The 576716-nt window shown below is 38.5% G+C and overlaps 3 protein-coding genes and 1 long non-coding RNA gene across 7 annotated transcripts; 2 read left to right on the top strand and 2 right to left on the bottom strand.

The window, feature by feature from the left end:
- Positions 1-97697: 97697 nt before the first annotated feature.
- Positions 97698-354293, bottom strand: KDM4C (lysine demethylase 4C). The gene is made up of 19 exons (XM_059834281.1): positions 354213-354293; positions 343078-343271; positions 330361-330410; positions 318713-318816; positions 310674-310811; positions 231270-231463; positions 228326-228564; positions 225857-226218; positions 223388-223499; positions 201306-201487; positions 200223-200439; positions 199191-199267; positions 182707-182762; positions 179432-179540; positions 128654-128839; positions 120965-121135; positions 104961-105080; positions 100976-101068; positions 97698-98244 (listed from the first exon to the last, which is right to left on the bottom strand). The coding sequence occupies exons 2-19, from the start codon at positions 343161-343163 to the stop codon at positions 98068-98070; spliced, it is 2673 nt and encodes an 890-aa protein (XP_059690264.1). The 5' UTR covers positions 343164-343271; positions 354213-354293; the 3' UTR covers positions 97698-98067.
- A 32969-nt stretch (positions 354294-387262) lies between these two features.
- Positions 387263-388151, top strand: LOC132320718 (uncharacterized). 2 transcript variants are annotated; one of them, XR_009484582.1, is made up of 2 exons: positions 387263-387302; positions 387739-388151. It is a non-coding gene; the product is annotated as an uncharacterized LOC132320718 (long non-coding RNA). The 2 variants fall into 2 exon arrangements; XR_009484581.1 differs by lacking the exon at positions 387263-387302 and adding an exon at positions 387509-387604.
- A 22517-nt stretch (positions 388152-410668) lies between these two features.
- GLDC (glycine decarboxylase) lies at positions 410669-461593 on the top strand. Its single transcript, XM_059833810.1, has 25 exons — positions 410669-410887; positions 411000-411078; positions 420184-420319; positions 428190-428354; positions 431200-431277; positions 431984-432131; positions 432391-432587; positions 435137-435233; positions 436298-436403; positions 437487-437626; positions 438350-438430; positions 438986-439083; positions 439593-439677; positions 439767-439808; positions 442803-442945; positions 443857-443932; positions 451912-452037; positions 452884-453033; positions 453495-453607; positions 454526-454667; positions 456327-456438; positions 457705-457800; positions 458977-459149; positions 459845-459925; positions 460946-461593. Exons 1-25 carry the CDS (start codon positions 410669-410671, stop codon positions 461087-461089), a joined length of 3027 nt encoding a protein of 1008 aa, XP_059689793.1. The 3' UTR covers positions 461090-461593.
- A 2531-nt stretch (positions 461594-464124) lies between these two features.
- On the bottom strand, positions 464125-558506 carry UHRF2 (ubiquitin like with PHD and ring finger domains 2). Of its 3 annotated transcripts, none has more exons than XM_059833461.1 (16): positions 558288-558506; positions 543318-543560; positions 538804-539066; positions 522572-522790; positions 501348-501457; positions 492087-492273; positions 487929-488052; positions 487433-487540; positions 483453-483557; positions 473431-473537; positions 470980-471142; positions 470306-470443; positions 469378-469501; positions 468802-468965; positions 466706-466804; positions 464125-465185 (listed from the first exon to the last, which is right to left on the bottom strand). In XM_059833461.1, the coding sequence occupies exons 1-16, from the start codon at positions 558438-558440 to the stop codon at positions 465039-465041; spliced, it is 2454 nt and encodes an 817-aa protein (XP_059689444.1). In that variant the 5' UTR covers positions 558441-558506; the 3' UTR covers positions 464125-465038. The 3 variants fall into 3 exon arrangements, with proteins under 3 accessions (XP_059689444.1, XP_059689443.1, XP_059689445.1); XM_059833460.1 differs by having other exon boundaries at positions 468802-468962; XM_059833462.1 differs by having other exon boundaries at positions 468802-468956.
- Positions 558507-576716: the final 18210 nt, after the last annotated feature.

The raw sequence follows: 576716 nt of genomic DNA, 5'->3' as shown, positions 1-576716 counted from the left end.
ATATGACATCATTTCCTTTTATTCTTACATTCTCTGAGTTCTAGACACACCAGGTTGTGGCTGCAGTATAGACTTAAAAAAAGAAACCTGGAGCTTCTGTTAGTATTCCTAATTTTTCCCTGCTAAAAAGGAAGAATAAATAAAAATTATTTTCCTTCAACTCCCTACGATGTTTGATTTGATCAAATGTCTTCCAGTTCTTAGGCATTTTTACAACAAACCCAGAAAATATCAATGTAAATATAACTCAGATTACTATGTAAATAAATTCACTCCTTTTTTTTTTTTTGTCTTTAGGCCACCCTTTTAATCTCCTTTCCAAAATCTTTGTAAAACTGATTTTCACTAAATTCAGAAGAGATAGTAATGAAAAGCAAATATATTTGTGCTGAAGTCCTTTTACATTTTGTTTCTGTTACAGTTTTCATGTTGTATCTTTCTCTTAATACTCCTGCTGACTTCTAAAAACTATGTTATCCTCCAGAATAGATATATGTGGAGTCTGAAGAGAAGTAAAAAGAAAGGAAGGAGGGAATGCTCAGTATCTCATAACAGACCCCTTTTCCCTTCTGACTTTTCATGCCACTGTAAAATAACACCATTACAAAAAGGAGCACAAAAATTCAATTCTGCCATTTTTTAATGAGCTTTTCAGGTCTCACCAGAGTGATAACAGAAATTGTTAACAAGAATACACAACCAAACAGCCTTGGTGCTCACCACATGTTTGATTTATGTATGTTGTAATAAAACTGCTGGTGAAGAAACTGCATGGGCCAGGGAGAAACTAGAGGTCAAGTTCCCTAGAAATTTCTGAAAGTTTAAAAGAAGTCAGTTTCCATATAGTTATCTCTCAGAACCATTTTCCCTCTATTTTCAAGCTGTTTCATGGCAGTACTACCTCTTCTTTCAAGTCTGCGAAATCCTTCATAAACTCATTCAGAAATAAAACATGAGGGGCACTTGATGAAACGAGTAGAAGAGCAGGTTAGAAATTATGAAGAATGCACTTTTCACCACAGTGAACCTCTGGAGCTTGTGGCCAAAGGAGGCGGAGGCAGGTGTAACATCAGGTTCAGAATGACAGCAAACTCACTCAAGGACAACAGGTTTAAGAACAGAGTAAAGGAAGTAAGTAAGGACGTGTGTCACAGCACTTCTGTTCTAGCCACTGAAGATGCTGGGCTAGTACGAGTAACTACTGTATCAGGACTAAGTGATTTTATTTAAAACCTTTGTTAGACTCTCCAGCCTCTCTTCCTCCTACTCCAAAGTAAAGAGAATTTAAAAAAAAAAAAAAAAAAAAAAGAGCAGAATTTAGAGTGGTAGGATAATTCAGGCAACACCAGACCTGCTAGTCTGACCTCATGGAGGACAAATATTTGAATAGTCTTTTGAAAAGGAAAGCATGAAAGCAATTAAACAACTCTCCAAAATGGTGGAAAAAGGCTAATTAGTTAGTTTGAAATCCATATCCCTGAGCTGGAAGACAGGGATGGAGAGCAAAATAGGCTCCCCATGATCCAGGAGGAAGCAGTTAACGACCTGCTATGCCACCTGGACACTCATAAGTCTATGGGCCCTGATGGCATCCACCCAAGGGTGCTGAGGGAGCTGGCGGAGGAGCTTGCCAAGCTGCTCTCCATCATTTATCAACAGTTGTGGTTAATGGGGGAGGTCCCGGACGACTGGAAGATTGCCAATGTGACACCCATCTACAAGAAGGGCCGGAAGGAGGATCCCGGGAACTACAGGCCTGTCAGCCTGACCTCGGTGCCGGGGAAGATTATGGAGGGGCTCATCTTGAGGGCGCTAACAGGGCACGTGCAGGACAACCAAGGGATCAGACCCAGCCAGACCAGGTTCATGAAAGGCAGGTCCTGCTTGACCAACCTGATCTCCTTCTATGACCAGGTGACCCGCCTAGTGGATGAGGGGAAGGCTGTTGACGTTGACTACCTGGACTTCAGCAAAGCCTTTGACACTGTTCCCCACAGTATTCTCCTGGAGAAGCTGGCGACTTGTGGTTTAGACAGGTGCACTCTTCGCTGGGTAAAAAACGGGCTGGATGGCCGAGCCCAGAGAGTTGTGGTGAATGGGGTGAAATCCAGCTGGTGGCCAGTCACAAGCGGAGTCCCCCAGGGCTCAGTTTTGGGACCGGTCTTGTTTAATGTCTTTATTGATGATCTGGATGTGGGGATAGAGTGCTCCCTCAGCAAGTTTGCAGATGACACCAAGTTGGGCGGGAGTGTTGATCTGCTTGAGGGTAGGAAGGCTCTGCAGAGGGATCTGGACCGGCTGGATCGATGGGCCGAGGCCAGTTGTATGAGGTTCAATAAGGCCAAGTGCCGGGTTCTACACTTTGGCCACAACAATCCCATGCAACGCTACAGGCTTGGGGACGAGTGGCTGGAAAGCTCCCCTGCAGAAAAGGACCTGGGGGTGTTGATTGACAGCCGGCTGAAGATGAGCCAGCAGTGTGCCCAGGTGGCCAAGAAGGCCAACAGCATCCTGGCTTGTATCAGAAATAGTGTGGCCAGCAGGAGCAGGGAGGTGATCGTGCCCCTGTACTCGGCACTGGTGAGGCCGCACCTCGAATCCTGTGTTCAGTTTTGGGCCCCTCACTACAAGAAAGACATTGAGGTGCTGGAGCGTGTCCAGAGAAGAGCGACGAAGCTGGTGAGGGGTCTGGAGCACAAGTCTTATAAGGAGCGGCTGAGAGAGCTGGGGTTGTTTAGCCTGGAGAAGAGGAGGCTGAGGGGAGACCTTATCGCTCTCTACAACTACCTGAAAGGGGGTTGCAGAGAGGTGGGTGTTGGTCTCTTCTCCCAAGTGACTGTTGACAGGACTAGAGGAAATGGCCTGAAGTTGCGCCAGGGGAGGTTCAGGCTGGATATTAGGAAAAAGTTCTTTACTGAGAGAGTAGTGAAACATTGGAACAGGCTGCCCAGGGAGGTGGTAGAGTCACCCTCTCTGGAGGTATTCAAGGAGCGTGTTGATGTGGCATTGTGGCATGTGGCTTGATGGGCATGGTGCTGTGTGGTGTGGGGTTTGTGGTTGTTTTTGGGGTGGGGTTTTTTTTGGGTTTTTTTTTTTTTTTTATGGTTGGACTTGATGATCCTACAGGACTTTTCCAACCTTAGTGATTCTGTGATTCTGTGAAATGACTGTTGACCATTTAATGAAGAGGATTATGCAGCAAGTTTGCCTACAGTGCCAGAAGGTTGGACCTGATGACCCAGAAAGACTTTCAGCAGGAAAAGCGACACTTTTAACAGGTCTTCCCATTGAAAAAGTTATATATTGTAACAAAATATCACAAAATCAAACTAGCTGATTTCCCTGTTCTCCTTCTCTCATTTTGTTCTACCTTAGGGACCTCCTGCTCTTCTAGAAAAGAAAATAGACATCTGTATTTGGCAATATTTATGCAACACATCCAGCGTTGAGTAAGTGCTTAGTTCCACTGAAATCAAAATAACATAAACTCTCAGGCAGGCATACATATTTTCAGGCTCAAGACCACAGTCATGGTTTTTCCCTGTATGCAGCTATGCAAATTTCTCATTCTATTTGTGATGTGAGTCTTAAATTACTATCTGAATAACTGCATTAGTAAAAGCAAACTAACCATATGCTTTTACAGTTTGACAGTCTGAAAGTCAACACTCCGACACTGTTCTGAGGTTACTTTAAACCTCTGACTTACAACAGATTGCATCAAAGGGGAATGAGAGAAGAACTGGTCCTTGTCAACACTTCTGGCAAAGAAGGACTCCTCCCATAAACACTTGCCCTAACGGAATCACTCTTAAACTTAGGTTAGATTACTTCAGAAGCAGAGTTACAGAGATTTGGGCTATTATGGGCTGAATCTGGGCTAATTTGAAAGCATTGTTAAAGCATGGAAAAAGCAAAGCAAAAAACATAATCGACTCATTACAGATTGTTTACAACTGGAGCCTATGTAACCTTAGTAATTGAGTAAACAAAATGCAGATTATTTTTTTCCCCTTTTGGGAAATTAAAAACACAAGCATTTAACAATATATTCTTTATCAAGATTCCTGTTGTACCTATAGAGTTAGATGTGGTGATACCTCTAAGAAAAAATAAACATTCTCACTAACAAGCACAGGCAGGTGACAAATAGTCTGGGTTTTTTCCTCAAGTGAAGAGTCATTTTAACAGTGCTTGGCCTGCACTATGGCTGAGCTCTGATAGCAGGGGGAAAATTCAGCTGTAAACTGACAAGCTATATCTACGTCACAAACACTGATGCTACAGCAGGCAAATTCAAACTGGTTCTTAAGCAGAGAGCCTAGGTACTGCCTGCAGCCACAGCTGTGGCAACCCACATAAGAAGGTGATGAAATGTTCATAAGCCAAACACATCAAAGTACTCGGTACATTTTGCTAAGGGTGGCAAGCTCCAAGGAGCAGTAATCAATAAGATTATTGTCCTCAAAACTGAATGCAGAGCAGTAGCCTTTGCTTCCTTTTCTGCTTAATGCTGCAGGGAGTGTCAACACTGAGCCAACAAGTATTACCATGCCTGACAAGAAGGTCTGCACATCTCCTGATCTCCTTTTTAGGGGCCAGTCCGAAAGCATTCAGCAAAATGCAGCATCTTAACTTTGTCATTAGAAGTAAACAGCTCCTGGCCACCGATACTGGTGATATTGTATAATACCTTAAATGAAAACCCCTAATTCAATTTTTCAAACCAAATACTGGCTTTCTGGAGATGGATGAAGCCTTAAAAACCACATTTATCACCCCCTAATGTATCAATTCAAGGAATAGTTTTTGCTTCCTGTTTTTTATAGTATAAGGAATAAAGTGTACCTAGGACGTTTGTAACTGGTTTTAATTCCAGTAAGTGCTTAGCTGTGGTCATATGAAGAAACTCTAGCAGAGTAAACTCTTGACATTTTCTGAGAGTGGCTCCTTAAATTCCTAGAAAAGCTGGAAGTTAAATAACCTTGCTTATAATACCTCACATGCACTTAATTTTATGGGTTAGGATATGCATGATTAAGCCAAAGGAATAGTTATCTTCACTTACATTTGTCATTATAACCTCAAAGGTAAAAAACGGTCTTCTTTTAAATTACATTGGAATATTTAAACTCAATGTAATGTCAGGGTTAAAGGGAAATGGGGGGTGGGGGGAGGAGTGACTATTACCTAGCAGCCAGCTATTTGAGCAGATTTCTTAACTGGTCTCCAAAGACTACTCTCAAAGTGGGAATTACTTGTTTCAGGTATTCAGCTGGCAATGAATGCACTAGGCATTGATAGCAATGGTGAATAATAACTAATAGTGCATCTCCAAGAGTATCTTAGTTCAAATCAGGAATGCTTTTGTGAAGTGGCTTCAGGTTGTTCCCACTTACCACTTGACATCTTAGAACATCCTCCAAGCACATGAACTAGATTTCATCTGGATGAAACCAAACAAAAGGGGCTCACCTCATTTAACATTAATTTGATGATTTATTGTCAAGGAAACCTTATTCTCATTTAATTTCTACCCTTACCTTCATTTTACAAATTTCATTTTAAATTTGTATTATATTTGACGACACATTAAGCATTTAAAATATATTGTCCAGAAGATTTTTCCTCAAATATCAGAGTTCCAAACCTGCAAAAACCTGATGACATAGGAAATCTGTCTCAAATTCACTGAATAAACCAGAAAGCTCTCTCACATAATGAATACCCAGGCCAGGGCACTGTTTGTCAGTTTTTGCAGGAAAGCTAACTGATATATTTACTATAGTTTTCAAAATGTAATGTGAATTTTCTACAGCATTTGAAGGTCTGGGTTGGATAGTACACATCAATCTGAAACTGACCAGTACTTCATAATATGTCCAGATTCCTTCCTGTTACTGTCTGATCACAGACACTTGGGCATTAATGCTGTCAAGTTATTCTTCTTGTGGTAACCATGTGTCCTGACCTTACTCTAGCTTGGATAAAAACAATGACTTTCACACTCTCAATCTGCTAATGTGGGGCTGAGGTTTGCTGGCAGCTTCTCTCTCTCAATGCTTCTCTCCCCCTCATTCATTCCTCCATGGCTGGTGCTCTTTTGTCCCCATCTTGAAATACTGCAAGGAATGCTTGAAGCCAGTTGGCCCAAGTGTGAGCCCAAAATCGTCTCTTCCTTACATAGTTAAATTGGGTTTCGATTATTGGAGTACAAGGCTTCTTAACTAAAGGGCTGCAGGCTGCAGGACTTCATAGTTTACCTCTCAAACCCCCAGAGACACACTAGCCACCAATCTCAGGGTGGACTGGCTCAGCTCGATTTAAACATAAGGTAAGTTACAACATAGAAGTGGTCCCAGCTGTCAGACACTTCCATTGATACCAGAAAACAAAAAAGGACTTTGCCAGGATTAAGACAGAGTCCTACCTACAGCCCAGTTTCTCCACTTTTTATGTCTTTCTACCCTTTCCCTTTGCCAGCACTTGCAGTGCTGCAGAACACACTTCTGTGCCCCAAACCTACCAGTCCACTGTCCTCAGAAGACCCTGTTCCACATGGGTCTCTGGCAACCTTACATGCAACCATTCCAGAAGGGGCCACAGCCATGAGCCCGCTTCTGACGTGCTAAGGAGCTGTGCAACCACCTGAGCAGCCAGCGAGGCTTGAGGTGCACCTTCCGCAGCAGAGCATGTGAAGGGAGCAGCTGCTTATTCAGCAGCAGCTGCAGAAGTGATAGATATGGAAGGAGCCAGTCAAGCTGCAAAAGAAGCTTCTGCTGTTTTAGCAGAAATCTTCAAGTTGATGTTTTCCTGTTTAGTGAGATACATGAGTAGTGGTATGGTAAAAGAATATAGAGAGCATGGGAAAGAAATCACTTGAAAATCTCAAGACATATTCCATTCCTATTTGTTGATGTAATTTAAAAATCCTGATCTTTTTAAAGCTTACTCCTAAATGAAGACTACAGACTGTGTTTCCCTTTCTGAGCTGAGTAAACATAACGCTCTACTGTAAGAGTTACACACCTTATTCAGAAAGATAAGGCAATTTTAAGCATGGCATCTTCGGACATATTCTTCCTTTTCCTAAACCCAAACACCCCCAGTAAATACAGAAATTTAAGTAGACTGGAAGGTCTACTGATTATCTCTGTAGAACAACTGAAGTACTATTATCCTTCAGTTTCTTGAAACTACACAAATTTATTTTTAAAAGACCACCAAAAATAACCCCAACAAACAACAATAAAAAGGGTAGTTTGGGGTTACAAGAAAATTCAGCATTCCAAAACGTGTTGTAGCTTTGTTTCCAGTTTCAGTCCACTTCTTTCCAGAAACAAAGTCAAAGCCAGACGACTACGATAGCAGGAGATTTTATATTAGTTAATCTACTGGGTTTTATTTTTTTTTAATTAAAAAGACAGAACATTTTCTTCATGGTCTTCCTTATAGACTAACTTCTGTCCATTGAGACAGATTAATGTGTAATCTTGGCTTAGGGATATTTGTAGATTACACTGTTGTAGAGTTTAACTACCAATGAATAATTTGAATGACTGATTTACCCAAACATGCAATCAAATCAAAATCCACAAATAAATTGTCCTTATTCCCTCAGTAGCCTGTTTATTTTACTCTTTACTTCTTGTTGAGAAAATTTTTCTTCAAAGCCAAAAGATATTTATGCATCAGTCCTATTACAATATGTTCAAGTTAACCAAACAACACAACCTCACATGTCAGTAATTCAGGAGAAAAGGAAATCTGTTGGATTCCCAGTGGCAATTCAGAGTATAAGGATCTCATCCAAATTTATCACCATGGCTGGGGAAAAAGCAGATGACCAAGCACAGCCAGGATACACCAAGGGCAACATTTTCATATGTGGATTTGTCTTTCCTCTTTATGAATTGCAAGCATAGATGTATTTGCACAAAAGTATGTGGACGTTTTAAAGCAATTAATTAAGCACACAATTTATACAAAAATAATTTATTGTTGGATATTATCTAGGCATCCAAAATGCACATGCAATTTCTGTGCCTTCTAATTTGTGAACATCATTTATTCTGATTGTGCAACTAGGAAAGTAGATTAATTAATTTCTGTCTTACTAGAAGAAGCAAGGCAAATTCAGCAGCCAAAATGTCAAAGCTATCAAGAAAATAAAAAAAGCAGCACACAACACTGAAAAGCTCCAGGCAAACAAAGCTTCTACATACCAAAATAGAGAAAATAAGAATCCTGAATTTAGGGAGCAAAAGCTAGGCTAAAATGTGTTACCTAAATTCTCACTGTGGAAGAAAATACAGTTAATGCCAAATCTTAGAAACATAAATGTAAAAATAAAGGGGGAAAGATCCTCTAGCTCAGAGCAACCTAATGGTCTCACTGGTTCAGAAATATTTTGTATGGTTCTCATTAGAGCTCATTGGAACATTTACAGCTAAGTATGTTTTCATTAAAATAAGTATTTCACAGACGTTGGAATATTTTACAGAGGAATATTGATTTCAATGCGGTTTTCAGCTAAAGGAAGAAAAAGTAAGAGACCACCAGAATAAAAATCACAACCTTTTCAGTCAAAAGATGAACTCTTCAGCACAGCACTATATAGGGAAAAAAACATTTAGAAGCCTTGGTTTAGCCCCAGTGCATATATTAAAACTAACCTGAAGTGCTGAAAAGTTGCTGAAAACAGTCATCCTTCAACCTGCTCTGATGTCCCCCTTGATTCTTTTCCCTGCCATGAAAACCATTTGTGTTCCAGCTCAGCTGATGAGGCACATACCTATAGCCAGCAGCATTGCTGACAATGTCTGGGTTGTTATCTTGAACTCCCCTTTTATGGACCTGGTGCAAGGATTGTGTCAGTCTTATGAACCATAGGGAAACACATATTTGCATGAAGTGCACAGTTAGTTTTGGAAGGGCTTATCACATTGTCCAAAATACATAGCTGAAGAGTGAATGAGTACAAACTACATGTCCTCGAGTTCTAAAATATGAAGGATCTTCAAATAGAAAAGACTTAGGCACGTGCTTTGACAAGGGTATTCACTTGCCCAAGTTCATGCACATATTTCAGTTGACAGTATCTCAGCTGTGAACTGCGATAGGTCACAGTTACTCACAGCATTCTTAGCTTGTATAGTAAAGATTCAGAGGGGATAACATGGTGTTTTGAAACTCTTGAAGATGAAGATCCTTAAGAAAACATTCCCTATAATGAGTCAGTGTGAGTAGATGATCTCTATATAGACAGGTCCTGTAAAAGCTGCATAGAAAGCTTTCCTCCTTCCCTTCCAACCCCTTGTGTGATTTTGCCAAACCAGTTTTCTTTCACACTTCCCAGTTAACTCTTCTGTCAGTACCTCCTGCGTAGTAATCCTTCATAGCCTTTGGAGGCTGAATAATATCCTCTCATAAACACAAGGATCCCTACTTGTGCATGATTGTGTCTGCAGCAATCCCTAAGGCTATCAAGTGATGCCTCTGAGCCTCATGTCCAAGAGTGTATGTTGTTTAAATTATAACATTATAACATAAACTTATTTTATTAAAGACATCATTTCTATCTTGAAAATTCTCTGTTGACATATAAAAAGCACATCCAAACCAGATTTACACTGTTTTTAAAAAGAATGGTCTTTTCAGGTGCTTGTTTACTCATGACAAGGACTAAATGCATTGCAGTACCTTCTCATTAAAACCCCCATTCAAGTCACCAGAAGAAAAGGTTCCACCTTTTCAGAGTGTGATAAAAGTGCCCAAGACTACAACTGTAAATAATTTACTTCATTTCTTAAAAATTGTTGTGGAACATATAAACTTGGCCTAGAAGTCCTCTAGTCCAGACTCCTGTTCCAAAAAGAAGCAGTTCATACAGAGGAAGAGGAGAAGGCTCAGGTGCCTCAGGTGTCACTCGCGAGCAGCTCTCTGGAACAAAGCATCGTACTTTCTGACTTTGACCACAGGGGATGGAAGAATAAACTGTTGCATTAGCTTTCTAAACAGACTTTTTCTTGTGAATCTCATTTTTGTGTGTTCAGACAGAGAGTTAAACCAGCTATGGTAGCCATTGTGTTTTATGAATTTATTGTGTTTGGTAGACGCAGTGTTTCATTGCTTTTCTTGGGTCCGTACAACCTGAAAGTTTGTGAAAAACACTAAAAGCATTTTGTCTTTAAAGCATTTTGGATGAGTTTGAGAGGAGTGTTTTGTATGTTTTCAAGTTGGTAAAGTTAGAGATAGACATATTTTCAAAGTGCTTACCATGAACTTCTGTGCATTTAAGTTTAGATCAAGAGTTCTTACAGTTCAATATGATGGCTTTAGCACATGCAATGGCACAGTATTATAAAAGGTAGCATGAAGCAATGAAATGTCATGTCATAATAAAGGGTGCTCTTGTTATCTCTGTTATGCTAAAAAATGTATGTTAAGTGGCTGGTTTTGACATTAAATGACCTAGCATGGAAAAAATCTCTCAACAAGAATAGAATTTCTCTAATTTGTACATCATTTTATTTAAATTGAAATGTGTGTATCAGTATTAAAAAAAACAACTTGCCTATTCATGACTATTCAAACAGCTGAGCACTAAGCAGGAGATAAACAGGTAAATAAAGATTTCAGGATCTTTGGAAGTACCTGCGACAGACTTTGACATACACTACCTTGGACTGTCTATACAGCCTTAGGGTATTTAGGAACACACACGGAAACAAAGATGGCTCAGAGCTCCTCTTCCTGCCCCACCTAGGCTGATCAAATATGAGGCAGCCTGAGTTAAGAAGTTGTATCTCTGCAGTAACCTTATACTGTAATCAGACCAATTCATCCTGTTTTGAGTAGGTCTGATTGGCTGCCAAGGAAAGAACTTCTCTAACATAATGATATGGCTTCCACAACAGAGATGTCTGAGGTGCAGCTATTTCAGATCGCAGGAAAATGGGTAATGCATCTGCTCGCACCCACCTGCATGGGCATAGCTTTCTATAGACTGTTGCAGTCGAAGTGAGAAGTCAAAACACAGACCTACCTTGAATCTGCTCTAGCATAATCACATCTCTTATTTTTATGAGAACTATTACTATCCTGCAAGTAATCCTGTCAACGTGGCCAGCACTTCAGAAAGCCCTAAGAACACCTTAAATTGCATACTCCTCAGCACTGGCACTATCTCTTTTCTGTATGTTTAGAACAGCTCCTTTCTTAGAGTTCACCCTGTATGCTGACTAATGACTAAAAACCACATTGCTTAGAAAATTTGATCTTTACAGGAAGATTCAACACCTATAACAGGAAATTTCTTATGAAAACCTAGACATTTGATAACAGATAGACTTTACAAGGGTTGCTTTGCCATCAGCTGTTGGCTGGATCTTGGCAGGAGTTTACGGCAAATAGTAATCCCATAACTAAAGATACACCCAATATCCATATAAAATTGAAGGGGTAACTGACAAGCAGAACAGAGTGATTCAAATTGGCATGTGCCCAAGGTGGTGGCTTGTCCGTCCCTACATTGAATACTGCAAAGGGATCTTTAATAACTTGTAGGAAGGTTTGGGTTTTGCGGCTAGTGTGGCACAGTACAGCACTCTCCCATTCCCTATTCTGTGACAAGGTTTGAGTTCAGTGCTGGCTAAGAGAGAAAGTTGCCAATTACCAAATCAAACTCTGAAGTGCTTTGGCAGAAAGTGAGCCAATGTTAGCCTTTCAGGACCACGATTTGAGTTGTCTAATTTGGAATATCTAGGGTAGCAGTGACTCATAGAGTCACGTTCTTCCTCCAGAACTATCTGGACCTATGAACTGCATCTAGGTCTATCCCAGCAGAAACTATGAACACAGTTGCTCAGTCCTTTCTGTCCTCTTCCTTTCCATCTATCAGCACAATGAAGATGTGGCTGTGCAAAATAAGCACAGGACAAATACTCAATGCAAAGAAAAAAACCAAAGTTTTCCTTCTGCTCCTTTCGAATCTTGCATAGTCAGCCAGGCATTCAGAATACAAATCTTATTTGTTAAGGTAAATGACTATATTTTCAAGTTAATTCCAGCTCCACTGATTTAATCCTAGCCCTGCTAATGGACCTCAGCTGAAGACCTGGCTAACTATTGATGCCATTCTTGTGCATCCTGCCAGTGTTATACCACAGCGCTTTTTTTCAGATTAGGTTTTGCAGCTGATCCTTATTCATGCCTGACAACAGGAAGCACAACACTCCTCCTTACCATGTGAAACATGTAGCTGGCTCCTTACAAACCTATAATACTTTGTGGGGCAAGCATTACTTGGCCCAATAAAGTTGGAGTTCCCTACCCACGTGCTGTCAAGAACCTAACACTCAAAGTTCAGGAAAGCTGGCAAAATCTAAACTGAGGTGGAAGGAGGAAATGAATACTTGAGAAAAAATATTACCATTTGAACTTCTAAACTGAAATCCAATGTCTGGCCTAGATTAAAACACCAGAGTTGGTATTCCAGCTCATACACACAAGTGAGGTAAAAAGATACTATGGAAGTGTTCAACAAAAAGAAAAACCATGTTCACATTTAACCAGAGACAAGTCAGTCAATAAGGAAAGCAAATTTCAGTGCAGGCAAAAAGTGGCTATGTCTTTCTGCTGAAGAGAGAAAGGAGGAGGAGTGGAGGTGAATAAATATAAGAAGCAGAAAATTTAGCATAGCACAACCATGAAAATTTACGCTGGAAGCAAAAAGAGGGACAAAAAGGATCTGAAGAAACACTGATAAGGCTCAAGAGGAAGAGTTATAATAATGTACACGGAGGAGGAGAAAATTAGTGGAAGAACTATAGTATAGAGAGGGCTAATCTGGTAAATCCTACAACTTCTATATGACACAGGATTCAGGAATAGATCATATAGGATTCTCCCCAACCCTAGCAAAGCAATGTCAAATGACAATCATTATATTTCACCTAAGAGAACACTGTCATTAAAAGACACACATAGACAGAAAATCAATCTGTAGGAAATTATATGGGTTTTCCACATGAAAGGAATCCTTTATACAAGCTTTTGTACATAAGGTGGTAATTTCACAGGGGGAAAAATTAAGTGTGAAAATGGTAACTTAAATTGTTCATTTGTTATAAATATAAAGTTGGTGTGGAAGAAGAATGAATTGTGGGCTTGTTCCCCCACAGTATGTTGTCTGAAAACTGAATAATGTGACAATTATTCAGGGCTAGCAGCAAGGAAGTCTCTTTTCCAAGGCTGCAGAGTAACAAGGGAATGAGACAAAGTGGATTCTGCAAGTCCAGGAAATGGAACGTGAGTTCTGGATTCTCTACCAGCATGCAACCAGTTTAGCTGGCTAGGGTAATGTAGTGCCAACCATCCCTGGTGAATAAGAAAGATTTTACACCAAGATTAGTCTCCACATTTCCCAAAGTACAAAGATTTCCCTTGTGACCCAAACCTTCTCTATGTACCATCTGTACCTATGTTGAGAAGTTTTACTACTAAATAAATCATAAATTTGGCATCAAGTAGTTGTTTGGGGAGGGGGAAGTTTTTCTTCTACAAAGTCTAAAAATAATCAACTCCTAATTAACTTTATTTATTGTTAAGTATAAGAATGTTGTGTTTAATTATATTTATAAATACTAGTTCCCTGATTATGAATGAATGGGTACCACTATGTTCAAAGTCAAAAATATTCTGCAGTTGTGGACATGGATGGGGGAAAGTCATATATCATAGGCAACTGACTGATGACACTGCTCTTCTATGGAGAGTGGAAGGAAGTAAACACTATCTGGACTCCTTACACTTCAGAGGCAGAAAAGCTCAGAAGTCCGTTTCTACTGTAATGCAGAAGTGCTATCATCTCAACTGTGATGACACAGAGTTGAATACTCAGATAGCACACTATCTTGTTCAATTGTAAGGAAGAGAGCAAGCTCAGTGACGCCTTTTGCAGGTCAGTATTGGAGAACAACTACGAAACAGCAAAAAATCACATGTGCAATAAGGGTATTTTATGCTTTTTACAGGAAAGTAAAACATGACTGCAGAAGGGCTAGAGATGGAAGATGTGGAGAGTGGATGCTGGCCTCAGAAAACGCAGCTTCCTAACTTTATGTATTTGTGCAATTTTCTTTCAAACTTTTTATTAGACAGGAACAAAATCCAGTTTCCTCAGAGAAACTCAGATACAAATTCATTCAATCCATTAAATCCCACTGCATTGTAGAAAAAAAAAAATGTTACTTTACTGTATTAAATTTTTTCTTAGGTGGAGTAATGGAAATATTAATAGCATACTCAGAAATACTTAAATTGCTTTTCTACAAGAAAGAATATAGTTCATCTTACATGCTTTTAATATATTTATTTATAATATATTATTATTAGGATTTAGGCATGGGAATTATGGCCCATGATCAGTAACTAGTTAATGGTACATTTCTGTGTTTAAAATGAATAGTGCTAGGCACATATATTCAGCTTATAATCAATGCTGCCCACATACAGTTTTCCATACAGCCTTTCTTGCCTATTTTTCATCACTCTGCTATTCAGTTTCTCACATACATTATCAGGTGTATGCATGGAAACAGGCTCAGCTGCTTAGAAGGCTCCTAAACATGAATATTTTCATACTTCCTCAAAATGGTAGTGTTTTAAACAATACCAAGGTGTCTAAAGAAGAGGCATTTATGTTGTTCATTATTAAATATGTCTCCTTTGTATTTTATTAGATGGTATCTTAGCATAGTAATAAAAGGCAGATGTGATGGGCTATAGTAATTCAAAATATAAGATTGACTTACCAAAATTCTGCAGTCCTTAAAAGTGGATTAGTTGTTCAATTTTTCCATTATGCTCTCATTTTATAGATGGGAATCTGAAGCAGAAAGAGAAATTCATTTGACCAAAACCACAGAAGTGTGTGGCAGAACCAAGGACTGAACGCACTGACTGTTCCTTCTTCTGCACTACGGTGTTATTGTCTTCCTCTACATCAATGTCTTCCTCTACGTTGAAGCTTGGAAATCAGCTGGAAAGGTCTCTGCTACACAGACTAGACTTTCCTCTCCTTCCTCAGTCTAGGATCTTGTATACGCTACTTATTGGATCAGGTCTTTGCTGAATAAAGTCAGGGATCAGCTTATCTCTAACAGATACCTAAGGAACTTCTTTGACACTCAGCAATACCTGAATTTTCTTTCAATTTCTCTGTAAGTTACGATGTTTGGGGCTTAAATTCAAGAAAACCTATAAATCCTTTCAATATGAACAAGGTCAAAGGAATATAACTAGTATTTGTCTTTTTTTTTTTTTTTTTTTTGGTCGTATTTTCCATTCATACATAAAGTCTCCTGTGTTTTCTCAGTGTCAGATTCTAAGCAAATGAGTAAGCCCGAAAGAAACCATTTTCTTGGTTATTTCCTTGAGAAATCATGACTCGTCACTTCCCTAGCAATGTTCACCAGAAATTGCAAGAGAGCAGACTGAGGTTACCTTGGTATATGGCTTAACAGTGAAGCAGACAAGAGAGAGATCTTAACAGGACTAAGCTGGAGATTAAAGGACATAGTCACATAAAAAAGAATTGTTTCTTCCTTTTAAGCTCAATTGCAGTAGGCAGCTATGACGTAAAGTGCAGTAACTGCAACCTTCATCCTCAGATACGACACTCTCAACTAATTAAAAAAATTTCCTCCTGAAAAGAGGAGACAGTTACAGTGCCAGGATGTTTGTTTCTCCACACTTATCAACGAAAAAAACCCACCACACTGACCTATTCCTATATACTCCAGTTCATCACAGCTACATACAGTTTGTCTTCCCTCATCCACGCTGTCATCCCCACTCAAAACAATTTTAAGGAAATAAGCTGAGAAGAAAACAAACGTTTGTCTTCTCCCTTTGCTTTACCTGAAGGACAACCCTTTACTAAGTGAGAAGATGAACTTTTGAGCTGAGTGGACCAATTACATTTTGAGTACACATTCTGTCATGAAATACAGATGATGTAACATGTTAAAGGAAGTCTCCTGGCTTCAGAGGCCTGATAGGAAGGCTCGCCCTATGTTTTCCAGGGACATATGAATATACAGTTTTGACTTCCAGGGTATTTCACATTGGGAAGAAAGGCAATGGTGGGGGAACAGCAGAGAAGGTCTCTTCAGCATTTCTTTTTTTCCTTATTTTTTATTTTAATTACACAATTCACAAGGAATACAGAAATTCAGCCTAGTTTAGGATGAAAACCATATTTGCAAACCTTTTTTTAATTAGCCAACTGTGCACAGAAGTGAACTAGTTTACTGCATTTAGCCTGATGCAAGACTGCAAAGGGAATTTTGGTGTGGTCTTTGCCCACATGTTAATGTTGCTATAGTGGCAGGCATGGGCAGTACCATTATACTGAATCTGTAAGGTTGAAGCTTTTTACTTTATTTAGTAAGTGAAGAATAGTATTTTGTGCTTCTATTTGTGATGCTTTGCTCTGTTGTAAATTCTTTGCAGAGAAGAACTTTTGCACTAACAGAGCTTGTTTTCTGCATTCTTTTCTTTGGCCAGTCATTTTGAACACATCCTTGAAGACAGACACAAATGTGGAGATGAATGCTTTTGAAAGGGCATAATGCCTGTTCACTGTTTTCAGCCACTGCTCTTCATGAGCAGGTGAGCATACTGCTGAACAAACAAGGTACTCTAAGAAAATATTCTGCTTCAACAGTATTTTTCCTTTTCCACTCAGCTTTTATTTGAGTCTATTTATGCTTCTGAAAGACAAGAGAATTTGTCAACTTGGCTTATTAGAGAAAAGATTTAATTTCATTCTATAAATTACATCCTTTTCACCAGGAACTCAATTTTGTTGATCCTAAAAAATATTTGGAAGCCCTTTCAAGGTAGCAAATAAGAGAGAATGGTGAGGAAGCAACTGTTTTTCAGTGTATGGCTGGCCCACAGCAGTAACTAACTAGCTTAAGCCTCTGCCTGGCAGCAGTTGCTGTCTTTGTGGTCCTCCATAAAACATGTCTAGAAGATGGTTTCCAATTTCGTTTTATTTGAGTCTGTATATCAAAGGCCACACCTGAGTGATTTTTATAATTAAGATCTCTGAAACTCTGATTCATGTTGATCTTTCAGCCTCAGACCTTTCATGCTCCATAACTTCTTTCCTAAAATATGGCTCCTAGAATTGAACATGTAGGTTCCAGCTATGTTCCCCCTAATGGTCAGCATTAACCAATTTATAATCCCAACTCCTCTGAGTCTCTTTTTACTCCTGCTGAAGATTGTTCAAATAGGTTTGGTGTATTATTTATGATCAACCCTGTTTCCCAAGGTGATGTTTTTTCTCCCTACAATACATGCATTTGTTAGGATCTGTATTTTTAAGCCTACTAGGACTACTTTTTGTCTTCAGTCGAGTGAATGACCTAAATCAGTTCAGATCTATCTTTTTTTGCTGTTTTTTCCTATCTTCTTGCAACCAATCTGACTTTCTGGTTAGTATAAAGTATTTTTTATTCTTCACTTAACTATTAGTAAGATTCATCTCCATACTATATATGTTGCATATGTGTATATAAGCAATGACACTAGTTAGATTTACTCTGCAGAATTTGCACAAAATATTTTTGTCAAATAAAAGCTTGGTGAAGCTAAAAGAAAATACATCTGGTGTAGGCTTACTCTAAGGGGAGAAACAGTTTACACAAGGTGACAGATACTTGGCCAACAAGGGATCAGTGGCCAAACATCATGTGAAAGTTGATATTCAAAAGCTATGAGATTTAAAAAAAAATTGAAGACAGATAAATAGCAGTGAAGTTAGAGGATGTTATCACCACAGAACCTGCAAAGAAAGCGAGAGAAGAAGGACGTGTTGTCTCAGCAAGATCATGAACTGAAACAGCAGAAAATTCCCCTTCATATTTCTTTTACGATATAGGAAATGAGTCAGAAACCAAATAAAAATACATTCATCCAGGCCACTGTTGCATATTTCACATTCAGGCACTAATGGTTTAAAATACAAGTGAAACACTTGTAGCTCTTAATCTTAGAAATAGCAAATTGGCCTCAAAAAGAATCACACAAAGTCAGACAAACATTGAGGTTTAAGTGGACCTCTGGAGATCATCATTCCAAACCCTCCTGCTCAAACAGGGCCACCTAGAGCTGGTTGCCCAGGACTGTGTCCAGAGGACTTTTGACTGTCTCCAAGGATGGTGACTCCACAATCTCTCTAGGTGACCTGTGCCAGGGCTCAGTCACCCTCACGGTGAAAAATTGTTCCCTGATGTTCAGGAGGAACCTCCTGTGTTTCAGTTTGTGCCTATTACCTGTTATCCTGACACTGGGCATCACTGAAAAGAGCCTGGCTCCATCATCTTTGCACTCTTGCTTCAGGTATTTATAGACATAGATAACATCCCCCTTGAGCCTTCTCTTCTCCAAGCTTATCACTCCCAGCTCTCTCAGCCTTTCCTCATATTAGAGATGCTCCAGTCCCTTAATCATCTGTGTGTCCCTTTCTGGGCTCTCTCATGTATGTCCATGTCTCTCTTGTACTGGTGAGCCCAGAACTGGACACAGTACTCCAGGTGTGGCCTGGAGTAGTAAGAATGATTCAGAATAATGAGTACTGAAGCCAGGTGTGCTCTGCTTTAGACACTCCTACAACCCACGTTTCTTGGGATATTTAGGTTTCTAATATCTCTCAAAGCTTCACTGGCGCTTATTTAAATTATCTTGACAGCAAACTACAGAGCTTGCTGTTTCTCTTAATAGATCAAAAGAGCATATGCTATGCACTCTTTATCTCAAAATGATTCAGAAGAGAAAATATCATCCTCAATAAAAATCATTAACATGGTCTCCTTTGCTTTATCACAGCTGTGAGATAAAGACCAGATGAGATACAGATTTTGGATACGAAGTTTGGAAAAAAAGAATGTTCAAGAATGTTCAGTTAAAGATTCAATATGAAATCAGTCTTCAAAGAATGTGGAGCCTGGGAAGAAATCAGTGACCATGTTTCAAAATTTACTCAAGATCCTTCCCTTTTTTTTTTTTTATTTAAAGAGAGAAGATCATTTTAACTACTTAACATGTAGTTTCATACCAAAAGTACTCAGACCATGTAGTCTGAAATTGTTTAATTACAGGTAATAAAAGTACAATAGAGCTTCATTACATTAAGGTCAAAGGCTTTGATTATGCCAAAGCATTTCAGACTGCTTCAGGTTTTAGCTATGCACCTCAGAACAGATAAAAAGAAGCCAACACTTATGCTTGAGGTATCTGTAATGGTAGGAAAAAGAACAGGTCAAATATGCCCAAGGTTCCCAGTTGGCATAGTTTACATCATAGCAGAAGACAACCATAAACAATAGGTTCGTTACTCTGACTGGGAAAAATCTCACATCGACATCTAGCAAACCATATGATCTTTGGTGCATACTTCAGACCCACTCACCAGGTACCTGGAGAAGAATTGTCTCTGGCACATGACAGCACAAAAAGAGTGAGAACACAGTGCAAGAGATCATCCATAAGATGTGACTCCAAGAGTGCTCTTGTGTCCTCATAAATAGTCACTTCATCATAAACATTCCCTATAACACTTCATAAAATAGGCTAAAAATGCTCATGTGTGGGAGAGAGTATCAGATGGCAGGAGGCTGAGGCAGGACTGCTTCTTTACCTCTATAGAGGGCATTGGTGAGACTAGTATTTCAACAATACACTGTTAAGTCCAGTTCTCAACTGTAAGAACGATGTGGAAACATTTTGGAGTGAACTGTAAGAGAAGCTGAATAACCACAAATAAGCCTTGGAAGGAAACTTGGGTTTTGTGCTCTAAGTTGTCATTTTATTAGTAAGCATTTACATGAAAGGAGTAAATGGGTATATAGCAACTGCACTAAAATGTCATGAAAACATGACAGTCAGGCACAAAAATGTACAAAACTAGTCTCCCTTGGCAGTGACTATAATCAAATTGAGTCACTCTGAGTCAGTTCAAAGTTCTTTCTAGTCTAGAATCCTGTCTCTGACAACGTTGTTGGGAAATACTTTGAGATAGACTAGAATAACAGGGGAAGAATATGGTGTGCTTCCCCAGAGTACTTTTCCAGGTGCCAGTGACTAGTGTGTAACTTCAAACATGTGACCAGCATTTTTCATGTAAAGTAAAGAGGATGAATAGGCACTGTTCTACAATTCCATAATGATATATCCATGATATGTCCACTGGGGCATGGAGAATGTTGAGGTATATTCTTAGAGAGAAATCTTTTATTGGAGGAAGTGTGAGATTTTTGCACGGTTTATTTAAAAAAAAGTTTCCTCCTAATTCTGATCTTAGAACACCTGAGGGAATAACTAATGTAGATGTTTATATGCATAAAATCACTTTTAAAGTTTAGCTAGAAGTTGCAGCTTGCTTTTCCAAGCAGAATACGGCTAGGAATACCAGTGGGCATCATTTTGTGAATCATATTAACATTCAAGTTAACACTTTTTCTATAGTCCATTTAGAAAATAATACCTACTTCTTATAAAATTGAGAATTCTTTTTAATTTGTAGAGCAGTCCTGTATACATTCTATTGTGTCAAACCTCATCATAGATCATCATATCCTATGATGCGTACCCAAAATTCTGCAATAACCTAAGGCAACCGTGTTACTGTGGTGCAGCATATATTTAGGGAGAGAAAGGGAGAGATGATGGGTTTGATGTGAACAATATATCATATGTTTTTATAAGAAAGCCTAGGCTTGCATGTTACACAAAAGTGCAGTTACTAGATGATCTGAAAAATCTCTTCAGACCTTTCAATTCCAATTCATTTAATGCTCATAAATTAGAGAAAGAATACTACAAAATTTGGAAAGCTCTCAAGTAAACATCGAATCCAAGTCCATAATCTTCATGGTATTAATAAATCAGAATTATGTGCTAGTGTATCTAACGTATCTATCAGAAAAACTGCTACTCATTTGAGTTTTACTATAAATACAGACACATATTTTTCCTGAAAAGTTTTTGAAAAGGTGCATGTGAGATATAGCAGGGGTACACACAAAATATGCAGAAACAGAAACCACCTTGTTTTTCCTCAAAGTTGTTAGCTCTTAAGTTTCCAGTCATTAGAACAAATCTCTGTTGTCAGCAGGGGAATAACATTCATCAAGTTTGTGCCCTCCATGCTATCAAAAGGGAGCAAACACCTGAAGGAACAAAACACCTTTTGCTTGATTCTGGCATCTCCTTCACTGGTACCCACACCACTGACTTCAAAGAGCTTTCATTTATACTGGTGTACTCCAGAAGAGAATTGCAGCTTTATGTTTCATTTCTGAATAAGAGACACTGAGGACAAAATCTTAAACAGACAGTTCAAGTGTAGGCTCCTAAATATAGCACACTAACTTTCAAAGAGTACACGTATTTCCTGCTGAAGTCAATCAGCTTAATTTTATCTCTCACTTGCACAGATTTTGTGCCAATATAATACAAGTGGCATTACTCTTGAGTGTCTTCAGTGAATAGAATGGAAAGTTATGTCCATTTCTTTTCAACATTAATTCAGTTTAAAAAAAAAATCTTTTATTTAGGCACTTCAGAATAGATTTCAGTTCTTAATTCCAGGATATGAAGTAGATAGATAACTGTAATTTCTAGGTATTCATAACCAGTTATTTGTATGCAGCAGGATAGGTAATCCTATCTGCACCACGCAACCTTGTAAGTTCATGAACAATGCTTATATATAGCTTTTTCAAAAAGCGCGGGGGGGTTTTTGCCTTTTAACAAGACAAAAGGAGACAGTGAGCCCATCAATCTTTGTAGTTTAATGGTACATTCAGTGAGAGAAGGAAGGACAGACAGTGGTAGTAAAGAAAAACTTGATCTCAACATTGAAGTGACCTCAGGCACTTAATTTGTACCTCTGACTGAGAGAAAATATCAGCCTGCCTATTTTGTTCTGCTGTTCACACTGAAACTAAATCCCACTGTAAGGCTTTTCCACAGTGAGGAATATCTTGGCTGTGGAGTTATTTTAGGTTTTGTTCACTTGACAAATGAATGAGCCCCAATGGAAATACTTTTCTTACATGGTCACTGATACATACATTATTTTCAAAGTGAAGTAAAGCAACATTGCATAATGAAGCACAGGGAGGTCAGATTTCCATTTGAAGAACAGTCTATAATGTGTCTATATAGAATTATAAAATTAACCACAAGTATTATCTCACCTGTTGCTCAAAAGAAACAAAAAGGGGATCATGTGTTCAACTATTGATGCCTCTGATCATGCATGCAGGCACTAGTTCTGTGAAGCCTTTCAGACAAATAACTTACTCCTACATTATAATATTGTTGGTACAGGCTCCCTTGCTGATGTTTCAAAAGTATCACCCCAAACTCCTTTAAACAGTATAGACTTTTGTATAAACTTCTGCATCTTTCAACAGACATTGACAACAAAGTCTCACTGCATTTTTAACAAGATGCAGGTCTTCAGAATAGGAAGTTTTAATTTGAATAAGTGACTTTGGAGGTAACAGTAAAAATCATCACAAATTAATTAAAATGTCTTCCTTTGTTTGGGGTGATTAATAATACATAAGGAAACCAGGTTTTGCATAATTCATCAATCTGACACAAACTGGCACTCTCCAGTTCCACTAAGTGGAAACCCAGCTACTCTGTGACACTTGAAAAAACAGCTCTGAATTGATGCACTGCATCCTTCTGCCACAGGACTTAAAGTCATATGGATCCAGCTTGTCACATACTAATGAAGTTTCTAGGACTGAGGTAGTAAGAAATTAAAAAAAAAAAAAAATGCTCAGTTTAAAACAGGGGATTTTCTTCTTTTTTAAGCACTAAACTGACAAAACCTAAAAGTAACATACTAGCAATTAAAGATGGAGAAGGACTTAGGTAAGATAATGTAGCCTATGCTCATATGACTAAAAGTTTATTGCCTAAGCAACTTGAAATTTCGAGGCATGTTGTTCACAAGGCAATCTAGTACCAAGCATATATAACACAAATTCAATCTGAAGCAGCAGAGTGGCAACACTGGGATTGAATCACAGTGGCAGCAGATCCTTCTCCTTTCCAGAGATGCATGGTCATAGCAGGGAGCATTTTCCAGTAAAAGACAGGCAGTGGAATACTTGCTTAGCAGCGTTCCTCTTCCCTGCCTGGACAGACTTTGCTGGAGAGTCAAAAAGGAACAAGGAAAAATGTACTGAGCTCCCTTCAGTTCTTAGCCTTGATCAAGCTGTGTACTTTTATCTTCTTTCATCTTCTTTCATTATCCTCGTTACCCACTGCCTGATTGTGTGGCACTTGTAAATCTTTTTTCCCCAAAATCTTCTGAGCAGTCTGGCTCCTTCAGTTGTTTCCTCTTTGTGATTTGAATTTCTTTGTAGTTTGTCTCTAGAGTTCCTGTTTTTCCTACTTTTTTCACATTGCAACAGAGTATGAGGAAAAGTAGCAGCTCCTAAAAATCCATCTCCTCTGCTTGATGTGTAATGATAACCCTTTATTTGTGTCTGTGCACAGTACGCAATCAAAGACACTTGCACAAGGCAGAGCTCTGGTACCCGAGGCTGCCTCTGAACTGTGCGCAGCAATGCCAGCACTAGCCTGCTCAGCTGCCTGTGGTGGTTTTAGGGGTACACGTTCCTACTCAGCTTTAGACTTCTGCATCAGGTATCTCTAGCATAGATACTGAACACTTTTTTTAGTGTTCAGTGAAACCTGAAGTATGCAGGCCTCTGGAAAGATTTCAGCTGATTAGCATTATTATTGAAAGAAATATTTAAAAATAAGCATCAAAGTAATTATCAAATGCTTAAATCATGATCAAATGCTTTATTTACAGTGTATATGGAAAATGTATTATACTGATCCCATTTAATAAGCTGTCTTAAAACACCCAAATCTTTTCTGGTGAAATTTGTTCTTTATAAAATATTTGTTACTGAGTGTAATTCCTATCCACACTGTTGCGATAAATTTGGAACTTGTACTGCTGCTCATCTTGGAACATAATTTAATTGACTTTATTTTGAGTAAAGTGTAGAACATTTATTTTCCTTCCAGTTTTCCAACCAGTCATGTTTTGAGTAAAGACATGCCGTAAAGTCTGGCAATTAATCCTCTTAACATCTTGAATGTTTAGAATTCTTGTGATGGTCTTTCTTTTAAGGCAGAGACTTACTGAACATTAATATTTTTTATATTTAAGTATTACATAAAAAATCAACTGCAGATTCTATTTGAGTGTGGTTTAATGCCCCGTCTTTTAAAAAGGAGGTTGCTTGCATAAGCACCTCTTCTTCGTTTATTTAATGATAAGTGCTCTACATAGCTGTAGCTGGATCATTTATTTATGCTCATATACATTCATTTTCTGCATGGCCTTTTATGTGTAATTACAGTTTGACCAGACCTTTTTTTCTTGCAAAAGGCAAAAGTTCAGCACCTCAGCTAATTGAACCATCAGGTTAAGCTTTCTGTTACTGAAGGGATTGGGTTTTTATTGTGTGGTACAACTTTTCTGAATTTTTTCAATTGTAAAATTCATCTTTACACCCTCTCCTACTCAATAGCTTTTTTCTGGAATGCTAGTCATAACAAAAGTACTGCTTGGTTACTGTCATGGTTTAGTCCCAGCCGGCAACTAAGCACCACACAGCCACTCGCTCACTCCCCCCAGGTGGGATGGCGGAGAGAATCAGAAAAGTAAAAGTGAGAAAACTCGTGGGTTGAGATAAAGACAGTTTAATAGGTATCACAAAAGCCGCGCAGGCAAGCAAAGCAAAACAAGGAATTCATTCACTACTTCCCATCGGCAGGCAAGTATTCAACCATCTCCAGGAAAGCAGGGCTCCATCACACATAATGGTTACTTGGGAAAACAAACGCCATCACTCCGAATGTCCCCCCTTCCTCCTTCTTCCCCCAGCTTTATATGCTGAGCATGATGTCATATGGTATGGAATACCCCTTTGGTCAGTTGGGGTCAGCTGTCCCGGCTGTGTCCCCTCCCAGCTTCTCGTGCACCCCCAGCCTACTCGCTGGTGGGGTGGTGTGAGGAGCAGAAAAGGCCTTGACTCTGTGTAAGCGCTGCTCAGCAGTAACTGAAGCATCCCTGCTTTATCAACACTGTTTTCAGCACAAATCCAAAACATAGCCCCGTACTAGCTACTATGAAGAAAATTAACTCTACCCCAGCCAAAACCAGCACAGTTACAAAAAACAGTAAAATTAGGATAACATTAAAAAAATACTGCTAAAACACATGCACTATTCTGCTTCCGGTGCAACCATGGAGCAGTCATCAAGACTTAACTGCATATGACCCAAACTCTTAAAGCTGCTACAACAAAATACAACATTATGACAGGACAACCAAGAGTTACACTGTTATCATGGTAAATACCTGTGCAAACTACATGGCAAGATCCTTGTAATTGCCAGTGAGACACGGATCTATTGATGAATACTCCTTTTTTCCTTTGGTACATTTGCTTAAAACAGAGAAATACACTTCAAATTCCTGTAGTTATTTTCATCTCATCATATCATTCCCTGCTTTTCTCCCACAGAAAAGATAAAAGAATGATTCTGTAAACTCTGGAGCACCTTGCATAAGTTCTTTGTTTTCCAAAGGCCTATTGGTCTGTGGAAAGATTCAAAACACATGGACACCAGCTATTAGTTAATGAATAGATTCATTTTTTGATATCCATCTAATCTTCAATCCTTGGGTCTAGCACAATCTTATGAAACCTGAAACTGTACTAAAAACAGAAAATAATTTCCAAGTAGACAAGAAAATACAATGAGATATTTTTCTTGGTTTTTTTTAAGATAACAACATTTGTTTTTAGAATGTTTTAAATTCTAGTACTCTGTTTTTCACATAGTGCCTTCAGCTTCACTATTAAATATTGACTTCTGAAGGCATGTTGTCAGTCTTTATTTAAGAATTTTTGCAATAAACAATCAATATTTGCCTTAAGGATATCCTACAACAGTTTTGGAAAAACAAGCTTCCTGTCTCAAACAGCTGGAGGATGAAACAAGCTCCCCTCCCCCTTAAATAGATAACCAATGCTAGTTTTCCGAGTGAAAAAGGAAAATGCTTTATTGACCTCCATTCATGGTAGAGGGTGGGTTCGTGCATGGACTTGAAACATTTATTTTTTATTTCCAGTTTATTGCTCCTATCACCTCTCTTCCAGAAAATACTCAAGTCATGCAATATACCTGTTAGCCTAAAAGTCCTTTGAGCAACAAAAGACTTTTAAGAAAATAGGTCAGAAATCAAGTTAAAATTTGCTAAAAATTTAGCTCTTTCATTGTCATTGATTTAGCCCCATCCCGATGATGATTTGCCTTTTCTGTAAATCCAAGATGGTGAAGTTGAAAGACCCCCCAGGGTAAAGGCATAACCTGGTTTATAGAAAGATTTAGCAGCTTCAGCTGACAATTATCAAAGTTGAGCACTTTTTCCCCTTTTCCTTGATTTTAGTTCCAACAGTTTTAGTTCCAACAGTGTCAGAATACAGAATATGAAACATATTGCACTTCTCAGATTAGTGTGGCAGAAACTGCTTCTAATCCTCCATCATCCTCAAATTGACTACTGTCTGACATTGTCAAAGCTGAGCACTGCATATACCTGCAAACACTGGTGACTGAAAAAATATTTCATTCTAATCCAAAAGAAATGTAACTGGAACTGCATAGACATTGCCTGTATCTTCTCAGAGAAGATAGAGAGAAGGGGAAATTATCTAAAAATCCATACTTGATTGAAAAAGGAGAGATGTTTGGAGAACGTTTTGCTGTGCTATACATTTCTGAGCCAATATTTTATGTGACAAGGCTAGTATATATATTTTATACTATTGTGCAGTAGAGACACATATTTGTTAAACAAGAAGCATCTGCATATTCAAAGTAAAAAATATGGGTCCAAGCCAGGACTCTGGATCCAAACAGATGGCAGGTAACAAAGGCTAGTTCAGACAAGAGTGTTGACTGCAAAAAACAAAGGCTTTACTGACAGGGTGATACATAAAAAAAATTTCCAAGCTTATGCTGAGGTTGTATTACAAACTAAGAGATTTTGCCTATCAGCCTCCACTTAAGCTGCCAAATCCTGCCCTGAGGAGCTATCCTTTGCAGTACATTATTTTATCAACCCCAAGTGCTCACAATTTGCAAAAGAACAAAGCACGAAAACCTCTCTGAAATTACCACATATCTGGAAAGCCTTCCCCCATCTGTTCCACCAGAGAATAACCACCTGGGTTCCAAATGTGGAACACATTCATCTTTTAAGAAGTTCCTAGAAAACCTAAGCAGCGTTGATCCAGGACTTGTTGGATTTAAACTATGCCCTGACTAACAAAACATTGTAAATAATTGGTGCTCCTCTTTTCTGAAAAAGTCAAAATATCCATCAGAAAAAGCGCTTTCACATCCTTCTTCTAGACGCCCTGCTGTCACGAGAGACTTCAGGAGTGAGGTAGCCGCAAGAACAGAATCACACCAACCAGAGACATAGATTTTACTTCCTAAATAATCCGAGCAATAACAGGTAACCAGCAGTTGTATCTTTGCATTAGAAATGACAAGAGGGGGTTAACTTAACAGTTGTGTTGCGAAATTGCTCACTGAATGAAAATAGAAAGCTGTCACTTATTGGCACATGTTACACGCGTTTGCTGCTAGTCTTCAATGCATTTCATGTTTCAGACATGGCAACAAATTAGGCTAGAGACTTGTCTAATAATGCTGTAATTTACATTGTTCAACAAGATGACTGGAGAAGGAGAAACATTAATAATAATAAATACAGAAGAGAAGATGATCTCATCAGTCCCCCTCTGAAAAAGCCATATCTAGGCATAACATACTGACTGCTGACATTAGTCCTTTAGATAACCAGCCAATAAATAGTCATTGCTGACTCTCCTGCATTTCAGAGTCTTAGGGACATATTTAGCACTAGACCAGGGGCAAGTCATGATCCAACCCTTCATCACTCTTTTAATCTCTCATTGCTTGGCAGTCTTTCCACAGACTTTGGAAAAGGTAGCAAGGGGATTCATGGCAGGTTTCAGACTCAGGAAAAAGGTGCAGATTCTAAGGTTCATGAGACAGGGACTTTGTCACCTCTGAGCTCTGCTTCAGATTTTCCCACAGCTAGTGATGATCCACAAATTCATGTGCAATGAGCTAATGGGCTGCTTCTCCAGAACTGGCTTGCAGAAATTACACCACAAATACCATCCCAACCTCTACTCTCCAGGAAACTGAAGTTCAAAAGAAAAGGGGATTATACTAGGTCTGAGAGAGGAATCCAAATGCCTATTTCATACTATCTTTGCAATTCTGCAGTCCTTTAAAAGCAGGAAATGATGGCTTTTTTCTTAGTTTGGGGTTTTGGAGACAGAAGAAATTTTAGTGAGCAAATGGCCTGATCAGAACCAAATCCATGCAGAGCACGGTCATGTGCTGCAGTAAACCAAGTGTGCTTTTCAGAAGGAGGTATCTAGGAATATAGGAGATGGAGACTGTAACTTAACTGAAGTCACGATGTGATTTTTCACTAGGCAGTGAAACAACTGCCGAAACATTCATGCACAAACAGCAAAACAAACAAACAAACAAGCAAACAAACAAACAAAAGTCAGGACTTACTCTTAAGCAAATACTAGATTTTGTAAAAATCACATGAATTCTGCTCTCCAAAAGGAGTCATCCTTACTGAAAAATATGCATTTCTGTTCAACTCTAGCTTTTAAGGGCAAAACATATTATTGATGCTTTAGTGTTTTACCCTTGAATAAGATTTGTGTAGACAATGCCTGAAGGGTTAATAGTAGCAAAAATTATAAACAAAGCAAAGAACAACTATGTTTTAAATCCATCCCTTGTGTCACCTCAAAGAGGTAAATGTTTGACTGATTCTTTTACCAAATCTGTTTTCTTCTGAAAAACATTTACACTTCATAGTTTTCAGGATATGCACGTAGTTTGCTTTGGCAGTTGCTTCACCTTTTTATTGAGATGTATGGAGATTTTCCAGTAACAAAATTTGTAATACACAAAAGTGGCATGGGGAACCAAAATTAGTAAAGACAAAACTGGTATCATATGTACTGAAAAAAAGAACATATAAATTCTCAGAATCTTATTCCATAGGAGAGTAGGAAATCTGCAGACAGTGCATATAAACATAACATTAAGTTATCATATTACCATGCCTGAGACTAAGCAGGTATGAAAAGAAATCTTAGCTACACTTTTTCTCTATTAAAATGGCATTTAAAAGCTGTGCAAAAAAGGTCTCAGGAACACTAAAACACAGTCACACACACAAATAGACTAGGCGTTTAAAAAACACAATGACCTTTGCAATATCAGCTATGGCACTAGCAAACAAGGTCATGGCTTTGTACCATGGCACAAACATATACGCTGACATATTCAACTGTCAGGGGAAAAAATGAGTGAATATGTGTCTAATCAGAATTAGTACCTTGATGTGAGATTCCACTTCTCATCCGTACTTAACGGATGTTTAAAGTTTAAAGATAAAACACCTTTCGCTACTACCATGAATGAGCTTTGCAGGCGGCAATGTAAAAGATGGCCTTAGGGATCAGCAGCTTCAGAGCCTGGGCCTCCATGGCTGGAGATTCTGCATTACCAGTGCATTTTCCAAGCAGAGTTTGCATTTCATTAACCCCATGGGTTTTAACAGCGGGGCATTCTGGGACAACATGAGGGATTTCCCAAGTCTTCTCTGTTGGGGACAGAGAAGAAAATGAAAACAATTTTCTTTTGAAGTGAAAGCCCAAAGGATTTTGCTGAGCCTTTCTGTTTCCCTTTAAATATTTATTTCCTTCTCTGTGAAGAGACTGCACACACACAAAAATGCATCTCTACACACTGTGGCAACCAAGCTAATCTGACTTTAGTTATTCATATGAGCATACCAAGGAATATGACTAGCATTAGAATATAGTCTTTAATCACATGGGGGGGAGTAGTGTGTCCCCTAAGAGAGGAGAAACTCATAGACTTCAAAGAATTATGAACATATGACCTCCTGCACAGTAGAAACCATAAATGTCATCCAGCAATTCCTGCATCAACCTCGTAATTTCTGCTTCAGTTGCAAGATTTGCTTTATGAAGACATCTGAGTCTTGATTTAGAGACCTTTTGAGCAATGTCAGAATGCCTGGTAATAGGGACTTAATCAAGACTGAATAATCAGTGAATACTAACTACTGGCTCAGGAAGAGCCAAAATAAAATGTCTATGATTTCAAGCAGTACATCTCACCACAGTCAAAAGAGGAAAGGCTACCCAGTACAGTGGCATCTGTTCTCCAGCTGCTTTTAAAGAACACTATATACAGAAAAGCCTTTGAAATCCAATATACAAGGTCTTTTTTGGCAAAGAATAAAAAGCTCGCTTTCCTAATCTTGGTGTTTTAATTTCTGCCTCTTCTTAGAACAAATACAATAGAAAGTCCCCCACGGATAGCAGTAACTTAATCTTCTTGGTCTTCCACTCTATCTTGGATTTTATTAAACCTTTTATTAAAAGCTTAATAGTCATTCCAGCATAGCCTCCATATTGTTTTAAATATCTCAGCTATCCTCCTTGCTAACACTTAGCAATGGGAGAAATAACATAATGTGTTTAATAAGGAGTGCCAATATTTTAAGCAGGCCTCAAGATACTTTCCATTGAAGGTCAATACACTGTTAGTGAAAAGACATTATAATAAGGGAGAGAAAATAACTGCATCAACTATTCCCCCCTGTAACCTTAAATCACTGAGATTCCTTCAAAATATGATGTAGTTCAGGGGCTAATTAATACCTCTAGAAAGTCAGAACTCTAATAGACCTAAACATGTCATATACAGATGGCTGCTCCAGCATATATGAAATTTTTCTCTTTGCTTTGGATGTGAGCTATTGGAAAAGAGGGTCATGGAAAGAATAGTTAAACAAGTGCTTCAGCTTCTGTAAGGCTGATTGAAAACAGGGAAGAGAAAATAACTTTTAGGAAGAATTGGCTTGTAAAAATCCGTAATATTACTGAAGTGCCATGTGAGTTACAGCACAATATAGCTGAAGTGGCACTTCCATTTCAAGATCCTGCTTTCAAATACTTGTAATTTTCATAGAAGGAGGTAGAAAATATGGCTGAAAATTCTATCTATGTTTTCAATTTGTATGCAATTTTTGAAGACTTCTCTATATTTTCTGGTCTAAGAACCCCTATGACAAATTAATCTATAATTTAAAATGGAATAAATGCAGTTCAAAATGCCATAAACACACTAAGGCAAATTATATTACAGGAATGTGAGACTACTGTTCAAATAATAACAGGTGGAAATAATATCTACTTTTTTTCATACACTTATAAACCACAAACCCGCCAAGTGTCCTTCCAGAGAATACAGGAAAGAATTTTTGCTTCTGAAACCAGACAAAATTCATGTTGTCACGTGTTTTCTGATTTTTCCTGAAACTGCTTGCAAACTGTGACTGTAAGCAAAGCTTTTGTAACAAAGTGAGGAAACTTTGCATAGCTCTGACTTAAATTTCATTATTCCCCATCAGTCTAAATCCTACTGATCTAAAGAAGTGACCATTTGACAGAGGGACAAGCAGAGTGTTTTTCTTCGTGCTTTTAGAAAGATGCAGTGGATGTATTGGTTTTACATGGCAAGGTTTTGGTAGCAGGTGGGCTACAGGGGTGGCTTCTGTGAGAAGATGCCAGAAGCTTTCCCCATGTCAGACAGAGCCAGTTCCAGCCATCTCCAAAACACAACCTGCCACTGGCCAAAGCTGAGCCAATCAATGATGGTGGTAGCGCCTCTCTGATAACATATTTAAGAAGCGGAAAAAACTGCTGTGCAACAGCAGCTGAGAGAGAAGTGAGAATATGTGAGAGAAACAACCCTGCAGACACCAAGGTCAGTGAAGGAGGGGGAAGATCACCTTCTTCTGCACCTGTGATGAAGACCATGGTGAGGCAGGCTGTCCCCCTGCAGCCCATGGAGGTCCACAGTGGAGCAGATATACACCTGCAGCCTATGGAGGACCGCATGCTGGAGCAGGTGGGTGCGCCTGAAGGGGGCTGTGACCCCATGGGAAGCCCACGCTGGAGCAGGCTCTTGGCAGGACCTGTGGTCCCATGGAGAGAGGAGCCCACGCTGGAGCAGGTTTTCTAGCAGGACCTGTGACCCCATGGGGTATCCACGCTGGAGCAGTCTGTTTCTGAAGGATTGCACCCTGTGGAAAAGGCCCATGCTGGAACAGTTCATGAAGAACTTCAGTGAGTGGGAAGGATCCACATTGGAAAAGTTCATGAAGGACTATCTCTCATGGGAGGGGCCCCACACTGGAGCAGGGGAAGAGCATGAGGAAGAAGGAGCAGCAGAGAGAGTACCTAAAGAGCTGACCACAACCCCCATCCACCTGTGCCACTTAGGGAGAGGAGTTAGAGAATTTGGGAGTGAAGTTGAGCCCAGGAAGAAGGGAGGGGTGGGGGGAAGGTGTTTTAAGATTTAGTTTCATTTGTCATTATCCTACTCTGACTTTTGATTGGTGATAAATTGAACTAATTTTCCCAAGCCAATTCTGTTTTGCCCATGACGGTAATCATTGAGTGATCCTTCTGTCATTATCTCGACCCACAAGCCTTTTGTCATGTTTTCTCCTCCTGTCGAGTTGAGGAGGGGGAGTGATAGAGCAGATTGGTGGGCATCTGGTGTCCAGCTAAGGTCAACCCACCACAGCACAGTGCAGTACTTGCAAAGGATAAGAACATGTACAGCTTCCATTCAGCAGTCAAAGGCTATAGCTACGATTTTCAAGTGTATTAATTCAGGGTTGAACACCAAACTGCCTACGTGAGACATAGGCTAGTGCTGTAAGATGGAAAGCATCTGTAACTCCTGATGCATCTCCCTGGCACTGCTAAAGCTTTATACGCCCATCACTGCTAATGCTAATCTGGGAGCCTGGTAGTTTAACATGCAAGCACCTGGACTGTGAAGTCACAAAGTTACTCTTCACATCCACTTTGAAAATTAGTTTGTACAAAGAAAGAATGTACAGTAGAGAACCGGCTATGAGTAATTATCAAGCTACAAACCCCTGTCTTCCACCATTTACTTTACACAAATTTCTGTAAAGGGGATTTAAATACCTACACAAACACTTCAGTCTGTATTTCCCAGCCAAACTTCAACAAGCCTCAATGCACCCTAAGCAACACTCCACAACTGTGGGTAAGGGAATAGCAGTATAGACATTTCACCCATCTGAATTATGTACGCATAGTAAAAGTCAAGCTGATTCATTTGGGCTGTTTAAGAGACGATAAACACAAGTCTCCATGCTCCATATTTGTGCTAGCAGAATTCTCTTTTCTATATATACAGGATAAAACCATTTGGATTTTCATTTCTCTTCCTCCATAACTCATCCAATCTATTTTAATTAATGTTTTAAGTGACCTGAGCCCTGAAATAAAGGATTCAAACAGAAATTCAGAGAGGGAAAGAGCATGCTGTATTTATAACACTACATTCATTAATATCACCAAGAAGGTCACACACCTTTTTGCATGGCAGTCTAAAAATATACAGATGCTCACAAACCTGAGCAAGTAAGGACACGGCTAATATTATTGCTTTTTTCCTTTACCCAAGCACTTGTCAGCACAGCAGTCCACAAACTCTGGCCATGCCAAAAACAGTCCCAAATTTATCTGATATCTCTCTCTAGCAATAAAACAGAGATTTATGTGGTTAAACCTACAGAAGAAAAAGAAAGAAAATCATCCCAGATGACTAAATCACGGTTTCTGCTGGGTAGCTTAGTAACTGAACTCTTTATCCCCTGAAGGACTACTCAAACCATTTGTTTTCATTTTCTTGACATACTGTCAGTGTAACATAACTGGATGTGCTGCTCTGCTTGTTATTTTCTGGGATGAAAATGACTGTCTTTGTTGAGGAATCTTAAGAAGTAATGAATAATAAGTGAGAGGAATAGACCCAGTCGTGTGATCTCTCAGGAAAGAACATTTGCTCATAAGCCCATTTACAAACCACAGAAGTCAGTGAAGATCTCAGGAGCTAGGCCATTCACGTGGGAGGAGCTATGATATGTTCTCTTTATGCTCCCTGAAAAAAGATGCATTTGATGAAATTTTAGCACTTTTTTGAGGCTGGTCCTCAAAGGGTGCTCTTTTTTTGTATACAGAATAACTGCTCAACTGTTTAATGCTTTGCTATTTTCATGCTCTCATTCTCCCTGCATTGCCACGGAGGTGGCATTCATTGTGACGGTATTACAGACTTCAGGAGAAACCAATAGTATCTGGGATATTGTCGGTGCAGTGGGTTAAAACATTAAGTCACGCAGACCTTTCAAATCAGGCACAGCGAGCTAGAATTTTTGGCTTACAGAACAAGTGAGTGCAAGTTCAGTGATCTCACCGTAGCCTCTAGAGGACATTAATCCACGTCACAAAACCATCAGGCAATTTTTCAGGTAGTTATACACTCTTCAGAAGATAATCTGAGACTAGTGAGTTCTGAGGGTGGTGCTGGACAGGAATCGCTGTTTTTTTTCATGTAGAGTTTGCACTGTGTTTGATGTCAACATCACTTGCTCCAGGCATTGTTACTAGAGACTCATTTTTATTCACATACCTGCCTGTAAGAGTGATAAGAGAATTTTAAAGGGGAATATCATGAAACTTATGTACATACACAAGAACTTCTTGTGACAAGAGCAGAGATGTAGCCTGTAGCAGCATAATATTAGAGCTACAGTCTCCCAGAGATGTTATGCACCTGAGAATCCTGCTGGAAAAAAATTTTTCCTCTGCTTTCTCCTTGCTCCCAGGGAATGATAAGTTACTGCTAGCCTAAGACTACTCACTTCCATACTTACACCTTCAACAGTAGTTCTACGCAAGGACCAATAGAAAAGTGGCTGTATAGAGAGCGTTTCCTCATGCATTTCCTAGCTGCTGCTCTGGTAAGGGAATAACTGAGTAAAGATCGCAGCTTCCTCTAAAGTGACAAGACCAAATAACGTCTCAAAAGATGAAAGGTAGCTGTCACATCACATTATGTCCTTGAAAAGGACAGCCCAAACAAGAGTCTAAGATTTAACCTTTTCCTTCTATGTAGCTCTCACTTATGAGAAAAGGACTGGGAAAAAAATACCTTCTCTATTCATTTCTATCAGCATCCTTTTTTTTAAAAAAAAAAAGTATTAATGGGGCAAAATGAAACAAAACAAAGTCAAACACAAACTTTATGGGTACTTTACGCATTACTACTTGGCAATTTTATTCCTAAATCCAAATTACTTCTATCTCTCAGGAATAATGTAGAAAATCCTTAAAACAGGAATGAATACCTATATAATCAGACTTCTGGTTAGAATTCTATTCCTTTACTAGTTTATAATGTGTTACTGTAATACAAATTTTTATTTAGAAAGGCATTTAACCAGAAGAATGTGTATACTTATACTTAGCTACAGTAATTTTTAAAAGGAACAATATTATTTCTCTAAGCTCCAAATCCCTATTTTGCATAGTTCCTTTTAAAAATATATTTAACACTTCTGTAAGTTTTAGAAGCAAAAACCAAAGTTCATCAAATTCTTTTATTTCTTTATCATGCTACAATATAATTCTAACTGATATGACCCTCAGTAATGCCTACCAGAACATCACAAGAAGTGTAACATAAACATTGAGATAGCAGTTGTGCATCACTTTGGATCTGGCTTTTCTTCCAGGCATTCACGTCTGTGTTGTACCATACAATGTTTTATGATAAAGGACACCCAAGACATGATTTTTTCTGTCTGCCCCATCACAGCCAAAGCTGTTATGTATGTCCTCCATATTTCACATGTTGCCTTCTGTGAATCATCTTAAAAAATGCTGTGTTGGCAGTCTCACAGAAAGTTAAACATGTCCTTTTTTATGTGTCATTGTAACTTTGCACTTGCCCACTATCATCCTTTTTTTCCTTTTTTCGTAGCATCAGTCAGCAACTCAGATACCATTAACTATCCTCACCCTACTAGGTTCATAAGATACACAGTCAAAATATAGGGTCCAATATCTAATCTGAGACTGTCGTCACCCTGACAGCTATCTGTCAGATTTTCCACTACCTCCATCTCATACTTATGTTGCTCTCTCAGCACAGGAAACATTACTGTATCTGTCCATCATTAAAACCCACCACTTCCATGATACCCATAATCTCTTCTACCACAGTTAAATAGGGGCTTGCTTTAACAGATGCTTTTTACGCTTTCCAGATGTGTTTCATTACTGACCATTTCACCCACTTTGTGTCATTCACCCTACCTGAGGGACGATCTTCTCTTCACATATGTGCTTCAAATATTTCCACCTACCCAGGAGCCCTTCCTGGCCTCTTCAATCACAAATATGAAATAAGTATTATTCAGTCTGGGATTTAGGCTGAGAAGTCATTATGCAATTGTTCTAAGAGTACTCCACCTACTCATCCTGGAGTACAACAACAAATACAGTTCAGGAATTGCACAGGTTTATTATAATGTGAAAGGAATGAAGCTGTAGCCTGTTCCAACAACACAGTTGTGATTGGATTGCTTTTAACATCAAGAAGTTACAAAATTTTATGTGTGCCTGTATAAATAAGCACATCCATAGACATTTTTAAGCCCAATTGTGTAAAGTCCCAGTAACATGAAACTAAGCCTGTCTATAGCAATGACATGTCAGAGGCACAGCAGGGGACCCTGAAAGCACAGGCTGGCAGAGGTGTGGAAAGCCCAGGAATAGGATGGTATTAGGAGCCCCAGGACCAGTCACACAAATGTCGAGTTGCTGACATACAGCTGTGTATCAACATAATGAAGCTGCACATAAATGATAGCACAGGTGGAGCTGCCTTAAAAGTGTATAGATTACAAAACCAATCAGTTGTGCTGGTGTCATCCCTCAGAAATAAATACGCAGAGCTAATCGCCCTAGCACCCTGTACTGCATGGCCACTTTTGTAAGTATTGTCTTTTCATTGTTCAGGTGAAGTTATATTTTAGTATTTGGTTTAACATGTTGCTGGTTCTGCTTAGTAGATCTGGCTACCTACCCTTCTGGACTAGCTGTTAAATCTAAATACCACATGGTGCCTCCCTCAGGCCATCTGAGCTAAAGGAAACGTTGTATTTCCAGAAGTACTGTATATACAGCATTGCAAACACTTGCTACCACCAACATTTACCACCAATGAAGCTTAACCTGTGTACACAGTCATCGTTGTCTGATGGGAGGATGCTTGCAGTTTTTGTACTAGGCACCATGAGGTCTGGTGGGAAAGCCCCTAATATCCCAGCAGTCCTGAGAAAGATGGGGAGCATGGAAGCAGCTGTCAGAAAGGCACTTAGATGTCAGGCTTGAAACCATGGAGAGGATGACTGCTGCAGACAAACCAAAGTACAGGAAGTACTGCCAAGCAGAGAAAGCATCAATATATAAATATCAGTCCAAAACAAACATTTAAAGCACAACTGATACAGCTGGGGTAGAATAAAGACAGCTAGAGGTGCCCATGTGACTAGTTATTGGGTGGCATCTTCCATGGCTGTGGTCTGTAAAAATTCTAGGATCCTAAGTTTTAGACTTTCATGACTACCCCCAAAACCTTCCATATTGGTGAATCTGCGGGATGATGGTCAATTAAAGAGTGCAAACCAAGGTAGCACAATTAACGACCAGAAGAGTGAAAAGGCTGCCAACTTCCTGAAGAGAATGAAAAGCAGCAAACTGACACCAAATTGGATTAGATTGTTTCAGGAATTTATAAGTAGTTTTGTTAAAAATAAGAATGTGGCTAGTGGAAAAGACTGGAAGCTCAGCGATGCTGTCCATTAAACTTCAGTAAGAACTTCCTGAGAAATACAATCAGATGTTTCAGTTCAAAAGTGCCTTTATATCCATTATTTAACCATGGCCAGAGAATCAACACAGAATAAAACATGGCAAATCAGATCCTTTAAAGCTTTCTATACAGCAAGCCTTGTGCTTTGCCCAGTGCTTGAGCAAAGTTGTTAAGTGTTAATGCATATAATCTATCTAGCCAGCTAACTAGTTTAATCCATCACACAGTGTGTGAAAACATAAAAGCAACCCAGCTGTGACAAGTTAATAGTAGGGTTAGGCAGTAAAACGGTAACAAAACCACACTTTGATTAATGACCCCGAATTGTCCAGCTCCAGTATAGATGGCTTTTGTCTAGGTTTATTTAGTGGCCAATCAATGCAAAATAGATCTGGTAATTTAAAGCATTATACCACATCAGAAGTGTTGGCCCATACTGATGAAAGCTGGAGAAAATACCACATTTTCACAGGGACTAAAAGTAACAATTTATATAACTAGACTTGCTTCAGAGGAAGAGAGAGAATTAAAATACACAAAACTCAGGGGTCAGTCTAGTAATACCTGCAGTGGAAGGCATGCTATAATTTGAATAAAATAAGAACCATGCCAAACAATTACTCAAAGAGTGAGGCAAAACCGTATTTGACCTCTAAAACATGTGAGGTGCTTCCCTTTCCTTGTATCTTCGTTTCCATTTCCATAACCCTCCACAAGCAGTTTCCAAACAGGGTCAGAAAAAAAAAAATTATGAAATTTAAGAAGAAAACATGCTTTCTGGATATCCCTCCACTTAAGTATCCAACAAACACACATACTTTGGGATACATCACTGCACTGAACAGTCAGCATTCCTCCTCCTTTAGTGCATAGAGCCTTTCCTGTTAAAAACACCACTGAATGAATACACATGACACAGTCCCTGTGACCTCAGGATCTGGGAAGCTTGGAACAGAGACTCCCAGCCTGAGGAATTCAGGCATCTGTTACATCCTGAGGGAGTGTTGCAAGCATCAAGATGTAGAGCTTAATTACCTCCTCTTGATATTTTTTCTCCCAAATAGGTGTCCTACCACTCTGCAAAATATGTGTAATAGGGTATAGATTATTCCTAAGTATGCCTCCTGTTGGATCTGTTTGGAGAATGAACTTGTAACAATGAAAAGGGCAATGAAAGAAGATAATAAACTACCTGTAAGAACTTTTACAACTGCTGAGCAATATGAATGACCCAAGAAAAAATCTTCTATGTACCAGGGAAGTTGGAATAAAAACTAGAACCTGCCTGTGAAAGTGAAGAGAAATCTCTTTTTCTGCACAGCAAATAACTGCATGGATTCTACTGCTGTATAACAACATAGTGTACCACTTGGGCAAAACACTTTCCTAGCCTGCAAGATCAGATGAAGTCTGTCTTTATTGCTTGTGCACAGTGCCCAATATAGCAACCTTTCAATCTGAGATGTTTGATAATGCTAAGCCTTCTGACTTGTATAGCTGGTCAGAGTGTGGGATTCCATGAGTAGGTTGCAGTGGAAAGTGAAAAAGATGAATGCATCTTGCCACTGAGGAGCAATTGCAGTTATCTGCAAAGACCACAACATCCCATTTCCCTGAACAGAGAGGGAATAGAGCAACTGGAGATGGTTACTTCAATCACAACTTCAAACGTCCTGCCAGCTGTTATGCAGAACACCGAGCATTCCCTTTGCTGTAATGCCATGTGTGGTTTCTCTGGTTGTTTATGACTTACTGCTCATTCTCTCACCCTGCATTGCCACTTTCTCCATTTTCTGTCATAAAGGCCTCCATCCACACATAATTAAATATGTCGCATTTCACTCTCCACTGCTTAAGTTTTGAATAGCATTCATTATTATTTTTGGTGTGAGTTGTGGTGAAGTGTACGACGATTTCATAAAAAGAACTTAACACTTCATAAACAATGTGATAGCTGATACTGACTGATGCATGAAATAGTACAAAAGAAGTCTGTAACATAAGAAAATGCATCCATGAATGCATCAGTGTTCACTTCTGACACCACAAGATCTAATTCAAATACATTATATCGGTCCTACTGCAGGGGCCTGTGTCGTGGTTTAAGCCCAGCTGGCAACTAAGCACCACACAGCTGCTCGCTCACTCCCCCCAGGTGGGATGGCAAAGAGAATCGGAGGAGTAGAAGTGAGAAAAATTGTAGGTTGAGATAAAGACAGTTAATAGGGAAAGCAAAAGCCACACAGGCAAGCAAAGGAAAACAAGGAATTCATTCACCACTTCCCATCGGCAGGCAAGTATTCAACCATCTCCAGAAAAGCAGGGCTCCATCACACATAATGGTTACTTGGGAAAACAAACGCCATCACTCCGAATGTCCCCCCTTCCTCCTTCTTCCCCCAGCTTTATATGCTGAGCATGATGTCATATGGTATGGAATACCCCTTTGGTCAGTTGGGGTCAGCTGTCCCGGCTGTGTCCGCTCCCAACTTCTCATGCACCCCCAGCCTACTCGCTGGTGGGGTGGTGTGAGGAGCAGAAAAGGCCTTGAGTCTGTGTAAGTGCTGCTCAGCAGTAGCTGAAGCATCCCTGCTTTATCAACACTGTTTCCAGCACAAATCCAAAACGCAGCCCCATACTAGCTACTATGAAGAAAATTAACTCTATCCCAGCCAAAACCAGCACAGCCTGTAACAGGAGTTGCAGATATATAGACTTGAAACCAGAATTTGTTTCTTATGATGGATTTCAGGCAAACTAATAGCAAAAGTCTGTGTGTAAAAGGTGAAAAATCAAGCTTGGAATATCTGGCAAATTTTTAGCAGAATAGTACCACAGCTTAATTGTCAATATAGCAGCTAGAAACATGGAAAGGCTGTCATGTAAAGTGACAACGTGACATGCCTGTAAGTAGCACAGCGCTCCTAAAGAGAACTAAATTGACCTGCCTCTTTATAGCTATCCATGAGAAACTGCCTGCTGTAGTATTCTTTCTATCAGTAATGGCTGATAGCACAATACTCCCATCTATCACTTTTGAATGGGAAGCATACCTGTCATCTCATCTAACACAAGTAGACGTCTAACTATGTCTAGAAATGAACAAGGGACTGGCTGTGTTAGGAGCTGATAGTAAGCTGGAGTCAAACGTTTTCAAAAAGGCTGTGTTAGAGAAGGATATAACCAATAAGGCATTGGATCTACAGAGAAGGGAAGGAATCCTTCGTCAGTGACTATTTCTGATAGTTGATAGTTCAAGACTCCTGTTACCTGACAGTCTGTTCTGGGCAGCCACATTCAAAGTTACATGCTGAGACACCCATGTCCTATGATGTCTGAAGGACAACACAGGCCTACAGCTGCCACTAATCCTTCAAGCACCTTTTAGAGATAAAAAAGCTCAGTGGGTCAAGCTAAAATAGCCAGCTGTCTCCAAACAAACACTTAGAAAGTCCTTTGAGATGTGTCAGATTACAAGCAGTGATTTGGAGCATCATCTGTGCCAAGTAACTCTAAGTGCTGCTGGCAATGTCCAATTACATGCTGACACAAACTCACAAAACACTGCCACCCTGATGTGATAAACCAGCTTGCAAACCAATATCTCCCAGTAGAACATTTTTGAATATTCCCGCAAATGAAAATAAGCTCAGACTTCACAACTAAATGGATATGACCCAGACTGGCCGTTTCTTTATCTCTTTTTTTAAAGGTTGGTTTTCTATTTCAGCTGCTACGTGGAGTGGCCAGTCCTCATGGGAAAAGCATGGTTTCAGTGACATTCAGTGAGCAATTCAAATAGCCACAAGGACTGGGGAGAGGAGGTAATAGAATGTCTTCTTTTTTTTTTTTTTTTTTTTTTTCAGGATATTTTGGTCAGGGAATGATATAATTTATGGTCACTCAGCAGGGAGCAAGTAATGCAATGTTTATGGTAAGGGGACTATTGTATACGCCTAGCTACCACAGTTCTTCTCAGGCTTTACCTACCAAATAAGAGTGCCCTCCCAGTGAAAGCTTCACACTAAGGATGGGGACAAAGTTTAAGAAACTAATTCAATTTCCAAGGAAAAATTGCCATACAGAGTGCCATCAAATGCAATTAGAATCCCTAAAGAAATTAGTTCAAAGGGACACATGTCCAAAGGAATTTCAATGATGTTGAAAGCAATGAACTGATTTTGAAAAAACAGGTGTATGTTTAGAACAGGAGTGCATTCTAGAAAATACCTACTTTCATTACTGCTTTAATTATAAAATTACTTTTAAGATATGGTAACTAAAAAGATAGAGGAGAATACTGCTTTCTTTCCAGACAAACCACTAGGTGAAGAAACGTGTTGCTTCTGATTTTCCTTTGAGTGAGTGAGAATTATAGGAACCATGCTAGGAAGTGTGCTGCAGTTGCAAACATGAACATTAGAACTTTAAGAAGCCTTACCTTACTAAAGGAAAGGAAAATTTCTTCAAAAGACAGGAAAAGAGCATGAGAAAGAGAAAAGAAAAACTTTAAGAAAAGCTAAGGCTTTTTTTTAAGAAAAACTTAAGGTTGAGATTTTCTGATGTAACATTTTCTGAAAAGTTTTTGTCCTTTCCTTGCACTAAGCAGGGGTCTAACATAGTGATTTGACAGAGTAATAATCTTTCTTTTCAGAGAAAGGGAGGCTTTGCTGCAGAGTAAGGGTGTAACTGGTTAGTGGAAGAGAACCTCTGATGTCATTTGTCTGTATTATTCCTAGTAACCAGTAATAAGCTTTATTAAATATATTGTTTTTATGACAAAGAATACTCTTAACTACAAGCTCTTGTGAAATTCAGAGATCACTGAAAACAAACAGACATTGGGCATATGAAAGATTATCAGAGAATATTTCTGTGAGTGATTTTTTTCACAAAGAAAGAGAATGAGAATCTAAGCAGTGAGGTGAAGAAAACTGGCAAAAAAGTACAGAAGCAAGCAAAAAGAACATCCTCGTATTTGATCAAGCAATGCTGAAGGGGAAAGGGAAGGACAAGGGAAAAATAAAGGAAATATATCTAGCTGAGAGAAAGGACTGTCACTGTGCTGACATGTATAATTTTGCATACAGAATTTGCCAAGAAACAACAAATCCCAGGCTGCTATAACTTAAAAGGCTGCTATAGGGGAGGGGGAGGGCATTGGGGGCAGAGAACTCAGCAGCAATAAGCTTACTAAAATAGAGTATTTGTATTATGCCTGAAGAATAAGAATTCCGTATTACAATATCTTTCAGTGGCTCGGATTGCCTGAAGCTTTCAACCAGTGTATTTATTGTTTGTGGGTTAGTGGGCAAAGGACACCATCCAGGCATTGACAGGATTGCAAAGGACTGAAAGGAGCACAGCCTTTCTCTGCTTTCCATTACAGAAGCAGCTGATATCCTGCCTGTGTCAGTGAGACCTTACTTCTGCTGTCATAACCTTTCACTCACATTGTCCTGAATGATCCTTAGTTAGAATGATCCTTGGTCAGGCATACAAAAGTGAGCTAAGTCAGAGATTTAAGACAAGCTTGAGAACAAAACGATCGTCTAACATGTTCCCATTCTTCTTACTGACGACAAGATAGATCACAAGTCTAAAACACAGATTTTTGTCCACTTGCCAGGAAGGAAGTAGATACATTGTTCAAAGGGGAGGGGTGAACAAGCTGATTCAAACTGGTGCCCTGTTTTGGCTCATCTAACAATACAAGAAATGTATGCAGAGCCAAACAGTTCAGTCTAAATGGCAGTTTATCCAGAAATAGCTTAAAAAACAGAGAGACATTTCTAAATTCAAGATCAACAAATGTGGTTAATCTTAGGGCTCTTCCGTATCCCTAAATTACTGTAGGCTGCTGTTACACACTATAATAGCTTGCTGAGCATTTGTTAACTCCAGCAGAGTATATGTGCAATTATTTCTAATGAAATCCCCAGCCCCTTAGGAAAAAATAAAAGTCCTTTTAAATTGGTTCTACCTGTTGGCGGCATTAAATTTGGAAACAAAAGTTATATATTTTCAAATCTCCCCATACAACAGGGCTCAGAGTAAGATTGGCATGTTTATTTTCAGAAAACCTCCCAAAGCATTTTAGGCATGGCCAAACTAATACATCTCTCCTTGACAGTTGCAGAACTTTTATTTCCTTAGCTGGAGTGTAACAGATTGCTTGCAGTTTAAGTCTCGATGTTTGGGTTGCACTGCAAAATCTGGCTGCCTGCTGAGGTTGTAAAGAGGTCCCATGCAGAGAGGAGAATTCTGGGAACATCTGTCCACCTAGACATTATGCAACCAAGGAGTCAAGGGAAGGAACAGCAATTTTGTGGGAAGCAAAGAGAAAATAATTTTCTCTCACATATCAACAGACTTTCTACCAATACACTAAGCTTTAAAAAATTTGTCTGTTCTTGAAATTCTTGATGATTTAGCTGGCAGACGAATTAAAACGGGAAGATAGGACCCCATCCTAATGAAGACACTGGTTTTTTCAGTTTCAGAACATCTCTTATTCATGTATATTTTCAAGTTTGTTTTTTTGACTTTCCTTTATATTGCAGTGTAATTGGAAAAATACAGCTTCACATGAGAGGATTTTCATTTTCATGGCAGATTTACATGAGATTGCCTTTATCTGGGAGATTCTTGATCACCACACAAAGCAACAGCTGGTGCACTCTGCTTCAGCTGTATTTGGACATTGGGAAATGTCATGTTATCAAAATGTTTTAAGTGCACCATCAAAGCTGACATAAACTGGAACCCGCGACATCAGCCAAGCAGACTGCAGGTTTATTGCATGGTTTCACATCACTCTGCAGAAAGTAAATTGTGCACAGGAAGTGAAACAGAAATTATTCTAATACTAAACTTACTTCACTTTCAACTGTCCCAGACAATATAACTCAATTTAGGTCCCAGCACTTCTGGTGCTGTTTCTGGAGTTTTAAATGTTTACTGTTCAACAGCCTGTGAATATTTTTCCAAGATCAGCTTTTAAAAAATTATGAGGCCTTAAACCATTTATTCCACCAACATTTCTTTTACGCTGATGAACTTAGGTAAACAAAATACACTTCAGGAGTGCAAGGATTCTGCAAGTGTTTAATAGCACTTTTTACGGAATTTGCCTAAGAATACTTTTGTCTATGGATAGCAGTGAAACCTTATAAAAACCTCTATGCAGTGTTAGACCAAGAACCATTATTGACACAGAACTGCAGTCAAATCATAGCAGTGATCTTTGGTACTTAAAACAAGGTTTTTCCTCATAAACTCTTAATTACACACACAGAGTATGCTAGATGCATGTAGTATATCAGCAGCTTTAATAATTTCCAATTGCTTTAGCCAATGTTGAGTTCAATTTTTTTTGTCATAATACCCAGATTGGCACTATTATTTTCATGACACGTTATTATGTTCTAGAAGAATAAACAACACACATCACCTAATGGCCTACAATGTATAGGATGTGCATGTACTAAGTATTCTTTTCACAGTCCACTTTCACAATGCTTTACAACTCCCATTCTGGCACAAAATTAGACCACAAACTGACCAAACACAGCTCTCTTAGACTGAGCTAGAGTTCCACAGCCTGAATTTCTGGTTGCCAATCAGGAAGGCAGAAAGAATTTTAAATGCAAACAGCCCAGGTGTGTAGGAATAGATTATAAGCACCAGGTAGAAAGCAATGAATTCATAGGAATTTGATGTTGCCATAATAAGGATGTTGCTGTGCAGCTGCCAACTTAGTCCCAAAGAGGAGAGGACATAGCTGAGCACTTCAGCAACTCAATGCTCTCAAGCATATGCCTTTTTATGAATGTCCATGGTTTGCCCCAAATACATCCCTCTTTATTCTCTGTTCTTGGAGCTGAGAATGCATACCTGCAAAGGGGCTTGAAACATACAATACTGAAGACTAAAAAGCAACCTTAAGCTTAATGTTCTCACTTGTGGCTCATACATAGCTTGGTAGAGATGAAAGAATCACAGGATTCTCAGGAATAAACAGAGAAGGCTGAATTTACTGCTGAGTGTCTTGTGACCTTTTCAAGTACCCTAGAATAGCAATCATTTACAAGTTACAAATAGAGATCGCAGATGATGTTTGCTCTGAGTAACATTACTGCATCTTCTGCTATAGCACTCAGCACGTGTCAAAACCAAATTTTACTGAAACTCACATGGATATGGCAGAAGTTTGGCATCTCACCCTACCTGACAGTATGTTCACCCTTGGTAAGCCAAATAAAATAACTTACTGTAAATCTTGGTATGTATGGGGAAGATCTGTTCCAAAATAAGATTTGCAATATGCACCCGTAGAATGTTACTGCTGCTTTTCAAGAGAGACCTAAACTTTCTATTTTTATTTTTTTTAAGTAATTGTTAAAATTTGTACTCTCTAATCAGATATTTCTGATAAGCACATACCAGTAGTACTAAAAAGTAAAGGATTTTCATGTTTTTTACACCCAAAGGTCTCTAGCAATGTTTTGCTTATTTTTCAGCTTACTCCAGGTTTATATGCACTGCTTTGGAGCAACAACTCAGAGTTCCTGAGTTGATGCCTGGCTGGGCATCGGTCTACCCATGGGAGGTGGTGAGTGGTTGGCTTTGCATCACTTGTTTTGTTCTGTTTTCTTTCTCTGTTCTTCTACATCTCCTTAGACTCTTAAACGATTTTTTATCTCAACACACAACTTTTCTTGCTTTTACTCTTCCTTTCCTCTTCCCCCATTCTGTTGGGTTTGGGGAGGGTGGGGGCAGTAAGGAAGTAGCTGTGTGGTGCCTAGCTGCCTACTAGGGTTAACCTACAACACTAAGATAATGTACCAAGAATCTTTAAAACAGAAAATCTGTATCAATAATTAAATAGAGTTTTTCAGGGATGTTGGTGGTTTCTTTTTGTTTTACAGAGTCCACTGTATATGAATGTGAAATATTCACTTCTAGTGTTAAATATCAACTGCCTGTTCTCTAGAAAATAACTCAAGAGAGAGAGAACAAGCACATTGTTAAATTTCTTCACTGAGAGAGTGGTCGGTCACTGGAACAGGATTCCCAAGGAAGTGGTTATGGCACCAAGCCTGTCAGAATTTAAGGAGCGTCTGGACGACCGCTTTTAGTCATATGGTCTAGTTTTAGGTAGTCATGGAAGGAGCGGGGAGTTGGACTCCATGATCCTTATGGGTCCCTACCAGCTTGAGATATTCTATGACTGCAAATGGTTGTATATGAGCATCAGAGCAGTATTCATTGAGGGGACTACTAACGGCACATCTCATGGCTCCTTATGCTGTAAGCCACCCTATTTGTCTGTCCTGTCTGAGCACGTGTAAGGAACCATGCGAAGAAGCAGAGAAACAATCCAATAGGCATGATTCAATGTTAACCTGCACTCACTCTGAAGTGTGGCAAGCTTTCCTGTTTCAACCTACACTTTCTCTCCATTTAACCAACTCAAATTACTAAGCACTCTGCACAAAAAGCTGAGCAGCTCTGCAGCATGTATGCCAGGGCTCATCATTCCCTTGCTGTACAGAATTAAAGTATGTGTTTCTTAGGTGGTGTTCATGACAGAACAGTCCCCAGTTTGTCCCTTTGCCTCATCCAAGGACCAATAACCCTGTCTGATTTACAGTGTTACCTGCAGATGCTGAAACTGGCTAAATTCAAAGATAAAAAGGCAGCTAGTCCTTCACTTCAGATTCACGTCACTGTTTGTTACTTATTTTCTTACACTGGGTGACTGACCTGTGGAAGAAAAGCACAAAATATTTCCATGCTCTATAGGTAGCCTTTTAGCCCAAAGGAATATCTTTCTGAAGCCACGAGCTACCTCACCCAATACTACCTCTGCCTTTTGCATGCACTCACCTTCTTCACCAAAGCTAACCTGACAGACAGGCTGACCCAGGCAAGACCAAATATCTGGGACCTTTTGCCAGGTGGTTTCTGCTTTGACACTTTAAAGTAAATTTGTTCAAAATCTTTTAGCATCTGATTATTAAACACCTAAACACCACACACCCCACCACCACCACCCCCCCAAAAAAAAGAAACCAAAAAAACCCCCCAAAAAAACGCAAAACCACCACACACAGAAACTTCACAAAAGCCTGACTTCTTAAACTAAGCTTCAAAATGTGAATGAATCTTCACCTCTAAAATCATCATGGAAGTACAAAAGGCAGAATTCATGAGGGGAAGGACTTCAGGGCACAGAAAATCAGATGTAACATGAAATGTCAAGGGTGAAACACAGGCAGTTATTACTCTGGTTTCTCACAGTTAAAACTGCCAGTGCATACTCTGTAAATGCAGAGCTCCATTTCATTGTAATCCCAGTCACCATGTCCCAGACCCCCTGTCACCATGGAGTTGTGCTATAAATTATGTTGCTGTTTCTCAAGTCAGACCTAAACTTTTCAGTTTTGTAAAAAGAAAGTCATAATTGAAATCTATGCCCCCTGTTAAATTGTTTATAGTAAATGCAGCCAGTGGTACCTAGAAGGGAAAAAAGGTATCTTCTTCCACTCTTCAGCATCGCTGTCTTTTACATCATTTGCCTCAACAGCACATGTGCTAAAATCAACCTTCCCTAACATTTTATGCCACAGTCTGAGAACTAAGTTTTTTCTTTGCAGTCATCAAGCCTAAGTCTAGCAAACAGTAAATTAGTTCTGAAGATATAAAATGCACTGGAACTAGAGACGAGAGTTGCAGCAAGAACCTCATCTTAGAGAAACAGTGAACCGCCAACAATTAGCTGATACTGTGCTGTCCATGTGAGGCACCTATGTTACACAAATGGAGGAAGGGGCATACCGTCAGTGTAAATTAATTGTCCAATCACAGAAAAACAAAAGTTTTGAGATATGTTTGGAAACTTCCTGTTGAGTCCTATGCTTCATTTACTACCCCATCCTGCCATCACCATATACCTTTTAAATTCCAGTCGGTTATTTCCATACCCTAAACCATGAAATGTTAATCATTTACATTTACAAAATGTAAATGATAATAAGAATATTATAATTGTAAAAAATTATAAGAACAAAAGTCAAGTGGGTGATTTGACTGCATTCATTGCTATACTCACTTGCCTCAGTAACATTTTTTGCAATTGAGATGTCAAAGAACCTCAGGCAAAAAAATTTTGCAAGCCAAGCAGCTACAAAGCAGATTCAACTTCCGTTTTGTTCTGCTGCATACAGCTTGTTTTGTTCCCTAAGTACTGTATTTACAGAGCAGATTATGTTTTCACAATCCATACTTTTCAGAAGGAAATTAACACTGTAAGAGTATGATCGTGATACGAGACTCATAATCTCATCTCCATGATGAGCATCTAGGGTACTTAAACGACCGCCACAATTACACTGTATGGCTGTTTAAAGGTGCACTGGAGAAGCAGCTTGGGTTGTTAGAGAACTCAGATGAAATGGGATGAATCTGTAATTCACATTGGAACTGTAAAGTGACAGTGACTTAAAAGGAGAAAAATATGTAGATGGCTCCAGCTTTTTTTCTTACTTCTTTCTTGAATAATTGTGTGGCAGGGTTTCTATACCCTAATCTGTTTACAGAAATATTGAGTAAGCATTATACATCAAAATAAATAATTCCCCCATATCTTTGTACTCCAAAATTTGCAGTTAATTAAACTAATTTGTCAGGTTTTGTAAGTTGGAAACTCTTCCTGTCATCCTCTCCAATCACTACTTATTTAAATTTCATCCTTGGCCAGTTTCATGATAATGTTTATCTGCTCCAGAGGATTGGAAATGAGAGTAATACACTGCCATACCATTTAATTTCTTTCTTAAAGCTGGAAAAAGCAAAGCATCAACTGGCCAGTTAGATAACACAATTTCCCATGTAGGTTATTTGCTTATGATAGCTGGGGGCTAATTTAATTCCTGAGCTGCTTATTTAATGGTTCTGAGAGGGATTCCCTACAGTTAAGAATGAACTGTGCATAAAGTTTATATCAAAATTGTATGAAAATCTTCTCACATCAGAGGGTGTTATATATATTACTGCAACACACATTTAACAAATTTCATTATTTGAACAGAATAATAATTCTCTACTATTTGTGTACATTGTTTTTATAGTATTCATCTTGCAGAATGTAGACAGAAAAAAAGGGATGTTTAGTATCAAATGCATATTTTAAAAACATACAGGTTTTTTTGCAGGCAGCTCACTTCAGCCTTACTTCTGATTTCTTTTTTAATTGCTCATGAAAAACCTAGCAAGGAATGAATACAGGTTAACCCAAGTCATATAAATAATTTTTTACATTTACTTTCATGCTCAGTGTGCTTTATAAACATTTAGTTAATTCTGACTCCACTTTTGTCAGATGGAGAGTGTGTGCTTCTGGTTTCGGTACCCTGGGAAATTTAAGGCTCATGTAAGAAAGAGCTTTTTTTAAAGCTCCTTCTGCCCATAAGAAGGATCCAAACTCTCCAGATCAGTGAAAATCCTAAGGAGCACTTGTCTGTAGATAGATTAAGGATGTTTGCATGTACCCTACCTCTGCCTGGGAGAGCACACTACTCAGTCAGAACACTGTACCAGGTAAAACTTCAAGTCCATGCACCAGTGTTTTATCACGCTGTTTCTGTTGCTACAGTGTTCCCTGCTATGTACCAAATATATCTTAAACACAGATGGAAACCATTAAGATGTTCTTCCTGCCTCTTGTTTGGGTGTAAGCTTACCAACTTTGCTACCAACAGCAGAGACATATGCCAAGTATTTCCATGATTCCCACTTTCTTAGCATGAATTTTTACTTATATTGCACCTGCCTGGCAAAGCAAAGAAAGGAGACTAAGCTCAAGAGAAAGGGATAGCAAGAAGCGTTCCACAACATATAGCACACATGCAATAAAAACTCTCCTGTTCACAATAGGGCGCAAAATGGGAAGGACAGTGGAATATGAAGGATTTCGCATATCTAACAACAGCAGATGATGATCAACAATAGTGATTCTGCAGTAGAACTGGAAAAGCTGGACTTCCTGGTCTTTGATAGCAGAAGTATATTTTAATCCTCTTCTGCAGTGTCTTTAGGCCATTGCAGTCTCTTTGCCTGTAAGAACCTTTACTTTGAGTCTTCGTGTCTTCCTCACTCTCCCCTTTTTCCCTTGAGAAGTTAGGCTGGAATATCAAAGGACCCAAAGTAACCAATATAATCTCAGTTCAAGAGGATCTGAGCTACTTCCTCTCTGGGCATTCACCTGAGGATTTAAGTCGCGACTTTGTTTTCACCCAGCAGTTGTATCCTAATAAGGAACAGCTGGTACCATTTTAATAAGAGGCATTTTGTCTTATTGTCACAGAAAGCACTTTTCCTTAGACCTAAACCAAATCTTTATTGCAATGTTATTGTTCTTTTTAAGATTCATGTGGACACCCTTGTAACCAGCCTTCTGGAAGTTGTCTTGCTGGTATCCTAGTATATACTGTTTCACATTTTTATTTTGTATGTGTCTTCCACTCTTCCAAGTCATCTGACTAGGTTTTATCTCTCCATCTGAATGCTGGTGGGCAACCAAGACTTCTCATTAGTGACATCATGTAGTAGAAAACTCACAAATTGTCCTTACAGTATTGTGATCCAAACCAAGTAACTAATTTACACTCTCCAAAATCATTAGCAGCTGACTAAGTCTGTCTGCAATGGAGCTGATTTTCTTCATAGGAATTTGTATGCCTCTGTGTCTTGGATTTGTGACTAAAATGGTGTTGATAACACACCAGAATTTTGTCTATTGCCGAACAGTGCTTGCACAGCATTGAGCTTTTCTCTTTTTTCCACTCTGCCCCCTCCAGTGAGTAGGCTGGGCATGGGCAAGAAGTTGGGAGGGGATACAGCCAGGAGAGTTCACCCAAACGGACCAAAGGGATATTCCATACCATGTGACATCATGGTCAGCAATAAAAGCTGGGGGAAAGGAGCAGGAACTGCAGACATTCATAGTTGTGGCATTTGTTTTCCCAAGTAACAATTACAGCATGCTGAGGCCCTGCTTTCCAGGAAGAGGCTGAACATCTGCCTGCCAATGGGAAGAAAAATTTTTTATTTTGCTTTGCTTGCATGCTCAGCTTTGCTTCACCGACTAAACTGACTTTCTTTCAAACCACAAGTGTTGCTTTTGCTCTTTCTATTCTCTCCCCTATGCCACCAGGATGGGGGGAGTGAGCAAAAGGCTGTGTGGTGCTTAGCTACTGGACAAGGTCAACCCACCGCAAGAGTGGAGAGCTTCCAGATGGTTGTAACAGGGGTCATATTACCTGCTGAAGTGTGTCTTATGTTACTATTTTGCCAGTGAGAACTGCAATATTTTATAGCTACACGTTAACTTTTGTCAAACAGCTTTTCATAGTATTTCTTTGTCACTGACCTGTCTCATAGCCACAGTTGACAGAGTTCAGAGATGGCAATCCACAGAAAGAAGATATTGCTTAGTTTACTGCTAACATTACACAGCAGTTTTCAGTGTAAAACCATGACCTTACCACTCAGGTAACTGTCAAATGGTAATGGTTAAGTTAGGCTTCTTATCTTCATCCTTCAAACCTCAAAATTCTTGTACTTGTCATTAGACAACTGACAGGGTGTTGACCAACTCAGACGTTAATATTTGGCCTATCTCAGGGTGAGAATTTGACTGGCTGTCATGAAGAATAACTAGAAAAAAGTGCGGGACTCAACAATCGTGAAATCTATGTGTTGGTTGATGAAGTCAGCTTTATGGCTACCAGATAGTTTTAGGTCATCTTGAAGACTCTGGTATAATGAAAGAGGGACAGGTGTAAGAGATTTTTTCTTTTATGTAGGTATGCATGCATTATGTCTCTATAGTACACTAGGCTTATCCTGTGCATTCACCCTGACCTAAAGAATATGAATTGTGCACAGCTTCATAACTATGCATTTTGAAGATCAAATCCAATTGTGCCAAGTAGTCATCTAAATAACAGCACAGGATTTGTTTCTACTTAGAGTAAATAGAATAGGGACTTAAAAAGAGTAAATTTGAATTAGCAGTTAACAACAGTAAAATACTTTTTCTTCCTTCTTAGCATATCACAAGCTCAAAAGCTGTTTTCTTGACTGTTACACAGAAAACTTATGCATCTGTAATTTGAGTAAACTATCACCTAATTAAACAATTTAGTTTGCATATGCTAATGTAAAGGATCATAAAAAAACATAATTACAAAGGGACTTCAAGAGGATAATTACAAATGGAGAATGCTGGATCCGAATAAAATTCTTATGTTCTTTAATTACTGAAAAAGCATCTAAACAAAGGATTGATTATATGTTAATTAAGCATTGTGCACAATGAATGTCTCTTCAGACCCTTGAAAAACATTAATTTGATGATGTATTTGTTAGATATCACTTAACAACTTTCAAAGCCTATGAGCTTTAGGGGAAAAAAAAAAAAAAAAGAAAGAAAAAGGAAAGAAAGGTGGAGCAATGCTCCTTTTCTATAGGTCTATTGGTAGGTGTTTCCCATCCCAATAGTAGAGCAGCGCATGCCTTGGTCAGCATCACACTTCTGAAGCTGTCAGAGGGGGGATTCCACTCCCCCAAAGTGACTTAACACAGTACTATCAAAAAGATTCAAGTGCTTAGGAAAAAGAAGCAAAATCAAAACCATTTACTTCAGCAAACAAATGCACACATACATATACAGAGTACTGCTCTGCAAACAGGTCTAACAGTAGGCTCTGTTCCTCTACTGGTTTGAGTAGCTCTCTAATATGTTTTGCCTCAAATGTCTATTTTCTCATGCAGTGAACTGTTTGCCAAGCCAATACATGCAAAGATTGTTGCTTGTTTTTCCTTTGTACTTCAATATGTTGATTTTGGGGGGCTTCCACAGGTTAGTTGCATATTTTTAAATGTTGTCACAATCCCACCTACCACTGTAATTTCATCAATGTCAATAGCAGGTTTTAAGAATATTGTCATTCAGCCTTTTGTCAAAAGACTTAATGATTTGCAAGGTCATATGGTTTGATCACACTAGTAAGGAGGTCCATTTAGCAGGAGAAATTACAGTATCAATATTATATATGTTGCATCCCTATAGTAGCCTCAGATCCATTTACATAAACAGCCCCTGCGGTTTTTATTTAAAATGCCAAGCCAGACACAGGGAGAAGAAGCAGTTCATAACCAGACTATCTCCTTGATTTGTACTTGGTTTGGTTAACGTGACTCAAGTATTTAACAAATGTTCTAGAAGCATTCATCTCCATCTTAAAAGGCTGAGAAAGCAGTTGCTTAATTTCTCCAAAGAAATTTGCAAGAAATATTGGAAAAATAATATCTGATGCACTATTTTTCCAAAGGAAAAAATAGAAAATATTATTTACTTTTACGTTTCTGTTGTATCTGTTCATTAGATAGAATGTATTAATTAGATGGAAATAAAAAAGACATAAAACCTTTCTTTTTTATTGTTTAAACACATTTTGGATCATCCTGAAGCACAGCTGAACTAGAGGTATATTTCTGAGCAATTTCAGCATAAAAGAAACACAGTGATCTGAGAATGAAAACCTGAAAAATGTCTGTTCATCACACCATCAGAATAGTCAGCTAAATACATAGAGGTTACAAAGCACCCAGGTTGATGCCAACAAGAGCTGGAAGAGTCTAGTCATAGATAATCTTAGACTGTAAATGAAACTGAAAAACATCTTGAAAAGTTAAAAATTTGAATACTGCAACCTGTATTGTACCCTGGTATGATGTCAGGATATTAAGAATTAAGCCTTTCCTGATAGACAGAAATTAAAATAAGAGAACTGCATATGTAAACAGGAGAATTTTGCAAAACTGTGCAAGATCTATTACATTCCAAGGGAAAATACCTTGATTGAGGACAGTTTTGGTTTATATTTCTTTTTCGTGTTTCATTACATACCCATGTTATTTCCAACTAATATGTTTCAATTTTAAGGTGGAGAGTTGGTTGCAGGTTCTTGGGTTTCTGAAAGAACACTACTGAAAGCTAGTAAGATTTGTGTAGCCATAAGGGAAACTATTAAAAGAAATAATGGCTCTGAGTTGACTATTAAGTAGGGTATTCAACCTGCTGAACTTGGGTTATATGGGATAAGCAGTTTGTCTTGCTGTTGAAATAATTCAGTAGAGTCACACTGAAGAGATCACTGCTCTAGAAATATTTAGGTGAGACTATACAATGCACAAATGCAATAAATACCTGAATTTCCTGGATTTGGACCAGAAAGCGAAGTCTATGTTGCACTGCATATTGTACTTGTGAAAAATCAAGAATTGCAAACTTATGTAAACTTCAGTATGAGTGTACACAGCCACAAACACACTGCAGCTGGGCTACATTCCTGAACAAGAGGCACAAAACCAGGGAAAACATTAGAAATCTGCAAACCTATTTATAACCTAACTAGAGAAAAAGAAGGTAGAAAAGATGGGAAATTGCTTTTACAGTTATTTCTCAGCTATCATAACTTGTAGGAACTGAGATAAAAGAGAACCTACCACCTGTGATTGAGGAGAAGACATGTAACCTTCATCCTTAGGAAATAAGCAGTCTCACTCAACTACCTTAAAATTCTCCAGTTCTATTTTACCTTATTTACCTCAGTTTCATAGCTCTTAGATACAATATTTCCGCCCCAGAGACTCTTTTCCCCCTTAACAAATGCGGGATTATAGAAAATTGAGTCAATCTTTAAGGCAATTGTGTTGTGATATGATCCTACGTGAGCTGGTGAACAAAGGCTCAGAATGACTCTGATGCGCCTGCATTTGAAAGCACCATACTGTTTTCACCTGCCCAATTATTGAGCACTCAAGGGGAAGGCACTGCAGCTCCCTAATTGGTAGAATTTATGGCAACTTTTTTCCCTTTGAGGAAAGTTGCCCTGTGAGACACTGACTGAAACAGACTCTTTAGAAGCAGCAGCAGCACAACCCAATATAACTATGTCTCATTCTAATTTTGCAGACCATAGGCACAATATGAGTTCTTAATAGATTAGACAAATCTTATTTGTAGGAGTTTCAATAACTTACAAAAAAAGTATTTTCACCAGATAGTTGGTAATTTCAGCTACCAAACTATTCTCTGTTCCTGGCACACAGCTGCTTCATGAATCTAGCTTGCCCCAACTGCCACAGCTGGACCTACAAAGTTTCCTAACACTTTGTGAACTAAGATTTTCTTCTGTAGTTTTCACAGGAAACTTCACAGAAGCTGTCTCTGAAATATCAGGAGAAGTATGAATGTCCTTTCTAGCAAACCCAGGAAATATTCAATGCTGCAATTAGTAGGCTGAGAAAGGGAAAGTCTAATTAAATTGCAATCTCTTTGAACCCAATGTCTTCTGCCAAATTTCTTCTTGATTATTGACACATAGACAAACTATAACATTAAGGTGATGAAGAATACCTGAGACACAAGCCAACAGACTACAGCTGTATAAAGAACCAAGAGTCACACACGTAGAAGTTCAGCTGACTGAAACAGACAAGTTTTTTGGAACTTCGTACAAGCAGATTGTTAAACAGGCTTTTTTCAGCCTGGCCTGAAGTAAAGAAATTAGCATCTGAGAAGACATGACTCTTTGCAGTCTAGCTGAAGTCCATTACAAATAGAGGTTACCTATTTTGTGCTGCAAAGTAGGTCCTGACTTTTAATAGCACCTACATGATCTTCCTAATGTGCAGTGGCTATGATCCTCAAGAAAATGCAGGTTTCTAATTCCTTTAGAAATGAAGCAACTAGATAGCTTTGAGGGTCTGGTCTGTATTACTTGTATGGCTAATAGTTACTTAATTCACCTCAATTAGATAAGTATTTTTACCCAGCCAATCCTCACCTGAAACCATATAGGCGTTAACCTGAATTCCAAGGGAATTAATGTATCATTAGATGACAATGCAAACACAGACACACAATCCTCCCCTTCTAGAAATGCAGCTGAGATAACATTACACTGACTCCAATATATTCACTCCAGCATAAACAGTATACTGCCTACCAGCAGCACTTTGTGTTTAAGTTTCTGGACAGGGACTCCACTTCTACATTCCACCTACAGATTCCCTTCCACATTCACAACCTTACCTAAAACAGATAAAATATAGACTAAGTGACTTGGAATGTATTCTGCTGTCTTGAAAAATAATATTTTAATATAATGAAAGATCAAATTTTAATCTTAAATCAGACTGATTTGGAGAAAAGTGATATGCCATATTCAGGTAGTTTGCTTTTCAAGAAATGCAACAAATTAAAGTTATTAATATCTTTGCTGAGTAACAAATTTTAAAATATTTTCAAAAACCTACAGGAATGTTAAAATTGTTAATTTACTCTGACAATGCTTGCTGCACAACATTTGTTGCTACTGCTTTACTTTAGTATCTACACCTACAGTGGACAATTTGTTATTTTGTGATCTCTGGATTTGCTGAAATTTCGATGCAAGAACACCAAAGATATCTAAATAGCATAATAAAGCTGTGAGTTTACGGCATGCCAAAATCACAGGCATTTTGTATGTGAAGGTGTTATACTACCAGCGTCTGAAGTCAAATTACCACGTGTTCCACTAAGCATAATTACATCATACCTAACTACAAGTTGTGGCACCGGAATAAAGAATTTTGCAATTCTGCTTTTGAATGCATGCAGAATGTATTGAACTGAGGAGCTTGAGATGGCAGGGTACATTTACAGTACTTTGAGAAAATGTAGCTACCACATGCTCAAATACTCTTGAACTAGCTTCCAGACCAACAGCAGAGATGTCATAGGTGAAAGGTCTTCGGGATGGGTTTTGCAAACCAACCTGTGATCATTGCTATCATCATACAGCTTCACCAGATGCATTAGATGAGATACAGCTATAGATGTTATGTTCTTGTTCTGCAGACATATCCAGAAACTAGGTTTTGCTTGATTCCTAGACAAACCTGGCTACTTACACCCACTGCCATTCAAATACTCTCAGCTTTTCATCTCAGATGCATAGGCAAATTGTATGTAGATAGGCAAACTGGAGATGAAGTGTCAGATAATACAGATTTTACATGTAATATAAAATGGGTATGATTAGTTTTCAGTGTGTAAGTGCAGAATACCCTATTTGCCCTCTGCTCAGGGAAATACCAACATGCCTTGGACCATTTTTATAGACTGTGTTTGTCAAAAGCAGATTTGAATCTAAAGTTCTTTGTCCCTTTTCTAAGGTTCATCTCTCCCCAAACCACATCCAGATTTTCCTTCTTGGTGTTATCCCTTAGTCATGTCCTGTCTTATACTGTATCTCCCTATATCACAACATAACCTCAGCTTCTGATAAAACTGAGCAGTTTCATTTCCTCAGAATCATTTCCATTTTGCTGAGCCTGCTATGAAGGTGATGAAACAAATTACCAACTCTGGCCAAACTGGCCTTTCCAAAAAAAAGTCTCTCCAGTTCTGCTCTCACTGACAACCAGCACAAATAAGCACCTTCCCTAGGTGGGTTTTTTTTCTGCTGTTTCATTCAATTGTTTTTTATTCAGGGTTTCCAGCTGCAATTGGTGCAGGGCTCTTACAGCTTCTCTGAAGACAGTGCTGCCAGCATTCAGTATCACACACACATCTCAATTCTGTACAGTCTGCCCCCAAAAACTGTCTTTTGGGCAACAAAGGCCATTGACACTAATAGCAAGGTGTATATCACATAATGTCTGAAACTAGCCCTCAAAACCTTGTCATTCTTTAAGCAAAGAGTGCAGAGAAGGAGTTAAAGTAAACTCAGTAATGTGTGCTGAGTTAGTGTGCTGCTATTGAGGGGTGGATCTGAGTGCTGATGGGGGATGCTTCTGACTGAGCAGGCAGTATAATAGACCCTGTTTCTCCTGTTCCATTGCAGGGATCCACAGTCTGCTCTGACTCAGATCAGCTGTTGTTTTGCAATTTCTTTAGGCCACCTGCTGTCTGTGCCAATTTCATAGCTAGCAAAGCACTCAGAGGATAGGTGTGCACAAATACGGTACTGTAGTTGGAGTAGAAAAGGATCAGAGACTAATACAATTATTAAAGTTAGACTGTGTGTGCACTAGTCTCTTCTAGGCATTAAGTACAATAAACATAGAGTTTACAAACCATCAAGTTTAACGCACTGCAAGCAATTAGTAAATACGATCCTCCAAGGAAGATTTTGTCAGTGTCCTTTCCTTCCAAATATTCCTTAAGCTTAGTAGGAAAAGTGAGCATCTCTCACCTCATGCTATTCTTATACTTTCTTAGTAATGTGTAGATGGTTGGCAATGACACTGGAGGAAATCTTGCTCCCAGATTAGCACTGCAGGAGTGCCTATCTGCAATGCAGATCCCTGCTGCTTTCAATACATGTTATCCACAAATGCCAGTAATCTTAGAACAGGGCGGGGGAGAAGCAAAAAAAAAAAGAGGTGGGGGGGATATCTTTGCCAATTAGGTGCCACTTTTTATCCATGGATCTCAACTGTTTTAAAATTCTTAACCATCTAATCAGATTATGTGAATATAAACCCACAATAAGCAAACAATTTTTGCATCACATATTACATACCGTGAGAGTGAAAAGTACACAGCACAGAAGTATTGTAGCTCAGTTGATGGGTGGTAATTAATTAAAGCACGGTAACCCCTACACTTCTAAGCATTTGCCCATGCCCAGAGTGTCTAGATGCTTAATTCTGCTCCTAGTTTTTCTACAAACTCTGCCATCTAACTTCAGGCAGTTTACTTCATCTTCTTGGCTTTACTTTATCATTATCCCAATCCCCAGGGTTTTACCTATCATATCTCTTTAGATTGCAAATATATCAGGGCAGAGGTGGGGTTAAGGTTGTAGGTGATTTTTTAAAGACAGCACAATGAACCTAGATCTCTTTGGAGCTTTTATTACACAAACTATAATTTCATTTTTTTCTCTTTCTCTAAGACAAAGGACAGAAAGATTAAGAGAAAAATAATCTAAGGTAATCCTAGAAGTAAAATCAACTCCTGACTTTCAGTTTTATGTGCTGTTCTTTCATTAATAAAGACTGAAGCCTTAGTTTCAACCTGTTGTTTTCCATCCCTAGAGGGATTTTGATATGCTTGAGGGTACACTTGTTCACAACTAAAGGAAAATTGTCCAGAGGGTTATTTATCATTGTGTTTTAAACCACTGTTGTCTAGAGCTTAGTACTAAGTTCCATGCTAAAACATGGACATAAAAGTAATAAACCCATACTGATTTAGACTCTTTTTACTTGCCCAACGTCATTGTTTTCTCCATTCAGGAAGCCAAGCCAGGTGGGGCACTAAGGTATTTATGCTTCCTACCAGTCAGGCAGATCACCCATAGTATCACAGTAATGTGGCAACACTGGGAAAACTGCTCTCTTTTGCTATCTTCTTCCATGAAGCAAAACAAAAATTGTATGTGCATTCATGGATGCCAGCAAGATTTTCCTGCAGTTTCACAGAACACGGCCAGAAGGGAACAGTGTGACCTTTTTTTATAGCACAGGGCACAGAATTAATTACTGTATGAGCTGGAGCATGTCTGTTACAAACACAACCAATTTTGATGAAAAAATTGCCACAGTTAGGAAATTCAGCACCACTGTTAGTAAGCTGTCTCAATGGCTAATTATCTTCTCTTAATACTTATGCCCCTAAGTGATAAAATGGTAAATTTTAAAAGAAATAAAGACTGCTACTTACATGACTAGCATGTTAAAGCAGGCCAGTTCTGAGACCTAAAATGCCAGAAGCTGTTTCTTTTTATTTGCTGAAGTTCTGCTTAAGAAAAACTGTTAAAATACTGGAAATACCTATTTGTTGTGGGAAAGCACAATGCAATAACAAAAGAAAATTTCTTGGTAATGATAACAGTTATAACTTTGGTAGAAACTAATGAGTAAGTTAAATTTATGTTCCATTTCTAGAGGCTGTACTCAAAGACCCCTTTCCAGTATGTGAAGACCACAAAGCGGCCATGATGGGACTTCCTGCGATGGGGGGCACGTGAGATCACGTTTGTCAGTTGTCTTGTAAGAAGTGGCTCCTTCATGTCTGCGCAGGGTGCAGGTGCCCAGGTGCTGACAGCGGGGGCTGCAGGGGCAGCTTCTGTGAGGAGAGGCCAGGGGCTGCCTCATGCTGAACACAGCCCATTCCAGCGGCTCCAACAGCCCTGCCACAAGGCACAGCTGAGCCCTTCAGCCCAGATGGAGGCCCCTCTGGGAAAGCAACTTAAGAAAGGGCAAAAACGATGGACAGTCAGAGGAGGAGGGAACAAAAAAGAGTAAGAAACAGCAGAGGAAACACCAAGAGCAGAGAAGGATGAGGGGGAGGAGGTGCAGCATGGTGGAGCGGGTAATTCCCCACGGCCCTTGGCCAGGCCTCACTGGACTGGGTTTGTCCTGAAAGACCACAGCCTGAGGGGAGAGCCCACGCTGGGGGCAAGGGAAAAGTGTGAGAAGGAGGGAGCAGCAGAGAGGAGATGTTATGGACCGACCACAACACCCCATTCCCCATCCCCCTGTGCCACTCAGTGTCGGCAGTAGAGGAGCCAGGAGTGAAGACTGAATTTGAGCCTGGGAAGGTGGGGGGAAGGTGTTGTTTTAATTTTGCCTTTGTTTCTCACTATGCAAATCTATGTTAACTGGCAATAAATTAAATTAATCTTCCACAAGTCAAGCCTGTTTTGCCATGATGGTGATTGGTAAACAATTTCCCTGTCTTTATCTCAACCCATGAGATTTTTCATCCTATTTCTCCCCTTGTCCTGTTAAGGCAGTGGAGTTAGTCAGCAGCTAGATGGGCATTTGCCCAGGGTTACCCCACCACAACATGTCATAGCAGTGGAGGACAGCAGAGCTTTAGGGACGCTTTTGACATGGAAATACTGTAACATTACAAAGGTAGGAAATAGCAAGGCAATAATTGCATTTGAACCTGCTTAGGCGTGGTGGATTGACTCTGGCCAGCAGCTAAGCACCACACAGCCACTTGCTCACACCCCTTCCACCTCCAGTGGGACAGGAGAGAGACTAGGAAGAGCAAAAACCAGAGAATTCATGGGATGAGATAAAGATCGTTTTAATAAGTGAAGGAAAGAGGAAGAAAAAAAGCCAAAACAAGTGAACATAAAGGCAATCATTCACCACCTCCCACAAGGAGGCCAATGCCTAGCCAGACTCCAAGCCATGTCTACCTCCCCAGAGAAACCTTCCTCTCTGTTTTTATTGCGAAGCATGACATTATATAGATTGTAGTGTCCCTTTGGTCAGTTTGGGTAGGGTATCCTGGCTGTGTCCCCATCCAACTTCTTGACCATCCTCAGCCTTCTCCGTGGGGGGCAGAGTGGGAAAAAGAAAAAGCTTTGATGCTGTGCAAACACTGCTGAGCAATAGCCAAAATACTGGTGTGTTATCAACATTGTTTGAGTCACAAATCCAAAACACAGCACCATTCGGGCTGCTATGAAAAAAATTAATGCCATCCCAGCCAGATCCAGTACATCACAGCAGCCTTCATATCGAACAATTCATAAGAGGTGAAAAGCCAGTGTTTAAGGAAGTAAAAATGAACCTTTTTAGATTTGTATTCACCAGGGTGGTCACCCGTGAAGTGATGATGAACTGGGAAGAGAATAGTTATCTATGCTGGGACAGGACAAGAGAAAAAGCAGAAAGATTTTGATGCTCTCAAACTAGGTTCCTATCTCCTGCAGAGAAATAGATTCCTTCATTTGAATTTTTCATGGAGCTGATATCAAGAAAGTATCGTGAAACCGCTATGAAACCTTTCCCACAGAGGGTCAGGCAGACATGCTGGAGCTGCAGTAGAGCTGCCTCTCCCTTCATTAAACACCTGCTCTGCAAAAGATACAATTTCACTAGACAGCCCATACTGACTTATTTCTATACCTCAGCCTTTCCCAGGCTTCCACCTCCACACTCTTTCTTCCAAATGCACCCAAAGACCTCCACTAGCTGGCCACCTGTGGAAAGGATCACCTGGTCACCTGGGACAGTATAGCATGTAACACAAGGCTGTGTTGACACCTTGACAGTAACAACACCTAATCATTTTTGTATAATTTGGTCTTATATTCATTCTGATTTTCAGCATTGTGGAAGTGGTATGACACTCATCATGACTGTAGATACATATGAAATCACTTATAAAGAAACAGTTTTACACAAAAATTCAGAACATTAATGTTGTTGCCCTAGATTAATATGCAGGCAAACAAGGCAGTAAAATACTCCTTAAGATGACGTAGGTATTGTTCTGTTTGTTATTTTATTAAATTCCATGAAATCAGGTTGTTAAGTTGAAATAATGTATGCATGGGATATATAATGCTACAACATCTGTAATCCAAGCAGGCTGTACAGCAGTGAAATAGCAACTGTTTGTGGTAGTGGCTAGGTTTCACAGTATGCCACAAGCATATTCACACTACAAGGTCTGTTATTGTCAAAGGGAGAGATAAAACACAAGTTTAGCACCTGGAACATGCAGAAGAACAGAGGTACATTGAACAAGAAGAGGCTAGCAAGAAAATTGAAACCGGGAAGGTGACAAGAACAGGGAAATGAAAGAGAGTTGGAGATTCATGACAGGCAGATGATCACAGAGCATGTAATCCCTTCAGAAACATCTCCTTCCTTAGTGCAATTGCTGTTTTGAAGAAACACGCTGGGGGAAGAGAACCACGCAGAAAAACTTCTAGCGGGTGTACATTGTTGCTGAATCCATCTGAAGAGAGCACACAGTACATATAGTTTAATCACTTTCTATTTCTTGCTCAGAATAAAACTTGGGGAAGAAAGTTGAGGCAGTGTGGGTGCTTCCATCTCCTTCCATCAGGGTCTCCAGACCCCAAGCCAGATTTCTGTGTTGTTAGACACAGTATGAGTCAGGCTCTCAGACAAAAGCTCCACCTTATCAGAGCCATGCTGTGTTTTATCCATGGCAGCTGGAGAATGGCATTCCAGAACAAAATCCTGCACAGTTGCTGAAAGGACAAAGGTAGGTGATACAAGCTCTGCCATAGGACCCATAGCTCTCCTTGATTACCCCTAAGCTGATTCCAGATTCTTGCTTTTGACTGTGCTTTCACAGAATCACAGAATCACTAATGTTGGAAAAGACCTGTAAGATCATCAAGGCCAACCATCAACCCAACACCACCATGCCCACTAAACCATGTCCCACAATGCCACATCCACACGCTCCTCCAACTCCTCCAGTGAGGGTGACTCCACCACTTCCCTGAGCAGCCTGTTCCAGTGTTTCACCACTCTCTCAGTAAAGAAATTTTTCCTAATATCCAGCCTAAACCTCCCCTGGCGCAAGTTGAGGCCATTTCCTCTTGTCCTGTCGCTAGTCACTTGGGAGAAGAGACCAACACCCACCTCTCTGCAACCTCCTTTCAGGTAGCTGTAGAGAGCGGTAAGGTCTCCCCTCAGCCTTCTCTTCTCCAGAATGAACAACCCCAGTTCCCTAAGCTGCTCCTCATAAGACTTGTGCTCCAGACCCCTCACCAGCTTCGTCGCCCTTCTCTGGACATGCTCCAGCACCTCAATGTCCTTCTTGTAGAAAGGGGACCAAAACTGAACACAGTATTCGAGGTGCAGCCTCACCAGCGCCAAGTACAGGGGCACGATCACCTCCCTGCTCCTGCTGGCCACACTATTTCTGACACAGGCCAGGATGCCATTGGCCTTCTTGGCCACCTGGGCACACTGCTGGCTCATATTCAGCCACCTGTCAATAAACATCCCCAGGTTCTTTTCTCCAGGCAGCTTTCCAGCCACTTGCCCCTAAGCCTGTAGCGTTGCATGGGGTTGTTGTGTCCAAAGTGCAGGACCCGGCACTTGGCCTTGTTGAACCTCACACAACTGGCCTGGGCCCATCGATCCAGCCTGTCCAGATCCCTCTGCAGAGCCTTCCGACCCTCGAGCAGATCAACACTCCCACCCAACTTGGTGTAGTCTGCAAACTTGCTGACGGAGCACTCAATCCCCTCATCCATATCATCGATAAATACATTAAACAAGACCGGCCCCAAAACTGAGCCCTGGGGGACTCTGCTTGTGACTGGCTGCCACCTGGATTTCACCCCATTCACCACGACTCTCTGGGCTCGGCCATCCAGCCAGTTTTTTACCCAGCGAAGAGTGCACCTGTCTAAACCACGAGTCGCCAGCTTCTCCAGGAGAATACTGTGGGAGACAGTGTGGAAGGCTTTACTAAAGTCCAGGTAGACAACATCCACAGCCTTTCCCTCATCCACCAGATGGGTTACCTGGTCATAGGAGATCAGGTTGGTCAAGCAGTATCTGCCTTTCATGAACCCGGTCTGGCTGGGTCTGATCCCTTGGTTGTCCTGCATGTGCCCTCTGAGCGCCCTGAAGATGAAACTCTGCATAATCTTCCCTGCTTTGCAGCTGGGGTTGAACATCTTCCCTGGCTTCTTTAGTGACAGGTTATAGCTACCCATTTTCTGATATATCCCTAAGAGCATTACCTTAGCAAAGGATGTCAGCACTGCTCCAGGTAGGTTCAGATAAAGTGGACATGAGTAGACATGTACTATCCTACAGCTTGATGATTCTGGTTGCAGGAAAATGACTCAAGTTTTGCTACAGCCAAACATTTGAGCAAAGAGATGACATACAGCAGCCTGGCACGAAAGCAATTGAGGCACATTGAAAAATTGATCAGTTAGTCTTAGCAGGTTGCAAAGCACTGTAGGATACCAATTGGAAGTTGGTCAATTTGATGTGAGGTAGAGATGTGTCCAAGGTAGAATGTTAGGCCCCATTAACTTAATATGCTGTTAAGTTCACACCCTTTGCACTAGAATATAGGAAACATATTATCTGGCCAGTTAATTCACCTAAAGAGCTGCAGCAAGTAGAGGCAGGTATTTTCAATACTAATAAATTAAGTTTGGTGTGGATTAACCCCTGATCCCCACCGAGATATTTATTTACATGTACCTGTTGTCCAAAACTGATGAGCTCATTTTGAAATAGATGGAAAAGTATATTACTAGTGCCTTTTTTTTCTGACTACTGCATTTTCAAATTGTGTTAAACATAATAATTAGATTGCAAATTGGCATCAGCAGAATAATGTAGTGAGAGTGACTTTTTATGATGTTTTTCCCTTATTTTTTTCCTTTCTTCTTCTTTACAATCAGTTTCCAAGATAATTGTGCCTCCCTTCACTGAAAATGATGACTGTACTTACGTATTGCCCTGTAGAAAGTGAAACTGCATGCCTCAGTGAATTCTATCATCATTTCACCCCCTAATGAGAGAGATTGTTTGCAGGCAGATGAAATTAAATTGTAAGCTCTATTGACTTCAACAACAGGTGCCATTTGTGCAAACCCAAAGGGAACCATTGAATTGTCAGACAGATTTAACTCTTCCTGACACAGTGGCATCAGATAACATCTTCTTGGTACCTGCACCTCACATAGTTCCTGCACCCACAATATATGATCTCATCTCCAACATCACTGGAAAAATGGCTAGAAAGAGCTGAATTAACTGCAAATGAAACAGCTAAACTTTCTGATTGCTGATTTGTATCAGGTCTGCATAAAGTAAAGTGAGGAAGGAAGAGAGAAAGTAAGCTGGAAAAAAAAAAATCAGGAAAGCAGTAAGGATTTTAAAAAGTTTCCATTGTTTTAAAAAAAATCCTCCATGGTTAAAACAAACTCAAAACTGCAATTGGCAAATTTTAGTAGGAAGAATTTCATTTACAAAGGTTCCACACTTCTCCCGTCGCCCCAGGCTGTGAAAGGTTGCCAATTACTTGATCTTCATTTGCAATTAAATCGAGATGATCACTGATAAGTTACACAAAAGAAATCAAAACAGAAGCAGGTCTTCATCTTTTTTGAACAAGTGTGGCACAGTTGTGATCTTACAGATTAAATTAGCTCAATGGCTGGTTTTTGTGCAAGTGTAAAACATTGGCATTCTTGGTTCAAACAGAAAGAATGCCCAAACCCCAGTGTTGAACAAAATAAGAGCTGGTGCTGTTTGAGTTACTTCCTTAATGCTGTTTCTTTCCCTGACATAAGAATCCTGTTCTTGTCAGATAGAGAGTCAATCACTGCTATCTAGCAAGAGAATCCTCTCCGTTTCTGGATATAATTTGATATTTCAATGATGTGAAGAACAATTAAATACTTAAGCATTACATAACTTCAAAAGTCTCTTTTGAGATTAAAAATATGCAAATGATAATGTCTAAAATGGTTATGGTAAAATTCTTTAATTTTGACTTGAAAGCAAAGAGATTTCAAGACAGCATGATATGTTTGATCCAATGAAATAATCAAACCAACTTTCTATCACTTTGGTGGCAATTTATCTTCTCTGCCTGAAGCAGAAAGATATTCCTGCTGCAGTAATGTATTTATGTAATTTCTCCCATATCTGTTTCTTTCAGTTTAAGCATCCAAAAATGTGAAGTCCTTTAGTGGGTAATAGCTCCAGGCGTATAATAGATAGGAGACTTCCAAGAGATGAAGGTTAGAACATTCCCTTGTTGAATATGGTTACAGGGCTACAAGTCAGCACTCTTGCTCTGCTAACAGGCCCTCATATTCACTGCCTTATTACACCGGTGGAAAAAGGGAAAGAAAGGCTCAGAAAACTAATGGCCTGCAATTGCGGAAGCAGCACAGAATGCAGGTTTAAATTGTCAGCCAGCAGAATCCTAGCATTAACAACAGTCATCCCAGGTTTGCAGCAGCTGCAGCAAAATCTGTGCGCACTGCAGCTATATCTGTGTGAGTTCCTCACCAGGGTCCTCACCACTGCATACATTACAAGCACTGCCTGCTGCCTTCCGGGCACAGTCACCACCACCTAAAGACAGGGAATAGAAAGTAAGTCGTGCAAGCATCTGGTAAGGTAATGCCTGGTTTATTCTGGTAAGAAGTAAAATGTGCTGGTAACATCTTTGACATTTAATGATGTTGCTTTCATTTTGAACACATCATTGAACAGATATTGAATCAATTCATTTTGTAATAGACTCAGAGCTGCGGAGCTTCTGTTTTAATAAATAAATAAATACATACATACAAAACCTGGATACTTTTCTGTGTGGGGTGGAGGGTGGGAACAGTCATAACCCCCATATTCTACATGTTAGCATTTCATGAGTTTTGCTCCTTTGTGTGGGTCTGCATATGTCTCTTTGAAAAACTAATTTCATTTTCCTATTCTTGTCTGCAGCTTTTCCAATTTGAGATCAAGCTGCATATTATTCTTTGTCAGACTGGCTATTCCAAAATAAACGCTAACCATTAAATATATTACCCATGTTTTTCAATTTGGCTGGAGAAGGTCAGGTTTAGATATTATTTTTCAGACAAAATGGTAGCATTTTTTCTTATCACACCAGTTACATTTTGTAATTATATTTCTCCAAAAAGGGGGGGTTGAAATTAAATAAAATTATTTGTAAAAACTGCATGGATATTTTCAGATTTTGTTATGCCTTTTTTATAACTGGCAGAGCACTGCCATGACCACTGCCACATTTACTTCCCTAAATTCAATTCTTTGTGCTGTTATACAAAGTAACTCAGCTAACAGTATTTGGACAAAACTAGGTGTGACACAATCAAAGGTGAGGATCACTGTGAGGCTAAACAAGCCAAAATGTATACCAAAATCCAAGTCTGGATTTTCTTCTTACGTTAGGTGGATATTTTTGGCCAGTGCATCTCCACCTACTTTTGTGAAGTGGCACCACATTTATACCACAACAATTGACATGAAAATCTGCTCTTGTGCTAAGATTTAGACATGTTTCCAAAAAGAAGTTTGATCTGTTACTGAAAATTACTATTTAGACATGAAAATAATTACAGATGCCTAACTCATTATATGTTTAGTCAACTTACAAAAATGTACAACTTATTTAAAAACCTGAGTCCCTCTTTGTACATAAACGGCACAAATAATAATTAAAATAAGATCAATCCCATATGCATTTGAAGCATGTCCAGAGAGTTACTGTCTCCAGGTCATGTAGAATCACATGTAAACTGTGCACCCATGTTACCTGATGAAAACATATTGTACCAGTTACAGACATCATCCTAAATTCTGCTTACAATTTTAGCTGATCCCAAACATCCAACAACATTTTCTCAGTCTTATCCTGCTAATCACCTTCAGAGTCCAAAATTAGGTTGGTGTTTTGTGGTTTGTTTCATTGCCCCAGAGAGGTCAGACTTAGCAGAGAAAAAAGAATGAGAGACATTGGAATACACACTACATCATATCTGCTCAACAATCTTTAGAAATATGCAAACTGCACGGGGGGTGACATTTTAGGGGTTTTTTTTAATTGGACATAACAGGAACTCTGTGTGTCTTCCTATAGAAATATGTCTCTGTATGAAAGAAAAAGAGACTGTTCCCACCCATTCTATGGCTGCGACCACTTGCAATATGTTCTGATATTCATCTGTGTAGCTACTGGTTTCTTTAATTTTTCCTGAAATGTCCAACTTCTTTCCTGTCTTCTCCTATTCGCTTTGCTGAACTCTCTGCCCCTGTTGAGAAAACTACATGGTCTCTCATAAAAAAGCTATAATTAAATCACAAAAGGAGTATTGCCTTACTGGGCTTTTGCCAAATTCTGCCTCTGTCTTTCCTATTTTTGAATAAGCAATAAGATGCAGAAACAGCACAGTGGATAGTCCAACAGTTTTTTCCTTGGTCATAGGGTAAAACTGTTGCAGTAGGAAGGTAATAAGCTGTTAACAAAGATGTTTGAAGAAAAGCATGCTCATAAAATAAATAAAAGGAGTATATTGAGTGATACAGATGAAAAGGTGAGATAGAGGTCAGCCATGTAATGACACCAGGTTGGCTATTCTGTGTCCCATAAGCTGATTAGGACTCCTTTTAGCTTCCCATATTAAGAGAAAGGGCCATACTGCTGTGAATTGCTATTGTAAATACCCAGAAAGACGACAGTCTGCAGGCAATACTGTACCTCCATTCTCAGGTTTGAACAATCTGAGCTGTGGGGCAATAAGGAATGAAGTCCTACACCCTTTTAAGACAGAGAAGTTGGAGAATATTTCTGATTTGTTGTACACGCAGGCATCCAACATACTCCCTGCTGCTAATTCTACCAGTGGATCGCGCAAGTGAGTATTTCTGAAGCCTTCCTTTTCTTCTCAAGAAACTTCAGCATACAACAATGCACAAAATAACCTAACTTAAAGTCATTAGCTATGCACTGATGCAGATGTTTATTTATGCAAATCTCTCTCATTAAGTCCCACATACTTTAACAAGCTCCAGGGCTAAGCAGCAGCTACTGATTGCATTTTTGGATTTAGACAACCAAAGTGGCAGGTAGCTGCTTAAACTATTTATGATCTTTCTTGCACATAGGCTCTCCATTTTTCACTTTCATAATCTACACAATGGAAACAGGGGTTCCTGCATCAGTTTTCTGAGAGAATAGATAGGTTACAGATTAAAAAATGCTCAGGTAATCCATCAGCACATGAATATCATTGAGATGTCAGAAACAATGGTAAATTACTTTTGATCAAGCCATTTAAATCTCCAGTCACACAGGGCTAATGAACCACCTGGTAATGAGCAATAAAAATGAAGTTCTTATTTCATCCCTCTGTAGTTGAAGGCAGTTTTCTGTCTCCTGTCACTTGGTATCAACAAGCAGGTTTCCAGTATCGCTGAAACAACACTAGATTTGAAAGATGTACACACATTTGTGTCATCAAACATATTAGCTGCTATGAAAGCCAAACCAAGTTTTTGCCAACAGCTGCAGCTAGTTTCCCCAGTTCAGTAGAAAGGCTGCAAGTAAAGAACAGCTCACATTAAATCCTGGATGTGGCAGGAGGCAAATGACAAGACAAGATCTCCTTCTAATACAAACTACCATCCTTACAGAGACAAGATCTCCTTCTAATACAAACTAACATCCTTACAGTAGTTCCCATATGGAATATAACTAGAACTTGAATTCCAGTCATTTTTTTCAGTGCTTGTACAGTGATTAGTCTGTGAACCAATAAGTTCAGAGCCACCTTGCTAGAACAGGTGGATAAAATAGATATAATAACAGGTGGATATTAAATAGGTAAAATTGTATTTCTAATCAAGCAAAATGTGGGCAACAGCCCAGCACAAGTCAACTAAAACTATATTCCTTGTAATGGGATAAAAACTGAATTTCTCACTTTGCTACTACTTGTGTCCATATCAAACAGTTCTCAGTAGCCATTTCTGGCATGGTGATAGCCTTGCCTTTTGGAGAGTATGCAATATAAATCAAATAATGAAACACTCTTGAGTGCTTTGTATGAGTCTGAGTAGTAGTGAAATCTCCTTCATCCTGAAAGTTATACATTTATTTTCCCAAGGGAAAATTGTTCTTTACTGGGAAAAGTAATTACAGGCTTGCAACACTGTATTCTGGTCTCTGTTTCACAGATGTAAAGTAACCATTTGAGGATCTGGCAAAAACTGTTTCTGCAGAAACAAACCCATATTTAATTGACTGTTTGTTGGTTTAAGACATGTACTGGGGAACACATTTTTAACTGATTACCTCTTTTAGGTAAAGCCACATAAATATGCAGATTGATCATGCATTTGAAATTGTTAATTCTCAATGCAAAGTCAACATTCAAAAGTGTGTCCTCCAGTTCTGGAAACTGATTATTAGCCAGCATATCAAAGCAGGCAGAGAACTAATGCAGTTGCCATGACAGTATCATGTTGCTACTGTTCTACTATCAAAACTGTGGGTTTTACATGCAGGAGAAATCCAAAGCAGTGTGTTAATAACGCATACTAAGAAGGTCCTCTGTCCATCTATAGAATGGCTGCCATGCATCTCCTTTCTGATAACGTTTCTCTAAATGATTTTTCAGCTTTAAGCAACTTTCTGCATCCTGTCAAGCAGACTTCACAAATATGAAAATGCCTACAACCCAAAAGTAATGACCAAATCCTCAAGCTCTAACATCAGCGTGGCTTTAAAAGGATGGTAAAAATGTTTCATATATTAAACTGAAAACATACCTCCTGCCTAGCCTACCAAGAAAAGAACTGATAAAGCACAATGGCTATTTATAGACCAACTACAGAGAGAATTTTTCTTGACAAGACATGCTTGGATATTCAGAAAGAGGCTATAACATGTGGACTTTTATTTAGCAAAAGGTACATCCAGAAACTGTGAAAGATCATAGCAGGAAACTGCTCTGCTGTAACCCAATATCATTGTTCATATTATTAATTTCCTTCTACATGCCACCAGTATAGTTCTTCCTTTTTTTCCCGGTGCATTTTTCAAGCAGGTGCCAATACCAGACTGAAAAGTAGAGGCAAGATCCACCTATGAAGAAAAATTTAGTACTAAGGACTCAATTAGTTTAAAGATATTTCTCCAGACACACACATCTGCCTAGCTGATCAGCCACTAGTGTAAGATTTAGATAACCTGAAACCCTAGCTCTAAAAGAGATTACTACTGAGTTCCCACCATTCATGGGATTCCTTTTTTCTTCCAAATTTCCTTTGGTAAACAAACCTGTCTAACAAATTCTAATCCAAGGCTAACAGGCCCAGATTTCCCTTAGCACCAGTTGCACAATACATTTCAAAATCTGAAATTTAGTATTTGCAGGAGTAAGATTATTAAGAGCTGGGTGACGTTAGCAGAGTTGTCTTTCAAAGGCTGTGAGCAGTCTTTCACAGGAATTTACTCTGAATCCATGGGAGCAGCCTCCCTCCCCAGAGGAAGGGACAATGTTGTATTTGCTAGGCCCAGACTCTGAGCAACATTTTTGTTTTCTTCTGTTTCTGAACTGTGAATTCTTCTCGTGCATTTTTCTTTCAAAATGAATGCCCTGCTGTCCCTTTTCTAGGGAGGAATGTCACTGTCAGTGGCTCAGTGCTTATCATGAGAGACCTTCCATGTCATACGTGGCTGTGCAACTTGATGCAGTTTACTGCACTAGTGCATTTCCAGGCAGAAATGAAAGTGCAGGAGTGCCTATGGTTTTGGGGAATGGCTGCTTTTTGCAAAACCTCTGCGTTTCCCTGAATGCAAGTTCTCTCTTTCTAGCTTCTCTTTTCCTCTATTTTTATTGTTCTTCCTCAACATACAAATGTCATTAAGGATACAATACGAGCCAACTGGTTTTTAACTATATAAACCATTCAGACTGCCCAGTAATAATAATCTTATTAATGCTCAATATCTGTTAATCTATTTTTGCTAAAAAGAAATGCCCTTGGTTTAAAGACTCCAGGAAATTCTCTTCAATAACGAAAGTTCAAAATTTGAGAGACACTAATTTTTCTTTTGGAGTACTTATGGAACTTTGCAAGGGTTGCACTTTTGAGTCAGCTGTCTTTTTTGATTACATCACAAAGTAAAATTAGTTGCAACTATTACTTAAGGAAAAATTCATCTCATTTTGGAAGTTAGTAAGACGCAGAAACCCAAGTGCCTTTTAACCACTTACCATTTATGTCTTTATCTGCCTCCAATCTTTTTTAAAATGTATTTTATCTCTCTCCTATCTTTCCTATCTATCCTATCTTTTTCAAAAAATCTAATTTAACTATATTTTATATTCTCCATGATATAATACTCTTAAATAATTTTAAACTGTTTTGGAACCCTTTTCAAAAACATGGTTAGCAATTTAATTTGTTTTGATTGTCCGGAGTTTTGGGAACATCAAAGTTGTGTTAGTCTAAGAGAATAACTTGGTTTGAAATGTTCCATTATTTGCTCATGAACATCCTTGACAGTACTTTTTTAGCATTAAAGCAGTTTTGGGAATTGATTTCTTTATTGAATTGTATTTACTTACCCATATTTGCAGCCATAGGGTCAAAATATCAGAGGAATTATAAATCACTGGTTGTCTCTGTTGTCTTGGTTTGGAGGCAGAGTTATGGAAAACAATAAAATTTGTTGTCCTGGACCAAGGGTTTGAAAACCATGAGATTTTATTCAATGAAGTACAGCTCAGCAAATACAGCAGAAAACATCTTATAATTTGCAGAGTTAAATGCAACATCCAAGAGGAATAATCTTGTCCTATTCCATGCACATAACACTCTTTGACAGTAACAAATGTTACGGGTATGCACATAAAAAAAAAGAGAGTAAGAAACAAGCACACACAAATCCTTGTATGGTAATTGCTCAAAATGAAAAGAAAATTAGTATGTTAAGATATACTGAGCTGGCACTGGTAAGTCCAAGTAAAACAGTGTCATAAATTGATCTGATATTACAAAATATCAAAAATACAAATGCAACGATGTATAATAACAAGAGACTGAAGAAAATCCTCCAAAAGAAGACAAGCTACAAAGGGTCTGACAGAGAGAACAGGACATCATGGTGCCAGCAATATGCCCAATGGCAATATGGACACCTCAGCCCTAGAGCCAATAACCATAATAATTTCCTGAACAACAAGATTTTTCATAAATCTAAACTACAAGACACTTTACAGCTTTTCCCAGCACCTGAAGATAGCAGCTTGGGAGAGTTTGTGAGTCATAGGCATAGAATTTTGCCGTAAGTTTCGTATTAATTTTGACTAGGGGCTGGTGAATGATATCTCTAACTGAACTGTTCTTTCCATGTTACCCCTTTCTTCACCAACTACCATGACTAGCAAGCAAGAATCTAGTAAAATTAATATGGGCAACATGTAAACATCATGTTGATTTGTCTTTCCAAATTTCCACCCATTCTAGTTGCAGAGATCCTGTTCTGAATCACAGATAAAGTTCAAAAGTAAAAGGATGACTACGTCCTTAAAGAAAGCACAGGTCATGTTATAATACAGTGGTAATAGCATGTTTCATGACACCTGGCTTACAAGAGGGAGAAGACCTTTCTAATGGACTGGTAGAAATGAAATGTATTGTCTTAGTACACCATCTGTAGTTCAAGCAGTACAGTGCCTTTGGGTGCATAGAAAAGAGTGAAATATCTTGTAAATGTGATTAATTTCAGGCAATTCAGGTAGCTTTCTCAGTCAAATTCAGTCTGACACAGGAAGATAAAACTTTCTCTTTTTTTTCTGACTCATTACATGAAAGGGCTAGCACAATAACAATGAAATTCATGTCTAAACTGAACCATTTGCTCAGCATGCTACCCTTCAATATTCCTGGGTAGCTTCTTTAAAGAACTGACATACTATTCATGGATTTTCTCTGAGATGGGGTGAATAAGCTAGACTTCCTTCAAATAAGCTATGGGATACTGTAGTTCCTTTTTTAGAGGATTTAACCTACCTAACTCATTATACACAGGCAGATATACTCCTTTTCATTACATTGAACTGAATCATACACTGTGGCCCTACGTGAACTTCAATGACGTGGTTTTGTCAAAGCCAAAAAACATTCAGTGTTCAGATTTTTTGGAATATCTCCTAACTTCATGTCCATGTACAAAAAAGATAAGACAAGACCTTTTTGCCCATGTCTGTTGTGACAACCTGCCAGCAAAATGAAAATAAATACTTCTGATTTCATGAAACCTCCATTATGATAAATCCTCTTCTGCAAACCAGTGAATCTTTTTCCTGACAGAAATGGCAGGCAGAGGTGGATAGGTTAACTCGTAGATGAATTGTTAGATGGTGGAGTAAAATCTTTCAAATAGGAATTTTACTTACCATGGATGCTATAGCAAGTATGCTATTTCTCCAAACAAAGCGATGCAATTGATCTGTCTTGGGAAAAAGAGTAAAATCCTGTTTAATTCCAGAACAAAGTATACTTTGTAGTTATGTTTAAATATAATGGGAGAGATCCAGAGCCCACGGAAATCAATGGAACTATTTCAACGCAGTTTTGATCAGGTCCATAAACGGAATTGCTTTGTGAATCACTATATCACAGCAATTCAATACAAACTGCTTCAGAGGATTAACTGAACTTCCAGAGAAGAAATGTTGGAATTTCACACAAAATAAAGAAGAACTCCAAGATGTGATTTGGATTCTTGCAGAGTGTCCCATTTAGAATGCAAGAGAAAGAAAAGATATGCTTATTATAGTTGCAGGGATTAGTTACTTTGGCACTCTTTTAAGTAACACTGCTTCCCCACTACCAGGAGCCGTTGGTAAGAAGGATAGGTTTTTTTCTTAAGAGCCAGACTGATAGCTCAGATGAAACCACATCAGGCCTATGTGGGGATCCTAGCTAAAATCTTCTGTGCTTACAGACACTCTGCAATTCAGATGGACAGCAAGTGGCTAGTATTTACTCAGGGTTTCAGGACCTGCATTCTGGGTGCTGAACCAAATGGCAGTTTACCCTGGCGGCAATGGCAGATCCCAGGTGTAAAAGGTCTCTTTTGTTTTTCATGTCTCAACGTCTTTTCCTGTTTGCGTCACAGAGGAAAGCCTTCTAGCAATAAATCAACCTCCATAACAGAATGAACTTAGAAATGAGCAGACCCATAGCTAGAATGGGGCATCTTCTCTTTGGCAATATTTCATAATCTCCCTGAAGACTGAGTATGGAAGACAGAGTGAGGAGAGACATCTAGGTGTCAGGACACTATGAGTTCTTCGCTGTATCAACTTTGACAAAGCATGTAACTTCTCTACCTATTCCAATACAAGTCTTACCCTCAGCTCTCGGCCTACAGAATACATCTGCCTAAGGGAAATTTAGGTCTATAATGTTTCTTTTTCATTCGCATGTGTGTTCCATTTATGCATACCTATTCCAGGAAACAGATGTTCAAAAATCAAGAAAACCAGTCATTTTTTCCTTTTTCTTAAGTTTTAGCCCCACTACATCTGGGTATTCTATTGTGTATTCCCTTCACACCAGGTCCCTTGGTTCTGTACAACACCTCTGAGCACCAGAAAGCAGCTAGGATGGGAGTCTTTACTCCTTTTTGGCTGTATTTGCTGCTTAGGTTTAATAGCATCTGGATGGCTCCCATCATATTAGCTGGGTATGCTACAGATACTGGTCTCCACACTGCAGCATGTCAGTGAGCAGTAACACAGGACAAGCAAATGTGTGATTCAGTTTTTTTACATTGCTATCCAGACACATTCAGGAATCCCAATTGATTTGCTTCATCTTCCCCGTTCCCGTTTCATGTTATCAGGTAAAAAGTAAGTGGCATCCCTGCCCGAAGCCTATATCTGGCAGTCCTTCCATTAGGGCATGGAAAGCAAAGGGCAGTCATATAAAATCAGATGCATAAAAGGAAAAAAAATCTCAGTGCACTGGCCAAGTATTAGAAAGGTGTAAGAATTATTCATTAAACCATCTGAAAGAAGGACAACCTACTATTATTGCATGCTTACTTTTTTAACAGTTCATATAATAACTGGTTCCAAAGTATAATCAGCAATGCACCAAACGTACTAGTGTTATATCTTCCGAGACGATGAGATGCTCCAGTCAAAGGAAGGCATGTGAAGATATATATGAGGGTTAAAAGGAAATCCATGACACTATATAGAAGGGAATATTTTTCTTTGTTTGTGTGTTTATTGTATTAATGCTGTCTGTGCATGTTTCTCATATTTTTCTATCGATGAGTTTACAAAATATTAAAGAGCAAATGAAGCTCTTTTATCTTTTTTATTTCTCTGCCATATTGATAAGTAAATCTATGAGGTAAAATTCAGATAAACTACAAAGAACATATGTATCTTTTGAGTCTTTAAACATAAACCTATAGCAATGAGTCAAAAACATGTCTAATAACACATGAAACCTGTAGGCTTATCTGTGTTTGGTTAGCTATACACTCCAATCTTCTGCAAACTCCTGTTATGGGGCAGGGGCGCACAACACACCACCTTGCTGTGATATTCCATACAGAAAGAGCAGTCAGATCCTTCCATTTCAGACAAATGTATTTTATAGGGGGAACAAGAGTAGCTGCAGCAACAACAATAAAATGAAATAGCAATGAGAGTAAGGTTTCTCTGAGAGACCAGTGTTGTGCTCCCCAGAACTAGCAAGTTGCATCATTGCAAAAATACTTAGTTACTGTCATCTAAAATAAACAAGTCAGCACAGCTATATGTACACCAGGAAATTCAGCTGTGAAAGACAAGAAACTTTCAAGTTAATGGCCTGCCTTTCAGATGTGAACAGAAGACACAGCCATTACTTAACTGCAAAATTTCTTTATTACTTCTTCCAAGCATGTTCATTGATGCTGTATATGCAACAAAACAAAAGGCATTACTTCATTCTCCTTGTCCTGTTCTGACAGTCAGTGTAGGTTTAGGAATTCCCTGTTGGGTCTCTCCACTGCTTGATATCTCCAACTTTCAGATATCCGACTTTCTCAAGATTTAAACTGGAAAAATTTCTGGCTGCTAAAATACAACCCCAGGTCTAGTGCATCCCTCCAATGAAGTGCTCTCACTGCATGTGCAAGAATAGAGCCAAGCTTTCTGGTGGCCAGCACATCAAAGACCAAGCCAGTCTGAGGCAGGACACAGAGTTGCATAGCACTGCTTTTGTTGGAGGCTGGTTAGAAAAAGGATCTGTCATATTAGGAAAAAGATACAGAGGGTGTATGATGTGCCAAAATAGAAATAGAGAGTGAAAGAATAGGAGATTTACAGCAGAGTTCAAAAGTATCTTTCCCTTTATGCATTCCTCTAGATAGCTCTCCCATGTATTTCTCGGATTTGCAAGTGGGGGGGTGGCAGGGGAGGGCTGTTCCTTCCTGACTGGTTTGTAATTATTAAAGAGAAGGTAACATATGAAAACTTAGGAAATCATATGGTATTCAATATATATTCATACTTCAAACACCCATCTTTATTAAATCTGGCCAGGCTCATGCCCCTAAATAGGGAAGAAGAGAGGAATTTTTACATTGCTACAGTTAGGCTGGAAAACCTACATCATGTTATGATGAGGATGGTGAAACACTGGAACAGGTTGCCCAGAGGGGTTGTAGATGCCCCATCTCTGGAAACATCCAAGGTCAGACTGGATGGGGCTTTGAGCAACCTGATCTTATTGAAGATGTCCCTGATCACTGAGGGGGGTTGGACTAGATGAGCTTTAAAGGTCCCTTCCAACACAAACCATTCTATGATTCTGTGATTCCATGTGAAAACTAAATTACAAAGATACTCTCTACAAAGATTGCTCTCAGGGCTCATACATTTATTTCATAATCAATGTTGTGAACGTTCACTTCTCAAAGTATCAAATGAATAATTTTGCCACTGCTTTTATTTATAGTGTGAAGAGGTATTCAGCATTGTACAATTACTAACACTAACTTTTCTCCAGCCAGTCTCCAGTAACAGGCTGGTTTCTTTTCAGCCTTTCATTTCACTAACTTTGCAATTTGTCTGCCGTGAGACTGCTTCAGTAAGCAGCATTAAAGAGCAGCTCAAGCACCCACTATCTGGGGTCGTTGACCATGTTTTACATGGGGAGAGGGAAAGAGATGGAAGCAGCTCAGAAACTCAGGTTGCAGAAAGATCAAGTCAGCCACAATTACCATTGTATTCATTTGCTAAACTATTCAATTGAGATTCTAATTACACTAGGACAACTAATTCTGTTCATTAAAGCTCAATTAAATTAATCTGAAATTCAAGATAGTAGCATTGTTGTAGTACAGCCATATTAAAGATGAAATATAATCTCTCCTGATTGTTTTCCTCTGACAGAATAAAGTTTTCTTCACATGGAATTAAGATACAGACATCTTCTTTAGCAGGACAATGAAATTTTACAAACAAAAGACTGGGTATTTTTAATTAGTCTCATTTTAAACAGACTTAATTTGAAGACAAAATGGAAGTCTGTGTTTTCAAAAAAAGAATTACCAGGTAAATGTCTCATTAATGCTATTATAGTGAATATTTCCCTTGACTGACCACAGAAAACCTATTTTAGAGTACCTATCCTATAATCAAAGCTTACACTTCACTAGCCTCAGCTTACTCAGTTTAATGTCTTTGAAGAACTCATCCTTTTTACGTCATAAAATTGAGGCAGAAACAAGCACACCTCCTCCCTCAAAACAGGTCTTGCTATCCCTGAGCTATTTTAGACAGATGTTGGTCTAAGCTGTTCTTAAAGACCTTCAGCAATGGTGATTTCACAGTACCTATCATAGCACTTCTTTCTTCTTAACAGAGCTGCCCCTCAGTTGGCAAGAAAAACAAGGGACTAAAACTATGCATTTCTGCAGGGTCATTAATTACCAGCTTCTCTTGGTAATCTGTGTGATTTCACCTAAAATCATCTCCATCCCTGTTGGTGTCTCCGTTTAGGACCTTATTCTGCATTTTACAGATCTTCCTGTTGTTACTGTTATTAGTACATGGACTGTCAGCGAAGCCAAGCCACAGCTATTAACGTCCAGCCATGCTGGATTCGGCAGGACTCTCTCTTGGAAAGTGATATTCCAGTCACACTATGTGTGATCAACTGCACAGGCTTCCTTTTCAGCCAGGGAACAAGTACTTCTTCATGCTAACTAAGTTTGGAAGAAAAATTCAGACTTCTCTCCTTCAGTGAATGTAACTCCCTCTTTCACCAGTATCTTTCTAGTAGCTTTTTATCCTATATAGAGAGCAATATGTTGTTGTGTAATAAGAAAAGTTTCACCTGATACTAAAATGTTAATAAACAAAAGAAACCATTATAAATTAACAATAATTGGGAAATTAACTATTGAGCAGGGTTCAGTAGTTTCCTACCAAATGCAGAAAAGAAGTTGTCCCTGAAAGACTGGGGGGGAGGAAGCAATGAGTGCCTCAATGACTATTTAAGCTAAAAGTCTGTTTAAAATTAGGTTTTTAAAGACTTTGGGTTTTTATTGATGAAAATCTTTCATATAAGGCTATGTTCCTTGTACTTAATTGAAGAATACATCCAATCTTATTAAATTCCAGTGAGATTAAGAGGATACCTTGTTCATGTCAGCAACCAACCAACAACCAAATCACAAGAAGAACAGAGTGACGACAGGGCACTAGAGGGAAGCCACCTTCCAGTTTATCACCAGTATCAGCCACCACGTCTTAAGTCTTAAAACCTTTGCCAAGGGAGCAGGCTTAACTTTCTCTTCTAAGAGTTTTAATGGGATATTTTAATTCTATTTTAATTAAAGATATTGTCAACTTTTCATCTGAAGCAACAAATTCTTTAAATGATGTGTTTCTATATTGTCTGGAAAAAAGAAAACGGGAATGGGCTTTCATTTGGAATTATCGATTTAGATGTACATCTGTCAAAACACAACTTTTTGAACGCTTTTTTCTAAGTAGGTGTTTTAAATACATTCTTTGGGTCTGTGGGGCTTAATTGAGATTACTCTCCTTTTCTCATTTATAAATTTTTTAGACTAAACTTACGTGACAAAAAAGGGTTGATTGAGTCTGCCAGCTAATTTAAAGGAGAGAACCATTAAGAATTACTTTGTCTTATCCTTTCTTTTCTAGAATGGGCATTTTCAGTCATATAAGAAAAAGTTACTTTGCATTTATGCACTTGAAATGCCCTATTCTACCCCATAAAAACATGATTAGAAGAGATAGGCCTGAGAAGTAGATGTATTCCCTTATTTTACTTTGCTTCAAAAGCAGATAATCAGGATTAATTTTGCTGCAGAGCAGAGAGGTATTTATGAGTCTGTAAATTCTAAGTGAAATCCAGTGAACATTAATTCTGAATACTTTGGTTTCCTTCTTTCCCTTCTGTGATCTATGCATTATTTTATTTCTTCAGGGAAGTATGCTTCAGTATATCCTGTGCTGTACTATAAGTTCACCTCCTGCTTTCCTATTTCAACTGCTTTTAGAGCTTGAGAGCAAAAGGAAATAACCTATTTTGCAGGAATCCATCATACTTTATTTCCAAATAGTTTTCCTAATTTCTGCAGCAGACAGCTACTTTCCTATTAAAAAACAAAACAAAACAAAACACCAAAACAAAACCCAAAAAACCCCAAATACAAACAACCCCCCAAAAAGCAGTACTCAGACAGTTGCCTTACCTTTTTAGAGTTGAAGTATGCAGGTTCCTGTTGGAAGATATGTGTTACATTACAGAATACATCTGATTAAAAATTCAACTACTTCAGATGCTGAGTTACAGATCAAACATCTTAGAGTAATTTACTGCATTTCATATGTAAAGTCAAAGCAAAAATTAGAAATTGTAGTTAAATTACTGTTTTATTTCTGCAAAAGTGACCATTTGTCGATAAGCATACTTCCTTAAGAACTGCTAACAACATAATTACTATCAAATGGAATACCTTCACAGCTTTTCATTAGCTCTCTGGGGAAGCTGCTAAAAGAGTTGCAGTTCAAAAGACTGCACTACTGGTGAGTTACTGAAGTCTAAGGTTGATCCGAAAATGCACACAAGTATATTTTACATTCCAAGGCTGCTCCTCCAAATATCCAGATATAGAATTTGGGCTTTCTTCTGTCACTCTTTTCTTACCAAAATTATGTTTTAGAATGAGGTCCTTATGTGAATATGCGGGAATAAATTTGGTAAGATTCAGTTCATGAAGTATGGTGATACAAAGTAACAAGGAAACACTTGCTTTTTCTGGATGTATTTTTGTATCAAGCTGGAAAAATCCATGTTGGAAAATGACTTTTTAATTATACATGCTACTTACCAAATCTTTCAGAAACATGTTTTTGATATAAAAATCCCAGGGAATTAGCTATAATGCAGTTATGGATCGACATTTTTGTAATATATAACCACAGAAATGCTAAAAGTAGAACAAGAAGGATATTCATGGAGTCTACTGATTTAGCAAGGATTCCTGAGATACTTCCACTCTGGCCTGAACTTCAACCCCAGAACTGCACCCTAACAAATTCTAAAAGATTCTGAGTAAACACTACAGCATTAAATACACACTTAAAATCTTAACTCACTCTGCAACAAGACAGGAGGAAATCAAACTTGTGATGGAAAATAAGCATTAGTCTGTCGCTGACACTACAGGAGTATATACAGAACTGTATAGAAGATAATATTTTCAGTCATACTTATTACCTGGGCATGTTAAAAACTGCTGGGACAGGGAGCAGCAGATAGAAAACGAGAGATCCTAGTAAGGAAATTATATTGGCTAAAGGCTATATGCAAAGCATAAAACACAAAAGCCAGATAAAAAGAAATGTAGCAAAATGCAAAGCAGTGTTTCTGCCATAGGGAATACCACATAATTCACTAGAGAAAATGGATTACATGGCCTGACAACAGTAAGGGGATGCCAGAGACTGTTCTCATAGCAGAACCAAGCTATAATTGCTGTATTGTTATCATTTTCATTGGGCCAAAACTAGCAGCTTTATCTCTGCCAGCTCTCATGTTAGTGCTATGCGGTGTTCAGCAAGGGATTTGGGCTCCCATCCTGCATTTAAAAAAACTGGTGTTGCTCTGTGTAGACAAAAGGAAAATCTTGTCTTTCATTTGAAGTACTGTCAGACAAGTCAAAAAAAATTCTGCAATAGTATTCGCTATGGAGTCAGACCTGATCTTTCATTACACCACCATGAGAGGAATAGAAAAGTGCATGTCTCAGACCTGAATTGTCATCTTACAGGTCTTTTCCAACCTTACTGATTCTGTGAGTCTGTGATTCATCCTTGCTAACATACAAGACTGGCTTAGGCAAGGAAGAGGAGAGGACAAGCTAGAGTGGTTGTGAAACTGGTGCATACACCTGTGACATATCCCACCACACCTGGTAAGGCATACCAACCCTTTCTGTCACTCTTCCCTAGCAATCATAGCCATGTAGGACTCTCCACTGGCCCAGAGGTAACATCTCCTTTTCAACCAGAAATTTTTTAACTTGTCACTAAGATCAGTTGCTTTTAATCACTGAGAAATCAATTGTGCTGACGTACCAGTATTGTTTTCCTCCAGGGCCTCCTTCAGTGGCTACTGTGTCCTTTCTTTTAAAATGCATCATGAAATTAATAATTCCGATGGCAAGTGATTACCCTCCTGGAGTTTCTAAATTGGTTTCCTGTGTCTTTTTAAAACATCACTAATTGACATTCATTTTCTCACTACTGTCCCAGCAGTTAATTTGATGGATACTTCACAACAAGAGTGTCTACAATAGTGTTTTCTGTTTATTCTTCATAAAGTACCTATTGTTACATAGCTTTGAGGGAGTGCCACAGAACAAAGCACTGGAACTTGAGAGCGATGCACACTGATCACATTTATGAGTAGGGGTTGTGGTCCAAGTGCGCCCCTACAGCATTTGTCAGTTAGTATCCCCTAAAGGGATACTAGGGATACTTCCCTAAAAGGAAGTTGTGTCAAATAGCAGGTGAATTTTCCAGAGACACAGGCTCTTTGATTATTCCAAAATCTTAGGGTGCTGTAGCACAACACTGTTACAGTACTTCAGGCATCCACCTTCTTTTGGGGACAAAGACCTCAGAGAGCTGAACAGTTGCTTTAAATCACCCTTTTTACGTAGTGTTTCAAAAGTTTTGTGGAAGAACTTCTGCATGCATGGTCATGTCTTGGTCCTGCTTGTTCTCTAAGCACATGGTGATACACCACTGTCTGAGTGGTACCCTGCAGCTTGAAGATCTTTCTTCAAAGACCTACCTCCAGTTACAGCAACTCTCTCATGTAGCCTCTGCTTGACTTTCCCTTGGCAGAAAGGAGCTACTGAAGCGTTTTTTTAATGTAGCTCTCTGTGTTATATGGCAGCATACCATCTATCAGACCTTCCATTTTTAAAATATACTTACTGAACCAGCTTACATAGTGTCACATTCACTAATTTCTTTAAGCAAAGAAAAGAGGATCCCTGGACACCTGCCCAAAATCACACAGGAAGGTGGAGTCAAAGTTGTGAGCTCTTGCCACAATGTGCTGTGCCATGTTGTTGTGCTTCAGCTGTGGATGACAAGGGTGACAGTGAGACTATTGAATAACTCAAGTTTTTTGCTTTTTGCTTATGGCACTACTCACTGCTGTTTCCTGTGGCTATGTCTTTATTTAGTAGTCTCCAAATATGCAGTACAGCCAATACCCATTTCATTAGCTGGGACAGCACTGCTCCCCATCCACAGACCATACAAGGCATTGCACATGAACAAGTGAAGCAGAACATACTGAGCCTGTCTCAAGCCAAGTCTTAAGCTGACAGGTAAATAACAATCCACAGAAGGAGCATGGAAACACAAAACTGACAAGGTATCTTCCAGATAATATTAGGGCATGCTAGGAGGACACCTCATCAGCAATTTGGCACTATTCCTAGCCAGTCTATCCTGAACTCCAAAAATTGCACAGATTCATAGGGGAAGCACTCTGGGGAAAAGCAATGATGTTTCCCTGGAAACTGGGTTCCTGAAGTCCAGAACTGACTCCTTAGATCCCTAGTTCATGTGTAACCTGTGAGAGGTCCTGCCCAGCCCTGCATAAATATTGAAATTAATTTCTAGCTTTATTTCAGGTATCTTACTATTTTTCAGAAGTCAAATCCTTTTCCATTTAAGCACATGTATTCTGTATTACAAAGACACCCTATCAACTAGTTCTAATCACTAGGCAAATTGTAGGAAGGAGACATACATGTTTCTCTGGGGTACACAATAGATAGAGCATGAAGAAGAGAGGGGAGGCACTGCGTTCCCATAGGATGTGGAACTGTGGCGCCTTCCTTGCAGAGGCTGGGATGCCTGTTTTGTGAAAATAAACCTATGTGTCTCATACTATGGTAGAGCTTTGTACATAGCTTAGGTCCCCATAGTAATTTCCATGAAATTCTAATTTGTTTTATTTACCTCCTGCCATTCCCAAGTCAGCTTTGTTGGTCTTCTCTTCATTGAATCAAAGACATTTTATCATAAATGATATCTTAAAAATCCTTAATCATGAAGAAACCTACAACTCCATTTCTTCTTATTTCAAAAAATCAGTGAAGTCAAGTATGTTGCTATCTAATGCATGCTGACCATTTATTCATTTCTGATCTATTCAGGACTATGCTGTTTCATTAAAAGTAAAATATATTATTCTTCTAGCTTTTGCAACTGCAAATATTGTCCTTAAATTAAGATCAAGGATTGAAAATCCCTAATCAAGGGCAAACTTATCATTGATTTCAATGAAACCAGGACTTCAATCCAGATGTTATTGACAAGGATGCTTCGGTCATGAAGGATGCTTTCAGCAGAAAACTTCAAATCTGGGGCATGTGAATAACTAGCTTCTTGACCAAATTGCTGAGCAAGAGAACGGCTTTCAGCACATGGACACTAACTCAATCAGATATACATACTAAATACCCACCAAGGTCCTTCATGTATGCAGAAGTTATATACAGAACTAGAGACACTGAACTGCTTCCCTCACCAAAGACCTCTGTCCTTTGCATTTTAGCTCCACACAATTGTCAAAGGAAGACAGGAAGTTGTCTTTTTTTCTACTTGTGTGCTTGGAGTTGGAAGAAAAAATTTAGCTTATTTTCCTCTGCCTTTTGGTGGGAGACTTTGAAGTGGGAGCTACAAAAGTAGATAGGCAAAGAACAGAATGGCTCCAGCCCTTCCTTTGAGAGGACTTAACACCTGAAATGACAAAAAAAAAGAGGTATTCAGCACAGAAATCTACCTTATTGCTTTTTCAATAGGTCAACAGGAAAAGGAAAAAGAATACCTTTTTTTCTGCTCCTTCTTCTTCCCAGCTAAAAACAAATATATGTATCAAATTCTCCTGTTCCTGCTTTCACCCACCTGATAGGACTCTAAGGGAAACAACAGGGTCATGCAAGTCACCCTTGGTTGCCACGTCAGGACTGGACTGAGGTAACAGCTTTGTTTATTACTCATGTCCACTGCACATGCTCACAGAGAAAGGGCGAGATATGGATTGCAGTGGACTACTTTTAGACATGGAAACTTTTCAAAGATAATTTTCTTCCATTACATTGATCCTTGAGCTTTTTCTCCTCCATAATACAGCATGACATCATTGCCATCAACTGTTAGTACTGTGCCAAGATATGCCCTTTGGGAATGCAGTGCCTCATCTCTATTCTTCCTTGCTTTAACTCCTGTGCATTCCAGAGAGTCATGGTGATTCTTTCCCAAAGTTCCTCTAGTTACTAGATCCGTAAGGAACATATAAGGAAACTTCAAGCATTATGTTTCTTCTGGGAAAATTCTGGCATTGCCTCACTTTGCAACCTTAACTCTAGCATAAAAATTTAAATGCGCACAAACACACAAACTGTTTTTTCTAGTGATCAATCTGAAAAAAAAAAAAAAAAGAAAAAAATTAAAAAGTCATCACATGTAACTGACTTCCAATCTGTACAGCAGAACCAGATCATTGGGAGAACAAAGACAACTGCTCCTTGAGTTCATGCAGTAATTGGCATCAGGAATAGAATCACAGAATCAGTACGGTTGGAAAAGACCTGTAAGATCATCGAGTCCAACCTGGGGGGGGGGGGGGGGGGGGGGGGGGGAAAAAAAAAACAAAACCCACAACACACAACATCAAAAAACCCACAAAAAAAAAAAAAAAAAAACCCACAACACAACCACAAAACCCACGCCACACAACAACAATAACAAGCCACAACCCACCCAACACCACACAGCACCATGTCCATCAAGCTACATCCCACAATGCCACATCCACACGCTCCTTGAATACCTCCAGGGAGGGTGACTCTACCACCTCCCTGGGCAGCCTATTCCAGTGTTTCACCACTCTCTCAGTGAAGAACTTTTTCCTAATGTCTAGCCTGAACCTCCCCTGTCGCAACTTGAGGCCATTTCCTCTAGTCCTGTCACTATTCACTTGGGAGAAGAGACCAACACCCACCTCTCTGCAACCCCCTTTCAGGTAGTTGTAGAGAGCGATGAGGTCTCCCCTCAGCCTCCTCTTCTCCAGGCTGAACAACCCCAGCTCGCTCAGCCGCTCCTCATAAGACTTGTGTTCCAGACCCCTCACCAGCTTCGTCGCCCTTCTCTGGACACGCTCCAGCACCTCAATGTCCTTCTTGTAGTGAGGGGCCCAAAACTGAACACAGTATTCGAGGTGCGGCCTCACCAGAGCCGAGTACAGAGGCATGATCACCTCCCTGCTCCTGCTGGCCACACCATTTCTGATGCAAGCCAGGATGCCGTTGGCCTTCTTGGCCACCTGGGCACACTGCTGGCTCATATTCAGCCGGGTGTCGATCAACACCCCCAGGTCCTTTTCTGCAGGGGAACTTTCCAGCCACTCATCCCCAAGCCTGTAGCGTTGCCTGGGGTTGTTGTGGCCGAAGTGTAGAACCCGGCACTTGGCCTTATTGAACTTCATCCGGTTGGCCTCAGCCCATCGATCCAGCCTGTCCAGATCCCTCTGCAGAGCCTTCCTACCCTCAAGCAGATCAACACTCCCTCCCAACTTGGTGTCGTCTGCAAACTTGCTGAGGGAGCACTCTATCCCCTCATCCAGATCATCAATGAAGATATTAAACAAGACCGGTCCCAAAACCGAGCCCTGGGGGACTCCGCTTGTGACCGGCCGCCAGCTGGATTTCACCCCATTCACCACAACCCTCTGGGCTCGGCCATCCAGCCAGTTTTTTACCCAGCGAAGAGTGTACCTGTCTAAACCACAGGCCGCCAGCTTCTCTAGGAGAATACTGTGGGGAACAGTGTCAAAGGCTTTGCTGAAGTCCAGGTAGACAACATCAACAGCCTTCCCCTCATCCACTAGGCGGGTCACCTGGTCATAGAAGGAGATCAGGTTGGTCAAGCAGGACCTGCCTTTCATGAACCCGTGCTGGCTTGGCCTGATCCCTTGGGTAACCTGCACGTGTCCCGTGAGCGCCCTCAAGATGAGCCTCTCCATAACCTTCCCCGGCACCGAGGTCAGGCTGACAGGCCTGTAGTTCCCCGGATCCTCCTTCCGACCCTTCTTGTAGATGGGCGTCACGTTGGCAAGCCTCCAGTCATCCGGGACCTCCCCCGTTGACCAGGACTGTTGATAAATGATGGAGAGCGGCTTGGCAAGCTCTTCCGCCAGTTCCCTCAGCACCCTTGGGTGGATGCCATCAGGCCCCATAGACTTATGAGTGTCCAGGTGGCATAGCAGGTCGTTAACTGCTTCCTCCTGGATCACAGGGAGCCTATTTTGCCCTCCATCCCTGTCATCCAGCTCAGGGGGACGGATACCCTGAGGATACCCGGTGTGGCTGTTAAAGACTGAGGCAAAGAAGGCATTAAGTACCTCAGCCTTTTCCTCATCCTTCGTGACAAGGTTCCCCGCCGCATCCAGTAGAGGATGGAGATCCTCCTTGGCCCTCTTTTTGCTGTTAATGTATTTATAGAAGCTTTTTTTGTTGTCCCTCACGACCGTGGCCAGGTTGAGCTCTAGCTGGGCTTTCGCCTTCCTAATTCCCTCCCTGCATGACCTAACGAGGTCCTTGTACTCTTCTTCACTTGCCTGCCCCTTTTTCCAGAGGTGGTAAGTTCTCTTTTTTTCCCCAAGCCTCAGCATAAGCTCCTTGTTGAGCCAGGCCGGCCGTCTTCCCCGCCGGCTCTTCTTACGGCACACGGGCACTGCCTGCTCCTGCGCCTTCAAGATTTCCTTCTTGAAGAACATCCATCCTTCCTGGGCCCCTTTGCCCTTCAGGACCGTCTCCCAAGGGACCCTCCCGACCAGTGTCCTGAACAGGGCAAAGTCTGCCCTCCGGAAGTCCATGGTAACGGTGTTGCTCACCCGCCTCCTTACTTGGCTAAATATTGAAAACTCTATCATATCATGGTCGCTAAGCCCAAGACGGCCTCCGACCTTCACTTCACCCACCAGACCCTCTCTGTTCGTAAACAGCAGGTCGAGCAGGGCACCTTCCCTTGTAGGCTCGCTTACCAGCTGCGTCAGGAAGTTATCTTCGACACACTCGAGGAACCTCCGGGACTGTTTCCTCTTAGCTGTGTTGTACTTCCAGCAGACATCCGGTAAGTTGAAGTCCCCCACAAGAACAAGGGCTTGCGACTGCGAGACTTCTGCCAGTCGCTTGAAGAACACTTCATCAGCTTCTACGCCCTGGTCGGGTGGTCTATAACAGACCCCCAGCAGGATATCCGGCTTGTTGGCCTTCCCCCTCATCCTTGCCCATAAGCATTCAACCCCGTCGTGACAATCATCCAGCTCTATACAATCAAAGCACTCCTTGACGTACAGAGCCACCCCACCGCCTCTCCTTCCTTGCCTGTCCCTCCTGAAGAGCTTATAGCCCTCCATTGCAGCACTCCAGCCATGCGAGTCGTCCCACCATGTTTCTGTGATGGCGACCACGTCATAGCTGCCCCGCTGCACGATGGCTTCCAGCTCCTCCTGTTTGCCGCCCATGCTGCGTGCATTGGAGTAGATGCACTTGAGCTGGGCTATCGGTCTTGCCCCCGGCAATGGCATGCCACCCCTAGGCTCACCTCTGGGTAGCCTGGCTTCATCCCCTTCCCCCTTCGAGTCTAGTTTAAAGCCCTCCTGATGAGGTTTGCCAACTTACGGGCAAGGATTCTTTTCCCCCTTGGGGACAGCTGGACACCACCTGCACTCAGCAGGCCCGGTGCCACGGAGACCACCCCATGGTCAAAGAATCCAAAATTCCTCTGGTGGCACCAGTCTCTGAGCCACGCGTTGACCATGTTTGCTTTCTTATTCCTTTCAGTGTTCCTCCCCGCCACTGAAGGGATTGCAGAAAACACCACCTGCGCACCCGATCCATCAATCAGTCTCCCCAGCGCCTTAAAGTCCTTCTTCATCCCTTTCACGCTTCTTTGCTCTATCTCCTCGCTGCCAACCTGCAAAACTACCAGCGGGTAGTAATCGGTGGGCCGTATCAGACTGGGGAGTTTCCTCATGACCTCCCTCACCCGGGCCCCAGGGAGGCAGCAGACCTCCCTGTGGGTCGGGTCAGGCCGGCATATTGGGCCCTCCGTTCCCCTCAGGAGGGAATCACCTACAACAACCACCCTCCTTTTTGCCTTGGTAGAGGTGGTTGTGATGCGTGGGGCAGGCTGTCTCGCCCTAGGCAGCCCCGCAGATGGACTTTCGTCCACGTCCTCGTTAGCCTGGCCCTCAAGTTCCAGAGCCCCATATCTGTTATGTAGGGGCACCTGAGAAGGTGAGGGTGAGGGAGGCCGGGAGGGGATTCGCCTGCGGCCCCGAGCAGGGACCTTTTTCCATTCCCCTTCGCCTCCTAGGTCCCCTCCTTCTGCCCGGTGGCAAGAGGGTAAGGGGGCCTCTGCTTCTCGTGGAGCCTCCGTCCTCTGCCTTTCCCTCAGGGACGGTAGGGCGTGGCTCCACCAGTCTATCTCCCTCTCGCACTCCCTGATGCTCCTCAGCCTCTCCACCTCCTCCTTCAGCTCTGCCACCAGGCTGAGCAGATCGTTCACCTGGTCGCACCGCACGCAGGCGTTGTCTCTCCGGTCCTCCGGTGCCAGCAACAGGCTCAGGCACTCCTGGCAGCCGGAGACCTGGACAGCCGCGTGCCTGGGCGGGAGTTCCGTCTGGGTCGCCACATTCCTTCTGGCGATGGCTTTCGGCCGAGTGGAGACCATGGCTGGGCCTCTTCTGGGGGGGCAGTGACCACTCGTCAAGAGAGCCTTCAGAGCCAGGAGGGCAGGACTGCGCCCTGCCCGCTCGCCTACCCTGCTCGTCCCGCCTGCACGAACTGACGCGCAAACTGACGCGCCACGCCCTTCTGACGCGCCACGTCCTGTTTGCCCGCCCTGTTCGCCGCGCTCCGGGTCGCTCGCGCTCCCTGGGGGCTGCTCTTGTACCCGAGGGCCTTGGAATGCCGCCTCTCTAGTCCCCGCCCACGCTGAGTCAGAGCTCCCGCTCGTCAGCAGCTCGTCAGCAGCTCGCGCTGCCGGCTCGGGGGGGCGGTGTGGGGGCGGGCTGGGGCACCCACTCTCTCCCTGAGCTTTCGCCTTCGCCGTTAGCCGCCCTAGGAAGGGTCCCCCGTCGCGATCCTCTGCTCCGGAGCCCTTCGCCTCGGTGGCTTCGCCGAAATGGCGGGCACTCTGGGTTTTAAACTGCCGCCGCCGCTCTAGTCCCCGCCCACGCTGAGTCAGAGCTCCCGCTCGTCAGCAGCTCGTCAGCAGCTCGCGCTGCCGGCTCGGGGGGGGCGGTGTGGGGGCGGGCTGGGGCACCCACTCTCTCCCTGAGCTTTCGCCTTCGCCGTTAGCCGCCCTAGGAAGGGTCCCCCGTCGCGATCCTCTGCTCCGGAGCCCTTCGCCTCGGTGGCTTCGCCGAAATGGCGGGCACTCTGGGTTTTAAACTGCCGCCGCCGCTCTAGTCCCCGCCCACGCTGAGTCAGAGCTCCCGCTCGTCAGCAGCTCGTCAGCAGCTCGCGCTGCCGGCTCGGGGGGGCGGTGTGGGGGCGGGCTGGGGCACCCACTCTCTCCCTGAGCTTTCGCCTTCGCCGTTAGCCGCCCTAGGAAGGGTCCCCCGTCGCGATCCTCTGCTCCGGAGCCCTTCGCCTCGGTGGCTTCGCCGAAATGGCGGGCACTCTGGGTTTTAAACTGCCGCCGCCGCTCTAGTCCCCGCCCACGCTGAGTCAGAGCTCCCGCTCGTCAGCAGCTCGTCAGCAGCTCGCGCTGCCGGCTCGGGGGGGCGGTGTGGGGGCGGGCTGGGGCACCCACTCTCTCCCTGAGCTTTCGCCTTCGCCGTTAGCCGCCCTAGGAAGGGTCCCCCGTCGCGATCCTCTGCTCCGGAGCCCTTCGCCTCGGTGGCTTCGCCGAAATGGCGGGCACTCTGGGTTTTAAACTGCCGCCGCCGCTCTAGTCCCCGCCCACGCTGAGTCAGAGCTCCCGCTCGTCAGCAGCTCGTCAGCAGCTCGCGCTGCCGGCTCGGGGGGGCGGTGTGGGGGCGGGCTGGGGCACCCACTCTCTCCCTGAGCTTTCGCCTTCGCCGTTAGCCGCCCTAGGAAGGGTCCCCCGTCGCGATCCTCTGCTCCGGAGCCCTTCGCCTCGGTGGCTTCGCCGAAATGGCGGGCACTCTGGGTTTTAAACTGCCGCCGCCGCTCTAGTCCCCGCCCACGCTGAGTCAGAGCTCCCGCTCGTCAGCAGCTCGTCAGCAGCTCGCGCTGCCGGCTCGGGGGGGGCGGTGTGGGGGCGGGCTGGGGCACCCACTCTCTCCCTGAGCTTTCGCCTTCGCCGTTAGCCGCCCTAGGAAGGGTCCCCCGTCGCGATCCTCTGCTCCGGAGCCCTTCGCCTCGGTGGCTTCGCCGAAATGGCGGGCACTCTGGGTTTTAAACTGCCGCCGCCGCTCTAGTCCCCGCCCACGCTGAGTCAGAGCTCCCGCTCGTCAGCAGCTCGTCAGCAGCTCGCGCTGCCGGCTCGGGGGGGCGGTGTGGGGGCGGGCTGGGGCACCCACTCTCTCCCTGAGCTTTCGCCTTCGCCGTTAGCCGCCCTAGGAAGGGTCCCCCGTCGCGATCCTCTGCTCCGGAGCCCTTCGCCTCGGTGGCTTCGCTGTTCCTAAAGGCAACCAGTCAGTAAGCTGCTGGTACATTTCACAGCCATTTGCTTATACCAGAAGAAATTTTAGCCTCAGGCATCCTGGGTTCTGCAGAAGGCTGTAAACAAGTCTCTTTTTCAGAATCTGGTCCCCCTATTTCCTCCCCTTCCAGCTCCATGAATTCTCCCTATCTGTCTTCAACTCTTTACACCTTTGTATTGAAGTCAGGGTTTTTTTCTCCAGCTTTTCTGTACTACTGCAGCAACATCAGCAGGGCATTGAGAACAAACGAGAGCCTGTCTGTCCTCCATTTAAGTAACTAGAGCGAACAAAAAAGGCCCTCCCAGTTTGCAAGCCTGGCAAGATCAGTGCTGAGCTGGCTGTGGTGGCAATACATGCACAGCACTCTCCCTCACCACAGAATGGCACTGGGGTGGGACAAGCACTGCAAGTGGTACATGCTCTTCCAAAACATTATCTCAGAGCCCCATCCACAGACCACTCAGTTTATGATAGCTCAGTCAAATGACAGCACATCAATAGAAACACTAACAAACCTACTTCTGATACCTAATGGGAATCACTCTTTCCCCTATCCACCAGCAAGTCCCTCTTCTACTGTAAAAAGGAACCACAGAGATTCTCAAATAAATGGCTGGGAAACTCCAGGACAAAAAGAATGAAGATTTTTTTTTTTTCTCTAATCCTCCTCTTCCAAATGACCAAACTGTTTAAAGTAGAGTTCCCTGACTTTTTTTCAGGCACAAACTGACACATAAACATTTCAACTGCAAGATGTCTAAATTGCCAGAGTTTTTAGTAACCCAAAACAAGCTCTTACAGAAGAAAGTTTTGGCAGCTAACAGCTCTACCTACAAATCTAGATATAGAAGAAATACATTAAAGTATTGAGAATCACATCCTAGCAGCATGGCTGCAGGACAATTAAAGCTGATAGTAACAGTGAAGCCATAACCAAGTAGACAGTAAATACAACAGCTCAGATGAACTCCGGTAAAACCTTTATGCCCTACCATATCATCACTCATTTTCTTTTTGCTAGATGTGTCAGAGAAAAATCCTATCATCTAAGGCATTTGGAATTCAAGACTAGAAGCCTCAGAGATGGCTTTTGAAGTTCAAAGGTGTGTGATAAATTTATCAGATGGTTCTGCAATTTTTTTAAAAGATGGATATGCTTTTTGTGCATATGTGCAGGAAAGATTCCTCTTGCCCACCATACATAAGCTTTCTCTCCTGCTAATATGCTATTGGACACTGGCATGAAATACTTCAGTTGGTTAACAAGAAACAGAAACACCCCTACAAAATTTAAAGACTGAAGAAAAAGCAGCATTTCGTAACAGCAAGTGAAATTATCATTTTGCCTTCATCTATTGTCAAAGTTAACACTTGTGATTGTGCCACTAAATAGGGATGGCTAAATCAAGCAGAACAGGTAGCAAATATAACTATTTGTTATCTAGCCAGATGATTATTCAAGCAATATTTGCCTTATTAGTAATTTTTCCTGTGATGTGTTCTACACTGGCAAACATCCCACAATATCAGAAAGGGTGGAAGTGCATATATAAGGGCAGCTTTTATTCTGCTATATTTTGTTTCTAGGTATCAGGGTATCATATTAACTTCTCTGTTACAAAAAAATTGGTGTTCACTTACAACACAGCTGGAAAGTATAAACAAGCTTCAAAGCAAAAATATTGTGCCGGAATTTATCTATTACTCCTTCTAACTGAAAACTTTTAACCACTGTAGCACTACACAATATATTGTAGAGCTACTATTAAGCATCAAGAAAGTTGCTTTGCTACAGTAATACAAGAGCAAATAGGATTCAAGAGAAGTAATCTAATTTTTATCTAATTCTAGTAATTTGATTTTATCAGACTTTAGCTATAGCTGTGGAAATCATAGTCATAGTGCTAAAGCATTCTACTTCACAAGCCAGCATAAATTCAAGTACTTTAGACCCTTCCTTGATATTTTTAATCAGACGAGCATGAATACCCTGAAAAAAAATTGGTAATGCATCCTGGTCAAACCACTACTTTGTGTGTGTACGCTCACAAGCACACCCATAGCCTTCAGGATTTTTGAATATGCAAAGCAATTACTTTGCTTTTGTATGAGCAAGATAATAGAAAGAGCATGGTTCCTCCTTTCTTGAGATATGCAGCGCTCTCTTGCTATGCCCATTCAGTTCTTTAAATCTTTTTTTTTTATCCTAGGAAAATGACTGCTGATTCAGTTAGCCCACCTTTAAAGGTAATACTTCACTCTTCCTATATACTTCACTCTTCCTTACACAGACACTGTAAGTGAAACGATCTTGAATGCCGACATGCTTTTTCATCAGAAAATACATATCCGGCCCTAACGTCAGGACAAAAATAACATGTAAAGGTTTATGACACTGTTCATGGTGTCATAACAGGTCATATCAGATCTAGACAAAGAACACACATTTCATTTCTAGCCTCCATAGTACCACATAGCATCATCTATTTAATTACAAAATATATTTATATGTATTTAACCAATTAATAATGTCATAGTTGTTTTGAACCTTCATGGTAGATCATAAAAGCACTCTTATCCTAGAACAGTATTTTGAAACTAAGCATCAATAATTAGGTTATCATCAGCTGCATTTAACTCTAGAAGGCAGCAGCAATCTTGCATTTTGCAAATGTATCGTGAGTTTTTATTTTTCCTTTACAATACCAGAAAGACCTCTGATACTCTGAAATATGCCAGACACTACCCACCATAACTCACTACCTCTAGAGAAAGTGCTGTCAATTAGAAACACATTCCAATTGTCACAGCTAAGCAATTTCTTAGACTAAAGGGATACTGAGTGATTTCACGGTGCAAGAAAAGATAGTTAATATAACACAGAAAGATTAAATTGTCAACTGAGGTGTCACACAGTAAATGAAAAGATTTCACTGTCAACTTGAAAAAATAAGAACAATCATGCAAGGGCTACAGTGAAACAAAGATCTCTATGCCTCAGCATATAAAGGACTGGGTTTGTCATGAAAAATTCTTTGGGTCCATATATTCATGGTTTTTTTGCAAGCAGAACCCTAGAAACAGCAGTGCTCAGATTTAAACTAGATTTTGAGAGGCTCTTTTTCCTGTGGCAGACAGTCAGAAATCCTGCTGAAGGTCCAATTTACAAGAAACAGATGATGTCATTTTGATAAGGGTCTCTACTAGTTTCACATACCCAAGTGTTCAGACAAATTCAGACTTTCTGCTTTCTGTGAAACATCCAAAAAGGTCAAGATCCCAAAGACTGAAGGGAAATAGAAAGACAAGAAATGAAAGTACAGTATTTAACAAGCTCACATTTTAATACCAAGCCATGCGAGTGTCTGCATGTATATTCTGTTCTGTTCAGGAAACTACATGCATACTGCATATAGTGAAGTTTCTTGATTCCTGTAAGTATAAAATAATAGGATTGAAAATCACATCAACAGACAAAATGCTGCAAGTAAAAGGACAGTATTTATTTGTTTATTTTAAAACACTATTACATGGATAGAATATTATTTTAAAAGGAAGACCATAATATATTCATGCAAAATTAGGCTGTTTAGCATACATATTTAAACTTCAATTTTTCATACACATAATGAAAGAAAATTATATTTTACAAATAGCTATTTTTAATAGACCTTATGAAAAAAATGTTTCAAAATAACTGCCAAAATCTGCCTCTTTAAATATACAAAACACCCTTGCTGTGCTGAAGATATCTTTCTTAAAAGCCAAAAATATCTGTCAACAGTTGAGTCCACATCAAACCCTACTGAAAGCAGTAGTGACATAAAAATGTAAAAGCACTGTACAAAGTAAGTACAGCTTTTGTTTGTTTTAATATCATACATATTTGTATTTGTTTTAAAAATATTTTATAAAAACTGCTATTATTGAACCTAACATTCTTTCCTGTATGCAGAAAAATGAACTGCTGAAATTATCTCTGTTTACTAAAATGTCTCCTCTTCTGAATGTGAATCTTCTCTCATAATTCAAAGGGAATTCTACCACTTATTTCAATGTGAGCAGGACTGAAAGTTTTCTTCAGTAATCCCTTCTACTCTCACTTGGTTTCCCCCTTAGTTTCACAACACAAAACACTGCAATATCTTTAATACATTAACTGAAGAAATCAGAACTCAAGTACATAAGTTTATGAGGCTGGTGTATGAATTAGTTCATTGTGAAACCGAGTGTTCAGTTAAACAAAAAACAATTGCAAATAATGCTGCATGCTTTTTAATCAACATCCCTCTCTTTCTCTTTCTTCCTTTATAGCCCCTTCTGGCATTTCTTCTGGAATGAGCTTTTTAAGAAGGTGCGGTATCCTGGATCATCCACATATTCATTCCTAAAGCGGGAACTCAATACTCTCTGCCTCTTCTTCTCTCCCAAAATAATATCTGCTCCATAAAATGTGTCTTCAAATCTCATGTCAGAGGCTGTAGACTAAAACCAGACATTAATTACACATACAGCTTCATACAGGCCATCATATTCTGACATATTTTAGACAAGTTACAGGAAATACATATATTTCGCCAGATCGTATGAAGCTAGCTACATTACTGATTATGCAGTTAACAACTGTTTTCAGGAATTAAAATACAATTTTTACTTTTCCATATTTTGCATGTACCACTCATCATTTAATTCTTTAAGTCTGTAGTGTTCCTTAGAAACATGCGACTAACACCAGTTGCTAGGTTTGATTTTATTCATAGGTCACAAAATCACTCTAATTCAAGGTGAAAAACACCAACATGGAAGTGATGCAATTGTTGGGCAGGTTTGATCCCAGAAGTATCAAGTATTATCCACCACTTTGTGTTATTTGGAAGTTTTAAGTGCCAGGTATTACGGCATGGATCTCTGAAAAGAAACCTGCACACTGCCTAATTTGCAAAGCATCACAGTCACGAGTTCAGTTGTTTGTCAGCAAACTTAAAACAGTTGGGAATCAACTGAAACAAAGCAGCGGGACAGCAAACAGCAAGCCATTTGGGAAAAAGCAGTGGTAGGAATTTTTGGACTAACTTCCACTACTGTAGTCATGGCAAAATTCCCAGGATTAGGAAAAGCATCATTTAGAAGAAAATGGTGTCATTTATTTCAAAAGATGGAAACAATATCATAAGCTGTCTTTAACTTGCACTGTCATATTTCAGCATGAGGAGGGGAAGGAGGTGTTGGGCATACCTTGAGGACTAAGCTACAAATTTATAGAATTTGAGGCAATAGTAGAAAATTATGCAAAGGTCTGAGCACAGGCTGTGGTTTGTTTTATTTAGTTGACCAAATTCGATGTTTTTAACCTATACTTAACTCCCCTACAAAGTTAATGGTGTCAAATACTATAAAAAATCTATTTTAAAAAGAGTAGCATAAACCCAACTGTATTTGTACTGTTATCCTTAGTGAAATGCAACACTTTACATTCTACGGAATATGCAGTTCATTATAAATGCTTTTTACACATAGTCTCTAAAACAAAAAATGGTAATGGAATACTTTCAGAGTATAATGAAAAACCCCACTGAATACAACCAGATGGTTCATTTAACATTTCCTAAGACATCTATCTTAACACTAGACCGTCAGGACACTGAAAGATGTGTGCACTTATCCCAAATACATTAATACATTGACAAAAACACGTCTTAGCCAAGAATATTTGACCACCGCACCTTGCATTAGAAAGACCTGTCCTAATCTTACTCTGTTTCTTCAGTAAAACAGGGCAACCTGCCAGTGAACACTCCCTCAGCAGGCTGACAGCCTCACATTTCTGTCTCTCTTTGTTTCCCAGCTTTACCATCCCTTTCATACATGATGCCAATCCTTTCCTTTGACACACTCCTAGCTTCTGAAATATACAGCATCCATGTTGGGGTTGGCTGCTGAGAACTGGATGAAAGGAAATGATGATAATAATAATGATGACAGCTGCATGTGGCAAGAAGCATAGAAAAGCAAAGCTGGACTGAAACCTTCTTCAGCTACCTCGCCATGTAATGCTATGTTAGTCCACCAAACTCAAGCTGACATATGCCTGAAGAATCAACTCTACACATCATTCCCCTACAACTCCTTGCACCTAGCTTTCAAGAGGCAGCTAATTAATGTCACCTAATGGATATGTGAAAAGGTATTGTGTATAAGCCCACCTCCCTGCAGCAATGAAAAATATACTGTACACTGCTCTCCCTTTCAAAGCTTCACTGAAAGGATTCTTCAAGTAAGCGGGAATTTTTCATTCACAACAGTGAATTACTGTTTGTTTTCAATTATGACAAGATTTTTGCGTCTTTATGCTTTGGTTTTACATGTTAAGAAAGCTAACGTTTCACTTGCAATGCAGTTTTGAACAAACAGCTCTAAAAGAGTACATAAATATGAGAAGAACATGATGCTCTTCTGAGTAGACTTGGTAATGGATTGAATTGCACAACAGTCGGCATTAATGACAAAGACAGGTAACAGCAGTCATCTTGTCTCTTCCAACAACTGTATGGCACAACTTTCCCTTTTCAACCTTGAAGCGTTATGCTTTTTATGAACCTCAGCACTTTTCCACATGGCATACATATAAATGACTAGCTGGTGAATGTTTTTGAAACTGCAGGGAACTTAAAAAAAATATAGCAAAGATTTGGTTTTAAACCAAAGACTAGTGAAATGCTGATGAGTCCTGCTGGTGACATTAATGAGTTGTGATCAGGCACTTTGTTTCTTAGAACAGTTAATTTCTTAGAAAAGTTAATTGCATTTTTATTAAATTCAATGCTTTTAAAATCATAAAGCTCTGAGAACTTGGCAAGTTTTTAAAAAAGTATATATTTATGTTACAAGCATACTGCAAGAACAGAACATCTGCCAATGTAAGTATTTACTAACTTGGTGCTTTATGATCTGACAGATGATCGACCAAGATGTCCCTTTTAGGAGGAAAGAATTATGTTTGACAACAGCATTTGCCTGTACTGGAAGAACAACTAATCATTCTCACTAGCAAATGGACACTTGTGCTAAGTGGTGTGCTGATTTAGCCAGTCATATTAGTACAGGCTTCACAAACATTTGTCCAATTTAAACTGAAAATCCAGAATAAAGCCAAGGATAGCGTTATTGGCATTTTAAGCATATATATACTATAAAGTTATCATCAGCAAATACTCACAAAACGTGCTTTTACTCTCTTAGGAAGCTCTTCATCTAGTGTATAGATCTCTTCTCTCTTCATTACTATTTGAGAACCATCTTCAAACTCAACCTAATTGAAAAAATGGGTATTTAAAAATAAATTCATAATTTACCTCTTCCAGTTTCTGGGAATGTCTCCAGACATAAAAACATGTGCAAACATAGAAGATTTATATACAAATATTTTGCTATCTATTTTAGGAAGGTAAAATTAGGATAAAACATAAAAAATGTTATGTCTTAGAAAATGCAACACATTCATAAGTTGAAAATAATATCTAAGCCTAAGCAAAGAGACTTCAAAATCAACACTGACAAACATACAATAAAGTAAAATTTATTAGACTAGGGATGCCAGGCAGAAAAAACAGACATCATTTTGTAGGAGTGACATATTAAAATGTCTTCATGTCATTTGTATTTGCCTCTAATTCTTTTACTTGCTTCTAATAAATAAAAAAATAATTTTAACATCCTGTGCTTCAAGGTTGAGGAAGACCATGTCAAAAGAAAGAAATTATGAGTGACAACTAAGGAAATACCAGTTAACAGAATTTTACGGAATCTGATGGAATTTCTTTAAAATGCTCTATTCAGAAGATGAAAAGCTTTATCATGCTTAGGTTTAGATTTAATCCAACATGAACCCTGTTAGCAGAAAATGAGAAAGGAAATGTAACTAGGTGCGGAGAATGTTAAAATGCTGAGGCTTTGAAGCATTTAAGCTTTTTCAGTAGCTGCTGATTTTTATTTTTTTTAATACTTCATCTAACAATTGTGAATTTCAGCTATTATCTATGACTGCAGTTTTAGTTCCCACAGAAACTGTATTTTCAAGTTTGGTATAAAATTAAAAGAAGTCCCATTCCACATCCTTGGGTGACATAATGAGACCATGTGAATGACAACTACAGACTGAAGCTGGAAGAATAAGCCCAAATACAAACACAGGAAAACATTAACTTATCAAAAGTATTATTACACATAAAACTGAAAAAATCATGTATTTGAACTTGTAAATGCACTGGGTTTTGTAGGTTCAAATTAAAAGCTTGACACGACTGAGTATGTCAGATTAACTGTGAACAGCTTAAAAACCCGAGGTTGTATATCCATTCTCCAAAGCCAGTGTACAGATCTATGAACTATTAACTTCTTTAAAAGCAATTTTTTTTACAGCAACTAACAGGGATGCAAAAATCTGGAATGCATTTAAAATCCACAGAGCAGAGACAGATAACAAAGTAACAAAAGTCACCCTTGCTCCTCTGCATTCCTGTTGTTAACCCCATAAACCTAGTCTGTTACTAGTATGTTAGGGGAACTTAAAGGTCAATTTGGCTTAAGCTTGTTTAATAAAATGATGGCAATTTAGATATTTTTCACCAGGATGCAGGAGTAGCCTTTCTGCTGCTCTTGCTCCTTACTGCACAATACATTTGGTAATATGTCTTTGCATAATACAGCTGGTAATGATGTTTCTTGCATCACTGGTGAAAGAACTGGGCAGGAAATGAACTCTGCCAGCTCCATGTGATCAGAAAATCATCTCCTGAATGGGCAATGTTTTTGTTTTTACTGGTAGTGTGCAGCAGGAGGTAACTGCTTCATACCACAGAATCTGGCATGCTTACAGTACGAAATATATTGAACACTTAAAATGAAGAGGAACTGGAAGTTCTTCAGCTATAATCCAGCATACGACACTGGAAATAAATTTGCCTACCGTTAAAGGCAAACACAACAAGAGTTCCTCTAAGACTTTCAATAGTATCATGATTCATGCAAAATATAAACCTACCATCTCTAATAGCTCCAATTTAATTCAGACTGCAGACACTACATTTCAAATCATCAATTTTATCCAGCAAGTTATTTTATTTGGACTTCTGTTGCTGTACTGTGTCTGTGTAGTATGTTATTCTCTCCATGAATTTTCTTTTATCAGGACACCATAAATTAAAGGGTCAGCTGAAATTGTCAGAAAGCAATTAATAGAGTGAATGGATAATTTAATAATTTAATGAAACTCAAAAATAAATAGTGAACATCAATATCAAAAATTATCAGGAAATCAAACATAGATCACATTAACAATTTCACTTGAACCTCTGCTTCATTTGGCATATATAACTCTGCTTAGGGATACTGGGTAGCAAATGTCGAACTGGATGACACAAATTCTGGTCCATTGTGTCATAGCTCCTGCGTGCACAAGTACTGTCACATTCGCTACAAATGTCTCATGAATATGAGGAAAATTCAGACTTATCCAAGTAGAACAGATCTGCCTTATTAGATCATAATACTCATTTCAGACTGTCCTTTTCAGTCTCTCCTTTTGTTGTACCATCTAAGACATCACACAAAAGACTTGGTAAGAGATTCTCAAAGGTGCAACAGAGATCTCACAACCCCGAAGAAGAATGGAGTATGTGTATGCATGGGTCCTGGGAGCTTTCAGACAGACTGTGTAGAAAGACCAGAGGAAGAACTATTCATGTGTCTTGAAGTTAGCCTTGCACCCTCCATGTCATAGACTTTCTGTAACCTGTGGCCATGTGGTGGCAGCCTCCTCTCCTGTCCTACAGATTGAAATACTTGTTTGTCTCCAAAGTAGTGCAATCCGGACTCCTCCTAATCTTTAATCTTTGCTATTTCCCCCGTGACAGGAGTTGTTACAAGGCAGTAATCTCCCACGATTGTTATGCTGAGGAGCTCCAAACCTTACTGACCTTTGCATGCTAAGCCATTTTCCTTAAACTAAACTGGTTTCATCATGTTGTCCAAGAGATCTAAAATAAGACAAAGAAGCTTGTTTTGACTATGTCAGATTCCTTCAAATATGAAAGATAACATTCATCTAATCTACCTCACAGTATTCCTCAGAAGACCAGCTGTTCAGAAGATTAAATGATTTGAAGATTAATGTGACTATAGAACAATAATCTTTGTATTTTATAAAGAACTTTTCACCTTCACAACATAATACAGCTGCTAAATATAAGGGAAGAGGTAAGATTTAGAGACTAGCTCAAGGGATCAGGCATTTGAGGACTTGAGTTCAATTGCAAGTCATTGGCAAAGTGAGAAGGTCAATGCAGCAAGTCATTTAGCCTCCCTGTGCCTTAATTTATCTAGAAATATAATAGTAAATTTGACATTTTTGTAGAGTAATGTGAGGCCCTCAGATGAAAAGAGCTACATAAGTGAAAATGATCATATATAGATAAATGAAATGTATCTATATTCTCATTCTTTCAGAAGTGCTATTATTATTGTGATTGTTTTATTGCAGTTTCTACCATTCACTTGGGTACTCAAAGCTGCTGACTGATTTTTCTCAAAGGCAAGCACATAAAAAACCAATTATTGTGTCTCTGAAATCAGAAGTCAGCTTTTTAGCCTTGCCTTCAGTGTTCAGTTTCCTTTTGCCTTTACTGAAGACAAAATGCTCCGTAGATTATGTGTTAATTAATTTAAAAGTGCCTCAGACAAATGAAAGTGAGGCTATTTATGTTCTTCTTTTTAGTGTCCTCCCTTCCATCTTTTTATGAAATTCTTAAGGTTCATTGTAGTCACACACCAATACTAAAATTTACATCATTAATTGTATAATTACCTGACATCAAATAAAAGTAAATAACCTGGAGAAAATAACAAATGTTATCTTTCAATCTTAATGTTCCACCTGTCCACCTGAGTTCTTATTAAATAAGCCATTTTCTTGATTTTATAAGAACCGGTGAAACCTCAACTCCCAAAGAGTGCACAGCACTTGTTAATGGTTTAGACAGCTTTATTTCTTAGTTTAAATGCATTAGCAGTTACAGTAACAGTCCACACTCCAGCCTTCTGCAGCTTCGAAGGTGCAGCTGGCCACTCCAATGTTAGAGCTGAATGAGCAATTTGCAATAAAGACATATGAAAAACAAGCACATGGTAAAAATATAGACACTCACCTGATACATGTGAGCTGTGTTTGTTCCCAGATACTTTGCACCATACAGTTTTCCATCAGGCCATTTCACTTGGACAACCTCTCCCTCTGCAGGTGGGCCCAGCCTTAGGCAGTCTCTGCTCTATTTACAAAGAAGGATGGATTCTCAAATCAGTGAGTGAGTCACTACACTGAAATTACCAGTAAGCTGCTTTTCACAACTTGGTAATTGGAGGAGATTTATTACCAAGCGTGTTTCAAGCTTAATAATCCTGCTAATGGGCTAACAGAAGATACTGTTAGCCTTTATGAAAATGAAGTACTGACCAAAGAAACACTCTCTTTACAGCTTGATATTGCATTGGCAAGGCAACACATGCATAAATCAGACAGCTATCAGCAACTGTGATACATTTCCCCCAAAATTAATTTGCATCACACATTGAAAATGTGAAAATGCATATGTGCAACACTTTCTCTTTTACATATTCAAGTTTATTTAACCACAGCACATTTTTGCTAGATGCTAACTTTGCTGACTGAAACATACCCTCATGGATCAAACTATAAATGGTGAGAATGTCAATGAGTTCTTTGCTTAGCTAATGGAGAAACACTGAAAGAATCCAAATGCTTACAAAGAAGAATTAGGTGGGATTTTTTTTTTCAGAAGATATGAAGCAGTTTTTTCCTCTGTTTTGGCCAAATTTTATGTCTGACTTGTTCAGCGTATCAGAGCAGCACAGTTTACGCTACTTAGAACATAACCTTGTTATGGTTTCTTTTGCCCCATATGGCTCAGTATGACCTAAATGACTCATTTGTAGAGCACACTGACCACACACCTGTAACAACAGCTGTCCACATGAGGAAATACACGAAGGACCAGAAAAGGATCACGTCAGGTCTGTGCTCACAAATTCTTTGGAAGCTATCCCCAACAAAAGCATCAATACTTTGCACTGACTACATCACAAGATTTGTCATGTAAATTAGCACTAATTTAGTGGTACTCTCCAGGTGTGAGAGGTCCTACTCTGTGACCATGTTACCTGAGCTCACTGCTAAGACGTCTAGACTGGGAAGAGAAAAGATAAAGCCAAGGACTCAGGTACAAGGACTCAGTGACAAGGTCCTGCAGGACCTGGTATTATCTCAGGTTGCTGCAATACTATTACCATTTTCAAAGTCTCAGATTTACATAGAATAATTTATAAAAATACTGTATTTTTGAGTTCAACAGTTCACCTCCAACAGAGGCCAACAATCATCATGTCAAAGAACTCAAAATGTGGGAGCAAAAATGCACCACAGTGATCATTACTGGGACATTATCTTGTAATGTCATGCTAGCCACATCCAGGCTTTATAAACTGTTTTTAATCACATGTATCTTAATCCATGAATTTGATTCAACACAAAAGAAATGAAAAGCTGGATTTTCACAGAAACACACTTTCCTGCATGACAATACTGTCTCTGTCATCCCTCAGGTGCTGTGCCAACGGGACAGCGCTAAAACATGCCCTGTGTGTTGGCCTGGCAAAGGATGCTGTGACACACACAGAAAGATATATTCTTTCAACTTCACCATATATTTGGGGTAGTAGGTGGCATTACTGTACTACCCTTCCCGGTATTTCCAGGAGAGGCAGGGGAAAGGGGAAAGAGGAAAGGATGGCTGCCGCCCACTTTCCAACAGTGGAATAATTATGATTTCTCAGGGGACAGGGATTGCTAAATACTATTATAGCTCTCACTATAAATTAAATGAGACTATATTTTTAATGCTCTCTCCTTAGTGATGACTGTCAAGATGGTTACTGCCATTATCGCAGGACTTCCTCTATCTATTTATTGCTAAAGTGCAAAAAGGAGTCTTGGCTAAGTGTCTTGAACCAAACTTTTAAAATGCATCATGGAAGATAGCAAATTTCCTGAAAACAAACAATCTATCAACAATGTCAAGTCAAACATTAATTTTCAAGAACAAAAGCCCAGCATGAATTGCTCTGTTTGCACTTTGCACAAGAGAAAAATCTCACAGCTTTTCTAGGATAGTTAATGGAATTGCTCGTATGGAAAATTAGAGTTCTCATGCAAATAACTAGACAAAGAACAATCCCATTCTTCATGTATCACCACAGTGTCTTAGTCTATGGAACAATGTTTGGGAAACCTGTACTAAATATTTTTTGCTGATTTCTACCAGAGTTCCTACCTTTTATTTTCATATTACATAACCATTTTAGAGACTCCCTTTTTACTGCAAAAATAGTTCTCAGCATTTTCTTCTGGGGAATGATTAGACACATTTCTTAGGCTGACAAAATTGCAAAAAATGCAACCTCACTTTTCTCAGTGTTATAATGAAAAGTCAGACAACAAGATACAGCAATCTTTCAACATTCCCATACCCCAGCTGTAAATAACATACAGTGTGGGCTCAATCTACATTAAGCTGGTAAACCATGTACATTTCCCATACAATTACATAGTATATTTTCTTCTTCACACAAATGGACAAAATCATGCCTATCTACACTGAAAAGTCTATCCACTTCAGTGTCTATTTTCATATTCCAGCTGTTCCACAGCTCAGAGCTGTAGCTCCAAGCATGGTCAGCTACAGAAGGTTGCTCAGGAACACGTCCAGTTGGGTTTGAGACTCTCCAGGGTTGAACACTTCACCACCTACCTGGACAACTAGTCCAGCATTTGACAACCCTCACAGTGAAAAAGTCTTTTCTTAAGTAAAGAAAAATACCATGTCAAGGAATTTCCTGTATTTCAGTTGGTACTCGTTGTCTTTCATCCTGTTGCTCTGCACCACTGAGAAGTGTGTGGCTCCATCTTCTTTACTTCTCCCATCAGGTATTTATACACTCGGATAAGATCCCCCTGAGTCTACTATGCTCTAGGCTGAACAGTCCCAGCTCTGCCAGCCTCCCCTTATATGACAGATGTTCCAGTCCCTTCATCACCTTCATATCCCTTCACTGTATTTGCTCCTGTATGTCCATATCCTTCTTGTAAAGGTGAGCCCATAACTCCATACAGCACTGCAGATACGGTCTCACCAGTGCTAGGTTTACAGCCATTCAGAAAATTTCTTTATGAGCAAAAACCTGTAAATAACAATAATTCTAAAACTTTCCTTGTTTATTACAGGTGGTATTTTCTGGGTTTAGAAACATTCATTTTGGAGTTCATTATATGCACTGAACTAAAATAGTAAGCAATTCATTTGCAATAGACATTGGAAAAATATGTTGAATTACTGGGTTTGTCTCCTATGCTGTCACTAAGGACTTCTTGTGTACAGCACTACAGGTAAAATAGATATTTTTGCTCTTTTTCTCTTCTGATATTCCTTCATTTTTACCACAGAGGTTGAACAATACTTTGGTTCATTAAGGCTGGACAGAGCATTTGCAAGTAGCAAATCCAGTTGCCGTGGCAGGGTGGTGATGGTTGACACAGACTAGGAACAAATGTGGAGCCACACCAAGAAAAAATAGGGAGGAAGTCTGCACCTGAAGCATGCACCTGAATGCAGGGACTGTGAAATGTTGCAAGATTCCCATAATTTGAACACAGCCATTGACACCTGAAGAAAAGATCTTAATTTTTAAGAAGTTTTATAAATTATGTTCAAATGCTTTCCTAAATCAAGGGTAAAAAGTATAGATATTCTGGTCTAAGATAAACTTATGAACTATTGATACTATTCTGTGAAACTGTCAGAAACAGATGTTCCTTGGATACCTACAATTTTATTGTGACAATGTTTTGCTTGGTAATTATGTTATTAATTCAGCTATTTCAAATTCAACAATTATTTTCAAAACAATAAGAATATAAGAACCTTTGATGTGTTCTACGTTTGATCCAAAGGAGCCACACTGAAAACAAAGTGAATTTAGAGGAAACAGAAAACTCTGTGGTGGAATCCTCGAAGTCAACAGGGCTAAATTGGCTCATATCTTCAGGCACTGGCTAAAAGAAGCCTGCAAGCTAAATTAATAGTAGAAAGGATACTGTAGTCTTTCATGTCAAGATTATACTAGGAAAAGATTAAATTATGCTGTGACTACAAAAATCAGCCCATGTTAATTTACAGAGTCTCTGGTCTGACAGAAAGCTAGATAGAAAGGAAATCTTAGAAAGGAAAATACTAGCATGGCCAAAGTAGAATATGTGAGTAATTAATGAAAAACAAAGAGCTTTCAGTTTGAGGGATTTTTCCCCAGTGAGGAAGGCAGCAGTTGAACAAAAAAGACCTAGAGACTGCAACACATTATTTAATAACACTTAAAAAAAATATCTTTTCAGGTTCAATACATGAAAAGCAAAAAGCTCTCAAAACCATTTCTGAATATTCTGAACACACAAAATCCCCACCACTTCATTCCTCCTGAATCTAGAAGCAGGAAAAGTTTTTCATTAGCTTGTACAATGTTCTGCCTTTCAACAGTCAGCTTATAGCTCAATGTTTGATCTTTCAGGAGCTTAAATGGAATCATATCCATCCAAATCTGATTCAGTCTTTGGTGAATGTGGAACATGATTGGTAAAGAAGGGATCAATTAACTCCTTTAACTTAAAGTAATGGTCATAAAGGTTAATACTGTATTTAATATCATAGCAATAACATTGGTCATTGTATCTCAAGAATTTGTTTGAAAAGAGGAAAATGTGGCCCATATGGCATGTTTTAGAGGAGGTATTGACCCAACAGTAGTCAAATATTTAACATTGTTGCTAAAGAACAATCATATTCAAATAGAAAAAAGCCAATAGTTGTCTATTCAAATCAGGGGGCAACTTCGTTAGATCACCTGGCGCTTGTTAATTGTTTTGATGATGTTATCGTACCCTGACTCAAGAGAAGATCGAAGAGTTGTGATGATTAAAGTCCTCAATTTGACCCTGCAATTGATAACCTAGGCTAGTATGTCTTGTTTAAAAAGCTGCTTTTGCTTCCCACTTATACTTCTGCATGAGCATTCTGTGGAACTTCTCCTATTACAAAGAAGAAAATCAATCTCCATCTTGATCAGATCAGAGTATTTTCTGTGGGAGATTACTAAACTCAGTTCTCACAGCTGTGCTCCTACAGCAGTCTTAATAGGGAAGAGGAGAATGAAAGATTGTGAGGTAAAAGACATTTGCAATCCGTAAGTAACAGTCTGAAGACCCTCATCTAAAGCTGATGAATATTGCTGGAGACCAGTTTTCCCTGAGCATAGCCCTAAAACATTTTTATATATATATATATATATAAAATGATACAATGAAGATTGAGAATTATTTTTCCATGTATAAAAAAATAAGGCTAAAAACTTGGAAAGATACTGAAGAAAAATCAATCTATGGTATACAGTATTAAGTGGGAATATTGTCTGTAAGTGGTTCACTCTTGAAGCTTACTCTTATTCACCACTAACCCCTCTGAATATGCATAAATTTTTCCCTTATAGCTGCACTGTTTTAGAAACCTCAGGTTTACATTAATAAATTGGAATCATTTAAAGTAATTTGTTAGACATTCAGAGTAGCCTCCTCCTTTCCTGAACCATTTCATTCTTCTGGAACTTGTTAAATAATTTTCAAATCCACCACACCCGTAACATTCTTCTACCCATTTCCCATGAGGGTGTCTCTACAAAATCCACAACATGGAGCATCAAACTGTCATCAAGCATTAAGCAAGAGGGCAAAAATAATCAGGCTGGCACCTCTTTCTTCAGGAGACTGTCTAACTGAGCAGCCCCTATGCCATGAACAACCTCAGAAACCCCCATGTTATTTTCCTCAACAGTAGTAGAGTTGTTTATCTGTTTAACTGGCAAACACAGTGCTAAGCTCTCTTATTTTTCAAATCACTATGGTTTAGACTGCATTAAAAATAAAATATTTTTGTTTGTTTAAATTGTATTCAAATTACAGCATTTTTCTCAATGTCACTTAGCAAAAATTTCTGCACCTCCTTGACACTCCGGGGTTTTACTTGCTGATTTGCTTTGTTTCCAGAACAAAGCATAAAATGCCTCATTGTTTATTCAAATTCTTGTCAAATACCATCGATGGTATAACTGACATAAACCATACTGGGCTAAAGTGGCTAAGTGTAGCTCTTGCAACAGGTTTTGTGAGCTAGCACATACTTCTAATTCTATTTTTGCTGTATGGCTCTGTAATGTAGCAAGAGAATGAAATACACAGAAACTGTAGAAATTATTTTACTTAATGGTAAAGGGATAGTATAACTATACATAGAACCTGACTGGCATTATTTTTCCTGGGATGCTATGAGTTTAAAGACAGTTCAAACGTTAGCTCAAAACTAATATTTGTAACAATTAGTTTAGCTGGAGGTATTTTTTGTCCTTTGAAGTTACTCATTATTTCTGTACCATACAACATCAAAACCCTCTAAAAAGGGTTTCGAAAAAACCCTTTTCTAGTGTTCCCCCCTGCGCCCCCCCCTCCTAGTTTTCTATAAAGGGTCTAGAAACCTCTATTCCAATCAATCAACAGTAGTCTTGCAGGAAGACGGTGTAAGAATCCATTTCGTTGTGCTGCTGCAGCTTTCTGTATCAGAGGGTTCTTGTGAATCCCACTATGCTGTTGTCATGCAACTTGACAAGGAGGAATGGCAAAAGGCAGAGGTGAACAGCAGCCTGGCTTCAGCCCCACAACCTGCCTGATGATACCGATCTTCCCATATTGTTCCATCCCTGATGCACAGGGGCCATGGCACAATATTGTAATCCTCCTCCTGGCAGACTGAAAGCTGATAATCTAGCCCTGAGGTTTCAAAGATCAAAGAGAAACAGATACCAAAAAGATGAACTAGAGCTAAATCAGACTCTGTAACTGCAATAAGCCTGGCCTTCCTATCCTGTGTATCTACATATATTTTTACTATCACGCATCTTGCGCTTGTTCATAAATTTATACATATTGTTAAAATCAAACTGTGAAATAGAAACTGTCCATTTTCTGTCATCCCCTACATTGCTTAAATCCACAAGAATGGCACAGACCTTAGTATTAGCCTATCTAACCACAATTTGCATGGAGTGAGGCATAATATCAAGTCATTTGGGCTTTTATCCTAGAAATTCCATGGTTTCTGAAAAATAACTTAAAATTCATGCATGGTCTCCAAAACTGAATAACCAACACCTCTACCCTCTTTTTTTGGAGAAACTGAAATTCATTTCACAGCAAATTCAATTTATAGCACATTCATTTCAATTTATAGCAAATGAGCGTTCTGGTATTAATCACAAAATTAAAGATTACTTCTCACAACACAGACAAAACACACTAACTACATCTGATTTTCACTGATAAGACTTCAAGTGGGTTTCTAGTCTCCAGATTCACAACATGTAAAAGTAGGAAAAATCCTGGCCTGATTATTGGGCTTTTGCACAGAAATAGTCCTCTCACTGACTCTAGTTGAACTGCAGCAGCCGTTTCTAAATTTTCTCCTTAAATTAGCACCTGAGTTAAATTTACTATCCTATTTCATTGCTACTAGGGTACCTACTATGAGCTCTCTGTACTGACAGATACCACATGAAAATGGTTTGAAAGGGAAGGAGTGCAGAACTAAGCACAGGGTGACCACACTGTCAGAAACAATTAGCTCTTGCTGTGCAGACCCAGGAAAGAAAAAGGCTCCCGCAGCAAAGCAGGAAAGGTACTTCTGAACAGTCCTGAGGTTGGAGCTTCAATGTCCCCAATGCCATTCTGCAAAGGCACTTAATGCAAGTTGTCTCCTCTGCCTACGTTACTTCAGCTAACATTACCTTTCAACATGAGTGCTAGTGATTAAGCTTCCACAGTCATGCTTACCAGTGATTGTTTCATAAGGAGCACGACTGACATGATTACAACTAGAACCTCCGATTTAGAAAAGCTTGTCATACTGACAAATAACATACTGCAGCTGCAAACAGTGAATATATCTACCAACACCATTAAAGTAGAAGTGGAGAAACAAATTGTGGAAACTCTCTGAAACAACCACTGATCTCAACAGACTGTCAAACTGTGATTTTCTTTTGGGACCTGACAGTATATGGTAGTTAATGCAAATTTTTAGAAACACAAAATTAGGTTTCATACATTCCAAGACAATTTGAATGAAAAGGAGAGTGGTAGCTAATTTGCCACAGTCAGAATTTTATCTAAACAGGAACAGCAATTTACACAGTGCATTAGCATTTGAAAGAGCAGGCCTGATTCCCAGGAGTGCAATTCTGGTTTTGAATGGGTATAAATTCAGTGAAATCACCAGATCAACAGAATAGTTACTGTAATTCAACAAATTTAGCCTTGGATCACAGAATGCATAGTATAAAAATACTATGAATTTATGTATAATATGTTACCCTTAAAACGTTACTGATTCTTCTCTTACAAAGTGAATATATGCTTTCACCAAAGGGAAACTGCAAGATGAATTGGATCATGCAGTCCTGGATACATCTAAAAATTTCTCACTTTCCATTCAGCTTAGAAAGTTACTATTTCAACTGTTACACTGCCTTTCAGCAAAGTATTAATGACACAAATACATGAGAAATGCTAATTGACAGATGCAGAATTGCCCAGAAGGCCAAAATTCAAACCCATATTGCAGAATGTGGCTTACGATGTCCAGGGTGGTACTGGGCATCAGAATAAGGTGCAGCACAGAGGACACAGAGGAAGCCTTAATTTGGGGTGCAATATACTCTTATGGGACAAAACTCAGTGTCAGCAGTTGGAAGGTCAACTGGCAAGGACACCATGATGTCTGATTCACTGTACCTGACTGAAGTACAAGGCTCCTTTAGAGCAGCAGAGAACCCATGCTTATGCTTACATTAAAGTTAGATAAGACTCAAGTCCTAGAGCACTACCTCATATCCTGACCACCTATATATTGGTGAAGGCCTAAAGGTTTAAAGTTCCCAGTAAATCAATTCCAGTCAGAAGAGTACAACGAGCAGCTCATGTTCTGCTCCTGCCTCTGCCTCAGGACGTAACACACTCAAAAGAAAATGCTCCTTCTTCACCCTCCCCCCCACCAGAACACACATGGCAAGTCTGGAAATAATCTGTTTCTGAAGCACAACAAATAGGGTAAATTACCAGATCTGAAAATCCTACAATTCCTGGGTTACCTTAGAACAAAGGTGGGAGGGGGAAATAATGCTTCTCCCTCCCTCCCAGCAGTCCCACCTCATCTCAGTGCTTCCTGTGCGATTTCAGGGATTTCACTGTGCTCCACATGCTCTTTACGGCTGTACTCATTGTGGTCCCGGACATGGATGCACACTCACTTCGCAAACACAAGAAGTGTTGTAATATCTTTCTGTTTCTCACCTGCTTCACTGCAAAGTCAGCCATCTTATCATAAACTGAAAAGTAATGGGTTATCTTCCATTTTGTTTCTCCTGCTGATCTGTGGGGGCATTACCTTCAACTCATCTAAAATCATTATTGATAAGGATCCACAAAGCACTCCATTATAAAGTGGAAAGAACATTATACACAGGAAACCACGTAAAGATAATACTTATATTTGAAGCTTTGATTTGCCTCTAATCTAGCCTATATTCATTTTTTATGCTTATCTATTAAGTTGCCTGCCTTTCTACTGTAACAGGAAGCAGAGAAAAAGCAAGAGCCACAGAAAAATCACTTCTGTTCTCCATAACGGCGTAAAGTGAAAGTAACTCGCTTAAATCAATATGGTTATAGTACTGTACAACAAGTTTCAGATTAGAATCAGACTGTTGCATCTTTTGACATTTTGCAGCTTCAAGGGTTAAACGATGGAGTAAAAGCCTCCAGCGCGAAGCCTTAGAACTTAGTCTTTGCTTTTGAAAAAGTCTGATTTTAACTTAATAAGACCACAGTTTTAAAAACAGTAATTCATTTGTGTTAGTGTTCAGAAGATGCAAACAATGATTTGCATGTGCAAAGCATAGCAGTCTGTGTATCAGCGCTTGCAAATCCAGTGCAAAAGTTCAGTTACAAAAATGTGTTAAAATAAATTTCTCGGCTCACACAAACTTGAAGTAAATTCTTCAAAACATATATACATATATAACTTCTTGGAGTATTTCACAGAACAAGAATGCAAAATCCTACACAATTTTTACAAATCTATCTAATCAGGAAAAGAAACCCAAGTTTTCTCCTCACAGACACGTCATGCAGCTCTCAAACTTGCTTTCCAGAATTTTTCAGAATTGTCTGTCAATGGTCACACCATACAAATTGCTGAGTAGTAAGTTCAACTACACAGCAGCTAATTTTATAAAGCTGCAAAAAAAATTGTGCCAGCCAGCCCAAAATGAGTTGCATATTACTCAGCTCAGAGGTTCGATGTTGCCTCAGTTAAAAATTAAAAAAAAAGGTTGCTAATCCTATTATAATTCATTAGGTCTCTTTTCCCACACCACACAACTAGTTCTGAGGACTTTTTGACTAAGTTTATAACCAATATGATCTATCCTCTCATTTCCTTCAGAAATGCATTGCTTGCTTTTCTATTTCACATTGTCAGAAATCTCTGGTGATGGTGGTACTGGAGTGCATGCGAAGTATCTATAGATTGCTCAGAAGGAATGCGAATTCAACCGTTTTAATTTCCTTAGCTATTCTTTACAGATTCACATGCCAGTATAATAAAACTGAACAATAAGCTATTATTGACTGTCAGAAGTCTAATGGATCTTTCACGGAGAGAAGGAGGCAGGTAAGCACTACTATTTAAAGTTTTGATTTGAACAGGTAGACAAGCAGAGAACAATTGTCAGAGCAGATGAAGAGAAAAAGGCATACAGAAAAGACACCATTGGAAAAAATGCTGGAAACTAGTCAGGAGTTTAGTCATTTATAACACCAGACACAGTTGATGGAGGAAAAGTTACATACATCTGGTTGTAGGACAGATTTTCAAAAAAGCACAGCATCCTCTGGAAATTACTAGGGCTAGAATTAAATCTTCCATTTTTTATATCCAGGTGGACATTAAAGGGCTGTCAAGACTTACATGCTAGTCCGGTATTTCCAAATGTCCATTGTTCAAGCAGTATGGTTTTTCAAAAGCAGCGGCAAAAGTATTAACATACACGGAAGTTGAGAAGCTGACTGACAGTCCACGTAGACATATGCACACACATATTTATTGCACCAGTGAAAGGCCGTAGTCATGGACAAAGTCATTAGGGAGAAGTTCCTGTAAAGAAGTAAGACTTCGTCCTTGAAGCTACATCCTGAGCACCAACAATCATGGCTCCCAAAAATGAGCTACCTCTTCTAATTTGCACATGCAAAAAGTCCCACCTACATAATGGCACATTACGGTTTTAAACTAATGTTCCCTTTAGCTAGCCTGTGAAGGAAATAATTTTCGAAGAACCATCCAGCTAAATCCTATTTGTTCTACATCTCAAAGGAGGATGAAGTAAATCCATTCTGTCTCTCATTAGTCTAACAATACTATCCTTGGGACAATCTGTATTCAGCCTGACCCCTTTGCCTGTACTTTACCCCAATTAGTTCACCTCATCTTGAGCAAGTCTTGAGCAACTTCAAACTCGTGCCAGATATCTAGGCCAGGAAGGATCATTCAGAATCTCAGTGAGTCCACAATCATCAAGAAAGACTGGATAATTGGCAAGGCTATCCACACAGTATGTATATACATTAGAGTGTGGGTCATGAGAGGTCAAAGCTTTCATTTCATAACTTTGTAGGGGTGTAAAGTGAGCATTTGTGGGCTGAGGAGGTAGAGGATTGCAAAGAAGGTCCCTGGCTGAGAAAATTCTCTTTTTTTTTTTTTTAATAGCTTCTCAAATTACATTGGTATCATACTGGCATGTTTTTCTTCAAATACTGGCAACTAAAATGTGCTCCATTTTATTACAAAGAAAGCAGAGGATAATAATTCTGGACTTTGTGAAATTTAGATGCACACTGTAAATTGTAGCCTTCGTGATAATCTCATTGAAGTACTTTGGCTGTCAGAGTTCTCAATAGCCCTGTTCTTCCCTCCCCTGCCAGTGGTGAATTTGGAGTATTGATAGACACAAAAAGATAGAGCTTAATCTCCTCTGTTCTCTTCACACTGAAGGCTCTCTTGGGTCTGCTACTGAAAGAAGGTACTTGCATGAGTATCAGCATAATTTTGTTAAGGATTCCAGGTATCACTGTTGGTATGTTAAAAAATCCACTGCCAGGTGGGGTTTTTTTTATGCTTGAATTTTTTTCAGGTAAGGGGGCATCCACTTCAAAAAACAGTGGTAGACACAAAAAAAAAGAAGCAAGATGTTGGATGGACCAACTTGACACATGCAAAAACAATTTATTGTTCCTGCTTTTGACAAGTGCAGTCTGAACATCTTAACCTGAACTAATATATACTTTTTCAAGACTATGTTTTTTGGATTTTATTGGGACCTCAGGAAATTACCATAATGTGGTTCTGCAAAACAAACTCATGAACTCCTGAATATAGCATCCAAGTGTCCTTCCAAACACATCTAATTTCCTCAACTCTTAAGATGCTCTTGCTTGTAAGGAACATTTACAGCAGCATTCCGTAAGCTACAATATATCTTAGAATGGTATTCAATTTAAAGATTTTAATAACTAAAGTCCCTTTTGGGTTGTGGGCACGACAACCCACAGATCAGCTTTACCTTCTCAGCGGAGAACCCCTACATTTCTACTTAATAGGAAACTACAACACAGTGTGGGTATGTCATGGTAGCAAGAGTAAGTACACTCATTTTTGTTCACCTAGTTTGCTTGATAACCACAAGGTGAAACCACGACAGCAAAGAACTCTGTGTTAACTGGTCACTGGTGGACCAGGGCACTTACTGGGGCAAGTGGCCTGGGAGGATATCTGCCATTTCAGGAGAGGTGTGCTCAGCTCTCCTGTAATCAGAACTCCCGAAAGACTCAAAACATGCTTGACTGCAATTTTTTTTCTTTCGTCCTCTCTTCCTTGCAATCAATATAATTTCGTGGGACCTTTCTGCCCCTGATGAGGTATACCGCAAGGCCTTCCTGTTTAGCTGGGACTTTAATAAGGTAATGTGGGAACAACTTCATTTTTAGCTCTAATTTCAGGTTACATATTTAAGTATACATATTTTAATTACACTTGCTGTTAAGGCATTATTCACAACATAGAGAAACAAATAAAAACACCTAACTAAATACCCAGAATAGTTGTTTCTAGCAAACTGCCAAGATATGCCAGTGGAGATATGTCCATCAGGTACTAACAGAAAAACAAACAAACAAACAAAAAAAACGAAAAAAACCCCCAAAAAACTGTGGGACACCCCCCATAAATGAGCAGGGCAAAGAACTGAGACATTTTCTGATGCATAATCTATAAACTGATGTCTGGCCTGTTGCGCAGTATGGTACTCCTGGTGCTGAGCTAGAGGCCGTGTGACAAGTTACAGAGCATTTATTCTTTCCTTCAAGAAGTGGCAAGCTGCACACACACACACACTGTCTGTTGGTAGCAGCTACTCAGGACTGCAGCATTGGCACTCCCCACTTGTGTGCATGCATCATTAAACTAACTGCTAAAGCTGTCATCTCACCTCCTTGAAGGTATCACGTACTATCCCCCTCACTGCAGTCTTTCCATGACTTACAGAGGAAGTTGTCCTGCTGTTTCATCCAGCAAAGCATTGTACCCATATATTTCTTTGCACCCTCTTACACCTGCTGGGTTGAAGGAAAAGCTGACTGGTTAGCACATCAACAAGCTATCTAATGGGTTTAAACTTTGTAATCGAGAAGTGATTATTCTAAGAAATTCTGACAAGGTAGAAATCAGTTATAGTACCCAAGCATAGCTGGAAATAAAAAAATCTATATAGCTATGCCTATATTTAACACCTACACTTAAAAAAATGCCCAGATATATTTGGCAAATGCTAACACAAATCAAGAAAAATACATATGAGAAGAGAACAACGTATACCCTGCTTTGGTAGTTATTGAATGCTTACACGCAAACCGAGTTTCACAAAGCTTTGAGACTGAAATTTCCCTGCTCCCTATTTTCCTCCTTAAAAATAAATCACTATGCCTGAACATTGGAATTGTGGTCTATTGTGAACTGAGCTGAAATTATGTAGTGGATTCAGCACATACTGGAAAAGCAGAAAGCTCCTGCTATCTTTGTGAGCTAGTTGAAAAGTGAAAACAGATTAGAAAAATAAGTTCTTCAATAGGCAGCAACATTGCTTTCACACCAGGTTTGATGAATAAGTCCTCCCAGCGGCACTAACACCTGATACGCACATTGCATGGATTAGCAAGTTTTAGTCCAGGCAGAAGAAAAAACATTTTTTTTGCCTTCCAGTAACTGCTGTAGGTATATTATCTAATGAAAACACAACAAGATTTCTCTAAGGAATATGAAATTCGTTTGGTGTTTCCATCAAACAATTATATGTTGTTCATCCACTATCTGAGAAGCACTGAGGCATATCCAGACCTGATTACATTTATTCTTAGCTCCAGATCAGACTACCCCACTAGGGCAGCAAGCAGTTTCTCCTCTCTGCCTTACCAGATCCTTGATGCAGACATACACAAGAGGGGTTTCTAATAACAATACAACCACATTTGCTTAATATCTTGATCATCCTAAATCAGAATGTCTTTGATCATTAATGGAACTTTTTGCAGTGTTTCAAATTAAAGAATAAATTTTCAAAGACATGTAAGAAGGATTTGCTGACTGTCTTCTATTCAGACCAGTGGGAGGTAAACAGCTCAATCCCCATACACTGCTCAGAAATGCACCCTTTCAAATACTGTATTTTCAAAAGGCATCAGACTTTTCAATAACTACGAAGCTTCTAAGAACAACAGTATCATTTCCACTGATATATCTGTCAGCTAGTGCTACTTCCAGGAAAACATTAGGCCTGCAGCTCAACAGCTCAGACTTTCACAGGAGAAAAACATGGAGTACTCCTAGGGGTTATGCCCCTTGAGCTGCAAAGCCTGTATTCTTTTGCACCGCTGCACATGCCAGGCTCTCCCCTCTACATACATAAACAGGACACAGGGCTAAGTGAAACGTGGTCATGCAACAAACAGCACTTTTGCATACCAACATTCACTGAAGGCTCTAACTTTTAGAGATTATTAGCAGAAGGTACATCAAAAATATCCGTTCACAACAAAAAAGACTCGGAGGAGCATGAAGGTAAACAAGGATTAGAGTCACACCGTGAGAAAGACATCAAGTGGCACGTGATGCACACAACGAAAGTTAGCATCCAATGTATTCATTGCTTATGTGGAGGGAAACAGAATCTTTCCCCAATTGTCTGCAAATTTTGTTCATATGTGCTAACTAAGCGAACAATGTGGTCCTTAACAGTTCTGAGGAACATGGTAGTTTATGTAAGCGCATAAGGGAAATCAAAATCTCAATTTCTTTTTGGAAATGCAATAAACTACAGATTCTTCTCCCTGATGATTTTTATCATTAATAATGTAATCTCACAAACTAAATATCAGAAGGTGTAAACAAGTTCTTAGAACAGATTCTTGAGAACTGTTCTTCCCATTACAGCAGAATTTTTCTAGTCTGCAAGGAATTTTTACAAGTTATCGCTGAGAGACAGAGAAGGATATATGGAATTCCCTCTCTCATATCCTTTATTAAATACATATTTCTTATTTAATTAAAAGATTTTCTAAGATTACTTATGATTCATTTGGTCAAATGGCAAAGACTAATTAGAGCAACCAAGGTTTGGAATCCCATTAGAAAATAATCATTCTCAGCAACAAAAGTAACAAACATGAACTGAATATTAAGACGTTATCTACTCAAGGTCAAAAGAAGTAGTTCAAGAGGTTCCAACTCTCTAACTAAAAATACCCAACCAAAACCAACAAACAAAAAAAACAAAAACAAAAAAATGAGAAAGAACAGGTATCTGAGAAAGTACTTACTACAATGTCTTCAGGAAAAGTATCCAGACTGAAAGAGCCATCATCAAACATGACTTCATAAAAAAGTTGAGATGTCACTCCTATGACTCTGCAACTATAGTATCGTGTATTCCTATGTTTCGTGATGACTGTCTGCCCAACTGTAATGGCCGTCTCACATGCTTTAGCTCTCTTGAAAAAAGGAAGAATTTGAAAGAAAGAGTAATTTTAGAATACCCACTTACTCATCAGAAATTTATCATGTCAAAACAGAATTGGTAACAGTTTACCACTCAATATAAAACCTTCAAATGCAAAATCGTTCTTTCCAATCATGACCACACAAATTTGTTTTACATACATAGTTTCTGCATTTTATGAGAAAACAAATGGCATCTGAAGAATAAGAAATCACAGCACTCAAAAATATTTTTGCAGCTGATGCCTTCTAACTATTCTGCATTAGATCAATAACACTTAGACAACTAGCAATATCTGTAAATTTTATTTGTAGAATAATTTGTAGAATTTGCTTGAAGACGTAAGATGTGGTGAACTGAGACTATGGTCTTGCATTGTTTTAAATGATGGGATTTTTAAGTACTGGATTTCAGTATGATTCTACATAATTGCTTAATATTTTTCTGAATGGGATGCAATAACTAAATGCTTATCCAGTTCTTGTCAGAGCTGTCTACAGCAGTGTATCTGAGTAACTTCTTAACCCACACTGTGCAGAACTTTTACTTTAAAACTTCAGACAACATTGACCACTCTTCATCAGTTATTTATGTAGTAAATCAGTAACAATATTTTTTTTAATTCTCACTTTTAATCCCCCAGAACTAGTTATGTCAATCAGATAAGTAGCAGGCTTGTTAAACTATGTAAAAATTCTACATCAATAACTGTTTGGTGGATTCTATGAATAAAAAAGAATGGAACCTTGCCAGTGAGCAAATGCTCAGAAGCTCACATGATGCAGACAGCTGTTACATCTCAGCTCCCAACTAATGTATCCCCATGTACCTTCCACTTAAAAAGCAACCTTGTTCACCAGGAAAAATAAAATTAAGAGCTTCTCATTCTAATAACACAAGGAAGGCACTTTTTTCTTATGATCCTGACTGTCTATTCACTACGTCACAAAGGCCCATTTGTTTACACAAAAGTGAGTGACTTTGGCTATATCTGAACAATTTAACTTTTCTTATAATGGAAGATGCTACTACAAGGGGCAACTACACTGGTATATAATAAGCATAAAATATTGTTATTAGAAGTGTTTATATAAACAGCATGAAATTACTTTATTACATATACTAAAGTAATTATTCTCCTTCTGTGACCAGGTGACCCGCCTAGTGGATGAGGGAAAGGCTGTTGATGTTGTCTACCTGGACTTCAGCAAAGCCTTTGACACTGTTCCCCACAGTATTCTCCTGGAGAAGCTGGCGGCCCGTGGTTTAGACAGGTACACTCTTCGCTGGGTAAAAAACTGGCTGGATGGCCGAGCCCAGAGAGTTGTGGTGAATGGGGTGAAATCCAGCTGGCGGCCGGTCACAAGCGGAGTCCCCCAGGGCTCAGTTTTGGGACCGGTCTTGTTTAATGTCTTTATTGATGATCTGGATGAGGGGATAGAGTGCTCCCTCAGCACGTTTGCAGACTACACCAAGTTGGGAGGGAGTGTTGATCTGCTTGAGGGTAGGAAGGCTCTGCAGAGGGATCTGGACAGGCTGGATGGATGGGCTGAGGCCAACCGGATGAAGTTCAATAAGGCCAAGTGCCGGGTTCTACACTTCGGCCACAACAACCCCATACAATGCTACAGGCTTGGGAACGAGTGCCTGGAAAGCTCCACCGCAGAAAAGGACCTGGGGGTGTTGATCGACAGCCGGCTGAAGATGAGCCAGCAGTGTGCCCAGGTGGCCAAGAAGGCCAACGGCATCCTGGCCTGTATCAGAAATAGTGTGGCCAGCAGGAGCAGGGAGGTGATCGTGCCCCTGTACTCGGCTCTGGTGAGGCCGCACCTCGAATACTGTGTTCAGTTTTGGGCCCCTCACTACAAGAAAGACATTGAGGTGCTGGAGCGTGTCCAGAGAAGGGCGACGAAGCTGGTGAGGGGTCTGGAGCACAAGTCTTATGAGGAGCGGCTGAAGGAGCTGGGGTTGTTCAGTCTGGAGAAGAGGAGGCTGAGGGGAGACCTCATCGCTCTCTACAACTACCTGAAAGGGGGTTGCAGAGAGGTGGGTGTTGGTCTCTTCTCCCAAGTGACTAGTGACAGGACAAGAGGAAATGGCCTCAAGTTGCGCCAGGGGAGGTTCACGCTAGATATTAGGAAAAAGTTCTTTACTGAGAGAGTAGTGAAACATTGGAATAGGCTGCCCAGGGAGGTGGTAGAGTCACCCTCCCTGGAGATATTCAAGGAGCGTGTGGATGTGGCATTGTGGCATGTAGCTTGATGGACATGGTGCTGTGTGGTGTTGGGTGGGTTGTGGCTTGTTGTTGTTGTGTGGTGGGTTTTGGGTTTTTTGGGTGTGTTTTGTTTTTTTTTTTTTTTTTTTTTTTTTTTTGTTTTGGTTTTTTTCCCCAGGTTGGACTTGATGATCTTACAGGTCTTTTCCAACCGTAGTGATTCTGTGATTCTGTGATTCTGTGATTCAATTTCCTAGCACTGCTTTTCAAACCTTTAAAGGCAATGATTTCCAGTTATTTGCGGGGGGTTCAGAAGTAAACGGGAGAGTATTAATTGATTTACTTATATGAAATAATAGAAAAAGGTTGACATTACAGAAGCCCAAGGTGAAATAGCTCTATTAAAAGGTTTAAATGTTTTTGAAACCTGAAGATGGAACTCTTCAGAGAAGATGGAAGGCAAAATACAATATTTTAAGAGACAATACAGGCTTATTTAATGATAAAATTTTCAGAGAAGAAATGTCATTGCTCATTAGAAAAAATAATAAAAAACAGAAAAGCATCCTAGCTCAAGGAGAAGATTATTTTTTAGTATGTTATCTTGGTAGGATTCTTGATTTATTTCTCAGAAAAAATATTGACAAGCACAGTCTGTAATTGATTGCATGTCCCAGAAAACATTTCCTGTCAGAAAATCTTAAGAATTTATTAATGTTAAGAATGTCATTTTTGATCAGAAAGGACAGTTGTTACATAAGGGCATCTTGTCAGATTAAAGAAACAGCTGCGGTAGTTACCAGATTATTGAGAAAGCTGTGGTTTAAAAAGCATGATTTTCTTTAACAGTACCTAAGCCAAGGATGAACTAAGATAGTGGCAGAAATACAGAAAACAACCAGATACAAAGGAAAAGTTAACCTCTCCTTCTGTGTGCAAACTTCAAAAAGATAAGAGGGAAAATTGCTTTCTCCTTCATTTTCTGTATGGCAAAACACAAAAATATTCTTAAATAAAATATGCAAACTGTATGTATATGAAATCATAATCACCATCATGAAATAGGCATCTGATGCATATATAAAAATACCTAGAAACTTTCTCTGACTACAATTTTTAATGGGGGATCCTCAAAATTCTGAGACTTATTCGATACAGGAACATAACTCTCATTTCATCATTTTAAGCTTACTCCTCAGAACTCCAATTTACGCATAGAAATGATGCATGACATTTCAAAAATATGCCGGCTCATGATTTTTGAATATGTCCTTCCTAAGGCATGCCTTAATCTCTCTGAAATGTTAAGGGGCTGGCAGTAGTTAGCAGACAGTGGCAAACAATGATATTGCATTACTCAGGTATTCAACAGAAAAAGGATCTACAGCTTCCATTTGACAGCATCCCTTTGTTCCCTGTGTGCTACAGAGGTAAGAACTGGCCAATAATAGCAGAAGATAATTTGAAATATCTCAAAAAGCAGCAACAGTAGGTTTTTGCAACTCCTATCTAGTGGGTTTTTGCAACTCCTATCTTTGCCCCTTCTAAAGACAGCTAGTCTTTCAAAATGCACATAACTGGGGCTGCCTAGACAGCCTCTTCTGATCACACTTTCCAAATGAAACATCAGCTATGATTATACGTTTGCCTCCAGCTGGCTTTCTCTGACTCTCAGTGCTGTCTTTGCTAATCTTGCATGGATCCTTTGGGGTTTTTTTTCCTGTTAGTATAGGTGCTTACAACTTCTTTTTCTCACTTCCTTGTGTATGAAAGAGTTCTTTTAATTAAAACAAATACATCTGCAGCACCTATTCTCAACCGTACTTCCAAGTGTTCTTGCAGTTTGATGACAAAAAGGTGTGAGGGATACGTTTCAAGCCGAGACAAGCACAGTGAAAGACGAAAAATGAAAAAAACATGACCTACTGTCTGTAAGTAGTAAATTGCAGAGCCTTCCTTGCATATTGACACTCCAATTTACATAACAAAATAATATAGGCTGTGACAGGAATAATCAAAAACATTCTGCATAAAACAACTTCTCTGCTAGCAAATTTTTGTGTTATATCTAAAACTGTACCTTCAGCAAATACAAGGGGAATGCTCAGTTTTGAGTCCATGGACCTACAAATAACATATTTTTGAAAAGTCATATCAACATTTGAAAACTCCAGTTCTTAGTATTTGTATATTTACTTCATTTGGCAGCACTATATGGATGCAAGGATTATGCTTTCCAGTTTGATTGTATTTGCTGATTTTTCATCAGAAGACCTGTCAGTGTTTTCAATTGTTAACATTAAAATAGTACTCTAGGAAAAAGTCCTGAAGAAAATACAGAATCTGGTCCACAGTGAAAAAGACTTGTGAAAGTATATTGATGAATAATTTGGACACAAGATCACAGCCATAAATAATCTGGATGTGTATTACACCTCAACATTGCAATAAGCCCTTGCCTCAGGTGAAGAGATACACTAATACCAGTAATAATACATACTTATCTCTACATAGGTAGGGTTTCTGTTGAGCACCCTCATTGATTTACATATTAACACTATAGATATATGTCACAATTCTTCCTAGTGCCCAGAAGCCATCCTTTGGTTGTTGAGTTTTGGGTTGTTTGTTATTTTTTTTTAAACTTGAAGAAAGTAGCAATCAGACGTATTCGCTGAGCATTTAGGCACAATAACTTGAGGCTATATTGTCTGTAAAAAAACAGACAATTTTAATTTTGTTTCCTTGAAATGACGAGAAATAATAGTGCCCTTACTCTATGTACAAGGTTTTCAACTGCTAAATACCAGAAGACATTTTTTCTTCTTGCTGACAAGACAACCTATTTAATTCCCGTAAAAATTTGCAATGTGAGTGAATATTTCAGTCTGCATTATTCCCCTGTTCTGCTTTCAAGTAAGGAAGTTAAAACAACAGACAAATAAAAAGATTTCATTAGAAGTAAGATACATTGCTATGCCTAATGGTAAAGAGCAATGTAATTTCTGCATGAAGGAATAGCTAATAGCTAAGAAAAGCATAATAAGAAAACCAATGGTGAAAAAACTTCCAAAGCCTTAAAAATGTGATTAGATTCATTATTCAAAACACAGAGTATAAAACCAAGCATATACAAACGTATGGCAATCCCTTTGTCTCAGGAGTAAGAATATCACAGAAAAAGATTCTTTAACAAAATATCTGATCTTTCCAAGTTTTGGCCCAATGAAAAACACAAAGGCATAATTTTTCTCTCTCTTCTGCAAATCTGATTTTGATTTGAGCCACAGGAAATAAGCTGATAATACAGAATTTCTTCAAAAAGGTTGGTGCTGAGTTTCAGGAAAGGACGTGATAGTCTCATTCCAAGCTACTTTGAACATCCTTCACACAACCTCTTAAACAGTAGCCAGACAAAATCCTGTCTCTCCAGAGTTGGTTGTTTTATTTTTCTTTGATACTACCTAATATAGGTCAAGAAAATCACTAAGAAAAAATGGATTTTACGGGATTCCACATCACTATTGTGTTTCTTTCAGAGGAAGTTATTTAATAACTTATTTTCTGTTCCAGAGGAAGTGTACACTAAGAAAGTTAAGTGCAAAAGCCTGCACTGTTTATTAGATTGAAAGTATAAATTCTGCTTAAACAACCTACCTGGTTTTCATTAATATGTCGTAAGATATTTCTATTAATAACTAACATGAACACAGAAATGCCAGAAAAAAGTCTGTTTAGGACACATATACCACTATATTAAGTGCTATATACACATAAAAGAAATAATGCAGAACTTCAGCACATTTACCATTTAGTATCATAAAAGAGAGTAAGGTGAAGAAAATCACATGCCTTGTTTAACAGCATAAGGAGACTCCAGCAGCAGAGACAGATATATTAGAGAAAGGTGGAAAAATTAAGGGGCTGAGGAAGTGGCCACAATATACGTATGAAGTGGGAATAGAAGAAAGTATTACGCAGAAAGTCCTGTTTGATCAGGGAATGATTTCCCAGCTACTGATGCAAATCCCACTACCTAGGGTATAAAGGCTTGTCCCAAACAAATACTAGAAAACATTTTGAAAGAACAGCCCTATTTCTACTGGCCATTATTTTAACCCAGTAATTTTCAAATAATGATAATGTTTTCCAAGAAAGCCAAGAAAAGTATCGTAAGTTGCCTGTACGGATAGAGGTTTAAGTTTGTTTGTTTTTCAAACCAAACTAATTTTCTTGAAAAATGAAGAAACTAAAATGGCATGAACTGTACTGGTTTCACATATTAATTCATTTTGGAAAACAAAAATCTTTAAAAGACTTGAAAGTTCTGTGGAAGTTTTAAACAGGGACATACAATTTGTTTCCCTTTTTAAGAACCACCAGCAGATTGAACATTCAGGACTGATTACTCTAGTTGGGAGGCATTACATTTTACTACACTCGAAAGAAAATCTTACTCTTCAGTAGTCTTGTCATTAAGACCAAGGATTCACTGACAACCTCTTGAAAGAAAGACATATATTATACAGACATTACTTGGGTTTATTTCTTTCACTTCTAATGTATAAAGGAGATAAAAAGTTTGCAACTTGCAAATTCTCAACTTGACTAACTTACCAAGCTATTTCCTTAGTAAGACTATGTTAAGTCCTTCTAGTTCGCTAGGAAACAAAACACAGTTTTAAAAGCCCAAGATAAATGGCAAGAGTTCTCTCTTAATTGAGATAGTAACAATTCCTTTGAATAAAAGACATTGAACTAATTCTTCATGTGTCTCATCTAAAATTAAAGGTTTGTCCTCAGCACAGGCTAGAAGTAAAAAGGCATAGTAATAACATGACTTCTCATGACATAGCAGTGTTACTTTGCCAGATGACAGAATAATTGTAATTGGATATTTGCAAGACACTATTTGGCTGTGGAACAAAGAACTTACATGTACACCACCTCCTTTATCCCACAGTATCTGTGAGTATTTACAAGATACTGTGATCTGGGTATTTGTAATAGACTCCAGGTTAACAAAACAGGGAACTCAAAGACTTGTTCTGGCTGTGAAAACAATATATTCAACAATGACTGTAATGCAAAAATGTGTTAGGCATATCAAGCATAATTTCTCCCATGTAACGGCATAAGGAAAAACCTTCAAGATTTAATAATTTGCTATGTATGGAAATATGATAGATGGAGCTATTATCACACATAGCGTGGATCCTTTCTTCCATTTTCTCTGGAAACATACTTTAATTCTGCAATTTCATTTTTTAATAAATAAGGAAACAAATTCCTTACCACATTTTGGTTGATCTTGTGCCTGAAACATGTGATGTAGACAACATACGGCCAGTCATCAGGTTCCATCAGCACTCCTGCAGCATGGGCACAGGTAACATGGAAGGAGGCTGGGCAGCGCCCATATGAACATTGAATGCAGGCACCAGAGGTTTTCTTAACTCTCTGTCTGCAGAAGATACATTTCTGTAGAAGGAAAATAAGCAGAATATTTACCATACTACCCCAACTCCATTGACTTCTCAAGTACTGAGAAGTTATTTGTGCTTCACTGATTACATTTTATACCTTGCAATATGCAGGGCAGAAGAACCAGCATTTATGAATTATAAGGTAACTTAGTAATATGATAATTAATAGATAGCATTTTTGCCTTTTTTACGTTAATGTGAAGACTATCTGTTCTGGTGCTATAGTAAGAAAACTGAGATATAGATAGCTATTTAAAAGTTTCATTTCAAATTCCATACACTGCTCTGAAAATTAATCTGCTCCTCCTAAAACAGGTAAATTGAAAAGCCTCTACATAATTCTGCAAAAAGTAACAGCAAGACTCAAAAATAGAGAACAGGCCCACAGAAATGTAAGGCTAGACAGGTCTTCCATATATCATTTAACCTAGTCCCGTACTTTGAAGCCAGACTAAATATATACTTAGACAGTCTTTGGGAGATGGCTAATTTAATATGTTCATGAAACAGTTTCTACAACATCCTCAGATAACCTGTTACAGTGAATAAATCTCCTCAAAGTTAGAAATGTTGTCTTTATCTCAAGCCTTTGCATAGTTCCACAGCTGAAGACTGTTCCTAAGCTCCTTTTCATTTTTTCTCGTCTGGTATTCATCAGTTGTGTATTTAATATAATGGTGATTGAGTAAGCTCTATTTCCCCACTTCATATATCAAAACATATGTCAACAGCCTTACCAGTGTCAAGACACACCACTTTTTTTTCCTTTTGCCAAAATGAAGACCATGTCAAAATATTGCCACTATTTTATAAATGACTTAAGTAAGTGGCCCATATGAAACAAATGAAGAGACATTAGGTTAACTAAGTCTGGGAAATAAGCTCCACCATACTAACAAAGACAAAGTACAAGACGACCGGTACCTTACCATCAAAAGACATTAACAAACATGCTAGATAGAATAATTACTTTAGAAACGTCTATGGACAACTGTGTTATAACACATGGGGGAACTATCCTCTGATAACTCTCATCATGGCTAACAAAACTGCAAAGGTTATTGATGATCATAAAATTATCTCAGCTATTCTAAAATACAGGCATCTTATTTAATGACACAAACCAGTGATTCAATAATTTGAAAACATACTGCTGGAATAGTGATTATTTCCGCTTGTTCAAAATTTGCTAATCACTGATTTTGTTGAACACCCTCTTGTTTGCCTATGCTGGGAACACAAGTAAGAAAAATTTTGATTTATTTTTACTTGATGTTTAATAATTCAAAGTATTTCAAATTAATTAACATCAAATTCTTCTTCCCAAGTAACCAGAGAATTTTGTTCTATTGTTTATTAATTTCCATATTCTGAAGAAAACCTGCAGAAATTTTATTGTATAATTCAGAACTTACATAGTTTCAATGGCTTCTGGCACTAAGTTTGTGACTGAAATAATGCTTTCTGCAAGTGCTAGCCTTGTCAAGCTCATCAATCATGCAGGGTTCTAGTTCACACATCATCATTCTGAACGTGAAAAACTCTTCAAGTTCTGCCTTCATATCTACTCTCTGAAAGCCAACAGCCTGCATAGCTTTGCACAAGCAGAAACAAGAGAGGCATCTGGCATCTGGAACTTAGTTAAAGATTTTATTTATCATTCACTAAAAGGACCAGAACTCAGCTCAGTCTGCTGAGCAGCATCAGGTCTGAAAGACTAGTAAGAGCTGAAGATGATTTCCCCAAAAGAAATGTTCCAGAGATTTCAGTGATATGCTGATATCTCATTGTGCATTTGTATTCATGTGCATGAAGCCATTTTCAGATAAGTCAAGTAACTGTTTCTTAAGGGAGCTTAAGGATTTTTTTATATATACATATTCAGAAACAAGTAAAATGGGAATTCCAGAAAAAATACAATTGAAATCTATTACATGTAATGTCTAGACAAATGTTCATGCAAATACACAGCTCCTTTTGAATGCTTTTTCACACAAGTATACACACAAATTCACCAGTCAGCTTAATTAAGGAAGAAAGACCGAAATACGAAACATGTATGAGTATTAAAAAACACCCGGCTGCATGTTCTGACTAAAACACTCCAAAAATGCAGTTCGAACAAAATGTTGAGAATGGGGAAAAGGGATAAAAACACAACGTCCAGCTAAGCTAGCAGTAACTGAAGGAAGTATGTTACAGCAGGAGACGCTGATCTCCTTAAATTATTGACTGCACTTGTGCAAGGCAGCAAATACGCAAATATTACGTGGCTATAAGTTTCCTCAGAATCTTACTAAGGTATCATGAAAACTTGGGAGACGCAGAAATTACATTACATGCGTACTACTTCAGAAAAAGATGCACTTACAACTATATATAGACGTACAATTGTTCTTCTATTTTAGTATTTTAAGGATTATCCCATTTCAGAAGTGGAGAAGCTGAGAAAAACAAAAGCAATATGAGGACAGTGAGAGATGCTGGAAGGGAAGCTGGAAGTGCAGTCAGGAAAACTGAAAATGTAACACATTAAATGAGATGGCCAAATCCACAGAAATTAGAGCAAAACTTCATCCCTCCCTGTAGAAGAGACCAACTTCTCTGTTCTCTTCCAGCATAGGTTAATTTAGTAAAAACATATTAGACAAACTGACATACTGTAAGAAAAGTTATGTCTCACAGTACTTTTCAGAGTTGCAACTTCAAAGTACTGAAAAAATTAATTAAAAAAAAGCTGTCAAATTACCATTGACTATATTCTTATTCCTGTCATGCTGGTGTAAAATTACTGTAATACTGATGAAAAGTGAAAGTACTTCAGATTTACTCCTATATAAAAGGAATACTGCTTGGCCATATGTAATTACGTGAATGCAAGCTTCAAGTCGCATGAAGAAAGTGAAAAAACTTCCTGTGTTCTAACCATGAGATGAATCCATGTCACTGCCAAATACAAGGAAGGCAGCTGTTACAGCGGTTAACTCCAAACACACATTAATCTTTTGTGCTACACATTAACATTCTTCAGGTTTCAAAATAATTAAGATCATGGATATGATATTCCTCCCTGTGCTTACGGAATACCAGGAAAATTCTGAAAATCTTCCAGAAAGCATGAAAAGAATCAAGGTTGACAAATAATGAAATAAGTTTCCTATTATTTGTAAGATGCTATGTCCTTTGTTCAAGTATGAGACTGAAAGGGATGATCCAGATGTACCTCAGCTTTACAATGCGTCTCAAACTTAGGCATGAATTTTTAAAAGTACACATATGCACAAATAAGTCAGGTGTACAAGCAAACTCACAGCTTGCATAACTGTATCAGGCAGCATGGCCCCATTCAGAGATATGAGAAAAAGCTCCTTCATATTTGAAAATGTAAGTCAAACAGTTAATTTACCATATTTGATTAATAAAATCAGAATACACAGAATAAAAGCAGAGCAAACTATAAAAATCTACTTTGCATAGACTTCTGGAACCTTAGCTGAGCTACATACCAAGTAAATTAGCTGTAAGTAGTAAATTGAACTGTGCTATGTCTGACCCATAGTGGCAAATCTTTCCCCTCCCTAGCTTCTAACTAACAATGTGTTTCTCATACTCTCACTTGGGGCTTTACAGCATATGAATTTAAATAAATTTTTTCACCTTTTTTCCATGTTAATATTATTTTTTATATTATGGTGATATATGGAAAAAAGGATGATATAAATGTAAAAAAAAAAAAAAAAAATCACTGAAAGTGACGAAAGGAAAAAGGCATCAAATTTAAGAGAGAAGAGAGGAAACCACTGGTTGTGAAGACTGAGGTTTCACTCTCCCTCCCACCCTTGGCTGAAGTCTGACTTTTGTAAGTTTGTAAAATGAAGGAATTGTATAGAATGGAACCAATCTTGAACCACTCCTGCAGCGGATAGAATCTAAACATTTCTCTGTCTGGATGAACCTTGTATTTAGCTATGTAAGCTTGCTACTCGCGAAATTAACAAGCTTGACATACTATGAACACATTTATTGAAATACAATCATGCTAATTCAATGCCTAGTTGACAGTTTTTCATTAGCCTGAAACTGTAGCTGTTCCTGCCAGCTATAGCAAATTCAACATCCTAGATAGCTAGGAAGAATGTCATTTTCACATAATGCTTGCTAGATATTAGGGCAAAGCAGAGACAATGGGGGAAGTAGCTCCGGATCAATCTTAGTCAGAGACTCAGATGCAAAATGAACTGGCAAATAAATACATTTGTTTATATAACAGGAGATTAAGAACATAGGACAGAACAATGTATTGCAATTTCCTAGATGGTGAAATGACCTCCTTTTGCCCCCAGAATGAAAAATACTCTGCTGCAAATGGATTTCATAATCATGGAATAGCTCTTTAATATTAATAGGTTGCAAACAGAATGGATTTTAAAGAACGAGTCTGATGCCAGTATTTTGCAGAAGAAAGCCCACTGATAGCTTTCATAATAATTTTTATGCATACTTATAGAAAGAATTTGATATTGCTTCCCTGAAAAAGAGTAATATTTACAAAACAAAATTCCAGTCCCTAACAGGATCATGAATTAAACACAGTAACACTGCTTTCTGATGCAAGGATTTATGAAAATAAGCACAAACTGAGGTTGCAGCAGAAAGCCGGGGCTGGATTTTAGGAAACAGTTTGGAGTATTGATTTCTCCCAAAAGTATTTCTATGCCTTGGCAAGAAGAATGACTTATGCGAAGAAACTCACTATAGTAAGGTATTAAATTCTACAAAAAGAACCTATTTCAAGACAGCCTCTAAAAATTATTGGATTTCCAAATATTACTAAAAATCAACCCATAAGAGCTCTTCTTCCACTGCTGCAGATGGTTATTAACTACTAGTCAGTACAGTAATGGAACTGTATATTCTCATCCTCTTTTATATATTTGGAATTTTTGGCCTTCTAGTTATCATCAGAAATAAACACTAAGACAGAAACACCATTGAAAAATTTAGGAAATCAATTAAAAATCATGGGTAATTTTTTTCCCTGTAAGATCTGCTTTAGCATCTCTGCATTCCGTAATGAATCTGCTTTGCTTCAGAATTTATAGTACCAGACAAGAAATATTGCTGTTGTGTATGATCACACTCTAGATATGTAACGTTGGTCCTACTGTAATCAACAGTAAAATACCCATAGATTTTAACAGAGCAAAGATTTCACAGAGAATATTGATAGAAGGAGCTTCACCAGCTTATCAACTGTTATAACTGGAGACATATAGTATAAAATGCACAGTGAAACTAATCTTTTCTTTCTCCAATCCAAAGCCATAACATGGATTAGAAGTGAGAAAAGGTTACAGTCTAGTCATACTGCAAGAGTTGGTAGCAAGGTACTGCCACAAAGATTTGTTAACAATGCACAATGCAATCAGAAGATACATACTATGAAGACATTTGACACATTATCTGCAGATCAGCGAGTGAATGTTGTCTGCACAACCATCTTTCAGAATACAAAGTCAGCACTTAATTTTGGCAGAGAGCATAGTGCGTTTCTATGGAAACAAGCTCATTACTTTTTTCATTTTATCTTTCCTTTTATTCCTGATTAGTCTAAAACTAGCTGAATATTTCAGCTACGGAACAGAACCAGAATCAGAGCTTAGAATCAGAACGTGAAGAAAATGAGTTTCTTAGATCATCTATTCCACGTCTTTGTTCAACATATTTAGACAATTATATAAAATTAAATAAGAATGTTGTTAGATAAAGTATCAAGAGACTATTTTGCATCCCTCTGGTATTTCAAACATAATAATCAGTACCTCAGGGGGGAAAAAACCCCAGTGCTTGTAGAAAATGATTTGTAATTTCCTGCTACTCAGTAAGCCTGCCTATAGCATGGGGCTATGGCAAATTAAAGATGGCAGACATTATTTAGAAGTAAGTGAAATTCTGTTAGTTATGTGTTCCAGCAGAGAAGTAAACATATCAGTAGCAATTAGAAACCGTAATCGTATTTTCTAATAACTCTGAAATAATGTAGTTTTCGTTCTACGTTTCGTTGAGTGAACTTCCAAGTAATGTTGTTTAATTTTGAATTAAACATGAAAAGATCTTGAAATGGCACCAAATATACATATTGGTTTAATACACAATTTTAAGAGCTGATGAAATATTACCAGGACTTGCCAAAATTATGTATAATACAGTATACATGTACTATTTCAGTGAAACTGCTAAGGTACCAATAGCTTTTTAATTCATAGAAAAGGAAAGACAAGCATACAGTGTAGAGTTAAAAAAAACCTTAGCTGTTCTAAAGCACAGATTGTGTGATTGTAATGAAAGAGTCCTTACACTGTAGATTAAAAGAGAAAGAAAAAAAAATCAAAGAAAACAAAGCATTTGGTGAAGAAGTTCTTATTTTAGAAAGTGCCTGAAAAGGTTTATGTTCCTGTGATACACTATGTAATCTCCTTAACTGGTAAAAGGTGAGTGCTGTGAGGCAAAAAGGAAGAAATAAAAGACCTTGTTAGAGCTCCAACTGTTGCCTGTACAGTGGTACTCACCACCACAATACCTACAACTATGCCATAGCTAGGGAAGTAAACTGCTGTGTATTTATTTTCAGCATTCTTGAAGTCCTCAGTATTTGTAATTAGATTTCAACACCAAACACTGCAGTTAAGTCCCTCCTCTTTTTTCAGGCTACAGCAGTACCATTAGTGTTCTATGCTGTCAGAGATCCATAGTATTGGAGATAGTGGAGATACAAAGTACTTCAGAGGTCTGTAATCCTACCCTAGAGATCTACTGATAAAAATACCATAAACATGTATCTCTACTATCTCCTTGAAGTCTTAATATCAATAAATACTAAAAGGAAAATACTCAATCATTATCTCCTTTAAAAAGAAGAATCACTTCATATATAATGAATATGCTGCTAGCACATAGTCATTGAACACAAAAATTCTCCCCCACTTCCTTCCAGATTCATACACACCAGGTGACACTCCAAGAATTTAGTCATCCTAACTCTTCTTTTGCCCACTTCGTATCTACCTCCTTTCTGAAATATTTAGATGTGACCATAAGCCTTCACTTTATAAGGTGACTCTCATGGTTTTAGCTTAACTCTAATTTTTATGTATTCATATATAATTTTTCAAATGCGTTTAATTATAGGACAAAACAAATGTTTTTGCCAGACAATGCTTCTTCCTCTGTAGCTTTGAAATGTTGCATGTCTTCTTTTCGCTTTTTTTCCCCATAATTTTCACCTTTTAGCTTCTACATTGTACCATATAAATAATTAGACACACAGCTTTATAGAGGGTAATTTTACAGAAGCATCGTGCCTGTATTCAGTGCATCCTTCAGGCATCCCGAAATGAACAAGAAGAAATGGTTGATATTAGTATTGGAAGGGCAAAATTCCAGGAAGATAAACATGGAAGGTTGGAGAGAATCTCCTTTTCTCCTTTTCTTTGTTCTCCAGGAAGAAAGCATTTTTATTAAAACTTCGGTTCGGATTTGCATAGACCAGTTTGAATAGATTTGCCATTTACACGAAGGCTAAAATACCTGACAAGCTGTGAAAGGCCATTTAGGCTGAAAAGGTGACGAGGCATCAATTCACCCCCTTGTTGCTGCAGCCTCCGCCAGATGATACTGGTTAGGGGTCCCAGTATTATATTGTAACTGTACTCTTTCTAGCCAATTCCTATAGGCATTACTGGAAATTAAAGGCAATGGTTATTGTCAGGTTCTTTTCTGCACTCCAGTCATCCAGGCACAATCACATATTTCTTAATCCAAGTACACAGTGCAGAGAAAAAAACAACTGTGCAAAATGAGAGCTACACTATTTCCACAGAGTCAAACAATAACGGAGGTTGGAGGGGACTTCCAGAGGTCATGTAGTCCAACACCTTGCCAAAGCAGACCAAAATCATGTTGCACAAGGCCTGTCCAGCTGAGTTTTCAACATCTCCAAGGACAAAGATCCCTCAACTTTCCTGGGCACCCATTCAACCGTTTGTCCAACAGCTTTCATAGTAAGAAAACGTTTATTTTACTGAAACTTACCATGTCCTGATTTGTGTTCTTTGCCTCTCAAGCTACTACCATGCACCTCCAGAAAGCATCCATCTCCATCTTCCCTTTATTCTCTGATTACCCAGTTATAAATAGCAATAAGATCTCTGCAAAAATCTCTTTCCCAGGCTGAACAGACCCAGTTTCTTCAGTCTCTCTGCATACGGCCTGTGCTCCAGCCCTAACCATCTCATTGGACTTGTTCCCGTATGTCAATAATAGGGAGACCAGGTGCAACCTTACAAATGCCAAATAAAAGGGAAGGATAGATCAGTTCCCTGGGCCTGCCAGCTACAGTCTTACAAATCAAGCCCAGGATGCAACTGGCCCTCTTTGCTGCAAGGGCATACTGCTGATTCATGTTTAACTTCTCCACCATGATCCCCAGGTCCTTTTCTGCAAAGCCAATCAAGATAAATTCTAGTGGCAGACTTTGTATTATTCAGATTTCAAAAGAGACAGATCCCTAACTAAAACAGAGCGTGACTACACGAAGTAGTTAGAGAAGACATCTAGAATTTGCTAGCTCAGAAAAGTGCTTAACAGACAATGAATGGAGAACTTTAGGAGACTGCATGGCCGTTTCAGGGTCCACTCCTTCATGAGTTGTCATTTAATGCAAAACACTGCTCTGAAAAGTAATATAATTATTTATACTTAGTACAGAGAAGATCATTGTTTCTGTATAGTTTATTTTATAATTGCTTTATCATACTTCATATGAATACATACAATTATACAGAGATAATTTAACATTTTACTAAGAGAGCAGTTAAAATTAGAACATTGAGATGCAGCACGGAAAGGATTATATTCTTAGCAATATCCTGCAAGCAATTTACTGAAATGAAAAAAGGCAAAGACAGTCTTTATCAAAATAAAGGTACCACCATCTCTTATCTAATAAACTCTCTATCCTTCTGAGAATGGCTAGTCAGTAAGGTGATACCAATAAACTAAAATGTGTGTGGTATTTCCACACACACCCCCAAAGAAAACAAAATTACTAAAGAGACAATCATACAGCATTTAAGACATGCATGTTCAAATGTTTAGAAACAAGAATCTTGTCAAGCTCAGACAGAAACCTCTGGCGAGAATACAAGCGCACATATCAAAATTTCATCTACCAACTAGCATGACAGTAATGTGCTGCTTTGTGTCTTAAAAGATTAGAAAATGGGAATGGACTTCAGTATATGTCCTCTGGGCAAGAAGGGGTCATGGCCAATTATGTAGGTGAATGCACTTTGCCTCTGGGAAGGAAAAGATTGTGCTTGTGAAGTACACTGAATGAGGACACAGCTGCTTGTCAAGTTGTTCTCTGTTGAAGGGAAGCTATTGTGGACAGAATACACTATTAGAAAAGAAGGATAAGGAAAACCATTTAGTGTGGTTATGCCACTGGCCAGGAACTACCTGGCACCCCTACAGTAAATCTAGCAAATGTGAGTCATGCTATTTCCAGGTGCTAACAATAGCATATAAACAACTGAATAAGTCAAAACTGGAAATAAAGGGCTATCCCAGGGTAGAGGGGTATGGGGTATTTTTTGTTTGTTTGGGAGTTGTTTTTTTTGGTTGTTTGGGTTGTTTTTTAATTTTAGGAAAGGGTCAAGGCACACATAATTTAAACATGCTCTGCATGACAGAAAGTTTTTTCCAGTTCTGAAAAGTTTGGGGAACTGCATAGCTTACAAATAAAAGATTATTTCTGAAACTTTCAGCCCAAAGCAAAAATCTATTTTTCAGCAGAGATGATGTTAACATTACACCTAACCAGAAAGTAGTGTCATTTGAACAGGCAAAAGTGATAAGGCAGTACAGAAAAGTTATGACATTCTTTAAGACATACTAAAATGTATTAAGTATAAGAAGTTTAAAAAATTCCACAATCTAAAATGAATCAGTTTGTAGTATCTCAGAAACAGTAAGTTATTTCTAAATGTTTCCCTCATTTCTACGTCTTAACTTCATAAGTAAGTATTTAGAATAATCTGATCCCACTGCAGAAGAGGGTGAGCAGTGTCTTGGAGTAGTTAGCCATTGTAAAAATTTGCCAAAATTATCTGTTAATATGGCTGTTAAAATGGCTGTCGGCAAAAATGCAGAAGCAAAAATTGAAATTATAACATGTTTAAAATGAGTTGGTTTTTTCACCATCTTTTATTTTTCCCTGTTGCTTTCCCTCAAAAGAGAAAAAAAATAGAAGAACGAGATGATCGCTTTATCTTGGGCAGGTAGGCAAATGACCTTTTGCTTAAAAAAAATCTCATAAAGTATCATCTTTCTTGTATAAACCCAAAAGTATGTGGATGTCAGCACAGTTGCAAAGTGCTCCAAGTTTGCCATGGAAACAACATTCTTATTTCAAAATAATACAACCGCTCACTGTGGACTATTGGCATGAAAGCTCCCAATCCAAGCTCATTGACAGCTTGTGAAATGGACAGATGAGGCATGGAAAATATTTTAAATTAGTTCATTTATCTTGCTCAGACATGGGAAGAGACTGAGAATTTTTCACGTTCATAGAAAAGAGCGGGGGTGGGGGGAAGGGGAGAAGGGGGAAAAGGCAGGGGTAAAGATGGGTAAAAAAGGGGAGGAAAGGAAGAAAAAAGAGAAAAGGGGGGTAAAAGTAGGAGAAGTGGGGAAGGGAGAAGAGGGGAGAGGAAAGGGAGGGAAAGGGGAGGACAGTTTGGGAAAGGGGAAAACCAGAACCTTTTTATATAAATTATTACCAGTTAAGCTAAATTTCACACACAATGCATTTTTTATTCATTAGAACACATGCACTCCAACATGAGCTAAACTAGCAGATGTTTTTAACTGGGTTTCATTTTATCTTCACAGTTTTCAGAAAAGAAACACTGGGTTTTATTACTGCATTTAACACATGCAGATTTAAATTGTTTTGTCCTAATGACTCAGATTACAGATATTTTTCGAACACGAGGCATAATTCCCCTCACATACCTCAGAAATTATGCCATACACATCCAAGGTGAAGAATACAATAGATTAAGTACTTAGTTAATGCAGAGCATCGTATTGCCATGGATGTTACTGGACCCCAAAACATAGCAAGGGAGATGGCTCAAAGGACACAGTAATGTACTACAAGTCAGACAACTAATTTTGCTCCTGAGATTCCAATGGCTCCTAAGAATATGATTCTGACAAACTTAAACAGAGATAGTTTTCCTCCTTCTGCTTTGAACTTACATCACCCTATGGTTATACTCAGAAAGGCAGCTTAGTACTGTATGAAACTCATATGAGGACCAAATACACCTGACATGTACACGTCAAATTTCCGTGAGAAGCTCACATGGGAATCTTGCCACAAATCATGAAGTGTATGGAAATTTACACAAAAACATGGAATTCTTTTATATCAGAATAATGAGCAAACATTACAAAGATCTGTAATTACTGATTGATTCTGCAGTATCAGTACTAATGCCATTTATAGAGAGGCTTTGAATCCTATTTACTTATTGGAATGTAAGATATTATTCTAAAAGCAAATGGAAAAGTGAAATAACACAGTTCAAAGAGAATTTGAATAAAAAGAAATGTGTGTCTTAGTTATTTTCAATGGAACTACCACCTATGGATAGCATTCGATTATGTTTTGTACAGCTATCTCCTGTACGCAGCTCAAATTCTGGAATATGGAAATATATATATGTTTAATTTTTTGTATTTTTATTTATTCTGTATGTCTTCCTCTTTACCCAGCTTTTCAGGCACAGTGATTAGGCTTGAAGGAGGTTAGACTTTTCCTCACATCTCTATCTTTGACATTTTTCATTTTCTAATTTCCCACTCTGGGAAATGCTTCACATCCTTGATAGACATGTAATTGATTTGTTTAGTGTTAGTATTTAGTAAGGACTGCTATTGAAGGGCAAGCTGTACTCTCTTCCACTGTGATGCCTGGTCCAATAAAAACACATCATAACAAGAAAATTTGTAGAAGTCTATTTTACCCATCCAGTGTGTAGACTGACCCATCTATTTGGTCTAAGTGGAACCATTTAGCATGCAAACTATTTTGTTCAATTTTAAAATATCATTTCCAGCATCTCTGCCATCTGGCTGCATACCTTTCTTTCCTGAAAAGCATCATCTCTCACTGTAAACAGAACTTCATTAAATTATGAAGCCTTGGCCTATGGGCCCATGGGCCCAGTTGTCCACGGTATAATTCTGAGAGCTTCTTTTCTTCTGTTTTTGTATCACAAACCTTTTCTTTAATGTGGGTCTCATTCACGGGGAAATAAACTGCTAACTACAGATTTAATTTTAAAGGCAATTTTCTAAAGTTCCCTACCAAGCACTGCATCAGCAACAATATGTAGAAAAGTACAAATCCCAGTATTTAAAAAGTCACAGAACAGGAAGAACACTTAGCATATAGTTTGACTTTTGATACCAGTTTCCAAAACTTCTTTTTGAGTAGTTAGACTTCTGGAAGATATTCTTTCTCTCCACACACTGCATCCAACTCTTGTGTTAATGGACCATTAAAAGACGCTTCATTGTGTCTTAATGGCATCATACATTATAAAAGTCAGGTGAAGGAAGGAATTACACCTCTCAATCTAAAGACATGTCATATAAAAGGCCATAGCTGATATTTCCAGAAAGAAATATAACAACAATTTGCTAATATAGCACTACCAAGTAATAGGTGAATTTTTGAAAACTTGTCTATCATACAAAAGATTTTTTAAAAATTTGTCCAGAATTCAATTAAACCATTTATTAAACTATAATCTGACTTGAACTTTTAACACTGATTTGAACATGTCATTCACACTTCTAAGCATCTTGATAATTATTAGAGCAGACAAGTATAATATTTCAAAGCATAATTTAGTTGCTTTAGCTCCTAAATACCCTTTTAATGACCCAGTAGATCTATGCGTGATCTCTAAAAATTTCTAAATGCTTATGCAGGAACTGAGATAGACAGCACTCAAAAGATTCCCCCACCCCATACACTGTCCATTTGCTATACACAACATAGTGTCTCAGCACCAGAGAAAGAATGACATGGGTATTTGGATCTCTGAAGTCTCACAGCACAGTACAGCTAATCCAGTGATATGGAGGCACTCATGATATCCAAGCTTTCTGGGTAACTGTGAATCATTAATATACTTATTTGCACAGGTCTTTGCTATATTAAGACTAATAAACCCCTGTGATTTCTGTCTGGTGGGGGCACACACGGTACAAATCTTCGTATACAGTGTACTTGGCTCAGCACCCTTAGGACAGCATCCTGTCCCTTTCAGAGAGAGCTCACCATAGCCTGAGATCACACAGGAGGCAACACTGAGCATCTATGTCCCACAGAAAAGACAAAAAATCACTGGAAGCAAAAGTGAAGAGAGCCTCTCTGATTCCTGGGAATTCCTGAAGTCCGTAGATGACATAACTGTTACTTCCCCACACCACACTGGTGGGGTAGACATAAATCTCCATAAGGATGGTTCACCTTTCATTTACAATCTCACTAAAAACAGCAGCTTCAACGGTGAGAAGGCTGCATTAGTAAATCACAATTTAAAACAGCTGGGTTTTAACTTCTTACAGAACTATTTCTAGCAGAACAAAGGAAAGAAGTTGAAACGGGGAAAGGACACAGAATCTTTGTTATACCTAGGAATCAAAGTATATGTTTTATTGCTTTCACCACTTCACTCAGAAATACTCATTTTTTTACTTCACTCTTTTTACTTCATTACTTTACTCATTTTTTACTTACGGTTAACAACCAGTTTTTTAGCTTTGAGGAAGTTGCCCAGAGAAACAGATAGTGGAAGATCACACTAAGTTCTCACACATATTTATCAGTAAGTCAGAAAAAGGCTAAGAACATAAACAATTAAAAAGGAAAAGGAAAACTATTTTCTCATAAAGTGAAATTTCTACAAATTTTATTCTATTCATCTTCATTCATTCTTTAAAATAGTAATCCTATATTTCTTGATGTAAATGCTCAGTAGAAGTGGAAAGTCTTGTCAATTCCCTCTACATCCTTTTGCCCTGGAGATAAGAGATATAAAGCACTGTGTGATCTAGAGGTGAAAATGAATGACAATGAAGTGGTGACAAGTTTAGCTATCAGCAATCTGGCAAACATCTAGCTTGAAAAAAATCACTGAAAATTTTTGCAGAGTCATAGGAAGTGCATTCCGGGATCACAGTGATGGGCTGCACAAAACCAGTTGAGGCTTCTTGGAAACCTCTACTACCACAGCTTTTGCCACATTTCCACTGCCAGAAATCATGACTGTGTGTGAACTGTCATGAACTACTCTATGAGTCTGTATCGGTTTGATTAGCTTTGTTTTAATGCCCTGAAAATGGACAAAAGAAATGGGTTCATTCTCACAAGCCAGTTACATGTATTTACTGCTTTGCAAACTGAACTGATGGGGTTTACAAAGTGGTTTACAAATGAGTTTGAGAGACTCAGCTTCTTTCCTTTTGTTTAACATACTTCTGAAAGAACACACTTACAGTCACAATGCTCACTGTGATAATTTCCAGAGATGTTCCTTGGCTAATTTTTATCTGTAATCTACTGTTTTCATTAACTGAGGTCATCTCAACCTGAATCTGTTTCACTCTATCTATGAGCACAGACCTAACACCTTTTAACCTTGAGAGGATCTTTGCTTTCATTGAAGATTTCTCTCTTGACCATTACTCTTCCATCAAATATCAACAGCAGTATGAGGTAAACTAGTAATCACCCTCTTTTGACTTAATGACCTCTGTAATTTGTCAGACACACAAAAACCTCACAAGTCTGAGTTGAAAAAGTGAAGACCTAAGTAAAGTATCTCTAGGAACTTTTTAATTCAAAATCAGTGATATTTTTCAATGTTATATGATCATATTTTTAAATAAGCAACATGGTCCTCTCATTTGTCAATATGAAGTACTATAAATATGACTGCATATGTGTAGCGATCTTTTATCTACCCTTTATGTAAAAGGTAACAGTTTGAGCAACTTCTTTGTCCTTAGCTGCATTTTTCATAACTGACTTTCTATTCTTTCATTCAAATATACTCCCTAAAAACCCCCAAAAGATGGTGGGATGCATAATAGAATGCATAAAACTGTAATTTATTGAAGCTGTGTACTCAATGACTACCATCAAGACTACTAAAGTAGTTGTAAATACCCAATCAAGTGTTCTCTTTTAAACTGGTATATCATATGGTAACCAAAAGCAAATAATAAAAGCCTGTTTGGTACAAGAAACAGTCAGTAGTTAGAAAATATTTGGGGGGGATATGTATGCTCTGTGTTTGTTTATGCAAAGTTCAGTATAATTTAATAAAGTCTGTTCTCAGTGTTTAGGTAATTTCTATGCATGGTCAAGTCAGTTTGTAAGTCTAATAGTCTTCCCATGCTGTGTGGATTTCGCAATACTAACTACCAGCAGACCAAGGACAGAGACTCAAAACATGTAATAAAGAGATTATTGTGGTTCCTATTAGCAAAAGGAAGATAGTATGTCTTTCAGTGCTCTCACTAAAGCCATTTAAATTTAAATATTGGAGAAATGTCAAGTTTAGAATAAATATGGCTCATCGTGCATTGGCTGGGCATTATTTCTTTTCCCTGCTGTATGCTAGAGACAAATGATACTGCTTTTCCATGATTAGGTATAATTTCTCCACATTTATTTTTGCTGATTTTTCCAATTAAGCAAACATGAGGAAAAAATAACATGTAGCAAATACATCCCGTACAACTGTATAATTTTTATAGCAGAAATTAAGACAGAAGGCTTTCCCACTGGAAAAAACAGAAGTAATCAGCACTATTGATTTAAAATACATTTTGGGGTGCCTATCCTCTTATTTTCTCAACCTGCATGAGGAAGGAAGTGCACTGAATTACACACCACTAAGTTTTCACTCAGTATGAAGAAACTCTTCATAACTAGTTTAGCACTCACACACATTTACTGTACTGGAATCAGAGTGATCAACTGGTAAGACAAGGATTTGTTCAAGAAAAGACATATGTTTCACCAAATACTTTTGGAAGATACAGTAAGCAGAAGAGAGGTCTCTAAACATAACTTGGTGGGTTCTTAGTTGCTTACTGGCTCCATCTCAGGCAAAGTACACAGCACAGGTACCCTGCCTGGATGTTACATCAAGCAACAAAGTGGCACCTGCCTTTTAGCAGTCTGGCAAGTGTTAGAGCAGGCATGTGAACTGTGAGTCTTGAAACATCACTTTGTGCATCTGCATTGCTCCTGACTTTTCCAGTATTAGTTTTTCAAGGAATTAACCCAACATGTCTGAAGCCTGACCCCAGGACACTTGAGTTTGGCACAATGCAAAGATCTTCATCAGGGCAGAGTGTCAACCACAATATATATTATTTCACTGCTAAGATCTCATGAGGTTCCTTTTGCTCATACTGACACTGCCTTAGCACTAGTAACTTATTATGAGTTTGTAAGGTAAATTATTCAGACCATCATGTAATCAGCAGTACAATCTGAAACACTTGATTTTGCCACAGTGTTTGCTTTAAATCACATAGCAGACTAAAAGATTTAAAAAAAAAGAAATCCACACAGAAAAATACCACAAGTATGTTTGAAGTGTGGAGCTTCAAACAACAGCAACCATAATTATTAATTCCAAGTGACTGTCGATATGCAGAAACAACAATATGGTAACTGATGTTTAATATGACAATGAGTATGTGTGCTGGTTTTGGCTCGGATGGGGTTAACTTTCTTCATAGCAGCTAGTATGGGGCTGTGTTTTGGATTGTATGGGGCTGTGTTTTGGATTTGGGCTGGAAACAATGTTGATGAAGCAGGAATGTTTTAGTTACTGCTGAGCAGGGCTCACACAGCACCAAGGCCTTTTCTGCTCCTCACCCCACCCCACCAGTGAGTGGGCTGGGGGTGCACGGGAAGTTGGGAGGGGACACAGCCGGGACAGCTGACCCCAACTGACCAAAGGGATATTCCATACCATATGACATCATGCTCAGCATATAAAGCTGGGGGAGGAAGAAGGAAGGGGGGGACATTCGGAGTAATGGTGTTTGTCTTCCCGAGCAACCGCTACGCGTGATGGAGCCCTGCTTTCCTGGAGATAGCTGAACACCTGCCTGCCGACGGGAAGTGGTGAATGAATTCCTTCTTTTGCTTTGCTTCTCCGCGCGGTGTTTCTTGCTCTACTTATTAAACTGTTTTTATCTCAGCCCACGAGTTTTCTCACTTTTACTCTTCTGGTTCTCTCCCCCACCCCACCTGGGGGGAGTGAGTGAGCAGCTGTGTGGTGATTAGTCCGGCTGGGCTTAAACCACGACAGTATGGTAAAGAATAACCTCACCTGTGCTTTAAGCTAGGACAAAGTGGAAGATATTGAAAGATAAGATCAAAATCATCAGATAAAAATGGATAACTATGTCACATTCCTTACAGATGCTTGTTATCAGTAGTACAGACTCCAGAGGTGTCCAGGAAGACCTCTAGGGTAAAAATTCAGTTTTCAGGTCCCTACAGAGCTGTGCATTGAAACAAAAAATCCGTATGTTTTAACCAGTGACTGAAGAGAATGTAAAGAACCACCTACTCCTATCACCAGAAGTTAGTTAATCAGAGAATCTGAAAAAGCACACTCACCTACTTTCTACCTGTTTTCATCTCTGGTATTTCCTTATTCTCTGCAAGGGTAATGCAGGACCCCAGGTGTCCGTCTTTAAGGCAGTGAGCCAGTGCATGTGCTCAAATGCATAAATGCTGTTTTCTGCCACAGTGAATTTCTAGCAAAGCAGGTTTTTTGTGAAAACAGAATGCTTTGAACAGAATATTGAAACAAAAGGAACATTCTGTTTTTGCTTTAGCAAGACTGAGAATATTTTAAGTAACTATTGCATATTTTCATCTTTCTTAATTTGTTGTCTTTGTTAATGAACATAAATTTCATAGCCATTGTTTTTCCATATTAGAAAAATGTTTTCAAACTTAGACTAATGAAACATCCCTGTAAATTTCCACTGAAAATCAAAAAAAGAGAATAAAAAAGTTCCTACATTTGGTATATCAGTCAGTTTTTCTAGATAAAAATTCTGTAAATTTTCTGTCCCATGGAGAGCAACTGACTGATTTCACTGATCGATAGACACAGCTTACTCAAACAGAATGCAGTATCATAGAAAGGAATTAATATAATATTGGTATAGCTATTTTGGGGGCGGGGGGGGGGGGGAGCACATGACAACACATATTAGATCCTGTTTTCCCAGTGAGTTAGTACATGGGCCCAGACAGAGGATATGTCCTCTTATAATCCACGTTCATGCAGGTCCTTCCCAAACAAAGGAGGAAAGCAGGCATTGCACATCCAGTCTTGTCCCAGATGATAAGCAGCTGCAGAGCACACTTGGACACTGAGTTTGGAAAGATGCACCTGTTCTCAGGTTTAGACACAATCTGTGACAATTCAAGGCTTGTTTTATTTATAGAAGCTTAAACACAAATTCTCCCAATAATCAGAATTATTTTTAAAAAACAAAATTAAATCTAAAAATTAGCTTTTGATCTCACCAACAATTTAAAAAGGCCAGGGTGCAGATACCCATGCAGGAAACTTTTAATATTCATTAACAGCTGAGTAAATAGCTAAGACCTGCAGTGTTTTATCTTGGGACAACCTACTTCTTGATAAGATTTTCTGTAGCATGTGGTATAACACTTTAGAAAAGAAAAATGTCTGCTTCAGGTTCAGCTATGCTCTTTTTTGCATAACCAAGAACAGGAAAAAAAATCACAACACCCAGGAAGTTACTTCAGCTTCAATTTCAGGATTAGACTTCTTCTAATCATCCCTTGGAGACTAAAGGGCTTATTTCCCACCTTATGACAAGCTATTCCAGCACAACTCCCTTCCTGCTTCCACAGATTCCTCCCCTTCTCTTTTTCTTCCCTCCAAAAGATGAAAGAGAAGATATACCTACTGTAAGATATAATTTGCAAGAGGTATTAAGTATTAGACACAAGGTGATATTGACATAACAGATCTCTGATACAATCCAAATTACTCCCCTATTTGAATGTGCTCCAGTTTGAGAAATAGTGTTATTCAAAATTGCCTCTTCATTGATTTGAAGTCTCTGCTACTGGCTTGCAACAGAAATTTGAGGAAAGCAGCCTTTTGTGCCGTTGTGTCCCCCCATAACTTATTTTTCATGTTTGGACAGCCAGATACTAGCAAAGCTGTTCCTAAGAATTTGTGCAATAGGCTAAACCAGAAGATTTTCCTGCTTTATCATTATCGTTATAAAACGTATGAAACACATTTAACTTACATAGACATACAATTCTTAGAGAAATCCAATGGTATCTTCTCACAGCCCTACCTTTAAAAACAATGTCTTAATTCCATTCTAAAATCATGTTAAAGTAGCACCTCATAGGACATGAAATCCATGTGGCTTAAGAGATCTAAGATTTATTAAATGAGGTAGTGTTTATTACTAGTGATTTTGACTTCATGCCCAAGTCCCTAATTAACACACTGTAACAGGGGTAAAAGAGACCTATATTTTCAATAACATCGTGACAATGAACAAAAGCAAAATTTATCTCTTTTTAAAGGACAGCTGTATTTGATGGCTTGAAAAACCAATCTACCTTTTTATTTTCTTACCACAAGCATGAAATTCAAAAGCATTTCACTATTGACAATTTTGAAAAAAAGCTCTATGGTAACTGTTAAGAAAAACAGCACAATAAAAATTCAGCAAGTGTGTGAATGGAATGTAAACCATATCTAAAACAGTTAATGATCTCTGAAGTGCTAAATGCTATTGTTTCAAAGACCAGGGCTCCTACAAATTTTAGGTACTACATTTGTACTACCTGCATAAAGAATCAGGGGCTGGGAAACTCTGACGGAGAAGAGATAACAAGATAAGAGACTGTGCAAGTAGAATAAATGCAATATAGGGTGAATGGAAGACATCAACAAATAAACAAACAGAACAGAAGGAAAAAAAGGCAAGAAAACAAAAAGGTGCCATGGATAAAACACAGAATATATCAATACTGGTGCTAGTGAAAATAATAAAAAAGAAATACTGAAACTGAGTAACTGAAATTCAATATTGAAAGCACTAATCTTTAAAATGCTCTAAACACATAGACAGGCAATATTTGGAAGTGATGATGATGCTATATATCCAGGAATCCACTAGCAACTTGTACACTCCATGATCCAGGCTGTGAGTGCCTGCATTGTGGGATGTAGGTCATCATAACTGGGTTCTGCAAGACTTTTCTGGCTCTACAGCATGAAGTTTCCTGCTGCCCTTGTGCCATTTTGGCTGGAGTCCTTGTTTGTGTTGTAATACCAAAAGTATAAGAAATTCATAGATGTTTAAATGAGTAATTGTCTTTTATGACTTCCCCTCCAGGACATGGCCACTAAGCTTTTCATAGAGAACATCTAGACTCTATTCTTCAATATCTGGAATTCCTAATGATGGGCTAATACTAATGCTCCTTGAGGCTTTATAACTCTATAGGGGAAGTATGATTCTGACAAAGGTCTTTTAGCAGTGTGCTTACTTCACATCCACAGAGTTTTTTGGTATTTTGAGCTTCCAGGAGGTGCATGTCTGGTATGCTCATCATGAAGAGGCCTGCAAGCTAAGAATCTGATCTCTCTTGAGGTCAAAATTTAAAAGGGTTATTCCTAACTGAAGCAAGAGCAAATTGTCAGTAAAGAAAAATTCCTTCAAAATAACCTTTTCAGAATAATTTTGGTAATGCTCACAGGATGGAGTGTAACATGGTATATTTTGTGTAGCATTTTGAACGTTGTGCTGGTTTTGGCTGGGATAGAGTTAATTTTCTTCATAGTAGCTAGTATGGGGCTGTGTTTTGGATTTGTGCTGGAAACAGCTTTGATAACACAGGGATGTTTTAGTTACTGCTGAGCAGTGCTCACACAGAGTCAAGGACTTTTCTGCTTCTCACACCACCCCACCAGCGAGTAGGCTGGGGGTGCACGAGAAGTTGGGAGGGGACACAGCCGGGACAGCTGACCCCAACTGACCAAAGGGATATTCCATACCATATGACATCATGCTCAGCATATAAAGCTGGGGGAAGAAGGAGGAAGGGGGGACATTTGGAGTTACAGCGTTTTGTCTTCCTAAGTAACCGTTACGCGTGATGGAGCCCTGCTTTCCTGGAGATGGCTGAACACCTGTCTGCTGATGGGAAGCAGTGAATGAATTCCTTGTTTTGCTTTGCTTGCCTGCGTGGCTTTTGCTTTACCTGTTAAACTGTTTTTATCTCAACCCACGAGTTCTCTCACTGTTACTCTTCCGATTCTCTCCCCCATCCCACCTGGGGGGAAAGAGCAAGCGGCTGTGTGGTGCTTAGTTGCAGGCTGGGGTTAAACCACAACAAAGGTGAATGCTCTGTGACTAGTGTCAGTATTTTCAGTAACAACAATATTGGTATTTGTTCTCTGTTTTACCCACGGTTAAGTTCTTTCTTTCTTATTTGAGACTATTCTTTTCCTGCTTGTTTTCCTTCTATTCTGTTGGTTTACTTTACAAATATAAACAATTAAAAATTATGTAAAAATGATAACACTGTACAAATAAGGAAATTCCACACATTGCACTGTAATAATGAAGTGTGAAACACAGTTCTGCAACATTATTAAAATGCTGGTCCATTGCAAGAAATATCATCCACATCAAACTGAATGTTTTATCTGAAAAAAAGAATTATTAGCAAATATTATTTTTCTTAATAAGTAAAAAATATATTAAAAAAAGCAATAAAGAACGGTTTGCAAATCTGTCACCTGACTTTCAAGAAAGTCAGAAGTCAGCAGCCCCAGCTGTACAGAAGTCAATTAAGCCTTTTGTCCTCATCTGCTAATAGAAGCTGAATGACGTGGTAATTCTCTTGGGGAATTATGAACTCTAAAGTACAAAAATTGTCTACATTGATAATACCTTTCCCTCATAATTCAGTGCACAGATTGCACAGGTTGTTCCCTCATAATTCAGGTTGCACAGATTGTTGAAGCTGAAAAACAATTCTGCAAACTGCATATTCAATTCCACAGCAAAACCAAGAAAGTTGAGGGATGCTCTAATTCAGGATTTCACACAACGGAAGGAAGCAGCATAAATGTGGCAAGCACATCGAACATTTTAGCATTATCATGCAGATGATCAAAAAATAGAAAAGTGTTTTAGAATCATACTGCTACAATTCTTGTAAAGCCAAGACAGCCATACCACACAATACATTCTACTTCCTGGTTGGTTGTGAGGGACTGTCAGGTTTGCATCTGCAAGAATTCCAGCTGTATCCGATATTGATTTATATCATTAAGAATAGTTTATTTTTCTAGACAAAAAGCATGCAATTCCCAAGAACCATTGTCTTAATTCCCAGCAAAGGCAACACAACTATTATTCTACGAAATTATACTTATTAAGTATCATCAAGGCTTTGAAGATTTCTGCAAGTTGCACAGACATCTCAACACAGAGAACTGCATACTACTCCGGTGACAATAACAGTCTGTACCGTAATTGTCCTTACATATCAAAAGAGCTATTTTGTCAGAGTAATAGGCTGAATGTGACTGCTGCTGGGCATCACAGTTTCCTTCACTGCATATTTCAGTTTCAAATTATGACTTGAAGTCCTTTTTGTTTTAGCACTAAAACAGAAGTTTTAAATAGATTCTGTCTCCAGTGGGTCAGATGATTATAGTGAAGCGGTAAGAGGCAATAGGAATTGAACTATAGAGCAATATAGTTAGTGCTGAGGAACTGATGTCCGTACATTTTTTGTGGGGTTCTCCTTCACACTAGCTTGTCTGATCACTGTATTTTTTTATTGTTTTGTTACCAAATGTTTTATGTTACACAAAGAAGGTTCTCCTCTTTTTATTATGGGTGGAATTTTAAGGATTGCAAGAACCTTACAAATCTGTGAAAACGTTACTGTGCAAAACTGAAGTATTTGCAAACAGCAATCTCCATGTATTAGAAGAAGAATAATTTAAGCATAGATGGATATATATGAACTAATGAATTGTAATAATGTTTCATCTTTAGCTTTGTACTCAGTCTGAAGATACAAAATAGCATAATGATACCAGCTTTCAAGAGAGTGAAACAAATGTAAGAAAAAAGAAAGTCACAGGAAGCATGTAGGCGACCCAGAGATCTGATCTTCCAATTTAAAAACATATATCTAAACTATCAAATTACTGCTGAATTTATGGTTTGAAAACTCCCTTCTCACAAAATGCGCATGGTAGTTTACTGCTGCCTTTAAATAATTCACGTTGACTAAAGGAGGTACACTGTTGCAGTGTGGTGGGCTGACTTTGGGTGGCTGCCAGATGACCACCCAGCTGCTCTCTCCTCCCACCTCTGTAAAAGGAGAGGGGAGAAAATAAGATGGAAGACCTTGTGGGTGAAGGTAAAGACAGGGAAATCACTCACCAGTTACCATCATGGGCAAAACAGACTTCACTTGGGGAAAATTAATTTAATTTCTTGCCAATTAAAAATAGAGTAGGATGGTGAGAAGCAAAGACAAAACTAAAACCACCAGCCCCACACACCTCTTCTTCTCAGGCTCAACTTCACTCCTTCATTCCAGATTCCACTATCTCCTCTTGCCCACCAAGCAATGCAGGGGGATGGGGAATTGGGGTGTTGAGGTCAATCCGTAACAGTTCCTCTCTGCCACTCCTTCCTTCTCACACTTTTCTCCTGCTCTAGCATGGGGTCTCCCCCACAGGATACAATCTTTTCATGAACTGCTCCAGTGAGGATTGTCCTCTCCATGGGCTTCAGAAAAAGCCCTCCTCTTTTTCTTCCTCTTCAGAAAGAGACTGCTCCAGCGTGGGTCCCCCACAGGCCGCAGTTCCTGCCAGAAAACCTGCTCAACCGTGGCCTCCCCTCCACAGGCAGCAGTTCCTGCTGGAGCCTGCTCCTGCATGGGCTCTCCACGAGCTGCAGCTTCCTTCAGGCATATCCACCTGCTCTGGCATGGGGTCCTCCACGGGCTGCAGTGTGGATTTATCTGCTCTGGCATGGTTGTCCATGGACTGCAGGAGGACAGCCTGTTTCAACATGGTCTTCTCCACAGGGGGAGATTCCAGTGCAGGGGAATATTCCAGTACAGGGGAATCTCTGCTCTGGCACCTGGAGCACCTACTCCCCCTCCTCCATCTCCGACCTTGGCGTCTGCAGTGTTGTTTCTCATTTTTTTTCTCTGCTCTATCTCACAGCCACTGTGCATTGTTCTTTCCCCTTTCCCAAATCTGTTTTCACAGAGGCACCACCAGCCTGGCTGACAGGCACAGCTGTGTCCTGTGGTGGGTCCAACAGAGCTAGCTGGACACAGCTGTGTCTCACACGGGGCAGCCCCTGGCCTCTTCACAGAATCACAGCATCACTAAGGTTGGAAAAGACCTGTAAGATCACCAAGGCCAACCATCAACCCAACACCACCATGCCCACTCAACCATGTCCCACAATGCCACATCCACATGTTCCTCCAACTCCTCCAGTGAGGGTGACTCCACCACTTCCCTGGGCAGCCTGTTCCAGTGTTTCACCACTCTCTCAGTAAAGAAGTTTTTCCAAATACCCAGCCTAAACCTCCCTTGGCGCAACTTGAGGCCATTTCCTCTCGTTCTATCACTCGTCACTTGGGAGAAGAGACCAACACCCACCTCTCTGCAACCCCCTTTCAGGTAGCTGTAGAGAGCAATAAGGTCTCCCCTCAGCCTCCTCTTCTCCAGAATGAACAACCCCAGCTCCCTCAGCTGCTCCTCATCAGACTTGTGTTCCAGACCCCTCACCAGCTTCGTCACCCTTCTCTGGACACGCTCCAGCAACGCAATGTCCTTCTTGTAGGAAGGGGACCAAAACTGAACACAGTATTCGAGGTGTGGCCTCACCAGCGCCGAGTAAAGGGGCACAATCACCTCCCTGCTCCTGCTGGCCACACTATTTCTGATACAAGCCAGGATGCCATTGGCCTTCTTGGCCACCTGGGCACACTGCTGGCTCATATTCAGCCACCTGTCAATAAACATCCCCAGGTTCTTTTCTCCAGGCATCTTTCCAGCCACTCGTCCCCAAGCCTGTAGCGTTGCATGGGGTTGTTGTGACCCAAGTGCAGGACCCGGCACTTGGCCTTGCTGAACCTCACACAACTGACCTGGGCCCATCAATCCAGCCTGTCCAGATGCCTCTGCAGAGCCTTCTGACTCTCGAGCAGATCAACACTCCCACCCAACTTGGTGTAGTCTGCAAACTTGCTGACGGAGCACTCAATCCCCTCATCCAGATCATCGATAAATACGTTAAACAAGACCGGCCCCAAAACTGAGCCCTGGGGGACTCCACTTGTGACCGGCCACCAACTGGATTTCACCCCATTCACCACAACTCTCTGGGCTCAGCCATCCAGCCAGTTTTTAACCCAGCGAAGAGTGCACCTGTCTAAACCACGAGTCGCCAGCTTCTCCAGGAGGATACTGTGGGGGACAGTGTCAAAGGCTTTACTAAAGTCCAAGCAGACAACATCCACAGCCTTCCCCTCATCCACTAGACGGGTCACCTGGTCATAGAAGGAGATCAGGTTGGTCAAGCAGGACCTGCCTTTCATGAACCCGTGCTGGCTGGGCCTGATCCCTTGGTTGTCCTGCACGTGCCCTGTGAGCACCCTCAAGATGATCCTCTCCATAACCTTCCCCGGCACCGAGGTCAGGCTGACAGGCCTGTAGTTCCCCGGATCCTCCTTCTGGCCCTTCTCGTAGATGGGCGTCACATTGGCAATCCTCCAGTCGTCCGGGACCTCCCCCATTAACCACAACTGTTGATAAATGATGAAGAGTGGCTTGGCAAGCTCCTCCGCCAGCTCCCTCAGCACCCTTGGGTGAACTCTTCTCACTGAGTTCCCCTGCAGTGCTCCCCATTATCAAAATCTTGACACCTACACCCAATACGTGTAGCCATGATGGATTAAGGATATAAGCAACAAACATTTGAGAATCTTTAAAAAATCATTTTTTCTCTAATAGAGCAACATGTCTACTGAATTTTTAATCTAATATTCTATTAACACTATATCACAGTGTTAGCTGAACTACAAAAGTGGATTACAGCCTTTCAGGTTTTTACTGATAATTTTTAGCCATTTTATTATCATTGCTAAACCAAAAAACTGGTATTGAAATAAACAAAAATTAGTGCATGTATGTCACTTATGGTACAATTTCCAGTTTGGTTTTTTTTTTTTAAATTGGCTTGAAATATTTCATTTATAATATGACCCTTACTAAACTTCTCTCTTAGAAGACTACAAAATACTCAGTTTTAATTTCACTCAGCCATATATATCACACCTTTAATTTACTGAATTGCAAGTACAGATGATATCTCCTATAAGGCTGTAAAGAAGCAATGTGCTGTATATCCTTCAGTCCCAAACGAGCATGAATTAATACAGTTTCTTAGAGAACAAGCATTTTCATAGATTCTTCAGAAAAGCTACACAAATGAGTATTTTTAAAAAATTTTATACTTGCTATTGGTAAGTATGAGGTCTCTCCGGAAAAGATTTCACAAAAAGCAGGGCAAAACTCTTTTGCCCCACCATATCTAAGAAACTACCACCGCAGCTTTTGAGATGAGATACAACTGTAAATGTGTTATGTGTTGATTAAAGAAAAAATAATAATGGCAGACTCATTATATTTCAGAACACTTAGAGGTTTTGGCATTAAATATGACTCAAAAATCACTAAACATATCAACAAGTGACACTCATTAAAATAAATCACACAAAATGGCACTTGTATGATAACACATTGTGACAGTACTACTGCTTTCATAAATAAAGAATGAAAATTAAACTTTCATGGTAAAATATTTCACTAGGCTAGATTGCAAAGTTTGACATGGTCAATTCATCACTGCAGATACCAGACAAAGCTCAGTCTGCTGTAGTCACGAAGCTCATTATTTCATTAAAATTGCACTGTATCTAGGACTCTAACATTCCTTTTATTAAAAATAATCACCAAGAAGCTAAATGGGAATTGTCAACCTCCTACACTACAATTTGATCTCCCATTTAAATGAAGGCTGAAAAGCAAGAAGTAGTCATTGTCAATAAACCTGCATTGAACTCATTGTGTACAGAAAGCAGATGGATAGATTCAAGTCCTTTACAATTTGTTCAATAATTCAGAGCAGTACAAATGCTCTAGAAAAACCTAAACAACATTTTTAAGAGTTTTTTTAGAATCAAAACTAAAACTACAAGAAGGGTCAGTTTTAATTAAAAGTTCTGAATTATAAACAGGATGAAGAGCAACTTCCCAGGTTTTTGACCCCAGTCCTTCATTCTGAGAAGCAATCAGCATAACAGAATCACTTTGATAAACTGTATGATCTCTAGAATAATGCCACCAGGCCTGTCAGCACACTTTATTCCCACTGAAAGACTGTTCAAGAACTTTAGTATATAGATGAGTAGAAACCTCCTTGTCCTTTAAAGCCTAAATTTGCTTATATTCTATTTATACTGTCACAGTTTTAGAGCAGCATTGCTTTTTAGCATCAACAATACAAAGTTTTTATATAGCTAAATTTTCTTTTACTGTTTTGTAAACTTTTCTCTGTATTGAAAAGTTACATTGTCTATTGAAACACTACCTTGTATTAAAAAAGTAGGCTCAAAATCTAAATAAATAATTTAAAAATTACTAAGATAGAGATTTTGATCTTGCTGATAGGAAATTAGTTAAAATTATCGATTTATTCTTCAGGGTTTCAATTCATGTCAATTTCCAACAAGAATGTTTTTTGAAATCTTGAAAATATTTAGGAGTAAAAAAAATTGCTTTTAGTGACAACACCTCTGAAATACTACATCAAATCCCACTAAAATAAAAATAGAATCATAGAAGAACAGAAGCGTGGGGAAAAAATAGAAGCATGGAAAGACTTTTTTCCTGATCTAGATAGTGTGTCCTGTATTCAATCCAGTCTATATTCCACTGCAGATCTGAATCTGAGGTTTTCTCTTGGCTGGCTGAGGGCTTCAACAGAGATCAAACCAAATGGCACAGAGAGACTGAACAGCCTATGAAAGCAACACTCCAGAGAATCATTTGCATTTGGCATTGTTGAACCTCATGAGGTTCACAGCGGCCCACTTCTCAGGCTTGTCCAGGTCCCTCTGGGTGCCATCCCATCCCTCAGGCGTGTCAACTGCACCACTCAGCTTGGTGCCATCTGCAAATTTGCTGAGGGTGCACTTGATCCCACTGTCTATGTCGTTCATGAAGATATGAAACAGTACTGGTCCCAATACGGACCCCTGAGAGAAACCACTCGTCACTGATCTCCATACGAACATTGAGCCGTTGACCACTACTCTCTGGATGCGACCGTCCAACCATTCCTCATCCAATGAACAGTCCACCCATCAACTCTGTATCTCTTCAATTTAGAGAGAAGAATGTTGTGTCAAAGACCTGACAGAAATCCAAACAGATGACATCAGTAGCTCTTCCTTTGTCCACTGATGCAGTCATTCCATCATAGAAGGCCACTAGGTTGGTCAGGCAAGAATTCCTCTTGGTGAAGCCATGCTGGCTGTCTTGAACCACCTCCCTGTCCTCCAGGAGGATCTGTTCCATGATCTTCCCAGGCACAGAGGTGAGGCTAACAGGTTGGTAGTTCTTACGGTCCTCCTTTCTACCCTTTTTAAAAATGGGTGCAATGTTTCCCTTTTTCCAGTCACTGGGCACTTCACCTGACTACCATGACTTTTCAAATATCATGGAGAGTGGCTTGGCAACTACATCAGCCAATTCCCTCAGGTCTCTGGGATGCACCTCGTCAGGTCCAATAGACTTATGTATGATCAGGTTCCTCAGGTGACCTTGAACCTGATCTTTTGTTACAGTGGGAAGGACCTTGCTCCCTCAGTCCCTGTCTTGCAGTCACTCCACTCAAGACATGTGGAAAGACAGCGTGCCAGTGAAGACCGAGGCAAAAATGTTGTCGTGTACCTCATCCTTCTCCTTGTCTGTTGTTACCAGTTTGATAGTCATTTTCATTGGGGTGTATACCTTCTTTGACCGTCCTTTTCTGGTTGACATACCTATAGAAGCCACCTTATTATTCTTTGTGTCCCTTGCCAAGTTCAGCTCTAGGTGTGCCTTGGCCTTCCTGATCCCATCCGTACACAACTGGGTAGAGTCCCTATACTCTTCCCAGGATACCTGTCCCTGCTTCCACTGCCTGTGCATTTCCTTCTTGCCCTTTAGTTTGAAAAGCAGGTCTCAACTCATCCAGGCCCATCTCTTGCCTTTCTTTCCTGATTTCTTACACCTGGGGATCAAGAGCTTTTGTGCTCTACGGAAAGCATCCTTAAAGATCTGCCAGCTCTGTTCTGCTCCCTTGTCCCTGAGGGCAGTTTCCCAGGGGGTCCTATGGACTAACTCCTTGAACAGATGGAATTTTGCTTTCCTAAAATTCAGGGTCCTGACTTTATTCTTCACCTGACCCATATCCCTCAGGACTGTGAAATCCACCAGTACATGATCACTGCAGCCCAGGCTGCCTCCAATCTTGATGTCACCAATTAGCTTACTTGGGTTGGTGACCATCAGGTTCAGTAACGTGTCCCCTCTGGTAGGGCTGTCTATTATCCGGCTTAAGAAGTTATCCTCAGTGCACTCCTGGATCACCCACAGCTCGCCGTGCTACTTTTCCAGCAAATGTCGGGGTGGTTGAAGTCCCCCAGCAGGATGAGAATCTGCAAGCACACTACCTCTTGTAGCTGGAGTAAGAAGGTTTCATCAATAGGCTCTCCTTGATCAGGTGGCCTGTAATAAACACTGACCGCAAGGTTCCCTTTGTTGGCTCAGTCTTACTCATAAGCTTTCAACCTGCTCGTGGCTATTCTTCAGAGACAGCTCTTCACGATCTATCCATTTCTTGATAGAGAGGGCAACCCCTCCACCCCTCCTTCCTTGCCTCTCCCTTCTGAACAGCTTATAGCCATCAATAGCTGCACTCCAGTCATGGGATTCGTCCCACCAAGTTTCAGTAATGGCCACTAGGTCATAGCTTTCTAGCAACACAGGGGCTTCCAACTCCTCCTGTTCGTTGCCCATGCTGCTGCATTGGTGTAGAGGCACTTCAACCAGGCTGTTGGCCATGACACTTTTTTAGAGGAACAAACCTTAATTCCTTTGAGGTATTTCACTGGTGTTCCTCTGTTGACTCTTATTACCTCAGGAGCCCCTGGCTCATCTCTGTAAGACTTTAAGTGTGCTCAGTGTACCCAGCAAGTCTCAGAGCAACTGGCTGAGGGCCCTCGCCAGGACCCCATCCCTCAAACCCTGGCGTGTCATCCCATGGCTTGTCACAGGCACACCTAATTTTACTCCCCTGCCCCTTCAAGTCTAGTTTAAAGCTCTGTTAATCAGCCTTGCTAGCTTATGAGTAAAGACTCTCTTCCCCCTTTGAGAAAGGTGAATCCCATCTGATGCCAGCAGGCCTGGTGCCATGTAGACCATCCCATTATCAAAAAACCCAAAATTCTGGAAGTTACACGAGCCATGGAGCCATGTATTAATAGACTGAGTCCATCTGTTTCGTACAATGTCACTGCCCACAACTGAAAGGGTAGAGGAAAAAATTACCTGTGCTCCAGATTCCCTTACCAACCATCCCAAGGCCCTGAAGTCTCTTTTGATTGCCCTTGGACTACACGTTGCAGCTTCATCACCACCCAAATGGAAGAGCAATAATGGGTAATAGTCCAAGGACCATACCAAGCTAGGAAGTTTCCAAATGATGTCCTTAACCCGGGGCAGCAGACCAGCTTTCCAAATGATGTCCTTAACCAGCGAGGCAGCAGACTTCCCTAAGAGGAGGGTCTGTCCAGCATATTGGACCCTCTGTTCCCCTCAGAAGGGAGTAACCTACAACTGTCATCTGTCTTTTCTTCCTCGTGAAGGGGATCTTGATACAGGGGGTAGGCCTTTCTGACCTTGGCAACACCTCTGCTATAGATGGACCATCATCCACATCATCAATTGACTGACCTTCCACATCCAGAGCCTCATACCTGATGTACAGAGGCACCTGGGAAGGCGAGGTGGGCAAGCAGGGGGTTCACCTGCTGCCCTGAGCATAGACTTGCCTCCATTCACCCCTTTCCTTTAAGTTACTGCCTTCTGCCTGATGGGGGGAGGATACAGGATCCCCTTGATCTTGTGTGTTTTCTGGTGGTTGTTCCTGTTTCTGTCTCAGGGAGGGCAGAGCATGGTTCCACAAGTCTCTTTCTCAGACTCCCTGGTGCTCCTTAACCTTTGTACTTCCTCTTGTAGCTCTGCCACCAAGCTAAGCAGATCATCTACTTGGTCACACCTCACACAACTGTTCTCACTACTGCCATCCATTACCAGTAAAAGGCTCTGGCATGCTCTGCAGCCTGAGACCTGGACAGCTGCATGTTTTCATGGGAGCTCTGTCTGGGTAGCCACATCAGTCCTGGTGACTGCAGAGGACACGGCTTTCTGCCGGGTGGATACCATAGCTAAGCTCCTTCTGGGAAGGTGATGACCATCAACTGAACTCACCTTTTGACCTCGTAGGGTGATGATGCCCTTCCTGCACACCCTTCTGTGAAAACTGCTGCGCAAACTACCACGCCACACCCTGGTTACTCATGTTCCCTAGGCTGCTTTGTATAGGTGTAAAGGTGGCCATAGTTCCTCTGGCAATGCCCAGACCTCATCAGCATCTCTTGTGAGAGTTGCCAGCTCCTGGTGGGTCTCTACTGCCCTGGCATTTCCCTGCCTCAAGAAACCCCCCTGTGCGCGATGATCTGCCACTCCACTGTGGATCGGGCCTGCTCCAGAGCGGCTTGCCTTGGTGACTGACCTACCAAACACTGTAGTAAGACTTTTCATCAAAAAACTACAAACTATCACTTTGCTTATATAGAGTCTTTCCCTTCTTAGGTTTGCTGCTCAAGATTTGCCATTTAGCAGAAATTTGAAAAGTTTGAAGCTTTCTGTTTAGAAAAGAAGCAATTTCATTGCAAATTAAGAAACATGGAATTCAGATAATTCACCAAAAGCTCCAAGTTCTGCAGTCCAAACCTTCCCTAACAAGCTCTAATCTGCTATGGAGAATTATACATTCACATTCCTAATTATTTTAGAATAAAGATCTATCAAGGAATTGCAATACAGAAAATCATGTGCTTTACAATCTTTCCACAAAATAAATAAGTACTACTGTTTACACCTATAATACAGCACCAGCACCTATAATAAAAGCTGAATTTGAAAAGCTTGTTTACTGGTACTCTACTTTTAAAAATTTTAACATAGAACACTTTTTGTTCACACTGGTGAAGTTAGTCTTGATACACATTCATTTACATATTTTATTATTCAATTCCCTCATTCTTAAAATTTCACTGTATCAGACTGTCTTGTTCACCAGTGTGAATTCCTTCTTCATGGTTAAATATCTGGACCCATAAAACTGTATTTGTTCTATCTAGCAACATCATCATTTTCAGTTTTTAAAGGATCTCAGGATTATTCAGTGCAGTAATCTGACCTTCCAATCAAATCCTAAGTACAGCAGGGAAATTTTAAATCCATAACAGAAGCTATACCTAAGAAATCTGTAAGATCTGTAAGATCATCAAGTCCAACCAGTAACCTAACACTGCCAAGTCCACCACTAAACCATGTCCCTAAGGGCCTCATCTTTTAAATACCTTTAGGGATGGTGACTCAACCACCTCCCTGGGCAGCCTGCTCCAATCTCTGACAACCCTTTCAGTGATGAAATTTTTCCTAATATCCAGCCTAAATTTCCACTGACGCAACTTGAGGCCATTTCCTCTTGTCCTATCACTTGTCACTTGGGAGAAGAGACCAACACCCACCTCTCTGCAACCCCCTTTCAGGTAGTTGTAGAGAGCAATAAGGTCTCCCCTCAGCGTTCTCTTCTCCAGAATGAACAACCCCAGTTCCCTCAGCTGCTCCTCATAAGACTTGTGTTCCAGACCCCTCACCAGCTTCGTCGCCCTTCTCTGGACACGCTCCAGCACCTCAATGTCCTTCTTGTAGTGAGGGGCCCAAAACTGAACACAGTATTTGATGTGTGGCCTCACCAGTGCTGCATCTCGAATCCCTTGAGTATAAAAAAGTTTCTATGAAACAGAAATCAGTGACACAGAAACACAATAAAAAACATTTATAGGATGACTTTTCCCCAGTGACACCTGCCATTTTGGTATTTTCTAAATGAAATATATCAACCTTCTAATGACAAAAAAACCCAAAACCAAAACCAAACCAGAATTAAAACTTTCTAAATTTTTAAAAGCTTGAAAAAGAAATGAAATCAAGTTTTAATTCAAACTAAATATTTTGGTTTGCTTTGATGCTTTGTGCAAATTTTAAAAACAATGCCATATTTCCATGGAGCACTAATATTTTTCATAGTATAATCTATATACTTCTAAAGAAAATCCCAGACCTCTGAGAAATGTTCCTATTCTCAGTAAACACATTAATCAAAAAACATTACATGAGCTGTTGGTAAGCTCTCAAACATGTCTAAAAGGACACTATGATCATTCCTGTTTCTTCAAACTGGTCACTACAGAATACCTACACAAGTTTAGGGTCTTCCCACCCAAAGCATTTCACTGACTAGGGGTCAGCAGAGGAAAGTGGCAGTTCAGCTCAGCTGCACAAACCTACGCATAGTGGAAATTTCCACAACAAATTTGATAGCACAGAAGACAGCTTTCAGAGGACCAGCTTAAGACTGGAACAACTTCACTCAAGAACTAAGGGTCACCTACTATCTTAACCACTTTCCACTCCCAGGGTACAGCATGTACTGTCATTTCTTCCCCAGGCTGATTTGATATAAACAAGCTGGAATGCCTGCACTTGGGGGGAAAAAAAAAAGGGGGGGGAAAAAATACCCTGCAAAAAATACTACAACAACATGCTCACAATATTCACCCCTTGGAGAAAAGATAAGGTAGTATAAATACTGTGGACATCATTCATATTGTTTCGTAACTGCTTGAAGGGATCTCTATATGCCGTGATGAGAGAGAGACCTGACAGAAGTTCTACACCAAAATAAAATGTAATACAAGCACTCAGTCTAGTATAATATTAAATCATCTTACTGATTTGGAAGGAAAGGATCTTTGAAATATCCTTGAACTACCTGGAACATAATGGTTATCATATTTATACAAAATTTAATTCCAGTCTATTAAAATTTTAAAGCAATGGCTACCTCTTGTACCATATAGGTATAGCATTATGTGATAGCATAATCACAAAATGCAGAGCAAAAGAAGTGGGTGGTTTCTTTCATGGATTTTCAGTTGACAGCCATCAACATACAGGCAACTTTGAGTAATAAAATCTTCAGGAACCAGTAACTGTGTTTTATATACCTAGCTTTTGTTAAACAGGTGTTTACACACACTAGGTAAAAAAGTGTGTGATCAGTACACAGTGCTCCTTAAGTTTGAACAGCTGGACAAATATAGCAAGCCAAGAGGAAGATCACCTATGAGATCCCCATTTTACCAATTCTACTACTACTCTCACAGTGACAGTGGAAAATCTAATTTACTGCACATACATAGACATTATCTATGAACATGTAAGTACCTCTAGTTCCATTATTAAAATTAAGTAATATTTAAAGCTTTATAATGTTGTGACTCTGATTTAAGAATTCAAACATTTTTGGCATAGCCATTTTATGCTCAGATTTTGCTGCATTGCAGAAAAAATTTTAGAAACTAAACCAGTCAGAAATTATGTAGCTGGATACCCAAATGAACTACATGGACAGTAATCATTCCTCTCAGTAGCTTTAGGTTATGCATCTTCTTCCTTTTGCTTAGATACAATGTTTACTTGCATTTTAAAATTTTCTCTCTTTACTTTCAAACAATAATGATCAAAGTCAAAAATATTTAGCCATTAGCTGCTTTGCTTACAAAGTGCTCTACAGTTCAAGATTCTGTATTGAGAGATGGCTCAATCTCTGCTTTCTGATCTTCAATTTTTTTTAAAAAAAAAAAAAAGGAGAAAATCAGTTTGCAATATCAACCTTCCTTTCATACAGGTGAGATATATTGAAAGTTGACCAAGTCTCATCCATAATCCCACTGACTGCTCACTAACCATTTCATCATGCTCAACTTGACAAGAATCTTGATCTTAATTTTCCTCTTTTAAAGTAAACTGTTAGCAAGGGATAAATATCTAATACATATCCCTTAAGTCTATGTTGCTTACCTGCTCTTGTAATCTCTACGCTTTCATTTTGTTCCACTTATTTTGAAAATCATTATGAAACAGGGCTGAGTCACGTATATTTGGCAATACTTGAACAAATGTTTGTAATTTACTAGGAGCTGTCTAGGATGGCACAAAGCTCTGAATTATACAAATGTTTGGTCATCAAGTACTCCTCTGACACCTGCTTGCATGCTAGTCACAATCACTCAACTGCATAAACAAGGAAGGAAAGTCTTGAAAAGTAATAGCTGCAAGTATCACTCAGTGAATAATCATTTGCAGTGTTTACTGCTGGTTTAAAGTAACACATAAGCAATCCTTTCAAAGTTCCTATATTCTTTGGCGTCGTCACCCAAACTGGCTGAAAGACAGCCCCCAAAAAACTAAACCATAATAACTGAAAAAATGTGGTAAGTTTGTGTCATTCAGTTACAGTAAAACAATACAGTACTGCAGTAGCAGAAAACCTGCTGGCTGTCTTATCTCTTCTGCCATCATTAACTTTGGAAACAATCATTTAAGTAAAACAAGCATCCATTTATGAATAGTCATATATGTTCCTTCTAATAAAAAAAAAAATCTGCATTGATATATTGAAGAAATTTTTCATATATTTTTTTATATATATATATGTATGTTCTAATAAAACTTACAATACTGCTGAAGAGTAAGAATCCAAAAGATACATAACATATATGGAATAAATTCTGTGCTGTATATTTATGTTAAAATCTGTAAAAACAGCTGAGCTCTTAAATAGCTTTTCGTGCATTTTTCCAGCACATGCACTTTCACTACCCTGATCAGAGGGGAAAAAAAAAATAAAAATCTTGAAATTAAATGGCAGAAGCACAGAAATTAGACAATAGTTCCAGCAGAAAAAGAAGAAGTTACTGAGATCAAAAAATGACCCTGGATCATTCAGACATTCAATCTTTGTGCAAAAAGAACACGAGTCAAATCTTTCTAGCTTCATATATCCTGCTAAGTCTCCAAAGAAATACAAAGAATAATGTAAATATATGTCAAATAGTTACTTCCACCTTTGTGTGAGTTGGACAAATGCTTGTATGAAAGGAATTTTATTTTCTTTAGCTTCCCTTATTCTAAAAGCCAGTATTAACTGCATATGTATAGGAATATGTGTGTGCATGTACGTGCATATGCATGTAAAAGCAATGCAACTAAGTACGTATGAGCTTATATGTGAGAAAACGAACGCTCAAAGTAAAACTAAGTGATAGCAGGTCTTTTCCGTGACACATTCAGGAAACTTCTAGCTCCAAAAAGCTTAAGTTTCCCATTAACTTAACAAGGCATATCCAGAATAGAGTTGCAAATTTTCAACTTCTATTCAAAAGCTATCAGATTTCTACTTACTATAGTGAGATAATTTCTACCATGACTAGTTAAAGTAGATAGGATTATTGTAAACAAAAAATTCCTAAGGGTAAAAGAGAATTGCATGATAGTTATCTCAAAGGCAACTTTCAAAGTGACCACAATATTTTTCAGACAGATGGGGTGTCTTAAAACTATGATGGTGAACTGGAAAATGTACATTATAGGCAGCTCTGACTAGGGTAAGTCTGTACTGCAAGTTGTGTTATATCAGCAACATTAATTACCCAGCAAACAGATTTCAGTTATAAAAAAAAAGACCTCTCACAAGGATAGAAATACTCTTCCATGATGGTGTAAAGGCAAAAGGCTCCCAACCAAAGGACATCTGCAATATATGTCAAGCCTTACTACTCAAAAGGTATATGGAAGTTCTCCAGAATCACACAAGTGCTGCCTAGCTGCAAGACTCTAGTTCCTCTGTCATTGAGTAATTGATACTTAATATTGCAGAAGAAAACCAACAAGCTATAGACTAGATGGTTAGCTGTGTATCATACAGAATCAGGAAATATGAATAATTCTTCTATTTTTCCCACTCCCTCCAGCCATCATTTCTATGGCTAACATGTTACCTTAACTTTGAAAGATAAGGTAGACACCTACAATTCTATTATACAGATGACAAACATGAGACACCATGCAAAAGACTAAAGGTTCATGTGTATTAACTCTTCCCCAGGATGAGGTCTTTAAAACAAAGATTCTATTTGCAATGGTTTCTTTCTTTATAGCCCTGTTGAGTTACACTTGCACAAGAACCCATCTCCTACTGATAAAAGCAGAGGAATATATCATTTTTCAAATCCAGTTTAGGATATTCCACAGCCTCTAGTTGTGTTCATATACAATTATATCTGCCCAGTTTCACAAAGTTAAATTTTATGCAATATGAAGTTAACATATTCATTACTCATTTTGTGAACTTTACACCAATTTATTTGTGATTTTGTTATGGCACCTTTGCACACCCCACCTTCTCTGCTGAAAAAACAGACAGTAACACTGACTGTCCACCAAGAGAACTTTCTGTCATACAGTGTCACTCTAACATATAGGCTACTGGAGAAACTGGAAGATGATGCAAGCTGCAGTGCCATCATTACGATGTTGACATTGCTTTATGACTTGTATTTGTCAGACTTGGACAGTGTAGTCTCTCAGCTTGCCAAGTGCCCTGCTGCGATAAGGTGGAAGGAATAAGTAAGCTGCTTAAGTTCAGAGCTGACAAGACAGATGTAATGCTCGCTGGTAATGAAAACAACATACAGCCGTTCCTGAAGACCACACAGTTAAACATAGTGGATGTGCCTAGCAAATTATCTCTCACTCTACATATATAACAGAAAATATGCCACTCCTCCAGAGACAAAATGTTGTTCTCTGTTGGTTGTGGTAATTTAAGACACTCATCTACAGTTCAAGCTGTGGCTATCTAAAGGACCATACCTTCTTTTGATAACAACTGGATGCAAAACAAAACAGCATGATGAAATGAATTACTGTTAAGAGAGCCATGCTGTAAACAAAGGGAGGACAAATCACTAGTCTTTAAAAGAATATGCAATTTTTCCCATAATAAAACTTACCTAAAACAGATACCCCGTACTTTTTCTTAGAAACTGCATATACAGAAAGCTCACAGCGAGCTAATTCAGCTGATGCAAAAAGGTAATCCCTGGCAGCAGTTCAGCAATCATTCTTTGCTCTTTAAAATGAACATTAACTTGCGTTACTTCAAATCCCCAGAATTTGCTGCCTAACCCAACTTACTACTTTCTTCAGCAGCTCCTTACAAATATTATTTCAAATAGCAGTCAGCTTCCTAAAGGAAAAATAATATTTGCTCATGTAGACAGGTTCTCAAGCTTATAACCTGAACTGGACCTTTTTCACTTCAGGAACAACTCTGACAATAATGTTCCAAGAATCACCACAGCAATGCCTTGTGGCACAGAACTTTAAATGACAAAATGGCAGAAAAAAAAGTGGCTTAAAGTACTAAAAATCCAAACTTAACCTCTGAAAGCTAAACAGTCTCACTGAACTGAGTTTCCAACTATTTCCAGTTATGTCCAAACAATTAATTAGCAATTACTTACCATTCTATCCTTAAAACACACCAAATCCATAAAACAGCATGTAGCGTAAGTAACAAACGGGAGGAGCTGGTAGCAACTGTGCAGTTGGAAAGTTGTGATCCAATCGCTATCACTGAAACTTGGTGGGACAAATCACATGACTGGAGCACCACAATTGATGGCTATAAACTGTTCAGGAGGGGCAGGCAAGGAAGGAGGGGTGGAGGGGTTGCCCTCTGCATAAAAAAATTGACTATGCAAAGCTGTGTTTGAAAAACAGTGATGAACAGGTTGAGAGCTTGTGGGTGAAAATTAAAGGCCAAAGCAACAACGAAAACCTCACGGTTGGTACTTACTACCCACCACCCAATCAAGAGGACCCACAGGAAGCATCATGCTCGCAGGCTCTGATCCATCTGGGGAACTTCAGTCACCCTGACATCTGCTGGAAAAGTATCACAGCAAGCTCTAAGCAGTCCAGGAGACTCTTGGAGAGCATCAAGGATAATTTCTTAGTCCAGGTGACAGAGAGCCCAACCAGAGGACAAGCATTACTGGACCTGTTGCTTACCAACATGGATGAACTAATTACAGAGGTCAAGATCAGTGGCAGCCTGAGCTACGGTGATCATGCCCTGATGAAATTCACAATCTCAAGGAATATGGGCCAAGTGAAGAGTAAAGTCAAGACTTAGGAAAGTGAACTTCCAGTTGTTTAGGGACTTACAGGATGGGACCCCCTGGCAAACTACCCTCTGGGATAACAGAGCAGAACAGGGCTGGCAGCTCTTTAATGACGTTTTTCTTAGAGCACAAGAGCTCTCAATTCCCATGTGTAAGCAATCAAGCAAGGAGTACAGGGGACCAGCATTGCTGAGTAAGGACCTCCTGGTCAAATTAAAGCATAAGAAAGAAATGCATAGGCAGTGGAACCAAAGACATGTATCTTGGGAAGAATATAGGGATGCTGCCTGGATGTGTAAGGATGGAATCACAAAAGCTAAGGCACAGTTAGAGCTCAATTCAGCAAAGGGATGCAAAGAATAGTAAGAACAGCTTCTACAGGTATGTTGGTCAGAAAAGGAAGATGATTCAAAAAAATTTATCCCTTCCCCCCCCGATAAATGAGACAGAAATAGTGATAACCAACATGGAGATGGCTGAGGCACTCAACATTTTTTGCCTCAGTTTTCACGTTCACTGATAATCACCCTTCCCACATCTCTCATGTCCCTGAACTTCAAGGCAGGGACTGGGGAATGAAGTCCCTCCCACTGTAATAGAAGATCAGGTTCGAGACCATCTGAGGAACCTAATGAGATGCATCCCAGGGTCCTGAGGGAATTGGCTAAGCCACTCTCCATCACATCTGAAAAGTCACAGCAGTCAGGGAAAGTCCCCGGCAACTGGAGGAAAGGAAGTATCGCACCCTTTTTTAAAAAGGATAAAAAGGAAGACCCTGGGAATTACCAACCAGTCAGCCTCACCTCAGTACCCAATGAGAACATAAAACAGAGACTCCTGGAAGTTATGTTGAAACATACAGAAGACAGGGAGGTGACTGGAGATAGCCAACATGGCTTCGTGAACGGCAAATCATGCCTGACTAATCAAGTGGCCTTCACTAACAGTGGACTGACTGACTCAATGAACAAAGGAAGAGCAACTGATGTTACCTACTTGGACTTCTGTAAGGCCTTTGATACAGTCCTCCCCAGCCTTCTTGCTGCTAAACTGGAGAGATGGGTTTGATGGATGAACTATTAGATGGATACGGAATTGGCTGGGTGCCACATCCAAAGCGTTACAGTCAATGGCTGAATGTCCAAGTGGAAAACAGTAATGAAGGGACCCTCAAGGGTCCATACCGGGACCAGTACTATTTAATATCTTCTTCCATGACAGAGATAGTGGGATTGAGTGGACCCTCACCAAGTTTGCCTATGACACCAAGCTGAGTGGTGCAGCTGATACGCTAGAGGGAAGGGACACCATGCAGAGGGACTCTGACAGGCTTGAGAAGTGGAACCCTGTGAACCTCATGAAGTTCAGCAAGGCCAAGCGCAAGGTCCTGTATCTGGGTAGGGGCAATCCCCAGTATCAATACAGGCTGGGGTATGGATGGATTGACAGCAGCCCTGCGGAGAAGGACTTGGGGATACTTGTAGATGAAAAATTGGGCATGAGCCAGCAATGTGTGCTTGCAGCCCAGAAAACCAATTATATCCTGGGCTGCATAAAAAGCAGTGTGGCCAGCACGTTGAGGGAGAAGACTCTCCCCCTCTATTCCACTCTTGTAAGAGTACTCCCAGCTGGACTACTGCACCCAGCTCTGGGGTAGCCAGCACAAGAAAGACATGGACCTGTTTTGGACAGCGGGTCCAAGACAAGAATAATCAGAGGGATGGAACACCTCTCATATGAAGAAAGGCTGAGAGGGTTTGGTTTGATTAGCCTGAAGAAGAGAAGGCTGCAGGGAGACCTTATTGTGGCCTTTCGATACTTAAAGGGGACTTACAAGAAACACAGGGGAAGACTTTTTACCAGGGCCTGCAGTGACAGGACCAGGAGCAACAGTTTTAAACTGAAAGAGTGTAGGTTTAGATTGGACATAAGGAAGACATTTTTTACAGTGACTGTGGTGTGATACAAGAGCAGGTTACACAGAGAAGTTTTGGATGCCTCATCATTGGAAGTGTTCAAGGTCAGGTTGGACAGGGCTTTAAGGAACCTCATCTATTGAAAGATGTCCCTGCCCATGGCAGGGGCGTTGGACTAGATGATCTTTAAAGATCCCTTCCAACCCAAAACATTCTGTGATACTAGAGGACATAAAACAGTGGGCACTTCAAAGGAATAAAAGTATAATGGAGTGATATATAAGCATCCACTGATGTTGGTAAGGAGCGCTGTTTTTTTAAAATGTATGTAATGTGTATATAGTCGATAGCACAGCAAAATTTATTCAAAACTGCCTAAGACTTACAGATAATAAAAAGGTACATTTCTAGAAGATTGAACAATACATCTTTATGGTCCTATAAATCAAACTGGTAATAATTGCAGTGATGTTCCAGTTTAAAATAGCTTACTCTGGGCACAGAAATGATACAAGATTATGGAAGAAATTTTTTCTCTTTTAAATTTACATTTTAAAATACCTGAGTTTGATGTGTATGCAGTCACTATAAAAACAACATGACCAACAACAAAAACAATACAACTGCCTCTATACCTTGTGCATGTGGTGATCAGAGATAAGCTGTCCTGGACTATGCTGTCTCCAAGTTCTTTTCTTACAGATGCAATCCAGGTGTCAGTTTTCTTTCTCCCAGTTTTCTAAAACATTACTTAAATTCTGCATACACTGGACAAATTTAATCCTTGCAAATTACTACACTTATACCAGCAGATGTGTTTCTGTCCGCTTCCTGGCTGTTTTCATTCTCACATTTTTTCTTCTCCCTTATATATGTTGTATCTTTTGTAAATCAAATGCTTTTCTACAGAAAATTTTTTATGCCATTAAAACAAAAACTTAAGGTTCAAAAAACCCATCTAAATGTTAATTCATAAATAAAGCCAATGTCCACCAGCACCCATCATTAACATTCCTGGGGACATAAAGTAACTCTTAACAACTTAATAGAACACTGTATTTTCAAAATCTTACACAGATATTAGGCAATATTTTTCTCAGCAACATAATGATACCAGTATTGACAAACAGAAAAGTAACCTAAGGCTTAAAGTGACTTATCAAATATTACAGTGTGTGCAGATGAATAACCATAGAAGGAGATCCCGATAGGATATACTACCTTATTAGTCTAATTAGAAGATCTTTCAAAATGAGTACCAGTAAAAAATTAAGCTTTGATATGAAATACAACCACAAGCCCTTTCACTCTTCTGGATAAAAAGTATTATTGTCCCCAAATACTCAAATCATATTTGAAAGTGGACTCTGATCTTTAAAGCATGTAAGCACTTCTGAAAGCTTTATCAGGAGATTTAAATAAATGTGTAAGCCAAAACAAAAGTAAATAAATCCAGCAGGTTTATAATTTTTTTTTTTAATTTAGAATGCTACAAAAATAATTTTTTTACTGACGCAAAGTAGAACCATTTAGATAACTTGTGAACTTCATGTTATTGAGTTGCTACTTTTGGTGTCATCAAATTATTAGAACTCAGAGAGTTATTCCATGCTTGACAATGTAGAATATTATCTATGAAATGAAATGATTCTTCACTCTCAACCTTATCATTCAATTCAAAACTGAGTCTTTAATTCAGCTTTTCAATGACATTCACCTCTGGACATCTACCTGTGTACCTAATGAGTACTTTTCTCATACACTTGTGGCATTACTGTCCATTTGTGTGTGGACACAAAAAACCCACATACATGGTCTCACCTATACACAAACATATATTGTATAGACAAAGATGAACTTCAAAACATAGACCTGACTCTATCAGACCTGCACATCGCATTACGGACTATTAATCATTCAGATCTTTAAAATCTGAAAGGATTTTTATAGGAAAAATTCATTTTCTTGCACGTATAGTCCTCTCCACAAGTAAGAAAAAAATCAGAGTTAGTTAACATTTTAAACACTCTGCTTTCATTCTTACAGACATGTCCATGTCTTCAGACATTATTTATAGTCACACATACCTAAAATTTTCCGTATTTTTCATAAGACTTCATAGTATGGTACCACTGCAAGATACAAATTTGACAGTTTGCAATAGGATCTGCTCATAGCAAATTATTCTGACAGTAAGTACTATACATCCAGCAGTGTACATTCTTCTAACATACTTATTAAAAATCTTATGAATGCTGTGAGTAAAGCATGTACACTAAATTGTATTTTGTGCATGACTGCAATGAGTCACTACGTTTTTTTTAACAAGTTATACATTGCACTAATCAACTATTGCATCATTTTTAATTTAACATTTTTTTAAATCAAAAAGTGTGCTCTTTAAAGCTATTTCATTAACAGTTTTAAAACAATTTGGAAATATTTTTAAAACTGTCTCAAGATTTGTCTATTTTACTCCCATTGCCTGTGAATGTGTGCAATGAGTTAATTAATGAGTGAATTTATGTATGGTATAATGATTCTCCTCAATTGTCTTTCCAGCAATATTTTTGGAAACGTTGAAAAGTAATCAATACCTCTTTATATTACCAGAAATGCATAGCAACACTGGTATACATCACTGCAAGTGTTCCTTTGCTCTTTCACAAACACAGCTGCAATAATTCTACTACCCCACTGTAGTTTAACAAAGGAATTTCATTACAAATTAGAACAGAGAGAATGTGCAGTGTCCTCAAATGTCTTTAATCCTTTTTTAGGTTTCATACATCATTAAAATAGAATGACAGGCAGAAGAATATTTGCTCATTCTTTTAAAAGCTCATACACATTTCGCTTTGATTCCATTCTTCAGTGGCATACCACAAAGAAACCTCTATATTTTCAGAATTGATGTACCTTTCAAAACTATAATCTTTGGCTTTCAAGCTCACTATTATTTGCCTTCAGGTGCAAATTTTAAAGTGTATAGGCTTCGAAAAAGAACTTTATGGCTTCAGACAGATACTGAAAGGCTTGTAGATCAGTCATCATCACAGTGTAAACTTCTTTTCAAAATAATGTCCCTCACTCAGAGTACACTTGTGCTTATACTCGGTTCACTTGTCAAATACAAATTTGAGGTCATCAAAAGCTTCAGGGCAACTTCAGCTATTCCAAAACTCATTTTCTACCTCTATTTTGTTGGAGAAATAGGATTTCAAATGTAAAAATAATAGGAAACTCTACAGATAAAGAAACAAAGGCATCTTATGTGCATGTTTCAGTACAGCATTGCAATGACTGCCTGTAAGGACTAAGTCAATCCAGCAACCCAGCATTTTAAAACACCGAAAATATCAAGAGCAGATAATGTATTTTGCTATTGAGTTGATATGTATTCTATTCAAAACATGATTTTAGAGTTCACATCTTAAATATATAGGTTTAGGACAGATGCTAATGATTCTAGGTAAATGTTCCTTTTGAAACAGATGAAACATTTAAACACTCTCATTTACAATGTCTACTGTTCATTATAAGTCACATGTCTGACAAGGGTAAATAGCATTAGGATCAATATTCCTGTTGGCTTGGATTCCTTGGTCATATAATAGTATGTGTTTTTATTTAATTCTATTTTTAAGTTCTATGTTTTGTTAAAATAGAATGAGAGACAAGAGAGTACTTATTCTTTCTTTTAAAGGCTGAGTTTATGTTTGAGAGGTCAGTCTGATTTTTTCATCTTCAGACTTTTTCAGGCATCTATAGTTCATAATTAGAGCTGAGTAATTAACACTATTCTGAGAGCAGAGACTATCTAGGTACTTGGGGAAAAGCTTTTCCCTTCCCCAAGCAAAATGGAGTTTTATTGTTGACTTTGACACATGCAGGAATCCACAGTCTGTTTTCTATGACCCAAAGCCTCATACAAATAAACAGTCGAGGAAAACAGGTTTTCAAAAGCAGGAGTCTACACCCAAGCTTCTCATGGAGACTTAAGGAATCACAGAATCACAGAATACCTAAGGTTGGAAAAGACCTGTAAGATCATCAAGTCCAACCATTGCTGCCCAGCGGCTCTAACACCCAGCGCCGCGCGGCCACCTGCCCGCCGGAGGCCTTCCGGAGGACAAATGGAATAAAGCAAAAATAAATTAAATAAATAAAATAAATAAAGCTAAACTCAGACAGAAACCTAAGCTTTATCTGCTTTGGGTAAACTGTTAGATGCTGTTAAACTGTGCTGGGATGGAAGCTGACACCACATGCATTCATGGCATAAACTCTCCTCCAAATCACACACTTGTTCCAAATTGTCACCAGCTGAAACTCTGCATGTACGTTTAGACAAATTTCATGTGGTCCCCCTCCAAACCACCACTTCTCACCAACCTCGCCTCCCTTTTATCTGCTCCTAGCATTTGCACTGTGATCAAACAGCATTTAAGTTGGCATTTGTGTACTTCCCATTTTTTCACACCTGCTCACATGTCTGCTGGTAAACTTGGGAGTCACTGGAACAGAGACCATGTGAACCAAGTGTCTGCAAAGCAGCTAACATACTGTAGTTTATGTAAATATTGTTTTAAAATATGTGATATGGTAAGGTATATCCCTCCAGCCATTTCATTTTAGAACCTGTGCATAAACATCTGAATTCAACATATTTGTTTCCTAGCTTGATAATCACAAATTGTCATTCCACGTGGCTATTGGAACTCAAAGTGTCTGATGGATGCGACCATCCAGGCTGAATCTAAGATAAAGGAAGAAAGCCTGACTCTCTGACAAGAAAGACCAGGACAATCTCATTTTTCCATTCACATAAGTTTCTAAAAAAGAGAAAAGGTATAGTCACAGAGAGGTAAAGTGGAGAAACTACAGGTTATAGCGTCTTTGTGGGATGCTCTCTACACTGAGGTTGCCTGGGAGGCTGTTGTGGTTTAGTCCCAGGCGGCAACTAAGCACCACACAGCCGCTCGCTCACTCCCCCCAGGTGGGAGGGGGGAGAGAATCGGAAGAGTAACAGTGAGACAACTCATGGGTTGAAATAAAGACAGTTTAATAGGTAAAGCAAAAGCCGCACAAGGAAGCAAAGCAAAACAAGGAATTCATTCACCACTTCCCATCGGCAGGCAGGTGTTCAGCCATCTCCAGGAAAGCAGGGCTCCATCATGCGTAACGGTTGCTTGGGAAAACAAACGCCATTACTCCGAATGTCCCCCCTTTCCTTCTTCTTCTCCCAGCTTTATATGCTGAGCATGATGTCATATGGTATGCAATATGTTTCCAGCACAAATCCAAAACACAGCCTCATACTAGCTGCTACGAAGAAAGTTAACTCTATCCCAGCCAAAACCAGCACAGAGACCTTTTGCTTTCACATGAAAAGTCAGCTAGAGTCCATCAATATCATGGGTGTACACCCCTAAAACATAAGTGATGATAGAACCTGTTTTATTTCAACAGAGAATGTGTCACATTCTTTTCTTTCACATTCCCCTATGAAAGAATTAATTTTTAATGAACATTTCACTGTCATGTACATTTTCAGCAATGATGGAACGTGGCATGTAATCCATTGAAAAAAGCTAGGGAAATACGAAATATTCTATAAAAACCCATTAACTCACAAACATGAAACAGTTGCATGAAAGAATTTAAAAGCTATGAGCTACTGCAAGCACAATACAAATATTGTTTTTTACTCTGGAAGAAATGAGTATATACTGAATATTTAATAATGGGAAAATTGACAGGAAACACACTGATTCCAACCCAAAATGTCTACTGAATTAAAACTATTTAACAGCAATCAGTATACGTACTAGCTAAGCAAACAGCCTACCAGTATGTTCATGTTTGCACAGATGTTATTTGTCAAAAGTAAAACATTGACTTTTTATTCCCTTTGATATTTCTTTGTAGATGCTACATTAAAGAAAATGTCAGCTTAGCCTCTACAAATCTCTGAAAACAGTAGATGTTCTGCTTATTTGGCTTTCTTACTATTTCAGAGAGAGAGCGACATGAGGCGGGGGAAGGAGGGAAGAAGGAGGGCAGGGAGAAAGTGAGAGGATAGGGATAAAAAGAGAAATGTTTCAAACAACTAGAACTATTTGCTCCTACAGTGTAAGAACTAGTTCTGGTATGGCTGCATGCTAGAATGTAATCTATCCGTTTATATTTGTTTTCTATTGTTTTCTGCTCATTTAAAAAAATTCAACAAAACATATACCATATTTTGTAAAGGAGAGATGGCATAGTAGGACAGCCCACATTTATTAGCTATAAAGAGTATTACAAAGATAGGCCCCAAAATGTATTTTTGAAAAATGTGTTGCTTATGAAGGCTCAATATCAACGAACAATGTACAAAACTTGCCTTTGCTTATACCATGAACACTCTTTGGCTTTGAATGATGGAGACTGATGAACGAAGATACCCTTAACCTAACAAAAAGGATAGCTGTGAAGCAGGAATTGGCTGCTGAAGAGCAGTATTGGTAATCCCTACAATATCAAAGGCGAAAACTGGCCTGAATCAATTGCTCACAATTCCCAGAGCTAATGTCAAAGTGTGAATCATTCAGTATGCTTTTACAGAAGTTAACAGCAAGACAGATGATATCAGCTGTCTACTCCAAAGTACAGAGTGCATGATAATGGAGAGGAATGAAGGGTAAGAATGGTAGTGGGGCCAAGTGGGGGGAAGAAAGGATGGGAATTCCTAGAGAAAGAAACAGTCGGGAAGGACTAATGTAAGGATCACATTTGATTTGAGAATGATGTGGCAAATATACACAAGGTTATTAAAAGCAACCTCTTTAGAGAAGTAGGAACCCCATGTTTCAGGAAACAAGAGAATTTACAAAAAGTATCTAATACACAGGACTTCAGAAAAAATATAATGTATCCATGCAATTCCATCTATTTTTTAAAATATTTTAAAAATACAGAATACTACAATGATATTCAGGAGACAGTATAGCTAGGGTATTCATTGTGAACCAGGGCAAAGTAAAACCATTAGATACAGCAACTTATATGCAACAAAAGCCAAAATTTAAAAGCAAACAGACTGCTGGTGGTTTTGGAGCAGATTCTTCTCTGCTCCTTTACCCAAGCAGCAGCATTTTACTGGTCTGCTGACATTAAATCATTATAGAGACTTTTGAAATGGTCAAACTGCCTACTTCCCTTAAGGTAGTACAAGCCTAGCTATTTCATTATAAATTCAATGTTAAAAAACAGTGTTAAGAAAAGCAAGTACTATATTCAGGGACTCACAGGACACCAAAAGCGTGTATACAGCTTAACACAATCTGTAGTGCTTCAATGTCGTTCTACATAGAAGGAGGCTTCAAAAATGGAAAAAACACTAAGGACTATAAGCAATCTTCTAGCAGCTGAAGGAAAGAATAGAAAAAAAAGCTCTCAGTTATAAATAACTGATTAATATAATTGCTTCATATTCAGCAGAAGTGACCTAGGAATTGTAAATCATGTAACTTCACAAATTTTGGCTCCATACCTTCATATTCAATAATTTAAAATTAATTCAAGCCTTCTCCAAAAAGCTCCTGTTACTCTTACACAGTTCAAGTCATCGACAGCCCAGAGAATGAATTTCATTATCTGGTAAATTAAACATTTCTGTGTTTTCCACCCCTGAGTTAACAATTTCCAACCAGACACATGTCTGTGACTGTTTAAGATCCTCAAAAAATAAGAATGAACATATTAAATTAATTCTTAGTGCTTCTACTGGTTTTATTTTCAGATTAGGAAGAACACTTTTGAGAAGTTATATATACTCTTTAGAAATGTATTTTATGTAATTTTTAAAGGACATGTGAAAAACAAAATTTTAAAATTTTGAACAAAAATTTAGAATGGTTTACCATTTGAAGGGCAGGCTATCAACTTAAACCTCTCAAAACTGCATCTCCACATTTAGAAATACAGCTATGAAACACAAAAAATAATGAAATGAAATGAAATGAAATGAAATGAAATGAAATGAAATGAAATGAAATTAAAATGTAATGAAAAGATTAATAGTTCAAAATGAGCAAGTACAAAGTCAGGCAGACCAAGAACCACTTCGGAAATAGTGTGGGGCAGATCCAGAAAACTGATGGTATGTTTTCACTAAGATTTTGAATGGGCCGTTGATCACTTTCTTTCTATCAGATGACATCACAGTAATGCACACACTGACAAATTAAGTAATTCTCATGTAACACAGCAAAGAAAATACTCTTATATTGCACTTATGCATATATTGCTTCTCTACATCAACTTTCTTGAACGACACTGTTATTCTAGATGTAACACAGGGTGCAACTGCTAGTAGCTGATGCACTTTTATTTATGTTTTCCACCAGCTTTTGAAATTCCTCAGGAAATAGGGGGTTTTTTCATCCAATATAATATGTGATCTGTTTTGTACACGTTTTTCAACACCCAGATGGCAGAGATACCATGTAACAAAGAGATCATACATTCTTTTACCTTCATAAATAGTTCCTTGAGGCAAAAATACGTAACAAAAAGACCTCACAAGCATGTACTGTGTGATATTCCCAGTCTGTTTGGGTTTCAACACTTTCATCACCAATACAGTTCCAAAACTAAAACCTTCACAGTTGACACTGGTTAAGTTTGTTGTTCTTCTTTTGCGGGAGGGCAGGCTCGAATGTCTTTTAATAAAACACCAAAGGCTGTTAACAGTGTTAATGAATTGCCATTATATGTCAAAAAGGCCATCTTAATAAAACCCTGGTTATTTATTCCTTACCTTAAACATAGTTTACTGGTCTGTACCTGGCAATAATCATCACAATTCAGATTTTTAATACATTTCAAATATTGGAACACTTTAATAGCAAAGAATATATGAAGCATATATGAATACACTACTCACCAATTTTAATCTTTGCAAAGGTATTCTGCTAGTGTCTATCGGTGTACGTTCTGTGACATTACCAAATCTGACTTCTGGAATGGCAATTGCACATATTACATGTGCCCACCTGTGAAAAGTGGCAAGTCAAGAATACCACCAAAAAAACCCATAGAAATACAAGTGTTTAAGATGTTTCATTACTTGCTGTGTGTGTTGTTTTTTTTTTAAAGGAACCATCTCTAGATACTTCCTTGTTAGGATTTCCTAAGCTTCTTTGAAACATTTTTAACAAACCTTACAACACTACCACTTTGTGTAAATATAATTTCAGACTGGGGTTTTATTGCAACATTTTTTTAAGCATTTTTCACGTTCAATTTATTAAAAGCAAAGTTTTTGTAGCTGTGCTATCCAGGTGCCTATGTAAAGACCATGCTATTTGATTCATGTGCAATTTGTCACCTACAGCATTTTGGATTAACATTACTCTGACCTGAGTAACTATTCTTAGGCAACACACATGGTCACGGTCATACACTGGTGACATACACCAAAGCATAAACCAAAACATACTATCAAGACCTTCTGTTTACCGACACAAAGGCATAGAAGCAGTAAATTGATCACGCTATCACTGTAATGCCCAACCTGAACTGGATCCCCTTTAGCAGTCGAAAGCACCTGTCAAGTGCCTAGGACCAATGCTACATATAAGACTTCAGTGCAACTTCAGGAAGCTTGTCAGATGATGTTTCCTATACTCATCAGAAAGCACTGCTATATCCTCCAAATGCTGGTTCAGTACACAAATCTCAAAATAAGAAAGGCTAAATGAAACTAAAAAAAGTCTGAAATTAATATTGAAAGTGCATATTATATGAAGTAAAAAGAGAAGCTAATGACATTTTTATTAACCAAGTGTAGCCTCTTCTGAGACTACAACTAAAGTCTTTTTTTGGGGTAGACAACTAGTAAATCTGAAGAAAAGGAAACTTTCCCATTCCTTTACGCATCTTTACCTTTACTCATATTTGCCTTATTCCCTGTCATTCACTGTACATCTTGTCTCATTACCCCATTTGCTCCTTTTTGTAAGCCCTGAATGCTTGCCTCACTCCACTTTCTGTAGATCTCCAGAGACACACATTGTATGAGCATCTTAGCAGATTAACACAAATGTGGGCTGGAGCTAAAAAAGACAGAAGGTGATGCAGAACAGAAAAGAACAGAAATCATTTATCTTTCCTGCACTAGAGTGGTGCTATATCAATAAGTCATGTTTGACAAAAATATCTGGAAAAGTATATGACAACACACAGGGACTAAACAAACTGCTGTCATGTGACATTAAAGTTGTATTGGCCAAAGTATGACATATGAGCTGTATGTAAAGATGACATATCAATTAGTAAGTTATACAGTTCAGCCCAAATAAAAGCAGATAAAGCTTGTAGATCTATCATTTCATTATGGTCACAGTTTTGTTTATGTTCTAACTTACAGAAAAAAGCCTTGCTTTGAGACTTTTTAACTTTTAATAACCCTTTTGCTTTTCATTGCTGCCTGCCCGCCTGCAAAACTAAGTTGTCTTACCATCTAAGCTTTATGGGACAGAAATGCTATAAATAAAATGCCTCTTCAATAAATCTTCACCCAAACCTTTATACTACGACATCTCTCAGCCTAACAGGACTCAAAACAATTGCTGTGTTCTGCTGAAAAGAAGGAATCTCAGCTCTCCTATATTGCAAATTGTTATCCCCCCACCATGTTTGATTCATTAGCTTTTAAATCTAAGTAATGCCCATCCTATATCTCTAATCAATGTGTGAGAGGGAAGGGAGTGCACATGTTGGATTTTACACTTGTTGGGGAAAAAAAGATGTAACTGGAACATACCATTCCAAAAACTCTCCAAAGTTCGGAATGGTAGCTAATGCTGAAAGATAGATGAAAGACTCAACGAAGTGTAGCAACTGTAAGGTGTTATGGAAACAGGAAAACAAGACTTGAACTACTTTTACAGAACTCTCATTTCATAAATCTGTAACAGAAACCTACAGAGGGATATAATGCAAAGCCAAAGACTTTAGGTATAGTTATGCAGAGAAAGTCACTTTCTGCAAACCTCTGTGGATTTTTCTATGAATAAATCTTATTAAACATTTCTAAAACATTTTAATTGATCTATAAAAAAGATGTAAATATTTTCAAAGATGCAACATGCAATCTAACAGCAGCAAATACCAAAAGGGCATGACAAATTCTACTGAGGTTACATTTTTGTCATTTTCTTTTCTTTTTTTTTTTTTAGTGAGAAAGGCAAGTAGCAAATTTAGGGGACTTTAAAACAGAACTAAAAAGCAGCTGAGAACTTTTATGTCTTGGTCAAAGCCTCCATTAAAATGGTTACAATATTAATGCTTTCTGAAAGTAAGATCTGGCCTGCGAGTTTCACCTACCCCTAACTGGACAATTTACAAGGGTCATGCAACCAATTGCAGATCACTGATAAATAAATTCTTGCCTGCTAAGTGGAAAAGATCGTTGCAACTAGATCATCTCTTACCACTGTGTTCCAAGGGGTTAAAGACAGAGATCGACATGATATTGCTAAGTTACTAAAATAATTTAATTAATTATGAGAAAATTAAAAACACATAAAGACTGTTCCACTATAGGGCTTGAAAAAATATTAAGCTGCAACATTTTCTATTTTATCTGTTAGGGTTACTTGCTATAGCGTTTTGTCATCCAAATACAGAGAAAAATAGTGATGCTGTGAATAGCACAATGTCAGCAACAATACTATTTTTGACAGTGTATGACAGAAGTGTATTTAAAAAAAACCACTCCAAAATCTAAAATTATTTCAATATGATTCAAATTAATTAATTAAAAATACTGTTTCTAGAAGGTCAAAGGTATTGTATTAAATTCTGTAATCACAGATTTCCAGGACCAAAGAAGAAAATACACTTCACAGTTTGATAAGACTTGTCCATGCCAACAATGACAAATGAGCTCTCATTTACTTTCCTTACACAAAGGCCAGCAGAAAAAAATTTGGAACAAGTATGTGCAAATACTAAACCAAATATACGTTTTAGCATCTAACTATTTCACAAAAAACGCCAGTGGCACATTTCAATAGGAGTAATTTTAATTCTGCAACGATTCAGCTTTGAGGGACACTGTCAAGTAATGAGGTTTACAAATGCTTTGTACATGGGAACGGATTGGGAATAAAGTGTAAAACAAGCACATACAATCCCGAAGTATATATTACTTACTTCTTGTCAGTAGTTTCCTTTAATGCACCACCTCTCAAATTGCAGAGACAACATTCCTAAAAATAAGAAGTGTAGAAAAAAGTGAGCTTTATTGAGTGGTTACAAATCAGTTTTATTCAGCTGATCTTAAGGATATGTAAACTGCTAATGGAATTAATTACTGGGTTACAAACTGGCACTTACAAGCATTGCATTTCCTTACAGAAAAAATACAGGAATACAGTAACGAAAAAAGAAACAATTCAAATGAGCAAAATAAAAATAAATTTTAAGTATTAGTCATAAACAAAGCGACAGAATCACTTTGAAAGTGATGCTAAATAAAAAGGCATTTAATCAGTACTGCCATAGCAAGGCTGGAATTGCCATACAGATTACTAAGTTAAAACAAAGCAAAATGACACATAATTAGTTTAATAGAATTTACTGAGAAACTGACTCACAAGCCATTGATCCAACTCAAACACTTTGAAAACCTGCTTGTGTCTGATTGTTCTTAAATTCATAAACCTACACAATATGGGGCAGGTTATCTTTTTTTTTTTTTTTTGCGCTAAAGTTCCCCTTGCTGCAGGACACCTTCACTGCCTTGATATTCAGTACAATTCCATCTACTTTCAGGGCACTCAGCAAGGTATTTTTCAGTGGTTCCCAGATAATGTGACAAACAAGGCTTTTCCTACCTCTACTTAAAACTATGCCTTTGAATAGATACACAGGTTTTTCTACTTTCCAACCCTTTTCTCTCTCTCATCAGTCTCCTCCTTTTCTGAATCTATCCTTTCCCTTTTTTTTCTTTTTTTCCCTTGTCCCTGCACAGGAACAGATGAAAAAGTGTTTCCAATGTTAGTTATTTTTTCTTCCTGTCTTCATTTTTCTGGTCTCCACAAAGAAGCAAATGCACAAAATCAAGTCAAGATATACTGTGCCTGTATACCTATACTCAGAGCTTATCTCCCAAACCTCTAAATTTAAGTTGTCCTTGCAGGGGGAAAAAAACCCAAGCAAACAAAAACCAAAAACCCCAAAGAGCTGTTATGTAATACTCCAGTCTGATCTCATCTTAAAACCTCCAATAATGAAGATTATCAGTGTGTGCCAGAAATCTAATTGAATGCTTTATTACATTTCCTACGAGAATGACCTTTCCTAACTAAAAATACTTCCTTGTGACAACTGAATCGTCTTTGCAATTTAAGCACATAACTTTTTGCCTTAGCTACCAAAACCATGGAGAACAGGTAACCCATCCTCTTACAGAGTACCCTTTTATCTATTTAATATTATTGTAGAGTTGTGAAGAAGAGAATTGAGGTTCATTACTTCACCCACAAGAGCCTTGGGATGGGACCTAACATCCAGCTCAAAGTGCCCTTTGTAATAGTAAATATTGAGTATTAAATCAGGAAACACAGAGGCTCAGAATACCATTTCCTTCAGACCATTTCCTTCAGGTATTCAAAGGGGACTGAGCAGGAACAGGTAGTTTCAGTATATAAAGAAGAAAACTGGAACATAAGGAGGCTGCTATTGCAGCACTGAGTGGGAGCTTCAGCCTGTACTATTTGTAACTTTTGGTAGCCTCTTCAATAGAGGAAACAACTCAGATGGGGAAGGACATCATTGCATAGGATTTCTCCATTTGGCTGTTGGAGAATAAGTAAAACTGTTTCTTCCAGAACCAACATTTGTATTCAATTAGCTGCATCTTTGTGAGGTTCTCTTGCCCCATCTTAGGAAACCTGCTCTTGTATCAATCCAACACAACAAGACAGAAGCTCACTGGGGTTGGAGGGGCAGTGGAGAGAACAAGTGGAAGGGAGAACACAGGAAGGAGGAAGGGAGACAGGGAGAAAGGGAGGGAAGAAGGCAGGGATGGAGGGAGGGAGGGAAGGAGACAGGGACGGAAGGTAATTTCTTCTCTTTTTCCGCTAAATGCCCACTCTCCTGAAGGTAAAGCAAGATGGCGGGAAACAGAATTACTCTAATACTACTTAATCTTCCACTTCTCTGTCAATGAGAGATCAAGTCAACAAACTTCATGCCATTCTACATTCACGTGCCAAATTCAGTCTAATGTACCACCTCCTATTTTAGTTTCAAATCATTACTCTTTGAGATGTTGTTCAACCACTATACATAATCACCCCTTTCTTTCCCATACATAATTACCTTCCAAATACTTGTAGATTCTTATGAAATCCTAACCTTTTGGTTTGGGGTTTTTTTTTTTGCCAAGCTATATATATTAAATTCCCTAACTACTCATCAAGATTATTCAAATCATCTTCACATTCTCTTTCTGTCTGTTGCCCTTCTTTGGATGTCATTAGGATAATGAGGTGCTGCCATCTACACAGGAATACTCTCAAGTTATGTGAAGAACTGTTACTATCTTTCTTATCCTGAATATATTTTGGTTTAAAAAAAACCAACATCGCTCTATTGGAAAATTTACTGAACTACCTAGGAATGAGGTAATGACTTTCCTAAACTATACGCTAAGGAATCACATTATTAAGGCTCTATACACATTAATTCACCATGCTGAAATTATTCTGAATCAACAAAAATGCCACTAAACAGTTAATGAGCACAGTGCACTGTTTCCAGTAAAGTACCACTACAGTCATAGGAAATTTGCTTCTAGTTGGCACTCAGTTCTCAAAGGCAAGCACTTATATGTGAAAACTGCAGCATGAAATAGTCTGCAGATCTTTAAACCTACCTGGGAATCCTGAAGACTACCTTAGCACAACCCCAGAGTAATCCTACAGCACTCATCCTCTTCAATCTGATTCACCTTAAAATCTTGCTTACAAATCAGCAGAGGAAAGATCTACTTCTTCATCTCTTCCTTTGATTTTGACACCCTTGAGTGATGGGTCATCTTTTCTGCTATCAGTGTTGTTTATCTTTACAAAAAGATCTTGGCCGCCATCTGACTCAGTAGAAATCTTTGTGGGGCAAAAGCTTCATTTTCCACTATCAAATGTAAAAGTTCAGTGGAACCCCCACCTGTGGATCCCTCATGACTCATTTTAAAATTGAAGCACTTTCTTCATATTTGCCATAAAAATCCTTTATACAAAATACTTTGAAATTCATTACTTGAATAATGATGAACTTTTCCTGCTTCTAATAGGTATTTTTTACTTTTAAGGAAAACCTTAATCTGATCATCTGCTGTGTAACTTATTAATGCAGCTACAGAGAGACTCCAAGGCCCTAAAGAAGTTCCACAAATAAATTAAGGTAAAATAGCACAGGAAGAGACTTTGTATAAGAGTATGTTGCTAACAAATTTCTTCTGAAGGTTTACCGTAAGCCACTGTAAAAATAAAGAATTAGAATTCGTGGATTAGACACTGCAAGAGAGAGAAGTCATAATCCTTACCTACTAACTGCAGAGCCTTCACACTAGGTTAAAAAAAAAAAAAAAGGAAATTTAAAAAAAAGGAGGGGCAGGGGGAGAGGCAGACCAGAGAAAAGAGATTGTGGCTGTAAATATCCTCACTGCCAGCTAGAAAAAGATTTCCCCTATGCAGGACCTATAGGAACCAAATTTAATCCCTTCTCAAAAACCACCTATACAAATCTTTCGTGAGTAGACAGTGGTGGTGAGTAATAATTGTCCACTGTCTGCTGGATACAGGCTATAACAACTTAGGCCCATAAGAACTAGAAAATTTCACCAGTGTTCATAGCAAACCTGGGGGGGAAGGACCACAGGCTCAAAGCCCATTAAATCCATTTTGTAAATCATGCCTGCATTGCAATATATTGTCCTATATCCATCTGACATGGCTATTACTTTATCTCCAGTTTCAACATACTGTAAGCAATGAAAACACAGGGGCCTGATATTTAGAAAGACTAATATTCCTAATACAGGTGTACCTGTCATGGATGCCAGTGAAATCACAATTACATTAGCAATTACTACTCAAGTTCTCACAGAGAAAGAGAGAGAGTGATTGTGCATCCATGTGTGTCTGCTGTCAGCCTGCGTGTAAAAATCAGGATAGGAACAGACTTCATTATAGAGCATCATCTTAGAACATATCCAATCTCTGATCCACTATTACTTTGCAGATCCTTTAAACAAGGAATTTTGTCATTTGTATTTGCATTGAATAATAATTTCTTAGAGCATATTATGTTACACTTATCTAAAATAAATCTTAGACCATTTTAAATTATTCATCTTCTTAAAAAATCTCCATAACACTATAGAACTACAAAATAAAATTCTTCCAGTATCTGTATAAAGTAAGACTTCTCCACATAATTCACAAGCTTTAGCACACTAACGTTCACATCACCTTTTAGCTTCTTAGAGGAGACGATGCATTTTTTTCATAACAATACAGATCACATCCACAGTTTCTGGACTAAACACTTCCCCTTGCTTACAATGAAACTGAATTTTGCAACCAGCATTCCTAATCTAGTTTATTTTTCATTTCTCTGTTGCAACCACTGCTAGAAACCGCAGCAAAAGCCTGAAGTCAATGTGAATTAACCATGCTTCTTTTGGTACATACATCCAAAAGATGGATCACCTTCTTTGGAACTACTACTCAGGCATAACTGCATATTAATTATTGTTGCACGAATAAATACCACACAAAACCCAAGACTGTTCACACTCATTTATATATTAAAATGAATGCGTTTGGTTGTCTGAGTATTTTTTACACTCTGCCAAAATTCGAAGTCATACTGACAATAATGCTTATAAAAAGCAGTTTTCACACTTCCATATTTGCATGCATACTTTATCAGCAATAGCATTCTGTATGAGACAGGAAGCTGTCTGACACAGCAAGGCAACAGAGTTCAGCCAAGCCATAGCAGAGGGGTATATAGGAAGTCACATAATGTTTATTCTTACGGACAACTATGAGCATGCCCCACATGATTCCCTTTCTTGTTAAACTGCTGTCTCTCCTTTCCTCTAAGATCCTGTAAATTACAATGGCATCTCCAAAGAATTAAATTTATCCAGTTAAATGAAACGTATAACTTATGTCAGTGGATGAAGACAGGGTAAAATAAAATGTATGTTATTCCTAATGATTTTTTTCTGACACATTTTCAACAACTTCCTCGTAAAATGCAGTCTCCATAATCAACCTAACAATCTCTTCCAGATCTTTGACATCCCTGCCATTAGGAAGTTTTTCATAACAGCTAACCTGAAGCTTCCCTACTGTAGTTTAAGCCTTTTTCTTTTTACTTGATGCATCATAAACATGAAAAACAGATTGTTCCTTTCTTTTTTGTAATTTTCCAACGACAGTCCCTTACAACAGCTGCAACTTTTTCACCTACTGTCTTCATCTGCAGCCATGTTTTCCCCTCTGAAATGCAATGAGAGCAAATTGGCAGTGATGCCAGGCAAAACACATTTAGTTGATAGATCTTGCATCCCACATGTAGGGAGATGTGTTTTGGGACAAAATCAAAGGAAAACAGAAAGCAGCAGATTCAAAACAAAAAAAATAAAAAATGCTCTTCACAGAGTGTGTGACTGTTTGCCAGATGTGGATGCTAAAATTTTACACCAGTTGAAAAAGAAGCTGCATAAGTTCATGAAAGAGGACTCTGACAAAGGTTACCTTTTACTTAGTAAATACAAAGATACTGCCTTTGGCTAAGGCAGTTTCTTATTTGCGTATTGTAGGATATTGAGAGAGCATCAGGGAATGCTTGCCCAAGACTTATATTCTTCATCACGTATTCATTTCTGACTGTGCTAGAGAGCGGGTAACAGGCTAGAATAGACTTTGGTTTAATTCATTATGGTACATCTTACTGTTCTATGTAACCTGCCATTTTAAAGTTTTACAAAATATATTTTAAAATGTTTTAGAAAAGATACCTAGATATTAGGAAAATCATGTTACTTGGCACTGCTAAGTATACACTGCAATATACATTATATGTAATAAATATTTAACTTAATTTTCATCTGTTTGTAAGTTTTGTGATTCTGAAAAACAAACAATGCATTCCCTGAACTTTATTATTTATTATTAAGTTATTGTGATAAGTTCATTATCACAGCTTTATTTAGCAGTGATACTAGAATGAATAATTTCAAGTAAGTATACATTTTGGCTAGTGGTTTGAAGCATTGCAAGTGTTGATAAAGTCTTCAGCACTAAGTAGGACACTATTTATCCATTTAACGATATATTTCCACCTTTTTTTTCATCAACACATTTTCCCTGTGTGTCTGTTGCCGTTGACTCAAAAATCTAAGAAAAGTGGTTAGGAGACTTTTTTTTCAAAATATTTCTAACAGTTGTTTTCAGTTTTAAGAGTCAACTGCTACAAAGCTGTGTCATAATAATGCTGATGTACTAGTCTCATTTAAAAGTAGCTAATTAAAACAGAAATCTAATCTTGAACTCTGCCACAGCTAAGTCAAATAGATATAAATTACATGGCTAAGGCTAATAAACATCTCTTGTTTTCTTCAAGCCACTCGGGTGGGTTTTTTAGAGAGGAACCTTTGAACTGAAAATAGATACCCTTAGTCTTCCACCTTCTCTCTCAATTGCCTTGTAATGCCCAAGGTCACACTTCCTAATACTATTAACACAGATGTGCACAGGGATATGACATTGCTGCCTTTTCAGCTATGTCATTTCCCCAGCTTATTTATATTTGTGTCTATATTTATCCTTGTGTAAAGAGAAAAGGGTTGGTGTTTCTCTTAACACATTTGAAAATGTCATTTTCAGCATTGGTCCACTAATGAATATTTCAATCTTTGCACACCAGGGGAATAATTTTCACTCAGAAAATAGCTTTTGAGATTATTAAATTTCAATTCAGAGACTGTTACTGTATCCACCTCAAGCTATTACCTTAAAATTAGCTCTGCAGCGACAGACTTCCATTTTTTTTAGAAAGAAAATATTCCTAAAAATAACAAATTACAGGCAAATTGAGGGTTGTCTAGTAAAAGGATTCACTTTCCTGTCTGGGATCACCATTTCTTAACAGAGTTGCCAGATACTATCATTATAACTCACAATTTTCATTTGTATATATACACTGTCAAACTTCCACCACCATATGCTTCAACAATGCCACAATTTTTACTAATAATAAGAATATTGAAAAAAGCATTTAAACTTTTTTCTTTAGAAAATGTTACAGAAAAATCTTACTCTGTCCAAAAGAATAACCCATTATCAATTCTTTTCACATTTTGTAGATGCTTCAAGTTCACACTGATTGAGGAGGCTGAGTAATTCCATGAAAGAGAAATCCACAACAGGTTAATATTTATTTAATATATAGACACATCTTTGGCTGCAAGCTCAAAGTAGGCTCTTAAAAATTGAAGGTGGCCACACTTCTGCTATGGATGAACATTTTACTCTTTCAGATGCATTCAAATCTGTTGAAGACATCCACCTTTGGGAATTTAAAGTTTACAAACTTGTATTTCCACTGAATTTTCTACTCAATTTCCACATTTTAGTAGCCTAATCCCGCAAACATTCAGTCTGCCCTGCCCTTGATTCAGGGATGGCCAAAAATTTCCTTGCAATTGCAGCTTCCAGGTCATGCCAGGCTGAGGCAACAGTATACACAGTAAGAACCCTTTTGCTGTGCTGTCCATGACATAACATTATTGAGAACAGTGATCTGCAAGAATGCAAAAAGCAGGAGAGAGTTGGCTGGGATAAGAAGACTTGGAAAAGGACAGGGAAGAGAGGTGAGAAGGGGAATGGGAGTAGGGAGAGAATTCTGCAGCCAGAGAAGGTATGGGAACTGGTGGGGCTGAGACTGAAATAAGAATCAAAACACTTATTACAGGTAACCGGAGTAAAAATAATTCCCACACTTGCCAGGGGGAACTACGTGTCCTTTCTCACTAGAACGTGCATATCTGAAATAAAAAATGCATATAAAGTATGAAATGGAGACTGTTACATCGCTGAATATGAAATACGTTCTGCAATAGTGGTTATTGGTCACTCAGTTTTAGAAAATGTTTACAATAGAAAGAGTGGCTGTTCCCAAGCATCCGAACAAGAAAGATTACAGACTACTTCCCCTTTGAAAAGAATTCAAAAGCAATGAGATTAGCTTTTTAAAAAATAAATAAATAAGCATTGGCATTAGGTGAAAAATACAAAACTGATCATTCTTCCTGCAAAATATAATCAGACTGAAAACCACTGCCAGAGGATAACACTGAAGCTAAACGCTTAGCAAACACACAAACAAAAATGGAATGATGGTATATCTACTGATAAAAAATATGTAGGATTATTCCCATTATTAGAAGACAATGTTTGGAAGTGACAGTAAATATTAGATTTAAACCTGAACATCTTTAGATTAAAATCTCTATCTTCAAGAAAGCAGCCTAGCACCAGCTGTACAGGGCAGGATAGTCTGCTAGTGGCTATTTCCAGCTTTTTTTTTTACCCTCAGTGATTTTGCAGCAGTAGTCCTGCAGATCAGATATGGTCTTTGAGGACAAATTTAGATTGGACAAGGTTGGTGGAGGTTCTCTGATCCAATTCCAGCTCCAAGCAGGGCCAGATTCAAAGCTGCATCTGATTGAAATCCTGCTTCACCCTGCAGGGAATGGAAAACCCCCTCCTTGGTAAGACAAGAATACCCACACACCTGGAGGTGGCCAGAGCTACCAAGCCTTTTCACAGGGGTATCAATGGCAAAGGTTGACTTGGTGAACTGCAATGAAGGGAATTGAAGGTCAAAATGGACTTTGGGTCTGAGCATTATAGCACTTAGGTTAAAAAGATATTTTCCAGGTTTAACGGTCTTCAATTTGGTTTCTGTGAGAGCATCAGGCAAACTCAGTATTTACAAACCTGTTAAAATATGTTGTGTCAAAGACTGATTTTTACAAGCAATACATATCCTGTTACTAGACTAATACCAAAACCAGAAAGAAGTACCACGTTCCCCACTTCCGAGTCCACACATAGTTACCATCAGCATTCATAAGTATTTCTCCCAGTGAGCCAACTTTTTGCAGAGAAGGTTTGGGAAAACCCAGATTTAAAAATAAGCAAATTAAATTACAAAAAATTTTAAAAATCATGCCTTAGTTTTCTGACAAGGAAAAAGAAAAACACAGAAAACTTAAGGTTTAAACCTGTACTGCTATAGCCAGATTTTTATGCCAAATAATTCCTTTTTATTAACAATATCTAAATACTTTTAGAGCTTGGTAGCAAAATCAGTCTGAAAATTAAGACACTGTGTACAAACTCACATGTAGTGATTTGATTTTGGCAGTTTTCAGGCTCTGAAAACAGGAGTTTAGAGTGGAAATGCTTACACTGTATCAGTGAGAAGGGCACCACTATAAAAAGATTGTTCAAAATCATTATTTTCAGTAGGGTGAAATAGGGCAGTTTCTGAGCTGGAATGCAGAAAGCTCTTATGTGCCACTTTTCTGATGCCTTGGGGGAAAAAAAAAGAAAGGAAGAAAAAAAACCCCACATCCTTCAACTGCTGTAACGGGCTACTCTAACCACAAAATACAAATAAACTGAAAGTCTGAATATCAATAGTAAAATATAAAGCATGAAAAAGCTCATCTACAGAAAAAAAATTCTGCAAAGCTGTTTAACACTTGGGATTCAACATCGGATCTGGTCTCAAAATTAGTGCCAACTGACCAGTTAGGTGCTGAACTATTTCTATAGTGCTATGGAGGGTTCGAATAACATGTGCAAAGTCATGTAGCTTCCTTAGTAGCCTTAGTAACAGCTAGCTTACTATGAAGTAAGGCATTGACGTGCATTTACCTATTTCCGTACTTGCTCTTCTCTCTTCTGTCCCAAATCTTTTTGTCCTCTAAATAATAAACGTACTTACGTTTATGTGCTATAGCTACTAGGTGACCACATCCTTGCACATTGTACAGTACGTTGCATTCTCTGTAATGCCAGTCATCATTCTTCCTGAGTTCACTAGCTTTCTTTAGCTGAAGCATTTAAGATTAATGAGGCATTTGTTCTCAATCAAGGCACTTTGTATGAATACAGTTACACTTTCAGGAGCCATGCAGATGACTTATTTATTATTATTTGATTTTTTAATTGTTTTGGGGGATTGGTTTATGACTATTTTTTGTCTATTAGCATAGACAAATTTGGTATCACTCTTCTCTTTTGTCAATAATCATTATCAAGCAGGATCTACTGCCTAGTAGAATATAAAGACATGTTATGTTATCATGGATCCAAGTGCATCCTGGAATGTGAAAATTTGACGTAAAATATTGTAAAGCATTGTAGACATACTTCAGCTACTTAGAGATGCTGCAACTGCAAGAAAACAGTATGCTTCTGAATCTCAAAAGCAGTTTCCTTTGATAATAAAAAATTGAATCTCTGTCAAAGAAAAGTCTGGCTCCGTAAACCTGAGTCCACATAGGCATTTTCTCTATTTCCATATTTTAATGATGTTAATAGTTGGGATTCACACGTAATACAGTTTCATTTAGCTATTAATACAGCTCTCATTTCTATAGTGCTCTCATACTTCAGTGCTTTGCAAAATCACACTGATATACAAAAACCTAGTAGAGACCAAATTTGCTATAAAGTTAACATAACTGCCAGGAGTTTAAGTATCATTTAACAGAACAAAATACAAGACTTAATTGTGTAAGCAGAGGAATGAGAAGGAACTTTCCCTCCCAAGAAATGAATTTTGAACTTTGAACCAAGGTTTTTACCAATGTTTCATAACTTCCATTTTATTCTTTACTGGACAAAACTTCTTTCTCCTTGTTTTCCAATCAACCTTCCCTTCAGGAGTTAAAGTCTTACCCAGAAGGGAATTCCTCAGACAGGTCTTCCTCAGTTAGACCTCCTCCTTCTAGGAATCAATGTGAATAGGAAGGAAAACAACTTCAGACATTCAGGAAGTTAGAGTTTCAGGGAGTAGGTATTTTCTGACAATTAAATCTTCTCATTTTGTGTACTTTTCTGATGCAAGAATTGAATTTTTGAAGGTATATGGATAAATAATTGGCACAGTGTGTCAAATCTCAGTTTCACATCTTCTGCAACAGCTGCATTTTTTAGGAATACTTATCCTGAAGAAGAATTTAGATTAATATGATTTTTTCATTTGTTTCATGTAGAAACTTGAAGTCTGAACCGTGTTAGTTGAAATGTAAAATACACTCACTCTATATTCCCTACAGTAAAGAAAAGATTGTGCAAGTAAGTAATTTTCTTTAATTACATCTCCCTTTCCGGACAGACTCATGGTACTAGACAGCAATTTAAAATACAATTAAAATATCATATGTATAACAACAGATATAGAAAAAATTACACAAATTAGAAAACTGATTCATAAAAGAAACATACGCATATAACTAAAAGGTAGCATAAAACGTTCAGCTGCAGGTTGGCACGACTAACATAAACTGCAGATTTTTAAAAGGGAAAGTAGTATTCTGCGTAGTAGTATATTCAATTAAGTTGTCTTTTTTTATAGCTGTACAGAAGATTGGTTAAAAGAGAACCACATTTATCTTAAGGATAATGCTAAGGTTAGATAAAAGTATTGTACTATTTTGAAGTGAATGCTATTAGGATAATCTAAAGTTATTGTCCAAACTCTGAGAGTTTGTCTCTGAAGAGACAAAAAAATGATCCTAAAATGATAAATAGGACCCAAATAAGGATCAGTAACTCTTAATCATGCTGATGTCAGCAATGAGGTTCCATACAAGCAAAAATACACTAATAAATTTAAGTTTTATATCAAACTGATCATTTTTTCTCCAAAGAGAACTACAGTCACATTGCTTTGCAATGAATAATACTGTTCAAACAGGCAAAAGAGAACCATAGAAAAAACAAACCTCAGTGACTATTTTATCCTTCTGCCTCAAGGCATGATCAAGTCTTCTTCAACAGTTCCTGACAAATGTTTGTCTAACATGTTTTTAAAAATCATGAAGGAGTACATTCTACAAAATCTCTATATATCCTATTCCAGTAGTTCACTATTTTTAGAAATAAAAACTTGCAAAATTTCCTGGTATTAACATAAACTTCTGCTGATGCAGTTTAAAGCTACTACAAGTCATCTTGTCCCTAAAATGAGAGAATGGGAATTGATTGTGTTCCTTTTTGCCATACACATATAATTTTATGTACTTAGTTCCCTTCTGTCATTCCCTGGCTATACTAAGAAGATTCATTTTTTTAATCCTCCCTTATGGAATTATTAAGGTCTATCAGGAATGATTAAAAGAATTTTGGTTTTTGGCTTTTTTGCAATTTCATTTGCACATCTTGTTTTCTTCCATCCCATTCAGGCTCATTTTTTTTTAACCATATGTGTTCACAGTTAGACACAGTTCTTCAGTTGGGCTCTCATCAAAGCTGAAGAGAGCAGAAAGATTGTTCCATGTGTTTTTCAGGCTTTACTTCCAGTACAAGGCTTAAACATTCTGGTGTGATGTTTCAGGTTCTATAGAACTGATGACTTATGTTCGTCACAACTGCAGTTGGCAGCAGGAGCTACTGCTCCCATCTCACATGTCCATAACCAATAACTCCTCTCTAAGTATTGTACCTATCTCTGTTGAATTCCATATGATTTATTTTACACCATTTCTTCAATATATTAATATTATTATTGTCCTACAAAATAGCAGGATCCAATCCAAAAACAGTAATTGGATCCAATCCAAAATAGTAATCTTAACCCAAATTAGTAAACCTCAGCCTGCAAAATGCTCAGGTTCCTTGGTACTTACAGAAAATGTGTCAGGAACACTTCTTATTAATCCTTTCACTTCATTGAAATATTGAAATAACTGAAGAAAATAATATTTTGAATAATACCTGAAATACACTTGACAGTTGTGAAAAAGCCTTTGATATATTCTGTAAGCTTAACAACTTGGTAGCTTCACATGAAATATAGTCCCCCATCTCCTGTGCAATCATCTGAAACGACTTAAAGTAGACCAGTCTAGACTCCGATGTGTGTTCCACAAGGACATGAAAAGTAATCAGCAAATGACGCACAGAACTTTATCACTCTCTCAGTGATTTTAAGAGTCTGATGAGAATGATGGCTGATGGCCTGAGATACTAAGGGTTGAAAGCAAATCCATATTCCTATATGTTTGGCAACTATTGATTTACATCATATCTCTTCTGTCATGAGAAAATTAGAATTTAAAACACTATCAAAAGTGTCTGAAAGTTAGGATGCATGAAATCTTTTGCTTATTCCTTACTCCCGTGAGCTGTCACAGAAAAAATCAGTTGGTTTGTTCTTAAATACGTATCTCTCTGTACTCTGTTATTGTCTAGGTGTTTAGAAATTGATAGATTCATCATTTGTTTGGTATTTCTCTTGGAATCCAAGACTGTCACATAATTCCTTGCGTCACCCATTTCCTGCCTTTTTAAAAAACAACAATAAATTTTCCAGGCTGTTGGCACCACACCTAAGCTCTGCAAACTCTCAGAGATAATCGCTAATAGTTCTGAGATTGCTTCAACACCTCAAGAGCCCTGAAAGACCCTACTATTAAAAAAAGAAAAAGTGAATTGGGTATCATTCACATATGAGTAAATAACAGAGCATTATTCTCATCCTTGAAACTGTTGGATCTTTGCTATTTAACTTGGGTACCAGATGCCTGCTATCTATCTTTCAGCTGGCAATGCACAGTTCACACTGACACGTGAACAACATGTAATAACAAAGAATACAATATAGCAGACTATGGAGGACAAGTTTTAAGTAAATTTAATACCAGTGAGGTCTATTCAATCCTCAACATTAAATTAAAACTTCCTAACTGAATGACAACTTATGACATTAAGAATGTGAACAAACATATCTGAATGAAGAGGTCTCTTGGGGCCTAAGTTCATTGCACTCAGGTCATCAAATCAGAGCTATAGAAAGATACAGGAAGTTGTCAGCACTAACGATTTAGCTGTACAGTAATCAATACACATACAAAATCACAACAATTCAGTTAAATCTACAATAGCCAAAGCTTACATAAAATAAATTGTCCAAATGGGCAACACACACTGTCTAGACTTTGCCCAGTGAAAATGGTGTTCCATTTCACTCCTATCACCTTCTTGTTACCTAACACATAAAATTCCAGAAACCCACTGAGTCTTCTCTCCAGTTGCTAGAGTGTGCTTTTGGAAAAATCCTATACTAAAACCACTTCACACAGAATTTCCATTCAGCTATTTTCTGTATGTTTCTGATATCTCTTCCACTGCTTCATCTCATCTCCTCAACTAATTTCGCCAAAAAGTATTTTCCCTTAAATTCAGATTTTCCTTACTTTCAGAAACTTATATGCATCATAATAGAACAAAACTAAATCGATTCAGTAAAACGTGCATAATACTTCTCAAATCAATGCTGTCCTTGGGTGCGACTTTTTTCCCTAAAAGTTTGTCAAAGAAAAATCCCAGTCAAGTCAAGCTTTAATCTTCTCCCCAACATTTTACTTTTTCTGTCATACTACCCAATTCCCCCTTTACTGCCCCATAGTGAACATAAATGAGTCAAGTCAGTCATTATCTCACTATTTTTGTTCTTATCTTTCACTTAATGCTGCGCTGTCTAAATGTCCTCTTCACTTCAAGAATATTTGTAAAATAACCTTAAAACCCCAGAACAATTTTATTATCCTTTCTACAACACAGCATTAACAAATTACAAGACTGAATTTTGTTTCACTATTTTTCAGTGACTTTTGGTTTTAAAAAATGCACTATAGTCAAAAGGCAAAGACTCTTTCCAAATTTCCCCTCAAATGTGTTACTGTTATATTGCAGTTAACATCAGATTCCAAGGCAATGTTCTAAATTTTTCAGTGTTTTTAACACAAACATCTGATTCAGTCCTATTGCTGTCATACATGGTACTTCATGAATAAGAATGTTGTCCTTAGAGTTCCCATACTTGCACATAGTAGCTGTATCTTCCCTGAAAAGAAATTAACAAAACTTTTTGATAGAGCAGTGGGATTTTCTAACCCTGTTTGTTTAACTAATAATTAGATTCTGAGTTAATGGCAATTTGTCACTTGCTAGAACAGACTTATGCTTTTCCCCTCGACCTTCCCCTGACTCTAGAACAGTAGTTACAAAAGTAGTTCAGGAGATCCTAGAAGTTCAGGAGATATTTAGGAGAAACTCACAATTGTATGATAAGGAAGCCATAACAAGTTTTTCTGGTTACCAATGAAAGATGAAAATTGCATTTTACCTAGTAAGAATGCCTTTCCTAATAAAATGAGAACACATTACAGAGCTATAAATTAATTCAATAAATATTTTAGTAGCTATTCACTGGGAAAACACAGATGGACCATATTTTTGTTATGAGAAGTTCAAAGTCACTTCTTCCCTTTTGTTTTCCCCAGCTTAGGTAATATGTGGATTAAAAATACCAGTTCCTCTTTCGTTTCCTTAACTCTTAGCATTCACAAAAGAACCTTATAATGTTGACAGTGTACAAAAGGAAAATAAAAGTGTTTGTATTTATCGTTACTTTCAGTTTGCTAATGCTACAACTGCAAATTTCTTACAGGTGACTTTCATAATTGCAAGACGTGATGTTTGACAAAGCGATGTTGTATTTTCCGGTAGTTTGAATGCTAAAAATTTTATAATGTCATTTAAGGATTTACATTTTTAAGGCACCTGAAATATCTGCTTTTAATTAAACAACTGAATGAAGAAAAACTATGTTGCCATCAAAACTAATTATCACATTTCCACAAGCTGTTTTAAGGAAAACAAATATCAGATGACTTAGCAGGGCAACTGATAGATTGGACAAATGTAAAATTTTAAACTTTTTTTTTTAAATTGGTATATGTTTAGGGATTCTATGAACTATTAATTGCTTTTCTATTTATTCCTTGCTCTATAAAACTACTTTATGCTTTTCTTTTTAAATAAAATAATAGGCATTTAGGAGCTTCACAAGTGAAACCTTTTTCTGCTCATACAGCACAGTAAACCTTAAATGCTGTAAAAGAACAATTTAATTCTTGACTGTAATTTATTACTCTCTTTCCCTTTCTCTATTCTCCAGCTGCCCGCACGTACATACCAAAAGTCTAAAATATTTAGAGGAAATCTCATTTTTTTCTGTCTTATGTGCATTTAAATTTTCAGTTGTTTCCTTGAACATTTTACACACAAGTATATTCTGTTAGCTAATCCTTTCCTTGAGTGTATAAACATACTCCAAGTTTGTCTATCAAAATGTTACTACATTTTACATTGAAATATAATAGTATTTTACAAATAAATCTCCCCTAGAAATCGTGTGTTCAGAAAAAATACACAGGCTACATTCCACATGCAATCATGCAAGAACTTTTTTTTTTCTTTTTCCCCTTAATCTCTAATGTGTTAGATAACTAAGCAACATGTGAAACTTACAGCTGTCCAGGCTTCTCTTCTGCATCGAGAACACAACCATTCATTATGGATTTCATGAGAAGGAACACCATAGCAACCTAGAATAAGAAAGTTGGATTTATTAATATATTCTGCCTTTCTAGCTATGATATCATACAATTCAGCTGTGTATAAACACTAGTAAAACGTATCTGTGACCAAGGAGACTCTTCCAGTTTAGGCTTACTGCTAATTCCACAGTCTATGAAATACATAGATTAGACATACAGACACTCTTCCCAAAACTAAAAAAAAAAAAACAAACAAAAAACCAAAACAAAAAACCCCCACCAAAAAAACATGAAACCAAACCAAAAATCAAAACAAACAAACAAAAACACCCAAAACCCAAACACCAAAAAAACCAGACTCCAGGGAATTTCTTATTTTCTGTAAATTCAATAGCAAATCACCAATTCTCCCTGCAGTAAAAATGTATGATTTGAATTAATGTACTGACATTTATTCTATGCAATTATACTGCACTTCCATATAAGAATTTCATACAGACTTCTTAGAGTTAACTATTCAAGTCCTACTGTCTGTAGAAGAAAATCCATGCATTCATCAGTCACTCTTGAAATAAAAAAAGAATGCAAGGTGAACGTAACTACTACATACCTAAAGTCAACAGCACTATTCACAAGTTCCCAAATCCCAGCAGGATTTCACCCTGACTACTTAATAAGGACATACTAACATCACGCAGTGGTTTAAAATAAGAGAAGTAAAAGACGAATTTAATAGCTCAGAATTGAAACAAGAATCAGAAGTTTGTGACTGTTGAAAGTTTACAGAAAAGTTAATCCTTCACTATTTTCACAGCAATCATTAACAAGTAATAGGAAATGTAACAAAGCTTTAAAAAAAATTTAGCCAGTGATTGAAGCATTACATATGGAAATGTTCTTTGAGTACTTTTAAAGACATACTGGAAGCCCAGTTAACTATTATTTATGAATAAAACAAAATTTGAAATTACATTTCTGCCAACTGAACAATTAGTTTATTTACTTGCATGAACCCGTACACAACACTTTGCACAGGAAATCAGAAGACTCGTTCCATCTTCTTCGATAAAGGCATTTGATGGATAGTTTTCAGTATTTTCTTCACTATAAATAAAACACATCTCTGGAATAAGAGGTTTAGTCTTTTCATTTTCAGCCATCAATGTTTCTGCTGAGTTTGCTTCCCCGAAAGTAGGACCTTCTTCATCATGATTGTCTGTCTGGAAAATAAACACAATTTATATTTAAGTAAAAGAAAGGAGAGTCTTGCTTACTCTTCCTTTTGACAATGATGAAATTACTTCTCCCCTCCCAGCTCTTGGCCTAACAATGTAACAGTTTTATGAGAAAATCAACTGCTTCTAGGTATTTATCACAGTCATTCTATAGTTCCTTGATTGTTCAAAGAAGTGTGAAATCTAGAATAGCACTCAGCCTGCAAACTAGTGTTACTGCAGCAGAGTTCAATGATACTGTACCTCTGTCTCCCTTTGAGCTCTTTAACTGGGTCCAGTACAATAAAAGTTTTCTTCCTAGTTCCCATGCTGACAGGATTCCAGTTTAGCAGCTTCAGAATTAGTACCGTAGTACTACAGCAGCATTTTTAGCTGACATTTGACACAGGAATTCCACAAGACAGTATCAAACAGTGTTCTGCATTAGACTGTTTCTATGGGAATACTATTCCTGAGAAGGCCTAAGTACTGTGAAAACACTTATTTCTTCAATGCTGCAGGAAGGAGACATAGAAGAGGCTGGGATAAAATGCATTTGAAGATGGACATATAAGGAAACAGCTAAAAGATACAAACCTCTGTGGATTTCCCACCTCAAAAAGTGTGACTTCAAGGGCAAGCACACATACACCAGCCCTACATAAACCCTAGTAGAAAGCATACACTGTCTGCAACCAAGGATAAACGCAGGTGAACAGAGTATCAGTTCTAATTTTAACAACAGTGAGTTTACGTACGTCTCATATGAGTCAAAAGCAGAAGCTTAGCTTATTTCTAATTACTGGAAGTGAAGTAGCTGGGCAGCTATTTCACACTTCACCCAGAGATGGAGCTGTTAGGATCTTGCTTACCTTGTAGTATGGCATGAGAAGAGTACAAATGGCACAGTGCGGTTCCTTTTTTGCACAAGCTGCATTGTATTCTTTTTCAGCATTGAAATTGGGTACTCTCATCTGCCAAAGGTAAACCAGAGGCCTGGCCCATGACTCTGTCTCTTGAACTTTCTCTTCAATTAAGGTAGTCTCAGGCAGTTCTTAAAGAAAACAAACAATTGGTTACATTATAGTCCTTGAATGAAGACAAGTAATGATTTTGTCATGTGTGCTAACAAGATAAAACAATGCTATAAGAAGTCTGTGTGTGAATACAAATGCAGAAGTCTAAAACAATTATGCATCAGGACAAGCACACAAAAAAGTGCTTTGACATCTGTGTCATGAGCTGACTGCTCCACATACAGCATAAGAAAGTATGCCACTAGCTCTACTGTTTCCAATTTGTATTCATATCCACAACATTACATCTCACTCTCCCACTCCTTAATTCCTCCAACCTCTACCCCCTATCCCTTCATGCACTCTGCCCTAAATTCCTTACGGATGGAACATGTTGCATCGTGCTAAGTAGCACAAGACAAATCACTCCATTCACCCAGAATGGCACCTCTCAACTCTTGATGGAAACACTGATTTTCCAAAGGGAAAAAGAGACAAATGTTATAGCCAGGGAGTAATGGGGAACAATCAGATCTAAGATACAGCTGCACACGCATGCTGGATCCCACTATGGGAAAAACTATTTGGTATTATCAGTGATCTGTTCTGGATGTTGTAAAAGTTTGTTTCACTTATTAGCACTGTTTTCGTGCAGGACTCCATAAAGCTGACTTTATGAAATTAGAAGCCTCTAGAGAAGCTGGGAAATAAAATCAGACTGAAACTCAAAAAGAAATAGCTTATTCAATAGGAGTAATCTAAAAATGTAGTCATTTGCTCTTAAAAAAGATGTGGAAAATGGAAAGCTGTGAAAAGGAGACTGGGTGTAAAACCCTTGCCCCAGTGAAATCAATAGCATAATTATTAATGATCCAGTTGTTAACACCAGAAGATCAGCCTAGTCATGTGTCTGAGCTGGTTGGAAACCTAAAGATATCTTCACAGGCAACCTATTGACTGCCACCTGCAAAACATACAGATTATGAGGAGGGAAATGTCTTTTCATTCTAGAAAAGAAAGCAGGAGATGTTAAGTATATTTTTCTGAACTGGGTCCTTATATACCGCTCCGATTAATGATGAGGTCTGTGGTTCTGTTCATTCAAGTGGACAGTGCCTATTAAATCTTTCATGATCAATGAGAAGGCATGTAGATGTCAATTAGAATAATTAAAATAATGTGAATGTGGGAAGGAAAATGTGGAAAGATATTGAATAGAACTTTCAGATAACAAAAAAAAGTCTATAGCATACAGTCCTTTTCTAATGATGTGTTTAAGAAAAAAAATGTTTATTTCAGAAGAAGAAAATTCCAACAACAAAGAAAGGTTTAATGAAGAACATTAAGCTGAATCATCACATTCCTTCAAGCCCATGGCTGCCTTCATCCACTTTACAAAGAAGCAGAGACTTTATGGGTCTCCTCCTATGATAAATTGTCACGCATTGCTACAAAAGCACTATAAAGTTGATAGCATTTTTATCAGTGTTGAGTAAAATATGGATTAAAATATTTGTCTAGAAGCAAGCCAAATGTAGCAAAAATAAATTAATATATCCTGCATCTAACTTTTATTCCATTTTTTATAGTTTCTCAACAGAACTAATATCAAGTCAATAAACATTTGCCAATAATCCAGGTAGAAGGACAAACACAAAACATCTGCAAAAAAGCTGTCACCAAGCCAATATTCAGCAGCAGAGCTTTATGGTAAATAATGTAACCACAAAAGAATAGCAGTGAAGAAATAGCTGAACACAAGGAAGAGATGAAAATAGAAAATGCCAGCATCACTTTTATAGCTTTCAGAATTACTTATTTTGTAAGTTAAAAGCTTAACTAAGCTTTTAGTTAAAAACATTCCGTCCAATCATATTTTTTTTCTATTGCTTGCAATTTTCCAGAACTGTAAAATAAACAGCTCTGAAATTTATGCCTCTAGTTCCATTTCTATCTATTTAAATTTTCCCTTACAGAACGGTCTCACAAGTCGCTTCATCTTTGCTGACTTATTTTCCAAATTCTTTCTTTAACATTATTTTCTTTCAGGAGCTTATACTGCCATTATTTTAAATATTTTCATTATAGTTGTGACTTCACAAAGGATTCAGGACTTGATTGTGCCTTATGAAGAGAACAAAGAGGAACACACAATTTGTTATGAAGGTTTGTAACGTACATCTTCTATATCTATTATCCACTTTGAAACTGACATCCTTTGATTGCACCACTCCTTATCACTGCTGAACAATTCTCCTGTGAGGGTTGAAGTCTTCCCCCTGAACCTCAGCCTGTTATGCTCCTCTTTAGTCAATAATCTATCTTCAGATTTCCAGTCCTGCAATCAATTCTAGGATGGTAGCTCTAGTTCTCTCACATAGTGCTCTGGTTTCCCATTGCCTCCAGCACATGGCTGAGTTCATGACCATATTGGTTCTGCTTTGGATGAGAACAATATTTATATCTTAATTACATATAAACTCCACAATTTCAGTTCCCTCTTCTGTTATCTTTACAAATCCTTTCCAGACCAAGGGAAGGAAAAGAATGCAAGAGCCGGGAATAAAGCTGGAAGCACTCTTACAACATCTTGTTGGTTTCACGACCTTTGTATTTATTTTCAAACCTCATTCCAAATGAAGCCAGAGACAAAGTGTCATATGCAGATGTACTGGACTGCATCTTCCACAACCTCCAAAAAATTTAACACTATTCTAATAAATTTATTTTCTCCTTTACATTATGTTTAGATAAACTACTTCCAGTCACTTACTGACTAGAAGCAAACCCTCTTCATTTGCCTCTGATCGCTAACATCTCTAATTACACATTCTATCTCCTTTGAGGTATGACTGTCTTCTCAATGCTCCTTACCACAGTCTCTTAGTCTCTTTGCATGAACTACGGCAGCCAAGTTCTCTGATGTGATCCTCCTGTATATTACACTCTGTAATCTCTCACTCTTCTCCACCGTAACAAGCCCAGAAGCACAGCCAGGAAAGGAAAAATACCCCTCTTCCTTTCAGAGGGCAACTAGCTAACACAGTACTTCTTAAAGGAATGTTACACTAACAGTGTACAAAATTAAGAATAGACAGAATGGATGTTCTCCAGGGATATAAGCTTGGTCTGATCTTCTGTTATCACTACTGTATGGTTTGTGAATTTCAGTTCTCTTCAAGAAATTCCTAGGCAACCTCGAGCTTAATTTATCATCTTTCAAGGGCTTCAGAAATATTAGTTCATCTCCTTACAATCAACATTCACCCACCCACACACTGCAATCATAAAATGTCAAAAGAAATTGATACTAAAAAAAAGGTTACAGAGTACTTGACTCCCATTACAGAACATGCCAACAATGCTGCCTTCAACAACTTTCTCACCAGGTAGAATATGCAATCTTCTATGTAAGCATTCTACCTCGGAGAACTGGGCAGTTTCACTTTGTGTGCTTTTTCCAAGGTACACCAATGTCACTGACAGGAAGAATTTCCAGGTCAGCTTCTCAGGTAGTACAGATGGAGTTACCTTCCTGGTTTCAATGAAGTCAGAGAAGTTATATACCATGAATAAAAACTAAGAATCTGGTTATTCAAAACAGGCAAGGAAATATAAAACAGCTCTCCAACTGTTTGAGAGAAAGCATAGAGTATATCATCACTTGATGTAACAAACACTGCTGCCTTGTCACAGTTTATAGCCTTTCTACCCTTGTCCATTTGATAATTTCAAAGTACTATTTATGTCCCAAAAACACTTGGAAAACTTGAGGGGTTTATAGAATTTTTTTTTTCTATTTATCCACTACTTCTCACTTCCTCTTACTCTCTTTAATAACTGTTTTCATTACTTACTACATAACTGAAGAGCAATCAGTGCCTTAGCCTAAAATAAATTTACTTTCCTGACTCACACTGGTATGTGTGGTTTCAGGGTAGACATTCAGGTATCTCATGTGAGCTCAGTGTTTTTTGACCAGATATGTCTGTTAGAAGTATGGAAGTGCCCAGCATCTTCGTATGCTTCTATGCAATGGTACAAAGGACACAAGGCAACTGCAACCTCCAGTTGCCTTCATTCAAAATCCACCTTAATTGAGGATTCTCAAAGTAAGAATGGAGAACAATTTGTGGTGTCCACACTGACTGAAAAATCTCAGAATCTCCATTGTCATAAGCAGGCATACTTTCTACTTCAACTATGTATCAGTGCCATTTACCAGTACTCAAGACCTGCAAAAACCGTGGTGGAAGCATCAGTTCCCACAGTGAAAGAGATTCAAACATTGCCCTCCAAAAATCACACTTCTACTTTACAAGACCAGTACGTAATGTTTCATGAAGCACTACAAACATGATGTTTCACTAAAAATCTTACATATTGGTATTTTTCTGAAAGAGAGTGAGAGTGTTGTCTCTGTTCTGGTAGAACAAGTTTTGATGAACAGTCACTTCTGCAATGCTGGTTGGCTCTGCCATCAACAATACACGCCATTATTCATTCAAACCTTCTTTGTGATAAACTGGCCTTGCTCTAAGAGCAGCTACCAATGGCCCAAGACAGACAATCCAAAAGATTACGGTCAGCCAGTGCAGTGATATGAAACACAATATATGTCTATGGAGAGCATTTTCTTTGTACAACACATAAAATTGAGCTAGGAAATCTATCTTGACTTCTATGTCTGCTGTAACCTGGATCAAATCAGTGATACTTCCTCACAGTTCACTGCCAGTTAGGTGCATGAACTGGACTTCTGTACAGGTATGTAGCACAATTCCCTGGTGAGAACTCTGAAGTGACATTTGCTTTTTTCAGCTTTTCAGCATGAAACTTACATTCCAAATTAAGAATTGATCAAGACAAAAGTTAATAATGCGTTCTTTAGATCGTTTGGTAAAGAAACATCAAATCAACTTCACTATAGTACAAGATATATCTTGCTGTCAGAGGGAATAAAAAAAAATACAGGAGTTGAACCTGCTAGCCATGCCAAGGAAATTCAATATACATTTGCAGCTCAAATGACAGCACTGTTCAAGAGATTGCAAACTCTCATGCGTAACACGTAGGCACACTGACAAATACTCAAAGAACCATCTCTAAAGTCTTCAGCTGATCTATTCCTGTTGTTTAATCTCCATCTGAATCATGACACTCTACTTTAGATATAGTAATTATTCCCATAGCAACAAATATGGTATCAAAAATTGAGGCCATCGCTTCTGCTACAAAAATAAACATCTCTTTAGCAGAGCACCTTGTCACACAACACCATGATCAAATGTTATGCCTAACCTGAAATATCAGTGCTACTTACAGGAATTCAGAATTGCTTAATAATGCAACAGAACTATAATTATCTGATTCACTTTCTTACAGCTAGCTCACTCTTTTCCTGAGACCATTTGTCTCCAGAGAACTTCAGTAGATAAGACACTGTGCTCAGAAGCTGACTATACAAAGCTGTAAGTGCCCACTCCCTACTTTGAAGTGAAACTATGAGAAGAACCATCCAGCACAGTTTCTCAGGATGTATTAAAATTCCTTAACTAGAAAAATACAGTAGAAGGTTTCTTTACTTTAAGTGCAAAATGAAAATCCACTGGTTATCACATAAAGCCTTTATTATCTGGAATGCGACATGCCTGAGGAATTATATGAAATAAAAATTGAATAACCTACCCTAAAATAAATCATTTTTACATTAAAAAGGACTGTCTACACAACATCTTGCACCACATGAAAATTCAATTAAACTGAATTTTTTTAAAAACATTTAAAAAATTGGACACTGTATAAGAAAGAAAAATAAGGACTTGTACTTGCACCATTGGAAACACCTATGTAGACATGACCCGAAAAACTCATTGCTAAGGCAGATCAATCACAGTCGGGAAATAGAACTAAGTATCACAGAACGTCTACAACCTATCATCCTTGTAAAGTTCAAAACTTGTCTATAAGTGTACATTATAAAATAAACTCTAAGTTCAAACCAGCGCCTACCTTTGCAGCTGTAAATTGAACTTCACATGACCCTTGTGTAATGAATAAGAGCCACAGGGACCTTCAAAGATTTGGTTCATTAATATGGATGTTACTCAAAGGAAGCAAATGTGAAATTATCATTCAGAGTTTCAATAATTCCCTGATGCCAAAGAAAGAAACAAAAAACCCCAAGATGATCTTATCTTTAAACAACTTAAAAAGACCAAAATGCTCAATTAGTATCTTCTACGACAGAAGACGAAATCTTGGGCATCCCATATGTGGAAGAGGGCCTTATTAAGCAGACACTTGTCATTCTGCCTAACAAACACTGGCAGTGTCCTGAAAATCTTCTTGATGATGGAGGTATATTTTGTATGTAAATCAGGGCACTGTTCCTCTAATTTACACTTTAATGTTCCATGCATCATGTGACCGATCAATAAACCCCTGAAACTGAAGAAGACTCAGAGGACATGTGCAAGGGCTCTGTGCTTTTGAATGTCAGGAAAGAATCTAGGGAGTGACTGCCCATAGCTGTCGTAAAGGAAGCTGAATTTATCTCAACATATCGGGGAACAGAAGATGCCATTTGTTTTAGATAAATGGCTGTATCAGCTGGGTGGATCGGCTGGTTGTGTAAATGTTTTTCCCTGAGTTAATCAGAAGATTGCAAATGTCTTCCTGAGCCAGCCAGACCAGAATATCGGAAGCGTGTATATGGCTTAGTCCAACACAGAGTACAAAAACTGAACATAGAACAAAAAGAACTTTGAAGAGAGCAACAGATTTGAGCGGACTTCAACCCCAGCATTTCTTCCCAGAAAATGGTGACACCCAGCATCATGCCAGTGAGCATATACAAAGCAGCAACGGAAATCACATTTATATTGTGATCCAACTGTTATTGCAATTGCTATATTGTGCTTGCATTGTGATTTCAGTACATTGCCGTGTTACTCTGCTAATAAAAAATCCTGTGTAATATCAAATATCTTACAGTACACTTGGTATTAAATATTAAATACTTCTTGTGTGGGACATCTAAAGAACCAGTCAGTATCAGACTTCGGCACAAGGAACACAGCATTCATTTCTTCAGTACTGCTACTTGAACTGTATTTACAAATAAAAAGACCGACTTGATTTCTGCTAGAGTGTTAGGCACTACAGTTTAAAGCAGTCAGAAATTTCCTGGATAAGATGTAAACCTTCAAGTATGGAACATATGTTTAAAGCAAGTTCAAAGACCCTCTACTGGATACACTTTGACAATATAAACTACTTGGATTCAAACACCTTATCAATAAATCACATAATCTGTCACCGATTTTGATACGCTTTGATAATCACAGAATCACAGAATCACTAAGGTTGGAAAAGACCTGTAAGATCACCAAGGCCAACCATCAACCCAACACCACCATGCCCACTCAACCATGTCCCACAATGCCACATCCACATGTTCCTCCAACTCCTCCAGTGAGGGTGACTCCACCACTTCCCTGGGCAGCCTGTTCCAGTGTTTCACCACTCTCTCAGTAAAGAAGTTTTTCCAAATACCCAGCCTAAACCTCCCTTGGCGCAACTTGAGGCCATTTCCTCTCGTTCTATCACTCGTCACTTGGGAGAAGAGACCAACACCCACCTCTCTGCAACCCCCTTTCAGGTAGCTGTAGAGAGCAGTAAGGTCTCCCCTCAGCCTTCTCTTCTCCAGAATGAACAACCCCAGCTCCCTCAGCTGCTCCTCATAAGACTTGTGCTCCAGACCCCTCACCAGCTTCGTCGCCCTTCTCTGGACACGCTCCAGCAACGCAATGTCCTTCTTGTAGGAAGGGGACCAAAACTGAACACAGTATTCGAGGTGTGGCCTCACCAGCGCCGAGTAAAGGGGCACAATCACCTCCCTACTCCCGCTGGCCACACCATTTCTGATACAGGCCAGGATGCCGTTGGCCTTCTTGGCCACCTGGGCACACTGCTGGCTCATATTCAGCCACCTGTCAATCAACACCCCCAGGTCCTTTTCTGCCACGCAGCCTTCCAGCCACTCGTCCCCAAGCCTGTAGCGTAGCATGGGGTTGTTGTGACCCAAGTGCAGGACCCGGCACTTGGCCTTGTTGAACCTCACACAACTGACCTGGGCCCATCGATCCAGCCTGTCCAGATCCCTCTGCAGAGCCTTCCGACTCTCGAGCAGATCAACACTCCCACCCAACTTGGTGTCATTTGCAAACTTACTGATGGAGCACTCAATCCCCTCATCCAGATCATCGATAAATACGTTAAACAAGACCGGTCCCAAAACTGAGCCCTGGGGGACTCCGCTTGTGACCAGCCACCAACTGGATTTTGCTCCATTCACCACGACTTTCTGGGCTCAGCCGTCCAGCCAGTTTTTTACCCAACAAAGAGTGCACCTGTCTAAACCATGAGCCACCAGCTTCTCCAGGAGAATACTGTGGGAGACAGTGTCGAAGGCTTTCCTAAAGTCCAGGTAGACAACATCCACAGCCTTTCCCTCATCCACTAGGTGGGTCACCTGGTCATAGAAGGAGATCAGGTTGGTCAAGCAGGACCTGCCTTTCATGAACCCGTGCTGGCTGGGCCTGATCCCTTGGTTGTCCTGCACGTGCCCTGTCAGCTCCCTGAAAATGAGCCTCTCCATAATCTTCCCCGGCACCAAGGTCAGGCTGACAGGCCTGCAGTTCCCCAGATCCTCCTTCCGGCCCTTCTTGTAGATGGGCATCACGTTGGCAAGCCTCCAGTCATCCGGGACCTCCCCCGTTAACCAGGACTGTTGATAAATGATGGAGAGTGGCTTGGCAAGCTCCTCTGCCAGCTCCCTCAGCACCCTTGGGTGGATGCCATCAGGGCCCATAGATTTGTGGGTGTCCAGGTGGCATAGCAGGTCATTAACTGCTTCCTCCTGGATCATGGGGAATTTATTTTGCTCTCCATCCTTGTCTTCCAGCTTAGGGAGCTGAATACCCTGAGGATATCTGGTATCGCTATTAAAGACTGAGGCAAAGAAGGCATTAAGTACCTCAGCCTTTTCCTCATCCTTTGTGACAATGTTCCCTCCCACATCCAGTAAAGGATCAAGATTCTCCTTGGCTCTCTTTTTGTTGTTCATGTATTTGTAAAAACATTTTTTGTTATCCCTTACGACCGTGGCCAGGTTGAGCTCTAGCTGGGCTTTTGCCTTCCCAATTCCCTCTCTGCACAACCTAGCGAGATCCTTGTACTCTTCTTCAGTTGTCTGCCCCTTCTTCCAAAGGTGATAAATTCTCCTTTTTTTCCTGACTCCCAGCAAAAGCTCCCCATTCAGCCAGGCCGGTCGTCTTCCCCAATGGCTCTTACGGCACATGGGGACTGCCTGCTCCTGCGCCTTCAAGATTTCCTTCTTGAAGAACGTCCAGCCTTCCTGGACCCTTTTGCCCTTCAGGACCGTCTCCCAAGGGACCCTCTCAAACAGTGTCCTGAACAGGCCGAAGTTTGCCCTCCAGAAGTCCACTGTAGTGGACTGTAGTTTTGCTGACCCCCCTCCTTACTTGGCCAAGAATTGAGAATTCTATCACTTCATGGTCGCTAAGCACAAGACAGCCTTCGACCATCACTTCTCCCACCAGTCCCTCTCTGTTCATAAACAGCAGGTCAAGGGGCACCTCCCCTGGTAGGCTCACCTACCAGCTGCATCAGGAAGTTATTTTCCACACACTCCAGGAACCTCCAGGACTGTTCTTGTGGGGGGACTTCAACTTACCAGACATCTGCTGGAAGTGTAACACAGCTGAGAGGAAAGAGCCACTTGTAGAATGCTTCACCCACCTCTTCGTCCTGGTTGGGTGGTCTATAACAGACACCCAGCAGGATACCTGCCTTGTTGGCCTTCCCCCTCATCCTTACCCATAAGCACTCAACCTTGTCATCACAATCGTTGAGCTCTATACAATCAAAACACTCCCTAACATACAGAGCCACCCCACCGCCTCTCCTTCCTTGCCTATCCATCCTGAAGAGCTTACAGCCATCTGTTGCAGCACTCCAGTCATGCAAGTCGTCCCACCATGTTTCTGTGATGGCGACTACATCATAGCTGTCCTGCTAATAATAACTATGTGGAGTGGCTTTCACACAATGAGAGTGACATTTCTGCCTCTTATAGCCTCCCAAGGAGAGCTTATCATGCAAGTCTGTTAGTATGCATTTTTTTTAAAATACTCATATGAATGAAGCCTGTTTCTTGTAATTTCTGTTATGTTTCTGGCTGTAATTGTACCACATATTCATGCTGAAGTCTAAAATGGATCAATACCAGCCCAAAAAAAAGTATTAATGGGATGATGTAATGCAGGATATTCCCATGCATTTAAAAACATCTCTTTACTGCCACCCCTAACAGTGGTCACAGATGTCGATTCTCCATGAACCATCAGGGCATTTTTACTTCACTGCAAGTGTAATTCTTTGTTTTAATATTACTTTACCAGATACAATTCATAATGAGGTTAAATATCTTGTTTTCTAAGAGGAAAGAGCAAGTGCTCTTTTTTCCAAAAGAAAAGCAGAAAGACTTGATGAGCCAATTAATGGCTTTAAATAAATGCACCACAGTTCTTAGAAACCTTACTGTATCATATAATAATTTAGCCATAGTGGTACTGATACCATAAATTGATTAGCAATGCCAAACTCCATGCTAGTTCCTGCTATCGTATTTGTACCTGAAAAGAATATTTATATAGGATTAATTAATCTCTGCAATGTAATTTCAGATATACCAGTTCTCATTAATGCAATTATTTATATGCATCTGTATCCCTTTACATATTTAAGAAAAGTGAAACAATTCATTAAAACTAACTGTGTAGACAAAAAGAAAATTATAGCCCAGAATCTGTTTTGGTACAAAGGAAACTCCTTCTGTAACAAAGTACTTAGTTACTGTGCTGCTTTCCAAGTGGGTAAGTGAATGAAATAAATGTTTTCACAAATGTTACTGGTTTAAGAGTTTGTGGTAAACTTGCTCCAACACTCAATACTATTGCTTTGAACGGCTTTTCCTTACTAAGTTAAACTCAAATTCTCAGACTGAAAACATTTGGGCCATTTGCAGAATGGGCTGTTGCCAGTATTTCCTGATTTAACCCAGCAGATGTGAAAAGCCATAGACGCTAATACAGTACAACTGGCTTTTGCCAATCTCAACAATGATTTTGCTGCTTGGGGTTATGTTCCACTGACGTTTCTTGGCTTTGTACAGCAGCACTCTCTGCTACGAATAGCATAGCAGCATCTGTTATTTTTCAGGTAGTTGAGCATAATCTCAGCCCTGGGAGGCATTATCTATAGTTTCAAATGTCCTGGAGGAAATAATAATAACAAAAAAAAGTCAGTCAGAGAAAAAGACTTGGAACTTCAAACCTTTACTGTTCCTGCAGTATATCAGCAAACTCAGTTTCACAAATTGTGTTTCTGTTTTTCAGTAATGAAAGCCATAAATTTTATGGCAAAATATGAAAATGTAAACTTTTTAATTTCTTGAGCTGTACAAGAAATTTAATTTATTGTATGGTACTGTACAGTAACAATATTGTAAAGTATGTATAAATTTTTTGTTAGAGAGTCTAATTGCTGAATTATCAATTAATACTTCAGTTCTCATAAAAATTGTATGTAAAGATAGCCATACTGAATCAGAGCTCTAGAGGCTAAGCCTAAGAGCTCCTGGATTAAATAAGGTTTAGCTCACAAAAGAAACTAATGGGGTGCTTTATTAAAAAAAGTGTAATATGAAAAAAGTATAACACGTCAGTTGTACCAGATCTCTAAATGTTTTGAAAGGTCAGAAAAATTCAGAGTTCAAAAATTTTTTAAAAAGACAATTTGACAGAGTTGAAAGATGCATTTAGATACCGGGATTTTCTTGAGCATATTATTAGAGTCTCATAATGAAATTCACATTTGTTTTGTGATTGAACTGTGTATTGCAGTTGCTACACTTTACTAAATGTAATTGGTAGTTGTAGTGCGATTAAACTGTATATTACAACTGCTACACTCTGCTAAATGTAATTTGTACTTTCACTGTGATTTAAGTGCATTGCTGTATCACTCTGCTAAATCAAAATCCCATGTAACTTCAACTAATTTCAAACAAGAAAATTTTTATTCATTAAACCCTCCACAAGTGGAATATCTAAAAGAACCTGGTCAGAGTGTATTATACTTTGCCATTAACTGGCATAGTCGGCAGGATATTCCTGAGGATGAGCGGTACCCATTAAAGCAGTAATGATTACTTTGGCGAAAACATGCTTTCTTATTTGGTGTTAGTCACAAAGAAGAACCTAAGAGAGAAAACCTGCATTGTGATTAAGAACAGATAATGATAAGACTGGCTGCAGACAGGACCACTACCATTTAAAAGAGGAGACAGAATTATTATAAATACTAGCAAAGGCTGGGAAAAATCTCACCAGCAACTTTGAAAAGTAGGGATGGGAAAACCGCAATCAGGATTTTTCATGGATAGCAGAACAAAGCAGTGATCTCACTGATATTTAGGATTAATTTGAAAAATTCAAAGGTTCTAACAAGTTGAAGAAAGGAGAGAAAAGCATGGCTTCACAGGCTGCTGGGTATTTACTTGTTAGAAGTAGTGCAGAAGTTAGAAGAGGAGAAATGAACACATAGCATGCTAGAACAAGAAAAAGAAACAGTTATAAAGGATAACATAACGCATAAGCAATGTACATGGAGAATCAAAACAAGTTCTTAGACCTGAAGCTGCGGCCTCGAATCATATGTGATGCCCATACAGGCAGGGATCATTCACTATGGTCGACTGAAATAGACTTCATTCAAGTGATGGCCACCACGTATATGAAGAACAATGAATGATCAACAGATACCTGGTTTGATACCAGCCATCAGGGTGATGATTCAGATGATTCATGAGAAGCAAGAATTATGAAAGTGTTTGCTCCCATGGCAAAAACCAAATTAACAATGAAAGCAATAGGCCTGAACCTGTTGCAACCCACATATACCTTCCCAGAGACTGGAAACACATTGTGACAGTGAGCGTATTATTAAGACACCAGTAATGAAATTCACATTCGTATTATGACTGAACTATATATTGCAATTGTTACACTCTCCTAAATGTAGTTTGTGCTTGTATTGTCATTTGAATGCACACTGTATCACTCTCCTAAATCAAAATCCCACGTAACTTCAACTGATTCCAAATAAGTAGATTTTCTGTTATGCATTGAATTTTCCATATGTGGAATATCTAAATGGACCCTGTCAGACTGTACTGGACTCCAACTTTTTCCTCTAACAAATAGCAAAGTAGCTAAAATGTATTTGATTTATATTGCTATGCTGCTGATAAACTAACTAACTTTGAGAATGCTCTGAGGACTCATGGCATAGAGAATCAGTTTACATTTACATCATCTGTAAAAGTAGTTTTACAGGACTACAGCACTGACATTTTTTAAAACTACCATTTTCATTCGCTTACTAATTCTTGCAACAAAATCATTCTCTACTTCAAACAGTGGACCATAAAAGTACCCAATAAATATAAGGGGTAAAAATTAATCTTTCATGCACTGAATCCCCTAAATAGCTGCACAACATTTTTGTGAATATGGAATGAAGAACTGAGCCCTAATAGTTAAGGCTAAAATTGTCAAAGATGTCTACTAATTCTAGCTACCTAATCTGAAGCACAAGCAACAAATTCTTACTGATACTAAAATACATGAACCACTTAGCGACTCCAGAAATACAGATATGTATCATACCCAAAAAACAAGGTCAAAGGTGACCCATTAGTCAAGCAACTGTATTTAAAATGTGGACACAGAAAGGGAAATGTTCTTACATCTGTAAGAACCGCCAACACAAAATATGTATAGCATATTCGTGGTATAATTTCCATTTTTATATATATGTACATTAAAGCAATTCCAGTAATTTCACCTGTCTTTACACTGTGTTAAGTTTAAAGAATAGCCACTGTGTTTATAATTTAGTTCAAAGAGGCATTTCATCAAAATTGAAACAGAAACAGAAGAAAACTTGATGGAATTTACCGCATAGCCTATCAGCAAAAAACGTAGCTGTCAGTGCAAAACCAATAAAAGAACAGACTACAAGCTAAAGACTGGCAGATATCTGCTCTCTTGAAAAGCTTTAATTCACAGCACTGTAAAAGACTTACTACCAGCTGCTGGTATTCCATTCCCCTGCGTAATTTTTTATAATTTTTAATGAACAAAATTTTTACTTTGCATTCCAATTCAATTTGCTTGTGGTTACTGTACTTACCAGCTAGAAGATTTGATGAATAGCTAAAATTAAATTGGAATTTTTAGGAACTGCTATTGCCATCCACACACATGCTTACTGATTTACTAATGAAACACCACAGTTTGCCATCTAGTTTCAAGAGCTTACTAAAGCTCATTTAAGCTAACCAACTCCAAATGTAGAATATGTATTTCAATTTATTTCACATTATTGAGGATTACTTAAACCTGAAGGTCTGACCCCAGTATTTGGTACATATGATGTCAACAATGTAAAATTAGTGTATCATAAAGGATTCAATGAAATACATACACTTCTCTACATAAAAGACAAAACCATTATTTTATTTAATTCTTCCTCTTTATTTAAAATTAGTATCTCATGAACCTCTGGAAACTTAAGGGATGACCCCTGAAAACAAATACTGGAGTGGTCCCTACCTTTGTGAATTACCCACTGGAGTTAACAAACATGCATTATATTATCAGTGTAAAAGTACTAGCATAGTAGGCTTTTTCTCCCCAATTTTCTTTCTGCCGTCCAAGAATTTTCCAAGCCAGCACACAATCTAATTCTTACTATTTTCTAAAACATTCTACAGAACTCTAGTCCAACCTACTTGTCAGTATGTGCATCTGTACAAAAGTGGAAAAATACAGAAAACTTTCCCCAATCTTCAGGCATCTCTTGACTATTAATATAAAGGGTCACTGAGATATCACAGAATTATCTGGTATTTCTTCCTTATTCTAGAAATTTAAATGTATCTTCATTGACCATGCTGCTGAGCACTATACAGCCAAATAAATATCCAAGTATTTAAAGCTGTTAGAGTGTTTTAGAAACACTACAGAGCAGAATCACCAATGTACTCTCTTTTTATGCTACTTTAGAGATGAAAGTCAGTACCAAGTGGGGAAAACATATTTCATTGTTATTTTGTATCTCTCAGGCAGCACAAATCTAACCTATATATATGTCAATATACCATTCCAGCATAAGTGCCTCTGGGCAAAACACAAGTGAAATTTTGAGGAACCAGGTTACTTCAATGCTTACATTAAAGATTGTGCTGAAGTTCTCCACTGAACCAAGGCCTTGGGTAGTTACTTATCTTCATAAATTAAGTATAGAAGATGCAAAACAGAAAGACTTGATCACAGGTCCAAATTCACATGACAAAACAATGCCTGAATTGGAATTATAAATTAATAGCTTCAGGCTACAGTCCCTGCACAGATCACCAAAACAAATACCCCATAAACACTCCATACGCTAGACAACAATTGCATTCAAACTCCCTCAAGGATCAATTTCTTAGTTGTAATTATTCTGTACATTTAAAAAAATATATATTAGACACACTTCTCATCCAAGAAAAAGCATTCAGTAAAACCCCATTGGCATTAAAATAAAGTCACTCCCGGTACTGATGGTTTACAAAGCAGCTTCAGATTTTGACAGAGGCAATGATAACTCTATGGGCTAGATTTTTTTTAATTTGGAAAAAAAAATTACTACTATGGTATCTCAGAACTAGGATAATTTATTAGGCAATCCTCTGTACCAATACCTCAGGGAATGAATCCTCATTAAATGCAAATCATACATTTTCCGTATTTCTCTTTGGACTATAGTTATAGAAACAGAAGCTCAACTCCAGAACATAACCTTACAGAAGAGACATCTGTCTCCTTGGCAAACGTCATCTCCAGTTTGCCTACCGAGTCCATAGCTACCCTTGAGAAGGCTATTGAGATGCTGTACTAACGCAGCATGAAATCCATTTTCATTTTTGCACACCTGATAATAAGAAATTATATATGCCTCTGTATCTAAGACTGCAGTTCTATCCAGTCCTTTAAGAGGTAAAGTACTGTATTTTAAAGATGAGAAACCTGCACAATTAAGAGTTGTAAGGTTCATCTAGAGGACAATGAGTCTTCATGATCACTACATATACCACTGTCCAGCAAATGACACCTACATGTTAGAGGAACTTGTTTGTATTCCCCTCTTGAGTCAAAATAATGGCTACTTTTAGATCCTGGCATTTGTACGTGTACACTCTAAAGCAGATAAGCACTGCTTGTGAAAGATGTCAAGGGGCAAGAGCTGCCAGGAGCAATAATCAGAGTTGTCAGTTCTTGCCATTTCTGGAGAGCAGCTGCTAGCCCACAAGGTTGAGAAGAGTACTGGATGTTCAGGAAAAGTATTTGACCTTTCAACACCTCCCTTTCCTAAATACCTACTAAAGATTCTACCACAATTTTGTCAAGTTTTTTTGAGTCTTCAGGATAGCACATGCTACGTAAGTGCTAGAACTTTTTATTAATTATGGTAATCAAATCTTGAAAATTGAATTTAAACAAATGAGAAGCAATGTAGTTACCAGAAGAAAGAAGAGAAAACACATTTTTCTAGAATACTGATACCATTGCAAGCAGTAGATGGTGCTGGTCTCGGAATTCCAGTGCTAGATGAAGTATGAAAACTACAAATTCTGTACTTGATTAACTCATACTCACACAAGAGCAAAGTATTTTTAAAGAAGTAAAACTCCACTCAAAAACCAGATCAATACAGTATGTGAGTGAAAGCAATACTGCAAATTATAATATTGATGTGGCAAAAATAAACATGCCTCTATCAACTGGTTAACAAATTCTTCGCTACCTCCTAAGTAACACCAGAAAAAGAGGGTTAACATTTATTTCTGAAATGAGTAAGAATCTTCAAGCAGAACCTGGTATTTTCCGCTCTGAAGCAAAAGAATCATAATTGCATCTACAAGGGTAATTTTCCCCTTTTTCAGCCTGCTTACCCTATTTATGACATTACTGAACATGACTATATGGCTTGACTACTAGTATCAGCTTAAGCACATCTCACAGGATGCTGACAGTGAACGTAAAAAACAAAGCTTTATTTTATGTGATAGCACAAGGAAAACTACAGCTGTAAAACTAGCAATTTTCACCAAACTCTTGTCCAAGCCACTCTTTCTATTCACATCAGTTTTCTCTCTTTCTGTTTCCTTGTCTTACAAAGTAACAAAAGTAAAATTACTTTGACCTTCTGAATCATATTTAAAACACTAAAAACCGTATACAAAGAAACCCATACTGAATTCAATCTATACACTATTATTATATCATTTAGGGCAATGGGAAATTTTAGTCAACTTGAATCTAAAAACAGTTTCTAATGTTGCGTGCCCAAATACTGCTGGAAAGAAATCTCTGGGACCAATCAATGTGCATCCAAAGTCAGTATGCTTGCTCCTTCTGCTGAATTTGCTTTTTTTATTGCTTAAGTGAGCAGAAATATAACTGCGTTAAATACAAAAGATAATATTACCACAAGCTAATAAACCATATTGAGCATAAGACCAAGGTTCATTACATAAAAATTATTAGCATTTTAAGTGTGACATACAGCTCATACTGTACTGCTGTACTTATTTTTCTGAACTGGCAGCCTGAGCTATAATTTCTGGGATTGATTCTCCAGTCCCCAGTATTTCTCATTGTTCAGTCCTTTAGGCACTAATTCCACAAAACCAATCATAATAATGGAGACTCAGAAGACAGATAGGGATAGGGAAAGGCTTCAGGGAGAGTAAAAAAAAAAAAATTAACACCAATAGATCTCAAAGAAACAATTAACCCAATCATTTTTCTGTAGAAGAAACATTCAGATCATAAAGAAACATGCACATAAAAAAGCATATGCAGTGATAAAACACAAAATTCAATGTCCAAGCAATCCTGTGCAAAAAAATAAATTTCTGCCAAAGGACTCTGCATTAATAGCGAATCCAGAAAGTCTCTGCTAAGATTTAAGCATGCTGTTGGATGTGATAGTATTCTATTTGCAAAATTATGATTCTGAAATGGCTGAAAGTGTCAGAGAATGCTGTCTTCATATTATTAATGGCCTCTGATCACCTCTATTCACAGAAACTTCCTAACAGAACCCTAGTATCTGAAGGACTTCAAATATATTAATTTGAATATAAATTATCTGTATTAGAAATGGCTACAGGCTATCCAACTTGTGGAAAGTGACATGATTTGCAGATGAACTATAAAGCCCCAATTTCTTAATTTTTCATAGCAGCACTAGCCCACACCTTTTTCCTCCTCCATTCTGTTTACATTTACGATTTTACTGGACCCAGATATATTAAAATATAAACTAATGTATCAATACACAAATCCTCCTTGTAAAGGAATAGATTAACTCAAAAATTTTATGGTACCAAGAGACTATAGCATCATAGCCATTACCGGCATCATTTTTGTTCAAAAACCACATGCTGAATTACATTTCTGGTAACTCCAGAATATGGATGAAGCAACTTCATAAAGAGGAACATAGTCTTTAGTACATTGATACTGATTACTCCCCTGATACCTGACATGAACATGGTTAGAAGAATCTTTGACTGGCATTCATCTAATCTAGACAGAGATCTTTAACTTGCATGCTAGCATGTGCCAGGAAAGCTAATGAGGCTTCAGTTTGTCAGTCTCCCTCAGACGTTCTTCAATCTCTGTCTCGGATGTAAACATTCTGCTCACCCAAAATCTATTGTTTCTCTTCTAGTGTTCTCACAAAAGCATGCTAATAAATTAGATCACAATGAGAAAGAGACGCATGAAGATAATACCAAATTCCAGTTCCAGCTAGGAAGAACCAATAACTGCCATGTCCAATAAAACTCTTAATTACTTCCCTTAATCAATAAGCAGACAAGTGCTTAATAGCTACTTGAAATGATTCTAAGACAATTTTTTCTTTCCTAACAAAAATAACACCTTTATCTACCAGAAAGACAATCATCATGCAAAGAGGAAAGACTGGAAGGTATATGACTTGTTGTTGGGATGCTGCTACTTTCACATAAAATAAAGACACCATGAAGCTGACAAACTACTGGATAAGATGGCAAACGAAGAGCAGAACCCTTGAGATGAACAAAACGAGTGTCATCACATCATCATCTAGCCAGATTATATCATACACAATCCATGCTTAAGTAGGAATTTTACACTATGTTTTAACTATAACGTTGAAAAAGCATCAGCAGGCAAAAGGAATATAATCTCTAATTAAAAAAGAGCAATTTCACTGCAACGTGCCTCATATTTAAATCTTTAATTACTTTACTAGATGAATCTTAATATTAATATCATCCTTTCCATGTAAATTACCGTAACACTTACTGAAATATGCTCTGTCTAGCCCTCAAGGTATCCAACATATCCATATATGATACAGATCATGGGCCTAAGCTGTCTCTAATTTTCAGAAAGATGCTTAACAGCTAATTGAAGTATCATGCTGGGCAAAACTGCAGCTCAGATAAAAAAAGAGAGAGAGAGAGAGAGAGTATGGCTTCCCCAAACTAGTGAGACAGAAGACACAAATCAATGACTTTAGGTTTGGAACAAGGAGGAAGATGTATTGATGGGACAGTATCCAGCTCAGCAATGCCTAAATTGGTGCTAACTGAAAGCATAATATTCCTTAGTTACAAGAAGAAGAATCAATTAACAGGCATGCTGTCTCTCTCTGAAGTCAAGAAAGTTTATCTGTAGCTGTAAGAAACAGCTAGTGTTGACTAGAGGTAATAATAGAGGGAAAAAAACGATCAGGAAGCCCAGCAAGACTCTTATATCACTTGAAGTATAAAATAAGAGCTCCAAGCAAAATGCAGGTACAAAGCGCAGGTAAACACTGAAGTGTACAGCAATGCTGGAATCTGACCTGTAGCCACAGACATGGTATCAGCTCTATTCTGCACTACACATGAGTATCAAAGTGTCTAAGAGAGTGTGAGGACCAACCTCCAGTTCTGCCAACTGAAGAGATTCTGGAGAATAGTACCTGAAAACCCTGTGTGATACAGAACTAAAATGCTAAGGCAATACGAAAAAGGAATGTATTTGTTTTCCATTTTGATGGATAGTTTTGATGCACAGTTTGATAAGCTTCACAAGCCACATTTGATAGAATAAAGCAGATTTATACATCAGCTTTGGCTGGCTGTATATGTGATTGCTGGGTAAAGCAGATTTACTTTTTCTATTTACTTCAGAGAAGCAAATCCCTATCTTGGGTAAATTTCTTACCTTTTGTAGCCTGTCTGCACAAGACGGTGGCTCTCAAAAGTTAAAGCACTCAAGTAAGCTCCCAAAAAGAGCATCTGAGAAGTTCTGAGTATTGTTTTAAGATTTTTGATCACTGTGATATCTAATTACAGAGCACTAAATTTCATGGCTGCAGAATTATTTACTTGCTTATTTTGTACAGAACTCTGTTCTATATATCAATGTGGTTTATCATCATTATTTATGGACATGCTTCTTTTTCTTAATTTCTACTTCACTCTATCGCTTGAAGTGCCTCAAGGTACCATACAGTATACAACAACATGCATATCTGTAATCTATAGTGAAGATCTGGACAAGCGTATTCAAAACAATTGCCTAACATTATGCTTCTGATTTATGCAATTAAGTTAAACAGTGGAATTTTGTGGTCACAATTCAGCATTAAAATAAAATTTTAAAAAAATTACTTGAAGTACCTAAATACCAAATCAGAAGCCCAGTCTTAAGCATTCTTAGGAAGGCCATTTACCCTGCTTCCATTTGCTTTGTGCCACTTCGAAGTAAGCAGAAAACTGCTGAAGAAAATCTCTCAAGAATTGTTCAGCTGGGGAAATAGAGGAGACGTTTTGCTGCTTTCTAATACACAAAGGTTATTTTCATTATGTCTAACCTATGTTTTTACACCTCTTCTTATGTTTGTGAAAATATGGTACTTCTAACATCTTGCACGCTATTCACTACTTGCAAACCTGCACACTACCTACATAGTTAGAAGCACATACAGAGATATGAGACATGTAGTGAACATATGCATCAAAATCAGCTTTTAAATGACTACTTTAAATCGACAGAGTAAAATTTTTTTACCAAAAATACAGGAAGAGAGATGTTCATTCCTTCCATATGAAACTAAGCAAAAGCCTGGAAATCAAGACATATGTAAAGACTCTTGATAAGCTTTTGATGATACCCAGAAGTCTGTAACCCTTTTCTTGAATGAAAACTATAGTATCTTAAGACACTGACTCCCAAATGTCCAATATCTACCAAATACAGACAACAAGGAAAAAATAGCTTTAAAGCATTTTTAAATTCCCCCATAAAGTATAGGGGACTATGGCTTACACCTAAGATTAATATTCAAAGGATTCTTATGTCACTTTTATCTATGTTTACACAATTAAAAACTTGTTCTTAAACACAACTGTGTGAGTTCTAATAAAGAATATTTGATCAGTGAATATACTTGTTTTAAATAACATCTTATTGTTCAGAGCTTTTTGCAAAGACAGATCCAATGTTTTTAGAAGAATTTGAGTGAAAACAGGCAAAAAGAACATGACCTGTCTTGCGGATTCAGAGGTCTCACTGGTTACATCTCCTATGCAGAAAGAAATTATTTCATTTTGGTTGTTTTTGCAAATGCCTATATATATGGTCTCATAAAGACAGAAAAAGATCATAAAAAAATGTATTAAATAGTTCACTCACCTTCATCATTAGTTGCTTGCTGTTTAACTAAAGTCATTGGAGATCTAGCTGGGGGTTTATTTAGTGGATGACGCCAACTCTTAGATATTTTCTTTCTTTCAACTTCCACTGACTGAAAAGGAACAAACACAACTTGTTTAGTATGCAATTCTGCAAAGTTAATTTTGATGAAAAAAAACATTCTTCTGTAACTAAGCACAGATGTCAATTCTGTAAATACTCCCAGGGTACTTGAAGCACCTTTAGTGTACCAATAAAACATTTGTCTCTAATTCAGAATATATACTTTAATTAAAAAAGAGCAATCCTTGTCAAACACAAACGGTTTGAGGTATAAGTTACTGCAGCCCTTCGCAAATTCCAGAGCATAAATCCTGGTTTGCTTGGGTTATGTTCGAGAAGAAGAACAACCCAAACAATTCTGCAGAACCAGAAGTACAGTACAGCCACTAACCGTGGCTGGGAAAATGAGGCAGAAACGCACTGACTTCATTTGTGAAAGAGTGCAAAATTCCTGAGGAAGTAAAAAAATGATCTGGAGTTGAGATAAGGAATTAAGAGTCCTGACATGCGATTAACATATTGATTTGGAATATGAGGAAGTTCCTTCCTCCCTCAAGCACCCTTATGTACATTCAACTTGAAGTTATCCAAGCTTCAAGAACTAAAGCCAACCCCACAAATTCTGGAAGTGCAGCTTTCACAACTCCAGATTTGAGTGCTGGTGGGACAATCACAAAGTAAACCAGTTGCTGAAGGTATCTGGAGGTTCCAGAGCAGAGGAGGGCAAAGCACACTGGCAGAAGGGTGGGAAGGACAGAGTCTCATACAATTCCTACAGACCACAGCATTCTGCTCCTCAACCCCTAACAGGTTACACACATGCCCCTTCACTGATTTGAAGGTTGAAAATTACTACTATAAAAAAGGAAGTAAATTACAAAACATCATATTTACTGTGATAAGCAGAGGAAAGAAGAACTGTGGTTAAAGCACAGGACAGGTTTACAACCTAGAAAAAGTTACCAACTAAGTAAAAAGGGAAAGAAGATCAAGACTTTTTAATTGCATCTGTACAACCCGCTTCTTCACTTCTAATAAAGGAGAAAGAAAGAGTATGCAATTATACAGGACAATATCTGAAAACTTATATATAAATGGCTGAAAAGCACAGAAAGAGATAAATATAATCGCTAATACATGATGATTAAAACAGATTTTTATAGTCCTTCTTATTATTACCGTGGAAGGTTTGGAGCCAGGATTATTAAAACTCACAACATTGCAAAACAAATCATTAGTGCACAGTTCATGTCTGTGAAAGGGTCAGCATGATTTTACTTTGGCTTCTAAAATATAGTTCCCACTAAGTCTGGCAATCTGGCAGTGGATTTCCTGCCCTCTCTCTCTGACAAACTGGGATTGAACTCTCAACTCAGAAAGCTACTGTGGCTACCACCACAGCTGAATTTTTCATTATGCTTCCCACAGTCCACTGCCCACCCTTCATAGTAGAATAGCAAGAGTGAAAAAAGACTGTAATTTTGTAGGTGCCCCAGTGAAAACACATTACTAAACCTACTATTTAAAAATTTAAAAGTAATATTCCTTTTAGTAGAGGGATCTTCTCCTTCAAGCGTTTCCTTGACATGTTTTAAGCCATTTCCAAAATCCAAGAAGAGCAAGTTTCAGACCCTGAAACCATACTGTCCGTATAATCCTGCAATAGCTATGTCTTTAAGATTCACTTTCTCCTACTTCAGTACTATGGATACAGTTTCAACTAAAGCAAGGAAGTTCATAAAATTTCATAAACTATGAGAGATCATATAATAGAATGAAAGCACCTAACGCGATGCAGAGATGTTCCTCAGCTTTGCTTCGTCCAAGTCTTCATTTGAGAAGGGCATCAGTCCAAAAATAAATTACCATGTGCTTCCACACTGATATGTTCTGTCCTTGGACAGTAAGTCTCTCAGAATCAACCCATTCTGCTGATATTTCAACAGCATACTGTAAAATCTCCTTAAAACCCAGTCAAAACAGCCATTTTTTTGAAACACAAATACATGACACCAAATACCGCACTCATCTCTGGTAATTTCAATATCATGTCAACAGCAACAATTAAAGCTGATAGCCTTGCTAATACTGGCAGGCAGCGAACATGGGAATAGCTTGGGAATAGCTGCTGACAGTTCGGATTCACAGATATAAAATGAAAGTACTAGATATCTACAATCAGAGGGAAAATATGTCAACAAGCAAGCTCTGAAAATGTTCTACTTTTGGATCCAAATTCCCACTCTGGCCTGAACACTTCAAACATGTTCAAATTAGCATCTGATTAAAACCATGCATATTCTTAAATGCTTTAATATGGATATCAGGTCTCATTAGAAACATGTTCATTCACATTTCATTAAATCAGGAATATATTACTATAATGATGTAATTTGCTTCACATACACTGGATGTTTCCATGCCATCTTCTTCATCATTTTTTACAACAGTCTCTTCTCCATGTTCCAAGCTACTTCCACAGCTTTCTAGGTCGCTGACATCATCCTCTATTGAGACATTTTCCTCTTTATCTGGGTCTTCTGCTTCAGAAGCATGTCCCTCTGACTTATGGTATGGTATGGATGAAACAGACTGATTCTGAGATTTCAAACTGTCGTCTTTTCTACAGCTATCAAAAGTGGGCATGCAGGCCACAGAATCTTCAAATGTACAGAGAGGATGACTTGAATCTGTCCTGTCCCCATCTTCCATTTTTGTGTTCTCTAGTACAGGAACAGGGCTCGAAAATGAGTCTGAATGGATGCTTCCTATAGATCAAGAATATGATTTGTTAATAAATCTCACTTTATATTACTGTATTTCATTTCACAACAATCTGAGTTATTCAAATTCAAAGCATGGCTCCTCATTTAGAAATCATACAGAAAAGCATTTGATGGAAGGACATAGACAAACATGGAGTATAGGTTTGATCAAAGAATAAATTAAATGTAAATGTCTTGAGTTTGGAGTGTGAAATATAGTTTTAATCATTTAATCAGTACTTTGTATTTGAATTACAACAGGTCTTCATGTCATTCAAAATAATCAATATTCATGCAGCTTGTTTAGTCTCACAGCCCACAAGTACTTTGACTAGTTGGAAAAAAAAATAAAAGGTTGGTATGTTGACCTTTATACCCTGCATTTATATCTATTATACCTGTTTTAAAAAAGAAAATAAACAAAGACTAATGGTTTATAATTAGGAAGATATATTTCAAATAGATACCAAGATTATTTTGAAAACAGCACCACCAGTCTAAAAATGAAAAGCAATTAGCATAATTTTATATTTCAACAATTAGCACAGTTTTATAGTTCAGTGATGCTGAAGGGTGAAATTGTGTTGATTTTACTTTACTAAAATTGTTCATCTGCTGATGCTTGCATAGGATAGACAGAACAATGGGTTGGAGATGTCACCCAAAAAACATGTCCTGAAGCACTCTATGGCACACACCACAGTGAATTTTGATTCAGCAGCACATCCAAGGCATTAAGGAAAACAGTCTCTGTAAAGTCCCTCCCCATTCTTTCTTTACAATGGTTATTTTAACTTGTTTTTCTGAAAAATTCCCTTTTCAGGTCAAATGAATATAAAATTTAGTAATACAAAGCCCATCCAGTACCAAGATGTAATCTCTGGGTATGAAGAATCATGCCTCGACTGAGCGTAATGGACATACTAGCCAGAGATAATGCAGGACAAATTACCATCTCCAACGTGAGTACTGGAGCTTCCACCATCATATCTAAAATGATCCTTTTCCCTACAAAGGTCCAGGCACCACCCTTTAATAGCACAAGGGAAAGAGGACAGCGCTCCACTCTTCTCTGCTTTTCCTTCCATTGTCAATGAACACAGAACGGCCGCTAACTAAATACTAGTTTCTCAGTGGCATGAACACTCCTAACCTCTATTAAAAGTTGGGGGAAGCTGTAAAGGAATAGCACCTTTAAATAAAAAGATCATTAGAACAGACCTGGAAAGGCTTTGATAGTGCACCAACTAATTTGTACGCAGGAATTTCTAAGCCTCCATATTGGAATACTCACTTTGTTATCTTTATGTGGATCAATTCTGGTGTTTACCACCTCCAAATAACCATTAACACAACCATTAATATTCACAATCAGGGAAATGCTCTCTAGATGCAATTTGCAAGTAAATTTTCAGTATCAATATAAAACCAAACAGGACTGCTCACAAACTTAAAAGTTAAAATTGCAGTTTGCCTTTTTGAACAGGAATGTGAAACTACACCTGAACTACAATGAAATGTGAAACAGAAGAAATAAATTCCAGAATAGACCAAGTATATTAGTATAAAATAGTTGTGGGAAAAAAAAGAACCACCTTTGGTGTGACAAGGCCTTTATAACTTGCATTGTCAGACAGCTGAACAGGAAGTGACAAGAAATTTGCAATCTCAAAATTGAGCATTTTTGTGCACGAGTATAGAGCACTTCTAATATGCAGCATTCTTCATGTAAATACATGCAGGATACTACAAGCATATATGTTCTGTACTGTTTGCATAAGTGTTAAGACATTCTGTATCATTTCCGTATGAAAAGAGTTTTGCTGTAAAATGTATCAGTCTATTGAAGAAATGTAATTTACAAAACCTTGTCCTTTTTGCCCCTTTAAAAAACACTTCATTAAAACAGTTTAGGTGATATTACTCTCAGCTCTGAATATTAATTTTGGCATTTTCTCATTCTTACTGAACATCAATCAGTAAGATTGATAAGTAAGTATTTTGGTATGCTACTTAGGATAATACTATGTTTTAACATCCACTGATTTGTGGCATTAGAGTATCAACAGCCTAAAACTTACATGTGAAACATAATTGGTCCTTATCTCACCTGCAACCTTGACATTATCCAATAAATGTTGATCCAGCTGCGTTCTATTACTGTTTTCTTCTTCCCCAGAAGGCACTCCTGTGTTTACCAGTCTCACTTTTTTCCCAGGTTCTTCACTGACCTTGAAGCCATCAGTAGCTGCTTCAGTCGCTATGATTTCTGCACCAGCTACCATAGCAGATACTCTCTTGTCCTCTGGAGTTTTAAGCTTTTTAGATCGAGATCTGGTGTGCTGGAAGCTGTTATAAGAGATATTGCTGTCAGAGCAGAATGTCTGTCTTGGATAAGATAAAACGTCTACCAATATGTATGTCCCTTTCACCTGCTTAAAGTGGTAAAAACCTGACAATTTTTCATCTTTTTGTGTTCAGATAGTGTTTACAATTTATTAAGAGATAGATTAACAATTGATTGGATTTAACCTTCTAATCTTTTATCACCATTCTATGGCAAAGTTATTAAACTGTAAAAGTAAAATAACCTTAAGTAACTATGACTTAACCAGCAACCAAACTAGCTTTTTAATGAATCATTCTTTTGAACCTGAAAGAGAATAACCCTTATAAAAGTAATGAAGACAAACCATTCTCAGTAATAATAAATACACTAGTCTGAATACCCTTGTAAAATCTGATCTGTTTCGATATCTTAGAAGTTTTTATATGCATTTTAACACAAACAACAAGCATCTGAAAGAAGGAAAAATTCTGATCAGCAAGTATTTCGAATGGCTACATTATCAAGCAATACATTTCATAATGCTGTGTAAAAAACAAAGCTGAAATTAAAGCTTCAGCATCAGTTTTTGCACCCTCAGAAATAGAAGGGAAAGGTTAAAGCAGGAGAAATGGTAGCCTCTGTCAGAAACCAGTTTGTATTTCATGTGCTTGGGATAAAAGTAACAGATTTGTCCAGTTTCAAATTCAACTATGTGACACGGGAGGACATTTTTATGTGCTCCATCACACATAAGGTTTCATAACACACTAGTCATAAAAGCCCAACTATGGCAGGTAAACCAGGAGTTTTACAAAGGTCTTGCATCTTAGACTATAGACTTCTCCAGAAAAACATTTTGCTACCCCTTACTTTTTATCCTATGTCCACCAATGCATACCTTTCAACACCCTCTCTACAAAATAGTAATTTCCAGAAAAATTGCCAAAGTATGAGACGCCCATCAGTTCACATTGTAATATAACAGTGAGTATTATTACTGTTTACATGCAGTTCTATTGTAGCAAAGGATTTCAGCTATAAATGTCAGAGTTAAGCTCTCCCTGTCACTATATTTGTGAAGATTTCCATAGATGGTATTCCTATTTTCACTCTGCTGGAACTTGTATTATTCCCATAATCAAAATGAGTACAATTTTAATCAACACATTACACCAGAAATGAAGCTGAATGAACATTTTATCCTCCCTTTGCACTATGCATTGCTACCATGCCTGAATAAAAGCCAACTCAAGAATTAAGCAGCACTGAAAATGTGTTTATCAGCTTAGGTAAGTGCATGAAATCATCCCACATGTTCCTATGATAAAACTTTCAACACAATTATAATAAAGTCTTTGTTTCTAGTTAAAACTGGCTACCCATAAGGGTATTACCAAAACAAAGTGTGAACTTGCAGTTACATGGTAGAATACATACAGTGAAACTTAATACAGGGCAAAATAGCATTCAACTAGCTAAACAACAGAATTACTCTCTCTGTGTGTCCGGGTTAATATTATACATATACTAACAAATTGGCTGTCCAGCTGCTTCACTAGTTGTCTTCAAGAACTGATTCTACCCCACAACAAACCCAAGGTTACATTTCTCAACTATGATGTTCTACTACAGTGGCAGTTGGTCCTCTTCTTTACAGGTTGACCTTCCTATCATTTTCCTCAAGAAATGCATTAACTTACAAAGAAAATGAGGAAATTCCATTTAAGAACAAGTTTAAAAAGTAACTCTATTGTAAAATGATTTGAAGGAGGAAAAAGGTCTTAAAAAAATTCACTATTATCTTTAACACAGCAAACTGCACTCTGTAGTAAGTAGATACCAATAAAACTGCCCAGCCTAGGCTAGAAATTAAGTAGATCTTTAGTAGATAATGAAGAAAAAAAATCCATAAAGATACTGTTAAGTAAGATAGGAAAGCATTAGTGTACAAAAAATATTTGTGCAATGCAAACAAAAAACATGATGCACACAAAGAAAATAGATCCAGCTATGAAACTGCTTTAATAGGCCAAAGTTTTGATAGCTTCAGTGACAAGCTGAAAAACATTTTTCCCCTATTTTTCTTAGTCGTGTAGGCACAAACAACTGAGATTCAGGTCTTCCTTATGCCAAATTATGATCTGTGATTGACCTGTGGTAGACACAGGTAGACAGAGATGTTTCAGCTGCAGCACTGTTGAGAGTGTGCCAAACAGGCAGTGGTATCTCCTTGGAGTTAGATGGCAGTGAGGTCTAAGACTATAGCTAGAAACTTCACACAGCTGTTGTGATTCTACCACAGCTTCATGGTAAGTTTTTCCAATTTAACCTTCACCTCAATTCTTAGGAGACTTCTCCCTTATCTTTTGGTTGCAGATGTCACTAGGAACAATGGCAACCATCCACGCCTTGAAAATTTTAATGGAATAATCTCTACTAAAGAAAGATTCTAAATACTACACTGGAATGCATTTTGGTGCTCTCCATAGTCATTAACTTCAGCTATGCATACAACTTTTAAGTGGAATTTATTTTTTCATAGTCGCTCTGAAAAAAAAAGACTTGCTTGTCCCCAAGTTCATTTTAATACAGAAAACAGAAAAACAAACTTCATCTAAAGTCAAGTAATTGAAATAAAACATCAGAGGAAGGAAAAAAAAAAAAAAAAGAGGAAATCGACACCATATTGAAAACAATTAAATGAAGGATAAAGAAATATAGATACCACTTGGGAAAATTCTTTATTTTCTTTCTTCTCTGTAGCCAGGTCTTTACTTCAGGTGTTGATTCAGGAGTTGGTTTTGTATGATCAATGGTGTATAAATCCTTGCCTTGTTTCCACAGCTGGTATCTGTCTGGTTGAAACTTCCTCACAAAGATGTCCATAGATATTGTCACCATGTCTCTCCTACAAGTGCACTGCAAAAGAAGACAGGAAATCGTAAGTGACAAGTAATGGAATATGCCACTGTTTGCAGTAAAGACACTCCAAAATAAAAATCCCACATGTGAAAACTAACTCTATTTTAATCAAAATTTTCCTTTTAGCCTCTTCCTCACTTCTTCGGGGGGGTAAGGATTGTTTAAATGAAGATACTATCTGAACAAATGTGACACACTAGGATTCCACAAAGGTACTTACAGACACTCCATTGTTTCATTAACTCCTACAGTTAGGAGTTAATAAAAGAAACAGAGCATTTCTTTTATGCTCTGTTAGCTGTTCTTGATAATTTTAAGCATAATACCATGCTGAATCCAGAGACTGGACATATCTGTAGTGGCGTCACAATTTTCTGTTTAAACATAACTCATGTAGTATCCACCTGATCCAAAGGTCTTTACAGACATATACAGTCCTAGCTTTTAACTCTTCAAAACAAAATGCATATGAGTACCATATCAAGTTACAGTTTTGCCCAGGTTCTTCTACACAGAGAAAGCAGTAAGCAAGAGAGGGGAATATTATGTTTAAGGTCTAGAAGAGTGTGTTATAAACATTTAATCTGACCTTCTGTGCAATGCAGACCCTAAAAATCTCATGCAGCACTTTCCTCATCAACTTTGCTCTAGTCCCTCAAAGAATTTTTGCATTGCTTTTCTTTACAAATTACGCATCTGAGTTTAATATTTTAGACTTCTTTAAATAAACTCTTAATGATGATCATGAAAATGCAGAGGAGCCCTCACTTGGAATACTGTAGATGCTGAGGCAATTTTCAGACTAAAGTCACTGTACCTAATGTTCCAAAATAGTTAATAATTTAGGAGACTGCAATAAGTAAATCAATATGCCTACAGCACATAAACTATCATGGTGGGTTAAGCTTGGCTGGCTGCCTTGTGCCCACCAACCTGCTCTCTCATTCCCACTCCTCAGCAGGACGGGGAGAAAACAAGATGAAAAAGCTCATGGGTTGAGATAAGAACAGGGAGATCACTGACCAGTTACCATCACAGACTCAACTTGAGGAAATTAAATTAATTTATTGCCATTTAATAACAGATTAGAATAGTGAGAAATAAGAACAGAACTAAAAACAGCTTCCCTCACCCCCTTTTTCCTAGGCTCAGCTTCGCTCCTGACTCTGGTGCCTGCAGGGCTGTTTCTCTCCCATTTTCCTCACTCCTCTCTCTCACAGCTGCTGCACAGTGTTTTCTACCCTCTCCTAAATATGGTATCACAGAAGCACCACTGGAGTTGCTGAAGGGCTCAGCTTTGGGCAGCGGCAGGTTCATTTTGGACCTGGTTCTGTCCGACAGGCAAGTAGCTCCTGATCCCTTCTCCCAGAAGCCACTGCAGCCCTCCTACACTACCAAAACCTTGCCACGTAAACCCGGTACAATTATTCAGATTGAAAGCAAACTGACTGGCTAAAACATATAGTCTCAAATGGAAAAACTTTTAAAGAACTTAGTGTTATAGCTAAATGACTCAAAGGGCAAAACTGAGACAGTATTTTCTTTAAGGTAAACAGAGACATATAAATAAACCTGGTAAATGCATGGCCTGGCTTTCTCGTTTGCTACGGCTAGTTTTATCACCCCTTTTAAACAAGGAGGATTGATCATAGAAAAGTTGAAACACACAAGGGACTGAATGCAACTTTTCTACTAGCTAGCTTTCAGTGTGCTGGATGCAAATTTCTTTATTTGCTATTTCCATCTATCATTTCTAGTCCACCCTTCTTCCTCTTGAAAATCATAAGATATATAAAGAAAAGAAGGCAACCGAGATGCATTAAAAATGCTTGCTTTCCTTTTAATATGTCAATATCAATATGCTGTATATTCACAACACTGCCCTCTAATGGGAGATGGACTGGAAAGAAGAAAAAAAATTCAACACAGAAATTGTAATTTTATGCAGATGTCTTTAATGATAGTTTTTACCCAAAATATGGTTAGAATTTTACTTTTTCAAACAACATGTATATACATACATATACACACATTCTGTAAAAGACTTAACCTTATTTGTGTCTTATTCAGAGAGTCCTTGATCAGTCGCAATGAACAGCAACAAAAAAGAAATTAAGATACTTCTGTATACTGCAAAGGTGCATAGATGGTCCACTGTAATATTTTTAACTTTTGAAAATGAAATTTGTAACATAAAGACAACCAACACTGGATTTTCTCTCCATTTACACGCAAAATCCTTTCATATTCAAGCCATGTTGCTACACACGGATTAGAAATGGTTATTAAAGCACAACTTTAGAGGATTAATGTTTTTGCTGTTAGACACCAAGACTTCCAGTGGCTTGGAAGAAAATAATTATCTAAGCCAGCATTGAAGTATCAAAGAAGAAAATGCATCAAGAAATAAAAAGTATTCTATGATAGAATGATAATAATATATGAAAGACTCAAATTATGTCTAAATGAGGCACAGAATTTCTGTCTTTCAGTCATCTTGGATCAGTTTCCACTACATTTTAATAGAACTACTGCAAATTATTTTAAAAAAACAGGCAGGTATTAGAAATATCCTAGGGTTTTTTAGAGGTTTTAAAACTTTTTAGAACATACACTTCTGAGTAAAAAGTAATGGAGAAACATCATGCTCAACAGTACTACTGCTTGCCTGAAAGCACAGAAGACAAGCTTCTAGGCACTAAAAGGTGGAAATACTTAGAAGTATATCAGACAACGACAGCAGGTACGTTCTGAAAACCATTTCTACTCATACTCCCTAAAATTAGCCAATAAAAAAAAAATTGGTTGCCTTGACAAATAATCTGAAAGATTTTTTATTCTTGGTGGTGGTGGTGATGATTTTAATGTTTTTTCTTCATTTCCCATTATTCATTTCCCAGACTTATAGCTGACAGTTATATAGCATCCTGCTCCCAAGACAGAAACATGACTGAAAGATTCTCTCTAAAGCAAAACTAAATGTCGTTCTGTTGAAGAAGCCTCTAGAGACAGACACAAAAGGGACATGCCACTGTCTATTAAAATACTCACAGAGGTACTTTCATGGATCACAATAATTTTGGAAGCATCTTTTAGTATTTTTAAAAGTAAATGCAAAATCAAAGTTATTGGATCACCATGTAAAATACAGCTGATGTTGCTTTAGATAAACATCACAACCTTTGCATTGGAAAGAATTATTTTCTATATGCAGTAGGATTAATCTGATACATATTCTTCAATCAAAGATTAGTATGACAGTCAGAATACTTAAGGGAACAGAACTCTCTCACAATTCTTTGATATTACTACTAACATCATCAACATCACCATCACTATTATTATTATTTATCCTATCTTAAAGACACAGCTTGGAGGTAAGCAATTCAAATAACATTTATTAGTAGCTGCATGCCTTTATAGCAATGAAGTGGAAGAAAAATGTTTCAGCAACTTTAACTATTTGGTATAACTAAATGTGAGATATATTTGTAATATGAGAAAATGACCTAGGAGATACATACTTGGCCAAAAGAATTTTTTCAAATACTTGCTATCTGTGAATAGACAAAGGAATAATTATTCTGTACTTTAAAAAAAAAAGTTAAATTCTTCCCATTTTGGACTCTGATTCAGGTAAATTTAAAGGAATACAACAGGCTTCTAGGTTTATACATATTAGAGTTAGACACATAATTAAGCACATTTTAAAACAGGGGCATTTTTCTCCTATTTGCTCTCACTGAGGGAATCGTAGAATTCATGTTTTGATCAGCAGCATATTGACCCACTAACATCTATGCTAGTACCTAAGAATAGCTCTTGAAAAACATTTTATATAATTAAGAATCAAGAACATGTATTAAGGGTCTTTCTAATACTCCATCACTAATATTAAACTCTTTCACCAAACAGAATCACTGGATTTTTAAAATTAACATAAAAACATTCACTCTGTAGAGAGTGTCATATTTTACTGCAATAGAAAGTAAATAGACAGTTTATTTTATCACTTGACTATTAGAATGGGACTAGTATTTCTTAGCACCACAGTTCTAAGCACAGGAATGTATATTCAGAGTCCAGCCTTTGTGATTTGCATTTTTCTCTTTTAGTTCAATGAAGTATACCTGATGATGCACCTTCTACGATGTCAAATTATGTCGTTAACCACAAAAATATCTTCTCAACCTAAAAATCAGTTGTTATAACACAGTGTTACTTACAGAAAGTTTACTGCTGTGAAGCATAAAAAGGGAATTCACAAATGACCCAAGTACAGCAATTCTGAACAATTACATATATCCTTTAGCTCATTAATTAGAGCAAAGCAATAGTTGTAACATACTGTACACAGTGTAACAGGAAACCTAGTAAGGAAATGTTCCTTCTCTATTCCCAATAAATTAAAAAGAAAAATGAAAAAGTTACAAAATTGAAAATTGTATTCCTACATACCAGCTGGGAAAAACCTAAAATTAGAACTCCACAGATTGCAGATTAAAGGGGGTTCTGGGAAGACAGACACAGATATACACCTGGTATGAGCAGACGGGCTGAGGAGTAAGAACTTTTTCTGTTATTCTGGAGCACTGTTTATTGGCTAAAATAAACTGCTACCTCCATTGGATTATTTAAGACTGTTTTCTGGCATAATTACTATATCTGTGTGTCATTACTAATGTTGCTAGCAAGTCAAATTATTGTTAGGACTTTCAGAAGTCTTTTTTAAATTCAGGTTCAGATATAACAATAATTGAAGATTCATGGTAACATAACCAGATTAGTATAGACACATTGTTTTCCACAATTCAGATTTTACAGAGCTCCAAACCTAGCTGCCCTTATTAAAAATCATGTTTGCATTTACACGTGATAATGCTCACAGACAGATCATGTTGAAATCTAAATACTATTAAGACTCATTTAAAGCTTTAGAACTGTTGAGCATTCCGCAATGTTGCTTCTGAAGCACAGCACAGCAAATGGAGTAGTGACTTGCCGTTGTACTAATAAAATTATAAATTACTTTTTAAAGGTCAGAAAATAAGTTTTTCTAAACATTTTGAAGATGTTCTAAAATGTTGTGACACATTTTTCTCAGGTTTCACCTTTTAGCATCTAGAACGTTGTATTAAGGGATGGTAAAACCAGCAAATTAATGTTATCAATGGTAAATCACAGTATATAATGACTTCTGCCTGGGGGAAGGAGAAGAAAGCAATGAAATTCCAATCAGAGTTAAAAGCTGTGAAGCATGTAAAGCACCACCATATTCATTAAGTTTCTCTAAGGCATATGATAAATTCTTGCAAAAGCTTGGGTCAGTTTTTCAAGATTTGAATGCCCAAATTTCATCACTCATGCACATCTTGTAGCTTCTGTAAATGCTGTGTCAAACAGCAGGCTGAATCAACCACTATTTTGTTTACATATCAATAGCCTCACTGTTCCAATTGTTAAGTGTTATTCTTAACTGAAAATTCACAGAGAATAAGAACTACAAAAATTAACACCTAACCTATTTATTCTAGATTGTCCATCTACTGAATCATTTTTTGCCCAATATGACTCTTAAATCGAGTTTATGTCTCCCAAACACACTTTATTGTATTCTTGCTCAGCTAAGCAAAACAATCTTTAGAAAACCTATACACCTTCCAACAGATAATGAAAAAATCCGTAGTTCTATACACCTTCATTCCAGGAATTTCAGAATGCTTTGCAAATATTAATGTTTCTTCCTGATAACAGAGAGGAAACCAGACCACAGAAAGGCTTTGTTTGTCAAGGTCACAAGGCAAGCCACAGTCAGAAATGAGACCACAATATATTTGATTTTCAGTTCCCTGCTCCAGGTGTTAGACTTTATTTCTAAACTGAACAGAGGAAAAGAGAATGATTTGCCCAGTTCTTAAAATAACTTTTTTTTTCCAAGACTCTCCTACTATTCCAATTCTATTACAGAAAGAAAAAAAAAAGAGGGCAGAAAAATATTAGTGAAAATAATTATATGGTCCTACCATGTATTTTAAAAGGTAATAAAACCCTAGAAATTTCAAATAATCTGCAACTATCTATTTATGCAGCTTCCCCTTTAACAAAAGATGGAAAGGAAAGAAACTGTAGCTATACAATGTTCTACCACTATTTAAATCCAAACTAAGTAAGCAATGGAGCATTGAGATATTAAAAAAAAAAAAAAAAAGGCAAAAACAAAAAACCAAAACACATACTTCCAACCCTCAAAAAAACCCAAAACAATCCTGTCAGAAACAATGCAAAGAAAAAGCACCCAATTAGAACAATCTTCAAAAGCAAAATTTTCTGCCATTGTTAAGTAAACCATTTTGCTGAGAACAATGCTGTGTTGATGCTGTATTGACATGTTGAGAAGACAGGTTTTGTAACACAGGTTGTCTAGGTTTGGGAAGGTACGAGAGGATGAGAAAGTAGGAGAAAATGTCAGTAAGACAGAAACTGTAGAATCCTCTATGACTTTTCCTCTAATAAATAAAAGCTGTATGGAAAACCCATCAGAAGCAAAGAAGAAAGAGTAGCTGAACCACAGGAAAATTCATTGCATGAAGTATACATTCAAAATAGGGTGAAACTACCCCTAGACATTTTTGGAAGAAATGGAATATGTTTCTGTTGACTAAAGCTCTCATACAAAAAAACAGACTCACTGATGCAAAGCAAAGTCCCTTCTAGCAAGCGCTGGGTTATCAACAAATACATCATTGTCACTGAAGATCCTAGAGAAACATCTGCCAATAGTCATGGAAAATTGAACCCATTCCTAGAAAATATGAGTTTCCAGCTAACAAATATGATAGAGAAACAGAAAGGCTCAGTGTAAACAGAGATTGTATTCAATTTAAGTTCCTAATGAAAACAAATGACAGACCATTCAAAGCAATGGAATTTCCTTCCACTCAAGTGAAGAAAGAAATGAAGGAACAATGATGTTGACAATGCAGGCCTGACTGGCTTATGGTTTCTAAAAGAGTGATAATCAAATGAAGGACTTGACAGAAGATGATGACCAACATTCCTCTTACCTCAGATAATTTACCATGCCCTAGAGTTGGGAAAATAAACATTACTTCACTGTTCACTGAAGTGGTTATGTTGCTGCAGTGATCACAGTTCCTATGCTGACAACTACGGACAGAAGGCAGAAACATTCCCAAAAAAGACCTAATAATTCCGACCTAGTGGTGGTCAAGGTTTTCAGAGAACAGTAAAAACAAAACACACTAACTCTGCAGCTATATCAGATACATCTATTTAACCTGTTTATATGTTCATCAGCCCATAAAAGCGAATGAGAATTAGAGCAAACTAAGTATCACCAAGTGTTACAGTAAGTAAGAATGAATATGAACCTGGTATACGGAGCTCAGTGTGGAGCATGCAGGCTCATTAGCAGATAGGAAATCAAAACCTATTTGCTAAGGTACCAGAATTACTTGCCATGTCTTTGGTTCAACACATTTTATTAAACCAGTCTATAACAGGACTGCTCTCAATCCATTAGCTCTTTGACTTGCAAAAGCCTAGTATAGCTAGTATCTCCAAGTATCAGTATTACTTGCAGTACAAGCATTGACTTGCCATTACCATATTCAGAAGTAGGTTAGACAGTCAAATTACTGATCCAAGAAATATCTGGTAACATCAAAGACTGCACAGACAATAAAAAATATACACATTTGAAAATGTTATTTTTCTAATTTTATTCTGAGATTCACTTTGTGATGCATTAGATAGCACTGTGTTTTGCTGCCCAGGAAATACAGACTGAAAGAAGTTTGGTATTCCAGAGCATTATTACCATATAGTACTGGACACTAAAAGAACTTCAGAACCAAAACCTGTAGAGCTATGTAAAAGAACAGAGAGCAGCATACACCCATGGTCTTTCTCCCACACTCACACATCCACACAAGACCCTCCAGCCATCCTCTGAAGCTGGGAAGGTAGTACGACCAGAGAGCTGTGTGGTTGCAAACGATAAAAGTATCACTACTTTCTTCGCTAGGTGACTGCACTATTAACCTGTTTCTACCAACTTGTGTCACATACCACCACAACTGCTTGACATTAGAAGGTTGTGAAGAAGTGTGTTCAAAACCGTTTTGTCTTCATCAGTAAGTAGTCATGGATGATTCTTGACATGCCAAGCGTGTTTAAACCAAAACCTCTTTACTATGCTTTAGTATTTTTAAATCTGCATACAATTAAACATATATGCTAACGAGCAAACTTTTTAAAACACTTTTCTAATATGGGTAGGGCAAAAGGCTGTATAAGTGAAGACTGAAGGCTTACAAACTTCTCTAGCAGCGGTTATGACACAGTAAGAGGAACTTGCCAAAAATGTTACCAAATGCTGATCATTTGTAGCAAGTAGATTCAAAAGGCACCACACTTATGACGACTCTGCTCTTATCAAACAGTATGTTTAGTTCAGGTTTTTTACTTTTCCTTTTTTTATTAAACGGAATACAATAAAGAATATGTGTCATTTTATCATTATTCATTTTGGGTGGCTGTGGAAGATAAAAGGTATGCCTTCTTTCAATAATTACTTTCTAGAGTAATCAGAATTGCCATCAGCCAATTGTTCCTTATGTTTTGACTAAAGATCGGGATTCTGCTTGTGAAAGAGTGACAATATGATGTGCTACTTATTGAGTTTTTCTGCCAAATGAATAGGAGATATTTTCCCACAACACTGCAGGGAGATAAAGAATTTCTGTAGTCTTAAAACCTAATAAAACTACAGGCAAAACAAAAATATGGCTAGCTTCCTGTGGATTGGGCCCAAAATTTAGGATAAATAGTTCATTAAGAGTAGCTATTTGATGTTTTCAAGACAATCAGGTAATCAGATTTACCTCTTCATAATCAGCTTCTCTAGGATATTAAATATGAGTATTTTTAACTAAGGATTTTGGGTGAGCATAAAAACCTAAATACTGCATTTATGATGCTGTCATATCCTTAAGAATATTTGGTTTAATCAGCTAGACACAAGACTTTATGCATGGAGTTCACATTACTGTAGTTCTTACTTACAAACCATAAAATGTATTCTTTCACTGACTTTTAGTCCATTTTAAAAAATACATTTATTCCACCTGTAATAAATAAAACTGCTATTGAAATTTAAAGGCTTTAACTCCATAAAAACATCTTGTTTGCATTTCATGCAAAAGAATATTGTGTTACATGCCTTTCCTTCTGAGAAGCCTTTACAGGAGGTTTGTATTTGGCAGACAGAGAATTGTTAAGACAAAACAAAAGGTCCTGTGTAATAACCTGGTTGCTTTTTAATCTGTGAAAAGTCTATTAATCAGACAGAACATGTCCAAAGAGTGAAAGAGATTTCTGCATCAAGTCTGTATTAACTTCCAACTGTTCCATACATTTCTATAAGATGTTCTGTCCCCACTTGCAGCTAGACTGAAATCTGTCATAAAAAAAGCTGGTATCAGTTCCATAGGCTGGCAGGCAGTGAAGCCCAATCTAAGATAACTCAAACTCATTCCAGCCAACTGTATTTCTGGTTTAAAAAACCCCACATGTGTATGTTTTATACAGTGACACCCAAAAAAAGGCTGTAAATATAGATGTGTAAAAGGAAATCACTATATGCAGTTCTTTTGTTTATGCCTTGAAAAATGCCTTCGCATTGTGATTATTAACTGTCAAGAAAAACACCTACACACATATGTTCTACATTCATAAATATGTTCTTCAGGGGAAAAAAAACAAAACAAAACAAAACCACAAAAATGTGAACAGCAGTAGCTTTCCATTAAGAAATGCAAAACTCGTTTTTCCTGGCTCTTTGACACAGTAAATTGAAGTGAGAAAACTAGGTTTAAAAGAGAAAAAAAAAATCAATATGAAAAACTATTGACTATTCTAATTCTACATTAAATATATTTTATATAGATTGAGTATTGCCAAACTGAAATGTTGTGATCAACGAGCCCTACTCTGCCCATAAACACTTGCACTAAAAAAGTAAGTTCTCTATGTAACCATATAGTTAAACCATTCCTATCAAAGAGAACTACCTTAATGTAGTACCCAGCTTAAAGCAGAAGAATCAGAATTTGTTACCCATTTCCATAACTTTTAATAGATCTTTTCCTTCCTTGCTGCCTATCTAAAAAGCTACCAATATTTCAATTAAAGAAAAAAATAGCTTACACTCTATAATAGTTCTAATTAAGAATCCCAACTCTACAAACAGAATTGAGTTCCATTTCAATGCAGTGTCCAAATTTCTGGGTATTTCCATTCCGTTTTGAAGAATTGATGATGGAGGTGAAATCCTCATTTGCAAAACCTAAAATAGAAGACCTACCATCTTGATGTTCAGTTGTGTGCATTCAAAAATATTGAATTCAAAATCACGCTTCCTTGCAGATCTTCACAAGCTTAGGTAATACAACTCTATGTTCTGATTTGCAGGAGCTTTCTCTCTAAGTCCAGGTCTGGCATTCTAACATGAATACACTTGATATTGCCCTTAAAGAATCATCACTCTCATTTGATTCAGGCAAAATCTGTAATTATATCCTTGTGTTAACATGTTTTTTCCCAAAAGTAAAGACTGATGTTAAATTAGGTATCTTGATGGCAGGACCAACAGGAGAAGAAATTAAACTATGCAGAGAATAGAACAGAGTATGTAAACATCTTCAGTAAAGGATGGAAATGACCACAGAATTTTTGGGTTTTTCCTGATGCTTTTTCCTTATTCCCTGTTAAACATGTGTGCTTTAAGTCCAAATTCTAGAAAACAGCACTAAAAAGTTTTGTGTTCAGCATGGGTCTCTGAATACTTAATAGGGTTATTTTTTATTTATATTGCATGTGATAAGACCAAATTAGATCATTAAATTTTAACATTCCATGGAGGACTGATAATGGCTTTCTGATGATGTCAGAATAGTTAGTATAAAACTTCTGCGTTTACTTTTCCAGTGTGATCAGCATCTTATTTTATTGTGCAGATGTCACTCTACCAAATTATTATCAGAGTGTTCCATTTTAAGTAGATAATTCTATGCCATATGTTTGTGTAGGAATTAAGATTCTTGCACTGGAACATACCATATTGCTCTCTCACTAAAATACAGTTAAAGAATTAATGCTTAATAGACACTTGCAGTGAACACTAAACCTGCCACGGGGAGCAACGTGACACAAAAAGGGGAGTGTTACTTGATGTTCTTTTCAACTGTAAGCAACCCTATTGGAAAAGAACTAGTAATTTAAACTCAGGACTTGTACCATCACAAAATCACAACAGGGAAGATAGAGGGACTGTGAATTACTTTCTTTGATAAGTTGCCTCTAAGCTTATCTATCTTCTGAGAAAATGCAAAGTTTCTTCAGCTTCTGTTGACTTCAATGGAAGCTGAGGATGCACTATGCCTTGCAGAATTAGAAGCTTTGTGAATATAGGTAGCTTAAGGGGAACATAAAACTGGCTTCAAGAGAGACATAAACAGAAGGAAATATAAGTTAAAAGAAATTATAAATAAAGATTGCAACCTCTGTCAGAAACGTTGGCTTTTTTATCCAAATTCATCACAAGCATATGTGAAATGTTTGTGTTACAGGAAAAAACAGTAGAAAGATGACCTTTCTAAAACAAGATGCACATCTTAAAATCATTTGTGTGTCAAACATTTACCCATCAAATACCACATCTTCTACCCTGTATACTCTAAAAAGGCAAAATGACCACTTCCAACTTTTTCACGATTGCATACAAATACAGAAGGAACGGCAATGGATTTATTGTGTGCTATGTCTTCTTTTTCAAGAATAACATTCTTAAGGGAGATGTCAGCTGCAGTAAACAGAACTGCCAGAAAGCTCTACCAAAAGTTCACATTCTTCATACAGTATCAAGTGGAATGAAATAAATCACCTAACAGAAGGCCTAGGTACCTACCAAATGAGGTTTGGATCATGAAGATTATTTCATTCTAATGTTTCTTTCTTTCAGGTTGATTGTAGGGGAAAGTGGAAAAATAAAGGAAAAAAGATATCAAGCAGTATACTGTAAGTAGTAAAAGCCATCTATTTAAAGACACACTAGTTACTTTTCCTATTTTTTAAGGACAGCTTTTAAGCAGGTTGAGATTTTATTACTGCTCCATTTCTGGGGATCATAACAAGCAATACTGCAGTGTAGAGGAAGTAAAACCGAATGGTTCTAACGACAACATGAAAGCAGAATCAAGGCTATTTCTATTGCACGAGAAGCAGAAGGCGGGTTTTTTGCCCTTTCTTGTTCTCCTACTCAGGAACTCAGCATTCATCACTGGAAAAAATAAGCCTAATTCGTTCCTGTCGTATGCTTTTGCAGTTGTGGTTCATGTCCATAGAATTAAACCTATGCCACACATCTTTTTCCCCACCTGACCTACCAGGTTGCCCGCTCAAATATTAAGAACAGAAAAAGTATTTTGTTATGTCTTTCTAAACTATTTTTACAGGACCCCAACCTGGAACTTCACTTCCACCAGGCATAAAAATTCCATTGTGATACTAGCCTAAATACATTCATAAGTTGCCTATGTCATTTGTTCATATTTGTACTGGGGTAAACACTTTCAAACTTGAAACAATAATGTTTCTAAACCCACCAGGTTTGCAACAGAAACAGAGGATTTGGTCACAAAACACTCAGGTACAGTTTGGTGTCCTGGACCCATCCAACAGGCATAAAAATTATGCCTATACGGAGAAAACCAGAAAGCTAAAATGCAGTTATACATAAAACTGTAGCTTGCTTCTCAATCCCACTTCTGTGGCTGTGCTATCTATTCAACTCTGCTCTAGTCAATAAACCAAAGGGTTTTTTTAATTTGCTTTCAAATGAGAATCCTCCCTTTTCAACAACTTTTTGAATTAACTTTTCTTGAACACAAGTGATAAGAATAGCATAGTCTTTCAGATGAATTTTACTATGGTCTTTTACAATGGCAATGATACCTTCATATCACTAGTACAAAAACAAAACGAAAGAAGTTGTTACTGATAATATCTACAACTGCGTATCTTTTATTCAATAACACCCTGTAGGGTTCCCACAGTTATCAGCTAAGTAGACCCAAGGTCTTGGTGGTACTTCATCATTTCTAAGTAATGAGGTCCCAGCTGCCAGCAGCCGTTCCTGTTACCTACACCCTAGAGGACCATTTTTTTAAACCACTAAACAAGCAAATGAAATTGAAGTATTTGACACTGCGGTGGCTAGCACATGTCCATGAGAAGCTATGCCACAGCACTTGCCTATTTATGCAACTATATCACTTAGGACTATGGGAAGTTTTTCTCCACATTTGAGAAGATACACACACTAGGGGTGTGACATGACTGTACAGTTGTGAGAGAACAATTTAGTAAAAAGCCTCTCTCTCAAGTAACAGGCTATGGTTTCAGCATTTTAAAACTGGTGATTAATTTCTTCATCAAACACAATATAATAATCATTTTAAAATATCCATGATGTCAAAGAGCAAAAAATTACCAATGAGACAGTCCCACTACCACCGCACTCCACACCATCTTTGGCCCAGATTTAATTCACAGCTTGAATACTTGTGCTCAAGGTTTCCTACCCTTCCAGCTGACTTTGTCTGCAATCCTGTTACTCAAAAAATTTTATTTGTTCAAGTAGCATTTCTAGGTTCCTGGGAAACAGAAGTTTCTCCAAACTTGGAAAAGTGGCATCTATTTTACATTTGAATAAAATGAGAAACAGAGAGTAGATTTGTAATAATTACGGGCAAAGGAATCTGTCTCAGATTTTTCTCCTTCACCTAACAGGACTCCTTCTCTGATCCACCCTGAAAGCTCATGATTCTCACAGCCTGCTAGCCAACAGAGGAGACGATGCTTAAATCTGTAACTGGGCTCAAACTATGCACTATAACTAGTCGGCCTGTCTGCAAGTCTTTGTTTCAGAATCTGTGACCAGTAATTAATACAGACTTTCACAGCTCTTTTAAACCAAAGAAGGTTTTAATCTTAAAGGAACAGATAAGTCTGAATGAAAAACAATGTTTAAACAATGAAACATTGTCCATGGATATCTGTTTTCCACAAGCTTAGCCCAATTGCCTCAGATCACGCATGCAGCCTCAATCTCTAAATATGCCTGTTTTTCTGCAAATAATTCTCAAACATTTTCCAGACAACAACAGTTTTTTAACAATTTCAGTTGTCTGAATTAACCTCTCCAAGCCATTGCAAGCAAATAAATCATTATGAGCTAGGCTTGGAAGAAATGCTTTCTCAATTAAAAATGTGTGCATTTGCATTGTTTCTTATCCTGACAACTGGGAGATTTATTTAACCATAACAATAGCCTCATGGTAGCTTCTTTAACAGATTTGCTATTGAATTACAATATTGTGTATGCAGTACATTTCCAATACAGCCATGTGGCAATCTTTTCCTTGCTGCAAGACCAGGTCTCATACACTGGTACCGAGCTGCTCTGGATGTTTTACAGGCCTCAGTTTAAAGACAAACTAAAGCCACTCCTACTTCCAAACCATACACCGTATTCAAAACACTTTCTCCTCTCCTCATGTAAAAAGCACAGCAAGGTGCAGGTGCACAACATACACAGAACTACCATTAACCAGGAGATACACATTATGAAAGTTACTAGTTGCAGGTGATGGGAAGACTTTAACATTTACCTTGTTTACATGTCTGGAATGGTTTTTATATTTTACAACATGCTCTTCAACAACACCAGTTAGTTTCTGTAATTTTAATATAAAATAGTAACTCCTTCACAGATCAATTGTCTCCATAGACCTTTGATAGCAATTTTGAAATCAAATCAAGATTTGGAAAAAAAAAAAAAAGGGGAGGGGGAGTAAAGGTGATGTATATTTAGATATATTACATTCTCAATGATGTCAAGAATACTTTCTATCTGTCAAAAATGGTCTTTTCTAGTTTACAGTGATTAACTGTTACTCGATGAAAAAGACGACAGTACATTCTAATATACTAGAACCAATATACTTTCTTAAAATCTTTCTTAAAAACTCACCTACAATATCACATTAGTTTAATATAGGGTCCTATTTTATAAAAAAAAATGACAGAATTGGGGTAACTTGCACCAAGAGGTAAAACATTACTGAGAATCACTGTGGATTGGACAAGTAACTATGGTATTGAAAAATTTGACACTATGTAATTTGTACTGAAACAGAACATAAAATAAAAGCAAAATTACCATTCAGTATTTTTAAAAGACATATTAAATTTGGCCTTTTTGTACAGTAGCTCAGAAACAATTGAAAAAGAAAATGCTACCACCCCAGAGCCAAATTCTCATTGCAGAGGTTTTCATTTTCTTTGGCTTTCATGCTCCAGTTTTGCCAACTATTAAAAGATTCAGAAAACAGCTGAGTGTAATTGCGACTTGGTCACAATTGGCAACAGAATCTTCTGTTAATCACTGCTCTCTCCGAAGGTACCCAGTTTGATTAAACTAGGAACTAGTTTAAACTCCTGCTATACAAATGTTCTTAGAAAATGGAAGACAGACACATGGAAGACTGATTAAAAAGCACAGACCAAAGACCTTCGTACTTCCTTCCACCCTTGAACGCTCAGACTTACTTAGAAATTTTCAGGTGATATTTTCTGTTTCAGGAAATCATCAGTGTTTATTGGGCCATCACACAAAGGAACTAAACACAAACAAATGACAAACTAGCTTCCTCTTCAGTTTGACTAAGGAATGTGTCATCTTACTTATGCAATGAAAGTGAATGGTGCCGTTCAGAGAATACAATTACTTTTTTAATCACTGTAACGGTATTTGTAACTCTGTCATAAGGTAAAATACACTGATATTACTGAATATATAATAAAAGTTGATCCCCTACTCAAACATGGAAGAACGTCATTTTTCCTAATATCAGTTAGTGTACAACAATGACATAGCTTGTATATATACTATGAAATACTGGCAATAAATAGAGGTAGCGTTATTAACATGCAGTATTTGTCTGATCTGCTACATAACACAAATCTTAAATTCCACTCATCTCGTTTTACAGGGGCATGGCAACACTCTCAATGGACACTGTTAGAGTTTGACAGTTAACACACAGATTGGGAAAATACAACATGGTATATGGCATGCTTTACTGTCTCAGGTTTAAGCCACCTGCCAAAAAAAAAAACAAAAACCAAAACAAAACCAAAAAACCACAAACAAACAAACAACACCCCTCCCCCCACCCAAAAAAAAAAAAAAAACACAGCACCATTCACTTCATTTTGGAAGACTGATTTTTTTTTTTTAGTAGGGTGTCTTGAACCTTTACTCAAGTAACACTTATACAGAAAACAGAGGTCTCACTACTATCTCAAATACATAAAATCAAGCTGTATGTATGATCTACGTAATATCATAATACAAAATACATAAATACATTAATACATAAAATCTAGTGTTTAAGACCATCAATGAACAGCCACTTTCTTGGTCATTACTGAAAAGTATCAATTAACAGACTGCACTGATGATTGAAAAATATTACATAAGAAAACAACTCACAAAACAGATGCCCCTACAGTCATAATTTACTAGCTAAATCAATATCCTGGTGCACCAAGTAACCAGAATTCTACTGTCAGTAACAGAGTATGAGATATGCTCTGCTTTGGTCTTCAGGTCTTTATTAAAATATATAATCTTTACTTTTTACATAACTGCCCTGTTAACATATTTCCTTTCATGAAGAGTGAGGAAGGAAAGTAGGACAGCACAGACCTCAGACTTCAGGAGAGCAGATTTCAGCTTACTGAAGGAACTGGTTGATGGCATCCCAAAGAAGGCACCTCCAAAGAATAAAGGAGTTCAGGAAAGCTAGCATATGTTTGAGGAAAACATCCTCCAAGTTCATCCTGACAATCAGGAAAACCAGAATGTTTAAATGTTGCTGGAGGTGGCTTGGATAAACGGTAACTCAAGACCAAGCTCCAAGGCAACAAGGCAGCATACAGAAGCTGGAGGCACGGCAAGCCTGTAAAAGAGGAGCTTTAGGTATGTAGGGATGGTGTTAGGAGAGCCAAAGCTCATCTAGAGTTGACACTTGTGAGGGATATCAAATGGCAACAAGAAGAGCTTCTACCACTGCTCTAGTAAGAAAAGGCTGAGCAAGTAAAGTGTGTGCTCACTGCTAAATGGAGACAGTGATGTAGTGACAGGAGGCACAACAAAGGCTGAGGTGCTTTCTTTGCTGCAGTCTTCATAAGGTCCATCAGCCTTCCGTGCTTAGTGATAGATACAAGAAGGAGATGAACTACCAGCAGTGGATGACAGCTGAGACAAGAACTGCTGCCAAAACTCAACCCATGCAGCTCCATGCAGCTGATGGGCTGTATCCAAAGAACTGGCCAGTATCATAGTGACACTGCTTTCTGTCATCTTTGAATTGTTGTGGAGAAGACAGGGGAAAGGACTGGTGACTGGACAATGGCAAACACTGCACACATCTTCAAAAGCAGGCCAAAAGAGTGGTCCAGAAACTGCAGACCAGTTGGCCTGCTTAGGTCTCTGGGAAAAACCATGTTATGAATCATCTTGGAATACACTTCTGGGCACCAAGGGCGAATCATGCCTGAACAATCTGATTGCCTCCTCTGCTAAAATGACCAGATTTGTGCTTGTCAGTAGATATCACTCACCTCAACTTTAGTAAGGCTTTCAACATTGTCTCCCACAACACTCTTGCATCCAAATTTAGACCTTACAGTTTGGGTGGATGGACAACTAGCTAGGTAAAATACTCATCAGATGGACAAGCTAGAAGAGTTGTGGTTAGTGGGTTGTAGTCTACCTGGAGACCAGACACAAGCAGAGTACTGCAAGGGTCTATGCTGGGACCTGACTAATATTTCTATCAGTGACCTGGAGGAGGTGATGGAGTATGCTGTCAAGTTTGCAGATGACACCAAGCTGAGGAACCAGTTGATACGCAAGGGCAGGGCTTATGTTCAGAAAGACCTGGGCAGGTAGAAGGAATGGGCTGACAGGAGTCTAATGAAATTCAGTTTGTCCTCACAAATGTGGAATCCTGCCCCTGGGAAGGCAAAGCCCCTGGCAATGACACAGGCTGGGGCTGGACGGGCTGGGGAGCAGCTCAGTAGAGAAGACCTTGGGGCCTCTGTGAGCAGCAATCAGAGTGCAGGCCAGCCACGCACCCTGGCATCAACAATGGCCAGTAGCACTTTGAGTTCTACGAACAGTAGGGTAGCCAGCAGGTTAAGGGAAGTGGCTATCACCTTCTGCTCAGCACTCACCAGACCACACCGAGATACTGTGTCCAGTTCCCCCGCTTTCTGAAAAATGTAGATAAGAAGGTGTGAGTTCAGCAGAGGTTCATCGAGGCAGTCAGGGAAAAGAGCATGCAGAGGCTGCGTGAGATTAGCCTTTTTAGCCTGAAGAATGGCTGAGGTGGTTTCAAGGGGGAACCAACAGTAGCCCCCCAGTACCTGAGAGGTCACCAAGGGAACAGAGCCAGAGTGGTGGATCACAGGAGGGTGAGAGACAGTGGGCATTAACTGAAACACAAGAGGTGCAGACTGGAGCTAAGGAGAAATCTTTTTCCCCATGAGGACAGCCTGGTAGTGGAGCCAGGGCCCTGAATTATTCTATGATCCTATGAAACATCAAAAATAGTTGACAAGTCCTTCTATAAATCTTTGCACGCCAGGCTTACACTAGTGACTGACAAAAACACACTAAAAAGGATAACTTCCACAAGGTTTAAAAGCCAGTAAATTTTCCCCATCAGTGACTATGGATGGTGAATTTTGAAACTCTTTAGTTATGATATGCACTTAATTTTAAAAATGCCACTATTTAGCAAGAAAGGACACATGAAAGAGATTGGTTGTATTCAGAAGTAAAATCCAAGAATGATTGTTTAACAAATCCATAAACTTAAAGAGTTGCATATTCTTCTGGGAGGGAGAAGTAGGAAACACTTTTCCCATAACACTGATTAAGTGTCAGATCACAAAAAAAAAAAACAAACAAACAAACAAAAAAAACACCCCCAAGATAGCTCAGCAGTCCTAGTTAAAACAGTTCACTTGACCTCTGAGCAACAGGATTGAGGATTTCCCCTGAACTAATTTAAAACCTATCAGTGCCGAACATAAGGAAATGTCAACTGCTGAAATGTACTGGTTAACATGCATTTCAGTCAAGTTACAGTAAACCAGAGTGCAAAGACATAAGATCTTTTCTCCTATATGGAATACTTTTATTCTCATGTCTTCATTTTTTATATGCAATATTACTGCAATTATAATTAGGTCACATTTTTTATGACTATTTAGTCTGATGTTTCGTATTCAAATTAAATCTTTAGTCATACACTATAAGCAGGCTGCCTTTTGATAAAGTAGTTTTCCCTGATATATTTAAGCTTTCTTATTCCTCATTAGACTTCACGACTACTTAGAGCAATGCAGCCCCTTGCTACTTGAAAACTAATGTATTTTTTTAAGAAAAAACAGGCTGTCTGAAGAAAACAGCTATCATTAATAGCATCCACATTCAGACACAAAATTCCATGAAGGGGTGAATAATTCAATGATTCATTATGCGCAACTTCTGATAGGGTTATATCCCCGCTCTCATGGACATCTGAATGAATCATGGCAGCTGGTGACTGGTTGTATGGCATGCTGTACTTCTGACCTACTGTGAGGCCTCAGCAATGAGGCAGCAGCCTGTTGGCAGAGATGGCACAGCAGATGCCCTTTTTGCATTCACTGATCAGACAGAAGCTATGCAAATACACTAGTCTGTAAGTGGGAAGAAACAATTTAGGGTAAGACAATGCAGCCACAGCTGAGGGAAAGAGAGTGGTAGTACAATGGAATTTAGCAAAAAGACACAGTACAAAACTACTGCATACCTCTCTATGCTATGCTGGGGTAAAGATGCCCCAAGATGGCCCAGCCAGCAGCAGAGAGCTTGCACAGACCTCCAGGCAACTTGCAATTCTCTCCGATAGCCAAACCAGCCTCAGTAAATTTACTTGTGCATAGGACTTCCATCAGCATGACTGAACTGAAGCAGTACCATTTTAACCACAGCTAAAGACGCATACTGAGAACAATGTTTTGAATGTATTCTGCAGCCCTTCGAGGATAACAGAAAGCCCAAAGAGCCATTTGTTGCAATTGGTTGAATCAGCAGTTTGTTTTAAGTGAAAATGAGAACAAGAGCCAGGAACTGCATGTGTAAAAAAGAAAATAAAACAGACCTTTTTTCCAACTATAATCTTCATACATAGCACTTATTTTTGGCTCCAGCTTCACAAAGTTTGTTGAATGGATTTCTGGAGAATAAGCAGCTATCATAAAACAGACTTCTCATACCTAACAATTCACTGTATCTTTCCAAAAAGCACAGGGTCTGAATCTGGGCATCTCTTATGTACAGTCAAAGATGTTTTACATGGAAATCCCAGATTCTCTTAAACAAAGTTTAGCAGCAAAGTATACAGAAAAATTAGATTTAACATTTTTCCTGCAGCACAGTGACCGCAGTAACAGCAGTTTTATGCACAGCATTCATGAGTCTTTTACAGTGCACAGTGATTTTGAAAGCCAAACCAAACAGACTTGGAGAACAGAGTAATACTTAGAAAGCATACAAGGGGGAAAAAAAGAAAAAAAATATATATATTACTGTTCCTTCCCTCACCACTGAATCTCAAGACAGCTCACTTGGAAATAATTTACAAAAGGTGTTGCCTAAGATTGCGATTAACATCAAAACACTTACTATTTTCATAAAAAAGATTTTTTGATAACATAAACCAGAAACTTTTGTGTGATTATACAGGAAAAAGAAGGCACAATGACAGCTTATGTTAACATGCCTGTACTAGCCTTCATGCACAAGCACAGGTTAAAAAGGTGGAGGAGGGGAGGGAAGAAGAGATAACACCTTGAGATTTAACACTAGCTAGAAAACAGCACAGCTATCCACAGTTACCAGAAAACAAGTACTCTCTTTTCTCAGACACATTAAAATTACAGAAACACACTATCACTTAACTAAGTACACATGTGCTAGCACAGGCTATGATTAACTTTCATTTTGCAGTTTGACGTGTGCTACAAGCCAATGTTGGTCAAATTTAATGCACTCCATACCTCAAACCTCACTACAGAACAAGTCAGTCCAGAAAGCAACACTGTTTTTCCCAAGGGATATACTGTACCTTAATAATCAGCTATGGTATCCAGAGAATTGCAGTGATACTGCATTTGTCCCTATGGACAGAAAGGCCTATCTTGAACCCCAGCATAATAAGACCCAAAGCCAAAAGCAGCATAGCTGTAATGTAACATTTTTCAATGTAAATATGACAGAGGCATTTAAGAAAAGACAGATTCCGAAATGAAATATAGCAAAGAGATTAGCAAAGCTGCTATGATTCAAGTAACAATGAATTCTCCAAGGGTTCAAGCTTATCTGAGTCTCAGCAGCAGCATAATACAGCCAAAGTCCAAATCACAGATGCAGGGATTTTGAAGCACTACAGCAACTAGATATATACCACTAAATAAATCACCATCATGAAAATGCAATTTCTTAACAATTCCTAGTGATGAACCTTTGTTTTAAGATTAAAAGTAGAATAAAAGCAGAAACTGAACACTGTCTAAATAGTACGAATTACTGCATTGGGTGCCCGTGGCAAGGTGTTAGTAGGGGGGAGCTGCAGGGGCTGCCTCTTGGGGAGAGGCCAGAGGCTGCCCCATGCTGGACACAGCCCATTCCAGCGGACCCACAGCAGGGCACAGCTGAGCCCAGCAGCCAAGATGGTGATGCCTCTGCAGAAACATACTCAGGAAAAGGCAAAAACACCAGATGGTAGAGGAGGAGGGAACGAAAAATAGTGTGAGAAACAGGATAGGGAACACCAAGCTCAGAGGAGGGGAGGAGGTGCTCCGTGGCGGAGCAGGTAATTCCCTGCAGCCTGTGGAAAGCCCATGCCAGAGCAGTTGTAAGTCTCCTGAAGGAATTGCAGCCTGTGGGGAGAGCCCACACTGAACCAGGGGAAAAGTGAGAGAAGGAAGGACTGGCAGAGAGAAAACCCCTATATACTGACCATACAACCCTGTCCCCCCATGCCACTCAGGGAAGCAGAGGGTAGAAAAGTCGGGTTTGAAAAGGGAAATTGAGTCTCAGAAAGGGGGGAAGAAAGCTGTTGTTCTAAAGCTTGCCTGTTTCTCACTACCCAAATCTATTTTAATTGGCAATAAACTAAATTACTTTTCCATAAGTTGAGTCTGTTTTGCCTACAACAGTAGTTGGTAAGTGATCCCTCTCAGGAGGGGGAGCGAGCAAGCAGCTGGATGAGCATTTGTCCCTCAGCCAAGGCTAACCCATGACAATGAGGTAGGTTGAGAACAGGGAAATAAATGATGCAAGGACAAAGGCACTGTACTGTTTCCCATCACACCTAATAATATTGTGAGTAAGTAATTTTACTTGTGGAAAAGAATACTTGTAAGTGTGGCAGACACAGTGTTAAAATTCTTAGTAAGACCCACAATCTTACAACTCCCAAGAAACTGGAAAAATCTCCAAGATTGCAGCTGACAGTTTACTATTTTATCCTGCAAAAGGCAAAGCAAGTTTTTGGGGGTTTTTTCCAAAAACATACTGACTATTGCTGACATGATGTATATTATTATATAGTACTACACTTAATGAAGACAAAATATGCCATGCAGAAATATATGTTTCATTGGTAAAAAAGGTAGTAAAGTCTGTAAACAGCTGAATCAAGGCAAAAGGATTTATCCTGACTAAATCTCAGTTTTAATCCATAAATCAAATGTTCTGTGATATGGTCAAATTAATATTGCCAGGAAACCTGGTCATTTGCACTATCTGTGTTTTTAACACTGTTATTGTTCCATTATGAAATGCTTTGGCCCTTTATTTTATTGTTATATCTTGTTTGGTTATTTTGATTCTTTCCTTTAAATTTGTAAAATATCTACATCTTAAACGAACTTGCCTTTTTTTATGCTTAAGAGTCAGTCTGAGTGGGTTCCAACTGTAGTTTTCCACAACTACAATCACTTACACATCCAAAAAAGCTACAATACCAAGGTTTGTTTGCTTTTTGTTCCCATAAAATCAGTAGTTTTCTGATGATCATTCAATTTGTGATAATTCTACAAGCTCTCCTCTCCCAAGAGGTGGCTTTTTATTAGGCAAAGCACAGGGCTTTTACAGGTTCTCACTTTAAAGAATGCTTTAAAAAAAACAACTATGTTCTTTTTCTAAAAGTAATAGAAAACTTGTTCCACAGAACTCAGCTCACACCTTTTTTGAGAGGCACTGCCTCACTTGACTCTTCAACTAACTCCTTATCCAATTAAGCACTGTTGACAAGAGCATTGTTGAAAGCTATGAAAGAAGCCGTATCCAATCCTCCTTGGCAACCATGACATAGGCCACAGAAGGATTATCACTGGGCTCCCAACAGCTATGCAGAAAACCCATGCTATTTTTACACAAACATTTTATTAAAGAATTTTCCTATTCTTATTACTACCAGTCTGTACCCACCAGAAGATGCAGTGATGTAAGCAATGACAAAGGCAAATTTCCATTGTATGAACTTCGCTCATAGCAGATTGAGAAAGCAAAAAGGCGAAGTTGCCAAGAGTTTTCAGCACCTTATGCATGCTGCAGCTCTCACTGCTCCTGCCAGCTGTACAGCTGAACCAGTGATAACGCTGGTTGGAGACTTTAGAGTAAACATCCTAGCACAGACAAGACTCCAAAGGGAAAATATGAAATGAGCTTTTGACAAAATAGTAAGATAAGATAAGTAAAAAAAGAAAACCTAGTAGGCTGGATGTACCATAAAAAGCAGCAATAGTTTTGTGGTCATTTATCTATGAGGAAACTCCTTAATGCATCATGTAGGGCACCATGCTTCTAAGCAGCGATGTGCCAGGCAGCTTTCACACATGCGTTTTCAAAGCATTATAAATAAAGAATAAGTGCCAAAGTCATTATCCTCCTTTCCCTAAAAAGCCTGAGCTAAAGAATATCAGGCACATGCAGTTACTGTTCATGCTAATCACCACTGCTGTAAGATGGAACAGCAAAGAAACACACCCGCTTGATACTGTGAAAAATAATTTGACTAATAATTTTTGCCTAACAGTAATTTGCCTAATAAAATTTATGCAACAAGTGGGTAGCCTTTTAGCACCTACCAACCACACCTTGCAATGAGCCTCCTGAAAAATATTGGGAAATTATATCACCTTATACCTTGTAATTCATAAATGGAATGTTTCACTCTTTTTAGTCTGGATGAGCAAGTACCATCAGTCCAAACAGATTTTTGTACATTTGGTCATAACAAATAGAAACAGATGGGAATCCACTTTCTATCTACTATGTAAAAAAAAGAACATATGTAGGTTTCTTAAAACACAGTAAAGAAAGTTTTTAATCAATGTTGACATTTGCTATGCACCAGTCTCTCTTTCAAGAATCAGGGTTAGAAAATGTGCTGTAACACATTTTTTTCACAGAACAATTTGTTTGGTCTTTCTACAACAATGAAAGCCAAGCTGGATTCTCAGCAAGTATTCAACAGTCTTAAAGACCATAAAAGTCTAAGTATGGAAGAAAGAACTTCAATACACAGCCAATCACATTTTGTAAAGCACACCCAGAAGTACTGTTAGAAACTGAAACATAACACTGAGCAACACCTGAAAAAAGGCTTTAACAAGTATATCGGCAGTAACACACATAGTAGAGAAAAACAGGAATGGTTATATTAGTGCATATGATGTGATAAGAAGCCTTCATATACAGACACTAGACTAAAATCAGTTAATTTCTGAAAAGTGTCCTAAAAGATAAAGATACTCAGCTGTGTATCTGTGACAATCCTGCCAAAAATGTTTGTCATCATCAAACAAGTTAATATTTCTCGACTCTTTCATAATACCAAAACAAAACGGTTTGAGGCATATGTATCCCATGGCATTTCACAAAATAATCATAAAAGTCATCGAATAACAATCTTTAGACTAAATGTAAGTTCGTATGTTGAGTATAGTCACTCTAAACTACATTTGCAGCCAGTGACAAATTTGTCAGTATAGTCAATTGAGTTTAGCATGCAATTTACGTCTTGGTTAAACTCATGCCTGAGGTCTCTTGCTAAAGAAACTGCAACCTGCAATTGCCTATTTCTCTCTGCTGACATTATACAAATCTATGCTGACTAGCTCAACTGTACTTACCAAGAATGGCTAAAGTCAGTCCAGCTATATTACAGAATTAACCAGTCAAAACAGTAAGTCCTACAACAACAAAAAAAAACAAAGGGAGAACATGAAATTTGAATCAGAAAGCTAACTTGAAACACAGATTTAAGCGAAAAAGAAGACCAAGAAATCTGAGGATTTCTCACAAGCAGAATCTTAGGCATGCTTTTGTCATGAGGGCAGAGAATGAACAAAACTAGAAAAGTAAAGCACAGAAGAAGGAAAGATGTTAAGCTTGCCTTGTACCAACATTAGAAGATATTAGTGTAAGTAATTAACAAGGTTCGACCAGATCCAAGTATTCTGGATTTTCTCACTATTCAGAGAATAGTGAGATTTCTCACTATTCAGAGAATATTAATATTAATGTTAAATATTGTACGTGCTGATGCATACTATTGAAACCAACACTGTAAACTTAAAATACTATTCTCACTGACAAACTGGGGGAGGAAACAAGAATTTGTAGCCACAGCATCTTTTGTTAAAATCCAGTTCTCAGTTATCTCTTCAACTCCATGTAGCAGTACACTTTAGTTTTTTAAACAAATAAGGTATCAAAGTGATTTTTTTTCAATGGTTTAACAAATACACAAATCTATTTACAGCCAAAGGATAGAATTAAAATTTTAGAACAATGGATGGATTGATTGATTGATTAAGTATTGCAAATACTCCTCTTGGTATTGAAAGGAAGTCATTGCATTAATCCATTGATAAGGTAAGAGCAGAGATTAATCCAGTCTGCAATATTTTAATTACAACATTTTCAGCGTAAGTAAAGAAATCATTTGTATTGTCCATTGTCAGTATTACTTAATAAGCAAAAACTAAGAAATTAACAGAGAAGTGAAGGTCATCAAATTAAGCTGACAAACTCCAATTTTCTTCTTTCAGTGAAAAAAAGGTTTTTAATATACTTCATAACAGATACGCATTCTCTCCTCAAAAACTGCTGAGTTGAAGAGAAAGGACTAAAGCCACAGCTTGAGCTACTTAACAAGGGAAAGTTGTTAAGGCTTTTTTTAAATTACGCAGAATTTAAAGATGCCAATTAATCCTATTTACTAAAAGAACAGAAGGCTGTTCTCTGGCACGAAAAAAAATGGGGCATATTAAACCTTCTCACAAATATATTCCTTGACTTCCCTGGTACTCTGGTTTAAATCAGGCCTGAGTTTGATCCAGTCTGTCTAGCTGTTCTTCACTAATTCACAAAAGGCTATCTTCTGCAATTTGTTCTCCTTAACATGGGAACAGATACAATTAGGGTTGAGATTTTCTTTCTGTGCTTAACTCAGAGTTTTAACTCATTTCTGGTATCCTACAACGTACATCTTTCCATCTTTTAATTGACATATAAGGGTAGCTGGCAATGTTTGGTTTTATCACATCTGACATAATCTACCCAAGTTGGTTAAGATCTGGTAAAAGAAGAATACTAATAGCAATTTGCAATTTTATCAAGTTTTTCTGCCAAAAAGGAGAACTCTGATACACAGTCATTGGGGGATTTTGTTGAGTTTTAGTACCTAAAAGAAAACATGAGATGAATTCAAGCAAAAATAAATTTGAAATTCTTGAAACAAAATGTAGAAAAAACAGAATTCGATAAATCTCCTATAAATTAAGAGGATTCCAACTGTCTTAGAGACACCTCATATAGAATTGAAAAGTCTTAAAAACTTTGCCACCAGTGTAGTCTGTAATACAATTTTCCAAAATCATAACTTTCCACAAACACTATACAGAAATTTTGCAACATATACAGATCTTAGAAAACTGCAGTGAGATTCTGGTCACAAGAAAAATAAAAAAGAAAGTAGGGAAGGGAAGGGAAAGTTGAGTGGTAGTCCAAGACACTGAAGATAATGCGACATTTTTAAGGGAGTCTTATAGAATTCCTATAAACTACTATAGCAATCCTTCACCAAAAGATCACTAGTGGTGCGTATACTAAAAGCCTTTACCTGCTATCAACATCACGAACTTCTCATGTAGAAATTTTAATGACAGTACATGCATATATATATGCAGAGGTTTGCCAAATTCCACACACTTTCCTGGTTCCATAGCTCTTAATCTCTTGGAAAGAAATTTTTAAAGGACAAATAAATCCAGCACTATTTAGTCTCTACCAGATCACACATAGATAGAATGTGTTTGTTTGTTACTCGTATCTGCTTGAGTAAAGGTGTCACACAGAAGTGACTTGCACACAGGAGGAGTAAACATATTGCAGTCGGGGAACTTCAGATTCTGTTTATTCTGCATTGAGAAGGATTTGTAAGTGCTGTGCTAGGTACTACTCCAAAATACCTAATAATGTATATTTCATGATCAGATAGCCTTCCAGCAAGAAAATGTTTTTCTAAAAAGTAATATAAATCATCTTTCATGCAACTGAAGTATACCCTCTCTTGTATCATTTTGCGTGGACATAGAGAACAAAGGAATAACATCCTCCTGGAAAGGCTTGTGATATCATGCCTCAGTCTTCTCTTTTCCAGACTAATCAAACCAAATAATTTCATTAATCATGTAATCCTTACTGCCAACTACTGCCTTCTACTGCCTACTCTCTCTTTTTCATATTAATATTTACTGATGTGTCCTAGCCAAATTGGAAAGAGTTCTCCAAACTGAGGCTTCATCAGCTTCAGGTGAAATAGCCAAATCCCCTGTTTTCCATAACAACACTGTTGTTAATGCAAGATGCTAGGAATTCAGCAGAAAGGTGAGAATTTTCATTACCCAAACAATATCAACAATATGGGTAGCTAGAGAAGAATTTGTGCTAAGCCCTAAATTCTCTTTAACAAATGCAATATGTTTAATACCAGCAGTGTACAGTAAACAGATAAAAATCAGTTTATTTTAGAAAATGTCAGAAAATGTCAAACTTTCAATTATGTATTGTCATGATAAAGCATCTGCTGTTGTAGAAACATTATTTTGAGCCTAAGCTTGCAGTAGCAAACAGATATGATGTTTTGTTTATACACGAAAGTATTTCCCTTATTTTTTCAATTTTCTTACCAGCTCAGAAGTACAACAGTGCTACCCAGTTTAGAATATTTTCTTCACTAAAAAAATGCGTGCTGATGACAATACCGTTATTTGAACACAACAGAAAAAATTAGTAGCAAATACTGTACCGAAATAGCCAACCTTCCCACCACAAAGGATCCTTGTGATCATTTCTTTGAGAAACTCACAATTTTTGAATGCTCGAAAACTAGGGAACTCCCATTCCTTTGTCCCAGAAAATTCTGTTCAGTTTTCCTTGCTTTTCCTCAGGAAAATAATGGCAGCTCAAAATTACCTTGGCAGCCAATGCCAAAGTCTCACCACTATCTTCACTACTACACTCTTAGCAGTTAAAGCTATTGTAGCAATTACAGTAGTAAGTCACTACAGACACTCTCCTTCATCTAATCTCCAAAACCAGCAGCTCATGCCGATAGCCCACGAGATCCTGCAGTACCAGAAGCTGGCAAAGTACCTCCAACTCACCTGCTGTCAGAAAAGAGAAAAATTTGTTCCTAAAGTAATGCCTAAAATGCACCATCTTCTGTTATGGCCCTACTGTGGGAAGGAGATCACCTAAATCTAGAGCAGAAATCAAAGAGGAGAGCAAAAAAGCTGAGCAAATTATGTTATTTTTGAGAACAATGGTCCAGCTACCACTACAAAAAACACGATGGCTTCAGATACCACATAATAGCATTAGACCTGCAGCTCAGTTTGACCTGTAATGCAACAAGGCAAGAAGCCACACTACTGATAAATGTAAAGGGATACCTGGTAAATCCTAATTTTAAATGTTTCCTCTGCAACCGAAAGAATATTCTTCTAGCAGAGTTACTTTCTGTAAATGTATTTTTAGGCATACCTTGCTTATAATGAAGCCTACTTTATCTTCCAACTATAGCAAGTGGTCTCCATCATAATTTGCTTACAACTCCCATAAATTCCTGTGTCCTTAGAATAAAGCTGGTGCAAGATCATTTGGCATTCTGTCCAGTAAGATGCAGAACGTATATTCTTTGCGTATCATAATATTAAACAGTTAAGTTGGAAAAATAATCAGATAATCATGACAGTTTATGCAGGTAAATATAAACTAGTGCTAATGCACTGGCCCAGATCCTACTCTCTGCTTGAAAGATTCAGAGGAAATCAGGAGATTAACTGGCTTCCAACTATCATTATTTCCTATGCATTTCTCTTTCTTTTGTCTCTAGCTGGAGGCCAGCTGCAGAATAATAAAAAATTCTGTACCCTTCAGGCTGTTTTTCTTTCTGTTACAACACAGCTTCAGAGAGCTGTTCACCGACAGGAACCTCCAAAATAGAGAGTCTGCAGTCCCTTGCCACACGTGTCCTACTGAAGGTGAAATACAGGATCACCAGTCTACTGCAGTGGCTTCACATTATCTAAGGATTCTTTTAAGTAAAAAATCTTCAAGGGGTAAGTCTCCCAGGCTTCCTGCTAACATGGGAAAGTAGGATGAAACACAGGAGCTTCAGGACATGATCCATTATCTTAATTTTAACAAGGGATATATCTTAACAATGTGGATATAGTATTACGTCATCAGATGTTATCAACTTTTCCATCTAAAAATTGAGATAATTTGGGGAAAAAAGACTTTAAAAACAGTTTTGAAAACTAAGGGAAACAAAGAATGCTTGGGAACCATTACTATGATGGCATAGTTTTATCTACAGAGAAAGGAAATTCAAAACTGGTTAGAGAGAACTTAAGAATATATATATTTTCTGCAGCTTTCCTTGTTGCGTCATTCCAAACTCATAAAAAGCTCCATTGTCTGCCACCAATATATATTGTATCGTCTAAAGCTAAATCAATCTTCAGGATTGAATCCAGAAGTCTAGCAGCTTAAGGATACCACTAATACTGAAACATCAGCTACTCCTGGTGCTAATCAAGCCTATGGGTCTTGTAGAAATTTAGATGCTGTAATGTTCACTCAACAGAGGAAAAAAGAAATCAGAACTTCTAGGTATGAATCACAACACTACCCAAAACTATTCACATTTAATAATTTTATTTTTAAATAGATACCATTCTAACCACTGTTTTCAAATAAGTGTGTGAACAAGTCCAAGATATTAACATAAACACCTTCCACGATGGAGTTCAGCTTCAGTAACTAGTTTAAATTACTTACAAAGTAGTTTAGTTTTAGTAGCTTATAAAGCAGCTTGTGTAAGCTTAAAGACAACCATTTGATTTTCAGATCACACTGCTGGAACATCCAACAGTGATGTATAAGTCTGTTACAGAAAGAACATTAAAATGCAATTAGAGTGATCCTGATAAATTCTCAGCAACTCCAGAATGTGCTGAATGCCTTCATGCTCCTTTTGAGTTTCTTGGTGTACTGGCAAGTCTGAGCTTGGACTGTGTTCATATAGACACATAAATATCCAAAGACCACCTCCTCAAGACCCATGTATTTTTACATGTTCTAGGTGAATACCGACAAAAGCATGTTTTGAAAGGACAACATAAAGACACAAAGTCTTAATATTTCATTAGATTAGCTGATGCAGAGAAACAGACTTGGGTTTTAGCTTATGTTGGAGTGGGGAGGGGGAAGGATGTTGCTCACTACTTTACTTGAAATAAGCCTGTCATTAGAAATTACAGTGCCATAAAAACTAACACATAACCACTGGCAGGATCCAATTTGAAGATCTTTGTTTGATTGTCTTCCCTCTAATATTTAAATGCATCCCTTATAAAATAAAACCTACGTAAATAAATGCAGTAGAAAAAAACCCCAAACATATCCTTCCCATTTATATACCAGAAAGCAACAAAACAAAAAATCTTTAATGCATGTGTGTGAATAGTAACATTCCTGTCATTAATTACTGCCACGTGGCACTGAACTTCTCTTTGGATAATAAACATGAAATTACATTTACTTTAATCATTTTCTTCAACAAATCTTCCTTTTAGTAATTAAAAGCTCATTGTTTAAGACTACTTGAAGACATTTAAAAGAAGGTTACAGCTACATTTTAGAAAGGTAACATTAAAATAAGGCAAAAGTAAGACTGCCTGGCAGCCACTTCAAATATTGTCTGACAATAACAAATAAAACAAATTCACAGTCAATAGACAATATACCACTTTATTATCCAAAAACAACACTAGGACTATAACTAACCCTACTACTAGCATTTTAAACTGCACTACAGCATTCAAAAATGGTTAAATAGGTTAAACATTGTTTGGCACTGTGTATTAACAGATATGAGTTTAAGAAAGCATCCTACACTGTTAATCAGAAAACCCAAAACCCTAGATCAGGCTTTGTTTTTGTAGTGCCGACCTTATCACTGCTATGATGCTTTATAGTGCTGTACTACGAAAGATGTAAACACACTTACTCCTCAAAGACAGACAATGCAGTCCTTAAGATTAATTTATATGAGTCTAATTTCTACAGAGGAAAAATGCTTTAGCAATACAGATGGAAGTTCCAAACACAGTCACACCACTGTATCTCAGGTTAATGTGTAACAAAATCCATAAACAAAAGACAAAAATCTACAGTTAATTAAACGCTTTAAAATCTGATGCTCTGAATAAAAAAAAAAAAAATAGAGAAGAAATTTTCTCCCCATGTATATTATGCCAATATCTTGAAAGAAAGAATCCACTATAATGCTTACGTTAAAGAAACTGCCACAAGAGAATAATTTTCAAAAATTTTAACATAAGTGTTCTGTACTGTGAGTCACTCCTCCTCCTTTTAGGAGAAGAAACTAAATATGAACTTTGGAACTGAGAAGAATTTTCCATGGAGCTGTGATGTCCAGGAAAGACACCAAAGTTACCTGGAATGCTAGAAAGGACTTCTACAACTGCCAAATTCGAGACAGCAGCATGGGGAGTACTGACGGAGTAAGGAAAAGAAATCCAAGCACCTACATGTGCATGGTTATTCGTCATCTTCCCAGTGACCACGGTAGGGGATGCCTTCCCAATGCATTTCTCTACAACATAATCAGATTCTCTTGCATGTTTCTAACAGCTTAGACTCATGAAGTACGTATCATCCTCCTCTTGACATTGACTTTTCAAGTCAAAGTAGAGATGCATGTTTTAACTTCATCTTCCAGCCTTTCACATGGTGTATTAAAATTAAAAATTTCTAATAGTAAAAAGGAGACCAACGGGACAGCTTTGAGCACTCTTGCCTTGGGGGGAAGGAGATAGCACTGTCAGGCACAAACTGCGGTCATAACTCAATAGAGCAGGACTCAATAGAGCTGATGTCTCAATAAAGTAGAGGTAATCCTGCTGAAATCTCAATCCCTTTCTTTCCAGGCCTGTTCTATTCTGAAACAATCTCTGTATTTAAACAACCTATATCCTTGAGAGGAAAAAGAATAATACCTGGAGACTTGTAAACAAAACCATAACAACATGGAGTTCAAGGTCTACTATGCAAACATGAAAGCAAGTTTCTAATCCTCTCCTTTCTGTGATTCTGCTCTTGAAAATAGAAACATTTTACCCCACATTTCTTCAGAAACTGCAGAACTGGAGAAAGTGCAAACTGTAAGAAGGTCACCTTGTTGTGAGCGGGGATCAAAACAATGAAGTAATGGAGCCATAATTCAAACAGATTAAAAATTACAGAGTCTCGCAAGTGTTTTTTAAAAAGTAAATAAAAAGTAAAAAAAGCTTGTTCTCTTCTTAGCTGCAGGAAATGTATTTGTAAACTTTTTAAAACTTACTATTTAGAAACAAATATTTAAAGTCTGCCTGAACTAAGCATCTGACCTAGAAATGATTTTCAGAAGTAAACCCCAGCTGAGCTACTGTGTTTACATTCACGATTACGATTGTCTCATTTTCTAAAAGCAAACATAGCCATAGAGTATAAATTTGTCTCCAGTGGGTATAAGTCCCAACAAAGACTGAAGAAATCCTCTCTTATCCAGTCAGTTCTCATAGCTTATAATGAGCCCTATCACACAGTAGAGTAATTAAGAGTTGATCTTATACAGGAGAACAGCACTGGGGTTTACTCATGGCACAGGTATAAGGCATCCATAATGAACACTGCAAGAGAAAAGCTAGGGGAAAAAAAGATTACTTATGGCCTTTATCTCAGACTACAGCAGGCTTTGTTTGCTAATACCATTAACTTACTGGGTCAATTTTAAGTCTTGGAATCTATTTAGCCTTTATAAAAAGATTTCTATTTAAACACAGAAATTGTATTTACTGTGAATATGATCTACCATTTTATCGACTATATTCATGTTATACTACGAATCTTTTTGATTCAGAGATGTAGATTAATACATATATAAATACAAAACTCTAGTGATGAAACACAAGGTAGAAAAAAATTGTCAGAAAAATAGAAGAATTTTTATAGCATTTACCCAGTGTATAAAAAATGTTACAGTTTAGAGTTTTGTTTGTTCTTAGGGAAAGCTCACATGGCAAAAGAATTTTTATATACTGTTGATTCCTAGAACTGAGACATCACTAACAAAACAATATCGAACAAAAAGTAAAGTGTATATAAGAATATAAAAAGTAGCAGTTTAATCATAAGCAGGAAAATTACACAACTGGAGCATTTTAAGATGTTCTACTGAAAAGCTGATGCCACTTTTCAACGTTAGTATGCAAGCCATACTGTATTTCCCTGAAACCCACTACTGAAAAACAACATTGCAACTTTTAATTTCACACAGCCTATCCACTGTCGTTTCTGTATTCAAAATCTGCTTTGTTGAACGGACAAAAAGCATCCTGTCCTTACCTGTTCATAGACATGAGAAGATTTCAGCTTTTGTTTCAATTAGTTTTCTTCTCGAAAATGTTAGACATGAATCTTGTATTTTTGACAAGACCTAAGAATCATCATTATCGCTTGCACTGAGTACCTGATTTATTAACCAAAGATGCTGCAAGAACAGTTTTTGTACTCAAAAAACAGATTTCGCATGTTGTTGATACCATGTATATATCCTCATAATCATTTGCAGCAGGAGGAAAACAATGATCAGGAATGCTGCTTTTTAAGATGTATACTCATAAGCAAAAAGAAAATTTCGTAAGTTCTTTTAACATTTCACTGCAAAAGATTATAAACTCACTTTTAAAGCATAGTAGTTTTACAATATCATACAACCTCTACAGTGAAGTTTTATGACATTAGGAACTTCTGCTTACTATACCTCTTGAAGATCTTACTACATCGTACATTTGTATGTGCTCTTATGTGCCTTGGTTTAAAATTCCCATAAGACTCTGAAATTAAAATACTAAACTAATCATTTACTACTAATTTACCTATCTGGCTATTTAATACATTTACTTACGAATTATTTTTACTGAACATTTAAATATGTGATACTTTATCATAGGACAAAGGACTTACATATTCATATTTTAAACTACACCATTTTAATTCATGAATCTTTGGTTAGCTGATCACCATCTCTTTATTCTCAGTCACAATGCTCTATCTTCATGTAATACAGTTGTGTGATAACTTCTACTGAAAATGCCAGATATATCCACAAGACAAGATGGTTTTAATAAAGTCAGGAATTTCACAAAACCCAGCAGTGCATCTTTATAAATAATTAATATTTGCATCTTAATTTTAGAAGTTATTATTTACTTCATATCCTTATTTTTGACCAGCAAATATTTTTAAATATTCTAGAAGACTTTTTAGGTTAAGCCATTATTTTTTTTAATGACTACTGAAGTTACAAGGTGATTCCATCAATGTCGTTTTAAATTGATCAGTGGAGCTGCCTAGAGAAAAAGGGACTTGCTATATATAAAGGTATTATATTGCCTATTGCCTAAATATCTTATCTTGCCATAGAATTTGAAGGCAGTTTTTAATATCTGTAGAAAAACACATTTTTCTGGTATCTCCAACATTGAGATATATCCTCTGATATTAAATATAAGTAAACACTAAGCATTTTTTTAAATCACAGCTGTAAATAGGCTTTTTATAGGCCAAATACAGTAGTCACCATTCAAAATTAAACCCTGTCTCTGATGCTATCATAAAGATATCTTGTGTGGATATTACAACACCCTCCCACATTTCCAGTGACTAACAAATGCGATGCTTCGGATGTCAGCCTACGGACACGACAGGCATGTCCTGGATTTTTAATACAATTCAGACAGAAACTTAATAGAGGCAGAGACAGAAATGACTCAGACTTCATTAAAATATAGCTGTTTGCAGAGTTGTGTAATGAGAGAAAGCAATAAACAAAAACATACTTCAGACATAAACAAAATGCAATTATAAACATAAATATATGCAACCATATATAAGTCTTTCCCCTTCAGGTGCCTTAGTCATTCTCAATAAGATCTATGTCTGTTATTCATACAGTAACTTGACAAACTAAAGGAAATCACTCATTTATATTTTAGAAGTACACTAATAGGTGGCTTTATTAAAAGATACTCTTTCTTGAAAAAATCTTTGAAGTTTCCTTGACTTGTGTTTTAGGATATATATTTGTCTTACTTTATAAACCATAAGCATGTCTCACTTCCTAGGTCTCAATACATATTTACGCAATTGTCACTTACTTATTTAACATTCAATCTTCTATTCTGGAAGAAGCATTGAGCTAAGTAGAGGCAATACTACACTGTTATGCATGCAGTGCAAATGACAGCATGAGTGTATAAAGGCACCAGACGAAATGACAGATGAGGCTTTAAAAGAATGGTGTATGTGGAGCAAGTCATAATAAATAGAGCAGCTGTAAATCCAAGGAAGAACCCTGATGAAGCAAGAAATAGGCAGGTGTTGGGTGGAGTGCTGACTGCATCCAGGCCACACCACAGCACAGAAGCAACAATGGCACCACAGAACTTAACCTGGCCTGAGCATAAAATCTGCAGAAACCACAGAGAATGGTCACTGGTCAAGGAGAAAACAAAATCTGTGATGAGAACTCAAAAGTCAGTGTTCCTTTGTCTGCCATACCTCAGCAATTAATCCTAGCCAGACTGTTGGGACACCTCAGGAAAGATGAGTATGTCAACATGAGAGAATGAGTATAATAAAGTGAGTGAGTGAACTCTACGAAGACATGCACGTAAATAAAACCAGTTCTGTTTAAAATTTTTAAAAATCACCTTGCCCTCCTACAGAGTCTTGCACTGAGCTTTTCTATCATGAGAAAGAATATGAAATACAATTATTTAACATCTGTGGTTGCTGTCAGCACTGGAAATGATCATCTGAGCACTACAGATAAGCAGAACAGGCATTTGACATTTGGCATATCCAGTTAATTTCTGGGTTTTTAATTTTGCTGGATTCTGTTCTGAATAACACGTCAGCAAAGTCTAGTTTGATTCATCTCTCAGCTCAAGTGATATTGTAACCTAGGCTTACCAAAGAGAATTACAATAAAGGTAAAGAAAAGCACCAATGCTGTTCTGGACTTGAAGCACTACTAAACTTGTTTTGTAGACAAAGCAAAAATCAGCTAAATGACTTGAGTTTCAAATTTAGTCTTTCACTCCTCAAACTACTAGAGGGGAGAAAGTGCCCCAGAAAGTATAATTAGTCACAGCAAGTTGTGCACTGGGGATGCACACAGACTGTTCGAAACCAACTCCTACGAGCTACACAGCTCTCAACACTACTGTAACTGGCTCCGAAGGGAGTAGTATCCTAACTCTGTTTGAAAAGGTCTTAGCACAGTCCTAATAGAAAGGATTTTTAAAGGGGGGGTTGGGGGGGGAGGAAATCTTGTAGAAGTTTAGGACCTACCAGGATTGTGGGAACTTCCACAAAGGAAAACAAAATAGCTGATTGCAGTATAATATAACAAGACCTCTTTGAAACTACAGCAAAAAGTTCAGGTAAAATGATATAGCTACATCATTCTGGTGGAATTCAACATAAGGATTCCTGATAAAAACCTGTATTTTTTTTAAAGACTCAGAAGGAAACATAATCTGCAAAAAGTTCAAATTTTCACTACATCTACTGATTATTTTTCTTTATATTCCTCACCTTTTTAATCTAACTATTTTCTACTGCTTCAATGTTTCTGTTACCAACAAAGCGTATACAGTCTACTTGTTGGCAACACTACATGCATTGCATAGAACTACTCCTCAAGATTTACACTAAACGAAATGGCTGCATACTTCCAGACTCTGCCAGAAACACCAGCACAGCCAAGGAGGGCAAAGCCACCTGGACGGAACACAGAATTGGAGGGGATGGAAGAGTGCAGCAGGCAAAGGAGCATGCAGCTGCACGAGAGAGTTATGAAAGCCAGAGGAGGAGGAACCAGCTGGGAAAGAGATATGGATAAGGGCAGAGGGAAAGTGGAAAAGTCTGCATCAGAGGAACAAACAGGAAGGGAAATAAGAAGAAAAGACTTCTGAAAACAAGGAATCAGGAGTCAGAATGGAGAGAGATGTGGGTGAGGAAAGAGATGTGGGTGGGTGAGGCAAGATGAAGGCCAGTGACAGACTGGTCTGTAACCATTGGAATATTGTCTCCTCCAGAACTCAGAAAAGAACATCCAGAATCTACATCCCTCTTTCGCCAGAAAAAAACTTAATCCAAAGGCCGCGTTTATGCCTCATCCCTTCTGCTATTGATTAACATTCAGAGTGAAACAGCTACCAATCACTGGTGTTAGTTCTAACATAAAAGGTATGTACTGACGATGAAAAAGTCCAAGTCCCATTGTAAATCACACAGGAGAAAATTTCAAATTCTATTTTTTTTAAATTACATTTCAATCTTAAATTAAAGGAATTGTTAAGAAAATAAACATCACAAATTCAAGAACTCTCACATAGGAAACACTAGGATCAAAACTGCATGAATGCCTTTAACCCATTCCATTATGTTGGTACGTTATTTTATGCTTTTTAACCAAATGACCACATCTATTTCTAAACAAATATTTTTGACTAAATGTTCAGGAAAGACACGACCTGGGACAGAATAAGAATTTTGTAATTGCTAGTGTTGCACGTTTTTGCAGACACTTTAAGATGTAAAAAGAGTGCAGCAAAGAACACTCTAAGGGAATGGTAAGTTTCACTTTTCAAGGAAAGAGCACACCTACCAGAAGAAATTGATTCTTTCCTTTACTCAGTCATGGAACTCCTGTGTGATGCCAGGCACAAAATCCAATTTTTCATGAGCAGTAGCCAATAAAATGTTACAAAAGGAAGCTGTAAAAGTGATGAGCTACTATGGCTACAGTTTAAATCAGCTAAGCTGTGGTTCAAAGCACTACAAGAAAATGCTAAAATTTAAAACGCAAGTCATTGGCATCTCATATTGGACACTCTAAATCAACAAAATAGTTCAGCCTTTATACCTTTTGAGCTTAAAGTTCCCCAGCTGTAAAATGCAGATGATAATATGAACTAATTCACAGGAGTATTGTGATGTTAAATTGATTTTTATGAAGTTTACAGATGCAATGATGAAAGTATTACAAAAACATCTAGAAGGAATTTTCTTTCTTTTTGGTGCCTGATTTGAATAATGAAGAGTATGACTACACATTTTATGCTCTGATAAAGGAATACTGAATAAGTGAATCTTGTTAATGGAGTAAGGTCCTGTGGAAAAATATGCATCTGTTCATAAAATTAAAGATCACATATTAACAAAACGGGTGAATTAAAGTTGAACTGACCCCTTAGTTTTGACAGACTTAATTTTTCAATACTTGATTTTGTAACGTTGCTGTTCTTTTACACACAGTTTCTTGAACAGTGTAAGAATGGCCTAATGGCCTACTAAGATGTTAAATGTTCCATTTTAGTCTTCTCTAGACAACAACATATACAGAACATCTTGCTGCTATGCAGACAATTCAAAATACATGAACTGTCTGAAAATCTTAGGCTGACATTTTACAAGCATCTGTCTGTAAAACACTGTGTGAAGGTGCATTAGATTTGTTTTTCTCAGTGTCATAGGTTCTTCATTAAAAGATCTACTTACAGAAGCAACTGGAATAAGAATGCAAATTAAGTTGCTAATCTCACAGTAAAGCACCTCAATGAAAATGTAAGACTAACATCTTACAACTGTTGAACTGTGCTACATTTGCCAAAAGAAATATTTTTAAATATCTCCAACACTTTTGATTAAGTGTGTTAGCAGTGACTTTTAAAGACATTAAAACATTTGCGTAAACAACTTCTTTTAAAAGCATCTGTAATTACCAAGCTGATTACAGATGTAGTTACAGCTGACTGAAAAGGATCTAGTGAGTTGACACCAAGCACTATTTTACCCTACTGAATTATTATTCCATTGAGGAAAAAACTGTGCCAAGCTTTCTTTTTGCTGGAAAATTACACAGGACTAGTGTCAGAAATTTTACTATATAGAAATAGTTTCAAATACTGTTAACTGTGTAGTCCAGGTACCATAAAAAGCCCTCCCCCTGCCCTTATTTTTTAACATCCAAACATACAAGCTAACCTTACAGGCTTTACATATCTCATTTAGGTGACTGAATTAAAAATTTTTGTACCTAAATAGTCTAAACTGTTCCCCAGAGATTCTACTGTCTCTGTAGAGACCTCAGTATATTAATTCAGGCACTTCCATTACAAGTATGGTACTAGGAAAGCTTAACTAATTAATGCTTTTTCAGTCTCAATTTAACTTTAAAGGCGAGAATTAATGTCTTTGTTTCCAAATAATTTTATTCCTCATGTTTAAGTATTTTTACCAACTGGAACATGTTAAAATATAGGAACACAGTGATTTAAATGTGAATGTACAATCTGAAGTATAAATTTTCCTGAAGATTGATTTTTAAAATTACTTACACACCTAAGTATCAGGCAGGTAGGTACTGGAGTTTCTATAAGTACACAGGAGCCTAATTCACAAAAGCTCTCCGCTGTCCTTGGCCAAAAGAATACCTCACCACCCCATCAATAAATATCTTTTCCCATAATACAAGAGACCGCATTTTCTTTGCACAGCAAAAGCCAGTAGCTATTTGAAAGATGACTGTGGATTACCATATCAGAGCTTTATAAGAAGTAAACACTAGCTTCCCGAAGGCACCTAAGAAAGACACACTGATAATGTTAAAAATTCCACTAAGAAATTTCTAACAATCACAGGCAGCATGATTTTTCCCATCCTACATGTCCTCAAGCACATTTTTCTTTAGCACTCTGATGATAACAATAAAACTTCTTTTAAAATGCATAGTGAATTTACTCCTGTTATAATTTTTATACAAATTATTTTCATAAAAACTAATGTAACTGCTATGTTCAATACTATTAGCAAGTTACTGCAACAGAAAGCAAAATATTGTAAAAAATTATAAACATCAAAAGATTCCTGACTTTAATTTTCCTTTTCCTTTATGCAACATAATATATTTAACACTGTTAAACAGAATATATTCTGCCTAGCAGTCTGCTTTTTCTGATTGCATGTATCTCTAAAAGAAAATAACAAAAATAAGACTGAATATGTAAGTAGTCAGATACTGCTACTTTTTCATACCTGAAAGTTGTTACACATGAAGTTGAAAGATCAGCAGTTCTTTTGCTTAGAAATAAAAGTAAAAAGAATTGCCCGTATCTCTCCTAGAACCTGGGAAGCCAAACACAGGATATGAATTTCAATGTAACAGTGTTAAAAGTGACGTATGAACCTCTTTTGATACTAAATGTCTTTTGAAGTATTAGTGAACCACTTCACATACATTTTTCACAATTATAATAGCAATTAAATGAATCACAAATGAATCCAAGAAATCTACTATTCAAATTAACCCACATTAGACTGCATCTAATCCTTTTGGTCAAATATGGTTGAAACCTTAATTTCCCTTCACCACTAATATTTTTATTCACATTTAGAAAACATTATTCTTGGTTTGACAGAAAGTTAATTTCATCTTTTCCAGAAAAAAAAAAAGAAAAAAAAAAACCAATGCATATTCACTAAAAACACACTTTACATTCTTTTTATTATCACTGTTTAGATCCCTCCCATTTGTTGCATCTATTAAGTCCTTTCTGTTAAATGTAAAATACAGGCATATTACATCCCAGTGACAGCTAAGAAATGTATCATAGGAAAGATGTATTCACATTCTACTTCGTGTCTCCTCAGCATCACTTTTAATTTTGTTTGCCTGCTAGTACTTTTTCACATCTCTTTCTTGGTTCCTGTAACATAATTCATCAAAACAGTATTTTCATTACCAGCAGCACCACTAGACCTTGTCAACAGTCTCATCTTTGTGAGCCTTCTTCAAAAACCACCTAATGCCAAAAATTCCTATCAACAAATCAGCAAATGTGTCCCCTATTTTCCTACCAGCATTGAGTCCTCTGTGTGGAAATGACAGCTCTTAAAATTGCTCTGTGCAAATTCACACAACAACATGCACAGCCTAAGTTTTACTAGTTGTTTCATGATTCAGCGAAGACTGTTTTCCACAAAAACTTTTTATACCAATAAGCCTGCAGTAAACAAAGCCAGCATATATTCTCAGTACACATCTGATACTTCGGATTAAAACATTGACCCTTCAAAAAGTAAGTATGGTTCATTTGGTCTTTTTCGTTGTTACACATGGTTTCTATTACTTAAGACTAATTCATTAAATGTCAGTAACAGAAAGGCAGCAAGTATTTTCTCACTGTTTTTAAGTTACATTAAAGAAATCTTTCCAGTCTTCACTGGATGTTTACCTAAGTTTAAGAAATTGATTTTTCCCTTTAAGAAATACAAACAAAACAGTTCAAAATAATTATTTGGATCTAAAATAAATATTAAGCTTTAGTAGCTATAATAGTAGCTGATTTGGCAAATTTCAAACAGAACCCATATCTTACTGCTTGGTGACAAATAATGATTTTTGAAAGCGTCTCCCTCACAAGCTCAGAGCAGACTCTTGACTTCACAAGACAAAAATAAGAATGAGCAGGGCAAGTAAAAAACAGAACACAGTGCCAGAATAAAATAAAAATGCTTTCTAATGTTCACTGAGACATAATGTATTTACTTACAATCAAAGAGCAGTGATAGAGAAAACAAAAGAGCAAGTTTTTAAAACATGACTACGTAATGAAGTTCAATAAGCTCACTGTCTATGCAGTGCAAAACGCAAAATGGACAGAGAAAGTTTGCAGAATTCCAGCCAAAGCCAGTATCACTGCTGCTATTTAAACAGACCATGCAAATTTTATTAAGCATTTATTAAAATTGAAATTACCCATGCATATAAACACTTATGCCACAAAAAGTTACAGAATAAAATAAAAAACCCAACCTCCTCTCAAACAAGTATGTCCTTTTAAAGAACGGATTCTTCCCAGACAACTTTCCCTCCTGTCATTTTACCTGTATTCATTGTAGTTCCACATTTTTCTCATTATCTCTATTCTACTACCTTTTTCTTCTAAGGTTTTTAAAGTCTTATTCTCTTTTTTTGTTCTTTTATTTCTTCCTACTGCTGCTAAAGGTACACTGAAAAGAAGAGAAGGCACATAATGCCCCAGCAACTTCATGCAACAAACACAGCTCTGGGTACGGCAGCATACACCAATTTGAGCATCATCCTTCTCTCTCTCAACCACAAAACAAGTTTACAGTCAAGCTTTCAAACTGGGTGGGCACTTCAGAAGACAAACTATGTATTCATACAACACTCAGTTTGGCTGAAAACAATGTATCCTACAGCCACACATATACACAAACCCAAATTCTGTAGGGAGCATCTGCCTATCACCTATTGACGACTATGGTCACCTACCACTACAATACAACTGATAACTCCTTCCTCCATGCTGATCTTCACCAGGCTACAGTCCCAGACAAGGACACTTTGTTTAAACCACAGCAGCTCACACTTAAAGGCTTAGACATCCCTAGCAAAACCCACAATGAAGCAATCACAGCCTCACATTCCATAAGAAAACAATGGAAGGAATCTTATTTTCGACATCATATGACCAATGTAAGACCACCAGAACTTAAAGCAAATACAACAACAATGTGTAGAAATGAGACAGGCCATGTAAAACAATCTGTTGCTGTCAATAAAGGCTGGCACAGCTGCCCAAGTGTGCTGGTTTCGGTTGGGATAGAGTCAATTTTCTTCATAGTAGCTAGTATGGGGCTGTGTTTTGGATTTGTGCTGGAAACAGTGTTAATACACAGCTGGCTTGAGATATTGCTGATATTGCTGATATTCAGCTGGCTTTAGATATTGCTGAACGAGAAAAATGGCCAGTACTTTATCTCTATACTGACTCACGGATGGTGGCAAATGCTCTGTGGCGGTGGCTACAGCAGTGGAAGCAGAGCAACTGGCAGCGCAGAGGTAAGCCCATCTGGGCTGCTGAATTATGGCACGATATTGCTGCTCGGGTAGAGAACCTCGTTGTAAAACTGCGTCACGTAGGTGCTCACATACCCAAGAGTCGTGCCACTGAAGAACATCAAAACAATGAGCGGGTGGACCAGGCAGCTGGAATTGAAGTGGCTCAGGTGGATCTGGATTGGGAACATAAGGGGGAGCTATACGTAGCTCAGTGGGCCCGTGACACATCAGGACACTTAGGAAGGGATGCAACAGACAAATGGGCTCGTGATCGAGGGGTGGACTTGATTATTGATGCCATTACACAGGTTATCCATGAATGTCAAACATGCGCCATAATCAAACAAGCTAAGCGCCTAAAGCCTTTTTGGTATAGAGGGCGATGGCTGAAATATCAATACGGAGAAGCCTGGCAGGTTGATTATATCACACTACCACTAACCTGCCACGGGAAGCAGCATGTGCTTACAATGGTGGAAGCAACTCCTGGATGGTTGGAAACATACCCCGTGACCCATGCCACTGCCCGGAACACTATCTTGGGCCTTGAAAAGCAAGTTTTATGGTGACACGGCACCCCTGAAAGAATTGAATCAGACAACGGGACTCATTTCCAAAACAACCTCATTAACACCTGGGCCAAGGAGCATGGCATTGACTGGGTGTATCACATCACTGTCATGCACCAGCCTCCGGGAAAACTGAACGATACAACGCACTGTTAAAAACTACACTGAAAGTGATGGGTGCTGGGACATTCAAGCATTGGGATACACATTTAGCAGAAGCCACTTGGCTAGTTAGCACTAGAGGCTCTGCCAGTCAACCTGGCCTTGCCCAGTCAAACCCCCTGCGCACTGTGGAAGGAGGTAAGATCCCCATAGTACATATAAGGAACTTGCTGGGCAAAACGGTCTGGGTTATTCCTTCCTCAGGAAAAGGTAAACCTCTTTGCGGGGTTGTTTTTGCTCAAGGACCTGGGTGCACTCGGTGGGTCATGCAGAAGGATGGGGGAGTCCAGTGCGTACCTCAAGGTGATTTAATTCTGGGTGAAACTCATCCATGATTTGAGTTACATGTTACAGGAATTACTGTAGCAGGAACCACCTGAACCAATGGAGGACAAGCCTTACAAGAAGCAGTGCAGGTGCAGCAGTGACCTGACCTGAGCTGGCTGCGGTGCCCAATAACTCCATGCAATACAACCCCTTTTCTGTCCTGCGTGACCACCATAACAGATGGAGCCCAAAGGCACAGACTAAATGAAATCAATGGACATTTTGTGGACATTTTATAGATATTTCACAGGGGTGGTCCATAGACTAAGGGAATGATATCTGTGTACTATATCAAAAGATGGGAAGGGTGATGGTAGGTAATGAGAGTGTATTGGATAGTGTGAGACCTGAGCATGACATAAATGGTATGGAATAAGGGGTGGAGAATGTGCTGGTTTTGGCTGGCATAGAGTTAATTTTCTTCATAGTAGCTAGTACAGGGCCATGTTTTGGATTTGTGCTGAAAACAGTGTTGACACACAGGGATGCTTCAGTTACTGCTGAGCAGTGCTTACACACAGTCAAGGCCTCTTCTGTTTCTCACACCACCCCACCAGCGAGTAGGCTGGGGGTGCACAAGAAGCTGGGAGGGGACACAGCCGGGACAGCTGACCCCAACCGACCAAAGGGATATTCCATACCATATGATGACATGCTCACTGTATAAACTAGGGGGAAAGCTGGCCGGGGGACTGCTGCTTGGGCTGGGCATTGGTCAGAGGGTGGTGAGCAATTGTTTTCATTTGCATCACTTGCCTTTCTTGTTTGTTGTTGTTGTTGTTATTTTCCTTTTCATTACTACTACTACTACTACTACTACTACTACTACTACTACTACTATTATTATTATTATTATTATTATTATTATTATTATTATATTTCATTTCACTTATTAAACTGTTCTTATCTCAACCCACGAGCTGTCTTACTTTCACTTTTCCGATTCTCTCCCCCATCCCACTGGGGCAGGGGGGGAGTGAGCGAGTGGCTGTGTGGTGCTTAGTTGCCAGCTGGGCTTAAACCACGACACCAAAGCACACAAATAAGAAAAGTAAGCTTAAATTAATTAATTAAATGGCTATGCCAAAGAAATGCAAAATATTGCTTTTTTTCAGTATTTCTACTCTTCTTTTACAGGTGTCAGAAGTTTATGAATACACTTGGTGTGAGCTACACCATAGGCATCATTTGCCTTATTCAGAAAAAGAAAGTGTATTCAATTGGTTCAGAGGCAAAGCAGCTTGAACTACCTACCATTCCCCCCGTCCTTTGAGAGCTTGTACTGAGAAAAATACATTTGACATGTTTAGAGATTGGGTATTTTCTAACTGAAACAATATAGTTACCATAACTTAAACAGTAAAAAACCCTATCATGTGCTTTCTTCATTTATAATATGCAAAGGCTAAAAATTACATGCATAGAAGCTAATTCTAATCTACATTGCAAAGCATATTGGTTTACAGAGTCTTTGGGACATAAGTAAGATTTTGTAGCAAATTTTAATTTATGATATAAAATTACAAAAAACATGCTCTCTGTCTCAAAATCATTCCCAAGTAGAATATCTAACCATGGTTAGTCTATTTCAGAGAAGTTCTAAAATAAAACACGTAATAGCTTGACACAAATCATACAGAACTGATTGAACTCTAGCTTGATTTCCTTATATGGTAAAGACTTCCCACATAAGCTTTACCTAAACACCAAGAATTAAAAATAAAAACAGTATGCTGGCACACAGCACCAAGCCAAATCTATCCACTTTGCACATATATGCATACATTGTTTTACATTAAAATTCATAGAATATGTACCCAAAATATCTGGATGTTTTCACTGCCAGAAGCATCACACCCCACCCCAAAAAAAAAAGTGAAGACAGAGTAAACATGAGAAGCCAGAAGTGAGGCAAACTACGGCAATAAACAGTAGCCAATATTATTGTTTCACTTTGGAAAAGATCAAGAACATGGTTCACCTAGCTACCACCTACCTTCATTTTCCAATGAAGTACTTTACTATTGGCCATCAGCTGGCATCTCCATTTCACATCAGTTTGATGAAATTTTGTTCCAAAATAATCAAAAATAAACATGTTTATAAGACTCATTTTTAATCTGATTAGAATGAAACATGACTCATTTTTATTTTGAAATTAGGTATTTTGTAATTTACTTATTACCTATTCATAATTTAGAGCTTTTTCCACGCCTGTTACTATTCCAGTTACCAGCTGGCATAGCTCAGCAAGTAACAATTTCCAAATCAATTAAATATGTGGACTAGAATACCTATTTTACAACATATTCCCATTTAGCATTTTATTATACTAATTACAATTATCAAAGCAAAATTAACAGTCAAGTATTACTTTGGTTTATGTTACAGTTTTGAAATTATTACATGATTATTTTAGAAAATGTGGCATGCATTATACATGGTTTAAAAATTTAAAAAATGTCAAACATTTTCATTTACTACCTTCATTTTTCAGAAAAGCTACTTCATTACAAATCTCAAACTGATTTTTTTTTTCTTATATAATACTCCTAGAATCAGTATTTCAGAAACATTCCTCTTTTTGTCCTTATACTCACATTTCATTTCACTTCACACTCTTGAAACCTGCAGTGCATTTTATGCATAGAATTATTGCATTTTTGCTGCACACATGTATTTCTAATGCCAATTCTGTTAGTTATTTTAAGCTCAGGAATATGGGATTTAGATTGCTAAAAGAAAAATAATCAAGAGCATTATTTCCCTCTTCTAAGACACATGGTCTTATCTGTTTTACAGCTATATGCAGTTACTTAAATGAAGGACAACACGATGTCTTCCATAACAAGAAAAGTTGTTGATGCAAATCATTATTTCACATGAAATTCAAAGATGAAGAGCAAATCATCAACATCATTCTTCTGCAGCTTGGGAAATGCAATGTAGGAATAACCATATTCCCCGAATGATTTCTGGAAAGTGATGAACATTTTGATTTGGAGTGTTTGGGAAGAAGTTTAAAACTGCTTGGCATACAGTTTTCCTTGAAATATGGTATATGTGGAAGGTCTTAACATTCTCATGAGTATCTCCATTTATTTTTAAAATATTCCTACCTCCAGCAAGACTGTAATCAAATGATACAGGTAGTTTCCACCTAGTGCACTATTTCAACCATCATTCACTACTTTATTTTTAATTAAAGAAACAATCAAAGGTATATAACAGAAATTTGAAGCTAAGCCTGACTGATACACAATAAGGTTCCTAATTAAAAGAAGAAATACAGGATACTAGGATATCTCCTTTTGATTGATCTTAAACACAGCAATGGGTTAAAGGTCACTGCAGTGATTTTTTTAACAGCTATATTTGTATACCCTTGCTGTAAGAATGATGTTTTAAAATAATATTGAATAGGTTATCAACAGTTATAACGAAGTAGTCTGGTTTCAAGGAACATGAAAATTTGTTCAGGTTTTTTTCCAAAACTTTTTTTTGTTTGCTTCTAAAAAATTCACTAGTAGGCCTCACCTCTCCTATGTATTCTCATAACAAAATAAAAGACTGTCCATTTTCTGCCAAGTACCTGCTTGCTCTGTAAGAGCAATAATTTGATTCAAAAATGCCAAGGAACCCAGCAGTGCTGAGATTACTTCCATTAAGATAGCAAAAAAGAAAAGACATCTGACTATAGCCTCAGAGAACACGCACCAAATAGCATTTCCTTAACATGCTCTAATAGGTTCAGGCAGAAAAGAGAACTTGATTTGGAAATTAATTATCAGCTGTCACAAAATATGGACACCATTAAAATGAGAAAATATGACAAACATGATACAACCTAATCCTTTTTAAGCTTAAGTTTGAAATAATACCAAATTAATTGTCAGCAAGCACTTAAATTATGTCAAGATAAAAGTTCAAACAGAACATATTTTAAATAGTGTCATACAATTAGAAAAATGAAAAAACGTAAGTTCATATTCAGTTTTATCCAGCAATTTCCATCATCTATACTTTCAGTAACAGATGAAAAAGTTTGAAACACATTAAACAATTGTGTTTTAAGAGAATACAGAAGAAAAGTCCATATATAAAATCCATTAAAAAAAAAAAAATCCAACAGAAGTCCAACTCTGAAAACTGGTAGGCCAATGATACTGTATAGCAGGCAGAAACCCTGGTGGAAACACAAACATGAAATCTTACTACAAAAGAAAACTATTGCCTTTTCATGGCTTTGGGAATAGCACATGCCAAATCCATTTAAACTGACTTTGCACAGGACTTCATCCTTGTCCTCAGGTGAGGCATAAGATTTCATTTAATTTTTAGGAGGCATTCTGGATTATACATCCTTATTCATACCACACCACTTTGGTACTGCAGACCGTGTGCTGGTTTTGGCTGGGGTAGAGTCAATAGTAGCTAGTATGGGGCTGCATTTTGGATTTGTGCTGGAAACACTGTTGATAAAGCAGGGATCTTTGAGTTACTGCTGAGCAGTGCTTACACACAGTCAAGGCCTTTTCTGCTCCTCACACCACCCCACCAGTGAGTAGGCTGGGGGTGCACAACGAGTCGGGAGGGGACACAGCCGGGACAGCTGACCCCAACTGACCAAAGGGATATTCCATACCATATGACGTCATGCTCAGCATATAAAGCTGGGGGAAGAAGAAGGAAGAGGGGGACATTCGGAGTAATGGCGTTTGTCTTCCCAAGCAACCGTTACGCGTGATGGAGCCCTGCTTTCCTGGAGATGGCTGAACACCTGCCTGCCAATGGGAAGTGCTGAATGAATTCCTTGTTTTGCTTTGCTTGCCTGCGCGGCTTTTGCTTTACCTATTAAACTGTCTTTATCTCAACCCATGAGTTGTCTCACTTTTACTCTTCCGATTCTCTCCCCCATCCCACCTGGGGGGAGTGAGCGAGCGGCTGTGTGGTGCTTAGTTGCCAGCTGGGACTAAACCACAACAAGATTGTCATGAAACTGTTAACAGACTGCTGTATTCCTCTCATTAATCACCATAATGCCCCCTTCTGGGAATCCGTGAAATACAGATACATATCTCTGGGCCAGCCCTTCATTCTTATCAAGTACATGTCAAAAATCCATATACCAAATTAGTATCTACATACCAGACCTGAAACCAGCAATAAGGGCAGTAGAATTTAATAGGTATCCAACAGCGCACCATGCAGAAAATACAGCCTTTTGGCAGAGGATCTGTGAGACCAAGGTGCTGTAAGAGAACAGATTCTTAAGACCCAAGCAATCTTTCTTCTCTCTGCAGAAAGTAGGGAAAGGTGCTTCCCTCACCCTGGTTTGTACAGGCATCTTTTTCCAAACTTTCCTTTCCCCCTCAGCACTGTACAGAGAATTCTACTCTGTTTCAGCTTCCTTTAAGAACAAATTTTATGCAGAATCATTAGGACAGTGAGACCTTCTACAAATATGTCATACATGTATGTCTCAGCTTGCATACACTTCCAGTGAAGTACTAAAGGAGTACTGACGTGCAAATGAATACACTATTTTAAGTGCAAAGAAATGCAAAGCAGGCACAAGAGGAAGAAAGACTGCCAATCATATGAGAAGGAAATGTTAATTTCCTTTAAGATTAATTCCTCCCCCAGCTTCTTTCAAGGGAAGAAGGGGAGTATCATATGGGTTGATAACCAAATGGAGATATTCAAGCACCTCACTGCATCTAGGAAAATGCGTTTATCAAAATGTACATTCTATACCTGAGCAGGTGTCCAAAAGCATAGCTGATTAAGTGTTAGGTTCAAATTGCAACCAGTTCCTAAGAGGCAGGTAGGTGTCCAAGTGTTGTCTCCTAAATAAGCCATATTCCTAATGTACAGCCTTTTATCTTGCACAATCAAGACAATAAAAATGGATTCAACAGGATTCAACAGTTCTGAGATCAGACAACTAATGCAGGGTAAGTTTATTTAAAATGCCCTCACTACTCCTTTCAAAAAAAAGAAAAAACAACCTGTCCTCAAGACAGTCAACAAAAAATAGGGTACGGGGAGAGGAAAAAAAAAGGAAAAAAAAAAACCAAACCAAAATCCAAAACAAAACAACAACAACACAGAAACAGAATTCCTGCTATTTTCTTTACTACCTGCCAGTTCTATATACAAATATACTAAATGTTGGAAATGAATGGTTTTGTTACAATCATCTATGCCATCTCATCATCACACAGAACAGGAGCAGTGATATTTACTATTTACTATACACTTGCAGTATTAACTCAAGTCCCAGAAACAGCTTACATTGCATTTATTTCTAATTGTAGTTGCCGGGGCGGGGGGGGCGGGACGGACACACAAAAAAACACACTTGTAGCTGTACCTTTCCTTTCTCTTGCACTAAAATTGCACAAATACAAGTTTAATTATATAAATAGTTAAATGGAGTTTGAGACATGAAGTTAAAAAAAACCAACCTTTTTGTAATTAAAATGTGACTAGTTTAAATAGAACTACCTAAAATAAAACATTATGGAAGCACCAGATCAAAATATATTTCTGACACCAAGCTTGTAACATTACTTTGTTTTGAAAGTAGGTTCTAACAGACAATCAGAGTAAGATGCTACAGATAGAGATACTAGTTCATGACTAGTTTACCAACTTCAAGAATTGTATTCTCCAATACTCTAAAATGTCTATTGCAGAGAGAGAGGGAACTCACGCACTATCTGTTGAAAGCTTACTCAGTACATTGCTACCGAAGAACATCTCCACTGAGTTCATTAGTCACGAATCACCATGTTAAATAAGCACTCTGGGTATTTTATATTTTAATGAAAATGCGCCTAATAAAGTTATTTACGTCTCAACTTACCCACAGTCTTCAAAGTAAAGCTCTTTTGTCATTTGTTCAATATCACATATATAACAATTATGAAACAGCAGTGACATAAACACTTGTTTATTACCAGCATTTTAATAACAAGGATGTTTTAAACATCAAAATTATTAGGAAAAAACATTCCCCTTTGTCCTAAAACATGACACAATGGCAAGTGTCTAAGGATATGGGAGTATGATAAATTATCTAGTTAGTATATTTTAAGAAGTTACCATCCCTCTAACAAGACACAGTAAATGTTCACATATATGTGCCTGGATATAGCACTGAGAATGCAAATGGTTTAGCTCTGCAAGTCATCCAGTATATTATGCTAGCTTCTTCTTTTTCCCCACTTAACCCTGTTATAATGGATAATAAAATCACCAACTGGAGTGAAATGCCTATAAAACTGTCTTTGTATTCACTCCAATTAATGGTTTTAAAAAAACGAAACAACCTATTTAGCATAAAGGAAATGAAAAGTCTAAGCTGCTAGAAAGGTGATTTTTTGACTATTTACCTAACGTACACATTGCTAGTTACATTTGCATACACGTACTATGTTCATTTTGACCATCTAACAATGCTATATTTAATTAACCATTTGTGTATGTTGTGAGATATAACCATACAACCACTATATTTATATATGAAAATTCTGCATTTTTTTCTAAATAAAATTTTAAAAGCCGTAATAATTATTACTTGCATTTACATTTCCCAGCCTAAGACTTCAATACCTACTGAAGTTGATTTGAAATTGTTCCCATTTTGCAATAGAATGATAGTGTGAAAGATTGAATGATTTAATCCAATCCTGTAACTAGGGGCAGATCTGGAACTAGAATACAATACATGAGCACAAATCCCTGTGCAAATAATTAAATGCAAAAGCTACATTATACCAAATACATATATTCTTTATGATTTGTTCTGCTATTTTCATCTGCCTGCAGTACTTAAAGGAGTTCTATTGTTATTTGCATTTTAAATATTACAGCTTTAACACTGGCAAATTAATCTACAAAACAAGTTTGGTAATAGAGGAAGACCAGCATTATCCAACGCATTTGAAACAAAAGTAAAGAGATGGATGCAACTGCCTAAGGTCATTCAGCAAGCCAAGGGCAGAGCAGGAGCTAGAACTCAAAATCTTTTAATCCTGGCCTCATGATTTAACACTGGTTAATGCTGCCTGTCCCAGGCTGTTAGTGGAAATTGTATTTATGCTCTGACAGTAAAGTAGATTCTTTGAATGTGTGATGCCCAAAGGAGATGATGAAAAACAAGAAACCATATGTCTGAAATCTTTCTGAATATGCCTCAAGAGCATCGGAAATAGGAAAGCATATTTTCAAAAAAAAAATTTTGCCACACATGAATATCCATTTTAGGATTCCTGATATGTTCTGAAAGAAGAACTAAACAAAAATTTAAATGGCATCATAAAAATCAAAGAACTATCATAACAGATTAGTATTAACATGATGTACACTAAAAGGTTATGGTAAGTACACTCGTAAGGACTGTAAAGGCTCATTTTACCACCCCAGCCATAAAACAAAACTCTTCTTGTCACAACATACAGAATGAACGCTTTGTAATGGAGACCTTGATCGACTTTTCCTTAATTATCACAGCACAGCTTCTCACACATACTCATAGTCTGTAAAGTACTATGAGTTCTTCATAAGGGATTTAATCCCACAGTAAAACCAAAACATGTAAAAAGAAATGACAGAAAGCCTCCCAAACTTTGCACGAGTCTGTCCCAAGGAAAAAAAGAAAAGAAAAAAATCCAAAAACACTGAAAGGGTGCATCAGCTAATTGCTAACGGTGCATCAACTAATCCAGTAAAAAAGTAATAGTATGTTTTGCCGTCTCCACAAAGTCTGGACATTATCTGTCTGCTTATGAACTTAGAGAACACCTCCCATAGGGTACAACTACTAGGAAGTTTATATAGCTTTCTGGAAGTGCATAAGGAATACTAATACCACAGCTCATTGCTTTTTCATCATGAGTTCACATATTTTCTCAGTATTTACAAGTAGGTGCTCCTTTAGTTAAACTAGAAATAAAAAGATCAACAAATTATATCCTTTCAAGGAAATGTATGGTTATATTGCCCTCTGCTGACGAAAAGCTAAAATTGGACATAAAACCAGAGCTCGTGCTCCAATAAACGCTTTAAATAACATATGTTACTGAAATTCAACTATTTGTTTTGCTGTGATAATTCCAACAGACCCCAAATGTCATTTCTGTTTTTCAAAGAATTGTCAGCAAACAGAGCAATATAAAAGAGATCTGAGGAAGAGAAAACATGCAATTTTAGGTTTTTTCTGCTCCAGGAGTTGGAAAATAAACTGCATGATTTCACTTTAAATTACTTACCATATGAAAATGTTTGTCCAATCAAGTTGCATATTATTAACACCACTTTTTTCCTTGAAATGAATATGAAATGATATCTTATTAAGCAATAAGCAAAACAATCTACTCCACGTTGATCTTCAAAGGCAATTTTTAAAAGGAACTATGTAGGAGAGGTTAGGAAAGAACCTTATACCCAGTCTATACCGACTGATGATGAAAATATACTTACTCAGATTACAAATCAAACAGTGTGCTCTTATATAGCCTCTGGATCTCATCTTGGTTAAATATCAGATTTACATTTATAAGTATTTTAATCATTAGTTAGATGAAATTCTTCTGCCTTTTAAAATTTTTTTCCCAAACACTACAGCTTACTGCTGGTAATGCTAATACGTTATTAACACCTGCTGAAGCCAGAGAGAACTGTGTGAGCCACCTAATTCAGGGCCTCGTATTGGAGTAGTTTACAAAAAGTGTTGCTCATTTTAGCTTTGCACCTGTCTAGACTAGTATCTTCAATACAACTAGTTCAAATAAACAGCAGCAGTGCAGATACACTTGAACGTACTTTGAAAGGCTTGAGTAGATCAAACTACAGCCTAAGTTCCCTTCCAGCCTTTAACTTCTTGGTCCTGCATGTGCTAAAGCACAAATGTTTTATCTTAACTGCAGTTTTATGATGTGTTAATTAGATCCCGCTACGTAATTTCATCTCACATCACATATCTAAGCTCTAATCTATATAGGCCTCTGATTTCCTTATACTCTTCTTAAAATGTGATTAGCCGCACACATAGTGTAATAATACCATTTTGGAAACAAGGCAGTATGTTGTCCCAGCACATAAATAATGATCTCACATTTTTTCAATAGGATGTTTTCATAATGCCTTTTTGGGGTTTTCTTAAACCACAAAAGAGTTCAGGCCTGAGATAAAATGGGCAAATAAAAGAAAATAGTGCCTACAATGTACTCTAAATAGAAGGGAGTTGTGCTCATCTTCACACCAAGTTTTCTTCATTCTTTCTGTTTTAAAAGCCACTTCCACTAAAACTCAACAAGTTTAAGACAACAGAAAAGAGAACAATCTAAGTTGATACTTTCTGTAATTTTTGTCTTGCTCACATACGGATGGTATACAATGTCTTAATATAACAACATGTATTTTATTTACAATATTCATACATACCACAAGGTAATAACAAGAACTATTTGAAAAGGAAAGAAGGAATAGGAACCATGACAAAATACTAGTATTTCTTGGACTTCTGTAAGTAGCAGATAGTTACTCAAGTAACATACATTGGTGATGTGATTAAACAGAAATATTCAGCTGTCAAAAAAGAGACATGTCAAAGCTGTAAATAGGAATGGGAGTAAACCAGCAATTGGCATAAGAGAAGAAAGGTATTGCCACACAAAGTGGAACACTTTTTTATTTCATTTCTACACTGCTGACCACTATTTCTTTTTTCAAAACACACAAACAAAAAAACCCACCTTAACGTCTATCCTAAAGTACAGTAATTTCAAGCCTAGCCCTAAAATCAGGATTTTTTTCATACAGCATTCTTACTCGCACTTCACAGAATCACAGAATCACACAGGTTGGAAGGGACCTCAAAAGATCATCTGGTTCAACCTTTCATGGGAAAGGCAGCCTAGATTTATCTCATTCCAGTGCTTATTTCCCACCCAAAACCACCTGAATTCCAAACAGTGATTAATATGAGTAACTTTCCTTTGTCCTGAGACCTTGTGGATTACCTCACCACACCACAGTGTGTTTAAATAAACAGGTTCCTCAATATATCCTAAATACAAATAAAGGCCTATTAAGATCCTAAACTCCATAGCTGAAGCTTCACAGCACACTTCAGTCTTTTTAGGGTATGATTTCAGTTTCTACAATATGTATGACTGATTATAAATCCAACCTCATTTTCTTTCACATCCACCAAGAACTTTTGTCCATTATGGCCAACACAACTGAGAAAGAAGATGACCATGTACTTCCCTCTGTCACACTTACTCATTGACTGTTCTCCTAAATAATAAGTAAGCTTCTAGAATTTCAGCTTGCAAATGGCTTCTAAAACCATGATTTTGAAGAACGTCTTACAATGACTATTGCCACACTTTATATTAAAACCAAACTATTTTTAGAACCACCAAGATTCATATTTGCCTCACCAGAATAATGGCATGACTGTTTCCCATAACCTACATTCCTCCTTGTCCATCTCTTTGTGTAATCTTCATTTACCTCCCAAACGCATTGCTTAGATTCTGAATTTTTCAGGACATGTATCAATGGACTTCTGATATGCTTCTGGAAAAAGAAAAATTAAAATAAAGTATTTTCTGTTGAGGATCCTGAGCATTATCAGAAGTACAAAGCACTTAGTTATCAGAGCAATAAGCAGCTATTCCGAAACGTACGTACAGCAGCAATCTCCAGCTCACCCATACTCTCATTCACTGTTCAACTCTGTCGACACTCACCTACAGTAACGAGACCAGAAATGAGAAGCAGGTATCAGCAAACTAAGGCGCGGGGCGGGGAACAACACCTCAGATGAAAAAAATCTTTTTCACCTTATCCCAACAATCCAAATGCACAAGTCTTCAGACACATGCCTTAAGCCCCCAGATATCTGTATTTTTGCCCGTGGAGTTTCCAGGTTGCCTACAGTTTTACTGGTTATGCAGTCATTTCTGTCTTGGGTAGGGTAAACAACTCAATATCCAAGCCAAACTAGGACTTCCAAAACAGGTATCATCATCCTCAGGAGAGGTGTACTAAGAATATTCTCCATGCATACCTAGCAAGATTGAGGTCCAAGTGAAAGACTGAAGCCATTTTCATTCACATATTTCACCAGAAAAAAACACTTGACCATGTAAAGGTAGCTTGTGACCATCTGACAACAGAGGTGCTGCCATCCTCTTCTATAAAGAGTTCCAGGATTCATAAAGGACATGAAGATGGAACTTCCTAGAAGATGGAAGTTTTCCATCTTCCTCATCATGTGGGGTCTTCAAGCCTCACGAAGTCGATGTTCCTGTAAGTAATATTCTAACTCTTCCGGGGAAGGACACTGAAACCACACACGTAAACCATGTCAAGCTGCACTAAAGCAGCACTACATACACTCATCTTGCCTACATCCAAGAAATAGAAGAGATTTCCTAGAATAATATAGCATTTTCTAGTTTCCAAAGCAAAAATAGTTTCAACAACCACACATAAATCCCCATCTCCTTAGATGGGACTTTAGGAGGTGTTGAGATATTCATATGAAAACGAAACAATTGCTCCCAGGTAGAAAAATGAATGTTTATAAGGGTGGCTTCTGGACAGCTGTGAATAATTTAAGGTTTTATGGTTGTCATGAAAAGCAGGCCTGACGTTCTTAGTCTGCAGTGCTCAGTGTAGGGACCTAAAAGGTCAGGATGTATTCAGGGGGAAAACAACTGAAGGGAAAGACTATCATGGTGGTTTTAGAAACAGAAGCCTTAAAACCATAGATTATTCTCTTAAATTGAAATGATGATCAGATAATTGACATGATTACAGAAGAAGTCCTAGCCCAAAGGAGGTGCAAAGGAAGTAGTAATGGAAATAATCTCTATTTTAAAGCCCTTCTGAGAAAATACACAAGAAGGCCAAAGATGGCATGACAAACTAAAAATCCTCTAAGATCAAATAAAGCAATTGCTTACTGAACTTCTCCCATCTTTGAACTTGCATTGAGGCTGTTGGCCAGATGTGCTAATTTCACCCATGGCGTATTAGAATTACCATTTCACTTGTCTTCGTTATTGCAAACGACCCACTTTGAAAATTACTTCTTGGATGGTAACCTTAATGAAATATATGATACTATGAAATTTTAGACTAGGTTATTTCCTGAACTTGGAACTAGGATTTTTCTGTACTTGTTTTTCCAGTAAATGAAGTAAGAATTAAGAGTGGCCAGGAAGTCATGAATCTTTTCTGGTATCTAGACCCATTCATAGTGCTAAAAACCTAAGTCTGCCAGAAAAATACTTGAAGAGCTTGAATGTTTAGAAAACAAACTCTGCACAAAAACTTAAGAGCTCAAGGATGGAAGACAGGAGGTCTACCAATGCTCACCTACATAGGACAAAAAAAAATGTATTTTCAGAATTGAAAAAAAGAATGCAGATTATGTTTAGAATTTGCCTTATAGAAAGTCTCTGAATGCTGTTCAGTATTATCACTCATTAAAAAGTTGCGTGCACATTTTTTATATTGCAGTGAAGTAGTGCTGCTGAGTAGTTATTTCAGTGATTAAACAATACTGAAAGTCAATTTCACAAGTACTGTAAAGGGCATATATAAAGTAAAACAGTTTCTTTTCTGAGCTATTAGGAAAGCAGAAAAAAAAGTCAAAGATGCTAAATGGGAATAATGAAGAGCAAACAACAGAATGAAAAATATTTTTTCACTAACAGGCATGGAGCAACAGTACAGATTATCACAAAGTTTGCCCTGAAAATCAGTCTAAATGAAAGCAAGCAATATATGAGTGACAGGGTGACAGAGTAACTATGACCACAAATTCAACCAGGATGCCACGTACTGCTAAAAGGATCTGTTAAACTATGTGCCTTTATTGTATGGGTGACCCCTACGTGATCATTATCTTAAAAAAAAAATTAAAAATAATTTATACTGAAAGGCAAACATCATTTTAAGTAAGAGATCTACTAATTCAAATAATGGTTCTTCGGAGGTAAAGGAATTGCTAGACAGCCAGTCTACATATTTCAATAGGCACAACACAGCTGCAGTACACTGGAGCTTGTTTATCATCATACTGACTGACGCTGCTGCAACACCTTCTGGTATTCACCAAACCACATGCGGTCCATAAAAAATTCTGATGAATCGAAGTGATTTCTTGGTCCAGGAAGTTCTGAACTGCTAAACTATCCACAAAACTGCACTTTATAAAGGCATATTCCCTCTAAGAGTAAATACAAGAATACCATTAAAACAATTTTTATTCTCACCTGTTGTAACTATAAATGATACATTCAGGTCTTGCAAAAAACTTGTATTTAGTTTTTGCCTATCAGTTTTGCTATCATAACAAACCAGTAGTTTCTAAAAGTCAGCAACAAAATCCTGAGCAGTCCTACTGTAACAAATAGAAGACTTATTTTAAAAAAAAAAAAAAATAAGAAAAGGAAAAAAGAAAAAATAGGGGGGAAAAAAAAAAGACAAAAAAAAGAAAGGAAAAAAAAGGGGAGTCTTCTCTAAAAATGCAGTTTTTCCTCATTTCACTGTATTTAAAATTTCAAGAAATTCTGTAAGCTTTACACACTAGGGAAGCCCTCAAGAAACAACACTTCTGTGTGCCACCTGACTTTATATTCTTTCTTCTGAAAAGCTATTTATCAGAGTCTTTCAGACTCTGCAAAGAACAGAGTTTATCACTAGTAGTTTTTATAGACATGGCCAAACAATGATGGAAATTACATGAAAAGATTTGCATTTATCTTTCTGGTCACTACAGTTATCAAAAGACTAAGGTAACAAATATGACATGAATCCCCTTTGCCTAAGTCGAAGCCTTCCCTTTTTGGATTTACTGAAGCAAACACAGTCCATCTGCCAGACCTCTGCACACTTGCTTTATTCAGCTATGATATCTATGAACCAACATCAATGCAAAAAGTCAACAACTAATCTTATTAAAGATAAAATTAAAACAGTGCAAAAATCAAGTATTTAAAAAAATCTTAATTGGCTAATTGTCAGCATTCTCATTTACAACTAGTTTTGAGAGAACAACTATATCAATTCTAACTTTCTTTCAAAAGTCATATTATCAATATATCAATTCTTCTATCTTATTTCTGAAGAATCACAGTATCAAAGCAGTCAAACCTGATCATCTGATTATTCTTTCCAGTTTTCTACCATATATTCATGTATTTTCAAGTATTTGCAACTGGAGACAAAACAGAACACAGAGAGCAATGCAAAATAGTTTTAAAATAATTTTAAGTAACCAACTAATTCATTTATAAATTCCACAAATGAAGAGAATAAAGCAAAGCAAATCACAGAATTCGCATTATCTTTTTAACATGAACATTTGCAGATAGTTCATGCAAAAAATCCAAATTCATTAATGTTCAATAAAAAGTAGCTTTATTAATACTTGCAAATTTTTTATAGTGTATCTAGAGAATACATTAAACACAGCTTTTTGTACTTCATTTCATGCTGTATTATCTTCGTTAGTAGGACACTCAAGAAAGAGAAAAACAAGTACAATTATTAGTTTACACCAATGAAAGGGAGACCCACTGTGCATTATCTTCTGGAAGTAAGAGATGAATAAACCAGGCAAATAATCAAGTATGCTGCTTGACAATGCTTTTATACAACATTATTGTAATTATTTTGAAAATGCTTAATCATATATAAGCTTGAAAGGCAAGCATAACCTTATAACTACACCCTAGGCAAACACACAAATGTGTGCCCACGTACAAAGGCACTGAAGAAAAAATTTGGAAAGGAAGATTCTTTTACTGTCAACCACCTTTGCAACCTATGCATACAGCCAGGAATTGTCATAACTGCAGAAAGAAATGATAGGACAATTCACAGAGTTGTTTGCTGCTACGATTTTATCACGAACAACAATAAAACCTATCAGTCATCCAATCACAAACAAACTCGGAAGAGATACAACAACCAGACATGAGAGACCCCAGAAAGCATTCACGTCAGGACACAAACTGCTACAGATTTCCATCTAGTTTGTCAACATCCCATATAATTTGGTTCCAGCTATAACACTGATATGTGATTAGCCCAGCATTTTTAAGCTGCTGTTCTGGTATAGAATCATATAATTCTTTATGTTGGAGAAGACCTTTAAGATATCAAGTCCAGTGCTAACCTAACACTGCCAAGTCCACCACTAAACTATATCCCTAAGCACTTCATCCACACATCTTTTAAATACCTGCAGGGATGGTGACTCAACCACTTGCCTGGGCAACCTGTTCCAATGCTTGACAACCCTTTTGGTGAAGAAATTTTTCCCAATATCAAATCCAAACCTCCCCTGGCACTGTTTGAGGCTGTTTCCTCTTGTCCTATCGCTTGTTACTTGGGAGAAGAGATCAACACCCACCTCACTACAATCTCCTTTCAGGTAGTTGTGGAGAGCGATAAAGTCTCCCCTTATGACAGAATGTATGACAGAATTAACATAGTACCACTATGTTACCAGCACCTGAAGTAACTATTTCTAAGAAAAAGAGACTTTAATTAGTGAGTCAACAATAGTTCAATCTTTCTGACTATATTAGGTAAAATAAGTGTTATTTAAAGTTCAAAACCTGGTGTCTGAGGCTACAATTTAGAAAGGTTTCTGTCTTGCACAAATATTTGCAAAGACCTCTGTGAACTCAACTGGTTCAGCATCTTCAGCTTTCCAGTCCAGTGTTAAGGTACAGTCATTTGCCAAGCAATTAGCTCCACAGCCCTGCTTTCTGCTCAGTTTCTCTGCCCTTCAACATTTCCAGCAACCTTCACTTTACATGACTCCTCCTTCACATGCACAGATGCAGAAATAAATCGCATGTTTATCACTGCACACTTATAAATAAATGCATGTACATCATCTGTCTTGGCTCAAAATAATCTTAAATGCTCTTTTCAAACTGGTAACAATACTAACAAAAAAGACGGGGGTGAAAAAATCAAGTAATAGCAGTAAGCCTTAACACAACACCCATAGTTTCAGCTAATACAGCAAGTCTTTCATTCTGGATTGTTTTCAGCATATGCAGTACTATCAGCTGGCAACTTCCCTGCCAGAGAATTATTAAGAGGTCAGCCAAGTTTGAGACTATGTTTCAATACTGCACAGATACCAGCTAACAGGGAGAAGCCACAGAGTAAGTTACAGGATGCAGAAGAAAATAACAGGATTATGCTGCATTTTAGTAATCATCCCAACAGCTTCAGAAGGTAGTGCTGGCAGCCTACCAGGTAGTTAAAGCAAAAGAAGCACCTACATCATTTTAGCACTATATGAGCATGGATTTGCTCAGGAAAAAAAAAAAATAATCCAAATAAAATTGGATTGTTGCCCTTGTAAGAAATATTACTATGTATAACATAACTTCATATAGGAAAAAAAAAAGTTAAATTATGGCCTGATTTTGGTTTAATAAATGTATATAAGTGTTAATTTAATTAGCATGCATTTTCTTCACAGTCATTTTATTAATAGCTCTGGAAGGTAAAACAAGATTACTGAATTTTAATTAAAAATAAAAATCCAAATGAACTGCAGCAGCATAATCAATACAAATTACATTATTGGAATTAAGCAAAATTTAATTAAAGGCATTCACATTAAATTTATTCTCTTTGGATTCAAAGCTTTTCCAATTCAAACTGTTTCACAACAATTTTATAAGCAGCACAGCAGCCAATAAAATTCTGCATTATTCTAAATTAGCCATTATGTGCTAGATACATAATTTTTATGAAACAAAATGCTGATTCTGTCACATGTTGGAATATAGCAACAAAGCCAGAGGAATAAAAATCCACTGCACTCTCCAGGCTTATTTTGTACAAATGCACTAAACTATCATTGCCCATTTGATTTATGGTGACCCATGTTACGCAAAGCAACTAAATGATTCTATTGAAGTTATCACCTCTCTCCTCTTGCAAGACAAGCACTTGGTGAGTATATGGCAGAATAGCTGTCTCACAGAAAACATGAATCTGCCCACAAAAATATATGTAGCATTTCTCATAAAAGTTGCAGAGCCAGAAAGATGAAGGAGACTCATTGGTAGTCATTATTAACACTAAAATTGCTTGGGTTTTAGAGATGCTGAATTATGCTAGCTGTCAATAAGACCTGAACATGCTCAGCACCTTCCAAAAGTCAAAAATAAAAATGTTTGTTAGCTGTAGAAGCTTGTCAAAATACACTTATGCAAAGTAGCTTTAAAAAAAATTAAATAAATAGATACAGCATTCTTGCATTATGAAGTTAGCATTTAATTTATCCAGGTCAAAAATGCTGCAACAGTTTTTCTGGTATTTATTTCCATATTGTACCCCACAAAAAGACATGAAATTCAAGAGCATGACATCCTTTTAAAGTTTTCTTCATCTAAAAAAACCCCTCTGAATAAATTCTAATTGCATCCCAACTAAATCAAAGACCTCATAATTTTGAATATCAGATTCAATAATTACAACGCTTATAATATCAAGGGACAGCTTCTTTTAAGAAGTCTGACAGACTAGGTCCGCAAGATCAAGCAACTAACAAACAAGTTTGTCAACACCACGAAAGGGAAGAAGGGAAAGCCGTTCTGAAGTACTGCTGGGATGTTTCGGCCACAGCCACAAGAGGACCATGGAAGATACTACTCTTTTCCAGGCAGAAGACCCCATAATAATAAAGAAAAAGTGAAGATTTAAGAACAGATCTACAAAATTTGAAGAATGTATGGAATGTCATTCTAAGATGGTAAGCAAACATAAAACAATAAATGCCCCCCAGGTTCTAACATCTACCAATAGTTTAAAAAAAAAAAACTATTATGCCTGAAATGTGTGCCTCAGGGAGTTTCTGATATGTTTCTAAGCTTAAGACATAAATACTGAGATTATTTTATTTTTTTTATATATATATATATTAAAAAAAAAAAAAAAAATATATATATATATGTATGTGCCACACTGCCAATGGGCTAACTGGTTAAAAGTTTGCAGATCTGCTTCCCTCCTGCAACACCCGGTGTAGTGCTATATTTCAGAGGCCAATGATCTATAGTGCACAGTGGTAAAGATTAGAAAACTTTTCTTAGATTATTCCTTTCAGTGATTTGGCCATCAGAAACTGATAAATTTTATTAATGAGCCTCCACCTTTTTTTTCTTACAGACCCTGTTTTTGTTGGAATCAAAACAAAATATGTGAGGGAAAGGGCAGAAATATGGCAAAGCAAACCTTCTACCTGTTCTGCTGCTAATATTGCAATTATTGTAAGTGAAAATGCTTTACTGAAATCCTCTATGTTACAGATTGTACAGCACCTCTTTATTCAGATTTATTGATTAATGCTGACTCTTTCTTATCACTTTGTAAGCAGAGCAGGAAAAAAAAAATCCAAATATGCAATAATTTCCTAAAAAGACACCAATGCTCTCTTTTACAAGATGCTGAGATTTAGAGATCACAAACAGAAAAACTATGAAACTGTCCTGTTTTCAAAACACTATCACTACTCAATCAAGGAGCTGCTGATGACTGACTATTCTACCTATATGTGCATGAAACATTTTTACACTAACATATGGCGTTTCCATTTTTTTAAACAGATGATAGAGAACTGCTTGATAACAATTAAGAATAAAGCAATGATTTTGAACAGAAAGAAAAATTCAATTAGAATGCTCTTGAAGCAATTTATAAATGTTAAATAGTGACAAGTAAACCACAAACAATTTTTAACAGCTACTTCAAAGAGCATTAGGGGAAGAAAAGCCCTGTAAGCATACTTGTGCTCAGAGTGCCTAACCCCTAGCTGCAAATATCAAACCTGCAGGATTGTATACAATTCAGTCGGAAAACTAACTGGCTTGTCCAGAATTCACCATTACCTGCTTTGCCCAAAGCAAGAGAACAACTTCCACAATGTCAAGAACACTTTGTACAAGTAACGGTAACAGAACTGTCCCCCAGTTTCCTAAAACTGGAGATTACAATTTGGGAAGGCAGCATGTGAAGGAGAAAGAGGAACAGCTCTAGAGCAACAAAAATCTTAAATAAACATATAAAAAAAGATTAAATGGACTGGATTTGACAATTACTTTTTTTGTGTGATTGCACCAGCTCTCTTGAAAGCGAACAGGGTTAGGCTATACCAAACACAGAAAGTCAACAAATCAGAGATTAGCAAATGAATCAAAGAGAACTTGATCTATTTCCAATCAGAGATGCATACAAATTGCACACATTCTCTGAGCCCATACACATTTTAAAGCTACATTGCCAGCAGCGCATTCTTCTAAAAAGCAGTAAGAATTTCCAAGCAATTCATTGAGTAGAGCAGCTACTTCAGCCTAATCAGGGAGCAGAAGTGCAGAATCATACAAATTCATCCAACAACTGACTTCTCTGAGATACACCACTGATATGTTTTTTCAGCCTGCACTACAAAAGTGTCAGATCCTGAAGTCAAACTTGGAAACACTCTGTTCAGTGGGGCTAGCTATATGCAGATTAATAGTTTAATAAGAATTAGAGGATGTAGACCTGTAGGGACCAAGTAGTTATGAATAGCAATAAAACTATACAAGGACCTATATCCAATACTGCTTTATTAAGGCACCAGCAATTACATTGTATTTAACTATGCAGAATATAGACCTTCACTAACAACACAGGGGAGCTTGATTGACAAATTAGTTCCACCTTTCTTACCAAACACAATGAAAACTTTATTTTAAACATGCTTGCTACAGCTTTAGAGAAGACCTCAAGAATTTTCATCTCCAGCTCTGGACCAAAACCAACACAGGCACACTTTAAAGGCACGGCTATCCCAAATTCTCATTGTACTTCTGCACTAAAAAAATGTCCAATTGTACATTATTGTTATTGTACTGAAGACCAGTCTAAAACTTAGAAGTCTTGTTCTTTTACCATATTTTTTCCAACAAAATACTTCTAATTTTGCACCAATTAAACTATCTCACTTTTAACACCGTACTTCTTTTTGTTCAGAGTATTAAACAACACTTGAGACCACTCCTTGTAGGAGATGAAATTCATCATGCAGGCAGGTACTTTTTTGATACTAACCTGTTTGCACGCAGGTAAAAAAATATTCATCCCCTACAGCCAACAGTAATCAAATATCAAAAGAGGATTGGAATGGCAAGCACAGAAATACTATTTTTATCTCCCTCAGGCCCTTAAAGCTCTCACTTTTCTCAGGACCACATTTTCAGTGCCTCAGCAACCTATGTCCGGTTTTTCTTCACTGTTCCTTCTCTCTCATTTCACAGGTCCTTATGCATCTTTTCCACAAACACTCTGCCTCTGTTTTGGGTAGAGGAATGTCTGAAACTGAGTTTAAGATAGTTGCTATTTTATAGATTAAGTCATACCAAGTAGCTTAATATTGTCTTACCATTATTAGCAGCTGCTCTTTCTTAAGTGGAGGGTATACCCCCTATCCCAAAATCCGAAATTTAGCCAAAACCACAATTTAACTTGAGTTAGAATAAAAACTTAAAAATAAAATCCTGTGTCATTTTTTCAGGAAATGACACGAACATGGCAGCTTTCAGTTAAACCAGTGTTGCACCAAAGGTAACTCAGACTGTAAATGCCTGTATCACATGAAGCAAAAAGAAAATGCTCTTCCTCTTACTCCCTGCAAACTCTAGCACATGATGGTTTTAATCTTTTTGTTATTTGCAGCTATATTCCATGCAGGCCATCCCATTTCAACACTTACACTTTTTAGTTCGTTACTGTTTATTGTCATGCTGATGTCACAACTGCTAAAAATGTAACCAATCATTTATTATTAGAATCACTGGAGATTTTTTCCAAAGTCTGACATTTGTCATAATGCTGTTACTATTTCTTTAACAGTTTCTTTCATGACAAATGCATTTTAATAATTCCACCACCTCCAAGTAACTTGCTTAATAATCACAGATATAATAGGTAGTTCTATGATATGCAGACTTCAAGTCAGGTAACTGTGTTTGTTTCACTGTCTTTCTTGAGGATTTTCTAGTAATGGTTAGACTTTGCCTCGCTGAAGCAAACAACAGTCTCTTTTTTCTACCCAGCGTGAAACTTGTATAAAATACAGTAACCCTGAGAGCCACCCCTTGTTCTTTTGTCCACTTGACTGACTGAAAACACTCTTCGTCTTACAGCCAGCAAGCTCTAGCACATCATTTCTTCATCCTTTTCTTACCATCCCTTTGCAACTATAGTCACACCTTACAGGGAACTGGAGATGAAGCAAGAACAGATATAAGACTCGCTTAATTAAACTGGCTAAGGCAGCACTCTACAGCTTCTAAATACATGATATTTCTTCAGCAAAACTTCGGCACAACATGAAGCCACATCAAAAAAAGAAATTGAAGTATGAAAACTTTCCCTCTTTTCTTTTTTAAGGTTTCCACTTTTGGCAATCATATAAAAATTTTCAATTTTATTTAATCAGAATTATCTGTGAGGACTTTTGCCAAAATGTGTTCTGTCTAGACTCCCTAGTCCCACTACCCACTCTGATAGCTATCCAATGATGTTTACAGAACATCAACAGCATCAGCTAGGACATTGTTTCTTATTACATCATAATTTTAATTCCAGCATTAAAACTCCATTAAAATTGCTTAGTTCAGATTTTCATTCATACATACACCTACAGGACACACAAACGAACAAGTCACCTGATTTACAATAAAGTAATATAATTATTTTTAACTTCAAACACATTTGCCAAGGAATTAGCTTGCAGTCTGTTTCAAAGACGTTCCACAGACATACTAAATGCCACCTATCTGGATTCTTTTCTAAAATATTGTCCAATCTTAGACATAAAATAGATTCTTTTATCCTGATTAAGAAATTAATGACTGATACACTAAGCCAAGTATATCAACACCCTGTCATCTACATAAAAAAGGGAGAACACAGAGAAGGGGATTTGGGGGCATTTCTTCATGGTATCTTTCCCCTTTTTGAGTAAGTTTTTCCAGTCTCTCTTAATCCATTGGAAGCAGAAATTTAAAAAAAGACATGAAAAAGAAACAAAACAAAATTGCACTATCTGAACTAAATTTCTCCTCATCTATCACAGATTTATCCCCACAGCACTCATACTAATGCATCAAAATACTCAGACCTCTGTGTCTTTCCTACATACTGTGACTGTTCTCAACATAGTTTGAAAAAGCCACCAAAACAGCATTTACTGTCCTGTATTAAGGTATTCAGAAGAAGTAACTAAAACAACTTAATTGGAATAGGTTAGAAAATCCAGACATAAGCACAATGACAGCAAGATAAAATAATTCTTAATTTTTCATTCAGATGTTTGCCAGATATTTCAAACTAGAATGTCCTCCAGAAGCAGACACTGTTCTAGCTCCCTAGAGCAATCCATAGATACATAGATTTATATTTGCTACAGAAATTGCGGCTGAAAAATTCTCCCACAGAATCCAAAGTGTGTGGGATGTCACATGGGACAGATGAGATCATGTGATTTTGTTGTTAAGATCTAAAAGTTAGTAATTTCTCTGATGAGGTTGCTGAATATGTAAGACCATATTACACACAGAGAACAAATAGAGACTTAAGTTATTTGGTTAGATTGGTTATAACCTTACAAAATAATGAAGTAACTTATTTCACTCTAAGAATGTGTGCTAGGTGTTGTAATGAACCCTACAGAAGTACACTTTCTCTAAAACATTAATACATCTTTTTCTTTGGTGTTAATATTGTAACTGAGTTAAGAGGTGACTATATATATCCTTGGAGAAAGATGACACCTTCCAAGTAATTGATTCTACCTTTTCTCCCAGCAATTTGAAAGTGGTTAATGCTTCAAGCAGAAAGACAAACCTTAAAAGCTGAATACAACCACACTAGCACCAAGGTCTTAATTCAACTTTTTTTGCTATAAAACATCTCAGAAAAATATTTCAAGACAATAATAATCTTCAATAACCTCCTCTTTGTAAAGCACAGCAGTATGTTTTACTGTGGGTTTCATCCAAAGTCAAACCAGTACAAGTTATACAGTTCACTAAAGATCCTTTTCACAAATTTTAAACCTTAAGACTTCTTAACCAGTAGCATACAAACAAGTCCTACTCACTCAAGTAGCAAGCACAGTGGGGACACTAAATGTGCAGCTGAAGCATCTTCCCATGTTCAGCTCCTGTTTGACATATCTGCTAGGCTACATAAGCTCATTTGCACTAAAAGTAACACCTATACTTTATTTGCCCTGGTGTAGTTACCTCAGGATGTGTGTATATCATTTATTCTTCTTCATTCATACAAGCCTTCTCTACTGCTCAAACTAAGTCAAAGATTTTGAATTGTGTATTTATATTTACAGTATGTTCTTTCAGATGATGGAAGTCAATAAGCCATGTGTGTTTCAAGTCTACAATACTGCTATTCAACCTTTCTTCTTCATTTTTACATAACATTGCACAGACTCAGAAAAACAGAGAGAAAATTGCAACTACGTGCGTATCTCCACAGTATGTTTGGCCTGAGACAAACTACTGAGTCTAGTATCAACTGCAGGAGTGATTCACCTCCAGTAGAGGTGAATCCTGTAGAAGGTCCCAGTAGAAGATACATAGGTTAACTAAGTGAAAATCGTCTTCATAGAAAGCTTTATCTCTACATACAGAACAGAAGAAAAAGGAAAAAAGGAAAAAAAAAAACAAATCAAAACAAACAAACAAATCCCTTGTTGCAGGACAACCAAGGGATCAAGGGCAGCCAGCACAGGTTCATGAAAGGGCAGGTCCTGCTTGACCAACCTGATCTCCTTCTATGACCAGGTGACCCAACTAGTGGATGAGGGAAAGGCTGTTGACGTTGTCTACCTGGACTTCAGTAAAGCCTTTGACACTGTCTCCCACAGTATTCTCCTGGAGAAGCTGGCGACTCGTGGTTTAGACAGGTGCACTCTTTGCTGGGTAAAAAATGGCTGGATGTCCAAGCCCAAAGAGTCGTGGTCAATGGATTCAAATCCAGTTGGCTGCCTCTCACAAGTGGTGTCCCCCAGGGCTCAGTTTTGGGACCGGTCTTGTTTAACATATTTATCGATGATCTGGATGGGGGGAATGAGTGCGCCCTCAGTAAGTTTGAAGACAACACCAAGTTGGGAGGAAGTGTTGATCTGCTCAAGGGTCGGAAGGCTCTGCAGAGGGATCTGGACAGGCTGGATTGATGGGCCAAGGCCAATTGTATGCAGTTGAACAAGGCCAACGGCCGGGTCCTGCACTTGGGTCCCAACAACCCCATGCAACGCTACAGGCTTGGGGATGAGTGGTTGGAAAGCTGCCCGGCAGAAAAAGACCTGGGGGTGCTGGTATGAGTCAGCAGTGTGCCCAGGTGGCCAAGAAGGCCAACGGCATCCTGGCCCATACCAGAAACAGTGGGGCCAGCAGGAGTAGGGAGGTGATCATGCCCCTGTACTCGGCGCTGGTGAGGCTGCACCTCAAATACTGTGTTCAGTTTTGGGCCCCTCACTCCAAGAAGGACATTGAGGTGCTGGAGCGTGTCCAGAGAATGGCAACAAAGATGATGAGGGGTCTGGAGCTCGAGCCTTATGAGAAGCAGCTGAGGGAACTGGGGTTGTTCAGTCTGGGGAAGAGGAGGCTCAGGGGAGACCTTATCTCTCTCTCTACAATTACCTGAAAGGGGGTTGCAGAGGTGGATGTTGGTGTCTTCTCCCAAGTGACTAATGACAGGACAAGAGGAAATGGCCTCAAGTTGCACCAGGGGAGGTTTCGGCTGGATATTAGGAAAAACTTCTTTACTGAGAGAGTGATGAAACACTTGAACAGGCTGCCCAGGGAGGTGGTAGAGTCACCATTACTGGAGGTGTTCAAGAAACGTGTGGACGTCGCATTGTGGGACATGGTTTAGTGGGCATGGTGGTGTTGGGTTGATGGTTGGCCTTGATGATCTTACAGGTCTTTTCCAACCTTCGTGATTCTGTGAAAAACTAGAACATCTCAGTACCAGACAATGTCAGAGACCAACAGAAACTGCACACAAGAACATGAACAAAATGGTTTCTAGTATCCTGAGACCATACTTCCTTCTGGTGACAGCAATTTAATATGAAATCCATGAAACAGAAGCATACCTCACTCTTATAGCACTAGTCTACCTGGAGGACATTGCTCATCAGCAATACCTAGCACTGGAATTACCTGCTACAACTGTGAATACATGAACTTTCCAATGGTTCAAACTCAGAGACAAAACAGTTGCAAAATAATAATACTAATATAATATTAAATATAATATAAATAATAAATGATGATGATGATGATGATGACGACGATGACGACTGGAGGGTTTCATTTATGAGAAGAAAGGTTGGGGGACGGTGGTGTTAAGGGAACTGAATCCTAATACTTGTCATCTTTTTGCCTATTGGGACAGGTCGCCTCCCAGGGTCAAAATACAAAATCATTCAAGCAAGGCTAGAGAATTTATTTCCTCTTAGATTAGGAGAATACAATTAATTTTTAGGATGAGTTTTACTTATGCAAATGGTATAAATAAGAGAATACAGTGACAGATGGCTCACTTCAATTGCCTGGGCATGCACTAATACCCAAACCACTTCCTGGTATCTGTGACATCTGCCTGAGCTATAAATATTACACTGGATTCATAGAGATTGTGCTCTTCTGGCTAGACAAAGCAAGGCAAGATATCTTAAGCTGTCTCAAACGGTGTTGGACACCTGTGTTTCAACAGCTGATTCAAGCCCAGAGAGTCTGTTTTGTGAACCTCAAATTTATGAAAATAATTTCTTAGTTGAAATTCTTCTTTCTTGAAAAACCTGGAATGAAAGTAATCTCTCTTTACAGGCTGTGACATTAATATATGGACAGAAAGGTATCTAGTGACAATAGTTTTTCCTCAGTAAATCAAGGATAGTTATAATCTGCATCCTGATGAAAAGTAAGAAAAGACAAACTGTACGGATTTACTCAAAATTTCATATATATGATATTCTGAAAAGCCAAGTTTATTGTAAATTATTGACTTTTTCTGTGAAAAAATTCACCTCGTTTGGTGAAAGATGCTATAAAAAACAAACTTCTTAACATCCACCAAGTATGCCAATGGTACATTTATTGCTTTGATAAATAGAAATTCTAAAATGTCACTTAGAAAAAAAAATTGAAGAAAAATTAGATTCCATAATTTCTACTCACTCAGAGCTGCCACAATGTACTGCAACATTTAAAATCATATTTTAAGGAATTCTCCTCTCCTTACTCATTCAAAACTGCACTTAAAAAAATAATCTGATAGTAGTGTTGGTTTGATTTTTATTTGATAGCACAGTACAGCTTGCATGAGAGCCCTATGCCAGAAACATGCATGCATAACCTTAGCCACACGTACTATAGCATCACACAAAAAAAGTTAGCCTAGGCACAGATGGAAAAATTTCATGAGAATCCACACTGAACTTCAGAATCACAGAATACACTGCACACAGATAACAACAGTACTTGCACATGGCGTAGCACAGACTGTGAAAACATAAAAACACAGTCATATGAAGTTTCAGACTATGAACTTACAATCAGTTGCTCTATCAAAATGTTCTACTGCAAAACAGTAGAACATATCTCTCTTTTGCATTTACAGACAAAAATATTGTGATTATTACTCTTCCTTTCTACTCCTAAAACCATTACAATTCTAAATTCAAGGTGTCACAGTACTAGAAATCTAGAAGTGTGCAAGTTACTGCCCACTGGGAGACAGACAATCTCCCCATTACAGAAACAGATTTTAGAGTGGGAAATTTTAATAGCTGCTGTTCTTAGGAAATGCTGAGTTTGTGATCTAAGAATCAAACAGGGGCAGTAGATGATGGTAGCAAGATGGGCAAAAATAAACGATAAGGAACAGAACAAGATAAAACAAATAAAGAAAAAACAAAAGAGAACATTCCATGACAACTATAAAGCTGAGAGTGGCACTATGATTATGAAGTGAAATGTCAAACTGCAAAATGCACAGGATTTGCTGTGAAGTGGTGTACTAACATCAAGACCAGAAATGGAAAGCATGTCTGGTTCCTGAATCCTTGTAAGATTTCATTAGCAGATAAATCAACGTGGCTAATTATGATTTCCAGCATGTGAAAACATTAATTTGTACATTTTGAATGATGCTGATATCATTGCAGACTGGTATCAAATATATCAACATGCAGCATTTTAAAAGAAAAAAAAAAAAGTTTCCTTGACAGCAGTACCTAATTCAAACTAATAAAATAAGCTGATGTAAGAATCACTCATGAGTTTATGCACATAGCTATTTCTGACATTCAGTACTAAAACACTGCTGTAGGAGTAGCAAAATACTTTTCAAGCCTAGGCCTTTAAATCATTCACCCACAAAAAAAAAAAAGGTACAGCTGAGTAAAATTGTTATTTTTGTTTTTAAACAGGCAACTAATATTTTATTGTACAAAAGCAACCTAAACATAATGCTCACTGAAAAAATTATTACCTCAATAAATTACAAGAGGTAGAAAAGTGCTTTTGTGTGGTAAGTATAATTTCTTCTCTGATAAAATTATTTAAGTCATACGTATTGTCTCTCAATATGTATTTCATAATAAATATACTGTTTGGATAACATAATCCGGACACGGCTATCCTCAAGACAATGAGTCTCTTCTACCCAAACAAATCAGGATACTAAATAACTTTTCTTCCCTTTGAAACAATCATAACTGCTTAAGGCTGCTGAAGCACAAAAACAAAATACCTTCACAAAGGTCTCAAACAGTCAAGCTGAAAATCTAAGCCAAAGTTTCATTTAACAGCCTGTCAGTTTTTTGATGTGAAGCTAATGAATGCAGTGGCAAACAAATCCATCAAACCTAACATCAAAACAACTGCACTTCATCCCACCAAAGGGAAAAATATGACCTGCAGGCCAGCACTTTGATCTAACCTATCCACAGAAAACATGTTGCTAAGCAGCTACCACTGAAGAATGCATGAGTAATTACTGACTTAATTTTATGAAAGAGAGCAATAATACTTAAGTAGCCTGAGTTTCAAGTAGAAAAGATTGGTAGACTTCTCTCCTCAGGTTCTACATATCAGCTAAACAACAAAAAGCTTTCCAGCACCAACATCTGAAAACAAATCACGTCTTAAAAGGAGCTGCAATACAATAGAATCATTATAATGACTAGTAAACTCACCTAGTGTGACTCTACCCCTGATAGAAGGCAGTAAAATTTACATACATTTATACTGAGTGAAAGTCACCAAGCAGTGCCACAAAACAGACACAGTGAGCAACAAGAGCAGTATTTGAAAAAGCCAGTGCTTTCTCTGAAAGCTTTTGAAAGTATGGGTATTGATTTGGGCAAGGGGTGATGGAGAGCTGTGAGAGACCCTCACATGAGGATTTGGAAAAGCAACAGACAGAGGAATGGAGGAAACAAGAGGAAAATGGAAGGAAAGAAACTAAAATAATCACACTGCATAAAGAATTAGAGCACCCCGACTGAGTCTGCTCACACCACCAATCTCCTGGACATTTCCTACAGAGGACCTCCATCTCAATCCAATTCTCTGTTCTATGAGCTACTTTCTCCTATCAAGCTTAGGTGGGACCATGCAGTCCAGAAGCTCAACACAAGGTCAAAGGATGCGCTTTCTAGGGGATTCCCTGTAATTAGGAACTGATTTGCCAAAATTTAAGTTTTTCAAACATTTACAGAACAGCAGCAGGGGAAAAAAGGAATTCCAAGAAAGAAAAAGAAAATTGCCTGTACACAAAAGCACAGGATCTTATTAAAAACTGAAATCTGTTTCTGGTTCTCAGTATCAAATTAGAGTATGTAAAGTTCACTGATACTATCCACCAGAGCTAAAATTTGGACAGGAGAAAACCTTGACTGAGAACCCCAGTTTTGGCACCTGTGAGAGGTCTTGCAATATTATCCTTGTATGAGGCCAACATTGACATTCATTAGAGATAACAATTACAACAGACAAAAATATAAAATTAATGAACATCGATGATCCACAGATCTGGGAGTGGGGGCAGAGGGTGTCCTGCCCTGCAGCTAATAAAACATTAGGTATAGAAGATTTTTCTCAGACTGAGAAGTGTCTTTTATCCAATTGCTTCAGAAGAATTTTTATTTTATTAGACATAAAAAAATTATGTGTAAATATTTCTACTCACCAATTCTAATAACTGAACATCACCCCTCGATCAGCACACAAGTTACCTACTCAGCACAAATCAAAGTAGATACCTACAAAACATACAAGCTAATTGCCACTGGCTCATCTGCTTTACCAACAGTAACAAAATGCACTGGAGTAAGGAAATTCACAATGTACTTCATGAAGCTACACATTTTCAGCCTACTCAAATAAATGTAGCTCCATTAGGAAAATTATAAACTTCACAGAAGCCTGATGAAATATCCTATCTGCCCCTATCTTGTACCATTTATTTTTTTTCAAAAATAAATAGCATTCAACAAATGAAAGTTATAGGATATCTAAAGCTTAGAGTGTCTCTCATCCTCACAGAATATACAAACACAACTAAAGTACCTGTCAGCTGAGCACTATCTACCTTTGATTCTCTAAGTCCCGCCATTACCATACGTCAGCATTTCACCAACATCCCTCTGCACCACACCCATTTGCCAAGCATATTCAGGAGAGCATGACTGGTTTGTTCCTTTCACCAGTATCTCCTATTTCTCTTCCTGTGTGTTCTTGCCAGTGGAAAAAGACAGCAAAAACTACATTGTTTCTCCCCTGGAGTTGGGGGACTTTCAGTATATCTGTTATTTCCCCATTTCTTTTTTTTTTTTTTTAATCTACTTTTTACTTCTGCTTAAATCTGTCCAACTTAATTCTGTCCAAAAGTGACAACTCAGCTCAAAGCAGCAGCCGAGTTGTAGCAAAGAGCACATTGGAGGTGCCACCTGGTATTACTTTTCATACATCACCCCCAGAGTGGAAGTCTTACACAAACTCTAGAAAACAAGCATGCCTGCTACCAGGGTTCAACTACAACAGGTAGGTAGGGTACACATCGTGAAAACAAGATCACAAGTTTAGCATTTTTAAAGACAGAAAATAATCTTTGGAATTTGCATCCATAGTCTCTGCTTAACCAAAGTTTCCAATACTGAGGGTCTAAATAATCTCTGATTTAACATTTGCAATCGATTTCACGGAATCTTTAACACCATCACATTTCATGCAGGAAAGCAGTATCGCCACACAGCCTAAATACTTACTACAACTTTAACAGAAATCTTTGCCTGATTTTTTTTTTTCCGAAACTAATGAAGAATGAATATTGACTGTACTTCAGGATTTTTTCTTTTTCTAAGACAGAAATCCAGCTGTAAGCAATTAGAAACTATTCTGTAACAATAAAAGTGTTCCTGTAGGAAGACAAATAATCAGTCATCAGTATTCAATATTCTCTAAGGAGAATACAGAAACAAACTGACCTAGATATTGCTGCATTTTGCTGACGAAGGCAATTTCTGCAGTACAATACAGGGGAACTAGGGGATCCAAAATATTTTTTTCAGTTAAAATTCTTGTACATACCACATACAGAAAGAAAAGATAAGTCAAACAAAACATCGGTACTCTGAAGATTGACAAATAGGAATGCAAGGCTGTATGGTGCGTTTTCTTTCTTTTAAATGAAATTACCAGAGCTGCAAATAAAACTTACTAAAATATCAGTATTCTTTGGGCACAAAAACTTCTTACCTTCTTACCTTTTTAATTAATACTTTCAGGAAATTTCCTGAGGTTGTGATAAAACTTATCATAGCTATTCCTCATGATTTTCTAGAGAAACACCATAATCAAGAAACAGAGTACACTATTTACAGTAACTCCGTAACTTGTGTGTATTTTCAAAGTGTCATATAATTACAATTTAAGAAGAGGTAATCAGTTATAATACTTTTTCTGTTTGACTTCTTTATCCTATTTGTAAGGCATAAACAAATATAAGTAAGTATTCTGAAGTATCATTTCACCACCTTTCCATTAGTTCTTCTCTTACACATTTCCATTTAAAAAATACTAAAAATCCTACTATTAGCACTTCCTAGCACGTTCTTTTTCATTTAAAAAAAGAAGAAAAATAAACTTTAAATCTTATCCTTGTGGTAATATGTAATAAAAAATAAGCAAGTAATATTAAGCACTCTGACCGTTTGCCAAAGAAACCGGAGTTCACATTTGGCAATGGTATCTAAGATGTCTGTAAGACAGGCAGACTAGTCATTATTGCTTCAGTTGCCACTTTAAAACTTTCAGACATGTAAATTCAACTGCAGACACCACAAAACTACTTTAATTTCGTACACTATATATGTACAATACTGCTCCTATGTGCAATAACCACAGAGCACAGAATTCAGTGTCCTAAGATGAAAGTTTTATCCATATGCTAGAGAATTTTGACTAAATAAAACTGTATTTAGAGTGTATATGTCAGAACTTCATAGCTAAAAATTCAGAATTTCAGAAGCAATTTTGGACTGGTGTAAAGGAATAAAATTTCATTAGCTTTAAAAAATTATCTTCTCACTCCACTGAATTTTAATGTGACATTAAGTTTACGGTATAATACAATAAGTGAGAGGCACGCTGGAGGCATAAGACATTTAATAGTTTGTACTGGGGCAGCTGCACACTAAATGGTAGACCATTTTTTTAAAACATAAGAAATATGAAGCCTGTACGTTGAAAGGGATGTAGCTGCAGGTATCACTACCTCAGCTTTGCTACATCTGAAAAAAAAGTTTGCCATTCTTGAAGTGCAGCTGAATCAATTTTAGAGCACATTCATACCTTTTAAAATCCAGGACAGTTTTACCTGCCACAATTAACTCATGTGTGTCCACACCCCTGTTCCTCTCAATTTTGTTTCATTGTACTATCTACAGAAATTCCAAACTATCAAATACATAATTTTTTCTAATTAACTTCACAGTCAACACCTTATCTGTTGGCTATTAAAAACACAACTTTCCCATTAAAGGTAAAGACCATCCTGAATGTGTTAGATGCGTACTGATGTTTTCAGTACTTTCACTACTGTTAGTGTACGCATACAGAGCACATGGAAAAAAATACTTACAAACTTTTTCCCTTTGAAGCATATTAAATCTCATTAACAATAGCAATCAATGGTGCCTAGAATCATAAATTTCAACTGTTTTGAGAACTTTCTCATGATAGTCTTCCAATCCCAAGTGTTTAATGAGTTCACTATCATTACATAACTGTTAAACCTGCACGTCTGATTTTGCCCTTTTTTCCATGTCATCTTATTAGCTAATATATTAAGCAAATCACTGTCGAAAAGGGTTTTCTCAATAATGAACATGTCAATGCAGAAAATGCCTCTGACTTAAACATTTTGGGAGGCATACCAACCAAAGCCATAATTGTGAGAAAAATCACAGATTACTGAAAAACAGTAACAAACTTCTGCTGAACAAATTGCACACTTTCTTGGGTTTGGTAATTTACTCACATGCTGTACATGAAAAGAAGCAAAAAAAATGTATGCTACATAACAAAATTCAGCCTAAAATATCTTCCATAAAACAGACATCATTAAAACCTGAAAATATCTACTCTGTGTTCACAGTTTCTTCATTATCTTGTACTACAAGGTATCTGATGATATTAAAGATGAGAAAAGTTGAACTTGTTTCTTTAAACTTTGTTTAAAGTTTAGTTATTTATGTTTCTTTCCAGGTATCAAAATTCCTAGTTTAAATAAATTGCTTTCATAAACAGTAGAGCTTAGAGGAGGTTTAGGAGCAGCAGACAGTTGTCTTCACATAGACTAACTTCAGTATGTGTAGCTTCAACTTAAAAATATCCATAAAGAGAACTGGTTTTGAACAAGAATATATACATTAAGCTGCAAACAAAACTCACTACTGAGAGGAATACACACTGCTGGAAGTATAATACTTACTATAAAACGAACAACTAAAAATAAAATTTCAATGGCAGTGTAAGGTACTACCTGACCTAACAGTTCTTTTCTCGTCAGCTTCCATAGATTCTCACAAAGAAATAACCACATGAAAGATTTCCTTACGCATCAATTTTCTGCAATATGACTTACCAACTTTGCTGCTTTTCCATAATCAATCCATCGGATGGTGGCAAAGTTTGTTGACTCAGCACAGTTAAAACCATGGTTAAATCCTGCATGGTATCCGTATGGGAAAGTGATCATGAATTCTCCTGCCTCTTGTGTAACCTAGAGCATAAAAACAAAAAAAAAAATTCCTTACAAAAGCAGTTCTGCTCCTGAAGTAATGACAACTATATTTGCCTTTGCAACTACCTAGAAAGAAAGTTTTTCACCTTGCACACAGTTGTGACTTAATGCAAGCAGAAATAGTATATACTTGAGACAATGTTGTTTACTATAAAATACATAGCTACATGCATTACTTTACAAATTCAGAAAGCTCTTTCAAAAAAGCTAATCTTGGAGCAGAGGTTCAATGGTAATAAAACCTGGAAGTACTGGAAGCTAGAAAAGATAGTGCAAAGAATGTATCAATCACAGAATTACTAAGGTTGGAAAAATCCTGTAAAATCATCAAGTCCAACCATTTAAAAAAAAAAGCAAACCACTACACCACACAAACCAAAAAAACCCACACCACACACCACCATGCCCATCAAGCCACGTCCCACAATGCCACGTCCACACGCTCCTTGAATACCTCCAGGGAGGGTGACGCCACCACCTCCCTGGGCAGCCTGTTCAAGTGTGTTACCACTCTCTCAGTAAAGAACTTTTTCCTAATATCAAGTCTGAATCTCCCCTGGCGCAACATGAGGCCATTTCGTCTTGTCCTGTCACTCGTCACTTGGGAGAAGAGGCCAACACCCACCTCTCTGCAACCTCCTTTCAGGTAATTGTAGAGAGCAGTAAGGTCTCCCTCAGCCTCCTCTTCTCCACACTGAACAACCCCAGTTCCCTCAGCTGCTCCTCATAAGGCTTGTGCTCCAGACCCCTCACCAGCTTTGTTGCTCTTCTCTGGACACGCTCCAGCACCTCTATATCTTTCTTGTAGGGAGGGGCCCAAAACTGAACACAGTACTCGAGGTGCGGCCTCATCAGAGCCGAGTACAGAGGCACGATCACCTCCCTGCTCCTGCTGGCCACACTGTTTCTGATACAGGCCAGGATGCCGTTGGCCTTCTTGGCCACCTGGGCACACTGCTGGCTCATATTCAGCCGGCTGTCAACCAGCAGCCCCAGGTCCTTTTCTGTGGGGCAGCTTTCCAGCCACTCGTCCCCAAGCCTGTAGCGTTGCCTGGGGTTGTTGTGGCCGAAGTGTAGAACCCAGCACTTGGCCTTATTGAACTTCATCCGGTTGGCCTCAGCCCATCGATCCAGCCTGTCCAGATCCCTCTGCAGAGCCTTCCGACCCTCCAGCAGATCAACACTCCCTCCCAACTTGGTGTCATCTGCAAACTTGCTGAGGGAGCACTCTATCCCCTCATCCAGATCATCAATAAAGACATTAAACAAGACCGGTCCCAAAACTGAGCCCTGGGGGACTCCGCTTGTGACTGGCCACCAACTGGATTTCACTCCATTCACCACAACTCTCTGGGCTCGGCCATCCAGCCAGTTTTTACCCAGCGAAGAGTGCACCTGTCTAAGCCACGAGTTGCCAGCTTCTCCAGGAGAATACTGTGGGAGACAGTGTCAAAGGCTTTACTGAAGTCCAGGTAGACAACGTCAACAGCCTTCCCCTCATCCACCAGACAGGTCACCTGGTCATAGGAGGAGATCAGGTTGGTCAAGCAGGACCTGCCCTTCATGAACCGGTGCTGGCTGGCCTTGCTCCCTTGGTTGTCCTGCACGTGCCCCGTGAGCGCCCTCAGGATGAACCTCTCCATAATCTTCCCCGGCACCGAGGTCAGGCTGACAGGCCTGTAGTTCCCCGGATCCTCAGTCCGGCCCTTCTTGCAGATGGGCGTCACGTTGGCAAGCCTCCAGTCATCCGGGACCTCCCCCGTTAACCAGGACTGTTGATAAATGATGGAGAGTGGCTTGGCAAGCTCCTCTGCCAGCTCCCTCAATACTCTTGGGTGGATGCCATCAGGCCCCATAGACTTGTGGGTGTCCAGGTGGCATAGCAGGTCATTAACTGCTTCCTCCTGAATCACGGGGAGTTTGTTCTGCTCTCCATCCTTGTCTTCCAGCTTAGGGAGCTGAATACCCTGAGGATATCTGGTATCGCTATTAAAGACTGAGGCAAAGAAGGCATTAAGTACCTCAGCCTTTTCCTCATCCTTCGTGACAATGTTCCCTCCCGCATCCTGTAAAGGATCAAGATACTCCTTGGCTCTCTTTTTGTTGTTCATGTATTTATAGAAGCATTTTTCCTTATCCCTTACGACCGTGGCCAGGTTGAGCTCTAGCTGGGCTTTCGCCTTCCTAATTCCCTCTCTGCATGACCTAACGAGGTCCTTGTATTCTTCTTCACTTGCCTGCCCCTTCTTCCAAAGGTGATAAATTCTCTTTTTTTCCCTGAGTCTCAGTAAAAGCTCCTTGTTCAGCCAGGCAGGTCGTCTTCCCTGCTGGCTCTTCTTATGGCACATGGGCACTGCCTGCTCCTGCGCCTTCAAGATTTCCTTCTTGAAGAACTTCCAGCCTTCCTGGGCCCCTTTGCCCTTCAGGACCGTCTCCCAAGGGACCCTCTCAACCAGTGTCCTGAACAGGCTGAAGTCTGCCTTCCGGAAGTCCATTGTAGTGGTATTGCTGACCCCCCTCCTTACTTGGCCAAGAATTGAGAATTCTATCATTTCATGGTCGCTAAGCCAAGACGGCCTCCGACCTTCACTTCTCCCGCCAGACCCTCACTCTTCGTAAACAGCAGGTCAAGCAGGGCACCTCCCCTGGTAGGCTCACTTACCAGCTGCATCAGGACGTTATCTTCCACACACTCCAGGAACCTCCGGGACTGTTTCCTATCTGCTGTGTTGTATTTTCAGCAGACATCTGGTAAGTTGAAGTCCCCCACAAGAACAAGGGCTTGCGACTGTGAGACTTCTGCCAGTCTTTTGTAGAATGCTTCATCGGCTTCTTCGCCCTGGTTGGGTGGTCTATAACAGACACCCAGCAGGATATCCGCCTTGTTAGCCTTCTCCCTCATCCTTACCCATAAGCATTCAACCCTGTCATCACAATCATCGAGCTCTATACAATCAAAACACTCCTTGACGTACAGAGCCACCCCACCGCCTCTCCTTCCTTGCCTATCCCTCCTGAAGAGTTTATAGCCCTCCATCATAGCACTCCAGTCACGCGAGTCGTCCCACCATGTTTCTGTGATGGCAACTACATCATAGCTGTCCCACCACACAACAGCTTCCACCTCCTCCTGTTTGCTGCCCATGCAGCGTGCACTGGAATAGATGCACTTGAGCTGGGCTATCAATCTTGCCCCCAACATTAGCACGCCACCCCTAGGCTCATCTCTAGCTAGCCTGGCTTCATCCCCTACTCCCTTCAATCTTCCTGACTGAGAGGAAGCAGAGACAGGCTGGACCAAAATACCCACAATTATCATCCCTAAATACTAACACAAATTAATTGTTGAGGAAATTATTCTGTCCACTACCCTGAAGATGTTTCTTTAGAATGGCACCAGAATTTTCTTGGAAAGACTGCAGAGAGATCTTATTCGCACCCTTCTCTCCCATACTCACCCTTTTAAAAAACTGTGAAGACCTCTGACTAAGGGCCTGATTTGCCTTTTAATTTACTTACTATTGATAATCAAGCATGAAGCAGGAGAAACTCTTAAGTTAATGAGCCTTAGCAGCTAAAGAAAACAACGTTGTTCATCCCAAAGGAACACATTGGATACACTTGGATCCCCTCAGACAGTATCTTTAAATCATTTTGGAAAGGAAAGGAGGAAGAAGAATTAACGACAATCGCCCTGCACCAATTCTTCAGCCTTATAGCTACTAACACCAAGGGGATTCTTGCATTGGAAATGCCATGCAGAATATCTCAATGTAAAGCCATCAAAACACCATTTTAGACATTACATTAAAGCAAATTTTAATCTGCCCCTGTCCTTCCCCTCTTTCTCTTTAAGCACAACAGGGAGCAGAAGGACTCTGGTACTGTTCATAACGAGAATTCCAAATTCTAAAGGACAAGGGACCTGGAAGGAGATTCTCAAAGAGAAAAAGCTTGACTACAGTTAAGCTCTGACATTGCTTTAGAGAATGAGCAAGGGTAGTTCCAAAGGACTGCTCTGTTCTTTACAAGAAAATTGAAAAGCAACCAAAAGAAAAGTGTGCTGAGGCCACTGACTCAATAAGAAATTATAGAAAGCAGAAGGAAAAAAAAAAAAAAGAAGGAAAAAAACCTAAGAAAACACTGCCATAGAAACCAAATTCCTAGTAGTTACAAAAGAGGTATCAGATATAAAAGGCTTCTGGAGTAAATTACAAAAAAAAGTGGGGTAAGGTAAAAAATCAGTGGTCGGAATATTCTCTTCCAATTGAGAAATCTCATCTGCCTATACCTGGATGGACTGCTGCTCTCCTCTGGACATGAAGAAAAGGAGAGACAGAACTTCTTGTCAGTCACTAATATTCTCTCTACTCAGAGACGGCTCTAATCTCTTAAAGTCAGACCACCAAAGCCTGTATCAAGGACAGGCTAGTCAGAGACCAGAAATGGCACACTGTCTTCTGAACTACCTGTTAAGAGTTAATCAATAAACTATAAGATTCAGAAGTAAAGAGTTAAAAGAGATTCCCCATACTCTGATATGCTTCTTCACATGCAACAGACATCAGACAGCAGGCCCACTAAAAAGCAAACAGATCTATTTAAATGAAGCAAATAATCTGAGCAATGACTGATGACTGTTCAACAAGATGTATTTGCTGATTACAGGAAAGTAAGGAGACTTCTTAGAGATTAAATAGGCTGCTTTCATTGTGTGACAATGCTTTGCATAAGCAATACAGTAAGAAAAACTGGAAGGACAACTCTAACTCTTTTTAGGGAAATACACTTATGATTTGAAATCGCAAAAAGGGAGAGTCAAATTATAAACAATCATCAAAATCAAAACTCACAACTCCAAACACTTTTTGTATTAACATGCCATGTCTTAAACCTCAGCTTTTTGCTGCCACAGTTGTCTTACATGCTATTTCCACTTTTAGAAGCCGTCCTTTCTTCTCCTTCAAAATTCTCATCTTACAGTTTTACGAATTCTTTGTGTGCTTTTTTTTGCTCAATGCAAAAATAAATACACAGGGATAGCACTTCAAGATGTATATTTCCGATTGTATTATACGATGAAGGAAAGAGAGGAAAACAAGAAAAATATTCTTTTGGTTTTTTAGCTAAGTATAGAATCGGATCTTACATTTTGCATTTGCACTTTGTAAGATTAATTTTTTCTGGGTTCATATTTAGTATATACATGCAAATGCACATACGGGTGCATATAACTGCTACTCCAGCACTCCAACCATCGCTGTGGGAATGTTTAAGAAAGATTATTCTCAATACTAAAAATTCTAAAATTTATCTCAATACACCCTCCCACTGCTGACAGTTTAGCAGGTGTTCTATTGCAACAAGCAGCAGCTCAGCTGCCACCTGGTAGGCATAGGCTGACTTATCAGCATTCAGCACATTTCCACTTCTATCACTTTGAGCCATGAGAGATCACAGCCTGGTTCTCTCTATTCACTTTCTCACTGAATCCCATTAATTACAATTACACTTGGGTACAGTCTGCCTCCTCCCAAGACTAGGTGACAGAACAAAACTTAAATATTTAACTATTTCTAGCACTTTATCATTATTATTATTATTATACTACAGGAATAATCAAAACACTGAGATAAGAACATCAACTCCCTTACCCACCTCAAATGTGTGGTACTGAAAACAAATATGCTGGCATTCTGCAATATGCTACTTTAAACACCAACCACTGAAAATTATACTGTTCAGAGTAACGTTCTGTAAATCCAAAACTATAAATCTAGTTATAAAACCTTCCAGCTTGGAAGGTTTCATCTGACACTTCATGATAAAGCATAAGGCTATGAAGGGAATTAGTATTCACTTATATATTACAAAAACTGAACTCAGCAACTGCATTTCCATATGATAATACATCATTCAGAAAACAAACAACTTCTTCTATGAGTAATATAGTCAAAAAAGCTTGCTTTCCAAGGGAGGCAGTATCATTCTAAACACCTAAATTTCTTCAAATTTATACATAGGTTGATTTAAGCATGAAGAGTGAAAAGGTATTCCGAAAGGCATACAACAAATTAGTGGCTTCATCCCACCTGCGCTGCAGTGCTGATAAAGCAGGGATGTTTCAGTTCCTACTGAGCAGTGCTTACACAGAGTCAAGGCCTTTTCTGTTCCTCACACCACCCCACCAGCAAGTAGGCTGGGGGTGCACAAGAAGTTGGGAGGGGACACAGCCGGGACAGCTGACCCCAACTGACCAAAGGGATATTCCATACCATATGACGTCATGCTCAGCATATAAAGCTGGGGGAAGAAGGAGGAAGAGGGGGATGTTCAGAGTTACAGCGCTTGTCTTCCCAAGTAATGGTTACGCATGATGGAGCCCTGCTTTCCTGGAGATGGCCCTAAACACCTGCCTGCCGATGGGAAGTAGTGAATGAATTCCTTATTTTGGTTTGCTTGCACGTATGGCTTTTGCTTTACCTGTTAAACTGTCTTTATCTCAATCCACTAGTTTTCTCACTTTTACCCTTCAGATTCTCTCCCTCATCCCACTGTGAGGGAGTGAGCGAGCGGCTGTGTAGTGGTTAGCTGCCTACTGAGGTTAAACCACGACAATACTATCCATTAAAACATTCACTTAAACATTATTTCTATGCACTACGTTTCATACTGTTACAAAAATACCAACTAAAACAGATAGAAAGCACTGCGTTATCCTATATTCTAGGCCAGGGAACATGATAAACTAGGTTTGTATACACAGGTCCACACTGTATCAATAAATAAACACCGCATACACTAAAACAGAAACCACAATAATAAATAAGGAGTATGGCAAGGACAGTTTACAGGACCACACCGCAGTGGGATTAGAGTGAGAAAAGGTATGTATTGCCTGGTTCTTCTGAACACCTTAAAACAGTTTGCACAGTGGGAAACCAAGAATCATAACCCCTTAATGATCAAAAGCTTTGAAAAACTCAGTATAACATAAACAAATGTTCAGGCAGGGGACCTTCTGAATCAAGCTTACACAAGCTCTTGAATTTAGAAATTTAGAATTTGCAAAGCATTCAGGATATAGAATAAATATACTTAAAGGAAAAGCAATGCACTAGGAACGTTTTAATTAGCTGGCACCTATAGGAAGTTTACAGTAGAAAGCAGTAAGGCAGAAAAACCTGTAGGAAAGGGAAAAGAAACTGAATACTTCAAATGCTTTTGAAAGCAGCTATGTATTAAATTCATCCACAAAGAAGAAAGCCAGTTATTCTTCCCACTTTCTGTTTATATAATGTTCTTATCAAATGTGCAGTCTGCCACTACCTAGCAACATAAAATAATCACTCAGTCGCTTTCTAATATTTTACAGCTTTTAAAATATATTTTAAATTAAATAACAGTTATTTTGGTTTTATTCCACCTGAAAATTTTTAGCTCATAATACTGATAAAGTTATATTTAATTGCATCAGAAAAACAATATACAGACATAAAGAAGTGAAACATTTATTTTAAAATGTTAGGTATACAACTTAAATTAATAAAGCTAGTTAAGAAGTGTTTCAGTCAACAGAAAATTACATGCAAGCTTGCATGGAAATAAAATAGAAATCAAAAATATTGGTAATGTCTTAAAAATCACAGAAACGTTTAGGATAAAGATTATGATGGCTACAAGTGTTTTCTGCTAGAAAATTCCAAGCTAAACCATGTAAAAGTCCTAATACTACAAGCATTTGTTCTCATCTTTTCATGGAGTCAGTGCTAAAAAAAATACAAAAAACTTTGCCTGACCTTTACTATAAACAATCCTTACATTAAGCACAACCTAATTCAATGCAAGAATGTACAGATTAAAAATAATCATTAATGTACCTTGTCAAAAGGAATTCCATACTTTTTCAATATTGATGGAGAAATCAGAGTCATCTTATGGCGAAGAAAAGCATCACATCCTTGAGAGCTGCTTGGGAAGAACCCTAATAAAGCAAGATAAGCAAAATTGGGTATCTTTTAATTAAAACAAGTAGGAATTTTTTGTAATATTTTACAATACATAATACTGTTTGAATTTGTTTTAGAATTTTTTATCATGTCATTACTAGATTATGAGAGATTTGTATAAAAATCAAATGCACCTCCTAAGTTTTTCAACTGATTTTCAGGTGAAGGAGTTGCAGGGGTTTGGGATTGGTTTGTTTGTTAAGCAGTGAAATAATTTAAAATAAATGTGGACGTGTAAATTTAGGCATACTTTTCTTACTCTCTACATAAATATTTTATTGCTGGGGGGGCGGGGTTTACATTAACGTTCATTCTGCAACCCCTGCACACATGAAAATCAACTGTAGTATATAAATTTAGAACGATTCCACAAGGACCAGGTTTACCTAGCACTTCCAGACCTTCTATACAGTAACCAAACACACCTTTCTATCTAGAAAAGGCTAGAAAGTATGGCTACTTTCACAGAGATATCTGGTACAACTAAAAACAGGTGGGGTTTTCTTGCTTCTTTATATCTTGTCTTGCTTTCTGTGAACAAAGATTGCTTTCCATGTTTCAACTTTCATGATTATTTATGTACCCCTCCACAAACCCTACTTAGTTCATTAAATAATTACATAATCCAGTTGATGAGAACATGGAGATAAATGAATGAAGGGAAAAGTGAAAAATTAAAGACGAGGTTCCAGTGATACTAAACTCTGGTATCTAACCCTCTAACCAGGATGTGAACAGCACCTCAGCTACAGTTCAAATGAGCTACCCAATCTGTCCTTCTCTAAAATGAAAACATCAGGTTCCTTTCCCTTCAATCTGACTATACTATGGTAGGAAACCACTATGTTACAAGGAAAATGGGAGAAGATGAGAGGGAGAAAGAGGGGGAAAGTTTCCAGAACATGGCTGGTTTAGTCCTTCCTGACCTCTTTTCGGACTCCATTCTAGAAAGAAGGTAACACTCTCAAAAACTGGAAACAATTCCTACAAACGGCAAAACAAAGTAAAAGAAAAGCATAGTAGTTAATGAAAGCAATAAGCTCCTGAAAATGTCAGGTCGAAAAACAGGACAGAGCTGTCTAACCACCTACTACTTTGTCTGAACACTTGCTCTCAACCTCTCTTCCACTTAAGTACAGGTGTATTACTTACTCTGAGATGAACATGTGTCTTTTGTTGAAGCCAAGAGGAATACTTTTCAATGTATTACAATGCAGCATCACAGAAGTCTCACAAAGTTACAGCACTAACATAAGCAGAACAAGGTTGAAAAAGGGGAACAATTTACTCACTAAACAACAAAGACTATTATTATTATTTGTAATACAGGCTTGGGGAAGAGTGGCTGGAAAGCTGCCCGGCAGAAAAGGACCTGGAGGTGTTGGTCGACAGCCGGCTGAATATGAGCCAGCAGTGTGCCCAGGTGGCCAAGAAGGCCAACAGCATCCTGGCCTGTATCAGAAACCGTGTGGCCAGCAGGAGCAGGGAGGTGATCGTGCCCCTGTACTCGGCTCTGGTGAGGCCGCACCTCGAATCCTGTGTTCAGTTTTGGGCCCCTCACTACAAGAAGGACATTGAGGTGCTGGAGCGTGTCCAGAGAAGGGCAACAAAGCTGGTGAGGGGTCTGGAGCACAAGTCTGATGAGGAGCGGCTGAGGGAGCTGGGGTTGTTCAGTCTGGAGAAGAGGAGGCTGAGGGGAGACCTTATCGCTCTCTACAACTACCTGAAAGGAGGTTGCAGAGAGGTGGGTGTTGGTCTCTTCTCCCAAGTGATGAGTGACAAGTCAAGAGGAAATGGCCTCAAGTTGCACCAGGGGAGGTTTCGGCTGGATATTAGGAAAAACTTCTTTACTGAGAGAGTGGTGAAACACTTGAACAGGCTGCCCAGGGAGGTGGTGGAGTCACCATCACTGGAGGTGTTCAAGAAACATGTGGACATGGCATTGCGGGACATGGTTTAGTGGGCATGGTGGTTTTGGGTTGACGGTTGGACTTGATGATCTTACAGGTCTTTTCCAACCTTAGTGATTCTGTGATTTTGTGATCTTTACAATCTTTTTAGTGTTTGTAACAGACCATTAACAAGAATCACCATGAGATGTACAATGAGCAAATGCAATCCATACATTTAGCAGTCCTGGATAATATGTAATTTTACTCTATCAAGGACATAACATTTGAAAGTAAACCCTTTCTGTGAAGTTCAACTTTATTTATTTATTTTGCTTTCTTCTGTATATTTTTCGATGCTACCAAGACTTCTTAACATCAACAGTTTACTGTATTGCATGTCATTTATTCTCAAATGATTTCAGAGATATCACAAAGACTGGCAGGCTACTGCTAAAAAAAGTTTTTAAAAAAGTAATTGTTTCAAAATTCTCTTAATTTTCAGAAAACAGAACTGAGGCATAAAGGAGTTCACTATCTCTAATAGTTCCATAGGAAAAATACCAAGCAAACATGAAGTTGCTGGCTCCTTATCTTAGACTCTAAGAGTAAGTTCTCACTGGTAGGTATACAGTTTCATCACAGCCCTCTCTTAAAACATATAGGAGGAAAAATTCTAAGTTTTTAAACTAGTGCAGTATGAATTAGCCTGACTCTACTATAAAAAAGAAGTCTATGATAATGACATTGGGTAAAAAAGGATTCTCCAAAATTACTTTCATTTGTATTATAAACCTAGGTAAAATTCATATGATAAGAAACCCAAACATAAAGCCATTTAAAAATAATGACTTTTTAACTGACTACAAGGAAAACATACATTTTCTTCACGATTACTACCTGAGAAACATGGACAGAAATGACAGAAGCATGGACAGGAAAGTGAAGCAAACAGAATTAAAAAAAAAAAAAATATGTATATATACTTTACCAATTATCTTGCATAGCAACTTGATACTAGAGAAGATACAATGCCAGCTCTTCATGATGAAGAGGTCTCCTTAATGATGGTACTAATACTGATTCAGAAAAAGTACTTTTGATTCATTTATACATAAAATGATACTTTATGCCTGAAGAAGACAAAAAATCTTTCACAGAGATCCAGATTGATGGATTACCTAGGATTAAATGTTTGTCCACAATGAATATATTAACCAAGGACACCACTCAATTATTCTCCAGACTGAACTGTAACTGTTTTGCTGGAAAAGCCCGGTAATTGTGCGAAAGCAGTTATAAGAGGTCACACAAGAAAAATACAGGAAAAAAGTTAACAAAAATGACTAGACAAATGATATAAAAACATTGCTTAATGGACACAAAATTAGCCACAGGACATTTAACTAGTAGAAGACCTTTCTGTCATATCCTTACTGTGTTTGCACAAGTTGTTGTATCCCTCTCACATAGATGTTAGTTTGTCATTCACAGAAGCAGTTTCATTCTTAGAGCAACACGGTCACTACTCAATTATACAAAAAAAAAAAATCTAAATATTTGTAATGACTTGAGTAGAAAAGATGAAATCTCAACAATTTGCCATCACATATAGCCTTCCCTGTGATGTCAGATTTAATTTTGTCTCTCTGTTGAGTCTTATATTTGTGTCCATTAACCACCCTACAATTCCAGAACAATTTTAAGCTGATCACATTATAGTTGTTACATTCTTTGTACCTTCTTTTCTAGCACACTCCCCAGTCCTGGGAGAAAAATTTTTTTCTCATTTCACAGATACGAGGTTAAGCAGCACTTAAGCAGCAAAGGTATAATGTGTACTCATGCTGATCAATGTACTAGGAACTCTCCTAAGATGCCCTGAGATCAGATTTTATTCAAATTTATCACTCTTTCTTTTTTCTCCCCACCAACAGGCACAGAATTCTTCACTCTTTTTTGGAATTTCAAATAACGTTATAATGTAAGTTTCAAAAAGTAGTACTTGGTTTGTACAGTTTTATCATATACGTTTGGCTCCACTGACTAAAAGACAGTTAAAAGAAACCAGCCCACAATTAGTGGGCTCCAGCAAATAAACTTCAACTGTTTTGGCACAATCAATGCCTATAACATAATGATAACAATCATAACTTGGAATCTACAGCTTATGAGCCTCAAAAAATCTCAGTCCTAAGCAGTGTAATAAAAGAAATATACTGGAACATACTGTGAAAAAAGTGACCAGAAGTGATACTTGAGACTGAGGAAATAACTGGTATGAAACGTAGCAAAACCCTTAATTTCTAAAAGCAGGGAGAGTTTGACTGAGCTGTTTTCCCTGAGAAAACAAATTTTGTACCAAATTCTGCTACTGCAATATGCTTAATTAGCTCAACACACAATGATAAAAAGCAAACGATGGGCAGATATCCAAAACTTAAGTTGTACCACTACAGCTCCAAGAGATCAGAAATCGTTGTGACAAGTCCAACCAGAAGGCAAGCTTGCTGCTGAATTCTAACTTGCAAACAACACAGAACAGCAGAACACAACCCGTTCAAAATCCATTAAGAGAAATTTACAGAACGTTTGCTGTGGTTACAGAGCCCTCACAGTGAAATCAAAGTGCAGTTACACATTCTGTACAGTTATAGAATATCTTTGGACTCTGACAAAGTCTATACTTACACACACTCAAAATTTTCCAGTCTCATTCACCCCATTTTCTAAAAAGCACTCCCCTTCAATGAACAAGAGAAGAAAGGAAGGTAGTATTACCTCATTGTAAGACTCTGTTTAAAAGAAGGTGTTTTGTTTTGCCCAGGCTAAAGGTAAGGTCACACAAGCTTTTCTTTCAGGCAAGAAAATCCCTGTGGGAGAATTGGTTAGCAGATGTAAAAAATACCTAATAGCACAGTGAATAGAGGACATTGCATTAGAAACATCACAAGACCCTTACAAATACATTAAATGCAAGCCAATTCAAGACATGCCTGCAACACACCAGAACCATTCTCAAATACCAAACTGATGTTAAAATTACCAATTTACAGGATTACCAGTTAATCCTGGATATTTGGTGAAATCTCACATCGAAAAGAAAGATACTGAAATCTATCTAAAATGTAACTACCATTCAAGCTCTGTAGTAAATTCATGCTCTTATGAGACACACGAAATCTTGATTTAATCCATTAACACTAATCCATTAACTCTAAATCAGTTCTACAAAAGCAGGTATTTTGTGGGAATTTGCATGTAACCCCAGTTTCTCAGATAGTGTCTTGAGATGTGGCAGATCTTTTCTACACCTCTTCTCAATATTTATATTTAGCCATCTGTACCCTACTTATCTTCTTGGAAATTATTACACAGAACACAAAAGGACAATTCAAAACAATTACTTCATAGCAGCCAATGAGCAATAATCAAACATCAGGGTAAAACAGAATTAGATTGCTCATTGATTGATGTCCATGAGAAAAAGACCATCCAGCTGAAAATTCTCCAATCCATGATTTAAAGAAACACTGCCATTCTCAACACCTAGAGCAGAATTAGAACAGCCTACAAGGTAAGTATGTGATTCAACACCTGGTGGCCAAACGTGGCACATAAATTATAGATAGACTACATTTATCCACCAACTGAAAGTCCCACTAAGGCTTTTTAAAAACCTTATCTAGTTAACACAAGCAACAATAGCAAAGAATATGTAAGAACATAGGCTTCAGACTGTGTTAACAATCAAAAACATGCTCTCAGAAGACTTTACATACATATTCTGACAGATAACATAGCCCAGAATAAAATTATCTTACACAAGGTAACCAATGCTATTTGTACTAACAAAACAGAACTACTTCTTGAGTTACAGTCTTATCACTGGGCTGGGGAAGACACAGCCTTTGTCACCACTATTCCAACTCAGTAGACAATGACACTTCCATACAATTTCTGGTGTTATGATCCACATTCTAGATACAAGTCAAAGCCTTCTCATCTTTAGGGGAAGATGGGAGCAGTGGGCACTAAGCGGATTCCCAGCTGTGTCTGAGGAAGACAGGATTCCCACACACAGGACACTGCTGCACTGAGAGTCTTTAAAGCATATATGAAATGGTTCAGGGATAAAGAACTTTTTAAAATAAGTTCAACTCTATAAATTATTGAGGGACAGTGAGCATTGCTATCTGGAAGGCTCATTTTTTTTTTTCACCCTGAGAGTATCATTCCTACATATCACACACAACTCGTACCAGATAACCACATCGTGTCACAACTATCATTCACGCAAACTGAAGTGGATTGAGTTCCACTCCCTGGTTGATCACCCTTTTCAAGATATTTGTAATGCTTACCTGTGATACTAAGAATGTGTCCGTACTGTTTTCAATTAACCTGTTCAACTACAATTATACATGGACCAATTACAAAATAATTCCTGAAAGAGTAATTCTAGAATTTCATTGACTTGAACAGGGTGATTGGCTATGTATTACCCTGTATTATCAAGGATATCACAATTTGGCCAATAATAAAGTCATTATCTAAGCACACACACACATAAATTCATATTCTTAGGGAACTTCCAAATCAAATTCTGACTAGTCAATTAATGAGGCTAGACTTCCTATCTTTTACCACACTTCCACACTCAAGTCTTCACCTGAAATTTTACAGTAAAGGTGCTGTATTTCAAGTTTATTAATATTAGTTGAAAATAAAAATATAAAATATGTAAATAAAAATATAAAACTTACAACATCAGAACATCCTAAATTGCAAATATCTTTAATGTAATTTAACTTTAATCTAATTAAAAATAATCCCAAATAATGCAATTAAGCTCAAAGTAACAGTAATTTTTTACTTATGTAGAACTTCATTTAAACGACTTAGAATGTACAAAATATTAATCATAATTCACTGACCAGTACTCTTGGAACACAGGCAGAGATGAAAGGAGGACTGAGTTTTCTAGTAATTTTATTTTTAGATTTTACTTTGGTAGGTATAAATACAAATTTCACATAATTTATCTAAATTAATTTGCAGTGCTTTGAATTAATTTGATTTAACCTTCTGTATTGCACACAAAAAAAAATTAGGAGGATGAGTTTGCATTACAACAATCCTCACAAAGAAGGAGTGGCAATTTGTATACCATACAAAGCACAGAGTACAAAAGCCACAAAAGAAGCAAGTGCTGTGAAATATGAGTGTTGTTATGCCCAGATGAATATGTTACAGCCTTAATTTTATTATCTCTTCGACGTAACTTTCCTAACTTGACTCGTGTAACTATCAGTTGAGACAAAGCTCAATTCTTCAGCTGCTCAAGCTTTGAGACTTGAGACCCTTAGAAGTTATGCAAGTTCTACAGCAAGTTTCATTTCAACAACTATTTATACTTGTTTTCATACATAACAGGTAATGACTTCTGCATGAAATTAATTAATACTATACACCATACAAAGCTTTTTATAACACCCCTACATACCTACAATATATTAAACTTTACTTTTGTTTCTTCTTTAACATAATTGAACACCACAGACAGATGTCATCTCCTCTCTAAAACAGTTTCTGCAATTAAATGATCTATTAAAAGATCCTGAAAATCCTTCAAACTGTCATTTCTGATTTGCCACTCTGCTTGTATTCTCTTTATTTTCTAACCCATTTTGTGAAACAAAAAATCCTTAAGAATACCATGGTACTACAGATTAACATAACAAGTATAAAAATTGCAGTTAACAGCTCACTTGAGATTTTTATTACATTTATGGCTACATAAAATTGAAAAAAAACCTACATAAATGAGAAAGCAGCTGAAGGGCAAAATCAAACTGTTGTCTTTATTAGATGCAAGTCTGAAGTCTTTCAGATAAAGTATTTGTAGGTGCCACAGTCAATCAAGATGTCAATGGAAAGCAAAAATGAAAGCATTCATGCACAAAAGGCGTGTGTGGTAATTGTGACGCGCAGACAATATAACGGAAAATATTCTAGCCTTCCTTTAATTTTATGTATCAACTGCTGCCTTGACTTAGACAACCTGTCACATTTAATGCATTATTTTATTAATTATTTAGAAGCACTCGATAAATTCAGGAGGCATCTGGTCATCAGAGCTAACCTTCTTGAATAAACTACTTTTTTTTTCTTCAGATGTTGCACTCATGCAAAAATATGATTAAAAATATTTTCAATACACATGTAATTAAGGTCTCATTTACACTATGTTTTATTAATGTTTACTATTAAGTGACTTGCAGCCAAGCAGCTTACTTTACATTTTCATCTTTTTAATATACCTTACTGTAAAACTCAGACTGTATTTTAGCAGGCAGAAGTTGCAAAGAAGGTCATAGAGGTATTAACCTCCACAGCATGGAAATAATCAGAAATGGTAGTTTCACACACACACAAAAAAAATTGAATGTGTAAGTCAAATTGCACATAAAGTCCATCATCTTTATTGTTAAGAACTACAGCATCAGCTTCGACATTCCATTCTAAGCTATTAGCTGGACCAAAACAATCATGAAAACAACCTACTCACAGAAAAGCATCACAGACAACATTAAAGTCAAATATTAAAAACTTAGGAAATGTCAGAGAGGGTTGTCTGTGAAACTAACTCACCTATCTTATATTGCTGTTACAACAAAAATCTCTGTATGAGTATGTAGTATTTCTACAGAAATGTAGTTTCGTTCACTGAATACAATGGAATAAAAAACTATTTGAAATTTTATCTTCACTGTTCAGTATCTGATTCTATGTTTTATTTGCTACTTACTATTCAAAACACAATTCTGAAATAAAAATAATTAAGTTTTGATCATACACATGATTCATCAAGGGAAGTAGTTTTCCATTCACCACAGAGATATCTGCAACTTGTACTAACATATAATTAACAGCAGTAGTAGACAACTTACTTCCATGTAGCTGTGCACAGATGAAGGCTGAGTGACACGCCTGGGTAACTTCTCTAAATATAGTGATCAGTAAGGATTAAGAAACTGGGTTCCTGTTCCCAGGTGTAGAAAAGTACGTACATGTGTGCCAGTGTACCTGAAGCCAGATCAGTTTCTGTCCTACCTTCTTCCAGCAGTTCTGGACCTTAGAACTATTATGCTGGGTGAGACTGAAGTCATAAGTCCCATTTACCCTACTGTCCAATTCTGACTCTGGCATTCGGATGTTAAGATGCTGTTCCTCCAGTATAACCTACTGGCTTCTGACAAACAATGGTTTTGGAGATTTACACTTCTCCCCATGCTTTATGTCCCATTCCGCTTACTCTATTAGGCCACCTTTATCAGCAGTAAGAGGCCTGAGCACCTTCAGGCCACACTTTTCTAACATAATACTTTCTTAAACTATGTAAGTTTACACTAAGTGACTTCAAAAGCTCCCATGTAGCAAAGCATGTATCTCCAAAAGTTACCTACTTCCTGAATTTGTACAGGTTACTCAAATATGTGGAGAAATCAGGCTATGTCAAAGAAAAAGCTGAAGGATTTTTAAAGCCTGAAGCAAACAATGCCATGCCTCAATGCCTTTTAATTTTTAGAAATGAGTGAACAAATATTGCTGAAACTGCCCATTCTCCTCCCTCACTCTCAAAAAAAAAAGTTTTGATACACACTCATTACAGAACATTTACACCTGAATAATTTTAAAAAACTGCACAGCTATAATCAATCAATATGAAACCTATAATAAATGCAAGAGCAGCCATACCACATCAAATGAAAAGTCTATCTACCCAAAGATCTTGTTCCCAGCAAGTGTCAAAAGTGGATGTACAGAGAATTGTTTAAATAGAGCATGAAATCTTTGCTTCCTCTGAGTAATCTAGTACCAATGAGTTCCTGCTCCAAGACTTCTAAAGCCAGATGCAGCTCTTTTGTTCCTCTAACAGATTTCTTTGCCAGTGTTGTCCAGTATACCCCTGAATCCATGCAAAATTTTAGAATCCACCATGGACAGCGAGGAGTTCATACTGTGAAAGGAACCATCTCATTCTGTTTATTTCGAACCTGCTAAGACTTTTAATTCAGTCTCTAGCTTTGCTGGAAGACCCAGTGAACAATCACTCTTTAGTCACCTTTTCCATGCCAGTCATCACAGGTCTTTATCATACCCCCTTCCCTTTATTTGACACTGCTTCAGATTGAAAAGTTAGAATTTACTAACAATCATTTAAAAAAAAAAAAAAAGGCAAATTTTCACCAGTCCTAGTGCCTATCTCTGTCTGAACCTTTTCCCATTCTCTATTGCTTTTACTCTTGCTCATTTCCTGTAAATCTTAAAAATAATTATTGAATGATCCTATCGTAAGTCAGTGTCACTTGCCCAGTCTACAACATGTATCAATTTGTTTACCAGTGAAAACCGAAAGCTTCAAGGTATGCGTATGAAGAGTTCTGTACTTTGCAAGTTGGAAAAATAATCTGGAAAGCAAAAAAAACAAGTGACAACTCTCTCAACTGAAACTATGGGAAAATTTTGGAATAGTAAATATAATTAGCCAGGCTGAAATCTGTCTTTCTGAGATGTGTTTTTAAGACTGCAAGTTCACAGGTCTTTACTTTCACATCTTAGTGACACACGCCATCTTACTGTTCTCAGCAATAGTTTAAAAATAGCTCAGAAAAATAGTCATGTACCTATATGCACATAAAATGGATATGAAAAGAAAATGTCCAAAAATTTTCAGAATTTGGTCCTGATACACGATATTTAATTATGAACTTTCAATAGCATTCCTTATATAATATGGTTAATAGCAGGCTATAAAACATGGGCTGCCAGGCCAAGAAACATGCCTAATTATTCCCATGTTCATAAGCTGCACTCTTAATCTAGAAACAAAGAGAGGTGTACTGTTACTGAAAATAAAACAAATTACTGTGTGAGAAGAATTTTCCTATAGACTAGTGATTTTTACCCCTCAGATCTCAACCTCACAATATTCTCTGCTCCTTCTCAGCAGATGTTCCTCACACGCCTAGAGGGCAAAAGCCAGTACATGCTTTGGCTAAAGTGGATTTATATGCCCGCTCACTGGCCAGCAGGCTGCTACCAAATAAGATTTAGCATTGCTACATTTTGTCTGCTTCCCCCTTTCCACAGGTACTAAACCGGGTTTCTATCCTCTACCCAGCCATTAACTTTCATGAAACTCCTGGAGCTGCCTTCAGTATTTCTATCTTTGTACCAAGTTTGGCTACGAAGTTAAGATTCAGAAGTTACTGATGAAAAGAAGCTATGACAAGAAAAGGCAAGGGCACAGAGGAGACAAAGACACTAGCAATGAAAATCTAGTGATCAACAAAATACTAAGCCTCATATTCGTAAGCTTCACCAAGCTAAAAATGCCAGTACAAAATAAAGTTCCAAGAGATTAAAAAAAAAAGATTATTTTGTTTCTTAAGAATTCCTTAGAGTACTAGAAAGTATTCCTTGTTTGCAATCATACCGTAGACAGATAAAAGTCACACAACATTAAGTAATGAAACACAGTAGTTGAGTCAAGGACAATGTTTTTCACTTTGCTGGATGTTTGTCCTTCAAACATCTTACACATGGAAATATTGAAAATATTACCTTGAGCTAGTCTTTCAAGACGTTTCCCGTGCTCTGGAGGAACAGCATACCTAAAATTCACATAAAGAAAAAGATGAAATGCTTAAAGACATAATTATTACACAAGTCATGATTCATATATGATAAATATCTAAAAATACAGAAGCCAAAAAGATTAAAGACTGAAAAATTATACAGGGAAAATATACCAATTCTGAGGAAAAAATACAGAGGGCTTTTTTTGAAAAAACATTTTAGCTCATTTCTAGTTTAAACATAATATGTAGTTCAAGAATATTATATTCGCTATTTAAAATCATGCATATTGACAATATTTGATATGATTACACTACTCCAGTTAAAAAAGTCACATATACTTTCATTTTCCCAATAAAACAAAAACACATAAAATAAGTCAAATTTATACAGGTTTAATTTCTTTGAATATTACTGTGCTTCACAAGGCACAAGAGTTCAACAGAAAAATATGAGCATTAAACACCTCTTTTTTACTACAGCTAATGTTGTGGAATAAAAGGGTTACTTGTCTTTGTAAAATCATACAACTAGAGTTAAAAAGTTATTTAAGAAATACACTTCCTTTAAATTAAAGAATGGTACACATCTTGGAATCACTCTGTTCTTACAATAAATTATTTAGGAAAGATTCCATATACTGTCTGCAACAAGTCAGTCACAATATAAAAGAACTCGAATTAACCTCATGTTATTTTTAATGTTTATTACAGCTAAAAAAATTAAGATTATTGAAAAGCTATTATTTCATTCTGCTTTTCTGAACACTCTGTTATTCACATATGTACTGCACTTCATAGATACTGTATGTCATTAAATACACAACTCCATAAAGTAAAACATGAACACACAGTGCTTATGTCTAACACAAAACTCAAACTAGAGGCTTTTTTTTGCTTTACCTGTCTCTAACTGGACTGGTATTCTTCCTAAAAAGTCACTCTTCCAAAAGTACATTAGTACATTTTTGTGATAATACGCAGCCACATGCTTCCATGTAACATTTAAGTACTTATCAATATTACAAAAATGCAAAATTGGACAACTGAGCTCTCTGTAAGACTCTCGGAAAGATAAGATGGGACACGATTTAACTGGGCTATAGCTATTTATTTAGCTAATATAAAATTACCAAGCAATAATTAATTCAGTGCAAGTTGATACTTTTCATCATTGCCTCGATTTGGGGTCTGTGGTAACATCTACTCCTCAATCCTTTATCTCCTCCTGCTGTTGCCATTGCTCTTTTCTCACAGATAAGAAAAGGACGAAGGAAAGGAGACCATCTTTGTAGTTTCAGACATTAGGAGCCCCAAAGTCACCCTCCAGGCCCTTCAGGGCTGGTTCCTAACACAGTTTATTAGAAAACTGAGCTTTTTTAACACATATGCACTTGCCTTGGATACCAGTCAAATTACAGTGACATGAATCTTACTGGATCCTTGGTCAGAACATTAAACAAAATAACTCCCAAAGTCAGATCACTAAGTCAAAGAAAAAAGTATTCACCCTTAGTCTCAATAGTTAGCTCATATGAGAACCTCAGCAGTATTAAAAGCTTTTAGAAAAATATTTTTCATCATATTGTGTCCACCTTCCTTTTAGCTACATTACCAAACAGCCACTAACGCTTCTTTGACTTCTCATATCTTAAGGCCAAGTCCAGCCCTCTTTAAAAGTAAATGTAATGGACATTAAATGCTAAATCACTAAGAGGCAAAGAGAATGTTTCTTGGATAACAAGCAAAGAAACAGATACAAAGGGGAGAACAGATAAAAAAGGGAAATGTTGATGCTAACTACATTTTATTAGCTCAGGAAGATGTACTTATTAAAAATTTTGAAAAGAGGGATAAAAACTGAAGAGTCACTGTTCATTGCTAGAATCATACTACAAAGAGAAAAAATTACGGTACATACATTTGTTGAGTATTGTTCAAAAAGATCTTCTGAAATACATATTAATTCAGCAAATCAAGGGTACTGGCAACAAGATAGCTACAAATAAGCAATAAATATTAAATCTAAACCATTAATTTGCGTTTCTAAAACATTTTTTATGTATGTTTTTAAGATTAATTCTACATGATTTCTCAGTGTGCTTTAAATAAACTAATAACTTCTTTGCCTCTTTTTTGTGTGTGTGTGTAAATAAAATCTTAGTCTTAGGCAATAACATCCACTGTTTATTCATGAACTAGTGGCAATGTAGCCTGTATTCTTCAAATCCCCAGCAGAGGCAACAACAGACAGTAGTCTAGTAGCTGTGATCACTCAGTCCTGTCTTTACCTCAGAAAACATGGTTGGTGACAATTAGGATAGCTGACTTTATGAAATGAAAAAACAATGTTCTGGGAACTTGGCTGAAAACAGCAATTCACAACCTGCTTAATTTTAGTAACTACTTTGATTTGATTTGATACTCAGATACAAAACCTAAATAACCTGTGAGTTACTATTACCTTTATGGCTTCTGTTCTATGATAATTAATTTATTTTTTCAACAACAACTGCTAGTCCATTACAATAAAACACAAGTTTTACCTTGCATGGCAAAGAAAGAGAGTCCAGTACAGGAAATAAAAAATTTGGGTTTTACTCAAGTTCAGTTTTATTAAGAATGTTTGGATGTTGCACAGAGATGCACCCGTGTAACAACACGCCTAAAGAAATGTTTCCTCTCCTTTTATTTTCCTTTAAGCCAAATGTGGAATCTTTAGTACAACTTACTCGATGATATTAACAAAAAGCCTGTGGACCACAGATGAAACTGCTTAATTCAAAACAAATTACAGGCTTCGGAAGGAGAAATAACTAATAGACCTTTCAGAAGACACAAGGCAAACTAATATTGTATCTCCCCAGCAATATCAACTTTTTCAAATCTCCATTTGAGAGACTGTTGCAGAAACATTAGACAACATAAAATAATTCTACTACACAAAAAGTGCTCATGGAAAAATGGACTAAAACCTCGTATATTTACTGACAACAAATATTTTGAAACATTGCCAGAGTATGACTTGTTGTACACCTGTAACCCTTTCCCTGGTACACTTACACCTTTCCCAGTATAAGATATAACCATTTGAGTCTTTTGATAATGAGTATACGTCATGAAAAACAAACTGCTCAAAGCTCTTGGATATCCAAAAAGCAAATTAAAAAGGTTAAATTTCTATACAGACATCAAAATGAGACTGAGGAGACCAGGAAAAAATTTCAAAACAGATTTTGATCAGCAATAGCATTACATTAATGTAATTCCAATGTAAAATACAGGAAACAAAATATTATTACAGTAGCTGAGTTTTAAAGAGTTAGGTTTTAAATTGATTTTTTTTATTCAGTCATCTTTGTCTCTTTCCCATATCTGCGTACTGCAAGTGTTAAAAAGTCAAGCTTTCCAGTTTCAAGTTGGAAAAGCCCATTTCAGTTCAGTTACTGGTAAAATCATTGTATATAACTTGGGATTACATATTTGTAATAGTGCTCCTGGGCACATTTGTGACACTAACACACATAAAACTGGCTAGATTTGACAGTTCCCCATTCAACGTGCTTGCTCCAACTCCATTATGAACCATCTAGTTTCACCGATCTACAGTATGCAGAACCTCAGAGCTTAATTCAGCATTCTAAAGTAATTTCTAGGATGAGAAGCCTAGAAGTTACGCATGGTATCACAGTTCATTACTTTCAGGCTTTTTGCTGAGCCAGGTTTTCATAAAACAGACACCCTATTCATCTGCAGTTGCTTCTCAATTTATAACAATTCCAGCATTGCTTCATGATACCTTTTTCAGGTTCTACAATAAAATAAAAAACAAAGCAGCACCACATCATCAAACCGATCAGCTGTAATTTTTACAAGGCCAGGAATAAAACAAAAAGAAAAATTGAAATAAGAGAATTTTCACATTAGAAGCTACCAAACCTTCTTATAAAGATGGGATTGAAACAAAACGCTTTCAGTCCAGAGTTACCTAGTCTAGTCCTTCAAGAATAATGCAACCAATATCTGCATATTTTTAATAGTAAAGTCCCTGGAAGATCAGGAAAGAAACAATCATCTGGTTTTCACTCCACTCTCTGAAATGCTCTCCCAGGCTTTATCAAGAAAAAGGACAATTTGTCTTCACTGGCTGCAAAGAATGCCAAAGGTCATAAATACCTGCAACATGCTCTGTGAATTGCATAGCTGTCATTGTATAACAACCAAGGATATCCTGCTAAAGTGAGTCACATGCTTTTAGTTTAGTCTCTAGGTTTCCACAGAAAGTGAATTTTACTTTCACAGCAAGAAAACCAGTGGAGCTAAATTATAGTAATAGATACATGAATATAAAGAGCTCAGAATTGTTTTTCTTCTTCCAAGGACCCCTTAACATCACTCCCAAGACAGAAAATGCAGGATGTAATAGCATCCCAGAATGACGACTATGTGATGACAAGTCCCTATTTTGCAAGAACAAAAAATAAAACCTGTATTTGTCATTAAAAAAAAAAAAAAGTATCAGGTTAGCTAGTAAAACAGATTTCCTATGAGTCAGCACAAAAGTCTATGAACTGTCAGTCATATTCTGACTTTCACAGCTGACCTGCTTTGCATTCCTCTAATGTCTTGGATGAAAAAAAAGGGGAGGGGGAAAAAAAAAAAGACACTGAATATAATTTGATTTGTCCACAACACAGCTCATGAAATTAAACTTAAACAGATGCTTTTTTTTTTTTTTGACCTGCAAAGCATTTAAAGTTATAAATATATTTAATAACCCTAAGATTTTAATAAAATGAAAATAAATTTAAAGCTATGAATGAATGTAAAATCACAAAGTCACCAAGCTTGCACAGTAAAAGAAGAACACAAAAGACTACACAGTTATAAGACAAGTCTCCTAGAAGTTGTCAATAGGAGTACAAAAATTTAGTCAGATTTCTTAAATTTTATAGTGATCTTTCTATCTATGCCTCAGAAAGTAACTATGCAAATCTGTGCCACATGAGTAACATTGTTCTAGACATCAGAGCCAAAGAAGTTACATTTTGTACTACAGAATCATTACTATGGTAGCTCTACTGAAACTACAAAGCTGAAATACGAAGTAGTCTTTTCCTTCCATCACTAAAAACATCAAAACCCACAGATCAGCACATAAGGTAGTTCAGGAGATTGGTTGTTAGCTTTTGAAAACTTTCTTCTCTAACTTACACACTACAGAGTTAGAAAATAAATGGTCGCATACGTAGTACACTTAGAGCTTATACAAAATAAACTGGTAACTTTATTCCAATACCTAAATGGCTGCTATCAACTGCAGCGGTTCAAAACCTTGTGCAAAAGTAACATCTCAAGAACTTCTGGTCAAAGAGAAGAATGTAGCTGCTTCTTGACCTTCAAAGTGAGAGTTGAAAGTTATTTATCGGACTGTTGCTTTCTTTGTTGCTTCACCTGTTTTGTGAATGGGGGGAGGGAAGGTCCTCTTTTTCTCTAATCCTGTATTTCCAAGGGCTATATATTTCTCAGAATGCAGATTAATAAAAACATTGGCTAAAAACATGTAACTAGATAGAAACTAGAAAGAACTAGCAGCACAAATGGTTGCAAATTAATTGCAAGCAAAATTACCCGCACGTTTAGAATTCTGCAGCAAAGACAAGACTTGATTCAGAATTGGTTTTCAAGTCACCCCATACATTAGCAAAGTAATTTTGAGCACCATTTCTTTAAAATTCAGTATCACAGAATGATAGAAAAGTTTAGGCTGGAAGGGACCTGAATGTCATCTAGTCCAATCTCCTTATCAACATACGGCTAAACTAAGTTAGATCAGTTTGCACAGGGCAACATATAGTCAAGCTTTGAAAATTTCAAGATGAAGACTCAGCAGCCTCCCTAAGCAACCTGTTACAATGTCATTGTGAATTATTTTTTCCTTCTATCAAACCAAAATGTCCCTTGTTGCAAGTTGTGATTATTGCTATCTTTCCTTTGTTATGTCAGTGCATCACTGAGAAGAGTTTGGCTCCGTCTTCTCTATAAACTCTGTATACCACAGATTACCACCCCAGACCATATATCAGAACATACAACTTTTACAGAAAAATTCGTTAAGTCAACAACTATACACAAGGAACAATCAGGTCATAAAATGTTTGTTTGCCCAAATTATGATTTGCCCTTAAGGACTGCAAAAAACCTCTCCCCTTTGTCTATAGACTTCTTATATTTCACATAAGAATCCTCTTATGCTAATACATACTGTTAATTCTCCTAAGAATAGAAAAGTGAAGTTCCATATTAAAAATAGAGAGTCCTGACAATGCAGAAAAGAGCAGCAGTTCTCAGGAAAGTATCCCGTATGGTTTGAAAAATCCCACAGATAACATTTTCAGAGATGCTAGACATTTGGGCTTTGAAGAGAAGAAAGATTTAAGTAAGCATGAAGCTTCTTCAAAGGACAGCCTCGACAAGATACTTCACCACTCAACCCCACTATGGGCATCAATGCAGGGGGAAAAAAAAATCTATATAGAAATATATCAGAAGCACTGAAATATGAGATATTGTTACAATACATGCATTCACATTATCCACAGAAAGTAATCACAGAGCCAGAACAAAACTATTCAAGTCCCGACATCTATCAATATTCTAAACAAAGAACATTAAGTATATGGTTTTGGTTTCTTGGGTGGTTTTTTTTTGAGAATACCAAAAATCAAATTCATTCTATCTCATAGCCAAAGATCTTGCAGAATAGAAGTCCATCTTGATTGACAGTTAACATCATCAATAAAACAAATGTAAAGCCTAACATGGAAAAATCCATGTCTTTAAAGACATTAAAGTCGCCAGTAATATCTTTTCTGCCTTTCTAGTGACTTAACAGCTCCTACTCTTCAGTGCTGCATTTTACAAATTGCACCCTCCCAATAAAAGAAGTGGGTTGGATTGTTTTGTCATTTGTATTGCTTTTTTGTGCAACAGGGTAATTGGTTATTGAGCACTGTAGAATTTTGTAAGTGTAGGCTGTAGTTAAATTTGAAACTGAATTTAAATCCACTTGATTTTAACACATGAATAGTATCATGATGACTATGGAAGGAAAACTGGTGAACCTCATCAGGTGCTTAGTTAAGTGGTATGTTTTACCAGTGAGCCAACTTTTACAACAGTCTTATTCGAAGTATGAACATAAAAACACATGAAAAACAAAGAATCATTGTTTTACTGTGCAAAAAGTACCCAGCCAAGCAAGAAGGTCATCAGACATGCAATCTCTTGTATTCATCCAATTATTCTCATCTCAGCAACAAGCAACAGAATGTGAAACATTGAGTTCCATCCTTCCTAAGCCAAGTACATGCACAGGTAATGGATGACACCATCAGCTGCAAGCTAATTCAATGTGATGCTAAATACTTAACCAAACTACTTCTTGGAAGCCCATGTTATATATTGACAGGGAAACAACAGCTGATGATTTTTCCTGTCAGTTAGTATTTTAAAAATTCCAAAGCTGCAAACCCATAAAATGTTGTTACGACTGAACTTACAACAGTAATTTTTTCACAACAAACCTAATTCATTGGTTTCACAGTTGATAACAGGCAATTTGCAACCTCCACTTTATATCAAAATACTGCTACCTAATTCCAGACACTGGGCTCAGAATCCCATGCCACTTTCTATAAGCAACACTAATTTGTTCCACTCTCTATTTAGGTGGTCAGTATTTATAATATATAAACATGATAAATAAATTTTTAAAATATAAACAAACTGAAATCTCATAAACTTAATTTAGGAAGTTAATACAATTGCTATTCTGAGTTGGGAAATTTCAAGGTCCGTTACCACCTAAAAAATTTCCGTACTTAATCTAAATATCTCAAGGAACAAAATCTTCTTCCACAGGGAGGGGGGAAAAAAAAAAATAACTCCTTTTCTTCTAATTTCTATGTCTTACTCAGCAAAGTTCTCCCACTTTATGGAGAACATTCTAACTACCAACTGACTGCTCAACTTCGAGCACAATGATAACCCTTTCAGACTGCTGACAAACCACTGTACTGTTTGATTACAGCTACCTTTTTACAATCAGAATCCCTATTCTGATTATAGTCATCTCTGTGACTCCTAATATTCTTATTTCCAGCTTTTCTGATAATTTTCAACAAGAAGTGTGGCTAATCCTCTCCTCTTCCAATTTGAGCATAACTGTCTTCCCACTTCTTACGGAAGTTTTATATGTTACTCCCATTTTTCACACTAGAAGTTTGCACTTCACTGTAATTTTCTGTACCTGTTATTTTTCCTAGACATAGAACATAACTAGGAAATATGTCAGTTCTGTCAACGGTACGCAAAACTTGTGCAAAGGTTCCACTCATGCTGAACTCTGCATCACCCAGGCAAATTTTGACCAGTCTTGTCAGCTGCTGATCACGCTGAAAGTCCTATCAACACTATCCCAGAAGGTCCTGTCAGAAGACCTAGCTGAGTCTCTTTTAACCGTTTACGTTATTGCTGTATTTGTTCTTGAATTGTACAATATTAGCATGAGTCTGTGTATGCTTTCCCTTCACCTTTTCTGTCTATAATTTTGTCTAATGGTAATATGAGAACACCACCCATTTTTATCCCACCATACTCATAACCCCCTTACTATTTCTTCTGCTACTGGGATTCAAAATCTGAAAATCATATTTTAAAGAATTCCACAACCCCTACTGTGTAACCATCTATCTTCCCTCATTTTTCCACTTCATAAAGGAAGATGAACAGGTACTGGTACACATTCTACACTGGCAAATCCACAAAAACAGGTTCTAGCCATGGCAATCAAGCGGTAACAGTAAAGTTGCCCGTAGCAAAAATTTTAGGTGATCTAGAGACCAGATTTCTCCCCATCCTGTATCCACTGAACTCCTGAAAAGAATTCCTGAACCTAAATCACCTGCTTTATTTTCAATTTCACCATAGATCCATTTCACCCTACTCCTCTTACAACCTAAATAAACTGTTGGGTCCAGTCTCACCCTCCTAGTCCATCTAATTTTGGCTGTCTAAGCATTCTCTCGTCAACAATCTGGTCTCTTTTTCTTGACATTTTCACGAAGACAGAACCATCTTCTCTTTCTGTAGTATATATTCCTCTTTTATTTTATGACTGACCAACCTGCAAGGCATTTTGTGATTTATGAAATACATTACTAAACAGGAGGGGTTTTTAACATAATGCATTGTTTCTTGTCATTTCCAGTCTTCCGAAGAGCTAGGAAGCGAAGACCAGATGGAATGTCACAGAAAACATCACAAATTGATAAGTAAATTATGTTTCTATTATACTGCAAGTTCACACTGTGCCCCTTTCAACAGAAAGTAAAAACTCTGATTTATTTATGCAAAAAAAGAATTCAGACCTCCACCATCAGATATAAGAAGTTAACAAAATGAGCACAATTTTTAAAAAATATTACTTTCTAAAGTAAAATATTAAATATATTCTCCACACTTCTTTACTCTTTTTCTCTAAAATAAAAGAATAAATTAGTCCAATTATTATATTTGAAATACCCACAATGCCATGAAAATAATTACTTTGGGCCTGCTTAATAAACACTTTCACATATTCATTATTAATATTCTTCAAGAAGATTACATATTCTTAACACTTCAAAAGATTCCTATCAACACCACTGTTTTTCACGAGTCAGGTAAACAGCACAAAGAGTAAGCACTGCTTTAAGATACTTAATAAACCCAGAATTATTTTCCAATATGCGAATATCTCATTCAGATTTTTCTTATTCATAAATTTATAATGTGAATTGAACCATTATCTGTATTTTACCCATGGATCTAATACACATACTAATAGTCTAACATTTGTATCATTAACAAAGATGTGGTTTATGCTAGGCACTAATTTCCAAGAGCAGTTCAATACTTTAACAACATGACAAAATTCCTCAAATTGTTACACAAAACAAAAATAAATTCTCTTTAGTCAGGACCTCAACCCCTGAAATAATAATAACAATAGAAGAAAATATTTAACAACAAATGGTAGTGTGAAGAAATTTTTAATACTAATAGGCAGTTCACAGATACCATTATGAAACATATCAAGAACAAACTGAATTAATAAATTACATAAATCATCAATCCCACCAATGATTCTTCTTAGTAATAAGACTCGTTTTCTAAGAAACTGTGAGGCAAAATGAGGTACCATCTTCAAGATTTCTTTCCCATCAGAAAAAATGCAAAGGAAAAGATGCAGTAAAAATTCTGCCTGATAGCAAGTAATTTTAATAGACTATATTCCCCTTTCCAGCAAATCTTTCTTCACCGTATCTCCCTCTCTTCTCCCCTCATATTGTTCTGTTTCACAGCTTCTAAGTTTTCTTAATTCCTTTTTCTCCTTCAAATTATTTACTCTTTTTAGCACCTTTTTGCTATAAGCAAACATATATTACACAAATATATACATACATAAACACACAAACAGCCATAGTCCTGATTTTGCAAATGGTTATCAGACTCACTTTTCCCCTGTATTTCATATGAGGCAGTCAACAGAGGAATCAGTATACGTAATATAAAAATATAAACTTCTTTGTGTACCTCTTGGAAGTGAAACTGCACAGAGTGTAAGAAGAAATGAAAGTTAATATATGCCTAAACACTGGAGAAAGCTTCAAATTCCATGAAGACTGCCATAGCAGTCAGATTTAGCTGCTGCCTACAAGTTGTCACTGGGACTCTCAGGTGGAAGTGGTTGTCTTCTCAGAATTCAGAGAAAACATGCTGCCTATCATGCTTCTTAATAAAGTATTTTTCAGTTCTCCGTAAGACCAATGTGGCTGTCCTGAAGAACTACATGTATACCAAATAAAATTAAAAAACATGTATTACTACCGTACACGCCAGGGTATTTGGTTTCACTACGGAAGCACTTGTCAACTCAGTTTAAATTTTCGAAGAGCACACAAGATCTTTACTATCTGTATCCTAAGATTTAACTCATCCTCCACTTTTTTGAAGAAAATATACTAATATCACATTAATAAAAGATACATTTTACTGATATAGGAACAGCATTAGCATAAATTATTGCAGCATTCCTCCAGTAAAAGCACATGTGTAACAATAAATAAATCTTTAACTGTCTTTCATTCAACTTTTTTTAGTGCTGCATTTCTTAACAGTATGGGCCAATGTGGTTCAGAAAATGAAGTCGTATCCACCACAATTTCTTTCAAAGATGAAGAGGTCAGTGTTTAACAGTTTTGTTCATTTGCAAGTGTAAACAATTATCTGTAAACCAGAAAAGCATTTATCATATTATCAACTCATACCTCCTTCAAAATACTTAAAGAAAAAAAGTTTTCTTAGCTTCTATGCATTGTGTCCAAGGACTTCAGGGTTTAAGTAAATGTCTCTAGTATTTGGAATTTTGCAATATGCAGTAGGTTTTCTTTAAATAGCACTTTTACAATCCCTAAGAATCCAAAATAGTTTTTATGCAATCATTGTTTTAGTTACATTTGTCCTATAATCTTGGAACATTTTGGAATTACCTATCTTTACATCCATTTTTAACAAAGGTATCATTCTTACGGCTGAGAAGACTTTCTTAGTATGTTTAATTCTATCAAAGCAGCAATTTAAAAAAATATATATATAATTAAGCAATTCAAAACACAGACTTGCGTTACTGTAATAGGTGGTTTTTACCTTCTCTGTCTAAACGCAAGCAATCCACTATACAACAGAAGCAGGTAAACATAAAACAATGACCTAAGAACCAGCAGCTGACCAATTTACCACCTTCTCAGTTTAAATACACAATGTTGCATAAGTCTTTGTCTTTTGTATGGGTATAAAAATAACCAATAATGTTTTATGGAATTACCAGCTATAAAATTTTCCATCTAAGTTTGGATGATGAGAAACTGCCACAACCGAACTAAGCATAACATCTTTTATATATCTTTCTAAGGATTTTATGTTCTCTTCAGAGGTATTTTGAAAATGTAAGATTTTATGATCAAAAGGAAAACATTTTTCTCATATACTTTAAGATACACATATACCACAATATAGGTATAACATTAAACCTACTTGTCTCTCTATTAAGGCTGTTCAATCAAAAATCTAAGATTATGGAGAAAGGATAGCAGAAGCTTCATATTTAGGAAGTACCTTTAACACTGAATCTTATCTCCTACTGGGCTTACTGAGTTAAGAGTAGAGAATATGACTCTGATTCAAAAAAGCAATTAAATGCATGTTTAATACAAAACATGTTAGGCAGTCCCAAAGGACAACTGAACCGAAGAAACTGATTTCAAAGAGGCCTTACAGAAGTTCCCTCAGTCTTGGGGTTCCCAACTCATTAAACTTCTCATATTGAATCATTACAGACTTTTTCTGTTGAACTCAAATAAGCCTTATGTACTTATTAGTCTTTCCCTTTAAAATAAAAGAATGCATTACTGTGATGTTCTTTACATCACAAATCTCACCTATTTCATAGCATTCTCAGATTAAAAAAACCCAAAAAACTACTACCTTAGCTTTTCAGTAAGGCTTATCACTGCATGATGAATTGTACCCCATCTGTTTGGTTTAGTCAGCTGAAACAAACAGATAAATGAAATCATCCTTCATAAAAATTTAAACTTGCCATGACTTTGGCTCCCCAAAATGAAGATAATTAATACTGTAGAGATCCATGTCTTCAGTATGCCATGCAAATGTTGTTTTCCACATGCCAAAATATAGATATGGCGTATTTACACCCTCAATAGAAATTCCACAGTCTTCTCCTACAACATCCAATATTGTATTAAGATGGGCAATATTCCATTCCTCAACACCCTGAAAAAGATACATAAAAAATGTATTAATAGATTTATAAAGCAATGCAATTTTATATAATAGTCTCAATCAAAAGATACACACCTGATCTAGCCCTTCAAAAGACTGTAGATTAATACAAATTTGTACGCACTTCAGAAGACAGTTGAAGTTACCCGAAGAAAAATTCTCTTGACCTAGGTAACATTTAGACCCGGTTCTAAGTCTGAGATGTTCAGAGCAGAGAACATAAGGAAGTTCGTATCAGCATAACACTTAATACATCAAATCTAACATGGATTGAAACACCATACACAATAGAAATAATAGCTGCAGACAAAATCTTTGATGAGTTGATAGCTGTAAGCCACTAAGTTTCACTGGGCCTATTCTACGGCTTTTAATTACTTACAAAGTAAGTATTTAGTATTTACTACTACAAAGTAATACTAGCTGGTATGAAAAATTATTTTAAAATGTAATTTACATATGTAAATCTACCATTTCTCTGAGAAGTATAAAAACTAAAACCATTACATCACTTCAGAGTTATTTCTAACCATAATGATGTACTGCATAAGAAACATATCACAGAAGAAATCTACTGATTTCATGGGAATTCAGCTGTTTCCTTACATGATTGCCTATAAAATCTGTATATTAAAAGCCATTCAGAAAGCCATGCATGTAGTTTTTGTTGTATTTCAGACTCATCCACAAAGTGCAATTCTAATTTCAGGTAATACAGCATGTAAGAGTCAGTATAACCAAGATCAAAGCTACAAAACTGAAGAGAACGAGATTAGACTTCATTATAACAGCAATTATTTGCACCTCCAGCTTATCACTGTGAAGCAATTGAACTCCAGGGAAGACATTAGCTGGTGCTCAAGCAGTCAGAAAAACAAGAAGTATAATCAAAACTATTATAAACTCAATTCGGGCAAACATGCCCTTAACCATGATCTGCTCTGCACCCCCCAATCACTGAATTCTCTACAGTTCTGGTAATATTACTCAAATTTGGGGAACAAATTGATGGCAGACTGCAGTCCTGATGCAGCTGATTAAGACTTAGAAACATGGTGACATTCAACAGTTGGGCAGGCAGTGAAGTAAGAATACAGGTTAAAGCAAGAAGTAATGAACATTTAATACTCTGTTTTCCTTTCCTTGGTTTTTGAGATTTTGTATCAAGTATGTTATGTATGCAGCAACTAGAATCGATATACAAGATGGTAACTTCCATATGAAGTTCAACCTTCTCATGGGTTTGAGGAGGGACCCCATGCTGGAGCAGGGGAAGAGTGTGAGGAGGAAGGAGTGGCAGAAACAATGTGTGATGAACTGACCGCAACCCCCAATTCCCCATCCCCCTGCGCCACTCAGGGAGAAGAGGTAGAGAAAAACTTAGGAGTGAAGTTGAGCCTGGGAAGAAGGGAGGGGTGGGGAGAAGGTATTTTTAAGATTTGGTTTTATTTGTCATTATCCTATGCTGATTTTGATTGGTAATAAAGTAAACGAAGTTCCTCAAGTCAAGTTGTTTTGCCTGTGACGGTAATGGTAAGGGATCTCCCTGGCCTTAGCTTAATCCATGAACCTTTTGTTATATTTTCTCTCCCCTACCCAGCTGAGGAAGGGGAGTGAAAGAGTGGCTTTGGTGGGCACCTGGCATCCCGCTAGGGTCAATCAACCACACAAGGGAATGTATAAAGAAAGTATTTCTAATTTAACCACATTTTTGATGGCAAATTCTTTAAAGAATATCTGTCATCTTTGACAAGTGTATCACGCAATCAAACATCAGGAAAAAAGCTGAAAAATAACATTTTTCTTTCTTTACTATAACAAAGAAATACAGGCTTGAAACATCTTACCACCTATGGTTGTTGCAACGCACATTAGAACTTACTTTGTATTTCTTCAGAGAAATATTGTAAGGTACACAGTAGTTTATATAGAAGACCACTATTCCAATGTTCACTAATTTTGTAGATAATTCAAAGTTACTGTAAAGTACTATCAAGAGCTTTTACGACTCTTTTAACAGCCTTTGAAGCAGCTTTTAATGCAATGTGGAGATAAAATGGGACACTTCATAAGCAGCTCTGAAATACCTGAACACTTACACAGTTTAGAAGGAGCTGACCCATTCTTTTCTCAAAGACACAAAAATGTAGCTTTCAGTATAGTGGTAAAAAGTGAAGCTCAAGGTTGTAAGCAGTGACCTCTTTGCAGATAAGAATAAAATAGGCTCCAAATGAAATTATTTTTACAATAGCAACATGATACTATCCTTTGCATTTTGCTTAAACAAATCAGCCAATAGTGTGATGTATTCTACTTCTATGAACATGATTTCTGTATGTACACATTAACACACACAATCCTTTTTCAGTGTTTAATTTTTCCTGTGATTATGTCATGGATTCATTTAAATATTAACCTGGCAAACAAGACATCTGTTCTACAATTATGATTAAAAAGCCCCTATGACTGACTGTAACAGCTCAAATAACGAAGAGTAAAAAAACTAATTAAGAGACAGAGTGAAAAGGAATAGGAGAAACACACAGAAAAATTTGTGCTTGGTCACCGACTCCTCTCTCCACACCCCCACACACTCACACCAACGAGTATAATAAAAAAACCTTCCAGGTTTTTATTGATTCTTCAAAGTGCATAAAATACAAACAGAAAAATGCTATGAATAGAATCTCTGCACCATAAACACAGAGGTTAAGAAATACAATGAATCTCCCTCATTTGATCCGTTTTTTCTTCTATCTTTTCAGCTATAACCATTGCTTTGCAGCACCCTTTTCAAGGGTGGGGAAAAAGAGCAGAAGCAAGTAGATTCTCTTTGGTAATGCACACTAGAACCAAACACGTACGAGAAGAAATGCCCACATTGATCTCAGCTATAAGTAGATAATAGAGAAAGGACATCTCACATAGAACCACTGATCCATTTCAGTTGGAAAAGACCCTTAAGATCACCTAACACTGCCAAGTCCATCACTAAACCATGTCCCTAAGCACCTCACCCACATGTCTTTTAAATACCTCCAGGGATGGTGACTCAACCACCTCCCTCAACAGCCTGTTCCAATGTCTGACAACCCTTTCAGTGAAGAAATTTTTCCTAATAACTGATCTAAACCTCCCCTGGCACAACTTGTCCTGTCACTTGTCACTTGGGAGAAGACACCAACACCCACCTCTCTGCAACCTCCTCTCAGGTAATTGTAGAGAGTGATGAGGTCTCCCCTCAGCCTCCTCTTCTCCACACTGAACAACCCCAGCTCCCTCAGCTGCTCCTCATAAGACTTGTGCTCCAGACCCCTCACCAGCTTCGTCGCCCTTCTCTGGACACGCTCCAGCACCTCAATGTCCTTCTTGGAGTGAGGGGCCCAAAACTGAACACAGCATTCCAGGTGCAGCCTCACCAGTGCTGAGTACAGGGGTACAATCACTTCCCTAGTGCTGCTGGCCACACTGTTTCTGATACAAGCCAGGATGCCGTTGGCCTTCTTGGCCACCTGGGCACACTGCTGGCTCATCTTCAGCCGGCTGTCAACCAATACCCCCAGGTCCTTTTCTGCAGGGGAGCTTTCCAGCCACTCGTCCCCAAGCCTGCAGCATTGCATGGGGTTGTTGTGACCCAAGTGCAGGACCCGGCACTTGGCCTTGTTCAACTGCATACAATTGGCCTTGGCCCATCGATCCAGCCTGTCCAGATCCCTCTGCAGAGCCTTCCGACCCTCCAGCAGATCAACACTCCCATCCAACTTGCTGTTATCTGCAAACTTACTGAGGATGCACTCAATACCCTCATCCAGATCACTGATAAAGATACTAAACAGAACTGGCCCCAACTACTGAGCCCCGAGGAACACCGTATGTGACTGACTCCCAACTGGATTTAACTCCATTCACAAGACTTTGGGCCTGGCCATCCAGCCGGTTTTTAACCCAGCAAAGAGTACACCCGTCCAAGCCATGAGCAGCCAGTTTCTCCAGGAGAATGCTGTGGGAAACGGTGTCAAAGGTTTTACTAAAGTCTAGGCAGACAACATCCACAGCCTCTTACTCGTCCACTAAGCAGGTCACACGGTCACGCGCTAAAACATGCAGAACTTTCTACGTTTAAAAAACTGGTGAGTCCATGTCCCCTATTAAGCTACCGAGTAACATCCTGCACATGCTTTTGGTGGGTTGACCCAGTCTAGATGCCAGGGGGCCACCAACACCGCTCTATCACTCCCCTCCTCAGCTGGACAGAGGAGAGAAAGTATAATGAGAAGTTCATGGGTCAAGATAGGGACAGGGAGAGATCGTTCACTAATTACCATCATGGGCAAAACAGACTTGACTTGGGGAAAAATTAGTTTAAATTATTACCAATCAAATCAGAGTAGGATAATGAGAATTAAAAACTAAATCTTAAAACACCCCACCTCCACTCCTCCCTTATTCCTGGGCTTAACTTCACTCCCAAATTCTCTACCTCCTCCCCCCAAGCTGCCCAGCAGCATGGGGAATGGGGGTTGAGGTCAGTTCATCACATGTTGTTTCTGTCACGTCTTCCTCCTCACACTCTTCCCCTGCTCCAGCATGGGGTCCCTCCCACCAGAGACTGTTCTCCACAAACTTCTCCAATGTGCGTCCTTCCCACTGGCTAAAATTCTTCATGAACTGCTCCAGTGTGGGTCCTTTCCACAGGGTGCAGTCCTTCAGGAACAGACTGCTCCAGGATGGGTCCCCTGCAGGGTCACAGGTCTTTCCAGAAAACCTGCTCCAGAGTGGGCTCCTCTCTCCATGGGGTCACAGGTAATGCCAGGGGCCTCCTCCAGCATGGGCTTCCCACGAGGTCACAGCCTCCTTTGGGCACGTCCACCTGCTCTGACGTGGGGTCCTCCATGGGCTGCAGGTGGATATCTGCTCCACTGTGGACCTCCATGAGCTGCAGGGGGACAGCCTGCCTCACCATGGTCTTCTTTCTTAAACATGTTATCACAGAGGTGCTACCACCATCACCAATTGGCTCAGCTTTGCTCAGCAGCGTGTCCGTCTTGGAGCCGGCTGGCATTGGCTCTATCAGACACACGGGAAGCTTCTAGCAGCTTCTCACAGAAGCCACCCCCAAAGCCCCTGCGCTACCAAAACCTTGCCATGCAAACCCAATACAATACTGTAAATGATGGCGTACAAGAAATATACTTACGGTAGTTTGCAAAAGTCAATCTGTAGGACTATATCAGCAAAGTTGGAGAAATCCACAACCTCTCTGGGCACCCTGTGCCAGGGCTCAGTTACCCTCACAGTGAAAAACTGCTTCCTGATTTTCAGGTTTTTTGTCAGATCTCCTGTGTTTCAGTTTGTGCCCATTGCCTCTGATTCTGTCACTGGGCACTGGTGATAAAAGCCTAGCTCCATCCTCTTTGCACCCCCCCTGCAGGTATTTATATACATTGATAAGGTCACCCCGAGCCTTCTCATCCCCAGGCTGAACCATCCCAGCTCTCTCAGCCATCCCTCATATGAGCGATGCGCTAGTGCCTTCAACATCTTACTGGCCCTTCACTGGGCTCTCTCCAATAGCTCCATATCTCTGGGGAGAGATGAGGAGCCCAGAACTGGGCACAGCACTTCAGGCATACCCTCAGCAGTGCTGATTAAAAGGGAAGGATCACCTCCTTCAACCTGCTGGCAGCATTCCTCCTACTGCAGCCTAGGACATTGTTAGCCACCTTTGCTGCATTGGACATTGCTGGCTCATGTTCAACTTAGTGTCCTCCAGGACCCCCAAAGGACTTTTCTAGAAATCAACTTACCAGCCTTCAACCCCCAGCAGGTACCCCATATACCTGAGGTTTTTCCTCACCAAGTGCAGCACTTTGCAATTCCCCTTGTTGAGCTTCACGAAGTTCCTGTCAGCCTCTTTCTCCAGTATGTCAAGGTCCTTCTGGATGGCAGCACAACCCTCTGGTGTATCAGCCGACTGTCACAGTTTTGTATCATCTGCAAACTCTGCGCCATCACCCAAATCATTAATGAAGATGTTAAACAGGACTGGACCCAGTATTTATCCCTGAGTTACACTTTAAGTCCTTCTCGTTGCCTTCAACATCTCTTAGATTCAATTCCAGGTAGGCTTTGACATTCCCAACTGTATTTCTGCATTCTTGGACAGTGTCTCTATACTCCTCCCAGGTTACATGTCCCTGCTTCCACCACATGTGTATTTCCTCTTTATGCTTGAGTTTTGTCAGAAGCTCCTTGCTCATCCATGCAGACCCCTGGCATTTTTGCCTGACTTCCTGCTCATTAGGATGGACCACTCTTAAGCTTAGAGGAGGTGAATACCAACCAGCTTTCTTACACCCTTCTTCCCTCCAGGGCCTTATCCCATGGGACTCTTCTAAGCAGATCACTGAAGAGGCCAAAGTCTGCTCTCCTGAAAGCCAGGGTTGTGGTCCTGCTTTCTGTCTTGACACCTCCTCTTAAGACTCTGAACCCCACCATCCCATGGTCACTACAGCTAAGGCTGCCTTCAACCTTCACATCCGCAACAAGTCCTTCCTTGTGTGTGAGTACGAGGTCACGCAGACAACTTTGATCAGGAAGTTGTTATTGATGCTCTACAGAGACTCTTCAATTACTAATACCTGCTGCTCTTCTGCAGCCTTAGGTTCAGCTACAACTCAGATGCCATCCCTAACTCATTTCAAACCAAAACTGGACAAATTCAAACTCTACGTACAATGTCAAGGTGCTGCTTTAAAATCAAGTTAGCTGCTCTGTCAAGGGAAACAGCAGGAAACTTGAGTACATCTGTTGTTAGAGTTAATATTACATTAGAGATGTACCTACAATTTAGCAAAAATAACCAACTGTTAGCCTACAAACTCCACTGAATCAATCACTACTGTATTCCTACTCAAAAATGCTCCCCACAGCTTAGACATGGGAGAAGGTAGGCATTAGGAATTGTCTTATCAGAAGGAATAAAGCTAAGAGGAAAAGGGAAGTAAAGGGATATCTTCAACACAGGAGCTGAAGAAGAGTGGTGTAAGAGGCATGACAGTATTTATACATGCTTCTTCCAAATCTTGGCTTTTCTCTACTGAATAGCAGATTCCATTGACAACACTGAAGTCAGATGTGGTTTATGACCCATTATAAACATCAACTCAGTCACTTTTCTTTGGAACTTCTTTTGAAACCATGCAGATTTCCCCCCCGCCCCCCGTTGCTAAATGAGTCCATGTAGGGGTTTCATACGTCATTCCCACCTGTCTGTACAAATACAATTTCAAATTAATAATTTAAAAAAAAAACCAGACCCAGGAAACACAAAATGTTAATTTGAGCTTCTTGTATCTCCTACAATAAGGAAACAACTTAAGTTTGTGGCCTCAGTGATTGGTGGTTTAATTTAAACAACAGTTGGGAGTGGCATGGAAGTGGAAGGCCTAACAGTAGTTCACCAGAACAGAGACTGTACAGAAAAAGTTGGTGAATCGCACTCTTCAATTTCCTCACAGGTACAATTGCCAGATAAGTTAATAAAAAATTAATAAATTTAATAAAGTTATGATATCAGAAACAAAATAACTGTCTTCCCCTTTCTGACAGGAACAGTTACTTTTTGCAACTGTTTCACAGGCTAGTTATTCACAGTCTAAGCTGACTCAAGTTGGTACTACATTAACACTAACTTACAAGGAAGACAGCTCTCTTGAAATAACATGATAAAAAATAAATCATCACTTCTCAATTAAACTTCCTAAACAATCATAACTCTTAGGTGTTCATAATCAATTCATGAATCAGTTTAACAACTGCAGGTAGTGAGACCAGTGACATAAACTTTTTCACGAATATTAATTTTCACTCAAGTCCAGATGACCTTATTGCAACAAAAAGACAGAACCTTGAACATGTATCTAATAATATTTATAATCTTAACATAAATAATGATCCTTACAATCTGTTCCTTAGTGCAATGCTTTTTCTTGAGTCACCTACATTGTCATTCTCCTATAAAGCACTGTAATTAAATGTAACAGCAGTTAGAATGCTACAGCACAGAATAATATTTCAAGCAAACATTCAGCGATCTTAAATTTTTCTATAAAGCTCTACGCAGTGTACAGAACACTTGTTCTCATAGGTTATTTCCTTATCCATAAAGATTTAATCTGTGTTCAAAACTGTCAAATAACCATAAACACATTATAAATATACAACAGAGATTCTCGAATAATCCAAGTATCACAAGGGTAAACTTTGACTCATTGATGGTAATTGTCAAATTTCAAAGCATGCATTTACAGCTTTGTTCCTGTTCTTTTTTTTTTTCAGCAGTTCCATATAACACAGGCTTTATAACTTTGCCCCATCTTCCAAACCCCTCAGAATTTGTCATCCTCTGATCTAAGAAAGGCAAACAATACCACAAGATCATGATCTCTCTGGCACAATGCCAGCGAGGTGGTGGATTCCACAAATAACAATATTGTTTCTTAAATAATCTAAATAGTAAAAATAAAGGCTTCACCACGCTTCAGATGCAGATGTCTCAATGTAAAATTGAACGTCACCATGCGGAAAAGAAAATGTAATTGGTAAACTTTTAAACTAAAGAAAAGGACTTGCAGCATAGCAGCATTTCTCACTAATTTTGATGGCCCAAGTACACATATACATCACACTTTCGCTAAGTTCCTGGTGGTTTTCTACCTGGAATTCTGCCAGATATTCACCCTCTGTGTTAAATGCAACATCTATAATGCACTGTTTTCTGTAAAATTAATTTCGTAATAAGTAAGCATTTGGTTTTGTTCATCGCAAACAGGCTGTTATGACAAATTAATCCTGCCATCCCTTTTCTGCCGTACATTGCCCAAAACATCAGCTACTTGTGTTCATCTCCTTTCCCCGAATAATGGTAATTCTGAAGGAAACTGAATGAAGACATAAGAACAACTTCTAATTCCAAACAGAATCAAAAAGATCCTTTCTTAGCACTATCTTCAAGCGTTAAGACATGAAAAATGCTAGTTGTGCAAGTACACCATCTGCTGGCCAAAAGTTAACCAGCAAAAATATTCTAAGAGAAAACATTTTGATCAGTGGCATCCATAACTTTCTCACCAACAGTTTGGTACCAGGGTTTCTTCCTTCTTTTCCTCTAAACCCCACTGGGCTGTGCATTGTTACGTGGCTGTCACATTAACTGCTCAGTCTGTTCACACTCTTTCTTCCGTGTCTATTCCTTTCACTAACATTTCTCCTTTGTTATTTGTTTATTTTTAAATAATACCCATTTAATTATAGTCATTAAGGTTTTTTTATTCTACCTATTACTGTTTTGTTCCCCACTCCCTGCAACTTTCAGTGCTTTCTTTGTCTCCTCTTCTTACACATCTGAGTTAGGATTGCTCAATGCTGCTCTTCTCACTTCACCCTTTGCTTTTTTGGCCTCCCTTCCTCAGCCTCCAAATCTAATGAGAGTGCAATTCCATGAGAAGGAAATCTCTGACCTTCTCTTTGACCAGTTAGCACTTCAAAACCAGATATTACTGCAATCTCTTTTCTTTGGAAATGTTGCTCATGCAACAGTAACTTTAAGACACTAAAGACCAGTGAAAACACAATCAAAACAAAGTGTACATTTGTAAAAAGCTACCCCAGAAGGCATTATCTGCCAGTATTAAAGAAAAAAAAAAATCAGAGAAAGAAAAGAAAAAGAGCAAGCTTCTGCTTCTTGAAAGAAACACTGCTTTCTGTGCCTCATTTTGGTCTCCACAAAGCAACAGCCACCTTAAATGTCTCTTCTCCAAAACACCCCAAATCAGAATCTTCACTTATTTTCTGAATCATTTTTATACAGCTATTTGGATGCACAATAGAATTTGGACTTGCTGCTTTCACTAAACAATAGACCATTGGACATTTATAGCTATCTTTCAAATATAACATAACCTAGTGCAAGAATTGAATTGCCTTAAGCCACCTTGGCTGACCATATTTATCTTTGGACAGAGCCTTCAAGTAATTTGTCTCTGTGAAGAAATACAAAACATTAACAGAGCCTCAGACCATCTGCCACAGGGAAATTCTACTGGTTTTTTTTTTTTTTTTGAATGATTGGAAAAGGCAGTTACATAGAACATGAAATAACTCAAGAACTTCACAAAGGGCAGATTCTTTTGAAGAAGTTTGCCCTGTATTTTTTAAATCCTGGAATCTTTTTTTAAATGCTAACATAACCTCATTACTTAAACAATCCTTTCAAAATCTAGTTCCTATAGCTACTTACACAGCGTAACTGATATCAATGGATTTTCTGTAATTCTTTGGATAATGAGATCTGTGTTAAAAGTCCCTTTTTATCCGTGGAGATCTAAGCAAAATTCATTTCCTTAAGAGATTTCCATTTTGTCTGTTTTAATTCAGAGGTACACAGTAATTTTAAGCACATGTCCAGGAAACTGCAGGCATTCCAAGCATGTATGAAGTACAGCTATCAATTTTCCTCAGTGAAAGAGAGAGAAATAAAGTATTCCATCTTTTAATTTTAAAGTAAAAGTTATTTAAAATATCACTAATTTTCCACAGAGGTACACAGATAGCACACATACTGAAATGTTAATAAACAAATAAATAAATAAATGGGAAGGAATCTCAAAGTTCTGGAGAGTTCCAAGTGAAGAAAGGGAAGAGTCTTATGATCAGGAAGAGTAGCAATATCCTATTGTCTCAGGACAGAACTGTCTGACTCTTACAGATGTAGAGTTAATTTCAACCTTGCTTGGAGTCTTTAAAGTGAGTAACACAAAGATTTCAAAAGAAAGACAGATTCTCAGCCACAAAGCACTAATGCATCCTCTAAGTACAGTACCCTTTAAGAGAGGGCTGGAAGAGATAAACTTCATAAAAAGCTATGCATACTTCATCATAAATGCTCCCATTGATATCTGCTCCATAAATTGGTGCCACAAAAGTCAAGTTCTTCCAGTATTTACGCTCCAGATCTTCATAATCTACATATCTTGGGGTGCAGTATCTGCAGAGGAAGAGGTAGGCAAAGGTTCAGCATAGTCTTTCATTAACCAGCTTCACAATGGACTATGCTTCTGATCCTGCAAACTAAAATTTAAGAGATCACTTTACTTCAAATTCATTGAAATAGAGGAATTATTAGTTGTCCTGGATTCTTAGTTTCATGATTCACCATAGCATGTAACCTCCTACCTAACAGCCACAGTAACTGAAGTCATACACCTACCCATACAACTCTTTCTTCAATCTCCAGCAGCTAAATAGCACATCTACTGACTGTCTTCAGGCTGAGGCCCTCCCTGTTGTTTCTCTTCCATAAAAACAACACACACTGAGAAGCCACTTAATTGACAAATATTTGGTTTTTTCCTGCCTTGCTACCAGCTCTGCAGACACAGAGGTAGATCCTGTACAAGTCTGTCTCAGAACAACTCAGATGTACTAATTCTGCCAAGTAGCAGCCCTACCAGGCAAAACCAGTACCTTCTTCTCTTCCTTCCGCAGAAAAATCTTTTGAGAAAAGGCGTAATGTTTCAAACAGTCAATACCAAAAATTCTATCATGCAGTGAAAAAAAATATTTAAAGGAATTTTTCTTTTTACTCCTTTAGGGCAGCACAGGGCACCATACTTCTACATGCATAAATATACTTATGCATATACTTCTGGAAGGTTACTCAAACCTCATGTAAAATCTCGTGGGAACCCAACACAAGCACACTACCATCGAAAACATCCATCAATAGCTTTTGCCTCAGGACCTTTGTCAGGCCTCTGTTCTCCCATATTTAGGTCTTCAGAAAAGAAAACTTGCTCCCCCTTTACTGCAACTCTGAGAAGTACAGTTTCACATTAGCACTGCCAACTTACTACACTTGAACTACTGGAAAGGAAATCCAAACATACAAGAATTAAGTAGACCAGGTACATTTACATCATGCGATAACACAGAACAGAAACAAGCAAGTTAGCAAAACACATCTTAACCAAAGCATTCTCAGCAATTGAGTTGTTTCAATTATTTCTCATAATATGGCTCCAGAAATCAGATTGTATTTCTGTTTGGCACTGAGTAATATGGATACATAAACTCAGTTTCCATAACACAAGTATCATGATAACAGGATGCAGTTATGCCCATATTTCCCAGAGGTCAAGGCGGAGAAGCACCTTGGTTCAATGGTGAATTGTGAACGCCTAAACAAATAAAAGATGGAATGCATTAGACTGAGCACACACAATCCTTTTAAAGCTATGATTTAATTTAAATATTCATGGCCCATCTCTCTTTCACAAAGGAAATGGATAACATCACAATACTCAAAAGAAGAGTCTTTAACAGAGAAGTCCTCTTCAATAAGGAACAAAATTATTTATATGGGAGAATAGGGGCTCTGAGCTACTTAATAGTTAAAGAAATATAGACTGCATTAAGGGTGTCATAGGAGGTTATATGACACATTTTCTCAAGAGCAGTGATGAATATTTAGAAAAACCTACAGCTAGTAACACATAAGAAGCCCTCCAAACTGTTCTTAACTTTACCTATGAAATGAAGTTGTAAACTGATTTCAGTAAAAAAACATGAAAACTGAAAATCAGAAACACTTCAAAAACATCTTCCATTATAAAGAATATAATAAACTTAACTAACATCATGATACATATTAAAACCTTCACAGTATTTTTGCATTATCAAACTATTTTAAGAAATTAGTGTTTCTCATTTTATCATGGGTTTATCAAATGTAAACCTTAAACATATATGAACAGGTATCATAGAAAATGACATCAGATACCATACAGGTTTTATATTTTATTCTCCCCTCTAACAGTTACTGAACAAATAATTTTAAGAACTACAAAATAGGTTCACATTCCCATTTAGCAGAAGAAGAAAATTTTAAGTGTGATAACCTCAATTTTTCACAAGTAATATACGGGCAGAAATACACCAAACCTTTTTAATTGAAAAAAGGAGATCAGTTTTGCACTTTTACAAAGGCATGGATATCATTGAACATTTGCTGAGGAGCATCTAAAAGCTTTTCATGTCCTAGTTTTTCCTGATCTTGATAACAGCTTCTCTTCTTATCTCTTCATTTCTTGAATTAACCTATGAGACAAACTTTCCTTCAAACTAGGGCAGTGTTACCTTCTTTCATTATATTCAAATGTCTTTTCTCTCTACGATCCTTTGACTCACCTTCCAGAAACTACTTCCAGTCAGTTTTGAGGAAATACTGAAATAGCATTTATTCTTTTTATGTGGCCAAAAAGAATGGGGAAGAATTCTTTCTATCACTTCCCCCTTCTTGGAATGCTCACCAATTTGAAACTTATTTGTATAGTGCCTAGCGCTTCCTAGACTTTTTTGCCCTCCCTTAATATCCATCTTGCCATAAACAGAACATAGATATTCACTAGGTGCAGTTGAGTTCTCTTAGATTAATGCAAAAACTTCTGGGCAAGTTCAAAAAGATTTTGGGGTTTTTTTTCAGAATTACATGATGATAGGCCATTCCAGTATCTAGGCCAAAAAAAAGAATTAAATATTAAACATTGGTAAGTGTACTCAAAATAAAACTCAGACATAAGTCTGTATAATCATCATTATTTTCAACATAAGGATTTGTTAGAACAGAAAGAAAAACAGGTAGACATAAAGCATCATGTCTCAGGTTTTTCAGATGCTTTCTTGCTGTCATGGTACCAGATGCTTTCAACAACAGAAACACAAACAAGACTCATATCGTGGTACCCTTCCACAACTTAGGAGACCAGAAAACCTCTACTGAGTAAGTAAAAAAAACACCAGCTGCCTAGCACAATTCAAAGAAACCACAATATGTGAACAAATAAATATTTGTCTTTCTAAGCAAGACCCCCCATATACATACTTGTCACTGTTGGCCAGCTGCTTGAACTCCTTCACTGTCATTGGCTTTTTCTGAATGTTGTACTGTGTGAAGAGCCCCGACTGGCCAGTGACCATCTGCTGAATTGGAGCAGGAATCACCAAATCTTCAATATCATTATAATGTTTTCTTGGCTTCCACTCCTTCGGTGGGATAACCTTTAAATTCAGAAGGACATCAACAGTTGCAATACCAATTCAAAACACTCTGGAAAAATCGGAAAAACCAGTCAAATATGCCCACATGATCAAATGAATGCTTGCTTACAAGCTGTTTCACAATAACTAACTGACCATGTAAGTGCTCCTAGATAATGCAGAAACCAATTCAAAATGGGCATGCTATTACCTCAATTCACAAGCAGCAACTCACTAATCTACAGCAATTCAATCATGTGCAACTGCGCAAACATACCCATGTATAATAACAGAACAGACAAGTATTTTATAATCAGAAAGCATTATAATTCATAAACACTTTGTACTCCAAGATATAAAATAGTTATCCTCAATTTAAGGAAAAAAAAACAAACCCTCATACAAAAGATTGACAGTCCCCTGTCCAAATGTTATTTGGTGTAAACAGTATGAATAACTTTATTTCTTACTGAAAAATGAAAAAAATACAGCTATTTTAGAGAGCTTTAGATTTTAGAGTCTGTTTAACTTACTACCCATAAAACTGCAGGGTACAACTCTATTACAGTAAGAGTTTGCACTATTTTAGATATACCAGTATTTATAGTAACATGATTTAAACCTTATAATTCAAGATTAAAGCTATATGCAGATTAACCAATTGTAAAGTTAACACTTTTATTTCAAATACTACAGAACTGCCTGAAGTCTACAAAAACTAGTCATCAGACACTTCAGTGTTAGCAATAAAGTCATTAGGAATTTCAAAGAAGCCTGTAGTCATACCAGTGTTTCTCAACAGGCTGTGCAATTTTGAACATTCCTTTCATGGATTATTTTATCTAAAACCAGAAAACTCTCTAGATTTCAAATTGCAACAGTTTTAAAACACAGCAAGAGGCATTTTCAATATATATTTTTGTTTTGGTTTTGAACTTTTACTTGTTCAAAGGCTCAATGATATGGTCATTGATCCACTCATTATATTCATTCTTTTCCATCATGCTCAAATCGAATTTTCACAAGCATTGCCTTGGAAACTTCTGAAGTAACATACAACAAAGTAGGATGGCTTTCATAAACATGCATCTACCACATACAAATTACATTCCTTCAATAATGAATTCACATCTTAGAGGTAGCCTTTACACTAGGCTAGCTAGGCTTTTCCTCTAACAAGCATTTCAGAATCCCACACAATATTGTCCATCAGAGATTTTGCTATTACATGACGCCGAGAAAGTAAAAGATTCTAAAAAAATAATACAGATAGATCCTGACATCGTTTGCTAACTTTGGAAAACAATCACAAATGGGCAAACTGTAATGCTAATATACTCAAATAGTCCATCCCTGAAAGAAATTTAATCAAGACCATTCATGCTAGCAAGCACACACTAAAACAGAAACATCAAGCTCAAGAAAAGTTATCAGATAGTAACATACTTCCGTATGTTTTTATTTTAAATATAAACAGGTGTTTTTATCCAGTTTTTACAGAGAAGCAACTCCCTCTTTTCCTTCGCAGCTTCCACGGGACTTCAGTTGTACAGGGACTACTTAGCAAGTTTCAGTGTTGTTTGCTTTTAGAGAAAAAAAATAATCCAATCACCTTGTGACTCCTACTTTTTTCTTTCACACAAATCTTAAAATTATACGCACATCAAGAAAATATAAAATGTTGGTTTGGAAACAGAGAAGTCATGCATTCAGAATATATGCATAGGAATCAAATATGTGCACAGAGATTTCCATTTTCATGATTATTAAGCATGAACTTGTAGGTTTGGCTCAAATATATGAATACTGAAAAGCAAAATTTGCATTATCTTATTTAATTCAAGGTCAGTATGTTTTAAGCAACAAAAATATTTTTGGGACTACAGGTTCAAAATATCCCTTTCCAACTAACTGGAGCATGTTTATCATTGTTGTAATTAGAGTACTGGTTAGATAGAAAAGTGAATTCTGTGGGGGCTGATATGCTAACCATCATTTTAAAAGAAAATAAAAATAGAGTCCCTGCCCCAAAGAATCTGCATTTTCTAACAAAGGTCAGGGCAAGGACTGGAGATCTGAAAATATCGTGTCCAAAGCGACACATAGCTAGACAGTATCAGAGTTAGAAATAATGACTAGGTCTCTTGAGTTTTTACCACTGACCTGTCCCACTGAAGCCTCTTCACATTCTCTTTGGTAAAAATAACCTCTTCAAAGTCAGGCAAGTTAGGTTTATTCCATGGAAGCAACCTAGATCAAATTCATCAGCCAAGCTGTTCAGTGCTCAAATAGAAAAAAGGAAAAACCTAAGGCAAGGCTTTCTCATTTATATATCTCATATATATCTCTCAAACATCCTAAGCATTTTAATACTGTCTAGTGTTATTTAGCATGATATATATTCCGTTTTAGACAGGGAAGTCTTAGTTATATGACTCCATGAAGCCTGTACATTAGTACAACTGAGGTTATTTCAGAGTGCTATCAACACATAAATTTCTGTTAAATCCTCTTTCATATACTGGTAATCTCCTGTTCTGCATTTGATTCTGAATGGCACTGGCTACTATTTCTATGTGGCTACTTCTGCCCCAACTCTTCTGAAAATTGTTTTTCTTGTACTTGTCAACATCTATTTTCAGTATGATGTTCAAAAATTGCTTTTCTACTTGCCAATGAGACTGCAAATTAATTTAACTATTTTGCTCTATATAAATTCAGTTTGAGTCTCCAAAACACTTCTTATGCAAGTAAAGAGCAACTGATCTACCAGTGTGCCTTGTTTTTCATTTGTTCTATTGCTTTCATTCCTTGTTTTCCTTTTTAAGTACAGGATCCTCTGTAACAGTAAGACTAAAATACATTACCTATGCCTAAAGCTCATTCCTGACTTTCAAAAGCCTAATGGAAATTTTTTAGCCAATTTGCTCCAGCGGTGCCACAGTATATTATCTGCTGTGGAAATGGTTTAATGTTGTTTGTCTAGTACCTTAATCATTTGCTTCAGGCATAGTATTAGGAACTTTTTTTTTTTTTAAGATTTTTTCCCTGCACTCCCACCCCCACCTCACCCCCAATATGTGCCAGCTTTATAGTCATTTTATGCCTATTTACATACACATATTCTTCCATACAAGTAAGAGGTCTTCTCCCCTTACACCTTCACATTTAACCTAAAGTGTTGGGTACACCTACTCTGCTTATGACCTCTGTTTAGAAGTTAAATTACTGTTTCTGAGTATACATATAGCTCCTCTAGTAGTCTATTCATACTTGAGTCTGTACATCCTACACTTAATACATATTAGGTCCTCTGTAAATTCATTTTATGTTACTATCAAAACAGGAAAAAATATTTTATTCTTGTTATTTTAAATCCAATTTCTAAAACTCAGAAAATGTCCCTTAAACTTTTGCAGTATGAATTATTGACTTTGTAAGTTTTGTTTTAAAAATACTTAGCTCATTTATTTTTTATATATAAATATAATTTTTTTGAGATTTATCCAAAAAATAGTGAAAATCAGAACATAAAAAGTCTCAAGACAACTAAGTAATATGTAGCAACTAACCAACAGGCTGAGAACAGCTAGAGATGCTTTAACTGCTATTCTACTATTAAGCAGAAAAAAGGGAAAGTAGACCTACACAGTACGGTTAGAAGGGCCCTTCCTCAGTCACAGTACAACTGAAACATGACTAATGTATTAATCATCTTTAAAAGGTTTTCTTATGCTTTCTTGTAACACAGACATTATTGCAGGCATACTGTAAACCCAGGTCAGCAGACATCCCACATGCATATAAACACAGATATACAAAAATACTTTTGTGCTTTTAGGACTATCACATTTTAACAATCTGTACATGGAGAAAGGCTTCCCAAATGGTTTTGAAATGTGATAGATGGAATGGAAACTAAATCCCAGGTGTATGGCCAAAAAATGGAGACACACACATTTTCAATCACGTAAGCATAGGGATATTAACTTCAAACAAGCCAAATTATACTATGCAAAATATCACAAATCCCTGATGACAGGGCCAAATTCTGCCCTTATCAGATATGTTCAGTTTTAGTGACTTCAACAGAAACAGTATGAAACTCCAAGTGCTGTGAGACTAGTGATGTCGTCTGTAAATCAAATCTTGGAATCATTTTTAAGACCCTGCTAATTTCCAGTTTCTCTTAACTGCATGTATGTGTATAATTTGAGAGAACAGTAATTTGTAGCCAAATTTTGCCATCCCTACTACCTGATAATGAGATCTAATAATCAGCTCATTGAGAGATGATGTTAATGAGAGCCAGAAAAAAAAAATTCATTTCCTTTTTCGAAAAAAATTGTATAGTCCAGATAAAACTACAAAATAAATAGCTTACAGTTGGATAATGGCAACAACACTTTAAGATCCATCCTTAAAGAAGCAGCCCATGATCTCATCAGGAAAGAAAGTGGTTTCAATTTGTATTTAATTACATTTTTAAAAAAATAAAATGTAGCTTGAAGATTTAAAAACTAATACAGGTTAAACAGTGCTAACTAGGGATACGCATCTCAAATTTACTACCCACATCTCATACTAATCCTGAAAGCTGTCATCTCTCTGAAGTACTCTGATTGTCACAAATTACAAAAATGAGTGGGGAGTCAATTCTAAACTGAGTTATGGGATTCCAATCTACATCTTGCAGCATTATACCATGGTGAAGAAGAAAAGACCACAGCCTAACCTCTGTTCTTCTGTTGCCAAAATCACCATTTTACAGACTGATTTTTGTCTAGATTAGTGTTAATTAAATACAGTGTATTGCCTGCATCCATTCCACAGCCAACATCTGCATTATACTCTTTAAAATACTGAAACACATGGTAGATATCACTGGTGCATCCAGTATTTTAAAAAAGTCAGTTTCACATATTCATGTGCCTAACTTAAAAAAATAACTTTGGCCCATTACAACATTCCTTTACGGTGTTTCCACTTCAAAACAAAGTTTACAGCAAAAAAAGTTCACATATTAACATTAAGTGCCACTCTTTTTAGAATGACAGCATTAGTATATTTTATTGATACTATGCCATCTTTGCCTTTCACTAACAAGTGAATATTCAGATCATACACATTTCATATATGCAAGAATTAATCTCATGCTTGGTTACTGCAGAAAATTATGTCTACCCAGAATGTTCACAAAAATAATCAGGAGAGGGAAGGGCAACACTAGGAGTAAGGATGAAGATGACAGCAATATTACAGAAATTTTAGATTATACAATAAAGGCAAAACTGTTTCACATTCTTTCCTAATGTTACTGTGTCTGCTCTCTTCAGGACATCTTCAGTGGCTCTGCCTTTTTGTCTTACACTGGCTGCACATGCAGGTTTAATTGCTGGATGGCAGGAAAGGAACCAGAACCAGAATCAAGATATGGAACCAAAAGAGTATGACGACTGAAGCCATATTCATGTCTCAAAAAAATCTGAAGAATATTTCCAATAACACAAATCCATTATCTTTTTGCACTTCGTACTGGCTGAAATTTTGCAACCAAGAATGCCAAGACATGGAAGACTCTCCTTTTCCAGATATCCTAAAGCTCAAGCACACAAATGACTAGCACACTGGGCTCAAACCTTGACATATTTTAGTGCCACAATTAATCTTAAGTATACTAGCAGCCTCAGAGGAGCACTTAGAACCATGTATCAGGACGCCACAGACCAGGATTCCCAGCTGCTTCAATCCCTGACAGAAAAGAAGCAGCACAAAAAGCCCTGATGGAGAGTAACCGAAGCTCTTATTTATTACGAATGTCTCAGAAACAATAACAGAAGTTTGCATAGGCTTTTTAAGGATTATAGCATCATATTTCATGATACACCTCCTGAGAATTGTCAAAGAGGTAAACAGATATACAGTTTTTAAAGGAAAATAAGGTACTTTTTTTTTTCTCCAAATTAAGAAGCTTTTGGTTTTGAATACTATTCAATGAAAGGATTAGTTGCAGTCTAGGACAGACATAGCCATAATAAAGAGCATATCACAAATATTCTTCTTTTTAAACAAAACTAGTTCATTTTTTGGGTTTTTTCCAAATATATTACCCTCTAATCCTGGCTCATATAATAGTTTCCTCAAATAGGGAGAGAAATCAAGGAGTACAATTTATGCATACCTGTCTTTGTTTTATACACAACATACCAAAGAAAGCAAGCACATTATATATGAATAAGCAATTGAAATAGAAAAAAAAACCAGTATCATCTCAGTGGCTGGTCATAAGGCACTTTCTATTTCTTTGGCTAGATCCCCATGAAACAGGATTAGAAACTACCAACAGTTCGAATAAAGCTATTTATATATATAAATAGTATGAAAATAAGAATTTTTTTTAACGTTGAGTCCATGTACGTAATCCACAGAATGATACACAGCTAGAATCTCCTTCTCACTTACATGTTAATGGCCTAAATCTGTTGAGCAACAGATGTCATTATAATGAATTTGCTGTTAAATTTACTGTTCAAGATGAAAGGACCGCAAGAGTTCATCCCCACACAAACAAATAGGTTTCATAATATAGCTGAATATGTGAAAAATCCAGTTCACACTTTCCTCTGTTGTCTATCACATTTCTACTCCTGTTCGCAGAGAAGAGTTTGAAAATATGACCTATATGTACTCTACCCTCAGAAACCAGAAAGCAAATAAACTACAAGGTTTTCAAAGTGTGAGGGGTTCAGTTTTGCTTTGTTTTACAGGAAGCAGGGAGGAGGGACTGGGCAGGGGGAAACCAAGAATTGCAGGTTTTGTTTCTCTTATGTCAATTTTTAAATGTCTTGACTTTGCAACATTAGCTTAAAAACCCAGTGATGAAGAGAGCTATTCCCGCTGACTACTTACAGTAACTAAGCTAGGATTTCTAGACCTGCACTATGTCCTGCTGGTTTGAAAAGTGGCAAAACAGATACGATGTAAATACTTATATGATGTAACACTAAATTACATCAGACTTAAACTCTGACAATCACTCTGTTAGGGGAGTTAGGGGAGGAACACCTGCTGTAAGATCCTGCATATACCATTGTTCAAAGGGCAATGCAATGGTAGTTAGCGTACCTCCAATTCTCATTAAGAAAAAGATAATTCAATGACCATTAAAAAGAAAATTATTTCCATTCTAACAGTGTCTCACTATCTTCATGCATACACCCACTGACTGTAGTGGGATTATTTGCTCCAGTAAAGTTATAGACAATCCTAAAAGACTGAGTTCAACATCTGGTAGATCAGGACTCTCCAATTTATACTATGAACTCCCCATTTTGTTATGATTTGCCAAAAAAATAGTTTAAATGTCCTTTAAGAAAAGATCCTCTTTTACTATTATAAACATGGAAACAATTGACCGTTAGAGAGAAAAAAGTATATATTCAACAGTTTGCATGAAATATCAGAGATACCAAAAAGCTCTTTCTTAAAACTGTAACAGATCAATATCTATTCATTGAAAATAATTTGGAAAAAATGTTAAATACTAAAAAGGTCAGTTTTGCAATCAGCAAAATACAAATACTGGGAAAACAGGTACTAGGAACAATTTTCCTTCTATATTATAGATGTTTTGTGTTTACCTTTGCAACTCCAGCCCTGTGAGCACCCTGTGATTCCATGTATGCTAAGTATTTGTTGAACTCCCTGAACTCATCCATCGAAGGCCTAAAAGTCATGATTTTGCAGCTTGGGTTTGGAGGACTATCTGAGATGACAGCAGCCATTGTGGTTCACTTTCAGTCCAGCTTTAAAAAAAAAAAAAAGACAAAAAAGAGACAAAAAAAGTAACATACACTGAAGAGAATAATCTGTAAAACAAATCCTGAGATTCAACATACATGTTTCAAATAGGAAAAACGCTTTGGAAATCCTCTGCCCATGCTAATACAAAAGGCACAAACCAAATGTTTGCTTTTTCTCCTTACTCCTCTAAGAATACTCAGCCCTTATCCAGCACGAACACTATCATGAGTGACATTTATACAGTCCAGTCCATACCTCTGTTTTTATGGCACATTTTCTCAAGCTAACCTTTAACATCATACTAGCATCTTCTTGTGTTGATCCATCTGCAGGTTGCTGCATTTCTCTGTCTAGAGATTTACATTACGCAGACACAATCTAGAGTAACAAAGCTACACATCTGATAGAATATCACTATTCCCATTTAGTATATGGAGAAAACTGATTACTCACTTCCCACTCACACTGCAAACATAGAGAAAGAGCACCTGGATCTCCTAACTCTCACATCAACAGTTTAACAACAGGACTATATTACCCCTTATTCTCTGAAACCTCTTCAACAGAAACAAAGCATGCAAGTGATACACATAAAGACCATCAGCATTTCCTCTTATTTCCATTTCTACATTGAGGATGGCTAAAAACAAAGTCCTATTTCTGTTTCATATCACGATACAGTACTCATGAAAGGACTGATCTTTGGGCAACTGATAGATATATTCTAGCTTCAGCAGGTGTTGCAATTTCCAACCATGTACCATCTATTGCACACAAAATTCTTCCTTAATCTTACAAAAAAGCTCATCTCAGAATACAAATAATTCAACTGTGACTAGCTTTTTAGTAATTTTGCTTTCCTGCACATATAATTTAAGTCATTCCTCATTTTCTCCATCTGCAAAATGCATGCAACCGTATATTTTACGCCACACACTGTCACCATAAGTTTTGCTTGCATGTCAGTGTATTAGCCACTAATTTCATTAGCTTCATATCCTTTCTAGCTTGGTATGAATCACTGCACAAGAAAGCCGTATGTGGAAGATGCCTTTATCTTTCCATGTTTCACTCTCCTACTGGTATTCCAACATTAAGCCTGCTTTTTGTGTCCTTATTTTTCCTCTCATTTTGCCTCCCTACTTCACCCAGCATACCACTGTCCATTCTTAGCACTTAATTAGATTTCTTTTTCCACACTCCCACCTTCAGTAGCATCCTATTCCCCACCCTACACTACTTTCATCCCTGTTTGAATTGAAATTAACTAGGTTTCTTCAACTCTCCCATTCTGAAAATCAGTACCACTTTAATTTGGGAGTATTTTTGCATTTAAATTATCAAGTCAATATAGACAAACACACCTCAACATGTACAAGTGGGATAACTTTCCTCAGTAGTAAACAACTGGCTTGTATATAATAGACCCTTCATTTATTCCCATCCATTAAAGTTCCACGTATAATCTTGCTACTATGACCAGTCCCAGGAAAATGAAACTTGGATTTACGACCAAAGGTGAAGTTATGCTTTCCTTCATTGCAAAGTGCAATAGACAGCGTATACTATTTGTAATGCTTCACTAACAGTAAAGTGACACCGGAAATATAATCAAACAGGATATTTGATTTCTCTGTACAAAATCAGCTTTTAAGCTTTCACCTTTAGATGTATTAAATAAGTATATACATCAGTGAGATACACATACATACACACCCCTCTAGAAAACAAATTCTCTTATATTTCTTCATTGGGAAAAAATTGAATAGTCCTTCATTATTCATCATTTTACACCTTTTAATCCATTCCATTTACTGTAGACAAGACACCCAGCAGTCAGTAGTTATTTCACCATAGCACACAGATTAACATCCTTCCTTCAACTCTTTCAGTATTCTCCAACATTGCTAGTGCAGTTTTGGGTGGCTCTGCAGGGGAGGAGGAGCAGAGAGAGAGAGAGAGACAGAAGAGTAGATTCAATCTTCGGTTCGTTGGGTTTGGTTTTTTTTTAAAGCAAAAGACTTCACCATTCACTTATGAATTTGTCTTTTACATCACTGATACTCTTTCCTTTCATGGATAGAGAGGAACTTTTCAGAAGTGTGTTTTTATTCACTTACCTGCCTAATACCAAGTTCTGCATTTCCAATCCAACTCAAGCATTCGTAAAGCACTAACTTTAACTGGGCAGGGTGGGCGTGCTGCAACAACCGATAGTTGGAATTCCTTTCAGTCAAAGAATAACTGAATTGTTTTCTCACTATTTCAACATCTCTCAGACATGTAATTTTATCTAAGCCCAACCAGAGCAACTACTTCTGCTTAATTCCATGTGATATTTGCAAATGATACAAAACTAGGAGGATCTGCTGATACACCAGAGGGTTGCACTGCCATTCAGAGAGACCTTGACAGGCTGGAGAAATGGGCTGACAGGAACTTCATGAAGCTCAACAAGGGGAGGTGCAAAGTCCTTCACCTGGGGAGGAAGAACCCCAGGCACATGAGTTACATGATGAGGGCTGGCACGCTAGAAGTTGCAGAGAAGGCCTTTGGGGGTTTTGGGCAACAGCAAGTTGAACACAAGTCAGCAATGTGCCTGTGCAGCAAAGGTGGCTAACAATGTCCTGGGCTGCATTTTGAGGAATGCTGCCAGTAGGTCAAGGGAAGTGATCCTCCCCTTTTATTCAGCACTGCTGAGGCCACACCCGGGGTGCTGTGCCCAGTTCTGGTCTCTCCCGTACAAGAGAGATATGGAGCTACTGGAAGAGAGTCCAGCAAAAGGCCACTAAGATGATTAAGGGACTGGGACGTCTCTCTCATGAAGGAAGGCTGAGAGAGCTGGGATGGTTCAGCCTAGAGAAGAGAAGTCTTTTATCTATGTGTATAAACACCTAACAGGACAGAGCAAAGAGGGAGAGAGGCTTTTTTTAACGGTGCCCCGTGACAAGACAAACGGCAGTGGGCACAAACTGAAACAAAAGAAATTCCATATGAACATCAGGAAACACTTTCTCACTGTGAGGGTGGTCAAATGCCAGAAGAGGTAGTAGCTCAGAGAGGTTGTGGAGTGTCCGTCCTCGGAGATACTCGAAGCCCAACTGGACACGGTACTGATCAACCTGCTCTAGCTGACCCTCCTTGAGCAGTGGGGTTGGGCTACATGTTCTCAAGAGGTCCCTTCCGACCTCAGTGAGTCTGTGATTCTGTGATCTTATCCTTGTGTGGATATAAAGAAGACAGATTCAGACTCTTCCCAGTGGTGCCCTGTGGCAGCATAAGTGGCAATGGGCACAAACCAAAATACATGAAATTCTACTTAAACATAATAAAAAACTTAGCACAAGGGTGATTGAATACTGGAACAGGTTGCCCAGAGAGGTTGTGGAGTGTCCATCCTTAGAGATATTCAAAAGCCAGTTTGATGCTGCCTGAGCAATCCATTGCAGCTGAGCCTGATTTGTACAGGGAGACTGGACCAGACGATCTTCAGAGGTCCCTTCCAACCTCCACAGTTCTCTGATTCTGAACTATTCCTACCTCCTGCTGTGAATTAAGCACTGCAGCTGCACAGCTAAACACACAAAGCCAAAGTTACAGTTACGAATTAATACTAATTCTGCCAACTCCTACATGTGCACAGTGCCAGGCATCACCTACATCACCTTCCACTATATCACAGATGAAGCCCATTTCCAAAAGCGTTTCTATAAATTGATTTACCAATTAGCTTAGACAGTTTCTATGCAAACGTATTAAATGAAACCATTCATATAGAAAGCCAGTTTCAAAAGGAAATCTAATACCAATCTTTTTATCCTAGTTTTGTCTATGGGCACAAAACATACGCAAGCACAGTGCCTGTATGCATTCCTACAAACCTGAGGCCCTGTTTTCCATAAGTTTTGGAATTAAATTTGTCTAAGGTGGCAGGGTATAAGTCTGAAAGATAACTGATTTCCTACATTCCTTATAAAAAGTGGTAAGGAGACAAAAAAAAAGCCATATCCAACTGGTTCAGCTATGAGAAAAGCTGCAGTATGATTTTGGCCAGTGTCTGACTTCAAGCAACAGGCACAACAAAATAATTATCACATAAATTAGTATGATAAAAATCCCTCTCAACCAAGACATCTCACCAAAACATAGCAGTTTTAATACCTGAGCTGCTTTAAAAACAGCATGTAACGAACCAAATATACCCTAGCACTTAGCCACAATGAAGAAATTAGTTAATTTAAGGATTGTTAATCAAAGTAGTAAATGTCTATTAACTTGTGCTAACTTCCACAGTCACACATGCCAGCATGCTTGCCTGGCTGCTAGATTCCTAAAAACCTGTTTGCAAAACATACCAAAGTAAAGATACTAACTAGATTTTTTTTTTATGTCTCTGGAAATAAGACTCAAGTATATGACTGAATTGTACTGTGGTGAACCAGAATCTGTATCACAAGCAGAATTAAAAACTTTCAACTAATCATGAAGACACATGTATAGCATTGGAAAGGCAGAATTTTTGCCCAGCTTCATTGGAGCGTGAAAAATACAAATCCTTTCATTCGCAGGATCTTTTTTCTACCTGCTTCCATGCATCTTAGGGTCCAGTTCCCTATCGAATGACCACACAGACCAGCCAGCTCTGCTGCTTTTGGTGGAAATAAACTGGCTGATCCATGCTCGTGTGTTACCCTTCTTCCTCAGTAAAATACATCTTTTCATTAACTTGCTGGGTAAACCAGCTCTTTGATAAGCACGTTTGTAAGAACACTCCTTGAACAGATTCTACTATATACCCTCCACAGTTTAAGAGGCAGATCATAAAGGCTATGCAATAGTTGCTATGCTAGACATTCATAAACTTATTAGATGATGCTATTCATTTTACGATTTCTTAGTAATTTAACACCTTTACAGCTATGATCTATAAGTTGAGACTTCTTAAATTCATTTCACAATTTTATTATTGCAGTAATGTTCAAGTGTCAATCTAAAACAGCAAGCACCAGTACCGAGTTACATGGTTTACATATACCACAAAAAACAAAGCTGTTCTACAAACCAAACGGAAAATGTTGGCCTTCCAATTCGATTCTATTAACTTCTAGCACACTGTGTAATTCTCTCAAGGACTTTACGGAATTCAAGAGTCCTACATACTCTCTCCCACCACCTCCTGCTTTTCCTGCTTCTCTCACATCCAAAAATCCAGTTATACCCTACCAAATCATTAAAACAAGACAGCATAAAATATCATCCAGTGTAAGAGTTAAGAGGCCTTCAGAGGTTCTTCTGCAGACAAGAACATAACTACTAAGATGCCATTCTAAAGTAAAATCCACACTGCCATCATACTACCACTGTCTTAACTATTCCACTTAGGAGTATACATAACTACCTATTTTGTGATATTACAGAGCTGTACAAGCTGAGAAATAAAACTTCCAGAGTTTTCATTTACTACTATGCCATGAAAATGTGCAATACGTTAGTAAATACAAAGTTAAAGAAACAAGAGCAGTATGTCCATTTAGGCGGCACATTATAAAACAGAAAGACAAATAATACATATACGCAGATTTTTTACAGTTATTTTAAATCCCTCATATTAACATTGTAATCAGCCATTTTCCATCCCTCTTGCAAGACAGTACTGCACATTGACAAGGCTACCCATGACTATCTAGAAAAGCAGATGGTAATGTGAGTAAATGAGACGGACATACTCCCCTCAAATTAGCATGCATTAGTACTTTGCATAACACTGGAAGAAAGAAGCTTTTTAGCTAATTACAGGAAACCTTTAGTCAAACCAGCTCAAGCTATGTGCCTAATCCAATAAATTGCAAAGCCTGCCCATAAAGCTTGAATTTCTTGGTGTCCAAGTAGTTTGCCTATGTCTTGAAACATGTCTGATTAAACAGTGCAAAATTTAGATAAAATGCAAACATGTATCTTGTCCAAAGTTGCCAACTAAAAAGCAAATAGCAGGCTTAAAGAATCTGATCCTCCTTTTAAAAAGTTTACAGCCATTGTCAGGCCTTGTCAAAAGACCTTCAAATCATCAGCCAGGAGTATACTAATGCTACATTTGTCTTAATACTACAGTAGTGGAATTGTGAGGTCAGCGAAGTTTAATCATTCACATCTATGTCAGTATGTGGCCTGAGAAACCTAACGAACCTAATTCAAAATGTCAAAGTACAACATTAGAAAAGCTCAAATACAAACAGCAAGATGAAATCTCACTAATGCTACCAATATTTACGTAATCCAAGACACAAAAGCATTTCACCCATTATGATGACAGGGGGAAGTGCTTTTTAAACAAACCCTGTAACAGTTAAACTGCATAGCTTGTACAAACATAATAAACTTTATACTTGGATATGTACATTGACTACCACAACAAAAAGGTGACAGAAGACAACAACAAACTTCTCAGAGGCTGCCAAAGCAAAAGAAGAAAAACAGAAAAGAGAGGAAGAAAGAAAATAATTAACTTTCTGCATGCTTTGACATTAGTAACTAAGGCTGGATATGGGAAGAGTTAATTACCTACATCTAGAGAACAGAAGTGTACCATCTTACATGCTTGATCACACACTTTATTCTGCATGATTGTTTGGTAAGCGCAGAATCTACAGGATTGTTTCTTCTATATCCTAAGAAAAGGAAAGGACCACTATACCCCACTGCAGCCAAGTGAATCTCAACTATCCAAATTAGTAGCAGGCAGCTACAACTTCCAGCCTCCCCTGTCAAAACAGTGGACTGCTTTTTGTAATGCCTATACCTTACCATATTGTTAAACCTGTCAGGATACTAAATATAATTCATTGATAGAAGAGTTATCTGTTAAACACCGTTATTCCATGCAGAATCCTCCATATCCTCACAAGAACACAGAATGTATTATCCCCAGAAATGGAAAACATCTTCCGAGTTTCATTTGTTTGATACCTAGTATAGAAACCCAAACTAGCAATTGCATTTAATCAAATTACAAGCAAGGCACTGATTCACACAACTAGAAAATATAAAATGAAACACACCAGAAAAACAGCACGTTAATTTGCAGTCAGTTAAAATGCACAAAAACCTGCAGTATTCACTACATGAATCCAACTTTCAATATGACAGTATTCTCTCCCTCCCTTAATACTAAGCGGGCAGATCTCCTCTGAAGGCTATCCACCTCTTTTTGTTCTAGTGTAAAATGAACTGACCAGTATGTTGAGTTCCACACCTCACCAGTAGGGAACCAAAACTTTCTGGCTTTAAACTACACAAGCTTGACACAATTGTTCTTCCAAAGATGCTTAGGGGGAGGCATCTCTTGACTGCCAAATGGTGCCCATTTTGGCCCCTCTACTGAAAGCACTGCTGAACAAGAAAAGAGAAAAAACACAGCCTGCTAGGTCTGCTCTGCTCTACACAAAACAATTAGCTAACATGGAAAAACGCTAAATAACTATAGGTCATTTCTGTCACACTTGCGTCACAAAAAAAGTGTGTTCATATTCTGGAAAATCAGATTATTTTATTATTTATGTGTGTTCAGTATATAAAATATCAATCTCAACAACCCAAATTAAACAAATCACATAAAGCAAGCTCTAGTAAATGAGAAAAAGAAGGAAGACAGGTAGAATAAAGAACAAATCTTTGAAGGTCATCACTTCTCACAGATAAATTCATTAAAAAACACATTTTTTCCTTTTTCTTTTCTTGCAAATTTTCACCCACACTAACTATGAGACAACAAACATTTGAGGAAGAATTAATTCATCCTTGTGCTGGTTTTGGCTGGCATAGAGTTAATTTTCTTCATAGTAGCTAGTACAGGGCCATGTTTTGGATTTGTGCTGAAAACAGTGTTGACACACAGGGATGCTTCAGTTACTGCTGAGCAGTGCTTACACACAGTCAAGGCCTCTTCTGTTTCTCACACCACCCCACCAGCGAGTAGGCTGGGGGTGTGCAAGAAGTTGGGAGGGGACACAGCCGGGACAGCTGACCCCAACTGACCAAAGGGATATTCCATACCATATGATGACATGCTCACTGTATAAACTAGGGGGAAAGCTGGCCAGGGGACCGCTGCTTGGGCTGGGCATCAGTCGCAGGGGTGGTGAGCAATTGTTTTCATTTCCATCACTTCCCTTTCTTGTTTGTTGTTGTTGCTATTTTCCTTTTCATTACGATTTGTATTATCATTATTATCATTATTTTATTTCATTTCACTTATTAAACCATTCTTTTCTCAACCCACGAGCTCTCTCACTTTTACTTTTCCGATTCTCTCCCCCTCCCCCACTGGGGCAGGGGGGGAGTGAGCGAGTGGCTGTGTAGTGCTAGTTGCCAGCTGGGTTTAAACCACAACAGTCCTTTTTGGTGCCCAACGAGGGGCTCAAAGGGTTTGAGATAATAACAGATTCAACAGAACTTATTGGAAGGGATATCTATCTGTTGAAAGTTGCAGGTCACGATATTGATTCATCTGTTCTTGACATTAGTTTATTTGATCTGCACCATGCTCTTTTTTTTGCTGTACCTGTTAAAGATTGGTGTGTGCTTTTTCAGTTTGCTGTGCTCTCTAGTGATTAGTGATGTTTTGCCTGGGAGATTCGTTTTTAAAACACTGACCTTGAGCTTAATCTGGTATTTGATGTCTGTACTGAAGCCATTACTGTACTTCAGGTACCATCTCATGGAGACATTTAACAATTATACTTCTTCCTCTGCGAGGTTTTTTGTGGAGGAAATAGAGAACGGCACCCTTGCTACCTTTTTCTGTGATGTTGTCTCCCTCGTTACAATAGCTTCTCAGTACCTTGAACATCCTTGGGTAGTTAAAATACTTCTATTGGTATTTCTTAGAAATATTGCTTCAGTTTTGTCTAAGGTTAACAAGCAATTTAGGAATATGGCCCAGGCTCCGCAAGAGTATGGTCATGGGTGGCACGGCATGTGGGAGAATATGGGCGGGTATCTAGAGAACTTCTCACCTCCAGTGATCTGGAATTTCACTCCCAAACAACTACAGGATCCTGATGAAGTGGTAGAATGTTTGAGGAAAAAATGCCGAGGCTACTCCAAAGAGGCACAACTTACTGCACTGTGCTGGGCCCTGGCCGGTATCTACCAAACACTGCTCGGTATGATGCAGCACCCTCAGGCAGAAGAGAGGAAAAACAAACCAACAGACACTGTGGCTAAACCAGGCACTGTATCAGTCGCCCCTATAACTGAAAAGAAACAGTGGAAGTGGAACTCAGCTCGTTTAGTAAGAGATGAAGAAGCTTCTCCTAAGAGGGAGCAGGAGAAAGAATCAGAAGAGGCAGCCTGTTCTGCAGCAGAACAGCCACAAGAACAGGAGGAGGAAGAGACTGAGATAATCAATGAGACAGAAACCACCCGCTCCCTATCCCTAAGTGAGCTGCGAGATATGTGAAAAGCTTTTAGCCGTCAACCAGGTGAGCTAATTCTCAGCTGGTGGCTTTGATGCTGGGATATTGGGGCCAGTAGTCAGGAATTAGAGGGTAAGGAAGCCCGGCAACTGGGATCCCTTGCTAAGGATAAGGCCACTGACAAAGGGATTGGAAAAAAGGCAGGAGTCCTCAGTCTCTGGCGGCGACTCCTGTCAAGTGTGAAGGACAGGTATCCCTTCAAGGAAGAACCCGCAAATTCTCGAAAGCAATGAACCAACATTGAGGGGGGCATCCAGTATCTGAGGGAACTAGCAGTGTTGGAGGTGATCTATAATGACCAGGCACCCAAAGACCTGGATGAAATCCGGTGCACACGGTCCATGTGGCGGAAGTTTGTACAAAATGCAGCAATGTCATACACTCACACCCTGGTGATAATGAGCCGGACAGACACTGAGGAGCCAACTGTAGATGAACTGGCCAGACAACTCCAAGAATATGAAGACAATCTTGCTCCCTCCACATGTGCTTGCATCTCAGCTGTGGCCAGACACAGACTGACCCAAAACATGTTTGAGAATGAGAAGGGTAGGTTTTCCTCATGCACTCCAACCAAAGCCTCAGTTATTAAGAGTCGGCTTTTTCCTGTTCATACGAAAGGGTACCGGTGGCACACACCACGTGCAACCCTGTGGTTCTTTCTGCATGACCAGGGGGAGGCCATGAGGAAGTGGGATGGTGAACCCACCTGGAGACTAGAAGCTCGGGTGCAGGAACTGCAAGGAAAAACAACAGCCAAAAAGCATCCATTCAGGAAAATTACTGCTCCAGTGTCTGTTGGGCAGAATAGAAGGGCTGACTGTACTTTTGATCCTGATGAAGGGACGTCTGGTTTGCACTTACGAAAAACAAGTAATGAAGACTCAGACCAGGAATAGAGGGGCCCTGCCTTCGGCCAGGCGGAGGAAAGGGACAATGGGGTTTACTGGACTGTGTGTATTTCATGGCCTGGCACATCAGCCCCATGGGAGTAAAAAGATCTAGTGGACACCAGTGCACAGTGTACTCCAATTCCATCAGATTACAAGGGGGCAGAATCCATCTGTATTTCTGGAGTGATACCGGGTTCCCAAGAACTGCCTGTGTTGGAGGCTGAAATAAGCTGTCGTGGTTTAAGCCCAGCTGGCAACTAAGCACCACACAGCCACTCGCTCACTCCCCCCAGGTGGGAGCGGGGAGAGAATCAGAAGAGTAAAAGTGAGAAAGCTCATGGGTTGAGATCAAGACAGTTTAATAGGTAAAGCAAAAGTCACGCAGGGAAACAAAGCAAAACAAGGAATTCATTCAGCACTTCCCATTGGCAGGCAGGTGTTCAGCCATCTCCAGGAAAGCAGGGCTCCATCGCACGTAACGGTTGCTTGGGAAGACAAACGCCATTACTCCGAATGTCCCCCCTTTCCTTCTTCTTCCCCCAGCTCTATATGCTGAGCATGACATCATATGGTATGGAATATCCCTTTGGTCAGTTGGGGTCGGCTGTCCCGGCTGTGTCCCCTCCCAACTTCTTGTGCACCCCCAGCCTACTCGCTGGTGGAGCGGTGTGAGAAGCAGAAAAGGCCTTGACTCTGTGTAAGCCCTGCTCAGCAGTAACTAAAAGATCCCTGCTTTATCAACACTGTTTCCAGCACAAATCCAAAATGCAGCCCCATACTAGCTACTATGAAGAAAATTAACTCTACCCCAGCCAAAAGCAGCACATAAGGCTAACTGGGAATGAGTGGCAAAAGCACCCTACTGTGACTGGTCCAGAGGCTCCATGCATCCTTGGCATAAACTATCTCAGGAGAGGGCACTTCAGAGACCCAAAAGGGTACCGGTGGGCTTTTGGTATAGCTGCTTTGAGTACGGAAGAAATTAAACAGCTGTCTATCTTGCCTGGTCTCTCACGGGATCCTTCTGTGGTGGGGTTGCTGCCGAGTTAAAGAGCAGCAGGTGCCAATTGCTACCGTGACAGTGTACCAGCGACAATATCACACCCATCAACACTCCCTGGTTCCCATCCATAAGTTAATATGTCAACTGGAAAGTCAAGGAGTGATCAGTAAGACTCATTCACCCTTTAATAGTCTCATATGGCCCGTGCAAAAATCCAATGGAGAGTGGAGGCTAACAGTGGACTACTGAGGCCTGAACAAAGTCACACCGCTGCCAAGTGCTGCCGTACCAGACATGCTAGAACTTCAATATGAACTGGAGTCAAAGGCTGCCAAATGGTATGCAACAATAGACATCCCCAGCACGTTTTTCTCGACCCCTCTGGCAGCAGAGTGCAGGCCACAATTTGCTTTCACATGGAGGGGTATCCAGTACACTTGGAATCGACTGCCCCAGGGGTGGAAACATAGTCCTACCATTTGTCATGGATTGATACGGACTGCACTGGAACAAGGTGAAGCTCCCAAACACCTGCAGTATATTGATGACATCATTGTGTGGCGCAACACAGCGGAGGAAGTGTTTGAGAAGGGGAGAAGAATAATCCAGATTCTCCTGAAAGCTGGTTTTGCCATAAAACAAAGTAAGGTCAAAGGGCCTGCACAGGAAATTCAGTTTTTAGGAATAAAACGGCAAGATGGGTGTCGTCATATCGCAATGGATGTGGTCAATAAAATAACAGCTACCTCTCCACCAACTAACAAAAAGGAAACACAAGCTTTCTTAGGTGTTGTGGGTTTCTGGAGAATTCATATTCCAGGTTATAGTCTGATCATAAGCCCTCTCTATCAAGTGACCTGCAAGAAGAACAACTTTGAATGGGGCCCTGAGCAGCAGCAAGCCTTTGAACAAATTAAACGGGAGATAGTTCGTGCAGTAGCGCATGGGCCAGTCCGGACAGGACAAGATGTGAAAAACGTGCTTTATGCCTCAGCCGGGGATAACGGACCCACCTGGAGCCTCTGGCAGAAAGCACCTGGAGAGACTCAAGGTCGACCTCTAGGGTTTTGGAGCCAGGGATATAGGGGATCTGAAGCCCATTACACTCCAACTGAAAAAGAAATATTAGAAGCATATGAAGGAATATGAGATGCTTCAAAAGTAGTTGGTACTGAAGCACAAATCCTTTTGGGCCCTCAATTGCCTGTGCTGGGCTGGATGTTCAAAGGGAAGGTTCACTCTATGCATTGTGCAACTGCTGCTACATGGAGTAAGTGGATTGCACTGATAACGGAACGGGCTCGCATGGGAAACCCCGACAGCCCGGGAATCCTGGAAGTGATCATGGACTGGCCAGTGAGCCGAAACTTCGGAGTGTTGCCAGAGGAGGTGACTTGTGCTAAAGAGGCCCCTCTGTATAATAAAGTATCAGAAACTGAGAAGCAATATGCCCTGTTTACAGCTGGATCCTGTCTTATTGAGGGAAAACATCGAAGATGGAAAGCTGCTGTGTGGAGTCCTACGCGACAAGTTGCAGAAACTGCTGAAGGACAAGGTGAATCAAGTCAGTTTGCAGAGGTGAAAACCATTCAGCTGGCTTTAGATATTGCTGAACGAGAAAAATGGCCAGTACTTTATCTCTGTACTGACTCACGGATGGTGGCAAATGCTCTGTGGTGCTGGCTACAGCAGTGGAAGCAGAGCAACTGGCAGTGCAGAGGTAAGCCCATCTGGGCTGCTGAATTATGGCACGATATTCCTGCTCGGGTAGAGAACCTGGTTGTAAAACTACGTCACGTAGGTGCTCACATACCCAAGAGTCGTGCCACTGAAGAACATCAAAACAATGAGCGGGTGGACCAGGCAGCTGGAATTGAAGTGGCTCAGGTGGATCTGGATTGGGAACATAAGGGGGAGCTATACGTAGCTCAGTGGGCCCGTGACACATCAGGACATTTAGGAAGGGATGCAACAGACAAATGGGCTCGTGATCGAGGGGTGGACTTGATTATTGATGCCATTACACAGGTTATCCATGAATGTCAAACATGCGCCATAATCAAACAAGCTAAGCGCCTAAAGCCTTTTGGTATAGAGGGCGATGGCTGAAATATCAATACGGAGAAGCCTGGCAGGTTGATTATATCACACTACCACTAACCTGCCACGGGAAGCAGCATGTGCTTACAATGGCGGAAGCAACTCCTGGATGGTTGGAAACATACCCCGTGACCCATGCCACTGCCCGGAACACTATCTTGGGCCTTGAAAAGCAAGTTTTATGGTGACACGGCACCCCTGAAAGAACTGAATCAGACAACGGGACTCATTTCCAAAACAATCTCATTAACACCTGGGCCAAGGAGCATGGCATTGACCGGGTATATCACATCCCCTGTCATGCACCAGCCTCCGGGAAAACTGAACAATACAACGCACTGTTAAAAACTACACTGAAAGTGATGGGTGCTGGGACATTCAAGCATTGGGATACACATTTAGCAGAAGCCACTTGGCTAGTTAGCACTAGAGGCTCTGCCAGTCAACCTGGCCTTGCCCAGTCAAAACCCCTGCGCACTGTGGAAGGAGATAAGATCCCCATAAGGAACTTGCTGGGCAAAACGGTCTGGGTTATTCCTTCCTCAGGAAAAGGTAAACCTCTTTGCAGGGTTGTTTTTGCTCAAGGACCTGGGTGCACTTGGTGGGTAATGCAGAAGGATGGGGGAGTCCAGTGCGTACCTCAAGGTGATTTAATTCTGGGTGAAACTCATCCATGATTTGAGTTACATGTTACAGGAATTACTGTAGCAGGAACCACCTGAACCAATGGAGGACAAGCTTTACAAGAAGCAGTGCAGGTGCAGCAGTGACCTGACCTGAGCTGGCTGCGGTGCCCAATAACTCCATGCAATACAACCCCTTTTCTGTCCCGAGTGACCACCATAACAGATGGAGCCCAAAGGCACGGACTAAATGAACTCAATGGACATTTTGTGGACATTATATAGATATTTCACAGGGGTGGTCCATAGACTAAGGGAATGATATCTGTGTACTATATCAAAAGATGGGAAGGGTGATGGTAGGTAATGAGAGTGTATTGGATAGTGTGAGACCTGAGCATGACATAAATGGTATGGAATAAGGGGTGGAGAATATGCTGGTTTTGGCTGGCATAGAGTTAATTTTCTTCACAGTAGCTAGTACAGGGCCATGTTTTGGATTTGTGCTGAAAACAGTGTTGACACACAGGGATGCTTCAGTTACTGCTGAGCAGTGCTTACACACAGTCAAGGCCTCTTCTGTTTCTCACACCACTCCACCAGCGAGTAGGCTGGGGGTGTGCAAGAAGTTGGGAGGGGACACAGCCGGGACAGCTGACCCCAACCGACCAAAGGGATATTCTATACCATATGATGACATGCTCAGTATATAAACTAGGGGGAAAGCTGGCCGGGGGACTGCTGCTTGGGCTGGGCATCAGTCGGAGGGTGGTGAGCAATTGCTTTCATTTGCATCACTTGCCTTTCTTGTTTGTTGTTGTTGTTATTTTCCTTTTCATTACAATTTTTATTATTATTAACATTTTTTTTATTTTATTTCATTTGACTTATTGAAACTGTTCTTATCTCAACCCATGAGATGTCTCACTTTTACTTTTCTGATTCTTTCCCCCGTCCCACTGGGGCGGGGGGGGAGTAAGCAAGTGGCTGTGTGGTGCTTAGTTGCCAGCTGGGCTTAAACCACAAAAGTCCTGAGAAAATTTTTTTCAGCTAACTAAAAACAGGAAAATAAATTTGTTCAGAGAAAGGCACACACAAAAAGCCACAGCATTTTGCTGAGGCTGATCTGAAAGAAAACACAAGATAATCTGTTTGAAAACAGTTGTCAGATACAGAAGTTTTCAATTTAAAAAAACAAGACAGAGCTTTCCCTTTACGAAGTACTAGGCACCATTTTTTAGGAATCATGCAATAAAAAGATTTTACTGACAAAACTTCAGGAAAACTATGATTTTTTTCCACTAACCTCCTACTTGCAGTCTGTTTTGCAAAAAAAGGAAAAGGATTGTACAACCAGGTCTGTAAGAGCTGGAAACGAAACAAGCAGTAGAAACCCAGGTCTTAATCTATAATAGTCTAAGCAGCAATTTTATTTACAATGTAAGTAAAAACTCTGTAAGCTCATCCCGTAATTTATTTTTATCACAGATATGGGGAGATTCACTTCTGCATTTTCGTACATAATTTTTAAAAAGTTTTTAGCATAGTGTAGTTTGCATGTCCAACTATTACTGAACACGCAAATAGTTAATTCTCAATGTAATTTGGTTTTGCATACTCATGTTTGAATTGTTGTAAGTATACATGCAAATTATGTCTGCCTAGTTTATGTACCTGGCTTAGAAAAAGAAAAAGGTCCTGTTTATCAGGAATTCAAATCTGTTATTTATGTTATTTGATCATATTAAGTGTTAAAATAAATGTATGGGCCACAATATTTTGTATCTGTGATAGGAGGCATTTATAAGCCAAATCTCATGGTTAGCCATGTATTCATCAGACATCCAGCAGTCACACGGAAGAATCAATTAACTTTAAAAATGTTAGGATTATTAAAGTATTTAATCGACTATAAAAACTTAAGAAACCAGAAATCTGGATAGGTAACCATATTCTGAAGCTCCTAAAACAATCTCAATTTGTCTATAAAGCTCCATGTAGTTTTATTTTTAGTCAGGGGAAAAGGGTAGCAAAGCTGTAAGCACTATTTAAGCTGCTAGTAAACCATGAATTCACACAATGGTGTAATAACATTCTCAAATTTGGGTGTAGTCCTCATGGAGACCAGAAAGCAGTTTGGCCTAGATCTCAGTTTGAAAAAGCTAATTTACAAGCACCTAACAGTTCAGAAAAATGCTCATTACTAATGCAGCCTGTAATATTGCTGGGGATACAAATAGCAGGTGGTGGATGTGAACTGCTTCCTCGTCAAGCACTTTTAAACAGTTTTGCCACATCTGTCATTTCTATCAATATGCAGTTCTCAAAAAAAACTCAACTATATGGCATGTTATTAACTGCCTTTACAGATCTCCTCCCAAAAGATACTCTTATACCCTGGATTTCACAACTCCTTAATATCAAAACACACATACTCTTTTCAGGGATATGCTATAGTAACAGTGATAATATTTTTCACAAGCCACCACTACATGGCAAATCCTTTATCAGATGCAGAAGGAGGACAGGACAAAAAGACTATATATGAGTCTCTGTAACCTGAGAAACAGAAAGATGTACTTTTCCCCCTTAAAGCTGCTTATGGCACACCTGAAACCTGTGTTTCTGCACCTGTGCTAAGGTCTAGCTACTATTAACCTTCACAGTGAGCATTTCCCCTCTCCTAAAAGATTTTGTAATTTAAAGATGTCATGTGATTCCCCTGCCCTTACACTTTGTTCTAAATCACCACAGACCCAATACCTAGTGGCCAGGGAAGTCATGTACATCTTGTCTTTCTGCTGTTATGACTGAAAAGTATATGCACACTAAAGTGAACCACATGACCAAAAAGCACATGCACAGTATAGTGTGCTGGTTTTCTCTGGGATAGAGTTAACTTTCTTCATAGCAGCTACTATGGGGCTGTGTTTGGATATGGACTGTAAACAACATTGATAAAGCAGGGATGTTTTAGTTACTGCTGAGAAGTGCGTACACAGCGTCAAGGCCTTTTCTGCTCCTCACACCACCCCACCAGCGAGTAGGCTCGGGGTGCACAAGGAGTTGGGAGGGGACACAGCCGGGACAGCTGACCCCAACTGACCAAAGGGATATTCTATACCATATGACGTCATGCGCAGCATATAGAGCTGGGGGAAGAAGAAGGAAAGGGGGGACATTCGGAGTGATGGCGTTTGTCTTCCCAAGCAACCGTTACGTGTGATGGAGCCCTGCTTTCCTGGAGATGGCTGAACACCTGCCTGCCGATGGGAAGTGGTGAATAAATTCCTTGTTTCGCTTTGCTTCTTTGCGCAGCTTTTGCTTTACCTATTAAACTGTCTTGATCTCAACCCACGAGTTTTCTTACTTCTACTCTTCCGATTCTCTCCCCCATCCCACCTGGGGGGAGTGAGCGAGCGGCTGTGTGGTGTTTCATTACCAGCTGGGACTAAACCACGACACATAGCCATACCGCGCTTCTGTGGTCTGCTACAATGCTCACAGCAATGGAGAAAGCATCATTTGCTCAGCTCGTATGACCAAAAGCCTCCTCACTCCAAACTGATCATCAGCCACTGAAATGGCATACCATTTAATACCAGACGGAGATCGCTTAAAATGAACTCACAGACTGGTATCTAAGAACCATAAGGCTCTAATCCATAATTTTACAACAGACAAAAAGAACAAGAAGAAAGAATCAACATTGTGCCTCTGTTGAACTTGTAGCTCTAGCATGTCATATCAGTTTGCAATGCAAAAAGTTCAATGAAAAGTAAACTATATAGTTAACATTTGTACAGCAGGAACCTGCAAAGATTTGTATCTCAATAAATCCATTAGAGTTATCCACAGGGACAACAAAACATTATAAGCTTAGAAGTTTCACCAGCTCAAACATAAGCCAAATCTACAACTTTAAAGGCGACAAATCAGTTAAGAAAAAGTTCTTCCTCTATTATGATCTAATATTTTCCCAAATTTTAGATATTTTTACTGATCTCAGTTTTGAAATATTTGTCATCGTTTATTCAAATCAAATACTCCAAATACCTCCATTTGAAATCAAACCCAAACATGAGGAGTTTGATTCCTAAAACTTAGGGAGTTTTTTAAACTCTCTTATTTCTACGCCTTTATTCATAGCTCAGTTTACAGACTGCTACATATTTTTCCAATTTGAGCTTTAATTTTAAATCACAATTACCCTCTTTTTTTCAAAACAGTTTATAATTATAAACAATTTATCCAGTGCCAAAGCCATTCATTTATTTACCATTTTAGCAACTTATAGATTATGTTTTAAGCAAAGAAATAAACTGTGAAAATGAAACAAAACCTGATCCAGCACAGTAAGTTTTGTCATACGGCATCTATTATGAACAGGAGTACTTATCTAGGTTTTCTTATAGACAAGCTACCCACTAATAACTAGTATTTTAATTTTATTAGACAAAACCCATCAGGAAATCATAGGTTTACTGAGCTAAATCAGCCTCAATCGTGTGATTCTACATTTTACAGGCAGAAACGTCAGAAAGGAACTAGAACATATTTTGTTTGTGAAACTCGCCTATGATATCTGCAACAGTCAATGAAGTATCCCGTCATGTCTGAGAATTAGAAAGTGAAACTGATTAGACACCGAATTTTTTTCAATATTCAGTCTTCAATATTTTCAATATTCACAAGATGTGTTTTGAATTTTAACTCTTGCAATTTTAACACCTTAAGTTAAAAATCCTGACATTTTTTTCTAATCTGTTGTTTACATATCTTGTCCTCAGTTTTTAGGGTATACTGTATTAAGTATACTGTCCCAAATACACTGTCCCACAAATGTTAGATGTGAACAGAAGTAAGGATAAAAATGAGTGCTTGCATAACTCAGTAGTAGGACTACTCATGCGGAGTTAACAACTTAACCTGCTGTGTGTAACGCCACAATTTTAAACAGTTGGAGCAAAATGCAGGCCTACAACAGAATAAATTATGATACAAAACGCCACCTAAGAAACCTGAAGTACACCCTAACTCTTTATATACCAAAACTGCAATAAGACTTTATAACGCACTCTGGACTTCAGATCAGCAAATTGTTATGAACACCTTCGTTATGTGATTTAATTACACAACAATTACTATCTTCCAAGGATAAAACACTCCATTTCTTCAAAATATCTTATGTCAGTCTACGAATCTAAATGAAAAATCAAGAAAAGAACTGAACACACCACTTTTTCATTTTGAGATATGAAATATTAAGCTATCATGTGACTATGGAGAATTTTTACTAGATAAGTATTAAAATCTTAACAGTTCAGAACTTCATCTTTTGAAACATTCATGTGATCATTGAGAGAACTTGAAAATATCTTGTATTAGCAGAATTACAGTAAAATACACTCTCCTTGAAGCTCCATGTATACTAAAAATGTGTTTCAAAAGGTATTAAGAGGTTTTTTTATTCATGTTGGGGGGTAGTAGCATAAAAATACCACCTTCACAAAACAAATTTGACCAAAACTGATACCACCATATACCCCAGTCACATACTGTTCAGCATCATGCTGATGAAACATATCCCAGCAAAAGACACCTATAGAAAAAAATGAAAATTTCAAAGTGAATTAACTCAGAAATAAGTAGACCAATCAAGAGCTGTTTAAACTGAGAAAGTCCTAAGTCCACTCAATCCAGTATGTTTAATAAAGTTAGGTATGAAATCACCATTCTTTTTTTTGTAATTACTGTGCTTGTTCATAATAGCTTAGGAAGAGTCTAATAATTAGCACTTGACATCACAATTTTCTGATCTGAATGCAATACTGTGGTAATTGTGCATTTAGATTTGGTGCAGAACTGTATACCCGATTTGTTTAGGAATCAGGCCAAAAGATACAAAATTCTATACTCAATACTCATCAATAATTAAGGACTAAAAATCACAGGACGTGATTTTTTTTTTTCCTACTTCATCATATTCAACATTAAAAAAAAACAGAGACCAAATGATTTTTTTTTTTTTTAAAACAAACACTGACTGAGGGTTTTTCCCTCATATACATTGGCTCTAACTCTGATCCAACGTCCATTTAACCATGTCTGCCTATTTGGATGAGAGATATTGTTTCCTGGGTCAGTCCCTAGAAAGGAAATTGCTCTTACACTCATCCCTATCTGCACTTAGCTAAAAGAAAACCATCTGTTGCCAGCAATCTGTAACATTAGCACCACTCCAAATCAAAGTTGAGAGTAAGATAAGCATGACTGGCAGTGGTTCATTTCACCCTCATTTCAAGCACTGAAAAGTAAATCATGCTTGTTTTTTCCGTTGCCTTGTGTTTGGAAGGCACTTCTGTGAAGCAATACCATCAGCTAGTTATCACAGTTCAAGGAAAAATAAGGGTAAAGCCCAAGACAAATTTTATACTACAGTCATTTCACATTCTTGGTTAATTAAGAATGTGAACAAAAAAACACTGTAGGGTGACAAAAAATAGCCTGCATTAGGCTGCCAGTAAGTTTCTTTCTCGTGGAAAGTGTTTCAGCTTAACAACTGCTGGTTTAGTAGCCACCAGGTAACTTCCATTGTTGCTGCTGCTGCTGTCTCAGAAAAGAGTACAAAGAATCATAAATCTGCAGTTTAATAATATAAAAAATAAATGCTGTTTACACTCTGAGCTAGTAAAAATCTTTAATAAAACACACAAACACCTACTATTTTTCCTACAGTTAACCTAGCAGAAAAAATACTTTGTGTACACTTCTCATTTCAGATTGCCAGTTAAAACAAACTGCAGAAGAGAGAAAGTTCATTAATAGAAGACTATTAACATAGCATAAAGCCCTTATCCTGAAACTGGCTCTGAAAGCGTTGAGCACTGTAACCGCAGACAGATGTGGAACCGGCGCTTAACTAAGTACTTCACTCAGAAGACAGCTTTAAAAGTCTTTGTCTAACACTACAATTCTTAACTTCCAGGAACGCCTTAACGACATGCAGAAACGAACGAGCTGTACCAACGCGGCTGTACTTCCTAAAAAAAAAAGGCTGTTTGGAAAGCCCATAGAATATCATCAAAGCCCAGAAAGACACGGTGAGAGGTAACTCTGTATTTTACTCTGACCATCCACTTCGAACACCCGGGGAAACCGCCTGATCTCTCGCAGAGCTTCCACCGACTGCCCTGACCCAGAACCGCCGGCCACAAACGGGAACATGGGACGTATTTTTCCGATACCTGCCGGCTTCTTTTCCTCAGCCCGGTCCCAGCCGCCACCCGCTTATTCGCAACGCGGAGCCCCTGGACCGATTCCCTCCCGGCCGCGGGAGGTCCCGACCCCTCACGCACACCAGCGGGGGGCTGCCGGGCGGCACGGCGGCCGCTCCGCCCCCCGCACCCGACCCCTACGGCCTACCCCGGCGCGGTCAGCCCGGCGAGCCGCTGCCCCGCCGCCTGTACCCACCGCGGCCCCGCGCTCCGACCCGGCCTGACCCCAGCCCTGCCCCACAACGCCCGGCCTCTTCGCCGACACCCCCTCGCCCGCCCCGGCCTTCCCCGATCCTCCCGCTCGCCCCCGGAAGGCCGCCCCACACCTCCTCCCCGCACACCCGCCGCCGCCCGGCCCGGCGATCGCGCCGCACCTGTCCGGGAGAGGGTTAAGCGGGCAGCTGCAGCCAGAAGGCGGCGAGGAGGAGGCAGAACGGCAGCAGTGCAGTGCAGTGCAGTGCAGGTCCGGTCCGGTCCGGTCCGGTCCGGTCCGGTCCCGTCCCCCTCGCCGCCGCCGCCGCCTCCCTCGTGCCTCCAGGACTTTTCCTCCCCGTGCCTGCGGGCGCCTCGTTCCCTGCGCAGATGACAGCTGCTGGCTGCGCATGCGCGCAGCCCGCACACGCACGGGGAAAGCGCGGAGGCCCGAGTGAGTGGGGGAGAGAACACGTGACGGAGGAGTGGCGCTCACATCACGTGCCAAGAGTGGGCGCTGCCGCTGCTGCTGCTTCCGGGCGGAACGCAGCTGCGGGGGGGGTAAGGCTTGTTCCCTGCTCTGCAAGGCGTGGCGGCCGCGTGAGGGTTGGGGAGTCAACGCGGTGGTCACGTGGGAGCGCTCGTGCCCTGAGTGTGATCACCTGGCGCAGGGCGGGGCCTGCCGGCTGTGGTTCGTGAGGGGAGGCGGTGGTGCGCGCGCAGTCTGGGGACTGGCGTTGGTTGGCGTCCGTAACGGTCGCCAGAGGTCAAGCGGGGCTGCTGGGGTGCAGGTGGTGTCGGCCGGGTGGGCCAGGCTTGGCTCGGGCATAGGCGTGTGGGCTGCCCGCTCCTCTAGCGGCAGGGTGAGTGGTAGCTTTGGGGGAGGGGGTAGCTTTGGGGGAGCTCGCCACCGAGGGAGGTTGGGGCGGGGGGGAGGAGTGGTGCAGGTGCCTCCTCCGCGGCTCTCCGCCCATGCACGTTCTCTCTGTCGTCCTAGCCACCCCTGAGCGATGTGTGCTCTTGAACGGAGACCTGGCGTTGCCTTTCACTGGCCGCGGCACCCACCGGCAAACACGTGAGGAAAACGCATGTCCAAAGCTTACGAACAAAGTTGGCCTCTTAACCTCAACGATACCTAACAGGCAAGGCCTTTTTGGTCTGTAGGAATGATGGATCTGTCAGAGCAAGCCACTCGGTCGACTTAGTTATCCTAATCCGGTTTACACCATCGTGTCGCTTATCAATCAGTAGTGCTGTATGGCAGTGATTTTTGTTTCCACAACTTTAATGGTGCTTTTAGTGACTAAGCCCCACAATGCTGTATGTTATGCATTTGCTGTCTAAAGTGGCATGGTACAGTGTAATTTTGACTGTTCAGGTTGCTGCTAAAATAAATAAGTTGATTTTTAACTGTGTAATATGCTTTTATTTTTCTTATTAACCAGTAATTTCTGTTTATCTTTCATTTTAGTTTCTGATTGCGATGTTCAAGAAGGTAGTGAAAAATGACCAAAAGATAACTAAAGGACAAGTCCTTTTTAGATGTGCTTCTTCAAGCATAGCTATTACGTTAAAAGAAGTCTTACATTACACTTGAATTCATCTTGAAGTGCCAAAGACTTTTTTCAGTACTAATGGAACCTGAAAATACAGGATTCTGTGGTTTGGTGGTTTTTTTTAAAGGAACATATCTGATGCTGTAACTTTGCTGTGTTCAGTGACTTCCATGTTGTTTTGTCATTTGCAGACAGTACTATACATTAAATGGTAGTGATTCTGTATATGCTATATCCTCAGTCCCAAGAAAACTCGTGCAACTGTATTTTTAAATATCTCTGTATGGTACCATTATGTCCAACAATGTCTAAAGTAAGTCATCTTCATCTGCCTAAAGAAAGGAATTCTGTTTCACTGAATATAAGTAGGAGAAATGGAAAGTTTTTTGCCTTCTTCCCCAAGCCTTTGGGGGGGATGAAGAAAATGTTTATTTAATGCTTAGGGGAAACAGTACAGTTGAATGCGGTTTCTCATTCAGTTTGTTCTCTGCTCATTATTTCAGTTATAAAGCGCAAAAGATGGGTGATTTAAGATTGTTTTTGAACATGATCTCTAAGATTCATGCTGAGTACCTGTTGTAGAGAAAGCACGGCGGTGACTCTTTAAAGTATTGAGTCAGCACCTCTCCTCATCTGGTCTTCTTTCAGGTTACTAGTTTCTGTGAGGTTACTAAGTGCCTGCAGTGTTACAGTATTGCCAAAGCATGCATCTCTCAGTGCTGCTGGCTCAGCACTCCCAAGCAATGAACTGAGGGTGCAGGTGGGTAGTCTGAGAACGTTTACCCTCATCATGTTGCGGCTATGGAAGACTATGCCTTGACATCACTTTTCAAAGCCAGTAGCTTAGCACCCCTGTCCTGCTAGATGGAAGTAAGGACACTGGCCTCCGTCAGAATAGTGATGTAGCTGTGCATGATCAATAGATCAGTGTTTTAGCTTTATTAAACTGCTATGGCACAGTGCTTTCAGTAGTCACTGATCACCTTCTTTACATTAGGGGGTTCATCTCAAAGCACCTGTGAATTTGCTGACATGTTGTATTGGGTAGCTGGCATGAAAAATTTTTTTCTTACTGATGTTTAAGTAAGCTTTTCTGCACTTTCTTCCTGCCTTCCATATTTTGGACTATGTGTTTAGGTTAGTGTTGGCTGGTAACAAAAACCCTGGTCATGTGACCACAGCCACTAAGAAAAAAAATGTAACCCCTACATTCCCTCGCCCTTGTTTCAAGTTGCTGATGCAATATCTAGGCAGCACAAGCTTCTGATCAAAAAAAGGCCTTTCTGCTGTATGGTAGAGTAAGTATCTTCTCTCTTTCTCCCTCCTTGGCAGAGGTCAGAACCCACTCCTGTTTGAGTAGTTGATATCTAAGTAATTTATGAGTTTGTCTTCCATGACACTTCTGGATCCCTGTTCCAGTGTTGTACCACTCATGGTGAAAACTTTTTTACTTAATATAATCTGAATGTCCTGTATTGCAGTTTTATATGTTTGTCTTCTTCTGTTGCTGTGTGTTTCCAAGGAGGCTCCATCTTTTCTATGCCCTCCCGCTGGGTAATGGTGGACAGCAATAAGATCACCTTGAAGCCTTGTCCTCTTAAGGCTGAACAAACCCAGCTCCTTCAGTCACTCTTCATATGTTACACCCTCCAGCCCCTGACAATCTTGTGGTCTTCCCCTGGACTTTTTTGAGTATGGCAATATCTTTCATATACTGGGAAGCTGAAAGCTGGACACAGCATGGTATTTCACCCAAATTGGTGCAGAATGTATCGTTTTTGGTTTTGAATGTAGGTTACTTCCATATAGTGTAGCAGTAATTCTAAAATCTTTTCAGAATTTTAAGCCATATTTGCTTAACGTGACAGTAGCATAGCTATCTAAAGTAAGGTCACTTTCGAGGCAGAAAAAGTTTTGTAGATGTCTACTGCAATACTGCTTAAAAAACATAAGATGGCAGCAAACACCAGAAGGAAAGCGCTGCTAGCCCAAGGCAGGGAAGCTGTTGGCAATGAGATGGATTTTGCCATGTTCCTGATAACTATTGTCCAGACTCTGCAAGTTGCTGCAATTTCTGTTATACTGCATTGACTTATAAATCAGGACATGAGTGCTGGCTGTTCGAATGTAACCCTGACTGACACTTTCTGTAGCCTGTATGTTTAATTAATAGTGTGCAATTCAGCAGTTTTACATAATATATGTTGCATAGACTACAGAGGAAACATAACTTTTTTTTGAACTATGTGTCTTTTGTCAAGTCTACATCTTTGTCATTATGTCTTCATCTTAAAAATACTGATAGCAACATGTAAGCTTATATCTCTGTCTTCTGCAAATTCATTCACTTACAGAACTTTGTAGCTGGTAAACAGTTCAGTGACATGAAGATGAAGTTAGGCATATTTAAACTGGGAATGATGTACAATAAAAACAGTAACAGTACAAATAGTGGGTTAGTTCACCCAGGGATATAGTTGGTAGGTAGTCTCCTTCCATTAATAATGTTGTATCCAGATCAAAAGTATTTTGAGTGCTCTGACTCAGACAGAAGTTATTGGCTTGATGTAGAAATTCCCAGAATATCTCTGTACCTGTTACAAAGGCCAGGCTAGATAATCATAAATACAACTTTGGAGTTAAGCATTTACATTAAGTATTTATTATTTTTTGTTTTGACATTTTATATTAAACATAGAGGAAACCTTACTGTATTTAATCTCAACACTTTTCATTAGAAAGCTTACGTATCCAGACAGTGTTCCTTTCAGCCAATAGCTTTTTTCCCTCAAAAATTGTCAGGATCAAATAGAGAGGCTATGCCACATTGGTTAAAGGGTGCCCCTGGGCTCTGCAGGGCAATAGTGCTGGAACGGTGCACTGCAAATGTACTCAAGGGTCAAGTCTCAGAGGCCCAAGCTCTGGTCTCCCAGCCAGTTCAGCTCAGTTGCAGAGCAGCCAAAGGTTCGTTAGTACCTAAGAGCAAATGTTAAATAACATTGCATTATTTGGTGACACTGGATTTTTCTTTGGTGATGTTCTTGCTGTCAGTTTTATGAAAAATTTAATGCTAATTTCCACTAGTACTGGACAGATGGTCAAGAATCTTGATTGTACTGTAGTGTAAAAGGGATGAAAAATAACAATCAGGTCACCTTGTTTCCCCTGTGAGACAGTGAAGTTATGTTCCTTTAAATACAGTTAGTTGTCTGACCTATTTTTAATAGTGTTCTAGGTCCAAATTTGCACAATATCTGCCTGTTTTCTCTGCTGCACCCATGTGACTTCAGTGAGCTTTGAGAATTTTATATGCATAAAAGACAATCCCAGGATAATGACAAGGTGAAGATGAATGTTCAAACAAGGACAAAGAATGCAGAATTTTTTCTTTCCCTTCACTGTAAATAATAAAAGAATTGATGTACGTAAGCTTACCCTAAAAAGGATGCAAATACATCTAATTAAATACCTCACCCAGGTACTTTATACCTGCTGTGAATTGATCTGTTGATGCCATATCCACTGAAATATAGGAAAGGAAAGTTTTTCAATTTATAAATTGGGCATAGAGCCAAGACACATCCTGCTTAGCTAAAAAGTTCTGTGTTAGGAGAACCAAAAACTTTTTACTGGCAAAGTGACAGAGATGGCTGGAGCACTGAACTCAGGACAGCCAGAAGAAAAGAATTCTATTTTAGTGCATTAAACAGCCCCTAGAAGAGAAAATTCTGCCCTGTTTGCTTATTTTGTTCCGTCATTGGATTGACAGCATGTTCTTTTGCTGTATGCAGAAACTGTTTTATTTCAGGAGGCAATAGGTGGCAGTCTTTATCTTCTCTTTGTCTTGTCCACAAGCAGTTAACAGGTCTTTTCTTCCACACAAAGAATGACTAATCTGCTTAGACTGCAACAGCAGAAAGACAGTAAGGCTTGGCTCTGTCAGTAATGTAGCTGCTTGCATTTAAACCATAAATTTAACCTCGGTAAACTGTCCCCTGGATCCACCCAGACTCTGGCAAACATGAGCCTGCAAACAAGTGGCCTTTAACAATCACTGTCCTTTTTTTGGAGCTGCCTGATTTGAGGGCTGAACTCATGTGACTTCACTGAGCTTTGAGAGGTTTTTATGCATGAAGGACAATCCCAGGATAATGACAAGGTGAAGGTGAATATCCAAACAATAATGAAGAATGCAGGGGTTTTTTTTGTTTGTTTGTTTGTTTTTAGGTTTAGGACAAACCCATTTTATTGGGCCTTGCACAGCTGGGATAGCTTCTAATTTTTTTTAACCAGATCTAAATCTTAGGACATCATAGAATTAACTATAGGACCAGAATCTCAAATTAGAACCTCAGTTAAAATGAGTAAGCCAGCTGGCTCTGCAGGTTTTTGAAAGCAGACACGGCTAACACTGCTAAATTAGTGTTACTGTGCTCATACCTTTTATTTGATTTTTAAAAGAAGCAATTTAATCATTTGGTCTCAGAGCCTATTGCTACAAACAATATTCTTTTCCAGTTGAGCCACAGTTAACATGCCTTTTATTCTTTTTCCTTTGTGTCCCTTTTATCACTTCAGTGTGCTCTTCCATGTGTTGCAAAGTACAGATGGTGAAATGCTTTGGGTCATGCAGTGTTGTCTTGTTAATTCTTTTGTGAGCTGTGGCGCCAGCTAATCCCCATTTTTCAATTTCTGATGTGTTCTGTGCAATCACTTTCTTTTGGTTTAATCATTATGCCTGAAATAAAGAATGGCTCTTAACAGCTAAAAGTCAAAAGCATTGAGCCAAGTTGTTCTTCCACAGACAATCATGCAATTAATTTGCTTCACTGATACTAAAAAGAATAGCAAAAAGGAAAAATTTACACACTGTTTAACACAGTGATAATGTCTTTACAAATATTAGAAATAAAGCTACATCAGACAGCTACAGCATGTACAGAAGAGCGTATGCTCCAAATAGATGCTTAAATGTTCTTGACGGGATATTTTAGTATAAAGAAAAAAGGGAAGGAAACAGTGACAGAGAAGCAAACAATGTTAGTAGGGGTGACATGTGTAGGAAATGGTATATGGTATTGCAGTAAACATCATAAAGCACTCTTTCGTCCCAAGTCTAATAGTATGAAGAGTATTGACCTCAGGGAAGAAGACGAGGAAGGAACTGTGCATCTAACTTGATTGTAGCACTGGTGAAGTAAGACTATTAGAATAAAACAGTTAAAATTACTAAAACACACATGCAAGTCCTGATGTTTGGCTGCACCCAAATACTGTGCTTTCCAAAATGTAGCTTGATAATGAAACGTGACATTCTATGCATTTCAAAGGCACAGTCAAACAGAAGCTGAGCCTTTTCACAGTGTACAGTGTCATCTTTTGGTGTCTGCTCCAAAATGTAGTGGGCAGTGGGTGGCATTTGTGTTTAGTACACGATATTTCTCCTAATGCGGCTTAGGTCAATCCAACAGCTTGCTCCTACTGAGATGAGATTGCGTTTCTTTTACACACACCCGCATGCACACAACCCCACACACTTGCTTCTATCACTTACTTTGCATCAGCTCTGGAGCTTACTAGACCCCCCATCTAAGCAGACTCAGCTTATTAATCAAGTGATTTAAAAAAAAAAAAAAAGATAATTTTCTGATAAATTAGGAGATGGAGTCAGAACATAGAAGGGGCTTTTGAATGCACAGAGATAGCGTGAAAGCACTAGGCACCTGGTGTAAACAAAAGAGTATGAGAGATCTCTCATTTTCAGTAGTGATCAGTTCAAGCCATCACTGGTTATGTGTTTTTTTCATTGTTTATTGGTTCTCATCTGCATCCTTTTATTAGTACAACTTCTCATTTGTTTATCTCTTGAACCCTTATTACAAAGTTTAAAAATAAATTTAAAAATAGCACTTTTTCTGAGTCATTTCTCTTCAAATTAAAGGAGTTAAACTGCCTGAATAATATGGGAGAAACTGTTAAGAAATCTGATTAGTGAAGAGTCGCACACCCTACAACCACAACTGGATAAAAGGAAGCTAAGTTCTATCATACTTGTAGGCTATGCTTCCCTGCTTTCCAGTTTAAAAGGCATTCTGGGAATTCCTACATTCTTTAGAAAAAGTACTGCTAACAGTATCCAGCTGTAGATGGAAATACCATTTTTCTCTTCCTTTTTTTAGTGTTTTTGCTGAGAGAGATGTTACATGAATACACTTTGAATTTATACAGAAATTAAATGAGCTGCTGTGAGCTTCCCATCTTCCATGACATCCTACAACCACAGCATTCTCAACCTCCCTGTCAAATTGCTGTAAACACTCCTACGTAATGGTCACTGTACCCTGCAACGTGCTGCTTATTTGCAGTTGCATCCACATAAAGAGCTTGGTAAGCCAGAAAAAAAGAGAGAGAAAAAAAAGGAAGAAGGAAGACAACCTACAGACAGATGGGACGCTGACAAGGCACTGGTAACACTGAGTATACTTTGTAAGACCTCATAAGACTTAATCAAATTATTCCAGGACCTTGCCCCAGTGTTTCCAGAAGGGATGGCATTCCCCTACTCCAAGGCAAAATGAAATAGAGGTTAGGTCTGACAGCTGTGGCAACCAGCTCTCATGAGTGTCATTATTGGACGCTCATCAGATTTATAGTAGTCATCAGACTACTCTAATTGGCAGTGTAAGAGCAAATGGCAAGATGTGGTTTACAGTTTATGCAGCTGTGAAACAGTCTACTCTAGTGTGTTGGCATGAACCTGCCTTACCTATTTCTCTTCCTTTTGGGGTAGGAGGAATGCTGCAAAAAAAATTCTTAAATAACTCGTAAGTAAGAGTTTTCAGGTTAATTTACAGTTGGTTTTACAAAGAATGAAATTAAAGTGATTGAGGACCTGACTCCGGCAAAATAAAGTCCATTTTCCCCACTCCAGCCAAAGCTACTACTCTATACAAGTTTTTTAGTAAATGGAAATCCTAATGCTAAGACTGCAATTCCGATATATAACGTGTGTGGCTCTAACAGCTTGTTGCTGTTGCTTCTCCCTCTCTCACTTTGAGACACTCCCACCACTTTCTAGACTTCCTTGTTAGCTGATCAAACTCATTAACCAAGCAGAAAACTAATACAGAAAAAGAAATATGGTTTCCTGCATGATTAGCAAGATGAAATGGTTCATCATCCAAGGAAGGAGGAAGAAACTCAGAAATGAGAACAGGAGAAGAAGAGATGGAAAAAAGAGAAGGAAAGGTGAAGTCTCCTCTTTCTTGCCATCAGTGAGGTACTGCAGTGCTAGAGATAAGACTATTCATGTCTTATCTACAAATAACTTACAGTTAACTTAAAAAAGAATTTGTAATGCTGAATTATGTATCAATATGTATCAATACAATATTATGGTACAGTTGGACACTAAAGCTAGTTTTCCCAAATAATAGGGTACTAGTGAAATCTAATACCACAAGTGGCAGAAGAGGAAGATCATAACTAGTAATCATAACTAGTCTTGCTAGGTATTGCTTATTATATGAGGGGTTTTTTAAAAGCAAAGATTGTAGTTATTTCTATAGAGAGCCATATGCATTAAAATTTATGCCTATGATTATGAAGAAGGTGGCTTAATCAGTGCCATTATTTTGATCCAAAGAATTAGAATATAAAAATGGGAGCTAGTAAGTAGTTTATGTGTAAAGATGTGTAAAAACAGAAGATGAAATGTAAATAAAGAGTGCACAGTTGTGCTTATGAGAAGGAGGAAAGAAGGTAAATGGGATTAAGCAAAAGAAATAACAGAGCATGGAGAAAGCTGCTCTAAAAGAAAACATTGAAGAAAACATAAGGGAAATGGGGACAGCAGAGCAGAACTAAGAAACCAAAAGCAGCAGAAAAAAGGAATGTCTGTCAGGGACAAAAATGGAAGAACTAAGACAAGGTTAATTATAATTTGTAGAAGCTGGACTTTCTGAAATGCAGTGATACATTCATTTTCCCAACTCGAGCATGGAAGGCAAGTTTTTTAAATCATCTGATTTCTAGGATCCTGCCTGCTGCCATGTGGTGTAGCTGCTGGTTGCAAGCCCGAAGAGAGTTTGGAGGATGGAGCACCAATCTGTTGTGCCTGCACAAAAGCACTAATTATAGGAAAACATTGCCATTACAGCAAGTAACTTTCTTCCCTGTTTGGCAGAGTTTATGCCAGAAGGAAGAAGGATTTGAACATTTTTTTAAGTATCCTTCCTGTTATCCTGGGTAGAAATGTACAAATACTAAATCCCTTTCTTGCCTAGTTGATTTCTTCACCTCTTCCCATTATCTGTTTGTAACTCATGGCAATTTTTAATACTTTTTCTGGCTGTTTATTTTTTGTCATCTGAAGCTCAACAAACTTCAAAGTACAATCAAGTCCATTTCATAGGTGTATATGTTTTACCAAACGTTATGATCACTGGTAAAACAAAATGCCACCCTTAAGAAAAAATTGAAAAGGTTTGATCTTGCATAGTTAGACAACCGTATACTCTGATAGCAACCTCTCTTGAGTTGTGAGAAGCTGGAAACACTTTTGTTTCATTGGGTTCCAGCACTAACCCTTGGACTCCTTAACTGATCTAGAGGGCTAAAGAGAGGTAGGACAACATAACCATGTCCATTACAGAAGAATATAACGGTATAAAAGCATGGGAAACAAGTTGCACTTGGCACATGAGACCATCATGGTAAGGGAGATACTCAGCTTCTTATTTTTTGTGGTGAAAAAAAACATGTTGGTAACGATGTACAAAGAGAAAAATATTCTATTCCATATAAAGTAAAAAGCAGTGGTAGTGTGTACTGTACTTTAATATGGGAGTGAAATGGCTGTTAGAATACAAGCTATTGGAAAAAGCATCTGAGCTATGGAAGGCAGGATGGTAATGATTGCATATTCAGAGATTTTTGTGGAGTAGAGAGGTAGAAGAAAGGCACTTTGTTAATAAATAGAAATATTTGTACCCCCTACTAAACTCCAATTCTGTATCTATTTAACTAAAAATTGGGGTCATTCAACAGCCCCAGGTAAACCAAAAGCACAATATATGGGCCGCATTTCAGAACAAAATTGACCGAGTTTGAAAGACAGCATTAAAATAGTGCTTGTCATTGTTATTTGAAAAACAGCTATGAAACAAATGTTTCTCACACTGTTCATTGTTATTTTTAAAACTGGCATGGTATCCGTTACAACTCTGTGACCTATTTGTATATATCTCTGAATCAATGCAAGGGGACACTCAAATTTAACATTCTGTTCTTTCACAAGTCCAAGCACATGCTGATAATATTTACTTACCAGGGAAGCTGGCAGTTCCCCTCCCACCAAAAGCCCTCCCTCGCTCCATCCCAATGGCTTTTCCATGGTCCTTTAGCTCTCTGAAGCCCTCTAAAATTGGCAAAGAGGAACACTGAGACTCATCGGAAGGCAAGGATCATGAAGAGGGTTAGGATTTATTCAACCCATAACAAGTGTACAGGAGGTAGTTTAGAACCCAACAGCATTCTGCTTCTAAATCCGCTATCAAAACAAGTTCACCGAGTAATGCAGGGCAGAGGAGTATATAGTGAAATATGACTGGATCATTGCAGAGGGAGGGACAGAATGGACATGGGGGCACAGGGATGGGGGACACAAGGGAGATTAGATTTTTCATTAACTTTTTAGTTCTTGCTGAGAGTTTTGTGTTAAGTTCTCTGTTAAGTACAATCATGTGATTGCCAGTATGTTGGCTTCTATTGGGTCTTTCTTAAGCAAAAAGATTATGAAGAGCTTTATTCGTAAGAACTGGAAAAAGTAATACCAGTTTTACATTATTTGCTAGTGAATAATTTACTTCATATTTTATAGGGCAGCAAATACATTTATGCAAATGACCCACAGGGAGAGTCATGAAATGTTTTGTGTTCTTATCAAGAATGTATCTGCATTGACTCCTGAACGGGACTAAAACCTCAGACGAGTAAATTATTTTAGAAGGAAAGAGAATCTTTAAAGCTGTGATTCTCAGAATTTTTTTTTTAGTTAAACAGACTGTTGTAAATTCTCCATTTTTCACTGGACAACCATCTATCTTATTAAACATTTAATTGTTGTGTTCATAAATTTTACTATTCAAATATGTTTTCATAGATCATTTACTCTTGCTTTCCAGATCACTACAGTGCTTTGAAGTCTCTTAAGTCCATGCAGTTATTTCAGGTCTCTTCAGACATTGTCCATTTCATTTCTTCTATTATTTTCTACTTAGTAACTACTGAAATGTTTAGGTTCATTTATAAACAAAAGTTCTTAGAGAAATATGACACATATTACTTGGTACTGGTCAGAAATTTAAAATGGAAGGTAATAATTTTTCAGGTTCTGCTACTTGCTTCTTAATAGTGGGTGACCTGAGTTTAATTCTTTGGTTATTTCATATATGACTAAAGGAGTTAATACAATGAGATATGACCAGGGAAGCAGAAATAATCTATTCTTTGTATTTCATTGCCACGATTGCATTTTATTACTTTAAGAGCTTCTGAGTACTAAGTCCCATTTAACAGTGCATATTGCTTACCTTGATTAAAAATTGCTTAAGCAAGAAGGTACAGACTGTATTAGTCAATGCTCCTTGCCCAGTGTTTTCCCTACAAATGGGCCTAGACTGTTTCTTTGGAAAGACATATTTCTGTCTTTTAATTATATCCTAGAGTTGATGTTGATCAACAAAGGGCAAGCGTTCTGTTGAAGCAGTAAGGAGGATCATAGGGTTTTGTTTCTGGAAGCTCCTTATAATCAGATGGCAGAGGTTACTGTGGTGATACACTGTTTTAAAAAGCAGTTGTCACTCAGATGAGGAAGTGTGATTCTGCTCTTCCCCTCAGCAAAATTTTCAGAGGCCCTGTTTCTGGTTTCTGTTAACCTTAATTGAGTAAAAAATAAAGGTGAGTTGATCCTATTATTTATTTCAGCTTTTTAAAAAGATTGCCAAAGACAGAGTTGCATAATGCCATTTTGCAATTGGTAAACGTAAGCACAGAGAAGATACATTTTAAATATTTGCACTTAGGTAGGCTAATATATTAGCACTGTTAGAAGATGGTGAGCTCTAACATTCTCATCACTACAGTAATAAATGAACAGAGTGCTCTTAATTAACTCGGTATCCATTGGAAAATCAAGATACACATTTCAGATTAATCCATGGGTAACAGGTATAGTGTTCTGTAAAAGCAGGTGTAATATGAAACTATATAATTTTCAGATGCTAGTACTATGGAAATTCCAACTCCATCTTGCTTCTGTTCATCTATTAGTTAACATTTTGCCGTGTCATTCTTTGAGAGAATGGCTGTAATGAGAAAATTGTATGAGATAGTGTGTCCTTTCTATGTCATCATTATGTTAAAATACAGTTAAGAAATTGTTGGTAGCATCTGAGATTTCTCAGCTTCCCCCATCATTGCATACTGCCATGCTATTTTAGTTACAGATCATGACCTATCTGCTATATTTTACATCCAAACAGAATGAAACACTGAAAATCATGAAATGAAGATTTAGGGTTTCCTTTGCAGGTTTAATCTAGTCTCTAGACATATGCATTAGAATATATTTTTAGAATATTTAAAGTCACTGTTGTGTCCCTAGGACACATACTTTATTTAGCAAATAGATGGTGGGTTTTTTTCTCAGCGCTACGCTTACTATTATTCTTCAGTTCTTTTCTCTTATTCTTCGCCAGTGGTCAGTCCTGTCTTGATCTCTACTCTCACCCGTTTCTTATTCCATCACCCTCCTTCCACAGAAACCATACTGACAGTGACCAGCATTTTCTATTGACTGTGGTCTGTAAAGTAGATAACCCAAGCTGCATTTTTCAGCTTCTTGCTGCAGTCTGCCTTTCCCATTGCTCCCCAAAGTCTAAGCGTTGTTCCTTCTCCACCTGAGTCAGGATTTTGCCTCACCATACTGCACTAAACAACAAATTTCTGAATTAGTTGAGGCTCTTTGTCACGTTGAAGAGTCCTCTTAAGAGGCAAAGGATATTCATGCAGCACTGCACTGAACCAACATTATTGCGTGGCTCTTTGGCCAGAGCTGCAGAATCATGGCTGTACAAATAATGTACAATCCCTTGAAGGATTCAGTGAGCATTAAGTGAGTGGTAATTCATGGTAAGATCATGCCATCCCAAAGTAAAGGATGCTTACTGTAGCTGGTATGTTTAGAGAAGGTATGGCTGAGTCCTAAGAAGCCTCTAGTAAGTGTATATGAACTGATCCTTTTAAAAGCTTATGTTTTAGCCATGTTTGGTAGTTTTACTTTCCATTTTTTTTATCAGGAGCAGCAAAAAGATATCTAATAGCAGAACTAGGCCATTGCAACATTTAAAGCTTTTTCTAAGTTATATGTTAACTAAGACATTATGTAACATTAAAGTATTTATTCAGTTTTGATTTCATAGCCAGATTCTTCAGTGCTGATTCAATCCTGGTCTATGTTTAAGAGCTCCCATAGCTGTGTTCATTAGGAGTTTGTAAAATATCAGATACTCTTATCGATTGCAAATGTACTTCAAGAAGATAGCTGAACCAACCTTAGCAGCTGCTGGCCGGTTATCAGAAGAACCAGTTCCATTTCTTTCACTCCCCTATTCTGGTTGTGCAGTCCGGCTTCTTACCTTGTACTGACTGCCATATTCATCTTCTATGATCCTTTAGTGAGCCAGCTAAACTTATTCAGCAAAGAAAAGCATTCTTCTTTTTAGGCTGGACTTGGTAAAATGAAATCTTAGGTTGATTCAATCAGAAAATAAAACTTAATCTGCAGTTACATGGACAAATCTGTGTCTATGTGGGTATAGTCAGACTATGATCAAACAAAATGCCATAACTGACTATAGGCCGCCTCGAACCTGATAGAAAGTATGTTTTGATTGAATCACTTATTTCATTTGCAGAACTGGTTTAGGCAATCTCTAAAAATCATAAATCATTACAGCTCTGGAGGCAGCAGCCCTCTTTAAGCAGATGAGGACTCAGAAACTCCCCTAGAAGCTTTGCAGTGTAAGGAACTGCAGGATTCCTTCTTTCCAAATCTTTTGCTTTGAGCTGCAAAGGGGAAAGAGGTATGCCCTTATTGGAGTTTCTCTGCTTTGTACAGAGGACTTCATAAACCTTTACTTCAAACAGAGCAGAGGAAAATGGTTTTGTAATTGATTTGCTATTGCTAAGGGATCTTGTTCAAACTCTGGAAAAAACAAAAACACTGAAAGATGAGGAGCTATGACCCGGTCTTGCAAAGGAGGAAGGATTTTTACTCAGTGTTTTTCAAGCTAATGTTTGGTTTCATTAACACCTGTTGAACTGAAAATCCAGACAGACATCTGGGATCTGAGATCTTTTTTTTGAAAGGAAAGTTAAGCTTTTGCTGAAGCTGTCATCTCAGCAGTTTGTATTGGTGTGCTATCTGAAGTACAAACAAAGTTTATCATTCAATTTCTAATGTAAAAATAACAAAATAAAAGACCAGGCATATGCAAAAGTGAGTCTTCTGAAAAAAAAAACTTTTTAGACTTCCTGAATTTTCAAAATCCGCATACTCTGTTGCATAATACCTTTAACTTCTAGATAAGAATAAGAGAGGACAGATGTTTATTTCCCAAAGAATATCTCAATACCTTGTCATCATGATACACCTGTTAGGGTCAGCAGTATACAGTTCTCTCAGTGCCAGAGAGAACTTCTTTATTGCCTAATAAAACTAGATTGGGCAAGCAAAATTCTTGCAATGTAATGTCTATTACATAGGTATTCGTAATAGATAACATCTACTGATATAAAGTGTTTGCAAAGGCAATGCTCTAATCATATAGCCATATTCAGTATTTAAAAGCCAATGGACACAAATAACATGATAAGAGGTTTAACGTATCCAGTATTAAGTAACTGAATTTGCATTCAAGGTCTATCACGCTTACCTTTGAACCAAGTTAAAAAAGAGCAAGTGACAAAAAGAAAGACTAGAAAATCACCCACTCAGCAGCAAATAATTCTGACTCTGTAAGAAATCCAGTGCAAGACTTTTTTGGCCAGACGACTGGAATCATTCAGAAGTTTTTAAAATAATCTAAAAGCCTGTGGGCAAAGCCAGCCTACAGAGAGTCCCTACCTAACCACAGGGTTGTTTCAGTTGTTACAGGAGAAAGTCAGGGTCCCAAGTGCACCTGTAGGACCGACTGGCCCTGAACAGCCTCACCCAGGGCACATACACACTGCCTGTGAACCCAGGGTCTCCATTTCACCTTGGCCCCAGGCCCTCAGCTATCTTGCTGGAGTACAGGTCTCCAGACTAGTGTGGCTCTGCTGTCTGGATGGACCTCAAACCTACATGGTAGCTAGCTTGTCCCCTCGATCTTTCCCTCAGATGTCCATTGTCCACTGTCTCTAGCCCTGTCTTGTGAATGGCCTTCAGATTCAAGCTGAAACCTTGCCTCTAGTCCTACCTCTGGTCTCATCTCCTTTTGGTCCTGCCTGGAGTCCCTGGATGGACCTGATTCATCACTTGCCTGGGACTGTCAGTGGATCCTACTACCAGCACCTCGCTCACCCTGCTATGACCAGACCCTGTGGGACCATGCCCTGCCAGGGACAACCCTGCCTGCTCTCGAGTCTCCCTTTACTCCTGGGGCACCTGGTCTGAGGGAACAGCAGGCACTTGCTGCTCCCTGACAGAGGAAACAGAGAAACCACACTAACACCTAGTACCTTAAAAGCCTTCAGACGGTTGCTTTCTTCAGCCATTTGCCCACACAAGAAATGGGGTTGGAAGGACTTTGCTCCAAGGTTAATACTCAAGGATACTTAGAAGTTCCTATCATCCACGAGTCTCTTCTTCTGAAGTCTTAGGGATTTTTTTAACTTCTTTTCCTTCTCCTTTCCTTCCTTTCTTCACAGCCCTTCCTTATCAGATCTCCCTGTGTCATTCTTCCTTGTCAGCAAGATCATACTAGTAATTTATTTGGTAAGACAAAGAAACCTATGTTTGAATATTTAAACATTGTGCTGGTTTTGGCTGGGATAGAGTTAACTTTCTTCACAGCAGCTACTATGGGGCTGTGTTTTGGATTTGGGCTGGAAACAGTGTTGATAAAGCAGGGATCTTTTAGTTACTGCTGAGCAGGGCTCACACAGAGTCAAGGCCTTTTCTGCTCCTCACACCACCCCACCAGTGAGTGGGCTGGGGGTGCACGGGAAGCTGGGAGGGGACACAGCCGGGACAGCTGACCCCAACTGACCAAAGGGATATTCCATACCATATGATGTCATGCTCAGCATATAGAGCTGGGGGAAGAGGAAGGAAGGGGGGACATTCGGAGTAATGGCGTTTGTCTTCCCAAGTAACCGTTACGCATGATGGAGCCCTGCTTTCCTGGAGATGGCTGAACACCTGCCTGCTGATGGGAAGTAGTGAATAAATTCCTTGTTTTGCTTTGCTTCCTTGCGCAACTTTTGCTTTACCTATTAAACTGTCTTTATTTCAACCCACGAGTTTTCTTACTTCTGCTCTTCTGATTCTCTCCCCCATCCCACCTGGGGGGAGTGAGCGAGCGGCTGTGTGGTGCTTCGTTGCTGCCTGGGACTAAACCACGACAGTCCTTTTTGGCGCCCGAAAGGTGGAAAGCTGCTGTGTGGAGTCCTACGCGACAAGTTGCAGAAACTGCTGAAGGACAAGATGAATCAAGTCAGTTTGCAGAGGTGAAAACCAGTCAGCTGGCTTTAGATATTGCTGAACGAGAAAAATGGCCAGTACTTTATCTCTGTACTGACTCACGGATGGTGGCAAATGCTCTGTGGTGCTGGCTACAGCAGTGGAAGCAGAGCAACTGGCAGCGCAGAGGTAAGCCCATCTGGGCTGCTGAATTATGGCACGATATTCCTGTTCAGGTAGAGAACCTGGTTGTAAAACTACATCACGTAGGTGCTCATATACCCAAGAGTCGTGCTACTGAAGAACATCAAAACAATGAGCGGGTGGACCAGGCAGCTGGAATTGAAGTGGCTCAGGTGGATTGGGAACATAAGGGGGAGCTATACGTAGCTCAGTGGGCCCGTGACACATCAGGACATTTAGGAAGGGATGCAACAGACAAATGGGCTCGTGATCAAGGGGTGGACTTGATTATTGATGCCATTACACAGGTTATCCATGAATGTCAAACATGCGCCATAATCAAACAAGCTAAGCGCCTAAAGCCTTTTGGTATAGAGGGCGATGACTGAAATATCAATACGGAGAAGCCTGGCAGGTTGATTATATCACACTACCACTAACCTGCCACGGGAAGCAGCATGTGCTTACAATGGTGGAAGCAACTCCTGGATGGTTGGAAACATACCCCGTGACCCATGCCACTGCCCGGAACACTATCTTGGGCCTTGAAAAGCAAGTTTTATGGTGACACAGCACCCCTGAAAGAATTGAATCAGACAACGGAACTCATTTCCAAAACAACCTCATTAACACCTGGGCCAAGGAGCATGGCATTGACTGGGTGTATCACATCACTGTCATGCACCAGCCTCCGGGAAAACTGAACAATACAACGCACTGTTAAAAACTACACTGAAAGTGATGGGTGCTGGGACATTCAAGCATTGGGATACACATTTAGCAGAAGCCACTTGGCTAGTTAGCACTAGAGGCTCTGCCAGTCAACCTGGCCTTGCCCAGTCAAAACCCCTGCGCACTGTGGAAGGAGATAAGATCCCCATAGTACATATAAGGAACTTGCTGGGCAAAACGGTCTGGGTTATTCCTTCCTCAGGAAAAGGTAAACCTCTTTGCGGGGTTGTTTTTGCTCAAGGACCTGGGTGCACTTGGTGGGTAACGCAGAAGGATGGGGGAGTCCAGTGCGTACCTCAAGGTGATTTAATTCTGGGTGAAACTCATCCATGATTTGAGTTACATGTTACAGGAATTACTGTAGCAGGAACCACCTGAACCAATGGAGGACAAGCCTTACAAGAAGCAGTGCAGGTGCAGCAGTGACCTGACCTGAGCTGGCTGCGGTGCCCAATAACTCCATGCAGTACAACCCCTTTTCTGTCCTGAGTGACCACCATAACAGATGGAGCCCAAAGGCACGGACTAAATGAACTCAATGGACATTTTGTGGACATTTTATAGATATTTCACAGGGGTGGTCCACAGACTAAGGGAATGATATCTGTGTACTATATCAAAAGATGGGAAGGGTGATGGTAGGTAATGAGAGTGTATTGGATAGTGTGAGACCTGAGCATGACATAAATGGTATGGAATAAGGGGTGGAGAATGTGCTGGTTTTGGCTGGGATAGAATTAATTTTCTTCATAGCAGCTAGTATGGGGCTGTGTTTTGGATTTGGGCTGGAAACAGTGTTGACACACAGGGATGCTTCAGTTACTGCTGAGCAGTGCTTACACAGAGTCAAGGCCTCTTCTGCTCCTCACACCACCCCACCAGCGAGTGGGCTGGGGGTGCACAAGGAGTCGGGAGGGGACACAGCCGGGACAGCTGACCCCAACCGACCAAAGGGATATTCCATACCATATGATGTCATGCTCAGCATATAGAGCTGGGGGAAGAAGAAGGAAAGGGGGGACATTCGGAGTAATGGCGTTTGTCTTCCCAAGCAACCGTTACGTGCGATGGAGCCCTGCTTTCCTGGAGATGGCTGAACACCTGCCTGCCGATGGGAAGTGCTGAATGAATTCCTTGTTTTGCTTTGTTTCCCTGCGTGGCTTTTGCTTTACCTATTAAACTGTCTTGATCTCAACCCATGAGTTTTCTCACTTTTACTCTTCTGATTCTCTCCCCGCTCCCACCTGGGGGGAGTGAGCAAGCGGCTGTGTGGTGCTTAGTTGCCAGCTGGGACTAAACCACGACAAGCATCAACAGGAAAGGTAGTAGATTATACATCCACCTACATCTGTATATATCTATTCAAGAAATATATACAGAGCCTAAATAGTTTTGCTTGCTACATTCATTTTGAAGAGAAATGCATACGATTGCACACAATTGGTTGTACCAATATTTAATTATTAGTACTTTGCGAGATGAAATATACTTCGAGGTTTATGATATGGAGTTGTAGAATATCCTAGGCCTGCTTTGTTGGCTTAGCAAGTGTGGAATATAGCAGATTGGTTAACGATTATGTTTCCAACACCACAACTAAAATGAAAGCTGCACCCTGAAGATGCTGAAGGTATGGATGTGTATGTGAGTAAAAACACTTCCTTGAGAGGAAGCACAGTTCAGTTTCACAGTAGTTCCAGTTTACCAAATAACTGAAAACAAACAAGATTTGAAATTACATGAAGTGTCGGCTCTAATCAAGGTGCAGAGATACTTCTGAGTTCAGAACAAATAAAAGACTGTATCACTCAGGGACTGTCAGTTAAAGAAGATATACTTAAAAGCTTGAATATATATTAACCTAATGTTCAGATGTTTACATAGCAAACATCTCACTGAGGAAGCTTGACTATGGCTCCTAAAGAAGCAACATGATACTGGGTTACCTGGTGTGGTAACGTTACCTAGTCTTCTGTGGAGGATGGCAGCCCTAAATCCAAACCATTATGATCCATTTGAAATCCACCATGTCAGCTGTCTTATGTACTAATGTATATTTTATTCTATGATCTAGCTGTGCTCAATGAAAAAATAGCCATTGGTAAAGACTGCAAAAAATGGCTCTCGGCCCTTTGGCAACAGTGGCTGCGTTAAGTTCCTCAGGGCTATTATGGGTTCAGGAATATGTAGCTGACCGGCTATCTGCCCTCAACACGACGTAGCCTATCTTACTGCATATTCGGATTCTTGGATATCAAAAGAACATGTCATGAAACTATTCTATGAAGTTCAGGGACATGAAAACTCTTTCCTGGGTACATATTGCATGTAATTTATGGAGCTTTTAAATTTTACTGGTGTAAAGGGATCAAAAAATCAAACAGGTGGCAATTCAGCCCTCACTCAGTAAATACTGGCATATGCAGATGCACTGGTGAGAAGTAATTTTCTCCCCACTAGTAGCAACTGATAATTGCTTGTGAAAGAAGTATGATGTATTGCTACTTCACTTAAATAGTAAGTTTAGGAATAAAATTAAGTAATTCCTGGCTTGATGTATTAGGTAAACATCTGTGTTGTTCTTTATGTAATGGCAGACATAGTGCTTTTCAAATCTTATTTTAAGCAAAGAATCATGTTACAGATTACACATTTCATGAAGAGAAAAACTGTGAAAATTCACTGGTCTTCAGTATTGAATCAGATACGGCTAAACTGAAAGAGACACTCTGCACTTCTTGTGCCCCTGCATTTTAAGATTATTTCATGATAAGAAAGGTAAAGTGTTAATGAGGGTGTACTCTATCTGGTTTGACACTTAAAAAAAGCCTGGCCATTAAGATACCATTTGGTAGGCATTGCTAACCTGATCTGCTAGAGCCTTTGAAAACACTGATGATGGCTAGTAATTTTCTTAGAAAAGGCAGCAGGGGTGGTAATTTAAACCACTAAAACCTTTCTTTCTCTTGAGGAATTTCTACAGAACAAATCTTGCATCAGGACAGAAGTCAGCATATGTCTATACGGATACCCACATGATTTGTTTTGGTTTACTTGTTGCAATGTCCTTAACGTTATGAGTGCTTTTCATGATTTTAAGGAATAGTAGATTGAGAAAGAAAGGATTATAAAGTGACTGTTCTTGAATAGTAAGTTGTTATTTTTATTCCACTGATAGTTTACACGGGTTCAGTTGGCAGCTGAACAAATTTAGGGAAAAAAGCACATTGAGAACTCATAAATGCAGAAATCCCAGGATGCTAACTGACTGTAGAAATACTGCGGAGTGGTATCAGTACCTCTGTTTGTCCTATTCTTGTATTCCTCCTTAGGTAGCTGTAGTATTAGAACTGCAATAGAGTTTTTAACCAAATCACAACTGGAGTCAAGGCATGTTGCAGGATTTTTGTCCTTCTTATTGTAGCATTTAAATAAAGCTAAAAAATATCAGTGTTAAGAAGAATACATATACCATGTCACTTTAATTGAATGATATAGGGCATTCCTCTTAAGAGTCTTGTGCTTTATGTAACAAAACTGGTATCCCTAGCAGCTACATAGCAACTCTCGTGATGTTAGCTCATTAGGCCAAGACATACACATCTCTGAGCTTTGCACAAATAGCTTTAATAGCAAGACACTGGCTTGCAATCCTGTCATCTCTTCCAGGAAACCTCCTTCCTTCTGCTGATGTATATGCAGAAAACAGATGGTTTTGTTGGCTACATATTTTGAAGTGATAGATTTATTTGAAGCTACAAGAGTAGCTAGGTTTTGTTGATTTGACATCAAAGCGTTATTCACATTTGACAATAAAGCTTCATTTTATGTTACACCTCTTGTTCAAGATTCCTATTTTGCTTGTTAAGGCCATAATACAGTTTTCAGGAGGCAGCTAGGCTTGTATCTCTGCCACAGTGATTGCACATAGCCCATGCTAAGATGAAGTCTGTGCTGAGCTTCTGAAGGAGAAAGCTTTAGCCATAGAGTGGCTTAACAAACTATGCCAGATGATGTGGTGCTTGCCAGATGAAGTGGGCATGCCTTGATGCTACTGCCTTGTTCACTGGCACATGTCTCCAGTCTTCTTCCTATTAAGTATAGTTTTCAAATTGGATGAAAACTGGAATTAATTCTGGAAGAGCCAGAAATGTGGATAGAAAATACATGGTTTGGGATGTTCGGGATGCTTCTGTCTTCCCTCCAGGCCTCACTTCCTATAGCACTACAGGCAACAATAAAACTCTGGTCCCTTATTGAAGAAACAATTCTATCAAAGTTACCATTTCAGGTGAGCTGACTGTAATGGGTTATTTTGTGTGAAATATCATCCCGATATTACCTGCCAGAGAAAAGGGATAAATTTTTAAGGAACACTTATTATTTGAACAAATTCAGCAAGACTATTTGGGCAAAATCTTCAAATTGTTTTGAAAAGCTTTGGAAGTGCTTTAAAAAGAAATTGGTTTAGGTACAAATTCGTATCAGGAATTGATTTGTTACTATAATGGTTTTAATGTATTTTTCTAATATCTTTATTCACTCTTGTTACATTATCTCAAGCTAAAAGTCATAGTGAAGTTTTAATTTCCTTCATATTACTATCATATTTATAAAGAAGCAAATTATAGAGGAGAAAAGGGAAATGTAATTATCTTTGAATAGCAGTTTGTTAAAGTCAGTATTGGATTTATATTGCAAACCCCTACAACAAACACCTTTGCTGTTTGAAGTGAGCTTCACCTCAGCTTAATGCATAATTTGGGACTCTCTCATTCTGAAAGCAGGGACTTAAGTCATTACTCCACATATACACTGGTATAAGTTATGGGAGCCTATTCCAGCATAACGGAGTAGTTTAGATAACTCAGATTATGTCAGAGGAGTAATTCCAGGTTTACTACAGAAATAGAGAGCTTGCATGTGCCAGTGATCTTTGGTGCAAATTAAATTTATTTTTAGGTTCAGAAGTAGTGATTAGTTATTAAACTCAGAAGACAGCCAGTAAATCTGTGATACAATTAAGATGAAATAAATGTGTATCTTGGGAATATATTTTTATCTTTCTTTGTTACTCTATTTAAATGTTGATGCAAATACATGTCTTCAGTGTTGCTACACTTTGTTCTGTCAATATAAATAAATATAGAAGTTTGTAACTATGTCGATATTATCCTCAGAGATGCAGAGATGAAACAGAGGAAAAGTAGGTTCCAGTTAACCTCTTTGCTCCCCAACACTCACATCACCAGAAGTTGAAGCAGTAATAAGTCGTCACCCTCCACCCCCCAGTAACAGCTATAGAAAGTGGCATGTATTGCTCCTCCAAGAGCAAGTCCACGCTCTGCTGCAGAAACACTGAAACGCTTTTTTCCATCCGAGCAAGGCTTTTGTGGAGGAAAATCCTGTTTCCTAGCAAAATCACTACCAGGGTCTTCCCAGGCGAGCCGGGGGCTCCGCCGCGCCCCGGCCTCCCCGGCCAGCCCCGCCCCGGGCCGGGGCCGTCCCGCCGCAGGGATGCTCGGCGGCCGGACCCGGCAGACAGGGGTCAGGGCCGCGCGGGGCGGCCCCGGGGGGCGGGCGGGCAGGTGGCGGCGAGGCGGGGCAAGCGCGGCACCGCCCCCGGGCCCCATTGGCGTCGGCGGTGGGGGGCCGCGCCGCACCGCCCCCCGCACACAAAGCGTGGCTGCCCGGCGGCGGCGGCGGCAGCGGCAGCGGCGGCGGCGGCCATGCAGAGCTGCGGGCGCTGGTGGGGGCGGCTGGCGGCCCGCGGGGCGCCGCGACACCTGCGGCCGGTGCCGGCGGCGGGAGGTCAGCGGCGCTGGGGCGGCGGCGAGGCGGCACGGTGCATCGAGCAGCTCCTGCCGCGGCACGATGACTTCGCCCAGCGGCACATCGGGCCGCGGGAGCGGGAGAAGCGGGAGATGCTGCGAGCCGTCGGGGTGCAGGTAGGTGTCCGCGCCGTGCGGGGCGGAGGGGGCGGCGCGGCTGGTCCCCTCCCGCTGCGGGCCATGCCGGCCCGCGGGGCACTAACAACGGCGTGCGGTCGCCTCTTTGCAGAGCGTCGAGGAGCTGATGGATAAAACCATCCCGGCCAGCATCCGTCTGCGGAGGCCGCTGAGGATGGATGACCACGTCTGTAAGTGACTGCATGGCCCGGGGTGCGTCCGGGCCGTCCCCCCCGCTGCCCTCCCCGGCGCAGCCCTGCCTGCCCCTCCCGCGGCGCCTTCCGGCCGCCAGCGCCCGCCGGGGAGGACTTGGGGTGCTGCCCCCCCCTCCACGAGTGTCCCCGCTGAAACGTGGAACGAACAGATCTCCACGCAGAAGTAAAGCGCAGGATGAGACTTAAATAAGCGTAGCAGTACCACCACCGACACTTTCATCTTCACAGACTAACTCTAGAGTAGTTCGGCTGCTGCATTTCTTGCTCTTGCGTCGGAAATCGGTAGGGAAACCTGTGTGGCAGTCCGGGGTTGCCCGAAAAACCGTTTTCGAGCGCAAGTGCTACAGTGCCTTCACTTTGTCCCAGGAGTCTGATACGGAGGGAAGAGTGGGGCTAAAAATCTTCCCCGTAGTGCAGACTGCAGCTTCAAATGGGCTGCTGTCTTTTGTTGACTGTTACTTCTGCAGGACTGCTTTGTTGCTTTGTTGTTCCCGCTCCCCCTGCCCAATAATAAACTGCATATTCTAATAACGTGCAAAACCTGTGTCTCCGTATAATGGATACACAGTAGACTAATGGCTAGCATTTTGAATCCATCTGATTGAGGGAGATGGGTAAGCTGCAGGAATACAAAACATATGAGCCAGCAATTGTGCCACTACAGTAGTTCAGCAAATTGCTGCAGAGAACTTGATGTGATTTGATGAGATTTTAGATATTAACGTTTTTAAAAGTTAGCAATCGCAGCACAAAATTTCTACCTGCGCAACTGCGATCTTGTTGGGTACCTGTGAACATCATGCTGGAAATCCCATGAGTGAAATAAACACTTAAAAATGCCCCTAGCTAAACAATTCCACTGAAACTAACAAAGCTCAGTGTCCATTCAGACGGTGGAGTCAGTTACATCAGTATTAACTTTATACTTGTGTCAAGATCCTGTGCCTGACTTGTAGAACATTTGATCCTTCCTGCAGGCTTTTTTTCATTGCTCATCTGTGCGCTGTAATTTGAGTGTAAACTTCAGGCCTGCAGCTCCGGTGAGGTTCCCGGCCAGTTCAATCTGGTTACTCCAAGATGACATCACGCACAAGAGGCAGCGCCACAATGAACAGTCAGGAAAACTAGAGCCTGAAAAGGCAGATTCTAGCCAGGAGGGATACAGTATTGGCTGAAAGTTTCTACTTCTAAAATATTTTATTAGTGCAGTGGTATTTTATTTTTTGGTAACTTCCCATCCTATTAAAATGGGGAGGATGGCGTAGAGAAGTGGAATTTAATCACATTCTTCTGTCTGTGTAACTGCTGAAAGTATTGCTTGGCATATTTTCATATGATTAATGTCTTTTAATCAAGGTACTCCCTGACCAATGATGTGACTTTCACTTACCCTCAGAGAAAAAAAACTTTTTGATTAATATATTTTTAGGTCTGTAAGAGGGGTTTAATGTAGATTGTGACTAATAACTACTTCTTAAAAACCTTACTTCTGGTTTTTTTTTTTTTTTTTTCATTTGGTATATGATACTCTTAGTAATGTTTTACATTACTAAAACACACATGAAAGTGATACAGTTCAGTTGGGCATTAAAACTGTACATTACTGAAAATTAAACCAGTGATCTCAACCTAAGTCAAAATCTTGATGCAGTTTTATGTGTTCTTATGCTGATTTGCATAGCATTTTGAAGTGGATGTCTCCTACATTGCTGTGCATTAGTTGATGTTTTGTTGTATGCAAGTTCTCACTGTGCAACAGAACCTCATTAGCTAACAGTGTACTTCTTAGTTCACTGGCATTTTTCTCCACTTGCTATGCTGCTCTTGTTCCCTTAGACTAAGCTTTGAAAGAATGTGACTGTGATGCAGAGTCTCACATTGCACGGCATGCAACAGTGAGTTTTCAAAAGAGATGCTTGCATGAGGTACAGAAAACTTTTTTCTGCACACTGCTGCTTTTTCTTCTGCAGCCAGTGTGATGAACTGTCTTTTGTAATTTCACATGTAGATTTTTGTCACTAGTTTTCCACTGCATTGGTAGCAGAAAACTCCACAGCTTGTAAAAGAAAAGTTAAAAGCCTCAGCTTAAAGTTGTGCGACTTCACATTGAACATCTTGTACCTAGGACACTGTAGTCTGAGTAAAACTTGCTTCCTCATTAATGTAGCATTAGAGAGAACACTGTCTTTCCAAGCACCAGTGTGGGATTTCTTATGTGAGTATGGTATATTATTTCTCTATCACATCCCTTGTATTAAAGGGAAATAGCAAAATTGGGAAAGTATCATGAGAACTGTATTCTATTTTAAATTGTTTGTATGTTTTTTATTTGTATGAAGGCAATTTTGCTCCTACCATCCCCCAAACTCATACATGCAATGAGAGAACAGGGCAAGGCAATTCAAAACGTGTTGGTCAGCTTCAGCATTTATAAAATTTCTAATATCACAATTCCTAGTGGTTTAAATATACACTCCCACTTTTCTGTATAACTTCAACTAAAAACCACAACCATAGTGACTCCACAGGTTAGAGTGCAGCTGAATAATCAGCTGTGCTCGAGCTACTCCTTTGTATTAGGAAACACAGTTGAGCTTGCACTGGTGTCTCACGGAAGTCAATGCTTACAGCTTGAATTAGATACGCAGTCCAAGAAAACCATTCACACACCATAAATAGTATGTCTGGGTGAGTATCATAGGTCTCTGCAATTATATTTGTGGTTTTTTAAACTTTTATAGCTTTAGACCTCATCTCAAGTGTGCACATTTGATGTATAAGTATATTCAAATTTTGATTAGGTGTGGCAACAGGAAAGATTGTTTTGCAGTACAGATCCTTCCCTTGGTAATGTAACAAGTTGTCTGAAAGACAGAAAATCAATCGGCTGTTGTTACGCAATAGCAGTAAAAAAAAAACCAACCCTCCTGTGGATGCAGTTTATATCAAAGAGCTGTTTTAAATGGTATCGCATATTCCACTGCTCATAAATAAAACCTAAGATTATAGTAGAAGCACAATCTTTTTGTACATGTGTTGTCTTTCCTACACATTTTAGCACAGCCCTACTCTTCAGTGGAAGAATCAAGCGTAATTACTTCCCTGAAGGATATAATATATTGAGAGAAAGCCTCTAGCCTTACCTGGACATGGGTTTTGCTTATGTATGAATGGAAAAGCCCGTCTGGTAAATGCAAAGCTTTGCTGGTACAAGTGCATTTATGCTAGAAATGCTTTTTCAGTATTTATTAGTGTTCCTGTATTGGTAGATCTCTTTTTGTGCAGACATGGTCAGTGATGGAGGGGAGAAGGAATGTAGCTTGTGCTAAGAGGTTTCTGAAATTAGTTGCTTCCTTTGCTATGTAATATGACAGAAGTACCTGTGTCCCTTTTCTGACCAAAAAAAAAGCCATTTTGGAAGTGCCTGCTGCCATGAGTGCACTGACAGTGTTGTAAAACCACCTGAATATGCCACTGAAAGCCAGTAGGGGTGAAATAGCAAAATGTCTGATTTCCCATAACGGTAAGTTGCAGTCCTGTACCTTAGCCGATTCTGCAAGGGAGGCGTTTTCACAGTCAGCTTTTTCTGCAGATACAGTTAAGGGCAAATGTTACTTTGGCGTGTAACTTCTGTTCAGTCAATATTTACGACAAGGCTAGACATCTGACACTTAATTGTGATCAGCTGGTATTACAGAGCTTTTTTCCCACTGTCACAGTAAGTGAACTTTAACAATCCCCTTTTCTTTAGGCATTGAAGGTGCTTGTGCACATATGTAGTGATTGACCCATTTGAAGTAAAAGAACAGATCATCTCATAAGAGTAATCCTTTCTTTTATCCCTGCAAACCTACTGTCCGTATCAGTCATAGGTATCCCTGCAATGCTGCTATTGTATGTCCATTTTTATTTAATGGGAAGGCTTTGTGCATATATTATGTATTTCTGCTTTTTTGTTCAGGATTTGAATTAAAAAAATGAGGCTACAAACTCTGCCATGATTTTTTTCCAAAATATTCCCAGTTACATTCTCGAATTTTAGAATTTATAAACATTAGTTTATACAATCTGTGTAAGAAACAAATTGGGTCTTCAGTCTAAAGATTTTTAGAAGTGATATTGCTCAGAAGCAGTCGTATTGTAAGGAAGACTATTTGTATCTTCAAATTTAACTGCTCTTTGTGCAGTTAAATCTACGTTAACTACGATCTTATATGTAAAATGACACTTAAAATTAATTCTGGATGAGTTTATAATCAGCTCCTGTCAGATTTTTAGAGCTGATTTAGTCGTTTCAGATTCTCTGCTGCTGGGACTCCACACTGTATGCTTTGGATGCCTATAGCAGGGGTAATTGTCGTCCTCCAGAGTCTTGCCACAAGTGGTGGAAGAATCTGCATTACCACCGGTGGAACCTTGCTCTTCATGGCACTTTTGGGCTGTTGCTCCTCTTTCTGAATGCAGTAGGCCTTGGGGGTAGGGCAGAGAGAGGCAGGCATGTTGCTGGCTCTCAGCCCCTGCATGCTTTCTGCTTGCAGCATCCTCAGGTTGCCTGCCTCCGCTGCCCAGGCAGGCAGGGTGAGTGCTGGTGGCCTGAGTGAAAGGAGGAGGAGTCAGGGCAACAGCTGGTGTTGGCTTTCCGCCTGTCTCTTGGGTAGTTGCTGGTTGGACTTGGCACCTGGAACGAGCACTTTTCTTCTGCTGTCCTGCAACATTATAACATGTCTGACAGTGCTTTGGAATGGTTTTGCTTCAATATAATCTGATTTTTTTTTTCTTTAACAGAGATAGAATTAATTGCTAAAGCAAGAGAAATAAATTTATCCTCTTTCTCTTATATCAGTTGTTCCGAAGATCTTGCTTTCTTGATCTCAGAAGCTACATTTTTTTCAAGACCTGACATAACGTGAACAAAATTATATCAGACAAATAGTCTCCTCACTTTTGTGTTGTAAGTTGTATAGCTCAAACTGTTCCTTCTGTCTTGATTTCTCTCTCTCTCTCTCCCCCTCTCTTTTTTGGGTACCATATTATTTTGCAGGTATCTCACAAGTTCAAGGCAAAGCTACTGTGCTAACCACAAAAACACTAGGTGAAATAACAGTATTATAATTTCATAATCTGATAATTCACTCCCTCTTACTATTTTTGTGATATATTTTGCCTTTTCTACCTGTGGGTCTAGCAGTCATGACGTGTCCTCACAGAACTACTACTGGGAGCCTCAGTGAATTTTCTCCACAGTTCTAAGATAGCAGTACTGCAAGATCAATGAACTTTATTCTGGGTACTGTCTTTGATTGTATTATCTAATGAGTTGATGAGGGGAATAAAGATTAACTGCAGTGACTTAGCTGGCAATTTTATTTTTTGCTGAACAAGGTTCTTGAAGAATTTGTGGTGTACACCTCATAAAGTGAATTCAAGATAAAAGCATTTCAACCATGTTGTCTTAGAAAACGAAACAAACAGCCAAATGTGATGGCCAGTTTCCAACCACTTCTTAACCGTAATCAGGTTTTTATTCAGTTTTATTTCCCCATTTTGGATATTGCTTCTTTATTTCACCCATTGCTGGGGATAATCTAAAACAAACATCAGTAACCCAGCACAACATCTTTGAATCTGTGTTTTTTCAACCATATGTATTGAAACTTGCAAAATCCTAGTCTTCATATGTTTTAACTTTAAATAAATAACTAGAAGAATACACTGTTTCCACTATGTATGCTCCAAGATATATACAGTAGAAAAAGTCTATGTAATTTTCTGGGTTTGGTGACACTCTTCTTAAGCAAACTGGAAACTTAGTAATTTCATTTTGAATTTGAAAATGAATTTTTAAGCATTCATAAGATCACTCTTGTGGTTAGCATTCTTCTGCCTTTATACTAGCGTTAGTTATTTACAGAGCGACCAATAAAGTGTTAGCCCTCTTTCACAAATAGTATTGTGGGACTACACTGTTAAAAGCTAGGCTTGGCGAAGTGGGAAATACAGCTACTGACAGAGACACGGGATCCTGGTGGGGACCTGGAGAGATCTCCAGCCCCTGCCCAGAGCAGGCTGAGACCAGGCTGCTCAGTGCTTCACCCAGTTCGGAACATGAAACGCCCAAGGATGGAGACCCAGCTTCACTGCTGGATTGCCCTCATGGGGAAAAGGCTTCTGCTTATCTTCAGCCTGAGCCTCTCATGTTTCAGCTTGTGCCGCAGCTTCTCGCCCTCCTGCCATGCATCGCTGTGAAGAGCCCAGCTGCGTCTCTTCCATCCCCTCCTGTCAGTGCTGGGGGTGTTAAGAATGGTTTTGTTCCCTTGCTCTCCAGTCTTTAGACCCCAACATATGTGTTAATTTCCCTCACCCTTGCCTACATCAGTTTTGCTTGAGTTCAGAACCGTATCAGTGTAAAGCAAACACTGAATTTGTGAAAATTGAATCATTGTAAATCTACATGGACTTACGTTTGGTCTTAGGTAAGCCAGGCTGTACAGACAAATCGGGGGCTATTGACTGTCATTACTCAGGAGTGCAGTTCCTTATGGGCTATCTTCCTAAAGACACGCTGTGATGAACTCCTTCAAGGCAGTGTAAGGCATAGGGGAAGGAGTATTCATCCCAGGTCTCTTGAAAGAGGTGTGCCAAATGTGGGAGATGTGTATTTGAGCCATATTGCTGCTCTTGCCTTCAGAGTTACCAAAGGAGCAGGGTAAGTGAGGTGAAGCAGCAGTGCAGGGAGCGTACCCTCCAGCATTTCACCACCCTGATTAAAACTAGTAGTGTAACTATCTTCAAAGGTAGCTCATGTATTCAGTGTTGGGATCTATCAGCGCAGCTGTTCGAGGTGGGATGTGGTTCTACTCTCAAGCTTAACTGCTATCTAAGCTGCTTACAGTCTCACTAGGCTTTTTGCTTTGTGCCTTGAATCAGTTTGGAAACTGGTTTATTTCAGAGAGCTCTAGCACAAGTTTGGTGCCTTCACGTGGTAGTTGTTAGCTGTATTTGCTGAGAAATGAGTCTTTAGAAGAAAATGTCCAGTCGGGCAAACAAAGGAAATGCTATCTGGCACATAGTACAGTATTTGTGGTATGTGTTTACTGCAGAAATCCCACTCTTAACGCATTTTTCTGTGTGACATTGGGCTAGTGAGCAAGTCGAATGATAGCCAACTTCTGCCTTCAATGGCATTTGGAGTTAAACAAGCAAATTCATTACCTTTTTCAAAAAATCACTTATGTTTGAATTTTGCAAGAATACAACCGTCCCTCTCAAACTGCACCCAAACTGTCATCAAACTTTTGGTTTGCAAGTGGTAGAGGAAGATCCCTACAGTGTTAAAACTCTCACTGAAAATAAACAAACAAGTGCATCTGTCTGGAATAAACTGTGTGAGAGGAGTATTGGGGAGTGGAGCTGCTCACTATGCTTTACAAACTTTGCCCTAGATGTTGCTGAGTTCAAGTATAATAAACACATGACTCTTGAGTCTCCAGAAAAAATTGCAGTTTACTGAAAACAAGAAATTAATCTTTATACATTAGATCTAATAGTAACACTGAGTAAAAGGCAGAGAAGAAGTTAACTTTGAAGTGAGAACTGAAGATCAGTGAAACAAATAACTCCGTGGAAGGTATAATGTGACTGTGGAAGAAATTAATTGAAAACCAGAAGATTTTTTTAAAAAATGAATCTTTATACATGGAATGCAATAGTAGCACTTTGAGTAAAAGGAAGAGGAGGGATGAGTTTTGAAATCAGAGCTAAAGTTATAATATGCTTATTTATGGCTGCAGAAGAAATTAATTCAAAACCTAAAGAATTATTTGCTACCAGATTCCAGAGCATTAACTGTTTCGACTTGATCTTTCTTGCTGGAGCAACTTAGGAAAGAAAATAGGTTTTGAGACATCCAGGGCCCAAGCTATTCTGCTTTGGTGATTTGTAGCCTTATATTCCAAAGTCTTCAAGTTGCAGTGCAGAATTAACACAGCTTGGTGCAACTGCCGCAGTACAGCAGTTTCCGAGGTCAGACTGGGGGGAAAAAGAAAAAAGGATCTGCTGCCCTCACCTGGGAGGGTTGGTGTCCAGTTCCACCCAGGTCTGTTAGGTTGGCCAGGACTGTCTCTCTGCATAATCTTAGACAGCCTATTGACCATCTTTCTGCATCCTTGGACACAAAAATACTTTGTAAATCTTTCCTTTTGGCAGATGTTGGGTAGCATTATTCATTGACTACAAGGAACAGGTTGACTGAATGTGATTTTGGCACAGCCTTCAGGATACTGAGAAGTATGTAGAAGCAAGACTAAAGACTAAACTGTAATTGGGGGAGGGAGGGAGTGCAAATGGTTTCCGTCTGAACACTTCAAAAGCAATCTGTTGTAATCTCTCCAAACTAGATTGGCAGAGTCATTTAAAAGTTAATCTTATATGTAATTTCTTAAGCTAGAAATACTGTATTCACACTTTTTTTTTTTTCTTTTAAATATACCGGTGAAGCATGCTAAAATTGATTTGAAAGAACTGTTCCATTTTATCAGCTATTTAGGGAAAATGCGAGAAAATAAAGTTCTTTAATACTAAGAAATTACTCCTGGGTGCTTGGTGTGAGCCCAGTTTGTGCAAATATGGCTCTGTTAGAAACACTAAATCATAGTTGTGGATGGCTGTAGCTTCATCCAGAGCTGATTCTGCAAGGTTTAGCTAAAAAAGATGCCTTCTGAGATATATTCTAATATATGTGCAAGAGACCCAGAACGTACATTGCGTTAGTACAAAAAGGGCTCCTCCATAAGCCATTTGCCTACAGCTGTTTCTCTCACTATTGTTTCCACATTGATTGAAACCTTGTTATTATTCAGTTGTTGTATTTTCCAGAATTTTGGCAGAATTTAAACTTTCCCAGAATATTTTACCAGCTTATATTTTATCTTCATTGTTCTTGGTTTGTGCTTTATTCTACTACTGTTTATACTTGCATCACCAATGTTGCATTTTTTTGTGCAGGGGTGCAAGGCATTTCAGTTAAAAACTGTTAGCATTATATGTAACTGTAGTTTTCTGACATAATTTATTTTCAATTAGGTGAAAATGAAATCCTTGAAACTCTATACAATATTGCAAGCAAGAACAAGATATGGAGGTCTTACATAGGCATGGGTTATTACAACTGCTCAGTGCCTCAGCCCATTGCACGGAATTTGTTGGAGAACGCAGGATGGTAATGTACCACATTTTCTTTTTGAATGCATATGTATAAATATACATTTGAAGGTTGTCTTATGAATGAGCATAGACAAATATACCCCAAACCTTTTTTTTTTACTAAGGTTTTCATATGTTTGATATTGATGTGTAAGTGTAGGAACTGTATTACTCATGCTGAAGCTAGGGAGGAAAAAGAGTACTTTTGACTTTAGAAGATGCTTTTTCGGTAAAATATTTGATTTTTGTGACTTCTATTCATGGCTCCTATTTATTATGAACTAAAACAAGAGTATTTGTTTGCTTTAAGGAAGCATACAGACTTAACTCCTAAACTAAAGTAATTCTTTCCTAACTTCTGCCTAAATTTAAAATGGCTCCCTCCTCCACTAGTGTATGCAATTTTGAGTGGAGCTGGTTAAGTACTATGCAAACTCTGATTATGGTTTTCTTATGAGGAAGTACGAAGCCTTGAAAATTTTAAAGGCTCTTCTCTTGGTATTTCTTTCTTGATTTTTTTTGAAATCAGAGACCTTCAAGAGTTTGAATGTGTAACCATAAAGTATGTTCTTGTCTGAACAAATAATTAACTGGTGCCTGAGAATAGGTAGACAACAAAGCTTGATAATTCATTTATGAAGAGGCTGAGAATATTGTACTTTGTCCTTATCATCTAGCTGATGTTTCAGTTTTTTGGGACAAGCAAAAGAATATCCAATCTGACAGACTTGAATTTGAATGTTATTGGTCTGTTTTGTTTTTTTTTTTACTTAAATGTAAAAAAGAAAATATTGTAATGCATTGATTTATATCTTATGAACAGCATTACTCTAAATAATAATGGGGTTTTGTCTCTTGATGGACTTTTCCTGGCAAAGGCACTAAGGCTTGATTAGAAATACTCATTTAGCATTGACATTTCTCTAAAGAACTGTAACGCAGAAACGATGCAACAGAAAAACTAAATTTAACATGTAGTCTCACTTTCCAACAGACTGAATGCCATTGATATGCTGCATTGTCTGATTTGGTTTAGAAGTTCCCTTATCTCTAGTCAGTAACATCCTTTTTTTTGTACTGTATTAAAATAATAACTGTCATCTTTGTTAATGAGCAATTTTTGTTTTAATAAAAGCAGTATTTAGAAGTTATATATAGATATTAAAAAAACCAGCCAACCAAAGAGTCAGATTAGTCAGTGTAAATAGCCATTGTTACTTAGATGCTATATTTTTTGTACTTTGGGTTGCCATAAATGGGTCTATGTATCTGCAGACCTCCAAGTCTATGTATTTTTAGACTTGTCTCCACTATTTGCATCTCAGTCTCTCGAACTGACGAAAAAGTTGCACTGTTGGGACTCAAGGAGTCTATGTAACACATCTATACAAAGCTTTATTTGGCCTTATCCCCACCCACTTTTTGTGACATACGCAATCTAAATATTTCAGTACATTGCCACAAAACAAATAATCAGTTGCTAGAGGCAAAAATAAGAACAGTTAAAAAGTAAGTGGACCAAAATGAAGTGCATATTTCTAAATCCTATCAAATTACATTGTGCTAATGAAACGATTGGGAGAGTGTATCCAGAAACCTGTTCTTGGAGTGTCCAGTAAAGTCAAACTAGATGGCTAAAAACTAAACTTTTAGATGGCTAAAGTGAAGGCTAAAATGTTTGTTGGGGAGAGGGTGTATGTGTGTGTGCATCTGTGGAAAAGCAACTATACCGACTTTATGGAAGCCGTTTAAGAAATCAAAACTCTCCTTACATCTACTGAGTGTGTGACACTTTCTTCTGCTAACGCACTTCACATTGCAGCTCCAAGGGAAATGCTGCAAGCGCAGGCTTATTGTATATGATCAGTTCTGCCTCTCTCACATGACTTTGCCATTGCGTGGCATTTGTTAGAGCAAGGCTTGCACTGTAATACAATATAAGTTTATAAAAGATTGTTTGTAGAAGTCTGTGAACAGGAAAGTGAAGGACTTCACAGTATTTAGGACACTTGGGCTTGCTAGGAGGAGGTAGGAAGCAAAGGGGTAGATTTCAGGAGGAAACTGTTTAGAACAAAATGTATTTTCGGCTGAAAATGAGACTACTGACCCACGCTGCTTTCTTTAGAAGATTACCACAAAAATCTTCCCAAAGCTCTGATTCTGTTAAGAAAATACTCAACGCTGTTGGAGTTTGAAAACTTTTTGAAGCATTTGGACAATGATCTATAATATCCCTGTTCACAATAAAAGCTGAATAGCTTAATTACTGTGAGATAAAACTGTCTGACCAAAACTATGCACTAATAAGTGCCTGGGAAGTCAGCATTCAGGAATTTCTTGTATTGGTAGCTTTAGGAAAGCATAAACATCCTTTTAAGTCTGAATCCCCTTTTAACTACTTATGCATTCATGAAAGAAGCTATTTCAAAACACTTGGGGTAGATATTTTTCAGATAACTTTTTATCCAAAGAATACTTTAATTGAAAATTAAAGAACAAGCAGAGAAATTTCTGTTGTGGACCTAAAATGCTGCAGTTAAAATTCCAGCCTCCTACGTGAGGGATTTGACTTAGTCACAGAAGGTAGAAGATAAGTATCCCTTATTTTTGATACTTGATTTCCTTTTGGTCTTGGTTAATGGCTGCTAACACTGCCTTGTTCCTAGCAATCTGTGACTAACAATTCCATGCTAACATGGGGTGAAAGTCTTAGAAGTATTTTCCATTTACTACTTAGGTGATATCAGCAAAAATATTAGCCTGTTTTTTCCAAACAAATAAATAGCAGGCCAATGGGAAACTTACTTTATCCTTGGAACATCTCAACTCTAAAACGCAGGCAGAAGGATTTATTTTGGGGCATACCACCCGTTATGTGACTTTCAGCACAGACCCCTCAAATGTATGACTACCTGTCATCTGTCTGCTGGTATGGATGCATAGTCCTTATTCTGCTGTACCCCATGTTAACATATTGATTAAATTTTTTCACACCAAGTGTGCTGAGCTCTTTCTCTAGTAGCATACCAAACTAATTCTGTGCCATGAACGTAAATTAATAACTGAAGATGTGAAGAACATTTGGTTTCAGAAATCAGCTTACATATCGGCTTCTTATTAACATATATGTCAAAACAGTGTGGTATTTATTTTTGGGGCTTAAATGGATAAAAATACCTATCAGGCCTTGAAAATCAAGAAGGCCTTTAAAGTCACGCTGATACCATAAAACGGAGCATGATGCAGAGGTCTCCAAAGTACAGCTCACTTGATTCCTTTGTCCCCAGGCATTAAATATGTAAAAATAAAGTACCTGTACCAAGGACATCTGCAATCTTTACATTGGTAGTGTAACTTATTAAACTTATTAGCTAGTAGCACTCGGCACTTACGCATTGCATTCTGAAAATTACTGCATACCATGCAAAAATCTGATATAAACAATACACAGCTGGTTTCTACTTGTAGATTGGATACAGAAAGCTGCACAAGCAACTACAAAGCACACCAAATTGGCATTAAATTCAGTGTTTATGCTTCAACTGGAAACTGGCACATCTCCATGCCCTATCATAAGACTATCCAGCTTTCTCAAACCCATGAGTGAGATACTGGTTTAGGAATACCCTTATAACTGCTCTTCAGAGATGTCAAGTGATGCATCTGGAACTCTATATACAGTATGGCATTTGGGAATTTTACAGACTGGATGGAATTGCTTGCAGTTGGATGGCTCCTAGTTGTACAGCCTTACTCTACTATCCCTCTACACTGCAATATTTATATATATGCATATTTAACTTAAATACAGCTTTTTTGTTTTGTTTTATTTTGTTTCAGTTTTGGCCTTAACAGTGATGTCCAGTCCATAAAAGACAGATAATTTAAAAATTTCATGTATTCATGACTGAACTTAAGTCTCAGTTTCCAGTTTTGTCAGATGTATGAATTATCTTTTTTCTGTAGCTCATGTATATTAGTTTTAAATTCTTGTAGTGGTCTGTCCTTACTTTAAGTTCGTTTCATCTTATTAATTGTCAGATCTTAAAAAGAATACTCTGTATAACTGAAAATCCAAATCAGTTCTAGTTCTGCCATTGCATGAGATTAGTCTTGCAGATGTCTAAAACTGCAAGAACATAATTTATAACAAGATAAAAATATTGTGTTGATTGTGAATACATTAACTTCCCAGAGATTCAGTCAAAGCATAGAAAAAAATCACTAAGGAAGATACATGGTGAACTGTTTTGCTAGAACTTACTGTATATTAAGAAATAAATTAGGCTTAGTCTTAGATCTTATTGACTGTACACTTTCAAATACTCATCAAGAACTAGTTCATTGAATATTGCTTGATAATGGAGTTTACTGAATCTTTGTGTGGAAGCAAGAGCTACCTTTAGTATAAAGAAGCAGTAATAGTTAATCTTGCAGTTAATGTATAGTCTGTTTGTTTTGTTGCTAAACCTGAAACAAACAACTCCCAAGTACAAAAGCTTCTGCTCTTTCATAAGCCAGGTCTTTTGATGAGTGGCCTAGCTTTTGGCTGAAAGCATGCTTCTTAGATACTTCCTGCTTTGATGCCAGGTTTTCTTTTAAAACCTTCATTGGTACCTAAAGTTGGTATTCACAGAAGTATTTTTGAGAGTGGGTTGATGCAAAGGGTGGAACACTAAACTAGAGCAAAGAGTTATAAAAGCTATGAAAACTGAAGCCACTTACTACCAAACTCCTGAAGGTCAGACACTGTCTCGAGAAAGATGCCAGAAACTTCTCATGGAAGGTTTCTTTTGTATCATGAACTGTCTGCCTTAATTGGCTTGGGAGCGTTTGTCTGCAGAAGTACTTTTGGTCAGAATAGATGCTGACTGGAGATCGTATTTTCCTCCAGTTTGATTGAACAAGAGGCCGTTTGTATTTGTGTTCCTTACCACGATGGTAATTCTTGCTTTTCATTTTAATGCTGTTGGTACTGAACTTGAATTATGTGCAGAATAGCCACTTGAACAAACCTAAGCAGAAGAGAGGGGGTTTGTGAATGTGAGATGGTTTAGTGTGCTTTTTAGATATTTGATTTATATAAAAGTCTACTTTAGAAATTACTTTTACTTTTAAAGTGTTTGCTTTTAAATTACTTTAAAAGTCACTTAACATGTAGTATAGATTCAGGCAGAAGTCAGAGTGGGGACTAAAGCCAGCTATTTGAAGAAATTGTGGAGAAGTAAGATTACTATATTAAAAGATTTAAATGCTTAGACAGTGCCAAACAACCTTCCAAAAAAAGAAAAAGTGTTTAAATAAATGTTTTTATGTTATAAAAGGTGTCTTTACCTGTACAACTGTTAAACTTCATGCACTGTAATTAGTGGTAATACTAAAATTCAGGATTTCTTGGTTGAATTTTTTCTGTCCTTTCCAAAATTGGTTGGGTTTACTTCAACTGTTTTTACCATTCAAAAGCGTAACATTAAAATCACAAAGCTTCATTAATTCTGTTTTGTAGTATAGTGTACTATCCCAACTATGTGGAGTAGCATTGAGGTTATTCAAGGGAACCATCAAATTAGCAGCTACTTAGTAGCTGGTTAAGAATAGATTTATTTATTTATTTTACACAATATAAAAACTTTATTTAAAAAATCTTTTGAGCATAAACTATGAGTGGAAATTCTTGAGGCTTTTTAAATAGGTTTCTGGGTAGCTGATTTGAGTGGTCTGCTTTGAAGCATTCATTGCAAAGTCTATCTCTAATGATATAAGATAAAATCTTAGGAAAGGGGGTTCTCATCAAGTAAGGAGTTATGAACGTTACTCACATCTTAAGAAAGATGCTTTGTCTTTGAAAACAAAATAGAGAGTTTTGCACCACATGAACAGCTATGATTGTAATGTCCTTTAGCAAAATTTGCAGCCAAGTTAATTTAAGTATTGCTTCTCTACTACTGATTTTTCTTTTTTTTCTACCTTTCTCATTTTGCATCAGTCCCTAATTAGTAACAGTTTAATGAAGCAATGTTTTTGTTGAACAATAAAACCAGTATACTCAACTTTAATTAACATCTCACTTATGTTAACTGATTATTCTGCACATACTAACCAATGAGTCTTGATTTTATTTTTCTTCCTTTGCACTGAGTAATATTTCTCTAAGGCATTTCAATTAATCTCAATGCTTTAATTCTTATTAGTCTAATTCTAGTTCCTCCTGCAAGTTATAATGCAAAAAAAGGGCTTTAGCTGAAATAAAATGAGAAAGTAGGATTGTTAACTTGAAGTACAGAGGAGTTTCTTTTATTAAGCAAGAAAATTCATTGTTCATTCAAAGGAGTAAGGAATAACTCTTTCTATTGGTGAGAACTGAGTGGGCAGGGGGACCATTCAGAAACCAAATCTTTATACTCCCTGATTGAAAGTTTATCTGACAAACTGAAAACTGGGTTTAGCAGCGATGGAGAAAAAAAAAATATTACTACTGAGATGAGCAATGTTACATGCAGCCCAGGACATGGTCTCACTTGTGAACTATGCAGTCAAGTATATAATGATGAGTAGTTTAGTGACAGTCTTGACTAAGAAACAGGAAAAACCTTCAATATTTGGGAAAATCATCAGTATTTACCCTATTTGGTATATAGTTATTGCTTTCTGTCACTGTACTGAATAGTATATGTGAGAAATTTGAGTGCGTGTATCATTTAAATAGACAGTAAATACTTTAGCATCATATATTACACTTTGAGTTCACTTATTGAGTATGTCCTTCTTTTTAGCTCTTCCATTCTCTTCTTCAGGACTTTTTTCCTACCTTCTCTCTTGCATTACTATTTTATTGCTCCTCTCATCTTGCTCTACACCGCAGGTTCTGCAGCTTGTTCTTTAAAAATCTCTGTTGCTCACCTTCTATTGACTTTACATGGCTTGATCTTCCAAATACTTCAGTCTCTTTAAAGATTATACCTTCACCCGTAAGCATTTTTCAAAAGTCTAGGGCTTACTACCACCCTTTTGGGAAAAAAACTGTTGTTTTTCTTCTATTGCTAGAAAACAGAGGCCACGAGTGTTACCACTTATCACTTGTTTTTGGCCGCTACTCTGAATTCAAACTGGCGTAAAGTCTGTCCTAAACCACCATGGAATCCAGTGCCCAAATTGCCAGCTGTGAGAGGAGAGTCTCATCTCTGTTCTTGTCTTTCATCCCTGGACCCATGCTGCTTTATTTTTCTGGACTGTTATAATGGAGTGTTTCCCTTAGATTGTTGCCTTTTCTAAGGAATTGCTTATGTTGCCTCTACTGTTTTGTTCTCCAGATGACAACAGATAAAACTCACATCAGTCTCACCTTCCTTCACTAACATATATGGAAACTGTCATTTCACAAGAAGTTGCGTATTTCTGAGCTTGATCCTGTGAAATGCCGAGTGCGAAAGGCACTCCCATAACAGGGGAGAAGACTTAGCAAGTAAAGGGCTTCAGAAACAGTATTGAAAGATAATGGCAATACCTAGATATGATTGAACTAAGCATTCTCACTTGGATATTGTGATTTGACTCAGTTGTCCCACACTCAGCGCCTACTTCCCCTCTCCCTTCCCCAAGATGCACTCACACCTCTGTTTTAAAAGTAATTTCTCTTTTCAAAATGGAAAAATAGAATTTTTCTCCTGTAAACAGCCAAGTCAATACCAGAAGAGAAAATATTCTCAGGCTTCCAGGACAGTAATAAATTACAACCATCTAAAAATAACTGTTTTCTAACAAACTTTTATGTTAGTGAATTATGCTTTACACTTTGTTTTTCCTATGACATAGTTCAGTTACATATTGGCATAATTTTGTCACACATTTATTTTCCTAGACCCAAACTCAGAATTGTTTTCTTATAGGGTTACCCAGTATACTCCTTACCAACCTGAGGTCTCCCAGGGCAGGCTGGAGAGCCTGCTAAATTACCAGACTATGGTGTGCGATATAACAGGAATGGATGTGGCTAACGCGTCTTTGCTGGATGAGGGGACAGCTGCAGCAGAAGCCATGCAATTGTGTCACAGGTACTGTTTTTAAATATATGGTTAAATCACAGCAAGAAGGAATTTTGCAGTTTGAAAGGCATCTCTCTTGTGTAGGTACGGATAGGTGAGTTGGTTGAAGTTGAGTGTCACCTTTTCACTGTGAACAGATCACTAAACAACAATAGCCCATGTTATTAAGCCCCCAGAGAAGTTCCCAGTGTTGATGTGAATGTTTAACTCAGACTTCTAAGAACTTAAGAAACTAAGGACCTAGAGACCAGGGGAAAGTCTAGAGCAAGGAAGACCTACCCTTCGTGGAGGAGTGTCAGGTTAAAGAATACTTAAGCAAAGTGGACATACACAAGTCTGCGGACCCTGATATGATGCACCCATGAGTGCTGAGGGAGCCGCCTGATGTCATTACAAGGCCACTCTTGATTATCTCTGAAGACTCATGGCAACTGGGAGAGGTGCCTCAGCACTGGAGGAAAGCAAATGTCACTCCTATCTTCAGGAATGGCAGGAATGAGAATGCAGGGAACTACTGGCCGGTCAGCCTCACCTCGATCCCTCGAAGATGATGGAACAACTGCTAGTTCTGGAAACCATTTCCAGGCATGTGAAGGACAAGAAGGTGATCAGGAGCCACCAGCATGGATTCATACAGGGGAAGTCATGCTTGACCCACCTGATAACTTTCTACAATGACATGGCTGGCTTGGTAGATGAGGGGAGAGCAGTGGGTATCATCTGCCTTGACCGTCTCCCTTAAATCCTCACAGAGAAGTTGAAGAAGTGTGGGCTGGATGAGGTTTGACTGAGGTGGATTGAAAACTGACTGAATGGCTGCACCCAGAGCATGGTGATCAGTGACAATGAAGTCTAGTTGGAGGCCAGTTATTAATGGTGTACCCCAGGGGCAACACTGGGTCCAATTAATGATCTGGATGATGGGGCAGAGTGTATCCTCAGCAAGCTTGCTGATGATGCAAAACTGGGAGGATGGGCTGATACACTAGAGGGTTGTGCTGACATCCAGAGGGACCTTGACAGACTGGAGAAATGGACTGACAGGAACCTCGTGAAGCTCAACAGGGGGAGGTGCAAAGTCCTTCACCTGGGGAGGAAGAACCCCAGGCATATGCAGTACCTGCTGGGGGCTGGCAGGCCGGAAAGCAGCTTTGCAGAAAAGGTCTTTCGGGGTCCTGGGGGACACCAGATTGAACACGAGCCAGCAACGTGCTCTGGTGGCAAAAGTGGGGAATGGTATCCTGGGCGGCATTAGGAAGAGTGGTGCCAACAGGTCAGTGGAGGTGATCCTTGCTGTCTCCTCAGCACTGGTGAGGCCACACCTGGAGTGCTGTGTCCAGTTCTGGGCTCCCCACTCCCCACTACAAGAGAGACATGGACACACTGGAGAGAGTCTAGTTGCCCTGCCCATGGTACCAGCCCAGCTGCTGGCACTCAGATACACACCCGCTGCTGCTGCTACCACCACAGACACATGGCCCTCTATGACTGAGGTGCTGCTCCACTTGCTGGCACTGAAGTCCACTCACTCCAGTCACTCCAGTTGCTGCACCATGGACATGTGGATCCTCCGTGGTCTGACTCCAGTTGCTGGCACCCAGACAGCCATATACACCCACCCCCTCCCAGAAGTACAGAGCCCCCTCACCCATGAAAAGAATCGGAAAGGAATTTAAGAAGAAGAAAGGACAGACTGCACTAGCTGGGTGCCAGTGCATCAACCAGCAACTGTTTATGTGTTACTGGCCCTGTTTACCCCCTTATTCCTCTGTTTTCTTATACTTGTTCCTCCCAGAATCACTTAGCTGTATCCCTTTTCCCCTAAACATCTCATAATAAGCCCATGCAATCCCAAAATGCTCTTCCCCTGCATCCCATAATGTCTCCCCCCATGGGGGGCCCAGAGAGTGTGTCTATCTGTGTTAATTAGTTAATTTGAGTTCCCACCTGCCTTGGGGCCCTTGTGCTCCTCTGTGCTTGTGGGGGTGGGTCTCTGTTGGGCTGATACCTCCTGTGATGGGCCTGGGAGCAGCAGGGACAGGGTGTTATTTGGCCTTCCCCGCCTGCCATTGCCTCTCTGGGCGGGTGCAGAGGAGCTTTTATCGCATAACCTAACAGTCTGTGGCATGAATCTCTTGTGTCCATGAACGCTGAAGATGTGAATTGGTTTTTTCCACTAATGGTTAAAAGGAGCTTTAAAAACCAGTGAAGTACATCAGTCCTAAGTTGCTAAAAGTGAAACTGTTACTGGTATATCCAAATTCACTTTCAGGGATCTGTATTGCAGGGGCATTTGAAAGGGATCTGCAAGTCAAATGAAGTCTGAGAGATGATTGAAGGTTACTGTAGAACAGTGTATCAGGCAGGAGATTACACAGTAGAGACTGTGTTGTAACTATTCAGTTGTTCAAAGCATCAGTCTGACATAAAATCATGTTTACCAGAGAAAACTAGGCAATTGTTTTAGTCTCAATTTTACTACTTCGCTGTCTCATATTTGGTTATCCATATTTGGTTATCTGTATTAAAGATTACAGTTGTATTCCTTTAAAAGAGCAAGTGTGTGTGAGGCATTCCTGCAGCTTCTTAAGTTGGGTCCTTGTTCTGTTTCATAGTCCGTTTTAATTTTTGTCACGTAAGAATCTCATCTGAGTGTCTGAAATGAACTTTCTTATTTTAAATGGACAAGGAACTTCATTCAATCTTACACTTCATTTGGTTATGATAACCAAAATTTACAATTGCCTTTTAACTTAGGAAAACTCTCATTTAGAAAACCAATTAATTTTATTTCCGTGGAAAACAATCTATTCTTGATATGTAACCCTTCTTTTATTCCTTTTCTTTTTAATAGGCACAACAAAAGAAGGAAGTTCTATGTAGATGCCCGATGCCATCCTCAAACTATAGCAGTGGTCCAAACCAGAGCAAAGTAATGTTTTTCTCCATTTTCCACCATATCTTTTCATTTACACTGAATCATTTTTCATCTGTGCCTCTTCACCATATACCTAACATTTTTTGAATATAGGATTATGCTTTCTTTGCTAAACAAAAGCAGAATTGTGTTAACATTTGGTATTGCTTCTACTTTTCCATTCAAATACAACTGCAAAGTAGTTAAAGATGTTTAGAAAGAGACTCAACATATGATAAAAAGAAAATACTTAATTTCCCCTTAAGTTGTTTGTGCAAATATATACATTTGGTTATTGAATTCAGTCTAGTAATTTTTTGTCACTAGGAAATGAGTTACCCTATATAGGAAAACTTCTCTTTTAATGAAAACTAAATCCATTTTAAGTTTACAGTTTAAAGTAACCATCTTCTAAAAATATGTCTTGGTTCTCAAAGTTAAACATGCTAAAGCAGCAAAATGTTGCTATCAAGTAGCTTATGCATCCTCTGTTCTGCTTTACTCCTTATTTCTGCTAATGGTATCAAACGCAATTATTCTTCAGTACTATATACCATGACATGAAACTTTCTCAATGTTTAGCACTGCAAAGCAGGTTCAACTCTCTATATGTTAAAGAAAAAAAGTCATATATAAGTTCATGAAAACATCATATTAAGCATCGCACCAAGGCAGGATATTGGTTTGAATATGTTGTCTTCTGCATTTTTTTATTTTCCAGTTATACAGGTGTTATTACTGAGCTCAGATTACCCCATGAGATGGATTTCAGTGGAAAGGATGTCAGTGGAGTATTATTTCAGTATCCAGACACTGAAGGGAAGGTGGAAGACTTCTCTGAACTTGTTGAAAGAGCTCATCAGAATGGGGTAAAGTAAATTTTATTGGTCTCACAGATTTCAATCTGATGCATCAAACAGCTGTAGTCATAGAAACTGTTATATGAGATGCCATCTAAAGTATTGCTCTTCAGCCCCATGCAATTGATAACCATTACAATCACTACACCTCAGCTCTGTGCAAGTGATATGGAACTGTTTGGAGATATATCTTGTTCAAACTTAGCTCCCATACAAACACTGTTCCTTCAGAAAAGAGGCTAACTGCTCTGTGCACTTCTGTTCTCAGACTCTCGCCTGCTGTGCTACTGACCTTCTGGCTCTCTGTATTCTGAAGCCTCCTGGAGAGTTTGGGGTAGATGTTGTCCTGGGTAACTCCCAGAGGTTTGGCGTGCCACTCTGCTATGGGGGACCCCACGCGGCATTCTTCGCTGTCAAGGAAAATCTAGTGAGAATGATGCCAGGCAGAATGGTGGGCGTTACGAGGTAAGGGCGCCCTTTGCTGTTAGTGTCTTCAGGGAAAATAGAAATAAAACATATTATGACCATGTTGTGCAGCCTTTATGAATAACAGCTGACCATGGTGTTGTACCGAACACCTTTTTTCTTGAAAACTGGAAGAATAAAAGTTGCTTTCAATTTTTAGGAAGCAAGCTTAAATAATTGCATTTGTGTGGAATGAAGCTGTGAACTGTCTGTAATGCTTGCTGCAATGTAGGATGAAGAGACAACTGAAACAGCAGAGAGGATTAATTGTGATAGCATGAGGCCTTGCAAGCTAACTTACTCCACTTATTCTGTACTGTTACACATTTTTCTCTGACACCCAGTCATTTAAAACATAAATGGGAAGAAGTAGAAAATTCACTGAACCTCCCAAATAATCAAGAAGGAACTTAATCTAGTTCAAATTTTACTCAAGCTTAAACAAAGCAGAGAAATAGTGTGCAAAAACGTGCATGTAATTCTTGTTATTGGTGACATATTTTGAATTTTGACAAGATGTCTAACTGGGAATAGTAGAAACGCAAAGTAACTGTCACTGGGAAGACTGCATATATTTGGCACAGAAGCTATTCAGAAGTACTTCAGTAACGGAAATAACTAATGACATTAACGGTTATCAATAAGCTTAGAAATATTTCATTTATATAGTAATATTCCTTCAAATACATTTTTAATAATCTTGCTTATTCTAAGGATATCCGTAGGCTTTACTCATAGTCCTGAAATCCGATCCCCAATTCAGATTTTGATCAGAAGTCTGGTACAATCTTTTACAAAAGAACAGTAATTCTGTTTATTAAGGTCATGCTACTGCTACTCTATGACTACACCTAGTTTAATATTTTTAATCTACTTTCATCTTTCTGCATCTCAAGAAAGTTGGAAAAGAAAGTGTTAAAATGGAAAAAGCTACGGTACTTTCTCAATGCAGCTTTCTGCCATGGATTTTTTAAAGTTTTTGATCACAGAATCACAGAATGATTGAGGTTGGAAGGGATCTCTGGAGGTCATCTGGTCCAACTCCCCTGCTCAAGCAGGATGACCTAGAGCCAGTATCCCAGGACTGTGTCTAGATGTCTTTTGAAGATCTCCAAGGACGGAGACTCCACAGTTTCTCCGGGCAACCTGTGCCAGTGCTCAGTCACCCCCACAGTGAAAAAGTGTTTCCTGATGTTCAGGAGGAACCTCCTGTGTTTCAGTCTGCACCTATTGCCTCTGGTCCTGTCACCGGGCACTGCTGATAAAAGCCTGTCTCCGTCCTCTTTGCACCCTCCTTTCAGGTATTTACAACATTGATGAGGTCCTTCCTGAGCCTTCTCTTCTCCAGGCTGAACCGTCCCAGCTCTCTCAGCCTTTCCTCATAGGAGAGATGCTCCTGCCCCTTCAGCATCTTTGTGGCCCTTCACTGGACTCTCTCCAGTACCTCCATATCTCTCTTGTACTGAGGAGCCCAGAACTGGACACAGTACTCCAGGTGTGGCCTCACCAGTGCTGAGGAGAGGGCAGGGATCACCTCCCTTGACTTGTTGGCAAAGCTTTGCCTAATGCCGCCCAGGATACCATTTGCCTTCTTTGCTGCATGGGCACATTGTTGGCTCATGTTCAACTTAGTGTCCCCCAAGACCCCCGGGGTCTTTTCTGCCAAGCTGCTTTCCAGCGGCGTGGCCCCCAGTATGTACTGGTGCATGGGGTTTTTTGCCAGGTGCAGCACTTTGTACTTCTTGTTGAACTTTCAGAGGTTCCTGTCAGCCTGTTTCTCCAGCCTGTCAAGGTTCCTCTGGATGGACTGATGATAAACTAAGCTGTATAGTCAAAATCCCCAAACAACTGCTAGAGTAAAAATTATTTCAGTATCATACAACTGGTGTGCAAGTACTTGAGGCAAGTAGTCTAGCTATTCAAACCCTCACATACGTACATATATATATATTTTTATATGTATCAGTACATAGTTTGTCCATTTCTCTTTGTGGCTGTTCTGAAAGATTTCATAGTTTTAAAGGATATTAGGTTGGCTCTTACCTCTCCACTTTTAACATGTTAGGAACCCTACAAAAGGACCTCTTAAAGGATGGATTGGCCAGAGCCCTTTCAGTTACCTCATACAACCTTGTTGGACGGGTTATTTTTATATACAAACTCAATATGCTCTTACTTGACATCATTAGAAAAGATGCTGCCTTTTCAGTGTTTGTTCAAATTAAGTTCTGGATTACTATTCAGTTAAAACAGTTGCAATAATCTGTGGCATTTTAAGGCAAATACCAAGTTTTGGTGTAGTATGCTTCGAAAACTCACTGTGTGCTCTACCTGACCAGACACATTTGCCAGCCATGATGTAATTAGAAATCTAGAGACTTTAGTCTCACTCTTTGTTCACGGCTGTCCTGATTTATGCTTTGTTCTCTCCAGCATCTTTCTGTCTCTGAGGATAGATAACTAGTTTCAGATTAGCATGCATAAAGCCAAATGTCTTAAATTACTGTAATTTTAAAGTAACAGAAGCAACATTTTTGCTTGTGACTTAGAGATGCAAATGGAAAGGAAGTGTATCGTCTTGCTTTGCAAACACGAGAGCAGCATATCAGGAGGGATAAAGCTACCAGCAACATCTGCACAGCACAGGTAACTTGTCATCCTTTATTTTCAGTTGTAGAAGGGAACAAGTTAAACCATAAGATTATAGTCCTCACATCACATTAATTTGAGTTAGCTCTCAAAACAGTAGGTTTTACTTGAAAAATTAAGAACATTGAAATATACTGGTGTTTGTGCATTTGTTTTGAGTCCTTTGAAAGATTGAATCCTGCTTGAAAACAGGGTATTAATATCTGTTTCCTTTAATAAAGACTTTAGCCCTTAATGCATGCAGTGTTGTGAGTCCATCTGTTTCATAGGGTGAACACCACTGAGTAGTGCTGTGTTTGTTATGAATAAGACAGATTTCTTAACAAAATGGAAGGGAATTCTAATGATCTGAAACTGCCTACTCAAAGCAAAAAAAAATCCATTTTTAAATTGTAAAACTTCTTGTTCAAATTGTCATAACTTATTTTTTTGTCTATGTGATTTGATGCAAAAGTATTACATTGCCAAAGTTCTATCTTTACAGGAAAATACCATGATTAAGTAAGTAATTATCCAAAATAGTTATCTTCAGCATGCCTCCACAGATCTTCAGCCAGACAAGTTCATAAGTTTTTCTGCTCTTGTCAATGCTGTGCTCATGCTCTTAATGCTGTGCCAGATTTTGCAGAGGGATTATTAATATTAAAATGAGCTTAATTACTTACTTGGTGTTCATGACATATTCCATAAATATTTTGTACCAGTCCTAAACAATGAGTTTCCTATGAGACTAGCTTTACTTGAGAGTCTTCAATGTCTTTGTTGCAGTAGTTGAATTTAAGTTCATGTTGATTGCTGACACAGTTACATTTCAAAGGGCATTGAATTTATAATCAGTGCTTACAGTTTCATAAAAGTATTTTGCCTTTCCCACCTTTTATTTTGTAGGCAACAGGTAATCAAGTACAACATCAGCTGAGGATATGTGGTTGTCCCTGGGTGCTAAAGAAACTTTCCACTGAACTAACGTGAAGTAATCTTTGATAGTAGTAGTCGTAATAACAACAATAACAGTAATAATAATAATAATGATGATGTCCTAAACTGTATTTGGGTCCTAGGCTCTTCTGGCTAACATGGCAGCCATGTTTGGTGTATACCATGGACCTGATGGATTAAGGCATATTGCAAGACGGGTACACAATGCTGCTCTAATCTTGGCTGAAGGTGAGTATTTAATGTTTGCAGAAACTGTTTTTAAATCCTTATACCTCCTTAAATAATGCATCTTCTTAAATAAACTTATGGGGTTTTTTTTACCAACTGATGTGTGTTCTTTCAACTCTAGAGACAACACTTTAATACAAAATTCATAGCTAATGTTTTTGGGTTTGTGTACTTCTGCTGATGGCATCCAAGAATTAGATATCTATGTAATATGAGCTTGCAAGCATTACTTGTGTTTCCTTGGGAAATTAATAGAAGCCTACACAGCGAGTCTCTAGGTGATAAGATTCAAATGTTGTTTTCCAGCTGCAAGCTCTGGATTTCACTGACTGGATCATCCTAAGTTTACCCACAGAAATCTGCACAGAATATTAATAACATAGCAAAAATAAGTAATAAATGCGATTAAAGAAATAGGAACATTTCAGTTAAGTTGGGTGGAGCATCCTACCTGCTATGAACACTGAACTCCCAAAACTTAACAGCTGACTGAAGTACAGAATCTGTAGCAGAAAATAATGATTGCAGCCGGACTATGTGGTCTGGTAGGTTTTATTCACTGGCATGACTATCATTGCTGTCAGAAGGAGCTATGCAGAACTGGAATGCTGAGAATTGAGTGACGATTGCCACAATTATCCATGCTTTATTTGCCGGTTTAGCTGGAAGACCTTTTGCTGCTGTGAAAAGCACTAAGACTCTAAACTTTGTTATGGCAAGCTCCATGACGGTTAATACCCATTTATATAATAAAATTTCTCCTTCCAGTCTTGTGATTTTGTCTTCATTGTATTCATATACCAGTTCTGCTACTGTATATATTACAAATTTGATGTGTCAGAAGGATCTTCCCTAGACTCAATCTGCATTATTAATTAGGTCTGAATCTGATATAGATGCATTTCATGCGCAGTGACATATCACTAAAAAGCTGCTGAGTTTGCTGCTCTGTACACAAGGGGAATATTTTGCTTTGTTATGTAAAAGCATTTACTTATGAGATTGATAGTGTTGCTATGCAAGTACTGTGTAAGCAAGCAATACAGTATGCAGCTAATAGAATTAACTTACTGTTTTTTATAGGTCTCAGGCGAGCTGGTCATAAACTACATCATGATCTGTTCTTTGATACCTTGACGATCACGTGTGGATGCTCAGTCAAAGAGGTTTTGAACAGGGCAGCTCTTAGAAACATAAATTTTCGCATTTATAGTGATGGCAGAGTAAGCAACTCCCTAAGCCTTTCAGAAATTTTGTAGAATGACTTTTTCTGCATTAAGTTTCTAGTCCTTACATGTGCTAAACAGAACAAAATTACTTAAGACTTCTTGTAATTTGCTCAGATATATCAGTCAATTATAAAGATAATATAAAGAATTAAGTTGTTAAGTGATGTACTGAACTTCCAGAAATAATCATTGTATTTTCATTTTATGCCTGTTTAAAAAGATTATCTAATTGTTTCATATTACATATGCCACTAAGGGCTAGAATGGAGAGACTCTAAAACTTAATGATGAAAGGCAAGGTGACCTCCAGAATTCAGGCCCTCTGGCAGTGTTTAAAGACAGATTGACATCTAAACCACATTTTGGTAGGCACTAAGGACTTTTGGCAAAGTCTAATATGTTCTGTAAAATGGGATGGGGGGAGGAGGTGCAAAATGAGCAATTTTCCTGTTAAATGGAAAACACTTAGAAACATTAGAAGTGGGGTCACAAGTCTTGAAGCTTGTGGGCCATCTGGCTTGGATAGTTTAGCAGGGGAAAGGTAGGAATTGGAAAATTTTATCTAAATAAAATAAATTTACATATCTATTACATAAAATGAAGTGACATTTACATTTTTCCTCCAGTGTTTCTGGAGTATTTTTTCTTGACCAGAAAAAATATACTATGCCCCTGGAATTAAGAGCTGTGAGTAATTACTGTTGCTTTTATCCATAGCTTGGAGTATCACTTGATGAAACTGTAAATGAGAAAGACCTAGATGACATATTATGGATTTTTGGTTGCGAGTCTTCAGCTGTAAGTAGACAATAGATAATACAGATTAAATTATCTGAATGTTTCAGAAGTTTAGTGAAAAGCAAACCTGCTCTTGGGACAGTGGATGTCTATATGATGACTATATATTAAATACTGAGAATTTCAGATCCTCTTTTAAAGAAAGAGGCAGTATGAGATAACGATTTATGTAACTGAGTAATGCCATTTTCTGATTGTGACACTTAGTCCTTTTGGTCAGCTTGGGTACCTTGTGTTTAGGCTGTTACTTGTTTTGTGAGGGTTAGGACGCGGTGGTCAATTATTTCTCTCCCACTGGAATTTTTGTTGCATGTCATTAGTAATTAGCAGCAATACTTCTAAGATGCGGACTACAGACATCTGTACCCAGTTTTAATATAATGCTGTTATCATGCTAGTATATACAGGTATGTATGCTAATAAAGTTTTTTTTTACCTAAAAAGCAGATTAAGTCTTGAGGTAAGCTGGTAGTATAAGCTAGTTCTGATGGAAATTGACTGTGAAAAGAGAAATTTCCGTGAAAGTATTTGACTCCATGTTTCTTTGTGTCAAAGGAGCTAATTGCTGAGGGTATGGGCGAGGAAACCAAAGGCATCCTTAGCACCCCACTTAAGAGAACTTCCAAATTCTTGACACATCAGGTTTTCAACAGGTTTGTGAAATTGCTGTATATCTGATATTTTAATGGAATCTGAAAGTATCTCCGTTCAAAAGTGGTACTGGAGTCAGTTAAGGACAGTTTTGTAGCTGTATTCACACAGTCACACATTACTCTGAAATAATCTATTTATTAGCATTTTCAGATATCTTTCACATTCTAAATGAGTAAAGCAATACTCATGGTCACATGGGGGATGTGTTTTTCCATTAATCTGCTACATTGTACAAGCTATTATTTGAGGACGTAGTATCAGCAGATTACTAGAGCCCTTATATTCCATATTTGCTGATAGCATTTATGAGCAAATGATAATAGGCATTTCTCATCCACATTGCTATTAGCAAGCATAAAGTACTGATTTGGAAAGAAGTACCTAGTATATATTAAAAATTATCCTCAGTCTTAATTCTTTTTTTATGGCTTTTCTTATGTTAGAGCACAGATCAACCAGCAGGTATAGCTAATCTGCTTGCCTTAACACCACATTTTCTGTTCTCCAGCTATCACTCTGAGACAAATATTGTGCGGTACATGAAAAGATTAGAAAACAAAGATATTTCCCTTGTTCACAGCATGATTCCTTTGGTACGTATTTACCAAAAAGAAAAAATTAGGTACTTATATACATACTTACATATTTCAATAAATACTGACAAACATATTTGTATTTTTAGGGGTCCTGCACGATGAAGCTCAATAGTTCAGCTGAACTTGCAGTAAGTTGCAATAATACTGTCTTACTTAAGACCCACATGAGTGAACTATCTAGCCAGTGTTGTTGTAGAGAAGTAAAGATTGCTTTTGGTCTAGTACTCCAGCTGAGGAGGCAGTTTCAGAAGTAGCTAAAGTCATCAGCTCCCTTTTCCACTAGGAAAAAAGCTCTAAAAAGCACAGTAGGAGTACGACAACATGACAACAGCAGGAGAGTGAGTAGCTTTGACAACTCCATTCTGAAAAAAAATATGAAACTAATGTTTGGAATTAGGTATCACAGTCCTGTTCCCTCATGTGGTGTTGCAGTACCTAACTTCTATCTGCTTTACAAATCTTACAGTCAAATCCTCTAGAAATATGGGAAGAGTCAGGCGGGACTGGCAATTCGTGCTTCCTTGTCAGTTTGGATTTCTTAGGATAGCACTCCTTTTCCCCAGGTGAGGAGGTGGAGTCCCCCGGTATCTTCATTTTTCTAGCTGGTAGCAAATGAAGCAGAGCCTTAGCCAGGCTGTTTGGATACTGACTGACTTTTTGACTCTGAATGAACTTCCTCTACTCTCTCCCTATTGGCTTCTCACTTTGATCTTTCACTAGGTTTCATTTGTCCACTTTCTCTCAGTGCCTTCTCTATGTCTTCTCCCTTCACTGTTTTCTGTCTTGTATATTCCCTTCTAACTAAAATGGGTAGCAACAAAACTGTGTGAAACAAACTGAGTGTTACGTACTATTCCACATGACTACTCTGTTTGCCCTGTGATCCCACAGCTCTACATAAGGGTAGGTGACCTAGAAGGAGAAACTAAGGATTTTTAAGCATCTTCTGAATGTTAAAAAAAAAATTATTGGAAATCACAGAGTCATATAATTGTTTAGATTGGAAAAAATCTTTAAGACCATTGAGTCCAACCATTAACTTAACACTGCCAAGTCTACCTCTAAATCATGTCCTTAAGGGCCTCATCCACAAGTCTTTTAAATACCTTCAGGGATAGTGACTCAACCACCTCCCTAGGCAGCCCTTTCCAATGTCTGACAACCCTTTCAGTGAAGAAATTTTTCCTAATATCCAGCCTAAACCTCCCCTGGTGCAACTTGAGGCCGTTTCCTCTTGTCCTATTGCTTGTTACTTGGGAGAAGAGACCAACACCCACCTCACTACAACCTCCTTTTCACGTCGTTGTAGAGAGTGATAAAGTATCCTCTGAGCCTTCATTTCTCCAGGCTAAACAACCCCAGTTCCCTCAGCCACTCCTCACTAGACTTGTTCTCTATACCCTTCACCAGCTTCATTGCTCTTCTTTGGACACGCTCCAGTACCTCAATGTCTTTCTTGTAGTGAGGGGCCCAAAACAGAACCCTATTTGAGGTGCGGCCTCACCAGTGCCAAGTACAGGGGACAATCACTTCCCTAGTCCTGCTGGCCACACCATTTCTGATACAGGCCAGGATGCCATTGGCCTACTTGGCCACCTGGGCGCATGGCCAGCTCATATTCAGCCGGCTGTTGAGCAACACCCCCAGGGTCCTTTTCTGCTGGACAGCTTTCCAGTCACTCTACCCCAAGGCTGTAGCATTGCATGGGGTCGTTGTGACCCAAGTGCAGGACCCGGCACTTGGCCTTGTTGAACCTCATACAACTGGCCTTAGCCCATCGATCCAGCCTGTCCAGATCCCTCTGAGAAGCCTTCTTACCCTTGAGCACATCAACACTCCCACCCAACTTGGTGTCGTATGCAAACTTACTGAGGGTGCACTTGATCCCCTCATCCAGATCACTGATAAAGATGTTAAACAGAACTGGCCCCAATACTGAGCCCTGGAGAACACCACTTGTGACCGGCTGCCAACTGGATTTAACTCGTGTTCCCCACAACTCTTTGGGCTCGTCCATCCAGCCATTTTTCTTACACAGCGAAAAGTACACCCATCCAAGCATGAGCAACCAGTTTCTGCAGGAGAACGCTGTGGGAAACGGTGTCAAAGGCTTTGCTGAAGTCTAGATAAACAACATCCACAGCCTTTCCCTCATCCACTAAGCGGCTCACCTTGTCATAGAAGGAGATCAGGTTAGCCATGCAGGACCTGCCTTTCGTAAACCCACGCTGACTGGTCTTGATCGCCTGGTTGTGCTGTACATGCCGCATGATGGCACTCAAGATGATCTGCTCCATCACCTTCCCCGGCACCGAGGTCAGACTGACAGGCCTGTAGTTCCCTGGATCCTCCTTCTGGCCCTTCTTGTAGATGGGTGTCACATTTGCAAACGTCCAGTCAACTGGGACCTCCCCAGTTAGCCAGGACTGCTGATAAATGATGGAAAGTGGCTTGGTGAGCACTTCCGCCAGCTCCCTTCGTACCCTTGGGTGAATCCCAACCGGCCCCTAGACTTGTGGGTGTTTAAATGGTGTAGCAGGTTGCTAACCATTTCCCCTTGGTTTATGGGGGCTTCATTCTGGTCCCTGTCCCTATCTTCCAGCTCAGGGGGCTGGGTACCCTGAGAACAATTGGTCTTACTATTAAAGACTGAGGCAAAGAAAACATTAAGTACCTCAGCCTTTTCCTCATTCTTTGTCACTATGTTTCTCCCTGCATCCAAAAAAAAAGGCAGATTCTCCTTAGCCCTCCTTTTGTTGCTAATGTATCTAGAAACAATTTTTATTGTCTTTTACAGCAGTAGCCAGATTAAGTTGTAGCTGGGCTTTGGCCTTTCTAATTTTCTCCCTGCATAACCTCATTACATTCTTGTAGTCCTCCTGAGTTGCCTGCCCCTTCTTCCAAAGATCATAAACTCTCTTTTTTTCCATAAGTTCCAGCCAAAGCCCTCTGTTCAGCCAGGCCACATCCTACAATCAGGTTGGGAACTTCTCTTGCTGCACAAGAAATGTTTGATTTTATTTCAGCACAGGGCAGCTTCTTTCCTTCATAGAGTTTAAAAACAAAACAAAAAGTTGTCTGCAGAATTTTTTCTTACAGCACATGCTTTTTTTTATTAATAGCCTATTTCATGGAAAGAATTTGCCAGCATCCACCCTTTTGTGCCTCTGGATCAAGCTCAAGGGTATCAGCAGCTTTTCAAGGATTTAGAGAATGATCTATGTGAGATTACTGGCTATGACAAAATCTCCTTCCAACCAAACAGGTAGGAAATTTTTTCTGAACATTTGTTCCTTAACATGATTCAAAAAACTTATCTCTAAAGAAAATGTGCAAGCCAAAAATGGAATAAGTTTCTAAAATTAAATTTGAAAAGAAGCCTTGAATGCAAAGTTATGAAAACAAGATTTGTTTTTTTCAAAACAGCAGAGCCTTATTTTGTCTTGTCTCTTCTAAAAGTTTAATGATTTGGTCTTTTCTATTCTTTTAATCTTTTTTCCCGTGTTTTCCTCTCTATGAAGGCTGGTTTATCCATCATTGCTTGCTTAAAATTGTGATGTTACTGATAGCCTCCTATGAGCTAAAATTCAAGATTTTAAATAGGAATAAGCTATATGAGCTGGCAACTATATAATTGTTGAAAATGATATTTGATGCACTAGGTAATACTAGGTTTGACTGAAGAATGCCTAGGATCTGCATGCTCACAGAAATAAATAAAGCAAAGCTGAATGAGTACTGCTGCAGCCTATTTATGTCTGTTAGTGGTTTTGATACAAAATGAGCAGCAAGGACTTACTGTACACTTAGGATGTCACTGAAGGAGTTCTTATGTTTCACTGCGTACACTTTACTATGCATTTCCATATTAGTTTGCCTTTCTGTACATGGTCCCCTGATAGGTGCAGAAATGGCACTAAGAGGATTTAATATCATAGCGTAAGCACATAAAATGGCATAACTTTTTTCATCTACTGTTTGCAAAAGAGCCAAAAGCTGTTAGTTAATGCTTGTCCATTTGTAATTTAATCCATGGGATGTGCTTCTTTTAATTTGCTGACACTTGCCTAAAGCCATTGAGAAAGATTAGGGCTGGACAATTTCGGACGTTTCAGTAGAGACCTGGCACTTCCTGGTTTGTGTGCTTGTGTAACAGGGTTTGTGTTCCTTTTGCAGTGGAGCCCAAGGAGAGTACACAGGTTTGGCTGCAATCAAAGCTTATTTAAATGCAAAAGGAGAACGTCATAGAACTGTAAGTGTCAACGCTCGCGTGGGGAAGAGCTTTGGGTGGGAAGTGGAGAAGGGAGAGTTGATACAGCAGCTGGGACTCACCTAGAGAGAAACTAGGTTGTGTATCCTCACCTGTGACAAGCTTTCAGTATTCCCTGCTTCCCTCACGGATCATAGGTACCATCTTAAAAGTCTTTCTTTACTTTACAGACAGTGGGAATGAGGAAAGGGGACTCCCTCAAAGGGTGATTGTACTGGGTCTGGCTGGGATGGATTTCATTAACTTTCTCCATAGGAGCCCATATAGTGCTGTGCTTTGGATTTGTGGCTAAAGCAGTGTTGATAACTGAGGGATGTTTTGGCTATTGCTGAACAGTGCTGGCACAGTGTCAAGGCATTCTCTCTTTCCTGCTCTGCCCCGCCCGCTGCCCCCCCCACCCCGGGAGTAGCCTGGGGGTAGACAAGAGGTTGGGAGAGACGCAGCCAGGACAGCTGACGGAAACTGACCAAACAGGTGTTTTATACCATGTAATGACATGCTCAGCAATGAAAGCTCAGGGAAAGGAGGAGAAAGCGGGGAAGTTTTGTATGGCATTTTTCTTCCCAAGCAACCATTACATGGGCTGAGGCTTTCTGGGAAGTGGCTGGACATCTGCCTGGCCACGGGAAGTAATGAATGAATTGCTCTTCTTGCTTTGCTTGTGCACATGACTTTTGTTTTCCCTATTAAACTGTCATTCTCTCAATCCATGAGTCTTCTCACCTTGCTTCTATTTTCTCCTTGTCCCACGGGAGACAGGAGTGAGTGAGAAGCTGTGTGGCTGTTTGGCCATTGTCCGGGTCAACCCAACACAGTCCTTTTTAGCACCCAGCATGGGGCCTGAGGTAATGACAGTCTTGATCTGAGCATGTTAATTTGTTAATTGGAAGGCTCCTGTGTGGGTCACAGAGCTTGCTTGCTTTACTGTGTATTAAAGTCTAGGGCTTTTTAATGGCTGCTTTTGGCTCTAGCTGTTTGCTGTGCTGCTTATCAATGTATTTCACTGTGCTTGGAAACGTTTTGATAAAAGCAATGGCCGTATGCCCAGACTGGCATACAGCCCTGGCTGTGATGCTGTTGCTGTGCTGCATGAGCTACCTTGCAGAGAGAACAAGGGATGACACCTTCCTCTTCTCCTCTGGGGTTGATGTGTCCAGCTTTGTTGTGTGGGCTCCTGAGTTTTTTGTACATCCTTATGTAAGATGTTTGATCCTATTATTATTGTTGGCATGTTGTTGGGTGTGTGGTAGTTGGTTTGGTTCTGGTGTAAGAGTAAACAACTTGTTGAACTGACAGAGAAACGTGCCCCAAGGCAGTTGATCCCTGGGTGACAGCGTGTGTAGGAGGGTTTGGGCAGGTGGGTGTTATCACGCCCTATAACCTGGGATTTTACACCTGAAGAGGTATGCAATCCCATTGAATTATTGAATTGGCACACCGCATGGTGGAAGGGTGCCTTGCCTACCCCAGTGAGACCCAGCAGCTGCTGGCAGTGTTTTAGGGCTTGGCCTGTGCCTGTTGGGCCTCTGTCTAGCACCATCACAGCAGCAGGGGAAAGTGGGCCTCTACCTCTAAGGACACCATGGTTGACACAGGTACCCAAACCTCACCCACAGTGATTGCACCAGTAGTAAAAAGGAAACTGGCAGTGGAGGTCAACAGGACTGTACCATCAATTCATAAAGGAGAAGGAGGAGGAAGGGTCTGATCAGGAAGCCAGTCCTTTGGCAAGGAAACGTAAGGAGGAAGTGATAGAAGTCATCCAAGAGGCAGAAACCACCTCATCCCTAACCCTGAGCAAGCTCCAAGATATGCAAAAAAATTACGCCTGCCAGCCAGGCAAGCATACTGCTGCCTGATTGCTCAAATACTGTGATGCTGGAGAGGATAGACAGCAATTGAGGGTAGTGAAGCCCAGCAGCTGGGATCCCTCGCTAAGGACCAGGGAATCAACAAAGAAATCAGAAGACAGTTGACAATCTGCAGCCTCTGGAGGTGGTTCCTGTTGAGTGTGAGGTGTCCTCTCAAGGGTGATCTTGTCAATTACAGTTGAACTCCTGCTGAGGAAGGTGTTCAGTATCTAAGAGAATTAGCAGTGGTGGAGGTGGTCTGCAGTGACCTGGACAACAAACAGGTCTCCACAGATCTGTATGACAACTAGTACACGTGGGCCATGTAGAGGAGGTCTGTGCAAGATGCATCAGTGTCATATGCCAACTCACTGGTGATGATGGACTGGCCACATTTTGAGATACCAACTGTGGAGAGACTGACTTGCTGGTTCCAGGATGTTTTAAAGAGAATCCCTCCACTTCTCATCCCCACAGGCAGTGTCTTGGCTGTCAGGGGTGCCCTATAGAGTCAGCCTCGCCCTGCCAGAGGGAAAGGGAGCCCCAGGTGCACACCACATGGCACCCTCTGGTTCTTCCTGTGTGGCTGGAGTAGGACACAAGGAAGAGGGACAGCACACTCACCTCAAAGCTATAAGCCCATGTACCTGAACTGCAGGGGAAGACAGCCGCGAAGAAGGGAGCAACCAAGAAGGCTGCCGCACCAGTTGCTGCCAAGACAGTGGAAAGCTACCAGCAGTCCCCCAGATGCAGAATAAGGGCTGAAAATGCCTCTCCTCCTGAATTTGGTGAAGGAACTTCTGGTCTGACACCACGGGAATCAGAGAGTGAATACTACAACCAGTCGTAAAGGGTCCGTGCTTCTGGATAGGTGGAGGAAAGAGTTAACAAAGTTTAATGGACTGTATGGCTTCGACAGCCTGGCACATTGGATCCACGGGGGTATAAAGCTTTGGTGGATACTGGTACACAGTGTACCATAATGCCATCAGGGTAGGAGGAGCGGAGATCCGTCTGAATTCTTGGAGTGACAGGGGGATGCCAACAGTTGTCTGTCTTGCAGGCTGAGGTGAGCCTAACAGGACAAATGGCAGAAGCATCCTATTGTGATGGCCCAGAGTGTCGATGTATCCTTGGCTTAGACTACCTCAGGGGAGAGTATTTCAAGGACGCAAGAAGGTACTGGAGGGCCTTTGGTGTAGCCACAGTGGACACAAAGAAGATTAAACAACTGTCTACCTTGCCTGGCCTCTCCATTGTAGGGTTGCTGCATGACAAAGAACAGCAGGTGCTGCTTGCTACCATGATGGTGCACCAATGGCAGTATCACACCAACTGACTCTCTGGTCACTATCTGTAAGTTGATTCATCTGTTGGAGAGCCAAGGACTGATAAGCAAGACTTAATAACCCTTAAATAGTCCCATAAGGCCAGTGCAAAAGTCTGACAGAGGGTGGAGGTTAACAGTGGACTGTCATGGCCTGAACGAAGTGATGCCACTATTGAGTGCTGCTGTGCAGGACAACCTAGAACTCCAATATGAACAGGAGTCAAAGGCAGCCAAACAGTATGCCACAACTGATATTGCCAAAGCATTTTTCTTTATCTCTTTGGCAGCAGTGTGCAGGCCACAGTTTGCTTTCATGTGGCAGGGTGTCCAATACACCTGAAACCGACAGCCCTACCTACCTATCAGTCTTTGACTGATAGAGACTGCACTGGAACAGGGTCAAGCCCCTGAACACCTGCAATACATGGATGACAGCATTGTATGGGGCAATACAGCAGAGGAAATGTTTCAGAAGGGGAAAAGAATAATCCAGATCATTCGGAAAGCTGGTTTTGCCATAAAACCAAAGCAAGGTCAAAGGATCTGCACAAGAGATACAGTTCTTGGGACTAAAACAGCAAGATGGACATTGTCACACCCCTGGGGCTGCATTCAATGAGATAATAACTATGTCCCCACCAGCTAAGAAGAAAGGAACACAGGCTTGTCTAGGCATTGTGGATTACTGGAGAATGCATACGTATGCCAGGTTACAATCAGCTTGTGAGCCCTCTCTACTGAGTGACCCTAAAGAAGAACTATTTTGAGTGGGGCCCTGAGTAGCAACAGGCCTTTGAACAGATCAAAGAGGAGATAGTTTGTGCGATAGCCCTTGGGCCCATCCTGATGGGACCAGCTGTGAGAAACATACTCTACACTGCAGCCAGGAGCACGGCCTCAGCTGGAGCCTCTGACAGGAAATACCTGGAGAAATACAAGGTCAGCCTTTAGGGTTTTGAGCTGGGGGTATTGAGGATCCAAGGAGCACTACACTCTGAAAAAGAGATACTAACAGTGTACGAGAGGGGCTGGGCTGCTTCAGAAGTTGTTGGTACACAACACAGCTCCTCTTGGCACCACGATTGCCTGTGCAGTACTGGATGTTCAACAGATGCTGCATAGAGTAAGGGGTAGTGTTGGTCATGCAACAGGCTTGGATGGGGAACCCCAGCCACCCAGGAATCCTGGAAGAGATCATGGGCTCATCAGAAGGCATATATTTCAGAGCATTACTCAAGAAGGTGACACATGTGCAAGAAGTGCCACCGTATAATGAGTTATCAGAAGGTGAAAAGCAGTATGGTCTGTTTAGCAGTGAATCCTGTTGTGTTGTAGGAAACCATCGGAAGTGGAAGGCTGCTGTGTAGAGTCCTACACAGCAAGTTGTCAAAGCCATCAAAGGAGAAGGCAAGACAAGCCAGTTTGCAGAAGTTGGCCCTAGAGATAGGTGAACGAGAAAAGCAGCCAGTACTCTATGTCAATACTGACTCATGGATGGTGGCAAATGCCCTGTGGGGTGGCTGCGTCGTTGGAAACAAAGCAACTGGCAGTGCAGACGTAAACCCATCTGGACTGCTGTCTTCTAGCAAGACATTGCTCCCAGGTAGAAAGCGTTACTGTAAAGGTATATATATACAGATGCTCACAAGCCCAAGGGCAGCACCACTGAAGAACACCAAAACAATGAGCAGGTAAACCAGGCTGCCAGAATTGAAGCGACTCAGGTAGACCTGGACTGGGAACTTAAGGATGAGTTATTCATAGCTCAGTGGGCCCATGAAACAGAACGATTTAAGGAGAGACCTAAAACCCACAGATGGGCTTGTGATCAAGGGACGGACCTAACCATTGAAGCCATCACACAGGCTATTTATGAATGTGAAACAGTGATTCACATCTTCAGTGAGATGGATCTAGGCCCAGATGTCCATGCCTTGAAAGAAAATGGGCAATGACAGTTTTTTGCTTTTTCAAGGTGGTATGACACTCCCTTTCCAGCTTTTTCAGTTACAAAGGGAACAGGAACTGATTATCTAAAAGTCATACTGCTTATAACGTCATATAACAACCAGATTAGCCCAGACCAAAAGTCTGTCAATCCCAGCACCCAGTCTTACAGTGGTCATTAGCAGACTGATAGACTCCTCTTACAACGAGGAGCACCAGGACGAAGCAAGTATACAATGATACTTACCCAGCACATGGCCCAGCTTCTACAGTTCTGTGGTTTGGGAACTTCCGGATCCAAAGGAATCCAGAGGCACTGCTTATGCATTTTTCTACAATTAAATCGGATCACTTGACCTCTTGTGAGGAACCTTCCAATATTTACAGTATCTTGGAGAAAACATTCTGTGGCTCCATCACCCATTATCATATAATCATATTTCTTCATAAGAAATGTTTCCTCTTATTTTTTTGAACTTGACATCTTACAATTTCCTCTAATAGCCTCTCACTCTTGAAAGATGATGAACAGTTCTTCCCTGTTCACAGCTGGCATTTCATGTGTTAATTCTGAGCTTTTTATTATTTCCTTACCCACCCTCATTTCTGTCTTCCTGGTTGGATTCCAGTTATTTGTTCATTCTTCTCAAAAAATCCATCTCATAGCTTTGGTTAACCTCAGAGCTGTGTCTCTTTTTCTTTGTTTTCTATTTCCCTTCTAGTTTTTAATGCAGTTGCTTTTTTCCCCCCAACACTGCAAGATCTTTTGAGTAGTGATAGGTTCAAAACTACGATCCCAGTTATGTATTGATAAGATTTGTTTTCCTGTGTAACATTCTAGATCTGTCTGGCTCCAGTATATTCTGTTTTGAATGTTGTTACTCAGTACTGTGGGTTCTTTTCTGAACTATGCAATCAGTTCTTTTAGTGACCTGGGTAATTTTGTATTAACAGGATATTTGGCATTTCACTGTATGTCTCCACTATAAACCACTTACGAGTAAGTTGAAATGCTGGGAAACCAGCACAGATATTTACAGTGTTCTATTAGGATGACCTTTCTTCAAAGTGAAAACTGACTACTTATCTTTTTGTTTCTTTCCTATGTTTTCATGAAATATTTATTCATGTGAACCTTCCCGCTTACCCCACTGGAAATCAGTTTAGGAACATTTTTTAGGGCCACATCAAATCTTCTTGGAAATCAGAGATTAGTTAGATCTTCCTCTTTCACACACTCATAGAGTTGGCTTTAAATGGTAGGAAAAAAAGTCCTTAGTGGAATAATATCCGTGTTTTCTGCACTGGATTTTATACTTTGCTTTGGAACTCATTTGCCTTCTCAAAATGGAAGGGTCACGGTCCTGAACTCCTGTGAACTATAACTTCTCTGTGAGGAAACTACATAAAATTCAATAGCGAGTGTTGTCTTGTTCTTTGTTTCTTTGTTGCATGCGGATCACCTTCTTGGAAATCAGCCACTCTTTACAATTACAAGCTTCATTTAGCGAGTAGTTTTACTCAATGGGAAGTGAAATTAGGCTGACATTTTATTCCCTGGACAGTTATCTTCTGATTATCCATGTATGCTTTGCTGTTTCTCTTATTCTGGGCAAGAAGATCCTTGGGCTTCTGTGAGGTCTGAAATGACCTTTTCTCCTGGGCTGGAGAAAGTAAGTAAACCAGCAGATCAAGCTTGTTGCAGTCGGCCTCATTTGGATTTGGTGCCCTCTCGTGGAAAAAAAGTATCGACATTATTAAATGACACCAGTCTGCTCACATCGGTCTGCTCTGTTGGCTGATCAGTAACTTCTGCCTACAGATGTGCCACAGTGCTTCCCAGCACTGGGGCTGAGATCCTTGTGTTTCCTTTCAGCACAGCTGCACAGTAAAACATTGACAGTTCACTGCAAGAAGAGCAAATATCCAGGTACTGAGACAGATGGGTCAGTTCCTTGGAATAGCTTTTAAAATAATTAAGGTTTGTCTCAGTATCACTAAGGAACATGAGGTAGAGACCATCGTGCAGTTTCTCATGAAAACTAAGTGCCTTACTGTCAGTTATTTAATGCAGCTAAGTTTGAGTAACTTACTTAATAAACTTAGTGAAATTAATCCTTCCAAGAGAATCATAATAGATATCCTCGCTGAATAAAAGCAAAGGATTTTTTTTTTGGAGAAGGTATATTTATTGTCTTTAGAAGGGGCAGAGTTCCTAGCAAATGTCTGAAATATCCTGAGCTCCATTTTCCTAACTAACAAGAACCTACATTTGTATAAGTAAAAGTACTTCTCTTTTTTCTTTTTAAATGAAGTGTACAGAGCATGTAAGTAGGTGTCTTAAACTTCTAGCCAAAATATTTCAGTCCAAATTTTTGTTTTGAATAGAATAAAAAAGAAAATGCTTTGGAAGTCAGCTGAAGATGTAGTGGAAAGTTGGAATTAGATAAGTTTTTCCTTTCAAGTCATTGTACATATGGAGACTGATTACTGTAAAAAAAATTAGCCTTTTAAAAAGAAGTGGGGTGAGAGGAAAGGATTTTAAATGTGAGATAATCTGAGATAATATTCTTAACTGCAGCCCTAAATATGATTTATGCAGCAAATGAAACTTTATTTCCCTAATGGGTATTTAGATGCTGATACATGAATGGATTTTCTTCAAAGAAAATTGAGTTGCATCCATCAGCACAAGTGGCAATTTGCTGGTAAACGTTCCCTCAGGATCCCTTTTGAAAACTTTGATAATGAGTTGTAGATGAGTGTAGACCATAATGCTTTAAAATTTTTTTAACTAGTTATACTTTAGCCCCTGCTTCTTTTTCCCTTCTAAGGTTTGTCTTATTCCTAAATCTGCTCATGGTACAAATCCAGCAAGTGCACAAATGGCAGGGATGAAGATTCAACCAATTGAAGTGGATAAAAATGGGAGCATTGATATCTCCCATTTAAAAGCAATGGTGAGTATTTAATTATCTTAAATTTGCAAGGCAGGAACAACTCCTTCTCTACAGGTAATAGTGTTGGCAGCTGAATCAGATTTTTCTTTCAGAGAAAATAGGGCAATAATAGTGAATACATGCTTGAACAGGGTAAGTAATTATTTCCTTTTTTTGTTCACTCAGACACTAGCCATGTGACATTCCTTTAATATGAGGAACTTTGGTGCAGGAGTGGCTCAGAGAGTCTTTCTAGACAGTAGGCTCTTTTGTAGCAGACCTTTTTGGTCTACATCTAGTATTTGAAATGAATGAAGCATGTTCATGAGCGTGCAGCATTTGAAACTGCACTTTAGCATTCGCTTGGCAAAGTTCAAGCCCACCTCTGCTGGGGAAGGTGTTGCTAGGCAACTTTTTTGCCTTTTTTGAGTAGATTGCCTGCAGGTGAATCCAAGGGATTAGTAGGACACATTTCCAAAAATACGTATTTGAGCAGGCTTTTATGGTAGCCATAGAACTGTATTGCTGAAAGTAGGGGTATGGTCATTAGTTCACATTACCTTGAAGGCCAGATGTTTCACTTGGCTTGTCTTAAGGTCCCCCACAGTGACTATTATACATACATCTTTTAATACCATACCTTCTTCCCTGATTTAAAGTTCTGATTTATTGAGAAAACACTCTTTTTCCATAGCTATTGCTTAAGGAAAGAGCCCAGTATCTTTTGCTGCCTATAAAGGACTTAGACTACTGATTGACTTGCTTCTCACCTGTAAAACACTTGATGACCTTAATTACATCTTTTTGTAAAATTCTTATCTTAAGGAGCTTCAATGACCTTTTTCCTCTCTCCCTCTCTGCCACCAGGTGGACAAGCACAAAGAGAACTTGGCAGCCATCATGATCACATACCCTTCCACCAATGGTGTGTTTGAAGAGGAGATCGGAGATGTTTGTGACCTGATTCACAAACATGGAGGCCAGGTTTACTTAGACGGAGCAAATATGAATGCCCAGGTACAAAATCTCCTAAGTAGATTTATTACAACTGTGAGTCTATGTTTCCTTGGAATAAAAATAGCACAGCAGTACTAAGTTCAGACCATAACACAGCTTCCTCACAAGATGGCACAGTGTTTGGCGGAAGAGGTGAGGTTTCCAAGAACAGTAATAAGAATTAGATGGTGAAAGTAATTCTCTTTTACCTGATTTTGCCTTGAAATATGTTGTAAGATGTATGAGTTGTTCACTGAAATTGGCTTAGTCTGCCTAATCTTTGTCAAAGACATTCTTTATAGACATGAAAAAGAATTCCTAAAGCATAAAATTACTTTTATTGATGCTTGTTTATGATGCATCATGTTAAAAAAAAATGGAAAAACATACAACATGTTTTTCAACCTATTTTTCTTGAATGAAGTAATAGGTCTTAAAATGGCATGTAAAGAATATTTTGAGACAGAGTATTCCCTTCACAGGTGGGTCTGTGTCGTCCTGGAGATTACGGCTCTGATGTCTCTCACTTAAACCTTCACAAGACCTTTTGCATTCCCCATGGAGGAGGAGGACCTGGAATGGGACCAATTGGAGTGTGGGTATCTCTTTTTTAGCATTTTCCTAAAAAAAAAAAAAAAAAAAAAAAATCCCTTAGTGAATATTCCTTGGCAGTTCATACACATACACACAGAATCGCACAGAATCACTAAGGTTGGAAAAGACCTGTAAGATCATCAAGTCCAACCATCAACCCAACACCACCATGCCCACTAAACCATGTCCCACAATGCAACGTCCACACGTTACTTGAGTCTACCACCTCCCTGGGCAGCCTGTTCCAGTGTTTCACCACTCTCTCAGTAAAGAAATTTTTCCTAATATCCAGCCTAAACCTCCCTTGACGCAACTTGAGGCCATTTCCTCTTGTCCTGTCATTAGTCACTTGGGAGAAGAGACCAATACCACATAAGTACAGAGCCATGAATGGGAGAGGTGTACTGTTGTTTGTAAACTTTTGTCCTTTTCCAGGAGAGTCGTGTGCTGATCTCATGAATGGTGAGGTTCATATGTATTCCCAGACCCTGACTTTCATGTTGGCCCTTTACTGTGTGTTGGAGAGCTTGCTTAGCAGGCTGTTTTCTGAGTAAATGCAGACATGATCTGTGGACTTTGAGGGCTGATATTTTACATAGTCCAGAATGCAGAAGTGGTACATGAACTACGTTAATCTATCGTATGGGGCAATCATATTCCTTTAAAAGAAAATAATCTTACTCTTTTAAAAAAAAATCATTTTGATTTGGATAGCTGGATGAGTATCTTGTGATAGGTTGAAAACTGAGTGCCATCCTTCATGTTATGTTAATAAACTTTCTGTTGAAGAAGACATAGACCAGACTTCCTGGAGGACTGTGTTTGGAAGGAGGGTGAAAAGAAGCTACTGCTGAAACTGTCCAGAAATGGTAACACAGGAACATACATTTAAGTTTTAAAATCAGTGTTTCTGTTTTAGGAAGAAACATTTGGCTCCCTACTTGCCTACCCACCCTGTCATCAAAATACAGCCGGATAAGGATGCACGTCCTTTGGGTACTGTCAGTGCTGCACCTTGGGGTTCCAGTGCTATATTGCCAATTTCCTGGGTGTATATCAAGGTGTGTAGATTTTTATAAGGAGTATCAGCTGAGGGTCTGTTTCTGTTTCAGCAAGTCTAAGGACCACTGGAACCACATGAACAGGTTTAAGAGGAATTCGTCGTAAGATGTTTGCACAGACTGAAATGCATACAACTATGGCACGGTCATAGGTTATTTACATCCTTTGAACCTCTTTGTTTTCCAGTAGGACAACGGAAAAGCCTATTGCCATCTGCTGCAATCGGAAAGGATGGCAGGACAACTGCTGTATCTATGCAGCCTGCTTAATTCTTCTGTCTCTTGTCTGTAGTAATTCTTGAGACAAGTGGATACAAGGCAGAAAGCTGCCATCAGGCTTGCCTTTCCACTGTCTCTGACATCAAAGTTTTCATGTTTAAAAGCTGCTTGGTAATTACTGTTCTTCCAAGAATATTTTTGGTTGTATGTGGCAGTATTGTTATACTGGACCTGCATGTAACATCTAACTTTCCAAAATCTGTTTAGTAAGAACTTGAATTCCAGGGGATTTTACTAAATTTGTTAGTTTTGGCTTTGGATGTGCAATAACTTGATCATGATCTATGTAATTTTTTAATGCCTTGCAATTTAGTGATAAGCCTACAAATACTTGTTTACATATATGGAAGTATTCAGCCAACAGAGATGAGTGTAGATGCAAATTCTGTTTCAGAAGAGGGTGTGCTGGCACAATGAGCAACATTCAAAGCTTTCCGTGAGAGCTGGAATGGTGAACGTAAGGGCAGTGTCATTTAGGGTACCCTGTGGCCAGTTTCATACTCTAACCATGGAAACTTCCGCTTCTGGGGAAACCAGCTTCTCTGGAATTTGAAATGAGCAAATATGAGCTGGTACAACTTCCATGGTGGCTTTTCAGCTGTGGGTAAAAATCACTTGTGACTGTAAGCTGGCTCCTATTACATAATATTTAAACTGTAGTCAATTTTTAAGGGAAACGGTTTCTTCACAATGAAAAGTGCAATCTGTTTACATTGTCCCATCTAAAGGTGCTACCTTGAAGGGTGTTTTGGCTTTCTCCTTTGCCAACTTAATTTCTGAATGCAGTGTTAAGAAATTCAACCACAGCTCAATTCCAGCACTGTCCTTTTGCAGTGCTTTAACAGAGAAGTAAATGCATCTGTGTTAATTTCGCTGTGGTCTTTGTTAATGCACGGTATCATCTGTGACATGACACCAGCAAGCAGAGTTTGAGTTGCTGGGATAATCTGTACAGACAACACACATAGCTTTTTGGGCAGCTCTCTGGACACTCTTTCCCTGGCGATAAGGACGGTGACAGGCAACATGTGCAGTTCTTACAAGTGTGCTGATGACACCCTTGAGTTCTCTCACTTTTCTCTATTCACTTCAGACCTGCTCAGTTTGAGGAAAGGTTTGGGTTGTTCATTCATTGATTTCAAGCAAAAACTCGTATACAGTAAGCAGTCTCGTAAGCTACGTATACTAAAATTGTTCTCAAATAATACTCAGTGCTTTTCTGTGAGTGTAGTGTGGAGAAGTGTAATAGCAGTGTGACCGCCTTAAAAATAGCCAGATGCATTAGGGTGCTGTTGTCTATCATGCTTGCCAGTATAAGAATACACTTAGCTTGCTTGGGAGTGTTTTGATATGTGTTTCTTCATGTCATTCTTCTTTCAGACAATGGGAGCAAAGGGTCTGAAACATGCTTCTGAGATTGCTATACTAAATGCAAATTACATGGCAAAGAGGCTAGAAAAACATTACAAAATCCTTTTCAGAGGAGCAAGAGGCAAGTATTTGACAATTTGCTTTCTTCTACAAAGCTGACTTTTTTTTTCCTAATGTAGAAGTTGGCTGGCAACGTGGTTCTTTTTTAATGCTATGTGACAGTTGCATCTCAAACTTCTCTTACGTTGCTCACAAGAAGAGAAATAACCTGCCACACTGCTTCTGTGGAGGTATTGCAATGCAACTGAGATACTTGGAAGTAGAAGAAAAAATACCTGTTTGTAATTAGATTGAATTATGATGGATGGAGTAAACCTTGGCATCAGATTGTGCTCCTTGAAGTTTAGTAGCAGATTAATGAACAGCAGGAAAAGGAGAAGGAACAAAGTTGAGACCTCCAAACCTCCCATAACCAATGGCACAATTTAAGAACTGAAAACAATTTTTGGCCCTGTACTTTCTCTTGCACACGCTCGCTGAAAAAAAAATGTTAAAAAAATCTCTCATTTCCACTCCTTATTCTCCTTTGTGAGATGGAGGAGAATCCCCTTGGCAGTGCAAAATACTTTAGCTACATTCTCGTTCCCTGATACGGCTCTCAGGTCTTGCAGCAGGACAGAAGTAATGAATAAGAGGTGAAAGCGTTATCTGCTAGATTAACTATCAGAGAATGCTATTTTGCTTGTTTAAGCTGAATGGCACCAAAGAACATTTGAGTACAATATGTATGCTGTTCAAAATATGGATCTTAAATTTAATGGCGTACACCTTGGCTAAACCTGCAGGTTGCATTTTAAGAGAATATATTACTTCCTCACAGAAATGAATGGAAGTTGCAAATTTTGAAGGATTCAGCAATGAAATGGAGCAAGGTTCTCCAGGATCGTGGATATAAATTTAGATAACTTATGTCTTTAGCCTCTCTGTAACAGCAGATTTGAGCTTTTCTCCGTAACATGGAACTGATTATCTTGTACATGGTTACTTCAAAATAGCCTAAGACCCAAATGGTGTTGGGCCACTGACAAATCCAGTTATTTTTCAGAGTACTTGCAAATTGTAGGAGATACTTTTACCACCCTTTTCTAGTTCTGATCTTGGAAATGAGGCTTCTTCTTAATGTGACATGGGACTTAGAGGGCCAGTCTTCAAATACTGAGTTGTATATCTTACCTGAACATTTCTTAGGTTTGAGTTTTTCCCCAAGTGGATATTTTTTATTTTGTCTTCTTGCCATGTTCTCCACAAAACCAATCAGAATAGACTGCTTGGTAGATTGCATTATTCTCCTAGTAAGTAAACATAGTGTACACTTTTTCATTTACAGGTTATGTAGCCCATGAATTCATTTTGGATACAAGACCTTTCAAAAAAACAGCAAACATTGAAGCTGTAGATCTTGCTAAGAGACTTCAGGATTACGGTAAGTCAAATGTCTTTTTTAAAAAATAGCAGCCTAAGTGAGAGTTTTCTAAATCTCTTCTAAAGGGAGCCAGAAACATTCTAGTCCTGTGCTTATGGGTGGTGAATCTGTCACGATCATTTCAAGTCTCCTCATGTTCATTAAGGGCTTAGAGAGATATTTGCATCAATTCAGTTGTAGTAACTACTTACAAGTCTGCTGCTATCTCCCCAGTTTTGTAAACTGCCCCTCAAATTTGCAATTACGTGACTCTTAACCATTGGAACAAGTGGGTTGGAGCCAAAACCTTACTACGTTTCCAACCAAAAAAAAGAAAAAAAAAAGAAAAAAATACTTTTGAAGTAGGATAATATGATTTAAATGCTTCCATCCTGACATAGTTCAGGCAGTTTTGTACACATACTCTGAAGAATCTTGATCGTGGCTACTCTTTGTCTGCCAGACAAGATGACCCATTGAACTGCTTGATCCTATGCAACTGTGCTTCTAATGAATATGCATAAAAGCTGTTAAAACCCTAACCAATACCTCATCAGTGAAATAATCCAAAGCCCAGTTGTGATACCAAAAAACCCACCCTTCCTGCTCTTTCTAAGTGGTCTGCTATGGCCTTAAATAGCATGCACTACTTTAAATAGACTTTTCAGTAGGTATGGAGGCGAGTTACATGGATAAGTTTAGTAAAGTTCCATCCTCTGCAGCTGAAAGTGTCACAAGGCTGTAATTAGCAGTAGTGCAGGAAGGGAATCATGAGGCACCACCTTGTCTTTTTATCTTGTTTACCAGTGCAGAAATCTATCTTTGCCATTCAACCTGTCATAAGAAGGTAAAGTGACAAAACACTTCCACTGAAATGAGCAGCAGGAACAGAAATAACCCAGGAAAGAAGCAATATACTTCAGGCTGAAAAGTAACAAAGGAAAAAGAGCAGGATTTAAGAGCATTTCATTAAATCAATATGCAACTCTGTTGTAAATAATACAATGGCATTACCCTTCAGTGTTAAAAACTAAGATACTTTAAAAGTCTGCCTTACCTCTACAGTACACTGCCAACACTACCAGTGAGTTCAGTCCTGTAAAGATTATGGAAATGGCTGAATTTGTGAATCAATTGCTAGCCAATGCATATATTAACTCATAACCTATTGTCAGTGACTGATTTCTGCTTTATCAGGTTTTCATGCTCCAACCATGTCCTGGCCAGTGGCAGGGACGCTTATGATTGAACCAACAGAGTCTGAAGACAAGGCAGAGCTGGACAGATTTTGCGATGCAATGATCAGTATTCGGCAGGAAATTGCTGAAATAGAGGAGGGCAGGATGGACCCCCAAATTAACCCACTAAAGGTAAGATGGCATGTAGAGCAAGTTACCAGCATCAGCTTAACCCTTGAGACTATGTGAGCCTACTTCCTGGTCTTGCAGTAGTCTCAAAAATACCTGTGTTCAACAGTGAACACATGAACTCTTGAAATTTGACTTTTTTAGAAACCTTAAACATTTTCAGAATTTGGATTTCGACTTTTTCAAATCAGAAGTCTGGCCTTTGCTGACAGAGCAGAGAAAGTTATTTATGCAAGCACATGATTTACAATTTTCGAGGCCATCTCAAAGTGATGGAAGATAGATGCTTATGTATCTGGTTTAAGAAGGGAAGTGGAATGACCTTAACACTAACAGTAAAATGAAGGTTGAATGAATTATTTTAGCAACTGCAGCACAAAATTGCTATAGGCTCAAGTTCTGTTCAACTCATGTAATGCTGTACAGACTACTTAAATACTGAGGGGATTTAGTGGAAAAGCTGGAAGCATACTCAAATCTTGGGTAGTATCTTCAGGCAAACTGAAAAAAATCCAGATACTGACTTTCTTCCTGTTTTAAATCTGCCTTTTTTTCCCCCCAAATAAATGGTATTCTCAAGAGACTCTCTAGACAGTATTTATTTATATGTAGTAATGTGAACTTGAAGGAGGGTTGACACTGATACATTCAACTGAATTCAGTAATTTAATGTCCTAAACATGTCTTTTTGCTTGTAGATGTCACCACATACTCTGAACTGTGTCACTTCTTCCAAGTGGGATCGTCCTTATTCCAGAGAAGTGGCAGCATTCCCACTGGTGAGTAAATAATGGGATCCTAGTGGTGTGGTAATACATAAATATGCTTTCTGTTCTGTGGTTTTCTGGTCAGTTGGCGACGAAGTGATCTGGTAGGAATAAAAACTTCAGAGCCATTTTTACTGTTGCTCAATTTTTATGTGTGTGAGTTCTACATTAGTTCCATTAGTTTTGTTTTTCAAGACAAGGAAAAAAAGATCTTAAAAAAAAGTCTCTACACATGAAGGGCAAACTTGGATTTCTAAATCTCAGCACTTCAATATTGGATATTTGTGTTGGAAACAGCATGTTCAGTTCTGACATACTGCACCAGGGGCTCCCAGAACAGAGTCCCACGTCCTGGCGTTCAAAGCTCAGCGCCAAAGAACGTGGATGAGGGTTTGATAAGTTGCATAGTCAGCACGGGGCAAGCCACACCAATGTGAGCCTGCTACAAATAAAGGTCAAATTGGAGCTGGGTACATCAGACTTCTTCAGAGTGCTACATAAAACTGCTTCCACAATCTTAACAGCTAAAGATATGTGTAACTAACTTTTCTCACCTAAAACTAATGTGCATCTATTTTATTGCTACATACTGTTTCACAGAGGAAGAATTTAACTGCACCTGTGAAGTTTGTCACCTTGTTTTATTGTTTATAAAGTTATATATTATATATTATAACTACCTTGAACAGCACAGGTCTTAGTAGTCTCCCCCACTTTTTCTTGGTTTCTATCCGTAAGCCAATTATTCAAAGGGTCATAGTTTTCTTTTATCCCATGACAACTGCTTCTTTGCAAGCATTTGTTAGAGGACATTGTTACACATTTTTTAAAATCTAAATATTCTTTTGTTCACCAACTCTATTACGTGCTTGTTAACTTTCAGTGACTGCAAATAGATCTGAAGTATGACTTCACTTTAAAAAAATCCACTTTTCCAGCATTTGTCATTCTTAAAACTTCTAATGTCTATTACAATTATGTAGATTTGCTTGGTAGAAAAATTGAAATAGTTGTTTCTTCTTGTGTACTTAGCCATTTGTGAAGCCTGAAAGCAAGTTTTGGCCCACAATTGCTCGCATTGATGACATATATGGAGATCAACATCTGGTTTGTACCTGCCCACCAATGGAAGCCTACGAATCTCCCTTTTCTGAACAGAAAAGAGCATCTTCCTAAGACTGCTTCCAGCTGCCTGGGATTCTGAGTCCATCAGGATGGCCTTTTCCTCCCAGACCTGATAGGGGATTTATATACTGTGTATATTTTGGATAATCACCATGTTTGTTAATTGAATCACTGCTCAGTTAAAATGTAAATACAATCAGTATGTTAGGTGTAAACAAAAAGTGATTGTTCCAAAGCAGTTGAAGTTGCCTTAATTCAGCATTTTGTCTGTTTTGTGCTGAAGTTTTAACAATTAACACCCAATTTGCAAAGTGGCATGACGATATGGTTAAAAAAAAAGTAGAAAAGATGCAGATGCATAAGGCAATAGTAATGAATATTAACTGCAGGAGTAATTGTTTATATTTTGTAAAAAAAGATGAAGTAGATTGTTTAATTTACTTCATGTATTACCACTAGCATTGCTAGTGTTAATATTTCATACTGGTTTTTGTACCTACTGATGTTAGTACTCTAATAAAATTGGTCAGAATTTTAAGTGTTGTCATGTTCTGAATTTTAACTTTTCAGCTGGATTTATCCAACAGAGCAATATGAAATTATGAAGCTTAAGTACTAATTTGTCAGAATTGCCACAGCAGTAACAGCTTCTACACAAAGCAAAATACTGAGATTAATATTGAAATAAATCTCTCATTTTTTTTTAGTGAATTAGAATGATCAGTTTTACTGAGCAGTAACAAATTTAACTTTTTTCTACATCACATAATTTTTTCCTTGTAGTTCCATCTAATTCTTTCCTCTTATTCCAGAGAAGGCATGAAACACCTTTTCTAACAGACTATGAACTGCTTAGTGTAAGTTAGATCTTGTCTAACAAAGTATTCTCCCTTCACAGTTTCTCAAATCTCTTGCTTTGGATACTGGCTTATACAGTGCACTCAACTTACTTTGTCATGTAAGTCTACACCTTGTGTAAAAACTGATTCACAGCTTTAGCTCTGGCCCTCCAAGAATACTGACAGCACCCTGAGACCAGAGCCCTACTACTACACACAGTGCCACATTCAATTACTCAGTAGCCAGAACGCAGACCTTAAACAGGAGCCTCTTGTAATCTGTTCCCAGTCAAATTTATATAAAACCGATCCTCTCACCAGTTACACAGAAGTTACACAGACAGACTGTATGCTTGACGAGCGCATTTGAAAGGAACCTGGGAGCGGGTCTGTGCAGATTCATTTGCATTTGATGCAAGTGAGCGCCCCTGTAGACAAACTCACTCAGCCACACGAAGCAGAATTTTGGTGAATGAGGAAGCAGGTACTGGGGTAACATTCAGACTAGGGAAAGGACCACATAATTTTGTGCCTTATAACCAGCAACTACTCGGCCTCTTCTTGAAGGTCTACATGCACACTCATGCCTGGGAGCCTTCTCTAAAGTGACACAAATGAGGCTAGTGTTCACAGCACTACTTTAAGTACTGTACTTTCGTGTGGAAGTTTTGGGACTGCAACTTTTTCATTGCCTACCTTTAGACTTCAATGGGGGCTTTAATTGCACAAAGAGACTGCAGATGACAGGAATGGATTTCATTAAAGGAAGGCTAGGCCAGATACCAGTTTTGATGTGAAAAGCTTCACCTAATACATAGTGAAGAAAATTACAATTTTATACTCTAGAATTTACTACTGAAAAGGGCATCTCTTTAAGTAGCTACTGATATAGCACTAAAGGTGTAAAAAATTGTGAAAATACACTGCAACTTGTAATGTGAGGAAAGGACAATCATTCTGCATTGCCAATCTAGCTCCACAAAGTCTTGTCAAGCTACTTTAATGTTTGTTAAAGGCAGTTTCATGTTGCTAAATTGTGTCTGTCACTGAAAAGAGATATTAAAAAATTGGTTTACATATTTTTGTATTAAGCAGAGAACTTCCTATTGTTGACCTCAAACTGACAAATTTGTCCCATCAATTAATTGGTAAAAGCTATCAAATGGAAAAAAGCATTAAAAGGTACAAAATACTTCACAGCACTCGACTATCAAATAAAAAGCCACAAGTCTTAATGCGCTTACTGCACAGATGCAATGATTGTTACAAAGGTAAAATTACATCTGCTTTCCCCATAAAATACTGTGCTACCATTTTGTAAAACACAGAAGTTCAACAGGATATACGAATCTGTCTACAGCTCTTTTAGACTGTATGCTTAACACTAATACCAATTCACCTACTGAACAAAGGCTGAACCCTCATTCTAGTAAGCACAGAAAAAGCTGAGGAGTTAAATCTTTCAAAACTGTTCCAGCAATGCTTGTTTTTTTGTTATATGATGAGAGAGATAGTACCAGCATTATGTATTTTGGATGCAACTGAAATCCTAACTAGAATGGGGGGGAAGAGTGGGGAGAGAGAGAAGTTACTTATTTCGGATGAAGTGAATAAGCCACTAAGCGAACTTTCAGCCACAAGAAAGAGCACTGCCATGTGCATCTCAACGACTGGTTCATTACCACACCAAGGTAAGGGTAAGATCTTAAATTACTGAGAATGACATATATTTTTATACTTCTCTATATGCCTACTTTGCAGGCTACAGGCTGTCAGTGCAGCCCCATGCCTGCAGTGGGAATCTCTGACTGATCTCTATGCAGGGCACCCGCAGCTCCCAGCTGCCCTGAGCTGGCTTGCAGCAAGCACTACCAGCACCAGCCAGGCGGGCAGGGCTCCCTCCAGCTCCTGTACATGGATTAAACCTTAACAAACTTCCTTCAAATGCTCAGTAGAGACCAGAGTAGCTATATGACAGCTGCTGCTATAGAGTACATGTGAGCCCATTGATACTGATGTCAGGTTGGTGTTTTTTTCTTAATTAACAGGGTTTTTTTCACTGATAAATGAGTTAAGGAATATAAAGCCTCATGTCTGAAAAAAAAGAAGCCCACCTAAAGAAAGCATTTAGTAATCTGAAAAAAAATTTCTATAAAAATGTTGTCATTTAAATAATTGGATAATAGTAAAAACAAAATTAGCAACTTTTCTGAATCATAAAATATTTAATAAGGTATATTTGGGGGGGATATATTGTATATAAAATTTCAGATCACAATATGAAGCGATTTGAACCCTCTCCAAGCTAGCACTGCCTTCAATGCCGTGTAGATGTATTGCCACTGATACAAGACCTACTAAAAGCATACAGTTTAACTAATACAGAAGTGGCTTTTTTATATGAAATATTTTTTACACAACTAGAGTGTCTTGAATACCCTCTTTAAGTGCAAAAAACACAGATCACTTTACACTAATGCAGCAACAATGCATTCATATTGTCCTCATTAGTCATTAGTAGTCAACTTGCATAAGATACAAGAAAAGCACAATGAAGCTCACAAAAATAGACTAAAAATCAGCCTGTTCTTGCAAAAAAATACAGCATAATGGAAGAAAAAGACAAAAAAGGATTATGCACACCACAGAATTTGCTGTTGTTTAATCCAGCTGGCTTAAGTGCTGTTTCTGTTTTTTTGCTGTTTTTTGTGGGTTTTTGTTTTGGTTTGGGGTTTTTTTTGTAAATCAAACCACATGGACCAGGCACAACTAATATTCAGGAGGCAGTGTGTAGCTAAAACTTCACTAACTTTTTGTCATCCCCACAATTTATTTTCCTCTGTCCTGAGGTAGTTACGAAAACAAATCATAAATTAAGCATCAGCTAGGCCAGTAAAGGCTGAGGCTTTTCTTTTTTTTTTTTTCCTTTAAAAACTATTTGTTAACTGGCCAAAACTACCCTTGATGTTAAAAGACAGCTGAGAATTAGAGTTCTCACTACACCAAAAAGATGGCTATGAGGGGAAGAGGGTTAGCTGCTTCAAAATGTGGCAACATATTGAGTCCCATCAAGCTGGCTGGTCCACTGTTGAATTTCCCATGTTTATTCTCCTTTACTGTCTATAAAGTCACTGGGAGAAATACAGAAGGATCTGAGCACATCATCGTCCTTTACTGTAACCAGGGAAGAACTGGTCCAGTAGTGTCTGCAGTATCTTATTGGGAACCATGGTGTAGCCCTTTCCCAGGTCATAGCGGCAGGCAGGGCAGGTGAAGACTTCAGCTCTGAAGGAGCGCTGTAAACAACTCTAGGACATACAAAGACAGAGAAGTAAATTGTGAGAACTTTGTTTTAGACTGACAGCTTAACCAGCAAAAACTAAGGAATCACTACAACCTGCTGTACTACTAGAAAAAAGGAAGTCATTACCAAGCCCTCTGGCACCCACCTCTGCCTCAGTGATTAAAATGTCCTAACAAAGGAACTCTGCTCTGGGCTGGGATGTGAAACATTGAGCTTGGGACGAACTAAAACAAATCACCACTGAGATCTCCCCTTCATTTCCACTAGTGCCTTCCTGTGAATCACAGCCAGGTCTGCAGCTTCCTTCTAGCTTCCCTGTTAGATTGCTACAGTTTTCCAGACCTTCATTTCAAAAGAAAGGTGAGTATACCAGGTATGTTGTTTATGTAACAATCTCCATCTACCTCATCGGATGAGGTTCAGTTAAGCATTAAAGACATATGTAGAATAACACAGTCTCTAACATATTAGCATCAGGCTGCAGATAGCCCAAGCATGGGAGCTGAGTATCAGAAATTTATCAGGGCAAATCTGTGCCCAAGCAGCAATAGCAGCTTACTATGAAACTATTCCTTACAACTTTAACTGGACGTTATTTTGTATTCACAAATATTTATGGACATTGTCAAATTCTGTGCTTTCTGAGTTTGCTGCTATTCAGCTTTCTTTTCTCCATGGTTTTCCAATTTCCATAACTCTAAACATTAACCCCTTCATAATACTTCTTATGTTTTTTAAGGACCCATAACATTCTATGTGTGCAGGCCATCCATAAGAACATGGTGATTTTTACTGGAGCGATACATATCTTCTTGAACAGCGAACCTGAATTATCAGATACTGGACTAGGATGATAATAGTCTGAATCCTTTTAGACTCTTAAGCAGAAATACTAGGTATGGCAGGCACAGTTCAATTCAGCGCATGATTCTATACGTACTTGTGTTACCAAAATTAACTCTAGTACAAACTGGGTTCCAAACTCCTTACATTCTATCCAACTGATCAAGATTTTAAGATACACGAATTATAAATTGACTTCTGTGGCCCTCCTACCAAACATAAACAATGCCAACAATAACAAAATAACACAACTTAGTCTGAATAAGCCCATGTAATTTTCTTGTATTTACCCTGCATCCTTTCAACAACTCTTATTAAGAGTGTTACACAATTATAAAACCTGTTTTTATTCCTTAACTATGTAAAATTAAATTACTGTTACTGTACCAACATAAAGCTCCTGGGCCAAACCAATTCCTAGTGTAATTCCACTGACCACAAAGGAATGACAGCAGTTGTAAACTTCACTCATTACGTCTACTGGGGACTATACTAAACGTACTTCCACTCTTTATTACATAAAATTAAGGTTACACAGCAATCAATGAACGCAAACTTGTTGCATGTTTTTGCTCAGAATGTTAGGCAATAATTATTGTCTTTCTAAAACACATATGGTTTTGATGATTTGTGTCTCAGAGCCAAGAAAACAGCCCAGGGCAAGACCAAGTTTATTCTTACTTTACAGACGTTGTGGAGGCACTCTGTTGTCACTGGCTGGTAAACCAGCTCCTGGCAGCAGACACACATAAAGGATTGTTCCAGTTTCTTCAGAAAATTCTAGTGTAGGGCAAAGGAATAAAAAAGACAAACTCTATTACAGTTCTCGTAAATGCCACTTCTTACATTACGATGATGAACTTCCAGCGGTTCTTAAGTCCTCCATATCCATGAATACAGTTTTCTAAAAGTAATCAGGAAGCAGGTCCGTAACTGCTTAATTTCCTTGCTTTTCCACAAATCAGAGAACTAATGTTGTAAAGATTATTTACTTGTTTGTATGAGTATTGTTATAAACAATATGAAGCAGAGGAGGGCCCCTCCTGCCTGATTCTTAGCATAGGTCAGAAAATTTAGTAATTGTGTTTAGTAACTGGTGCTAGAAATTTGCACATCCCTGAAAGACCTCTGCTTCTCTGCCAAGGGAACAACTTCTGCTAAGAAAGCCACTTCTGCACCTCCTCCTGTCCTTATGGATTATGGCTAGCTTAATGGCTTCGTCTCTCCTCAGGCCAAATTCTCTGCAGTGTGTAAATCAACCTCCCTGTTTTTTACATCTTCTCAGGGCATCTCTGAGGAATCTCAAGATACTTTTGTATCAAGAGTTTTACACACATAAGCATGCTTATCTCTGGCATGTCAGTGATCTCCAAATATCTCAAGAATACAAGCTTAGGTATAGAAAAAAAAAGCAGATCTACAGGTAATCAAAATACAGTTTGTTGTAATAATTGTTGAAATACCATATTTATCTTAAAACACATTTTATTTAGTTAAAAGGGAAGGTGGTTGTTTCAAGCAGAAAGATTTACATTTGCACAGGAGTGACCCAAAGCTACCGGTGATTCCCATTGCCTTTAAGTGGCAACCAGATGGAAATCTTACCAAAATTATGGACAGGAATCTGTAGAAAAATAACTTCAGTAACTCAACCACTTTTAAATTACAGTTTTCTCCTTTTTACAAACACATACCGCTATTGCCTGTCATCATGCACAATTTTAAGAGCTGAAATTCCTTCTAGTCATTACAGACACTGGATAGAAGGCAGGTAACAGCGAATAACTTTACACTATCAGTTCCTACACAAAGACAACTGCAGCAGCATTACAGCAAAAACTAGTACTGTAAGGGGAAGAACAGAAGGTTATAGATGCTTTTTCTGTTACAGAAGCACCGTAAATAGTCACTAGTAATTCTTAAATAAACTAATTATGTATGTCCATTTTAGATATCCATTTTCCAAGCAGTGGTTTGTTTTTCGCTAAGTTCAGTTTTATCAAGATATTTTAACTTCTTAGTGTCTTGATTTCTTCTGCAAAACAGCTAAAAGAACTATGAACTTGACATTGGTAAGACTAATCATCACTGAAAGACCTAACATTTCAGGACATACTCCTTTTGTGAACTTTTTTTATACTGTCTCTTGTCTCTTCAATCTTGAGCTATTCTTGCTATTTTCTTGACATTTATTAGGGGGAGGAAAAGATTTTCTCTCTTACTTAAGGTTCCCTCTCTACAGAGGGAGATAATCTAGATTTGAATGAAAATATTTTAATTTCATAGCTAAATTTTAAGATGACAGTACTTCTATCTTCTTAAACAAAGCAAGCAAGCTGTACTTTGTCATAAAATTATTTTCTTTCTAACCAAAAAGTAGTGACTAGAACCATCTTTCTTCATGTCTGATTTCTCATACCAGCACAGCACAAAAATACATTTATAATTTCACAGAAAACATGCTCCCTTCAAAAAGTTCCTTTTTGAAAAAAAAAAGAAAAAAAAAGTAAAGGAAAAAAAAGCCACTTCTGACTTCAAAACTTTTTTGAGCAAGAAAAGATCTCTATTATGCAGGTGTAAACTGAGCCATTGATAGCAAATTGTACAAGAGGATTATTTTCTTGAAATCAAAGTCTTCCAAATAAAAATAATGCTAGACAAAGTCTGTACTCAGCAGAAGTTCAATAAGCAAATTAGGTTTTATGAGAGACTCAAGATCTGTCATAACAGTCCAAAGAAAAGGTAAACATTAAAAATTACGCATGCAGCAAACATACTGGTCCTTCCTTAAGAGAAGCAAGTACTTCATCCCACAGTTTCTGGTTCATAGAGTCTTCTCTAATCAGCCATTGCTGCTCTTGGGTCAGCTGGAAAGCCTCTCCTTTCCCTCCATCTCCCATCCTCATGGCTTTGGGTGTATTCATAGGTTCCTCTATACCTGCTTAAGATTATGACCATCAGACGCAATAACAACAGAGTGGCAGTCTGAACTACTAAAAGAGGAAGACAAAACTGTTTCTAGAGGCTAAAACATGGATTACACTCATGAAATGTGGCAATCGAATCCCTACTCCAACTCATACTGTTCAGCATTGTTTTGGACTGCAGCACACAACACAGTTGCACAGAAGACTCTTCATTATTCTACAGAGCTTAAGAGGAAAAAAAACCCGTAAGAGTAGTAAATAGGATAAAATCCCTACACAACTACTTAAATTACAGAGCATGTGTTTATCAATTTACATTAGTATTCCAAGTAACTTCACACTTCTGCAAAGTTTTTAGGCTACTGACTTAAGAAACGTAACATAACAGACTTTGTTGATGAATGCTAAAAAAGTAAAAAGAAGTACCATCATCAATTGTCCTCTTCTGGTTTCCATTACTCTGGCTGGTTGGCTCCTGTTTCACAGTTTGCTTTTTAACCTTATCTTTCTTCTCCTTACTAGCCATGGCTTCCAAATAACCTTCTGGATACTAAAATAAAAACGCATAGATTTAAACCAAAACCCACTGGCATATAGGAATTCCCAGATACCAACAAGACTAATTTCTAAAAGGCTTTAAAACCCTGTGACTACATATTGAAATAACTACAAAATAATTTTTAAAACCATACATGATGGAGAAAACATTTTAATTAGTATCTATTATTAAGAAAGTGTAGTCAAGTCAAAGAATCTAATCCAGACTGGACTGTATTGAAAGGAACCCAATATCCCTATCTATGCCCTTACAACTACACAAATCAGTTAGGCAAAACTGAAGATGAAGGTATGCTGTAAGATATACCATTGCCTTGCTGAGAAAGAAACAGTATGTTAATTCTTTCCATCTTCAATGGATTCTGCAATGCCCAAGTCCTCATGGGTCAGTTTATTTCTGTGCCTGAAATACACCATCTATACAAACCCCTCAGTCACATGGAGAGAAAAATACATAAAATGCACAAGTTTTTTTGATTTCTCAGACAGAATCTACTATAATAATAGTAGCTTGTAGAAAGTCTTTCCAGCCTAAGGATCACAAAACTGGATTCAAATTCTTAATTTTTCAAGCCATATATGCAAAGCAATTCACTGCTAAGGCAGAAAGCTTCATCCACTGTTCCTTCTGCTGTGTCGCTATTACAGGATTCTTTCAGCCTGCACATAATCTGTAGTGGTTTTTGGCATTAAGTCCTGCCACAGTGAAGTACAAGAAAAAAATGGGGCTTTAATTTAACTGATTTCTATTTCTGGAACTGAGAATAAAAACAACTTTGCAAGTCCTGATTCGAACCTGTACACTCAGACCCAGTTTCTTTGACCGCTCCATTCCTTCTGAAGTCCAAGGTGCAGGCTCAACATCATCTCTCCTCAGAAGATAGCGCCAAACTAAAAATCCACATTTTCCAATTTCTGGCCAATATTTTACCACCTAAAGAACAATATAAAATTACTGCCATTATTTTATCACAAACCAAACACATGCATATAGTCCTATTTTAACTGTTGAAGAAGAAATGAGAAGACAAAGTTATACATTACTATTATAGAGCAGCTCTTCCCTCAGGTGTGAAATTTTTGTATTTTTGATAAATACAGTCCTCTTAAAAGGCACACACCTTTCTCTCAGATGCTGAGAAGTCATCAACCGCGCAAAAAGCTAGGATATAGTTGGAAGGAGTGAGGAAATAATCTGATTTCCAGGGATGAATATGACTCAGTAAGCACATATAAAGTAGCTTACATATTCAACTTCGTATATCCTATTATGGATTACTTTCTGCTATCACTGCTCTGAATAATTTCATTTCAGTTCTTTGCAGAATAAGCTAAGGCTAAGAAGGTATCATAGAAAAAAAGAATTCTTTCTTTTAAGTAATAATGAAGACTTTGCAATGTAACACATATGAGACTTTTTAAAACAGCTGAAGAAAAACGTTATGCTGCAATCAGTAGAAATCAGAATACCTTGTAAATGCCATCGTATCTGTTGCCTTCCTCTGGGGCGTATTTGCTGATCCGCCGTCCTTTTGAACTGCGCACTACTCTGACTGGCTTACCAGCTCTCCAATTCTTAGACTCTGCTCCATTTTTGTCATCCAGTGGGGCATCACAGTTAAGGGCCAATGCCCTAAGAAGAGATTTAAAATCTTCACTAACTAGATCGCTTCACACAACAGACTTCTGAGAATTAATGTAATTAAGTCACGTCCATTTCCCTTGTCTAATTACGCTTTATCAAGCAGCATAGAACTTTTCAGTATATTCTTTAACAACTGCAGAACTGATGGAAGCAATGAGATTCATGCCACCATGTATGGTAAGAAAAAAAAAGAGAACACAAAATAGTTTGTTGTCAAGGCTCCAGATGAAAACTCAGATGATATTGCTAAATAAAACAAACCAATCCTTATAGATTCAATATTCTCCATTTTTAAAAATAATCCCTTCCTAAATAGCATTGAGGGAATTAAAAGAAAATTATAACAAAAGGCAAACTTTCCCTATCACTATTCCACATTAACTGCATATTTTAAGGCTTTTTAAGTGTGTACACAAAGTAATTAATATAATGAGAAACACTATAGAGAAAAAAGTACATAGCAACCACCCAAAAAACTCTAAGTAACTGAAAACTCTCACATAATACATAAATTGCCTCAGAGTAGGAGTTAAATAATAGTAGCTAACTCAAGGACAAGCAAACCCCTTTATCCACTAATGATATCCCAAGTGACTAGCGACCGGACAAGAGGAAATGGCCTCAAGCTGCGACAGGGAGGTTTAGGCTGGATATAAGGAAAAATTTCTTTACTGAGAGAGTGGTCAAGCATTGGAACAGGCTGCCCAGGGAGGTGGTGGAGTCACCATCACTGGAGGTGTTCAAGGAATGTGTGGACGTGGCATTGCGGGACATGGTTTAGTGGGCATGGTGGTGTTGGGTTAGTGGTTGGACTTGATGGTCTTGCAGGTCTTTTCCAACCTTAGTGATTCTGTGATACGAATACCTACTAGACCTAACTGCTGTAATGAACAGTATTTCTACTACCACAGCCTGATTTGACCAGGGATTGAAAACGCCTCAGAATCAGACTCAAACCAAACCACGGATCTCAGAATGAAGAAATAGTATGGTTTATGAACAGCCATGGTACAAGAATAAACCCCACCTTGTACAGAGCAGTAAGAGGCAGACATACAATGCTGACTTTAGAAATGTTTCTTATATAAAAAAAAACTTAAAAAAGGAAAAATATCTGGACAAGCAAAACCAGTATTGATTCAACTACATGGAATTATCATAATCTTCAGTACCAAAGTGCTTGAAAACTTTCATCAAAATCATTAACTGAGAGCAGCACCTTGTTATACTCCATGTGCACTAATGCCTGCAAAGCTACAAAACAAGCTTTGCCAGTGGATTTCTCATTTGCTAAGAGCAGAGAAATGCTGAGACTAAGGAGTCAAGCTTTTAATTCTGTTTCCCAAAGCCAGTGTGGTCTGTTCACTAAATACGCTTGTAAACCTATTGCTTAAACCTACTTCCACCCTCCTTCCCTTCTTGTTCTTGTTCACATCACCTCCCCTCTCTCTCTCCCTCCCTCCTTTTCTCAGCAGCCAAATCAGACTTTTCCCCTCTCTCATCTAAGTAGCACCAAAAAGCTTGAAAGAATCCCTCCCACTCTGCTTGACAGCAGCACATTATATCAAAAAGCAGACCTGGCAAAGAAAAGGTCTCAGTCAATCTCAGCATCCCACAGGAGTTAAATGGTCAGTTGCATAACAGAGATTATGCTCTTAGAAACAGAAAAGGATGGAGAACTTTTTGTTCAGGCAGGCTTGTAGAGAACGTAAAAACACTTCAAGCAGATGTCTAATTCACCTTTTGGACATGTATTTGCTTTTTCAAGCACTGTTTTTGATACAGCAACATCCTAATTCCTTGCTTTTCATAAAAAACTATGATGGAAGAAAGGGCTAGCAAAATAGAGAAGAATTCTTTTAACATGGGAAAATGAACGTGTTTTTTTCCTACATAAATTTCGTAATTGATTTAACCACTGATGATGAAACTTAAAAAGAAACACCCAGAATAGAAAACTTCCACCCAAGAGTTTTGACAAACTTCTCATTAAATTCAGAGTCTTCTGAAGGAAATTGTAGGACATTTTCAACAGAGACATGACTATTAGCTGCACCAGCAATACAGCAATGTATTTCATTGAGGTGCAAGTGTTTCTTTAAATCAACAAACCATAATGCTTGATAAAATGCCTCTTAGCAGCAAAAGGCACCACTGTTTACAAAAGTAGCATGTACAAGAGTGCATGAATATAGCAAAATGTTAGTTTTCAACTAAAGCACTACAACCCAGCTCTTTGTTTTGGAATACTTTTTAATTTTATCTTCAAAACTTACCTATTCATGTGTGTTAATGTCTGATCAAATGAATGTTCTCCAATCCTTTTATTGCCAGAAAGATCTCTACCTCCACTCCCAGTGTAAGTGAATTCATCTCCTCGATCCTGTGCAAGAATATTATCCTTTGTTTTAACACTCTGAAGTAAAGCAACTCAATTCAAAAAACTGCAACTTCATTTGCTCTATTTACTCAGATAGAGAAAAACTATACTCCAAGGCATGGAAAGATGTGTTTTTAATTTCAGCGTCACTGTTCTTCTACAGCAGTTGCGCCAGCACAAAGCTACTTGTCTGGAAGTAACATATTCACCAGAAAATTCTTATTAAAAAAATTGCCTGCCTTAAAAAAATAGACTTTCCCATCTTTTAAAAAGCTGTTTTTGAAAAAAAAAAAGCTATTTCTGAGGAATGGAACACATTCTAGCAAGTGGTTACTTGGTCTAGAGTGTTCGTTTAGTTTACGAGAATATCATGTTTGTAAAATACATAATAAATAACTTGGAGGGATTCCTTCAGCTTGTGCAAGAGGCTAAGTGCTAATAAGTACAAGCAGCTTTGCCTTACGTACTAGGCAGGTGCTTTAATGCAATAATAATCCCAGCTCTTCTGAACTAGTAAGAGCTTAAACTCATTTAGAGTTGCATTTTGTAAGCTGATACAATTCTGTAGTCTATTTCCTACACAGAATTTTCTTTAAATTGAAACGTTGATAAAATCTTTTACCATGAACTGTAAAAACAGTAAAAATCTACATACACATAAGTAAAGCCAGTATTACTATTTTCTTTAGGAAATATGTCACAGAAATTCACATTATTCTTGGCAAATTCAAGTATTTCTAGAAAGATACAAATATATTTAATATGATATCTCTTCGGAGATGCAAATTTTGTACAAAGCATGAAGCAATAGTAGAAGATAAATATTAATAGGAAAACCATGTTTATATGAATTTTTATAGCAAAAATCTGAACATACTTGTACGCAGTAGTAAAATTCAGTCAATTTCTTACCACTATTAAAAGTCTGACATTATTAAGGATCCAGTGCAAGACTGTTACAGATATTTCATGACTGACAACAGCAGAAAAAGAGAAAGTTAGAAAGAGAAATGCTGGTTGAACAAGGCCATAGATTAATTATAGAAATGATGTTTATTTTAGCCTGTGTAGGGAAAACCTAACAAATTCAGCTGCAGTATTAGAGTATTTCTTGTTCAAAATTTATCTAGACATAACAACAAGCAAGTGCTATGAAGTTAAAAAAAATACTCAAAACCTAACAAAGACATGTATAAACTCCTGTATATCCATTCTTAAAACAGTCTACTTATTCTGCTCAATGAATCTCTAAAATATAACATAAATAAAATGATGTTGTACAAGGACAATATATGAAACAACTTCAAAAGAATGAAAGACCGACAAGACAAGAACTATTTAGTAAGTAAGCACGTGAAATAAATTGTATCAAATAAGGTATCACAAAATTGAGCTATGTTTATTTTTTCAATGATTGTCAAGGCAAACAAAATCTGCAGATCACACAAACATGATTGTGATTATGATATGAATAGGGATGGATTTGCTTGATGAATAAGGCCGTTAAAACAAACTGCACTTTAACACTGAATAAGAAGCTTGTTCCAAGTTCAGAAAACCAGAAGGATGTATCTTGGAAAGTCATGAATCCAGAATGATTTGGTTTCATAACAAAGAAGAAACTGAACACATGTTCATGGTGTGGTGGAGTGGGGAAAAATGCTAAGGCAGTTTTTTTATGTACAAGCAGAAATAAACTGAAACTGGAAGGTGATTTTTCCCCCTTTTTAGAACATAATGTTGAGATAAATATTGAAATAACATATATATAAGCATGTAAAAATATAGAGGAAAACCAGAAACACTACATATGCGAGTAAAATGGAAAAAATTATTTACAAGACAAGACAGGTTCTTGACAAACTGTTCTCTTTATCAACAACTAGGTAGAACAACCTTCATGGTAAGAAAGTACTGAATAGACTTCTTTTTGGCACAACAGAGATATCAAAAATCAAGGACAAAAGAAAATCAAGGACAAATTATGATAGACTTAAGCCAAAAAAACTCAAGCGAGAAGGATAAATGCAACAGTATTCATGATTAACTACTGGAACACACTTCTATGGAAAATGGGTTAAATGTAAGAGGGCTAAAAACATCAAACTTCCAATGTCTTCAGAGAAAGGCTGAGTGGTTCTCTGGTGGTACTGTTTAACCACAGGCAACCAGAAGACATTGTGCTTGAAGAGATAGTATGGATATAAGGCCTATGCATACATGCTCACCTCTTGAACAGGTTCCACACTTGATAGGTTACATTTGCTTCTTTTTAATTATCCAAGTGTTCTACGCATAAATAGGCAAAACTATACAGATTTGGGGGAAACTAGAAATCCAGGGGAAGGAAAATGAAGGAGAAATGGAACAATTATGGAGCATAATTGTTAAAGGTCAAATAACAAGAAGATGGCATCTTTTAACATCCCCCACTGTAAGGAAGGTTCCTTTCTACTCCGCAGAAGAACTACACTCACTTATTTCACATCAGATATATTTAAAAAAAAGGATTGCAGGGAACAAAACCACACAGTTCCTAGAACTGGAGGAAAATGACCAAGATCTTGCCATACAGGACAGTGATCTGGACTAGATGAAGAGAAATGGTGAGGATCTTTGAACCTTTGATATGAGAGGAGAGGAAGAAAGCTCAGGAGAATAGGTAAGTGCTTGAAGAGGGAGAAAATCTAGAATGGCAAGAGTAAATGATGCACAGACACAGAGTCCTCAGAGTGGAATAAATGTGGAATACAGCCCATGACAAGCAGAAGAGAAATGGGGATATAGGTAGTCTGGAGACCTAATGGGAGACCTACAGAACCTACTTCCATCATGGTTATGGTGTTCTACTTTGAAAGTGGAGTATGAAGGAATATTCACACAGCTGATGGGAATCTTCTGATGAGCAATGACTCATTAAAACAATTTCTCAATAGCTTTGAGTTCTGAGTCTATCTATACACAATGCAGGATCTTCCTACCACCCGTAACAATGTTCAACTGATAGCCTGTATGTGACAGGTAAAGGTGGAAAGTTATTTTTTTCTCAAGAGGATCAGAAAGCAGAGCTTAAGATACTGATACTGCTGTAAATTCTGCATTCAACAGTTAAAGAAAATATTTGGCAAAAGGAATTACCGATGATGTCTATAAACAAAATAACTGTCAAAAAGGCTATTAAAACAGTTTATCTTTTCCCTTCTCTTCCTTCTTCCTACCTTTTCCCCATTTTCTTACCTTAAAATATGTAATTCTGCCATTTCTCTTCTGCTTTCCACAGCTTAATTCAACCTCCTTGCACCAAAACTTTCTTTCAACAGCTAGTAAGACCTTTGTTACTGTCTTCTCTTAATGCCTTCTGCATGTCTCTTTTTCTTATGTTGTCTCCATAAAGTTATTTCTTAACTGTCCTGTTTGTAAAGTTTGATCACGTTATAGAGCAAATGAATTCAGCCACAGCAGCATTGACCCAGTTATCTTATATTGAGGCATTTCAGTGGAAGACGAGCCCAAAGCTCTAGGATTAGAAGCCAGTCAGCCTCAGACATACAACATAAGCAGATGGTCAGTTGTATTAAATCATACTCCACTATTTCGATGTTTTTAAATAATCAGTTGTAAGTCTAACAAAGAGATAATGGAGAATGAAAAAAGTAAGATTTCGAATTCCACCTAAGCGTTCGCCCAGTTTATTTCTATGGGTTGCTTTTATGCAGCAGCTAACAGGGGCACTAGCTGCTTCAAGTTACTGGAACATCAGCTCTCTCAAGATAGCTCTCAATTGTTTTCCCTTTCCATTAACACCTCTGGTATCATGCCCAGATTTCAAAGTCTGATCCCAAGATATACACAAAAAATTGCATTTATCAGTAAAATATGCTATTATGAACACAAACAGATTTTCTAAATGAGCTTCAACCTTCAGTCTGAACAAAAAAAAGTCTTACTGGCTTTTTTAATACAAGAAACCCCAAAATTTCATCAGTTCATCAACCCCTTGATTCATCAGTTTCACCTCAGTAAAATGTGATGAAAAAAGGTTAAGATTTTGGTAAGTATGACAAAGCAAAATAAAAAAGCCTTTTAAAATGAAGTTATTAAATCCAAGACAAATATTAACTATCAGACAATTACATTTGAAAGAATTTTCTTTCCCTAGTAGTAGGGATACCTGAAACTAAATCATGTCATCCTTCATCTCCATTGAAGTCTCACAGGTCTGCATGCATGTAAGTGCTGACAGAATTGGTCTCTCTGCCCAACTGTCTGACTTATTGTTTGTAATTTCATGGTTTAGTACTGCAGTAGAAGATGCCAACTAAAAAGAAAAGGCTAAATTATATATTTCATTTATAAATCAATAAAAAACCCCCTTGCATTAAGTGCAGAGCTTGAATATATCATAAACAGTGTTTCTGAGTCTTCCCCACAAGACAGCAAGAACCTGACAGTATCATGGCATATTCCACCACGATGAAAACATTTAACCATTTTAGTTTTAGCCAGTCTGGATCTGTGAACAGTAAGACAGCTTCAGCGCAGTAAACAGCAAAAGGTGGCTACCTGGTGATGGAAGTAGGTCAGCGTTTTGAAAAATAACTCCCAAATGAAAGTACTAGACAACTATTGTATGTGCACCACTGTCTGAGGTTTTTCTTATTCCTTTCAAGGCTCAGTGCCAAAATGGTGGACTTCCAGACCTTTAAACTGAACATTAAAATGTAAACAATTCAGGCTACTCAATCTGGATTCCTTATCTTCTGCTCCATTCAAAATCAGTTCTGACTTCAAATCAGGTTCACCAAGATACACAGATACACAGAAAGGTCAAAGGTTTCAGGTCAAAGACCCTTTTCTGTAGTGGAAGATTACTTAGGAGAAACAACAGTGTTTTGAGACAACATTTTTAAATTACAATTATCTTTGACTATGTTTTGGAGATCACTGATTGATTGTTTTTCTGAGGGCAAAATATCCTGCAATGTCTACGAGTAATTTAATTAGTCTACTATATCCTAGTTAAAGCAAGGCAAGGAAAATCTTGACTGTCTAAAAGACATGCATTTACTATTTAGCATTCATTTATTTCTGTACATACAATTAGAATGTGTTACTTTCATCCTTCTTTTATTTCCTGTATTTAAATAAATGCTTAATATCATAACAATTAATTCTCGTAAGTGTTCCTGTGAAAAATCTATGAAGTCATGTTCCATTATGCTGATTCTTCAGAATTTTATGAAGGGACTAGATTGATTACACCCCATATATTGCACTAATGACTAATGTCTCTTGAAAATTTACGAATTTCAGAAGCAAAGTATCTCAGTATGTTAGGCATTCACAAAGAGAAACCAAGGCCTATGTCCTTGACCTAAGGCACTATTCCTGGAACAGGCTGCCCAGGGAAGTGGTGGAGTCACCATCACTGGAGGTGTTTAAGGAACGTGTGGACATGGCATTGTGGGACATGGTTTAGTGGGCATGGTGGTGTTGGTTGATGGTTGGACTTGATCTTACAGGTCTTTTCCAACCGCAGTGATTCTGTGATTCTAGACAGAATGCTTCTTGGAAAGCATGAAATATAAGAAAGAGCTAAATGGTGCTTTGCTAAGCATTGGCAACATTAATTTCCACTTTTTAATCTGCTTTATCATTTTGTCAAATGGGTTCCTCAATGCTTTAGAAACAACCAGATATGCAAAGTCCTGCAGATGAACTTTGGAAATGCGCAGACAGGAGCAGTATAGACACAGATTCCACACCCCACTATGAAAGAAGCTGACAAATAGGCAGTTAAGACTACTTTGACAGATGTAGTACTGGCAGTAAAAAATGACAAAAGCTTCTGTGTAACAAAATAAGGCTTTTCAGAATGTGAAAGTAATTCTGAATATAACACAGGTACAAAGGAGACAGTGAAATTGAGAAAATAATGTATGAAAGGTATTTTTTAGTATTAATTAGCATTTTGGATGGACTGATAGCTAACAACATGGAATAACAGAAAAGTTGAAGAAGAGACTGTTGCAGAACAGGAGCTGTCCTGCAAATCTGAAACACTGATAAGAAGTATTTAAGCTACTGACCTACAAATTATGTCAAATATGCCCTTAGCATTGGAGGTAACAAGAGCGGACAAATAACACATCTGAGTGAAAAGGAAGATATTTGGTAGCTATCGTATAGTGAGATACTAAAATTTTTTCCACATTACTTTGGAGCTCCAAGCAGGTCCCAAACCAGCAGGGTGCTTAAAGCTTGAAAATGTGAAGGCTTTTGAAAATAGCAAGTTTCATGGCATTAAGCATCAGGTTTTCAGCTACATACTCAATACAGGTGACTCACAACAGAGAGAGTCTCAGTGTAATGGCTGTAAGGAACTTGTTATGTTGGATTCTCAGTACTATACTATACAACAGAGGCGGGAAAATATGAAAGTAACTGTTCCCTTGGTAATGTAGTCAGCATGGCATGATAATTCAGGAAATCTACAGAGGATACTACATCACTTTTGTACCAGGGCTCACATTGGAAATCAGATGAAGCAGATAAACCCAGCAAACTGGTTAATAAAGCAGCTGGTCATACATACATACCTAGGTAAACTGCTATTTCACAGTGGTCTTAGGATATAAACCACTTTGACTCAGAATGAGGCTCCTATTGCCACTTGATTTGGATTTAAAGCCATTTAACTATGCAATTCACTACAGTACTGGCACTGCACCTTTGGCACTGGTGGAACTGATCAACCGCTTTCACTGTGCTATGCACAGTAAGCAGAGGTTCTGAAACACTATATCCTCATCACAGGGCTTGGGCAAACCTAGTGAGCTAAACACTGTATTTGTAACTGGACTATTTCAAACAAGTGGAATAACAGTTTTACTTACACTGTGGAACTAATTATCCAAACACAAGGTTAACGCAAAGACACAGAACATTTAAAATGGACAGCAAGCCATTTCATGAAGTGATTTGTGAATTCCAGGCGGCACTGAATGGGTTTGGTATAAAATAGTCAACGAACCTAAGCAATGAGTGTATTTGCCTGGGGTCCCTTTTGAGACATTAGAGATGTTATTCTCTTTTATAGTCTCAGAATCTTTTACAAAAGGATGCAAACGATCACAGAAGAGATCTCCAAGAGATTCTGAATCTCCGTTCAGAGATTTCCCACATGTTCCTATATGCAAAAGCACTTAAAGAAGAAACAATCTTTGTTCAGATTAAACTAAGCACACCACACAATTAATTTACCATCTTTACAACACTACCTCAACCCAGCAGAAACATGGATCTTAAACTTTTGAAAATAACAGCTGTTAAAACCCCGATACATAAAAACAATGACAGAAAATAGGAGAGCAAGTTTTCAACATAAAAGTGAAATTTCTTCAGCTACTTGATTTGATGAACAGACAAGTCAAAATACTTTTATCATGAACACTGTGATCGCACAATCACTGTTAATGTCCAATATCTAGTTTTTAAATGTCAGTCTATTATGAAATAATTCTTAGATTTTGAATTCCTGAAAGACTTCTCATTTTCTTCAGCTAATGTTGCTGTTATGGTTACTCTCAAGAACAAGACCAGGAGATCAGGAATATTAACATATTCAAGACTCTAAAGCTAACTATTCTAATACTATATCTTAAATAGGTAAGTAATGTAACTTGTCACTAAAATTCAAGGTTAAACATTTACAAGAGAGAGATTAATGTGCAAACATTTTATATGCATGTAATTAAGAATCAAGTTAAGCTTCATGTGCAAAACAATTTCATCTAATGCTCATTTTGTAAACTATGATTGTACCCCTTCTCAATCTTGCGGGTAGATCCTGCACTGACAGAACTCGTCATTACTGAGCACTCCAATACATCCAGAACATCCCAACTTGAGCAAAATTGCAGACAAATCTGGATCTTCAGGATTTTAAGTTTCCAAAGGTACAGCATAAAAATGGCATGATTGAAAGCTAGACAGTGAATTCTATTTCCCGCAATATATTTTTGCAATTATTTTACCCTAGTAGTGAACTGTTAATGCTGCTCTTGTGGCTTTAACTTAGGATGGCACATGTCAGCAGTGTACATAAATAGTGCATAAAATTTATAAACATACAGTAAAACAGTCTTCAAAAATATATTTATTTCTCAATTTTGTGAAAACTTACACACAAGTACCTACGTCATACCATTGAAATTCAAGTAAGTCCCCTCTCTCTTTTCTTGTTCTCATACAATAAAGTGACTAGATGTGAGCAGAGGACTTTATCTTAATTTTTATTTAAAAGTTTCGTTCCTGGAACGAGATACTGTACTTAGGATACTTATAAGTACAGAATTTGATTTTTCTGTGAATATCCTTATCGGAGTTTAATTTCAACCTTCTCCAAAAAACAGTAAATAGGGAAATAAAATCTGGTATATGAAAAAAGAACTGAAGAAAAACTAATTCCAAAAATGCACTTGGAAAAAAAAAATTCCCCCTTGTATTCTTAGTTTAGAGAACTGCAAAAAAGCTGTCATTCATACAAATTTAGGGTATATTCTGCAGTATTTCTCCCCAACTATGCCTCTTCAAAATTATATAAGGCAGCTAGACTATGACAGTACTTAGGTGTCCACAAAAACACATGATCACGACATCACTTAGGTGAACTGGAAAAGACATGCAAAGGATCCAATTAAGTTTATTAAATATTTTGAATTTAATAATTACAGCAGCAGAAATAAGGGGACATCAGTATCACCACCAGAAAGGAAAAAAAAAGGAGTCTGCAGCATCCAAACATAGCAGGTACAACTACTGAGCAACAGTATTCTTAGGATCCACTGGCTAAGGGTCCTAGAGCTTGGGTTGGGGTTGACTCCAAGGATGTAGTAAAGTATCCCAACACCAAGTACGTCCTCATGTGACTTGTTCAAAAAGAGACAGACTCCTTCAGAGGCAATACTCCGCAGCAGGTTGTAAGTGCTGTCGGTAAAGAATTCATTACATTCTGATGCTATTTCAGATGCTTATTTCTTTCTCCAGTGCCTTTTTCCTTGTGATTAACAGCTATGCATGTTTTAAAAAAACGGATTGCTTACTGCTTTATCCTTCACCTGATGCATGATTCAAAATTCCACCTGATGGAGCAGAACTGCAGGAAGGGATGTACCCTGTGTAAAAATTATTTAATTGCAGAGAACAGTAATCTATTAATAAAAAAATGTTGGTCAACATCATGAGACGAAAGTCGGACGCAGTTACTGTTTTGTTTAGCAGCATAATTGCTTTCGTTGCTCTACTTAGATGTTAACATCAAAGTATATTTTTTTTTCCAGCACCTTTGGGGATCATAATATAAGGTATTGAGACTTTCCTAAGAAGTTCTGAAAGTGCTCATCAGTAGGAGTCAAGAACCTTCAGAACTTTATAGAATCAAGTAACATGTACCTTCTATTTTTGCTTCATTAAAATAAATGTATCACATATTTAGAAACACAACAAACCCAAAGGAAGAGGCATCTATCTGTCTTGAAAGCAATAAAAACGATGACCAAAGCAGAACATAAAACATATTATTTACATATAATTACAATATCAGATTTTAAATAATACTAAATTCAGACTCCAAAAGTATACTGAAATTTAACTACCCTAAACAACGTAAAATTCAGCTGTTACTGAGATATTTTGCTTAAGTATAAGTATGAGCATAAGCATTCTTTAAGAAAGATTTGCTTACATATTTCTCCCCAAAATACTAAAACCTATTCAGTCTGTTATCAGTAGTAGTTATTTTTTTCACGGCCATATTTGCAGAAGCATTAGTTTTAGTATCAACATCAAACATAACTCTATCTTTACAAATATTGATACATTAGAACAGCAAAACCATTGCTTGCATAAATGACATACCACTTCATCTTCAAATCCTCCAGCTAATACAAGTGAATAAGCACCATCATTACTGCGTCCATGGATTCCACCCACATGTGGTCTGTGAACACCTGCTTCGCTCACCTAGCAACAGAAAAAAGCCAGTTTCCAGCATTTTTTTTTTTCAAACAACTAGCCATCTACAATCACTTTTAACAATCAACTTTCTGCTCAAAGTATTGTACAGGGGTATCTGCGTAAATAGTTAATGTAAGACTGCCATTAAAGGCGAGAATTCCACCTGTTTTTAAGGAAGAAAAGCCAAAAGTAAGGACACCCAAAAAATGGAGGGACAATGTAAGATAGTGGTGACACTGGAAAATGTAAAGGTACACTTTCTTCTTTGGGAAAAATCTCCACGATTCTTTCTATAAGCAGTATTTATGACTGTACTCACTGCTATATTCCACTTGCACAGTCATTTAAAACAATCCAAAGCAAATGGAGCTCTGCTAGTCTGGTAACATTTTACAATTCTTAACTATGGAAGATAACAGTGACCTGTGTAAAGATCATTACGTCAGGTACTATTAAAGTAACACACTGTAAATGTGATCAACTCAGAGGAATATTACCACACTGCCCAAGGAAACAGAAGAAGCCATTGCAACAATCTAGTTCCCCAACCAGGATAACTGTCCAGTAATGAATGTGCAACTGAGCTGCAACCAGACCAGCTGAGAGCTGCAGCTGTACCATGAACTGGCAACATTATTAAAGACTGCTGGAACATCTCTCCCACAAAAAAATTATTTAATAATTGTTTCCAACTACCTAATTATATTTAAAAAATCCCAACTGTTTATGAATAAAAAAGAGGCTGCATATTAAATTACATATTTTCTCAGTAAGTGATGCCAAAAATACTATTGATAGAATGAAGGTTCCCAGCAGAAAACTGATCAGGATCCTTCTTCCTACCTTCATATTTTCTTTCAGAGCTTGACTTTGCCTATTTTTCTTGTTCTGCCTCTCCCGCTCCTGAACTCCTTTTCCCAACCTATGTTTTTAAGCAACTTGGAAGTTTACATTCTTCTGTTACAGTCTTGTACTTTCATAATACAGTACATCAGATCAAAGGTCCAGCTGGCCAAAAATAGTGTCTCTAACAACAGACAAGAGCGGTGCACAGTATGAAAACTACGCATGGACACCATGATACTTTCTTGCACAATTTCTCAGCACCCAGCTGTCTGTGGCTCAGACTTCGTAAATGACTTAAAACTTCTGGATCCATAGTATCCAAAAGAGAAAAGAGTTCACAATAGTACCGCTTGTCATATGAACTAATACTACTTTTGTTCATTTTGAAGTGGGCAGCTGACCTGGTTTTTGATGACACCTTTTTGCATCACAGAAGTATGTATATTGGTCCCTAATCACTTTTTTTCATACTGTACATCATTGTGTAGCCATCTACACTACACCATGTTTTCAACATTCTTCCAGAATGAATGAATGTTTCCATGAATGAAAACATTCCATTCCTTTGATGATCCTGATTGTTGTTCATAATAATATATTTTATTTTCCTCACCCTTCCTTTCACAATAACTTAACACTTGATTTATTTTTTTGATCACTATTGGGTACTAAGATGACATATTTTCAAAATTAGCTATTAGAAGATCTCTTTCCTAAATAATAAGATGTAGCTGAAAGCCCATTACAAATTTTATCATTAGAACTGTTCCCCACCCCACGTTTACTATCCACAACAACTCTCACCTAACTTTATCAGCTATTTGCCAATTTTTCCAGACCATTTATAAGTATGCTGAATAAAAAGGCCCCACTATTGTGCTCCTCTTTCCTGCTGTATCAAACATCCTTTCATTCATTCCTCCCTCCCTTCTTTCATTTCCAAGTTTTATCAACTAAATTTGGGTTTCTGGTAGGTCATTCACCCCAAAGATGAACTCTGGTAAGTAATTCATGCCAAAGATGCTCTTCAGATGCTCTCTCCAGAAGCAATATTTAGTCAATTTTCTTCTAGGGAAAAGAGAGTTTGTGTCATATAAAACTATGCAAATCAGAAATAAAGAAACTACAGTCTCTAAATTCTCATAGATTTGCTGAGACAAACTCATTTCTCATACAAAAGACTAGTCATACAAGAAACAAAAGTTTCTATGTAGAAAACATTTCAATTTCTAAAAAAAAAAAAGGACAAAAGTATTTCATTTGCACCCAGAATTAAATAATTAGAATGTAGAAATGGTAATTGCCTTTTGATGTTTAGTCCACACATATATATATAAAAATTAGCATTCTCTGCTTAATTTTCTCACAAAAGCAGCGCTGCAATTCTGTTCCTTTTTCCTACTAGCACGAGAAAGATCGGAAAACTATTAGCTTTTGTGTTACCAAAGGAATTCGTAACAAAAAGGCGAACTAATAATTTCAATTATTGTTGAAGCAATGAAAATAAAACTTGATTTTGAGATTTTGAGCTGGCAGAAATTATTTTAGAAACTCCTCTTACTTATGAGACTTTACTTAATCTGGAAGCCACCAAAAGATAACTATTTATTTTAATTCCTTTCACAAAAAAGTTCTTCAAAAAAATGAGAGATCAATGAAATATCCCAAAGAATCAACACTGAATATTCCTCTTAAGCAAGTAATTTTGTATAAAATCGCTGGCATGATGAACTGCATAATTTTACATTACAAATTTAATTTGCTTCATCTAAGGCTTGTATTGATGGTAGTGTTGACAATGGATGTCATGGTGAGAAAGGATCAAAAGAACTCTTTTAGGTTTCAACTGCTTCACTGTGATTTCTACCAAGGAGAGAAACTGAAAACTGTTGCTAAGGGGAAACTAACCATATCGGCCTTAAAACTTGCAGGGCCTTCCAAATCCAGAGTTCTTCACACAGTGCTGGAAAACACCACCATCAGAGGAAAATTGCCTGCTAAGCATTCTCTTCTACCAACTGAGTAATAAAACATCTGTTTTCTTCTCATGAGAAAGCAGGTGATTGAAAGTTCAGAAAACAAATCAGAAGAGGCTTTTGATTCTTGGTTTGCCCCTCCTCAAGCAGTTTAAAAAACCCTGTTTCTATCCTTCCAAATATGATGGGAAACATTCAGTTACAATCCTTTATGCATACAAGAGATAAAGAACTAACTAATTTTGAAAATAAAGTATGTATTTCCCTGACTAAAACCAACAATAAATAAATCAAAGATAAAACAAAAATCAGTGCTATCAGATAAGGCTGGGGGAAAAGGAAGTAAGTTTGCAGTTTGCTGGACACCTCAAAACCACAAAAAAGTCAGTACTGGCACAAAAATGAGGCTGTCCCCTCCTCCCTGCTTTGTTTTTTCCTGCCCCTCTGAGTACTGGCACTGTGCTTATATAACCAAAATGTGAAACGGACTGGGAAAATTAACTCCCCTCCTACCCTATACGTGATTCTTTTTCTGCCAGTTTTTTTACTAATCTAGTTTACCACACAGCCTAAGAAATACTGACAGCTAATTTCCATAGCAGTACAGGCTTACGCTGGTTTAAGCTGCTCATTAGCCTAGAAGATTTGGACATCTGTTATTGATGACCAAAAAAAACCCATCAGGGAGTCAATTTACAGTGATATCATCTAACATTTTCAAAATCTACAGTCTACATCTCCTAAGTGAAATAATCAGTTCATGTGAAGTACGCTTCAGAAAATACTTGACTCTATTCACTAAGTATCCCACTTAGAATTTTAACATGTGAAATTTGTTTATCCTAATGGTAACAAACTTCTCATTAAGTTGTATTGTAAAATCAGTATACTTCAACCTTCACTACTATCAGCATCACTTCCGATATTAGAATCATAATGTATTTGCTTTGTTTAGTCCTGGTGAAAATGGCAATCGTCAATCTAAATTTATTTTAGTGCTCAACTCATTCATTATTATTCCTTTTTACTTCAACTACATCTAATACTGAAACAACATACCTGAACTCTGAATTTCCAGGTTGCCCCAACAGGAACACCAGGTATAGGTCCATAATGATTTGAAGGAACAATAGTGCATTCCTTAGTGCGACCAACACAGGCCATGCCCTAAAAATACATCGGATAAAATGAATTAGCATTACAATATTGAAGACTATTTGCAAATTCAATGCAGAGATCACAAAATCTCATCATTGTAACAAAACACATACTTTAAAATACGTTAACAATTGTTAAAACGAATGTTAAATAAGTAATATGTGTTTATGTGTTTGGGGGAGCGATTGGGGGTTGGGTTTTTTTGTTTTTACCTCTAGTCACATTAATAATTCTTCCACTGCTTTAACTGCCACTAGATAGTGGGCAGGATTAAACATTGTCTTATTGTCTGTGCAACCCAGTACTGAATTTTGTGTAGTGCATATGTAAGTAGAATTATAGATGTAGCACATACATGAACAATCAGAGTAACAGCTGTTTCTAAAATACACTCTACCTTGCCCCAGTCTCTCTGGCTTTCAGTACTGGCAGATGGCATCTTTGCTTTCTTTTTACTCTGTTTGAGCTTTTCTCCAGCCTTTACAACTTCATTAGAATCATTTTTGCAGGAAGGACAATACCTAAAAAAAGGTTTTAGTAAATTCTCAATTACTTCATAATAATGGCAATACATTTCTTGTAGCCAAAATAGTGTCAATTTGTTTATCTTGACTGAATATTTCAAGCTAGCAAACATATACCAGTCTTAAGCAGCTGAAGCCTATGGCTTAAAAAAATGAACCCAACATGAACAAATACTTCCAACTTTTAAAAACAGGGCATTTCAGTATCTTTGAAGGTAGAGTGCTAGAGGCAAAACATTTAACTATTCTTTCTCACATGATCTGTGAGAGGTGCCCATGTCTCCTGTATTCTCTCTTCATTCTGTCCTCTTTCATTTAGATCATGTAAAGGAGAAGATAGCTGAGATCAGAGTACGCTGCTAACCAGTACTTATGGCTTTTTTCTACGTCCTGCCCTCTCTACCCTAATTTTTTGTTCTAGTGCAATTAATTTCACTGCAGACAGCTGAATGTCAAGCAGAGCCAAGGTATCGTGTAATGTGTGTAGACACACACACACACACACACACACACAGGCACACATGCACTCACTCACTCCAGAACACTGAAGCCACTTGGAGTATAGTGTTGAGACTCATTCTAGCTAACACAGAGCCATACTGGTAGGAAAGCAGGAGACACCAGTATGCAGTGACTACAGCAGAGAGAGAAAGGGACTACACTGGTCCTTTTGCTCCTCATAATACCATTTTTATCCCACACCAGAAATGCCAAGGCAAAGGCAATTGTCCATGTTCTGGCTCCCATGGGCTGGGTTTAGCCCATGCGCCACTAGTGGAGGAAGCCTGATCTACACTAACATTGATAACCTAGTTTAGATAACTACCACTAGTAGTTATCTAAACTACTACTGTTTTGGATCTATTAACTTTTGTATGTGTATATGAATAGAAGAATTAATGATTAATGTCCACAGCAACAGATTTCACTATGACAATAAAGGTGTTGAACCATTAAGACGATGAAGCTATGTAGATAAAAAGAAATTAAAAATAATACAAGATGCTGAAATTGTCTAACACTAAAACTTTGAACGATATTACAGGTTTGGTTTTTTTTTTTTAAAAAAAAGAGTATGCAATGACCAGTTAAAAGAAGGTACAAAACATGATGCAAATGCACAAGGTGAATTAACCATGGCATTCGCTGCTTCTTGATAAGGTAACCATATTACCTTAATATTTTTTAAACTGAGTTTTGTATGGAATATTAAATACTATTTCACATATAGAGTGGCTTAATCTCCAGAAGAGAAACTTATCATCCTTTCCCAAACTGCAAGCTTAGCCCCTGCAGAGAGTTGACCAAATTTTACACTATAAAAATACTAAATGGAAATTTTTCCACCTCTAAAACAAAAAAAAAAATCTGTCAACAAGTTAAGGATCAGAGAGTCATGACTCTTTGCTAATATGCAAGAAGGGAGAACACAAACCTCCTCTCTGCTAGGAGACACTGCTTTGCCCAGTGCAACTGCACTCCTACATACAACCAAGCATTAAGACTGCACAGGGCTAGCATCACTAAGTATCCCAAAATTAACTGTCACAAGCCAGCTCCATAACAGTACCTCTCCTACCCAGTGACTTCATCCACAGATGCAACTACCTGCTTACATGAATAAATCTTGAGACTCATATCGTTCCACAGCAAACAAAAACAAGTTAAAAAGCTTGACAGCCATTTTTCAAGACATTTTAATTAGATGAATTAAACAACTTCTACTTGTGGAAATTCGTAATTTTTTGGCTAGAAATGTAAGTGGAAGGGTCTAAAAGTGCACTTAGCATATGACCTAAGGGACTCTAAAGACCATGTTGTCCATCAATATTATTCTTGTGCAGTTGTCTACAGAGCACTGAATCTTCTGTATGGAGGAAAACAGTCCTGGGGACCTATGCAGTGCAGTTATAGTGATATTAATGGAAGAGGGTAGGGAGGTCTGAGCAATAACAGCTACACTTTGAAAAAATTTCTATTCTTCAGACTTTCTCTGTAGCCATCTGAAATAGAAGTAAGATAACTCATAAGAATGTTTCATAAGAAGCTTTCAAAAAAGAATGGGTGCCAGTGAAGACCAGAACACTAATACATAATCTGAAAAATCATTTAAAGCACCCAGCAGGCCAAGATAAACTTAGCACACTACCTAAACCAAAGAGACACTGATGGCTGGTGAGATTTCAGTATCAGTATCCTGACGTGCCTATCAAACCTTCTGTGTATTTGAGGGTGTAGAATAAACTAGAGAGAATAAATTGTTTTCAGGGTAGAACAGAGGATTTAGGGATTTTGTGGGAGGGGGTCACTGACTTGAAGCATATATTTTTTTCTTTATCGGAAACCTTCCTGTGACTAGTACTGGAAAACAGATGGACTTTACTGTTGCTGGAGTACTGGATTAGAGGTGGTTCTGAGAGTAAGGGCAACTGAAGAATGGATGGACCAAACAGAAGTGTACTTCCAGACAGATGGTCTCACTGAATATTCTGAATGCAGGAAGTCAAAAAAGAACTCCTCAGCTGCTATACCCAAAGGTTAGGCACAATCAGATAAGAATATTGCTTACAGACTGCAGTCAGTAATAAACCACTTGTGTGTTGAGAACCGTTTCCAACACGTGACATCAACTCACTTATGTTGACAAGTAGTAGGAAGCAAGATGTCATGCACAGAAGACCAGTCTGCCTTGACAGTAGAGAACTTGGGGGTAGTTCAGAATAACATGCTGCGTAATAAACACTGCTGAATAAACACTGTAACCATTTTGCATATGCAAGAAGTGGAAGGCACATAGACAATATTCAAATAAATGCTATTTCTAGTTACAATGACCCATACGTATCTCTAGTAGGTACTGAAAATATTTTTTAGATAGTGTTTCAAGCCAGCAGTTCCTCCAAAAACAGTGAATATAACTCTTCCCAGTGCAGAAATTTCATGGGAAAAAGCTCAGCTTCCAACATCAGTAATCCCTGTGGCAAAATGTACAAACTGAGAAACGCCTATCAACGGTCTCAATCGCTAAATCACACATCGGTATAAACACGGAATGAGTTCAGAAAAAACACAATGCCCCAGAAAACACACCAACCATTAGGCACTGACCAATAAACAAACCTACTATGGTATCTATTAAGGTATAGGAGATTGAGTTTTTTATTTCCAGAGAATTTTAAAACTTCCAAAGCACTTAGACAGATTTTTACATAAAATTTAATCACAAGGTCAAAAGAGATTCCATAAAATGTATCCATAGACATCTTAGACATTTATTGATGTCTATGTAATAGAAAACTTTATTAGAATAAAGTTTATTTATTACCCATTTATAAAGGGTTAGCATCTCATTTAAGTCACAGGGAGGTGAAAAATACGAACAGTGTAAATTGTAGATAGCTAATACAGACAAAAAATGGTACAGAGCCCAAGATAACTTAATGGGCTGCTAATGGGTCCACACAGATTTACTTCAAAATACAATTATCTTAACAATACCAGTTAGCTTGGTTTTCCTGCTGGCAGAACCAGGGACAGTAGAAATGAAGAATAGCAAGGTGGTGGTCCTCCCACAGCAGGAGAAATGAATGGAGTAGAGGCAACAAGAAGATATAGGAAGGGCACAGGGGCAGCAACAGGGACAGAGAATGAAGGGAAAGAGAAGGGTGAGCATAAGAGAATTGTTCAAGCAATGAAGCTTGAACAAAATTAAAAGACTGGGGAACAATCACTGTTGATAAACACAATCATATCAGATAGTGTCACAAAAGATCATAATGATCATAATAAATAAAATCAACATACCAGTTTTGAAACTCCATAATGGTCACTAAAGCTTACTACTAATCCTTTGTAATGATTTAAAAGAATTACCTTGGCAGAAAACATAAGGTTTATATTCAGTAGATGAATGAAAAACGCAGCAGAATTTAAAAAATTCTTCAGTATTGTCTCTCAAGAGGTGCAAATAACAAAAAGGTACCATGTATAGTATGGCAATATAGATAAGTAAATCATCCTTATATATTTACCAGTCCTCATCTTCTGGTATCTTGCTTAAAGGCGGGTTCAGGCAGTATATATGATAAGCCATATTACATTCATCACACAGGAGTTGCATGTGAGCATCCTGTTTTCCACCACACAAATAACACGAACAAAAACGGCACTCCTTATCTGGATCAGCCCTACAGTGCTTGCATTCAGGGCCACTTTTTCCTGTCAAAAAAAAAAGAGAAAATCAAATACCATGTATCTTAGAAAAGTGCATTACTGTATCTACAGGAAAGAATTCTTTCTGCACATGAACACTGCCCTCTTGAAAATGCTTTTTTCTTACAATGAGGTATTTGACTACCTAGGCTAATGTGATTTCTTCTGCTGTGTAAACAAGCAGTAAAGAAAATGACTAATCAGCAGCTTCTCTTAGTTTCTCCCCTCCCGTTCCCAATACGCCACCTGCACACTCTCCCTACAGACGGAGCCTAGCACAATCTCTAATTCGAATCTTAAACACAGCCATGAAGAAATGCCTATTAGGTAACTGGTAACAGTGAGATGAAGATGAAACTACAATTTGGAACAGCTCTCTTCCCCTTAAATTAATTTTATAGTTGGGTAGAAGAATTAGCAGTCTGAGTCCACCGACAACCCCAAATCACCAGTTGTTTCACAGCAGCAGTTTAGTTTACACACAAAGAAACACTAACTTTCTGTTTCAGCTCACTTGGAAATCTGGACCTATGAATGCCACTATGAAATAAAACTATTGGCATTGGTTCCTCAATCAGGGAAAAAATGCTTTTAAACAAAAGAAAAACATTTAGTAGTCTAAACTAGATATGAAAGAAGAGATGGAAGAAACACTGAATACTTGTAGCAGAATTAACACTTACAGGAGAAATAGTTGAAATACGTAGAAGGACCAGAGAAATGAGAGAAGTCTGCAGAAGAGAATTTGATCACAGCTCCAAGAATTCCAACGTTAAAGGAAAAAAAAAATTCATTTGTATGTTCTGTGCAGAAGTAATCTAGAAATGCTATGGAAGCGAATTTGACCTTAAACAATTCATAGAGTACTTCCAAACTTCTCTGGAAATAGAATTTTATCTGAAAGAAGTAATCGGTTTTTGAATCAGAAGACAAGGAAGACTAGAAAGACTATCTGAGAGTTCGGAGCTGGAACTAGGAAAATGAAAAATCTAGACAACTGAGATAATAGAACATTTTTCTTAAACTTTAGAATGGACTAGAAAATGTTCTTCCAAGTACCATTCTGGAACTAAAAATAACCGCAGGTTATAGAAGTTCAGAAACTGAAACAGTTGGAATATCAACACGTGGGATAAATTTTCTTGTAAGTTCGCAGGCAAACTATCTCAGGAACTTCTGAAATCTTTGACGATGTCTACTCAAAAGGGCAACTGGCCTAGAAGGACAGTGTGATAAGGACAGACAAACTTATCCCTCTTATAATCTTTGCCAAAAATACCCAACACTCATTAGTCGTACAAAAAAAACCCACTTTCATTCTCTGGGACAAAACCTTTCTGAACACGTCCATGATGTTACAAACAAGTTCATTAATAAGGAATTTGAAGAGCAGCCCCACTACAAAAATGAAAACAAAGACCCCCCCAAACCCAACCCCCCTGCCTCCCCAGTTTTTCAGAGGCCACATGAACATCATTCTTCCACAGCTGCTAAGCAGACTGAATGTTGGACGAAAAGAAGGCCACAAGCAACAAATCATAGTATTTAAGAAAACACTGCCTATTACCATGAAAGATTTAACCCTTAGGAAAACACCAAATTTTTTTCATACTAAAGGACTGCTGCCTTTCTCACACATTTTTAGGGGGGACTAGAATTTGTCAAACCCCAAACAGGGAGAGCTACCCCAGGTTTCTCTGACTAGCATGAAAGAACAATATACAAGGACAAGCTTCCATCTTCTCTCAGCTTTATTTTTTATTTTTCTTCACCATGAGTCATTGTCTAAGTTGCTGCCTTCAGAAGTTGTACAGCTTATCAGTTCCTTGTAAGTTTGTTTGTATAACATAAGCAATCAAAGTAAGTATTTCTTTGAGGAGTTGATTCTTGAATAGAAAGATGAGGTGGACCCCTGATGTATCCAGAGGAGTACTGGATACTTATGTTTTTCCTAAGCACACTGAGAAGGAAAGGAATCACTAAGGGTTTGCAGAAATCCCAGCCCCTTCCTGATGAGGAAAAATTTGCCCTTGCAACTGAATAGACTTTACAGAAAATTTGATCCACATGGTTAAGATATCAGTGTGAAATCTGTGTGGAAAGAAACTCTAGACTGAAAGTCTTACAAGAAAGGGGGACTGGAATGCAAAGTGTTGTGCTATATCTGCAGTCTTTCTGGAGGACCTTAAAGAATACTTTTATCTTCAAAGGTGGAAGCAACTAGACTTAGAGAGGGAAGGGGATAGAGTTTTGAGTAACAAAGAAGAGTCAGCAGCTGCTGATGTGTTAGGAACCAACAGGGAAACACCTGTGAAATGCCTCAAAGAAATTAGGGCTTTTTCCTCTAAAAACGTGACATGGTCAATAGCCCAACTGAAATGTCTCACCACAAATGGATGTAGCATGTGTAACAAACAAGAGGAATTGGAAGCAATTGCGCAGCTGGAAAGCTATGATCTAATCGCTTTCACTGAAACTTGGTGGGACAAATCACATGACTGAAGCACCGCTAAAAACTGTTCAGAAAGGACAGGCAAGGAAGGAGGCGCAGGTGATTTGCCCTCTATGGACTGATTGCACAGAGTCGTCTCTGAAAAACAGTGATAAACAGGTTGACAGCTTGTGAGTGAAAATTAAGAGGCCAAACCAACAAAGAAAACCTCATGGTTGGTACTTACTACCCACCACCCAAACAAGAGGACCCTGTTGATCCTTCTTTCTTCAACTACAGGAAGCATCATGCTTGCAGGCTCTGATCCATCTGGGGAACTTCAGTCACCCTGACATCTGCTGGAAAAGCATCACAGCAAGCTGTAAGCAGTCCAGGAGACTCTTGGAGACCATCAAGGATAATTTCTTAGTCCAGGTGATAGACAGCCCAACCAGAGCAGAAGCGTTACTGGACCTGTTGCTTACCAACACGGATGAACTAATTACAGAGGTCAAGATCAGTGGCAGCCTGAGCTACGGTGATCATGCCCTGATGAAATTCACAATCTCAAGGAATATGGGCCAGGTGAAGAGTAAAGTCAGGACCCTGAATTTTAGGAGACTGAACTTTTAGCTGGAATTAGTGGATGGGACCCCCAGGGAAACTGCTTTCAGGGATAAAGGAGCAGAACAGGGCTGGCAGCTCTTTATTGACATTTTTCTTAGAGCACAAGAGCTCTCAATTCCCATGTGTAAGCAATCAAGCAAGAAGTACAGGTGACCAGCATGACTGATTAAGGACCTCCTGGTCAAAATGAAGCATAAGAAGGAAATGCACAGGCAGTGGAACCAGGGACATGTATCCTGGGAATAATATAGGGGCGCTGCCTGGATGTGTAGGGATGGGATTGGGAAAGCTAAGGCACAGTTGGAGCTGAATTTGGCAAGGGATGCAAGAAATACTAGCAACAGCTTCTACAGATATGTTGGTCAGAAAAGGAAGATTAAAGAAAATGTACTCACCCCCCGATCCTCCTCTCTGCAGGAGAGGCAGGAGAACTAGTGACAACTGACATGGAGAAGGCTGAGGTATGCAGCAATTTTTTTACCTCCGTTTCCACTGGTAAACACTCTTACCACATCTCTCAAGTCCCTGAAACTTGAAAGGCAGGGACTGGGGGAGCAAAGGCTCTCCCACTATAATAGAAAATCAGGTTCGAGACCATCTGAGGAACGTGAACAAACACAAATCCATGGGACCCAATGAGATGCATCTCAGGGTCCTAAGAGAATTGGCTGAGGTAGTTGCTAAGCCACTGTCTTTCATATCTGAAAAGTCATGGCAGTCAGGGAAAGTCCCCAGTGACTAGAGGAAAAGGAATATTGTGTCTTTTTTTAAAAAGGGTAAAAGGGAGGACCCTGGGAATTATTGACCAGTCAGCCTCACCTCAGTGCCCAGTAAGATCATAGAACAGAGACTCCTGGAAGACATGTCAAAGCATATGGAAAACAGGGAGGTGACTGAAGACAGCCAACATGCCTTCACCAAGGGCAAACTATGCGTAACTGATCTAGTGGCCCTCTACAATGGACTGAATGCATCAGTGAACGAAGGAAGAACTACGCATGTCATTTACATGGACTTCTGTAAGGCCTTTGATTTGGTCCCCTACAACCTTCTTGCTGCTGAATTGGAGGGATATGCGTTTGATGGATGAATTATTGGATGGATAAGGACTTGGTTGGATGGTTGCATCCAAAGAGTGGATGGTCTGTATCCAATGGTTCAATTTCCAAGTGGAAACCAGTAACGAGCTGTGTCCAACAAGCATCCATGCTGACACCAATACTATTTAATACCTTCATCAATGACAAAGATAGTAGCATTGAGTGCACCCTCAACAAGTTTGTGGACGACAAAGCTGTGCAGTGCAGTTGATACACCAGTGGGAAGGGATGTCATCCAAAGAGACCTTGACAGGCTTGAGGAGTGGGCCCATGTGAACCTCATGAAGTTCAACAAGGCCAAGTGCAAGGTCCTGCACAGGAAAATCCCCAATATCAGTACAGGCTGGGGGATGAATGGATTGAGAGCAGCCCTGCAAAGGAAGACTTGGGGATACTGGCGGACAAAAAATTGGATATGAGCCAGCAACATGCACTTGCACCCCAGAAAGCTAATCATATCCTGGGCTGCATAAAAAGAAATGTGGCCAGCAGGTCAAGGGATGGGATTCTCCCACTCTACTCTGCTCTTGTGAGACCCCACCTGGGGTACTGTGTCCAACTCTGGTGTCTCCAGTAAAAGAAAGGCATGGACCTGTTAGAGCAAGTCCAGAGGAGAGCCACAAAAATCAGAGGGCCGGAACACTTCTGTGAAGAAAGGCTGAGAGAGCTGGGTTTGTGCAGCCTGAAGAAGAGAAGGCTGTGGGGAAACCTTATTGTGGCCTTTCAATACTTAAAGGGGGCTTATAAGAAAGACAGGGAAAGACTTTTTACCAGGGTCTGCAGTGACAGGACAAGGAGCAATGGTGTTAAATTTAAAAAGGGTAGATTTACATTGGATACAAGGAAGACATTTTTTATGATGAGGGTGGTGAGACACTGGAACAGCCTGACCAGAGAAGTTGTGGATGCCCTATCCCTGGAAGCGTTCAAAGTCAGGTTGGATAGGGCTTTGAGCAACCTGATTTAGTGAAAGATGCCCCTGCCCATGGCAGGGGGGTTGGAAGGGATTTTTAAAGGTCACTTCCAACTCAAACCATTCTATGATAAGAAGTGCTAAAACACTGCAGTTGGAAATTATTTTTTTTTAAGAGAAAACAAAACATAAAAGCTGAAGAACATAAAAGAAGAGCCACTGAAGAGGGAAAATTACCAGCTACAGAAAGACAGTCTAGTGAGATGTACTGCCTGGAAAACATGAGGAGCAAACGTGTAAGGCTACCAGCAGTGTTTATTTTACAAAGCCTTAAAGGCAAAGGTTAGATACACTTAAGAAGAAAGCCAAAATCTCTCAGTGTACTGTTTCTACCAAAATCTAACCTAGAAGACTTATCTGCATACTATCCAAATGGAAGTAATCTTCTAGTTTAAGACTTCTCTCCCCAGGTTCATTTGAAGAGAAAGGAAACATTGTAAGAGTGCTGATGAACAAATCTGTGGATTTTCTAGCACAGCTAGGCAAAACTCACGGTCTGCCCAAGGTGTCAACACCAAGTCAAGTCAAGTCAGACTGAAGAAATACCAGGTAACTGGTATCACCTTTGAAAAATTTTAACAGTGATGACTGAGCACTCCCTAAAGAAACTCACTAGTCTACCTCATTCACTAAATAATAGGCAAAAAGAAACTGAGTATTTTTCTGTATCTCTTACCACCATAGGTGGTTTAGGCCTATGTAATTTACTGTTTTCAGTTACAAAACCAGTTTCTTAGGTCAAAGGTTAGTAACACTATTTTTTTTTAAAAGAGGAAAAGAGCAAAAAGGTCTACACATTTTAGTTCAGTTAAACCATACCTGGACTCTGCAGCTTTCTTCAATATACTACAAACTGTCATTTTCATTACATGGCTTCAATTTTTCACATTTCTGCTTTAACCATGTCGTAAGTCAAATGCACTGATTATATCTGCACTGTTGGTCACATGAAGAGAGGTCTGTTCACCCCTACCAACACCGTAGAGTTTAGTGCATATATCATTTCATATTCCCTTCTTTTGCAAGAAGAGTTATCTCATGTTCATAGCACAAATTTGGATTCTGATGGAGGTCATATACGTTGATACCTAGGTCTTATTTCCATTTTGCATATAAATATTTGAAACATATTTACAAGTATGTCACTTCTTAGTTTTCTAACTTTTTAATAGGTTTAGCCCTACTCTTTTCCCAGGCTGCAGAACTTAGATTTCCATTAAAGAATTTGAAAATAATGACCTTATTTTTAACTGTAACTGCTAAACTTACAGTGACACGTCATACACATTTTTACCTAATTTGTACATACAAAACCTAACTAACATATGGCCATGCTCTGCAGAGGTAGCCTACATTGTTTATCTGATGAAAATTATTTCCAAAGTAGGCATTCTATCTTTTGGAAAGGATATGAGCAGTAGCTTAATATAGACAAAAAAACAGTCAGTGCATTTTCTGATTGTGCTTACAACAATCTCACAGAGCATTTAAGGCCAATTAATTCTTTGAATTTCATCTGCCATTATAGTAACAAAAATCTGCAGGTTTTCATAGCATATAAGCTAAGGTAGCTCTGTGTGTGTTTATAGATGTATGCGTATATATTTTAATATTTTAAATACAAAGTATAAATAGGGATGTAAGAACAGTCCAGAGGTAAAGGGTATACTGCTTATGGCATACAACTCAACCGATGTGCACTGTGCATAGGTGAATAAAGGCAAGACAGCTCACCAAAATATCAGAATCGCATGAACAGAAATGAAAAGGGTAATGTGGTGAGAAAGCTGACCTCAGGAAAAAGAGCTGTTCAATACAAGAAATAAGGCTAAATTGCCAGACCAATTAAGTTTGCAGGGTTACATTTTTAAAGATTCTGTGTCTGTTATGTTTATTTATGAAGGTTTGTAAACAATATCCTGAGATGAATAAAAACGGGACCAGGAACAGAATGAAACAAAACATACGCAGAGGTGCAAATCTCTACACAGATTGCAATATGTGAGTAGTTTAAGCAAAGAGGTTACAAATAAGGAAATAGCTGTAAAAATAGGAGGGAAAGAGCTGTAAGTGAAAATAAAGAGCTTGACTTTAAAACAATAAAGGCGGCAATCAGTGTAGGACATACAGAATGGTGAGGCCACACCTCGAATACTGTGTTCAGTTTTGTGCCCCTCAGTACAAGACAGACATTGAGGTGCTGGAGCGAGTCCAGAGAAGAGCAATGAAGCTGGTGAAGGGTGTAGAGAACAAGTCCTGTGAGGAGCGGCTGAGGGAGCTGGGGTTGTTTAGCCTGGAGAAAAGGAGGCTGAGGGGAGACCTTATCGCTCTCTACAACTACCTGAAATTTGGTTGTAGAGAGGTGGACGTCAGTCTCTTTTCCCAAGTGACAAGTGACAGGACAAGAGGAAACTGCCTCAAGTTGCGCCTGGGGAGGTTTAGATTGGATATTAGGAAAAATTTCTTCACTGAAAGGGTTGTCAGACATTGGAACGGGCTGCCCAGGGAGGTGGTGGAGTCACCATCCCTGGAGGTATTTAAAAGATGTGTAGATGTGGCACTTAGGGACACGGGTTAGTGGTGGACTTGGCAGTGTTAGGTTAACGGTTGGACTCGATCTTAAGGGTCTTTTCCAACCAAAATGATTCTATGAGAAATAAATACTCATGTCAGATCAAATGTTGCCACTGTAAGCAATTTTATATAGTCAGCAATACAGTAATTGTTCATTTCCTTAATACACACATAATTTTAAAAAATAATACACACACAATAGCTGAAGGGAAAAACTAAATTAACTGTAATGATTTTATATGCACTTTAAGAAGTTTCATAAACAATTAGACTTGCAAAATAGGTATGTCAATACAAAGCAGTATCTGCAGATTTTAAAATTTCTCATACTACAATTTTTTTTAAAAAAAATCCATGTTATTAAAAAACCCGCCTTTAATGTGACCAAGAAAAAAATAAATAGAACGGTTAAATTTGTTTGAGTAATCTGAGGAAAGTAAATCACAAACAATGAAAAGTGAATTGTGAGAAGTTCATTACAGAAATTCACATTTTTACTTTTAAGAATACCACAGCAAATGGTACTTGCTCCTCTGAAAAATAGTGATTTTTTTAGATGATGGCAAATAAACAGTAAGCAGAGTAGTTCTTGTGCATTGAGAGCTACACACAAAGGTTCTGAAAAATTGCCTTGGAGTCAGGAGTCTAATACATAATAACATCTAATACCTACTAGCAGAGCTGCAGTCCAATCTCTCAGTGTTGCTATGCCAAACACTTATCACTCCTAACTTTAATATATTTTTAAATTTAGGAGAAAATGTTACACTACTTTTTAGATAAGCTGCCACTAACTCCTTCCTGTGGTTGTGGGGAGATGAGGACGTACAGCATAGTTATTTTTTTAGAAGGTCATGTAGGGCCAAATAATAATCCAAACATTAATTATCCCTATTTTTCATGGTACAAGCAGCTTTGGCACAAAGTTCCTTATCTTTTTTTCTTTTTAATTCTGACATAATGACACAGTTAAAGTGCATCATTACAGACTGATTCTATCTTTGGCATTTATTAATTACTTGAAAGTTTAAATGACATGTCAATTGCAATAGCAGTTTTGGTGACCTGGACACCTGTCTAGGAACTTAACTGAGACTACCAATTCATTCCGCACAGTTCATTTAGAACGTTATCAGCTGTTCCCCTTTTTCCCTGCTTATGACTGATAGCACTAAGATGTTATCAGTTTCTGAGTATGTCAAGTTATAGAGCCAGCTTACAGTAAATACTTTTAGAACAGAAATTTAAAAAAGATTCTATGTTATTACTTTCCTGAACACACAAAGCAATTATTATTACCTCTGCTGATCCTTCTGGTTTTTTAAAGAAACATCATTCAATTTGTACTTCTATTCAAATAATTAAAAAAGCATACTTTTGAAATCTCCATCCCCAAACGTCAATGGATAGGCTCCTGGCTTTTCAATCTTGTACATTTCCTCTATAAAAAGGATTTTACAATCATTTATTGTGTCTTCTGGGCCTCTGTAAAACAAAAAGAATAAAAAGTATATTCAACTTAGTTCCTCAGACCTAGATTCTGTACTTTATGAATCCTAAACAATAAGATAAAGCTCACTAGTATCTTTTTTTCAATCACTGATAGGACATTTAATTTCAATTCACGCACAAAATTCAATCTAGTACTGCAACTTCTAAGAAAACCAAAACACATGCTTAAAACTTGCATAAAGAAGAGACTACTCCATTACCCTCAAACTGCCTGGCAGCTGAGTATGTCCTTATTGACACCCATTCACAACTTTTTAATTCTACTTCTAAAACATCAAGATTTTTTTTGGCTGAACACAGCAGACCAGACAAAAATCATATTCTCTCAAATACAGCATATCAGACATTATAAAAGTATAGTGTCAAAAATGAACCAGAAACATGACTTAAAAGACACAATAATAGACACTACTTGGAACCCACAGAGTAAGAAAAGCAATAGAAAGCTTCAAAAGCCCTTCTATGACTTCTAAATGTTTTAGAAACCTAAAACCCAATCCTGCAAAGACATGTACAATACTGAACTATGTACTGTGAGTAGTCCTGTTAACGTCAGATGTCAGGTTTCAGTGCAAAATCTGTTCACAGTATCTCAGTGATGAGTAACAAATACTATATGACTCCACAACACTAATGCTGAAAGACTTCTAGAGAAGGATTAGGAAATATTAAATGTAGCGTAAAGGTTTTCACCTCCTCTTATTATAATATCTTTGTATTTACTAAAAATCTAATTCAAATGTAAATGTATCTAGGAAGAAAAGGCCATAAAAACTCCAACAGTTTTGAAACACTCCTTTTTCCTCCCACCTCAGGATGATACTGTGCCTTCTTCAACTGCCTGTTCTCCTACCATTTTCAGTTTACTACCTTATCTCGAACTAAGTAGGAATTTTCAGTATAACCCTTATCGGAAGTATTAATTACTGAACACAGTCTCACTGATCTCATTGAATCACATGTGTTGTTACTGATTTCAGAATTGAGCAGCTTGACATGAGAGAAGGGAATTTACTAGGTGGACAACTTTATTTCTTGCAGGGTGAGACCCAGCCATGAAAAAAAAAAAAAAATCTGAAGGAGGTTTGGGTTTGCTGAACTTCTGTCCTCTTCAAAAGTTAATCTAATTCTGTTGCACTGCTGCAGTCCGTTTTGGTTCTAGAAAAACACTTCAAAATCTGAAACTACACAAGCAACTAAATGAATACAGACCTCAAATACCATAGCTTGAATTATTAAGATTAAGCTTAATGTTTTACTGAGACTGCGACATTTGTAGTTAAAATGTTCAGTGAGCATCCTGCAACACAAAAAAATAGATTTTTTTTTTCTTCTTTCCTATATAGACATGAGATGTGCTGGGTTTAATAGAGAAGTAATAGCACACAGCCAGCCTAATTCCAAGTTAGGAAAGAGTGAAGATTATGCAGCTTTTTGAAGGCTTTATTATGAATGAAAATACAAACTATTCTATTGGTTGTTGTTCAGTATTTTAAGGAGGTTGTGCAAGACGCTGTTAAGAAAAGCTGAAGTGCACTCCACCAAGAGACAAGTGTCTCTTCAAAAGCAGGGAAATAATGAAAATTAATAACTGTAAAGTTAATGATTAAATAATGCCACACTGGAGACTATTTTCCAGGTGAAGACCACCAGTAAGTTAAAATGCTATGTTTCTTTCAAATATTTAGAGTGTAGAAAGGCCTAAGAATATGTCTGAATCAAGTGAACAAGTCTTCTAAGACCTATTTGTAGGATATCTGTAAGAAACAATCACAGAGGTGACTTGAAAATCTTTTTGGAAAAAGTCAGCCAGGTGGCATATCCCTATAAAAAGGTATAGGCTGCAAAACTAAATCAAATTACAGACAGGTAGGGAAACAAGGTATTAGGTCCATATTAAAAAAGGACAACCGCAATAACAGAACACCTCCAGAAACAGCAGGTTCAGTCTGGGATCTGTTGCTCCCTGCTCTTCACCTTTGTCTGCTCCCACCACTTCCCTTGTTCTGACTCCAGTTCTTGGACTCTGCCACATGCCAATTTAACTAAAGCAGAAAAAAAACCTAAGCCAGGGAAAAAACACAGGCAACAAAACACTTTTTGGTGGCCATGAGCATTGCAGTGTTTAGGTCACCATGGACCTGGAGCTGAGAGGACTCTGATAGTGTCTTGATTCACTATAATTGCCTTTTAAATGTACCAACAGCTGTTTATTTGGCATCTGTATTTATTTTGACCCTTTTTCTTCCTTGCAGTTTTTGGAGGGAAAACATTCCCCACTGTTGGTCATATGCATAAACAGGAAATGCTAGCAAATTTCAAAGATCTACAGTATTTCAGCAGAACATACAAATGCTACATCAATGCAAATACATCCATTAGATAGAACACAGTTCGTTTTCTGACCAGGAAAAGCATGTATTTAAGATAATCTTCATTTGCACACTAGGGGGCATTACTTAAAAGCAGTTCTAGCCATTGCAGATAACACCCCTCAGATTTATTTAGGTTTCCATACAGTGCAGTGAACACAGGAAGTGTGATTTGCTGCACTTCAGTCTGGATGAGACCACCCACACTAGAACGCTGTATGCCAGCTCTTGCTATGACAAAGCATGCCTCTGACAACATAAGGTTATGGAGATACTTCCAGTCTGTGAATGGCTACAGCACTTAAATTCCTCCAGCTGTTACCAAATCTGCAGCTCTACTTAAGGCACATTTTCCAGTTTTGGTCCAAAGTGAACTATTTAACTAGAAAATTGTCCCTGAAACAGATAGAAGAGCACTCACAAGAACAACTACCCCTCTAAAAGGACTGTGGGTGCCAGTACACCTCTGCAAGGAAGGTGAGAGTGGAATCTTGTCTCTTCTGCAGTAGGCATGAATTATCTACAACACATAACCCATTAATTCACAGACATCAAAGCAAATATAGAGAGGACAAGTTGTAATCATAATGTCTGGCAGCAAAACTGAATGAACAGATACAGACCGAGCTTGTCAAAGCATCAAGGTTTCCCTGCTTATTTTCTGTACCTTGGAGAGTGCTTATCCAGCTTGACTCCTCTAGGACTTACTTCTAACATAACTCAAAAGTAGTGAATCTATTTTAGAACCAAAATATAGAATTATGCTTTCTTGCACCTAATAAATGTGAAATTTTCTATTCATATAAAAATACATGTACTGGTTTGTATATCTGTATGCTTACAAAGCAAAAGACAAAAAATAAACAAGCACACCTTAAACTTTAAGCAGATCTGTATGGAAAAGTCAAAATAGTCACAGAAGTTGAATAGTAAGTTGGATATTAGTAAGCATACAACTACATGTGCATCTACAGAAAATTTGCAAGCATAATTTATTAAGTTAAAATCTTGACAAGAAACAATGGTGACAGTCTCAATACAGCAGCTACAAACATGACTCTACACATGTCATGGGATACAGAGATGTTCTCAAATTCCGGTACACTTCAGACAAATTTCAGGATATTTGCAGAGCTTATTTTTCCCCAATTTTTGCATCTTGCAAATCTTCAGTGTGTTTGTAGCCTAAATACAGTATCCCTATTATGAGTAAAACTGCACCTAGGAAAAACTTGCAACATTTCCTCCCCTTTCTCTACACTGCCTTACTGTTTAGAGCTGTTTTACTTTAAATTACCCCCTTTTTTACTGCATTTTCTCCAGAAATGTAGAAAGTTGTTGTTTACAAAAAAAAAAAAGCTTTTCATCACATGCATTCCTCGCAGTCTAAAGACTGCACACAGTCTTTAGACAAGAAGGAAAGTGGCAAAACACCACAAAGCTCTATTCACAAATCTACAGACACTTATGTTACTGCTATCCATATCTTTGGGAAACAAGCCAAACCTGAGTTCAGCAGAATATTTATTAGGAGCAAATTCTACTGGTGACAATTTAAACTATTAAAATTACTTTTAACTACACTAATTATCACATTGTTTTCTTGAAAGATACCATGAAAAGATTTGTAAGTTGGTTCAATGGTGTAAGTGTTCCAAAAGACACCACAGCAGAAAGACCAAAAAGTTTTTGTGAAGTATGCAGAAGCACGGATTGTTATCATCAACTTTATTACAAAAAATCATGTGTTTATTATCTCAACCCCAGAGTGTTGAAGTGCAACATACTTATAACATACATATAACAAGTTAAATAAAACAAGTCTTCTAATTAATACTAGAAAACACAGAAGTCTCAAAGTAAAAAAAAAAAATTCAGTTCCGTGGAGGTAAGAATTGGTAAAAGCATGTTTTTCTCTCACAGCACTGCAATCCTACTGACAGAAGCAATACTCTTCCCATATCCAGATGGAACTAGTAAAATAGACGGAATTCATCATTTCTGTATCACATATTAGGTCACGGTAGACATCCCTTCTCTTCTGGGCATCTCCTGTATTTTTTCTTTGGGATAAGGGCACTCAGAAGGTAACTTTAAGGCTAAGTTCTTCCTAAAAGATAGCCAGTATTTGAACCAGAGAAAACATTTTATTTTCTGCTATGAGTTACATAAGGAGCAAGCAAATACTATCAAATAACTTTACAAAGCTGGTATGGTCCAACAAATGCCACAGCTGCATACCCAGAACTACAGAGGAAGATCAACTGCCATTGTGACAAATGATGGCTAATAATAAATGGTTAAGCCTTACCAAAGCTAAAAATCTCTGCTCAGGTAGTTGCTCTCAAAAGACTAATTCTTCTGCCACATTACACATACAATAGCTTTAATAATGATCAGGCTACACATCATTTGTCTTAAAAATTATGGTTATCTAATAAAATTGTAGTTACATTATTCTGTCAAATATACACCAGAAATATCACCTTTCTTAATTTCTTCAGCTTACCATACCAAAAACAAGATTAAAAAAAAGTAATCTTGAGTTACACATTACGCATAGTAAATGGGACTGCATTTGTATTTCATGTAAGTACACTAAATCCTTTAAAGAAATTAAATCCAAAAACGGAGCCAGACCCTTCAATACAACAGAATTCCTAATACAAGCTTTCCTTTTAGATCGGTTAGCCACAGCCAGGTAGAAACCTTGAACTGAACCTTCTTATAGCTGTACTTTACCCCCCACACCCTTCTTTTTTTAAAACCTTCAGGTTGCAAAACACTCTAGACATACATAATCACAGCTGACTACAAGTATGACAACTGGGCATTATCCTGGATATTTCAAAGGTCAACTTTCAAGAAAACAGAAGCTGCTAGATGACAATTGCCACACTGTGAGAAGTCTATCAGTTCCTATAGTCTGAGAGACTCTGTTACAATTGCCAGATCTGTCTCTGGAATTTTCTGGTTTTATCACTTTACCACATTGAAATTAGAAGAAAAATATTTCAACATACACTAAGAGTCAAAATACAATGCTGAATAAAAAGAGGGAAAAACTTACTATTCAAAAAATACACACAAAGGTTATAGTCACACAAAGAATCATAAGGAAAAGTGTCTAATGACAATTTATCTTTAGGCCTCCTAAGAGCAAAACCTTACTTACAAACTCACGTTTACCACAGATAACTAATTCATCAGCTTCTACAGTTACTGTCAAAGGCTATTGCCCAGGTCAGCAGAGAAACATCCACAATCAGAATAAAACCTAACAGAATATGTTGGCAGCTATGCTCTCCAAATGTATAAATTTAGTTAACAAACAATATAAAAATCAAAACATTACCAATTTACTACCACTTTCAGTATCTAGCTTTTCATATGCACTACTTTGTTTACCTCCCATTTATGATCAATCAGCCTCTATTCTGCTTTTGCAAAGCTTTCAGCCAGCAACTCTTTATTTTCTCCCACATCATCAAACAACAGCTGGATAACTTCTTCAGAAATATGCAAACAATCTTTTCAATATTACCACTCAAAATGCTTGTTTTAACTTATCAAATGCTTGTTTTAACTATCATCCCCTTCATCAGCTCTAGCTGTTGAGTGCTAGAGTTCATGTCTAGTGTATGTATCAACAGCTTCTTTGCATCTTAACATTTTGTGCTTTTACATTTAACAGGTGCATGAACTTGTATTCTGACTTACTCAATACATACTTTTTAAAGTGAGGACTGTTTTTTATAAACACTTTTCTTTGCCTTTGAAACAAGAAAAACTGTGTTCTTGAACAGAGCTCATAAACAATTATCAACTTTTATTATAAAAATATTGAATTACAAATATGTTAAAATCATTAGGCTAGAGAATTAAATATGTGCTATTGTAACAAATAATCTCTACAAAAATCTAGTCTCGAAAAACAGAACTATGTGGTGACGTTCACTTCAATACATTCACTCTAAGTCAATATCAGCCAAAAGAATGTTTTGAAATTAAAGCAAATACATGTAACAGCATGCATATTTCAAAAGATGTTAAATGGAAAATTTCTCCATTTGATATAAAATATTGCAATGTGAAAACTACTGGTTGCTTTACATTTAAACATGAACTGTAACTTAGGCTAATTTCAAAAAACTGCAAATACACATTGTCTACACAGACATTGTGGCTAAAACATACCCACAAAACAATTCCAACCCTCACTAAACATGACTGGGGATTTGATTTTAAACAGCCTTGTTTTAAAGGTAACTTACAAAATCTTCCCACATGAAGACAGCATATTACATTGATAATTTGACCAAACTCTGCTAGGTTGCTCTGAATTACATGGAGGGTCTTTTATTTTTTTATTGTATGCAAGCAGAAAAAACAGACAATATTTTCAAGATTTTGAAAAGATATGCCATTGCCATTTGGTTTATCATGAAAATACAAATGCACAGGTACGAAATGGGACACTATTAGCTGTGCTTTTAGTTCAACTTTATTTATTTTTATTACACCAGCCACTATAACAACAAAGACACAAGACAACTTTTCAAGTATGCAAAGATTTTATTACTCTATATAGCACTAAAATTAAAAAAAAATTAAAAAACCCAACTATTTCCCGGGATATGTTGAAGACCTTACTATCAAAACCGTCATAATCTAATATGCATTGTTAAGGCCTTTAAAAACAAAACAAACAAAAACAAAACACACACACACCCAATTCCCAAACCTACAAATTCACATTGTGGATATACACACAAGCCAGCCAGGATATTACTTTTTTTGATCTCAGTAGTAGGCATAATGCTTGATGCATTTACAAAACAATGTGTTATAGTTCATGGTGCCAGACTCTGGAAGCAGAGATTTGGACACAGGGACTATCCTTTTTTCCTTAGCCTGGGATCTGTAAAGGAGATGAACATTAGAAAAGCAGGCATGAACTCAGTACCTCGGAAAAGGGGAAAGCACTGGCCTAAGGGAATAGCAAGTCACACTGTCAGATCCTAATAATCTATTTACTATAGTAGCTGAGGAGCAAGACTCTGTCCTACGCCATGAAATCCACTGAGGAGACAGATTAAAAGGCAGCGAATGAAGACTGATCCCACCCACCCACCCGCGCCAGCACTCGAGACCCGCCTGTGGCCGGCAATGCGGCCGCATGCGGACCTGTCCATGGTACTGCAGGAACGCCACTGGTTCCAACAGGGGAAGGGGCACGACCTGCAATTACTACAACTACTCCCTTCTTGAACTCGATTAAGTTTGCGGCTGGCGCTATCACAATGCTAAATGGACATCCACAATTTCCAAATCCAGGTTCAAACATGCAGATGTTAACACCTACTTGACTGAACGTTCATAAAGAACCAGGTAAAAAGAGCTGGTTGAAGACCCACAAAGATGGAACTCCAAGGGCTTCACATATGAAAAACAAAGCTACGGGAGCTGTGCTTGGCATCACAGGCCATGGTCTGAGCTCAGTTCGCTTCTCTATGTGTTTGTGGACTGAATTCCAAGACTCAGAACAATGCGAAGAGTCTGCTCAAGACATCATTCCAGGGGTCTGGACTAGTCAATAAGCTCTTTTATGCTAGGAAGAGGCAGAACTACAAACAGGTGATATTCTTACTAGAAGAGGTTAAAAGCTTCTATCCAGATTTTACATTATGTTACAATTCTGAGAGCAGGTGCAGCACACATACTCATCATGAGCTTAGACACAGTTATAGGAGACCACGCTGTGCACCCAGCTGGATTAAGTGAGAATTTCAATTCAAAAACATGAGAAGCACCACCTCTCTTCATAACAAAAACTCACAGGGATACAGTCAAGATGGAAAGGCCTTCCAGAAAGCAAAGACTAGCAAGGAAAGAGTCTTGAAAACACAGAAACATGGTAAGTATCCTGTGCAATAACAAAAATAATACTAAGTGAATAAGTAAATAAATTTAAGGTGCTTTAAAACCAAGTGAAAAAAAAAGAAAGAAAAAGATCTCACAGTATCCACTATAAAACAGTAAATACAAAAAGACATTTCCCATAAAATGCTTCATATTGAACCAAAGGCAAACGAGAATTGCTTACAAACAAGGCCAAAACCCCATTTCTAGCCTAGAAAGTTAGTGATGAATGAATTACCACAGCTTGAATGTACATGGCAGCATTACTTTAATGAAAAAGCTTGGCATCCAGGGATGTTCCTGCTCAGAACAGCATGAATCCCATCTCACCAAGAATTCCTGAAAGTCAGAAAGTACACACTTACCTACAGAGAGAGTCCTAATTAACTCAGCATTTAGAGAGCAGTTGCTCATTTTGGAATATCTTCATTCCTTATATTGCCCAATTCTCTTCAGACAAATTACACCAAATACCTGTGCCATGATGTCCAATTCTATTAGGGCATGATATACTCCATTTAAGTGCCCAGTGGCTATTGCATAATGGTAATACAGCCTTTCGAAGTCTTACGTGTATGTTTGGAATCCATGATGATTCCATTATTGTTCATAGACTTTTGCATAAAACTGTTAGATTCCTCAACAAACAAATGAGGAAACTGTGGATGGGGTAGGCAAGCAAAGGGCCTGAGGTGATCAGAAGAGGAGCATAGCAATCAACAACAAAAAAAGCAGAAGTGCAATCACTTGAAGTGTAGGCATGTAAAGAAAGAAGTGCCAGCAGAAGAGCCTTATGGGGAACGCTCTCATGCCCGTTCTGGGGAATCAGCACACTTTCATGCCTCCCTGAAACACCTACACACCAATGCATACAACATGGGGAACAAACAAGAGGAATTACAGAAGTCTGAATAATTACTTCAGGTCCATGACCTCACTGGGATCATGGAGACATGGTGGGATAGCTCACATGACTGGAGTGCTGTGACAAATGGATATTGGCTCTTCAGGAACGACAGGCTACAAAGCCAAGGAGGGGGAGTTGCCCCTTATTTGAGGACAGGTCAAGATTAGCAGACAACACCACAGGTGATACTGTAGCAGGTGCCTGCCATAGACCTCCTAATCAGGGATAAGTATATGAGGCCTTCAGACAATTGGAAAAAGTTTCATTTTTACAGGCCCTGGTTCTCACAGGCAACTTGAAGCACCCTGATATCTGCTGGAAGGACAACACAGCAGACCACAAACAGTGTAAGAAACTTCTAGAGTGCAGCGGTAACAACTTCCTGACACAGGTGGTCAAAGAGAGGTGCACTGCTAGACCCAATACTTACAAACTAGGAAGAACTGGTCATGGGACATTAAAATTGGGGCAGTTTGGCTGCAATGATGATGAGATGATGGAGTTCAGGGGATCCTTAGAAGAAGGAGCAAGGTAAAAAGCAAGACAACCCTGGATTTCTGGACATGAGACTGTAATCCCCTCAGAGATCTGCTTGGAAAAATCCCACTGGATACAACCCTGGAGAGAAGAAGGGTCCAGTAGAGCTTGTTGATATTCAAGGATGACCTCCTCTAAGCTCCAGAAAGGTCTATCACCATGTGCAGGAAATCAAAGGCAGTAGGAAGCCTGCATGGATGAGCAAAGAGCTCCCAGACTAAACCCAGACATAAAAAGGAAGTGTGCAAGAGGTGGAAGCAGGGGCAGCTGAGCCAGGGGGGAGTACAGAGTTCCTCTCCAATTGTGTAGGCACAGGGCTGGGAAAGCTAAGGTCTACCTTGATCTGAATCTGGCAGAAGATGTGATGGGCAACAAGGAAGGATTCCACAACTATAAAAACAGGAAAGGAAACCTAGAGAAAATATGGGCCCACTGCTAAATATAGCAGGGCCCCTGATGACAATACAGAAAAGGCCAAGGTACTCAGCACCTTCTTTGCCTCAGTGTTTACCAGTAAGACCAATGTTCAGTAATTGCAGGCCTCTGACACCAGAAGCAATGTCTGGAGCAAGGAAGATTTATCCTCAGTGCAGGAGGATTACGTTACGGAGCGCTCAAATGGGACATACGTAAGTCTACGGGGCGTAACAGGTTGTACCCATGAGCACTGAGGGAGCTGCCTGACATCTGGGCAAGGCTACTCTTAGTCATCTTTGAAAGGTCATGACAACTGGACAACTTCCCAAGAACTGGAAGGGAGCAAATGTCACTCCTATCTTCAAGAAGGAAGATCTGCTAACAGATTGGTCAGCCTCAACTCAATCCCTGGGAAGGTGATGGAGCAAATAATACTGAAAACGATTTCCAGATACGAGGACAAGGTGATCAGGAATCATGAGCATGGACTTACAAAGGGAAAATCATCCTTAACCACCCGACAGTCTTCTAGAATCAGGTGACATGCTTAGAAGATGAGAGGAGAGCAGGAGATGTTCACGTCCACTTTAGTAAGGCTTTTGATACCGGCTCCATAACATCGTCACATACAAGCTGACAAAGCACACGTTAGGTTAAGTGCACAGTAAGGAGGATCGAAAACTGGCTGAACCCACAGGATTCTGACCAATGGCACAAAGTCCAGTTGGAGGCAAGTCAGTAGCACCCCAGGGGTTGACCCTGGGGCCAGTACTGTTTAACATCCTCATTAACGACCTGAATGATAGGAACAGAGTGGACTCTCAGCAAGTTCACAGATGATACAAAGCCAGGAGTAGCCGTCAACATACCAAATGCATGTGCCACCCCTCAGAGTGACCTGGAGAGCTGGACAGAAAGGAATTTCATCATGTTCAAGAGCAATGTGAAGTCCTGAACATAGGGAGTACCTCATGCACCAGTACACGCTCAGTGCCAACTGGCTGAACAGCAGCTTGGGAAAGACCTTGAAGAACTCAAACAACAAGCTGACCATAAACCAGCAGCGTGCCCTTGTAAGCAAACAAGGTCAACAGCCTCCTGGACTGCACAAAGAAGAGCGCTGCCAGCAGGTAGAGGGAAGGTGAACGTTCCTCACTACTCAGCACCAGTGAGGCCAGGTCTGGGCTCCTGAGGGAAAGACAGACACGGGCTTACAGGAGTAGTTCTAGAAAAGGGCCACCAAGATGATTAAGGGACTGGAACATCTTTGATATGGGAGTGTTTAGTCTGGAGAAGAGAAGGCTTGTGTGTGGAGGGTTCTTATCTATGTGTATAAACAGGGAGCCCAACTCCTCTTACTAGTGTCTACTGCCAGGACAAGAGGTAACAGCCACAAACAGAAACACATGAAATTCCCTCTGACCACACAAAATACCTTTTTACAGTGATTGTCTAAAGCAGTTGTTGAGTCCCCACCCATAAAGATATTCAAAACCCAGTTGGACACAATCGCGGGCAACCTGCTCTAGCTGACCCTGCTTGAACAATTTCAAGACCTCCCTTTCATCGCCAATGATTCTCTTAAATGTATACATGTATTTCAACACCACTCCTTCTCAACTTTTTATTTTCATAATGCTTTTCCTAATACTGTAATCACCAACATTTTTCTCTCCCCACACTTTGTCTTTTTGCACTTAAGTTTGTTTTCTTCTGTTCTTCCTCTTCTGTTTGGAATTACTTTCCTCAGTGGGAACAAACTAAGCTTCAAAACACTGCTAAAAATCAGCCGCTAGAAAGCAAGTCAAAAGACTCTGTGGTTCCAAGTCCGCATGTTTATTAGAGAAAAAGTGTTACAAATACTATAGATATAATTTACGTTCTGGGAAAACAAACCTCAAGATCCAAGTCAGCCCATTCTTCACCTTCAAAAGATACTTTTATGGTAATTATGAAATGGTTATGAAATCCCAAACATTCCAACTTTTAACACTTGGTACTTAGGCTTTTTTAGTGTTAAAGCAATTATGTGTTATAGCATTAAGTAATTGAAAAGTTAAGCTATTGAATGCAATCCAAAGAACCAATTTTCTCCCCCACTCTTGTTGCAATTTATGTCCATCATCTCTGGTCTGCCTGCCATGTACCACTGTGCTCCCCAAACAATCTCAGCAGCCCTTTGCTAAATTCACTCTATGTGTCTCTTTTATGCATTGGGGGGGGGGGGTGGGGGGGTGGGGGGGTGGGCACGGGGTGCTGTTGGGGATGGGTAGAATCTAGTATTCTTGATGCAGGCTAATTAGTGTTTAGTAAAGGGGACTAAATCACTTTCTCCAGTCTTCTGATTATACTCCTTTTCATACAGCCCGAATACTGTTAGCCTTCATTACATACTTCTGGCTCATGCTCAGCTTGCTGTCTACCAAGACCTACAGGTCCTTCTCATCAGAGCTATCTCCCAGCCAGTACTGCTGAAAGGGGTTCTGCCTTCTCAAGTGCAAAAAAACTCTGCATTTATCCTTGCTGAACTTCACGAGGCTCCTGTCCACCCATTCCTCCTGCCTGTTCAGGTCCCTCTGACTTGTACTACTACCCTTGAGTTTCCATCCATTTGGTGTCTTTGCAAACTCGGTAAGTGTGCACTGGATTGCAACTGCCATGCTGTTGCTTAAGATACTGAACAATGCAGGTCCCAAGATACACCCCTGCAGTTCCCTGCTTGTTATCACTTTCCAGCTAGAGTACAACAACTCATTAACCACTATCCTCTGAGCCTGATCATTCAATATTATCTTTTTTTAAATCCATCTGGTTGCTCATCCATCCAGATCACAACAGGACACAGAAAAAAAAGACCTGCCACAAGTTGAAATAAATAATACCTGTTGCTCTCCCCTCAGCCACAGACCTAGTAATTTTATCATAGAAGGCAGCCAGGTTTGTAAGGCATGATTTACTCTTGGAAAAAAATCCACCCTAGCTATTCCAAATCATCTTCACATGGCCAGCACTTCCAAGAGGACTGTCCCATGGTTTTCTTCAGACTGAAATAAGGTTGACTGGCCTTCTTTGAAGATGGATGCAACATTTGCCCTTCTCCACCTCCTTGATCTCCACGACTTTTCAAATATAGTACAAAGGAGCATCACTACAGCATCAGCCAGTTCCGTTGGCATACCTGGACGCAATCCATCTGCTCCAATGGACTTGTATTGGTCACAGCTACCAGAGACAGCTTGTCAGTGAAGACCAATGCAATAAAGACAGTGTCTGTTGATACTGAATCATCTGTCTTTTTCATCAATAGATCCGTATTTTCCTTGTTTAGCCTTCTACTGCCAAAGCAGTGGTAAAAAGCTGTCTGCGTTGCCCTTACAAGTCTCTCGATGTCTCTTAGAAGTGTCAACTCAAGACAAGATTTGGTTCTCATAACACCATCCTTATACATTCAAATTCCTCCTTTTTACACTGCCCCTGTTTCCAGGGGACATTTTGCACTGGAGCCAAGTCATCAGTTTCCTGTTCAGCCTTGTCAGTCTCCTGATACATCTGTTAGTTTGTTGTCTAGCAGGATGAACTATCTTTGCATTGTCAGGAGGTTGTTCTTAAGCACCTGTCAGTTCTGCTGAGCTCCTTCACCCTTCACAGTTGCCCTCCTATGGGATCCCATAAACCAGTTTGTGGAACGAAACTGAAGTCTGCTCTATGAAATTCCAGAGTCTATGCTCTGCTACTCTCCTTCCTCAGTTTCATCAGGATCTTTGTATCTACTATTTCAGAGTCAGTATAGCCAATGCTACCATTGATCATCTGATCCTCAAGCAGTTGTTGACAATAAAACAGCAGATCCAGCTGTGAATCACCCTGTCGACCTACCCAGTATCTGTATTAAGAAGTTATACCTGACATTGTCCAGACAGCTTCCTGACTGCTTGCATTCCACTGTTATCCTGCCAGTGAATGCCAAGGAATTTGAGTCCTCCATGAAAATCAGTGCCAATGATTCAGAGATTTTTAAAGGCGGCTTTGTCCTCTTCCTCACCCTGATCATGTGAACTACCACCATAACGTCATCCTTTTTGGCCTCGCCCAGCCTCATCCACAAGCTCTCAACCAGACTGCTGTCATCCCACTGAAGAGCTCCCTACATTCAAACTTCTTCATGTCATGGCAGCCCTGTCCTCTTTATTTGTGCCTTTCCTGAGAAGTTTGTATCCAACCCTCTCTCACTCCAAGTCATGTGAGCTGTCCCATCCTGTCTCCGCTATACCAATGTCATAGTTCTGTGACTACATGCAGAACTAATTCCTCCTGCTTGTTTCCCAGCTGTATGTATTTGCATACATGCACTTGAGATGGGTATCCCTCTTTCACCAGTCCCAAGATCCCTCTTGTTCCCACCACGCTCTACCCTTTGCTTTCCATGCACATGCCAGTATCTCCCTTAACCATGAGTCACAACATCCCTTTACCACCCAAAGCTCTACTCACCAGGTTGGCCATCCTGTTGGTATAGGTGCTCGTCTCACTTGAGGATCAAGGACTTTCAGGGACAGATGGGAACCCAATTATGGGCCCCATGGTATTAAAAGCCAAATGCCTGTTGACACAAGCTGTGCAATTAACCAGATTTTGATCCATAGGATTTGCCTGCTCCTTTCCCTTGGGAGGATTTGTCCTCCAAAGTCTTCTCAGCAGGACTGAGAAGCTCTTACCTTGATAACACTATCTCTAGTAAGGCAGACTAGGTTTGCAACTCAAATTTTAAAATTTCAAGACAGAAGAACAGTACATTCACAGTGCAAAAGACTCAACATGAATTACAAGCACCTAGTCTACTTCCCCTCCATTTTGGGAAAGCAAACTGAAACACTCAATCAAGTATCAGTTTCTCCATATTGCCAGTTAAGAACAGGCAATGTGCAAGGAAATGGCACAAAGGACAAATAAATTTTTTATGCTCTCTCTAAGAATCCAGAAGAGGGAAGTATCAAGAGATAAAGTATTTCTTCCATGTAAGAGAAATAAGTACAGGTAAGCAATCTTAAAACTGTAATCCTTCCACTCCTATCAGCACAATGGAACCTCCTGAAGATTTGTCCTCTTTAAAGCAGGAAAACAAAGCGTGCAGGAAAACAAAGCACATGGAGTAATAGCTATGATCTGTGTAGAACCTGGCCAGCATAACTATTCAGGGACTGTTTGTAAAATGGAAATTTTTGTCCAAAGAGAAAGAAGGGAAAGGAGAAAGAGAAAACATGAAGAGGGTACCTCTAATAACAAGTCAGCCAAATACCCTTCAAAATCTACTTTTTCAGTTCTTTCTGAACTTGCTGGTTTTGATTTCATAGGTGCTGAACCAAGGTACTGTATCTCAGTTATGAACTTAGTGGAAAGGACAATTTCCACAGCAAGTGGTTAAAGGATTCATGCTCTTTTCATGAACTAGTCTCAGCCAGATATTGTTCTGTCTCTCACATTTGACCAAAACAACATATCCTGGACACCAACCTTTCTCCACTCCCAGTAGCTGACAGTGTGTTCCAATACCTTCTGGGCAGTTTGTCCTGCACCCCAGACTCCTTTTTTTGCATAAAAGGAGGCACTGTATGCTACTCAAAAGTCTCTTTAATAGTCTGTCCTCATGTTATATCTTTTAATTCTTGAGTTTCTCCTCAAGAATGAAGTCACAACTGAAGCAAGATCAAAAACCTAACGTGGAATTTGAAAATAAACAGTTTGATTTCCAGTAAACTTCACTTCTGATGTTCAAACAGATGATTCTTTTCACACCCCCACACCCCTCCCAAACATGACTTCTTTTGTCCAACAGGATAATTAAGTGGGACCCAAAATAATCTTCCTGTTGTTAGAGTCATTCTTGTTAAGAATTACGAGATTATCACCTAAGGCTGTGTATCACAAGAAAGAGCCATCTCTAACTGTAAAGAGTAGAGAAAAGCAGTTCACAGAAGTGCTTAAGAAGTTCTAGGCATCACCTCTACAGAATCATCATGAGAAATCCCAGGAGGCTTCTTGGACAATCAGAATCTATCTTGATTTGAAACGGTTGCGTTGATTCAAAAGGAGGTCTCTTCTTCAAAGGTGACCAGCTCCACTGAAGTCATAAGGAGAAGAGGAAAGAGGGAGACGCAAATTCACCCTTTCATATGCCATTTTTATGTTTGTACAAGAAAGCTGCAGGCAAGTTCTTCAGCAATTAGAATTCTTATTATTAGGATACCTGCTGATACAGCATGAAAGCTATTCTAAAATAGTAAATCTTGTTAATATTGCACATATCAGCAAAACAATGCCTTCCCAGATCAACCAGCAACAGTTGAAGATGCTACATTAAAACAAATAATCTGGCAAGTTATTTTGGGTAGAAAACTATACCACAAAAGTATACAAGCATCAGTAAGGGATAAACCATGTAGACAGAAAATTCCAGGCCTAAAGAAGAAACACAGTATGAGAACTACACTATTGGGCACCTAAAAAGTACAACAGTGACATGTTGATTATCACAATACACACTGAGATGGATAGGAAGTATGGTACTGTTATTTTTCTAAGTGTCAAAACAAGGTCCAACTGCCAGTAACTTTTTTTTTTTAGACCAGCAAGATAGAAATCCACAGAAGCACAAGAACTCTTCAAATCATGCAGAAAAACGTGCAAGACTTGTTTCACTGTTAGTTCACTATTCTGTCATGTGTTTAAATTCTGTACCTTTGCAAAGCTGTAAGAATAAATATTATGTATAACTTCAAAAATCAGAAGTTAAATATAAATGGAAAAACTTGTTCAAAAGAAGTAAAAGGAGCAGCTAAAAGTAAAATCTGTACAGATAGCATAAAGACCATGTAAAAACATCACACTGCCTTCTGAGAACAAAATCATGCCAGACATGAATAAAAGGACTCTAAAAGAAGATAGGAATGGTTTTTTTGTAGGAATGTATCCTAAAAAAAAAAAAAAAAAAGAAAAAAGCAGAAATTGTGTGCAAATGAGGAAGATAAGCCCCAGATCTGGCAGGTTACATAGAAAAAAATAAGCATATTTAAAAATTAGAGATTGATCTGAAAACAAAACAATCCTTCTGTTTTGGGAGCAGGAAGCCTCACACAAAAACCTACAGAACTAAGATGACAAATATAAAACTGAAAATTTAGGAGCCTTTCTATTACTTTCCATTACCACTGATTGGATAAAGACCTCCAATTCATTAAATATTCACTTAGTCAAAGAGATATAAAATCTGCAGAGTGAACAGATTTTTCTGATATTCTTGTATAACTCCAAAGGCTTAAACAAAATACAAGTCTTGGTATTGCCAGAGTCCTTGCAAAACTCAAACTTTCAAAGGCTGAGTGAAGGAAAGTAAGAGCTGATTTTGTCTCTGTCTTGAAGTCTAGCAAGGAAAAAACACAAAGCACCATTTGAACTACTTTGATGTGATTTGGTGTGGAGACTTTAATCATGTCAGCCAGCTCCAACGTTAAAATAAATTGTGAACAGTTTGCCTCACAACTACCCACCAGTAACAGGCATTTGATATACGCCCTTTAAAAAGCACAAAGATGACAAGTTGCATTACTCTGGTTTACAAATAACTGCTTTCATCATGAAACAGAAGATACTCCCGAAAAAGAAAAATAGAGGATGTTCAAAAAAATAGAGGTACACCTTGCAAATTTAGTTAAAATCAGTTGAGAGGTACCACACACACGGAGACCATTCTGAACTGTAAGCATGCACACACAGTCATGAGAAACCTATGGTCCTAGGCCCACGTATATTCCATGGTCAATGCACTGCTGTTTCCCTAGTATTCGTATCCAAGACACAGTAAATCCAGTTTGGATAGGTTTTAGACATCCTGCAATTACACAACTTTCAGTTGCAATGCAAATACAGTACAAATCAGAATTATTTTTATGTGGTCAATTCTTCTGTACAATGATGTCTTTTTCTCCCTGTTCAGTCTCACTCCTCTCTTTGATAATATTCTCTAATCCGTACCTGTTTCCCAAAAGATGAACCAATGACGACAGACTGTATAAGGCATTTCCTTTAGGTTATGATTGAGACATAAGAAAAAAAGTAACACCTAACAAACATGCATGTCAACAGATACAGTAAAAAAGTACTAATCACATGTTCTACTAGCTACAAAGCATTACTACAAACAGTACGTTTTGTTATTTCCTGTCATTGTGCCAACAGCTTCATGAATCTTTGTCAAAGGCAATTAAGATCAACAAATCAAACATTCAACTACTGCGTACAAAACTGTTTTATAGAAAGCCTCTTTGACGTAATACCAGAAAGGGAAAAAAGTCCAAACCATGAATATATCTGAAGCAATTCTAAGAACTCTGCCTCCCTTTACTGCCTGTGAAGGTTGTTCTTAAGTAGTACACAAATAATTAGTCATTAACATACAATGAATTAATCACTAACATATACTCAAAAAGCATTCAGAATATATTTCACCTTTATTTAAAACAATTAACTAATGCTAACATTATGGTAAGAACTCGTGATAACATAATAATATATTCAATTATATAATATTCATATATTAATTATATTATTATAGACTAAAATAATATTATAACATGATTCTAAATCTAAACTGATTTATATTAATATATTTTGTATTATGTATTATATATTTATAGTATTGTATATGAATAAACACTGAAACACTAAGCGATTGGGTTTTATTTTGCAAACCAACATATCTGAAATGTAAAGTTATTCTTATTGCAGCATGTTCCTTACACAAGTTTATGAATACTAGCAGATTTATCTTGTACTTCTACTGCTAACTGAGAGGAATGACTTAGGTAGCACAAGTGATACAGATTTATTCCTTGATAAATTCCAGAAATGGCAGGGCTCAGATAACCTTACTTTCCGCAAACTAGTTGATTACTGCATATACAATCTATCAACATGTAAATGAAGCCTGAATTCTTAGTCAGGAAGAAAATTCACTGAAATAAGATTCCATTTGAAAAATGGACTTAAATTCACCACCTTGGAATAACATATTTGTCAACTGTGCCTTTTTTCCCAAAAATCCTTTCAGAGGATAGTAAGTGTCAATACCATGGGGAAACCCACAGAACTTGCCACAGTACACACGGCATCTGAAGTTACCATCTTCAAATTTGAAGCATAACTATCCTATAGAGTTCCAACCTGCATGAAACTAATTTCTTATTAGCCACCATGTGCTTGCTTTTGCCATTATAAAACCTATTTTGATTATCCTACTTTAATAAATGGGAAAAACTCTGAAAGAATCCATGCAGACAACAGTTTTAAATAAAGTTATCAATAGGCATTTGAACATCATGTAAACTGGTAACTAGACAGTTCTGTTTGTAGAAGGTCATGAAGTCCATCTCTGTTTCACCAAATGTCATACAAACATTAAATGCATTACAAGGAAAAACCTTCATCTTTCTAGACTGGCCTCCATTTCTTTATCTCTTCTCCCTTCCAAATTAATAATTCAGACTACCTACACTCAATTTCTTCTTGCCTTACATTTGAAAGGTTTTTTTTGCTTTACCTACAAAATAAGTCCATATGCCTGCTCTACTTAATACAAGACGACTATAATGCACTGAGACTCTCTGATAAAATTCCTAATATTCTAAAATTAAAAACCATCCACAAAAAACACATTTTCATTCACTTGCATGATTTACCAAGTCAATGTCTTTCCTATTTCTCAGTACTAGGTATGATTGCATTTTTTACAAAACATACTGAATTGCACCTTATCATAAATCTACTGTGTGTCTCTTTCAATAAACCATGTCCTACACTGTAAGTCTTCGTACAGATATAACAATTCTCCTTTGTCATAAAGAAAACTACACTAATATGTGAATAGTCCAATTCATTTTATGGAATATACTTCCAGAACAATGATACTACTCACTGAGTAAGTGTGTGATATACCAACATTAAATCAATAATTTCTTAAGTAAAAAGAAATTTCACTTTAGTTCTAGTTTAATTTTAAAATCAGTTTCACTCCTAACATACAAGTACCCATTCACCCCCCTCTTCTACAAGGATGGAGGTGGCAGACTGGAGCCATTTGCTTTTAGTTTTTTTGTGTCAGAAAAGGATAATGTTAAAGGAATGAGGAAAGCTAATTAGAAGGAGCAGGAAGGTTACAGTGAATTCCTGAAGGAGACTGCCAATAAAGAAAGGTCATCTGTTCATCCCTAAGAACGCAATCACACAGCCTACTGACAGTAATATCATATGGATTTCTGCAGAAAACACTGTTCATAAAGAACTATACACAAGATTTTAAATTAAATAGGAAAACAAAGCAAAGATAGCTAAGTTCAGCCACATGAAAACTCATAATTCCCACATCCCACAGTTCCACATTTTACTTATCAGAAGCTATAATACCCGCATAAGTATTTTATTCTTTAAAAATTTCAGTTAGCCAGTTCAGACACTTACTCAAATTGTCAGAGATGACTAATATTCAGTGAGACCTAGGGGTTCCCAATTATCTCAAAAATTACTGAAAACAGATTTCTCAGCTTTCAATAGAATCAAACATAAAATATATATATACACAAATTAAGTGTATAAATATATAACATATAAAGGAATATAAATGACACTCTTATCAATTTGAATCACAGATAATACATGAAACCTTATGGTTGCCTCCAGCGATCTCAGGGAATGTAAAAATTCTGACTCACAGCTAAGTCTGCACACCGTAAAGACCATGCACTGTAATTCCATGACTCAGACAGCTGTGGAATTGAAGCATGACATTAATTTTAATCTAGTGAGGACTAGTAGACAAAAAACCCAACAAACATACTTCATATGATATGAAGAAATTTTATGAGTTGGTCAAACAAATCTTACCCCAGCAGAATTTTAGCATGAACCTCTTTGTTAGTCCTTGAGATTTCTCTCAAAGAGGTAATTTCTGCATCAAACCAAAATCCTCTTTCTTCTGGAGTCTCAACATTGTAGTTAACCATCACCACATCACCCACTTTTAGTTCACTCCACTTCAGAATGGTTCTTGCTCGGGGTCGAAGATTACTGGTTTCCATTTCTACTATGCCATTCTCTGGGTACCTTGAAAAGTAAAACCAACAACAGTAATGATTACAACTCCTGTAACAGTATGAAGTAAGTCACAGACAACATTTTTCAAGAGTATAAATTTTTATATGTGCTTTGGGCATATAAGAAACATAGTATAAAAATTTGACCTAATAGCCTTTTGAAAGTTTAGTTTTCATCTAAACAGAGACCAGGAATTTGACTAATCTCAGATGGAAAAAACAGTCTCCATGAGATTTCTCTCCAAAAAAAAAATATTTTTTTTAAAAATAATTAAGTAAATCTATAAGCACTGGATGACTTTTTGATTGGAATGTGACCAAATTCAAGGTTTTGGCTACATATGGCTCCAGTTCGCTCCCAGTAAAGTCAATATTCCAATTAAAAGGACAATGAAAAAGTAATGAAGATTAAAACTAGGTTTTTCAACTCAGCGCATTTCTAATTTGCCTTTGTTTTCATGCATTTGTTACATTTCCACTAACTTCAATAACAACACATTTAGGACAGTTTTCTTTAAAAATTTGACCCTACAGGCATAGCATATCAAACTCTATGCACCACATTTGAAAAAAGTTTAACTACAAAATGTAGGAAGTGCGAAACAGAACTAAGACTCTCAATGAGATACATGAACCAATAAATTTAAAGTGTTTCTCCTTTTTAATTACAAAACCAAAAAATCTAGAAAGATAAATGTGGGAATCATTCCTGCTTTTGACAACACACTTCTCTTGGCAAAATGTAGTAAGGAATGCAATATTAAAAGAAATTAATAGTTTACTAAATCATAATTAAGAAATTTTGGTTGATTTATTTTTCACTGAAATTTGGTGACTTTTTACACAGTATTTTACATAGTATTACCCACAAATTGCTAGGGTTTATAAGAGATTGCTTTCTTCCTCCTGTGTTGGTATAGGTCATCACAGCACATACACAAAAATCAAAGAGTAATTAATAATTTCTGAAAGGCTCCAGTTCCTTTCCAAGTTGAGAAAGACTCATTTAGCAGAACTAAGATAGTGATATTTGACAGCACTACAACTCAAATCCCAATGCACGAAAGAAAGCTCAAGATTGGAAATGTTAACTTCTCAGTTTAACACCACTGCCTTCTTAAATCCTCTGTATAAAGGCAATTATTCAATGATAGTAGAGCCTGTATAGTTTGCACATGTGCTGGAAAAACAGCACAATACAGACATGATGAAAACGCTGCTTTCAGAAAAAAGCTGGCCTGTTATAAAAAGTAAGAAGCAAGATCCTAGACTAAAACAGTGAAGTTCCTTTCTGATACTGTGTGTAAGCAAATAAAGAATCTTCCATCATTTAACTAGTACTAGATGAGGTCACAGTGCAAATTCAACAGAGAAAATGAAAGTAAGCCTACTGCCTATAAACAAGTGCTATTAAAAGTATCCATTTTTCCTTCTTATATCATCCTCAGCAATGTTTGTATCTTAAATTACATTTCCATCATGCAAGTATTGGTACTTTAGCAAGAGCACACATGCTTTATAGTTAATAAAGCTTTATCAAACAGGACTGTTAAATCATAATGGCAAAATCCTACTTTTGCTAATAAAAGCACTGCTCTGCCACTTTGCAGGATTCCTACCTGTAGTGAACAAGATCATTTCAAGGTCTTGGGGAAATCACACATTGTAACTTACTACATTACTACATAAATAAATACTAAAACTACTGTCATTAACAGCATGAGGCTCTGATAGACTATAGCCTAAAATCAGGATGTCTACTCCTAAACGGTTCATTGAACGCCCACTGATGTAATTGGAGACATTTTAAACAAATTCATTTTGCTTTGTTTTATGCCTTCTATTAAATCTAATACACCAGTTTGCTACTACAGATAAGGTGGGGAGGAAGGGGGTGGTAGGGAGGGGAGCGGCACTATACCTCACATTCTATCACCAGGCCTTTTTGCCCTCTACCATGCAGATATATAGAGTGTGCCTTAAATTTGTGGGAAGATTTATCTTTTTGTTTAAAGAAACCTGAACCACAACAGTTTAAGAGTGGCTGTACCTTTAGATAAATCAATGGCCAAGTAAAAAAACCCAAACATACCCTTAACTACTTACAAAAGTTAAATCCAAAGAGTGTTTTTTCCCCAAAATTTTCAAATCCTAAACATCTGCATGACAGGAATTATATCACACGAAGACAGGTGCTTGGGATCAAGCTATTATCCAAATGTAAGTCTCATATGATGTAACTCTCCACAGCTCCTAAATTTTTTTATTTTGTTTTGTTTCCAATTTAAATTGTACTGCAAAGCTAACATTTGTGTTTTCACCTTTATGTTGTGCAGCTTTCCCTTAAAGGAACTATTACAGAATTCTACTATAATAATTATGACCATTGGAACTGTAATATCCACAAAAAACGTAAGACAGATTCATCTACAGGTAATAAGACAAAGCAAAAAGCAACTATAGAGATAATGTCTATTTTATTGAGTGCCTGAACGATGACATTGCGTTATAGTACAACAGGCTACTGAAACCTTAAGGCAGCTATGTGTGAGCTACTAGTCAGTTCCAATCATCTTACAATAAACCCTTCCTAAAGTTCGGAGAAGACATCAAGTAACACACAGTAAGTGAAGGCTCAGTTTACTTGAACTCCAAAATGAAAATAGGGCTTAAACATCAGGAAACTAAAGAAGAGAGATAAAAATAGACATCATTTATGTATACAGTGAAATAATCAAGTGAGAAGTACATATGAGATCAGTGGGATTGTAAAAATAACCAATACACATTTAAAAAGTTCCAGTTTCACTGTCAAAAAAAGAAAAAAGTGTGACTTACAACAGTTTACATTCATAGAAACTTAACTTTGAGCTGAAAAATATATTATTTTCAAAAAATAACATCCCTTCAGGTTCTGTTTTTCCTGGGACACCTTTGGACAAATGTATTTTTTTACTTAAAGATTAAGAAATATTTTTTCCCAAATTCAGGTTTGTGTCATCTTTCCCACCCCTATACAACTCAAAACAGAATCTTTCCTACTGTACTGCTGAGGAACTTCAAAGATTGTCAGTTAACAATGACTCCACCTCTGTTCTTGGAAGTATGTGATGAAAGAACCCAATCAAAGATTGCTTATTAGCATGACTAGAACAAGATCACTTACCAAAAGACACCCCCAAAGTCCCCTTTTACAGACAGAAAGAAACTAACTCCTTTCAAAAGAAAGAAAAGGAAGGCAGACCCTTCACTGCGTGAATTCTTCCTCTTACTGGCTGGTCAGAAACTTAAGCTCAGAAACTTTGGAAGAAAAAAAAGATAGTTTACAAACAGGTGAGATTTCCCACGTCAGAATTCACCTTTCTTTTGCATCAGGTTCCAGACACTGAATGTTCTGCTGCTGTGCCTTCACACATAGAAATGTTTTTATGGACATCAGTGAATGCTAGCAGATACTTAACCATTCGTGTTTGTTCATGACTGACACCCCAGACAGAACAGCAGAAACAGCATTTGTCACAAGCTTTTGAGCTGGGCTCAAAATCGCACAGTCACACTATAAATGTTAAGCACAGTACCACTATTCCTCATTATACTAAGTAATAAGTAAACAGTACTTCCACAGTAAATTTGTGCCCTCAAATGTATCTAATGCCACAATTTATCTGAATAAGTATGGAAAAAACACACCCACATTAGAAAATGCTACTACCTCCATGTTCGTTTTCCCAAAGTTTAACATGTTATTTGTAAAAATCCCACATTAAATTAAAAGCTAATCTCTTAAATATGCAAGAGTAATATTTAAATATAGTATCACAAAATGGGAATACGTGGACTTATGTAGATAAACCAAAGCATAAAGAGAACAAATACGATCTTTTAACAAGTCTCAAGAATGAAGTAAAAAACCCATTCAGGCAAGCTATAATAAAGGACTACTGTTAGACAGGAATGTTTACTGAAAGTGTTTTCTTATTTATTGAGTTACTTTTAGAATCCTAAGATGACCCTCAAGAGAAAACAGAAACATTTTCACAGCAGTCTTCTAATTAGACTAGCTTAAGTTTGGTACAGTTGAAATGAAGATTGTATGACACAATTCAACCTTTAAACTTAAAACAATTGTAGACATTTTCTTGGTTTTCCACGACACTTCGCACCTAATATTGAAAGAAGCAGACATCATAACAGTAAGCATAATGATAACAGTTTAATGAATACTGCCCATAAGAAGTCTCATGTTCATTGTTAAGCTGTATTTCCCTGTAATTTAATTCTTCCCTGCAATATTTCTAACTGTAAATACTAACACTAGCATTGCAAGAATTTCTTAAGATTTCCTATTTGTGTAGACAGTTTCCATAGCAAAGAATTATCCATGACGTAAAAATTCCAGTGTTTCTTGGCTATGGTCATTATCTGCCTGTTCCTAAAATGCTCAAATACTAAAAAACATGTTAGTTCTATGTCAGAATATACACAAGTCTGCTCAATTTACTGAGAACTTGCAACATATCCCTTAACACTTTTCCCAGCTGTCACCACAAAAACCGGATCTGGGAAGATAAAATTCTTGAAACAAAAGTAAAAGACTTCCCCATCCTCTCTCCATACTAGTATGGTAAAGAATGTTAGTGCAAATGTGAAATTTCTTAAATTATTATTTTCCAATATAAATGGAATGAAAGTATCATTTATTTTCCCAATCAACAAACTCAGAAAAGAATCATTCAATATACACCCAGAAATGAAGGAATAGAAGGGCACAAATAAAAGGAAAAAGGAATAAATTCATAGAGGAGGTAAATCTGATTAAGAAGGTAAACCTGAATAAAAACTATATTCACACCACCACTAGCCCCTGACAATTTGCTACCTGAGGAAATAATGAGCATAATTTTGCTGTAGTATTTTGAGAAAGCGAATGACACTACATTAGAAGAGCATCTAAGCTACAATTACGAATTAAAAAAAAATAAATCACTGGGATAATAAAGCTGTGTGTTTACACTTCCAAAAGATAACCAGTAGGTCTGATAATTTGTTATTACAAGAAAAAAAGTAACACATTTTGAAAGACAGACTGGAAGGATAATGAATATTAATGAAGATAAAAATCAGTTACATGGAACTTAAAAGATCTTGAGAACCTTACCTAACAACTAATCAATACAGAATTAGGCAGCTTAAACACTGAGAAACCGTATTAATAGCCTGAAGAGAAACATCTTGCTTTCCTAATGATTTTAGATCTGAGTATTAAGAAAAATTAACTTCTAGACTTACACCACTGTACTGTGTAGACAGCATGGATACTCTAAAAGACAACAAACTGGAAACAGTATCAAAACAGAAGTTCAGAAGCAGTAAGAAATATATATAATTGAATTTTTTTCATACAAAACTGTTGTATAATGAGTCTAAATACTGTGACTGTAATGAAAAACAGGTTTACTTCACTAGCTATCATACAGGATGACAAGTCACACAATTACTGAAAGACTTATTTTTTTAAAAACCTTTCCTCAAGTGTTCAATGCTGTGACTGTGCAAGGAGAACACTTACAGCTAACTAAAGACAAATAAATAAGAAGTAGAAAGAGTTCAATCACATTCTCACTGACCACACCACACCATGTATCACTTTTAAAGGAAAATAAAGTTTAACGGTTGACATTTCAGTTGCTCTCTCAAACAACTACTAGGACAGCAAAGCTTCCTTCCCTTCATTTCATATGCTTTCTGAAGAGGCACAAGAAACACGTGGATTTTCTCCTCAAACTACTTCCTTTTCAGTTTGCAGAAAGTGTCTACATCCTTAGAAATCAAAGCCTTACAGTTAATGCCAGTTGTCAAAACCCTGAAGACTAATACATGCAAACACTCTGAGATTATAAAACACAGATTATGCAGTCAGGAAATCCACTGCAAATGGGACAAGGGATCTTACAAAGAATCAACTTCTTGAAATTAAGAGCCATAATGTGCAGCCTACTCCCCCAAAATACTTTTAAGTTTGAACTAATATGCCTAAGACAGCCACATCATAGTGGCACGCTTTTTCTAATGAGGATGTAAAGAATGAAGACTCACATGTGACCTAGCAGGTCTCCTATTGTTTTAGCATTGTCTAATAATCTGTATGAGAGAATGTTCTGAATCAGTAAACAAACTAATCACGGGTATTAGAAACTAGAGAACAAAATTACGCAGCTAGGAGAGGTGCTCCAAGTAGTCATTCAGACCAATTACAAGAAAAAAGTTTGTTACTGACAGAAGGTCAAAGAAAACATGTTTCCCCTTAGGAAAAGATTGTCTTAACAGACGATTCTGCTGGCCAGGCAATACAGCTCTTGTTCCTCTTCTGAAAGTCTAAAGTGGCCAATGTGAACTGAAGATAACAAGTGCCATAACGAAGCTATGATCTGTAGCTCCCAACATCTCTTCCTATTTCTAGCCATTAATGTAGTATCCTTCAAAAGAAATTACTCCCCATTCTCCTCACTTCAACTGTTGAGACTACTGCCAGGAATTTGACAGCACACACCTGATATATATATTAAGCACAGGAAATAGTGCATAAAGAAAAAAGTCAAATATTTCAGTTAAACATGTTTACAAGGGGTATTACATTGTGTGCAATTGTCACAGAAGACAAAACAGAACTGTTTGCATCATGCACCTTCACTAATGCTGCTCAAAGCAGTTACCTTTCGAAGAAGCAGTGATTCTTTCCCTTGTTTTGCCCCCACTGTGCAGCCACTGGGCAAATTCATTTGATTGGATCAGTGACATAAAAAACAGTACTATTCACTTAGTGAACATTAGTTTTTAGATGTATTAGGAAACAGGAACGTTTCACTGTACAGCCACACAACCACCAAATTCAATGCAACTTAACTATCAGATGTACATAGTTGGGACGTAAGGTAAGAGGAAGAAGCAGTGGCCACCTCATTTGACAATGGCCCATAATGTCTTTTGGTCTCCAAAATCAATTTATCAACAGTGCCACCTGTGCAAATTCTCAGATACATTCTATTAAATCCCAGCCTACTACCTTTATTTGAACACCTCACGTTAAAAATATTCTGAAAAACATACCTGTTAAGCAAGTCTAATCTTCAAACAATTCCTTGGGAAAGGAACAGAAAGTTTAAGACTATTCTCCTCTTGTCAATCTCTTCAGCTAAGGAGACACTTTAAAGGGGAAAGTGATTCTTTTTCTTGACTAGATAGTACTTAGAATTTTCTTCTCATTTCCTCAAAATACTCTGTACTCGCCAGCTATCAACCTGTGTCTTGCATGTTATTTACACAGCACACAGTATGAGTGAAATTTTTGACCACTATGACACCACAGTGAAATCCTAATTTTCTTAATATCTGTGTGCATGTATACACACACACTTTTAAAGAAAATGCAGAATTGTGCATAAATACTTTTTTTTTTTAAAGGTTAATGACAGTCTGGACTACAAATGACAAATGAAATTCACCTAAGATAGGCAAGACTTTTGGTAAGGATAATGGCTAGAGCAGGACAGAGCATTTTACAGTGCTAGGCTATCACAATCTTTCAAACAAAATGACTTACAATTTTTTTTAATTTTGTCTCCTCCCTTTATAAAAAGGATGATCAGTAATACCTTTAGCCTTCATTGGGAACTGTTTCTCCTCACACCACTTTGAAGGCGAGCTTCTCTTACTGTCTGCAACCCTGATTAGTCCTGAATAAATAGATGTGTAAGAAACAGGTTTAATTAAAGTAATCTTCTTGACAATGAGAACCCCCCTTGTACATAAAGACGTTCTCCTCCTGCACTTAAAGACCTTTCAAAGCTCCTACAACATGAAATAATATAAGAATAAAAGTTTTCCATTTGAACTGGATGAGATCTGGGGAAATAAACACTTAATATAAAAAAGTATTTCAAGTAGGATCCCTCCCACCTTTTTTCCTCCTAAACTACTTTTTTGTCTTGCACTGTTCCCCATGTGTCCAAATCAAGTTTGTTGCCCAAGTTCCTATTTTTGTATCTCTTTCAGTTAGCATAAGGCACCTACGCTCCTAACGTGACGCAAACACTTCAGACGCAGAAGCAAATAAGCTTAAAATGGTAAAAAAGATGGTCAATCTTACAAATGCTTCTCAGGCAGAAGCAAAAACAAAAATGAAAACACCGGAGTACTGAGCTGACGGGTCAATGCATTTTAGCAAATTAACTGCAAACCTTCCATCTTGCAATGAAAGATACTGCTGACAAACTGATACAACTGAGTTAGTTCAATTTACAGTCAGTAACAGAGGAGTCCAACAGGTGTCCTGGTTCACTGAAACCAGTCCCCTTTTACTGCACGCTACCACATACACTAATCTTTTCCTGGACTCCATTTATGATCTGAGGGTCTAAAATTACTGTGGTATTTTCCACAGTAATTTTTATTTTTATGACATTTTACACAGCTTAGGGAAGACTAACTGGCTAATGAGAGAGACATACTGACTGAGGCTTACAGGTATGGTAGTGGCATATTCTTATGTGCCTTTACCTTCAAAGCAGGCTGTAATCACTTTGGGTTAAAGAATGTCTTTTTGCTAAATGGTTCTACGAAGTTTAGTGCAACAGTACATGAATTTATTCTTGAGGACTACAGGTCCTGATTAGTAATAATATTTGATAAAAGCATATATAGTACATAAAAACAAGCTCTTCATTTAGATGCAACAGCATCAGCAACTTAAGGACAGAACCAGTAAGAACAGACATCTTACTAGATACTGAGGAAAATTAACACTGTTCTCAATTCTTCATGCTGAAGGAGTAAATGGACTACACATCAGTAGTTTTATTTCTTAGAAATGCACTACCCAGGTTTATTCTGTAAACAAAATTGCCTCTGTAACAGACATACATCTGCACACATTCTTCTCTTCCCATTCCTTCCGCCCTGTATTTTTGGTACAGGGTGTCTGCATGAATGTACCACAAGCAGCAACTACATAACTGAGTTCTCCACAAGAAACAAAGGTCAGCACACCCAGAGTGCAAATGAGAGTGTCACCCTAGGAAAGCCTCATTCATGATCATGCCTGCTTTGCCAGGCTTCGTGCAAGAAAGTTCATCCATTCAAAGCTGTTTTGTCTGCACAAAACAGCTGTTGGTTCTACTCAACTTCAAAACCCTAACAGCATACAGGCTCCCAAATAAATGATGAACGTGCACATGGAAATGATACCTCAGAGAAACTATCGGCTCTTAAGTACCCCTTCTAACTACCTACACATCAGTCTATAGGCACAGAGAGTAGCTCCCACACCCACAGTTTAGACAGAGTGGGTTTCCGATTTCTTCGTTACACAGTAATTACTGTAGGATCACATCCAAGGACAGCATAGTTTGTAAACACATGTAATAGCCAGTACTAATATTCTACAGATATCCAGAATGGTGGCATTCTTTAATAATGTCAGAGTTAAAAGTATATTGCAACTTCATCTCTGCCTTAGCAGTCTTGCAACACATTTTCAAATTACCAGCACCCACCAAGACCACCTCTAAGATCACTATATCCTTTGATCTTCCAGCTAGCAGCACAAAGACACATAGGGACCATCTGCAGTAACTGCTCCCAAGCAAGTTGGACAATGCCTATTCTATCCAACTTACGAAAAGCTATGCAATTTAAGAAGAATATAGGAAAACTAGTTTTCCAACCAAAATCAGAAGCAGGCTGGATCTTAATTAAGTCAAAACCTAGACTAGATCCCCCCAAAAAATCTTGCAATATTAAAAAACCAAAAAACTGAAAACCACATGCAGGCTGTCATTCTCCCTGTAGAAGCCAGAGAAATCATGAAAGTCATCTTGCTGACGAACAGAAGTACCACGCTGGTTGCCACATGCTCTGAAGGTTAACATCAACTATTGGTTTTCTACTCCATTAATGATGAGGATCCCTCAGAAACTGCAGCATTCTCACCAAACCCAGAACAAACATTAACTTCAGTCAACTGCAAGGAGAGAAGGCTGGAAAACCCACTGAACGATGGTGTACCGATATGGAAGCAAGGACTAATGTAATAATCCTCAACATCCATCAGACAAACAAAAATATCAACCAAAGAGCTTCTCTTTGAAGAGGGACACTAATGGACAATGTGAACCCTAATGCATTTGGAAACTTAAGTCTAACAAGTTAAAGCCTTCCTGTTCACCAACAATGACAAAAGTCTATTTTAGTGAAACGAAACATTAAAAAATGAGGAAAAAATCTACTCTTAATAAATCTACTATTAGAAATACTCTAACTTCTGCCTGCGCAAATCCAGGAACTTGGTAAAACTTTCAGGAATCCTCACTAATAGTAATGGCCATCTGGCTACCTAAATTGCCAGAATCTTGGGCTGAGAAACAAAGAGACCTAAGACTACTTGCAGATCTGAAAGACTTCAGAGAACATCACTCCACAGCTCATATTAAGCATGAAGTAAATAGATGGTCCCTCTTGCTAAAGTATCTTGTTCCCTAGAATAAATAACCACAGTGTACTTTTGATGCATGCAGATATTACCTCAAGGTTTCATCTAAAATTCTCTATTGATTGATATAAAATCTGAGAGGGGTATCATCAGTCAAACACAACGGCCCTGAAAAAAGGTTACCTACAATTAAGCCACACTAAATATGGGTAGGCATACTGACGTTTCTCAGGCTGCAGAAGCGTTCAGCCTTCCTGTGACTACTGTTAAGAGCCTTCTTAAATGGAAGGCCTTCATTACAAATGACTTAAACAGGAAAAGGAAGGAAAAGACAGCATGTTTGTAAATCAGTAAGTCTTTCCACTACTTCAGGGAAGAGCTAACCATCAAGAAGCTAACACTCACAGAGTGAGCAAACTGTCTCCCTGAAACTAAGTAGACTATATCCAGCACTGCACAATCAACAAATACGAAACAGAGTTAAGAGGAAAGCACAAAACTTTCGTATGACACAGCACTGTAATACATGTCCTTACGGTGTCACATTAAGCTACTGAAGTGTCCTGCTCCTAATTTAGAACTGATTCTTAAGTAAGCTGTGGTGGAGACTCTACCTACAGTTATCTCAGTTAACTTTACAATCTAAGCATATGTTGGATTCCTCATGAGTCCTTTCAAATAAGGATTCAGCTTTCTTCTGTTCAGGACAAGTTCACATCTTCTTCTGTATTAAAAGACAGTTGCTCGGAGCAGATGAAAGTAATGTATGAAACTTGATAGCACACCCTTGACTTCAAAGTCTTTAATGGCTCTTTGTGACACTAACAAATGCAAAGGTGAAATGAAAATACAGTGAATAAAGTGGGAGAAGGGGAGGAAGACAACACTAGTAGAAACAGGAACACACCTGTGAACAGTACTGCCTCCAGGGAAAAGGCTGAATTCAGAAACTGAATGCAGAAGATGGACTATCAGGCCAAAGCTGTACAGCCACAGCTGGGATGCCAAGAGAGTTGGTAATGACTGAAGGTCAGCATTGATAAAAGTGATACTTCGGTCTCTTCATCACTGTTGAAGATAGGGCTTTTAAACAAGCACCACAAGCCTTTTTAATCTTTGAACTTATCACAAGAACTGTGACTCCAGTTTAATCTGGGACTGAGACCTTATTGCTCTCTACAATTACCTGAAAGGGGGTTGTAGAGAGGTGGGTGTTGGTCTCTTCTCCCAAGTGACTAGCATCAAGACAAGAGGAAATGGCCTGAAGTTGCACCAGGGGAGGTTTAGATTGGATATTAGGAAAAATTTCTTTAACGAGAGAGTGGTGAAGCACTGGAACAGGCTGCCCACAGAAGTGGTGGAGTAACCATCACTGGAGGTGTTCAAGAAACGTGTGGACATGGCATTGCGGGATGTGGTTTAGTGGGCATGGTGGTGTTGGTTGATGGTTGGCCTTGATGATCTTACAGGTCTTTTCCAACCGCAGTGATTCTGTGATTCTGTGTGAGACATTCTGTTCCTCCAAATGGCACTAGGTTTTCTATAAGTAGAACCATCTCTCTGCAGAAGTATGCGGGCCTTACAACTATTGCAGCAATTTAGTTAAATGCTAGGCATACAGCCTCGGAGAGGTGAGGAGGGGAAGGGAAAGGGAAAGGGAAACCACAACAGAAACAACTCAGCTATCCTGTTCCCTACAAAATCAAGGAGGTATATGTAGTACCTCCTATCTGTAGCAGTCACAGCTGGTACGAGAGCTCTGTTTAGCCATAAAGTAGTTACCCCATCGAAATTACTGTAACTAGGCTCTCGTGCAGGAAGATTAATTTCTCTTAATCATACTCTTTGCTAGAACAGCTCTGCCATATTTTTCCCCTTCACATTCACTGTAACTACACCATTTAAAAAACAAGTGGAAAGAAGAGAGGAACAAATGAACTCAGCCCCTCAGAGGAGGTACATGCCTATGAAACTAAACATTAGAAGAAAGTGAGTTTTACGAAAATGTTTCTAAGTTTTGCACAGGATTTGTGATATGTAAATCTAGCAGCACCACTGCTAAAACTAGCTTTCTCACTTAAGGGAAGGACATGCCCTGCTTCATCCTTTAAGAACAGCTGTTCTTCGGAGAACACAGTGACCTAAAAGTTACCTTGTTGAGAAAGAATTAATGATTGATTGGATTCTTCACTTGATGGGACTGTCAAATGTTTCCAGCTAGAAAACCAAAGCCAGATGAACATCAGATCTGTTGATGCTGTTCTACTTCCAAAAGAATCAGGTGTGGAAAATACAAGCAAGCCAGTACAGATCAAGCATCCTTGATGCACAGCCACAGGACTGCTTAGAACTACTGGTTAGGGCAGCATTATCCCTCACTGGAACTGGTGGAGGGAGAGTAAACACACAACAATTTCCTGATACATTTTGGATGGAAATTCTTAATTAGTTCTTCATGCTCTTCTACAGATTTTCTTACCACCCCCAAAAAACTTCAAAGTAGAGAGAAGTGTGCTCCAGTATAAATTAGTAAGGCAATTAAGGCTAAAGGGGAACTTCCCTGACAAGCATAGTCTAAGAGAAAATTACTGAGGTGAAGCTTCACTTTTAGATAAAATTCCCAGCTACACAGTTCTGAGATAGTTGGTGTCAAACAACACGTAACTCAGTCCTGAATCTATGAATACAGTGTGAATACCCATGGGACAGCTAACGAAAGAAAGAAATGAACAGTTTCAGGCCTTCATCTGAGTCTAGACATGGAGCTGTGTGTTTTGGAGACAGCTAGGTGAGACAGGCCTGCCCTAGAGGACTTTGTTGCAAGAACTGGGCCTATGATGGTGGAAGAACTGGTCCTGAGATGGGGCTGCACAGAATTCCAGTATCACCTACATAAACGTTGCTATTAGCATTACTGGTTCCAGGCATCAAGGGGTGCAGGGGGCAAGGACATTGCTTGAAGTTTTCTTTTTTTTGTGAGGAATCAGACTAAGTGTGCCACAGCACGTGGTACAGTAAAGTATATTTACTATTAATCACAATGAAGCCTCAGATCAGAGTCAAGGGGCTGGAGTAGCCCAATTCAGTGCACTACAGCTGACCTATCCCTCAGCTGTAACCTTTTTGGTTATATAACACGCAAAGAGGGAGAACCAACCTGGAAACTGAGCATCAGTGACAATCTGAGAAGCCGTGGACCCGTGTCCACCTCTAACACATAGTCCTTCCAACATACTCAGGTAATTTTGATGGCTTTATAGGCACCAGACTTATGTCATCCATTTGTAAGCCATTTTTATTCTGCTTCAGATAACAGCAAATGTTTTCATGTCTTGTAAGAATGTACCTGTTGTAGGCAAGGCGGAGCTGAAATTATGCCACCCAAGGGAATCATCTTCTTCAGGAGATAAAAGGGAAAAGAGCTTCTCCAAAACAACATAGCAAGGACAGACTAGAGAATGCCAAGTACATCTGGCAGCAAAATGCAGAGTCCAAACCTAAAGAGCAAAACACCCAGGAACAGGTAACTGTGCAGAAGCAGCTAGTACTAGCAGTAAAATACAAACGTTGAATAACAGGAGCGAAGAGAGAAATTAGATGAACCAATTTCTGCAACAGAGAATGACTGTGGGGCAAAGCACACCATGACCTCCCTATTTATCCACATCAAGCACAGAGGTGGCAGGATACATGTGTGGTCTACAGGCACCAAAGAGGTAAACACTAATGTATGAAAACAAAGCGGTATGAGTGCACACACAGCTACCAGATGAATATGCATCTTAGGTAACACTAGAAGAAATAAGTGAGACATTGAAAGATTTGTAACAAAGGTCAGAAACATTCATCAAAAACCCAATCACTGATAAACATACAAGTTTCACTTTCCAGAAAGCCTTCCAGTAGTTTTTCTTTCCAAAAAACTCTAACTTGGAATACCTTAGACTGATCAGTTAAGTAACTGTGACTTCAATGCTACCTTGCAACATTGTGTTTCTGTCCTTTACCCAATTTTGTTAGCTAAGAATATACAACTGCTATACATAATCTTATAGTAAGAGTAAAAAGACTGTCTCCACCTCCTGAAAGGGAACAGCTAGATCCTGAAGTAGACATAAGTAGAAGTCAATCTTCTTTTCTCTTTAGTATGAATATGCCAAAGAAAAATCAGAGCTGTTGCGAAACATTTTCTACTTCTGTATTTTTAACTCATGAAAAACAACAATACCTACAAAAAACGAACACAATTTCACTGCAACAGTTACAAACACTGTTTCTCAGAAATGTTTGCCCGTGGCTACCTTACATATACCCACAGTATTGTAAAAACAGGCAATCTTAAAGCCAGGTCTTTGAAACTACACCACAACAGACATGTAATTTCAAGAGAAAGTGTTTTCATTTTGATCATACTGGTTGACTAAGTTATAATATTCAATGAAATATTTACCTTTCTACTACCACATTTGTAATTCTCCAATATTTTAAGTAGAAAACTTACACAGTTGCACATACAGAATCTGAACTCAACAGTCAGAAAAGTGCGTTAAGTTGTATCTACTACTAGTAAGAGCAACAAAAAAGTGCTTTATGTAAGTCACATTCACAGTTACATATTAAAATAACTAAAGTTGAAATAGCTGCTCTAAAAACATATTTTGGAAATCTAAATTTTGTTAATACTGAGTATACTTTGCATCCTTCTACCTTAATCTTACATTGCACAAACTACAGGTTTTTTACTAATCTCAGTATCAAAAATTAAAAAACCTCATTTAAAATTTTATTTGTTTAGAACCTTAACTTAATATTTTAGCAGATGCTATTTAAAAAAAAAAAAAATCCAGACCAATTTCTCAAGCAAATGAAGTGGTGCAAAACCTGTTCATAAATAAGAAATCCCTCCAAACTCAGCATTTCCTACCCACACATTGCAGACTCTGGAATTTGTTTTTACTGCAGAAACAAACACACAGAAAAAACCCACACCCCATCCTTAATGCCCTCTCTCCAGTTCAGAATCAATTTCACACCCTCAGTCAAAGTTCTCTATAACAAACCTTTACTATAAGTGCAGACCTGCAATTTTGTGCACAGTTGTTCTATTTGGAATAAAATTGATCCAAATCAAGTAGCAAAGTTTGCTCTCATGAGAGTTCTCCTTCAGCTCCAATGAGAAGAATTGAATATACAGAGGGAATAGTTAAAAAAAAAATTAAAACAATACTTTACTTGGAAAAACCCAAAGTAAAAATTCAGTTATATAGTTTCTTTTTCTTATATAAGAAAGATTGATCTTAAGTTTCATAAAGACAAAGAAATTGTTACTTGACAAGTATTTAGGCATGAAAAATATCATTACTCCCAATGGATTCACTATACCAACTGAAAAGTGTTATAAATTTTTTAATAATTTTTCTCTTGGCTGCAATATTGAACTTGCTTTCTTTGATTCCAAGCTTCTTCAAGAAAGTCTTGGTTTATACAAACCAAATAACAACATGTGATGTCCTCAAAATAGTATCAGGAGCACTTACTCATCGTACTTGATATGATAAATAGCTTCTTCATCAGTGTCCATACAGTCTGAATAAGATGTGGATGGTGTACTGTCCAAGTTATTTGCATTTTCTCTAGAATGATCTTGACTTAAGTTTCCATTAGTCCTTTTGTAAGTGTTACCACTCTTTCCTTGAGCTTTACCATTCTTATGTCCCTTTGTTGCTCGGGTAACATTTTCTATATGAGCTTCAAACCAGGCTCCAATGCTGACATCACGGGCATCCACCAATTCGTTTATCTAAAAGGAAAATTCAATAACGAGTTTATGCTTATTTTGTATCATCCCGATTAAGGAAAAAATAAAGACAACTTACTATGCTACTGCTTAACTTTGTTACCAGTAAAACAATCAACTCTAGTAACTAGTTGAGCTTGAGCAAGTTCAAGTAACACACAGACATTAGTATGTTGTACCTTCAGTATTTTATTACTCTTCCCTCATTAAAATCTAGTATGAATATAATCTATATGTAATTAGAAAAGGCAAGAAGGCTAGATTTCCCCCCTCCCCCCTCCAAACATGGAAGTTAGCTTAATCTCTTTCATTACCCTTTCCTCTTGCTTCACCAATTGTACTTTATGGCTAAAATAAGCATATACAGCATTAAAATACTAGTTTGCAACCAGGGGATGTAAAGACTTCCCTGAGCCTCCAACTTGGAATTATTATTTAACATTCCAACTTTCTGGCCTGCAAGATTTTTTTTAACCCTTCAAGACTCCAGGAGAGACAAAGGAAACAAGTCTAACAAGGTTTCTACCGCAGTCAGCCGAAGTCTTATGACTATAAGAAATGGAACTATCTCCCAGATTTTCTCCCTTCTGTACCCCCAATAATACTGGTATTAAGCAACCAAACCACTTTACTGTTCTAAATCATGCTTAATTTTCTCAAGTCTTCAGCTAATTAAGCAGATGTTCTTTTAATATTACTAGGAACACTGAAAAAAGATTTAAAGAACACTTCATCAACAGTACACCAAGTATAAAAAAATTACTACAACAGAGCTACTGCACAGCCACACCATAGAAAACATCTATAATAAACAATATGAGATACATACATATATGGTTTAACCTACAGCCTTTGTCAGGCACCAGCGCAGTGGCAGACAGATACTTACTAACCTCAAAGGCTTGTTTCTATAAACTGAACAATCTTCCTGTATTTCCACAGGAGCAATCCAAACAACACACTCAATGACTTTTAGTATTTGGAGTAAAGCAGTCTTTAGGTATCTGAAAGTACAACTGACAGCAGTTTGAGCTTACAAGTTTATCCCAAGAAAGCAACACTTCGTAGTTTACTCTTTTCATTCACCTTCTTAAAATGACCTGCAAAACTCAATCCTTTGTTTTTCCTTCCATGTAAAATACCAACATGTACTTTTTTTATTTTTAGTCTTACAACCTACAGTTATCGAAGTACAGCTTTTTTTCTAGAATGAAAATTTCAGCCATGTAATAAACAAATCAGAGAAGGACAGCCTCATTTTAAATTTGTCAATCTATTTTAAATATAAACAGTGGATTCTGGCACTTCTAGAAGGAACCCTCATGAAGGCATCCCTACACAACCTTACATGTTTGAATTAGTTGTAGCTCAAAGAGCTTCTTTACTTCCTCCTCTCAAAAACACAGTTGGGCAAGACACACACTACTAAGGATTCCCCCATCTGCTGCTACTTCTGGCAACCAACTAGCAAAGTGCCAGAGAAGCCATGGTAGCCAAGTCAAGAATCATCATCAGATCCAGAACAAAATAAAACAATTAAAAAACAAAACAAAAAAATCAGTGCAAACTCCCTTAATCATTCCTATCCACTGCATCCTTCCATAATTTGATGTGCATACTTACACAACAGACTTCCCACCCTTACAAAGAGTAAGGGCAAATAATTATTACCACAGACCACTGAGGAACATCACATAACTATTTCATGTTAGTGGTGTCTGGCTTAAGAACTGAGTTATTAGTAGCTCTTTGTGAACAAATTATTAAACAACAGTATTAAACAAATACTGATTTTTATTATAGAATCAGTTTGTGTGGTTTTTATTCCAAGCTAGTCAGAGTTCTCGGCTAAAATGTTTTTACTACAGCCACAGATTTTTGGATGAAAAATTATGAAGACTGTGTGAGAATCAGAAGGGGAAACGTGCACATGCTTCTGAATGAGCTTTGGTTTGTCTGGCATCACTCCCGCGTGCCCAACCAATGTTACTCTAACTCCTCTCTTGTAACCTGTCTTGTTTTCCTCCTTTTGACATTGGAGATCAGCCAAAGGTACCTTGCTTAGCCAAGGTGGTGTCCTTCACACATGCTGAGTCCATCTTGGGAGAGACCCCCAGACCTTAAACCAGACACCACTAACTTTTCTCAGTCTTAGTAACAAAGAACAGGAGTCGAACATAATTCCACCCACTACTAGTCCTTCAGAGACCATGTAAGTATCAGATGCAAGGTACAACTGGAACACAAAACGAGCTAAAGCATTCTGATTTACATAACATGCAATGGCCACACAGAGGAACTCTCTTTAAATCACTATTTTAACCATCTAACAATAATTTAATTATTAACTATTATTTCCAATATCAACTCTACTACTTTTTTTTTTTTTTTAATTACAGGTTCCATTCTGGCCACCCTTCCTTTTGGTAATTGAAATCAGAAAGAGAAAAGAGGGTACAGAGGCTGAGACTATTCATAACATGGAGTATGTAACAGGAATCTTGTTGAGTCTAGCCCTGGATGCAGGGCTTTACTCAAACAGAAAAAAATTGTAACAAACTATTTCTTCCTATAACTAGACAATTCCTTATTGTTTGACAAACAGGGAAAACAATTAAATACATCCATCTATTTAGCCATCTAACATAGCTTAGTTTATGGCCTTTTTTACTGACTTTTATTAAACAAGTTTACTACCTTTGAATTACATTATTGGCTAAAAATACATTCTTAAGTTTCCTGATCCTGCAACCAGAAATCCTCTATACGTTCCTACTGTCATCTACAAATAGCAAAGAATGCTATTTGTACCTTTATTTTCCTCTACATGTATTAAAAACACATGGTTGGCTGAAAAAGTCATCAATTCACAGGTAATGAAGGAGAAAGTGTTAAGTCCCTAGTTATTACAGATCACAAATATTCAAACTGATGCAGCGGAGTAGGTTTCCTTGAGTATGTTTGCCAATATCACCATTCCCTGTTCTATTTCCTGTTTTAAACCTGAATAAAACAGCTAAGAGACTACCTGATATAATTTTTAGCATTCTTGAAAATACAAATTTTAATACTCCTTTCCTTTGATCAGCTGATCTTCTGCAGCCTCCCATCTCCCTAGTAGTCTCCCCATCCTTTCTCATATTACCTTTTACATTCACTGATTAACTGTAAAGCATCAGAACTAAAGAACTCGGTTTTTTCCCCTCGGTAATAAATGGAGATAAAAGAAAAAAAAAAAAGGAAGCAGACAAGCTTCTGCCTCCATATGCAAGCTACTGATCTTCTGACTCAGTGATTCCTCAGAGAATGATTAAAACTCATTGCACAGAATGCTACAGGAACGTAGAGTAAGTAACTTGCCACTTGTCCTTAATAACTGAAACATTAAGTAACAGTCTACATGAAACTAAGACAGCTTCGCCTCAGGATGACAGGTCTAAATAACAGCGTTCCTCTAACTGAAATTAACTTGTATACATATGGCAGCCTCAACCTCCTTTTGCTTCTCTGCAATTTTGGACATTTTCCAGCAAAAGAGTTACTGTTATGGACATCTCTTATCCAAGAGAAACACACAAACGAGATAAAATGCTACCATTCCCTATGCATACACATCCTACTAAATATCCAATGAGCTAGCCATCTGGAAACTGCCCATTTTCTGTTTAAATTAAACTCCTGGTACCCTGATGTAGTCCTACATGACAATATAGAAAAATTCAATGACATACAAAACTAACAATGAATACAATATACATGAATAAAACAGCTATCATTACATCACATACAATTTAAAGAAATTTTGCATTTCCATAGTTTATCTGGTTCTAATGAGGCACTGAAACATTAGTATTAAGTATTTGACAAGCTTGGAAAAAATAAGTAGGGGAAAAGCTACACTTTTCCACAGATTTTTTTTATTAGCTTCTTCAGTTCACAGAAAATATCTTTGTTTCAGAGGTACTCTAAAGTTTTCAGAGAACATGTTTTGGAGAACACAATGTGTCAGAGTTTATCAACTCTCCTGAAATCTGCAACACCAGAGAGCCTGGTATTGCAGAGCTTTCATGACTCTGCAAGAGTCAGCTTAAATTAAGTTAATTTGACTTATGTCAAATTGGGGAATCATGTCAAATCATAAAAGAAAGCAATAGGGATACACACTTTCACACAACAGAACAATAAAATTTTTTAACAATAAAATTAAACCCACAAGTGTGAGGCAAGTTTCCAGCTTTTGAAGTTTGTACATACCTTGTACAATCCAATGCCAGGATCAATGAGAAATGAGCGAGATGATGTAGATGGCTGACTGGGTGATCCACTATTTGTTTTTTTGACTTTGTTCTTGCAGTTAGAAACAGCACAGGGATTGACTTCTCCATCCTGATCTATTACAGAAGCAGTGGTAGGAGCTTCAGATTCAGAACGTATCAAAAGCTGAACTATGTCATTTAGTCCAACATTGTAGTCAAATAAAGTGTGTCCATCTTCTAGCTGTCAAAAGAAAAGTATACTTGTAAAATTCTGACTTGAGGTAGATAAATAGTTTCCAAATCTTCCTTTTGCAGACAATAATTGTACAGACCAGAAGAGCCAAACCATCTATTTCAGGTAAGTAGAAACCTATGTCTTGAGTATATGCAAAAATGAACTCTCATCAAGTTACCTGCAGCCATTATTTCATGCAATGAAAAATCACTAAAAGGCTTAAAATTAGGAACAGACATGTTTACAGACTTTGGACCTTTTAATTATGCATCAACATCCAAGATAACGCAGTGATCTTCTGATCAAAAAACAGGTAGGATCTATGTTGCCACTTACATGACATACTCAAGAACTATAAATACATGTGAGAATTTTTAAATTAACAATCATTGCGTTGTGTACATTTCAGCTACATAATTTCACAACTCGCTCTTTCTCAACCTTTTCTAGAAAGCAAGGCAGTACCTGATACTTCCCTAATATTTTGCAAACTACTCCCTAAATAAAACATCTAGATATAAGAAACGTCATACACATACAACTCCATTTACTTTTCAAAACTCTAAGATCTGAAAGTATCATGCAAAAGCAACTACACTTAGAGGGAAGCAACACCAAAAATATGTGCCGGGCCTTCAGGTTTATGAAAGGAAATCTTCCTTCATCCTCTCTGCTTTTTCAAAACAACTCTAAAGGGCAGAAGACAGTTACGGACATAAGCTGACACTCAAGAAATCAATCAGTTGTTCTTCCACGAATTTAAGATCTGTGGGAAAAAAAAAAATTACTCTCCTTGCTGCTGATAACTACTGTACCCACAGCTGGGATGTGTAAACAGGAGTAGTCATAGTTTGTTTCAATGTAATTTAAGCTGAACCCGCTGTCTGGTCAACAGCTATGTGAACAACCCTTGTTCAGCTGACCGTTTTCAAGCCAGTTCAACACACAACAGATAAAACTGTCTTGAAGACTCTAATAGTTACAGTGTCAAATGAACACAAGTCTTAAGATGGAGATCTCCGCAACTGTTATTCTACAGGTGACTACCACCACTGCCTCATATGCCTGGAGATTTAGGCTAGGGCATCCTACTTAGTAGCAAGTTACTTCAGCAAGTTTAAGTAACCTTTCCTGCCCTGCCATGTCGTACATTCCTACGCTTTTGACAGCTCTTTAATGAAGGGGACAGAAGTGTTCTTGCAGCCCTGTGACAATCCACATTTGAGGGCTTTTCACACCACAAGAAGTTTGTATTTTCACTGTTAAGATTTTTTAAAGAAGTTTTTAAAAAGCCATTCTTAGATTCAAAGTACAAATAAACCAAAAGATAAATAATCACCTTGCAATAATACATTTGAAAGGGGGCGGAGGGGAGATCCACATTTCTGGAGCTGCTACTGCTTCTGAGCACTACTCCAGGCCCACTATCAAGATTCAATCCCCCATCAAGTGAATTTTTTATTGTAAAATGTTTAAAAAAAAAATCAGCAATACATCTGCAAAATAGATCACTTCTGAAATAATGAATAAGTTGGATGTTATTGGAGACAACATAACTTCTGCTCTGTTTTTCTGTTCCAATTGGACTGGACAAGCTGTGGCAGAGGTTCCAGTGTACAATTTCTAGAATCCTATGGCATGAGAAAATCTCCGGAAAGCTAATGCAGTGGAGACAAAAGGATAACCTGTTCCTGGTAGACTGAAGGTACGTAGGCAACACACAGGTGAGAGCGAAGAAACACTGTCATTGTTCCCCTTCTCTCAGGACATGCCATGTGTAGGCTGACAGAAAAATATTTTGAGGTACTGCAGTTTAAAGCCGATTCAGTGACGACCTAAATCTTAACAGCCTGAATGATCTACCATAACTAGGTAACCAGTGTTAACATTCAACTAAAAAAATGTCCTGTGTCTAGTCTTTGTAATCTATTCAGTTACAACTGCAGAATAAGTTGTATCTTTGATCCACAACTGAATCCTCCCTCTTAGCATGAGAAAGATAAAAAAAAAAAAAGATGACTTAAAAAAAGTAATCTGTCCAGGAATAGTTATATTTAACATGTTTAGAAAGCAAGATATACCTAGGCTAGGCCTTGAGTCAGAAGAAGCCTTCTCTAATGACGCACGCACCGACCACCATGCACAGACCACCTATTCTGCATAGGAGTCAAAGAAGTCAGCTTTGATGAACTAAATGGTCAGCAGAATAACTGGTGACTGCAAAGTTGTCTACTTTACAGTATTAATTTATAATGAATTAGCACTCTGTTCCCTGTCCAAGTGGTTGTGGGATTTTTTGTTTTGTTTTTATAATCAGTATTCTTTGCAGGAATATTTTACGACTATAGACTATTCCATGACTACTGATGTCAAGCTTAAGTCTGAAAGCACCGTAACAGAGGTTAAGATTACTATAAGCACACTTCAAATGAGGCAGGATGTGTGTGTGGCAACGTGACAGGGAAAGAGCACCTGTTTATAGCAGGAGCAAAAAATATGTTCCCAGAATATTAGCCACCATATAAATTTAGACCAAGTTAATGACTCTGCAATACTGCCTACTTCAGGGAACAAAGTAGAGAAACACAAAAACCTCAACTAGTAAAATCAAGTTCACGTGCTATTTGACTTACAAGAACTAATGTGTGTATCTACAAGTATACCTATACCCAGCATAATTGCATCACTGACAATTTAAATCCCTGGAGTAACAAAGTTGGCAAAAAAAATTATCAGTATTTAAAGAACTCCATTCCACAACAGAAGGAGACAAGAACTGTAAGATGTTGTTTCTTGAATTAGTGACACTGTACCTATGTTAATATAACAATGGGATCTTGGCCAGTAAAGGTATAACCTCACGGACCACTAGAGTAAGAAAAGAGCACATCACTTCACAATGTAACTGTCCCTCCAGATAGAGTAGTATCTCCTACTCTGTTCCAAGTTGGCCAGGGACTGTAAGATGGCTTTTCAAATTATTCTATTACAACAGTATCAGATGCAGAAAATTCAGGACCTATCACTATGTCTGGATATTAACAAGCAGTGGGAGAAAAAGCGTGACATGTTTCTTTCTACAAACAACTAGCATTTTAAATCCTTCCTGGAATACAGTATTTCTCACACAAAAGAACCCCACAAAAAAAACCCAAAAAAAGACAACCCCACAAAAAACCCCAAAACCACCCACAAACAACCCACACCTCTTATTTCCCAGCAAACACTGCCTTACTATGTCATCAAAATTCATGAAAGCATTACAGAATTGAGTCCCAAATAATCTCACAGACGAGTTAAATATTCAGCCCAGAAAGGTAGAAAATTTCATCAAAAACAGCCTGGCAATTTGTGGGAATAGGTGCTGACCAGTGCCCCAGCCAGCTTTATGGTATGCTCACTTCTAACAATAGTTACTTACATAAATATATAAACAATTTCATCCCATTTTGCTGCATAAAGATACTAAGAAGATTCCCTGAGAATGCGTTTGCCTGGACAGTGTATTAAAAGACAAGAAAGAAACATTACATTTACTTAATCATTCACTAAGCATTTAAGGACACTTGTCATTCTCAAGTGTATACATTCAAACCAGAAACAAAAGTAATCATACAAGTACCAGATAATCAAGTTGTATCTCATTCAAGTCAGTTATGATTTCTTAATGCGTGATTAGAACATGTACTAAAGCAAAAAAATAACTCAACAGGCAATTTCATTTATGAAATCTGGCTAGCTCTTCTGATCCTACTGTCATTAAGAAAAGATGCATTTGTTTCCTTAGCAGTAGATTTCATTTTCAGTTTTTCTTCCTCTTAATGACTGGCACGCTTCAAAAGCCTTTAAGGTTTCATTAACATATTCTGAACAAAGTGACACTGAAAAGCAGATAGATTTACTGTATCTAACACTCCTTCACTATACTAAATATCCTTAAGTAGAGAAACAGATTACATCTTTCAAATGTATTTTCAGAGATCATGTGTTATAAACACTATGTATTTCAAAATACTTCTAGAGAAGGTTGTTATACTCAGAGGTAAGACAACACTGTGCTTACATTACTACACGTAAGTAGCTGTAGCAATGCAATACTGGAATTGATACCTACCATCACTGTTAGAACTGCCTTGTAACATCAAGCCACAAATGACTTTAAAAGCACGTAAAAGCTGTACTTACATGAACATGAATGATCACGCAAAGTGCAGTATGATACTACATTACTTGGAAAAAAAATGCCTGACAAGTAATTCACCAATTACTATCACATTAACTTGTCTACAAGTCCCAGCAGAAGCATAGCTCATTATGGGTTATACAGCATGTACAGAGACCTCCCAAGAAAAGGACGTAATCATTCTTGTAAAAACACATTACCTATTGTTTTTATCTTAAGAGTGTGATCCAAGAGGGTAAGTTCCTGGGTCACCTCAATCCAGCCATTCCACTTGACAATGACGATCTTCAATCACTTATAGAAGTGTGCCTTTGAGCATCTTCTGAGGTTTTCTTTTGCAAGAACTAGAGCAGTGCCTACATCTAACAATAAAGATGAAATAAGCTATAATGAATGCAGAAGAGCCCTTTAATTAACGTAGTACGATGAAAAGTTAAGCGACATAAATCTTTCACTCTGCACAGGTATTACACGCACCCTACAAATTTCTTTAACAGGAAACGCAGAAGGGTAAACAGCTTCAAGCTCAAGTTCAGTAGAAAAAAATTGGTTAGAAGTCGTTTACAAGAGTTACACAGAGGGTGAGTTACTCTGAAGAAATCAAGAACCTGTAACTTCCAGCTGGGTACTCTCTGAAAGCACACAAAGTAGACTTCTAGAATTTCTAGTATTCTCCATCTCAAGACTGATGTACAAACTTAACTACTTCTGTCTGAAAGAAGGCTGTTGGAATTGTGAAATCCACTTAGTATTTTTTTTACAGAGGCATTCAAACACATCTCCAACCAGCATCTAGTAATGAAAAGCCTAACAGAAAATTTAAAATCAGCTTTTAAGTATGTAACAGTGAGTTTTGGGCCAATGGGACCAACTCAGGTCAAGGAAATTTCAGTAATCCTTACTGTACGACATGTGACACTTAGCTCATGGACTTCTGCTATTCACAAAGTGTGCTCAGTTTGCTTACACTTTCAAAGCTGAAAGAGAACTTGAACAATATTTTTTATTCCACATGGAAAACTGGAGCCTATAGCTGGATTATCCAGTATCTGAAGAGAATGCTTCAGCATTCTGGGATCTTTAAATTCATGTATTAACCATATTCAGAGTAGTAGTCCCATGGTCAGGTTTCTACAGTAACTGTGTACTGGAACTGTTTCCCAAGGAAGTACAGTTGTCTCAACTGCAACAGAGACAAAAACTAAATAAAAAGGAATTCAGTAGCCAACTGCATAAAGAAAGTTACCGCCTTTGTATGAATGGGAATGTTTAATATGTACTGTCTTAAAGTGTTTGCAACTCCAGCAGATCCACTTCCTCCTCAAGCAACTCTAGTTTCAGCAGTACTTTTTGCAGCTCCCATACAGGCTGCTCTGTCAAAAAATATTTTGTCTGAAGATCATTCTATTAAAACATCCGGTCTTCTTGCACATGGGACAGTTCTGCTGCTATCCGACATTTTTTGAGTGATGTATCAGTAACTGTTGAGGGTCCAAAAAGATATTCCTCGCCCTGCACTATGAAACTCCACTCAGACAATCCATTACAGTAAGAGAATAAATAGGCAAGTAACCACACACAAACATCTTTAAGCAAAGACAGCACACCCACAAGGTTTTGAGGCTCCTTCTCACACATCTACAGAAGATCATTTCTGAAGTGCAGGCTTGACTATACTATCTCCACATTTTGAATAAGGTTTTTGCATATACACTGTGCAGTCATAAAACAGCCTGTTCATCCTGTTTTTACCTTGGCTCTCCTGAAAGTTTTCTCCTAACTCTCCCTTCCTTATTGCTGCTTGCATTTTCAGCAAAGACCCTAATAGAAACCAAACAGCAACACCTACCAGTCTCGTACAAAAACTAACTATAATAAAGGTTTACTTTCCTAAATGGGAAATAACTTTAATCTTGCTTGGAGAGAAATACCAAAGAAACCCTACGTCACCCTTATCAGTGCTTTTCTCCCCCCTCACTCTGTACTAAGCTCCTCAATGAAAACAAAGCCCAAATAGAAACAGATTGAGACTTCACAAACATGTTACTTGCTTGCCACTAGAAGCACTTTCATTTATACAGTTTCATTAGAAGTCCTAGCATTGACAATCTGTTCTCCAAGACTCGCACTAACTTTTTATTTCTTAATAGTTTGGACTCCACAGCTTGCTGTTAAAAATAAACACATGCAAATAGCCGATCAGTCCCTCATTTCAAGGAGAATTTACTCATCAATAAAAAAATAAGAATCATTGCTCTGTCTTATTTATTCTCTCTCAGTACTCTTTAGGTTGATGAAATCAAACTGGAACACATGAATAGGTGAAACACCTGGACAAGGAAGTTCTCTGACAGACTCTAGATCCATACCCCTCCAGAATAGAATACAGGCAGATCACAACATTTTGAAAACGAGTAACCAAACAAATTATTAGCATTTGGAGAATGTGATCCAAATTAGACTCAGTTCTGTCAATTTTTTGCCACAAGACTCACATTTCAAAGCAGCCTACAAGAATGTTTGCAGACGTGACCATTATGCCACCAAAAATCCCACCAACAAGGTAACACAAATTAGTCTTTGTATCAGAGTGTGTGCTCCTTTTTGACTGCTTGTGTGTTACACAACAACTTATGATCTGCCCTGGACTCAAGGAAAAAGGTAGTTGTAATACTGCATAGTATCAAATGTCTTACTCTCAATAAATCATAATCTAGATAGGTATCATAGTCTTACAGAGACTCCCACACTACACAGCAGAAAGCGTACAGCAAGAGGAACTCCTAGAGAAGGAAGAATATGGAAGCTTCCAGTACCTGAGAATGGCTTTTCTACAATTATAGTGACAACCACTGAGTTTGATCACAGCACAGTGTGAATATACTGTACTTCAACTCTCCACACAAAGAGGAAGTCTAGCATGCTACAAAGGCACACAACCTAGGACGAAATTACAGAATCTTGTTGCTGACACTGCCCGTAATTACACATCAATCTCAGTACAAACACCATGATAAATGTACATTAGTCATCTCTGTACTCAATCAACAAGACTAGCTTTCTCTAAGAAGAAATTCACACTTCTCCTAAAGTTCTGTAACTAAAATTAAGTACACCTGCATTTTAAGGCCACATTCTCCAACAAAACAGTGTTTTTTACACCTTTACTATAAAATTGTTTGCAGAGTGTAGAAGTGGTACCAACAGATTTTACCTTTTGATCTGGACTAACTACAAACCAAAAAACATTCCAGTGTACAAGATTAGTGCCAACACGAAAACAGGTGAAAGTCAAAAGCTGTAAGAAAAGACTTCTTGACTTAATCAGAAGATCAAGGTCAAGGCAGCCATTCTCAGTCTCAACCAATGACTTCTACAGGGTTCAAGTCTGCACCTCTTCCACGTTAAACTTTTTAATAAGAAGTTCCTGTTTTGAAGATTATTTCTTCCTTTACCACTGGGTGAGATACAGAAAAAAAAGTTAATTTAGATATGACATTTTCTTCTTGGATGCAAGTCTAAATCCCATTAAAGGAACATCTGCTCATTAACTTCTAGCTGGAAGACAAAGTTAGAGAGCAGGGTTTCTCTTTTTTTGCAGTTCTCAGGAGTCTTCTAATTAGGTAAATAAAAGTTCACAGTGTCTTCTGGCAGATATTTAGGATCACCTGATACTTTTGTAAAAAAAAAAAAGTATGTCAAAATATAAAGCTGCACTGAAATCCTTGGAAGCACGGAAAGACTCATCCGTTTCTGTGCTGATTATATGAGAGTGGTCAAGTACCTCCTGTATGATGGTTTGGACTTCTATAGCACAGGCAACTGAAGTTCAGCAACAGTGGTGCCAGGGACAGCAAATGACTATCTGCAGCTTGTAAGGATACCTGTGATGAAGAACTGGTTATTATCTGAACCTTCTGTAGTCAACAACAAAAGTCTAAAAAACCAAATAAATACAATAGCCAAGTGTATCAGGGCAGTTATTTCAACATAATTTAACAGTTAAATGATTAGGAACAGAGATCCAGTTAACAGCTTTTAAAGAGAATCAACTCATAACTTCCATCAATATAAATGATATCAACATTTGACCACATTTCATCACTGGAAATATTCATCATCTAGTTGTCAGTGTTGGCCATGCATCAGGTATCATCTGCATCTAAGGGTTTGTGGAGTTTTTTTAATATAAAAAGAAACATTCAGTTTGAAAGAGCTTGCAGATTAATTTAAAAAGTACAAGTACCAAACTATCCTAACTAGATTACATGAATAAATACACATGCCAGAAAATATAACCTTAAAGCTGGGTGCAATTTCTTAAAGGTTGTATTACATTTTTCCAGCTTCCTAATACTAAAGTCATAGATAAAAAATAGTGTAATATATGCTGTTTTCACATATACTTCAGCTTTTCCTTCAGTTTACTCCCGTGCTTTGAATAACAAAGATAACAGTACCAAGGAATAGCAAGTTGCATTAGTAGCTTTAGAGTAAAAATTTAACAAGAAGCTGATGTCAGTAAACAACTTCTGCAAGCATATAAAAAACTTGCTAATAGGGCTACCAAACCTACTGCCAGCTAAGTTCAAAGTATAGCCCATGAATGTGTCAGGAATTCTGGAACGCAGTCTGATCCTATCTGCCCTGAAGACTCCAGATGACTCTCTCCCATCAAGCTACAGAGCTACTTGCTACCAGCTTCCTCGAAGAATGGCAATCACTTCCTTTCCAAAACTTCTTAAACTATTTCTCCAAAATACAAAACTTAACTGCTCCAGTTGAAGATTTCTCACACCCAGATTCTGCCTGAAGCAGATGGGGTTTGGACAGCTTCAGCTGAAAATGTTTACAATTTTCCAAACAAAATAAAGCTGGGAAGAGATTGTGTTAAGAAACTAGATTGTTTTATGAATAGGTTTAGCACTCTCATTCTTCGGGGAAAGACTCCACAAATAATGCTTTTCTATCCCTCTGGAAATCCACCCAAGCTGTAAGTATTTACGAAGCCCTTAGACACACAGTTTACAAACCTGAAGCTTAGAATCTTGTGTGAGTTTAAGCTTCTATCTACTGCTCACATGTCAGTCCAGGTCAGCAGAAGTTAAAGAGGTCTTGTGTAAGAAAGGCTGTAGGTAAACCAAGGTATGTTCTATAGCCAGATTTATAACTGTTTCACTGAGGCTGCTTTATCACAAGGATGCTCTCAAGCAAAGCTAAAGCTCCTCCATTCCTCCTACCCCTGTACTGTTTCAGTTAAACTTACAGAAACAAAACCCGAAACACTTGGGCATTACAGCACGGACCTGCCAAACTATACTTAAGAGTCAACTTGCACAGCTGACTAGCACGATGCATACTACCATACTTCTTTGTGTATAAAAATAGAGCTGAATTTCTTCTCATGAAGTACGCCTGATTTGCAACAACTTTCACATTGAGTAAATAAATGGCTTCAGTACTCTTGCTTCCACCTGCTGACTTCAGTCTCCCATGAAACAGGTTTGGAGTGTCTTCCTCACCAACAAGATTAACAACTTCAAAAGCAATTTCAGTCACTGCCTCTTACATATACTGGGAAGAAATGTTTGGGCTCCAACGTCCTTCTTCCCTGACTACGGTAAGCACTACGGAAAAGCCACTCGAGATGGTTTCTTTAACAACAATAGCCATTCACAAGTTTTCACTGAATTCAAGTTCCAGTAGGGTGGGAGAGGACGATGGGAGCAGCCAACACAAGATTATATTATTTTTTATATTCCATGGATAATACATATTGCTGAAAGAACTAAACGTGCACACTGCTATATATGTGAAGCATAAGTTGGTATTAACACCCCTATGGTCTTCCGGAGAACCGTAAGTTCTCTGGCAAGTTTTCAAACTTAAATAAACTTCAACATATTTTTACTGCTCAATTTTTCTAGCATTGTAACTGAAAGCTAGAAATCCCACAATGACTATAGCTTGGTCCTATAGAAAATCTGCTCTGGTAGGTCAAGATGCCAGGAATTTGCCTACCATAATTTTCATGAATGGAATGGAGAACTATTCTCATCAAGAAGTGCTGTATAGGTTTTCCAATTAGGACAAACAGAGAGTATGCTGCCAGAAGACGGCCTGTCTTGCCTTGCTTTTCTGAATTTCAGAGGAACTCTACCCAATGCATTGTAATTTACAAGTTTACGTAAAACAACACAGATAAAGCATTAGATGGGAATAGTCTTTGGTGGAGCAAGATTAAGATATGAATTATTCCAGCATAAGCAAATACTTGTGTCCCTCCAAGAAACTCCTGCCAGCCAATAATCCAACCTCTTCAACAAAGAAAGCAAGAGACATCACTGCAGGTGTCATGGTTTAGTCCCAACCGGACTAATCACCACACAGCCACTCACTCACTCCCCTTCCTCAGCTGGACAGGAGAGATAAAATATGACGAAAGGCTCGTAGGTCGAGACAAGGACATAGGGAGATCATTCACCAATTACCATCATGGGCAAAATAGACTGGACTGGGGGAAATTAGTTTAATTTATTACCAATCAAAATCAGAGTAGGATAATGAGAAATAAAACCAAATCTTAAAAAAACCTTCCCCCCACCCCTCCCTTCTTCCTAGGCTCAACTTCAGTCCCGATTTTCTCTACCTCTTCTCCCCGAGCAGCACAGGGGGAAGGGGAATGGGGGTTGCGGTCAGTTCATCACATGTTGTTTCCGCTGCTCCTTCCTCCTCACCCTCTTCCCCTGCTCCAGCATGGGGTCTCTCCCACAGAAGACAGTCCTCCACGAACTTCTCCAACATGGGTCCTTCCCACAGGCTGCCGTTCTTCATGAACTGCTCCAGCATGGGTCCCTTCCACAGGTTGCAGTCCTTCAGGAACAGACTGCTCCACTGTGGGTCCCCCGCGGGGTCACAAGTCCTGCCAGCAAACCTGCTCCAGCATGGGGTCCTCTATCTCCATGGGACCACAGGTCCTGCCAGGAACCTGCTCCAGTGTGGGTTTCCCATGGAATCACAGCCTCCTTTGGGCACATCCACCTGCTCTGGCATGGTGCCCTCCATGGGCTGCAGGTGGATATCTGCTCCACCGTTAACCCCCATGGGCTGCAGGGGCACAGCCTGCCTCACCAAGGTCTTCACCAGGGGCTGCAGGGGAATCTCTGCTCCAGCGCCTGGAGCACTTCCTCCCTCTCCTTCTTCACTGACCTTGGTGTCTGCAGAGTTGTTTCTCTCACATATTCTCACTCCTCTCTTCCCCGGCTGCCGTTTCCCAGTTTTTCCCCCCTTCTTAGATATGTTATCACAGAGGCGCTACCACTGTTGCTGATTAGCTCAGCCTTAGCCAGTGGCAGGTCCATCTTGGAGCCGGCTGGCATTGGCTCCATCAGACACAGGGGAAGTTTCTAGCAGCTTCTCACAGAAGCCACCCCTGTAGCCCCCCCTGCTATCAAAATGTTGCCACGCAAACCCAATACAGCAGGTTTCTATGTTCAGCAGACTTCTCTGGCTAACTGCAGACTAAGTTACTGCATCACAGTAAAGAACTATGCATACACTACTATTCCCTTTCATCAGAAAGTTCTACCTCGATCTACAGAATGACTTGACTTCTCTGGCTAATAGACAGTTATTCAGCTCTGCAGAAACGTGGATCCCCAGAGAGTCCAGGATGTCCTCACAGACCAGACCAAGTTATAGAGCAATACTATCTTGCTCACTCTTCAGTGCCACATGTGAGTGGTAGGTCCTCCTGGCAGTAAGAGTTAAAAAACAGAAACCAGTCTGTCCAACCAAGTAGCGCTTTTCCTGGTTTTTCAAGCAAAAAAGAGTAGTACGAAGTACTACATTAATCACAACACTGGGTTTTCATCAGTAGTTCTAGGGTATTTTAACCCTTAAGAACAGGAGTGTGAAGTACTGCCCACTTGAGGTCCTGCATTTGTGTTTGACGATCAGACAACAGCAAATTTACATTATATCATATAAACTGCGTTAACTGGACATGGACACTCCTAAAGAACTGCAAAATAACGGCTCTAGTTCAAAATGTTAGTTGAAGCTGTTCTCTACTGCAAGCTAAGAACATGAAGTTACTGGAATTCAGCCCATAAACAGTGACTCACTTAGGTTTCTGTATCCTTATAACCTCATACACCACCCGTTTTTAGAACAAAGGAGGTTATTTAGCCAGCCTTCTGGTACCCACCACTTGCAAGGTCCAAGTATTTCTAGACATTCCCAGAGAGACTACTACAGTGAGCAGTACTCAGGAGCAAGATCACAATTCTACTAGCAGACTGCACAGATTTAAGCACACTGAATGCTGAACAGGTAAAATACGAAAAGAGTTTCGACTAGGTAATGTTTTTTCCAACACATGCAGGAATCTTCAGTTTTTCCATGTTTTCACCTCAGTATACTGCTTTCTATTCACCTCACATTTAATTGAAATGCCCTTTTTTATTCTTTTTTATTTTATCACAGCCCTGAGAGAGTTGAAGCTGTTTACAGTTTCCTCTGCTCTTGTCTCTCAACATGCAGTTTTACTTGTGCAAGAGCAACCCTTCCGACCTTTTTTCTACTTACTAGCACCATGGGATCACAAAAGCAATCCATAACCATCAAGGAAACTTCAGAATTAATTATGGTAATTGCAAGAAAATGGACATAAATGGTGAACGAAACTATAAAAAAAGAACTCCCTAACTCTTCACTGAACACAATCCCAACTGTGTCCTAAACTGGATAAACTAAGTACTAAACTCACAAATGCTGCTCACGTAGGCAACTTCAGCTATAATATTTCACTATTCTGCTTTCTTAAGCAAGACATCAACTAAAATGTTCAAGTTAATTGGTCTGGCCACTGAGACTACATTGAAAAGCACAACTCATTACAGGCTCATCTTCCCTGCTTCTCGGGTAAACTTTATGTCTCACATCAAGCTCTGCGCTGAAAGAAGAGGTGTGCTGGCACAGCACAAAGCTGTTACACAACTTCAAGACTAATGTTCCTTGATTTGGTCCCTTCAGAGAAACATGAGATTGTCTGTAACGGTCTTGATAGACAGGTCCTCACAAATGCCCACTCTCACCAACCTGCAGAACACAAAAATCTACTAATTTGCTATTGGGTTCCCAATCTAGGCTTAGCATCTAGCCACTAATGCGTACCTCCTAGTCACAGTTAATTTCTATTTGGTTTTTTTTCCTTATTTGTAAAGATACACACTTCAGCTGTTTTGAGGCAGAAATCTCACTGCCTTCCATTACTTGGTTTAGGCGAACACTGCAACACTCATCTGTCGTAAGAACGTGGATCTTAAGAGCCACACTCCCAAAATATACCACACATCCAACACCTTTCTTGTCAAGTAATAGCTGTGCCTCACTTAACGACTCAAGCATCGAGTACACCTCATAGTTTATGTAACGCAGCTTGAAGGGTTACACCCTTCAGCTACAAAGATACAGCCTGAGGCAATCTATTCGGATCAAAACATATCTGGCACCGGAGGGGAAAAGCATCCGCTCACAGAGAGCTTTCAGCTGGCCACCCCAGTAACCCGGACCCCGGTCTGGACGAAGCGCCTCTTCGGACTGCCAGCAGCCGCCCCGATCACGGCCGTGACACACCGGTCCCGGCGCCGAGGCGGGCCGAGGCGGGCCAGGGCGCACAGGCTGTACCCGCGCAAACCAACCCCGCGCCGCCGCCCCGCCCACGCGGGAGCCCCGGCGGGCCGAGCGCCACCGCCCCCCTGGCCGGGCCGGGCCGCCAGGTGCCCGCCCCGGGACATCCCGCCCCGCCGCAGGGAGGTGGGAGGGGTTCACAGCCGGCGGGCCCCGAAAACCGTTACTTCGTCGCGCGGCGCCGGACGCCGGGGGAAGGGCGCGCCGTACCGACCCCGCAGCGGGTACTGACGAGCCACCGCACTTCGCACCGCCCCCCGCAACGTGCAGCCCGGGGGGCGGCGTTCCGCCGTGGAAACCGCCCGCGGTAGACCCGCGCCACAGGCTGCTCTCCTGCCCGGCCGAGGCAGCAGCAGGGCGGGCGGAGGGAAACGGGCGAAGCTCCGCTCCGGGGTCTGGGGTGAGGTGAGGAGAGGAGAGGAGAGCGGAGGGACTTCCTCCCCCTCGCACTCCTCCGGCCGCTCTGTCACTTCGGTACCATAACGGCAGGGGCAGGGGGAGGAGCCTCCCCCGGTTCAGGTGGGAAAACAAACACACAAAGGGGCCTTCCCCGGCACCCGCTCGCCCTCGGGGGAAAAGGCGGGCAGGACGGCGCGGAGAAAACCCGCGCTGGGTGCCAGAGCCTCTTGTCAGGTCAGACGCCTTGGCTCCCTCCTGCCCCTCTCCTCCCTTAAGGCCCGACGGAGCGGGAGTAAACAAAAGCTGGAGCCAGAGGACGACACATGGGTGGGGATGGGGACCTCCGCGCCGGGCCAGACAAAGAGCCGAGCCCGAGAGGGGACGCGCGGGGCGGGAGAAGGGGAAAGCCCCCATCCGTCTCCACCCCTGCCGTCCAGGTAGGGGCGTTTCCGCCTCACCTGCTTGCCTCGGTAGAAGAGGCGCTGGCGGTCGGGGCTCACGCGGAAGGTCTCCTGGATCTTCTCCCGCAGGCACTCGATCTTGGTAAGGCGGCTCAGGTCGTCGATGGTCTGTGTCTCGGTGCCGTCTATGGTGCGGACTTGGATCCACATGGTGCGCGCCCCCCTACTCGCTCAGCCAGCCGCGGGGAACGGAGGGAGGGCTAGGGCAGAAGGTGGAAAAAGGGTCCGCTCCCCGGCTGTGCGTCTGCGGCGTGCGAGGGAGAAGGGGGGGGGGGGGGGGGGAGGCCGGGCGCTTCCCCCGCTCTTTGTTCGGCTCAGTGGGGCAGGATTTTCAAGTCCCGCGGAACAGACGCGAGCCTCCGCGCCCGCCGGGCCGCCGTCCTCGCTCAGAGGGGCGCGGGGAGGGAAAGAGACCCGAGCCGATCCCCCGCCGCTTCCCGATCGCCCGCGCCGCGAGCCCCCCACGGCAGCACAATGCAAGGCGGCGCCTGGCGGGAACCGCCGCGGCCAGGTCTAACGGGCGCCGCCGGGAGCCATCTCCCGACCCCGGGGAGTGTTTACCAGGCGCCGCCGCTCTCACATGGAGGTCACGGCGCCAACGCCGATCTCGCGAGAGCCCCCGGCCTCGGCCGTAAAGAGACAACAACACCGCGGCGGGGGCGGGGGGGAGCGAGGCGAGCGGGCGGCACCACGCCCCCTCCCGCTGCGCTCGGGCCGGCAGCCCTCGCGCCGCATTCGGCACGGCGCGTGACCCCGCCCCCTCCGTCCCGCGCCCCGCCCCCCGCACAGTCCCAGGCCGGCGGCTGGCGCGAGACCTGCGGGGGGAGGGGTTGGCGCGCGCTGGGGAAGCGACCGTTAGCGTTTCCATGGCGGCCAAGCGGCACGGTCTCCCCGGCTTCCTCTCGGGGCAGGCTCCCCTGGCCTCTGGAGCGCGCAGGGCCTGCGGCCTAGCCCGGCCCGGAGGCTGGCAGGCATTAAAATGGGTAAGTATCCATAGGGAGCGAGGAGAATGGCGTCTGCTAGTGAAACAGCGTTTACGAAGACATAAAATTTCGACCCAGCCAGATTTAGCGCTACCTAAAAAATACAGCTTAAGTCTGGCTGTGCCTGTTATGTTAGATAGATGAAAACATGGGCCAAGACAAGAAAAGGCATGCCTCGTTTATACTTCAAATCAGATGTTGGTTTGACTTGCTCTATCTTTCCAAATTGGGTAATTCCGCACATTAACATCAGAAAAATCTGGATTTACCATGCTGTTGTGGGCTAGCCCCAGTAGGCAGCTGAGCCCCGCACAGCCACTCAGTCACTTCATCACAGCAGGATGGGGAAGAGAATAAGAAGGGCAAAAGTGAGAAAATGTGGGTCAAGATAAAGACGGTTTAATAGGTAAAGCAAAAGCTGTGTGCGCAAGCAAAGCAAAATAAGGAACTAATTCCGTACTTCACATCGGCAGGCAGGTGTTTAGCCATTTTCAGGAAAGCAGAGCTTCATCACATGTAGAAGTAAGACAAACGCCGTCACTCCGAACGTCCCACCCTTCCTCCTTCTTCCCCCAGCTTTTATTGCTGAACACAACATTGTATGATACGGGATATCGCTGGGATCAGCTGGCCCAGCTGGGTCCTTTCTCAGCTGCTTCTGCTCCCCCAGCCTACTTGCTGGTGGGGCAGTGTGAAAAACTGATAGGTCCTTGATCCTGTGCAAGTACTGTTCAGCAATAGCTAAAACATCCCTGTGTTATCAACACCATTTTGGTCACAAATCCAGAGCACAGCACCGTACCAGCTAGTATGAAGAGAATTCACTCCATCCCAGCCAAAACCAGTACACATGAATACTGGTAAAATACTACAAAAATGTATCTGACACAGGGCTCGCTGTAAGTGAGGAGGTGCAATAATGGATGTCTTTGGGAGGAATTCTGAGCAGCTTTATTGTCTAAGACTTTGGCAGCTGGATTAAAATACAGATTTACAAGATCCAGGTGATACCTATGTACGTTTGTGGCTTTTTTTGTATAAGGTGTTGTAAATACCAATGATAGGGTATTGAGTTGGGAAGAAACAGATCACAACCAACAGTTATTAGAACACTGTTTATTAATTAGACTGTTATTATTAATTCCAGATAACTGTTTGCATTGTACATGCAGGTACTGCCTCACACAGTGCAGACACTCACGATCGCCCAGCTGGAGCAGCAGCGGAGAGGCCAACCTCAGTGGTTCACTCAGGAGCTGGGGCTCGTACCCACACTTCAGGGGTTGCCAGGCAGCTGTGCACAAAGTCACCCAGAGGGTCCCTTGTTTCAGTAAGGGTGCTTACATATAGTGCCCTGTAGTCTTTATCCACCTACAGCAGCCGCTGCCTTCTTGGATGTGGGGTGGGTTACATGACCCGTTGTGGGTGCCAGTGTGTGCTGGAGGCCTTGGGGCAGGTTCAGCAGCTCCCTGATACCCTGAGCATACCAATTTTTGCTCCAAGACCACTATGAGTTCTTGGGAGGCTTTCAGATGCTGTCTCCCAGCATGTATTTTTCCTCTCTCTGTGCTGCTGTTTCTGGTAACTATTTCCCCATCCACACACAGAAGCACCCCTGGAGCCCACTTGCACAAACACAACTTTTATGACACAGTATGGTAGCAAAGATTCCTGTATTTTACTTTCACGTCTGAGAATTCCCACTGCAGTTTTGAGTGAGTTACTTGAGGCTTGATTTTGGGGTATTGAGCATGTGCAAAGGCAGCTGAACAATTAAAAGTTTCTGAATTATTCTGCAAATATGTTCCTTTCCTCTTCATCCTTGCTAATCTACCTGTGCTCTTGCGATAGGACACAACTTTCTTTACTGCCGCTGTCACAGCATGTCACCAAATTGCCATTTACTCAAATTCAGGGTTTGGTTTTCAATTTATTGGTGGTAACACAGGCTCAGACTCAAAGGCTGCAGTACACATGACCTTTCGTGATCTTTCAGCCTCAGCCTTCTTGGGTTCACTGAAACATTCAATGATTATTTAACACAGAGGAGTACAGTAAGAATGTGGTTTAATAGTCCTATCTGGAAAAAAAACGATAAATCAAGCTGTCTTCAGCTTTATCTTAGTTACAGTCCACCTCTACAGTAAAAGGAATGGAGTCTCATTATAATCCCATTTGCAGAATACAGCCTTTCTCTTGAAGCAAACAGGACAATGCGTCTGTTTCTTGCAACGGGGAAAAAAGATCTGAAAGAATTTTGAAATGGGATATGTTTTACCACATTAGAGAGAATATTACCCGTTTGTGCTAGGGAGACTTTATGGAAAGTGCAGGATGGACTTCCTAGAACAGAAGACATTTTTTATATGGAGAAAGAAAGTGAAAGAGGATGAGTTTGTTACAACACTGCATCTGGAAATATATTGTCTAGCTGGGATTGTAGAGAAAAGCAGATCAGGTTGCTGGCACAGGACTTACTGATTAGAAAGAGCACTTTACTAAGGAGTGATTATAGGTGGCCTGTTTCATAATGTGCAGTATGGACTAGAGACTAGAATATGAAGTGAAAAAAAGTGTGTAAAAACTCTCGACTGGGAGTCTGAAAGAGGATGTGAAAAGGGGCAGTTATTGAGGAGGTTAGAGGGAAAGAAAGCTAGTTATTTAGAAGGCAGTTAATGTCCTCTTTGGGGTATGGTTATGCTGATCAGGAAATTAGGTAATACTAAAGGAGAAACTGACTGATCAGAATTCACAGAATTCACAGAATTCACAGAATCACTAAGGTTGGAAAAGACCTGTAAGATCATCAAGTCCAACCATAAAAAAAAAAAAAAACAACCAAAAAAAACCCCAAACAAACAAACAAAAAAACCCCATAAAAAACAAACCACAACACACCAAAAACCAACCCACCCAACACCACACAGCACCATGCCCATCAAGCCACATCCCACAATGCCACATCCACACGCTCCTTGAATACCTCCAGGGAGGGTGACTCTACCACCTCCCTGGGCAGCCTATTCCAGTGTTTCACTACTCTCTCAGGAAAGAAATTTTTCCTAATATCCAGCCTGAACCTCCCCTGGCGCAACTTGAGGCCATTTCCTCTTGTCCTGTCTCTAGTCACTTGGGAGAAGAGACCAACACCCACCTCTCTGCAACCTCCTTTCAGGTAGTTGTAGAGAGCGATAAGGTCTCCCCTCAGCCTCCTCTTCTCCAGACTGAACAACCCCAGTTCCCTCAGCCACTCCTCATAAGACTTGTGCTCCAGACCCCTCACCAGCTTCGTCGCCCTTCTCTGGACACACTCCAGCACCTCAATGTCCTTCTTGTAGTGAGGGGCCCAAAACTGAACACAGGATTCGAGGTGCGGCCTCACCAGAGCCGAGTACAGGGGCATGATCACCTCCCTGCTCCTGCTGGCCACACTATTTCTGATCCAGGCCAGGATGCTGCTGGCCTTCTTGGCCACCTGGGCACACTGCTGGCTCATCTTCAGCCGGCTGTCAATCAACACCCCCAGGTCCTTTTCTGCAGGGCAGCTTTCCAGCCACTCGTCCCCAAGCCTGTAGCGTTGCCTGGGGTTGTTGTTGCCAAAGTGTAGAACCCGGCGCTTGGCCTTATTGAACTTCATCCGGTTGGCCTCAGCCCATCGATCCAGCCTGTCCAGATCCCTCTGAGAAGCCTTCCTACCCTCAAGCAGATCAACACTCCCGCCCAACTTGGTGTCGTCTGCAAACTTGCTGAGGGTGCACTCTATCCCCTCATCCAGATCATCAATAAAGACATTAAACAAGACCGGTCCCAAAACTGAGCCCTGGGGGACTCTGCTTGTGACCGGCCGCCAACTGGATTTCACCCCATTCACCACAACTCTCTGGGCTCGGCCATCCAGCCAGTTTTTTACCCAGCGAAGAGTGTACCTGTCTAAACCACGGGCCGCCAACTTCTCCAGGAGAATACTGTGGGGAACAGTGTCAAAGGCTTTGCTGAAGTCCAGGTAGACAACATCCACAGCCTTTCCCTCATCCACCTGGCAGGTCACCTAGTCATAGAAGGAGATCAGGTTGGTCAAGCAGGACCTGCCTTTCATGAACCCGTGCTGGCTGGGCCTGATCCCTTGGTTATCCTGCACGTGTCCCGTGAGCGCCCTCAAGATGAGCCTCTCCATAACCTTCCCCGGCACCGAGGTCAGGCTGACAGGCCTGTAGTTCCCCAGATCCTCCTTCCGACCCTTCTTGTAGATGGGCGTCACGTTGGCAAGCCTCCAGTCGTCCGGGACCTCCCCCGTTGACCAGGACTGTTGATAAATGATGGAGAGCGGCTTGGCAAGCTCCTCCGCCAGCTCCCTCAGCACCCTTGGGTGGATGCCATCAGGCCCCATAGACTTATGAGTGTCCAGGTGGCATAGCAGGTCGTTAACTGCTTCCTCCTGGATCATGGGGAGCCTATTTTGCTCTCCATCCCTATCATCCAGCTCAGGGAGATGGATACCCTGAGGATACCTGGTGTGGCTGTTAAAGACTGAGGCAAAGAAGGCATTAAGTACCTCAGCCTTTTCCTCATCCTTCGTGACAATGTTCCCCCCTGCATCCAGTAGAGGATGGAGATCCTCCTTGGCTCTCTTTTGTTGTTAATGTATTTATAGAAGCTTTTTTTGTTGTCTCTCACGACCGTGGCCAGGTTGAGCTCTAGCTGGGCTTTCGCCTTCCTAATTCCCTCTCTGCATGACCTAACGAGGTCCTTGTATTCTTCTTCACTTGCCTGCCCCTTCTTCCAGAGGTGGTAAGTTCTCTTTTTTTCCCCGAGCCTCAGCATAAGCTCCTTGTTCAGCCAGGCCGGTCGTCTTCCCCGCCGGCTCTTCTTACGGCACATGGGCACTGCCTGCTCCTGCGCCTTCAAGATTTCCTTCTTGAAGAAGGTCCAGCCTTCCTGGGCCCCTTTGCCCTTCAGGACCGTCTCCCAAGGGACCCTCCCAACCAGTGTCCTGAACAGGGCAAAGTCTGCCCTTCGGAAGTCCATGGTAGTGGTATTGCTGACTCCCCTCCTTACTTGGCTAAAAATTGAAAACTCTATCATTTCATGGTCGCTAAGCCCAAGACGGCCTCCGACCTTCACTTCTCCCACCAGACCCTCTCTGTTCGTAAACAGCAGGTCAAGCAGGGCACCTCCCCTGGTAGGCTCGCTTACCAGCTGCGTGAGGAAGTTATCTTCGACACACTCGAGGAACCTCTGGGACTGTTTCCTCTTAGCTGTGTTGTACTTCCAGCAGACATCCGGTAAGTTGAAGTCCCCCACAAGAGCAAGGGCTTGCGACTGTGTATACATGATGGACTGGGGTAGTGAGGGAAGTGCAAAGATCTAATTGGCAACAAAACCAGAAATTAGTGACAAAAAAGCATGAAGATGCATAGAAAAGGAAAATTTGAAATGAGATTTTAGGAGTAATTAATGAGAAATTAAATTAAAATTAAATAAATTGAGAATGACATAATGGTAAGTATGAGTTTGTTTTGAAGTTAAGAAATCTTTTTATGATTAAATGTTCAAAAGCAAACCATGACGCCAGTTTGATTTTTTGTGAGAGAAAATAGTCGCAGGTTTAAATTTATGGGGTGAAATACAGGAGCTATTACAATGGGGCCTTTGTATATGTAGGAATTTTCATAATTTTCCATAGGTATGTTGCTTTAGGATGTAAATAAAGATAATTACTTGCTTGAGATTATATTTGTTCCGGTATTTGAAATTCTGACTGAATTCTTAAAACTTCTGGAGATTGTCTTACATATTTTATGTTTGTCAGTAGGAGACCTCTTGATTGAATGTCCTTAATGTGGATAAAGTCATGGGGATAGACAGAAGAAGCCAGAGATGAGCTTGACAAAGAGACAAATGTGCAGGACACGTGAGGAGGGGGTGGAAGAATGGAAGCGTAGTACAAAGTAGAGGAAGCAGAAAGAAGCGAGCAGAAGAGGGAAACGCGTGCCACTGAGCTTCAAGCAGGAGCTGTGCACAGAAGCAGTCAGCCAGGAAGGAAAATACCTGAAATCTTTTCACAGGCTTATTTTTCTAGTGAACTTTACACCTGAGAGCCTTTTAGGCAATGTAATAACTTGTGTGGATGTTTCGTTACTGTTTTGCTTAGATGTGCTTATGTTCCTTCCAGGGAAGAGGAAGAGAAGAAGGAAATTGAAACTGTCCATCAACTGAACTTAGTAGAAATGTGTCACTTAACTCCCATGAAGTCAATGTGACTATTCCAGCGTGAACATGTTGGGAGAGAAAACCAGGCTGGCTGACTTAATTAACCTTATCTAAACTGGATGAAGAGAGCAAAAGCAAATGCAATGTAGTTTGTTGCAGATAATGCAGCAAGCATGCATAAGAATGGTAATCCTATATGTAGAGCTGTTCCTTCCATTGTGTAAGGGGGGTTATGAAAGACAGCAAAGTTGTGGCAGTAAGAATTCATTACATAAATATTTTTATTTGATTGTGATAGGAACAGAACTGCTAACAACTCTGCCTTATTAAAGACGATACATGTAGCAATGTTTCTTCTGCCGGAAGGGTTGAGGCATTAGAAAGTGTGGGTTCTGTGGCAGCTGGAATGAGAAGAGACTTACCCTGAGGAGAGTAAGAGTTCAGGGCAACAGAGCAGTGAGTGTTTTGCCCTGACTAAGAAATAACAAGAGTCTATTTACAGTGACAAAAGTCCCTGACCTGAGGACCATACAGCCCAGAGCAGATGCTGCTTGTTTCTTTAATATATTGTACCTGTTCATGGAGTGATGTACTTAAAGCTCAGTGAAGTGAGCCTTAGATTATACTTTATATAATCTATATTTATGTAGTTTTATACAATTTCAACTGTGAAAAAGGTAAAAAGAAGTAAATATAAGGATACTGCATCATTCTAATAATCCCCGACCAGAGCTAAGTCAAAAGTCCACGTTGTTTCCTCGTGTAATTCTGCTGATTCTAGCAAAGTTGCTAGAAGAATTAATTTATTTCAGTATATGCTTTTTTATGGAAATGCAGTGATTTTATCAATAATTATTGTATTATAATTGTGTTTCAAATCCTACATTACTGAAATGAGTAATGAGACATTACATTTTCTTTCAAGATCTTGTTTATAAATTCTGTGGTATTATGTCCAGATCTAACTGTATTGCATTCTCTTCATGTATCCTTCTAAGAAGATGCTTAATTTAAGAGCATAACGATGGTGTTGAATATAGTATTTGTAGTGCGATGCTTTAGAGTTATGATATAGAGAAATATTCTATGTGTATGATAAAACCAGTCTTCTATAGCAGGGCAGATAAATGTTGAATTATTTAATAACTACTTGAGAAATGTAAATGCCAAGTAATGCTACTAATGCTTACTTGGTCAACTGGGAGTTTTTAGGTATTAAGGATGAACTCACAACTCATCATGTAAGCATCAAAGTTAGAAAATCAAGAGTATACCCGGTGAAAAGTACTCACATTTTGTTATGTAGAAGGGGAGAGGCATATCTAGTTTATATCCTGTTGTAATTTCTTTCTCTGACTCAGAAGTAGCCTCTATTATTTTTGGGAGGATATGAGAGGATGACATATATGGGGCCATTTAATGCTTTCCACAATACTGTGATGTGTTATGCATATGGGTAGTTCTCTGTAAAAGACAGAGTGATGTAAACACAGTCTCATCCTAAGTCGTACCCAGTCCTCAAAACTTGGCTTAATTAGGAGGAAAAGCACCAAAGCCTTGGGTTTTTAGAAGTCTGTATATTTTCTTTCCATGGTCTTAGATTTGTGAGATTCTTTTCTTACATTTCTTAATGATATTTTCTTAAATTTTTCTCAAGGCGACAGAATACTTTCCAAAGCTATAAAAATTTACAAAGGAAAAATCAGAAACCTTTCCTGAGGCTATAGACTTTATAGTGGTAGGATAAATATGTTGCCTTGTTTCCAAATAATGTCACTTTATTGTTGGTGAGAATTCAAGCTATTTGAATTTGTAGCTGGTGATCTTATGAGATAGCTCAGGCTAGCAAAATAAATAAGTATGATAGGAATTAATAGTGTCCTGATGTGATTAAAACTTAAACTTTACTGTAAGCTACTGTTCAATTGCAGGATTCATAAAAAAACATTAATTTTTGTTATAATCCCATCTTTTATTTCCATCTGAACGTGTATGATTCACATAATCAATTTTTATTGCTTCAGGTGAGTGTTCTGTTGTACCAGCGGGGTACATGCCGCTGTTGTTGGCATTGCACAAGTAGAAGAGACACTGTTGTGATATCGTAACTGAATCTGTAGCATTAGCAACTGGAAGCAGCTCATGTAAAATTCATAAAAGTATAGTGAATCAAGTCTTCATTGGTTTTACTTTAACTTTTCCAGGGAATCATAAGTTAGGCTATTGTGATAGAAATCTTCCATTAATTTCAAAGGAAAATTTGTATTGCATCTGAACCAAACTTTGTAGAAAAGCTCATTTAAAATCAGTAGAGCATTTATAAAGCTGTCTTGACTTAGAATTTGATAAAATTACTCCTTGAAAACCAACGGAGCATTCGTATTGAATTTTCAGAAGTGGCAAATCTATAGTTCATGTCCTTTCATTTCAGTAAGGGGATTCATGAAGTGGAAGAACTTTACAGCTAGATTTATTATATATGGGACATGTAGAATGGCAGGGGTTTCAGCTTCAGTTTTCCAATTGTTTTTAAATCCTTTAGTTTAGATTAAAGAACTACATTGTGCAAAATTGAATGGAACTGATCACTCTGAGACCTTTTGTGGTGTCCTTTGTGTTTCTGAAGTCTCTAGGCATGCCATTCAACTCTTGTACAGTCAATAAAAAAAACTCATCTCACCTTCAACACTCTGTGATGAACTCTATTTTAGTTAGTGAGTTGGCTGAAATGTGGAAATATATTTCTGTTTTGAGAGTACGTGAAAAATAATCACAGTGAGAATTTTTACTGCAAAATAATAAACCTACAAAAACAGGCTAATAGCAGAAACATCAGGATAAATGTAATTATCTGGGTGTTGTGATATCCAATGCTAATGTTATTTTTCAATAAAGTTTAAGAATTCATTTGGTGTAAGCTATTGTAGACTTCTTGCACAATTGCTGTTTTATCCATGTAACAGGAGACCCTTGCATTCTTTTGCACTTCCAGTAGTGCAGAGAAAAGTACTTCACCAGTTTTGCAGGTAACTTTTAAAGAAACAAATCGGAAAATAATCTTTTCAGTGGTTATTTTAACCAAAAAAGATGTGTGGAAGCCTTGTCACTCACACCTCTCAGCAAAAGTTTCCAAAGTTTGGGAAGGCATATTTTTGCCACATAAATCTTATTTTTACTACTAGAGCTATTTTTCCATACATGCAAAAGGACTCAAATGGAGACCACATTTGTACAAACTTCACATGAAACTTTAGCTAAAATACTGTTCAGTGTTGTTAGGACAGCTTAGTTTAACTAGGCATAGGTACAGAAAACTGCTTCTAGGATAATCAACAGAATAGAGAACCTGTCTTAGAAGACCAGAAGGGTTGACTTGTTCAGGGCTAAACACAACAGGTAAACAAAATGAGCAAATAAAAAGTATGTGAGTTCAGGTACAGTGTTCCACAAGGACAAATTAAAGCTGCAGAAAACTTTGAATCATTCTTAGGCTGGCAACTAAATGTTGGTTTCTAATGAGCAGAAGTTGAAGGGTAGAGGGAGGTCTTTATTTTTATCATACAGCAGTAGTATTCTGTATGGTTTTTTAACGTCTGTATGCTGCCAAGATATGTGAGATAATTTTGTATGGAAGGTAGTTGCATGATTGATGGCTTTGCTACATCAAACTGGATCAGCTAACTGTAGATCAATCCAGAAAGTTAAGCTAGACCCAGAATCCCATCCTTTCTTTGTGGCAAAACACTTCTCACTAGAAAACAATTATTCCCACTGATTTCTGTTTCATTTCAAGTTTGGATCTGAAGTGCCACTTTTCCTTTAAAAATCTTCAGATAGGTTGGAGCCTTACTACCTAAGATACCACCATTTTTCTATGAAGTTATCGCTGTAGGACTGAAGCTGTCCCATGATCTCACCATAATCCTGCCCTGTCAACTTGGAGCGTTTCAAATTCCAGTTCTTTTCCAAACTTGACACGATGGCACCATGTTTAACCCAACTCAGCAATTCCTTGTGGATCCAGGTATGACTATAGGTCAACTGGGTCTGATGAGCCAAAACAACAATATTAACCCTAACTCTTGTAACAGCTCCCAATAAGACAGCACTAACCCTAGCTCATCAGTCCTAAATCTTCTTACATTAATATAACTATAATCCTAGTATATCAAACTAGGCAAGTGCAAACACTAGCAATAGCACATGTCAGGAAACCACTTTCAGCTCTAAACCTAGGCCTAACAACATGTCTCAAGAATTTATAAATATATAAGGAGCCAATATTAGTATGGATTACATCAGTCTAATGCCAGGTCTTTCACTAGCTCAACAATGCCTGCTAAACCTCCTTGAAACCCTAGCCCAGCAGCGTCACTTTCCAGCCTCATTCTAGCCTTTCACCCATAGCAGACCCAGCCTTTATTGTAGAACATCACCCTTTGCTACTCTATTTCCAAACTGAAATGCTATTGTTTTACTGCCTTTAATGGCTTCTTATGTGTCTGTTAACCTAGGACTGAAGGTTCTGGTTTTGCAATTACGTTAGTGCATATCTTCACCTCTGAAAATTAGTGCTGTTCTGAAAAAAAAGCTGGACCTGCTTGACACCATCAAAACCCAAGGATAAAGTTGGTAGCTCTCAAACAATGCTTTCAACATTTTACCAGTTTACTCGGAAACAAGTATACAAATACTTGAAAAATCAAGCACTGATTATTTAAACCTATTTGTCTAGCAGCTTAAAAAAGTGAAAAGTGCAAAAAGGAAAAAAATTTCAGGTAATTATATCTTAATTATAAAAATACATATTTATGAAAGCTGAAGCAACTAGTCCTCATGAGGGAGCACATGCTTGCCAAATTATTATTTTTTTTAAGTACAGCTGTTTTTTAGTTGCATAATAAAATATATTATGTTTGATCTGCTGAGAATGTATTCATTTATAAGGGTGTATTTGACCTTATATAGTGGTCAGATTATTAATTAAATGTCAGGGAGAAAAGTGCTTCAAAACTGAAACTGTGTGCAGCAAGGCCAGAACTTTTTTTTTCCTCAGCATCATAAGCTCCAGAAAATATAAGTTAGCAAAGGAACTAAAATGTCATTAATAATCAATTTGTCACTGCTGTATATTGTTTCAGTATAGGGAAGTAAACAGCAATCGAGATGAAGAGGATGTGTACTAAAAAAAGACTAAGTGCTGCAAATATGTAAGTAATATAAGGTCAGTTGAATTACACTATGCCTATTCTTGTATGTTTTTGCAGAATCATTGAATCATAGAATGGTTTGGGTTGGAAGGGACCTTTACAGGTCATCTAGTCCAATCCTGCCCTGCAATGAGCAGGCACATCTTCAACTAGATCAGGTTGCTCAGAGCCCCGTCCAACCTGACATTGAACGTTACCAGGGATGGGGCATCTACCACCTCTCTGGGCAACCTGTTCCAGTGTTTCACCACCCACATTGTAAAAAATTTCTTCGTTATATGTAGTCTAAATCTACCCTCTTTTAGTTTAAAACCATTAGGCCTTGCCCTATTGCAACAGGCCCTACTAAAAAGCCTGTCCCCGTCTTTCTTATAAGCCCCCTTTAAGTACTAAAAGGCCTCAGTAAGGTCTCCCGGAGCCTTCTCTTCTCCAGGCTGAACAACCCCAATTCTCTCAGCCTTTCCTCATAGAAGAAATGTTCCACCCCTCTGATCATTTTTGTGGCCCTCCTCTGGACCCACTCTAACAGGTCCGTGTCTTTCCTGTGCTGAGGACTCCAGAGCTGGATGCAGTACTCCAGGTGGGGTCTCACTAGAGCAAAGTAGAGGGGCAGAATTACCTCCCTCAACGCACTGCCCACACTTCTTTTGTTGCAGCCCAGGATACGGTTGGCTTTCTGGGCTCATGTCCAGCTTTTCATCCACCAGTACCCAGAGGGGGTACACTGGGGGTACTCCCAGAGGGAGTGCACTTTCTTTGACCTTCCTTTTCTGGCTAACATGCCTATAGAAGCCCTTATTATACTTTGTGTCCCTCACCAAGTTCAGGACTGGGTCTTTGTGGCTTTAGCTACAAATATTGGTTATCTAAAAACTAACAGATTATAAAATTGTAAAGAAGATGACTATCTATTTTACCTCGTGAAAAGCTTTATAATTTCATCAAGTAGTTTTTAGTGGTAATAGAGTTCATCTTTTTAGAAATATTTCTATTCCTGACTATCCATCAGAGAAGTGATTCATGAACTATGCACAACCCAAACCAGCAATGTTCAAGGCATTTCTAAATGATTCACATTTGGTCCTCATTACACAGAAAATGCAGAACATTCTTGTCTTTTGTGGCTATACCAGGGGCCTATGAGAAAGTTGGAGGGCTTTCTTGTGTCAGTAGTTCACTGGAATCACTGAACACTGTCTGGTTAAACGGCTAGACCTTTGTAATGATGTGTAGGATAAGTGGAAGTAACCTCACAGCAATGCAATACCTGGCTGTTCTGGAGTTGAATGCTCTGAGTGAAGCATTTAAGCTAACTGCACATCATGTGCTAAAGTTAGATGCCAAGAAGGACACCCAAACTGGTAGCATAATGAGTAAGGAGCTGATTAAATTCAGTTTGTATCTGTCTAGATCTAGATGGACAGAAACAGTAAGGGAAATTTTAAATTCTGTTTTGCAGATAATACAAACAGCTCAAACAGCTAATTCTGGATCCCCACTTAGTTACTGGAACTGACTTCTAAAAACAAAGGCTTATTGAATTTCTTTCAAAAATATGGACAAAGTTCAGTTTTTTAACAAAAGGAATCAAGGATATATTAGGATGGCAAGGGATACTGTTCTTACCAATTCCATTTTTCTAAGCTATTTTTTGTAAGATTAAATTTCCTGGGACATTCAATAAGTTTTTATGTCTATGTGTATGCGTAGGCATTTTATTATCAATTTGTTGTACCAACGTTACAGACCAGTTTGAATCTCCCTCATTTAGTTACACAAATTCTGCAGTTGTGAGCCAAAGAACATACCTTATATGCAAAGCCAAGAATCTACTGTTAGTCAATCTTAATAGTCCAAGTAAATTCTTAATCAAGAATTAACATTAGTCTATTCAAATGTATATCGCCACTTATAGTTCAGACTATGTACAGTTAAAACTGATATAAGCAAACTTTCTACTGTCTACCCCTTTCTTTGATTGGATGCCAACCTTTCCACTGACCCTCTGAGTATGAAACATTAATGGCTTCAGTTTGGGGACTGCATCTTGAGTCCATCACTGAGAGGAGCATGATATTGATGGTGGGATTTCTTCTTCCTCCTTGCTAGCAGGAGTAAAATATTGCTGCTGATGATTTCTTTTTCCTCATTCTAGGATCTGTTTGGAATCACTTTTATACGCTTGTTAACATATTTTATACATTGCTCTCTCTTCATCAGACTGCAAGTCCAGGGTAGATCAAAATTTACTGTAAGATGTGGTTTACATATGTTGGATACTTGTTCTTTGTTCTGTTACCACTGAGACTGGTTTTACCCAGCTCCCAAGGCTGCACTTCTTTAATGACCAGCAATAGGCCTCTGAGTTGCTTATAGCCTGAGGACCCCACTATCATTCTGTGCGCAGGCCTCTACTATCATCTGATTTCTCTAGCCCTCAATGTTGTGTTTTATTATAGGGTCATAGATATTTCATTCTACAGAAAATAATTACTTCCTGTTGCCATCTGTTAGTTCCAAAAGGCAACAATTTGTTACAGTAGGCTACAACTTGAGTGTGACAGTAGGCATTACAAGACATGGCCAAGCAACGCTAACCAAAAGACAAAGTATAATACAATAATAGGTAATAGTCACCTAGGTAAAATGTAATACAACAATAGGTAATAGTCACCTATTACCTAATACTAGGTAATTGCCAAGAGAGTTAGACAATTGCTCATAGAACAAAAGCAGAACTCCAGGTAGGCCAAGATAAATCCAGGCAAGTCCCAAGGCTTGCGTTGTTAGCTTAACACAAAGGCTGTGTCCTATTACAAGCAATTGCATGCCACATTTACTGGGCTTTAAGGCTACAACTGTGATATACCTAAAGGCTGAGAAAAGCACAGGAAACACTGCATATGAATTAGAGTAATGTTTGCAGTTGCTCAAACTAGCATCAGTATTAGGTGAGCTTGCAAGACCTCATGTTTGCAGGATACACGTTTTCAGCTGAGAGTCAGGAGGAGAGAGGTTCCTCTGCCAGGGCCATGGTATATTAACACTCCAGTGGCTGTACAAATTAAATTGGGGATTGCCTTCATCTGAAATAGAAATATAATTGTACTGTATGTCTTAAACGCCTAACTACCTCAGTACTTCCAGTGACAGGACATGTGGGAGTGGCTCAAAGCTGCATCAGGGGAGGTTCAGGCTACATATCAGGAAACAATTCTTTGCCAAGGGGGTGGTCAAACACTGGAACAGGCTTTCTAGGGAGGTGGTCGATGCCCCAAGCCTCTCAGCGTTTAAGAGGCATTTCGACAATGCCCTTAATAACATGCTTTAACTTCTGGTCAGCCCTGAAGGGGTCAGGCAGTTGGGCTAGATGATTGTTTTGGGTCACTTCCAACTGTTCTGTTCCATTCCATTCCATTCCATTCCATTCCATTCCAATCTATTTACAGCATTTTACTATGCCCAACATGATAGCCCAATTTAAAAAAATCCGTGAGAGAGAAAATTAAGCACGCTCTTTTGTTAACTAATGGCTATTCTGGTAACTGCTTGCACACAAGGTCTCTGTTCCACTATCTGATTATAAGTTTAACTATATGAAACTTTTATAGCTGTACGTAATGTTATTTACATAACCGGTATTCGTAGCTAGAACCACAACAGACCCAGCCCTACAAAAACATAGAAGAACAGCTGTAGTATAGTTCAACTGACCTTACATTACTTAAAGACGTCTTAGCTACAAGTGAAAGTATCGTATCAGCCTCTTGTGGTAAGATAGGTATTGAAGCCTTTTAGTAGAACAAGCACATTATTCCAGACCAAGAGGACAATATATACCTCCATTCTTGGTCCCATACCTTGCGTCCCATTCTTGGGCCTCCTTTGCTTTTCTTCTGCCTGTGAGCCTCTGGAACTTAGTCCTGATTTATCCTAAAGACTGCCTATTCCATACTGGAAAGTAAAGGATTTTATGTCATGTAAGAATCAAATCTCACCCCTGTTGCTCCAGCTGTTCTGCACATGTGTAAATAAAGACATTGTCTGAATTTGTATTCAATATGCATTGACACAACTGTAAGCAAGTAGACCAGATTCTGCCTCTGTTTATGTTATAATAACATTGATTCTCTGTTTCCATCTTCAGTTCTCTTACTTCATTCTGTAAGTAATCTGCTCTGTTAAAGAAGGAGTTATAAGCTAGGCTCAGCCTAAGTCTGTAGCTGATCTGGCTATTCAGGGAGCTATTCTCATTTTTTGTGGAATCTGGCAGTTTGCAATAAATAGGTTGAAGTTTCCTTTAACTAAAATCCCCGTGTAAGTACAATAAAGTATCACTTCCTAAAGGCAATGTAAGACAGTTCTTCCAGCTGGATAATTGAGCTGGTATAAGTGATTGTGATTTTGGTTTGCAGTGATGGCATTCTGAGCATTTATATGTCCAGTGTAGTATAAAACTATCAACCTTCTGTACAGCATGGCTGCCATCCTTCATTTCTGAAAAAAAAAATACTTTTTTTAAAACCCCATGGTGCACACACTCACATGTTCATTACATTCAACACACAGAGTGACACATTCAACATATCAGATAGTAACTATAATATATTAAAACAATTAAGACTGAAAAAAATAGAGTAAAGGTTGAATGCTATAGTGACATTACAACATTCAGTAAAATAGTTCTTAGACATCAGTGGAGTTTTATATGGGTAAGGGACGTAAGATGGTTTCCCGAGAGAATGAATCTGTGACCGATGACAGATTCAGCCCATTATCTCTGTTATTTTTATGATGCCTTTATTTTAAGATATTGTTTAGTTGTCTGGTATTTAAGGGAATTAGCTGAGACAAAAAGGAAGAATTAAGTCATTTCATACTGCTCTGTGGGATATAGACTAGAAACCTAAGACATTTTAGGATTTTTTTATGAGACATTCGGAATTTTGTAACTCATGTAGGTGATTTTATCAGGTAATAGACTTTGCAATAATATCTGCTTAGGAATACTGCTAAAAATGCAACCAAATGGAAAAAGAGAGATGACAAAAAGGCTTCAGCTTTTCAACACAGCATGTGGATTTGTGTTACACTTTCCCCATGATAACCGAAGACCCTGCCTTGTGTTAAATTGTGGAGATCATGCAATTACAGATTTTACCATCTGATCTAAAACTAAATACATCAGAAAAATTTTGTGTAATCAGCTCTTTGATCTGACATACTCCACAATAACACTATTGCTAGATCTAACTAAAGAAAGGAGTGAGCAGGGCTGCCTGGTTTAGGGTCAACTTGCTGTTAAAAGTAGTGTGAATCCAGAACTGCAAACTGGAACTGCTGCAAGGACCAAAGTGTGCACTGACCGACACCTCTCATTTTTTTCGTTCTTGACTCCCATGAGCTGAGCATTTTCAACATACCTCTGTTCCTGATTTTTCTTTGCCATGCTGCCTTTCTAAGGAGGATGGATTACTTAGTGTTAGGATGACTATGTCTGTCACTTGCTGTAGTGCATTATAAGGGGATGGAAGTGCCAGAATCTAACCCAATTAATTTTAATTGTTTGCCAGTATAGTCTGTGGATTTTGAGTTTTTTTGTTGTGGTTGTTATATATAGCTGCTCCACCGTCTTTTAGACTCATGGATTATCAGCCACTCTTTTGTACAGGAAATTGAAGTTCATTGTTTTGGTAGGACACCTCGCACTTGCAAACCTGCGGACCACAAATGGGGATGCTTTATCATTTGTTCTGAGCAAAGTTTCCTGAGGCAGTGGAACTCGCCTCATGCAGTTACAACATGGTAATACGGCGCTCAACGAAATACAAAGCCAGAGAGTGGTAAGGGAGCCATCCAGTGGGCTGTTGTGAAACACACAGCCCGAGACAAATCAAAAGGAGTCACGGAGTTTTTTCTGCCTTTTGGTTGCGAGATGTTGGGTGTCATGCTTTTGTCCAAAACGTGCTTGTACTATTAAATGCCAAATTCCTTTACTTTTTGTGTTCATTGCAAAGAACTGA

Source organism: Gavia stellata, chromosome Z (assembly GCF_030936135.1).
Source record: "Gavia stellata isolate bGavSte3 chromosome Z, bGavSte3.hap2, whole genome shotgun sequence".
Lineage (NCBI taxonomy): Eukaryota > Metazoa > Chordata > Aves > Gaviiformes > Gaviidae > Gavia > Gavia stellata.
The sequence above is the reverse complement of the archived record's forward strand: the minus strand, read 5'-3'. Positions and strand labels throughout refer to the sequence as shown.

What these genes read in the sequence shown, in the direction of transcription:
- UHRF2 (XM_059833461.1), bottom strand. Translation starts at nt 558,440, where the DNA reads ATGTGGATCCAAGTCCGCACCATAGACGGCACCGAGACACAGACCATC. An exon ending in CTGGCATTGGATTGTACAAG is followed by an intron (nt 539,067 to 543,317) that starts GTATGTACAAAC and finishes TTTTCCTTTTAG; the next exon opens with ATAAACGAATTGGTGGATGC. An exon ending in TATCATATCAAGTACGATGA is followed by an intron (nt 522,791 to 538,803) that starts GTAAGTGCTCCT and finishes TTACTTTTCAAG; the next exon opens with GTACCCAGAGAATGGCATAG.
- GLDC (XM_059833810.1), top strand. Translation starts at nt 410,669, where the DNA reads ATGCAGAGCTGCGGGCGCTGGTGGGGGCGGCTGGCGGCCCGCGGGGCG. An exon ending in GAGGATGGATGACCACGTCT is followed by an intron (nt 411,079 to 420,183) that starts GTAAGTGACTGC and finishes ATTTTCAATTAG; the next exon opens with GTGAAAATGAAATCCTTGAA. An exon ending in GGAATGGGACCAATTGGAGT is followed by an intron (nt 453,608 to 454,525) that starts GTGGGTATCTCT and finishes TTTCTGTTTTAG; the next exon opens with GAAGAAACATTTGGCTCCCT.
- KDM4C (XM_059834281.1), bottom strand. Translation starts at nt 343,163, where the DNA reads ATGTGGAAAACAACATTTGCATGGCATACTGAAGACATGGATCTCTAC. An exon ending in ATGGAAAAGCAGCAAAGTTG is followed by an intron (nt 231,464 to 310,673) that starts GTAAGTCATATT and finishes CTTCTTTTGCAG; the next exon opens with TGCACTTGTAGGAGAGACAT. An exon ending in ATGGCATGGAAACATCCAGT is followed by an intron (nt 223,500 to 225,856) that starts GTATGTGAAGCA and finishes GTTCCTTTTCAG; the next exon opens with TCAGTGGAAGTTGAAAGAAA.